The sequence below is a fragment of the Peromyscus leucopus genome, chromosome 13 (genome assembly GCF_004664715.2).
Source record: "Peromyscus leucopus breed LL Stock chromosome 13, UCI_PerLeu_2.1, whole genome shotgun sequence".
In the NCBI taxonomy this organism is placed as follows: domain Eukaryota; kingdom Metazoa; phylum Chordata; class Mammalia; order Rodentia; family Cricetidae; genus Peromyscus; species Peromyscus leucopus.
Window position 1 is genome coordinate 55,516,717 of NC_051074.1, and position 576,716 is coordinate 56,093,432.

The following is a 576,716-nucleotide window of genomic DNA, read 5'->3' on the forward strand; positions in this document are numbered from 1 at the left end:
TTATTCTGGAAGGATTCATAAAATATTCATAAAAGAAACTATTTACATTTTTCTTAATTGCTTTGTTTTCTGTTTTGTCAGTAATACTAAATTATTTGCCTCATTTTACCAAATTCAACTTCCTTACTCACCCATTTATTCTTTAACATCCATTACTATGTCAAGCTAAACTATCATAACAGACAGAGGAAGAGGAAAATAATCTAGTATTGAATTCAGAGGCCAGATGGAAAGTGGAGTATTTTCCTTTTAAATTTTATTTGTAAGATGTTAGGATGATTTGTTCCGTGTGAGATCTACTTGAGTCATTTCTCAGGTGCCCACATATATAGACTGAGTTGAGAAAAAAATCTAACCTTTTTTTGTAGACGAGAAACTGTGTCCTCATCAGAAATGCTGAACCATCTCACCACTCAACTTATTTCTGAACTGAATCACTGAAGTACCACTCATTTGAGAATAAAATGTTGTTAAGGATGTTAGTAATTCTAAACTTGAGCTTTGATGACCTTCTGTGATTGAAAATCTTTAACCCAAAAGTTTCAAGGCATTCAGTACATTAAGTGTCTTGATATATGGCTAATGTCTACCAAAATTGAGGATATGGGAATAGTCTTGATTCATGGCCACGATTATAAAGTGAGCCACCATTGTCCTATCCTCAGTGATAATTTTGGTTGTAAGCTTGAAACATCTGTCTATCCATCTATACATGTGTAGATACTTTGGAAGAATTCATTTAAATGTGTACTCAAGTCTTCAGTAACTACTATACTTAGAATAGGACACTAAGAGTTTGACATGGATAGCAAAATATAGACTAAGTACCAATTCAGGCTTCTTCTGATGAGAATTATCCATGCTATCACACCTTTAATGGTGAAATCTGCTTGGTCCTGTATTCTACTTAAGAATGTCTGAAGGGTTACCGTCATTTCCAGCTCTAGATAAAAGGTCACTGAAATTAAATGAGAAAGAGTTCTGAGATTGTAGGCACCCAGTTCTCACGCTTCAGTACCAATAACAGAACATACAGGATGGTAGAAATAGCTCAGCAAGAGCTCTCAGAAGACCAACTTGGTCCATACGTGCATTGCTCTTAATTTCCTCATTTTTCCCCTCAGTCTCTTTGCTCACTCTTTCTGTATTGAAACATCTAATGGAATCTGCAAGAACTTTGAGTTCAAGTCTAATAGTTATTTCTGGCCTTGCTATCACCACTATGGGGTAGGTCATTAATAGAGATAGGAATTAGAAATTACTGTGGCTCTGTGAGAAATATAAGAAACCTAATGGAAGATAAATGTCTTTGAAGATGGCAAGGCTGTGTGGCCACCACTGCAGCCAACAAAGCTCTCCTGGAACATGTTTAAGAAGAACTTGATTGTAAGTTATGCCTGGCTGACTCTACTTCTCATTTCAACAACACTGGGCACATGTTCTAAGCTCTTCTGAGCATAATAACAGACAAGCAACCCTGTAATGCAAAGCTATAATTCAACTGAGGGGTGCTGGCGGTGACATGTACCATGAAGTCAGAATCCGAGTGGCTTGTCACCAGAACTCCCAGGATGGAATTATAGCTTCATCTACTTCTTGCTTATTTTCTTTAATAGATAGATGTCACAATGCCTCACCCATCATCTCCTCTGTAGAGCTTGCCCCCGATCTCCTAGACACCAAAGGATTTTTTAAAATTTTCTATTGTTTTGATTAAGTCTTATACCATTGGTATTGTGCAGTTTCTCTGCAGACATCATTCTGCTTTTGTTCCTTATTTTGGGCCTAGGTTCACTGCTGCGAAGTCCAGTTACCCCAGTTTCAGAAGTTGTGATAATACCGGCCAGCCAGTGCACCTTTGCTCACTGGGGGGTTAACTCCGTGAGATGCAAACAGGTGTGAGAGCAAGCTGGGCCTTGGGGACAACTGCAGGCAAAAGCTGACAGAGCAAAGGACAAGATCCTCCACTTCCTACTGAACTTGATGACTCTGTCCCTACACATACACGGAGGCATGCCATGTTGTTTTCATGACTGTAGACACATCTGTGTGAGAGTCATGCCTATTAACACTAAACTAACAATCACCATAATTTTCAAGTCCGAGACTTTCTTGAATTAAAAAGAAACATCCAAGGTCTCACATAATTCAGCCCATCAATGGTGACTGATTTTAAAGAAACTGCAGGCTAACTCCAGAAGCCTTGATGAGGAACATCCAGTTTTATATAACTTGGAACTCGGAGAGGGCTTTTTTTTTTTTTTTTTGAGACAGGGTTTCCTGGCTGTCCTGGAACTTGTAGATCAGGTTTGCCTTGAACTCACAGAAATCCACCTGCCACTGTCTCCCCAGTGCTGGGATTAAAGGTGTGCACCACCACAGCCTGACTTCTCTAGATGCTTTTTCAAGCAGAGTTTTTGAAAGACTCTGCCTCCAAGAGTCCTTCATACCCAAGCGGCTCCTTTGTGATTCAATTCCTGCTTCTGTTACTCTGCAGTGCCCCTATCTGAGCAACCACACAGAATAACCTTTCCCACCCAATCACAGGGACCTGAACATGTCAGTTAAGACATGTTAGTTAAGTCACTTGGTTTGTTCTTCACTCAGATACAGAATCAGCATGTTAAGGCCAAGAATCCTGGCGAATGATGTTTTCTATCTTAGCCGTTTTTATTAAATGCCAAACACTGGAATCATTCATTTGTGAGTTGTAGCAGCCCATGAGCGTTATGGGCAATTGATCTTCCACCTGCCAACACTGTTAAGGAATTTGTTCAAGGTTACAGGACTATGCAGTAGCAGTATTTTAATGGGAACTTGGACTTTCTGTGGTCAGAACTAGATTATCCTACCTCAAAGAGTGATCAGCTGGACAGAGAGACTAAGGAGAAGCACCACCCACTGGCATTCACTTGAATGTTAGCCACTGAAGGGGAGTGCAGAGACCATGTGATGGCAGAGCATGCCCCCAACAAGTCCTTTTACTCATCCTGTTCTCCATTTCCACCTCCACCCTGTTTTGTTAAAGCAGGAAATGGTGCTACCCCACAGAGAAATCTCTACCATCTGCTAGGACCAGCAGCACATCTCGGCTCAGAGGTGGAGGCTGAGGTTGGCCAATGCAGTAAGACATGAATGCCTGCTACATGAGCCTGTTTGTTTTTCCACACTTGCAGCACAGAGAATATTTTCACCAAGGTACTTTTCAGTAATGGAAATCTCATTTCATGGCTTAGTAAAGCAGTGTTAACCATATCCCTTTATGTCTCTCTCTTCCTGAAAAGGCATCTCTAATTTTCTTTTAATCCTTCATATACATTTTATTGTTAATTTAAAATTCATTTCTACTTATAGAACTATTTTCCATTCTTTTTATTTAAGATTTCAGTTTAATTTTATTTTGAAAAGTTTGCATTTGTTAATATATACCTTTTCTTCTTTAACCTATTAATGTACTTTATACTGTTTAATAGACTGTCTAATGTTAGAATTTTCTTGCAGTTTTGTAGAGAATAAATCTACTGTTATTGTGTATTCTATAATAGATTACTTGATTTAATTTACTAATAATGAATTTAGAATTTATATATCCATATTATTATCCATGTTATTCTATAACAATGTTCAATGTTTTATGGATGTTATGCCAGATTCATTTGAAAAAATTCATTTCTTTTTCTCAGGAAAAGTATAAAATATTTTTCTCTAGATGTTTTAGTGAAGTTTCCTGATAAAATCAAATAGGCTGACATTTTGAGGCATTTCAGTTCAGTAATTTAAATTTTGTTTCTACTGTTATTCTGAGTTCTTTCTTTTACTATTTGGATGAGGCTTGACTTTACCTCATTCAACCTTGCAAAATTATTTGCTTGATTTGTTTGCTTTTCATAGTTTTAGAATTATCTGTAAGTCAGAAATTATTCAGATTCCTAGGCAATCTGGAGGCCCTGCGTGTGTGGGGGTGGGTTCTGAACCTGAGGACCAGTGATGCTGAGGCAGAGTCATCAGAGTCATGAAGACCAGTGATACTGAGGCAGAGTCATCAGAGTCACACCAGTGATACTGAGGCAGAGTCATCAGAGTCACACCAGTGATACTGAGGCAGTCATCAGAGTCACACCAATGATGCTTAGGCAGAGTCATGAGGACCAGTGATGCTGAGGCAGAGTCATCAAAGTCATGAAGACCAATGATACTGAGGCAGAGTCATCAGAGTCATGAGGACCAGTGATACTGAGGCAGAGTCATCAGAGTCACACCAATGATGCTTAGGCAGAGTCATGAGGACCAGTGATGCTGAGGCAGAGTCATCAAAGTCATGAAGACCAATGATACTGAGGCAGAGTCATCAGAGTCATGAGGACCAGTGATGCCGAGGCAGAGTCATGAGGACCAGTGATGCTGAGGCAGAGTCATGAGGACCAGTGATACTGAGGCAGAGTCATTAGAGTCACACCAATGATGCTGAGGCAGAGTCATGAGGACCAGTGATGCTGAGGCAGAGTCATGAGGATCAGTGATGCTGAGGCAGAGTCATGAGGACCAGTGATGCTGAGGCAGAGTATTGAGGACCAGTGATGCTGGGGCAGAATCATGAGGACCAGTGATGCTGAGGCAGAGTATTGAGGACCAGTGATGCTGAGGCAGAGTCATGAGGACCAGTGATGCTGGGGCAGAGTCATGAGGACCAGCGATGCTGAGGCAGTCAGCTCTTAGATGCTGCTAAGTGCTCTGTCTCCTGTGCCTCCATCTGCTTCCCCTCCGCTGAAGAAAATCACCAAATGTTTGGGTTTCAGTTACTACTTTGCCTGTCTAAAACTCTTACCTTCTTGTCTCGTAATAAAAGGGCTTATTTTTATATTAGTTTATTCCTTACACCTTCCTTATCTTATTGTTTACTTTCTTACTGGTCTTTCAACATGTTACATATTAAACTGGTCTTCCTTCATACTCTTGATTTTAAAATAACTGAAATCACCTGTGACACTTTGGCTCATCCATCAAATTTTTAAAATTTTAGTTTATTTTATGGTTTTATAAGTAGCATATTATAGAATTTTTACATTTGCTCTAATTATTTATTAGCTTTAAAAAGTAAATAATGGGAAATTAATAATGTGAAAATTAATTTTATTTTAAAATAATACATTCATTATTAAACATTAAGTTAACAATAAAAGTGATAAAGAAAAACTTTCAAAATCTAATTTCTACAAAATAACAATAACATTTATTTTCCTTAATAATAAATATAGATACTCATACAAGCACAGACTCTTCTTTTTTATCAAGAGAATTTGCTTTGTTATGTTACTTGTAACCAGCATTTTTACTAGGCAAAATTAATGTCCAGATAACTTTTCCAAATTATTTAACATATCTTTATGAGATCCATTATAATGGCTGTGTATTTTCTTCATAAGGAAACTAACTTTCATTTGGTTTTATTCCTTTTCCAAATCATTTTATACTTACATTTCTTTCTATTAGCCTCTCTCTTGCTGTATGGGTTGGCTACTCTTTGTTCTCATATGTTCTGATGGTTTATGTGTTAAAGATCCAGATTTAATTCTTATGATTTACCTAGAATCTTTTCAAATTTGATTTTATTTCTGTGTTAAATATAAAGACTGAAATGTATCTTTTATCTCAAACAAAATGAAAATTTTAACTGCCATCATCCCTCATTATGTAGATATGAGTTAAGTATCATGAATTCTTGTTGCCGTATTTAAAAATATTTTAGCTTAATATGTCATAAAGTTCAATAATCTTTTCTTGAAACTTGTCTTAATATTAAGGAAAACACTTTGGTAATGTTAATTTAGATATAACAGTGTAATTTACAAGCTTCATTATTTACCAATGTTTCTTAATCTTTGCAAAATCCACATGACTACAACTAGCCTCTTTATGGCTTGAATATTACCCAAAGACATTTTTTTCTCTCTCTCAAAGCTGTGTGGTGGTGTACTTTTAGACTTTATTTTGTCTGATAGCATTTTTGTTTAACCCTCACATAGTTTGATTTGGTATAGTGTTTATCTTTTCACTCACATATTTATAAATTTGTTCTACTTATGGTTTCTTTTTTAGTTGATGTTACACACACACACACACACACACACACACACACACACACACACACCTACACATTTAGTAAAGAACACTCTTCAAATTCAGGATTCCTTTAAAGTTTAACTAGCTAGTAGCTAGCTCTTTTGTGACCATTTTGATCCCCAAAGTCTCCTCTGTTGGACTGTTTCCTCTTTGGTCCTTCCTTGTTCTCAACATGGGAAGCTGGGGAAGGGACAACTTTATGCAAAAGGCAGCCCATCTTACTGTCTAATCCCACCTGTGTTATGCAAATTTCATTTTCTTCTGAATCCCGAGGAAATGCGTCAGGCCAGGATGGTGGTTCACAGCCTAGAGCTTCTGAGAGCTGCAGCCCCTGCTCACTCTAATGCTGTGCGATCGAGTCTGTAACCGAAGGTTTACTCGCCTGACCTTACAGGCTTTCTTGTTCTTGATTTGATTCCGTCTGCTGTGCTGTCTCAAATCTTAAATCCAAACTTGTTATTTAAAAATGATCCCACTTTCTTTTCTATTACTTTATGACAAAACAGGAGAATGGGAAGTTCTTTGTTCCAAATGTGCTCGTTTCTCTCTCTCTTTTCTTATGTCTAGTAATTTTTTTTTTTTTTTTTTTTTTTTGGTTTTTCGAGACAGGGTTTCTCTGTGTAGCTTTGCGCCTTTCCTGGAACTCACTTGGTAGCCCAGGCTGGCCTCGAACTCACAGAGATCCGCCTGGCTCTGCCTCCCGAGTGCTGGGATTAAAGGCGTGTGCCACCACCGCCCGGCATGTCTAGTAATTTTATCTGTCTTTTCATTCACAACATCAAAATACTTTGATATTATAATATAAGCTCTCTGCAGGGCAGTCCTTTCTCGATTTTTGACTGTTATGGGAAGATTGGACATTCTGAATGAAATGTCCACTATGGACAATAAGTGACTCAACAGAGGTCCAGGAATTTCTTCACCTTGCCTCTCACTAAGTGCTGTCTACAGTGACATCAGCTTCCTTCCCTCGCCATGTTCTCACCCACGCTGTTTATTATTACAGCTCTTTGATATTACAAAAGTACAAGGAGGATTTCTTTCCAGTGTCCCAAAGAGCTATTGGTCATCCGTATTGTATTTTGGGATCTACGTATACAAGAACCCGAGGCAGAGTAAATGTCATAAGCATGGCAAAGGGATGTACTCCCATTTCCATTGGGAGAGAGGAAATCGATAGGGACAGTGTGGGGACAAGGCTACTGTCATCATAGTTGGGCTTTAAGTACACGGTAATAAATTCACACATTTTAATAGATGAGAGAGAAAGAGGAGAAATTTTTTAAAAAGTCCTTTGCTTTTCTGCATTCTTCATTTTACCGTCAGCTCCGGAAGAAACAGCTCTTTGTTGTCAGCTTGTGTGCAACTCTATCTTCATCCACCAACTTTAAAGTTTATTCACTAACAATGCACATCGAAAGATGATAAATTTAATGTACCTTATGTCCACTCTTCAATTCCCACCCCCAAGCTAGATATTAAAGCCAAGGGACGATAGAAAGCACCCACCACTGGGCTGTTTCTCCACATGTTTTTTTTTTTTTTCTGCCAAACTTTTTTTCCCAAGTTCTGTTCACTAACTTTGAAACTTTAAATATTGTCTAAGCTTCTCATAGCCCACCAGCTCTCAAATATATCCTTTTATTTCTTATTGTATACGTTGTTTGGATTGTTATAGAATTACAGCCTCAACGCCATTTTCTTTTTATAAAAAACTTTGCTCTTTTGCCTCCTAGCATCTACCAGTAATCTCTTCTAAATTCTCTCCAGAAGCTTTGTGGAATGTCTTTCCAATTTAATAGTTCAGAATTCTGTAAGATGTCTGTATAAGTCAATATTTTCATTGATCCAGGTTATTACTTGGCAGTATCTTAACATTTCTTCTTCCTTTTTATTTTATTTTATTTTTTTTTTATTTCAGCTTTGGGACATTACCTGTAGAGCTTTCTCTTCTTTGTTATTTAATTCTTCTAATAGTTATTTATTCTTACCTTATTTGTGAGGGTGATATATAGTCTGAGGTGGTTGTTTCTTTGTCTTCCAATCCTCCATTAAGGCTTTTGGTCATATATATAATGGTTATTTAATTACATTCAGTTATAGAATGTGACAGCAATCAGGTAGGCAGATAAGTTGAATTTTTTTTTGTTGTTGTTTTTGTAGAAATGTCCCTAGCTCTGAAGGAAACCTGATTCCATCCCACATACAAAACTTTCACTTTATTAATTCCGTATTTTTAATTCCTTGGATTATCAAAGGTAGTTAATGAGTTGTTTGGTAAGAATTCTACAGTTTCCTGGACTTTTGTCCTATTTTGTAAAATATTCTATTCTGACCAAATAGTTTTATCTGCAGTAAATTTGTAAAAACAAACAAACAAACAGCAACACAAACCCTCTTATTCATGTCCTAAATAGCTCCCTCTCTTTTTTACTCCCTAGTGGCTCCTTTCCTCATTTCAAGAAACCAAATTTGTCAAAATACATAATTTCTTAGAACTCCACTTCTTCTTTGCTTAATCATTATTTCATCTTGCTTTTGCACTATTATGATTATTGAGTTTTGAAAAAGAGAAGAAATAAACACTTTAGTTTATTCAGTAATTGTGAACCTCTATTATATGATTTGCATCTATTACTGTTACAAAGAAAGCAAAGTATATGCTGAGAACCATGAATCCATTTCTATTACATTCTACAAACATTTGCTAAGTACCAAGGCAATAGGGATAATTTTGCTAGATGCTAGAGATAAAAGGGCAAGTCACATGCATTCCCTGCTACTGAGAAGCTACAATTCAACGGAGGTAGACCAATACATATATTGTGACAAGTAATCCAATTACCAAAGCACATAGAAAATACAGAAAGTAGAAATAACATTGTGATGAACTACGGCAGGTCCTTTGTGAAGATACCAGAGTTGAGATGTAGAAGAGTGTGGAAAAAGAGTAGGCTTTATCATGAGTGGAGGGCAAGAAATAACTTGTACAGAGCTTTACATGTGGTTCAAGGCTTCAGAATCACCAGGCACTGGTTTATAGTGTTGGAAGCCTGGAGGATCTTGCAACCATGCCAATGTGCTGGGAATGTATTCTGAAATCTACGCGCCCATAGATTTTGATGAGGAGGAAGATATAGTTGAGATTTCCACTTAGAGGGGCTTAGGGAAAGCTGGGGACACAGATTTCAGGGGTCATTAGAAGATGGGTGATCAATGTGATCAATTAGGAGTCCATTATAGTGATTCTGGCAAGAAAATATGGTGATATAGTCAGAAAGATGTCTGCTGGGATGATCCGAGAAACCTTGGAAATAAAACCAGTCAGATTGTTAAAGATTGTACATGTTGAGGGAAGGGAATGAATACATCTAAACTTCTAGTATTTTTACTCTGGTGCTCAAGAGCAAGAACTTACCTCTGACTCTTGTCAGGAAAACACAGTGAACAATACCAGGAGAAGGAAAAAAATTCTGATTTTCAAAGAATTAGAATCAGCAGGAGCCATTGGTATACATGTAACATAATCACGTGTACATATATGAGATTATTTTCTAGAGTTGACTTATACATTTATGGAAGTAGAAATGCCCCATGAGTTGCTATCTGTGGTTTGGAAATATAGGGGAGCTGGGCAAAATATCCAGTCCAAATTCAAAGTAGTTGTAAATCCTAGTCCATAAGTAGAACACCAATGTAGAAAGATAGAAAGGCAAACTCCCTTTGTCTTACTGTTCAGTTCAGGCCATCAGTGGGTTGGATGATGCTCACCTGCATTGGGGAGGAATAACTACTCTGACTACCAATACACACACTAATTAATTTCCATAAAGTAGCCACCCCAGACATTTTGATCAGATATCTTGTCATCTTGTGACCTAGCCAAATATGCATAAAGTTAATTGTCTCAGTAAGATATTCATTTTTGGACCAACTGGCTTTATAGTTCCTATAGGGAACTACTAGGGAACTGTAAACAGGGGTTTTAGTATGATAAGTGTATGTGTGGTAAAAGTGTAAGAATATATGACACCAGTCAGGGACAGCACTTAACATAAAAAGGTGACCAAGGATGGGTCTGTACAGAATGCTGATCAGAAATATTTGAAAGGTATTCCCAAAGAATGAAAAAGAAACAGAGTAAGAACCACGGGTATGATATCACAGAAAACCACAGCATGGAAGATTTCAAATAGGAAAATACAGCCCCTGGATAAGATTCCACAGACAGCACCATTAAAAAAAATATCCATTGGAATTGTTGATTGAGAGTTCAGTAATTCCTCAGGAAAAATATTTTAGTTTGAGGTCAGATAGAAAAGGAGGCAGGTGGAGAAGAGGCTCTTAACATGAGAAATGTTTTTAAGTAAAGATTTTACAACCTCCTCTTGTACCATCATCAGAATGATTTAATTGTTCAAACAGAATTTTTCAACACGGGTGCTTCTGCAGAAGTGGGTGAAGAAGGAAGATGGGGTCGGATGGGACCCAGTGGAGGAAGGGTCAGAAGAGTATGAGGGAAATGAATAGCTAGTGTATTGGCTTCTGTCAGGACCCACATCATTGAATTTAAAGATATTTTTTCATCAAATATGAAAAAGACATGGATGTGGTACTTGTGTGTATGTGTGTGTGTGTGTGTGTGTGTGTGTGTGTGTGTGTGTGTAGATAGACAAAAAACCTAATGTCAAAGGCTAATGAACAGCATAAGCCTTAGAAGTCAGCTCATGTGCAATGCTGTTCTCTGTATTATATTGTGATCATTTTAATCTGTCCCAACTACCAAGATAACAATTGAATGTAAATGTTTAATTCCAGTGGGTGTTTCCTCTTTGGTGGATTTATATAGATTGGCAAACAGGAGTTCCTGCAATAATGATGGACTTTGCTTTTTTATAGGATACATGTGCAAATATGTAAATAGGTGGATAAATCTATAGGCTTGTTTTTAAAGAGAGTATAAGTTATTGAGGCCTCAAAACTTCACATGTAATGCAAAGCTGCAGGTTCAGTAAAACACAATCGTTATTAGTTTTGTCTCTCCATGAGATTTCACTCAAGTTGACACATCTTGGTGTTTAATATCACTATGATGTAGGTGAGGTTTTAGTCTTCTAAACAGTTTCCCATAAAGTTTCCCTGCAGTATTTTCACTTCTAAGCACTGTTTCAAACAAACAGATTTTTTTCCTTAGCTTTGTTACCATGTAAATTGCCAAGCAATGTTAATTCTTATCACAAGTTGTACTGGGTGGTTTTGTGTGTCAACTTGACACAAGCTTTAGAGTCATCAGAGGAAGGAGCTTCAGTTGAGGAAACGTTTCCATGAGATCCAGCTGTAAGGCATTTTCTCTATTAGTGATCACTAAGGGAGATGGTGGGTGGTGCCATCCCTGGGCAGGTTGTCCTGGGTTCTGTAAGAAGGTGGACAGAGAAAGCTATGGGAAACAAGCCAGTAAGAAGCTTCCCTCCATGGCTTGTGCATCAGCTCCTGCTTCTGGGATCCTGCCCTGATTGAGTTCCTGTTTCTGACTTCCCTTGATGATGAACAGCAATACTGAAGTGTAAACCTAATAAGCCCTTCCCTCCCCAACTTGCATTTTGGTCATAATGTTTTGTCACGGCAATAAAACTCTAATAAGACACATATCATTTCAAATATCCCAGTTTTTACCACCAATATATGTTAGACCACCAGGCAGTCTCGGAAATGGAGGCTTTATATATAGTGTGTTCCAATTCGTACCCAGGCTGTATACCATTAAATTCCGATATGAAAAAATTATGTTTTTAAGTAAGTATAACTAGGCTTCTTACATTTGGGAAAAGTCTAATGCTGATTAGGTTAAGACTTCTGTGTTATTATAATACTATGTTTAAAGGACATTTTAAATAATAAAATATGTATTTTAAAGAAAATGATTTAATAAAAGACAAATATATTTCAACTAATAATATATGATCAGTCAGTATCAAGTAATAGCAACTAGTCGTAGACATTAGTCAGTATTGCCCAAATCGCCTATAGAAATATATAAATTCTATAAAAGCGCAGTGTTTTCTAAATTGTGTCCCCTACTTTTCAAAAGTATCATGGAGAAAGTTCTTTACTGTTTAGTGCCATGAAACATGTGGAAAAGTTGGCTTCACACTTTCTAATTTCTTGACGTACTTAAAAAGTGACAGCCATCAAAATAGTATTTTGCTTATACAAAGCCAGACACACATACCAGAGGAAGAGAACAGAGATTCCAGAACCAAATTCTATCATATGTCATCAAATGATTTCTAAATAGGGTGATACAGGCCATTCATTGGTGGGGGCAGGGCAGCCTTTCAACAATATCATGAAAGCTGAATTATCCAGAGGCCCAGAAGTTGGACAACAACCTCGCATCACATGCAGAAGTTAACTCAGAGTGGATTCAAGGTCTAGGCATCATATCTAAAACATAGCACTCTTGGGTAAATTTTTAGGAGAAAAGCTTTGTCATCAATTGAGTAAATTGTCCCCATGCCTCATAAGTTCAAACACTCGGTCTCTAGCTAGGGTGTGATGTGGGAAGGCTTTGGAACCATTAGAGGTGAGGTCTTGTGGTTAAGTACGTCACTAGAGGTGGGCCTAGGAGGGTTAGAGACCAGTCCAGGCTCTAGTCTAACCCACCTTGGAGTCACTCTGATGTTCCTTCCACACCATGATAGACGGCATCTCTAAAACATGGGGGAAATTAAGTTTTCCTTCCTTCAATTGAGTGTTTTAGGTGTTTTGTTACTTTTTAAAGAATGAACCTAATACTAAAAATTCATACCAGAAGCAGGGTCTTTGCTGTGATAAGCCTGACCACATGACTTATAAGTTTATTGGAAGAATACAGAAAAATTTGGAGCTGCAGGCTCGAAAATTCCAAGAATGATTTGTGGGACATTTTGGTTGGAGTGCGAAGACCAGAATGCCAATAATGCCAATAGAAATAAAGTAGTAAACACTGTGCTTACACATTTCAGATGGGAATAGTATTCTGCCAAGAACTAGGCTAGAGGCCATCTATATTATAATTGGGCCATCTATATTATAATTGGGCTTCAGTCTCAATATTTGAATACAGCTAAATTCAAAGGACTAATTTCTTTGACAAAGAAAAATTTAAAAATTGTAACACCCATGCTTTAACATGGCTCACAGTGACCGTTTTTTAGTCAGATTTATAATAAGAACAAAAAAACCAGATCTAAATGTCAAAAAAGTTATAGTTCATAAGAAAAGTTGTGTCCACATACTTCAAGTTGCTGATAAGCCAGGGACCAAAAAGTAACTGTGATTGCTAAAGGAGTTATCAATATTAAAGAGTCATTATGAAAGTCACCATGACGGAAAGGCTCTTCTCATGAAGGCTCCAGAATGTAAAGATGTAAATGCACTTGAAAGACTTGGATTTGTAAATCGATACTCTTCTTGATAAGTATAGCCTAGGGAAGCCTTTTACCCTGTTTGTCCCCATAGACACTCAATGACAACTAAAGTCTTGGTCCAAGAGTACTTGACTATATCTCTACTTAGCAGAATAACTTAGTGTCATCTATGTACGCATTGTACAGGCATGCAGAATGCAATATTGACAGTCACATAGATTTGTACCCACGGTAGGCCCTGAAAGACTGATGTGTAAAGCTTTGTATATGAAGCCAAGTTGCAATGGATACCACAGGATACTGTTGATGTCACAAAGGTGAAATATCTGCCTAGGAAGGTTACAGTTGTGAAGTGGAGCTACCCAGGAGGAAGCGAGAGGGAGAGTGCACTCAAGTGTTCTGTGGGAAACAGGGCTGTCCTATCCTGTTGGAGCTCAGGTAGAGACACCATATGCTCAAGAGCTCCAGAGTTGGCTGCCTTGCTCTTTTTCAGTCTCGCTCTGGTCCTTTCTATGCCTCCATTTCCTCCTTCATGTAAATGGAGTGGTAATTCTAAGCCATTGATTATACCTTTGATGTGTGTAACTTGTATTTTTTATTTTACAGGGCCTCACAATAAAGCATCTGCCTTGACTCTCAGAAAAATACAGGACTCTGCAACAGTGTTGGAGATGCTGAGAGCATGATGATGGTTGGTGTTGGTTGAGCTGAAATTGGTGTCTGTTGTTGGATGGCAATGAACTTATGGGTCCAGGAAAGAATATTAAGATTTGAATGAGATATATCCACCATAGGCTCATGTGTTCAAACACTATGCCCCTATACTGCGATATGGTGTTGGTGGCTCCATGGGGTGAGGCCAAACTGGTAGAGATGTGCCACCAGAGGCTGGCCTTTGAAGGTCAGAACACAGTCCGCTTCTAGTTTAGTCTCCGCTTTGCGGTCGCCTCCCATGGAAGGAGCATTGTTCTGCTTCCGCATCAGCATAGAACCACTCTCCAATGACTTCCTTGCTATCATAACTATACCCTCTAAAACACTCTAAACTATGAGCCAAAATAAACAATCTCTCCAAATTTCTTCTACAGATGTTTTGTCATAGGGATAAAAATGTAACTAACACAAGTTTGATGACATTAGATTTCACAATGATTTTTTTAAAAACAGAATTAAAACAAGTAAGTGGAATTAGATATAATTTTAAAATTTCTGTATATTAAAGGATACAATCAACAGACAAAAATTCAGCCTATACAACAAGAGAAAAACACTTGAAAAATCACATATCTGTTAAGGAATATTTATGTAGACTATATAAAAAAAACCTTATATACCTAAAAAAAGACAACCTACTTACAAAGGCTTGAGTAGATATTTCTCAAGGATGGTGTCCAACTGCTCAATACACATAAAAAGCTGCATAGCATCACCAACACTACTATCATTGACAATTAAGACCACAGTCTCAGTTCAGAAGAGAGTGTTGGATCCCCAGAGACTCAATTGAGCTGCTGCGTGTGTGTGCTGGAAATTGAACCTAGGTTCCCTGGATGAGTGTCCAGTGCTCTTAACTGCCAAGTCGTCTCTCCAACACAAGTTCCTCTCCTGAATCTAAACCATAAGTATTAAAATCAAAGATCAAAAGAGATATTTACATATCCATTTTCATAGCAAAATCAGTAATACATATAGAAACACACACACTTAAGTATACACTATGCCGTACTGTTTAGTCCTGAAAAACAAGTACACTCTACTGTCAACTATGTATTTGAGTCTTGAGAACATTTGGCTGAGTCAAATAATCAGGTCACAAAACAACAGCTCTTACAGGATCCCGTTTACATGAGGTACCTCGAACCTTCATATTCATATAGTCAAAATAAAATTGTAGTTGTCAGGGTTTAGAATTATGTAATGTTGGGAGTTTCTATTTAATGGGTCAGGTTTCAGAATTGTAAGCTGAAGGATTTTGACAGGAGGATGGTGTTAGTGTATAACAATGTAAATATACTGAATGCCACTGACCATACTCTTAACATATTTAAATGGTCAGCTTTATATTGTAGTGTGTGTGTGTGTGTGTGTGTGTGTGTGTGTGTGTGTGTGTATAATTAAAAGTAGACTTAGAGGTTGGTTTGGGGATATAACACAGTAGACTCCAGAGTCAATCTTCTAGCACCAAAATCACAAATCTTGTCAGTTTCTCATTGACCTAACATCAAGCAAGTTGCTTAACTCTCTGTAATTCAGATTTCTTATGCATCTTTCATAGGGATGCTAAAATGACACCTGACATTTCATAGGCTTTTCACAAACTTGTTGCTACTGTGTGTTGGACTTACTAGTTGTGGTTTTTGGCATTTTTCACCACCAATGACTCTTTTTCTCCTGTAGTTTATTGATTCTGTTGGTGCTAATCAATCTTTTCTTTGCTCACCCTCTTTTTCTCTTTTGGCTTCATTTTTTCTATCCTAATTGTGTTGAAAAGTTGTTAACTCTTTATTCACATTACTAGCCAATTATAGTAATTCTTATAAGTAATACTATTTTTGTTGATTCTCAGATACTTTTTTTTCAATTGAAGACTATGGGTTTTTATCTTACCATTTTTGGAAGTCTGAAGATCCTGGGAGAGTGATTTCTGAGCATGCCAGGTCTAGTGGATAGTAGAAAGAGCCATAAAAGTTCCATTGCAATTTCAATCTTATTTTAGTATTCTTCCTCTCCTAGGCTTACTACTCCTAAACATGAACCAAGAGACAGAGAATGAGAGGCAGTCTGCTTATTTGGAAATCAATCCTAGAAAGAAGAAGCAAAGGCTAGGAATGAATTAGGACTGGAAACATTGCTAGGTGGTTGAGAACTTGCCCGTCACTTGCAAAGCCTTGTGTCCAATCCCTAGTACTGCAAAACAAACAAAAAACGAAGCAAAACAAAAACAACAAAAAGAAAGCACAGGAATAATTGGAGAGGAAAGGGAGGGAATGCAGAGAAACTGGATGCTTTGCTATTCATGACGGACACTTCTGAGGTATCTTTTCAGGACGTTAGGTAATGCACCCGAAAGGAGGAAAAAATGTATTTATCTTTCAGCTCTTACACCCTTCTCAGTAAAGGTAACTGCAAATTCATTAGTTTCACTACATTTCTAAGTTTCATGTTTCTATCCCAGTAGGTCTCTGTATGGGCTTCATCATTTCAGGAAACTCAGCCACAGAAAGTGGTTTGTAGTTGGCACAGGTCTGAGGTAAAGTACATCAGATTGCTCCTGTGACAAACCAGTTAAAGGCAGTGAGACAGTAAAATACCTGCATTGACAGCCATCGTTTATGAATTTCAAAATGGCTTCTTGGGCTTTGAGTGCTCTCAACAGAGGAGACGACAGATTTTTTTTTTTTTTTTGTTTTTGTTTTTGTTTTTGTTTTTCGAGACAGGGTTTCTCTGTGTAGCTTTGCGCCTTTCCTGGAACTCACTTGGTAGCCCAGGCTGGCCTCGAGACGACAGATTTTTGTGGTAATGGATTATGTCAGCTGTCCTGATCAGATCATTACGTCTCATACAGGCATGTGGAAACATCACACTGGACCTCAGTTATGTCTGAATTAAAATTAAAATATGTTGCTGGGCAGTGGTGGCACATGCCTTTAATCCCAGCACTCAGGAGGCAGAGCCAGGAGGATCTCTGTGAGTTCAAGGCCAGCCTGGACTACCAAGTGAGTTCCAGGAAAAGGTGCAAAGCTACACAGAAAAACCCTGTCTCAAAAAAAAAAAAAAAAGAAAAGAAAAAGAAAAACAAAAAGAAAAACAAGAAAAAAATTAAAATCTGTTTTTAAGTCCAAAAGGAAAAAGATTAAAAAATAATTCAGAAGATTCTAGAAATTTATTATAATGTCATGATTATAATGATGTTAAAATGCTATCATTAATTGAGTATAAAAAATGATATAAGATTGGTTCCTACACCTGTGGCTATTACAGAGTTGATTCTGAAACATCTGTCCTTTGTATCACTCAGACATACTTCAGACTCACTTGGTTTCCACATAAAGCTAATGTGTCATCAATTTCTCTTCAACAGGGTCAAATACCATAACATTAAAGGCATAATACAAGAGACCTAGTGTAGCATCAACAGTTACTTGTATGGAAACTGGTTTTATGGACATAATCTATACAAACTATTTCATTAGTCACTCTTGATTTTTCTCATTTTTTGGAGGAACGGTGTTCATTCAAGCTGCTGGGTGAGTAGAATGTTTCATAGCTTCCTCGAGGACAATTTTGAGTAATCATAATTCAGGCTTTAGCTGTGGCAACCTTACATTCACTGTTACTGTGAGTTGTGAAACACTAACAGAAATTGTTGTGAGCTCTCTCCATCAGAACATTTTCTGTATAAATTGCATTTTCAGCTGCAAACCTAGGTATATCTGATGCACAAGATTAGTAACCCTGTAAAAACATCTTTGTTCTTTGTTGCTTGTAATACACCGTCATCAGAATCTCTAATTGAGTAGATTACTGTTGTTACTTCAGAAAGAGTGAAGTCCTCGTGAGGCATCTTTACACAGGAACAATGCTTCCGAGGAACTAGGGAATTTATGGAGCAGAATACAAATCTAAGGTGGGAACTGTATTTTTTGGATGGTGAGAGATGCCATCTCTATTGTTTCTCATTGGTTTCTAGATTAATAAATTCTAGCTTGGGAAATTCAAAAACCAAATATTACCATGAGTTCAGTACAAATAAGGAAACCTTCAAGAATGTGCAAAGCTTGAGTGGTGCTACCCTGAAGAGGATTAATCCGAACTTACACCATTTTAATGTATCACTTTATTATACTAACTTCTTATAAATAATGAGACAAAACCTCAGTAGGTCCTGTGGTCATATGCTTTTTGACACACATTCTGTCATAAAATGATTCTTCCGATGAGAGGTAATATTGTTCAGGATACTATACCTACAGGTCATGTGTTCTGCAATCTCTTGAGAGGCCTTACACAGTTACTGGGAGACAGGAAGGAGACCTGATCATGACATGTGATAATGATGTGTTGTTGTTGTTTCCCTCCACAGTAAAAGGGATTTGACGTAGTGTATGTGGTATCACGTGGTTAGCTCGATCTTCAAATATATTGCCACATAGGGAAATTACTAGTCATCTCTTCTGATGACGTCCTTCGGGGTGGTTGGAGGATCAGTTCTGATGAGGGGAATGCTGGCTGTTGTTTCCATGAACAGTCTGTAACTATGAGACCATGGTTACTCCAGGACAGGGCCCTGTTCTCAAACTAAGCATCTAGGAGGAAGCCGAGCTAACATCCTTGAGTCAAAGCACTCTCTCAACTGAGCTACTGAGTGCACCCTCTAGGCTAGGTTTTCTCTTTTTTTTTTTTTTTTTCCTGAGTGTAACCAGACCCTCAACTTTCATGTGCCTGCTCCTGTAGGCTAGTCATGTGTTTCTTTTCCATTTTATATGGCCTCTGATCTTCTAATTGTGCTCTTTTTATTCCCCTCACTGGTCACCTAGGTCTAAGGATCTATAACTGTACCACATATAGTTTCCATTGTTGTGTGGTTGAATGGATAACTGTTAGCTTTGCCCATTAGAAGAACTCCTCACAGCCTTCCATTCATTCTTAGCATGAACATATCCAATATCGACTGTGAGCCAGGCCAAAAGAACTTTCCTCTTCCAACAAATGATGCTAGAAAAATACCGTGACTCTGAGCTGAAGGATAGATTTTCAGTGCACCAGCGGTTGGGTCATAGTAGCTTTTGATAGGAATTTTGGTGATTTATGTGTGTCTTCTGAACTTCAAATGCATGGTTTCTGCCCAGTGGCATTTTTGCTTTATGTCCTTTAACTTGAAACTCTATGGATTTGATTATACCAGTTCACTATGGGGAGGTTTGGTTTCACAGTCCATCTGGTATCTCACAGTAAGGTTAGTTACCAGTCAGGATTAATTTTGTAATGTACAATAGTCCTCTAAAGTAAAAAGCGTGGCTCCACTCCAGAATGCAAGAGCCATACTTCAGCCTTCCTTTAGTGGCTTGCCAGATATTTCTTAGTGTCTTTATCTACCTTGCCTTCCTCTACTGACTCCACTTCTTCCAGGTAATATGTCTTGAATAGCAGGGCAACTGAAAGTATAGTATGACATTTTGTAGACCCCAGCCTGCTCCACGCCCACTTTGAACTGTTGTTTTAATGTTATGCGATAAATGCAGTTCGTAAAAATGTTGAGAATGTTGCGTTCAGAATATAAAGGAGCCCTGTTTTTGTTTTGTGGTGTGGAAACTGCAACAGCTTATATTTCTACTTCAAAAGAGATTCTCCAGGATTGCCCAGGTCTTTGGGTCTCTGAAATGCTCACTCCTGTAGGAAGTTTCTGGGTCTCTGTAAAGTTGTTTAAGCATGATGTTCATGAAAATGTTGAAATTTATCAAGGTCCCTATGCATTACATTTTGGCAGAAAGTAATATAATTACTATGGCTTGGAGAACTGGTAATTGTGTATCGGTCCTTCTCATGTACAAGTGAATACTTGTTACTCTCCCTAAGTGTAATTGAGAATGATATATTAAACAGTTTAGTAGCTGCATAACCAACTACCAGAAGTCACACTATCTGTTCTAGTAACCTTGCATAGTCTTTACTTCCACTGTTACTGGAGCTCAACTTATTACATTTTAGTGTTAACCACCTCAGTTTTTCAGTGGGCCAAGCAGGTGAACTGGAATGAGATGAAATAAATGATATTATAATGTCTCCTTTAATAATAATGTTGATCTTTGAGAAATCTCTTAGAATGTGGTATTGCTTATCATTTATTTTCAGGGTCAAGTAAGAATAATTTCAAGATGTCCATTTAACTTGCTTACCATGATAGGACTTATTTCACATTAGAAGACCAGCCAACATTTAGAATATCACATCTGTATCTGTCTATCTGTCTGTCTGTCTATCTATCTATCTATCTATCTATCTATCTATCTATCTATCTAAATTTATTATGAGAGCAACTTAGATAAAATGTCATTATTAGGTCAGGCTAAAGTCTTTCAGGTACATTATACTCATCACCATGGTGGGATGCTACCATGCTAATTGAATCCTTGTCATCTTTTTTTTATATTCCAGTCCCATGCTCCAGTACCCTCAAGGGCCACTTTTAGATATGTTCCCTTGCTCTTGCCAGGCATTTAATCTGATCACATACTTCCTTAGGTTTGTGGGTCCTTTACTTTCTGAAGAGGGTATGCGTGCTGTGCTGATCTCCCTGTTTTGATCCCATGGAGTTCTTGATTACATGATAAGCTTGGCTCTTGTTTCTCATTTGTCAGGCCTAGCGTCTGAGGTTACACTGGACTATGTAGACTCCAGATGCCATGAGGACATAATTCCCTAGACAGTAAGTGGGTGATGGGCATTATGCCCAGGTTAAACGCAATCTGGTTGTTCATGACTAATGTGGTCAAAACTGCACAGAATCAATGATTGCAGCAGTAGCTAGAGGAAATGGCATGGCTGAGAGGATGACTCTGAACTGTATCTCAGAATTAAAGTTTTTCAAAGAGACCTTGTTCTGGAGCATGTGACTGCATCCAGGAGAGCCATGTATGAACGGCTTTTGCTTTTCTGGCCTTGCCAATTTGCAATAAGTTGGTGTGTTGAGGGGAAGAGTATGTAGTGGGACAGCCCTTTCTACATGCCGCTTCCTCCTCAGAAATTGCGATGGGTAAGACATCTTTCCTTCCTGAGTGCTCCAGGTACCAGCTCTGATGATTTGCGTGTGTATTTTCATATATCAGCTGTTGTATTTGGGATCACAACCACATGTTCTGTTTTGAGGATGGAAATAGGCATAGAAATGTATTTCCTGTATTTGCTAATTGCTTTTTCCTCTCTGTTGATTTGAGTATTTATATGCCTCAAGCATGACAACAAATAATAAATGGATAAAAATTAAATGAACTTTATTCTTTTAATTCACAATTAACTATGCAATTCATTCTGATAATTCAGTTAATTCCTCACAATTAAATTAATCATCTTATTCATATATTCAAAGTTATTATGTGGAATGCTATGAAATATTACAATTTATTATGCTTTAAATTTTACAAAGCACTTTTGTATCTATTGATAGATATAATTTTCAAGGTAGCTGGGAGAGTTCAGTAGTAGGTGTAGAAGCTGCACTATTGGTGGAGAAATACTGAACATCTTGCCATAATTACGTACCTACACGAGTGCAAACAAGAGTGTCTATGATTTGAATATGATCCTCCTCCTTCCAAACTCACAGAGGAGCGCATTCATCACTGTAAGGCATGGAGGGATGGAGGGAGTCTGATAGGAATATAGAGTTTAGAGTCTGGGCTTTGGGGAGGTCTTTAGGGTTTGAAGATCAGAGGGAGATCTGAAGAAAAGGCTATGTTCTCCCTGACTCCATTTATCTTGTCCCATGCTACCTCAGCACTCTGTCAGGAAGAAGGGCATCAGGTGGCCCCTAGACTTTGTATCAGAACTGTGAATCACACTATACTTGTTTCCTTATGATGTACCAGATATGTGGCGTTGTAAACTTTTTTTTTTGCATTCAGAAATGCACTAATATAAAACCCTTTCTTGTGATTTGCAGTCAAGTTTACACGTTTTCATATTCCATAGCATATGTGTCTATATATGTACATGCAGATGATAGCAGTGAGGTCTGGCTTTGTATAATTTCCGTGTGTATGTTGACAGAACCTTGGAACCACACACACACACACACACACACACGCACACACGCGCACACACACACACACACACACACACACACACACATGCACTCACACACACATTCATAGTCTGTAACTGTTTCTATAGATGTTCAAGAGGGCTGGATGCATCTCAGTGGCAGGATACTTTTCTACCATGTGTTCACTCCTGGGTTCAATCACCAATACTAGAAAAATAGTTGTAAATGAAAGTCTTAGATAAGAAGATATCTAGAATTTCTTTTATTTCTTACCTTCAGATTCTTTTCTTAAAAAATTCAGACGTATCAGCATGATGTTTCACCACGTTGAAGGCCATTATTAGCATAGTTTTCTCCTGGGTTTATCAAACCACCATCCCCATTAGATGCGGTATATCAGAGCTGGGCTTGACTTCTCAGCGCCCAGGATAGTGCCTCCTGTCTAGTCATTGTTCAGTACACTCATCAGTTGAGTAAATAAACAATTGGAAATCAAATTTTAGTTTATAATTCTGAAGACATCACATCTTATTATTCATGGTTTTATTGGATTAGAGGCCTTGAACATTGAAAATCGAATTTTATTTTTCAGTTTAGGGCATTAATATTATTAAAGCAAAATGATGAGCTAAGGCCAAGCTAGTCTCCAGGAAATCTACATTGTTCTTCTTTCCAAAGACATTTGGTGGCAAGGATGTAATTTACCCACAATTGATAGAAATAAAAGCATGGACACTGAAAGCCAGAACTAAATGCTAAGGCTTTAATGAGATGGAGTTAATAACACAGATCAGTCAAGTCTAAGATACTCTTCATTGATGAGACAAATGCCTTTGAAAGGCAAGCACACTCATATATGGAGTATTCAACATTACTGCAGGTATATTTCATTCTGCTTTTTACATCTGTCACCAGATGTTTAATTCACTGTGAATTTTTCTAGTGTCAATGACTTACCTGAAAGTATCCACCTTACATGGGACATTTAGGGTTCATTGTAACGAAAATACTTTTTTTTTTTTTTTTTTTTTTTACGAAAATACTTTTTAAAAATATCTTGTGGCTTTAAATTGACATTGTATTCATGTTGTGGATGGAAAATACATTATATAATATATAATGTATATAATTACACATTATATAAAATACATTATATAATATAACAATATTAAACACACATCTCACGCTGCTGTAATATAAATGGTAGATATGTGCTTTTACTGGCATAAATCTAATAGCTTCCCATCATGTTTTGTTACCTTAATTCATTGTTAATTTACAATTGTGTGAAAGTATGCACCTGCACAGTGAAGGGAGCCTGACTATTTTGATGTTTTTGTGACTTGGATTTTGCGTCCCACGAAGTACTGGGATAGTCTGCTGAGTGTGGAATGACCACGTTTCCCATAAGCTGACGTTCCATGCCTGAGTTATGCTTGTTTTCACTTTTAAAAGGCAATTCATTTTTAATAACTGCACCCCATATTTTGTTTATGCCACATATGTTCAGTCTAATAATTTATTTTGTTCACTTTGTGCAATTTTCTTAAGACTCCTTCTGTTTTTTACTTCTCAAGCATTAAAGTTACCATGGAAATGGGGCCATTGGCATCATGGGATCTGCAGAAGTGCATCTCGCTGCACTTGGTTGAGGTTTTAAGATTCAGACCATGTCATGGAGTGAGAAAAATCAAGGTCGACATGCGTTTTAACTGCAATATATGTTTTAGCACATTAGTTCCAGAGACCTATGTTTAGATAATGTTTTGATTGAAAATTAGGTAAGAGAAGAATGACAGTGAAAGCTGAAAGCTGTCCTGGTAATGCTGTCTGGTTCATGTCACCCTTGGCTCATGCATTGTCATCCATACATAAACTCAGTATTGATATTTAGTATGTGGGGCATAACTTACCATGTGTACACATGTGTGTCCATTTGAAAATTAAAATCAAGCTAATGCAGGATCTATATTTTTGATACCAGTACTGTCATGTATATCTACATATATACATTTGCAAGTCAATAAACAATGTCAGAGAATATTTCAGCATTTCCTTGTATTTCTGACACAGGTTTTGATGTGGAGGGAACTACAGAGCTCATCATTTTAGTGTTCTCTATGTAGACATAGCTCTGCTGACCTGCTTTCTATCACTGTTGGTCTCCTATTCCAGATACACATATAAGTGGATATAGTATATGTTCTATTAAAGCACCTTTTTTTTGTGATTTCCAATGTTGTTTCTTTCATATCTAGATCATTTCTTTTTTTCAGAATTTTTTTTATTATTTTTTTTCATTTTACATACCAACCTTTGTTCCCCCTCCCTTCCCTTCTCCCACTCCCCTCCAGCTCCCCTCTATCCCATCCTCATAGCGTGTAAGGCCTCCCTTGGGTATTCAACACAAGCTGCCATACCAAGTTGGGGCAGGACCTAACCCCTCTCTACTGCATCGAAGCTGAGTAAGACATCAGGCCATAGGGAATGGTCTCTAAAAAGCCAGTGCATATACCTGGAATAAGTCCTGGTCACATTGCCAAGGAACCCACAAACACATCAAGCCATGCAACTGTCACCCACATTCAGAGCGCCTAGTGGGACCCCATGTTGGCTCCCCAGCTGGCAGTCCAGACTCCGTGAGCTCCCACTAGCTTAGGTCAGCTGTGATTTTTCCCATCATAATCCTGACCTCCCTTCCTCCTATAATCCTTCCTCCCTCTCTTCTACTGAACTCCAGGAGCTTGGCCTGGTGTTTGGCTGTGGGCCTCTGCATCTGCTTCCATCAATCACTGAATGTAGGTTCCGTGATGACAATTAGGGTAGATATCAATCTGAGTACAGCAGAAGGCTAGTTCAAGCACCCTCTCCACGATTGCTCTGAGTCTTAGCTGGGGACATCCTTGTGAGTTCCTGGGGATTTCCCTAGCTCCAGATTTCTCCCTAACACTTTAATTGTTCACTCTATCAAGGTATATTCTGAACAGAAGAATCTCAAATGGCCGAAAGTCGTTTAAGGAAGTGTTCAACATCCTTAGCCATTAGGGAAATGCAAATGAAAAAGACTCTGAGATACCATCTTATGCTTGTCTATTGGTGAAATTACTAAGGCCACTCCATGTAGTTAAAAGGAGGTTTATTTAGCGGTGTAACTTACAAATGAAGGGATAGGTAGGTTGTGGGTTCTGGCAAAGACGCAGTGCAGTCCAGCGGTGTTCTCTGGAGAGCTCTGTAGGTCTCCCTCCAGGTGTTCTCTGGAGAGCTCTGTAGGTCTCCCTCCAGCGTCCTGGTTCCCAGCTGCAAGAGAGCATAGCACATCCCGATCTCTGGTCTTCAGGGCCCTCCCTTGGCCCCACCTTGTAGGCATGATAGTTACCAAAGTCTCAATGGGGGTTGGAACTTCCAGACCAAAGCTGGAATGGCTACCCACTGCACTTGTCAGAATAGCTAAGATCAAAAACACTGATGGCAGCTTATGTTGTAGAGGATGTAGAGTAAGGGGAACAGTCCTTCACTTCTAGTGGGAATGCAGTCTTGTACAGCCACTCTGGAAATCAGTATAACTGTATCTCAGAAAATTTGGAATCAACCTACTTCAAGAACCAGCAATACCACTGTTGGACATATACCCAAAAGATACTAAACCACACCACAAGGACATTTTCTCAACTATGTTCATAGCAGCATTAGTCATAAGAGCCAGAACCTGGAAACAAGCTAGATGCCCCTCAACTGAAGAATAGATAAAGAAAATGTGGTACATTTACACAATGGAATATTATGCAGCAGTAAAAAACAATGTCATCATGAAATTTGTAGGCAATGGATGGAAGTAGAAAAAAATCATCCTGTATGAGGTAACTCAGACCCAGAAAGACAAACACAGTATGTACTCACTCAAAAGTGAATATTAGACACAAAGCAAAAAATAACCAGGCTACAGTCCATAATCTCAAAGAAGCTAGGTAAAGAGGAGGACCCTAAGGGGGACACGCATCTACCCCAGGAAGGGAAAAGGGTTAAGATATCCTGGGTATACTGGGAGGGAGATGTAGAGGGGAGGGGAAGGGGAGTGGGAACATGAGAGTTCCAGATGGCTGAGTTGGGGGAGGGATGGAGAGGGAGAATAATGAAAGAGATATCTGCTTTTACCTGTAATCCTGGATCCCACAAAACATTTCAGTCTTAGGTCCCTTTAGTCTTTGAAGGTTGTGATGATTCTCCATATTTTCATTGTCTTTCATGATACATGTAAGGTGTTCTGGCTGATTATTTTGTGTAATACCCCTTTGTTAAAATTTGTCTGATTTTTATTTCTGATTAGCTTGAGGGCACGGATTGCTGACAAGAATGGTTCAGAGATGATCTCCTCTTCTTAGAGCCTATCACAGTCACTTAATGTCGATATACACCTAACACCTTATATTATGTTAACATTAGCCTCTTGATTTAAAGTATAGATTTCCAACACTGTCTGTGGTAAATTGCTGCTTTTCTCCATGTAATTACTTAACACTGTAGAGACTACATAAATATCTTGTTTCTGCTTCAACCTTTGTTTAACTAAGTCTTACAAAAACAGGTAATGTTGCCTCTATTATCATTACTATATGGTGATCTCTCATTTTAATTGCTCTTCTACATTTATTAATTACAACACGTATGTAATAAAGTATGCACCTTTCTTACCCATTTAACATAACTGTGCATCTAAGTTACTAGGAAGCTTGTTTTGGGTTGGCTAGAATATACTTTAACATGTTCTTACCATTTATATTTTTATTTTTGTACTATGTAATATTCCAGCCCTATTTTGTAACTTAGCTTCCCATGCCATCTAGCCAACCAGAGGCTACCTGGTCTAGTTTGTTACTTAGGGCTCAAGATCTAGGTGCTGTCCGTTCTCATAGGTATTGGGTATCATTGATTCTAGTTCTTCTGCAGGAGATACAGGTATGTACCAGAAACTACAAATGTTCATTTACGATTATATCCTATATCCACATGCATATCACAAGTCCTTAGTGACAGTATTTGCCATCAGCAGGCACACAAGGCTAGTTTAAAGATGTCTTGTGGCTGGGTATAAAGTTGGAGAAGACACATGCAAAATCAGACCATGCAAGTGAATTTAGCTGTGCCATGGACTTTCTCTGTTGCCAAACTGTGGTTGCTATAGTGGTTAATTTTAGATGTCAACCTGACTAGATCAAGAGATATTTAGATATCTGGTAAGACCATTTCTGGTTATATCATGTCAGTGAAGTTACTTAGGAAGAGGATAGCATTTAACCCCTCGACAGAGTTCTGCTCTCTTCTAATATGAGAGACTACAACCAAATTACCTGAAAGAAATTAACAGTATGATAATTTCATATGATAAAAAAAAGAGAGGAGGCAAATTTATTGTCTTCTAGAACTTGGACATTCACTGACTCCTGACCATATCATTAGAACTCAAGACTTCTCTGGTTGTTTGAGTCTACAGCATGCTGCCGTGGGCTCCTACTTCCACACCCAACAAATGAGGTTCTCAGCCTGTCACTTTCTGACTGAGAATCACATCAGTTCTTGTGATCCTCAGGCTTTTCGACTTGGACAGAGCTACACATCAGCTTATTTGTTCTCCAATTTGAAGAAAGCACATCTCATAAGATGGGACTTCACAGCCTCTCTAAACATGACCCAGTTCCTATAGCCAATCCTTTTGTATATGTCTGTATCTGACAGATTTGGTCTAGAAATTTTATGAATGGAAAATAAAGTGGCTATATTTCTTACTGACTGTTACTCTGGGAAACTCAAAGTATTCTTTAAAATGATGTATGTTCTTGGAGCTGGAGAGATGGTCCAGGAGTTAAGAACACTTGCTTCTCTTGTTGAGGACCTCAGTTTGGTTTCCAGTATCCACCCTGGGTAGCTCACAATGGCCTATAACTACAGTTACAGGGGGTCTGATGGCCTCTTCTGGCATCCACCAACACTTACATGAACATGATGCATATATGTATACTCAGGCACACACATACACATAAAATAAAGAAAATAAATTTTAAATATGATATATACTCTGCTGAATGTATAACCTATATATCAAATTGATTGCTTTAGACTTACTGATTTATTGTTTTTCCTTTCAATTAATTACAGAAAGAGAAGTATCTGATTTTACAACTCTAATTACATTTTTTTAAATTTCTTCTGAAATGTTAGGGTTTTTTTGTTTTGTTTTGTTTTTTGTTTTTTTGAGACAGGGTTTCTCTGTGTAGCTTTGCGCCTTTCCTGGAACTCACTTGGTAGTCCAGGCTGGCCTCGAACTCACCGAGATCCTCCTAGCTATGCCTCCCGAGTGCTGGGATTAAAGGTGTGCACCACCACCACCCGGCAGGGTTTTTTAATATATAAAATTGAAGCTCTATTACTGGATGTATAAACATTTAGAGTAGCTATGTATTTATTACAAGCTGACCCCTTTTCCTAAACAAAATGTCCTTCTATGTTCCTAGTAATAATCCTGGTTGTGAAACTTTGTAATTAATGTAGCCACTTTATTTTTCCAATTCATAAAATTATTAGTAACATTTACATAGTCACTGTATAGCAATTTCTTCTAATTGAAATATTCCCTGTAATTGAAATAGGGAGGCTCCTGAGACTCAGGAGGTAAACAAATTGTCACAGAAACTAGGAAGAGTCTCAAAATGCCCTATTCACCTTATAGAAGAAGCACACAGTGCTGGGGGAGGAGACTGAGCAGGTGAGGTCAGGGAGGGGCGCAGCAGAGAGCCCCAGGGTTGTGTTGCTCACCCCTGCTTGGGGTGGCCATGTTGGTGACATTGTTGCTTTGAGTCATCCTGACGGCTGTAAGTGCCCTGTCACTCCTGCTGTTGTTAGTAAACCCAGGGAATCTCACTGGTGTTGTGGGACGTTTGTACACTGTGTGAAGATCTGTTGCTGTGACTGGTGTAGTAAAGAGCCCAATGGCTGATAGCTAGGCTGGTATGTATAGGTGGGACTTCTAGGCAGACAGAGCTCTGGGAAGTAGGAAGTGGGAGGTCACCAGCTGGCTGCACAGGAAGCAGGACATGTAGGAGGAGACATAAAAGCCATGAGGTTTTTTTTTTTTTTGTTTTTTTGTTTTTTTTTTTTTTTTTATACCTTTAGCTATTACTTTATATTCTGAATAATAGGATTACATCTGATATACGGTTTTCAAGTATAGTTTCTCATTTTGTGGCTTGTCATATTCGTTTTCTTAGTAGTTCCTATATGCGTAGAACTCTTTAGCTTTGATACAGCCCAATTGTTTGTTCTCTTGCTGCCTATGCTTTTGTTTTATGTAAGTAACTATCACCAAATCCATGATCACAATTAACTCCTGTGTTTTCCTCTGGGGCTTTTAGAGTTTTAGCTCTTACAGTTCATTCTTCATATGTTTTAATTAGTTTTTGTTTGTTTGGTTTGTTTTGTTTTTCGAGACAGGGTTTCTCTGTGTAGTTTTGGTGCCTCTCCTGGATCTTGCTCTGTAGACCAGTCTGGCCTTGAACTCACAGAGATCCGTCTGCCTCTGCCTCCCGAGTGCTGGGATTAAAGGCGTGTGTCACCATGCCCGGCTTTGATTAATTTTTTGAAATATTATAAAGTCAGGCTAAAACTTCATTACTCTGATGCAGCTATTTAGTGTCTTGATATTATTTATTGAATAAACAGTATTACTCTTCCCTTGAATTGTTTTGGTAACCTTGTCAAAAATCAATATATCTATACCTCTATCTATCTATCTATCTATCTATCTATCTATCTATCTATCTATCTAATATGGTATTTATTTATGGACTCTGTTATGTTCCATTGATTTTTATATTATTTTGTGATTATTAATGTCTTGGTTACCATTTAGTTGTAGCAAGTTTTGAAATTATGAAATGTGAGTTTTTCATATTTTCATTCTTTTTTGAATATTGTTTCTAGCTCTTTTTGTTATCTTATAATTTTATATATTTTAGCATAGCTTGTTAGTTTATATAAATACATCAGGGATGATATTGATATTTAGTCTCCAAATATTTAGTAGCATTCAATAATGAAGTCTTTGTGGGTATTTATTTATTTGTTTGTTTGTTTGTTTAGGTTTTTCAAGACAGGGTTTCTCTGTGTAGCCCTGACTGTCCTGGACCTTGCTCTGTAGACCAGGCTGGCCTTGAACTCACAGAGATCTTCTTGCCTTTGCTTCCCTAGTGCTGGGATTAAAGGCATGCACCACCATAGCTTGACCTTTGTGGGTATCTTTATATGATATTTTATATTTATTTTTACAAAATAAATTTATATAAAATAATATATATATATATATATATATATATATATATATATATAAAATGAGATATATTTACATGTTCATAGAAAGAAAAGGAAATGAAAGGGAACAATTTGGAGCCAGTCACAGGGCTGGGGAGAATTGTGGACACATGATATACCCCTGAGCCTGCAGGTGTGATGCTGCCTTCCTGAAGCAGGGCTCCCAAAACCACTTTCAGGAAGTCTATAAGGTCAAAACAATTTTCACAACAATGCTGAGATGTCGTCTTCTGTCTCATAACTCCACAACACAGATTCGTTGCTCTTTTCTGATTCTGCAATGCCATTCACCTTTAAGTAGCTTGCTGAGTTTGGGTACATTATCGAAGCTGAGATTCCCACTATGTGCTTACATCATCTGCTTAAGAACCCATCACAGATTTTCACAGGAAACAATAGTATTTTTTTCTCTGGTAATGAAAGTTAGTATGTCTAAGATCAAAGAACTAGGAGATTCAGTATCTGATGAGGATCTGTTTCCTAACTCTGGGTGATTGTCTTCCCTTCTGTGTCCTCAGATGGCAGAAAGTGGTGAGGAAGATTTCTGGTGTTTATTTTAAAGAGGAAATAATCCCACTTGCGAGGACTCCATTCTCAGGATCTAGTCAGCTCCCAAAAGGACCCAACAGACTGGAGGTGAATGTTGCAAAAATATGTGAAACTTGGGAACACAGTCAATGTTACTATTAACACAGAGCTCCCCACTCTAAAGCTGGGTTGTCCAGCACCAATTAACATAGCCAAGAGAATCCCTCACAGACATCTACTGACCCATCTGCTTTAGATAATCTCTCATTGAGACTCCTCCCAGGTGATTCTATACTGTGTTGAGTTGACAATTCAAACCACTCATCACAGGCTTTAACACCAAAAGATTAAAAACTGTTTATCTAGGCAGTTTGCTTCATACTTTGTTCAATTTGAAAGGTAAGAAATCACACAATGTGTTTAATCATTTAGCCATTACTCAGTCTTCTTCATTGAAACTCTGCTTAAATCCGTGACACAGTGTATTTTTTTTTCAAAAATTGGTCTCATCAATGATCATGATCTTCCCAAGTTTCGATATTCTTCCTATTACAGTCTAGTCCCTTCACAAATTTGAGCCATTTTTACTGGGTAATTTCCAATTAAGGGGATAGTGGACAGATTGTGTGTATGTGTCTAACCAGTAGCCTAAATTATGTATAGTATTCTTATTCACTCACATTTTCATTCCAACAATGACCTTGTGAAACCCCCAGTATTCCCCTAGTTTTGGGGGAAATTATTTGAAGAGGACACGTGAAAGCAGAGATTCTTAGAAATCATTATGTGTTGTACATTCTGTTGATTGTCTGGACCTCATCAACTTTCCTACATAAGATGATTGACAACACCCTCGCTTATCCTCAAATCATGCCCATTCTATCACTGGGACAAAGAAGAGCTACCTCTACTGAGTTTCCCCACATTGCTGACGTGTGCAAAGCTAATCTTGCCATTATTTGATTTGCTACACAACCGTAGCAACGGAAAGAAAGCCTCTTTTGTGTGCTGTGAAATCGTCAGAGGGAGAAACAGTGGGGCATGCAGTCGTCATGGCGGGTGAACATCTTCTTCAGCATCATTCTGACTAAACACCCCTGCTCAGGGAGCAGCTTCCATCACCATCAGTGGCACAGAAGGAACAAGGAGGGCTGAAGCCCACTTTCCTATGCCTCATCACTGGAAGCAGAGAAGTCAAAGTGAATTAAAGGAAAAACATGCCAATGTCAGTATCAGGGCCTCTGAAGGAAAGGAGAAGCTAGCGTAACAGGTATTAGAAGGAACTGTTCTTGTATACAACGACTATAATGATACTATAATTATACCAACTATAGAATTACACATCCAACTTTATAGATTATATTAGACACCTCATGTATTATCTATTATGTAACCATTTGCTGTCAAGAAGACTACCATTGTTCTTTGATGGATGAGGAAATATATGGCACTGAAGGTCACTTAGCAATCTCCCTAAAAGTACAGACACACAAAAAATAAAAATTTCTGGATTTTTTTTTATATTAAGGTAAATTTCCCCCTCTCTCTCCCTTAATAAACAATGTGGCATCAAATTTCATGCTCTAATCTGAGACATAGAGAGAGTAAATATGCCAAACTTCAAAGGCAACGTTTCTGTTCCCTCTTGGGAGGAGAAGTGTCCGAGACACCATGTGAAGCCTGGGCTAATGGCAGGTGGCGTTAGGGACAGGATGGAACGAGGAGAATGCTAACAATTTACTATAAATGATTTTTCAATTGGCGAGAAACAGGAAATGTGCCAGAAGGCTGTGGATCAGAGGTCAACACCTGCTCCTCCCTCTGTGTGTCCATGGATTCTGACATCTCATCTGCTGGGAAATCAGATGCACTGTGATGCCAGCCAAGCCAGGGGGTACCAGGGTCTTCCTGCCAGCCACTGCCAGGTCTTAGCCTCTTGAATGCCACTCAGCAGCATTGTGCTCCTTGAAACGACTCCCTCCACCCTGATACACTGTGGCAAAATAAAGGCTGAGTGTGACTTTCGTCGGGAAGCAGATGCCTTGATGCCTCTCTGGTATGTGTCACAAGTAGCATATGTATTGCTTCAGTGCAAATGTGCATTCACAGGAGTCTGTGAGGATGGAGGAGAAACATGTTCCTTTGGAAAATGCTGAAACAGAAAATTTTGAGCACCCACTGTGTCTAGGGGCTGTTATTTACTAGTGAACATTGGCTTAGGGTTCAAGTTTCTACAGAGTGACTTTCATACAAAGTTTCAGATACACAACAGCTTTTCATTCTTCCTTCATGGTACTACAAGAGAAAAAATGTCGAGTCCCCATTCAGTCTCTCCTAATACCTGCTTTGCATTAAGAGCTTCAGGTGGTACACATGCCTAGGATGCCCTTCCTGCATAGGAACTGATATGTAAACCCACAAACAAGAAGCTTACCTCTGGCCCCTTGCTCCTGCAAGTTCTTCACTCTCAATTATTCTCTTACTTTGTGGGGACACTACTTCTTCTTTCCTCTTCAGATCTCCCCATCTTAATCTGGAACTTAATTAATTGACTTTTGAGATCAGGTTCTCACTAATGATGCCCAGGCTGTTCAAACTCCCAAGTTCAATAAATTTTCCTACTCACTTATCCAGTGTGGAGATTACAGGTCCATATCACATCCTCAGCTTTGATGAATTATTTTTAATTTTATTTAATCATTTAATCACGCTATCTAATTATCATGTATTCAATTTAGCAAGCATTTGGAAGGAGTTCCTCCAGCCTCTCCAGCCTCTTCAAGGGGGAAGTAAAATGGGAACACTCCAAACTTTTTCTTGATTTGTAATTTTCCTGCAAACCTATGATCACATCAAAGTTAAAAGTGTTTAAGTTATCTGTTTTCTGTATTTCAAGTGTTATCGGGACAGACCCTTGGCTTTAGGGGTGAACATTCTCAAGTCTGGTTCCGTTTTAGTTATGTCACTTTTGGTGGTTATAGTTTTCTTGAGCTCTGGTTTTCTTTGTTGTTTTCTTTCTAGACAGTCTGTCTTAGAGACATATGAAAAATTAAAATTAAGCGAATGTATGAAGTTTACTAATCACTTCCTCCCTCGGTGTCTTATAATTAAAAACTGCTTATTATTATTTTTAAATGTCTCCTTCTATGTTATACCATACCAGTATATTCTTTTTATAGTCAGTATTTGTTTGCTGATCTGGAAAAATGGATTTTCTGAGTTTATATAATCCAGTGACCCAAGGCGATCAAGCAATATTTAAGAAAGTGTTGTTCAACTGATAAACAGCCACTTCAGAAGTCAGATGTTGCATGTGATCCTTACGTAGGACCCACTGTCACACACTTCATAATCAAACCCATTTTCAACAACTGGTAATATACATGCATACTTAGGCATACTGTTAAGCAATGTGTGTGTGCATGTAGGATATATAAGATACCACACGTAATATAGTACATATATTGCTATTAAGTAGTAGATACTATTTACTTTTATATACTGTTAATTGATATAGAACATTGTATTTGTCTTTATGTGTGTACACATATGTGGAAACACACTGTTAAGCTAAAAAAATAAAGGAAGTATTGATTATTAGATTATTATTATCAAAGGAAAAAAGAAAGCTTCAATCCCAGTATAAAGAGTAAATTTTTTAATAATTCTTTAGATTTGAACAGTTCAGTCATCAGACTTGAATACTTTGGTAATTCTAAGAGTATTTAGCTCTTGATGTTATTTTAATGTAAGAATTATTATTATTTTAATTATGTGTATGCATATATGTATGTATATATGTGGGTATGTGTACATGAATGCTGATATCTGTGGAAGCCAGAGGCATCAGATCCCCTGGAGTTACAGATGGCTGTAATCTACCTGATGTGGATGCTGGGAGTTGGACTTGGGTCTTCTGGAAGATAAACATGTGCTCTCTCTAGCCCACACTCATCATTGATTTCTGCAGCAATGTCCAGGGAGATGTGGAGTTAGGCACACTTAAAACTAAGAAGGAAAAGATACAGTGAACAGAAAAAATTAGATGTTTCCAGTTTCACTGGTGATGTAAGACAATGATTCTCGAACTCCACCTTGAGTGGGAATCATCAAGAATGTGTCTTAGCTACATAATGCAGCTTATCCTGGATTTGCCAACATAGTAGGTTAAATAAGGTTTGAAATGTGATTTTCTGACTTTTTTTGCATGGAGCTGACATGAGAGTAAGGAATATAAACATAAATCAAGTAAGCAAAGTATTTTCAAAGATAAAATAAAAGCAGTTTGAGCGATTAGATAGTAAATAGGCATAGCATGCTAGAATGGTAAAGATGTGTTAAATTATACCACAGAATAGAGAATTCATATAATAGATAAATAAAATAGGCATATCACACACACACACACACACACACACACACACACACACACACACACACATACCAAACACTCACTCATAAAAAATCATGAAGAAATTTATCTTAAAACAATTCTTAGGTATACTAATAGTACTTTAAATATGTATTAAATACAAAAGCGAATTTGAATACTGATGGGATAGATGTATACCCTCTATAACCATGAGCCCCAAATTACACATTTTTTTCTTGTAAGTTGCCTTGGTTATGGTGTTCTGTTATGGCAATAGAAAACTAGCTAAGACAGTTGCTTTTGTTAGGATGTTTTAGCACAAGAACGGAAAATGATTAATACACCTGGCTCTCTGAATTTTCAGGTCTGTGATCCTATAGTCTTCTCTGTCTTATGTCAAATTGGGTAGCAGCTACCAGCCTCATGGCTAACAGTGAGCCACATGCTTAGGCCTTTGTCATACCATTTACTGCTGATGTGAAGCTTCCTTCCTGGTTGTCATCAGGCCTTTTGGATAGTGAGGAGCCCTTTTCTTCCGTCTAATGTCTGAGCAGCAGCAGAAGATAATCTTGGTTCCCACCAAGTATTAGTACATAGAATTTTTCATGGAATTAATCCCACTACAAGAAGCTTAGAAAAGGTCCTTGGTCCTGTAGGTTGTAAAACATGTTGAGTCCTGTTGAGGAAAAAGCAAATGAGCATTGGTTGATAGAGAAACCAAAGGAAGTTGGTGACTATCAGTGCTTCTCAGATGAAGAGATGAGGATTCATACTCATACTCTGGATTTATCACAAGCAGTCTATAAGATAGGAACCATTAATACCAAGATTTTTAAAGGTAAAGACACTAAGATAAAAGGAAGTATTTCAGGGGTTTGGAGAGATGCTGTTGTAGTGAACAACACTTGCCACACTCTTTCAGAGGACATATTGACTCCTAGCACCCATACTAGGTAGCTCACTACCAACTGTAACTCTAGCCTCAGAGATACGATACCCTCTTCTTGCCTTCATGATCATCTGTGCGTGTGCGCACACAAATAAAACTTTTAAGAAAACATAAACAATCTCACTGTACAAACTACTTTTCTATGGCTGTGATAAAACAGCAAGACCAATGATGATAAAAGAAAACACTTAATAATTCTAAAGAGTTAGAGTCCATGATGTAGAGCAAAGGCATGGTGGCAGGAACATCGGAGAGTTCACGTTCCAAAACTGTAGTAGGAGGCAGAATACACCGAGGATGACAGGAAACCTCTGAAACCTCAGAGACTTTCCCTGCGACACACCTTCTCTGACAAGCCCACTTTAAGTCTCAGGCTGTCCATATATCCAGAAATGAGCCCAAGCAGGACTATAGAAGGACTTCTGAGGGAAGCTTGTGAAATGAGTTTTTCTGCCCAGAAGAAAGAAGTCATTTCCTTGGCTGTCAGGTGACACATTCCTGGGATGCCTATCCACAGATCAAAGCCCATGCTGGCTTCCTTGGTATGGCAAGTACCTGTTAGATATTCCAAAGTCCATCCTAGCATCCTAGTCCTTCTCCATCTTTCCCCTCCACCCTAAACTCCCTCTAGCACAAGCACTTCTCCCACTCCAGATGCTCATCCTTCTTCTAACCCAGATGTTTTTGTTATTCACTCGCCACACCCTCTCTAACTCATCTGTCAATTGCTATTGCCTTGCTCCCTAGCTCTTTTCCATCCTCGCTTTTGCTATCTCACTATCTCTGCTATTCTCTCCCGCTTCCCTAGTTCTGGCCATGTCCCGTCTGCTTTCTTTTCTCTTGGCTCTGGACTCTTCCAGATGTCTCTGGATATTTTCTATCCCTTATTCACCACACCTACTCCCAATGGAGGGGTCCTGCTGGCACTTTCTTCCCTGTGCCCCTTCACATACATTCCACATTTCCTAGTCTTTCCCAAGCACTTTCAACAGTTGAGGACCAAGTATTCAAACATTTGAGCCTCTGGGGGCCATTTACATTTAAGCCACCACATTCACAAAAACGTTTAGGGTGAGATACCAGCTCAGATTGTTTTATTGAATATCTGTGCTCTTTAGTCAATTAAAACTTCCCGATTAGCTTTCATTCTGTGTTGGAAAAATTGGTAGGGGTCCGGACAAAGAGTAATAGTACAAACAGAGGTTCTCCTCAGACTAAAATACTATTGTGTAGGTGAGCCATAAATCTGAGATACACATAGCCATGCTTCTCTTCCCCTTTTCTTGGCCTGAAAGGACTTACCTCTAGGACAGATCAAGACAAATTCACCCAGTGAAAATTTCAACAAATTATATAGGTCTCTCACTGCAGCAAAATGCTTGAGAAAGTGTGATGCAGTCAGGAAATCATCGACAAAATCACTTTGGCATTGCAAATGAAGTTGGATCTAATTATGAACACTACTGCTACCATTAAGCACAAGGAAGAGAAAAATCAGCTGTTGAAAAGAGAGAAGCATCCCATGATAATGAAATGGTCACTAGTCAGCCATTAAATATAAGAAAAATGTGTAAACAGAGGACATAAAGAAGCAATCAATTTTTCCAGAAGTAGCAGCCTAGAGGACAATTGTTCTTTGCAGATAATTGCAATTTGAGTCATATTGTATTCCTTCCAATGGAATATGAAATGATTTGGCCGTAGGATTATCTTTTCAAACTAAAGAAACACATTCCTTCTACTCAGTTCAGGTTCAATTTTATTTTCACCTTATTTACAAAGGAGAATCTAGGATAGTTTTTCAAAAGCAATGCTCTTCAGAGAGGACACTGATGAGATTCTCTGGCCATAAGTGGCATGTTCTTCCCTGCAGTTGTGAAAGCATGAAAATTTGTCCAAGCTAGAACACAATGAGCTATTCTGGAAAGACCATTATTGTACTGATAAGACTGTGCATACCATGCTGGTTTAATCCCAAATAACTCTGTGAGTTGATTAGATCACTGGTCCTCAGTTTCTTGTAAACAAAAATTTGATTTTACTTCATGAATAGGATGATGGTAGTTAGAATACATAGAAGCATTAATGTAAATTTCAGAGATGATCCCACTCTTTATGTGGGGAAAGCTTTAGTAGTAAACAAGTTACAAGTATACTTAGTTAATTTCTAGGATACATATGTACCCCTGACTTTAGAACTCAAGTACTACTCTCTGCTACAAAGTTCTTTCTGACTGCCCCAAATTCAGTCTACTTCATATACATTCATTCATCCATCATACACACATATGTACATACATAGATGTGTGTGTATTTAAAATAAATACTTAATTTGTGAAAATTACAACAATGTGGGTTTTGTTGAATTGCACACAGTCAGTATGGAAACTTTAAAAAAGTAAAGTGCCTTATTAGAAAATGAGATTAGACATCTATAGACATAATAATGGAAAATGGATATGTCTAGTAAAAGCTGAATAAGAAAATTCAAATATATTTGATTTGAACTGAATAAATTTGATGATTTCTAATGAATAACTCCTGTAACTTTGAGGTTTGCACAGAGGAAAGTTTTAAGCTGAATAAATCAATATACTGTGAAACTAGAGTTCAGATAGTAATTGATTTACTTCATCTATTTGTTTGAATATGCCATCCATTCTCAACATTTCTAAGGGCTGTGCATTATAGCTATGCAGCTGAATATAATGCCTATAATAATTTGAAAATTGCTTTGTTGGTCTGAAATATCACTCCATTTATAATGAAGAGTCATTGTGAATAAGCATCGTAACCTTCACAAGCTCTTGAGAAGGGTCAAGTCAAAGGAATGAACAAAGCCCTACAAACACCCACCGTAAATTGGCTTTAATATGAATGCTGTTTACTTCACAATATAGAAATGTTTTAATTCCAGTCATGGGCCTAATGTAGCATTCCTCTGAGATTCTGCAATGCAGCACTTTATTGGGTTTTATTATTTGTTTAGATATTTTTATCATTAGATAGTAAGGACATGAAGGTTTCAGAGAGATTAATAATGTAAGGAATGTGCCTTGCTAACACAATAGAAGCAACTTTTAATATTGCCAAGTGAATTAATGAAGACGACATCATACTTTACAAACCTGTGGTGATGCCCACCATGCAAAGACAAAATATTAGATGGACTTTGTACACGTCTTTCTTACAGTTCTCAATGCCACTCTTAACTGTGCCAATGATTTGCCCTCCTCAAGGCTATTTGAATTTCTATGTAGAAGTGTCTCTAATTGACCTTGAGTAGAAAAATACAGACGCAAAATTAGGCTATTTGTAGACAGTAATCTTGAAACAATCCTTTCAATTATGTTTTCAACATCTTTGTTACACCAATGCTTTAAAATGAAATATGGAAGACACAAATATCAGTGTCTTCCATAAATATTTGTCTACAAGTAAACAAAAATATGTAATGTAGTTATATTTATTTATATATTACTTGTATGAAAAAGGCAGGAGACATATTCTAGTTTGAACTTTGATTAACTGTGATTGCGTTTGGGGCAGGGCACAGTATTGTACTGCATTTAAGATGATTATCTTAACATTTCCACAGCTCAATGTCTTTATGAAGAAAGCCTAGGTCATGAAAGTACACTAGAAATATAATAATTAACAACTTATGTTAGTGTTTGATATAAACATGTCTCATTTTAATTTTGTTTGTGAGAATATAGGAATTATTAAGTGAAGATTTCCATTTTCTGTAAAGCCTCCACCCACTGTTACTCTAAAGGGCAGTCTCTGCCTCCACTTCCTTCACTAGCCTCATGGATTGTCATTATTTTCTTCTCCAAATTCAAGTTCAGTGCTCTCCAGAGCTTACCCCAGTGAGATACATGGTGTATATCTGTGCTCTGCTGTGTGCTAACCAGCAGCCACGTGCAACTATTAAGAACTTGAAATGTGATTGGTGTGACTAAAGAGTTGGATTTTATGGAATTGCAATCCACTTCCATTTATACTTATTCACATGTTGTTAGGCACTGTTGAACGGGACAGTACAACCGTGGTTCCTCAAGTGAGGTGCATTTTCCTGACTTCTAGTATTCCAGGTTTGTAATATACTTACTTCTCTTTGAGCCTATATCACACCTTGGTGATTCTTCCAGCGAATTCTCACTTCTCAATAGTGTAGTTACCTCAAGTAAGTCTTCGTGTACTTCTTAGACCAATATGGTGGCTCCTGCCATGGAGCAGGTGAGTTGCCATGTAGTGCTATTTTTTTCACCTCTGTTTTCTTTTGGACTCTAAATTATAGACTTTATATTTGATTCAAAGCTGTATGTATCTCTCTGAGTCTTTGGCACATGGAGAATATCCAGTTGTTGTTTACAGAAGGAGGGAGAAGTTGTGAAATGTGCTATTTAGACTTGAAAACCATATTTTATCATAATTTAAGATAATATTTCAAATAATTTTAAAAAGTCTTTCATTACCATACACATTTAAGTTCCAGATTATGTATTTCTCAACATACCATTCCATTAAATCATGCTCATAATCTTAATCTCTTTATCAGTCTAAGTCTGCAAAATTTTATATTTATTAAAGTTTATATTTGATGAATTATCAGATATAGGATACTATGAAAATCCCAGAATGAGCAGGGCATGGTGACATACTCTTTTAATCCGAGGACCTGAGAGACAGAGGTAAACAGATCTGTGAGTTCAAGGACAGCCAGCTAAAGGCAAGTTCCGGGGTAGTCAGAGTTATGTAGAGAGACCCTGAAAAACCAAAGTGCCAAAAACAACAAAAGATATGGGGCCAGATGATGGCTCCATTGTTAGGAGTACTTACCGCTCTGTCAGAGAATCTGGGTCCAGCTCCCAGAACCCAAATAGCAACTAACAGCCATCTGTAACTAGAGTTCCAAGGGATCAAATGCTCTCTTCTGACTTGTGAGGGAATCAGGCACACATGTGATAGATACACATATGTGCAGACAAAGCACTCATAACACATTAAATAAAAATAAATATTAAGACAAATAAAAACACCCCAAATAAAAAGACATGTACTGTTATTTAGCCCCCTTTAAAATATGTGTTCTGGAATAGGTGAACTCTCATCCCTTAATTCCTTTAATAATAAATTATGAAATTAGATGATGTATTTTTAAAGATAATTTTGGCTTATCAATTTCATAATTCTGTATGAGATGGAATAGTTTGCAGTACAGTGAATTCTCAAAAAAAAAAACAGAAATGACTGGATAATGTAAATAATTCTATCAAATAATCACTTAAAAGGCAAGTACATGAATTTTCCAGATACCATGTATCTTAAGAGTGAGGAACTTTCACCAAGCGGTGGTGGTGCACCCCTTTAATCCCAATACTCGGGAGGCAGAGCCAGGTGGTCTCTATGAGTTTGAGTCTGGTCTACATAGTGAGATCTAGTACAGGCACCAAAACAACACAGAGAAACCATGTCTCAAAAAAGAAAAAAAAAAGAGTAAGGAACTTTCAGCAACAATATTTACAATTAAATACGACTTCTAAAGAATTTGTAACGTGACAGAATTATTATAAAGGCTTCCTGGATACTTTGGTTTAATTCTTCCCCTCCTGAGTGCGAATAGCAATTCTTGCCCCCTTGACATCTACAAACCCCTTGACATCTACAAACCCCTTGAGATCTGAGAAGATGTTCTGTGGTCCTTACAAGCAATGCAGTCATGAAAGGTCTTTCTGTTCATGGTCTGCGGTGTTGTGAGTCAACGTGTTGGGGACCAAAATGAATTCAATAGTGGAAACAGTTTTCTAATTTTGGTATTATTATTTCCAACTAAGTAGACAGATTAATTTTTCTAGAACAGAAGTCATTTGTTCTTTTATTCATTCACTAGTAGTTTCTGTGCTGAAGTTTGAGGTAGGGATGCATATTCTGAAATATTCATAATCATATGCTCACTTTAATTGGTCCTCTGATGAGTTTGAAATAGAAGATCCTAGGTGGTTCTGCAAATAGCCATTTTAATGTAAAAATGGCACTTATATATAATACCACTTTTATGTCTTTACATTGCCATTCCAACTTATCCACCAACCCTTTCAAGCATTATGGAATGATCACCCCCACTTTTCGTCTCCTGGGTAACTTGTTTACTTAGGAACTGACGTGGGCGGTGCAAACAGAAACAAAAAAAAAACCCTCTAATCTATTATTCCTTATTGATGCATTGGATCGTTTGGCAGAGGCAGGAGTTTCCCTTTCAGTTCTGCACATCCTGTCAAGCAGACTCCGGAAACATTTTAATGACCCAGTGGGCAGTTTCCAGCATGTTAAAATACAGCACATCTGTCATCAAAGTGTTAATGTCTCCCCATCTCAAGCATCTTCTATATTCTTTAATTTGGGCAATTGCTACTGTTCCCAGGTAACAATATACTCCCAGAGGCATTGACTTTAAGCCACAGTAAGAATTCCATTTCATCACTCTCCGATTTGGGTAAGGCTGGATCATCCTGCTCCTCATTTGTTAGCCCGGCTGAGTCAACTGGTGACTGGCTAGTCTATTTCAAGACAAGCCTGTTGTGTGGCTGGAGCTATGGTATGGCTTGGCTCTTTTCTGCCCAGGACTGTCCTCAGGGTATTTACACTTCCTTATAAAGTGCTGCATCAGTTGCCCCAAGAGAGCAGAAGTGGGAGATACTGCACTCATTAGGCTGCCTCTGGCCTTCTGGGATTAGGCGAGGAAAAAGAGAGGAAGCTATAACTGGGGAGAGTCTTGGTTGGTTAGAGATTATGTTACTGGTTTTCATGCTACTGTGACTACAGTGCCTGGCAGAAATAATTTACAGGAGGAGAGATTTATTTTGCTCATGGTTTCAAAATTTTCGATCCACATGGTGGGAAGGCATGTCGGAGCCATGATAGAGGCTCAGGTTATGGTAGAGGAAGTGTTCATATAATGGAAAACCAGCAGCTTCTAAAATCTAGCTAGATCTGGTGTTCTACAGGCCCCACAGATTTCCAAGAAAGCACAGCCATCTCTCTTTGGAGGCCATTTTGTGGGCAGTAAAATGCCTCCTCACTGGGAACTTACTGCTTTCTTTCCCAAAGCCAAAGGCACATCTTTATTTGGTCCTTTGTAAGTTCTATCTTTAGTTCACTTCCTGGCTGTAGAACCCTTGCACACTATGGGGAGTGACTTGGTGTACCATTTTGAGTTAATGACTCAGCCTGACTCAATCCCAATCCCCTTCAAATCCAAGCCTTTGCCACAGTAGGGCTGAGGCATCCTTCTGTTGTAGTTCTTTCTTATGCCATTATATACAGCTTCAGGATTTCAGGATTTTCAATCAGAAGAGGTTGACAAGTTTCAAACCACCAAAGACTTGTTTCAAGTCATCCAGGAATATGAAATCCTCCTTTACCGAAATGGGTCTAAGGTTGATGGAAATTGTTTTTCTTCATTAAAAAAAGAGAGACAGCTAAAAATAACAAATAACTTGCCCCACAGAGATTCTCACTGTTAATTGAACCATTTTCATTTAATATGTCCTTCATTTATCTAGTTCAGAGATGGTCAATAGGTTAAGGGCCACAGACCTAATACATCTGTGCTACATTAGTAAATGCTACATACATGTTCTAGCATTGACGAGAAAGTATAGGAACCTAGGAATTTAACATTTGTTCTCAATGCTAAGCTGTCAACAACAAGGAAAACAACCATTCCCCGTTTTATATTCTTTAATATATGGGCATGATTAATCTTGCAAATGACTTGATTTTAGTTCATATATTCAAGGTGGCATCATTGTATACCTATAGCAAATCAAAGACTAAAGGAGGGAAAAGGTATTTCCTCTCTAACTAGAGTCTGCAGCAACTGACATCACTTAAGGTGCATTTTCAGCTGGCAAGTCTCATGCTAACATATTCAAAGTTTCATAATATCATTACGGGACATACAGTTTTGCATCACAGTGTGGAGTCTGGAATAAAATTAGCCATTGTTTTAATGTAGTCGATAAAATAAGTTGGGATCACTGTATTCACTAAGCAGGCATGTGTAACCAACACATCTGGCAGAGTCTGAGATGTAGGTGATCCCCCAAAGGCCGAAATCCAATTTCCTTCTAACTTGTAGAGAGGTAAACTGTGCCCATTACATTCCATAGACCAGAAAGAAGCATCAGAATTTTTAATTGAGAAAGGGCCATGATGTCTAGAGTTTTATGAGACTTCAGACCTGAAAAGACATGTAGTATAAACCTGGCCTTCCATATATAAAGTATTTATTGAGAAAACATTGTTTGAACTCTCTCACCATCCAGCAAAAGCATAAGCTCCTTGAGCGCAGGAGTAGGGAGTAGAAAGAACCCTCAGCATGTGAATGCATCAACAGAGTATCAAGTACATATTAAACAATGTGTGCTTGCTGTCATGCATGGGCACTCAATGGACAGTTAATAATACTTGATAAATAAATTAATGGTAAAGAAATTGTAGCTGTGAGATCTTGGGATGCAGAAAATGTCTCAAGGGTTAAACGTGTGCTTCTTGGTGTTTTATTTTACCCACTAACCCTATAATCTATGTGACTATAATATGATGAATGAAATCATTTTGCTTGGATGAGATAGATTTTACTCTTTCAATGATTTCAATAGGGGAAAAGATTGAGTCACTGTCTTGGGAATGAAATAGATGGAGAAGGGAAGGACTAAGTCAGAGAAGATGAAAATCCTCACCTTGGGGCTGTCTTTATATCTAGTGTTGGAGCTCTGCAGAATCTTTCCCACTATAATTCTCAGGTTAATCTACCAGCCCACGCTTCATAAGCAGGAGTGGAGGTAGAGTTGGTCTGTATTTATTTTATTTTTAAATCTATCAATACACAGGTGGTAGGTTTGGCCAGGGGCTGCAATTGAAACTGTTCTGAAGAGGGGCAGGCAGAGTTGATCTGACTCATATTTACCACAAGAAGTTTTTTCCTAACTGAGAGCCAGCCTCTAGGAGGGGGAATGTGAACAACAGAGAAATGGGAAGAAGAGGAGGCATCTGACTGAACCAGTGTATGCTTGCTACTACTGTGCGCAGATGGTGGACATTCCAGAAATGAAGCGGGACAATGAACAAGACCTCATGAGCCCTGTTAAGGTTCCTTTTGCTATGAACCTTCCTATTGCCTATTTCCCCAAGTGACTCCTGATTTATGCTCACCTGATGGAAGAAAAACTTGCAAAGGTTAACATCCTTGCCTGGTTGATTCTCTATGATTTTTTTTTTTTCTTTTTTAGCTGAAAAAAGTGTCAATCAAGTTCTTTTTATATTGTCTTAAAGGAACTACCTTTCACTTGTTTGCTGAATAATCAACAGTTTGGCAAGCACTAAACTATTGCACTCTAGCCTCTGAAAGCTTTTGGAGGGGGCACAGACAGATATTACATCTGTTAGAGGAATTGGGTGTGTGAACTTGGTTGGGAAGATGACTACTTCAGAAAGCCTCTCCATCCTTCCTACTCATGAAGGACGTGTGTGCTGACTCCTGTTTATATACAACTGCTATTGTGTGTGTGTGTGTGTGTGTGTGTGTGTGTGTGTGTGTTAAAGGCAGCTCTGCCCATACAGAACGTGTCCATGTTTGCTTGCATTTGTACATTTGAGTCATGTCTCTACGGCATATTTTAGGCTGTAAGTTCTTTTAACAATTGTTATAGGAGTTGTTACTTTCTGATGAACTTTGTATATTTTCCAGCCTGGGTCTCTTTCTCTATATATACAAAAGCTTAATGCATTCAATCTGTTGAAAAATTGCCAAGTCTGGGATTCTTCAAGGGTACACTGTTTTTGGTGATATTTTCATTTAAACATGGAATTCATCCAGCCTCGTTCTTTCACAGAGCTGTCCCAAGGTAAATTTAGAGAGAGAGAGAGAGAGAGAGAGAGAGAGAGAGAGAGAGAGAGAGAGAGAGAGAGGAGAATGGAAGCAAAATAGTGTAATTTCAACATGTGAGGCCAGAGGAGGAGCTAGTTCTGGTGTAATGTGTATCCACCCCGTGACAAGCAATTATCTTACACAGGTTCCCTGAGTAACTGTTCACAGGAGCAACCGAAAACAACAGTGTCGAGGAAGGAGCATGGTGTCTATGATAGACGAGTGCAGCTCTCTGTTCTCCTCCATCCATACCTGGGCAAGCTTGGGAAGTGAACTTCCCAGAAATGTTGCTTATCTGCAAAGCATCCATTCTAACATGATGATAACAGTATGGATGTCATCATCAAAAGCTGCAAATGAGAAAGCTAAGGGCAGAGACACTGCTTGGTTTACCCAGAGTTGAATTATAAGGATGAGCAGGTTTTCTGCTTCCGTGTCTTAGGGAAACGTAAAAGCTTCATAGTTTTGAAGAGAGTTGTAGGTGTGATCAAGCTGGGGGTATGGGTCTCAGAAATAGAGTGAGAAATTGTCGAGATATCTGATCGGAAGCAGAGAGGATACGCTAGGTAGAGATATCAGCTCCTGTGTTCCTCAAGACCAGTCAGGAGTCAAAGAGCCTTAAAACAGTAAGATGGGCACATAACGCTTCTGCTTGGAAATGCAGACAATCCTACATTTGTTATGTGTTGCTTGCTAAGTTACTGAAGCTTTAAGCTAGCTCTGACAGGTATCCCACACTCTTAACATCCAGCATCTACATTTCCACGATGTAGATCAAGGCAGCTGTCCCTTCCCTAGTGGGGTCAGCTGATGTCTAAACAGCCAAAGCTCCAGGGAGAAAACATGTCTTTTCAGCTTCCAGTATCATCCAAGTGAGTGTGCCCTACTGCTCATTCTACCGGTCGGGGTCAGTGGCCACACTGAGATCAAGGAGTGGGTGCAGCTGAGAGCTGAGCTGGGAGTTCTGTGATGGAGGAGCAGGGGACAAGCGATATTGCAGGGCCATCACCACTGGCTCTGTTGACAGTGCTGTGCTTGAGAGGCATCCTGAATCAAAGGGGGTCCTTTCTTCTACCATCTGTGTTGCTCTCAACCATGTTCAAAACCGCGGAGTTCACAGAATGGTCTTAACAGTTTCCGAACTAGAACGTTTGGCCCTTCACCCATAAATAAACTTCGTGTAATAGGAATATATAGGACTATCTTTAGAACTTCAGTTCTTTCCTTTGTGGTAAAGTGTTTTCCAAGCTGCCCAATCTAAATGACCACCGAGTTCCGTAATTTAAAAGGCAATGAAGCATTTCTGCCTTTTCTCTTTTGTAATTGTTCCCCTTTTAAATTTACAAGATTTGTAGCTCCATGGAAATGCTTCCACGATTTTATACTGAGTGTTTGTTACAGACAGTATCCCAATCGTTTCAATGGATAGTCCTTTGGGTTTTCATAGAATTTCATTCAGGGATAAATGTTGACTGTATTTATGAGTAAAGATATCCAAATCATCTATCATTTCATTTCCTTATGTCATTTCCCTTGCGCACACCATTGTTGATATTTATATTATTATATTTTTCTTTACTTGACTAATTTGAAATATAGACTTTGTCTCCTTTCCCCAAACAATCAAGGTTTAGATTTATTGTTCAACTCTCCTCTTACTGCTTTTAGGATTCTTTTATTTGTTACCAACATGAGCTATTCTTTCTAAATACATTAACCCCTTTTTGTTTCTGATAAAGACAAAAGATTGAATTTTGATTATTCAAAGTTTACTGATTATTTTTATTCTTTAAACCTTAAAATGAAAGAATTTAAAAAATAGTATGTACACTTCTAAATCTAAATTCAATTTCATAAAATTTAATTTGGTATCTTATTATTTTAGCTTTAATTTGGTGTTAGACTTTAGTAAAATGTTGTATATGGAAGTCGTTAATAAATTTTCTTTGTTATTAACAGTAATTAATGGGATACATTTCATAACCCACAAAAGAAAGGGAGATTGAATGAAAGGGTTTAAGATCTATCTATTGCTCCCTCTCTGTTACTCAATATAAATATATATAAACTTTTGAGAATGCTGCTTGTTTATAACACAGGAGGTAAGTCATAAAATATAGGAGTATAATTTTTTTACTAATTAGTGTTTGATTAAGAGACAGAAATCACATCAAGTATTAGGCACAGAAAGTTTAGTGTGGTAAATAGTAAGTACATGGAATTGGAGACTGGCCAGCAGGATTAAGAGTGATTCTAAATATTATAGAAAACACAGATTTAAGTGGTAATCACTAGACCGATGCTAGAATACCCAGTGAAGATTCTACAGCCTTCCCTAAGCCACGCCCCTCTTCTCCACTAAAGGTCCCCCAAGCCACGTCCCTCTTCTCCACTAAGGGTCCCCCCAAGCCACGCTCCTCTTCTCCACTAAGGATTGACTCAGACCTGGTTGAGAAGGACATAGTCAAGGGTTCAGTGACTGTTAGATGAGGTGGGTGGGCAGCAGGGGAACTTGTCGGCCATCTTCCTTCCCAGTGGTTGGGGAAAGATGTCTCTGAAAGCACATCAGTACCAATCCACCCAAGTCCAACACCGGAAGAGGCTGGTCACCAACTCCTGTGCTCTATAAGAGTTAGGTGCTGGCAAAGCTGCCCAGGATACTAAAGCTAAGCCTGTGGATCAAACCCAGAGAGGGAAACTTCCTCCTATACTCTGTAGTGCTCTCTACTGGCAAAGCTAATAAGGACCCAGTTGAATTTTCTCAGCCGTGGATGAAGTGTGCATTTCTCATAGCCGTGGACGGAGTTAATAAACTGATTGATGTTCAACTAGAACACAAGTTAAAAAGACTAATAGATTTAGAATCACATTAGTGAAGCCAAGCACGGGCAATAATCTTTTAGAGTCCTTGCCTGCTCTTTGCAGCATTGTTAAGTTCAGGAAACAATTGAATTGCCTAGTGGCCTCACATAGCATTTAATATCAGTATCTAGTGTTTGCATTTTGATTTCTGGTGCTATTTTTGGTTAGACAAACAAGTTATCTTCCAAGGATAACCATCTCTGTGTTTTGCATTATAAGAGGTTTATAGTATCTTCATGTTACCAAAAGCAAAAATAACTTTGAGAATATTTGGAAAGACAAGGGAGTTTCCTCGTGTTGCTCCAGCCTTGTTGTCAAAATTTTAGTCTTAAAGGTTGTGTGAAAACCCACAAATCCTGTTATTCAAGAAATACATACAGTGTGATTTATGCACAGAGAGACTCTTTTATTTGTATCTATTAGGAAGTATGAAAATATTATACCTAATTCTGGTTAATGGAAACCAAACACCGTGTGTTTAGTTGAAGTCCATACATGGGTATGACATGGGTATGTCAAAGCAGGCTTTGACACAGAAGTTGGATAGAAATTGAAGCAGAATGTTTAGGCTCACTTAAGCCAGGTTGCCTGGAGAGGCTCAGGCTTCCAGAAGGGGCTCCACCCAATGCAGCAGCTCTGACATAATCATTAGTGACCAGAGACCTGTATCCCAGTTCATAGATTTGATGGATGGGTCACTCAGACCTGTAAACTCAGTAATTACAGCATTCCACTAGTATTTCTTTTGAGTGCACACACTATTAAATTTCTGCTTTTCAGTAAAATACCAAGGAGTGTATAATAACTTCTGCCCCTTCACTCAACATCCTTCTGAGAAATTTTAGGGTTTTTTGGGTTTTGTTTTGTTTTGTTTTATGAGACTATGCACCACCTCTGCCCCGCTCTCATTGTTCTTATTAATAATTCCTCCGGAAATGTTATTTTCACTTTACTTAAAATTCTCTACACTGGGATTTGGTAAAAATTGACTTATTGTTTTACAACACATTTTTTTCTTCCTTTCTTTTATCTTCATTGAAAATTTTTACAATATATTCTGATCATGGTTTCCCCTCACCAATCTCCCTCCAGATCCTCTCCACATCTCCCCACCCATAAAACTCTATGTCTTCTTTCTTTCTCTCTCCCTAGAAAAAAAAAAAACCAGGCAAACCAACCAACCAAACAAACCAGAATTTTCTTTAAAAGGACAAGCATAAGAAACACACACACACACACACACACACACACACACACACACACACAAAACCAAAATCCATAAACACACAAAATTGGAAGCTATAATACATAAGCAAAAGGCATTAAAATGAAAAAAAGCCCAATCAAAAATAAGACACACAAAAAAATCTACACTATACATTTTTTTTTTTTTTTGAGACAGGGTTTCTCTGTGTAGCTTTGCGTCTTTCCTGGAACTCACTTGGTAGCCCAGGCTGGCCTCGAACTCACAGAGATCTGCCTGCCTCTGCCTCCCAAGTGCTGGGATTAAAGGCGTGTGCCACCACCGCCTGGCTCCATTATACATTTTTTATTATAAATTTAAGTCGCTTTTAATGTACTCATCTTAAAATAAGTTGTTTTTTTTTTTTTTTTTTTTTTTTCAAAGCCCTCACGGTTCACTTATTTGAATTCTCACAATACAACTATGCTCCCTGTTGAGTTTAAGCATCCATCTCAGCCTGCAGCCTAGGATATGCAACAGCATTGTTCGGGTTTTTTCTTTAACATTTATTATTCTTCACTTTTTTCCCTCTAAAATTTGTAGTAGAGACATCTGAGATAAACACGTTTTGAGTCCCTTGTAGGTGGTCTCTCTGTTCTGTCTTTAAGACATTTCTATTTTATGCTTCAAGTATTAAAATATAGCAAGCAATATATACTTAGATTTTTGTTGGAAACATTACCTACTATTTATTAGATTCATTCACTCTTCAGATAATTGTTGATATAGCCTGTTCTTGTTCAAGATAGATTACATGATAACTTACCTTTTTCCCTAAAAGATATGTTTATGGACTACAACTAAAAACAACTCCTTGAGGGATGGAAGAACTCCAAGATTGAATGGAATTCCACTCTAGGACAGAGTGCAAAATGACAAATATGTACTGAAATTGAAAAAGTCAGAACCAGCAGATCCAATAGGCTTTAAACAAGGCAAGTCCAAGGAAGTGGAAGAAAAGCAATGACTGAGGAAGTAATGGAGAAAAACTGACAAGGAAGAAAATGTGTCTTTGTGATCAGAGCAGAAATTACACAAACTGGTACAATGGCAGAGGCTGAAAAACAAACAAAAAATCTAAAACATATCAAGAAGCAATACGACTAAAGTTTCTTAAAAAGATCATACAAACCTTTTCAGAGGGAGGAAAAGAAGAAATGAAACTGAAACTGTTAAAAATATTGTTTTTTTTGTTCTCTCTCTCTCTCTCTCTCTCTCTCTCTCTCTCTCTCTCTCTCTCTCTCTCTCTCTCCTCTGCCCATGATGGTAAAAGACTACAGAGGAAACACTCAGGACAGGACAGTAAGGGAAGGTGCTAATTAAAGTCATGTCTTTGCCTGGCAAAAATAGAGCACACTAATCTGAAAGAGTTATTCAATGATTCAATTGTTGACTTACACACACCTAAAACATTGTGCTTCTCTCTGCTTTCCATTCTGTCATCTTATGAGGGGGGTTGGACAACAATAGGAAGATGGCTTAGGCTTTCCTTAGTTCAAACACAAATTAGAAAAAGCATTTCTCTCTCTCTCTCTCTCTCTCTCTCTCTCTCTCTCTCTCTCTCTCTCTCTCTCTCTCTCTCCCTGCCTCCCTCCCTCCCTCCCTCTCTTCTTCCCTTCATCCCTCCTCCTCCTCTCTCTCTCTCCTTCCCTTCCCAGCTCTGTGTTTTAAATAGCAAAGAACATATTTCCCAATACAGTCGAAGCAGAGTTAGTCTCAATAAAGAGAAAGGCCATGACCATGATCCAGACCATTGCAATGAGAAGTGAGAGGAGGGACTTCCAACAGGAATGAGCGCCCCAGGTGGCATCTGCCTTTCCTGCAGCACCTGGGTGTGCAGGGTAGAGAGAGCACGGTGGGGGGGGGGGGCAAGCAGGATGAAGGTAGAGGGGAGTGGGAGAGGGTCATGGACCGCGTGGTGGTGTGTTGACAGTAGAGAAACAGCGGCAAGGGGGATTAACAAACTAAAAGATTTTATGATTTTAAGAATAAATTTAACATATCAAGATACTAGTAATTGTAAACGGAACAAATTCAACAGTTACCATACATTTATGTTGAGGAATAAAATGAATACATATACATCCAATTTGTAAGAGATACATTAAAAAGAAAATGATGCTCTACATCAATGTCCAATTTACTTAAAAATAAAAATGTGACATAAAAAGTTTGAAAATAAGTGGAGAAATTCTGATGAATAGACATAACTATATGAACAAGACTATAAATTTTGCTATCAATCAAAAAATGAGGCATAGTGATGATTTTTTTCTACTGAAAATAATGTAAGAAGAAAAATGTCAGAAGTGCAAGGAGAAATGTATTATTTCAAAGAAAATGAGAGCTTGATATATAACTATGAATGTTTATAAGGTCAAGTTCACATATACAAGGATTTAGAATTTAAGTAACAAGTAAAGTAAGTATAATTAAATCTGCACACATATTTTTAAATGTGTGTATTAAATCCAAAACCATTGTCTTTGAGTACATGGCCTTTTCTGTGTCAGGTATCACTCCTCTGGGCCAGCTGATGTTCTCCTACCCACTGTGCTAGGCCTCAAACAACCGTTAAATTCTTCAAAGCAGACATAATACTGAGTATGATTTCTAACCACAGTGCAATAAAATTAGGGATTAAGAACAAAGACAAACAAAAAATATCAATCAACTGAAATGTTTTAAAACACCCAATAAATAATTATTAGGTTAAGGAGAAAAATAAAAATTCACATAAAGTATTTTGAAATGAGGCATGATGTGAGCCCTGCAAATAAAACCCCCGTGACTGGGCCAAGATGGCTGGCAAGAGGAGGAAATTACAACCTTCGACTTGTTTCTTAGGAAACAAGAGAAATGAAAGCTGGATGATTCAAGACCTAAAGTCAGGGAGCTGGAAGAAGAATAAAAGTAAACAGAATGAAAACAGAAGGAAGCTAATAAAGATAAAAGCACAAATTAATAAAACAGAACACAAACAACTAGACTTTAAAACAGACTTGATCAATAGGACTAAAAGCTGGTTCTCTTAATGTAATTAAACCTTTGCCAAGTTTGAATTTTAAAATGTAGACTTTAAAAGAAATCAAAGTCATATAAAAAGAACAAGAATACAGATAGAAAATACATTTTTAAAGAAAGTTCATTTCTCAAGAAAATATAAATTATTACTAGTCTCCAAACACATGGAAATCTAGGTTAGATAAATGATCATACAGAAACGGAGGTCTTCAGAGTTCTAGTTCCCATCAAGTGCCTTAGACATTGCTATAAGAAGGACTTGACAAGGTCTCTGCTAATGCAGAAACGCAACAGCTGTTACAAACATACAGAAAATTCCTTAATCACTCTACATATCAAAGCTATCATATTAAAATTATATGAGAAATATAGAAAACAATAGAGCTATCTTACTTAGAAATATAGTAAAAAATAAATCCAGAAAGAATAAAAATGAAAAGCTTAAAACCTACCTCACTATCGTCCATCCATCCGTCTGTTTGTCTATCTATCATCTATCTATATTTATCTATCATCTATATATCCATATCATTCCATCTATCTATTATCTACCTATGTACTTATGCATCATCTGTCTGTCTGTCTGTCTGTCTAATAATAAAATAGGATCCAGTTACAGACAGTGTAAGTTAAACGGATGTGAAATGTAACTAGCCATTTTAACCAATAATAGGAAAATATCCTATGTAAACTCGAAAGACTATTGACACATTGTAACTGAGACCAGTGTAATAACAACAAACTCCTAACTTTATAAATAGTATCTCTAAAAGATTTTACTAATATGATGAGAATAAAAAGGTTTTTGTTACACAGAAGCACAAGTTAAGGTATGAATCACTACTGTGGATACACAGGAAAAAATATGCAAGGATGTTACTCTTCTAAGACTTTTCTCATGGCTCATCTAATTACTCATAGTCTCATTGTGATGAGCAGCATGCTTTAGTGGGAAAGCACCATTTATGTTACACGTTTAGTGTGAATTAATGGAAACAGTTTCACAGATTGACTGTGCTCACTTGTGCATCCCAGGGGCCATCATGATACCTGGAATTTGTGAATGAGTAATTTATCAATTACTAAACATAAAGATTATTTTATTTTTCCTTACCATTCACAATTTTCCCATTAGTGGAAGTGTGAGTGAGAATGGCCCTCATATCATAGGTATATATATTTGAATGTGTGGTTCCCAGTTGGTGAAACTGTTTGGGAAAGATTAGGAGGTGTGGCCTTGTTAGGTGAGGCATGTTGCTGGGGGTGGGCTTTTGAAACCTCAAAATTAGTTAGCTTTCACATTGTGGAACAGATGTAATGTCTCAGCTCCTGCTCCAGCACCATGCCTGCCTGCCTGCCGCCATACTCTCTGTTATATAGTCATGGACTCAAACCTCTGGAGTCCTATCAAATGCTTTTTTCTTGAGTTGCCTTGGTCATGGTGTTTTGTCATGACAAAAGAGCACTTGTCTATTAGACTCTGTTTCTGACATAGATCTCCATGAATATCTGTATTTATAGAATAATATGGATGTGTTAATGCTTTTTCTAGGTGGATAAAACATTTAAAACCATTAGGCACCCTTAAGGCTTTCCTTTTCTTTAGCTTTGTCTGCATTATAATTCTTTCTGATATTTTTGTAAATATCATGGATGATATTAGATACTTCTAATTATTGCAAATCCTAAAAATAACAGGATAAAGCTACTTTGAAATTTTTCTAATATATTTGTTTCTTTTACTCACCTGTTCATTACAGGAACTAAAATTTAGTACTTAAAATTTGAAACTATAGAAATGATACATTCTTGAGTAAAAAGATAATTTGAAGATGTCATTATATTGACTTCTTAGGGTATTAATTGCTTCATAACACATTCTGAGTATAATGTAGAGGTTTAATAAAGATTAACTGAGAATAAAGAATGTCAATATTTAATATTTTAAATATAATTAGTAGAAGAAAGGGGAATAAACATAAAATATTAAAGATATAATTGAAAACTAATTTGACATTTCTCATACTAAAATCTATTATTTTACATACTGGTAATGCATAAATAATTTATATAAACATACTGGACTGTTGTAGAAAGGGGTTTGTTGACATGGGTCAAAATAACTAATCATTTAAAACCGTAAACCAAATAGTATTATGAAAAAAATGGAATCACAGCAGTCAGTAGGCTGGAGAAAGTTTTCTTTTTCCATTTAAAATGATATTTATGAACTATCATTGGTATATAAGGCATTTGGGTTGTTTTTCTAGTATTAAGTGATAGATTTGTGGTCTTACTCATTCAGAAAACATCTGGCTAGAGTTAGGGATTCAGTCTGTGGCCACAAAACAGAAGGAATCCTTGAGCCTTCAGATGTATTCAATCCGACATTTTGCTGTCAATTAATGCAGGGCTCTGGCCAACAGAATACTTATTAAAAAAAAATCAATGACCGTTCTTTACATTTTTCAGACCGAACCTTTGGCACAATGTACAATATTAGCAGTTGTATTCTTTGGAGTTCTTTGCTGATAATATGTCTTTGCTGGAGGAAGACAACTTTTCATCACTTTGTTTTGGCTATGGAATAATCTGGCACTTGTAAGGACATTGGGTAACATATACTCAAAAAATATAATAGAATTAAAATATTGGATCTTGGTATCCTCCTCCTTCAAGATTCCAGCACAAAATGAAACTTTATTTTAGTTTATTTTTGCAGATTCATTTCCACAGGCTAGTAACTGAGCGAGGACTTCTTAGACTGAGCCAGTTCTGGCCGCACACATGAAGTGTGTGGGCAGGGTAACACAGGAAGTGGAGAGTCTCATCTCCAGGATGTAGACTAAGGGGCTGCTCTGAAGCTAGATGGACTGTACTCAGGCTTTGCAAAGAAGGGAACTTTCTGGAAGTAGGTGCACCAATCATTTGGAGCAGAGAATATCACTAGTGCCAATCATGTTGAAGTAAAGGCTTTGTCAGTTTTGTTATAATATTGAAGACTGGAGGATTTGATTGGTTTTAGGTTTGTTTGTGAATTAGTAAAACTCTATATTGGAGGCAGTGGATCATGGCAAATCTTTTAAAACAGCTTTTGGTAATTTTTAAAGATTTTGATCTGGCAGAAAGTTAAAACACTTTGCCAATAACATCAACAATAGATTTATTGATCTCTTATGAGATGTTCCAACTAACAGCAATGATGATGTTCCGACTAACAGCAATGATGTATTGCTCTGTTATTAAAGCATATCTGCTGTCTGGATAACTAGTGCTGTTGGACTCAACTATATTCTGCCCATTGTTGGTAGGATGAACTGTATAGGGTTTAAATGATCTTTAAGGCAGGACTTGATTTTTTGTGGGTTTTTTTTTTTTTTTTCAATTTAAAGAGATGATCAGGAGTTGCCAAATTTTGTAAGACCTGTAGGAACAAACAGTGTTGTTGTGTGATTTATACTTAAGAACAAAGGATAAGTAGTTCTGTTTTTCAGTTTTAATCTCCATGGTTCTATTGTTGTTTTAGTTGTCTGCCTCACACATCACATTAGTTACTTTTCTGTTGCTGTGATAAAATACCAAGATGAGAAACAACTCAAGGAAGAATGTTTATTTTAGCATACGGTTCCAGAGGGTCTTGGGTCCATAATGGCAGGGACAGCCTGGCAACACGCTGGCCACGTGATAGGGGAAGGAAGCTGACAGATCACCACTTTATCCACAAACGGAAAACAGAGTGAATGAACTGGAAGTGGAACAAAGGTTTGAACTCCTGAAAGTAACGTACTTCCTCCAGCAAGGCTTCACCTTGCAAAGGTTCCATGATCTCATCTTCCACCTACAGTGTCATTGTTATCATCTTCTTTACGCAGCCATTTCTAGGAGAAACTCTATCACACAGCAGACTTTCTGTTTCTCTGGTTCTTAAAATCTTTCTGCGCCCCTCTTCCATAATGTTCCCTGAACCGTAGGTGCAGGAGCTGAGATAAGAGAGTTGTGAGTATTGGGACTGTGCTTCCCACCATCCATTGGTCTTTACAGTGAGCCCAGTTGTGGTTTTCTGTGTTAGGCTAGAGAAGGAGGAGAGGGAGGGGAGGAAAAGTGATGTAATTCTATCTTGATTATATATATATATATATATATATATATATATATATATATATATATAAAATTTAAATTTGTTTGTTTGTTCAAAGTTTCCAGGATAGCGCTACCAACTGGAGACCAAACGTTCAAATAATTGAGCCAATGGGGGATGCTGGTTACTCAAACCACTAAGCATTATCTAATGCTTCACAACAAAATATCCCCACATTCAGTGGTTTAAACAAGCCAATTTATCATCTTGTGTTTTTTCTGGGCCATCCACATTCCTGGCTGATTTCAACCTCCCAGGGAGCATCAAGGTGTTAAGTCATCACGTATAGCTTGTCTTAGCAGCTCAGCCGATATGGAGAGGCAAGGCCAATGGAGACTCTCCAGACCGTGTTACCATTTACAGTCTGATCTCAGAAGTGCTGCCTACTCTTTGTAGCTTGTCATGTCAGAAGTGAAGGCAACACACTGAAGAGGGATGTGCTTTCTTAGAGCGAGACACACGAAGCAGCTGGACACAGGGACCAGCTTAGCAGAGCAGCAAGCAGGCTGTCTGATAAATTTCATCTTTTAAAAAAATGATGTAGGCTCTCAGGATGTAGCACTGGCTGGCCCAGTCAGTACATAGACTGGGCTGGCTTTGAACTCAATGATCCTTTTCCTGCCTTACCATGTCAGCATAGCCAACTCGGATGAACTCATAACGTTCTCAACTGAATTCCATTCACCTCTCTAAAGAAGTCAATCCGGGTCAGTGACAACATCGCATTTAGCCTTTTGATATGTTGTTAGTTTAAGTTTTATCTCTAGCATGCATTTTAAATGCTAATTTATAAAGCATTTGAAATATAATACAAAAATTCAAGAATGAAAGATAATAAATGTCAGAAACGAGTTTTGGACTCCTGTTTACTTACTACGGTATGTTTGTTTACCTTAGAGCTACATATAGAAAACCCCAAGCCAATCCAGTAATGTTCATTACGGATGCCTTAAAACAGGGAACTGAATAGCTAGATAACTATTAATAGTTAAAATGGCTTCAGAAAGCTTAGTGAACTCAGAGAGACCAGCGATTCCCTGTCATGCCCAGTCTTCACATCTGTCTTCACAGCACCCATAAGCATCTTAGGAGGCAAGGACTGCTTCCTTTGCAGCTTAGGGATCCAGCCTTTATCGAGTCTCTTGGCTGAGTTGAAGAGCCGCAGTTGTGAAAAGTAATCCAAGTATTATCAAGCCCTCCAAGGTCCACGTGCTGTCTGTTAAAGGAGGCTTCTTTCCTGAAAGAAAAATAGAGGCAGGCAGACAGGGTCATATAGCTTGAAGACCTATGATGTACCTGGTGTTTTCTAACCTTCCAACCTATTTTAATTTAATTTCCAAAAGTCTGCATCAGGAAATTATTATTGCCACCTTAGATATCAGAAAATGCTATCAATACCAATTTAGCAATTGTTTATGCCTCAATATTTAGAATTTACTCAAAATTTTAATTGTGCATCTAGCTTCATTTTCTGTACACATATAAACATATACACATGTATGCATGTTTATGAATAGACAGAAATACATTGACCAATAATCCATGTTTTAAAAACTGTCAGTGTTGGACCAGTGAGATTGCTCCATAGGAAAGGCACCGGCTGCCAAGAGTTACTAGGCAGGTTCAATCCCTGGCATCCGCATGGGACAAGACAACTAACTCCTGCTCCTTATCCTCTGACCCCCACACATGTATGGTGACACGTAATCACCACATGAATGCACGTAAAGTAGATAAATAAAAACTTTAAAAATACTGTTTTAATTATCTCGTATTTTAAAATATTTAAATGCCTATTGAGAAAACAAAGAAAATGCTCTTTATTCAAATATTACTTAATTTTACTTTCAATATATTATTTACAATATATAATTCTCTTTAACTGTATTATTTAAATATTCTTTACAAACCAACACTACGTGAATGCTGTACATGGTGGCTTCTTCTTGGCCAAGGTGCAGAACTGCTAAATGCTGAATAATCTGAGTGTCCCAAGTCTCAAAAGCGTTGCCAAGAAATAAAAGAAAAAAAAAAAGAAAAGGAATAAATTTGAAAAATAATTGGGGAGTCAAATGCAAGTAAGGTACTTTAGTCAATTATTTTAAATGATTCTCCTCTATTGATGGTAGGAAGCCTAAAAAGGGCATCCATGTCCAACATCATTGACTCTCAGTCAACTGAAAGAACCATCCTGGGAATGAGTACACACCTAGTGTACAATCACTACCTGTCCCCGGCATCATACGAATGTTCTGATTTTGATCCAGCTCAATCACCATTTTTTTTAAAGCTCTTCTAACTCTGTAAAGCCAACTTTTCTTTTTGTCACAAATTACAGTCTCTGTGACCCATTGTTTTGTCAATGACAAACCAATTGACTGTTCCCTACAAGTTTCTAATGAAAATACATACTCTGGCATTAGATTGATATACTAATATTCGTTAGCTACATAAAAGTTCCTGAAAGTAGAAGTTAACCACTGTGTAGCAGATGTGTGGAACTATTATGTACTTTGCAGTGGCTTCTTTGTTGTTTTTTATTTTTGGAATGGGAAAGAATCGGCTGTTTCCTTTCTTTAAAATACTGGCTTTTTTAAAAGTGTCTTTGTCTTTGCTAGGGTTTCATGCATTTTACTAAGGGGAGTGTTTTCTTTTTAGAATTAATTCTCTATTATTTCCTTCTTCCTGCTTCAGTTAACTCAGTCATTTATAATTTTGTCAGATTTATTTATCTATCCAAGGCACCAAATTTATCCTCAAGTCATTCTTTTAAACAGCAAAAGAGACCAAAAAAAGGAAACATTAAAGAACTCCAGTGCTCTCACAAGGCAGCTGCCAGTTCAGTCAACAAAACGGAGACTTCCAGTAAAAACAGAGAACTCTCTGAGGTGTAGACCCCAATGGCTGAGAAAAGCCACAAGTTCAAGCTGACCTCGCCAAAAAGCATTTATACTTTTAGCCAAACTTATTAAAAACAAAAATCGTTTGAAAGGAGAGAAAAAAAACATGCTACTGGGTTTCATAACCCTGAGACAACAGGCTACAAAGGGATTTCATTTTTAATAATCTTGCCTGCTAAACAGGACTCTGAATCTGTTTTTCTTCCAAGTTCCCTGGCTTCCTGCTCTCTAGCCACGCCTACAGCAGGCAGGCTACCCTTGTGACTAGAAAATTGAACACCATATTGGCAGGGTCCATTTGCAAGAAGAATGTCTTTTCTTTCTTAAAAAAAAAGTTTGGCATACATTCATTGTACATAGTTACATGATCTAAAATATAAGAATATGTTAGACAAGTGTATCATGCACTTTGATCAGATTCCTCACTCCAGTGAACTCACCCCTATTTCCATTTCATTATTCATCTCCATTGCCCCAGAGAGCATCATTTACATATGTATTTGTTATATATAAATGACAATATTATTTTAGAAAGACTTTCTAGCCTAGTTCTAGAATGAAGGATAAACCAACAGTCAATTAGATGTTTGGAAAAGACAATAATCTTTCACTTACAAATATCCAAAGTGATTGAAGGGCACGGTCAAAACTTAGGCTCCTCCCAGGAACTTGATGGAGTTGTTTTATGTCAGGGAACAAATTCCAGTTTAAAACGTACTGTCTTCACTAGTCTATGACTGACAGCCTCTATAACCAGAAGGAAAAGGAAGCTGCAGAGAGGCCCACTGGTTCTGAAATGGCGTTTTCCACAACAGAAGCTGTGACCTCCATCAGCACTCCAGCGCCATGGCAGGAGGTGATGTACCCAGTGTTGAATTTAGGAGTATCAGTTTTGCTCTTCAGTCCAGCCAATAGCCAGTTTTGAAATGACATTGCCACTCATAGGGAAGTGGGTGTAAGCTGGGCTATGGTGGCTCTGGATGCCACTCAGCAGGTACAGACAGGTGACACTGAGATTTGGGCCAAGTAGCAGCCTTAAGTTAGATGAAGTTTTTCAGGATTGTGTGATCACACAGAAGATTGTGTAGCCTGTTCACTCCTCATGAAAACATGATCCCTTTCTTCTTGAGAGATACAGAGTAGCGTGTCTGATGGTGAGTGGCCAGCCTTCTACTTATGCCCCACCAGACAGACATTTCAGGTCTTGTGTCTTAGCAACACACAAACAAGAGGAAGAATTAGGACACAGTTCTGGCCTGTATGCAGGGGGGACGTACAAAGGCGAGAGGCTAATCTTAGGTAGAGCAAGACCATTTCAGGCACGAGAACAGCGAAACAGCAACATTGTGAGGAGTTCTGAAAATTCTTTGTACATTTATGGTTAATTAAGAAATAACAGGAGTATCAAGCCATAGTTGAAGTGACGGCTATGTAAAATACTGGGGTAATTGATGGCCCAGGTTTAAGTTTAACTGGTTTTGCTTCCACAACTTTGGAGACTGAACTTCCTCCTAAAGATGTTAAAACTATACTGTGTCTTAGGTTCTTTTATGGTCCCTGAGTAAAGGACTTAGATTTTTTTTGTGTGTGGGGGTGGGTGGGTAGAGTGTTACAATCTGCATGTTCTATATTGAGTTTTTTCGATATCTGTAAAATTTATGTCTACTGACATGTTACCATGATAGTTCCAACAACAATTATAAGCTAAGCCTAAGTTAGTGAAGTTTTTGGTTGTTATTAGAGTAAAAGAGGTGACTTTTAAACTGCCTAGAAACTAAAACTTACAAATTATTACTATGATATATATGTATACACACACACATATATTAAGTGTGTATTAATTTATTAACTGTTAAATGGTCTTCAGCATCACTCTGCATTTCCTCTTCTTAGACTAGACTCCCCTTCCATGTGGGCTGGAGTTGTAGCTCATCGGCAGAGTGCTTCCCTAACATATGTAAGGCTTTCGATTCGATCTCATCACCACAATTTAAAATTACCTTTACATCTTCTTAGAATGTAAATGTAAAGGAAGAATGGCATCTGCCTTTTTATGATATAGTTGTCGGGCATGGTTTATTAAGAGAGGAAGATTTTCACGGTCTTGGATCACTTATAAAGTACACCTTACATATTTTTGGAGAAACTGGATGATGTTGGGCAAAATGTATCTGAGAGTAAGCACAAAAGTGGATGCACCTGGATATGGTTCTAGCATCTCACTATCTCCTATGTGGGTCTAGAGTCTTAATGGTCAGTCCAAGGAATACCAGACTGTATGGCAAGCATATTCATAACATCAACTGTTGATTGTTTCTGACTTTGATACAAACCTCACATGTATAAAGGAATCATCTCCTAAGAATGTAAGACTATCGCCTCTTCCAGTCCCTGGCATATTGCAAGCACCTAAGAACATTTTGTAATGTACATCAGACATTGATAAACATCTGTTGAATAAAAGTAAAAAAGGAGACTTTAAGTGGAAGGAATCACATACAATTTGTGTAAATCAAATGATTATTCCTTTTTAAAAACATCTAGGATTTAAATTTTTTTGGTTTATTTAAAAGAGGCTATAACTGTAGAAAAGGATTTAAGCAGGATGGATTTTTTTCCTGATTGTTTAGGAATAACAAGCAATGAGAAGGCTATTTTTGTTTATGTATATTTTATATAAGGTGTGTGCCAGTTCACATGCTATTTTCTTTTGCTTCCAAGGTCCCTTTTCCCACTGTTTCATGACTCTGGTGTGGGGACTCTGCTAATTATGCTTATTCTGTTTTGTTCAGCCAGCAGAGGACCCTAGACAGAGGACGGGCAGCTTATCACTTCCTGAGTCCATCCTAGGACTCATGATCTCATCGCATCACATTCTTGGTGCAGTTCTGGCCTGCCCTTGTGGTGTAGCCCACATCATACGTCACCATGGCAGCATCTTTACACAGCCCTGTTTAAATCCAATTTACAGCTGACTCGACAACCAAAGGTCCAGCCTTCTCTGACATCCAGAGACACCAGCTCTGCAATGGTCCTCCTCATGTGAACTTCAAGTCTTCAAGGTTTTAATCACCTTCACCTCTTCCTCTTTCCCCCTCTGCCTTAGTTAGACAGCTTGTGTTTATAAATTCTCCCTCCACTGCAGCTTAGCGTCCCTCTCTACCTTCTCGCTTATTTGGTCAGCTGCTTCACAACTAGGGAACAGTTCTGCAAATTCAACACCCAGCAATTGTAAGATTCGACCTCCAGCTTTTAAATAGGGACTAGTTTGGGGGGCTATCACAGAGAAGATATTTCTGCTTCTCAAATCAGTCAACCTAAGAGGGAGGCCAATATAGACTAGACGTCCACCTCTGGAATGCAGCATTACTATAATCGCAGAAATCACGTGATTCCCCTCTTACTGGAGATATATCTTAAAAGAGAATGACACTATAAGAAAAATAGTCTGTTGTCCTGTTATGGTAGTGTGTGTAAATCAATAAAAGGTGAATTTATTTTTATTATGCTAATTGCTAAGAATTCATTGTCTCAGCCAAGAAAGAGTTTGTTTTTCATTTTCTTTCTGACAAAATTTGACAAATAAAGGTTTAGTTGTGGATCAGAAAAGAGCTGGAAATAAAGCAGCAGTGACTATTATAGGATGTTCTTTGGGGGAGGATTGTGCCATGACTATTACTTAATAATATGTGCTATTTTCTAAGATTAAAAAAAAGTTAATTGCTAAACTTAAAAAAAGAGATTGGAAGTTTATTACAAAACTGTCCTTCCAAACATTTCCTAATAAAGTCATGCAGACACAGAAGTGTTTCACAAGGGCACCTTACTACCAGCTATTAGAATTCTTTTTTATATGTTAAGTTTTCTTTTTTTCTTGAGAATTTTAGACTCATATGTAATGAAATATGGTCATATACACACCATTTCCCTCCCTAATTACTCCAAAATTCCAAACATAAAATTTCAGGCTCACCCTATTTTGATAATCCACTGTGTCCAGTTCATACTTCCCTTATGTATATAGATATGGGAACATCCACTGCAGTGTGTTAGAAACCTATCAGTACCCACACATTCAAAATACAATACATCTTCCTGCCCTAACAGTTACCAATGGCCAGTAACTCCTCATGAAGGGATGGGACTTCAAGAGGTCCTCTTCCATCTGTGCCCCCACTTGGGCTGAATTGGTCTTGTGTGGGTAGCCACAACTGCTGTGAGTTCTTAAATGCTGGAGTCATGTCACGTGCATAAGGCAGTGCTTCCGAGCACCCATCTTCATACTTAGATTCTTACACTCTTCTTACCCCTTCTTCCATGATGTCCCCCGAGCTTTGGTCGTCGGAGTGGTCTGCACGTGGGGACGTGCTGGATGTTATGAGAAAGAAACTGTGATATTCTGTAGCAAATTACTTACTGCGTCTTCCCTTCCTCACCAACTCCTATCCCTTAATGGTTCACAGACTCTGCTTCCCCAACTCATCGCTTTATTCCAGCCTCCAACTCAAGGAGCCATTGCCTGGGAACCCAAAGCCTCTCCAGCAAGCAAAGCAGGAACTAGCAGCAGACCTTAACCTTTCCCCTCATTCCTCCAAGTCCACTGCCCCAGTCTCATCTCCAGCTCTGTAGCAGACTGTGTGCTGCTGCCGCCTCTTGTCACTTTTCACTCCCTTCTCAGAGGGAATACGACGCTCCTTGTGTAACCCCTTGCTTTTCTCCATACTATACATCACCTCCCCACCACCGCTGCCCTTCCACATCCTGTGTCCACTCCCAATCTCTAGAGACATATTTTATCTGAAAACACCAGTGCCCACACCTATCAGAGTTACAGAAGAACTTCCTACCAGGCGACACACAGCAACAAGACTCTCCTAAAGAATGAGAGAGGGCAACAGAAACCAAGGAACATAACAGCCTCCCGACAAAGACAATACCATATATCAGCACCTAGAATTACGATCCTCCTAACCTCAGATGCTCGCACTCCACTGTAAAAAACATAGTAACACCCAGGACACTGTGTCTCCACTGGAGTCCAGAGGTCCTACCACAGCAGGCCCTGAGTGTTGCAATGCGGCTGGAGCACAAGAGAAGGACCTTGACAAAGATTTATGAATACTAAAGAGGTCCTTAAAGAGGAAATGTCCCTTAAAAATCTGCAAAAGCACTAAGAGTGGGAAGAAATGTATAAAACAGTTCAAGCAGAAAGTGTAAACAGAATCAATAAAGAAAACAAAACTGAAAAAATCTGCCAATGAAAAATTTAGGAACTTGAATAGGAAGCTCAGAGGCAAGTCAAACCAATAGAATATAAAAGATGGGGCTGGAGAGATGGCTTAGAGGTTAAGAGCACCGATTACTCTTCCAGAGGTCCTGAGTTCAATTCCCAGCAACCACATGGTGGCTCACAACCATCTGTAGTGAGATCTGGCGCCCTCTTCTGTATTCATAATAAATAAATCTTTAAAAAAACAATAATATAAAAGATGGAGGAGAGAATCTCAAGCATTGAAGACACAACAGAAGAAATAGATACATTAGTCAAATAAAATGTTAAATTTAAAATATCCTGGGGTGAAATATCCAGCAAATTGGGAACACTATGAAAAGACAAAATTGAGAATAATGAGACTAGAGGAAGGAAAAGAAACCCAGGTCAAAGGCCCTGAAAATATTTTCAACAATGTCATAGAAGAAAAAATCCCTAACCTAAAGAAGGAGATGCCTATCAAAGTGCAAGAAGTATACACAATATGAAATAAACAGGACCAGAAAAGAAAGTCCCCTTGGCAAATAATAATCAAAACACTAAATGTACAGAACAAAGAAAGAATATTAAAAGCTGCAAGGGAAAAAGACCAAATAACATATAAAGGTAGACTTGTTAAAAAAACACCTGACTTCTCAGTGGAGACTCTAAAAGCCAGAGGTGCCTAGAAAGATGTTCTACAGACTCTAAGAGACCACAGATGCCAGCCTAGATAACTATGCCCAGCAAAATTTTCAATTACCATAAATGGAGAAAATATAATATCCCATAACAAAATGATTTTTAAGCAGTATCTATTAATCTAGCCCTACAGTAGTCACTAGAAGGAAAACTCAAACCTAAAGAGGTTAACCCCATCTAAGAAAATGCAGGTAATAAGTAATCCCAGGCCAGAAAATAAAAAGAGGGAAGCACAGACACACACAAATACACACACACCACCACCACCACCACAACAACAACAAAATAACAGGAATCAACAAACATCATTCAACATCAGTGGTCTCAATTCTCCAATAAAAAGAACCAGAATAACAGAATGTACACAAAAACAAGATCCATCCTTCTGCTGCATTAAAGAAACACACCTTAACATTAAGGATAGACATTATCTTAGGGTAAAAAGGATGGAAAAAAGACATTCTAAGCAAATGGAACTAAGAAGCAAGATGGTATAGCCATTTTAATATATGACAAAATAGACTACAAACCAAAACTAATCAATTGGAAGAGATAGGGAAGGAAATTACATACTCATGAAAGGAAAAATACACTGAGGACATTGGCATTCTTAACATCTATGCACCTATCACAAGGACACCAAATTCATAAAGAAACATTACTATAGTTTTAGACACACACACACACACACACACACACACACACACACACTGATAGTGGGAGACTTAAATACCCCCTTTTCACGAATGGGAGACCCATTCAGACAGAAATTAAAGAGAAAAATACTGGAACTAAGAGACATTATAAGTCAAGTGGCCCTAACAGATATTTACATAACATTTCACCCAAGTACAAAAGAATATACCTTCATGTCAGCATCTCATGGAACAGAATTAACCACATACTTGGACACAGAGTAAATCTCAACAGATACAAGAAAATAAAAGTAACACCCTGCATCCTACCTGAATACCATGGACTAATGCTAGATATCAACAACAACAGAAACTATAGAGCACTTAGAAACTCATGGAAACTGAACAATTCACTACTGAATGAAAACTAGATTAAGACATAAATTAATAAAGAAATTAAAGACTTCCTATAAATGAATGAAAACAAATACATAACATGCCCAAACTTATGGGACACAATGAAGGTGATTGTAAAAGGCACCTTCTATGAAAGTGCCTCCATAAAGAAATGGAGATATATCATACAAGTAATTTCACAGAACACCTGAAAGCTCCAGAAACAAAGAAGAAATCACACCCCAAAGAGTAGATCACAAGGAATAATCAAACTCAGGGATGAAATCAATAAAATAGAAAAAAAAATGAAAATAATAGAATCAATGAAAGAGTTGGTTTTTGGAGAAAAATCAATAATATTGACAAACCCTTATGTAAATTAACTAAAAGGCAGATAGAGAATATCCAAATTAGCAAAATTAGAAATGTAAAGGTGGACATAACAACAGATACCAAGGAAATTTAAAAAATCATAAAGACATACTTAAAAAACCTATACTCCATCAAATTGAAAAATCTAAAACAAATGGATAATTTTCTCAAGTACATACCATTTAAATCAAGATTAAAAAAAAACAATTTAAACAGACCTTTAGTGGGACCTTATGAAACTGAAAAGCTTCTGTAAGGCAAAGGACACAGTAACTTAGACAAAGCGGCATAATATAGAAAAGGGAAATATTTTTACCAACTCCACATCTGAGAGAGAACTAATATACAAAATATAAAAAAAAAACTAAAAAAATATAGATATCAAGAAAACAACCCAATTAAAACATGGGCTACAGATATAAACAGAACTCTCTCTCAAAAAAAAAAAAAAGGAAATATAAATGGCTGAGAAACAATTGAGGAAACGTTAAACATTCTTAGCCATCAGGAAAATGCAAATCAAAACTTTGAGATTTTATCTTACACATTCCTGCAGGTCTAAAGTCAATAAAACAAATGACAGCTCATGGTGGTGAGGATGTGGAGTAAGGGAGCACTCACCTATTGCTGGTAGGCATGCAAACTTGAACAAGTTAGTATGGCAGTTTCTTAGGAAGATGGGAACCGATATCCCTCAAGATACAACCATAGCACTCTTGGGCATATACCCAAAGAACTCTTAATCCTGCCATAAAGACACTTGCTCAGCCATGTCCATTGTTCTATTCATAGTATATAAAAATTGAAAACAACCTAGAGATCCCTTAGTGGAAAAATGAATAAAGAAAATATGGTACATTTACACAATGAAATATTTCTTGGTCATTAAAAGGAACATGACATTTGCAGGTAAATGGTTGGAACTAAAAATAAAATCATCCTAAGTGAAGTGACCCAGATCCTGAAAGGCACATAGAGTTTGTATTTGCTTGTATGTAAATATTAATTGTTAAGTCAATGATAACCAAGCTAAAATCCATAGAGCCATAGAGGATAGGTATAAATTAAGGGACTAGAAGGGACATATCACTTTACAAAAGGGAAATAGAAAAGAGAGTTATGGATGGATGCTGGAGGTACGGGAATGGGAGGGTGAAGTGAAGCGGGAGGAAGGAGGGGAGCAAGGGAGGGGATAAAGGAAGAGGCAGCTAAAATTGAGGGTCATTTAAGGGGTAGGATGGAAACCTAATAGAATAGAATTTCCCTAAATTGTGCACATCTATGAAATTGATCTAAATGAAATTGCCAAAAAATGGAAGAGACAGAGCAACAGCTGGACATCTCCTGTTACCAAATGAAAAATGAAGCTTCCAGTATTGGGTGTGGGTTACAAAAAGGGGCCCCATGGAAATCCCCAAACAATGCAGGTTGTTGCCAAGACTATAGGTTGTTCTCCACAAATTGATGACAAGGCCCTGTTGTTGAAGACAATACTTAACACAACTCTATAGGCAGAGTTTTCCTGTCCTGGTAGCAGTTCCCAAATGAATACACAGAGACTTATTATTCATTATAAATGCTTGGCCAATAGCTTAGGCTTATTACTAACTAGTTCTTACAACTTAGATTAACCCATTTTTATTAACCTATATGCTGCCCTGAGACTTGTGACATTTACCTCTCCTTCATGTCCTGCTTCCTTCCTGTCTGGCTGGTGACTGCTCTGACTCTGCCCTTCTTCTTCCCAGTTTCCTTAGTCTGATTCTCCTGCTTAACCTTATCCTGTTCAGCTATAGGCCAGTTAGCTTCTTTATTAAACCAATCACAGTGACATGTATTTATGTAGTATAAAGAAATATTCCACATCCCCCCTTTTATCTAATTAAAAAGGAAGGTTTTTAACTTTAATGTAGTAAAATTATATACAAAAAACAGTTATTAAGTAAGAATTACAGTTACAATATCCAGTTCATTTGTATTTGGCAAAATTAGAGAAAATACTCTATTGTTTATCTTATCTTTGCAAGTCTAAAGTTTTATAGCTAATTTACCTTTTATCATAGCTAAGGAAAACTTTAACTATGACTATTTAGTCTTCATCTCCATCAAAGACCCCAGAAAGGTAGAATGTTACCTAATGACAGGGACATCTAGCTGCCTGAACAGTCTCTCAAAATTCTTCGGGGCATCCATCTTTGAGGTACAGGCCTAGAATATATGGCAGACATTTCTGAGAATCAGAGAATTTTGAAGGATTGTCCTACCTTGTCTTGGCAAAGTTTGGCAGTAGCTTTCTTTTGTGTACTGCTGGTCCAGTTGGAAAGTATAATGTCAGCAATTGAGACAAGGGTGGTTTCTTTCACCATACATGGCTAGCTTTTGCCATAAAGAAAGCAAACTCCATGCAGAGTGTCTTTGATGCCCACATTCTGTGAAGTAAATTGATGTTGTCAGGAGCAGATATATCTCACTGTCATAAAAAGACTCAGGCTATTAAACATCATAAATGCCATATTCTGTAAGTCTTTGAAGTCTTCAAAAACCATCTATCTAAGTATACCTGTTTAATCTTGAAAAGATATCTAATATTACTACAAGTTTGATTATTATAAGTGACTAACTACTAACCTGTATTTCTTAACTATACATTACATTTTTAAATGAGTTGCATAAGCACAATACCCCAAACAAGAGTAAAAACATACATATAGTATAGCAAAAATAACTTTAAATTTGTATTAGTAAACCAAAATCCATACCAATGTAAAATATTTTTATATTAATATTTGCTTTTGGATTAATGTAGATTGAATAATCTACCCCTTTTCTCGTCATTTCTATATTATATCTCCCTTTTTTAATTTAGAAAGAGATTTTGAATTTAACTCTTTTGTTTAGCTTTTTCTCTGACTATGACCAATAAGAACTTGGCAACCAACCTCCTTTAAGTGATGACAAACATCCATAACCAATCTTTTGTCAGTGTGGATATCATTATCTAGACTACTTCCTGATGTTTGGGGGGCATTGACATCTTTGGGAGACCTTGAGAAAATTCAGGATAATAGTTAAGTCTTGGCTGGAGTAGTTTGTGAGGCTGGACCATCTCAGCCAGAAGTATTGAATGTGTTCTGGATTCAGAACTCAGAGGAAACTTCAACAGAGACATTTTGAGATGCTGGATCACCTGGGCCATTTGTTATCATTGGTACCTGGTCCCCTTGCTCTGAAAATATATAAACTTTTAAAGATAGCATACATATCAGTTGCCAGGTGGTGGTGGCACATGCCTTTAATCCCAGCACTCAGGAGGCAGAGCCAGGCAGATCTCTGTGAGCTCGAGGCCAGCCTGGTCTACAGAGCAAGATCCAGGAAAGGCACAAAGCTACTCAGAGAAACCCTGTCTCAAAAAAACAAAAACAAAAACAAAAACAAAAAAAGCATACATATCAGTACAAGTTAGACTGTTGTTGTACACAAGTTAACCAAAGATGGGTTTTTGTTTTATGTCTAAGCAGGTAAAACATGTGTTATGTGGCTTTGTAGGTTTTTGTTGTTGTTGTTGTTGTTGTTGTTTAGGTTTATTTCTTTGTCTGTAGATTTTCAGTGGTTCTTCACTGACCAAATCTTACCATCTGTAACCTGAAATGACTCCATAGTCTCTCACTTCCTGTGGAACTGAAAGCATAACATCTCTCCCAAAGCAACACACACCTTTTGACTTCCATTTTGAAGTCAAGATATTTTTTTTAAAATATTATCACTTGTTCATTAGCAGTCAAAAAATTTAAAGTCAACACAATCCAGACTTTCTGTGTCGCTCCCATCTTCACATGGCTTTTTTCTATTATGTTACTTTATTCTCTTTTTTAAGGATTTGTTTATTTTAAAACTCTCTCTCTCTCTCTCTCTCTCTATATATATATATATATATATATATATATATATATGTATATATATATATATATATATATATATATATATATATATATATATGAAAGTAGCCCAGGGACCTAGGGTAATATATATACTCACCATGCAGTGCAATTGTGGAGCCCACGCTGGTGGCTCAAGTCCACAAGCAGCAGCTTGGAGAAACCTCTCTGTACTGAGGCCCATGTGAGAGACTGGAAACTCACTGTGCAGCTTAGCTCATGGCATGCTGGCCCCTTCCAAGAGACATGTCTCTGTATTTTGGTCAGCATGAGAGACACAAGACTAGAGAGCCATGTTTGGCTCCATTTTTTTTTTATATGTTTAGAACCTTTTCTAAGCTTTTTTAGGCCTTATGTGGATGTAGGTCTCCCATTTTGGGTGCCATTTGTAGGCAGAGTTTTCCTGCTCTAACAGCAGCTCCAAATAAATACACAGAGACTTATTATTAATTATAAATGCCCGGCCGATATCTCAGGCTTATACTAATTAGCTTTTACAACTTAACCTATTTCTATTAATCTATGTGTTGCCCTGAGTCTCATGGCTTTTACCTCTCCTTCATGTCCTGCTTCCTTCCTGTCTGTCTGGACACTCCTCTGACTCCACTCCTCTGATTCTGCCCTTCTTCTTTCCAGTATCTTTAGTCTGGTTCTCCTGCCTAACCTTATCCTGTCCAGCTCCTGACCAGTCAGTTTCTTTATTAAACCAGTCACAGTAACATATATTTACACAGAGCCAAAGAATATTGCACACAACTCATTAAACATGGAGACGTCAAGCTGATGCCTACAGAGAGCCTTACCCCTACATGCTACTCTTTTTGTAATAGGAGGTTTTTCTGCATATTACTGAAGAAGAAATATAAACCCCAAGCTAGCCACAAACCTTTGATCTAAAATGTGGTCCTGCCTGCAAGAAATGTTAATTCAGTGGTGACACAAACACTTGTGGGAATAACCAACCAATATCTGATTTGACTTAAGGCTCACTCCAAGAGATGAAACCCATGCCCGACACCTCTTAGGTGACCAAGAACCTGAAAATAGATAGCCCCGGGACCTAGGGTAAAACTAAATATTAAAAAAAAATAGCAATAAAGTAGCTTCAAACAACATTCTGCTATACTCGTTGATCAGTGCCTTGCCCATCCTTCATTCGAGAAGCTTCATCCTGCAGCAGACGGAAAGAAATATAGCGACCCACAGTAAGACATTATGCAGTGAAAAGCCTTGGAATACTCAGCCCTGAATGATGTCCCCATTCTGTAGGCTGCCACTTTGAGGGTACCTTGTATAAGAAGAGGCAGTAAGAGTGTAAGAGTCAGAGAGGATGGAGGACATCATGACACCAAGAAAACAAGAGCCTCTAAATCAACCTGATTACAGCTCATATGAACTCACAGAGACTGAGGCACCACCCACAGGGTCAGCACAGGTCTACACCGGATAGGTTCCTAGAACTGAAAGGAGTTCCTGTCTTAGTCAAAGTACAATTGCTGTGAAGAGACACCATGACCACAGCAACTCTTATAAAGGAAAACATTTGTTTGGGGCTGGCTTTCAGTTCGAGGTTTAATCCAATATCATCATGGCTGGAAACATGTGGGCATGTAGGCAGACACTGAGCTGTGGAGTAGCAGAGAGTTTTACATCTAGACCCACGGGCAGAGAAAGGGAGAGAGGAACACTGGGTCTGGCTTGAGCATTTGAAACCTCAAAGTCTACCGCCAGTGACACACTTCCTGCAACAAGACCACGCCTACTCCAACAAGGCCACACCTCCCTATAGTGCCACCCCCTGAGTCTATGGGGGTCATTTCATTCAAACCACCACAGATCCTACATGCAAGGGTCCTGGTACAGACGTGTGCAGGACCTGTGCATGCATATATAGTAAGGCTTCCAGATCAGTGTTTTTATGGGATTCCTGAGTGTGCAATTAAGTGGGTTTCTGTTTCTTGTGCCTTCACTTGGACTCTAATACTTCTGTTGGTTTTATCAATATTGATGCATTAGTTTTTTTATATTGTATTTTATTTTATTAGTATCCCTTAGAAGTCTGTTTGTTTTCCAATGGGAAACAGAAAGGGAGTGGATCCAGGTGTTAGAGGAGTTGGTGGTACCTGAGAGGAATTTGGGAGGGAGGGGCAGGCATAAGTAAGAAAAAAATCCATTTTCAAAAAAGGGTAAACCAAAAGAAACTGTGCTGTGGTTTTATTTCTGAGAAATATTCCCATTTTTTCTGATGCTTATGGTATCAGGTGATGAAAGACATTCTAGAGAATAGACACTTGATGATTGTTCTAGTTCACTTCCTAAATTGCTGTGATAAAACATTCGACAGAAAGCAACTTGGGAGGAAAGTTTTTATTTGGTTTACACTTCTGGTTCATAACCTATTCCAGAGGGAAGTCAGAGCCGGAACTGAAGGAGAAACTGTGAAGGAGTGCTGCCTCCGGGCTCCTTCTTTGGCTCACTCTCAACTAGCTTTCTTGTATACACTGGGCCCACCTGCCTAAGAATAGTGCCACCCACAATGCACTGGGCCCTCCCATGTCAATCATCTACAAAGACAATCTGTCACATACATGGCCACAGCCTAGTGTGATTGAGCCAATTCTTCGATCGGGTTGCCTCCTCTCTGGTTACTAGAGGTTGTATCAAATGGACAGAAGAAATTAATGATGGTGGAAAGAAATGACAGGGACGAATGCTCTTGCCACCTATTAATTTTTTAATCTACCTCTCAGAGTCTTCTGGTGCTAGCATACAACTGTGAGCAAATTCACGATCTTAAAAGCCTCTTGAGCTCCATGGGTGGCTTCCCCCAACTCTACTTAAAATTTCCTAAACTCTAGTGGGGAAAACGCAGTTGTCTTTCTTTCTGAATGACTTCTGAAATCTGTGTGGCTGTATAAAAGAAAGCAGAAAGCGCCAAGTGCTGAAATGTAAGCTTTATGGATAATAAATGTAGGCCGATGACAGCCTAAGAAGACACATTTTCTGATGAGAAATCTCTGCTCATCGGAGGGATGGCTGCCGTGTATGCATGCACACACACACACTGGAAATTCCAGAAAGGAAGCCGAGCATCTGGTCACTTTGTTCTCATATTTCTTAAGTTATAAGGACTTGAAAATTTGAACACCACATATCAGAATGTCATCAATTTCTCAGTAAGTTTCCCATTCTCTTTGAACAGTTTTCCTGTGAATGTGGCATGGGACTATTACAACAGTTGTGACTCATTAGAAACACACATCTCTGAACTGAAAATGGAGTCCATTTATGACATTACGCCTAGTATTCGGATCACAAAATCTGTTGCTGTTACTGTGGCTTCATTGAAGAGTCTGTGAATTATATGTTTCATAGGGTCTCAAAAGATTTCCTGAAAACAGCAAATCTAAATCTTCTGGGGATCGTCCCTGGCTCTCGTGGTTTTATCCTCCAAACACATCTTACTTAAGTTAACTTTGGGCCACTCTTTTTTGAATAGAGGGTTGATATGCTAAACCATAAGAAGTACAAACCAAATGCAAACCCTCTTCCATTACTCACAGATGTCTACATCAGTCTTTTCCCCTGTGGATTTTTTTTAAAAAATACTCAACAGTCAGGCAAGAAAGAGAGCCTACACAAGCATAGAGACTGATCTATCTATCATATATGAAGCACCCCAAACCTCTGGATTTGTCTTATAGAAAAACACAGAATGGGTGACATGGCAGTTTCCTTCAAGCTCTAAAAACTAAGGTTCTATGTGGGGGTCTTTATTTATTAAGAGCTTTAGAAATATAGAACTTATACAGAAGATTTTAAACAAAAGACTTTAAACTCTGCCTTTCTCTTAGGTAGCTCAGTAAGCATTTTCTAGTTGTTCAAGACCTTTAGAACATACAGCTTGGTACTCACTAGAGTACACCTTCCAATAGATACTGCTCTCACATCTTTAGGATATATATATATATATATATATATATATATATATATATATATAGATAGATATATATATAGATATATAGATATAGATATAAAATTTGATGCATTTCTAATTTGACAACCTTTAAAAATGTCTCAAATAACTTCCATATGAATGAACACCATATACACGTCATCCTTGTAAAGAGTCATAAGTAGGACCAGAGTGCACATGTTCTAGAGTTACTTAATGACTTGTATTTGGTAGACACTGTTTACCCTCCATCTTTCTATAACAAACTTTATGTGTCTGTAATTTTCGTATGTTTATATACAATTCACTCTTTCTTTGGATTATTTAAATGAACAGTTGGTGGGTCAAAGAAAATGTACACTTGTCATATATATTCCCAAGTAACGGGCTATAAGTTTTAGTAAACTAACATTTCTAGCAGGAGTGCCTTGGAATGTGGTGTTCTTCATCCTTAGTAGCAATTAGCATTTTATTGATACTTAAGAATTTGTTATTTAACGCCATGTTTTACTTGTTCTTACTTTTTATTAGTGAAGTTATATGTCTCTTTGCACATATTGACTTATGATAGCCCTCTCTTCAAGCATTCTGCTTTTCATTTATGTTATTAGTTTTTTTTTATCTTTATTTATAGTAATTTGTAAGAGTCCTTGGGTGTTGATAACTCTCCCACAAATACTTTCCCTAAGATTTTAGTTTTTGCTTTGACATTGTATATAGCATGGTTTTTTTTTAACTGCTTTTTTTGTTTGGATATCAAAGAGAAAATAGTCATCTTTAATATTCAATGTAAGTAATCTACAGGATTTGGTTTCCCAATAACAATGTGTGGTTTGCTCAAAGCATCTTTCTTACAATGCACAGTCCTGTAGATGTGGTGGTGATATGTGGAAGGCTAAGGACTTAAGGATCTGAAAATGGAGTAGGGTTCTCAGCTCTGTGGGAGGAAGATAATCAGGAGAGAATTTCCAAAAATGAGCATGACTGTCCCACTGTGCATACTTGCCTGGAACCCTGAGAGTTGCTTGCTTTCTATCATCTGTGATTTAGTATTAAACCGAAATTTCAGTTTTGAAGGGCATTCAGTAGTTTGAAAAAGAAGCATGCATCAGAAGGAAGGGCTGAGAGTTTAGTAGTGCTTTAGTATTTACAACCACAGAAAAGCATCTGGCAAGAATTTTGATCCTAAGAAATGCATGACTTATTGTATACAATAAAATAAAGAGGCCACTCAGGCTTCTGTAAAGTACTAGAGATGCTTCACACAGCATTGTAAACAAGTAACAGAGTTGTTCAAAATAGCTCTTTGTTTTAACATATACATAAATACCTATGTTCTATGAGAAGCAGTGGAGTGTAGCAGAAATAGAACTGAGTAGAGATCTGGCTCATACTTCCAATTTTTGCCAATGACATGCTGTAATTTTGGAAAAGGGCCAGGATTTCTATATTGGTCAATCTGTCCACATTTTTTCTTTCTTCTTTTGCTTCTTCTTTTTCTCCCTTCTCTCTCTGAAGACTTTGTCATTTCAAGCCTCCAGATTGTCCTGAAGTCCTTTGGGGATGAGTAAGAGCCAGATAATAGTTATGTTATTTGATCAGGAAGGAAGACACCATGGATGCAGTTAGGTTTATGTAGAGGAAGAAGCATGCAAGGAAGATTTTCATCCTCGCCAGTCTGCCTGCGACAGACTTTGTTTCTCCTCCAGCCTTCAACACTCCCATCCCTGCTCCTTTCCTCATCTGCTGAGCTCACCTTTTTCTTAAAATAAAGGGATCAAGGTCATTCCTCGTCGTCGATTTCCTCCTTCACTTCACCCTCCTTCCTCTGCTTCTGCAGGCCTCTCTTCACACTTCGCCAGTCTTCTGAGAGCATCCTAAGTGCTCACCCTGGCCCCGTACATTTGATCCACTCCAGTCAGTCTCTCCCTCCGGTGCTTTAAATTCCAAGTGTTTCTAGACATCAGGGAAAGCCTTTGGGCGACCTTAGCTCCACTCTCTTGCAGCCCATTTTACCTGCTTTCTTTTTATGCTAGATCTCTCCCCATGCCACCGCCTCCTCCTAACTTCTGTGCTTATCTCTGAAACACAGTTTTCATCGCCCTCACTGACTCTGTGTGTCAGGGGGCACTGTGGAAATCATCATCTTTGTTGTCCCAAACAGTGCCAAGTGGATGCAGTCACCTCAATCCTCTCTGACATTGTTAGTGTAGTTCCACCTGAAGCTCCAAGCCTCTGGCTCTGCAGTACCCTACCGTCTCTGTTTCACCTCCTTAAGTGTGACCCTTGCTCCACTGCACCATTTAAATCAGTTTCTTATTAGTTTTCATATTCTCTCCCTGAAGCACGATTTAGAACCAGTCCTATGATTGACTAGTGGTATTACTGCGGGAAGGCTACTTAATGTATTGTTCCTTGTAGGATGGGAGGTTAAATGCCTGACTTGAGTAAACCCAGTGCCGATTAGATAAGAATTTGAATAAAGGCGCTTGCCCTGGTGTCTGCCCAGAGGTAGGTCACCTGTTGTCTATGCCTGTTTTAATCTCTGCGTACGTTTCCAGGCTAATTCTGGTCCTTAAACCTTTCCTCCGTGTTGGCCACTGTGCTTCACAAAATCCTGTGTCTGGAGAGTGGTACTCAGCTGTGTACTTCCTTCCGTGGGTGGTTGAATTTGGGATCAGCTGTGTCTTTCTCATCATAAGTCAGACCCCATCACCAGCATTTCCCCTGTGTACCTGGCAAGTCACCCAGTTTTCAATAGCTGGGAGAACCCTGAGAGTCAGATGTTAGGGGCCCTTTCTCCTGAGCTGTCAGACTCCTAATAAGTGGTCCGGAAGACTATGAACTTGCAAGGAATGCACTCACCTTGTCCGGCATCCCTCTGGGTTCTCCGGTCTTCCATAAACAGGGTTACAGTAAAAAATGAGAAGTGCTAAGTGTTAATCAACAGTCACCCGTTTTCACTACATTCACAGGCCTATACTTCCATGATGTCAAAGAAATGGCAGTGTATTAAAGTGTATTAAAGAGCCAGATGCCAGCAACGACAGTAAATAAAATGAATTATGCTTTGCATTAAGAATTCCTGTTTTGACTGCGAGTGTAGCTCAGATGTAGAATGTTCATCTAGTATGTTTGTCTTTTATGCTCAAAACAAGCAAGCAAAAAATCATAGTTTAGTAGAAGAGACGGAGAGACATGCAGTTCTATCAACGTGTTGTAAACAATGGCACATGGGTAAGAACTGGCTACAAGTGACAAAGAAAAGAGGACCTCAACCTTTTCTTCTTTGATGTTCTTGAAAATATTTCCAAAGGACATAATTTCTAAAATATAACAATTAGTTTTAGACAACATGATAGGATTACTCTTTATGCAATGGCTTTTTCAAGACATATACATGCCATTTGTCTTAAAATTTTTAGTCTCCAGTCATCTGTGTGCCCACCCTTTGAAATTACTACTGGAGTATTCAACGATAAAGTCTTAGACGAGCTAAAATTCTTTGGAAAAAATGTGGCTGGAGAGATGGCTCTGAGGTTAAGAGTGTATACTGCTCTCATAGAGTACCTGAGTTTAGTTCCCAGCCCAACCGCCTGTAATCCATTCTCCAGGGGGTCCACTGCTCCATTCCCTGTGGGTACCTGCACTCTTCTTCACATACGCACATACAGATACATCCACATCATTAACATAAAATAACTCTCAGAAAGGAGTTTGAGAACTGCACTTTACTTTTTTAGTAATCAAATACAAAGACACACGAAAAAACGAGGAATTGAAACTTTGCTTTCCTATGCATTGAAAGTTTTAGCATCAGGTTTCAAATTCAATCTATTTTAAAAGCCAAGCAACAAATGAAAGGTTAATAAGTACAATATCCAAATTAACATTTAAAGATTGTTAAAGACCCCAAGCTATACATATTTGCCCATGATAACCTGAAGCAGGAATATTTTTTTTTCTGGCTATAAAAGGTCACCCCAAGGACATTTCTTATGGCTAGGCTGAATGCAGAAAAGATTCAGAATTATGTTTTTTTTTTCCCCACGAAAGAGTTTATGCAAAGTGAAGATAACATCTTTGTCTCTGGGGGTATGGTAAAGGGTGCAAAGCTTTTTCTTGAGAAAATGATATCATGAATTTCTTACTCATAATAGAATCAATGAGTTTTGCATTGTGTACAGTTTTCTGTTTGGAGAGAAAGGAAATATTTCTTTTCCATTTTCTAGTTTACTTCACAATAAAACTGAACCACATGGAGACAAGAATTCATCTAAAAATTCTCCATGGAAGAACCAATGACTCTCACTTTGCACATCTTATACATTTCCTTAGGGTCTCACACCTGATTTTTCCCTTTGAATTAATTAAAGTATATTTAAATGTGACAGACATCTCCAAATTCCCCATAATCTGCCAGCAGGAGCCTTCCCCCCTTTTCTTATTCATCCTTTATTTCCCCCATACATCTAGAGAAGCTCCAAGCTCCAACGATATTAGCACAATGCTGCAAGGTTGTTTACCTTCACTCCTCCACAAAAGATAATCCAACAAATTACATTAATTATAAACCAATATGTTCCATCCAATTCCCATATGAGCCAGACCTGGGGATGAGCATCTGCTCTTATTTTCTGAGCTTGGTTCTGAGGACAAGATTCACAACAATGCTCCATCCATAATTAACAAAAAAATTAAAGATGCAACAACCAGCATCCTGCCTCTTGAAGCAGTATGGTTAAAAATATACATGCCTATTCCTGGCCGGTTCTTTCCTTCCCCAACTCAGAAAGAGTTTATTGTTATCCCTGGCATGTTTTTGTTTGTTTAAAATATTTACATTTTTCCTGAACCTAAACATACAAACATTTCCTACCAAGAAGGGACAATTAATTTTCTATCATGATAATTTGTCTTATTTTAGGATTCCTCCCTTCTCTAGATAATTTCCTCTCCATCTTTTTTAAAACAATGTGCAATGTGTACTGTCTGAAATAAAAAATGGCAAAAAGTATTATTATTTAAGAAATTTTGTGGTCTTTTTTTTCTATTTGGACCATAAAAAGAAATGATAGTAAATTGTACCAGATTCTCATATACAACTACATTGTATATTTAGCACATACATCTTTTATTCTATTCATGGAAATCCCAGTTAAACAGTTGGTGGTAAACAAATATTTAAAATATCTGCATTATAGATACCTAATTCATATATATAGCATCCATATGTGATTGAATATAAATAGGCATGCTGTTTAAGTACACCCACACACCACACACAAAGTGAGTGGAGAGCCTTAACAGTGAGTGGGCTTTTCTTTTTCTGGTTCACATGTATAATACCTAACTATAATATGAACATGAGCATTCTTAACATAACTTCAGAGATTGTGAGAAGAACGTAGTAACAGAATTCTGCATACCTCTGAAGCTGATTCCCATTGATCTTTGTTGCATATTCAATTGTGAAGGAAATGTTACTCTGCTTTCACAGAACTCCTATTTGTCTTCAAATGTCATGTAACACCACATGTAGCTAAAGTGGGAACTTCTGACAGCCATGAGGTTGACTTCATCAGTGGATTCCTGGAGCTGTTGAGAGGAGGCAGACATCTCATAGGTGATCTTGGTTCACAGAGCATAGGAAAGCCAATGTCTCTTGTGGGGGTTCCCCGGAACATTGCCGAATGGAACACTGCCTTGGCACCCGAATGCTGATTTTCCTGAACCAGAATCCTATAGGAAGAGACATCTTAAGAGCAGGTGGGCCAGTCCATTGGAGTTTCAGATTCGCAAAGGCCTGTAATTGACATTGTGCTGTTCTGAAAAGAGGAGTTCCACATATTGTCACAATCAAGATTGAAATAGAGACAGTGGTAAGATGCTTCCAAATACAGATCATGATAATAAGTTCTGCTTTTGAACTTTTACAAAAGTCACTGCTAAATGAATAAAATAGATGTAAAGTGTCGATCTTGTGGGCTACTAAACTATGCAGGACAGACCCAGGCCTTCTCATCTTCTTACTCTGCCATCAATAACACTTGGTTTTGTTCTTAGTACTGTCACCTTACTGTTCCCTTGGAAATGGCTGTTCCAAGTCCATGGCATGATCCCTAACCCTCACCTCCTAGAAGGCCTTGAAATATTCTCTAGTTTTCCCCCTTCTTAATTTTCCTTAAGCTCTCTTTGGCCAGAATCGGGTCATGTGACCAAGACAATACAACAACCATTAGACTAGACTGATAATTAATTTTCTGTATTTTAAAGACTAGGACCATTGCTACCATGGAGAAAGCCTTGCTGCTTAGTGAATCAGAGTTTGCTGGTCATCAAATGTCTGTCATGAAACTTAACACACATGACCACTATCAGTGCATACCATCTGGAGTGAACTTACACACACTTGAGCGCACACACACACACACACACACACACACACACACACACACCTATATTTTACAACACCATAATATTTTCCATAGGATATCATATTAATACTGCTTATTCATGAAATAAAAGCATTTGAAATATTCTAGGCTACTCCCCATCCTGTATTGGTCTTTCTTCTCATGTCTCTTTGTAAAGTATGCATTGCCGTAGACCTCTCCTGGTCCCTGAGAGACGCTGTGGTTGAAATTGCCAGCTGTGCAATCACAGACATTGCTTTCCCTTGCTGTACTTCATTTTAACATGCACAGATTTGGGGTAAAATTCCTGGACTGCCTAATTGGATCTGGCTCCATGGTCAGGACTCATTATGTGAATTACATGAAATGTTTTTGGAACCGACACCACATAGTCACCCATATTTTACCCTCATAGTGCTTCCTATGCAGCCAAATGTGAAGATGGATGGATGGGGAAGATGGCTGGGATCCTGTGGTCCAGTGCTGGGTCCATGAAGAAGCGTTTTCTTTGAGGGAGCAGGAAGCACACTGATTCGCTTATGCTCCTTGCCTACCCAGCAAGCACAATACCTCAAAAGGCATCATGTCCAGCCACTGGCTCCATTGTCTTCTGGGGCTTTCTGACCCTGTCAGGAGACACTTTCCAAGCATTACATTACTCAGTTACTCTGTGATGTTTGTAATGACTGAGTTGACCCCGCAGTCTTTTGTAAACAAACCCCATGTTTCTGAGGTTTTCTGTGCTCTGCCAGCTCTCCAGTGAGCTTTACTGGCACACGTATACAATTTGACCTGGCTGTACTCCACCCTACAGACAGCAGATCAACACTCCCAGGAGTTTTCTCAGAAATCATAAAGGAAGCTTCTGGCACCACTTTGATCCAGTTGTGTTCATGCATAGGCTCTGACTGAATTTAAACACGGTGTGAATTTGCACATGGAAGCCGACTGTCTCCTTTCTCCAGTCATGATGTTCATTGAGAACTCTCTCTGACTTGATTTTTCTTCACTTTATTTAACATATATGTATCTATACATTACAGTGTTCAAAATCAAATCAAGTCAAGGAGACAACCCTTAAAGTATGATGGAAATTATAGACTTTGGCCACACTACTACTATAGCGACAGTTTTTTCTCCTATCAGAGATTTGTAAGTTCTTTAAGAATAAAGATATGGGTTTTGGTATTTTTTGCAATCTCTAGCCTCTTTCACAACCTTAATCTGTAGCATTGGCTTAGCATGTATGTACTACATGATGTAATTACTATGCAATGCACAGAGAATTAAGGGAGGTCAAATATGGAAAATACTGGATAGATTCGGGTGATTGACTTGATGCCTCTCCGGAGGAATGGGGAGCTGCAGAGGGAAGCTGGAATCATATCTCAATATATGTGGGCAAAAATGAGTTGGGAAGAAATGAGGAGACAGAAAGAGGTTTGCTATAGCATTTTAAAACAGAGAAATGCTATTTGTAGTCAAATGTTTTCATATGGTTCTGGGAAGTGTTCATTGAGTCTTCAAGACAATTCATTCAGTGTTCCCACACACTTCATGGCCACCACACGGAAGTTTCCTTACATTTTTAAATTGTCTACATGCCATCTAACTCTAATTCCAGTTAATAAATCATTGTTTTCATAAATACTGAAAAGACTGATTGTGAAAAGGACTTTCAAATAGTTGGGCAATGTAAAAACAACTCTATAGGAAAATATTTATTCTAAAAATAGATGTGTGTTCTCTTTACACAAAATATTTCATCTTATTCTATTAAAATTAAATCATACATATATTTTCAGGAACTTTCTGGAGATACAAATAAGGAGGAACTTATTGTAATTTCGACAATTTTTTGTTGTTGTTGTTGATGGTGATGGTTGTGGGTCTTTCTTTGTTCTTATGACCCGCTTTCCTCCAACACAGAGACTCACCTGGAGGGACAATACCAGGACCTACATTTTACCTCACCAAACAGTGAGATGCAAAAGGTAACTGGGTTTCTCTGGCCCTTTAGGTAGTTTTGAGGACTCTGATTTGATACAAAAGGAAAATTGGACAAATAATTATACATTAAAAATAATGGCAATGTGTGATTTAATTGTCATCAATGATTTTTGCATTCTTTTATATTAAAATACATTGGTTTAGCTTCTGACATTCCTAGGATATACAATCTCATAGCAAACTTGGTAACAACAAGTAATGTAAAAAGAGGCCATGAATTTGAAAAATACCAAGAGGGGATATATAGAAAGGTTTGGAGGGGGGAAAGGGAAAGGAGAAATGAAATTATGTAATTGTGATATAATCTCAAAAATAATTTAAAATATACATTGGTTTATTTGTCTGGGTTTAAGTGAAGTTTTACCCATATATACTTTTATATCACCATGCACTGGTCATTTAGAAAAGTGTTTGTTTATTGAGCTATACAGAGCTTCCAAAAGGAGACATATTTGACAGTACATTTTAAAACCACATTTGTCCATATCATCTTTGATCTCCTCAGGAATGTCTACAGAAGCTGATAGGCTCACAGTGTTACACACAAACTTAAGCAGGATAAAAATGCTCCTCTAGGGAAGATGGGAAAAGGGATGCTTTTTAGGGAGGAGGAGGAAGTTAAGTGTAGGAGAAGGAGGAAGTTGAGCATAATAATAATAAGGATATCTGAAAAACCCACATTATTTTTATCATACTATTAGCTGTAGCTGGAGGGCTTCTCTCCAGGTTCCCCAAGCCCCGCAGTCCCACAATCCACTTATAAAATAATCACTCAGACGCTTATATCACTTATAAACTGTATGGCCGTGGCAGGCTTCTTGCTAACTGTTCTTTTATCTTAAATTAACCCATTTTTATAAATCTATAGCTTGCCACGTGGCTGGTGGCTTACCGGCGTCTCTACATGCTCTTCTCCTCGCGGTGGCTGCAGTCTCTCTCTCCCAGCCTTCTGCTTCCCAGAATTCTCCTCTCTCCTTGTCCCACCTACCTCCTGCCTGGTCATTGGCCATCAGTGTTTTATTTACATAGAGTGATATCCACAGCAATTAGCTATTTCCCTAAAAGAAACCTACAATACATGTAATTCCATGTATAAATGTACACATGTAGTTTTAATGCACTTTTCTTATCTGGGCTAATGATGCTCCCCCCTCCAATAGCCCCTACACCGAACAAAGCCCCCAGTACCAGACATGAGAAGTCCTCTTTTGATTTGTTGACCAGAGCTGTCCAAGACACTCCCAAAACATATAGCCTATTGTTTCCACTGATCACCCTTCCGAGGTAGAGAGTAAGTCCCTATTGCTGAAGACACCACTAACTTCAGAAACAGAGCCCAGAGACTCCTGACCTGGCCCTGACCTGAAAGCCTCCTCCCTGAGGATTTTCTTACATGGTTCCACAAGGCACCATGAAGCTTCCAAAGGAGGGAGACAACCAACAGCCCTACCCTGCTATGATGCCTGTGAATCATGTCAATGATCATCAGGGCATGATAACTCTAAGGGTATGGTAGTGGTACTTTTACCTTGGCTGTAACCAACAACCTTATAATTGGATTTAAGATCCTGTCAATAAAAGGAAGACCATGTCTGGTACTGGAAATCTAACTGACTACTGAGTACTGGTGAAGTTATGGTTATTGGAGGAGAATCTACAGCCAGGATTTTACTAAACCAGCATAAGCTGTAACAACAATCTGTAAACATTTGTTCTTATACCCACAGATAAACATAGTCCTCTCCCCTCATCAAGGAAATTTCTCTTTGCAACAGATGCCCACAACCAGTCAAAATGCAGAGTGGTAAAGCCCTGTCCCTGTGGATACACCAACAAAAAGCCCCCGCACCTAAGGCTCAGGGAAAATTGCAGAAGGGGTAGGCAGAAAGAGTATAGGAGCCAGAGGATCAGGGTCTCACGTATAAGCATATACTTATATGCATGTAACAGCACTTGGTTAAAAAAAAAAAGAGGGCATGAATTTGAAGGCGTGGAGTGAGAACTATATGGTAGTGTTTGGTAGGAGGAAAGAGAATGGAGAGAAGTAATTATATATAATTTCAGAAATAAATGAATATATAAAATTTAAAAATTCTAATTTTTGCTTGAAAGCTCACATTTTACCTTTGGTACCTAATGCTTTTGAGTTTTTTCTCTTGAAGTGATAATATCTATGGATTTGTGAGAAAATCTTTCCCTAATACCCTGACTGTGATCTGAATAACAACAGTGGAAACAGAGTTCTAATAAAGGAAAGGCACATCACTCAGGTCACAGTTCAAACACAACTGCCCCTCCCCAAACAACCATTGTACTGCTGGAGCAGCAGTAGCTAGACATGTTCTAAAGATTTCATCATACAGTGTGACTTGAGGTTTGAAGCCTCACAAAATTAATAGTTTTTAGTACTTCATCAAAGACTTTCTCAAACTACACTGACTCTTGATTGCAAGAGCACTACAAAACAATGACTAATAAAGAATATAATGAACACAATGTAGACTTGATTCGCATGAGCAGGCCAATGGTTTTGCCCATTATTATGACTTTTGAATCAATACAAATGTTAATTCAGAAATAAATATTGTTTGGATATAATGAGGAAAACAGAACACATCTCTTATACAACTGGAAAGATTCTAATGGACCTGTAAGGGCAGATAGACAACAATTTAAAACCATCAGCTCTTAAACACTCGTGGATAGAGGCAAAGTCTGTAACACTGAATGTACACAGGTTTCTCTTGGGTCCATGTCCAAGGACTTTATGAGATGCTAAAAGATGCTACTTGACTCATGATAATTTAATCAGTTCTGAATGTCAGAGGTCACTCAATGTGTTGAAGTGGAACCAATCAGAAGATTTGATACCACTATACTTTTTGAATGACAAAAGTTGGTTTTAAATAGCTTGGTCCTTTTCTAAAGTCATGGAGTCCAAATAAAGCAAAGTCAGGACCCCTCCAGTCCTGTGACTCCCAAGTCCATGCTCTCAATCTGTACACTACACCCTGTGAAAAGACACTGTGGAAAGTGGTGCTAGAACACAAGACCATCAGGAGGCAGTGGGGAGCTTCAAGGAATTTTTGATATAGAAAGGCAGATGAGGGAAATTGGCACTCATAGTTAACATTCTGATAGTTACCCAGAAAGGCACATAATTCTTTATTGAGGACATGGACTGTGGTCCAGGAGATGGCCTCACCACCGGGCATGTATGGTCAGGATTAACTGGATCTTATAGGTTATGAAAATTAAAGAATAGCTGAAGAGATAGATCAGTGGTTAAGAACACTGGCAGCTGTTAGAGAGGACCTCAGTTCAGTTCCGAGCACTCACATGGCAACTCACAACTGTCTAAAACCCAGCTCCAAGGTGTAGGCAACCCTCTCTTCTGACCTTCATGAGTATCAGGCGTGTACGTGGTGCATATACATACATGCAGGCAAAATGCTCACAGAAATGAAGTAAATAATGTTTTAACAATACATGGAATTGGGGAGAATAGCATGTTGAAGGAGTTATGGGCAGAATTAAAGTAGGAAAGGGGGGTAGGTATGATCACATTTCATCTTTCACATGTAAGAATTTCTAAAAAATAAAGAAAGAGTTGGAATTCACCTGGAACATGTGGAGGCTTATGGGAAAGGAAGTACCATCACAGCTACAAAAGGCTTAATGATCTTGAAAAGAAGATGGCTTTAAGGACAGATGTGATGGGTGGTAGGGTTTTATAGAGTAGAGAGATTGTTCCAAACAGAAGCAATACTAAGAACAGAGGCAGAAAGCCTGTCAGTACCAGACACTCAAAGTAATCTAGTTCAGTGGGATAGCTGGGAATCGTGTACAAAAGAAATTGGTGATATGTGATGGAATCAGAAGTCCATAACCCAAGCTAAAAGGTTATTTACGACTTAGGCCAAAGGAGTCATTGAAATATTTTTATTAGAGTTTGAAATAATTGGACTCTTTCATTTTAGTGCATTCTTAGCACATTGAGCAGAATTTGTTTAATGACAGGCCATCATAAATGGAAAGAGTTTACAGAGCCTGTCTATTATCATTGTTAGGAAATAAATGATCAAAACTATAATTTCCTTTCTCTGTAAAACGGAGGAAGAGTCTTTGAACTTGGTTTCCACTGATGCTTGGGAAACATTGGATTACAGAGTCACTTCTTGCTTATCAATGGATCAATACTATGGAAGAATTGTTAGGATTTCTCAAAGTGGTTTCTAGTCACATTGTGTGGTCAATACCAAGAATATGACTTGACAGCACTCTAATGAAAGAGCATTGTTTCAGTTTTCCCCTCAGTCTTCTTGAACTCCAATTAAAACATTCAAAAGTCTCTAGGCTCTCTGGGGAAGATAGAGGAAGTCTTCTTGTCAGGAGTAATATAGAAGATAATGAGTTAACTCAAACAGGAGCCTCACATTCCAACGACTTTGACCATTGCAGCATGTCCTGGCTTCCACTGCTATGTGGATATTCAGTTATTGTAGTAGAGCATCTGGCTTGCAAAAAGCAGTCTCCTCATCTGCTGTCTATATTTCAAGAATGTCATGCCTGTTTCCACTGCCCATCCAGGGCTATTAATTGCTGGGAAAGCTTCTATCTAGATGATGAAAGCTTATGGCTTATGTAATTCTTCTCTTAATTCTTACCTGTAAAGATCCATTTACTTTCTTCTCTTTCACTGAAACCAGTATTCCATTATTTGAGTAGTCACAGTACTACTGCTGGTACCCTCGACAACCACTGTAATTACTGGTGGTCCCACACGTATGATGTACTATATCCCTGTGCTAAGCATATCATGTGCAGTTATGAGGGTAGCTTGTTTTCCTTATTTTGTACACATGAAAATGGAGGCTTAAAAGAATTTTTTTCCCATGAAGATGTACAACTAACAAAGAGGCAATGTGCATGTGTACACACACACACACACACACACACACACACACACACAAATGAAAATAAGAGGCAGTCTGTCTGTTTACAATGACCCATCCCCCTGGTTCTCTTCCTTCACCTAGATAATTCTCATTTATCCAGAAGCCTTGGTTTAAATGCCATTGCCACCAGTCTTGGCTGACACAGTAACTTTGGTTAAATTATTTTGTTCTAAATTCCCGTTGCTCCTCTCTTTACTCCTTTAAATGCCAGTCTCATACTGGACTTACCCATCAATGTTTGTCTGTCCTGTCAGAGTCAAGGCTCTGTTAGGGTGAGGCTCCTACACATCTAGCTCACTTAAATTGAAACAGTGAAATGAGTTCACTCATACAATGTACTGTACCAATGCTGTAGTAACCACTGCCAAAAGGATCACACTCTCAGGACAAGGACATATTCAGATATATTTTTTTTTTACCAGGAGTGCTTCATCAGAGCCTCTCATTTATTTCTGAGACCACATAATGGCCGACCCAGCAGGCACACTTTGATAAGGCGGAAGAGGCTCAAGGTTCCTGGTTTTTGTTGGGTACTATGTTCCTCTCCCCAAACAATGGAGCTTCACGATGAAATTACTGGGGTTCTGAGACCAAGATCTGGAAACTGAACAGGTTGTTCAAAGATGGTAGCATCTGTGCTTTTCCTGTGATGGTTACCTTTCCCACATCTTTGTGTTTTTATCTGTTTTCTGTATCTGTCCCTTTAAATAGCTAAGGCTAAGACTGGCATAGGCAGTGTGCTGAGAAGCAACCTGACGTTCTGGCACAGAGAGTCGTTCAAGAGCAGAGCACTGTCTTCTTCCCCTCTGCTGAGCAAAGCACAGACTTTGCTCATGTACATTCGCTGATTGAATGACTGAATGACTGCAAATCCCTGGAACTTGCTGGTTAAGAAAACCTTAGTTCTCTTCCCCTTCTCTCTCTCTCTCTCTCTCTCTCTCTCTCTCTCTCTCTCTCTCTCTCTCTCTCTCTCTCTCTCTGTCTCTCTCGATATCTTTAGATTTAGCAGATTATTGGATGCCTTTACTAATTAATCTATACAACTGAAGCCACAATACTTACCTTTAATATAACAAATGAAAGCTAATACTGCTTAAAAAAATGCAGGTTGACACCTGAAAAAATAATTTTCACATTCATTACTGGATTGAAAACCTCCTTGTTATGAATTTGGTTTCCAAGACAGGCATGCACATATGCACATACTCACAATTTCTACATATAGTGTGTCAGTGGATGAAATATCTTACCATCACAATGGACAAACAGAGAAGAAGCTTGAAAAGTGCTTTCTAAATCAGCACTGAATTCTTGTTCCTCCTGCCAGGAAATGTCTGGTTTATCCTTTGTTGAAAACTACTGGAACTGTGTCCCCAAGCCCATCTGTAGCCCGGAGCAAGATCTTTCTTTTGGGGAAACTACAGGCTTTCTGCACATATTATTGATGGGGAGGTCTGTCTTGCTCAGAGGCATGCAGAACATCACCATATATTTCTTTTTCTCTGGAAAATACTTAAGGATGGGCAAGGACAGAGGACTATGTAACTGATTTGGATGGCGAGTGCATTTTCATTATTTCTCAAAAGTTGGGATGGCTCAGGAATGCCATTGTCTTAGTATTTCTTAAGCATCACAGGGCAGAAGTTAATCAAGTTCTACTTTATTAACCAATTTCCTCTCTTTTTTGTTCTTTTTAGAAATCATACATTCACATCATTTAAAACTTAGGATGCGCAAGAGTTGCTTTGCTAGCTTGGTTGAAGGAGAAAAAAAATCATGTCATCATCCAGCACAGCACTGCCAGTGGCTGCCAAACCCAGTTCTATGGAAAAAGGGAATATGTGAGAAAAGAGATGGTGTTGGTTGTTAAAGATTCAGGCACTGCTGTTGTAGGTGGCTGGGAGAGCTTTTCCACAGAATGGACTAGAACAATACCCTGCATACAGCATCTCCCATATCACAAAAAATGTTTATTTCCTACCATCTCAAATTCCACACTCTATTAAAAACAAGTATTTATTTTTCTTGGCTTTTTGATTTTGGTTTGTTTTGATATTTGCTTTTGGTGTTTTTAAAGCCATTTTTTTTTGAATTTTTATATTAACTCTGCTCCTTATAAACAAAGCTTCAATTTTTAAATCATTATTCTGAACATGGCATGTAGTATAGCTGCTGTATAACTATTCCAATGTATTTCTGTGCTTTGTCCAAAGTACAAGGAACAAAGTACAAAATACAATCAGAGATTTGAGAAATTTGATATTAGAAAATATATGCTTCCGGGCGGTGGTGGCGCACGCCTTTAATCCCAGCACTTGGGAGGCAGAGCCAGGCGGATCTCTGTGAGTTCAAGGCCAGCCTGGGCTACCAAGTGAGTTCCAGGAGAGGCGCAAAGCTACACAGAGAAACCCTGTCTCGAAAAACCAAAAAAAAAAAAAAAAAAAAAAAAAAAAGAAAATATATGCTTATCTAAATCCACTATGGTTCATCTTTATAATTTCCTGAGAAACTTCTAGAAGACCCAGAAAGCCAGATGCCTTCCGTGACCAAATAAGTGTGAATTTCTATGGGGAAAGCACAGATATCATATTTCTCGAAAGTTTCCTGTACCTTCTCAGTGTCCAGATCTCAGTTATTGAGGTAGACTGAGAAATTTCATGTAAAATTAAAAAAAATCACTAAATTTAAGAGGATAGTATGAACATTTCTAGCCATTAGTTGCTTAATGATCTTGGGAATTTTACACTCAGTTGCAGTATTCTCAACAGTGAAATGTATGTGAGTGTGTACATCATAGAGGATAATAGTAAGCAAGGAGTATGAAAATTCTTTCAAACCTAATGACTTTTGTGTATGCTATCATCACAGCGACTAATTGTGTTTTTCAGTGTTCTACAGCTAAAGGCAAAGAAACAGCGGAGAGAGGCACAGCTGGAGAGACCGTTTCCACCTCATCACCACCATCCTCCTACTTGGTGGTCTCAGAGCCTGGACGCCACATTATCTCAGTAAGGAACATGAGACTTGAAGCCACACTGTGGGGGCTCTGGTTTAGTCAGCCTCTTGGATCAACATCCCTGGGATAATCAACTTAAACATATTTATTTTGACTTAAAACGTTATGAAGGCTTCATTTCATGGCCCCATGGCTCCTTTGCTTTTGTTTCTGTTGCCACATAGTACGTCACAATGGAGAACATGACCAAACACGTTGTTCACTTCCTGACTGGTACGCAAAAGTGTCTCAGTTCCTGCAAGCCTCTTTAACGGAACGCTCTAATAATCTACGACTTCCCATTAGATTCCAACTCTTAAAGGGTCCACACCTCTAAGAGTGTCCTGGGCTAGAGACCAAGTGTTTAACACATGAGCCTTTAGGGACCACTCAAAATATAGACTCTAAGGGGTTCTATTTTGAAGGCACTAAGAACAATACAAACTTTTAAAGAGATATATTCACGTACTAAAACTATGTATTAAGAAATCATGTGATTGAAATATGACAGTGTGAGACAAAGAATGAAAGAAATAAGGATTAATCATGAGGTTGTAGAATAATTCTGGTAAGTTTGGCTTGATAGTCTATTAAGTTTATAGAGTTATATGTATATGAATTAAGTAACATGGAATGCTGCTGGTTCAGGTGACTTTTGGGTTATGCTACCCACTCAGGGAGAGAACAAAAGAAATGTTCAATCATGAAGGGATGAAGGGAATTAACAAATGAAATGAATATTTTTTGTGAGTTTGAGTTGAAGATAAGGACTGATAATTAATTAAGGTAAGTGAATTTATAGTTTTAATGCAAGACTCATAAGCAAAAAGATGTGAGTCAGAGCTGTGAAAGTCGATGCGAGTCCACAGCCAGATCATGAAAAATCAAAGCAGAGAACATAAATGATTATGAAGAGATATAAAGAGAGATAAAATTTCAAAAGAAATGAAGTAGATAAATGGTACAGGAAACAAATAAGGAGACAGGTTCAATAGAGACAAAGCGGTGACCATGACCTTCTTTTGAAAACATATGTTAATTGTACAATAATAGCTCTCAATATATTTTCATATACTCACATAATGTACTTTGGTTACATTCAAGCCCCATTACCTCAGTTATTCCCACACCCCCTTTTCCTTAATAGTCACTATTCAGGATCTTTATGTGTGTAATTTGAAAGAGAATCCATTGGTACTTCTCTTTTTATTTTGGAGATTATAATTACATTGTTTTCCCCTTCCCTTTCTTCCTTCCAAACTTTCCCACACACCCCTCCTTGCTCTCTAGTGGATTGTCTGTTTATTTCATTGGTCCATTTATTGATTGGGTGATTTGTCCTTTTGTTGTTTACATACTAATTCTCTATCACACAAACAGCTGGGAATCATGTCTTCACTGTTAGCTAGTTCTGTTGGGCAGAAACATCTTTATTTGATGCAATCATATCCATCACTTGTGGCTATTATTATTATAGTTCTTCCCAGCTAGTCCTTCCCTATTCTTATACTTCAAAATATTTTTGCTGAGAGGAAAAAAAAAACCCTAGTGGTAAATGTTGCTAATGAGGAATTAATTACCAGGGCTGGAGAGACAGCTCAGTGGTAAATAACATTTTCTGATCCTGTAGAGGACCCAGGTTCAGTTCCCAGCACCCACATGGCAGCTCAAAACCGTTATGCAATTCCATTCCAGGGGATCTGATGCTGTCTTCTGACCTCCCTAGGCACCAGGTGCACCGTAGTACAAGTACATACATGCAGAAAAACACTCATACACATAAAAATAAATAAATCTAAAAAGAAAAAAAAGGAAAAGAAGAAAGGAAGGAAGAAAGGAGGAAAGAAAAGGAAATTCTTCATGGTTTATCAGAGGAGTTTCTTTTAATTGGCAAAACTAGAATTCAAGGACTTGAATAGCTAACGGATAGCAAGGAAGTGTCAGTGGGAGCTTCCTTTTCAAAAATTGGTAATGAAACTATGGAAAGCTATATTTGATAATACTAAGGCTTAATGAGCGGCAACAGTCATTGACTATGGAGAGCTATTGAAGGGAATATTCGCAAACCTGGAGGGACATGAGATTGAGAGGAGTGAGTAGGAAAAACTGAGATCAGGGCCACACAAAAGCAAACACCACTGGAAGGTAAAAACCCTGTGAATAGTTGAACTCCATAAAAATGGAGGAAAAATGGTTATCTACGCTGTGTTTCATTGAAAAACAAGATGCACGGTGATTACACTTGAAGGCTTGTTCCTGAAATATACAATAGGTACCAAGAGAACTTATTGACCCTAAGAATGAGACATTACTTCCTGTACTATAATGCTATCTTACACAAAAGCTTAGCTGTATGTAGAAACATTTCTCTTCAAATGTTGTATTATAATATTAATAGCATTGGTAGCCACATATGAGTTTGAATTAAATTTGAATCTCTGGTAATTACTTAGAAGAGTAACAGAAGCACATGGGATGGCTGATAATGTCATCCTGAGAGGATCACCTAGGAGATAAGCTTTGGTGGGGCTTGGGGGGATTATTTAGACTAGGTTAACCAAGTTCATCTTATCTCAACTGTTAGCAGCACCATTCCATGGGCCAGGAGCTGGACTAACCAAAAAGACAAAAGCAAGTTGAACACAGACATTGGTTTCTTACGGGTTCTTGACTTCCAATGTAATGCAACTGCTGTCTCAGGCTTCTACACCCCACCATGGCGGATTATACCCTGGAACTGGGAGACAAAATACTCCCCCCTTTTCTCCTTAACTTGATTCCTCGCCTGGTGTTCTGTCACAGCAAGAAGACAAGTTTGCAACTCACAAATGTCCCAGTATCCCTTGCCATGGAGTTGCAAGGAAGGAATTCCTTGCCATGGAGTTGCAGGAAGCTGTCCCAGGACTTCAAAGCTGTTTACAGTGGGGACTTCACTTCCCTGTAGCATGCAGCTCTACTTGTCTCTTAGATCAAGACTGAACTGGCTACGTTCAATAAGAAATAACACTAGTATGGAACGTGTGGAAGTCTGATGTGTGAAGCACTGAGGAAACCCTGCTCAACTCTTGATTGGCTCTAAATTCAAATGGTGACAGAGCGAGATGGCCACTCTGTTTTCTGTCAAAGGTCTTGAGGTCATGCTTATACTTTCTCTGCTGCTTCTCATCATCTCAGCTGATGTCCACAAGCTGAGCTTGGTCAGCTCTAAAGTACTTAACAGTGTTCTTACTACCAAACCTTTTCTCAGTACAAATTCTGGTGCTAAAACACAGGAGAAGGAGAGCTTGGTGATTATGAAACTATCTCTTTCACATCCCTCCCATTTTTCCTTGAATAAACCTGACTTTAACTCAGCATTGTCTGGTATGCTAAGTAATTTATGAAAAGTTCTAGTTTGGATTCTGTTGATGCAAATTGTCTCTGAGCATTTTTTTTTTGTCTTCCAAGTTGAATATAGTTGATCTTGCTTATGTACTTAAATGGCACTGGTTAAAAATTATTAATTGCAGCCGGGCGGTGGTGGCACATGCCTTTAATCCCAGCACTCAGGAGGCAGAGCCAGGCAGATCTCTGTGAGTTCGAGGCCAGCCTGGGCTACCAAGTGAGTCCCAGGAAAGGCGCAAAGCTACACAGAGAAACCCTGTCTCGAAAAAACAAAACAAAACAAAAAATTATTAATTGCATCTGGAATCCTTGTCTTGGAATTGTTTTCTTAAGTAGAGCTTTACTGGAATTCCTACATGTGTAAAGGAGCATAATAAAACATTTGGAATTTACTGATGATTTTACTTTATTTGGCTTGCCAAATGCATCCTTAAGTGAGCCTGGAGCCTCATTTAATGTGGGATTCTGTCCTAAGTGAATGGAAAATACAAGGGAAAAATTAAATAAAAGAACAATATAATCAGTTGAAACCAAAATAGATGGGGATTGGGATGGAGACTGCAAGGATAAAGAGAAGTGAGAAGAAGAGTTGGGGACCAGACATTCACTAGCCCACATTATATTTATTTTCCCTAGCCAATCTGCTTTCCTGTGGAGGTCATAGATAATAAAGAAAATAAAAGCACTAGGCCCTGTTTCTCAAGCAACAATCCAGAAGTGGCACAGTCAGTTAATATTAGGCAACTGTGGTTGGCACAGAGTATAATCATAACCTAGGGAGCCTTGAAAAAGGAAACGTGCCCAAGATAAACCCAGACAAGCCACCGTAAGTAGCGAAGCCTCTGCCCAGGTTCTCTGATCTCAATCCAGCTTCTCTTCCACCACACCGCTCAACCAAGAAAAAGAAATATAATTAATTTACAGGATAAATAACTCAAATTGAGCAATAAAACTTATAATAACCATGGAGAATGCTCAAAAAATAGAAGTTAGTGAGATAGTGTGGGCCAGCTGACCACATGCTTCCCTTGGATAGGCTTGTGATGGATGGAACTGGATCTGCTTCTTATTGTTCATCTCCATGTTCTTCAAAGTAGCACATTGTGTTGCTTTAGACCCCAAACCATTTATGTCTTCCTTCTAGATGTCTCGCACTGACCTGGTCTCTTTCATATGGTGCAACACACCCCCAGTGTCAGCCAGGCACACGCCACCTTGCTCTCTACTTACGGTTTGGCTGCTTTGCACTTGAGTTCTCTGGCAAGTGGCTCCAGTTTGTAATTTTCGATATTGGCACCTCTAGAATTTGCAATCATTCCACGTCAATGAGATCTCACAAGAGGTAATGGAATGGTAATGACACTTCTACTGTAATGACATTTTTTTCTCAAGGAGTACATGTCTAAGGCACTTCAATCATTTTCTGCAGCCTGCTTTTCATCTCTGTTCAGTTTGCTTGGTAACATTTATTCAACAAACACAGATCTTACAATGGACTAAGACTAGCCTTGGACCCTAACTTTCTGTATTCTTGTAGCCATTGATATCCCACCTAGTGTTGAAAGAACTACTCCGGTCTTCCTTCATCCATGAAGTCTTTCCAGATGTGCCAAGGAACACCAATCCTCTTCACTAAACCCAGTGTCCATGCATCAGAAAGAAAGCCGAGCATCCTCCTGCGGCCAATCTTTGCTATATTATGAATGCTACAGCGGCAACTTCCTGTCACATGGGCACAATGCTGGCATCACAGTGGGCAAAAGTCAAGAGTAAAGTGAATACTGAATGTATTTGCAAGCGAGCCAGAGTAGCTAGTTTGGATCAGATTTTATAGACCAAATTCCTCAGACTCCTGACTTTACCACACAAAACTTTCAAATATCAAATGGCATTTTTGGGGGAGAAAAGCAGCAGCACTCAGATCTAGGATCCCCTTTAAATGATGCAATGGGACACAAAGCTTTGATTCACATTTTGAAATAAACTAAGCAGTTTTCTGTTAAAAAAAAAAAAAAGGAATGTTTTCCTTTTGGAAAGCAAAACATAGTACAACATACATTCCTTCAGTATTTATTTAACTCTCAAAAGCAAAGATACCTATCTACCTACCTCCCCACCATATATCCATCCATATCTGTGCATCTTCCTCTCTCCTATCAATCTACTCTCCATCATCTATCTATCCAGCTACCATTTATCTATCATATGTCTATTCATGTATGTGTGTATTTATCTATTATCTATGTATCTGTCTATGCATGTAGGTATGTATGTATGTATGTATGTAACTTCTGCCTAACTATTATCTATTAAAATAGACATTTTAAGGTTTCCCTTTTTTAAGAGTTAAATTTTGGAGCGTCTTTATTGTAGCTAAAGAAAGTACTCAAGTCTTACATGGGTTGACCAGCTTCTTACATAGGAGATCATTGTCAATGTAATTTCTTTAACCACTTGACACAGCACTGCAACCTTTAAAAATGATTTCCAATTTTCTAAAAAGAAAGCACATTCATAATTATGTAGTAAAACAACTTTGACTTCTAATTTTAATTTATTTTGCATGTATGTGCAGATAATCTGTGCTTGCTCATGTGTATTATATATGTGTGTGGGGGTGCACATGTATGTGGAGGCTGAGGCTCACCACTGGGTGTCTTCTACAGTTTTGCTCCACTTTATGTCATGATACAGGCTCTCACGCTAGACCTGGAGCTCACCACCTGCCGAGACTTAGCTCCGCCTCTGGGGTTATAGATGACAACCACCACTCTCAACTTTTACTTGGATTTAGGGATCTGGATTCTGGTTCCTCATTGGTGTACAGCAAGCAATTTACCCACTGAGTCCTCTTCCTAGCCCTGTATGAGAAAAAAGAATCATGTGGGATTTTTGTTTTTTACCTCTAACCAGGCTCTAACTATTTCTTTTCCTTTCTTCACAATTCTGAAGTTAATAGTACACATCTTGCAGCTTGTGGCCAAGTCAAGTTCCATGTTAGCGTCCTTCTAATGTTATAATAGGATCTACTAACTATCCTTTTTTCCATGGAACAAAACTTTTATATTCCACAAGATTTTATTGGAACCGGAATCTATGAGTCATATTTGAATCCATCTCTTTAAAATACATGGCAACCCTCTACTGTTTTTTTAATCCATCTTCTCATAAAACAACCCTGGTTAGCCATTTAATAAGCAATTTCGTCCCCACTTTTATTTCTTAATGAACTTTTCCCCTCTGGCTGAATTATAGTCTCGGTTTATTTTCATTGCTATAGTGACATCGGTCAAGAACAACTCTGTAAAATTAATCATCACATTATTCTAGACTTCAGCAAGAATTCTTTTTTTGGAGAGAAAGGAAGTTCCATAATCCTAGGCGCATATTCTTTTGTGATGTTTTGTTTTGCTTCTTCACCCTAAGGAAGATTGGGTTCCATAAATCAGTGGAACACGGCAAGTTCGAGACGGAGTGGAAAATATAATGACATTCTAATGAGGATGAAAGGCAAATTTTCTCACATGCTTGTGTTATGGCTAGCTAAAAATGCATCATAGTGGCCGGAGAGATGGGTCAATACTTAAAAATTCTTCTTGCAGGACACAGAAGCTGGGTTCCCAGCATCCATGTTGGGTGGCTCACAGCATCCTGTAATTCTAGCCCCAAAGATCTGACAGCCTCTTCTGGCCTCCAGAGGCACCCACAAGAATATGTAAATACTCAAGCACCCACATTCATGTATGCATATTCATACACATACAAACACTATACCTAAATAAAAGTAAAATCTTTAATTAAATGTGCCTTCAGTTATTATTTAATTAAATTGCTAACATTTAACAAATACACTTTATTTATACTTTGTTCAAATTCTTAAGTAATCACATACTAATAATCATGCTGATGTTAAGGCTTAAAAAGCTGAATATGCTGGTTGACCACTGAGCCTCAGTCAACCATAGCTACATCAAATCTTACAGCTGACATGACTTAGGTAGTCTTGTGATCCTTACCTTTGTGGAACATATCTTGATCCAATATTGTTCCCAAGGACCAAGGCACTGACACCTGATGGAATCTTTGTGATGTATAGGTGACCTTAAGGTATTTCATTTGCTTGTTTTTTTATATATTTTTGTTCTCTTTTGTTTGTTTATTTGTCTGTTTGTTTGTTAATAGATAAAATTTTACTGTCTCTGGCTGACCTGAAACTGGTCCCATATACTACATTGGCCTTGAACTCACAGAGTCCACTTACTCCAGAGAGTTAGGATTCAAGGCATTCTTCACTACACTTGGCTTGAGGTCAGATTTTAATGAGAGTAGAAGGATCTATCCTAAAATAAAGTCAGAATGTTCAACAGTAAGTTATTAAATTCAGTGTAGAATAGTCACTATATTATACAAATTCAGTATATTTAGAGGAAATAATTTGGGCAGTGAACAAAAGGATTGTCCCCATGCTCTGCTCTGAGTTGATGATGCTGGTCATGGTCATGCATTACTACACTGATTAGTTGATTATATTGGTAATGCACATGGCATATTATTCTATTTCTCTTTGACTTATTCTAACAAGACCATCAGAATTTACCTATTTATTATGTCCATTCAGAAATTCAAATTCCTAGGAGCCTCTTCTCCCTATAATGAACTCCTCCCCACTAAGGAAGAAATGTGAATCCCTGGTACTGCAGAGATCAAGGCTAATTTGAAAATTTTCACCACACCTCCTTAAATCCTTGCCTTTTCTATAAACTGAATTGGTCACAAGAAAGATGCAATTTACTTGTGAAAACAAAATGCCTTTACTCACATATAAATATTCCTTTCTACAGTTTTGAATTAGGACAAATTCCCTAGGCCGGCACATACTTTAAGTTAATAGTCATGTGCATCGATTTAGAAATATTTTTTAACTTATTAAGGAAGCAGATTTTGGTTATTAAATGGATAACAAGGAGAAAAAGCAAGAGACTTTTCCAGCTTTGGGAAGCCTTGCATTTTATCTTTTCAAATGACATTATAGTTAAGGTAATAGTTAAAGTCAACAATCTGACCCAATGGGAACATAGAGAAAAGGTTCCTGTGATAAAACAAATTAACTTACCACTACTTGCCCACTTACCTACTTTTGGTCTGATTTTTGTGGCATAAGCAGTTATGAATTGGATGGGAATCCTCAATATAGTGCAATTTAACTTCCTAATACTCACATTACACCTGCAGATTTATGAGACTACCTCTCTGCAACTTTGAATCATCTAACATCTCTCTCCCTTGTCCTAATTTGGTTTCTGTTGCTGTGACAAACACCATGACCACAAGCCACTTAGAGACCAATGAGTTTATTTCATCTAGTAACTGGAAGATTGCACTCCATCACTGAGGAATGTTAGGGCAGGTACTCAAGGCAGGAATGGAACCAGAGGCCATGGAGGGACATGACTTACAGATTTGTTCTCCTTGGTTTGCTCAGCCTACCTTCACATAGAACCCAGGATCACATTCTTGGGATTGCACCTTCCACACACAGTGGGCTGAATCCTCCAACATTAATCATTAATTAAGAAAATACACAGACATGGCTTACAAGCCAATTCTTCAATTAAGATTCCTTCTTCCCAGATACAACTAGGTTTGCTTAGGTTGACAAAAACTAACCAGCACAGCCCTGGTAACTATTGTTGATCCTGTTTGACTGTGTCTTTAAATATTTCACATGCAATTATAATCATGAAGTTTTTATCTTTCTGTATGTTACCCAAGTTAATAGGATATGTTCTCAGAGATTCATCTGTGTTGTAGCAAATATAAATCTCTTTATCTCCGAATCATTCAAGATAATAAAATCCTAAATAACAATATTCTGATTAATAGTCACAACATTCAGAATAATACATATACACACATATAAGTCTATAAATTCTAAGAGTTTCTTCTCTATTTGAACATGTGTGCTATAGATAATACTGCAATGATATGAGTGTGCAGGTACTTTCTCTAATGTGAAGATTTCATTATTATCACTACTTAGGAGAGGAACTAGTAAGCAACACAGTAGTTCTACTCTTAATATCTTTGCTGTTTTCTGTCTGACAGTACCCAATCTACATCTCCATGAAGGTCAAATTTCAAGGTCATCCTCATCTACATAATGAATTCATGGCCAAGGCTAGGTAAATGAGACCATGTCTTGAAGACAGATATAGATGATAGATAGATAGATAGATAGATAGGATGGATGGATAGATAGATAGATAGATAGATAGATAGATAGATAGATAGATAGATAGAGACAGATAAGGGAAAGGGGGGGCAAAGAGAATAAACTTTGTCCTAAGTATTTGATACTTAGGTCTTAGCAGAGCTTCAGTATTTTTCAAAGTTGATTGATATTTGATTTTATACTCATCAATGCTGAAGCATGTTACCCGTAAAAATGTAGTACAAAAAGGCAGAAGTGTACGTAGGGTCATTTTAGAAACTGCTATAAATTCTGTTCTAATCCTAAGCCAAAATTCATTAAGTGGATTTTGAAAATTGTGTTGAGTTACACAAGACAGGTACCATGCAAATATGTAATGCACTTTGAATATGTCAGCCCTGCTCGTCCCACCTCCCTCCATTAATTCCTTTTATGTGGACAGTTTCCATTCTATCCTGTCATCCGAATTCACATTTGCATTACAGTCCACTTTTATGTTATCCTTGGAGGAATGTGCATGTGTGCCTTTTTTATTTGTTTATAACTATTTTTTTTATAACTAATTGGGTATTTGTCCACTAAGTTGTATATATCTGAAAGTAAATTTTGGAGACATGTGCAGAGCTTTCTGGTTTGAGTCATGCTCCTCTTTGTTATGTCATTTTTGAATCTGTAGTCTGACTCTGGACACACACCATTACATTGTAAATGATGGGACTTCATGTGATTGCTTTGTATTCTTTCTTTTTCTAAAAGCAAGTGTTTTCACAAATAAATGAACACTGGTGAGACTGCGCTCCCTCCCTGGGCTCCACACCAGAGCCCACCGTGCCAACAGCTTTGTTGGAGGCCTGAGTGGTCGTAGGAACCCCAGGAAAGACATTGCCCATCACCAACTAAACCCCTTTAAGCCTTCTTCACAACCCCAAACTTCACCCCTCCCCTGGATTGCTTATCCTGGACTACAACTTCTAAAGAAGACTTTAGCTTTATCAGAGGCCATGCTGGAACTTAGAACCCCCAGTAAGACAGCACTTACTCCCTGCTAACGTTCCTTAAAGCCTGTCCAACGACCCCAGACTGCACCCCATTTTATAGGCTCCACACAAGGAGCTTTTCCAGAGACCAGAGTAGTCCTAGGGACCCAGGTAAGAAACCACCCACTTGCCAGGTGGTGGTGGCACATGCCTTTAATCCCAGCACTAGGGAGGCAGAGCCAGGTGGATCTCTGTGAGTTTGAGGCCAGCCTGGGCTACCAAGTGAGTTCCAGGAAAGGCGCAAAGCTACACAGAGAAACCCTGTCTTGAAAAACCAAAAAAAAAAAAAAAGAAAGAAACCACCCACTGAACCTTTTTAAGCCTACCCAACAACCCCAGACTGCATCCCCTCCCTTGGGCTCCATATCCTGGCCTATAAATGCAGAAGAAGACTTCTGCTCTACCAGAGGCCAGGCCAGATCTAGAGACACCAGACTGAACCTCTTCCCCTGAGCTCCATATCCTGATCTACAAATTTGGGAGAAGACTCTGGCTTTACCAGAGGCCACATGCCTCTAAAACCCCAGAGGGGATACCCTACTGGACCTGAAGGCTTGCTAGACACCAGAACCCTGGTCATAGGCCAGAAGACCAGAGAGAAAAGAGAAACCACGGAGCAAAGTACACATCCAACAAAGATAAATGGAGGAATCAACACCTAGACCTATGATTACCCCAAATCCAGATGCCTAAACACCAGTATGAGAACACAATCTACAAGAGAAAGGATAATATGGCTCAACCAGAGCCCAGCTACCTATGATAGCAAGACCTGAACAATCTAACACAACTGAAACACAAGAAAACAACTTAAAGAGGACTTTACGCAGATGATAGAGGTCCTTAAAGAGGAAATGAAAAAAATCTTCTAAAAATTTAGGTGAAACTTTGGATGAAATCAATAATTCCTAAAAGAATGCCAAGAAAGCCAACAAACAAACAGATGAAGGAAACTGTTCACGACCTAAAAATGGACGTAGAAGCAATAAAGAAAACACAAATGGAGGGAATTGTGGAAATGGAAAATTTGGATAAGAGAACAGAGCTACAGATACAAGCTTCACCAACAGAACAGAAGAGATGGAAGATACGATAGAGGAAATAGATTAACCAGTCAAAGAAAATGTTAAATCTAAAAATATTTCCAACACAAAGTATCCAGGAAACCTGGGACACTATGAAAAGACCAAACCTAAGCATAATAGGAACAGAAGGAAAAGAAACTCAGCTCAAAAACCCAGAAAATATATTTAACAAAATCATCAAAGAAAAATTTCCTAACCTAAAGAAGGACATAATTATAAAGGTACAGGAAGTTTACAGAATACCAAATAGATTGGATCAGAAAAGAAAATTCCCTCAACACATAATAATCCAAACACTAAACATACAGAACAAAAAAAAAAAAGAATATTAAAATTGGCAAGAGAAAAAGGCAAGTAATATATAAAGGCAGGAGGGCCTATTAGACTCACACTTGACTTCTCAATGGAGACCCTAGAATCCAGAAGAGCCTGGACAGATGTCTTGCAGATTCTAAGAGATCACAGATGCCAGCCAGACTAGTATATCTAGCAAAACTGTCAATCATCATAGATGGAGAAAACAACATATTTCATGACAAAATCAAATTTAAACAGTATCTATCCACAAATCCAGCCCTATAGAAGGCACTAGAAGGAAGACTCAACCCAAAAAAGTTAACTACACCCAAGTAAATACAAGCAATAGATAATCTCACACCAACAAAATCTAAAGAAGGGAAACACACACACATACACCCACCACCACCACCACCACCACCACCACCACCACCACCACCACCAATAACAACATAATAACATGAACAAACCATCAGTGGTCAGTAAAATTTCTCAATACCAATGAGCGCAAGCTGACAGTAAAGAGACAGATTAACACAATGGATGCTGAAGTAGGATCCATCCTGCTGGTGCATCCGAGAAACTCACCTCAACATCAAAAATAGATAGTACCCCAGAATAAAGCATTGGAAAAAGATAGTCTAACCAAATGGACATAACAAGCAAGGAGTTGTAGCTATCCTAATATCTAACAAAATAGGTTTCAAACAAAAATTAATCAAAAGAGATGGAGAAGGACATTTCATATTCATCAAAGGAAAAAAATCAATCAAGGTGAAATCTCCATTATAAATATCTATGCACCAAATATAAGGGCATCTAAATTTGTAAAAGAAACATTACTAAAGCTTAAATCACACAGCAAAACCCACACATTTATAGTGGGAGACTTCAACACCCCACTCTCATCAATGGACAGGTCCACCAGACAGAAACTTAACAGAAAAACAAAGGAAATAACAGATGTTATGACTCAAATGGACATCTGCAGAAAATTTCACCCACACATAAAAGAATATACCTTATTCTCAGCACCTCATGGAACCTTCTCCAAAATTAATCATATACCTGGTCATAAAGCAAGTCTCAAGATGAAAAAAAAAATAACCCTCTATATCCTATCAGACCACCATGGATTAAAGTTGGATTTCAACAACAAAGGAAAGCCTACAAACTCATGGAAACTGAAAAAAAAACTCTATTCAATTACCACTGAGTCAAGGAAGAAAGAAAGAAAGAAATTTAAGACTTCCTAGAATTCAATAAAAATGAATGTACACATACTCAGACTTAAGGACACAATGAAAGCAGTGCTGAGGAAAGTTTATAGAACTAAGTGCTTTCATTAGGAATTTGGAGAGGTCTCAGGCTAGTGACTAAACAGCACAACTGAAAGTTCTAGACCAAAAAGAAGCAAACACACCCAAGAGGAGTAATGTCAAGAAATAAACTGAAGGCTGAAATCAATAAAATAGAAACAAAGAGAGCAACACAAAGAATCAATGAAATAAAGAGTTGGTTCTTACGGAAAATTAACAAAATAGTTAAATCCTCATCCTAACTAAAGGGCAGAGAGAGAGAGAGAGAGAGTATTTAAATGAACAAAGTCAGAAATGAAAAGAAGAGACATAACAACAGGTTCCTAGGAAGTACAGACAATCATCATTAGGTCATACTTCAAAACCTCTACTCCACAAAACTGGAAAACAGAACTAACTACAGATGCAAGCTTCACCAACAGAACAGAAATAGACAAATTTCTTGATAGATATCACTTACCAAAGTTAAATCAAGATCAGGTAAATGATTTAAATAAACCTATAACCCTCAAGGAAATAGAAATAGTCATTAAAATCCCCTACCCCCAAAAACGCCCAGGGCCAGTTTTAAGGCAGAATTCGACCAGACGTTCAAAGAAGATCTAATACCAATACTTCTCAAATTATTCCACAAAACAGAAACAGAAGGAACATTGCCAAATTCTTTCTATGAAGCCATAGTCACCCTGATACCCAAACCACACAAAGACTCAACAAAGAAAGAGAACTACAGGCCAATTTCACTCCTGAACATTGATGGAAAAGTGCTCCATAAAATACTGGCAAATTGAATCCAAGAACACATCAAAAGATCATCTAACATGACCAAGTGGGCTTCATCCCAGAAGATGCAGAGGTGGATCAACATACAAAAATCTATTGATGTAGTCCACCATGTAAACAAACTGAAAGAAAAAAAACCACATGATCACCTCATTAGATGCTGAAAAAGCCTTTGACAAAATTCAACATCCCTTCATGATAAAGGTCTTGGAGGGATCAGGGATACAAGGGTCATACCTAAACATAATAAAAGCAACACACAGCAAGTCGATTGCCAACATCAACTTAAATGGAGAGAAACTCAAAGCAATTCTACTAATATCAGGAACAATACAAGGTTGTCCACTCTCTCCATACCTAGTCAATGTAGTACTTGAAGTTCTAGCTAGAGAGATAAGACAACTGAAAAAAAATCAAGGAGATACAATTCAGAAAGGAAGACGTCAAGGTGTTATTATTGGCCGATATAGACATAAGTGACCCCAAAAATTCTACCTGGGAATTCCTACAGCTGATAAACATCTTTAGTCAAGTAGTTGGATACAAGATAAACTAAAATAATCAGTAGCTCTCCTATATACAAATGATATATGGGCTGAGAAAGAAATAAGAGAAACAACACACTTTACAATAGCCTCAAATAATATAAAATATCTTGGTGTAAATACAACCAAGCAGGTGAAAGGCCTGTATGACAAGAACTTCAAGTTTCTGAAGAAAGAAATTGGAGAAGATATCAGAAGATTAAAATATCTCCCATGCGTATGGATAGGTAAGATTAACACGGTGAAAATGGCCATTTTATTAAAAGCAATCTACAGATTCAATGCAATCCCCATTAAAATCCCAACACAATTCTTTGCAGACCTTGAAAGAACAATACTCAACTTCATATGGAAAAACAAAAACCCCAACATAAGATGATAAAAGAACTTCCAGATGTATCACCATTCCTGATTTCAAGCTCTACTACAGAGATATAGTTATAAAAACCACATGGTATCAGCATAAAAAACAAATTGATAAACGGAATCTAATTGAAGACCCAGACGTACATCCACACAACTATGGACACATGATTTTGACAAAGAAGCCAAAATTATGCAATGGAAAAAAAGAAAGCAGCTTCAACAAATGGTGCTGGTCTAATTGGATGTGATTCCCTATTTCTTTAATAGTCACTGATGGTTATCTGTAAAGCATGAGGGGTTTAGTGCTACAACCTCATTATTCCTGGTGTCACCATCGTTGATTTTGACTGTTCTAACATATGCAGGTTGACGTTTTAAGGCAGTCTGGTGCCACTGTTGATTAATGATGCACAATGGTTTTGAAGGGCTTATTAGACATATGTGTGTTTGTGCAAATGCCTTATCTATTTATTTTGGGGCTATTTGTCTATTTTGTTTTATGTAATCTTTTCCTACATATATTATTTTGTCATACATATGTATATAGTGTGAATACTTCCTCCCAATCTATTGACTTTCTGTATGCTTCCTTAATGTTTGATGATGACATTCACTGCACAGGGATGGTTTTAAAAGTTTTATAAAATATAAATTAATCTGCCAATTCTTTGTAGTTATTATTATTATTATTATTTTATTTGCTTTCAACTCCTGAAAAATCTTCCCCACCACTTTTGTTTAGAAACTTTGGGGTTTTGGGTTTTAGGATTAAATCTGCATTCAGGCTGAAATTTGCTTGTGTGGATAATATAGACCAGGACTGAGGCTGCTCCCCTGTTGGCAGCCAACAGTTTCAGTATCGTTTTCTCAAAACACAGCACCTCACCTTTCAGAGTGCTCTGGCGCCTTTCACCCAAAGTCAACAGTTCTTGACGTAGGTCTGTCTTCGTGTTCTCTTTCTTCTTTTCTGCTGTTTGTCGGCTGTAGTGATGTCCTGTGCTGCTTCCCCTTTGCAGCGAGTCCCAGAACCTGGTAGGTAAACACTCCATTGTGCTTCTTTTCTCTGTGTTACTCTGCGTATTTGAGTCTTTTGTCTTTTTATATCAGCTTTAGGGTCAGTTTAGTTGCTACTCTATCTATATAAGTGCTGCTTCATTTGTGTCATATCTGTTAATCAATTTTGATGGAAGATTGAAAATATTTTTATTTTGAAATAATTTAAAGCCTTAGAAAATGTGCAAGAATATGACAAATACCATATATATATGAATGCATCTAATGCAACCACCTATCACCATAGTACAGTTATTATCATCAGGAAGCCAAAAATCACACAACACCTTAAAATAAACTGCACCTCAACAACATTCATCCCTCAGCCTGAGACTACTATACACGGTATATTTTTTTTATGTTGTCTTACATTCTGTCAATAATATTTGGCAGATTTGAGTGTTTAAAGTCTTGAATATGTGTCTGTAAGTTTACTTCATTTTACACGATTTAAATGAATGCTGTTTTATCTCACAATTGTTTGCCGCTGGTAGACAGAAATGGAATTTATTTTCTGCGTGAACAGGAGTACTGCTAGAGACTGGAGCCAGAGCCGGTTCTCTCTGTCCGATCCTTGACTCAGCCTCAGGTTAAAGGAGATGCATACAACATGTCACTCTTATGTGTGGTGGATGATCAGAGACGGAGACTTGAAAAGAGGAAGTCACAAAAGCAGACAAATCAGCTCTGCTCTATCCCAGTTAAAACTAATGATGTTGGTTGGATGCATTTACAAAACAACCTGGCTGGATTCATGTGAAGCCTTTCTGATGACCTGACCACCTGCCACCAAACACAGAATGCTAGAGAAGCAAATAGCAACAGATACCCATTGGTGACTGTGAAGGTAGTTCAGCTTCTCTACTATCTCAGCAATGTCCTGAGCTGAAGTCTCACAAGCAACAGAGCACCAGAGAAGAATTAGGAGGCATTTTCTAAAGATCAACTTCTGATCATCTCTTAACATGTCTCAATTATCCCTATTCATGTCTAACTGCTAGATTTCAAGTAGCCTTCAACTGTACACTTTTATATTCTATTCACAACAAAGAATGACATCTTAATATGTTACTATGGAAACAATTTTTTTTGCATTAAAATGTTTATTACTAGGTCATCTGTGCCATTTAGGAAGAATCTTGAAAAAATAAGTCAATGCATTTACCATTACATAGACACTTCTTGGAAAAAAAATCACACTGGAGCAAATAAATAAAAAAATAAAGCACTAGTAACTAGCAAGATCTATGATGAGATGCAAATTTTTGGAAAAATATAAAATACATTTACTCAAGATTCTCAAGGCATATATCCCACTCCATAGGATTGTTTTTTATTCATGCACAGCCTTAGCAACACACTTTATGTAGCAAATGTACATTATGCAATTGAATCTGTAGATCTCATACCCTACGACTGTCAACCTTGACAACAGACTCCATTTTATGCTGTAGCAGTCTAGTGATTAATGAGCATGTAAGTGGAGATCAGGGATGCATTGAACAGCTTTGTACTCTGCCTTTAAGAAAGAAATAAAGAGGAGCCTCTAGAATGTGTTTCTCTAATATATTTTACCTATTAGCAGCAGTGAATGAAATCATGAGATCAATGACAGCAGTGTATGTCATCACAAGACATTTTAACTTGACCTAAAATTAATGGGCATCTCCTGGGGAGAATTATGCTCAGCTTATCTGGGTTGAAGAAGAGTTACAAAGAGATTTTACTAAATGTATTTAGAGCTGAAGAGTGAAATCCATTAAAATTAAGTGATTCGCCTTCTGAGAGCAACTCTAGATGTTTCAGTGAAATATGGCAAATACATATGAAGGTAAATACAATAGGCTCTTGACTCTTGCAAAGCCCACAGGCTGTGGCTTTGAAGTACAGGGAATTTCTGAATACTGCAAAGCACCAACTTCATTAGAAATAATGGAGCATCCCTTGTCCTCCATCCTCTTTATATTTGATTGACTCTGTGGGGCCAATGAAATATTTTCTCATACCTCAGGGTCCTGGAATTCTTTCAACAGAATAAAGGATGTTTGTTATGCTGTCATCAAGTTCCCAAGGGTGTCCTGCGAGTTACCTGAATGTGACCCGGACTTCTTATTGTCATCTGTAAACACTCTTGAATGCTTCTTGGTATTTCAATCCATTTTCATCTGCTTTGGAGACACTTTACCTTACACTGAGTTTTCACTTCTCACAGAGGTCTTTCTAAAACAGTAGGACAACTACTGGAGCTGCTACTATTAACATCATATTTGTTCAAAAACTGCAGACACCTTCCATGGAGTCCTCAAAGTGTATTTATGCTAGCTTCCCTTGCAGTGAAGATTAATCTGAAAAGTATTAGCTTGATTAGCTTGATTTCTTCTTGCTTTAAGTTATATGCACCTGACCCCTCCACCCCTGCCCCCTGTGTGGGGTGTATGCATGAGGGCTCCCTCACCCATGCCTGCATGTGCAGAGGCCGGAAGTTGATGTCAGCTGTCTTCCTCAGTTGCATCTCTAGCTTATTTTTGAGAAAAGGTTTGTCACTAAATCTAGAACTCACCAGTTCAGCAAGACTGACTGGCCAGCACACTCTAGGGACCTCTTGCCTCTGCCTTCCTAGCTCCCATGATAGACACACTGCTGTTTTGTTTTGTTTTTCAATGTAGGCACTATGGGTCTATACGGTCATCAAGCTTATATGTTCAGCACTTCATCAATTGAGCTGTCTCACCAGACCCCTCATTTCTTCTCTTAATCATGTATTCATATAGAGTTGTAACTATTCTGTGCACATATGCAAGCCACATTCAATGAAGTTTCACCTATCTAAATTGTTATCCCAAGTTTGACAGTACTTTCATGCAACTTAAAGCCAATACTTCATTCAAATTTTTCTTTTTGCTGCACATCATAGACAAATGGGACGTTTTCATGGAATTTAACAGTCTACTCTGACTAATTTATATGTTAATTTTAACTTTCTCTTTACTTCTATCTCTAACACAAAACTTGATCTGAAAAATCAGTTAAGTTATTTAAAGGCATATTTTTTTTTTGTCAGATTATGACAATTTCTACCACACTTGATAGCAGAGCAGAGAAATACGGTCATGTTGAGATAAAGAGTATAGGCAGTTGGCTAGGGGTAGGTTTGCTCAATAATTAAAGAGACTCAGTTTTATCTGAAAATCTGTGGGACACATATAACATAATCACAGCAAAGAAGATGATTATATCTGAGATGGATAGTTCTGAGACCACTCAACAAATATGTTAAGAACTGAGGGTTTCATTTTAAATTTCATGTATTTACTTGTCTCGATTACCTATGACTTGTAACTTTTTTTTTTTTTTTACCAACCACTCACATTCCATGTGAGATTCAAAAACATGTGAGCACGATTATCATAATGTCACAATATGACTTTAAAATAACATCAGGTAAAGCAATTACTCAAAGCTAGAACGTGTTAAGACTATTGTCAAAACTGTGTCTCAGGTATGTATAATTACTTCTGTCCTCATTTTGCATGTGTGGAACCACAGTGTTGAAGATGTAACTCGTTGTGCTTATAAATGGACCTCTCAATGTAGCAGCGCAGTATGAAAGAGCAACATGATGTCAGATGCATCTGAAGATGCCACCCTCAGAAGGGTTCTTCAGTGGGCAGAAAGCTTTCCTAGAGATATCACATTCAAATTTCTATGGGAGTTTGTAGGAGTATCATAGACACAGAGCTTCTGACAGTTTTTGGTTTGTACCCCAATAACACCCATTAAGCACATTCACTATGGGTCCATTAAAGTCCATGGGTCACAGTAACAATTGGTACACGTTAATAATTTTCTAAGCCAACCTTTGAGTAGGTATGTGGGGAAGAGATGTGAAATGTTAATTCTGTAATTACTTTTTATTTTCAATTCTTTGTCTTCCACCATTTTTATTCTTCAATGACCACGTGATTTATCTGAGGATGCAACTTAAGACAAGCAGTAATAATTATGATGAAAGCAATAAGTATCTCTTCCCAAATCCTTAATTCAACCCATTATCAAGAGACCTTTGAGTTTAGAGTAGGAAGTACCATTTTAACATATGATGAATCTGAGACTGAAAGTAGTGGAGGAACTTTCCAGAGCCGCACAGGAACACAAATCTTTCTGTCTCCAGGACCTAAATTCTAGACCACCATACACCCTGCAGCACTGAATTGGCCAGTTATGAACTGTGAGGAAGAGTGGGAGGGGGAGATAGGGAAGAGAAACTTCTGTGTGCGGAACTGAACTGCATTTCTTTCTTGTTCCTGTTCTTACTCCAAATCTAAGATGTATTGATATTTATGCAAAATCCCTCTCCAAATGTTCACTTATTTTTACTTTATATCTTCATATCTGAATACAACTTGACTTAATGTCCAAGCTGTCCTTTTTCTTAGGCATCTACAGAATCCACATTCAGATCCCCATATTAATAGAACAACTTGCTTGACCATGTAAAGGGGTAATTTAAAATATTATTTGAAATAATAACATGGTATAAACATTTCCATTTCCTATTATTTATGATGTCATTTAAAATATGGTACTGTTATATGACTGTGGCCTATTGTGTTCCTTGAACGTAATTATTATAATGTGATTAGGCTTTTCTTTTAATGGTTGTTTTTGTCCTTAATTTTCTACATACGGTACAAATCTCATTTTTATAAGGTTAATTAGAATTACTCCGTCTGGGACACCAGCATTCTTGTTATTTAGGATTTTTAACCAGATTATGGTGAGCACTTCATATTGTTCCTTTGAAATAACAGACAACCTTGTACATCTTTCATTGCAGCATCTTGAACCTTAAGTTTACAAGTAATACATTAAGAAGTAATCAAGCGATTGAATAGTATACCAGCTTAATTCAGCAGCTAGTATAGGAGTCCATTTCTTTAGTTGTTTCTGATACCTTCATAGTTGGGGGACTGAAAGCGAGCGAAGATTTCACTGGTAATAAATAGCCATTTTATAATAGTGTATAAAACTAAGCAAATGTAAGGTATTTAATTAACACATCATAGACTTTCTTTGAGCTTTAGAACTGTAGCTGCTACTTCAATGTAATGTTTATTGTATAGAATTTGTGTCTTCACTAGAACCTATAGTCCATCTTAGAAATAATTAAAATTGTCCCACACAAGGTTTCCCTATCAGTTAGAGCCGATTCCGTACTGTCCAAACAGACTAAACACCCTGGTCATGCCACTGTCCCGGGCTCACAATCCTCAGCAGTTCTCAAATTTTCTTCCAGAGGAAAGCGGGCTTCTCACCTGTTTTCAGGGGCACATGTGGTCACAGCCTGTCTTTCTTGCGTGGGCTCTTCTTCTCATTCTCCTACCTGAATTCACATTGCATAATTTATCTCCTTTAACAAAAGCCCTGTGCATACTACTACTCATTCACGGGACTGAAAAGTCACTGAATTCTTACTTGAACATAAATTTATATCATAGTCTGTATCAAAAGTCAATTAGAAGACCATGTAGTATGTACTTAGGCTTTGCAGGCCATACACATCTGTCACATCTATTCCTGCCCTTTTAGGGCAACACACAAGAAAAATGCACCTGGCTGTGCTCTAAGACGACTCAGTATATGGACACTGAAATTCGATTTTGTTCCGTGCTAAGGATCGAGCGTCTGGCCTCATGCGTGCTAGCTCTTTTCCATAGAGTGACACCCTTAGCTCCGAAATTTGAATTTTGCATGTTTTGTATGTTGTAAAAACATCCATTTTCTTTTCATTTTTCTTAATAATTTTAAACAATGAAAGGCATCTTTAACTTATGAGAATAAGCAGTGGGTTAGATTTTACTCTAAGCCTTGTTTGCTAATCCCTGTTTAATGCAATGTAGTGCCAGGCTACTATTATGGAGAATGAGGAAGTCCTGCATGAACTAATGCAGATTGTATTGTTTATCAAAACAAGGAGCAGAATCTCATTATGCCTTTCTAACACTGCTAATTTTTAAATATTTTAATATACTATTAACCTTCTAGGATATAAATTATAGTGCATGAGTCATAGGAAAGTACATTAGAGAAGAATATGGTTTTCATAATATCAATGTGACCACTTGAATTGTCTGTTGTAGGCCATATATTACTTTTATTTTAAGTAAATTTTAAATATAAACTTATCACTGATATAGAATCATAGGTATTTTTGTTTTTCTGTGATAGAAAACCATTAACATTGCTTTTAAAGTATTCATTTTTTTGCAACCAAGCAAAAACATTGTTTCCCCATTTTAAAATTCCAAAAGGCTGTAATATTTTCTTTAATCCTTCCCCCTTACCACTATATACAACCAAGAAATACCCTTGTCAACTTCTCTGAGGACTTATAACTTTTTCCTGCCACAATGCAGGATTTATATATGTTATACTTTTGGGTATACAGTGAGGTGGTCATAGTTTTTATAGGGCACATATTATCTCATGCTATTTTCTTCTATTCACAAACTGTATTGGAATGCTTGTGAAATTCTTAAGAAAATTATTAGTATGATACTTTGAATGCATTCTGATTTTCAAAATGTAAATATTTTTCCATATCCTTGAAGTTCCTAAGGAAGGAAAAGCAGATTTCATGCAAACAGCAGCAGTCAAAATGTTATTGTCCTCCACACTCATGCTGAGAGCGAGTACAGAATGACCCAGCGCCTGTGACCTCTCAAATGAAGTCCCTTTACAAGCTGCAGTTACAGAGTCACTTCTGCAAGGGACAGTAGAATAAAGCTACTCTCAGGTAGGCTGCAGACTCTCGAGATCTTCCTTGGCAGCTGACAGAGGACGTGCTCCACCAGGATGAAGCAGCAAATAAGGATCCAGGGATACAGAGAGTCTCGGAACCAGATGGGAAAGCCACTCCCAGGATGAGGTACAGGGGAATCTCGGGGAAGTGGGATGCCAGGCACAGAAAGGAAGTGGGACATGATGTGAGGGAAGGAGCTTTTCCAAAGACAGACAGAATGTCTAATAGGTTGGGACAGATCTATTAGGCATGGGACAGAGTTTAAGAATGGAAGGGATGTTGGTCATTGTTGTCATTATATAGTAAATGAGACAGGAAAATACAAGCATGGGTAATAGATAGCCATCCAGAACCAGCTCAAAACCAGCTGTGCCTTCTCTTCTGAACTGTATATTTAGTGGTCTCTGTGTTCTGAAACTGGTCAAGCAAGAGTATTAACATCAGTAAAACATAAACCAAGACTTGGTTTTTCTCTTCCTATAGCTGATCAGCACGTGACTCCAACGTGCTTGAAGATTTTAGCAGTAAGAATGTAAACTCTGAGTATTGGATTCAATATTATAATCTACAATCTAATTTTCTTGGGAAAGTGAGGTGGGTGACGATATAGTGATGTGTGTAGTACACGGTAGGCTAAGGCCAGTTCAAACCTAGACTTTCACAGCATGAAAAGTCAAGGCAGGACACATAACCAGGAAATACTTAAAACTGAAATAGTTTGAGAAAACAATCAGATAAAGGAACGAGAAATGGCTGCCTCTAGAGAAGATTAAATGGGAAAAGGCAAGAAGAACAACTCTTGATAAATACTATAGCATTATCGATCCCTTAAACTGAGTTATTCATTCAGAAAAGAGAGAATATGAAAAATTTAAAGAGTAAACAGTTTGTGAATGTTCACCTTTTTATGTAAAATTGTTTGCAAGCTTACACTGGATAATTTTAATGACCGATAAAAACTATCCATAGTGTGCTTGCATTATGCCTAAGCTGTGCCTTCCAATCCTGTACCAACCCACTTCCTGTCTGTGCCAACCCACTTCCTGTCTGTGCCAACCCACTTCTTCTCTGTACCTACCACCTCCCTGACACTTTGTCTTTCACTGTGCTTTCCCTGAAAACCACATAGCCCCCAGGACTCTCACCCTCAGTCTGAGCACTCCATAGTCTTACAGTCTACAACCACACACGCTAGCGCACACTGTTTTATGTGTGTATCTGTGTGCACAATACAAGGAGTGGCACTGATCAATATTTTATTGAGCCACAAATTCTAAAATTATACATAAACTGAAATTATTTTGAACTTGTAAACCTTAATTGTTTGAAGAGGCGCCAGTTGAATTTAATTCTCATTCTCTTAGAAAATTCCATTAAGAGTATCTTAGAAGAAATCATCAACACATGTACACATGTAAAGGGATGTTTAGGTTATGGAAAGGCTGTAAACCAATTCATCTGTTTATACACACACACACACACACACACACACACACACACACACACCATGGTAACCTCCCTGCACATCACATTTCTATCTGTCTCTTTGGCTTTGTGTTCATCCTAAGATCCTAGAGTAGATAGCCGCTAAGAGCAACCATAACCACTTCAAGATTGTTTACTATTGATTCAGAGGCAGGGAGAAAGAGAAAAAGAAGAAGGGAAGAAAGGACAGAGAAGGAGAAAGAGGAAGACACACAGACACACAGACACAAATACATGGGGGTAGGGGAGGGGCCGACTTTTCCTGAAGCTGCCAGTAGTCTCAGTGATCATAATGGGTTACATGACCACTCCTAAACCCATTGCTGTCAATGTGACTGCCGTTACAGTTACAATCAGTCCTGCTTCTAGAGCAGAGGTTGAAACAGCCTCCTCACGAAACTTGGCCCATACAGTAGAGAATAGATCTTTTAAAACCATTTCAAGTTCTGTTGAAGATATTTGAGTAAGGCAAGTGTATAGACAGGTAGAATGTCCCCTAGAGATGGGCAGTGAGAATGCCTTATCAGTATCTCTCCTGGTCTTGCAATCTTGCTTCCAGATTATTGACTGTAATTTTTGGAAACAGATCTGCAATAAGTCATTAGGATGTTAATGTATTACGATGTGCCTTCCATGATTATTGGCTGATTCACTGCCATCTGGTCAGGCAAGAGACACATTATACAAAGTTAAAATTGAGGAGAGTTAGATGATGGAATAAAAAATGTTACATAAAGTAAGTTCTTTAAATTAAAAATAAGCTCTACAGTTATATCAATGGGGGTATATATTAAGATGCCCTTTGATACATTTATATAAAATATGATAGTGTCTTCCAGCAAAACGCTGAACCCTTAATCATTCTTCAAATAATTTTTCTTTCCCAGAATTCCTAAATCCTTTGTAATTTTCACATGGATTTATGCTATTTAATTTCTTTTATTATCTATCTATCTATCTATCTATCTATCTATCTATCTATCTATCATCTTTCTATCTATCATCTATCAATCATCTATTTATCTATTACATGTATATGTTCTGGGGATTGAAGTCAGGTCATCCAGCTTGGCTGCAAGTGCCTTCACCCATTGAAACATCCTATCAGGACATAATACATGCTTTGATGTGCCAAGCCTTCCAGGGCATGGCCTTTCTTTAATTCTTTTCCTAATCTTTATCATTTGCAGTTCAGATCACCATCACTTAATTTCATTAGGATTGAAAACAGAAGCAACTCCCATTTGCTTAAAGCTCTTCCAAACTCTGAATCCTTAAAAAAAAAAAAAAAAAAGATTAGATTGGAAACATAATCTCCATCTGCTTGAACAAAGCTAAGGGCCACTGTACTGTGCTGTAATATTGAGTGTTTCCTTTGAGCTGTCCAATTCTTGAATATTCTGCTGTCAACACTAACTTTTCAGCTCTTGTTTGAGAAGTCTGTTACGTGTTGGCCTCATGACTCCTCTGCATGAACCATGCATGCGGCCATTCGTGCCCTTGTGGACTTTTAACTCCCATTAAACATCCTGTATTTATACCATGGTGACACACCAACTCAATGTAACCAAATGATACGTTGGTGATAGGCATTATCAAAGTTTGGAAAAGAACTCCCAGTATATTTGTATTGGAGAAAGAGCAGATTCTGGTATTCTACCTCTACAGTCTCATGTTTTCCCTGACTGGAGAATTTTTACCTTTCCTAGATTTGAAAGTCAATACAAAACTTATTTTACCTTTGAAGAAAACTTAAAGTTTTTTCAACATTACATGGCTGTCTGGGATGGGAACTGACTTCCTGGCTTCCACCTGCCTCAGGCTGGCTGCTTCTTGTTGGCTATCCACTTTACACACTGATGTGACGATTTCTGTGTTCCAAGTGGCCACATGTGATACTTCTCTGAACTTGACAGAAGGAAACCATGCAAAATGCATCTGCCTTGATCTTTTGTTCTCATCCTCTGTAGATTTCCCTGTCACTTAATGAGGGCTTTAGACTTGCTACCTTAATACAGTTAAGTCAGTGTTGAGGATAGTAGGGTTCAATCTGAAATGACCATAGCCATACAGATGACACTGGAGCTATGGATAGAACGGAGAGAAATGGTATGATTTATCTTCATGAAAGCACTCCCTTAGTTCTGCAGAAGCCACAGCAACTACCACAAAATCGAGGGGAACACAAAGGAAAACTATTCTCCCAGCATTCATTATGGAAGTACATATGTTGAGACTCTGCAGTGTGCCTGTACTGGAGAACATGAGTGGTAAGGATTAAAGACTTTCTTCTGTACCTCCATCAATCCAAGGCCAGTTTGTAACACGTCAAATTATCTGCCATAATTGCCTTTTGCTACATTTATTTCTAATCTCCCAAAGCTGTTATGAGATAACAGATATGTAAATGCTTTGGAAAGTAGAGCACACTCAACAAATGTTGTATGTTATTAGTAATTTAATGCTTTTCTAATAAAATGAGCATGTATGCCACAGAACTAAGAACAAGAATATTCCTCCTTATCATTTCAGACCTTCACCTCGGTCTGCTTAAACAAAAGCAATGGACCACTTCCTTTGTTTCCACATGGAAGACAACCATGACAACTCACCTATATGTGTACTACTAATATTCTGCTTTTGTATCCTGACTTTAAAATGTGAGATTATTCTCCCCCAATTTAATGTTTTTGACAGTGAATATTTATACTAAATTTAAATTAAGTGTAAAAGAGCAGATTGATAAGAACACCAAAAACCTTGTAGATCAACCAATAACACCAGCTGTCCAAATTATTCTCCAGCACTGCAAAGGTTCCTCTAAACTGCATATTTATTGCTGGCTATGTTCCATCCATATGACGTACAAATTTGAGATTTATACTTTTAAACATAATAAGATGGAGTTCTGCCATGCCTACTGGGTGATAAGTAAATGCATACACAACCAATTTGGTTTAAAATCTCAGTCCATAATATTTTTGCATTAATCTCAGGCCATACGACAATTGGGTGTTTTTTTTTTTTAAGATCAAATACTTGTAATTATAGGATGCATAGTTTCCCTCTGATGCTTTTCCTTATAGAATTTTGTAGAACTTCAAATGGCCTTAGTCTCATGAGATATGTGGTAATCTTGCTTCTGTTTCATCCCTTGGCAGAATCCTGATAAAGTCATTTTTTTGAGGGGGGAGGCTCTAGGTGATGCTTCATTGCCAATAATGAGTTGATATTAAAAATATATCTTTTGAATCCTTTTACCCATTTTTCTGGTCGCCAAATATTTCGTGAAATAAATCATCAGTGGTTGAAACATGCAGAGTCACCCTGATGTACATGTTGATAATATTTTAACAAGGGACAAGCCACTATTTCAAATAAAGTGGGAAGCATGAGATAGATAGATAGATAGATAGATAGATAGATAGATAGATAGATAGATAGATAGATAGATAGCCAGTAATTGGGAATCAATGAAAAATATGTATATTTTTTTACATATAGATAATTCATGTATATATATTTAAGTAACTGTATGTTTTCTCTCAGGTCACACAATAGATCCGAGATCCGATTCATCTAGAAAAGAGGAGTTTTTGCTGTTATCACTACAGAGCACTGCTTTGGAAACACATGCTCGCTTGGTGAACAAGTACTTCTGAAATATTGATAGGTGTTCACTTGAATCTTGAACACAGCCTTCTGAATATTTCTATCTATAGTTTCTAACAACAAAAGACAAGGAAGCTGGATGTTAATGGACTCTAGTTCTAGTTCTAAGAATTTTAAGAATTTATATTAAAAGGTTTTACCGTCCTTAACAAGAGATGACACACGAGTGCCAATAAATCTACCTTCTGGTATTTTGCATCGCCAGTATGTCATTATTGCTTGAGAACATACATGCCGTCCTTTTTTTTTTTTTTAATCTTTAACGTTGCATTTTATCAGCAGTGTTAGCATGGGTTGACAAACACACTGGGATCTTTCTATTTATCTATTTGCAACAAAGTCTTCTACTTATTGTTTTAAAACATATTATTATACAGTTTTCTTCAAGCCAATATTTGCTCTTCCTTCTGACCATGGATTTGTTTTCATCCAATTTTTATTCTTCAAAATGACTTCTGAAGTGAGGTGCCTGGAATCCAGGGCAAGAGAAAGATCATCTTTCCCAGAAAAGAAAAAAAAAGTATTTCTATTTGTAAACAATTTTATCCAACTGCTAGAATTTTTAAAAATGCATGAATAATATATACATTATATATTTGTTTACTACTATATGTTCATGTTTCATATATGTATAAGTTGATGTATAATATAGTAACTGTGCCTTTGAAGATGGGTAGGGGTAGATGTATTCATCAATATTCTGTAAGTGTTCAAACTTAGTCTTTTTACAACTGTATAGAATGTTTTGACCTGTAGCAGATAAAACAACAAAAAAAATCATGTGTTTAGTGATATTTGATGTTTACTGAGGAAGCTCATAGCTGTAAAGGTATAATGGAAAGATTCTTTCATAAGCAGTATTCAAACTTTCATGTTATTATTTTTCTTTTTGTATTATTTCCTTCCTCAGAAGGCAACAGAGTGTTCATTGCTCAATGACACTCCTTATCGTGCACCATTCCTTTATTGACCTAACATGCTGCCTAGTTGAGCAAAAATACTTCTTTTGTTGTTCAGATTGTAAAATACCATGATCTCTTTATGGCCCAAGTGCTTTTATTTTTTATTTTTTAATTTTCCTACAGTGTGATGTTGACTAATCTTCTTAGCCATGACTTGGAGCTCGTATATTTAGGCCATAAAGCAGATTTGAATTCCTCTTCTACATGCCATGTGACCTTATGGAAGTCAGACACCTACCATGATTTGTTCCTCATTGGTCTTTTATTGAGTCAGCTCATCCCCAAGTCTTCCCACCCAGGCTGCGGCAATGAATATGCACTGTTAATGTGGCTGTAGACAATATTTGGTGCATATTATGGTTATTGTTGTTCCTGTTGATGTCATTTTTATTGCTATAGACTTTTGACTTATAATAACAATCACAAAATGAACAGGAGCCAGAGCTGGGTAACTGGAGACTTTTTTCTTTTTAACGGCCATTGTCAGTTCTGGAGTGCCGTGTGGAAGGTTCAGTCTCGGTCTCAGAATAGCATGACGTAGCTTCTGAGAGACAGTTCAGCTCAAGAAAACTTTCCCTTCATTTTTGGTGTGGAATAAAGTAACACTGCCTTTATTTAAGGTAGGTAGGATAGATCTACATCTAAATTTCCCTGGTTTGAATGCCGCCTTTTTAGAGGTATATAGGACTCTCCAGCCACACAGTAGACATTCAGTAAAGGAGTGAACAAAACTGGAGATGATTTAGATAGTAAACGTTTTCTAACATGCTTCTGAGTTGAGAGTGTAAGCTGCGAGTGTTATTGAATCCTTCAGAGTCTGAACTGAACAACAGGAATGAAAAGTGCCCAAACACGGTGCTGTGGAAGATAAACGGCAATTTGCATAGAGTGGTATATTTTCCAGTAGAATTTGTTAAAATACATAGAAGCCTGAAACACACAGTGACATCAAAGAGGCACGTAAACTTAATATAAAGCTATATTTTAAATTTAGGTATCTAATTGCCCATGTCCTATAAATGACCTAATATGTACTGAATGACGCTGAAAATGATACCATTGGCTCATGACCTTGTCAGCACAGGGATTATTTCCAGTGCTGACCATTAGTGATGAGAGACTGAGATTCTCTGAGGCTAATGACAAGTCCTTGCAGATGTTTTTCCAAAAGTAACTTTGGCCTGTGCTACATTAATACACAGAACACAGCTAATCTGTATCACTAAAGACTGAAATGACACTATTTCTGAACTAACTAAACCCCATGGACCCGAATTTTGAATTAATAATCAATAGATGATGCAATAAGCATGAACGGTAAGTTCATGGCTCACATCATATCCTTGCTGTGACATGGTCATATTGCTTATCTTGATGGAGATAACTGAGATCAAGGTTATTCTTGGAACATCTCAAGTGTTAGAAGTTCAGCCCCTCTCACCCCCACTTTCCCCTTATCTCTGATATGATTTGAATAATTCTAAGTAAAGATCATTGGACTTATTTAGAGTCTTGCAATTTGTGTTTTGAGTATCTGGTTTTAATTTCACTGGGAACAGTACCCTGAACATGCATCCTTATGTGTTCTGAAATATTATTTCTTGAGAAATTTGGTCAAGAAGAACTAAAGTATAAAACATGACTGTCCAAAAGAACTGTGTATTGCTAAGTAAGATTTCATTACTAGTGTTAGATAATTTAGCAGCTTTAGATACAAACAGAGCCATTTCAATCCTGAACTAAAGTAGAAGTTAATCAAGGATGCTTGCTGTAAAGTGGGCATATATAAACTTTGAAAACTGTAGTATTTTACAAGTGGGACTTTACAGTATATATATTTTTAAAGTTGGCTGCCTTTTCCTAGCACAAACTTTAGGTGTTAAAAATATATGTTGGTAGATATTGTAATTATTTTGTGGCTGACTTATTTTCTCATGAAATTGAAAATTATTATTTGGACATCCAAAATTATGGCTTTTTAAATATGTGAAAATTATTCTAAGACCTTTAATTGTATTTACTATTTAACTCACTTTAATTTACTGGGCTGAAAACATCAAAATTCATGCATTTTTCAAATCACCATACTAAGAACTGTGTACTGACTTTCAAATGTAAAAATGAATTGTATGAAAATTCACTCCTTATTTTAAAGCTTAGTTTCTACTATTTTCCAAGGTATAACATTTTACTTTACTTTTCATAAGATAGAGCAAAATAAAAAAAATTCAAACTTCCTTTTGTATTGAATTAGGACATGTTTCAAATATAAACAGTATTGAACCACATACATTAAACATGGCTTTTATTCCTTCAGTAAACAAAAATATAGATAAGCTAATTGGGTAGTTATTTTGATAGGGTCAAAGATTAATTATGTTTACTTGAAAACTGCTTATAATATTACTTTGGATGTATGAAGTAACAAACAAACAAAAATAGAATTAGATTCCCAGTGTGGACCTACCCTTAGAGGAAGTAGGTATTCTCCCTTGATTTCTAGATGCTTACAACTTGGACGGTTCCCAGTTTGCATCCTTCTCCCATCCTTGGAACATCAATCATTTTCCACATGGCACCTGGACCTGAAATGAGCCTTCAAATTAATATATGTTAAAAATAAAAATTTAAAATTTAAAAAAGCTACCCAAATGTTTCTTGGTTTATAACAAGGGAGACGAAAAGTGAAAGCTCTTTATGTATGATTTTTTTTTCTTCTGTGTGATTTCTCTCTGCTACCCAACTTAGCCTTGCCAGAAAGCCATTAAAAGCTTCCTACTCATTGCACTTGGTGAGTAGCATTTTTGTTTTTTGGTGATATAGCTATGTGATTTCTTACCTCTTTCTTTGATGGACAATGTAGTTGAATTTCCCCCCAAATGCTAGGGTTTGATAAGTCATTGTACAAATAAACTACATGGTTTTCTGTCCCATGTTAATGAAACATTTGTACAAACAGAGTCACTTAAACCCACTATTGTGCTCTTTTTGAAGACCATTGTTTTTTCTTTCTCACATGAACTTGCTATTTGCCGGTATGAAGGATAAGCCTATGGAAGGTTCTATCTTCTCTGAGGGGTAGAATTTTTCTTTTTAATTTTCATATTTCTATTAGAGACAGAAGATGAGCATATTAAGACATACTCACATTCTTAACATCCAACCTCAAGTTCCAACTGGGGTTGAAGCTCCATTTTCCGTTGGGCTGCCTGTTTATCATGCATCCCATTTCCATGACTGAAGGCAAAAACAAAACAACCCCACCCCCTTAAAAAACAAAACAAAACAAAAAAACCCGCAAAAAACTCAAGTCTTATCCTGGGTGAAATTCTGAGGACATAAACCAATGCTGTCAGATAAACAACAAAATATTGTGTTTCCTACCTCCATTTTGATCATTAAATGCTTAGTTCATTTAAAGCTTTGCCTTTGAAGTTAGTAATGCTAAAATTCATTTATAGATAATATAATGATATAACTGCTATTAAAATAATGTATATGTCTTTCGAATATGACAAGTGTTAACACTAAAAGAAATAATTAACATTTATTGAGTGCTTGCCATTTGGCAAACTGTTTTTACATGTACTCTTTCACTGACTTTTTATGAGGTTGCTTCAAAATTAATGTTACCATCTTTGGCTTTACTCTGAGAAAGCCGATAACTGTAAAGTCTATATAATTCGGTCAAGCCTTGGGTGCAGGTCCACAGTGCCAGCTACCCTCAGAGAGGAGGGAGGAGTTCCGGAAATTCAAGTCCACCTGAGCTGGAGACTGGGTTGAAGGACAGCCTGGACAACTTAGTGAGACCCTATCCCGAAACAAAAGGTAAAGAGAGAGATGTGGAGGCACATCTGAGAGACAGAGTTCTCACCCAGCTGGGTCAGGCCCTGGGTTGGATCCCCAGGACCCCCAAAATATTAATTTTACGTAATTTCTCCAGCCAGGAAGAAGGAACCACATTATTTAAGCTCTGCGTTGTTTTTGTGTATGCCTCATTCTCTTTCCACTTTGGAGATGTCTAATCTAGCTCTTTCACCTTTATACACAAAGTAAAGAAAGGAACCGAAGCCGTTGTGACTCATCAGAATAAGAGCGGGAATCAGGCCTTTTCCCACGGTGCTGCTGTGGAATAATCTGAAGCCGATGTCAGGCCTACGTGAGTGAATGAACAGACGGAGGGGAAAAAAAAAAAGGTGGAGGCACGTGACTGGTCACGTGCCCAGTCAGCAGTCGGGAGATCAGGCCCCAGGCTGCTTTTGTCTTTGATGACCCGTGTGAGTCGTCTGACATGTGAAAACCAGATTCTCCATGCTTGAGATGGAAGTCTTGGCAAACTTCTGGACACAGAGTCGTTGCAAAATCAAAGGAGCTAATACACTTAAGCACATGGCAATGATGGAGCATTTTATAACATAAGCAATTAAAGCCCAGGACAGTGTGTGTGCAAGCACACACTGTACAAAGCAAACAGAACACAGAAACTGGACTATATGACGCTCACCATTTGAGGCATCAGAGAAATGATATGACAATTAGTTATCCTGGGCAGAAAACCCAGCTAACTATTATTAAATTCCAGTCAACTTTGGTCACCACACAATAGAAGAAAAGGCATGACCTTCAGCTTGGCTTGGGGCATCTCGAGAAGTTAGAATATGAGGCCCTGTTTGAAAGATTCATTTTTGCTTAATATTATAAGATTAAAAACGGACTTTGTAGAGAAAACTATGGATTCTCTCTTCTTATCTCAGTTTCTGTGAATTTGTGCAAGAAAAGGGAATTGAGAAAGTTCATGAGCTTTGGATGAAACAGGTCTTGTTCTAGAGCTCTTGAACTATTTGTTTCTCCCAGGGAGACTCTTTAACACACCAAGACTAGGAGAAAAGGAAGCACACGAACACAGACCCGGTGAAACTCAGTGGTTGAAAACGGATAGGAGAATGTGGCAGAGACTCACATCAGTGACAGAGGGACAATCAGAAGCTATCACGCAGTCTATCGATTTCCATTCAAATGACACAGCACGTTTCTTCTGGAGAATCCTGAGAGAAGAAAGCATGACATTTTAAGCAGTCCCTAAAAATCCCACTTGAATTTGCAAGGAAACAGCATGCTTTAGAATAATTCTTCTTTCCAAAGTTCACCCATGCTCAGTCTCATTTTTCTCTTCTTGGGACTTCTGGTGAGCAATGCAGTACCTCTCAACACCCTAGACTCACAGGCTTTCATGTTCTGACTAATCCTAAAGACACAGCAGGCTGGAGAGTGGGGGCTTGCACTCCTAACCACCAATCTATGCTACTTCTGGAAGAAGGGGAGTGTATAAAGCTGTCATGTATACCTGCTTAATAAATCTAGCAACTTCTAGTGCACAGAAAGCTGAAAAAATATTTAAAAAAATGGTTTATGTCAGTCTTTTTCTTTGAATATAAAGTCTCAGATTCAAGCCATCATTCCTTTTGAACCCAAAGTTAAGTCTTAGTTTAGAGGGGAAAACGTGAAGGGGACTCGAATCCTTCTGAGCTCAGACTGCAAACAGCCCCCCTTCTAACCCAGCGCGTCTTCATGGCCTCTCTTGTCTAGCAAGATTGTCGGGAGTGTTGTTTTTGAAGTTCCATCAATCTATTAAACATTAGACAGAAGGTTTTAGGAAACAGGCCATGTGTATTGTGACGTACAGTCCTGGAAAGAAAAATGATCAATCTGTGTATTTGCCTTTTAACTAGTTGTAGACAAGTTGGCCACATCCTTGGCACATTAATGAATTCTGTCATATCTCATCTCCACTGCTCTCTTATTATATGAATTCAGATCTCCGTTTGGCAATAAAAAGAGAGTCACTGATTTAAGTTTCTGCTTTCAAGCTAGGGCTCATCATCCCTAATAATCAAGAGGCTGAATACCGTAAGGGAAAGAAAAAAAAAGTCTTTCAAAGTGATTTGTAATGTGTAACTTGAGCTAGACTTTTGAAGGGATTTTCTCTAAGATATTTGCAGAGCTCCATTCTTGCAAATGTTTCAACTCACTGCCTTTGCCATTCTGCACCTTTTTGGAACCACTTTTCCTTCTAAAAAAATAAATCCCAAATGTATGCAGGAATTTTGAATGTTATTGGAAATGGAGGGACTTTATATTTATTCATGAATGAGTTTAAGCATAAATTATGGAAACCTTGACCAACAGTAAAACATGTATGCAGGACATTTGATTTTTACCAATTTTCAGGAAATTGGTTGAAATAGGCCCTCCAAGGCTCAACTCCATTTCCCTCACTGTGCCTCTACTGAAGACGTTTTTCTAGAAACTAGGGCTACTTGCCTTAGCATCTGGTCTCTTTTATCTGGCACATTGATTCCTGGCTCCTTTTTATCTAGGACAACCTATTTATAAATCAAATATAGCCACTCAGATCTCTCCATTGCTAGCTTCTCTCTCATGTTTAAATTAGCCTTACGGATGTTCAAGTTTTCTTTAATGACATGGGTTTAGGATTTAAAGACATCATACATTGGACAATATGAAGAGAACAAAGAACGAACAGAACCTAAAAAAAATTAAAGATTAAAATGCATATATTTGCAACATTTGAAATGGAAATTATGGTGGTACTCTGAAATATGTGTTTTATTCTGAACTAAATAGTTCTCTGCTTTGCAGAAATGTGTGCTTTTTCTCAATTGGACTCTTTTTTTTAAATTATTATTATTTTACTAAAAACTAACAGGAAAATCCTAGCAATGATCAGTTTGACTGGTGCAGATTTTATTTTTCTGTATTGTGAATTTCAAAATACCTTGTTTCCCTGATAGCTGTGTTTCCGTTTTCATTTTCCCAGTGAAGTCTTCTCTGCCTGAGAACGACTTTTACTGATTAATTGATCGAAGAACTATAATACGCTTCTTACAGCATATGTTCTAGAAGAGAAGAGAAAGGAAATGACTGAGCGGACTCTTCCACAATGCACATTCCCCCCTACTGTCGTGTATCTGAAAGCACCCCAATGCTGGCAGCATCTGACGGTCACTGTCGACCCTGGGGGTGACAAACACCAGACTGCTCTCACCTGCTTGCTCGTGACAGCAGAGCGTCAGCATCAGTCCACAGAACTCGGGTCTGTGTGTACACAGAAGTTACATAGCACCATGGAGCGCTCTCTTAGCTCCCAGACTTCAAGCAGCCTGGAGCACCTGGAAGATAGATACTGGGAATCCTAACAGGCAGCTTTCCTCCCACATGTTGTATTTATTCTGTGGATGAAAGTCTCACCTGATAGAAATAAAAAGATTCCTTCCACTCAAAGATTGTCTGTAACAGCAAGGGAAATATTAATACATCAATATTTCAGCCCATTAGGCTATCATAGATTATTTGAATCTTCCCACTTGTCTCACAGAATTCTCTAACTCTTTGCAACTTCAATTGTAGCATGAGGTGTCAGAGTGCTGGTCTACCCTGCACCATTCACAGGTAATGTGAACAGATACAGGCTTGCACAGGTCCTACAGGATATCAGGATAATCCAAAGAGAAACATGCTTTCATAGGCAGGAACACAGCAATGTGTACATAGACCTTATTTCTAAGTGAATATTAAAATGCTTCATCTCCCATCTATTTCTACAGTGTGTATTACATTGTGCCCTTTTTGTTTTAAACTGCTTGGAGGGCTATGGCAGCAGGCAAACTTTCTCCCCAGAGACAACAATCTTTACCACTCAACTCGCGGATGATGGCTTATTTACTTCAGTCCTGGTGTATAATCCCCATGGCACTTAAATAATGACTCTGCCTTTGAATATATGGCTTTCAAGTCCTTATTTTAATGCATTAAGCTCACAGCTGTTGTTTTACCCTTGACATTGCTGTTGATTTGGTAAGAAGAACTTTAAGGATTTTTTTCTTTTATTAAAATAAACAAAATTCCACTTTCAGTAAGTTCTGCAAACCGTCTCAACTGCCTCCTGTGGCATTATCAGATGAAAAGACCCAGAATCTCTCACGAGCAGAACTTACCTTATAAAAGTGGAAAACAAAAGAGTATGCCCTCGCACAAATCAAGACTCAGCAATAATTGCATCAAATGTGGGATAGCACCAGGGCTATGCTTCTCCAGAGCTGTGTGTTGCTGTTAACATTCAGGTAAATGCCACGAATGGCAAAGGATGTGAAGGAGGAAGGAAACAGGAGTTAGCAAGTCCAGGGGCTCACTCACTTCATTCAGCTGCACCTACAGAGCAGAAGCAGAAATCAAGAAAGCCTGACCCCCCCGGGAGACTTCCTATCTGTACAGAGGAGACAGTATCAATGAGAAGGGGCCAGTTGAGCATTTTAGCAAAGACTCAGGTTGACTCAACTTTTTCATCCTGGCCAATTTTCTGTAAGGCTAAAGTTCCAACATAAATTTCCCATGCTGTGAAACTCCATATACATATACTTATATTTATATTTATTTATTTACTGGATGATAATGAGAGTTGGTTTTAATTATTTCTCCTACTTTTTTGAGATTATAATATAATGACATCATTCTGTCTTCTCTTTCCTCCCTCCAAACTCTCCAGTATATCTTTCCTAGCTCCCTTTCAAATTCATGGTCTCTTTTTTCATTATCTGTTCTCCCCTTCTCCTCTCTTTTTCTCTCTCTCCTCAACACACAAGTAAAATCTCTTCAGTCTGTATAGCACGACTTGTATATATGTTTTCAGGGTGAGAATATATATATATATAATTCTTGAGGAGGATGCTGTGTTGACAAGTTCATCAGAGTTTCAACCCTGGACCATATTATTTACCTGTCACTGTCCTTAAAAAAACGATCACTTATTCCATCTGTTTATGTACTATAAAATGGGGTAAGAGTGAGAGTTGAACAACAGTCATAGCTCTAGTGGGTACTAAATAATTATCTTTTACTTTATCGCTCTCGCTATTTTTCAATGAAATAAAATATTTGAACACTATAATCCCCATGAAAAAATTATTTTCCTCTTCAATCAAAATAGATTATAAAAGAAACTAGTATAATTTAATAAGAATTATGATGTGAGGACACAAAATAAAATGCACATATTTTCACTAAAGAAAAAAATGATCCAAATTGTAACTTAATAACACTGTCTGATTTTCATATTCCTCTTCCTCAGTTTCTATACAAATCCTGCTCAGCTTCCTCTGAGGAAATAGAGGGAGGTAAAGTCACATTAGCAAGCAAACTAGACCTATTTATAAACTGGAAAACAACCATGGAGGAGTTCTCATCACACTAATGATGCAGAATAAAGAAACTGAGTGAATAATAACAAGTTTTCCTTATGGCACAGCCCCTTCCAGCTTAAAGATTCAAGGAACATAGATCCCCCTCACTTGTTTTTGAGCTCCTCGGTTAGACATGAGATACACTGCTCTGTGATTAGAGTCATTAGAGTTGGCCATTGAGCCACTATTGACAGTGTGACTACTGTGTGCACCACGATGGGACGTCATACGGTTATTGAAGTGCTGATGACACAGCCACACTGTTAGATACTCCGTCTGCAATGTCCATGGCCTCCTCTGTAGATGAATGGTCTTGTTAAATAAGAAACACAGAGCCAATGCAGAGATGAAAGCCCAAGAGGTCAGAGCTAAAAACCTTACCCTTCACTGATGCTGTTGTCCTCTTCAGCAAGAGCCTACGTCCTGTCTGTTTGTCTTTTTTATAGACTTTCTATTCTGCCTTATCATCGGTTGTAAACCCAAGCACATGACCTCCTCATCACTGCCTGTCTGTACAGACCTCCAGGTCTTCTATGGTTGGTGTTGAAATTAAAGGCATGTGTCTCTTTGCTGGCTGTATCCTTGAACACACAGAGATCCACCTAGCTCTGCCTCCCAAGAGCTGGGATTAAAGGTGTGCACCACCACCACCCACTATGGCTTGTTATTAGCTCTGACCCTCAGGCAACTTTATTTATTAACATACAAATAAAATCACATTTCAGTACAAATAAAATATCACCATACTCCTCCTCCTCATTTCCCACCAAACCAGACACTTGTCTCATCTGGCAATTGGTAATTGATAGCTTCTTGGTTGAAGACTTGGTTCTAAGATTGCCAGGGTACCCTTCTTCCACTCTCCAGAAGAATACAGCTGTCAAACCCAGGAGAGAGGGAAACCAGTGGCTGAGATGTGGGGTACACCCTTTATGGTGAGATCTTGAAAATGGAAATACCCAAGATCAGAGTGGAATCAAACCATAAATATCTGTTGTGTGTATATGAAAATTGCAAATTAAAAATGTTTTTAATTTTTTTTTAAATTTTAGGGTTTTGTTTAGAGGTGAAAATGTGTACAGCCGTCTTAAAGGTAAAGTTTGGTAAATTGTACTTGTTACCATTTTTATGGGACAGTCTTTGCTTTGGGATAATGCTCTTGTACACCATAAAGATTTGTCAACCGAATTGGTTTAATAAAATCAATTTACTGATTGGCCAGTAGCCCAGAAGGAAATATGGGTGGTGTGACCGGACTAGGAAAATGCTGGGAAGAGGAAGGGTGAAATCAGGAGTCACCAGCCAGATCCAGAGTAAAGCAAAATGAGAATGTTGCACTGAGAAAAGGTACCAAGCCACATGGCTAAACATAGATAAGAATTATGGGTTAATTTACATGTAAGAGCTAGTTAGTAATAAGCCTGAGCTACAATCTGAGCATTTATAATTAATATAAGCTTCTGAGTGATTATTTGGAAGCCTGCAGTGGGATGAGGCAGGACACAGAAAAGCCTCTTGCTATAAATCTTCTTCCCCATATCTATTTCTCTACTGCAGCATTAGATTGGACACAGATTTATGTACATGTTTGGTTAGTACATCAGAATGTCCAACTTGAATAATTTGGGACAAGATGATTTACTCACACTATAAGACCAGAGAACGAACATACAATGAGATCTATTGCCGGTGAAGAGGTTGTGTGTGGTTGTTCAGTGGGCCTCTAATTATTGTGGGATGGAACCCCTTCTCCTGATTCCATGAACCATTGATATTCTATTCTTTATATGTGGATGAGAGTAAATCAAGCTAAGAATTCAGTGGCAATCAGAAGAAAGCTTTAAGAAGTTGACTCTCTTCCTCCGTAGATTGAACTCAGGCCATCAGGCCTGCAGGGCAAGTGCTTCTATCTATTGTGCTACCATGCCAGCCCAATTAAAATAAAAAAAATAGGTAATGAATTATGACCCAAATCTTTATATTTGCAAATATTTAAAAAACTGTCTATAAGAAGCATATATGACTTTTGTCATCAGGATCATAAATATGTAAGAGGCTTAATAACATAGATTTTAATGAGAACATGTGTGGTTCACAGTAGACATCCGCTGCCCCGGAGTTCCCATTTGGACAAGAGAGCTCCCATCTGGACAAGAGAGAGAGACTTCCTGAATCTGTCAGCTCTGTCCGAACTAAGTGCACTGATAAGACCAAGAACGAACTACAAGGAGATGGGCAGACGTCAAGGCAGAAGTACATACAACAAAATGAAGAGCAATACAGCATCACCAGAACCTAGCCCATCTCCAACATCTAGACTTGAACATCAAAAATTGGAAGAAGCAGAAGAAAACAGCCTTATGAATACCATAATGAAGAAGGTAGAGGCTTGTGTAGAGGAAAAGACAAAAAAATTGTGAAGAACGCTATAAACAACTAGAAGAAAGGGCAAACAAATTAGAAGAAAACAATAAAGTCCTGGAAGAAAACACAGTAGACATCTATGTAATGAATGGATGGATAACCAGCAAGAAATAGTCAGCCTATGGCATGAAGTAACTCTGCTAATCCTCCCAATACACAACTTTCATCCAGAAGATCCTATGAACAGATTTTTCAAAGATTTGTTTGAAGTCAAGAAAAAAAAGACAAGCTTCTCCAAGAATGGCCTACAAGGTCCCACAGGCTGTAGAAAATTACTTTTGCTTTGCTTTTCCAGTCAATTTGCCTGCGGACCAGCAGGAGAGACTAGTTAAATGGCTTGTTCTAGCTAAGCATAACACCTTTGTTTCCCTAATTCAGTCTCTCTCTCTCTCTTTCTCTCTCTCTCTCTCTCTCTCTCTCTCTCTCTCTCTCTCTCTCTCTCTCTCTCTCTCTCTCTCTCTCTCACACACACACACACACACACACCCACACACCATTTTCTTCCCAAGCTTTGAGGCCAGGTCAAACTTGTGGGGTTTCCTTTGTTTGTTTGTTTGTTTTTGGTGTTTTTTGGGGGGGTTGTTTTTGTTTTTGTTTTTCGAGACAGGGTTTCTCTGTGTAGTTTTGGTGCCTGTCCTGTAGACCAGGCTGGCCTCGAACTCACGGAGATTCGCCTGGCTCTGCCTCCTGAGTGCTGGGATTAAAGACATGTGCTTCTACCACCAGGCACCAAACTTGTGATTTTATTTGTGTGTGTGTGTGTGTGTGTGTGTGTGTGTGTGTGTGTGTGTGTGTATGTGTCTCTGTGTGTGTGTCTGTATGTGTGTGTGTGTCTGTATGTGTATGTATGTGTGTATGTGTGTGTGTGTGATTCTGTGTGTGTGTGTGTGTGTGTGTGTGTGTGTGTGTGTGTCTGTGTGTGAGTGCAGTGCCCACAGAGGTCAATAGAGGGCATCAGATCCTCTAGAAATAGAGTTACATGAGGTTGTGTGCACCCTCTTGTAGGTTCTGGGAATCAAATTCTCAGCCCTCTGAAAGAGGAGTGACCCTCTTAACCTTTGAGTCATGTATTCAAACACTATAATCTCTTCTCTAGGTTGTTTTTTGAAAACATACATATGGCATCAGTTCTACAGGTATGAGTGAATATAAGCAGGTAAATAAGAAAGACTAGACATTGCCAAACTCTTCCTTCTCAGAACAAGCAGTGATTAGTTCAGCCAGATTTTGAGTATCATTCTAGAACTATCCTATACCTACCAAAGAATATATGTGCTTTTGTTTTCTTAACCTGTAGGTAATATATGACAACCACTATATCTGCATTTTCCTTTCATATTTTAAGCATATTTGGGAGGTTGTTCTGTATTAGTATGCTTGTATTTTTATGGTTGCTAGTATTTCAATACATAAAAACTACAATAATATATTACAATATAGCTAACCAATGTTACTGAAGATATTTATTTAGATTGATTACACTCCCTTGCAGTTATGTAAGAATAAACAACCAACATATATTCCATTTCAAACATAAAAATTCATCCATAGAATAAATTCCCAAATTCGACATCATGTGCACTGAATTTTTGAATGAATATGACAATCAGCTTGTTTACTTTCAAAAGATTCCTTTTGTTGTCTTGTAAAGACCCTTATGGATTGAGTTAGGAACAATTTATGAATATATGATGTTATAGTGTTTTTTGATAAGCATTATTTGTATTTTCCATGTAAGATTTATTTTTTATTTTTATTTCTCATTGTGTGTATATGTGTTTGAGGTGAGGGTAATGTGCACATGTGTTAAGGTTACTGTGGAGGCTAGAAGAGGCTGTAGGGGGTACCTGGGAGCTGGAATAAGAGGTGGTTGTAAGCCACCTGACACGGGAAATGGTAACTAAACCCATGTCTTCTGCAAAAGCAGTACATACTCTTAAGTGGGGAGCCATCTTTCCAGCCCCATGTGTTTCTTTTTAAGTCTTCATTCCCTCCTATAATCTTGTGCATTCTGGGGTGTGTCATTGTTGTAGTTACAAGATGGTTTTATCTCAATGCATTTTATAGTGGGTTAGTTCCTATATAGATAAATTTTCATTTTGCATATATTAATTTTAAGTCTAGTTCCTCATAAATCTCCTATCCCTTCTAAAATTTTAAAGTTTGCATAGTGAACAACTTACGTTACCTGTAAACTTTACATGGCTTTTATTTCATCTAATTTCTCGGTAGTCCCTTTTTGGAACTTTATTAAATAAACTTAGTCTGGTAAATTTAAACGTTCATTCTTTTACTAGCTTTAGTTATCATGCTAGTGCTAATGCAAGTAATTTATAAGATTTTCTGACATTTTAGTATCATATTGTGCTATAATTGACATATAATAAAATATGCCTATTTAAAAAAGACCATTTCATGAATCACTGATCAGGTCTCACTCTTCTCTCGCTCCCAAGACCATAAGACCCGAGACCACAATTTCCTGTTACATATTGTTGTATTTAGTCTGTAGGGCTTTATTAAACATATGTGTATTAAATTTGATAAATTTCTTCTTACACATATATGAAGATAATCACTATATAAGGTGGTGAATTATAATATTAATTTCCCTAGTGTGAAAAGCTCTATTTGATGATGATCTATCATTCATTATTATTTAGTTGGAGGCTCTTTGGTAACATGTTATTTATACTTTTGTATCAAAACTCACAAGTGTAATTAATAATTGGCATATTATGTTTTAGGTACTTATACCTTTATATTTATTTAATGATAATTATTATAATTTTCCTCAACTAGTTGGCATAATTGCTTCTATTTTTGCTATGCTTTTGTTGTAGGAATTTGCTCCACCAATGACCTTAGGATATCTGACCTGATAGAGGTGTAGTTTTTTTTTTTCTGCATATGTGACTGCTTAAAACTGAAGAGGGGTTTCTCTCTCTCTCTCTCTCTCTCTCTCTCTCTCTCTCTCTCTCTCTCTCTCTTTCTCTCTCTCTCTCTCTCTCAGGATTGGAGGCCCAATGACTGGTTCCATTCACCCTCTGGGGGTAAAACAGAGGATGACAACGGCTGTTTGCTTTGTTCTATATCCGTGAATGTGTTTCTCCCCATTTTATAACTTACTAAATCCTTGATACCCTTTAAAAGATTTATGGATTTGTTTAACAAGTGGTGCCCAACCCTGAGATTAAGAGTCTCATGCTCTACCAACTGAGCTAACTGGTTACAGAAAGATGATACAACGTAAGCAATATTGAAGTTTTCTGTTCCTAAAATACTTGATTAGTGTATATGTGAGGATTTCTTGGCTTTATCCTTTTGTGTGTGGCGGGGGGAGGTGGTGGGGCCAGAGTTACACAACCGGTAGAATGGTTTTTTTGTGTACACTTCTTCCTTGTCAATGCACTTAAGTGTAATCTTTCGGTAATTTGTCTTTAAAACATTTAAAAATTACATGTACGTGCTTAGTTGTGTGTGTGCATGTGGGAGAGGTACATCCCAAGGCGCAAGTGCGATGGATGAGAGGATTTGGTAGCTTGAATGCAACTGACCCGGTAATCTCGTAGGGAGTGGCACTATAGGACGTGAGGATTGAGGACAGCCTTCTTGGAGGAAGTGTGTCTCTGTGGGGGAGGGCTTTGAGGTTTCTAATGTTCAGGATAGCACCCAGTGTCTCAGTTCGATTTCCTGTTGCCTGTAAGGTGTAAGACTCTCAGCTCCAACACCACATCTGCCTGCACACCGCCATGCTTCCCATCATGATGATAATGGATTGAACCCCTGAAACTATAAGCCAACCTAATTAAATGTTTTTCTTGATAAGCGTTGCTGTGGTCATGATGTCTCTACAATAAAAACCCTGACTAAGACAGAGGACAATCAGTTCTTCCTACTATCATGTAGGTTTCAGAAATCAAACTAAGGTTGTCAGGGTAAAGACCCTTATGTCTAAATCATTTTATAGACCTTCTATTTCCTATTTTATGTATCTGCAGGTCCTTTACAGATATTCTGCATAATTCTTTTAAATTGGTAGCTTTTAAAACTTATTTATATTCTTCCTTTGGACTTTATACTGTTTAGTTGGCTCCTGCTGCAGCCTTCATCTCATTCCTTTTCAATGCTGATGGGTGCATAGAGATTCATGACGGAGTTTACATGAATGGACAGCAGGGGCCAGATGTGCAGCTTTCCATAACACAGAGCATTGCCTTCCTCTCTCATACACATGACAATGGAGAACTGTCTTCACAAGCCATTCAGAAAAACCAACACAGTCCTAGAAATTGCTCATTATTCATGGAGGTACTCTGTGTGGTTGATCATACTTAAACTGAACTTTTCAATCAGGTTCAGATTGTGAATAAAGAATCAAAAGTGAGATCACTCCTGAATAGCAGAGTGACTGTTCCTGGAGCAGGTAATGGAGGACCAATGTGAAGAAACTGACATCATGGCTGTCAAGAAACCAGCCAGGTTTTCCTTTAAACTCCTTTTCTCGAAGGCATTTGGCTATTTATATTGCTCATATTCCTAATGGGTTGTTAATTATTGCCGCTTAAAATAGTATAATTTTATTGTTATTTGCCTAATAGCTTCAATAAATTTTTAAAGTGAAGCATATAACACCAACATTTGTAAGTCAACTTCTGAATATGGTCACACCATTACACCTGGTGGCTTTAAAAGAGGTATTTTTATTCGAGTTCTATGAAGATTAATTATGGATACAAGTTTTCACCAATATTTGAAGATGTATAAACAGAACTTTCCTGAGTTGCCTGTGATGCCAGGCATCTGCCATGGAAACTGGGATTTAACTTTGTGAAGTAGACTAGTCAAACAATAAAAGTAGAGTAGTAAGAGTCAGAAAAAAATGGCAGAATGAGGGAGTATTTCAGGGCTGCAATGGTACCCAGAGACAGTGAGACTATGGACTTGGATTTTCAAGAAGCTAAGTCACATTCTGAGTGCACAGAATTGGAGAGGAAAGGCAGAGAGGCATCATGTGGTACCCATGAGCATGTACAATTTTATGTGTCAGTTATGTATAAGTATTTAAATTAAAAAACCCAAATGAAATGTTGGAACTTCCTAACTCCATGCCTTCTTTTATTCAGTATTTTGTTAACTGACTCTTGCCCATCCCCCACTATTAAAGTTTTAAAATTTTCAATTAAATTTAATTTTCTTGGTATCTATAATTCGTGTCTTAAATAGCATCTTCCTAAACAAAACAGGAAATTCTTTGTGGTTTTATTCCCCTCCTCTCTTTTTACAGCTCCACCCAAGCTTTCCAAGATTTGCATGGCTGCGGACTGACCTCTAGGTCAAGGCCATCTGTCTTCACAACTTCACTCTCTAAGAATCCTTGACCATGTTCAGTTTTGCTGTGGGAATTGTTCCCAGTCTTGTGTGTTCAACGGATGATTTTCATGTCCCATTTAAGTGCTCTGACTGCTTTGTCTATATTCTTACTATTTTGCAATTTCAGTTGCCAAGGCTTGAATTTTCTCTATGTGTTCAGTTTGGCATTTAGATGCACATAATCTAAAAACCTGTCCATTCATTTATGGGGAGCACATCCTTTTATAGTTATTGTTGTGTTTGCTAGAATTCTTTTTTTCTATGACTCTTAGCAGGACATCAGAAAATCAACTTCTTGTCTGATGGAAAATCTTCTATGCCGGAAATTTTTCTCTTGTTTGCTTTTCTAGAATCTGAGAGGCTTCATTATATTAACATTTTAGCTTCAAAAAAGCTTACATTCGGCTTCCACTGGTGTCCCCAGGTATTGCAGCCGCTGTGTTTGAATTCGTGTTCTTCTTTCCTAACTTCCAAGACTTATGAGTGTTCTGTTGCTTTTATGCCTTCTTTCATTTTTTTTCAATAAAATTCATTTCCCTCTGTTTTCTTATCTTTATTTCCTCAGTATTAGCCCCATTCTCCTTGGGTTTAGATATTAGTTCTATTGTTATTCTTTTCTCACCAATATTTGATTGTTTTTGGTTCTATAGTACTTTCACAGCTGGAGTTTCCTGCTGATCTGTTTGAATGCTATCAGACTTACTAGCATGCTTTTAGGAAAAAGTGGATATGTTAATAAATGAGGATTGCCTGTCATTTAGCTATAGGAAATGAGAGCTTCAGAGTTAAAAGGGAGGGACACATTTTAAGCCAACTAAGGTTCAAAACACTTTCCACCTAATCTCTGTGGCTGATTAGTTCACTGTTCTTATTATGAGGTGGCAATAAACTATCCTGGTGTTACTGCTGGTGGCATCACCCATTTGGTTGCCATCCACGTCACCTCTAATGTCACAGCCTTGAGCATGCTGTTTCTTATATTAAATCTCTTACTATATAGAACGTGACTTGCCATCATTTTCAATTTTAAAACTGTTTCCAGTTGCTTTCTCTCATTCCATAACTTCCCATGGTTTTATATCAAGGGAAACACTAATCTTGGCTTTCAGCTCGTGTGTGTGTGTGTGTGTGTGTGTGTGTGTGTATGTGTATGCATGTGTGTGCATGTGTATGTGTGTGTATGTGTGTGTGTGTGACCTTTATAGGTCTTAAGACTATAAGCATTGTTTTCAAAATGAGAGTATTTATAAACACACACACACACACACACACATATATATATATATATATAAAACAAAAAACAATCAATAATATCAAATAACATTTAAGTAAGTAAATATTTTATGAGTGATTGAAGACTTGTGATTTGATTTCCTGAAAGTAAATCTTAATCTACAAAATATGTTTTATTTAGAGTAGTTATAAGTTGACAGCAATATTGGATGTGTGATATGGAGATATCGGATGCTTCTCCTGATAGCACAGCCTCCCACTATTGACATCCTACACCAGGTAAGGCTCCCCAGACAACCATTCTAACACAATGTCTGCAGTTTACCTGAAGGCTCATTCCTGGTTGTAAATATTCTATATTATTTGACAAAATGTGCAATGGAATATATTCCCCATTATTATATCATAATCAAGCCACTACCCTAAAATTCACTTTGCTCTGTCTTTGATCCCACCCTCCAGTCCCTGGCAAGCACAGATCTTTCTGCAGTCTATAGTTTTGCTTTTCCAGCATGTAAGATGATTGATGCAGACAATGTGAGGCTTTTGCTAATTGGTTTTTTTTCTCTTCATAATAATTATGAAATTGGAACAAAATTTTTACATGGTTGACATAAATGAAGAAACAAAGCTGAAATCACTAGCTCTATCTTTTTAATTTATTAATTATTACTCTATAAAAACACACTGATACTTCTAATCTGTTAATTTCTGGATTCTTAAGAATGTTCTTAAAATATTACAAAATCAAAAAGTCAATATTTTTAAATTTACAAAGATACAATAGTGATTTTATAATAGGTTTTATTATGTTTCTGAAGAGGTTGAAGCAACGGCACATTGGGACCAGCTATTGCCACCTACCTGCACATGGAGTCTGTGTGTGCTTTCTTATGTGATACACTGTAGAGTTTGTTGAAGAAAGAACATAGAATACCTTGATGTTACCTCATTTCTGCCTCTTAAACACCTTCTTAAACACGTTGCCCGGTGCACATCCAACTTGATCCAACATGCTTTGTCTGACCTAGTGATTAGTTCATATTCTATAGTTATATCAGATTCATAACTTCTCGGGGAAGAACTTGAAGGCTTTCCTGCTAGGAGACTGGCAGTCTTTTATTACATAAAAAAGATTCCCCTACATAAGGGCTCTTAGTTTTTATATTAACAGAAAACAGAAGAAAATTTGCATTTGGGGTGTTATAGAAAAGGATTCCAAAGTCATCACTTGCCCTGAGCAACACATTGTGCTTGTTTTGATATGACAATTGAGGCCTGCACTCCTTAATCTCAGCAGAGGCTGTTCTTAACATTCTGGGTAGAGTAAGCCTTATTCCAAGAGGTTCCATGTGAACAAGCAGAGGGAGATAGCTTTTTTATGACTGGAGATCAGAAATCTTTTCTGCTTCTTTGGGACCATGCACGTGAACGTGGAGAGCTACCAATAGCTTACCAGGTGTCTTTTACGCCAAGTTGGTACTTTCGCTGGACAGTTACTAAAAACAGGGATGTCTGGCACTGCATCTTTGTGCAGCATGCAAGCTCTCCAGCAGCACACAGAGGCCCATGACACACTTAAAGAAGGTCTTCGTGACAGGCAGTGCATATTTATTTAGGGACTATTGTGAGTCAGAATAGAATTACCCAAAGTAGGTTTCGACTTCCCTCAAGAGGATTCATAGGTGCCTTTAATTTTGGATGTTGCTGGCTAGAACAGCTGACCGTGGGCCTCCTCAAAAACCGCCTCATTCTATTTTGTGCTCACTTGAACTGTCACGAAGTGAGAACCAGATTTTACTTGCACCCCATGGCAGCCAGGACTGTTGGGTCTAAGTGATGGAAATGGAATTCAAAACAACTTGAAGGAACAAGGGATGGATTGGGGCCGAATGGTTCTCAGTCCCAGCACTGCCGGCATCGTGGGCTTGCGGGTTCTTTGGAATGAGGCTGAAGGCCACCCTGGGAATGTTAGCATGATTAGGAATATTCTTGGGCTCTTCTGAGTAGATGACAACAGGACTAGGATCATTGAAAATGGCTCAGAGAAGACCAAATGTCCCTCAGGGGCCAAAATGGTTCCAAGCAGAAAACCACTGGTTGAGGTAACTGATAGGTCCATGTATTGAAACAGCACCAAGCAAGAAAGCTTTCATAGTCAAGGAAAAGAGAGCAAAGGCAGGCGTATATTCAACCAGATCAGCAATACCGGCTCTGGCCCATGCCAGCTGTTACAATCCGGCCTATGTCTGGAGTTGCCTCTCAGAGGTAAAGTCAAGCCCCATGCATTCTGAGTACTCATGGCTTCACCTGAGGCAAATAGGGTGCCCACTACAGGAAAGGAGAGGATGTAAAGATGTTAGATAAGAAAAACCAGCAAATGGTCTCTCAGACTGGATATATTTATTAATAAGTCTAGAAACTCAGTGGTAAATAAGCAAATCCTAGCTCACACTTGGCAACTTGCACCCACCCCCTTTCTTCAGTTAGAGACTCTTGTCATTTAGCCCTACCCAGAACAATACTATATGAGGACCTTGAACTTGTAGCATTTGGCCTCCTTGAGTCCCCTGAGTGCTGGATTGCAGGCACCAGCCACTGTGCCTGCTGAACACATTTCCTATGTCTTTATTTGTTGTGATTTTTGTTGTAAGTCTGTCACCTAATTGCCTAAAATATTCTAGAAATAGAGGATATAGATAAATTATAAGTAAACATACACTGGAGTAAATATCAGCTCCAGGAAGAAAATTAAGAGCTATCTGTCATTTTTATTCTGTTCTGTGCATTTTAAGATCAATTTTGCTTCCTTACTAATTGGAAAGAGCTGTTAAATAGCTTCTTTTCTTCAAGTAGGCCAATGTCAGGTATCCAAAGTCTTGTCATAACCCTAGTCCTTGTGGTTCTAAGTTCATTCCCAAGAAATTCAGGAGTCTTTATTCCTTTCCTCCATCATTGTTTTTAGTCCAAAAAATATCTTGTAAGATTGATATTAATTATTCCAGCAATATCAAAACCACAATGACATAAATAGGGTGGAAGTGGCAGCCTGTGTCATGTGAATGTCTAAATTTAACCCTCTAGTTTGGGAGGTCTGCTGTACAACATTAGCAGATTGATCTCTTCAGATATCTAATGTCATGCCTTCAATAATTCAAACTTAACCATTATTTCCTAGCTGCAGTAAAAGAAGAAGTATGAAGAAGAGGATAACCCCTTCTTCTAATGATAACTTCTAAATTAGTCCACACTACCAATTCTACCTACATACCATTAACATGAAATCAATCACATGGGTCTCCTTCACTGTAAGTTGCTTCTTTGATGAAGTAAGAAGAATGAATCAGATTGAGAACTGTCAATAATCTATGTCTTAGTCATAACCTGGTAGCCCCAGAATTACAAAATGGACCCCATGTCTACAAGAGGTAAGAGGTCAGGGACAGAGATGAGGTATTATTTCAAATTCTCTTGGAAACAGAGGACCACTTTGTTTTTCATGAGAAGGAAAGGGTTAATCCAAGAATCAGAGACTTTTAGAAACATGGGAAGAAGACACACATTGAAGGTCAGGAAGCATGCACCTGAAGTTTGGGGACCACTTCCTAAGGTTTGGTGTGATGAGTAGTTCTCAAGGGTTTCCAAACATATGGAAGTTTCCCCTGAAAGCTTCAGTCAACATGGCCAAGTAAACACTGGAAAGAATTCTGGAAATCTCTGTGACTTCATGTCTGCCCAAGAGAAATGTCACAGATGCTTAACAGTAAAGTGTTTTCTTCATTTCCACTTTCAAAATCTTACCTGTATAAAGTTCACTGACAAAAAAACCTACATAAAAATAGGAAAATGTGAATCTGGGAATATGACCTTTTGGATAAAAATAATACTGAATTGAGTGTATGCAATCAGGCATTGAGGTCTGATTATCATTTATCCTTCCATTTGACTAACTGGGATCTGTCAGAATCCTGGCAACAGGCCAGCAATTAAGATGCTCCACATTATTCTGACTTCTCAGGTCTACCATTCATCATTTTGGCAAATTCCAAAGATTATGGTAGAGTACAAGAATGCCCAATGACAGATAAACCCATAGTCTGCTATTTAAACTATTAACAATTATGTAGTTTGCAGAACATGCTGAGCACATCATTGGCCTTGGGACCTGGGACAAATACATCCAGCTTCTTTGGATCTCGATTCCATTTCTTTCACTAAAAATTATACAATATGCCCTTTCTTGGGCTATTTTCCATCTATTGTTCTGTTTTGCTATATTTCAGAATAAAAAACATGAAAAAGATAATAAAGAAAACGTAAAAACTATGTGATTATATATACTATACAGTGGTACACATAGATATTAGTGTAGACATAGATTGGAAAAAACAGAAGGACATTGACATTTTATTTTATTTTATTTTATTGAGACAGGGTTTCTCCGTGTAGCCTTGGCTGTCCTTGAACTCACTGTGCAGATCAAGATGGCCTCAAACTCACAGAGATCTGTCTGGCTCTGCCTCCCAAGTGCTGGATTTAAAGGCATGTGCCACCAAATGAGGTAAAATTTTAGACTATCTAAAAATATAGGAAAGGGACATATAAAAACTCATGGAAGCCCATGGCTAAAATCCAATAAATCCTAATTCTCTATCATCTGAAGATTTGCAATCAATATGTTATGATATTCTGCTTGACAGCAGGAAGGGACATCCTTCCCAACTACTACCAAATAAGTCCCTCATGTAAGTTATGGTAATATTTTATTTGTACTGAAATGTTATTTTATTTGTATGTTAATAAATAAAGTTGCCTGGGGGTCAGAGCTAATAGCAAGCCATAGCAGAAGCTGGGCAGTGGTAGTGCACACCTTTAATCCCAGCACTTGGGAGGCAGAGCTAGGCAGATCTTTGTGTGTTCAAGGACACAGCCAGCATGGAGACACACACCTTTAATCTCAATACCAACCATAGGAGACCTGGAGGTCTGTACAGACAGGCAGTGACAAGGAGGTCATGTGGTTGGGTTTACAACCAATGAGAAGGCAGAATAGAAAGTCAATAAAAAAGACAAACACACAGGAAGTAAGTCTCTTGCTGAGGAGGACAGCAGTGGCAGTGAAGGGTAAGGTTTTTAGCTCTTAGCTTTTGCTCTGACCTCTTGGGCTTTTAACTTTGCAATTGGCTCTGTGTTTCTTATTTAACAAGATGGTTACATATACAATAAGTGGCTACTTTATGACAAAATATTATTATTATTATTATTATTATTATTATTATTATTATTGTTTTTTCAAGATAGGGTTTCTTTGTGTAGTTTTAGTGTCTGCCCTGGATCTCACTCTGTATACCAGGCTGGCCTTGAACTCACAGAGATCAGCCTGCCTCTGCCTCCTGAGTGCTGGGATTAAAGGCATGTGACACCAGCTCCTGGTGACAGAATATTATTTTACTATAACTATTTTAAGTAATAAACAAATTCCTTTCTAACTCTTTGGCACCAGTAGGAGTCTGATTAATCATGCATCAGAGATGCGGTTTTAAAAAATGTCCTAGCTTGCTGGTAAAAGACTTTCAACAGTAACTTGAAATCAAATCTAAGCGATCTCCCTTCCCACTTTGTGGATGTTTGATCATATTTTACATTTTTCCAGAGATACTGTCAGGCCATTAATTCCCCCATTAGTTTAATGAATATCTAATTTCTTTGATGTGGGGAAGGGAAACAGTGAGGCAAGAGCTGTAAGAAAGAGTTCGAGATGATGGTGTATGAAAAGATGTTTGATGACAAATGATAGATTTTCCTTGGTGAGCCACCTAGGCTACTCAGCCCAGGGACACATCTCCATCCGGGGAACACACAGGACAGAAGGTAGCAGAAAGGGTCGATAGAGAACTGATAGTCCATGTGCAGTTAATCGTGGTAAACTGGTCCAAGGGAATTGCTGTCATATCAACATTGTGTACTTAAGACGTTTTGCTGAAACCAAGACAATATTATTAAATTGCTGTAACGGTGAGTCACATCTAGACTGCAAGTCACAAGACACCAAAGCATGGCTTCAGTTCTAACCCGCAAAATGGAATTCCCCCCACATTCTAACTGCTACAATGCAGAGAAATACTTAATACTAGTCTAGTCTAAAAACCTTTCTTAAAATTTCCCCCAAATATGTGAAAAGATAAATCGGTCAGGATCTCTTAGATATTTTCCCTTTGGAAAACTGTAAAACAAAGTGATTTTGTAAGCGCAGCTAGACTGGGAGGAAATTGGGCCTGCTGTTAATCTGCTGTGGGTCACAACAGTATCCAGAGACTTCTGAGATGAAACAAACCTGGCTCTGTAGGAATCACATGCCTCACCTGTCAAGGTTGCTTACGGTGCCTGTATTTAGGTTGTCCCCACATATGGGGACCTTGCAGACCCCACTGCATATTTATGAATGTTGCTCTTGAGCTAACCCTACCAGGTATGGCTCTTCACTGTGACTGGGTGATGAAGTGTGTTTGTTATTTAATCCTGCTTTATAACCTATTAAATTTAATGTCTCATGCCTCATAACCCTTGCAGTGTTCTTATGCAGTGGCTGTTGCTTTTGGTCTAAGTGCATATACAACACAGTGTATGCTGACTTCTCTAGCTAAGGCATGCTGTTAAAATGATTACCTATCTAAATATCATCATTGGCCTACATCGACTTGTGCATGGGTAGGTTTAATATAAAAGGCTTTCAGTCTTTGCACTTGAATACATAAACTACATAAACTACTCACATCTCAGAGATAGTCTTTGCTCACCTGAGGAGACCCATAGCTAAAATTGTCAGATGCTATCTTTCCTTCTTGGACTTGTTATTGATAATCACAGGATCAATTATAGTTGCCCTACCTGGGATGTTGGTTACCCTGACTCTAGCCATAAGAAAAATACATTCCACATAGGAAAACTCTTGAATCTATCTATTCCTTCTTTCCTAAGGTTTTCATTGGCTAGGACAATGATTCCCTGATGTAGTCAATTAGAAACTGATTGGTGGAACACTAGCTCCTTGGGCATTCCTCCATGACTACATAAAGTTCAGAGGAAGTGCATTTTGCTTCACATTAAATACCTGTTCCTCCAAGGAAGAAAATTTATACTTAATATTTAAAGGTGGTTTCTTCTCATAGACATCATATGAATAAGATGAGGACACTTGGATTAACAAACAATTGCCAGAGTCAGGCAAACTTCATGAGGTCGAGGCCAGCACAGTCTACAAAGTGAGTTCCAGGGCAGTCAAGGCTACATAGTAAGACCTTGTCTCAAAAACAAAGAAAAAAGTAAGAAAGGAACTTGGTCATCCTTCAATAATTCAAACTTACATGATTGACAAGAGACTTGTTTTCAATCTTAACTTTCTACTTTCTTTCTTCTTCTTTTTTTTTTTTTTTTTTTTTTTTTGGTTTTTCGAGACAGGGTTTCTCTGTGTAGCTTTGCGCCTTTCCTGGAGCTCACTTGGTAGCCCAGGCTGGCCTCGAACTCACAGAGATCCGCCTGCCTCTGCCTCCCGAGTGCTGGGATTAAAGGCGTGCGCCACCAACGCCCGGCCAATCTTAACTTTCTTATGGGTCATTCTGAACACATAGTTTAGGTTCTGTTTGTCTGACTTACCACATAAAAATAAATAATGAAATAATGGTTTCTATTTTAAATGACATTTACTTGTTTATTTTATTTTATTAGTGTGCTGTGTGTGTGTGTGTGTGTGTGTGTGTGTGTGTGTGTGTGTGTGTGTAAGGGGTACCACAGTGTACTGTTTAAAGTCAGAGGATATCTTGAAGGTGTTGGCTCTCTCCTTCCACCACGTGGGTCCTGGAGTTAAAACCCAAGTCATCGGGCAGCGAGCACCTTTACTCTCTGAGCCATTTCACTGATCCACCAATTGCTACTTCCCATTCATAACTTTTAAAGAGTTTGAGATGCATAAATCGTAAGTAAAGCTTGGGTGAAGGCTTACTTCTGAGGAGATTTTCAACCTATTAAATTAACTCCAAATACAATTATATTACGGTTGTTAACTTGATCAGTACGCTCTGGGAATTAATCTGTTGGCAAAAGCACCCTATGTAAAAAGCACAAGAAATAACTAAGCAGGAAACAGACAGTGGTGTGGGCTATGGACACTGTAGGCAAGAAAGAGGAGTAGAGTGGTTTTGCCAGTAAAAAGCCAGAGGTGAAAGTGTTGTGTCCACCACTGGATAGCTGTGCTCTGATAAAGTCCTGCCTTAGCTGGGGCTCTTGCATCTCTGCATCCCCATCTTCAAGGCAAGCATCACAGTAGCTAATCTTCCCAATAGTTTTACTGCTTAAGTCATGGAATTGGTGTACAAGATGGTCACCAACTCTGTTATCATGAATATTCAGTGAATGCTAGTAATTATTATTACTCAGACTTATGACATTGGGCACACAGAGTACACAATTCTCAATGATCAATGACAAGGATACGTGTGTGCGCGCGCGCAAGCGCACATGCATGTGCTCTGTTAAGGTCAAAAACCACCCTCTAGTTAGTGTTCTTCCTTCCACAGGCACCATTCTCTGGCTTTCCTGAATTTTCCCAGTAGGTTAGATCAACCAGCCAGAGGAGAGCTACCAGTCTCTTCTCCAGAACTGTGATTACAAAATCATGGCGATGTTAATATATATATATATTCATTTATTTTACTTTACATCTATGTGTGTTCTTGAGTGTATGTACATGCAGCATGTTTATACAGTGACAGAGGAGGTCAGCATAGGGCATAGGATCCCCGACAGCTGGAGTCCCAGGTACTGGGTCTTTTGTAAGAGCAATAAGTGCTCTTAATCACTGAGTCATCCCTCTAGCTGAGAGAGTAAGAGAGGGAGGCAGGGAGACACACACACACACACACAGAGAGAGAGAGAGAGAGAGAGAGAGAGAGAGAGAGAGAGAGAGAGAGAGAGAGAGAGAGAGAGAGAGAGAGAATGGCAAGCACTTATACAAGCTGGGCTTTACCCAAGCCTTTCCAATAACATTCTGGTAAGACAAAACTACATCTCTTAAAGGCTGGCTGAGACCCACTTGAAAACTCCATACACTCTTTACAAGGTCCGTGATGGCTTTAGAAAATGAATGCTGGGCCTTTGGATTGGTTTGGCAGCGCCCTTGCAGCACCAAGGAGGAGAAAATAAGTCTGCTCTATGTTTTGTCCCTGTTCTGCCCCTGGGAAGAGCGGCCAGTTGTGGTGGCATCTGGTGGCCCCTGATGTGGCTGTTCCTCCTGCACTGAACGGGCTGAGACTAGCAAACAGTGCTCAGATGTTTGCAATTTGGGGTCACATTTGAACTGGTGACTCAGGGGGCAAGTAGGTGTTCTGTAGCCCACCAGTCCTGTTAGTCAGCCCCTGAGTCACGGCTTCGTGTTCTTAAGTAGAGGGAGAGTACCCCGTGGGAGCCAGCTTAAATGAATAAAATACAGTGTTGTCTCGAGCAAATGCTATAGTAGCTGGAATGGTCAGGCGGTTTCTGGCTGTTCCGAGTGACTGCAGTGATGGCCGGTTTTCGGGGAAATAAGAGAGTGTCAGAACATTTGTCGTGGAATGAGACTGTGAGGATCCGTCGTCTGCAGATTCCTCAGTTCTTTCAGAATCTGGAAGGACCAAGTGGGTAACCATAAATTATGGGTGCATGGGAAGGTCAGGGGCGAGAACATCCAACAGATAGGCAACCAGATAAGTCCGCTTTCGCCGCGCTTATTCACCAGCATGGAGAGGGGTTCAGTAGCCAAACACAACAGCAGCAATTATAACAGCCGTAAGCACACAAACAAAAGTGAGGCCGGAGAAATGGCCGAGTCTGTCTTTCAACCTCCTCTAGCACTGGTTCCTATACAGGCTGAGTCCCAAGGAACAGTCTCTTTATATTCCCTCCCGCAATTCTATGACACCCATGAAAACACACAGTGCTGCAGCCAGGCTGGTGGGACTCAAATATTGGCTTGACAAGTTCACGGCAGGTACCTCATGTCTAGCAGTAAATATGGGACAAGGCAAAAATATAAGTATTTTAATCCCCTAAAATTCCTTCGTTTCCCAAAATGATGGTCTCTCGTTCATAAGATAGCTGCTTCTGTGGTTGATAATTTATGAATGTGCTTTTCTCTTTTTGTCCAATCAAATGTGAGTTTTCTTGGACCGTCCCTGAGACCTCCAGTTGCCTAAGAGGATGAGAGGAAAAAAAGAAATATGTTTCAGAATAGTCCAAAATAAGATTAAAAAGAAAAGAAAAAAAAAAAAAAAAAAAAAACACCCGTCTCCTGACATTTAGGATATAACATAGATTTGAAGCCAAAGTTGCCTTAATAGAAAACATTATAAATGCATTTACCTTGTTAATTGGTTGAAGGAGACTTTTGATGTGGGGCACAGGAAAATTCTCATTGCTACATCTTTATTACAGGATGATGTAAGGAGGCAGAGAAAGCCCACATTTCCCATCCAAGTGCATATTTGTGGAGAAGAGAGAGAGCCATCAAATATGATATATGTACTCTGACTTCTCTCAAGCTCACTGTCTGGGTATTTACAAGTGTGTACATGGTTCCTTAGGTTTCATAGAAATGTTCAGTCTCCCATGTAGCTGAAGTCTCCCTTAGGGTGATGGCTTCATACTCCTGCCCATTGGCCTGAGTGGCATCTAGCTGGATGCAGACTGTAACTTTGGTTGCTATTCTGGCTCCTCCCTTGGTCACCTCAACTTGAGTTGAGTCTGACCCTCAACTTCCACCTTCTTCTTAGATGAACTTTCTGCCTGTTGACATCACCTCTTCCCTCGAGAGGTCCTCAGTTGTAGTACATCATGTATCCTTAACAGCCTGTGTTCTGTTTGTATTAATACTGGTCAAAGAAGTTAATATTTTGAGTTCGGAAGAAGTTTTGTTGGCACAGGGAATGTGTTCAGAGTTCCCTACTAAATCCTATGAGAACCATTCTCATAGTAAATCCTATGAGAAGCAGTGACTTACTTTACTTCATTGTGATGAGAAATCTAGCCTCCGGAGAAAGACAGAGGTCCCATCATTGGTGACAGGGCCTACAGGTGACACAGTAGTGGGTATGTCCTGAGCATTACTCCTACTCTGCCAGATATTTCCCCTTCCCTTGACATCATGGATGCTCTTCAAACTGTACTTTCTTTCTTTCTTTTCTTTCTTCTTCTTCTTCTATTTTTTTTAATAGAATCTCATGTGTTCCAGACTATGTAGCCAGGAGGACCATGGACTTATAATCACCCTGCCTCCACTTCATGTGGAGGTGTTGGGGGAGAGTCATATACTACCACATTTAGTTGCTGGGAATTGAACCCTACTGTGCATGCTAACTCAAACTCTACCATCTGAACTACATCTCTACCCCCGGATTGGCCCTTCTGGGTCCTGAAATAGGACTGCTGAGATGATGGAACCCTTGAAACTGTTACATGGAGACTGCACCTCCCAACAAAGAGGTTCAGCCATGATTCAAATTGATAGCACTAACTTTATTACTCCTGCTCTTGATAGAAAAGAAAACAAGAACGTTTGAAGGGAAAGGAAGACTCAAGTGAGATTATATTTTCAAATCAACACAAAGATCAGAAGAAGTTGGCTAAATCAAAGAGGAGCAATTCTCTTAGCTACAGTGAGCATTTGCCCATTCTAAGCCTCATCTTAAAGGATAGAGTGCTGCTCAGAACTCAACCAAAAGACTATATTGAACTATTCGATATATACTGAGAAAACTTTCACTCATCCAACTGCATTTAATATAAGAATTCAGAGTTGTGAAGCGCTGAGCTTAGAGTTAAAGGTAAGACAGGTAACTTCCGACCTTCAAGAAAACTGTGTTTGTTGATGGGCTAGTATCTAATGTATTAATAACTTAAAAAATTATCAAACCAATACGGTAGATTTAAATATTGTATCTACTGTATGGGAGTAAATGGTAGCATAATTATACTTGTTTCCAATTAGATTCACTATAGCTGGTTATATTATAAATGTTTGTCAAGATAAAGACACTGGGTCTATCCCAGTGAGGACATAAAGTTTCATAAGAATAAACAAATGCTCTTAGTGGTGACACATTTTGTGGCCCCAACCCTGGAAGTCTTGAGAGCAGATTATGAGATATATGATCAGACTTTGAAAAGGTCCAAGGTACAAACTCTCTACAATTTATTGAAGCAACTAAAGCTTTTTCATTTAAAAATTGGTAGAAAATCTGAAGTGAAAAGGATTGATGTGTGTAACCATTGAAAATGCAAACACAGAGGAAGTACCTGAATGAATTTTACTTTCCAATGAAAAAGAATCTGAGATGTCTTCATAAGTCATTTGTGAAGATGGATAGAGAATTCTGTGGCCTGCCAAGCCCATGGAATCACTTCCCCTTTCTTGTCATAGCCATGGCATTCTCCATGTGAAGGAACCTGTAATGGGACGTCAGTCCACCCTGAGTTGGCCAGGCCTTTATAACAATAGTTAGGAATACTCCGGAGCTGGAAATAAGCCATGGGTAGGGCACCCAGTGATACATTTTACAAGATGCCACATGTCCTGGAAACTTGGTAATAAAAGTGCATAAAATTTTAATGGTCAACTTTTCTTTCAAGAACGGTAATAAAGCAAATAGGGAAGTGATTGAGAATAGGGTCAGAACAGCATCAGGGGAGAAGCAAATTCTCCAAGCTCAGGTCAGTTTCTTGAAGAAGTTTTAAGGCTGAAAATAACTATGAAGGACCTTGACTGTGCTCATCCATTATTATCTATGCCTTTGAATACCTGGCCCACTGAGACTGCTCATGCGTTTGGTAGAGAGACCCTGCTGATGTTCCATGTAGTGACTACTAGGTTATGAGGTCCTAGTAACTGGTATCCTTCTCAGTAATCATTTTTAATAGTTACATTTGCAATAGCAGTTTTGAAGTAATGAAAGGATTAAAACAAGATTCTAAGGAAATTGTCATTTAATCAATATCATTATCAGAGTGGAAATTATTTAACACTAAAACTTAATAGCCAATAATCAGTTATGCATATAGATATTATAATTTAATATATAAGATCAGTGTATTTTCCCTCTTAAAAGATTTTATTTTATTTTAAATTGTGTGTGTGTGTGTGTGTGTGTGTGTGTGTATATATGTGCCACATATATGAAAGTGCTTGGAGATTCCAGAAGATGGTGCCAGATGTGTTGGTGCTGGTCCTTTAGCCAGCTTGTGAAACCTCAGGCACATGATAACATCAACATAGGATGACAATTGTCCAAACTCTGAAGACTGTGGAAAGATATATGTCTAATTTAAAAAAAAAAAAAAAAAAAACAAAACCTACCAAGGACAGATACTTAAAGCCTGCCTTATTTTGTTTCACAATCCACAGTAACAGCTGGGGCGAGCAATGACAGGTAGAATTTGGTACTATTATTTTGAGTTCTCTTTGAGATCCCCAAGAGTGAAAACAACATTTCATGTGCACTCAGGCCATGAATCACATATATGTTGTTAGAACAATGAATAGGAAATTCAGCATCACAATGTAATGCCGAAGTATGGTATCCTCTAACGGGAAGTAAGCCTGGCTGTCATTTTGTTCTTTTCTGGGGTGATTTGCTAGTCTCCAAACAATGTGCATTTCATGCTCTTCTCCTTCACTCGATTCTCAGAGCAATGGCTCCTTTCTTATTTATTCTTGGGTTACTACTGTGCATAAAATTGCAATTCCATCTTAAGAAGTACTAGGGATGTTTGTGAGAATGTCCTAAAAATATGCCAAAATGACCATGCTTCAGAAGCTAAAAAGGAGTTAAGAATATTGTTTAATCTTTATTTTTCCCCCATGGAAAAGGCAGAACAGTATGGGCTACTTGTTCACGACACATTGAAGACATTCTCTTTTCTTTCTTGGTCCATAACCATAATATCATTTCTAGAGCTGTATATATCTTGAGTATACATAATGGTTTGTGTCTGAGAACAATACCTGCATGTATATTTTCTAAAGATGACCCCTAAAAGGCCAAGTAGATTGAATGAATCAAACATTGGGACATTTTGTAAAAAGCAGCTAATTTAGAACATGGGAGCTCACTGTGTAAATGGATGCTACTGGTTTAGACAGAAGGCCTAATTGAGACCTCTTGTCCCAAATTCACTTTACTTGGATGGAAGCTTCCAAGGGTGTCCCTTATGCATTAATTATCTCCTGCTTGCTTAGGTGTGTTTCTTTGTTCCTGTGTTTATTGAGGAGTGCAGGGCCTAAGTCATATCCTGTTATCAATCATTGTTATAGCTCACGATAGCCACAGTGGAAATTTGGTTTATGAACAGAAAGCCTTGCCTGCCATCAGCCATCAGGTCAGCAAACCTACCTTTGAGTGTAGAAATCCTGAACATAAATGAATCATCTACCAAACTCTACTTATTTTCTGGAGACTAAAAATAGAACACAATCAAGTACTTTATCAACTTTTTGGCAAAAACATTAGAATTCGTCTGCCAACAGTAGAGACATGTCCAGTATCTGGGTGGGTTAAGTGCTATGGTGAATTCATTTTAATGGGTGTCATCATGATTTGAAATCAAGGGAGTTTGCAAAGGCTGCTGTGACCAAATTTTCAGAAATGACTGTACATATGGCTCAGGGTGGGAAAGAGCTGGGAAGACTGTTGCATGTACTGCAACACAGACAGCGGAATGTGGATCTGCAGTCTCCACCCTGAGTTTATTTAAATCCCAGTGAACTCATCAGCAAAGAGCACCTTCCTTCCTTCCTTCCTCACTCCATCTCTAAGAAGTCATCTTTTGGAGTCCCTGCAGTGTGGGGATGACATAGATCTGGGTCCAGAAGTCATCGAAAGCTGATTAAGGTGCTCTCACATTCTGGGAACACGATTCTCAGTGGCTTGGATTGGAGTGTCGGTGACTGGCAACTTGGCTAAGAAACAAGGCAGAGTAGAAAATAAATACACTTCCCAGAGTAAAGTAGAAGACGCCACAGGCAGAGGAAGGGGCTCCCTCCAGTCAGCTTTAAGGGTCTCCTTTATTAAACCTTCCTTTCATTGCATAACTTGAGCTTTCTCTGCTTGATCCTGGAAAGCACAATGAACTCTTCCCTCCTTTATTTTGAGAAAGTAAAAGAGCCCAAAATAAAAGAAAAAAGAAAAGAAAAAAGAAAAAACCAAAACAAAACACACAAAAAACAAAACTAAACAAAACGCCAAAACATGATGACATTCTGTGAAGAAGTAGCTCTTGGTCCAACAATGTAGAATTGATGGAGTATTAAGAGCAGAAGTGAAGCCGGGCGGTGGTGGCGCACGCCTTTGATCCCAGCACTCGGGAGACAGAGCCAGGCGGATTTCTGTGAGTTCGAGGCCAGCCTGGGCTACCAAGTGAGTTCTAGGAAAGGCACAAAGCTACGCAGAAAAACCCTGTCTCGAAAAAAAAAAAAAAAAAAAAAAAAAAGAGCAGAAGTGGACTGTGTCTCCGAGCTACAGGCTCTTGCGGCAGGCCAGGCCAGTTCCTCCAGCAGCACCATGTGAAATCACAGGCCCCATTTCCAAGTCCCTTCCCATACAGACTGGCGTAATGAATGCTTTGCCCTCTGAGTGAAACAGCTTTGCCTGTCTTTTCATTAACTGTCCACATGATTTACACAGTACAGGAAGTGTTCTTCAGAAGCACACATCAGCTTCCTTGAGTTATTGTAGAATGAGGGCATTAGGGTAACCAATGGAGAGGCAGGTGAGGTAGAGAATAACCAGAATGGGCACACTATCACTGCCTAGGTCATGAGCAAAGAGCTGATGATTTTCTGTGTATATGTGTGTGTATGTATGTTATATATATATAATTGTCTTTGTTCATATATTCTTTTTTTTTTTAAACGGGAGAACCAAAGTGCGAAGGAATGAACTTGGGTTTAATGTCTAGAAGTATAAACTCACCAGTTTCTGTTCCCACCCAGAAGCATCACTCAGAGACTGCAGGAGGGTAACTGTGTACTCATATTAAGGTCTGATTATCATTGTTTTACATCAACATAAGGACTCTGAGTTTTAAAAGGAAATATAATCTTCAATAGCTAGTGCCAGAAATAATACACAGCAGCTTACTTCAAAATATAGATTTTCCTTCTCCTGAAATCTAGTTTCCATGATGACTTTTATTGGCTTCCTGGGAAGACTGCCATTGGGACTGAGGTCACAGTAGCGATTTGCTCACTACCTGAGGATTCTTAAAGTCAGCGTTCCCTAGAAGCTCAGTTTGTGCAAGCACATACACGTGCAAGGATGGTTAGTTTACTTTTCCATGTTTCCTTCATGACTTGCTTTTAGAATGAAAATAGACAGAAAATGCTTCCTTTAGATTTTCAGATAGGGGGAGTGGGGTGTGGGGAACCTAGTTCACAGGATCAGACTCACCTCACCGCAAAGCACTGGAGTGTGAGGCGGCACCCTTGTCAATGGTTGGTGATCTAGCATACTCTACCTTAAGCATCCCTCCTTAGTTCAAAACAGGGGACACGGAGTTCGGAGTTCTTCCACATGTCCTTGCATCCTTTGTAATTATTTCTCTTTCACGGTGAGCACGGAGCTTGTCTGAAGTCTGAGTTGATAAGGTAATAATAACAGCATAGAAATAAGCTGCTACGGCAGCTCAGATGCCCCATTATCCAGTTAAAGGGAACTGTGTGCCTTTCGGTTAATTCTCATTAACAGCACAGCCCACGACCTCAGGCTTGCCTAGTTCACACGCCCCTTCACTGCTCTGAACTTCCCAGTTCTTCTGCTACTTAGGGGCAACCCGGCTTAGGAGTCATCACACTTACTTCTCTTAGAAGTTTCGTTTGTTTCCCTATTATTATTTTTTTTTCTAAGACATGTCTCTCTGTTGGGAGATGAAAGTATGCCTTGCTTCTCATTCAGAAGGTTTCCCAAATCAGGACTTTTTTTTTCTTGGTCTCATATTTCAATGAAGAGGGCAAGTAATTTTTTTTCTATGGGACATCTTTCTACCGATTCCATAGGTATTATGTTATATTTCTCTTTACCATTATTTATTTTTAATAAGGTTAAAAAGAAAATCTACAAAGAAGAGGAAAAAACCTCATCAAATTTTGTCTTTTAATATACAAGTCATGGTAGTCATCAAGAGACCGTCTCAAAACTTCATAATTATCAGAAAAAGAAGACAAAAAAAAACACCCTAGAAATTTCTTATCCTAATTTGTGTCACTGTGTTTTCTTCTATATAATAACTTGTATTACTGTGCATCATTATGATGCATTATAGCTGTCACACATAGCCTGTGTATACGTGGATGTAAAACAACAGTGAAACTTCGTTTTCACAAATAGCTAAGCTCATGAATATTGCCACTAAATAATATTAAAGTATGTGCCTCTGTAAAAATATTTTGTGGCTACAAAATAATTTTGATAAAATTTTTGTTTATGTAAATTTAGGTACAAAGATTGTTTTGCCATAATTTCCTAAAATCCCTCATATTTTTTGCAATTACAGTTTTTTTTTTAAGCTAGAAATTCAAAATGGAGTGGTGGAATAATGCATTCCTAAAAATGGGTAAGACATAAATTGCTCTGAAGTGAATCTATTTTCACAGGGGAAAAAAAATGAGGTAATTCTATTGGAAAAATGTAAGATATGAATATGAGATGGCTTAAAGAAACATTTTAAGGTTGAGGGGTTTTTTTGTTTTTGTTTTTTTTTGTTACTTTTTGTTTTTTTGAGACAAGGTTTCTCTGTGTAGTTTTGGTGCCTGTCCTGGAGCTCTCTCTGTAGACCAGACTGACCTTGAACTCACAGAGATCCGCCTGGCTCCACCTCCCGAGTGCTAGTATTAAAGGCATGCGCCACCTCCACTCAGCTTAAGGTTAAGTTTTTAAATTTAATGCAAACAAAAAAATTTCTTGAATGAGCTAATTATTTAAAGACACCCCCAATAACTCTAACATGCCTAGCTTTATCACATAATTAGGAGAGCAGAGAATCCAAAGCAGAAATATGTATGAATGTTCAATTAAAATATCTCATGCCTGGAGCAGGTATTTATTTCATCTATGACACACACAGAAGTTCATAGAGGACTCAGTCTCCTCAGTCTCCAAGGAGATGCCCAGGCCTTCAGACCTATGACTCATGTGGCATCATTACATCACAGTCATCTCCATCATCCCCACCACCTTGCTGTGTTCACACAATGCGCATGCCTGCTGTTATAAACAGGATACTTACCCCCACCTCTGTTTCTCATTTTGTGCCAGTCCTCTGAAAAACAGGAAGCTGGTTACTGCTTAAGCGCATGGTTTTCACCTTTGAAATGTGACCAAGATGCTACTAAAAAAGGAAATAAAAGAAAAAATGCAAAACCAAGAAGCTCAGATGGACAATGACACTTGTAAAGGGATGTTCTCTCTCTCATCTGAGTTCTCTATCCCCTGACTCTGGACTGCTCCTCCATTCTGTCTGAGGCTTTTTTATTTTCCTCCTTCTTTCTCTTTTGAAATTGTTCTCTACTAAGTGCCTTTTATGAGAGTCTAGTTTGCTACTATTTTAGCTCCTTGGGTACTTATTTACTTTTACTACCAATATTCTTGCCATTATCTGGGTCAGCGCTGACTTCTGCTCCATAGGCTGACGTGTTTGTGGGGCCTGTGATGTGTGTGCGTGGGGTGGGAGGAGGGGCGGCAGCAGAAGGATCCAGAACGTGGGAAAGCAAACAGTGCAGTTTTCTTCTGGTTAGAGTATGGGGCTCAGTTTTGCCAGAGAAATAATTTGTCCAAATGTAACTTTAAAGTTGATGCAAATATTCTTTTTATCTCTTCATTGTAAATAGCTATAAATGTTCTGCTAATAGTCCATACTTTGGGGAATAATACTAATTTATTCTATAAGTTTCCCTAACTTTTTAATGTCTCATAAATTCTATTTGGGGACTAAGGTTTACTGTGAAGAGTGGCTTGGAGGCAGAGGTGGGAAACTGGTCATAGCTGATTTCAGTTCTTCTACTCAAAATTATGTAAATGAAAGGGTGGGCATCATTTTTTCTGATTAGGTTTCTGTTGTAACAGTAAGTTATGTAAATGAAAGGGTGGGCATCATTTTTTCTGATTAGGTTTCTGTTGTAACAGTAAGTTATTCAGTCTTGGCTAAATATAATCTCAGTAACAACACTGGCTAAGAAGATATGTTTAAACAAATCTTGTCCTTTCTAGTGTGGATTAATAATAATAGTAAGCTTCAAATAAAAAGCAAATAGGGCCCTTTGGTTTATCATAACTTGGGCTAGGAATAAAGTTTGATGGAACTATTAATAGCTTGAAGCTTTCTGACCTGAAGCCACAGGCAGCATTCAGAGAAAAACTTAAAATATTCATTGTTTAAGTTTTGAACAAAGATGGGGACTTTTCAATTATGAATGGGGTTGCCATCTGTCGGGCAAACCTTTTGCTTAGCCTTTTCTGAGTGGTTCACTCCTCCCTCTCCTCCTTGCCTCTTATGCATGGAGGAATGTGGTGAGGGCACCAAAGGAGCAATTACCAAGCCAACAGCCAGTTAAAGGCCCTGAAGTTTCCGTTTTTAGCCTCAGCTGCAGGGTAAGGATGTCCCAAGGGTGTCCTGCGTGGACTTCACAGGGGAAACAAAATGCCTTGATTTGAAATCCCAATAAAGCCAAAATCGCCACAAAACAAAAGAGAGACTCTGGAAGGGTCGGTCGACACAAACACAAACAAACTAAATTACAAGGAGCTCCTTGAAAAGAAGTTATTGCACACACTGAAATGGTTGCATTTGGAGCACAGTATGTCATCTATTAAAGAGAAACATTTTAGAAACAATAATTTAAAGTTTGAGTAGGAAGTGGCTCCGAAAGTCAGGGTTAGAGATTTGGAGTGTGGGTAGTCTGGGTGTGAAGTAGCTCTCAGTGTGTATCCTGAGGCCTGTGCTTCTTGGTGTTGTCTAGATGCAGGCTGCACTGATATAATATATATTTTATATTATATAATGTATTATATATCAGTGTTTATATGTGATATATATATAGATGATATAGTGTATGTGAGCAATTTTAGAGTCATGCATGTATAAAATGTATTTTGATCAAATTCACCCCCTATTCTGCCACCACGACTCTCCCCAGGCCATGTTCCTACCACATTTCTCTTTCAACTTCGTGTACCTTGCTCTCCCATGACTCCAATTACTGTTGGCTGTGTGTGTAGTTTGGGGTCGTCTACTGGAGCGTCCCTCAAAGTTCACCATGGGAGCTTCTTCTGCAGTGGGTGGTGGTTAATACAGAGACTCACAATGGGTCGAAGGGCAGAGAGTACATGACTATTGGAGTACTCTCGGGATACATGAGATATCTAAATAACACCCCTTCCCGCCTCCCGCCGTCAGGGCTCAGGGCTCCTTGTGGAAGAAGGGGCGGAAAGATGGAAAGATCCAGAGGTTGAGGAGGATAACTGTGAGACAGTGTTTTCTGGATATGACAGGTACATGGCTGGTCCTGCTTCATAGTACTCAGAATTCTCGATGCAAGGTGGGCATTAGAGGAGGATATTAACCTCGGAGCCATATTAGAGGACTGGATACAACAAAACATGTGTGATTATTTTAGTGTGTGGCATGGTAGAAGCATAAAATGGCTATTATTAATAGTTACTATGCAAATGAAGGTATTGAAGGGTTATGGCTATTGACGATATATGGCATCAAAGGATATATATTTAACAATAATTTAACAAATACTAATAATAAATGGTAGCCATGATTTTTATGACAAGATTGGAAGCAAAGTGACTTTGCCACATTATGTGAGGTAGGGCTGTCCACCATGAGCTTTGGAGTTGGAATAACCATGATCCTGTTGAGCTCCTTACTAATAAGGGCCAATAGGAATCTACATTTTTCTCAAAGATCCTATCCAAACAGGCTTATTTGCTTAGGAATTAAACCTAAAGGAGTAAATCATTGTGATCTCTTCCGGTGAGAAAAGACCAAACATTTCTCCAGTCTTAACCTGCTATGAAAATGCCCTCCACATGGTGACAATAAAATCTTTAAAAGGGAAAAATCTACTTTGGTACTCATATACTTCAAAGCATTTAAACAGTCTTCATGCTGTCAGTACAAATCCCAACACATGCTGCAAAGTCCTCTGGAATGGCCCTCCACACTCGTCTCATGGGGACCAGTACTGCGCATGCCCTAACCTAATACAGTGCTGGCAAGACCCATGGTCTTCATTGCTTCTACAGCTTGACTGAGTTCCTTTTCTCCTTTTTGGACACTCTACCTTCAACTCCCGAACATGCTGAGGACACCTCAGTGCACATTCCCAGCCTGCAAAGGTACAGTGAGTCCCTGTGCTTATACGATTGTCCACCCCATATTCTACCACTAGATTATGAGTCTCAGTGACACAAATAATGTCTTCTCCATCATGTATAGACCATGTTGCTTCTAAGAATTCACCATTCTTACAGTTCTTAGAAAGTTCTGACCATGTCTTTTGTATACCAAACTGAATATCTCATTTCTAAATTTTAATCCCTTAGATTAGTAACAACGTGTTCCCAATAGTGAAATTTCTTGAGTTCTTAGAACCTTACAATGAAAACCAGCCTGGGATATATGCTTACCAAAAGATTTGTATGGAGTATAACTTGCTTAATGAATCCCATGTTCAAGGACAACCCTAAGCAAGGGGCTCCTACATCATATGTGAAAATCAATTAGCAACTTAGTACATATTCCAGTATTAGGAAACTGAGCTGTCCTTTTATATAAAAACATGTGACATTCAATAAGATCAGTTGATGTGTTATTCATCACAAATCACACCACTGGCATTTCATTCATTTGTGAAATACTAATAACAGTGGAGACAATTAGATACGAGTTTGTGCTAAATGAATTAGATCTCCCAGTGACTCCACAAGCATGTTGAGTGTGCCTTCATTGCATTAGAATTAAGCTTTGTTCACTGGATTAGAATCCACTGTGGCCCTTTCCTTAGATTTCCCCCAAATATCTTTAATTATCAATGTAACAAATGTGGCTGGTGTTTTATTTCATGATACAGTTCTGAACTTGTAAACCATCTTCAAATTTAATTTTTGCTTAACAATAAGATGTAGTTTTGCATTTTTAGACTTGGTCTTCTATATATAGTCCTCAATACCTCAGGATCTTTAAAGCAAAATAAAATGGTCTAAAGTAAAATTACATTTACATGGGTGTATAAACAAATGATGCAAAGGCACATATATATGTGCCAAGCTAGTGACTAAATATTGAGCTTAAATGATTTATTGCCATTAACCTGATTCTTATATAACTCATTTTTGTCTGCCACACAATACCTCTCTTTGTGTGTGAATTTTGTATGCAAAAGAAGTCTGTTCAGTTCACAGGAATATGAAACTATGTCCAATTCTATTCCACAATGAGAAAATAGTCATAAATATGGAATCCATAAGAGCATCTAATTATTGCACCCCTTCCTTTGAAGTAAAATGATATTTCGATTGTTCAATTAAAAATACAGTAGCTTATCTACTTGGAATACATTTGTAGCCTACCAGAAAGCCATTCATGGCCTGGGAAAGCTCCTTTCCCCAATTATGCCATTCAGTGTGTTTAATCATTAACCTGGAATGATTGGATTCGTTAAAGAAGAAAGCAATCATAAGTCTTCACTGCTCTTGCTAAATTTCCTGTTGATTGGTGTGTTTGGAAAACCTCAAATATCCAGGGAAGGTAAATAGTTTTTGTTCCTTAGAAAGGGAAGTTTCTCTGCAAGTAAGATTTAGAATTGATAGAAAATTGAAATCAGAAGTAAACATTGAACCCTTGGGCTGTTCACTCACGCTTCCTTCGATATAGGGCAATACAGTTTGGAATTTTCTCTACCTATACTTTTACTGTTTTTTTTTTATGAGTCCCATATAAGTGAAAATAATGTCATAAAGGTCAAGATAAGTGAAAAAAGACATTTAATTTATTTTTGGATCACATGTGTTTCATAAAGAATAATTTAAAAAAAAATACAGGCTCCATTTAAAGTGGTTTTGAGTACATTTTAGAAATTGGTTGTTATTGGCATATGCCATTAGTGATTAAGACAAAAAAATCAGATCTTAAGTCATTCTTTCCTTAGACACACGATATTACAAATTTAAAAGGAATTGTAGAAAATAATATCCCAGAGGTGCTTATAAGGTGATTGAATCTAGACCTTTGTCTCTCTGAGGCAACTGGTCGTTATAATCTGCGGGTGCCAAGGGAGCGAAATATTTGTGGAGTACTTCTTCCCTCGAGTGGGAGAGAAAGATAGATACACAGTAGAAGAGAGGTCAAACCAAACTGCAGGAATGCTCTTGAGAAACAAAATCCAAGGCTCACTTTTATGTCTTCTTAATGAGCTCATCTCTGCAAAGCAAACTTCCTATAGCCTCTTTATATAAATAGGGAAACAAACACTGAAGTTTGCGTGTCCTTGCAGGTGGCTGATGAGAGCTCTCTAAGGGATTGTATACCCGTGTCTCTGAGTTTCCTTTTGAAGCCAGATTTAAAAAAAAAAAAATGCTAGGCCATAAATAGATTCCTACAAATGTTTGAGGAAAACTGAATTCTTTTTTTCACATCCCCTTCCCACTGTCCCTGCCTTCCGTCCCTCTGAATGGTTGCTTATTATACACACTTTTATAGAGCTATATATGGAGAACACAGGCATGAAAGCATTTCATGAAACAATTATAAGGTGCTACAAGAGCCACATGAAGAGAGAGCTTAAAAAAAAAAACAATGCTTGAACTAAATTTTTCTATTTCATCCACTGTAGTTCAAGCACCTTGGGTGTTATGGAATGCTAAGAGAACAGGTGGAAACCCAGAGGCTGGGGCTACCTCAGTACAGAGACCACTAGGAAGTGGAAAACTTGTATGCAGGAAGATCACTTCCAATGTTGTTGATAAAATGCAAAACCCCCCGCCTTTTCAATGTGGGCAAATGATGGTGTATGTTTTATGCCCAGTTCCTACTATTTTATTTAATATGATTTTCAGCCTTGCTTTAATAAATCTGAGGCGTGCTCAGAGAGCCTGGTTCTGAGACACTCCTCAAAGAAGCTAACCAAGATGAGATAATAAGCCCTCTCTTCAAATCATGCCCTCTGGAGTCCATTGGGAAGGGGCTGTGGGTAGGGAGTGTATGGAAGAGGAGTGGACATAAATGTGTTTTTATAAGCAATTTCCATTTAATTAAAAATGTGTTCTGGATTTATATTTATTTACACTCGGATTATCAAAATGTTCCCTTGGAAGAATATTTTCCCTTTGAGGCATCTTAAGTCACCCTTCCGGAAGCCACATTTTGCCATAAGTAGAAAAACTCCACACCAAAAAGCCGGAGTTTGGTTCCAGACTCTAACCCTACAATTTCGTGTGGGTTTTCTACTTGGCAAAAATGCATGATCCCATCCCTAATCACAATCCACAGTATAGTACAGTGTGTGACAGTGGGGACAGAGGAGGACTCTTGAAATATACCAGTAAACCTACCCGGCATAGCTGGCAGTGCCTTAGTCTCCGTCAGCTGATGCCTCGAGGGTGTTTCTTTCAGCCACACACTTCTTTGCCCCCAAATTATGAGACACATGCAGAATTTGAAGCTTGAGAACCGTGTATGTCATTTAAAAAAAAAATATTACCAGTTCATTGTTCATTCCACTCACATTATTTCTGAACAGGCAACTGACAACGCGCTTGGTTTTGATTTTCGGGGCCGAGAACACATCTATGCCACATCCTCACTACTGCTGTCCCTGGGGCTTATTTGTGAGTTTTCTTCAAGCAAAGGCAGGCCATAAAAGAGAGACCATGGGATTTCCACCTCCACTCACTATGTCGGCACATTGTTCATTCTAGTGCCTCTTTATTGGGAAGAAGGAACTGTTTCCTCTGAGTCATCCCAGCTGAGGCAAGCACTCTTCACCCTCTGTGGGGCTTTGATGGAGGCCCGGCTAATCTTGACAGACTCTTAACTAGGCTAGCTTGGCTTCCCTGTAAATGTGGCGCCACCCTGCCTTCTAGATAACGATGTGCTCCGCCCTGGGTAATGGGCTGAGGGCCTCCTCCTCTTCGTTATTACCCACAACCTCTTAACCGCCGTGGGTCACTGCCTAGGTCATTTGCTGCTCCTCATGGCATGTGCACAGAGCGTCAAATGTTCAAAACCATGAAAGCAGCGAGTGTGTCTCCAAAAAGGCATTTGTTAGCACTCACCCCATGCACTGAGCTATTATTTAGGGGAAACATTATAATTGTGATAAAATTACAGATTACAGTCTTTCTCAGACTTCCTACAGTTAGCCTCACCCATTATCCGCCTATATGGACTGGTCCACTGAGCTACTTGGAGGGGGACCACTAGCTTAGCCCTTGCAAGTGGCCCTACAGAAGGGAAGGGCAACTCCTGTGAGGATGCTTGTTTTATGAAGTGTCACGTTATTTATAGAAAAGTGAGATGGTAAATTGTGCTTTCTTTTAAATCTGGACTTTACTGCACCATATAATTTATGGTAATATAATAAGTGATTTGAAAATAAAGATTTGAGACATTTTAGCATTAGTGTTTTTAAGACAAAACAAACATTCAAAATAAAACCTAAACCACCAAAGTGAACTCTATCATTAAATGCCTACTTTTTGCTAAATCTGTAACCCAAGCAGTTTCAAATCTCAAACTCTTCATTTGTGACCTCTTGCAAAGTAAAAATAATTGTATTATTTTCTGTGGTATGAAGGCATTATGGCTCGTTATTTTTCCCCTCCCCAAAGTCCAACTAGATCTGCTTCAGCTGCTATTAAATGGGATTAATGAACTTAGAAGAATTTAAATAACAGTATGAGATTTCAGAGATGAATGAACAACCTATAATATTTCAGGCTCCTGACTAGGAGTTATTTCAGCTTTGCCTCATCAAGGCTCATTGAATCTTAGGCCATTATGCATGTATAAATCAGTCTGAACTTTTGAGCTTGCATGAAATAAATTCAATTCAAATGTTCTTTTCCTGCCCATACTATTGCAATCGACTAACATACTATTGTGCCAGAAATAAATGTGAGAAACCCTGTAAATAGTAAGTGCCAGGCAGTTCAACTGAGATGATCGAGGCTGTGAGACCTCACTGTCACTGTCCACTCATTGATTTCTCCGTCATTTAGGCAGCGAGCACTGTACCTTCAAGACTCACCACATGAGATAAAAGGGTGATATGTCCCTATAGTTAAGACCGTAGAGGCCGACTCCAGGCCTTCTGGTCCAGCACTGTCTATCAACTCCTTTGTCTAAATGGGGCACTCTAAAATCTCAAAACATTATATACTCATTTTATTTTCTTACCACCCAAAGTCGTTCACTGGTCTCACCAACTTTCTGAGCAATTAGTAAAACTCATGAGAAAGATCCCTGGGAAATCTCAGGTCACACAATAGCCTTGATTATTTCGGGGAGGCTTGTCAAACCAAGGTCTGAGGATGACATCTGTATTAGCTGCTTTTCTACTGCTGTGATAAAATACCAAGGACACTTATAAGAGAAAACGTTTCATCGGACTTGCGGTTCCAGAAGGTTCTGGACATGATGGTAGAGCAAGGGCATGGTGGAAGGGGTACCCGGCGACTCACAGCTCAGGCTGCACACAGAAAGACGACAGTGAGCTGACTAGAAATGACATCACCCTTTTGACACCCCAAAGCTGGTCCCCACGGATGCATTTCTCCCAACAAGCCACACTCGCTAATCCTTCCCAAACATTTCTACCAACCAGGGACCAAGTAACTGATGTATGTGCTTGGGGGTCATTTTTATTCAAACCACCACACCATCCATAGATAGGCATTATATTTCAGTTACTCATTTCACAATTTAAAATCATGTAAACTGAATAGTCAAACAGTTAAGACCAATATCCCTGAAGGTCCTTTTAAAACCCAAGAATGTTGCTGGGTCTACAAAGCAGGTCACACCTGGAGATCACCATAAAAGAGCATACAGTTATATCACAGCCTGCATTTTAATACGATCTCCAGGAATCCATACCCACACTGAAGCTGGAGAAGCATGCTTTGGAGCATTTGTTCCCAACATGTGGGTATAGCACACCTTACCAATGCCACCTGGGCTGTTTCGTAAAATCCCTGTTTGGCTCACCATCTGGCTCCCACTTAGATCTCCAAAACCAAGATTTCAGTGGGTGATGCCCAAGAATCTGCATTGTAAACAAGTACCAGAGGTCCTTGATGCTCAAACGTGGCCTAAGGCCAGATGGAATTTCTGAGGAAATGCAGACTGCTGGGCCTCACTCCTAACTTCCAAATCAGTGCCTGAATTTTAACAAGGACCACAATGATTTCTACATACACTAACGTTTGAAAATCATTGTCCATGTGATTCTCATATATAATAACTTCATTTTTTCCCTCTAAGTACAAAGTATTGCTCTATACATAGAATTGGAGAAAAACTTAGGATTCAGGCCTTCTTTCCTGATGGCACCTGACTTCTTTTCTTTGTTCAGCACAATTCTGTTTCATGCACAAAGCCTCTAGTACCCTTTGTGAACCTTCATCTTACACTTTGTCAACACCCAGGCTTAGAGCAGTGGTTCTCAACCTTCCTAATGCTGCAACCCTTTAATACAGTTCTTCACGTTGTGGGGACCTCCAACCATAAAACTATATTCTTTGCTATTTCATAACTGTAATCTTGCTACTATTGTGAATTGTAATGCAAATATCTGATATTTGATCCCCAAGGGATCCTGACCCACAGGTTGAGAACCACTGACTGAGAGAGAGGTTTGAATTCTGACTGGGTCATTCTCTTACATAAAGAACCGGAAGAGAGGCCTATGCATGGCTAGGAAGTCCTGCACATGACTTTCAAGAAGTCAGTTCCAGCCAAGGGTGCTCTGAGAATTCTTAGCAGAGAAAACATGTGCTTTGTGTGGCATATCCTTTGGCAACATCAATGCTTCGCCCTTGGGAGGAGAGTGGTCAGAACAGGACTTGATATCAAGTCCAGGATGATTTTTCTTCCTTCAGTCTAAAGGTAATCTTGCTGACAGTGGTAGGTACGAGTGACATTATAAACATACCATACAGGAAGGCCATGTCCGGTTTCACTAGCACAGACCCTGATATCATACCAATCTAGTTCCATCTCTTAAATCTACTGACCATCCTCTATGTACCTATGAATGAGTCATCACCCTCAGTTTGGTGGGCAATAAGTGAGAGCGATATTGAAAATGTACACTAGGATTACTATGAGAGTTAAAGTAATAGTTTAAAGCCAATAGCATAATGCTTTAAACATAAATTCAAGGAATAACAGTGAATACCAGGCATTACCCATATAGACTAGTCCTTTCTCCTGTAGCAGGAATCTTAAATGGTCTTGTTAATAAAAACAAACCCAGGGCCTGATATTGAGGTGAATGCTGGAAGATCGGAGAAGCAGAACAAGCCACAGCCACCTCACCTTGCCAGTTCCTCAGCTGATCCTGTTTCCTCAGACTGGAAGCCTCTGAGTCCTCATCCAAATGGATCTCAGCTGAACTGCCACTTAAAAAAAAACAAAACAAAACTTAACCAGCTCTAGTTCCTGGTTTTCATGCCTTAAATACCTTTCTGCTTCCTGCCATCACTTCCTGGGATTAAAGGCGTGTGTCACCCTGTCTGGCTATTTCCCATGTGGCCTTGAATTCACAGAGATGCAGATGGATCTCTGCCTTTGGAATGCTAGGATTAAAGGCACGTGTGCCACCATTTTTCTGGCCTCTGTATCTAGTGGCTGTTCTGTTCTCTGACCCCAGATAAGTTTATTAGGGTGCACAATATTTGGGGGAACAAAATATCACCACATTCTCCAACATTGCTGCTTTTGCCTCTTGTGTTAGTCAAAGAATTTTGATTTTCATACATCAGCTTTTGCAAATTCATGTGAAAGGTAAGAGCATTGGTCCTAAGCAATGGAGAATCAAGAGTATTCCCACAGAAAAGAACAACTTTTTCTTCAGGATGTTACTTTTAGTAACTATGTGCAAATGGTCTAGTGTGGGAGCCCATTCTCGGTTCCTCGTGGCTTTACCCACAAGGTAAAAGGTATTCAGGTCTGAATAGAGGATGATCAGGACCACGGGCTTGAGTGCAGGTGTCTGAGATGGTCTGCACTTGGCTGTGCTGGGGGAGGAGGTCTTTTGCTCCACCCCTTGGCGTCTCTATAAAAGCCCTGGGGCAGAGACAGTCAGGGCCTCTCAAGGCTATCCTTTATTTTCTATCTGTTTATCTCCGCAATAGTCTTTGCAATAAATCCCTCTATCTAATATTTCCTGCTGCTCACACTCAAGAAAACTCTGGGGAACTGTGGGGGTTGTGGGTATACGCCCCACAGTCTAGTATACTGAAACAAACCAGTGCCCCCCACCCCTCCAAAAAAAGTGATGGGAACGTCAGAGATGGAGTTAGTCCATGGAACAGAAAAGAGTGGAGGGGCCCAATTGTGGAAATGTGACTAGAACTTAAGAGGAAACTGATAGGGTTTGTGGGGGCATTTAGAAGAGTGGTACCCAGGGAGGTGACAAGAGGCAAAGCAGAGAATTCCATAGCAAAGGCAGACTACTGAAATTCTGGAGAGAGGCTGAGCATAAGCAGAATGAACAACTAACCCTTGATGTTCGCCGTAAGGAGGTAATTAGTGATATCATCACTGATTGCTGCAGTTGGGTTGGGAGGACTGCCTTAAGTGGAATCAGAACGTGGAGAGCTGATTTCTCTTTCCAAAAGCACAATTCTAAAAGAAGAAGTAAAGAAAGACAGTTCACCCCTAAATAAACGAAAGAGTTCTGAAAAGATGGTCAGGTACATCTTGCCTTCAGTTGTGTTAGAGGAGAGTGTTTCTCTGACACACTCTCTGGAGGGCCAACATTTATATCGAAGTTGATGTTAGATAGTGAAAAGTAACTGAGAGCTGAGAGAACATAACTCAGAAGAAAGAAATAAGAGAAAGAAGGTAAGCATTCCATAGCAGTACTCCAAAAGAAGTGAGGTGAAATCAGGAGATGTTTCCCAAACATTTTCCTGTGGATTATATTCACTCTACAAAGAATAAAGAAGTCTCTCTCTGGAGCCTGGGGAGGTTGGGAGTGCAGAAAGGAAGAGAAAAATCTTCTGTAACACCTCAGGCACTGAAAAGTGAAATAAGTTTAGTGGCTTAAACACCCACTTTGGATTTGGTTATCTGGATATGTCTGGGTGGGCAGGCTTTTCCATAGCATTGATTATGCAGATAATTGCCTCATATTCGCACTGTCTGGTAGATACTACTTATGGTTCTTAGATGTTTCCCTGGAGCCAGGAACTGTCACCATAGTTCATAACTTACAATAGAAACTAAACAAGCCATTTGGAAAGAGAGAAGAAATGTTTTGCATCAAACTTCGTGACATGCCATACTGATGCGTTTTGAATTCCACACTTCAGAACATCTGGTAAAGCTCCCATGGTCCATATACCCATTGAGAGCTTCTCACTCCAAATTTAGTTAAATAAATTGTTAAGAATGTGTTTTTATTACATAAACACAAGCTCCAAGTAAGCCTAAATACTCTTGGATATTGTAAGCAGAAGTCCCACAAACAGTCCTAGGGTCCTGGGGGCTAAATGATTATTTGACAATGATTTTAGAACAAAGAATACAATACTGAATGATTGCTTTGCCTTTAACTATTATGAATATAGTTTGCTCAGAAAATTCCTGTAATCAATAACTGATATTTAGCATAGTTATTTCTGCCCTACAAGGAAATATGTATAGGCTCAAAATATTTTGTTGTGTTTTGAGTAAAATTTAAACCTTGAAACTTCTGGCGCTGTGCCTAGAGTAATTGTTTCCTAGCGAAACATTTTCCATAACAATAATTAACTTTGAATTTATGAAAGTGTTAAGGACATTTTAACATTAAAATGATAATTAACTACAGGAAAGCTAATTTTAAACTTAGTCTAAATGCCTAATTTATAAATTATTTGAATTCATTTTCCCACAGGACCTAGAGTAGCACTTCTCAAACTTTTTTTTTTTTTTTTATATTTCTTTATTTATTTTCCATCCTGACTGCAGTTTCCCCTCCTGCCTCCCCTCCCAGGCCCTCCCAGTATACCCCCTCTGCCTAACCTCACTGCTGGCCCCCACCCCAGCCGCTGCTCCTCCATTTCTCTTCAGAAAAGGGTATCCTACGGATGTCAACAAAACGTGGCTGGCCTGGAACTCAGAGATCGACCTGCCTCTGCCCCTAGAGTGTTAGGATTAAAGGCGTGCGCCACCACTGCATGCCTGGCTGCAGTTCCCAAACTTTAATGAGCACAAAACCACCATGAAGTGTAGCAGGAATCCTAGAAGGTCTTATTAATAAAATCAAACCTGAGGCCACTTACTGGGGTGAATGCTGGAAGATCAGAGAAGCAGAACAAGCCACTGCTTCCTCACCTTGCCAGTTCCTCAGCTGATCCTGTTTCCTCAGACTGGAAGCCTCTGAGTCCTCATCCACAGCTGAACTGCTGCTCGAAAGCCTAAAAGCTTAACCAGCCAAAATGCTGCTAGTTTCTGGTCCTCACGCCTTATACATCTTTCTGCTTTCTGCCATCACTCCCTGGGACTAAAGGCTCACTTTCTGGGATTAAAGGCGTGAGTCACCATGCCTGGCTGTTTCCAATGTGGCCTTGAACTCACAGAGATCAAGAGGAATTTTCTGCCTCTGGAATGCTAGGATTAAAGGCGTATGCCTATCCTCTATGTTTAATATTGTGGCTGTTCTCTTCTCTGACCCCAGATAAGTTTATTAGCATGCACAATATTTTGGGGAATGCAATACCACCACAATGAAGATCTTGATGAATTGCTGATGCAGAGGGAACAGGTGAGACCTAAGCTTCTGCCCTCACACCATCTTCCTGACCCTGCTCCCCCATCCCCCCACTGCCCTCAGCCCACCTTCCCACCAGCAGGGACTCAGTCTTTTAGAATGTGGAAACTACAAACAGTTTACAGAATCACTTAGAGAATGATGCCTTCAGCCAGCTAAAATAACTGTAGCTGAAATGAGGTTGCAAAGCTTAGCATAATCCTTATGGGAAAATTCTGGGCTCTTTGTTTTTCTTCTGGAAATGGCAACTTCTAGTCAGTGACTTTGTGGAGTTGGATGCTCATGCTTTACTGCTGCCACTCCCCACCTTCATGGCGTCCAGAAGATGCTTTCCCAGGATTCTATAGAGAATCTTATAAACCAGCAACATCTTCATTAGAGGCTGTGATGACAAGTCTTCCATTGTCAACTGATTGGATTTAGTATCACCAAATAGACGTTTTCCAGGAGGTTGAACTATTGAGGGATGACCCACTCAGAACCTGGTGGCAGCATCTGTGGGCTGGAAGCCAGGGCTAAGTAAGAATAAGGGAGGAAGGGAGTGAATATGAACATGTATCAGTCCCCGTTTTCTGACTGTAGATACAATGTGGCAAGTCATTTTATGTTCAGGCCACCATGCCTTTGGCACCATGATGGATACACCATATTCCTTACATATGCCTTCAGTTGAGGAGCCCCCAGGACCAGGCCCTCTGGATAAGTGACACAGTTGATTAGCTTCAACTGTTCAGGAGGTCCCCAGGCAGTGGGACTGGGACCTGTTCTTGGTTTATGAGCTGGCTTTTTGGAACCTAGGGCCTATTCTGAGACACTTTGCTCAGCCTTGGTGCAGGGAGAAGGGGACTGGACCTGCCTCAACTGAATCTACCAGGCTGGGCTGTCTCCTCAGGGGAGACCTTGCCTTTGAGGAGGTGGGAATGGGAGGTGGATTGAGGGGAAGGAGGAGGGAGGACAGAGGAATCCATGGCTGATATGTAAAATTAAATTACTTACAAAATAAAAATATTTATTAAAAAATAAAACAAAAAACTCTTAAAAAACCAATTTCAATTTGTATTTATTTATTGTGCATCCCTGTATATGTATGCATGTTCATATGGAAGTCAGAGAACCTGAAGAAGCTTCCATTGTTGGGCTCTGGGGACCCAATGCAGGTCAGCAAGCTTGGAACCAGGCTGAGCTACCTTGCTGGCCTCCTGATTGGTATTTTGTCACAGCAATAAGAAAAGTCATCAATACAGAGTGCTTCCTGGGAGTGATAACCCCAGCACAATGTCAAAGGTCATATACATTTCTTTTCATCACCAAAGTAGAAAAGTATTCTATAAATTCCTAGAAATGTTTCTTAGAATGATCTCTATGCATCAAACTAACACTATGTTGTATTCTCAGCATTGCTACAAGCTTCCTCAAGATGTGGCCTTTGCATGATGCTCTAACCTTTCCTGCATGTCTCTCAGGAGAGTGATTTCAGTCCCTCCAGCATGCCCAGGGCCTTTGACTCACAGTTTCTCTTGAGCTGTACTTTTGTCCTGACTAAATCCGAATTTCATCATGCAGTTAGTGAATTAACTTTTGCTTCCACCATATAGCTCATCTCAAGCATCAGTTTTCCCAACAAAGGGCTTTCATGAGGCCCTAACCCACAAGACAGTTCTCTTGGCTCTATGCACCATTTTTCAGATAACTTCATGTAGTTCTCACTTCTGCCCTTTGTTCTCCCTTTGTTTAATGTTCCTGCTGAAAGCTTGGTGAAATTTAGGATTGTTTTAATCCTCTCTGCCTAGGGGTGCCAAGCACAGCTCTAGGCACATGATTGAGCTCCTCTGAGTAAGCAATCGGAGAAGGAAAACTTGGATGTTCACTCTGACCAACAGCTCAGCTTTTAACTACTGTGGCATCTTGAAAGCTCATACAATGATTAAACAAAGATTCCCACATACAACTTATTCTCAAAAGCACACTGTTTTATATAGCTTCCATGGTCTACGAGTTTTGAACTCCTTGACAATGACCAACAGTGGATAACTATAATCAACAAGTGAGTTTAGACTGTCAAAGTGACATGTTAGCAGTTCTCAAAATTTATGTCTTTTTAAAAATCTTTGCAGATCAATGCCACTTGAATTTGCTTATTCTCCATTTTATTTATGTAGAAGATTGCAAACAGATCCATATATATCACCATGCACAAAACTCATATCCAAGTGGATCAAAGACCTCAACATAAATCCAGCTACACTGAACCTGATAGAGGAGAAAGTAGGAAGTAGCCTAGAAAGCATTGACACAGGAGATCAGTTCCTAAATATAACACCAGTAGCACAGATACTGAGAGCAATAGTTAAGAAATAGGACCTCCTGAAAATGAGAAGCTTCTGTAAGGCAAAGTACACAGTAAATAAGACAAAACAACAGCCTACAGAATGAGAAAAGATCTTCACCAACCCCACATCTGACAGAGGGCTGATCTCCAAAATATATAAAGAACTCAAGAAACTAGACATCAAAATACAAAACAATTCAATTAAAAATGGGCCACAGATCTAAACAGAATCTCAACAGAAGAATCCCAGATGGTAGAAAGACATTTAAGTAATTGCTCAACATCCTTAGTCATCTGGGAAATGCAAATCAAATCTGAGATACCATCTTACACCTGTCAGAATGGCTAAGATCAAAAACACTGATGACAGCTTATGTTGGAGAGGATGTGGAACAAGCAGGACATTCCTCTACAGCTGGTGGGAATCCAAACTTGTACAGCCACTTTGGAAATCAGTATGGTGGTTTCCCTGAAAATTGGGAATCAATCTACCTCAAGACCCAATGATACTACTCTTAGGTATATACCCAAGGGTTTCTCAAGCATACCACAAGGACACTTGCTCAACTATGTTCATAGCAGCATTATTCATAATGGCCAGAATCTGGAAGCAACCTAGAATCCCCTCAACCAAAGGATGGATAAAGGTACATATACACAATGGAGTATTACTCAGCTGTAGAAAAAAAAAAAAAAAACAATGACATCATTAAATTTGCAGGCAAATGGATGAAACTAGAAAATATCATCCTGACTGAGATAACTCAGACTTAGAAAGACAAATATGGTACTTACTCATTCATAAGTGGGTACTAGATGTAAACCAAAGTGTAACCAAACTACAACCCACAGTTCCAGAGAAGCTACCTAATGAGGAGGAACCTAAAAGGGATGCGTGGATTGCATTAGGGGAAATAGATGAGATCTCCAGGAGTAAACAGGGGGCAAAGGAAGGCAATAGAGGAAAATGGTTGGGGGATGAGAACATGAGGGAGCATGATAGTCAAGCTGGGGTGGGGGACAGAGTGGGAGAACAATGAAAGAGACACCTAATAGAGAGAGCCATTATGAGTTTAGGGAGAAACATGGTGCTAGGGAAATTCCCAGGAATCCAGAAAGTTGACCCCAGCCTTTAGCAATAGTGGAGAAAGTGCCTGAGCTGACCTACTAATCAGATTTGTGAATACCCTAACTGTCATCATAGAGCCTTCATCCAGTAACTGATGGAAGTAGATGCAGAGATCCACAGCCAAGCACCAGGCCGAGCTCCAGGAGTCCAGCTGAAGAGAGGAAAGAGGGAGTCTATGAGCAAGGGGTGTCAAGATCATGATGGGGAAACCTACAGAGACAACTGAACCAACCTCAAAGGAACTCATGAACTTCAGACCAACAGTTATAGAACCTACATGGGACAGGACTAGATCATGTGCATATGGGAGATAGTTGTATAGCCGGATCTTTTTGAGGGGCCCCTGGAAGTGTGATCAGGATCTATATCTGGTGCATGAGCTGGCTTCCTGGATCCCATTACCCATGGTCGGATACCTTGCTCACCCCTGATAAAGCAGGGAGGGGATTGGTCCTGCCTCAAATGAATGTACCAGGCTTAGCTGTCACCCCATTGGAGAACTTACCCTTTTGAAAGAGGGGATGGAGGAGGAGATGGGGGTGGGTGGGAGGAGGTATGAGAAGAGAATCTGTGGTTGGTATGTAAAATGAATAAAACAAAAAAAGACATTATTACCAATGTGGGGGAAAAAGAACTAAATAGACTATTATACTCAAGTAAAATTCAAATTAATAAAAAATCAGAATAACTGCAAAAAAAATCTTTACAGATCAATGCCACTTGAATCTGCTTATTCTCCATTTATTTATGTATTTATTAACATTTATTCACATTTCCAATGTGGTTTGGTAATGATCATATATCAACTCCTTTGCTTATATTTGATGCCAGGGTTGCATTTTTCCCCCTTTGGGTTCAGAATTTCCTTTTAACCTGTTAGTTTTTATAAGCTAAGGAGATCCTATCTACAATTCAATCTGGCATTTAGACATTATGTAGCAATAAATACTGTTTGACGAACTGACACCAGCAAAGAGAATACCAAGCGCTACCACCTTACCCAGGAGCAGAATCCACATGCCTCTTCTGTTTCCTTTTCAAAAAGACTTCTTAAATTTGAAAGTTATATTATGTACCCATCATTTAATGTGTGTCTTAGTGTTCCTGGAAACTCTACGTCTTAAAGGCAAAACAAAGTAAGAAGCTGGGCAACACAGCCATTTGTAGTATCTGTGAGTATGAACAAGTATTTAGTGGGTGCAAAAATGCCACTTACAGAAAACACACGGATTCTACATCAGAAAAGCCTTTAAGGGATTAGCCAAGGCTTCATATGTCGCTTTATGACAACCCCAAATTAATGAATGTATTATTGACGGAGACTTCGGAATTAAGTGAATTTTTTTTTTTTTTTATTAATTCCTCAAACTGCTCTGGCCTGGTGAACCGTGGCTCTGACTACAGAAGGTAGAGAGCATGGGCTACAGCCCAAATGCTGTCAGAAGATAAGCAATGGCCCCGACAGACATCAATCTGTTACTGTTCACAAGGCTGTCTCCTCCTCCCCTTCCCCTCCCAGTTATTAAGGAACAGTGTCAGTCATGGGCCTGTTCCTCCTTTCTCTTTTTATTAATGATTTAACATGGATATGTCATTACCGCTCTATACATCTTTATGCAGACGGCACGACTGTGCATTTTAATGGCAAATCTGTTTCTCACTTAACTACTGAACTGCAAAAAGACTTTGGCAGACTGGTTCCAGGAAAACAAACTGGTTTTAAAAGCAGCAAAAACGAAAACAATGCTTTTTGGCTCTACTGCTCATCGGAGCTTGAATAGTGATTACTTCAAAAGCCAGAATCCTTTGAGAACATGGCTTATGAGACAATTTTGAGATATAGGCTCAGCTTGAATACACAGTAAAAAGTATACTCCTTGTTGTGCCTTAAGGTTTGGGCTGAACTAAGGAGATACGTTCCTTGACTTAAATCGTAGAAAAATTTCAACTATATGTAATGAATCTCACTTATTAATTAATCCCAATTAAAATATTTCCTGTGTTCAGTTTTTAAATACCAACCATTAAAAATAAATTGGTCTTTAAAATGTTAGTGTCTAATGTAAGTATTCAAAAAAATATAAAATGGATGTACTAAATAATTTATAAGAATATGAAATACCTGAATCAAATATAAGGAAGGGCTGGTTTCACTTATAGCAAATATATTATTACTCACACTGTAACCATAAAATTTTTTAAATCTCATGCTTTGAAAAAATTCATAATTATATTGACTTTTTTCTCTGTATCTTTCTGCTTCTCTTTCTCTATTGTTCTTCCACTTTTATATACTTTTCTATATATACGCAAATATCTATAGGTTTGAAGCCAAATTTCTTTAAAGCTCTTAACAACAATTTCTTTAAAGCATTTAACAACTGTTAAATGTTTATTGATTTTAATTCTTTCCTTTTAAAACAAGGGAACAAATAAATCTCTTGTATAATCTCACCAGCCGGAGCTTTTTTTATTTTTCTTTCCCTTTCTGTTTGTGTCTGCAGATCAGAAATATGTCTTCACACATCATGAGGTGTACCGAAGCAGAAAGAGCCTCAACAGCCTCATCTGAGTTCCAAGCCTGGATAAATTTTACGATTACTTCATTTAACAAAAATTCAATTTATGTAGAAATCAAAAAGGATCTTCCTAGTGAGACAGGAAAAGCCCAAGCTTTATCAGTTTACCAATTCCCCCCTTTGCTCTCCAGTTTTCTGAAAGGACAGAAACACCATCTTTAGAGCACTTACTTTGTTGACAAGATGACACAATCTATTTCCAGAGTGACCATAGACTTGCTCAAGGTAACACAGATGATAAAAGATAAGTGGACCTGTGTTGTTGTTTGCTTGTGCTCTTTTGGGGGGACCATCACCCAGCTCCCAGATAAATCACACACATAGGCTTATTTTTAATTATAAATGTGTTTTATGAGTGGGACTTCTATTGTATTTCAAAGTTTCAGGGGACGCTTGACTCATATCTGGTATACAGGGGTGTTGGGGATATTATTTTAAGGTGTGTTACTTTTGTTTAATTCTGTGAAGCTGTGTTATGGGGCATGTCTAAAACACCGAATAAAGAGCTGAATGGCCAATAGTAAGACAGGAGAGAGAAATGGACAGGGCTAACATGCAGAGAGAATAAATAGGAGAAAGCTGGGAGGAAAAAGGAAGAGAAAACAGCAGCCAGAGGAGGAGGATTCCAGGGGCCAGCCACCAAGCTACACAGCAAGCCACAGAGTAAGAGTAAGATTTACAGAAATAAGAGAACAGAAAAAGCCCAGAGGCCTCTGAAACTTTGAAATACAATAGAAGTCCCACTCATAAAACACATGGCACAGAAGACCAATCATTGCTGAAGCTAGAACATGTTGCTGAAGCTAGAGAACATGGACCTGGACCGTGATGCAGAAATGGCATCAAGGATGATCAGAACTCAAAAGAATGGGGCCTTCTGCATCATGCTGATTTAATTAAAATGTAGAATGTTCAGAAAGTATCTGATCTTATGCAAGATGTAACCTGAAGAACATAAAATACATTTACTCTTTTCTCATTTTTTTTTTGTTTGTTTGTTTTTCGAGACAGGGTTTCTCTGAGTAGCTTTGCGCCTTTCCTGGAACTCTATTTGTAGACCAGGCTGGCCTTGAACTCACAGAGATCCGCCTGCCTCTGCCTCCCGAGTGCTGGGATTAAAGGCGTGCGCCACCACCACCTGGCCTACTCTTTCTTCATAACCTTCATATAAAATCAACAGTTGTGGAGGCACAGTCTATGAGTTAGTACGGAAGTCCTGGTGTACATGACCGTTTTAGTAACAATAATACTCTTTTGTAGCTGGAGTTAATATGAATTTAATATCACCTTAAGATTATGTAGAAGATATGCTCCACTTGTCATACACACACACACACACACACACACACACACACACACCTTGGTCTTGTACATGTGGTGATAGTGGACTTTTTATGTCTGACAAAAAAGAATAATAAAGATAAAGTCACGATATTGTTAGCATAAAAGTATGTGGTTGTAGGTGTTGAACAATGATCCTGAAAGTAAAACGCTTTCAGAACTCTACAGGACAGCCTCAGTCTGACGCATCTAAATACAGTGTGTTGTGTCCCAGATCCTGTCTCACATATCATAAGTCACCTGGGTTTTACTCATATCTGGTCAGAATGAACGTTTCCAAAGATAAAATCATAGTATTTATTGAGAAAACAAGATGAATAACATTGTTAAGATTTCTAATCTAATGAGGAATAAATTAATCCTAACTCACATGGCTGTTGATCACAACTCTTATGTATCTGCCACCCAAGCATGCTCATAACAGCATTTATAAACATAAATCAGAAAAGAGTTGTTTTGTGAACAGCGAATATATTTTTTAAAGCATCACTTAAGATATTCGTTCATGACAAAGTATAATGTCACTTTCGTTTTACCATAAATAAAGGGGATGCAAGATCAATTCTTGGCACAAAGTTATCTGCCACAAGTAAATGTTGTTTGAATACATCATAAGTGATGTATTGCCATTATTATGATTCTTCATGCACCGAATTAGTTGGCCTCATCTTCTTACAGCTACATTGACTTCTATCCCTGCATCCTCTTCAACTTATGTCAGGTGAACTCTCTACTCACTAGTATAAATCTAAGGGGATGATGTGATAAATGGCTTTGCAGAATGCTTGAGTTTTTTATTTCCACATACATGCTACTCATTCTTAATGTGGAAGAAAATGTAAAGGTAAATGTCCCAATTTTTTAAAATCAGTAATCCATCACTTAAGTCCATGGATTTAGCACCCACTGTGTCCCAGCCACTGTGGTCACTAGGAATCCAGCAAACAAAACCCTGCTCATGATTAGTGTGCCTTCAAGTAGAGTCATTGATGAGCCAAGAGATATTGTAAATATATTCAGAAGATGCCAGCAGCCACAGCCATCTTGATGTTCAGAAAGTATCAGAGCTAAGAGATGAGTGAATGGGGAGAATGCTTTTTCTTGGAGTTGGGTCAAAGACACCAGCTTCTAAAATAGCTGAAGCCAAGGTTAGTTCAAGGTTAACAATCACTGATGAAAGAGAAAGTTTCTCAGTGTTTCTAACATGGCAAGAAATTTAATTTGAAACAATAATCAGGTGAAGACAATGATAAGAACACTTTCTGATGAGGTATACTTTTGTTCCATTAGAAAATTAAAAGAGTTTTATTTCTAACATAGCACATATATTGAGATCTAATTCATATTTATCACAATATAGGAAATGCATCTTGCATCCATTTCAATGTTTTCTAGTGTAATCACAGAACGATATAACCATCACCATAAACAGTTTTAAATTTCCATCACTTCAGAAAGGAATCTTATGTCTATTAGTAATTACTCTCCATTTCCCAACCCCCAGGAAACCATTAACGTATCTCTTATGTTTATAATTTTCTTTTTCTGGCATACAGTTTAAATTGAACCAAAATATATATGTTTCTCTGTCCTTGTCTTCTCTAACTTGCTCAAAATGTTCCTTCTTTCATGACTGTTTCAAGGATCGTTCATGTTTTGGGAAACAGTCTGATAGCTAAGCAGCTACACTTCTAAGTATATAACATTCTGGAGTATTCTAAGTATGTAATATATTCCATGCATATAATACTATGAAAACAAATATTCAAACACGTGTGGCACACGTGCTTTATGTACAGAGCTTCATAGTAGCCAAAATGTGGAAACAAACCAAGGGTCTATCCACTGATAAGTGACTGAAAAACATGGATGTGATGTGCTGGTTCATGTTATAATATGAACGCAACTGCAAATGACTCAGCTTTGTTCTCACACAGGATTCTGATTTCAGAGCTTTGCATTTTGGAATTAAGAAATAAGAGTACTGGAAAAGCAATCTCAAACACAGAACTAAGGTGCTGCATCTAAAGGAGTCCTTGTTCCGAATTTTAAAAATTGTCTCAGGTAGCAATGATGTCTTAGAAAACAATGGGCTGCTTTCTTTGGTGGGAAAAACATCCCATTCTACAAAGGTCTCTGAACATCCACCCCAGGCTCTTCCTTATCCACCAGACAACTTATGTGTTAGTATTAAAATGTAAATACTCTGTTTCTTGAAGGTTTAAAATAAGGCAACTCACTTTGGAGATGATTTTAATGATTATGATAATTTTAGAGCTCTCATAACTGAATAAAATGTATCTTTATTTCTGGAAGTCATCACTAATAGTAATATATATACATATACATATATATATATATTTGGTTTTTTGAGACAGTGTTTCTCTGTATAGCTTTGTGCCTTTCCTTGATCTCAGAAAAGACCAGGCTGTCCTCGAACTCACAAAGATCTGCCTGCCTCTGCCTCCAGAGTGCTGGGATTAAAGGCATGTGCCACCACCACCCGGCGATATTTCATATTATAATTACACAATCTACATATTTAAAGATGTAGTTTTGCAAGTCACTCTTACTCTTATCTATTGTCTTTTTTGATTGAGAAACATGGAATAAGATAGCCTTGGGATTTTTAAAACTAGAATTTATCATAATTTCAATTTTCATTGGGTAGTTGATTATATGTACATATTAGTGTGAATATATTTTCCATAAAGAATTGTTTTCATCTCCAGAAGCATCATCTTTAGCTGAGCTTGTAGGCATGGCTACTATCTACATCTAGTGAAATCATCTTTCAAAGATCTGGATTTATGATATCTGTGCAATGAGAGTCACACTGGCCAACATCCAGTCAAGTCATTAAAATTTAGAGGCGGATCTTCTGAAATGAGAGAATAAAATCTTCTTTGTGTATAAATTGTTTTATTAGATAATGTGTTGATACTGCAATATTTCAATTCAGGAAGAAGGCATTTTAATTAATATGTAGGTTAAAATATCTATAAATCTTCAAGAAAATAAAATCCCTCCTTAGCTCGATGTGTCTGAATCATACGTAAATGGAGTCAGTCCTTGAACCAGACTGTGAGTCAGAATCAATACTTACCTGAGACCTTCTCAGAAGTATAGGCTTACTAAACTTTGCTTCTGGCCTCCAGGAAAGTAGCCTGAGCAAGATGAAACACAATTTAATACCTGGAATGAAAACTTCAAATGACTTTGGCCATAGATGAATTGAGACTTCATACCACCACATCTAATATACCAAAGTGTGGTGTGGCTTTAAGGATGGCTCCAGAGTTTTGGCCTCAAGCCCTGCTTTGACACCACATAAAGATGCCCTGCACCATACTCTGGGGATGGACATTCTCATAACTACGCAGTGGGAACTTCACCAGCTCCCTGAAGTTGTGAGTCTTACACTGTGGAGTAGAACATGTGTGAGCACAGAGAGCATCAGAACGCCATGCTGGTTTCATCAACCTTCTGGAACCAGAGGAAGTTACTACTCACAAGTGGCTGGTATAGGAATAAAACTGAGCTGCCAAGGGACCCACATACAGGAGAGTTTTTAATGCTTGGGTAAAGAGTTTGAATAAGGTCAAGGGCATCTTCTGAAGAGGTAAGCTTTACCTGAATGAAAATTAGAAGAATAAAAAATGAATTTAATTTCTAAGTAGTCTAAGTACTACCTAATTTGTGAAACAATACCAGCCAATGTTCCAGAGTCTGAAAAACCATTTACCTCAGAACAAATGGATTATGGGAAGTGTTCTTCAAGGCCAGTTGCTTTGTCTTTCAAGATGTCTCATGCACCCTCCACTACCCCATTGCTACAAATCTTCAGGAAGGACCCTCCCTTGTTTACCCCTGATCCTATATACTACTGCCACCTGGTCCCTCTGAGCCTAGCTCCTCTTAATGCATCTCATTTATGTGTTACTATTTAGCAATTCCAACTTCCATTGTTATTTCTTTGTGATGGAGCCTCCTTAGTGGTCAAGTTGAACTAAAATCAAGCACCTTCGATCCCCTTCACATGGAATGTTGGTCTTATTTGTTTGCCTGGATTCTTAACCCTAAGTGTCATGGTCAATCATGCCTTGATGTCCTCCTTAACTCCATTTTTTTCCTTAAAAAGATGTCCGGGGTTGTTGGTTTTTTTTTTTTTTTTTTTTTTTTTTTGCCTTTTATAATATCCAATATCCACTTAACTCAACCTTTAACATTTCAGATTAGATCCTTTGAACATAAAACATTTTTGCAATACTGCAATCCCCCCCCCCCTTTTTTTTCTTTTGGTTTTTCGAGACAGGGTTTCTCTGTGTAGCTTTGTGCCTTTCCTGGAACTCGCTTTGGAGACCAGGCTGGCCTCGAACTCACAGAGATCCACCTGCCTCTGCCTCCCGAGTGCTGAGATTAAAGGCGTGCGCCACCACCACTCGGCGCAATACTGCAATCCTCATGGCCCTTCATTCATTCATGCCGAGTTGCTTTGAAGGTTGCTTTATTCATCCCCTTTGAGCTGCTTTGTATGTCCAGAAGAAAGGTGGAAAACTCAAATACTTCCAAGGACTGAGGTCCTGGCAAGTCATGCAGGTGAGTGACATGGCTAGAAAAAAGCAAAATGGAGGAGCCATAGCACACCGGGGTGTGTGTATTGTACAGTGTGGAACAGCTCCTCTTCAGAGCTAACCAATTGTTGCTATGGGGGAATGTCCACTGTTGCCTGATTTTCCAAAACAAAATAAGAAATTGAGACTTCTGCCTGAAATATCCCAATGTTTAAAACACTATGGGTCAAACAAAATATCACTCCATGTCTGTAGCATGGATCTGTCCTCCAGCTTTGGGTCTCCAGATGTACTTGCATTCTGATTGCATGACGGACTGTGTTTACACACTCATGTGCACGCTCGCAGACATACATTCGTTCAATATTATTTTCAAGTAATTAAAGGGTCTCAGTTTTCCCATGAGCTCAATGAATATTTTCTTCAGATTTGAACAGGACAACGAGAAGTTTTCGAACAAGCCATTTAGCTGTGCTATCAAAACCATTGCACATACTTGAAGACATCACACACACACACACACACACACACACACACACACACATCTATATCTATCTATCTATCTATCTATCTGTTAACATTATATGGACTAAGTAGGTTGATTAGGAATGTATCTGTATATGTATATATATATATATATACACACATATGCATGCAATAACAATTAGTAAAAAAAGAGGCTATGAATTTGAAGGAGATTGGGGAGTGGTATTTGGGAAGGTTTGGAGTAAAGAAACAGAAGGAAGAGATATAATATGGTATAATCTCAAATATGAAAAATAAAATAAATCATTGCTCTTTGGTACAGATAAGCTTTATTATGAAGTGTACTGACTTAAGAAATAGAAAACTTTGTTCCTCTGAGACTAGTAAGACCATTGGATATTACTGACTGAGAAGCCATATTAGATTACATATTAAAGCCCTGCCTTGATCTGTTGCTATTAATACTTAATTAACTACACTTGTATCTGCCAGCTAATGTCAGATCTGTCATATTTATTAAGGTAGTATAGATAATTTTGTTTGTATCGTGCACTTAATAAGATCTGTTTCCAACATAATTTGTTTCCTTCAGACAGAAGATAAGGAGTAAATTTGTCAGAATTAGGGATGTCTAGGAGTCACTAGTAATGTGGTATAAAATATAAGCAATAGAGTAATATTTACCAATTGTCTGGTAAAATGTAAAAATATTTTAGAATAATTTATTAATTAATACTTTTAACATTTTTTTTATCTTCGTGTTTTTTTCTAATAGTCCACTCATATCTCTAGCCCCAGCTCCTTACCTTCATAGAAATCAGTGAGTCAAAACCTCAAGTAGGTTGATCCAGGGGAAGGATGGGGCTTGATCATTTTCAGGGGAAGAAGGTAATAAATACGGATTTTTAGGAACAAAAGTGAATTCTTTGGGAAAGATGTCTGGCTGTGTCTGTGTTACAGAATCACTAGATCTGTGCTGATTCTTTCTAAGCTAGGTAAAACCTGCTAGCTACTACAGCACTATCGTACCTCCAGGCCCACCTGCCCCAAAATGGAGTAACATGAAGTTAATCATTAAGTTCTGGTTTTATTTCAGACTCACAGACTAGACATCCATCCTCAGTCCTCCAAAACCATGTGACATGAGGCAAGCAGCTTCTGGACTGTTAGCTGGCCAGGGAGGAAGGGTCTGGGGATCTGAGAGCTAGAAGACAAAGAACATCCTCTCATGTGGGCGGGGAAGGAACGACTTTTCTCAAAAGATGCCTTCTTGGGTTATATTGGTTTTCTTCAGAGGAAGCAAAGAAACTAGATATACATACTTTCAGAAGTTTCTTAGTAGTTACTCCATTATTGTTGTTCACTGAACTATGTACAGATCATTACACTTTCTTCTCTAGTCTTCTTTATCTTCTCCTAAACTCAGGCTACGATGTGGATATTGAATAGGTGTACTCTGGTGTGGGAGCCCATTTTCGTGTTCCTCGTGGTTTTACCCAGCAGGTCCACATAGAGGATCATTAGGACCACGGGCCTGAGTGCAGGTGTCTGAGATGGTCTGCACTTGGCTGTGCTGGGGGAGGAGGTCCTTTGCTCCACCCCTTGGCGTCTCTATAAATACCCTGGGGCAGAGACAGTTGGGGCCCATTAGAAAAGGTTCCAGGCCCTCTCGAAGCTGTCTTTTATTTTCTATCTGTTTATCTCCGCAAAAAAAAAAAAAAAAAAAAAAAAAAAAAAAAAATCCTTCTATCTAATATTTCCTGCTGCTCACACTCAAGAAAACTCTGGGGAGCTATGGGGTTGGTGGGTAAACGCCCCACACTCTGGCAAGCCAAGAGTATGTGTTCTTACCAAGGTCAAGTTGCAAAGTTACTGGGTGCTGATGACTGTATAACCCTCTCTGGAGTCTTACAGACACTGGTGACTTACTGAATGACATTGGACAAAGTTCTGAGGACTTCTAAGTCTCAGCTCTGTCTCTCTGAAGTATTTGTGACAACCTGTCTCCCAAGACTTTGGGGAAAATTAGTTCATTTATCATATGGTCAAGGAATAAAACTTTATGTGGTAGTTGGTACTTGTTACTAAAGTTGTCATAAGGGCATATTTTGCAGGGATAGAAAAGAGCTAAGAACTCTGCTTCCTGTTCACAATTCATTGCTCAGTAGTTCTTTGTGTAGTTTTTTTTTTTTTTTCTCAAAGTTTACTTTTAAGGTAAGGAAAAGTTGACAGCTTTATGAAAAAAAAAATCTGGCCATGAATTTTAATATTTAATTTACTTCCAAAATGCTTTAGGGAAAATGACTTTTATGGAAGAAAAGTTATGTTCTTATTGGGGTATGACTGCTAATTCACAAAAGTTTGAATTATCGACTGAAGCAAGAATGTAAATCTCAAGTATCCGGACAGGGCACTGTATAAAAAGACAGCTCTGGTTCTCTGGTAATGCGTTTAAACATTTGCGATTCAATTTGATATTTACCTATCTTCTAGAATGGCATGCTTTCACAAGTGAAAATGAGAAAGCAATTTTAAGAAAAAAAATCCTCATGTTTGTTAAAATTGGCTTAATTATCAGTGTCAAACGCTTCTGTGAAAAATAGATTTTTGTACCATATGTATGGTATGAATGGGATAAAGAAAGTGAGCATTGGGCACATAAAAGCTTTCTTTTTCTTTTTTTTTTCTTAAGAATGTCTTTAAAAATACACTACCCACTAACCAAAAGCATATTTTTAGATATGGTAAGTACAAAGAATAGACTACTACATAGGGATTTGTGAGCTGTGGGAACTTGTTGAAGTGACAAGAAAAATGGTATAACAATTCCAATTATTAAATTATTGGTGATTTATACAAAAGAATATTCACGGATATGCATTTGCAAATACATCAATGGTACACTTACTTAAAACACTCACGAAAATAGAAAAAAAGTGTCAATTCTAAAATAGTGGCTAAAAGAACAGTGTGTTCATCTGACAGAGTACCGTACTGTAGTCAAAATCACTTTTAAATACTTATAAATGATAGTAACTAAGTTAATAAGTTATAACTCACTAATAAGAGGTTACTAAAATGTATGCACACATAGCAATGCCGTAGATTTTTACTGACTGGTCAAATAGATTATGGTTTCACGATTTCAGGTCTACATGCAAGCTGGTAGAAATCCTGTGACTTTTGTTGGTTCTCACTGGAAGTATTCTGGAATTCTTTGAATTTCTCCAGAGTGAATAACCATGGCTTTCTCAAGCTGCAGACCTTCCAAGATGCTAGGCTTGTAGACACAGCTCTGTAGTTCTTTGCTGGGGGTAGCATCATTTCTTTGATACTAGTGGCTACCAGAGGTAGATGGTGAGAGGCTTTCATAGTTTCTGGCCATGGCAGACACCCTTAGACCTTTAGGGATCGTAACTGCAGGGCTACTTTTCCTAAAGACAGAGATTGTGCTGCCTTCTTGCTAAAGGTGGAGCAGGCTGTTAGCTCTGAGTCTCCATATATCTTTGCTCCGGCCCCTGTGTCCTTATTGTAGATGACTGTCAATTGCCAAATCAGTATAGAGTCTGGTTTACAAGGAAGATATTCCATCATGGTTGATGTTCAGGCAAAGGCCAAGAAATACAACTCTTTAAGTCCCACATTTAGTAATATTTGAGGTCCCTTCCTTCTCATTTAGAAGCAGCCCTTTCCCTGATGTGCCTGAAGGATAAAGTCCATGGCTGTGTACTGGGATCCAACCACCAAAGAAGTTCTCCGTGCCAATCACCATTTGCCTTTCAAACAGAGCCCTCTGGGACATATCTAGCACCTCTCTGCAGCCCAGCAATACTTTCACTATCCTTTGGAGATTTTGTCATGTGAACTTTGTACCATAAACTAATGGGTGCAATTGTTCTCAGACTCTGGAAATGGGTAGTCAGAATCAGAAGTGTTGGGAAATAGATCCAGTCACACTTTAAGAATGTTAGCCTAGATGTCATTGTCCTGGGCGGCCTTCCGATCAGGATTCAAGCAGCGACACGTTATCTAGTTAAAACATACTTTGCCTTGGTGGCCCCTACTTCCTATCTCCGGGAGTACACAGCACGAGGGGCGTCAGAATTCACTGCCGTCGACGCTGGTGCTAACGAAGATCAGGAACAAGAGATGGACCACCTCCATTCTGAACCCGTCTGTGGCTACTAACTGGCCCAGTTAGGAAAGGTGTGTTAAGGCTTGAGCGTGAAAAGTAGAGGGAGATGGGGAGGAAGGATAGAGGCAGTGGGAGGAAGAGGGAGGAAATACAGGCACCCAGAAAAAGTCTGCAGAGAAAGCCCGCCGGAATCTGGTCCTTGTGATGCCCACCCAGGGAACCGACCGAGGAAATACTGCGCTTAAAAGCTAAGGAGCTTCATTCAAATGATTCCAGTGTGAATGTGTGAATGCTTCCCCACCCCTGACCTCAATGTCTTTGCCTCTACTTCTAGTTGTGCTTTCAATTTTTAATACTTACGAGGAAGGAAACTGGGGAATCCCTCCCTGGGAATTAGCGTTAAGCCTAGCTTTGAAGGACAGAAGTGTGAACAACCATCCTGTTTGGAGGGAGCTCTTATTCCAGAAGGCTTGGGTGTGTATTAAAATTCAAATATGCACGTGGGAGATAACTCCAAAAGGAGCTTGGAATATTGAGTCTGATAGTACAAATTGCTGGAATTAAAGCAGCGCCCCAAGAATGGCTCTACAAAACCATTAGAAGAGGCTTCAGCACTACCCAGAAATTCCCGCTACTGACGCTGTCAAACGGGGGCGGGGAGTTTATGCCGGTTATTCCACAGCAGCTGTTGATGGGCGTCAGTCAGCCACTGAAGCAGGATGACACTGTGCCTGTGTGTACGTGTGGCTCCAACCTTTTCTAAATCGGTCGCTGTTTTTAACCTGAAAGGAGTTAAAGAAGAAAGGGGGCGGGGTGGGGGTGGGGGCTAACTTTGCGATGTAAAGAGCAGTCTCCCAGCCATGGAATAACTGGGTAACTGAGGTCGCAGAAGAAACACAACACCGCGATTCTCAGCAAGTTCGAAGTGCATTCAGTTAGCGTTCCAGTCTCGCCCCATGACTCCTTTGTGCCACGTAAATGTCGAAATTTGATTGGTATATAGTGTATGCTAAAACTGAAAAAAAGACATTGGTTTTTCTCTAAATTGAAGAATATTGTTTTGTGTTTTTCTCTGCAGACTTTAAAGCAATTACTACAAAAAACAGAAGTGAGAATGTTATAAATGTCATATTTTGATTACATGGAAAAATTGAATTTCTATTTTAAAACTAAATATCTGAAGTTTTACAAAACATTGATGTGCATGCGATAGCAGTGTTTATGAGTGGAAAACTGCTTTTCTTATAAATTAGTTCTGACAGAAGCTACTCGTTAAATGATCTGTTCTACTATACATGTCTTTACTTACTTATCTTCATAGATTCTCACTTTATCAATAAGATTTTAGAAGTACAAATTAAGAAACCTGAGATAGTAAATCCACTGAAAAGTTAAAATAAGGATACATACATATATATGTGTATCTATATGTACATATACACTGCATGTGCATACACATACACACATAAAGATAATATACACATATATGTCACATATGTATAACAATATATATCTTAGAACATCATGTCAATAAGAGGGTATTCTATGGTATAAAAAAAGGAGAGCCTGTGTTTTTTTTTAAAGTGAGCCAGCTAGATTTAAAAGTTGCAGTATCAGAATAGGGTTTTAAATGTTGCTTTGTATTTGAATGCATAAAAATATGACAGTCCTAATATCACTAGAAATTAAATAGTAGGAAGCAGATTTTCTCCTTTTGTGTGCCAGCCAGAACTGAAATACATAAATCTTGCACTTATAAATATACATTATCTCATTGTAGCTGAACCAGATGGCCGTGAAGTGAGGCTCATGGACTGAATTTTGGAGACGAAGCTGCCTGTGTCCCCCCCATACTCTCAAGGTGGAAGGGGAAAGAGACTTCACCCACTCTCGTGAGGTGAGCTCCCACAGCCGCTTAAAGAACTCACCTTCTAAGAACTGCAGAACGCAAACTCTGCTGATGCCAATGGCTTTATGTTGATACCAGCTGAGCTGAAACAACTATGTAGAGAAGCCCCTAGCTAGCAAACTCAAGGAGTGACTCCAGAGGCTTGACTAGACACCTGGTGGTGGTCCTGGGCATGGTAAGGGGAGGGGATTTGGAATAAGAGATCGCAGTTCAGGCAACAGGGCATGACACACAGGCACACACCACCACCACCACCACCACCACCACCACCACCACCACCACCACCACCACCAATAACAACAAAATAACCGTGAGCTGGTCCACTCTTTGGCACTGCAGTGCACAGCACTCTAACAGTGTAATGGAAACTCTTCTCAGTGCCTGTTCTGTCCATTGGACAGACGGTGCACCTCCTGCTTTGGTAACCCCACTATCTATTGAGACATCTTAAGAACAGAAGGACATTATAGAGGAACTTGAACTTCATTCAGGACTGTTACCGTTTGCATCATTGTTGAGTTTGTGTTAAATATTTTCAGGTGAATAAGCATCTCTGTTACTTTCCCAGATGATTAATGTTTTCACTGGGAGGAATGGATATTTTACTTAACTGAAAACGTAGAAATGCTCCATTGTTAGAACGAATTGGTAAACTTCAATATGGATGCACGTCCTGTGTTTGGCCCAGCAATATGGACCAGAAGTGGTATTTTTACCATGCTTTCTCTCAGCACATTCATCATTAATTATCATTTCTGGTGCTATTTTTTTTCCCTACTGAAATGTGGACTTAATCTGAAGAAATGGCTAACTTCATATCTGGAACGGGGACAAAACACACTGAAGGGAAAGAAAAACAGCACAAGAACACAGACTATTTTCCAAAGATTACTGGGGCTGTATCAAGCAGGCGTAAGTGCCAACCCTGAAGGGGTTCCCCTCGCCAAACCTGTTACAATATGAGCATGAAAATAGTACTAATCCTGCTTGGTTGTAAAACATGGGGAAAACCATAGGGTTGCAATCTTGTAGGAAGAGAGAAACCCCAATTTAAACCATGATTTAAAAAAAGGATAAAATGCACTCTTGTTTAATCTTACTACTTGATCATGAGGGATTTTTTGACTCACTCAGTTTATCAGTGCACAATATAGGAATCAAAGACTGCCAAGTATGTTTGTACTGAGAATTTTATTGAATGAGTCGTTCATTAAAATAAGCCATAAGTTGTTCAGGGATCACCATCAAGGTAAAGCCATTAAATTAAAATTTAATCAAATATTCACACATTCATATCAATGATAAAGTCCCAACGATATTTTTGGTGGGATAATATTTTAAGCTCAAAATTCAAATCATTTGAAAATTAGTGAAAGCTAAAAGGAAAATTAATTTGCCTAGATTAAGATTCAAAATGCTATACTGAAGCAAATGTTCTCACAGGGCAAGCACATCAAGATTGAGTTGACAGAGAATAAGGGACATGTTCCTGCCTGAAGCCAGAGAAGGGGCAATGAGGTTGTTTCTTTTGTGAGTTCTGGAACCGCAGTGTGATCATTTCTACATAGATATCTGGGGATCTCATGAAAGTATTGAATAAAGATACTACATATTTGACATCTCAGTGAAGAGAAATGAAAGTCTGTTTTCTTATATCAAGTACAAACAAACTCTTTAAAAACTTTTATATAACAACATAAAATATCTTTTAAAGAGCTCAAAATAGGGCTGTTGAGAAATAAATGTGTGCATTTGAAATCTTGCGCAGTTAGTATGTAAAGCTAGTTTTCTTATGTTCAATCTGGTGTGAGATAACTATTAGAATATTTTATTTACACTTAAGATTTTAAATTTAATTCTATTAAGTTTATGTTCAGTGTTAAAGCTCTTAAAAGAATTTAAGTTCAGTTGATAATAATTACTCACCAGGAGGACTTGGGGTTACCAAAAGTATTGAATGTCTATATAGGAGATAGGTTAATTGATGGGGTTTAAAATATTTGAATATATATGATACATTCTTTTCACATAGGACAAACTATACTTAAAACCCCCTAGAGATCCTCCAGAAACATTATAGAAGATAGGGGAAAATAGCTGTATGAGCCAGAGGACCAGGAAGTCTGCTACAAGACTGTGTGTCTCAAAAATAACAGGGATGCTACACCCATGTGGCTGCAAGAAGATCGGGATAAGAACAGCGTCAATAGACATGCTCAACTGCAAGGGGAAAATCTCATGTGGCCCCATTCTTAGGAAAAAAAAACTACAGGCCACTAATGATAACAGAGAGAGGGAGAATAAGTCTCCCCATGGATGAGTCCGCTAATTGGTTATCCAATACCAAGTGGTCATCCCTGAAAATATATACATACAAGCAACACTAAAGGAACTCAGCAGGTTATACTTATGTAATTATGTATGTGTTTGTGTTTGTATGTGTGTATGTGTGTTCGTGTGTGTGTGTGTGTGTGTGTGTGTGTGTGTGTGTGTGTGTGTGTGTGTGAATAATCATGAAAGAAAAAAGACCATGGATTTGAGAGAGACTTGGGAGTGGGGGTGAGAAGTGTTAGAAGGAAGGGATGTGGGACAGGTTAGGGGGGGGAGAAAGGAAGGGATTTGAAATGATGTAATTATATTTTAATTAAATAATTAAGTTCAGTAGAGATTACAAAAATGTGTCGAATGCTATTTGAAAAATAAAGCCCAGAGCAGAGTCCGTATGTATTTACTTTCCCTTACCTCTCATGGGGAACAGAGAGAAAGTCACAGAAAAGCCTAGAACTATACACAGAGGCAGGACAGAAACCAACAGCGCACATGTATTCCAAACGTGTCCAGTTGCAAACCTCTCCCCCAGTGCCCCAGTCCTAACCCTGACTGCAAACTTCATGCTGTATGGTGCCAGTGAGAGAACGCTAGAAGCTCTCCATAAAAGAGCAGTTGTTTGGTTTTGTTTTGTTTTGGTTTGGTTTTTTGTTTTTGTCTGTCCTGGAACTTGTTCTGTAGACCCGATTGGCCTCAAATTCACAGAGATCCCCCTGCCTCCCAGGGTTGAGGTTAGAGGTGTGTGCCACCATTGTCAGCAACAGAGCAAATCTTAACGTCATGCTGGACCAGTAGGTGAGTGTCTTCAGTGTGCAGGGCTTTCAAGCCACTGTTCACAATTTGCTAAGTAAGACCCCCTGATTTCCTCTAGAGAAAGGGGAGTCTTAGGCTGACACATATGTGTAAAGAGTGAAACTTGAGGTGTGTGTTGAGAAACTAGACTGTGCCCCCCAAAGCTTCTGAAAATGAATAATCTCCTTCACTTATTATAATACCATTTTATTTCAATTGTGCATATTTTGGAGAATTTCATATATGAGTACCCTGTATTTGCGTTTTCTTCCCTCTCTCTCCTCACTTCAACTTCTTCCACTTTAGCTCAAAATTGTGACTTTTGTAATTATAGCTACACATGCATGCATGTGCTCGAACATGCATACACACACACACACACACACACACACACACACTCAAAACCTCCTAATTCCATATATATTGCTTGGATCAGTATGTGTTTAGGCTTAACCACTTAGAATGTACTAATCTATACGGAGTCACTGTCCACACTGGAGAAAGCTGAGTCTTCCTTCCTCCAAAGCCACTGGCCATCCGTAGCTCTTTATCTTTTTGTGGGGCATTGTAAAATTTACTCCATCCACCTTGGCATGCAACTGGTCATTGCCCAGGTCTTGTTTAGGCCCCCATACCATTGAGAGTCCATGGGTGGGTGCATCTCCCCTGCCACATCTAAATGACACTAGCTCACAACATGTGTCCTTGTCCTCTGGCTCTTATTATAATCCTTCTGCCTCCTTTTTTGCCTATAAAAGTATTTTATGTATCTCCCAGTATTTTCTCTGGGGTGAGGTGGAAATTTAATGCAATGGAAATTCCATGGAATCTATAAGAGTAACACAAGCAAAGACTCCTAGTAATGGGGGACATAGAGCCTGAAACAGCCATCTTGGCCAGGCAAGACCACAAATGGAGGGACTGGGATACCAACCCAGTCACAAAACATTAGACCTACAGTTTGTCCTGCCTGTAGAGTGTTCTGGGACCAGAGCCTAGCAGAGTCCTCATCAAAGAGACCAGAGAGACTTCATCCAGCAACTGATGGGAGCAGATACAGATGGAATTTGGTCAGTTCTAGAGGAGGAGGAGGGATCAGGGACACCAAGAGAACATGGCCCACTAAATGAAATGACTGGAGCTGGTGGTGACTCACAGACCTAGGTCCTTTGCATATATGTCATGGCTGAGTAGCATGGTGCTCTTGTTGGATACTCAACAGTGGGAGTGGAGGCTGTCTCTGACTCCTTTACCTACTCATGGGACCCTTTCCCTCCTACTGGGTTGCCTAGCTGATCCTTGATGTGAGGGTATGTGCCTGGTCTTATTGTAGCATATTATGCTATGTTTGGTTGATTTCCCTGGGAGGCCTGAGGAGAGATGGAGAGGGCATGGATCTGGGGTAGAGGGGAGGGAGGGGAAACTGCAGTCGGGATGTAATATGTGAGAGAATAATAATTAAAAAAAAATCACACAAGCACACTACTAATATTGAACAATCATGGAAAAGCCAAAGTTCAGTCACCTCAAGGCCTTCACTGGAATCTTTCTTTTAAAGAATATGTATTTAACAGTAATAAATAAACTTAAAGGAGACTTTTAACAATGAAAAACAACTTATATAAATAACAATTTAAACTTTATGTTAGGAATCTTTGATAGTTTTCCACAATATCAGCAGTCTGTGGTTACATGCATTCATGACATTTTTTTATTCACAAAGTAACTAAGGCCACTATGATCTTACCACATAAAGTTTAAGAAGAATTCGATGCACAATGCACAACTTACTTTCTGTTTCTACCAGGCAACAGTGTGCTTAACAACTGAGCTGGTCCCAAATTTCTATTACTATGATATTAAAAGTTCTACAGACTATATGTGTTATGTATCTTCATAAATAAAATTTAATTCATAATTATGTCAATTTTCACAGGACTCTTTCTGCACCTATACACATACACATAACTCCATATTCCACTCTTTCTCACACAGTTTGAAAGTCCATTTATCTATTCAGAGTGTTTGCTGTTGTTTAATTTCCAACACTTACTGAATACTTGATGTCTGGTATTTGTGTAAGCTAAGCAGTTAATTCATTAAATGCTCAAAACTGTCAGATAGGTACAGTTATTAGCCTACTTGTATAGAAAGGGAGGTGAAAGCTTTAAGAGACTTTGTGCCTCACCCATGGCTGTGTAGTTGACAGACATCACACTTTAGAGCCTCTGTTTTCTTCATAAAATGTCATCCTGTCTCATTAATGATGGTTTCCCTTCGTAAAATTAAGAAGAGTGTGAGTTCCGTTAACATGCAGCCATTATTTACTACATGTGACATTTCTGAAGAATTTGGGTGCTGCAAACAAAATCTTCTTGGCTGTTATCCTCTGTGTGCTCTTCAATGCCACTGAGACAAGTGTGGTCATCCCATCCAGACCCTGAGGTCTAATGCCTCATCAGAATTCACAGGCTATGCACCTTCCAGTTGAAGCCAGCTGATACAATTTAGATCCGTTTATTAAAACATTTTAATAAAACCAATATCTTGATAAATTCCTAAATGCCGATCTTATTTGCATTCAAACATTAGACTTTGATTGCAACAGGAATGCTGACAGACTTTTCTCACATCAGGGTTGGGCAGTACAGCTGTACGTATCTGTCGGCAAGGTTCATCCTACAATAAAACTGAAGTTTTGGTCAGGAATCAAATAGAAACTTGGTATTTCTGATTGATTCTTCTCTGTTATTCTGCTATTTCTTATCATCCTTGAAGATGTGTTTTTGGCATCTTAAAAGCAAGGAATCTGGTAACTATAGCTCTAGGCTATATAAATACACCCTGTTTATATTAAAATGATAAGCAAATATACTTAAAGTCAGAAAACACGATGACAGAAAACATTTTTCCATCTTTTTTTTTTTTTTTCTAGAAACACAGATAAACTTTATTTTCTGTAAACTTTTTGCACTCTTTGGTTGGAGATCCCTTTCATATAACCTGGATATATTCTTTGTTGAATATTATTGTCATCAAAACATCTAAGTACATAGTGTTTAAGATTTTATTTTATTTTAAATTATGTGTATCTGAGTGTGAGTTTTCACTCCTGAGCACAGTGTGCACGGAGACCAAAAGATGGCAAGAGGTCTGCTGGAGCTGGAGCTGGAGCTGCAGCTGGAGCTGGAGCTGCAGCTGGAGCTGGAGCTGGAGCTGGAGCTGGAGCTGGAGCCAGTTGTGAGCTATAACTCCGTCACGGGTGCTGGGGACATAACTTGTGTTCTATGTAAGAACAGAACATACTTTTAAATGCTGAGCCATCTCTCCAGACCTTCAAAGTGAACATTTTGGAAGCATATGATACTGCGCTATATGTTTTAGTTTGCATAGACACTGTAAAAGAATTTAGAATATTGCAATTATTTACCTTGAAAACAAATAGCGTTAAGATGGGAAACTGAGGTGGAAAGAGGGGTCTAGCAGATGCTGATTTGGGTCTTGACTCTAGCACTTACTAGGTGTGTATCTTTGAACCATGTCTTTTGGCAGCTCGATATCCAGATTCTTTATACGATTGTGAATAATAATACCTACTCCCCAGAGGGGTTGTACAACATACAGAATCAGCACGTATTAAGAAGCTCACAGAGCACACACACACTATTGGTTCACCACTCTCCCCAGCTCAATTCTTCACAAATGTAACTAATTCAGTTCAAGGAAATTTTTTGATTTTAAAATATCAATTCATAGTTTTTCAAGATACACATAAACCGTACTAAGGAACATGTTATTCTTCTCATTTTTGAAAACAAGAGAAATTTTGCAGCTTTAAATAACAAGTCCCTAGTAAAGAAGACATTCAAGACTTTAAGTATAAATATCAGAATAATTCATATTTTGGAGTCAACTGATATTATCATCCATTTTGTTTCCTATAAATGACTCCTTCTTAATGGCTGGGATTGAGATAATAATTTAGTGAATCACACTTCTGGTACAAATGGCAGATGAATCTCTGGTTGTCCCAGACACTGTCAATGCTCAGAATCTCATCCTTCGGAATATCTATAATTATAGCCATAATTGATGCAATACTCTAACTCAAATTTCCTGCCAACCAACCCCAAAACATCACTAGTATATACATGGGTTGTGTGTATTCTGGCCTAGAGTCTCATAGGGGTTATCAACTACTTTCTCTCTGCCCTATCAACCAATCAGAAATAGGGGCCATTTGACAAACACTCTAGTCCTATTCCTCCTAAGGACATGATGCATTTATTTAGTATTTGGAGATCCTCATTAAGTCACACCCCAGTTATGTACAGCAGCAATTTACCAATGCACTCTTCTAATTCTTTTACATTTATCCAGTGCATATGCATCCATGCAATGGGGAGGGGGGCATGCATGCATGCAATGGTGTGCATATGGAAATCAGAGGACAATGCACAGGAGTTGGTTTTCGCCATCTACTGTGTGGGCTCATGGGATTGAACTCAGGGCTTCGAGTTTGGCAACAAGTGCCTTTACCCACTGTATCATCATCTCAGTCTCACCGGTGCACTTTTACATTGGGTTATTCCCTCCTGCCTCCTTCTCATTGCTCCTCACACCCACTTCCTGAAAGCAGACTCCCAAGGTACCCACAACCCATATCTTGGTAACAGACTCTGTTTCTGAGGAAGTCAAGTCTTATCTCTGAGGGTGGGTACTAGGCATGAGTAGCACTGAACCCCAAGATTCTCAGGTCTGCAGAAAGAGACAAGGGCACTTAGAAGATACCACTCCTGCTTGGCCCTGACCCCTCCACCCTTGGGTGACATGTGGAACATGTGCAAACACAGCATGTTTTAGACCAAAGCCTGGCTCACCATGTGCTTTTTAAATGCTCTCTGCTACATCTTGCCGCTATAGACTATAGCACGTTCTCAGATGAATGTTTTAGAGATGCTTCCCTGAAATCAGAGGCCTGTTGACTCCATTGTGTATTGCTTATTCTACTTCCCCAGGTCACTGGTCCCTCCTCTCTCAGCAGCCAAATTGGGTATAATTATGTATGCTGCATTCTCCTATCATGATACCATTATTATTTTACCATGATATAGCTTCTGATCTGAGAATTGGCAATATTTGGTGAATAATAGCCATGCCTCCATTTCTGAACATTGTCAAGGAGAAAGGAACTCAGTCTGAGGTAAAAGAGACTTGAACTGTGTTTCCCACACTTACCATGTAGATCCACTTAAATTTCAGATAAGTTACATTCTAAGTTTAAGCATATCCTCCACACATTGCATAAGACACACTTACATTTGATATTCACTGATGTAGAATTTACATTCAGCTGAACAGCTTATGTTTTATCTGCCAATCCTGTACAGAAGCTGAAGAACCATGAGCATATTCATGTAAGAAAGATGCATAGCTCTAAGCCTTTAGTCTGGTATCTGTTACTTGGAGTCCCTGAGATAAAGGACTTGGTCAAGTAGAGTCTTAGTCCAAACAATGTGAGTAGTGGAAAAGAAAAAGGAAGAGATCCTGCTGGAGAGTTGTTTCTAGAGCAACCAAATTCATTACCTAGGAAGTAATTACTGTCCAATCGCTACCTCCCACCAGATGTGGAACTGATAGAGAGCTTGTTAGATTACCAACAGCTTGAAGATCATAGGGGGTAACACACTCCCTCATAATCAGTAGCTTATGAAACCAGAAATATAAATTGCAATGTAGTGGCTATTATTTCTCAAACGATCAATATCTGAGTCAAAATATTTGGCCTGGACCCTGTTCTAGACATTTTATGAACAGTATAAAGACTCCCTAAGTGTGCATCGACACAAGGGCCTTACCCTTCAGGTGGATTTCCTCTACTCTGAAATAAACCTTACCCATCCCATGTACTCTGTGTTCCTATCTCATCTTCAGATGGAGAGCACCAGGTGAATTAGTTACTTTGCTGCTGCTGTGATGAAGCATCATGACCAAAAAGCAATGTATGGAAGAAAAGGTTCATTCTGGCTTATGGTTCCAGAGTCCATTGTGACTGACAGGCATGGCGACAGGCAGGCAAAAGGGGCAGAGTGGACAGCTGAGAGCTCATAATTTGAGTTACAACCAGGACTCAGAAAGGGCAAACGGGAAATAGGCTAAAGTTGTGTGCTCCCCAAGTCTGCTTCCAGTGACAATACTTTCTTCAGCAACACCACACCTCCTCAACCTTCCCAAACAGTACCTGGAGATGAAGTGTACAGATTCCTGAGCCTTTTCCCATTCTAAATACCACATGGGCTTGGGAGTTTAATGGAGACCAAAGCCACTTGTAGACATCAGCCTTCAATGCAGGTACAATACTGTAGTATTACAGATCTCTACTGTCATATCAGTTTAGGATGCTCTATTAGTGCTTATGAGAATATGTGCATTCATAATTTATTGAGGTTAAGCTGTGCCCTGCTCTACATTGCTCTATATTGTGCAAAACTGTGGTTTTCCAGGCTATGCCTTGCCTAAGAGACTCCATTTTAGAAGTATTTTTTGTTTCTTCTTTGTTGTACATGTAAGCATTACCACCTCCTTCAGACACAGACTGCTAAATTACCACAAAAAGGAGAGAGGGCACAAAATTATTAAATTATTAGATTAAGTTAGGACCCTATGATCACATAAGTATATGGAATATTTTGGGGGGCAAACCAGAATTAAAAACTTATTGAATACACCAGACCAAGGTAAGGGCCCACAATTCTCACCTGGAGTCCATAAAGAAAGAGACGGACATAAAACACCACCGTGGGGATGGTGATAGTCTCATTCACTAATTATTTGACTGTTCAGTGTGTGTGTGTGTGTGTGTGAATGTGTGTGAGTGTGTGTGTGTGTGTGTGTGTGTGTGACTGTGTGTGTGTGTGCGTGCATGTGTGAAGGGAGTGACAGGCAGACAACTCCCAAGTGTCCTAAGAGGTTCAGCTTAGCTAAATCCCAACTGCTGCTGCAGTGTATTTGAATTGTCATTCATTCTTTTGCCTATTTGTGTATCTGGACCCATTTCTGCACTTCCCCTAGGCCTAGACCATTGTGCAACTCAATCCTGAAGCTTGGCTTGGCAGGGGAGCATTCGGCAGACTTCCAACAGGGCTCATTATCTTACTTCTGTAGACTCCTATTGCGTCTCTGTTAACTTTCTCCTTGGCCCCAGTAAGACGTCTTTGAAGTCCCTGAACTTTGTTGTAGCCTCTTTATTACATTTTGGTCATTCTGTATTATTATACAGGTGTGTGTGTGTGTGTGTGTGTGTGTGTGTGTGTGTGTGTGTGTGTTCCTGTCCATGTCTGTGTGAGGATCTGAATTAATACGGTCTGAATTAATATTCCCAGCACCCATATAAAAGCTACACACAGCAGTACATATCTTTCATATTGATGGATTAGAGACAGGAAGATCCTGGAGACTTGATGGCCATCCATTGTAGCTGAATCAATGAGCTCAAGGCTCAAGGAGAGATCCTGTCTCAAAAACTGAAGTGGGGAATGATAAAAAAAAATCCAGTGTCAAGCTCTGGTATGTACATGTGCACATAGAACAGAGAGAGAGAGAGAGAGAGAGAGAGAGAGAGAGAGAGAGAGAGAGAGAGAGAGAGAGAGAGAGAGAGAGAGAAGGGGGAGAGGAGGGGAAAGATGGAGACAGATCAAAAGAGATTTGTGTTAGTCAATTGGCAGCTATCAAGAGGAGTCAGGACAACTTGTCGAATTGTATCCAATAAAACCTATGTACCTTGTAAATTTATTGTGATTCAACTAATTCTGATTCCGCTGATACTGTGGAAGGGCACAGATATATCCCTCTATATTTTCGACATAGCATGCTCATGACCTGCATAAGGGCACATCTGCATGAAATTCAGAGTGTGAACTGTTGTTCATTGGGAAGTTTTCAACTCATGAGTTACAGTTCCTAGTACCAGGATTCTGTTTTCCTGCTTTTTCTTCTTCATTTTAACACCTACACCAAAACATTCGCTCCAAGAATTTAGAATTTACCTAATTTAAAGAAAATGCATACACTTCCTTTTTCTTCTTCATTGTGATAACATTAAATGTTTAAAGTGTGTTGGCTCAACTCTGCCTGGATATCTGGATCCTTTTGCTGCAATTGGAAATGTAGCTTAAATGCCTCATTATTTTTCTGCTATGGATTTTCACCAGAGACCTGGAGAATCTCCCCCCTCCCCCACTTAGAGTTAAAACATTCCTGTTACTGGTTTAAAAATCCACCAGAACTATTTTCCGAAATAATTAGCCAATATTAGAAGAGTAAGAAGTTGTCTAACAACTGACTCAGTGGATAATTCACTTAAGAGTGAAGGTATTAGTCAGCACTGTCCAACTGTCTTCCGTAAAGGCATTCTGCAGATTGTCAATCTTCTCTTGTCTTTTGGGAAATGATATCAGATTATTAAAGGTTTCCAAGAAGAACGTTCTGGTGTGCTCAAAACCAGTCTGGGACAATGGGAAAGAGGCCGATGTTTTGACATCGGAGACGCCACTTAACATCTCAGTTCCCTTTGCTTTCTTCTTGAGATCGATTCAACACATAATTTAACAAGACACAAACTCTTAGACAAGTCAAAAACATAGCTTGGGGGCACAGATAAACAGAGAGTTGAAGAAAGCCTAGAATTACACTTTCTACTTTATTAGTTATGTTTTAACGATGAGTATCAAAAAGCCTTTGTCAAATAGTAAGAATAATTAATGATTTTCCTAAATTCTAAAATTTAACTTTTTAAGTGTTGTGTTCTTAACTCTTTGATTATGATCAAATAAGTTTGCAAAATTCACACTGCAAAATGAGAAAAAATTAGACTGTTTTGCAGCAATAGCACTTCCTGTTCAACATATTGGGGTAGAAAATCTTATTAGAATCTGAAAAAATAAGTCAAAAAGTCTCCCAAATTTGATCTATTTGGATTTGATCATGCTTCACACTGTCATCTGATTCTTCTGCTAATAGAAAGGCTTGGGTAACTGCATCAGTGAGATCCTAACAGTGGATTCTGGAATCAAAAGTTAGAATAATATTTCAAATCCATCATTAGTGCTTCAAATAACAAAAGCTGACATTTTGTGCTCATTTGCAGTCAGCAGGAAATTGGCAGGATGATAGCGAGGAGAAGATTTCAGAAAAAAAAATCACAGAATTGAGCGAGTGTCTGTATAATACTTTCTCTGGTGAGGAGCGAATGTGTGTAGCCAGTATGAATAGAAAGATTAAAGCCAGCAAGTGCCTAACGGACTGCTCTTCTATGCCGCTAAAAATTAGTTAGCTAGTACTGTTCTCTGTGCTACTAAAGGCTACAGATATGCTTGTGGAATTCATGTAGGTCTTACTACTGTATTTTTCACACTGTTTTCTTTTGTTAGATACTATGACAACTGGATAGATCATGGCTTAGTTCTCAAAAATTACCTCCTCATACTTAATATTATCTTTAGAGTGTGGACACAAGAGGCCCCAAAAGAGTATGATAGTCAATCTCTCTCTAAATATTAAAACTAATATACTTAAACCTTTTTATATAACAAATATTTATCAGTTGCCTACTACAAAGTAAATATTTTCATAGACCATTGTGATAAAGCAAAGAGAAACTCATATATTTTCATATTTAGATGCTAATAAACAGGTATGAAGATGATGATGAAGAAGAGGATGAGGAAGGAGATGAAGAAGAGGAACAAGAAGAGAAACAAGAATAAGAATGAGAAGGAGAAGGAGAAAGGAAGGAGAAGGAGAAGGAAAAGGAGAAAAGGAGAAGATTTCAAGTTGTGAAAGTGCCCTAAAAAGCTAGTATGAAGACATCAGTAGACAACAACCAGAGCATAACTCCCATACAAATTGTTTGTGAGGGGATGAGTTTTATAGTTTTGGGAGGGAAGAAAGTCCTCGTATGTGGAGACTGGCCAGAGAAGTGCCTGTGACTGGAGTGGGCTCAGGTCAGCTTCAGTTAAAATTTCCCATGACAGTGAAGTATAAAGTGTGGCCTAAGAGGTATACAGGAGATTGTTTCAAAATGATAGTAGATGACCAGACTGTAGAGTAAGTTTTAACCCACAATAGGCAGCTACAATAACAAAGGAGACTTTGGTATTACCAGAGGCAGATACAAGCACTAGCAGAATGACAAATTTGACCTGTGATTTGAAGGGGTTACTTTGTCTACGATGTGGAGAATAGATTATAGGATAGGTGTGGATGGTAGAAGACATTCAGAGGTCTGGGACCACGGATTGGATCAAGGTGAGGAATTGAGGGAGGGGAGTCAAAAGATAACAAGGCGTGGGGGGGGTAGCTAAAGAGATGACTTAGTGGATAAAGTGCAAGCCATGAAGCATGAGGATCAGAGTTCAGATCCTCAGAACCCACATAAAGCTGGTGGGTGTGATGTCCCACTTGTAACTCAAGCATTCAGGAGACAGAGATGGGATCCCCAGAACAAGTTGGCTTGCTGGGCTGCCCTATATCAGCAAATTCCACGTTCAACTGAGAGACTCTGCTTTGATGATTAGGATATAGAGTGATCAAGGAAGGTTTCTGATGTCAGCCCTGGCCTCCACACATGTGCATGTACACACATGCATGTAAACCATACACATAAATTTTAAAAATGACTCCAAAGCTTTTTTTTAAAGTAAGAGGCAAAATGTTATTATGCTATACTGAGATAAGAAAGATAGAGAACAACATCTGAGAGAAGTATAAGGATTTGATCTTTTTCAATCTGAAAGTGGGGTTGTATTTCACACCTGCATGAGGAAAGGCCAGCCTGTCAGCTGACGAGGACACCCAGCTAGTTGGAAGTAAAATAGGGAGGTTTGATAGCAATCAATGTATGAGCTATTTTAAAGACATGGTCCTAGGTGAAACCACTGAGTGAGCATGTGTAGGAAGAAAAGGCAAGGCTTCTAAAGACTGAGCCTAGACAATCTAATTCATAAGGAAGAGTTGACAGCAAAGAGAAAAGTTCTGGATCCCAATGAAGAAAAATATCAAGAAAGATGAAGGAATTGAGACATGTAAGGTATGATAAAAATGTTCTGATTTTCCAATTTCCATAGTCTAAACACTCCTGTCTTGGCTGGTTTCAGATTTCCAATGTAGCACTGTGGAACATAGAATCCAGGGCAGGCAGTAGATTGTACAAGTAGAGGTGTAGCTCAACACCAAGTAGTCTGGGAAGGAATTACAGAAATCTTAAAATACGATTCTTTTAAAACACATATGCAATAAAATAATAGCTAATTAATTTGAGATGTATATTGGAAATATATACAATATCTACCTTTAAAATTATTCTTTTAGGGCCAATGAAATGAATAGCAGGAAAATGGGCTTGCCTCCAAAAATAAGTCAATTGTCAAAGAAATTGTTGCTGACCAAGAGAAAAGTCTTGGAATTTGAATGAAGAAAAAACTGACTCCTTCAAGTTGTCCTGTGACCTCCACACATGTGTGTACAGTCTCACTCAAATAAATAAATATAAATGTATTTATATTAATGTACAATCACCTATATAAAATGTAAATTTAAATGGAAGATATTTTTAATTTGTTTTCTGGGCACTAGAGCGATGGATCACTGGTTAAAATACTCGCAGAAAGCATGAGGACCCAAGTTTGGAGCCAAAAAACAATACAAACGCTGAGTGGGCATGATGGCTTAATTGCAATTCCAACCTCAGAAGGAGATGAATGTTTTGCACAAGCTAACTAATGAGACTTGCCTTATCAGCAGCTCTGAGACTGATAGGGATACTCTTTCTCAAAGAATAAAATATGACAGATATGAAATTTCCTAACAACGTCACTTCGACAAATTAGCACACATGTGCATGCACGCATTAGTTCATGAATATACATGCATACAAGGCACAAGAAGAAAAACAGTTATGTGAATATATATAGTATATATGCATGTATGGTATGCCTATCTATTCATATGTGTAGCTTCAATATGTAGATACACATGCATATGTGTGCACCTATATGAGAAGACCAGAGATTGATGCTGGGCTTCTCTCTTGATTGCTCACTGCTTCATTTATTAAAGCAAGGTTCTCGATGAACCTGGAATACACCAATTCAGTTAGTCTAAGTATCTAATTGCCTGGGATCTCCTGTCTCCTCTTCCTGGGCACTGGGCTTGTATGTGGGCCACCATATCACAGGACTTTTAAGGGATGCATAGGATCTGAACTATGATCCTCCTGCTATCCCAGAAAGTGCTTAATTTATTGAACCATCTCCCTATGCCCATTAAAATTTATTCATTGAGATAAAGTCTTGACATTTGTGGAAGTCACAAATGGCTTAACTCTTCACCAAGGAACCTGCTAACTAATACTAACTGGTTTTGTTTTGTTTTACATACTTTTAAAGTTTCAAAAGGGGAAAGATCTTTAGATTTAGCTTTGACTATATGTAACCCGATTATTTATTTGTGGGTAAAGGTTGCTTATTTTTATTTTAAGGGTTTGCATGCTTAGCCTGCAAAGCACATGTGCATCATGGGCACACACTGTGTGCAGAGATTACAAAGGGCTTCATATTCCTTGGAACTGGAGTTACAGATAGGTTTGAGCTGCCATGTAGGTGCTGAGAACAGATCCAAGGTCCTCTGTAAGAGTCATCTCTGCAGGCCCACTCATGGGTATTTTTGCAATATGCTGGGATTGTTTGCCTATTTTTTGTTTAACGTGTTTCAGGGGTGAGGAAGAATGTACATTGTACTTATACATAAAATGTTTTAATTTACAGTCTTTGGTAAATTGCATTTAAACTTTTAGTTGTAACATGTATTTTTATAAACAATCAATAATGTGAATAAAGTAGGTCATAAATATAAGTATAAAATGCAAACCCTCTGAAGTCTATAGAAACAAAATAGTGATACACAGCAGACAGAAAGGTGGAGATGATGAAAAGGCCTATAAAAGTAGGCACTGAATTCAGTAATCAGAGAAACAGAAATTACAATAATGAGAATAATTCATTTTCCATGTACCTTATTGTACCCGCCCCCCCCCACACACACAATACAAATTGTCAAGGATACTGAAGGAAAACTGGTGTTAATCAGTAAAGTTGAACACACACACAGTGCACAATCTAGCATTTAGTATTCCTCAAAGAAATGCCCATGTGTACACTACAAAGCAGGCATGGAGAATTCTAGAAGAGTATGGTTTGTAATACGGAAACAGGAAGAACAGGTATAGAATGCGCAACCTGATGTAGAATCATATAATGGAATATTACTAGCTGAAGACGAACAAGATACAGCTATATACATTCATTTAGATGAGTCTCAAAAGGCAAAAATAAGTGAGGTATGACTCATTATATATAACGTGATTCATATACATGATAAATATATATAGTATGAATGAATATATTCATATGTGAATGAATATATCTGATATATATATGGTCTGAATATGTATAGAATAGTTATATATAGTACAATGAATATGTATAGCATCACAGTGAATATATATAGTATGATTCATCTTTTAAAAAATTAAAGAAACAGGCAAACAAACAATATATATACACTAGTGATTAAAAATGTAGAGAAACAGAAGGAATCAATGAGCACAAAATCTAGAATACCGGTAACTTCTAGGTGGTGGACAGAGAAGATGAGTTTGGAAAAAGCACAAAGAAGATCTCTCACAAACTGATCACTTTGTGAATCTTAACATTAGAGGTATAAACATGAGTGCCCATTCTGGGGTGTGTGTGTGTGTGTGTGTGTGTGTGTGTGTGAGAGAGAGAGAGAGAGAGAGAGAGAGAGAGAGAGAGAGAGAGAGAGAGAGAGAGAGAGAGAGAGAGACGGAGGTTCAACAGCAGCCTCGGGTACCTTGTATGAAGCAGAATATCTTTGTTGTTTGGCCTCTGCTGTTTGCTAGGGAGTCTCGTCTCCATGTCTCATCTGACCTTAGAAACTGGGATTGCAGGTGCGTTCTTCTGTGCCTAGATTTTACATAGGTTCTGAGGGTTAAAACTTAGGCCGCATGCTTGTACAGCAAAAGTTTTTACCCACTGAGCCCTCTCCCTAACTTCCCATGCTATAATTTTTAAATTGTAAAATGCTCTATGTATTTTGATACATTGTATTAGAGAATATTATCGGATATTTGTAATGAAATGAATACCTGAATAAAAATTCACAGAGACTTAATTAATATTCTTTATCATTAATTAAGACAAATGATCCAGGTTTGAGTTATATTGACAAGAAAGGGATTGGAGAAGATAGAAAAATACAAAGAAAATATGTATCAAACCAACTCATTGGCTTCTTAACAATACATATAAGAGAAGGGAGGTTACCTAAGCTGTCTCCATTGCTGTGAAGCCCAATGATATGTTAGAGGGGAAATGTCTCAACAGCAGACAGGATTTACCTTATTCTGGAGCAAAGCCAGATGTAAGAATTAACATTGAGAGCCATCCAGATACTATGATAATTGATTATACAACAGAGATGCATTCAAACAGAAAAAAGTATAAAATCACTTTATAGAAAACCAGGTTCTGAGTTCTTTCCTTACTAGCAAAGGAGGAAGTTAAATGAAGTCTTGTCTTCCTCCAATTTATTCTTCATATTGAAGCCAGAGTAATATTTCTAAGCCACGAAATTGATCGTGTCAACTCGACTGGCCAAAAAACCTCTTTATAGCTTCAGGATAATTTCCAACTTCTATAGACTGCCACAAAATGCTATTTCTGCTCTGGTTGCCTCTCCAGCCAGCTCCATCTCTAGTGATTACCACCCAGCCAGCCTTCATGCTGGCCATACTGGAGTGCCCATGCCTCCTCACTCAGACATTGAATCTTCTGATCACTTTTCCCTCTGCCCGAGTGAAGGTGGATTTCAGCATTCCAGCGTCTTCTCCCCTCCTTCTATAACTGATCAGAGGTCTCTCTTCCACATCCCAAGGCCTTTCACACCCTTCTATCGTTTTATTTTTGCATCCTGCCTTTATTTCTTTATCAGCCCTTCTTGGCTCTGATTTTTTACCAAGTAAGCCTTCAATAACTGTTTGCTAAATAAATAAATGATGATCAAATAGGTCAATCATAAATGAAAGAATCATAAAACTGTCAGGAAAATATCACCAGAAGAACTAAGCTGCATCACCAGCAGCCTTTAGGTTGGATCTCATCACGGACATGGTTCTCGGGGGTTCTAAGCTGTTCCTTTCTCAAGGTCTGAGCACAAGATCAGGAGCTAATGATGAACAATGTCAGGAAAATCCTGCAAAATGGTGGCACCTTTAATGCATACAGAGCCATGAAAATGGGCACCGGGCTAACTAGGATAATAGTTGCCAACTACATTTAGATCCTCCAGGGAATCTCAGTTCATACATTATAAAAAGCTTAATGAATGCGTGAAGACAAAACAATGAAAGAGTGCGGCAGCCAACAGTGGGCTCTAGGATTCTAGGTAGAGCAGGTGGATAGGCCAGAAGCCATGTGGGAGCTTGATGGGAATATGAGTTGGAAGTTAAGTAAGAAGTAGAACTGTAACAACATTAATTCTAATTAAATATCCATGGACTAGAAACTTCTGTGAGATCATGACAATACTCTCTGAGGAGGTTTTACACAGGTGTGCTGGAAGAATTCCTGGTATGTAGGGTGCATAAAGAAACAGCTACTCAAGAGTCAAGGAGAGCCTGGGACTGAAAAAACTAATTTCCTCTTGTCAGGCATGGGTAGGCAAATCTTTTAGAAGAAAAGATGATATTATAACTGCTGAAAGAAATTCAGAGTTAAATGGAGAGGAGATTGAAGGCTCATACAGAGCAGGAGGTGGCAATTCCTTGCAAGGTGATGAGGAGTGAGTAGAAAATACTCACCCTAGAAACAATGCAAAGGAGGGAGAAGCTTCCCTGAAGGGTGAAGATCTGGGGGAAACGCTGCAGATTTCCTGTTGTTAGGAAAGGTCTGCACCACACAGCTCTGGAATGGACAGCAGGTAACAGGCTAGGGCACACAGCTGATAAAAGATTGAAACTTTCCATTTGTTCACAAAACACCTGTGTAATTTCCGCTTCTTCCAAATCTACCCAGATGCCTTCTTATTAGTCCAGTTTTCATCGTGATAGCGAAATATCAGAGACAGCCTATTTCATAAAGAAGGGAAGTTTATCTTGGCTGACAATTCTGTAGGTGTAAGGTCTAAGGGCCTCATCTAGTGATTTTTCCTGCTGAGTGTCCCAAGGCATCACAGAGCATCACAAGCTAAATAGCAGGGAACATATGTATGTTCTGGTGTGTATCTCTCTGATCTGTTTTCTTCTTATAAAACCACCAGGGTTCAGTCTCACGTTCTCACTCCTGATGCCTTATCTAATCCTAATCCACTTTGTAAAGGTCCTACCTCTTAATGTCATGAATCAAATTAAAGTTTCTGCTTTCTTAATACCTCACAATGGGGATCCACTGTTCACTTGTGAAATTCTGAGGGACACATCATATCCAAGCCATGCACACTTCTTTACTTGGATGTTTAAAATATAATTGCTTCACATTAATTGGCATAGATAACAGCTTTCTTTACCTCCTGACCCTCAACACTCACCAACACTAATCTTCCTTTTGTTCTAATATTGATATTCTAAACTTGAAATTCCTTTTTATACTTCTACTAATTAGTTGTGTCTATATGTTAATATAGTTTAATGTGAGGGTCTAACTTGGTATTTTGATGGTATTAAGAAATATTTTTATAAATATTTTAAATAATCCTGTCCTCAAATTTCCATCTTGTGCCTTCATGGTTTTATGAGATCTATTTCATATGGTATCTCATATGTAGAAGATTTCATCTACATATGTGATCTCAATAGATTATTTCATGAAACTCGGGGTTTTTCTGTATGAGTGAAAATAAACTCCCTTCTTACAATGTCTGCAGCATCTTAACTGGATGTTTTGCATTTTTATCCATAACTCTCCAGTTATGTAGTTTTAAATATGTTTATCCCCCCAGCCTCATTTTCCACACATGTGGAAGAGTAATTAGTATGCTCTCAACTGAGAGTTGTTGGAAGGAACAGGTGAAAGGAACTGGCATTTAAGAATATTCAATTAATGATTTCTCAGTGGACCAAATTTTCAATCCTATTACAATTGAAAAAACAATCTCTTAATTTTGTATTGTTGTAAATATTTTAAATTAAAAAATGACATGTTCCTCTTTTTCATCTCTTGACCTGGTGGAATAATTGCTCATGACTATGAGGCCAACACAACAAATGTCAGATTTTTTTTTTTTTTGAAAAACATGTTGGTGAAAGAAGTTTCTCAGAGTGTAAAGGTCATGTGAACTATTTATTACCTTCAAGGTGTTCAGGATTTCCCATTCTCAAGTTAAGCATGCCAGCTTTCCTCCTAAATGTTATAAGAGCATACTAAAGATGTGAACTGAATGATCCTTCCCTGCTTGATGGCATCTGCTAGCAGTCAAAGAAATGAATGTCTGCAACTTAGGGTGAGTGAACTGGGAATAATTGAACAAACCAGAACTGTTCATTGACTTTGGGATAAATCCGACTCTTAGGACCTAGTTGTCTCCAATATTAAGTGTCTCATTTGCCACGCCAGAAATCATGAAAATGTCTTTGAGCTTGTTTTCTGCTCACAGACTGGCAGTTACTAAATTCACTACAGCCCCAGCTTGCCAAACCACATTAGGTATTGGGGAGACTTGTGTCCTGGAGGTTGACATAAATGCCGCCAGCATGAAGTGGGGCAAAGATGTCTCAAGTCAGGATAGCCTCCTGGATGGCTTCCTTCTAGAGTACCTCAATGTTCATCTAGCAAAATATAATCTTTAAGCCTATTTCACATATCTGATACTGAGAAAGCAAGACAGATCTAGTGGGGCATCTAAAACCCTAGTGAGGGATAGGCTGAGACAGGTGGACCTCAGAGTTTAGTTGCTAGCTAGTCTAGCCATCTTGCCAGTGATGAGCTACAGGTTTAGCAAGAAATATTGTCTCAAAAGGATGAAGTGGAGCGTGGTAGAGGATGGCACCAAAAGTCAGAATCTATCACTTCCCCTCAACATGCACTGCATAAATAATATGATTTCCCTCCACTATTAGAAGGCTTTGAAGCAGACTTTTAGCAAAAGTGAGCAGCAGGTATTCACTTATCCACTCATCATTCAGTCCCTTTAAGGCTACTATTAATAAATCATCAAACATTTGTGGACGCCTACTCTGTGTCACATCTACTGGCTGGCGTTGTAAACCATAGACATAAGAAGCCAGGCTTTCTCTTCCATGGAGCTTAGTTTATTAAGAGGATATGCAAAGTGTAAGCAGTTACAGGAAAGCTGAAAAACTTACAAAAGGTCGAGTTCCAACACCCATGACCATACATAAGGAAAGGATTCCCAGTTTACAGCACATACCTGGGGATGAGAAACAATTTTATGACTGACATTGCTTGATTAGGGCAGAGTTTTCCTCAGTAACTTGAACATTAATATTTCAAGGCTTTTAACTGTCGTTTTCTCTGAAATTATTTGGGATGGCTATTATTTCAGCTAGCAAATTAATCTTGCATATCTGCAAAACAAACACAAATGTGTCCTTTGATCTTTTCAATGAACTGGAAACAAGAGAAGAGAGTTGGGTCTCTGTTTTTGTATCTAAGGCTACCGTCCTTTTAGCTAACAAGGAGCAGACCATCATCCCAAAGGCTGAGCATCTCTGCACCTCCGTACACACACCACACTTATGGTTGAAGTTCTGTCTTGATGTCTGCTGTAGTAATAAATATTTTTCTTTTACCACACAACAAGCATTTAATTGACAATCTGATAAATGCTACTAAGAAAAAAAATTAAAGCCAATGGCTCTCTTCTTCAGAGTTCCATCATCAATTATCTCTCCATTCAGAATATCCATAAAATATTCAGATCACTGTGAAGAAAGCCGTGGATGCATGCCATTGTAAAGTAGCATATGTTGAGCAGCAAATGCTGAGTGACCTAGGAAATGCATCTTCCTCTCCGAACACATGCCTTGGACAGTCTTAACAGAAGTTCTGAAGTGGGAACCAAAACATGCTTCCTTCCACGACAGATGATGCGTCCTGTCATTTTTCAGAAAAGTGATTTAATCATTCCAGTGAAATGCTCTTTGAAACAAAATTAAATCTCGGCATTTCATTTACGCTGTACCTGGTATGAGGCCTCTTTCACTGACTGGCCTGGTTAGAGGTGTTCTACCAGGAAAATCCCACAAGAAAGACCTGATCCAGTGCTGTGCGAGAATTCTTTTACAAACACTCGTTTAAAGATAAAGCTAAAATCGTTGCTCCCTCTGTGCTTCTTCTTTTTCATCTTTCAGATGGTTTGAGACTGAGTTCGGGCCCTGGTGCTCATCCATTTACTCCAAGAAATTTTTCTTTTGGTATGGCAAAAGTTATGTCATTTAATTTTTAAAAAGTAGTTAATAATTGTGTAAAACTATGGTTGAAAATTGCTGCACCAATTTAAGAAGATGAAACTGAAAGTAACTTAACTGAGGGCTGAGATGTATGTGACTCACGGGTAGAGGACCTGACTGGCATGGCAAGGCTCAATCTTCAGCCCCATAAATAGCAATAAAAACATAAAAGCAACTACACAAATCAGTCAAAATTTCTCTTCTTAGACACAAAAAATTTCTTGAAGTGGTTCTTTCCACACTTGTTTGCTCTTTGTAAAGAATTTAGGTTGAAATCAACAGATAATAATGGAAGTGAAAGACATGATGTGTCAACGTATGCTAGATCACTCTGTCCTTGACTGCTGCTGTGTCAGAAAAATGATGTGATCCCGTCGGTCCTTATACAAACAGACGAGAAGAAAAACGAAATCTTTAAGGAAAGAGTACAAATTCAAAATACAATGCTAGTAACAAAACCAACTGGAAAGACTGAAAATTCGCAGGTGTGCTTCAGAATCTAAGCGCGCCGCACTTGCCATGGTGTTTACAAGAGTGAAACTCACAGTTCAGCTTCTATGTAAGCATGCATCCGTTTAACGTTTTCCATAAGTATTTTCCCTTAAACTGTGGCAGTTCCTTTGAACCCATTCCAAAACTCTAAAATCACTTGGACATGGATAACACCTGTTTGGTATATCAGACTTGCACATGTCTTCACATGTAAAACTCATTCCTAGCAAATTTAGATCTTGGGTCTCATAACCTCGTGTTTGATTCAAAGTCCAGCCCTGGGGGAGATCTGTCTTGAGTCTTCTCTTTCTCTGCCTTTCATTTCCAAAGCCTTCACATCTCCAGTACACTCTCTCTTTCCTCCTCCATTGGTGAGAAAGAAATCGTCTGACTCAGACGGCTCGAGGTTTGTGGGTGTAAGGATATATCCATGCCTGGTACTGGGGCATCACTCCTGGTTTCCTTTTCAATCTGTATTGCTTCCTTTCATCTCCTGTAACTATGAGCACTTTGGATCCCCAAGAGCTTGAGAGATGTGAGATGAAGAGGGCTTGGCTTGTACTTTACAAGCTGCACTCTGTCTCTTTGCCTGTGCCTCCCGCAACACCTATGGTCTTCTTGCCTTTGGAAATGTTTAAACCAGAAGTCCTCAGCAGTGTATTAAGCATGGTCACACCTTCTGTGAGCCTGAGGCTTGGACATCTGCCCTCTAGAGTTCACGCATCCAGTGGCATCCTTTCCAGGGCTCCTATATTCTTGCTCACTGAACATTTGCCCTAATGACTCCAGGGCCACACACCAGACACGGAACACCAGAGTCTGCTGAAGCTATTCAATCTAGCCTTCCTTACACTCACCTTCCTGCCTTATCCGCCCTTTCACAGCCCCTGTTTCCTTTTGTTGTTCTGTCTCCTGACTGTTCTCAGGGATACCCTGTGTGATGTATCATGACATAGCATGCTCCCTCTTGAATATAATGAGAAATTAACTCGTTTTAATGAGACTAATTCCAGGATTATTGGCCTCTGTATACCTCTTTGTTGTTAACACAATATATTTTAAAATATGTCAAACATCTTTGTCTCTGTCTTCACCTTCGCTCATGTTAGGGAAGTGGTGTCCATATGCCTCTGCTGCACTCACTACGCTTGGTTTGCAGGTGGCTCCAGGTTTTTAAAACTCAGAAAGCACTGATAAAGCATAAGGTATCATCAGATTCTTCTTCAATGGTGCCCTCTACACTTAACTTTAGTAGAAGAATTATGCACAGTTCTTCCCTTGGCAAGCTATGGCAAGTTCAATTTGAATGACACACTGTCTTTGAGGCCATCAGTATTTTTTAGGTTTCTCTGAAATAAAAGTTGCTTTAGAGTTTGGTTTCTGGAGAGATACATCAGAGAAATTGACATCGAGAAAGCTCCCTGTGGATAGCTGTCAGAGTTCCCTTTCTAATGTTGTGCTCAACACCATGGCTAAAAGCAATCTGGTGTTTCCGTAAACAACTTACACTCCATCACTGAGGGATGTCAGGGAAGGAACTCAAAGCAGGAACCTGAAAGCAGCAACTGAAGCAGGGGACATAGAGCAGTGGTTCTCAACCTGTGGGCCACGGCCCATTTGGGAGTTAAACAACCCTTGCACAGGGGTCGCCTAAGACCATCAGAAAACATAGATACTTATATTACAACTCCTAGCAGTAGCAAAATTACAGTTATGAAGTCGCAACAAAAATAATTTTATGGTTGGGGTTCACCACAACATGAGGAACTGTGTTCAGGGGTTGCAGCATTAGGAAGGTTGAGAACCACTGCCATAGAAGTACATGGCTTACTGGCTTGCTTAACCTGCTTTCTTAGGGTTGGCATTGCCCCCAGTAGGTCCTCTCATGTCAATCATCCATCAAGAAATTGCTTCACAGACATCCTTGCACTAATGACAGCATTTTCTTGGTTGGGGAATCTCTCTTTCTCAGTGACTCTAGTTTGTGTCAAGTTGACCACAAACTAACCAGCACAGCTCCTGAAGTTCTCAAGCGGGCCTACTACAAGCACTTGCTGGACAGTTATGCCATGGGTACCCACTGCCCTAGCTCCAGATGATCACGAAGTTTAACTAATCCTGAGTATGTGGAAGAAATTTGAACCTGATCAGCAAGAAACACACCTTTATCTCTCTTGTTCCTTTTCTTCAGCTATGAAATATTTGGTGGCTCTAAGCATCTGTGACTTGATTCCAACTGAGAACATGGAAGATGACCATTGGTGGGGGTTCAGGAGAAACCCACCAAAGGGAAGAGGTAGGGCACAGCTTGATTTTCTCAAAGTCTTAAGAGAATTATAGAAAAGAGACTGAGGGTGTCTTCGGGCCTATGCTCTAGCGGTCTTACATTACTCTATCTAACTCTTGTTGCTTTGAAAAATATCACAGGACCAGTTCAGGTTCAAGAAAGAACAGAAGTAGACACTTCTACTGTTCCTGAGGAAGAGTGGCAAGGCCATGCTTACAGGGGCTTGGTGAAAGAAAGGAAGAATTCATTGGAGGTTTTTCCTGTGTGTGTGTGTGTGTGTGTGTGTGTGTGTGTGTGTGTGTGTGTGTGTGTAGGTGTGTGTAGGTGCACACTTGTAAGTAAATATTTATCAACATGCCTGAAGTCCAGAGGTCAACTTGGCCATTGTTCTCCAAGAGCACCATCTACCTTTTCTTTCTAAAATAGGGTTCTCTCACTGAGCCCTGGTTTCACCAATTAGGCTAGACCAGTTGGCCAGTAAGCCCCAGGGCTCTGATTGTCTCCATCTCCCCGGGGACTGGATTAGAAGAATGAGTCAGCACGCACAGCTTTCTTTATATGGGTTCTGGGCACCATAATCAGACCCTCATGCTTGCATGCAAACAATTTACCGACTCTTGTAATGACCTTAGGTTCTCCTCTCTTGCCTTCTGGAATACAGAACCAAAGATAAATGAGAACTCAGCATCTTGCAAACTCAAGGATGACCCTGGGTTCCCTTATGAAATTTTAGAGTAATTTCTCAGTTTTGACATATTACCTTTAGACTTTTTGTTTTGCCTTAAAACAGCATCTAGTGTAGTCACCATAGTGTGGACTTCTTTCTTATCTTATGCCTATTTTTAGAGAGGGAATTTTTTTCTTTTGACTAATAAAGGGATTAGCAGTTGTATCCACTTTGGCTTCTAGCAGAACTATGTTCCGTGAGTGATTCAGTCAGTTTAGCCTATATGACCTGAAATACAAACAAGCTGTGCAAGACCAGGTAGCAGCCATGGCATTTGCAGTTTTAAGTCACTGGGTTAGATAGGAATAGATGAATGAAGCAGATTCAATCACAATCACATCAATTGTTCTCTATCAGGACCCAATAAATGTAAGAGAATGCTCAGACATGAACAGAAAATGGAGTCCATTAGGGGCTGGCATCTGAGTGTAGAAAGGACATGCTGTGGTGTGGCCATTTTGTCTGGGGTTTGTCCTGGATGTGATAATTACCTTGCTGTCCGAGTTGCCATGGCAAACATGACTGACTTTTCTGTCAGGAAGCTGCTGCCTAGAAAGCACCCTGGGAAAGGAAGAGCACCTGACTTGCCAAAAACTCTTGAAGCTGTAGAGGGAATCTTAGAAATTTCATTTTTATGAAAACTTCTTATTTTTTCTTCGAAATAATAGTTAAGAACTAGACTTAATAAAAAGAATTTAAGATTACAAATCTTTATGCATGAGTTCCTAGTTTCAATAATAAAAAATGCTACTGTATATTCTAAATGATTGGGATTGATCCTTAGAGAAGAGAAATACAAAGCCAGTGACAGAGAGAGAGAGAGAGAATTCCAAATCTCTCTCTCTCTCTCTCTCTCTTTCTCTCTCTCTCTCTCTCTCTCTCTCTCTCTCTCTCTCTCTCTCTCTCACACACACACACACACACACACACATACACACACACTTGGCTTTTTGTTATTGGCTGGGAAATAGTTTATAAATTAACTAGGAGTTTTATGCTTACATCCATTAATTACTTAGAAAATCTCATTCAGTATTCCTGAGAAAGGAAAATGGCGTCAGTTCCCCGAGATTCTGCTTATATAGTGTTTAATGCTTTTACCTCATACTCTTTGGGGACTTCTCTTCAGGTTATACTGGTCATGCTTGTGTTCCTTTAACTAACAAATTTCTCTTTTCAGGGCCAGGCTGCAGAGACTGTGCCCCTCATCTAGCAGCTGTCACTTATGTCCTTCGTGTGTTATACCTCTGCCATGTGGCCTCTCTCCATCTCTGGACACTTAGTGTGTTCTACTCTGTCCTGGCCTCAACCTTACACCTCTGTATTCTGGCCTTGCCTTAGAACTTAGCCCGGGACATTTGAGTCCTGCCATCCTGCATCATGAGTTCTCATGGCTCAATTTCTTTGAAGCACTGTATCAATGTTGAAATAATTCATTTATGTGACCACTGACTACTGTCTGTGTCTCCACAAAACTAATTTGCATGAAGGCAAGGAGCATGCCTTTTTGCTGATTATTGCATCCCTGGGGCCTAACATAGTGCCTGGCACATGGTAGCCATTAAAAACTGTATTAACTAAATGAATGAATTAATTTAAATAATAATTGCTGTTATTCTAAATCTTAGGGCTCAGCCTACACTAAAATTAATGGTGTATTTGCACATTTCCACCCACCAAAATTCTGTCTTCCTTCTCTTTTTTCCCTTTTCTGACATCTGAGAATGTTTTATGAGATCACTATCCTAGGATTATCTTTCCTTCTCCCACTTATTTTTAATGGAATCACAAAATTTAACTCACTGCTCTTTAATTTGGATTTGAAGGAGGAAAGAACTGCCTAATTCTGTCTAAATTTAATCTAGTTGTCCTCCGCCAAACAACGCCCCCCCCCCCCATTCCAAATTCTTACACATTGATTAGCAGGGAAAAGAGAAACCTCTTCAAATACGGCTTAAAGTTCTGTTGGCTGCCATGGATCTAATCGTCCATTGAGAGATCAGCTTCTCACTTAGACATACATGGTCTTTCAAGATGGCCTCTCTCCCAGTTCCTCTAGCAGTCTGGGTTTAAGTGTGGGATATATGACCTCTAGGGGGAAAACAGAATAGAGACTTTAACCCTTATAACCTGTCTCTCCTGTGGTCAATATGGCAGTACCGTCTGTTTACCAGTGTACCTTGTCCTTTAGCCCAGGGCAGTGACATCAGGCATTACCTCCAGCTGTTGTTGGTTGTTTGTAAGGTTTTAATGTCTTCTGTGTATATGATGAGTGCCCACGGGCACATTCATCAGCCCTATGCCGGAATGATCACAGAATGACTCGCCTTGTCAGTGATCATAAGACAAATGTTTCCCCTTCACCCCTGTAACCTGGCCCTTGCTTTCGATGCGCACGGCCTTAGCAGAGCTGTGCAGCTGGCCTATTTATGCGCATATCTAGACATAAATGGGGAGCCTCTGCCCCACCCTTCCTGATTCCTGAGTATTGTTCATTTTAGGATTTTACTCTGAGAAGATCCAAATCAGAGTTGATCTGAGGAAAGCAAGTCTTGTAAAAGTCACCCAACTCAAGAGAAGTAAAGTAACAGAAACTGAAAGTCCCTGAAGGATCTTTACAGGCCATATTACCTAAAAACTTTCAGAGATAGCTGGATAGACTACAGATTTGAGTGGTTAAGTAATTTTTAACAGACCAAATAAGGAACAGGTTTGCCTGGGTACAGACCATAGTCTTTCAATCATCAACTGCTGTAGGGATTGCGTGAAGTCCTAAGTGAATATGTGTTGTTGACATGGGCATATCCACAAGAAGGACCCCAGTGTCTCAACCTCATGAGTATGGCAAAGCCTTCTTCCTTGGCAAGATAGCAAAGTCTTCCTTTGGTCCAAGTGTGAATGCTGACAGTGTGTGCAAAAATGTCCACTTCGGCTTTGTCCTTCCTGGATATTTACAGCCTGAATACTGTCCTCCTATAAAACTGTTCCCACCTACATTAGTTCACCTGGCCTCTTGTTCAGCTGTATATCATAAGCATGCCTTCTTGTGTCTGTAATAATCCCACCTCCCTATTCAATTGTGTGTAATAAACGTGCTGGACTCCCAGGATGCTGCAGCTTCCTTATCAGAGACCCCAGGCTCCCTGATCTCAGCTTTTCCATCTGTCTGTCTGTCTTTTCCTCACTTCTTTGCCACCTCAGTTGTTTCTGTCCCAGGAGCTGTTCAGGAAGTAGCACACTGCTGTTCCTCTCTTCAAAACTGCCTCAGACTCATCTTGAGACAGAATGAGCTGGAAAAGTCATTCAAGGTTTTCCAACACAGAATTCATATTCATCCCTCAGAAGATCAGACTAAAGAGTTGTACATGATCCTCACGCTTGACTTCCTTCCCTCCTCTCCAGAAGTGGGGGACAATAGAGATGAATTCCTAGAGAATCAATACATGAATAAAAGGACTGAGAGATAAAAAGAGGAAGAGATGAAGGCAGTGGGGCCTTAGTGGGAAGGAGGGCAAAGGAAAGGGAGAAAGGAGGAAGAATAAACAAAGAAAATGGAAGTAGGGGAGAACAAGGGTATAAGAGACAGAGTAGAATATTGTTAGCATCCACAGAAGTCAGCTACCTTACTCAGAATGGTGGCTTCCATCAGCCTATTAGAAGGTGCAGTACACTGTGTCCACTCTAGATAAGAACTGCCCTGATGGGGCCATGGGCATTAGAAATGGAGGTATCAGAGGTGACTTCAGCACCCGAACTTCGGAAGGCAGACACAGACCCCTAGAAAAGACCACAGCAGCACATAGCTACACATTTAATTTTGCTAAGTCAGTTTGCACAGCATTTCAGGATTAATGGGTGGAATGCAGTTCATAAATGTCAGTTATAACTATAATGTTCACCCTGTGCTGTAATTTAATTCCATGAAGCTAAAGGCTAGTAAATTTAGAACCAATAAAAAGAAAGACTTCCTTCCATTGTATATTTCACCCCACTGAGACCATTGCCAAGAGGTCATTGACTCAGGGCCAACTTTGAGGAGGAATTTGACAGTCTTTGGATATATATCCAGTTAGTCAAAGCAGAGGTGATTTAAGCATTACAAAATCTTGGGCTAGAGGTATGAATGCAGCTTGAACGGGGGTCAGGGAGGTCCTTTAACCTGTCTGCTACTTACGGCTCACGGTGGATGCAGCACAACAGCTTTTTCTAGGGAAGCAAACAGGATGCAATCTCAACTGAGAAGAGGCATGAGCATCCATTGCACGCTGTGAGTGAGTGCCAACGTTTCAGTGAATCCGGACATTCTGCTCCCATCAGGAATGGAGGCTCAAAAGCATGGAGGGACCACCTCCTGCCACCTTTCCCTGAAATTTAACTCTATCTTTGGGTCAATTAATCCCTTTCCCAGTAATTTCTCAGCCGAATATCCTTTCCTGTTGGAGACACATACCTTGGAAGTAACACTTCCGACAGATTCTCACTGTAAGCCATACTAGGTGTCCTCTTTGGAGAGAAAAAGACAGGATAGAGAGGAGAGAGAGAGAGACAGAGACAGAGACAGAGAGAGGGAGAGCATGCTAGCTCTAAATAATGTTCATTCTCATTAGGTCAGAGCAGATCAAATAGAGAAAGAAGTCCATGCTGTCTGTACCTGCTTAACTCAATGACTACAGGAAGCCCTGCCTCTGGAGTCTGTGGTGATATGGGCCAATGCTTCTGTCTTCTAGATTAGACTCCATAGAGGTTTTCATATTGAATACATTGTTTGATTATGCATCATCTATAACAGGAATCTTAAAAGTTCTTATTAATAAAAACAAATCCGGGGCAGGTATTGGGGTGAAATGCTGGATGGTCAGAGAGACAGAACAAGCCACAGCTAACCTCACCTGGCCAACTTCTCAGCTGATTTTTTTTTTTTTTTTTTTTTTTTTTTTGGTTTTTCGAGACAGGGTTTCTCTGTGTAGCTTTGTGCCTTTCCTGGAACTCACTTGGTAGCCCAGGCTGGCCTTGAACTCACAGAGATCTGCCTGGCTCTGCCTCCCGAGTGCTGGGATTAAAGGCATGCGCCACCACCGCCCGGCTCTCAGCCGATCTTGTTTCCTCAGACTGGAAGCCTCTGTGTCCTCATATCTGAATGGTTCTCAGCTGAACTGTGCTGCTCAAAACCTAAAAGCATAACCAGCCAAAATGCTTCTAGTTTCTGGTCCTCATGCCTTATATACCTTTCTGCTTTCTATCACCACTCCCTGGGATTAAAGGCTCGCTTTCTGGGGTTAAAGGCATGTGTTGCCATGCATGGCTGTTTCCAATGTGGCCTTGAACTCACAGAGATCCAGAGGGATTTCTGCCTCTGGAGTGCTAGGATTAAAGGTGTGAGTGCCACCATTTTCTAGCCTTTGTATCTAGTGGCTGTTCTGTCTCTGACCCCAGATAAGTTTATTAGGGTACACAATATTTTGGGGAACACAATACCACCATAATCATCATCTTTTAAATTTCTTCACCGTATTCCAGAAGTGCATGGTAGTGATTTTTGAAAATTCTATTATCTCTGAATTTTAATTTATGGAATCATAAAATCATTACAAAACATCTATTGCAAGAAGGGAGCATAAGATCACAAAGTTCTAGAATACAGATACAGAGCATGGCTATTGGTGAAATTATTAAGGCCACTCCACGTAGTTAAAAGGGAGGTTTATTTAGTGGTGTAACTTACAAATAAAGGGATAGGTAGGTCACAGGGTCTGGGAAAGACATAGCGCAGTCTGGCAGTGTTCTCTGGAGAACTCTGCTCGGTCTACCTCCAGTGTCCAGGGTCCAGGGACCAAGAGAGGTGGCACATCCGGATCTCGGGTCTTCAGAGTCCTCTCTTGGCCCTGCCTTGTAGGCAAGACAGTTACCAAAGCCTCAATGGGGGTTGGAACTTCCAGATCAAAGCTGGAATGGCTACCCACTACACATGGCTTTCAGTATGTACATGTATTTAGTAAAATATTCAAAGGACAATTCAGATTTCCTACTCTTCATCTTGTTGACTGAGTCAAACTCAGGAGTGGCTTGTGGATGCCCTATTTCTATTGAATACAAACTGTATTACCTTCCTTTACACAGTATGGTTATTTTTTGTTCCTTCAAATTCTGAATTTCCCATTAGTTTATAGGCTATATTTCGTTGTCTTTGTCCTAAAAATCAAGGCCCTTCAGGGTCACTACTAGTGGGACAGCAATTGACTTATTGAAAACCCAGGTTGTATGGAGTTTTTCATTGATGTGGGGCAAAGAAACCAGACTTGGGGGAGCACCAATTCAACCCTTACAAATGCCCTTAACCTTAGGATTTTTTCATCCATAAAAATGTAGATAGTAACACCAACCTAGCCAGCTATGTAAGGATTAACAGAGACACCATATATAAAGGATTCTGCATGGCATATACTCCAGACATGTGGAACTCTTTATTCCCTGCTTTTGCGGTTCTCCAGAATATCAATTATATATTAAGCTTTAAATGACATTCATTCCTTGCATGACTTTTGTCTTCAAGACCTGAGAAAATAATCTGAATTCCGATCTGAAACATACCTACCAATTATTGGAGCCACACTAATGCCGTTGTTTATTATTTCAGTGTGATTTTGATTAGCAGAATGAGAGACACTTTTCATACAGCATCAAAGTGTCTGCTCACTTCTCCCATGCAGCCATCTCAGGGGGAAAAGCTCCCGCATCAGTGCTTGGTCAAGCCTTAAACTTTATGTGTTTTGGCGCTGCTCTGCAACAGAAGTGATCACGGCTGAGATGCCAAGTGCACAGAACAAATATAAATCTTTATCAGGACAGTAAGTGTTCATAATGCTAACTGTCAGTAGAAGGAGATGGGATATTTTTATGATTCCAAGTATTAGAATAGCAGTAAGTCTCAGGAGTGGCTGTTCATCCTTTAAATCTAAGCTACTGATGCCCACAAATTTCTGCTGTATATATAGCTATGTGAGCAATATTTAGAGTGAGGCAAGAGAGAACACTGAGAGCCAGGAGCTAACCCAAGATTTACTATGACTCTCCAGGAACCAAATCAATTCCTCAATGGTCTTGTTTATAACATGACCCGGTGGAATGCTCCCGGTAGAAATCTACCTCAAAGGGTTATCAGGAGGAAAGCCTGTGAGACTCAAAAGCGTGACTATACAGTTGCATTGGCTCTCACCCAAGTCCATTGCATTGCTGCTAAAGAATCCAGCAGCTTTCCGAGCTTTTCCATTGCACTGATGCAGGTTTGCTGCTGATGCAAAGTAACTAACGTGTTTTGAATTTTGTCCCATCAACTCAGAGGAATCTTCAAAAAGCTTGCAGCCTATTCCAGGAATTTTATTTTAACACAAAGGTAAACAAAAAGCCTCCATGGACTCTACTTAGAATTGATGACCTGTGCTTTTCTTCTCTATTAACCAAATCAGCAAATCCTGCTTGAGTAAAGTCATGAGCCAGGAAAAAAATCTTTTTGAAAATGAAGGCACCACCATGCTTTTCTTGGGGGAGCATCTACACTGCTATGAAGAAACTAAATAAAATACTACAGTCTACAGACATAATGCCTCCTAAAGGGATTTCAGACCATTCTTTTTTTTTTTTATATGAAACTAGATCTCTGCTATAAAGATTATAGGGCAATCTATGGCAATTTGTTTTGTTTTGTTTTTTAAACATGCCTCTCTCCATTCCTTGAACGCTTCTAAATTTATTCTTTATAAAATTTTGAGCCTCCAAAGATCACTCACTTACGTAGGAAGTGATGTCATGATATATGCCCTGCCCTAATGTCATTGGATCCAGATCTGTCTTGTCTGTGGGTCCGGAAGCTTCAGTGTGCCATAGATTTTCAAAATTAATGAAGTGTGACATTGGATTATGGCAAAATATTTTCAATTCTTTGTTTTGCATTCACAACTTTGACAGCAGCAGTGGAAAACCTTTTGCTTTAGTATTTAGTGTGTATGCGTGTGTTCCAGGACACCTCTGTTGGGGTCAGAGGACAACCTGAAGGAGCAACCATCTCCTTCCATTGTGCATATCCTGGAGATCAAAGTTGGGTCGCCAGGCTCGGTGCCATCTGCCCTTACTCCCTGAGCCATTTTGCTGCCCCACCTTTTGCTTCTGAAGTACCCACTGTAACATCTCACACAATGCTCTCATCCAGTGCAATTTTATACATACTTTGTTCTCTTAGGTAACATGAATGATTTGGTAACTATTCTTTCAGTCATTCAACAAAACATGCTATTTATCCTCCTATTTAGGAAAAAAAAAAAAGGATGGCTCAAACCTTTACTGTTGTAGAACCCGAAGAGCAGTTCATGCTCTAGACACTGCGAACCTGCACTGCGTATCCTCATATGCCTCACTTGTATTTCCTATCATATCCTAATGAGTTATTAGGTCTTATTGATTGCATCCACCAATTGTCATTTTTTAAATCACATCTTCTTCTCTACCTTAGACATCCTGTCCCAGCATAGGGACATACATATATCACCTACTTTGCATTAGAAGCCTTCACATTGATTTGGCACAGTCAACTTTTTATTAGCTCGGTACATAGTTATGAAGTCTCTGCTGTGTACCAAGTGCTGCCTACATAACCAGAAAATGGAGGGTCTCTGCAGTTGCAGAACATCCCACTGATGAGTAGGTAACAATCAAGAAAACACATGAACAAGGAAATTTCAGGTTGTTTTAAGTGATTTTGTGCTGACTGGCGGTATGAAGGGAAATACATTTTTTAGGAAGGCATTTTTGAGTTTGTAACATTCAGCTGAAAGCAAAAGATGAAAAGGAGCCAGCCATGTGAAGTGCTGGGAAGAGCAACATCCAGACATAGTGAGGGCAGGGGGCAGACCTCATGGATGGTGTGCCACAAAGGTGACAATGTCACACGAGCCGGAGGGCCAGGTGGCCGGGCGGCAGGCCCTGCGGTTTTGTAGGCAATAAAAAAAGGTCCTGAGCTTTATTCAGAAGCAATAGGAAAATTCTGGGGAGCCTTCAGAAGAGAAGAGGCATCATGTCCTTTAATTTTTAATAGGCTCACTCTTAGCATCCTGGGGAGACTGGATGACAATTGAGCAAAGCCAGGTTCAGGAAGGAGAGGTAGAAGCCCCCGCCACAACCCACGTAAGAAACAACCGCCTCTTGTAATACAAAGAGAGGTGGAACCAGCAGACTCAGGATGTGTGTGGGATCTGGAGAGGAAGACGGCAAGGAGAATAAAGGGAGGTACCTAGGTTTGGGACTTCCACACCTAGACGGCTAATTTTATCACTTGCTGAGATGGGAAAGAAGAGACATGGAATATTTGTGTTTTCCATTTCCTCAAATAGAAGAAGCAGTTTTTCTCAGACTGAATTTGGTTGTGTTCTGTGCTTCAGGTGCTTCAGTCACTTCCTGTCTTCTCCAGTATGAAACCCAAGCTTCGTTTATTATGCCAGGAGTATCCCGAGCTCACGTTCCATGTTCATCCCCTTCGTGGACACTCAGGACACCTGGGTGGCGGTTATTCAAGCCCCCTGTGGCTTTTCTTTACATGTTCGACTTGCTTATCCACACTCTGACTTTCTTCAGCCTCAGTGTCCCATCTCAGTGTCCTCGGCTTTTGTCCTCTGTACTACAATGTCCTACTTGTCTTTCATAATGCCACCTGAATAAATGAAATAAACCTCCTGCATCAGGCCCTACCTGGTGAGACAGATGCCTCTCTGTGTTCCCATAGTCTCCTGAGTCAGCTTTGGAGAGTGGGCCAGTCACATGGCAGTGATACCTTAGCATAAGTGGTCCAGGAGTCATGTGCTGATTGCTGGGTAACTATTTCTCAAGAAAGTAAGTGGCTGGGGCACATTTAACATACGACCTTCTAAAAATGATTTTCAGTGTGCTTATAAAGTTCTACCCATAAAGACAGTCAGATGAGTAGAGAACAATGAGAAGTCCACAGTCTTCACCATGTCCAGGTACCCCAAAAGCTGAAACCCACAGTCTACCATGTTCAGTAACTCCAAGCTGAAATGAGTTGCCCTACAATGGCATCTTTGGAAGTTGATGAACCCTCAGGTAACTTCTCGGTACGGATTCATGATTGATCTGTTTTCATCTCACATTGGTCCCTTGGTGGCATGCTCCAGATCTGGAAAGGTCGTCTCAGCCTGGTTACCTGGGTATTAGCTGAGCCCATATTAGTGTGTAGACTAGCAGCGAGATTAGGCGCAACGACTTGATAGTTACCAGTAAAGTTATATTATGTGATCAGTCATATCTAGCTTATTTAATGGGGTGAGTTAAACTGACCCTCAGGCTAACAACGGCAATAATTTTCCTACTGTTAACACAGTCTGGACTCTGTCCATTATTCACGTGTCTTCCGTATAACTCACCACAGCATATAAACAATCATGTCAGTAAACCCTTTGTACTGGTGGTTATTCTTTTTTATTTAGCTTAGCTTTATAGATGCCCAGAAACATGGGAATGCAGGAGAGGGAAAAGCTCCTGTGGCGTCCCGAGGCACAGATACTGGGCACTGCATTTACAGCCAAGGTGTTTTCTTAATGAGGAAGTCATTGTCAGGGTGTCATAAAACTTAACACTGACCCCTCCCTTTATTTTATGCTGTGTGTGTGTGTGTGTGTGTGTGTGTGTGTGTGTGTGCTGTCTCTGCTTAAAGACACTGCCAGTAGATTTGTATTCTAATAACTTGATTTTTAATTAGTGAGAAACCAAGGCAGAGCTGGTTAAATGTCTCCCACAGCATTGCAGATGACTCTAAATGCCTCATGATATAAATACCTTTAGTAGAAGGAAAACACAAGTAGCTTCGCATATATTTATATGTTTTACCCTTTAAGTGTTTGACTTTCAAGGCTGAACGCAGAGATGGTGGTAAAAAGGAAGGCAGTTTCTTCTGAATATCTGCATTAAATTACTTTGCTTCAACCCAGTGCACGTTCTTGGATACCTACTGTGTAACCAGGACTCATGCAAGGGATGCTGGGAAAACTGGAGGAAATAACACCCAAGGCATGCTGCCAGGAAGCCTGCCACAAAATATGTTTCCTGATATCAACTTTATCTAGTCTTTAGGTTGATCTCAGACTATAGGTCAAGCCAAGAGCAATGTATTCATTTTAAGTTCCCTGGATGTATATATATATTTAAAAAATTATCTGATGAAAACACTACTTGGAGATTGCACCACACTAATTCCACCCATCAGAATTCACTTCTCAAAGGTAAATATTCATTTCTCTTGAAATTCATGGTATTTTCTAAAAATAAAAATTAGAACTAAATAGTTTTAAATTAGCTAAAGAAATGTTTAAAGGTTAAATTGTCTGACTAAAAGAATTTATTCTGTGACATTATAGCTCTGGACTAGAATACGATTTTTTTGGTTCATTTCAGCTTGGCACTACAATAAAATTCCTTCTCAAGCTTGATGAGGAGCCTCTGCTTTACAAGAAAAGCAGGATTCTGTGTGCAGCGCTCTCAATGGAGTCGAGCAGCTCCTGTGTTCATGGAGACACTTCACTCACCCGTGCACGTCTCTGCTCATCCAGCACCCCATGAGCAATGAACAGAGATCAGCTGAGCCCCCTCCCTGCTCCAGGCTGGGTGTCCTGTGCTCCAGGTCCCCACTTTCCCCGTGGGCAGCAGCAGTCTGCCAGCCCCCAGCTTATCTTACTCCGTTTCCCTAGATGTTTCCTTCCCTGAGACTATGCCCAGAGGCCCCCTCCTTCAAGAAAGCTGTTGGTGTCCCCTGACTTCTCCATTCTGTTTCTACCTCACCGTGGACAGGTGACTAGATTTAATTTCTGAGTCCTAGTTTCTTTGAAGTGGATTTATGCAGACCTTCCCTGACTTAGATTTTTCTCCGTGGGACTTTTTGGGTTTTTTGTTTGTTTGTTTTTCGAGACAGGGTTTCTTTGTGTAGTTTTGGTGCCTGTCCTGGATCTCACTCTGTAGACCAGGCTGGCCTCAAACTCACAGGGATCCACCTGGCTCTGTCTTCTGAGTGCTGGGATTAAAGGCGTGTGTCACAGCCACCACCACCGCCACCCGGTGGGACTTTTCGGTTTTAACGTGGTGGGAAAGCAACATGCATTCAATAGAAACCAGACTTGAAATTATGAATTTTGTTGGTCTCTTGGGCTGGGCCCCATGGTATGGTAGTCTTCCAGGATGCTGGGCAGCGGCAGGCACAGCTCTCAAGCAGTCGAAGGAGAAGAGGCAAGAGTGACGCCATGGTGTGTGCTCTCTGCTAAGCACAGTCCCAGAGGGTAGCAAGTGCATTCTCAACTCATGATGTTTTCAGCCCACCACAAGTTCACAGGATGTAACAACTTCCTTGTAAACCAAGGACCACCTGCACTCACTTTATGCATCCCTGTGAAGAGTAAGTGACACCAAGTCTAAATCAAAGGGGAACTACTGACATGGATCAGGTCAACTTCTTTTTTTTCTTCTGTGCTATGGCCAGTGACCTCCTCTCCCAAAGTTCTCTACTTCTAAACTTTGTCTAAGCATTCCTCACCCATTGATCTCATTTCTCCAAAATCTTTTAGACGCAGTCTGCTGGAATTGACTTCTACCTCCTTTCTTCTGCAAGTGGACTATGTGCCAAACACATTTTTTTTTCTCCTTGTTTCTAGTTTCCAGTGAACACATCTCCCTGCCTCCTCTCCATGCTGTGGCTCCCCAATGCTGTTTTCAGGGGCTCCCCCTTCTGACTGTTCTACTTCCTCTGGGCAAATCTCACTTCACCAATCCCCTGTCCTTGAAGAGTCTGAGGCATTCTTCAAGTCTTTCTCCTGCTCTCTCTTTCCTAGTCTGTTAGACAACTACCCATGTACAAGATGAGTTTCATGTCCTGTCTCTACATGTGCCCTGATTTTTCCTTAAGGAAGAGAAGCATAAATCAGCTGAGAATGAAAGAATCACCTTATGTTTGTCCATTTTGGTCCACTTCCTGTCTGTCCTGTTCTTCAGTATATACCAGATTCTAGTGTTCTCTTGCATGACTTTTAGAGTTTTCTAACATTTTTTGTCTTGATACAGAATCTTGCCACGTAGCTCCAGCTGGCCAGGAATTCACTATGTAGACTAGACTCATCTAAGTTTACAGAGGTCCCCTGGTTTCTGTATCCTGAGTGCTGGAATTAAAGGTGTGCACTACGACACATTTTCTAATGCTTCATTAAACTCTTTTCCTTTTCCTTCAGTAATTCTCCACACTACTATTCACATCATAACTCTAGTGTAGAAATGGAGATGCTCTGTGAGTTATTTTCTTACACTTGCTCAGACTCTATCACGTACACAGTCTCTCAATAGCAAACCTCCCTCAGGCATTCTGTGCTGGACAATTGTTTTATTAGTTGATTCCCAGTGAAATGCAGTTTGTGTACCTTTTTGTTGTTTGAGATCAAAGGCTGTAATTTCTCCTCTATAATTCTCCATTTACCCTGTTACAATGTCTGACAGGTAATCACCCTTATCACCACTGTTATCAACTGAAGCTTGATGGCAAATGCTACTGTGGTCCAGTCCTTCCCAGTGACCTTCCCAGTGACCGGCTGTGTTACATGCTTGGCCTCTTACTTAATTCTTCCACCAGCCCCATGGGGAAATAAAGAACAGAGATGTTAAATAACTCGTCCAAGTACTGACAGCTAAAAATCAGAGAGCTGGGCTATGGACCCAGGCAGCCCAGCTGCAGAACTCACTCTTTTAAGCACTGCATTCTTCCCATAGTGCACATGAAGACATGTTGACTATGGAAACTCATGAAGTACCAAAATGAAAATATGTGGGCTTCTAAAGAAGAACACAAAACTAACTGGTGATGATAATAGAAATGCTACTATTGATTACTTTTAAATATGTGTTTCTTTTTATTGTGTGTATGCTTGTGATGTGTCTGTGTGTCTCTGTGCCAGTGTGTTCATATGAGTGAGGGTGCCCACAGAGGCCAGAGATGTTTGGTTCTTCTGAAGGAAGCCGGAGTTAGAGGCACTTGTGAGTCACCTGTTGTAGGTGCTAGGAACCACACTCAAGTCCTCTGGGACTTGCTCTCAGCTCCTGTGCTGGTGCTCCGGTGCCAGCAATAATTATTGAGTACACGTTTAGAATGTACTTGTCATGTGCTAACATGCTTTAATTTCTGAGAACATAGAACAATGGATTCAGGGTACCTCACCCAAGATAAACTTATTTTAATTACAAAAGTATTTAAACTATGGGCCTGACATATATTTTCCTGTGATAATTTCTCAAGTATTTGAGCAATGTATGTTTTTAGAATCTTACACTTGCCCCCTCCCAAAAAAGTGTTGAGACTCAATGCTCATGAACCTCATTAAGTGACCATTTCTTTTGTAGCAGGTGTGCCCTTTTATTTTTTAAAGCAGAAAACCCAATGGAGACATCATCAAAATAACATCTAAGCTTCTAAAGTCACATTGCCAATGCTATGTAGGCAGAAGCTGCTGGAGGATGAGGTCAGCTTTTTGCTTCCGAGTCGCATGCCACCAGACAACACTTGAAGATGCTTCAGGAGACTAAGGAGTGTAGGAAAGGGACCTGAGCGGCGACATCGCCCTTTGCTGGCTCAGGTGAACTGGCTTTGTGTTGGCTGGACTTAAAATGCATCTGCAGCCGAGGCAGTTTACTGTTGTGACCCAGCTTTCCCACTAGTTCTGCCTGTGTCCATATACTGAAACCGTGGCTGGCATGTCGTTGTGACATTCTGCTTCTGCCTTTGCTCCTGGTGACCCCTCATTGATGATCATATGACAGAACAAAAGAGCAGCTTGAATTGCCACAGGACTAACAATATGGCATCCCCGGGGATAAAGAGCCCTGGTATAAAATAGGGATTTTATAATGCAGGATTTGTTTTATGAAAAGCATTGTACCATGAGCACGGTCCAAAGATCACCATACGTGTCTGAGCAGAACCGTAAAGTTGCTGCCCAGCCACCATTGGCCAATTACCGCTTTATTGTATTTTCTTTTCTTTTTTTATGGTGGAGAATCCAGTTTTTCCCACAATTAGTCCTTGAATTCAAATACAGTGACAAGTTGGAGAGAGAGAGAGAGAGAGAGAGAGAGAGAGAGAGAGAGAGAGAGAGATGTTGCTTTTATCTGTGCGAAGAGTACTAGTGGAATCAAGGTGTGTAAGTCTTATGTAAATTTCAATTGTGTTCTGAAAAGATCTTGGTGTATATGGTGCTTCTTCAAACAAATAAGAAGAAAGTATTTTTCCTTGTCTACATAGGAGTACAAAATATTATAGCTGCCAGACATTTTGTATTATCCTCTGCAGAATAGTTTTCCAGGGCTGTAAAAGATGAAGGAGCACAATGTGTTCATGCCACTCCATTCTCTCTCTCTCTCTCTCTCTCTCTCTCTCTCTCTCTCTCTCTCTCTCTCTCTCTCCAACTTGTCACTGTATTTGAATTCAAGGACTAATTGTGGGAAAAACTGGATTCTCCACCATAAAACAGAAAAGAAAATATAATAAAGTAGCAATTGGCCAGTGATGACTGGGCAACAAGTCTCCAGTTCTCCTTGTGCTCTTCAGCGGTGGAGCGAGGAACCCCTTACTGACAAACAAGTTAAAGAAATGGAAAAAAAAAACCCACAAACAAACATCAAAACTTCATCTTTATTTAAGCAGATATTGAAACTTAAAATTTGCCTTTTAAAATCTGAGAGCAAGTAAATGATATATTGTAAATAACTAAATGCATATTTTAATGAGGAGTGCAGCTCTTTAATTTTTAAAAACTAGTTTTGTGGAAGGTTAAGTCTAGAGCCCATGAAAGATAAACCTAGGCTGCCAATGAGCTGTGTCCCTTGCCAAGCCCTTTTAATTTTTAAAGCATAACACTTGTATCCCTCTCCTTTTTCCTTTTAACTGTCTTCTGAGGCAGAACAGTTTCCTGGTGCGCTTGGGAGAAAGTAGCAAAGAGTCCCCCAGAAGTGGCTTGCATTTCTTCTCCTTCTCTCTCTTCCTCTGAGGGGTGGTAGCTGGGAAGTGGTCAGTCCAGGACAGGAGCTGTTTGGTTCAGCAGGATCTCAAAGGAGTAGATATCAGACTCCACGCTTTCTCTACTTCTGATCCTTCTTCAATCGAGCCAGCTGCAGCCCCAGTCAAAGAGGACTCCATGGCAGCTTTGACTTAATAATGCCTCTGACCTAGGGGAGGGGAGGGGCTCTTCATAACCAATGCAAAATACAATGTAATAGATGGCATTTATTATTTAATTAGAGTCTAATTTGCATCTCTGTGTGTGTGTGTGTGTGTGCCATGCTCATTTCTCTATGGCAATGTTCACAATGCCTATGTGAACCTTTCATGGGGGCCTCAAATGCTATTTCCCTGTGGTGAGCTTTTCTCTCTCTCCCTGATATGGAAAAAACAATGTCCTTATATCACTTTGTAAAGATGTAATTTTATCCTGTTAAAAAGATTACTTCATGAATATGATATCTGTATATAAAGCCTAGGATATAATTATTTTCCTGTAAGAATTATAAATACGTCTAACATATACAACCGTTAAAGTTGAGTGGGTGATCATTTTCAAAGAAATAATTTAAATATCGAGGTGATGTACATGCTGTCCTGATTTAATTATTACACAATATAAACATATATCAAAACATTGCATTGCACCCCATAAATACATACAATCATTATTTGTCAATTAAAAATGAAATTAAAAAATAAATGTAACATGTGAAATCTAAATTTTAGCTCAACAGATCGCCATCTGTTAAAAGATACTGTCATTTTAAAATATGTAGTACTTTTATTCGGTATTGTCTCTGAAGCCTGAAGCAAACCTTGAAAAGTTACATATGTATTGTAGAATGTTCCCAATTTTCTCTAAGAGAGAGCACAAATAAGATAATAGAATTTGGCTTCTATAATGTGATGACAGGAAAATAAAAAAGTGATTTTAAAAAAATCCTAAGACATTAATCCATGTTTTTATGGGCTGGCTGTTTTCTTCTTGTGTTTGCCTACATATCTACTAACTGATGATCTGGGCTGGGGAGGATGATACACTTTTCCATTTATATCCACTGCCTTCCACAACCGCTGTTAACTGCCATTGAAAGAGCGTTGCAATGTTCTCTTCGGCACGTGGAAATAATTTAGACTTTCTTTAAATTGAACAAAATGTATGGCACATAGTTATTACTTCTTGCACACCAATAAATGGGAAAAATTCCAAGGGCTTCAGAGCAGTGAGTCACAGAACTTGACAGAGAGAGTATAAGGTGGGATGGGAGGGAAGCTTCACGTTTTTCACTTGATTTTATTTCTTCTAGAGCCAAGGCTAAGAGATGGTGTATCAGGGTAACCAAAAGGTATCTCTACTGAACTCACCAGGAACACAGATTAATGTTGGATAACTTATGTCCAGCAGCTGTGACTGCATGGGCCTGCTTGCTTGTGGTTGCTAGAGTTTACCTTCTCCAAGCTCAACATCAGGCATTGGCTGGATGGTGCTGAGATTTTAAGACATAGAAAGCCCGTCTACGGCTTAAGAAGGAGTCATGTTGGATTCTGGTCCTCTTGGAGTCTAAAGCTTGCAGGACGCACCTCCTCTGGAGTCCTGCTTCATTTCCTAAGCCTTTGCTTCTGACTTTAATTTTCTTCACCTTGCCTTTGAGAGGCTGAAAGGCTCCCAGGCCTTGCCTGAAAGTCTGCTTGGAATCCTCTCTTGAACCCACCCTAGCTTTATTTTCTTAAGTGACTTAATCAAAGGTAATTCGAGTTCACATTTTTCTATCAATGGTTGTATTTAAAGGGATCTTATCTGATTTCCATCAGCAATTACAGGCTTGCATTTCTTGTTTATATCCATCTCCAAGCTGACAGGGGCCTGGGCTTGCCTTCCATAGGAAGTCAGGCCTTCATCTCATGTCAAAAGCTCCTAAAGCACATTTGTTCTGGTAAAATTATATCTCAGGAATGATGGCCTCTAATGCGAAATGAGGATGTGGTGGCACGGGGTGGTCCCTGCCACTTTGTTTGAAAAATAAATTGTGAAACCTCAGTAGTAAATATTTGCCCGAGAGAACACGGTGGGAGGGAAATTACAGTGCTGGAGAGGGTCGCCATTAAGAGGGCTGAAGTCAGAGGTTAACGCAACAGGAGTTGGGCTAGTCAAAGGGGTCATTGGGGCTTGGCCCACTCAGCACAGAACTCTGAGATGACTCCTAACTATTTTTGGCAAGATAAACATCATATGTCCCTGCCTTTGGGAGCAAAGAACAAAGGTCGAAGACCCAGGGGGATTAACTTCTTAAAAAGAGATACAATATTTAACTTGGCTGCCCTCAAAAGCCTCAGCCCTTCTGGTTGGTTCCGTAGCCGTGCAATTCCAGGTTCTGTTTAAACAGAGGATTGTTTAGAAGTCAAGATTCAAACGCTGCAAACCTCACCCCACAAGAAACGGCAGATTCCAAGTTGAGGTTTTGCTGGCTCCTTGCTTGAGAGCCGCGGTGAGGAGACTTGCACTGTGGCGATGGGCGAACCCCTCCATCCTGAGCTGCAGTCCTCTGCATTTCCTCTTGGCCCTCAGCACACTCTGGACACCCTCCGCCATGTGCACGTGACTCCCCCTCAGAGCTGGGCTCTGAGCTGCCCGGCTCTCTAGCCCCTGTGGACTCAGTTTCCCAAGCTTCCCAATCTGCCTCCCTTGTCACTGACTTCATGTAGTTTGGAGTTACACAGGAGGTAGACCGCCTTGTCTTCTTTCTCACTGGGGAAAACTCAAGAGGAGTGATTCCACTTCCCCGTCCCTCAGACTCCCTGAGCTGGAAGTGTCAATGCAAAGATGTGATGCATTACATTGGGACATGGTCCTACAGTCACAATTCTCAAATCCAAAGTCTTTGGGGAAAAAAAAAATATGTTCTGGAGCCTCAAAAATCCTTCAGTAAGTTTGTAGCAAAGTGTGCTTGGCAAAACCTGCTCTGAGTTAATGTGAAGCCAACTACAGGCTTCATCCCACTTACTGTGAGTGTTCCTACATTGTAGGTGCAGAAAAAGTGAATACATTTGATAATGGAATGTTGCCCCAGACTTCTTGGGCTGTGATATGCTCTAGAGGCCTTGCATTGGCTTTTTTTTTTTTTCATCTTAAAAATGTAAACTCAAAATCACAACTCACTCCAAAATTTCAGATAAAGATGTGTTTCTTCAACTTGTTATTATTCGTATCTTAAAGCCTGGGTCAATTTCTGGCTCAAAGTTGGAGCTCAATCAATCCTTGCATCGTCCTTTAAGAAACATACTGATTTCTTACAGAGCATGCTGGACTCCTCATGCCAAAGCTTGGCAAGGTGGCTCCAACGTTGCTGGACACTTAGTTAAAAGGTGGTGGGACAAAATTCCAAATAGGCAGGTCCACTCCAAAGCATACACACAGAACTTAGCTTACACAGGGCTGGTACCTACACACATTAACAATCTAGGCCTGCATGGTTACAGTTCTGCTTGGATGGTATTGAACACAGGATGTCCTTCGGCACTTTAAAGTTTAATGCCTTTTTGTTGAACTTTGGGTTGATGCTCATGAAATCAAGAGCCTCCAAACAAAGGTCAGCAGCATTTGGTGCACATGCACAAGTGTGTGCATGCATGTGAGTGTGTGTGTGTATGTGAGCTTGTGTGTGTGAACACACATGGGCTAATCTCCTCACAGCAAGCACCTTGGGAAAAACTTAGCACTGCTCAAGGATTGTCCCAGAAAGAATCAACGAAGGGCTGTGTTCTGCAGGTTCCTTCTACTATACTGCTTCTAGATTCTGGGTCTGCCAGTATTTGAACGTTATTATAATTTAGTTTCTGTTCTTTTTTTTTTTTCCAGTTAAGTCTCAAATGCCTATACTAAAACACATACTCTCAATATCTATTTCCTTTGTGCCTGAAAGAAAAGATAGGGTTATTTGTGATTAATGATACCTTTTTCTGTGTAAACAGCAGACTCATTTTTGATGAAAAACACCAGTTTACACAGGAATAAAAGTAATTTCTCTGTGTGTGTGCTGATTAGAAAATGGATTCTCTAAGGCTTTTGAAGTAAGTTGTATCTCTAGTAGAAGCACGATGTGCATAATTATAAAGGGCCAGTTTAAACTCCTTTTTGTTTTTACCTAAAATGACCCCATGAAGAACTTTAACACTAATTATTTGATATGTCACAAAAACCTTGGGGAAAGAATGCTAAAATGTCTCATTTCAAAGGCTACTTAGTATTTCAGATGGTCTGATTTCTCTAAGGACCCTGCTCTTTCATACTTCCCAGTACCCCACAGTCTTGTAACGAACGCCCCACACAAGCTCTGGGTTTGACCCAGACTTACACCGGACATGTAAGCTTGTTCCCTTTGTTTCTAAAACTCACCCCTCCACCTTCATGGTGACCAGGAGAATACAGCCAGGTGACCCCACTAAAGGAACTGGAGCGCTATCTGAAACAGATGTAATTCATTCAAGTTGATACCCCGTGAAGCCAGCCGAGCTCCAAACTCACTCATCAGCTCCCTGCCAATCCTGGAGCGGCTCTGGTGAGGCTAATGGAGTTCAGTTAAAGAGCAGGTCTGGAAAGGCCACCCACAGACTCAGAAGAAATGGTAAGTGGTTGTTGTTAGGCGTGGCTTGGATTGCAGCAGTGACTTAGAATCCGCTCTTCTGTGTCTTGCCTTCCCTGTTTGTTGGGATTGATGAGATTGGATTTCGGCTCCATTTTTACATTCTAAGTCAATTCTTTACATATTAATTTTGTATGTTCAAAAGACGATAGAGCTTACATTTCGGCATCAGTGGGAGAAACAGTGCTGCCGTTACAACCCATATATGTTAAGTAAACACACAAATGCTTGGTTTGAAATAAAACCAGACAAGATTCACTTCAGAAATCCCCACCTTCATAGCAGGGTTATCTTTTTGTTTGTTTGTTTGTTTTTGTTTTCTTGCAAAGGTCTGGATAATAAAGAGTTTAGGTTTGCGAGACATTTGGTATCTGTTATAACTACATAATCCTTTTCATAAGTGACCATAGAGAATATGTAAACAAGTGGGCGTGGCTCTGTCACAATAAAAAAAATATTATTTACAAAGAGAGGACAGACTAGTGTTGCTCCACAGTCAGTAGCCTGCCAGCCACTGGTCCAGACATCACCCAAATCATACAAACCTGCTCTTGGTCCACACAATGACAGCAAGCTCGCACAAAAGGACGTGAGCATTGGGTTGTGTTTTCTCCTTTTCCACTGGGGCCAAAACGTAACCTGAGATTCCTAGGAGCAAACTTTTAAGTGTCTGGTATACCATGGTCCCTTTATGTTCATTGCTGTACAGCATGTCTCTAAAATGAATAACTCTTGCTAGAAGAAAATTCTATACCCGTGAGACAGCACCTCACTTTCCTCTTTCCTCTTCCTTGGCACAACCAAGCCTGCTTCCTGCTTCCACAGCCTTGACTCCTGGAGATAGTTCGTGTACATGGAATCTTGCAGTACTTGCCTTCCTATGATTAGCTTGTCTCAGTTGGGGCCCAGCCCTCCAGAGTCTCCCGGGTTTTATGGTTGGGTAATGTGTCAATTGTGTCCATACTTCTTTGTCCATGTATCCACTTAGGTATATTTAAGTTGGTTCCATATTGAAGACAGGAAGCAGTGTGGCAGTGAACCTGGCGAGTGTTTTCCACAGTGTTTTAGGTTCTTTTGGATAAGTACCTAGAATGAATATACCAGTAGTATTGTAGCTTTAATTTTAATTTTTTTGTGGCTTTTTAGATTTCTTGTGTGTATGTGTGTGTGTGTGTGTGTGTGTGTGTGTGTGTGTGTGTGTGTTGAGGCACATGTTTGGTGTGCATAGAGGCTTGTATTAATTATAACTGCTTGGCCATTAGTTCAGGCTTACTACTGACTAGCTCTTACACTTACATTCAGCCCATTTCTGTTAATCTATATGTCACCATGTTTTCCATGGCTTTACCTGTGTGTCATTACATGCTGCTCCCTGGACCGGCTGACTGGCATCTCCTGAGTCAGCCTTCCTCTTCCCAGAATTCTGCTTGTCTGCTTATCCTGCCTGTACTTACTGCCTGGCTACTGGCCAATCAGCATTTTATTAAACCAGTGTACAAAAGCATTATCCCACAGCATTTCCCCTTTTCCGTTCAATTAAAAAGGAAGGTTTTAACTTTAACATGGTAAAATGACATATAATAGAGCAGTTATCAAGCAAGAATTACAGTTACAATATCTAGTCTATTTGTATTTGGCAAAATTAAAGAAAATATTATATCTATCCTATATTTGTGAGTCTAAAGTTTTATAGATAATTTATCTTTTATCATAACTAAGGAAAATTATAACTATCTAGTTTTCAACTACATCAAAGACCTCAGAAGGATACAATATTACCTAAGTAAACAGGAAGAGCATTGTAAGCAACTTCCAAAAATCTAGAATGACAGAGACAGCTGGCTGTTTCTGTCAACTCACATTATTTTGGAAGTCGCTTGTTTGCACTTCCTGTTTTACTAGGTAATATGATTTCCTTCTTGGGTCTCTGAGGGAGTTGAAGATTAGATAGTTATAGTTACAGTTTTCCTTGTTAAGAAATTCAGAAAAGAAACTCACTAAGGAGGTGTAAAGTGTATAAGTTTGAAAGATATCATAAGATAGTTTTCTGTTGGTAATATAAGTTAGGATAGAAAGTGAATTAGGAACATTTTGGACTCACCAAAATGGGATAAATAATGGAATATTTTCTCTGAATTTGTCGATGCAAATGGACTTGACATTGTTGATGTATTTGTTGCTTGTATATATTGTATATAGTTATTGTACTTATTGTATACAGTTTTTCTTATATCAGTTATAACTTTTTTAATTTTTAAAAAATTTTTATTTGACAAAAAAAAGGGGAAATGTGGTGATACTTTATTCGTGCTGAAATGTGGTGATATTTTATTCGCATATTAATAAATAAAGCTTGCCTGGAGATCAGGGGGGAAAGGCCAGCCATTTTAAGTAAACAAGAAGTCAGACAGCACACGCCTTTAATCCCTTAGCAGGCAGGGTCTCTGTGTGTTCAAGGACACACTAGAGCCAAGCGTGGTGACACACGTCTTGAATCCCAGTACCAACCATAGAGGCCTGGAGGTCTGTACAGCAGACAGACAGTGACAGAGCTGTGTAGGAAGAGGAAGTGAGGTAGCTGGGCTAAGATAGCCAATGAAAGGGCAGAACAGCAAGGCAATAAAGGCATGGGTTGACAGTAACTGGCATTTGGAAGCTGCAGAGTTGGTAAGGTAAGGTTGGCTGGTGACCCTCCCTATTTCCCTGACCTAAGGCTTTCACCCCTATATTTGGCTCCCTGTTTTTTATTTAATAAGACCATTTAGAAATTCAGCTACACTGGTGCATAAGCTTGTGAAGTTAGTATCAGACATATTCCTCAATCACCGTCTACATTAATTTCTGAGACAGAGTCTCTCACTCTATCTGGAGCTCTCCAATTTGGCTAGACTGGGTGGCCAGGGACCCCAAGAATCATCCTGTCTCTGCCTCCCCAGCTCTGGTATGTAGCAGGAATCTTAAAGAGTCTTATTAATAAAATCAAACCTGAGGCCAGGTATTGGGATGACTGCTGAAAGATCAGAGAAACAGAACAAGCCACAGCTAACCTCACCTCGCCAGTTCCTCTGCTGATCCTGTTTCCTCAGACTGGAAGCTTCTGAGTCTTCAACCAAATGGATCTCAGCTGAATTGTGCTGCTAGAAGCCTGAATGCTTAACCAGCCAAATGCTTCTAGGTTCTGGTCTTCACGCCTTATATACCTTTCTGCTTTCTATCCTCACTTCCTGGGATTAAAGGCCTGAGTCACCATGCCTGGCTGTTTCCACTGTGGCCTTGAACTCACAGAGATCCATGCCTCCAGAAGGCTAGGATTAAACGCGTGAGTGCCACCATTTTCTAGCCTCTGTATCTAGTGGCTGTTCTGTTCTCTAACCCCAGATAAGTTTATTAGGGTGCACAATATTTCGAGGAACACATACCACCACACTGGTATTACAATTTCATGCTTCTGGGCACGGCTTTTTATAAGGGTGCTGGGGACAGAATCCAAGTCTCATGCTTGCATATCAAGCACCTTGCTGACTGAACTGTATTTCCAGCCCTTATTGGGGGTTTTCTTGTTTTTCTAAGGAATGCCTATGCTGTCTTTCACAGCAGCTCCAACTGCCAAAGAAATTGCACCATTTTCTATTTCCACCATATTTCACAAAGGTTATGGTTTCTCCACATCTTAAATATACTTGTTTCTTTTTGTGTGTGTATGCTTGCGTGTGCATGTGTGAGTACGTGTGTGTGTGTGTGTGTGTGTGTGTGTGTGTGTGTGTGTGTGTGGTGTGATAGCCATAGTAAAAGCCATGACTGCATCACCGCTATCTCATTCTGTCTTGGTTTGAAGTTCCCTGATGATTAATGATGTTGGTCATCTTTTTTACATAGTTATAGTCCATGTATAAGTCATCTTTGAAGAAATTCACATAATTCATTCACTTTAAAATCAAGTTATTTGGAGTACTTTTGCTACTGAGTTGTGGAAATTAATATAAATTTGAGATATTCATCCTTACCAGGTATATGTTCAAAAATCTTTTCTTCCATTCTGTACATAGCACTTGCATTTTATCACCTTCTCCACAGAAAAGGAGAATCTTAGTTTCGTTTGCTCTGATTTACCTATTCTTGATTTTTTACTGGCTTTATTTATGCTTATGGGGACATATCTGATAAATTATTATCAAGACCAATTTAATGAAGCTTTATTTTTTTTCTAGAATGGCCATCATTTTAGGTTCTACATTTAAGTCTTCATTTTAAGCTGATTTTTGTCATGGTCTTACATAATGGCCATTGCATTCTTTTGTGTGTGAATATACAGTTTTCCCAACACCATTTGCTGAACATATTATTGACTCATTATACAGTCTTGCCACATTTATCAAAGATCATTTGGCCAAATATAGGTGTTCAGGGACTCTCTGTACAGTGCCACTGATCACTCTTTCTGAATTTATGGTAGACCCATGTTGACTATGATTCTGATTGTTTCATAGTTGCTTTGAAGTCAAGAAAAGTGAAGTCTCCAGTTTTCTTCTTTTACGATTGTTTGGATCATTTGGAAATACTGTGCTTCCACATGGTTAGGTTGTTTTCCATTCTGCAGAATATGCCATTAGATTTTGATAGAATTGCACTGAATCTGTTGACTGCTTTGGGTGGCTTATTCATTCTAATAATATTAAGTCTTTCAATTTATGAACATAATAGTCTTTCTACTTACCTATGTTTTCTTTAATTAATTTCAATCATTTTTGTGTAGATTTTAATATAAAGCCTTTTACCATTGTATTTAATTTATTTTTATTTTAGAGAATATATAATTATTCAAAACTGTTATACATGAGATATCCTTTTCCTGTTGTTGATCATGAGTATAGAAATGCACAACTGATTTTTCTATTTTGGTATTTATATCCTGCTACTTTGTTAAATTTATTATTCCTAATTGTGTTTTTGTAATATTTAGAAGCCCTACATCTAAGATCATGTCACCAATGAATGGACAATTTTACCCCTACCCTTCTGATTTGGTATCTCTATTTCTTTATCACAAGGAATTAATATAGATTGGGCTTCGGGTATGTTCAGTAGAAGGAGTGGGAAAGTGAACATCACAGCCCGTTTTGATCTTAGAGGAATGACTTTCAGGTTTGTATTGTTGACTATGATGTCACCTGAGAGATTTTTAAGTCTGAGATAGTATTTTCTAATTTGAAAATTATTCAATGTTTTTAACCTGTGGTGTTGTTTTTTTTTCAAGTATTTTCTTTGTATCTATCAATTCAATATGATTTTTAATCTTTTATTATATTAACATTCTGAAACACAAAAAAGTTGTTCATATGTATTGAACTATTCCAGCATCCCAGTGTCTTAGTTTTATTTTTTGCTGCTCTAATAAAAACGCTGACAAGAAACAACTTGGGTAGGAAGGGGTTTGTTTCATTTACACTTCCGGATCACAACGTCCATGTCATTGAAGGAAGTCAACACATGAACTCAAAACAGGAACCAAAGCAAAAGCCATGGAGGAATGATGATTACTAGCTAGCTCTCTGGCTTGCTACTGGCTCATGTTCAGCTACATTTCTTATATAGCACAGGACGCTCTACCTAGCAATGGAACTACCCACAGTAGGTTGGAGTTTCTCACATCAGCAACCAATCAGGACAATCCCTCACAGACACGGCCACAGGCCAATATGATCTACAGGCCAATATGATCTGAACCCCACAACTGAGACATAGTCAGATGGTTCAAGGGTTTGTCAAGTTAGCAGCTGAAGCTAACTATGAAATCAGGAGTAAGTCCCTCTTGTTCATGATCTTGTAATGTACTGTTGAATTTGTTTTTTTTTTTCATAGTTTGCTAAGAGTATTTGCACCTATACTCATCAATGATAATGTTATAGTTTTTGTTTTTTCCCTTTCCCAGACAGAGTTTCTTTGTGTAACAGCCCTGGAACTCACATTGGAGACCAGGCTGGCCTTGAACTCTCAGAGATCTGCTTGCCTCTGCCTCTGAGTGTTGGCATTAAAGTCATGCACTACCACCACCTGGCTAATGTTATAGTTTTATCTTGTAATATGCTTACATAATTTTATATCAATGTAATATAGCCTCATAAAGTGAGTTTGCAAATATTTCTTACTATTTCACATTCTGGAAGATTTTGGAAGTGATTGGCATTGATTCTTATTCAAATGTTTGGTAGAATTTTTCCAGTGAAGATGTCTAGTTCAGGGCTTTTTTTCTGTTGTTTTTTTTTGTTTGTTTGTTTGTTTGTTTTTAGTACTTGTGTAGATTCCTTGCTAGTTAGAAAAACTGTTAAGACTTTAAATGTCTTTACAGTTAACTGTTAAATGGTTATATGCTTCTAGATAGAATCATTTCTGCTAGGTAATCCAACTTTCTTCCATGTAACTGCATGTTTCCTTTCTCCTTAATATTTGCTGCAGTGTATATTCTTTCATAGCCAACTTTTGATATTTGAGTATTTATTCTTGTTTTTGAGACAAAGTTTCTCTGTGCAGCTTTGTGCCTTTCCTGGAACTCACTCTGTAGTCCAGGCTGGCCTTGAACTCACAGAGATCCACCTGACTCTGCCTCCCAAGTGCTGGGATTAAAGGCATGCAACACCACCACTGCCTGGCTGAGTATGTATTTTTAAAGTTTTATTAATCCTTTTATTCTGGTTTTGTGGGAAATCAAAACCAAATGGTCCATCCATGTTACCTGTTGCTCCCTATCCCCCACCATGATAAACACTGTCAACCAGTATAGGCTTCTTGGATACAATGCACGTCCTTCCATATGGTGGCAAACCACCTAACGGACGTTCTTTAATTAACAATAGCTCCCCAGATCTACTGGATTCTACCGGTGTCTCAAGACAGATGAGACAGAAACTAGTTCAATAGGTACCTCTCTGAGAACCAGAATGACGGGTGAGTGATCCAACCCTTTCCTCAAAGGTGAGAATGGGACTTTCTCCCAAGTCTTCCCTGAGGGGGACATTGAAGGACTGGTGAGTAAATGTACACTATGCAAATCTTTTTTGTTCACAGCTGCCTTCCTCCCGGGTCCTTTTCTTATTCACACTTAAGTTCAAGCAAGACAGAACCCCTTGGAGCCCAGATAAACTTCCTGCATTGAATCAGCCTTTCCATTCTTTCCCTATAGAGAAACTGGAGCTACACCCATGTGAGCCAAAGGGAGGCTGTAGGGGGCAGACGGCATGAATTTCCTACAGGGCTCAGTCTATCTTTTTTCCAGATGCTCGGGCAGTTGCTGCATGGTTTCTACATCTCTCCCGAAGAAAATAGGCTCATGTATTATCACTGAACTTTGTCTCCATTTAGTGGAGGAGCTCTTGGCGTTTCTGTTCCACGATTGTCCAGACATCAGCTACCCCTCCTTTGATTTTTCCCTCTTAATTGGAAATCATGTTGCATTTGTGAGGCTTCTGCCAATTTTGTTTGTGTTTTTGTTTGCTTGTTGTTGTTGTTTTAAGAAATGTCCTAAAGTAAACGCAAACAGAAATAGTGCTAAGGAATGAGAAAATGAGGTGTCGGTAAGAGAGTAAGAATCATGTCTGCTTATTTTCTAATAGTAGATCACAGAGTTTCAAACTGCCCAGTTTTACTCATTTTAATGTTAAAAACAGTGTGTTGCTTTAAAAATATAGAATCAACAAATACCCATGCAAACATAACATTGGTTTTCAGTGCTGAGTTTTTCAAAGTTTTATTAGTTACAAACTATCTGTTTGCAATCATATTCTACACTCATGTTTCTGTATCTACAAGGAACATAGCTTCCATTTAATTCCAAAATAAACGTTTGATACACATTTCTTCCCCTGTCATTGTATTGATGATAAAAGACAGTCACTACTAAGCATAAATGGTCACTCCATTGGCAACCTGAGACTAAATCTCCACTGATGCAAGTGTTCCCCTCTCAAAGTGGTACTACTTTTGATGTTTAGACCATTTCTAATAGCTACTTTTAGAATATCACTTAAAATTTTCTAGACCTCTGTAAGTATGATTATGGATATGCACAAACTCAGAGAACCCACGTTCTATGAAGGAACAGAAGAGGCCTTCAAGTATAGATATTGAAGTATTGACAGTATTGACCAAGGATGCAGGAAGGGGAAGAATGTCATTGTATGTAGCATTTTCTGTATCATTGAAGTTTTCCAAAATGAATTACTCAGTTAATGCTTGTATAATTTGAAGTAATTGTTTATCATAAAATAATCTAACCTATAAAGACATATTTACTCTTTTTACTCTATATTGTGTCAGTATTTATTTGAGAAAAATTGCTTATTGATTACCCTAACCATGACTAGTGAGAGAATAAACTGAAAATTTAAAAATTCAGCCTGCCCTGCTTCTATTAGATGAGTATACAATATAAACATATTTGGACATAGTAAGTTTGAGAATAAACATATTTGGACATAGTAAGTTGTGCATTGTGACTAGAAGTCCTATTTCCTGCTTTAATGACTCTGTTATAGAGCCCATCCGTCCATTGCCTGAAATTTCCTATCCTCTTCTGTCGTGTTCAGATAAGTGAGTAGGGTCCTGGGATGCAAAAGCAGCTTATCACAGTGAAAAATCTCGGCAACAACAGTCCCTAGCATTGATTTTATTCACAATGATTTATAGTCCACATCTCCACTAGAATATCCAGACCTGGTATCTGGACCCAATCCTGTTTTCTAAACCCAGTGGCATCTCATTGTGCACAGTGTAATTCAGAAACACAATCCCAGCATATAACTGCTTATAAGCACATGCCCGCTGCTTCAGGGACCCTTAGAAAAGCATCTTAAGACAAAGGGGGCCTCTACTGGAATTGAAGGGGATGTTCTGATCTGAGTTTTCCTTTGAAAACAACATTGCTCTGAGTTTAATGTAGGAAACATTTTAAATACAAGCATTAGACAACAAAGATTCTTTATGATAAAAAATGATATGAAATGATTCCATGCAGACAAATTTAAGACTAGCACAATTCTAAAGCTTGATTGCTCATGGGATAATATCCTAAGCCTCCAATCATCCCATGTTAAAATACCTCAAGTTTACAATGATGCATCTGAAAAGCGCTAGCAAATCCTATTCATTCAACTCTAGCTCTTGAAATGGCATCTGCCTTGGAGCTATAAAAATAACAGATGATTTTTTGATAGCTTATCAGTTAACAGACTGCTTAGTTAGGGTAGCACATTTTTATGCTAATGTCAGCAGAAAGGGAGCAGGAAAGAGGAAAGAGCGAAAATACAGAGCACCATGGTGAGGTGGGGAGAGATTTAAACTCTCCTTTGCTCAAATTAATAGATTTTTCTTTTCTAGGCTTTTTACTGCATAAAGCAAGATGGGTACATTAGTGATTGGGCATGTTGGATTTGTTTATACTTAGATCTGATTTGGTGAAGGAAGTAGAGGATGCTATCCTGCTTGAGTCCTATAAAATGTTTCATACATGCTATAAGATAAATGAAGAATGTTCATGGATAATGCTATTTATTATATATACTATTTATGTGCTAGTGAGACAAAAAGACGTAGTTCTTGAAATGCCAATATGGGAATTAGGATTGTAATTACCAGGAATTCAATACTGCTCAATCAAAAATAATCAGAGGTCCCAAAAGGTAGCTGTTATACTAACATAGAATCCAGATTTTCCTAAATGCTTACTTGGTGGTGCATCTTAAACAGTGACGTTGGCACACTCTCATGCCCCAAAACAGTTATGTTGGCACACTCTCCAGTAGCAGAAGAGGTTGATGATTAGGAGAAATAGGACATTTAAACTGTAACTCTTATTCAATGCTAGATATTAGATGCCATTAGACATTAATCATATGGGTTAATAAAGAGTATTAATGAGAACAATTCATTGTTCTTGAATAAAAAGGAAGGATAAGATTCACCAGACAGATCAAGCGTTTTGAGTATTTGGGAAGGTTAGTAACAAACAGGTAACTTTCAGGGTCAAAGAAAAAGGGCTGTGCATTTAAAGGACTTCAAGTTGTCTGAAAAGAAAAGATACTGCCTTTTAGGCTTTGAAACAATTTCATCTTTCTGGAAGATTAGAAGAAAAAAGAAAAACACCTGTGTACATACCAAGGAAGAGGCCAGTCAGCATCAGACTTCTGCAAAGGGAGATTTTTGCTTACATTCTAAAGAGATAATTTTTTAGGATTTTTAAGAATAAATTGAAGGTGGTGGTGGTGGTGGTGGTTGCACAAGATTACAGGCAGAACAAAGTTCAACAAAAGGCATTTTCCTCTGATAGTAGGAACAGTATGTAGCAGGCAGTATAAGCTATAGTGAAAGGTTAGACCAACACTAGAATAGAAAACAAAGATAGCCATGTCAGACTCCTCTTAGGATACAATCTTTCTAAGATTCAGAGATGAGTTATCCCACGGTGCCTCCTGACCTTGTGAGCATGAGACTGCAGAATTCTTTGTCATCATATAAGACGGCAAAGAGAATATTGTGTAGAAAAGATGGTGTGTTTGATTGTCCTGGTTAGTTAAAATCTAACTAACTAAATTAGTATCTACTAGTTAATAACTCTGAAGCTGTTAGGCACTAAGTCCTGAGGGGCTTGGGAATATAATCTTTCTGAATTCAAATTGTACACAAAATTAAATTTTATAAGAAATGATATAAACAAAGATTTTTCTTGATTTTCCAAAGAAACCTGCCTGACACTGTTAGTGCATAAGAGAGAATTTAATGCATCACATTGAATAAAGAGTTAAGATGTCAAAGTCTGATTTTTTTTAGAACATTTGAAAAACTTGGGGTGAATTCATTCAAGATAATGAAGAAGTGGTAAGAGATGTGTCCCCATATTTCAAGATCAGGGGAAGGGAAGATCCTAAAAAACTTAAGAAATGAACAGCCTAGAAAGATAAAAGATATAATAAGAAAAAAATGATGCTTGGGCTCATAATCCAGATTTAAATAGACTTGTAAATATGAAGGTAAAAAAGTTTAAAAGAAATGAAAGAACGAATACAGAAAGCTTTAATGCATGAGATGGGATCGTGACTTACATTTCCTAAGCTCTAAGCCCAGTAAGTGACATGAAAAAGGAACAAACACATTCATATCAGATTTAGGAATGGGAAAGTCATTTATGACATCACAAACAACAGTTGAGGGATTATTTTAGTAGCTATATTATATGTGAAAATGTTGAAGTAAAGAAATAGAAAATACACCAAGAAATATTCTAGTTCATACATAGGGCAAAGTTGTTGGTGAGGCGTCTCAGGTCTGCAGTCTACCACTATTTGATAGCAGTATGTTGATGTTACCATGGTGTGCTCTCCCATTCTAGAGTAAATTCCATATTAAAAGTGATCATAAATATAGACCCACACTATGTTTTCTTGTAGCTTCACACCTAAGCATCATATTCAGAGATATAGAAATACACATTCCATAAAGCATCATTTTTAAAAAGTTGTGAAACAGTGGAGGAGAAGACTTGGGATAGAAAAAGTAAAGCTTAAGAAAGATTGGAAATAGTCATAAATATCAATGAAAACCCCGGAAGCACAGAGAGAATATACTTACTTAAACCTTAAACACAGAAGAAAAAAGATGTTCTTAGTCTAGAGAGAGGAACTGAGAATTAGTTTCATGAGAGCAATATGTGAGAAAATGAAGGAGAACTAAGGGAGAGTCCATTGTTTGCAATATATAAACCCAGAAAACTTATAATGGTAAAAGGGGAGACAGAAGGAGATGCAATATGAGAAGGCAGAATGACCATCAGTAATTATATGAATTAGCAAGTGTCTCAGCAATCACCCTAATTGTAAGAGGTCTTAACTCTTCAATTAAAATACACAGAACAACCCTTCATTAAAAACTAGATCGAACTATCTATTATTGTCTCTAAAGCTGTGCACTGGTAGATTCTTACAGGCTGCAACTGAAAAGACAGAAGTTAATTTACAAAGTAGATGGAAGCTGAACGCAAATTACTGTAGTTGTTCTATTAACTGATAAGGTATATTTCAAATTAATATTAGAAGAGATAAAAAGCTGGTATCTAATAATAAGAAAAATACACTAAGAAGATATAAAGATTTGCAAATACACATGCACTAAACGTTGGGCCCTCAATTTCATCAAAATCAATTAACACAACAAAAGAATAGATAGGCCATGATGCAATGACTACCTTCAACAACCTACTCTCATAAACAGGTAAGTCAAAGAAACTTGAGTTTCTTTATACAGGATGCATAGAAAGAATAGTTAATTTCATAATATTCAAGATTTATAGAATTCACATTCTTCTCATTAGTCCATGGATCTTTCTCTAAAATAGATTACATTTTAGGCTATAAAGTATCCTTAAAAAATACAAAAGAGTTGAAATACTTATTATATTTAAACTAGAAATCAGTACAAAAAAACCCCACCAGGAACTAGACAGCTATTTGGAAATTACAGAATATTCTCATGAACCATCAGTGGCTTACTAAAAAAATTAGAAAGGAAATTAAAACATTCATATGATTTTAATAAAAGTGAATTCAAATGATCTGAGCCATGTCCCAGAAAAACCCACAGTGGAAAGAAAGAACCAACTCCCAAGAGTCATCCTTTTCATACTACACAAGAGCCTTGTATCATCATGGACACACACACACACACACACACACACACACACACACACTAATAATAGCAATAAAATAAAAATTGTATTAAAAAAGTCAAAATTTATCAGAACACTTGAGATAGAGCAAAGGCAGTTCTATGATGAAAATTTATAGCTATGTGTGTTTTTCTTCTTTAATCAAGAGTCAAAAAGATATCAATTAAATAACAAGTTATATACCTCAAGTCTCGGGGGGGGGGGGGAGCCAAACCCAAATGTGGTAAATGGAGTAAAATAATAAAAACCAGAAGAGATTAATGAAATAGAGACTAAAAGAATACTACAATCAATAAAATAAAAGTGGATTCCTTGAAAAAATAAACAAGATCAACAAACCCTTCGCCGAACTAACCAACAGACAGAGAGATAAGACTCAAGTTAACATGATTAGAGATGAAAAGGGCATACTGCAAAAGACACTAATGAAATCCAGAAGATCATTAGGAAATTCTTTGAAAACTTATATTCCAAAAAATATCTGAAAAACCTACAAGAAATGGAAAAAAATCTAAGATACACATGACTTACTAAAATTGAATCAGGGGGATATAAACAGCAACTTAAAATGATCCATTGTGAACAAGGAAATTGAAAGTCTTCCAACCAAGAAGAATGGGAGAATTTGCTGCTAAATTCTACCAAAATTTAAAGAACTAACCAAATGATCCTCAACTTATTATATAAAATGCAAAGGGAGGAAATATTACCAAGCTAGTTCTATAAAGTCAGATAAGAAAACCAAACAAGAAAACACACACACACACACACACACACACACACACACACACACACACACACAAATTCCCCAGTGAACAGATGAGTAAAAATATTTACAAAATGAATTCACAAACACATTCAGAAGATCATATAACATGACCAAGTTAACTTCATTCCAGGATATAAGAATGTTTTAACAAATGTAAATTGACAAGTGTAATGCAGTATATAATAACTTAGGGAGAGTAATAGCATGTTTGTCTCAATAGACTGAAGAAAGGTATTTGACAAAGTTCACCATCCTTTAATGTAAACCCTAAAAAATTAGGGGAAAAGGGACATACCACAATAAAGTCACCCAAAATATTGCAACACTATACTAACAGGAAAGAATAGAAAGTATTTCTTTAAAAACAAGGAAAAAAACATGGATATCCATTCTCTCTACTCATTCAATATAGTTTGAAGTTTTAGCTACAGCTGTGAGACAGGAAAAGGAAATGGGGCAGGAAAAGTAAAGTCAGACATCAAAGTATTCCTATTTAAAGATGACATGATCCTAAGTATTCCACCTGTTGTGTATGACAAAAAGTTTCAGCAAAACTTATGATACAAAATCAATACACAAAAAATCAGTAGGTCTCCTAAATGCTAATAATGAACTTGCCAAGAAAAAATATGAGGACAAATGCCATTTCTTATAGCTTTAAACATCCCACTCACAGGAATATGTCTAATTAAGGATTTGAAAGTCATTTATAGTGAAAACTGTAAAAAGAAAAATAATGAGGAAGACATTACAAGATAGACAATCCTCTTGCTCACAGGTTAGCAGAATGAGCTATGACATTGAAAGTGAGCAATAGATTTAATATAATATTCATAAAAATTATAACAATTTTCACTGCAGATATAGAAAAAAAGTGACTCTAAAATTCATCAGGAAGCATAAAATGCTCCAAATAGTCAGTGCAATCCTAAGCAGAAAAAGAAAACTCCTGAAAGTGTTTAAATTCCTGAGCTCAAATTATGCTAAAGTGCCATAGTAACAAAACCAGAATAATACTGGCTTAAAAACAAATACATGGACCAATGGCCTAGAATAGGATCCAGACTATACAACTCTGGATACGTAAAGGTCAAAAACATACATCAAAGAAGAAAACAGCAAATGTAGGTGGGAATACTGGGTGTCCATCTTTAGAAGAAAGAAACTAGATCCATAACTCTCAGCTGCACAAAAATCAATTCAAAGATGGAATATATACATTATTTTAGATATCTCTCTGTATATCTAATATATATTAAAGTATATGTTAGAACTAAAATTGGAAAACTATTAGGGGAAAACAGTTAATATATAAGCACAGTCAGGAGCTTGCCTAAATTAAATTATCCAATTAGTCAACAGGCAAATTGAATACAGTTTCCAAAGGAAGAAATAGAAATGATCAGCAAATTTGAAAGATGCTTGACAGTCTTATCCATGAAGGAAACAAAAATTAAAACTAAACTGAGATTCAATCTTACCCAAGTCAGCATGACTATCATCAAGAAGACAGGGGAGTGCTTGCAAGAATGTATGGAAAGAGAAATTCTTACAGCCACCATGGAAATCAATATGCGGATCATCAATAGGACCTGTATATATTACTCCTGGATATATAACCAAAAGGGTCTAAGTCAACATACCAAAGGGATACTTGCATATCTATCTTTGTTATATATATGCTGTATATATTTTGTTAAGCCACAAAGAAAATAACAAAAACCTGTCATATTCTGAGAATAGATATAACTAAAGACCATAATGTTAAGTAAATAAAATATGTTTTCTCTCATGTGTGGAGTCTAGATTTTAATCTATATTTATATCTATATAATACAACATGTAAGTAGGATGGTGACTAGAAAGGAAAGGTGTATCTAAAGAGAGGAAAAGAAGTTAATATTGAGTAATATAAAACATCCCATGTTTTCTCTAACATGTAGAATCTACACTTAACTTCACACACACACACACACAAACACACACACGGACACAGACACATACACAACACACACCATGAAAACATAGGTATTATTATAATGTTAGAGGACAAGAAACAGCAGGAAGCATAGAGAGATGATAGGGATGGTAATGGGGGGAACATGAATAAGGTATATAATGAAATCCATTACTCTGTGGATAAATATTAATTTTAAATAATATTTATATGAATCACTAGAAATATTAGCTGATAATAATCTGATATTTGCTTTTTTTCTTTTTTCTTTTCTTTTTTTTTGTCTCTTCTTTCTGACCTTCTGGTCTACCAACTAATTATTCATCTTATAACATGGCTGCCATTACTCAGTATTCTCATATTTCTCTAACTCTGCTTCACTTTTATCTGCAAGTGCTTTGTGGGGGTTTGCACATAGAATAAGAAATTGGTGTTTAGGAGTTTAATGGTACCCATTAGAATGAGGAAAACAGAAATGCTCCCAGCACTGGTGAGCAGAATAGTATACTGACACTATACTGATGCTGATCCAACCCAGCTGAGGCAGTTTGGTCAGTGTTTTACAAATGGCCCACAAGATGACACCTTTCAGACTCCTGTCACAGAGGGCTTGAATATATGATGTTGAGACTTTTCCAAAAAAGGTGCCTTGGTGCTGGATTATTGCCAATATTTCTGGCAACAATGGGAACATTTGCTAGACCTCCAAGTCTTTTTGGTGACAAGGACGGGAAGGAAAAGGACAAGAGCTGACAGTTCAGTGTTTGCCTCCTCTGGAATATACCTTACCTCTGTGTCCTTTCTCCCAGTTTCTGTCATTTTTCTTCTTGTTAATACACACACACACACACACACACACACACACACACACACACACACACCAAAAAAACCCTATCAGATTCTAAAAGAATGCCTGACATCAAAAACTTCAAGAAGTAGCTGTCAAATGATGAATGCCATAAGCTATGAAAATAGTAGCTCTTTAAATTTTTTTCACAGAAATACATTGAAGTATTCCATATTTTTAATAAAGAATCATGAATGATCCTAACTATTTATAAGCGGACTTGTTTCTCTTACTTAACTATCCCTGATTTATGGTATCTTAATGTTTAACCTTAGATGGATATTCAATACTTTATCAATCTTATTATTATAAATGATTCACAAACTCCCAAGGAGGGTTTTGTTACATTTGTCCAAACAATATTTTCTACATACCCATAGACCCTCATTACATTGTATGTGCATTTATGTGTTTATTCAGCAAATATCTTTGTGCTTTTTGTAGTATGCAATATAATTAGCATTGAAGTATTTGTATAGATACAATTATGTATTCTATCATATTTTGAACATATCATCAATAATTGATACAAATATGTATTGGATAAAAACAATACAATACATAATTGAATATTATGAATTCATTCAACAAAGAGTTGTCTTTTCTCTTGGATTTGTTTTGAACTCTATTTTATAAGACAAATAATATACTACTCCATATCCCATGAAATTAGAGGAAGCATAATGCACCAGAAAATAAAACTGTTGGGTCTAGCACGTTCCTGCAACCTCAGAAATCAAGAGCAAAGCAGAAGGATTATAAGTTTGTGATTAGCCTGGGCCCCAGACTGCGATCCTGTCTCAAACACACGAAACAAAATCTACTACCACCAAAGTCAAATAAGTGCTGCTTAAAGTGGCACTTATTCATACTGTCTATTTTATTAACAACCTTTCTATACCCGTGATAAAAATACAATGACCCAAAGGAACTTATGGAGGAAAGAATTTGTGGTGGTCTATAGTTGCAGATGTATAAGAATCTGTTGGAGTGGAAAGGCATGGCCACAAGCTGCAGGCACAGCGGCAGGAACAAGAAGCCGAAGATCACATCTTCAAGTACAAGCACGATACAGAGTAAACTCAAGGTGGTACAAGGCTGTGAACCTCTCAAAGCATTCTTCCCCATACAGTGCTTCCTCCCGTGTGGCTCGCCATCTCCCCAAACAGTACCTCCAACTTGGGACCAAATGTTCAAGTATCTGAGCTTCTAGGGGACATTTTTGTTTTATCCGCCATATTACACTCCTTGGTTCCCGAAGAATCATGGCCATACCACAATGCAAAAATGCATTTAGTCAAACTTTAAAACTCCTCGTTGTCTTTAACAATCTCAGTTCTGTTTAAAAGTCCAAAGTCTCTTCTGAAACTGAAGTCAACCTCTTAACTAGGTCCTCCAGCAAACTCAAAATGCAAATTGTGTACCTCCAACATTGAGTGGTACAGAATACACATTTCCATTCCAAACTGGAAGAATGGGGGCATTGTGAGGACATACCAGACCTAAAGAAGGCAGCCACCAAGCAGAGTAAATACAAAGGCCTGTGATCCCATGCCTGTTATCTGGGGTTTTAGTTTCAACTGGCTTAGCTGGCTCCACCACGCTCTCCCACCCACCCCATCCCCTTAGACCTGGCTTCCACTAAGCGAGTCACAGAAAACCTCCCTCCCTGGACCTGTTTTTTTTTTCCCTGTAGATCTCTCCTTGCTGGTTGCTGGTGTCTCAAAGCTCTGGTACCCCCAGCATCCCGGGGTTTCTATGGAAACCCAGGCTTCGCTTCCGGGTTTACACAGTGGCCTCTCAGAGCCAACTCACTTGCTTTCTCAGAACCTTCACGCAGGGGCTCTCCTGCCACCTATTCCCTGACCTCCGAAGCTCTCTAAAAATGTGGAGGAGATGTCCACAGCCCCCGTACTCTTGCATTTTTTCTTGCTTTCAAAGCCAGTGTCCAGTGCCACTTGGACGATGCTGTTGAATCCCCTGCCAATTTGGGATGAGCCTAGCTCCTTTAGGCCACATCAGCAGCAGCTTTTTTTTTTTTTAGATTTTAATTTAATCACAGTAGTGTTTGTCCCTTCTCCCCCCACCCCCAAACCCCTCCCATGTACCCTTCTCTCTCCTTCAAATTCCCGGCCTCTTTTTGCATTAATTGTTATTGCATGTGTTCATATAGTCATAGATGTTCCTAAATATACCTCACTGAGTCAGTCCCGTTTTTGCATAAAGTTGAGAGGCAGTAACCTCCTGCAGGTTTCTCTTTTCACAAGTTGGAAGCTTAGTTAGTGGTGTCTTGTCCTGGGGCACCTTTCTTTAGATTTCAGTGCGGAGTGGGCGCCTCTCCTTGCTAATTTCCTTAACACTCACAGCCTCTCCTTCAGCTCAAGCATCTGCGGTGACCCTGGGCTTCTTTCTTCCTCTCCAAGCTGCATTCTGTGTTTCTTTCTGTCTTTCCTCATACACCAGCCCAAATGTTATTAGTAATAAACACACCACAGACTCAACACTGTGCTGTCTTGAAATTTCTTCCACCAAAAAAAAAAAAAAAAGAGTCCATTACTTTTCAATTCAGCTTTAACCAGTTCTTAAGACATGGACAGAAATCAAAGAGATTCTTTGTCAAAACACCACCAGAATGATCCCTGGCACAACAGCTGTACATTTCTTTGCTTCCCCTCTGAAATAGCTTGAGCCAAGCCCCTATAGTCTGCCTTAGTCTCAACACTACAGTCTTCCAGACTTCTACTAGAGCAGCCCACAAGATTCTGCTCCCAACATTTAAATATGTTTACAGTCCAAATTTCAAGTCTTCCACATTCCACCGGAAAACAGCATGGTCATTTTCTTCATAGCAACGTTCAATCCCAGTACTAATTTCCGTATTAATTACTTTTCTGTTGCTGTGACCAAAAGCAATGAACGAATGCAACTTGCGATAGAAAGAAAAAAAAAAATTGGGGTTTATGGTTCCAGAAGGGTAAGATGTCATCATGGCGGCAAAGGGCCGGCATGGCTGTAGGGGCAGGAAGCTCAGAGATCACATCGCCGATGACGTGCACAGAACAGCGTGAACTAGAAACGGCGCCAAGACTATGAACTCCCAGAGCCTGCCCCAGTGACATTCTTCCTCCAGCAAGGCTCATCAGCTCCCTAACCAGCACCAGCTAGGGCCAAAGTATTCAAATTCCCGAGTCTGTGGGGGACACCAGCGTTCAAACCAGCACAACTGTGTAATTTGTATTTCATACTTTGTGTGTGTGTGTGTGTGTGTGTGTGTGTGTGTGTGTGTGTGTGCGCGCGCGCACGCGCGCGATTTTGTTTTTGTTTTTTGTTTTTGTTTTTGTTTTTCAAGCCAGGTTAGCTTTGAACTCATCAGGTAGACAGAGTGACCTTGAACTTCTGGTCTAATGTCCTCTACCACCCAAGTACTGGGATTACAAGCGTTTAGCTTGTTACCCAGTCAGACTATATTTTTTAATGGATGAGTAAGAAAACTTGGAGCTGATATTTTAAATTGCTACAGTCAGAAGCCATCTTATTTGTTGACACTACTCTTTATTTATTTATTTATTTATTTTTAAGTTTTGTTTTCTGTAAGGAAAAATGGTCTGGAAGAGGGGACCATCTAATTTCTGTTATTCATCTATTCATCACTTACTAAGCCAATGTATAATCACTCTTAAAATTCAAACATGAAATTCAATTTTTAAGATATCTTACTAAGTGTGTGTGTGAGTCAGGTTTGTATAATAATCTGAGAAAAAGTCTATGTAAAATTGTGGTTTTTAAGTCCTGTCCATGTTAATCTTTATATCACAACTGACTATGTGAGTTCATAAAAATGGAATCTCTGCTTTTGTCCTCTCACAAATTATTCTTTTTCATGTCTCTGGACACTTGCTACCTCAGTTTAAATCATCTAAGTATGTTGTACACTAGGTGGTCCGAGTCATGTACAGTTAATGAATGGGATTTGTTCTTTCCCCAAGAACACTGGGAACGTACCTGAAAAATACCAGGATGGGGAGTTGTTGGACCTAGGCAAGGAGTGAAGGAGGAAAAATTATTACAATTATTAAAATTTATTAAATATTTAACAGTTTAATATGTTTTAAGGAAGATTATTAATTGGATAACAGTGGTTAATAATCAAAGAGGTTTCTTTGAATTATCGTTGAAAAAATAGAATATGTGTTATTGACCTTAAGATTTTGCTTTTGTTTATTAATATGTATAAATTAATCAATAAGATGATAGTAGAAATCCAATTTTGCTTTATGATTTGTATCTAAATTTCTTCCATAAAATCACCAAATCTAAATTTTGTCCCAATAAGTGAGAAACTTTTCCAACACATAGCATTGGAAGGATAAAACACTTGGGTTTGCCCATGAGACTTATAAACTGTCATAACAAAATCATTAGTAGACTTTGGGTAGTAAACAGTTGAAGAATTTATATATGTGGAACTACATGCATTTTCATCCCTAAAAGAATTGCACAGAATCACATGCATCTAACACATTCCAAAACAATTCTTACATTTATTTCCTATGAAAACAAGTATATTTAAATAAACTGTTAATAATGACACAGAAAGAATATATGTACTAACTACTACATCTGCAACGGTGGAAATAAGCAAGCTTTCTAAATTTTATTTTGAAATGTTTAGCTGCATTAAAAATATATAAATTGAAAATCAATGTGTATATACATAAAATCAATCAGCATAACCGGAAGACAATATTATGTCTATCTACCTAAAACGTTTGAAAATAACTAAGCCATTTATAAACTGGTGAACTGTAAAATAATAATAACCTAAATTCAAGCTTTGCATTTGCAAAGCAAGTGATAAATCAGGGCCTTTATCCTATTATCTACGACCACAACTGTGTGACTTCTTTCCCTTGAAGAGTTCACCAAAGGCCCGGAGATTTGGGTGTGCTGCAAACAGATATTTCATGCAGAGCTGATGCACCTTTAAACACTGGGGACTCCCACATTCCGATCAGTAACAGCCAGTATCTGAGTAGAAGTAACCAGATACACTGTAAAGTGAACGTGGTTCTCAAATGGAATGTGTTACTCCTTCCCACTCTACTGAATGAACTGTTAAAAGACCAAGAAGGCTGTCATAGAGTTATCACAGGAAATAAAGAACTCCAAGCCAAGGGTGTGTCCAATGGGGTTGGCATGGAATGACAGACCGCCCTCCCCACATGGAAAATCTCATTACCCGTCTGAGATATCACATAGCGGTGGCAGCGCTCCAGAGACAGAATGAGCTCCACCTGTTTGCAATGTGTTTAGCTATTAATATTTATGTAGTAATTCAAGGGAGTAAAAAAAATGACAAAATGAACCAAGTTGTATCACTGTTGGTGCTTTCAACCAAGATTTCTCAAAAAAAAAAAAAAGAGAGAGAGTAACAGCATGAATCTGTCCTTCACTTTAGAGAGAAATCGTTGACATCCATAACATGCCAAGGATTATTGGAGAAGATAAGGCAGTCGCCATGGCCTTGGTGGGCCCAGAATGCATGTTCTGCCATGACTTAATAAGAAAGTTTACTAATTGTAGTTGTGCTGTTCATATAAAAGCCACAAAAATCAGAAAAAATATGTTCTCAAGTCCTGCTAACGTTAGCAAGCCATGTAATTAAAAAGAAACAAAAATGGCACAAAATTGTCTGGAACAAAAGAAATAAAAGAAAGATGTCTTTCACTGTCAATGTCTCCAGGGAGAGTTTGTGTCTGTCTTCAAGAATTTTTTTTATTTTAGTTCTGGGACCATTTGCATGACAGCACCCTGAAAAAGGTGAGCACTGTTTGATAATGAGTGTAGTTTTTCATTTTTTTTTATGTTGCTGTCCCTGTGATCCACAGACATAACAATAATTTACATGATCTTATTTTTTGCCTCTATCACATCCTAAAAAGAATAGCTATTTAAGTCTGGAGGTAAAATGATGTAGTCAGCTATTCGCCATGAAACAATCTACTGAGGATCTAGTGTACAATGTGTGACATAATTACAAAATGCAGAAGTGGATCCAGGGAATCTGCCGCCTAATCCTTGTTGCCCCTGCGTAATAAGTTGGGTATTATGGAATAATTCTGGGCATTAGGGTCAGACATAGCTTAATTCCAATCAAGGGGATACTTCCAACTGGCAGTAAACACAATGTTTGGTGAATTGTCCTATCCAATGCATACTATTTATTAAATGGGGATAATATCTTGCATAATTGCTGAGTAAGTTGAGCATTATTGTAATTTAAAGTGATGGTCAGTTTTCATTCTACCATGCCTGGCCTAGTATCAGTTCTAAAGTCACTGGTGTAATTTGTATTACATGATGATGGAATAAGGAATAGCTAGAATATTTATTTTATTTTATTAATTTTACCATGAAGCTTCCCCAAGAGGCTAAAAATTGTGAACTAGAATTACAAGATGGTGTCTAGCACATATGTGTGTGTGTTTCTGTGTCTGTGTGTATGTGTGTATGCATACGTGTGTTCATAAACACCCATGTATAGATTGTACATAGAGTGTGTATATAAATATATGTATAAAATATGTTCTGTGTACATATGTAACATATAATAAATAACTATGTATATGGATATTATATACCTGCACACACACACACACACACACACACACATATATGTGATTTTCTAATGAAAAAGCAAATATTTCCAGCATTGCATGTGTGATTGAAATGAAGACTCTAATATAAAAAATTTAACTCAGTTCATTAAAAAAATTAGATGAAGCCTCTTTAAGTTAAGGTCCTCCAAAGAACACAAGATAAATTCCATTGAACATAATCCACATGTGAACTATAAAATGATATTGGCTTTTCCCTTGAATGTCTTGCAAATACACCTGAGTTACTCAAAGCATATTATCGATACTTTATTCTAAAGGACTTCTTTGACATCCTTAGATGCATAGAAGAACCAGGATGAAGTAGAGTGGTTTCTTGCACAGAGGAGTTGAACACTAAAATCTTAGAATCGTTACATGCAGACTATTCTACCTCTTCCTTCACTACTTCTGAGACTGCCAGGAGATGGGAAATGTCCCCCAACCTAACAGTATCAAGTTCTAATGTCTGGGTTCTTTAAACATTTCCTTGGATGACAAAGTCTTTGGAAATGTGATTATTGCATTAAGTGCTAGATAACCAGGGTAAGGTCCAAATGCCATCATGCTTGGCTTTGTAATAGATCAGCAAAAAAAGCGTCTAATAGACACAGAGAGGAAAAAGGCCATTTAAAAGCAAAGTTAAGAGGTGCAAACAAAACTAGGAGAAAGATAAAGGTCGTTAGAAGTTAAGAGAAGTGAAGAGTGGATTTTGCTGGATAGATTCTGGAAGTTCAGCCTGGTGACCCTGATTTGAGATTTCTGACTCCATGACTGTAAGGAAATACATTTCCTGTGATTTAAGTTACTGAGTTCCCAGTAACTCCATATTTACATACTTTGAATTCCATTTTACAGCATTTTATGGGGCAGCCATTTGCAAGCCATTCTGTGGAACTCTAAAGAGGTTTATGAGAATGTGACAGTGCATGAGATGTTGACCAGTTCTTGATGGCCATTCTTTAGCTACTGAAAGTGAAAACTTCACACCTAGGCTTGTGCCACAGGTTTGCCAAGCATTTTATGGCCTCTCCTTCTGAAGCTACAACCCCTATCCTCCTCAAAAGTCGGGGTAATTAGGTCCCCATGTTTTTTGTCTGGTGGTCATGACATTCTTTAGGATCTCAAGACCCCTTTTTCTTTGATCCTACAATTGTCTCTATCCTCTTTGCTTATTCCTCTTTCTCATTGACCCATTTGGGTCATCTTGAGTGAGTTTCATCCCCACTTCATGACCCACTGCTATGGAGCCTTTTGTTTGTTTGTTTGTTTTTGTTTTTCGAGACAGACTCTCTCTGTGTGTAGTTTTGATGCCTTTCCTGGAGCTCACTCTGCAGACCAGGTTGGCCTCGAACTCACAGAGATCTGTCTACCTCTGCCTCCCCAGTGCTGGGATTAAAGGCATGTGCCACCACCTCCCGGCATCATAGAGCCTTTCTATTCATCGTCTCCCAACTGGAACTCCTCTTTTCCTCTTCTGATTTCTAGACAATCTAGACAACGCATCTCCATTCTCCTAGAAAAATGTAAATACCGATTTTTAATATTATTTTTTCAAATTACTAGTCATACACTGGCAAGATGACTCTGTAGGTAAAGATGCTTGGGGCAGGCTGATCATCGGAGTTCAATTTTGGAACCCATACAGTTGAAGGGGAGGACCAATTTCCACAAGTTATCATTTGACTTTCATATACATGTGCCATCCCACCATACCCCCTGCACACCATAAATAAATAAATATAAAATCCTAAAAGGTAATAAAAAAAAACGTACTGGTCAAATAGGCTTTTCTCAATAAGTCACAAGCTCAATGAAGACAGAAATTCCATTCAGTTTTGTGGCTACTTTCTCCATGCTTCCCAGTATATAAGCATGACTCTCAATGAGTGTCAAACACATATTTATTGGAAATAGATGACTGAGTGTACAAATGAAAAGCCTTCCCCTACAACTGAACTCTCCACTAATGAGTTTATTGTCTTTCCAAAATAAGATTTAAACTACTTTGAGTTGCATGATTTCATCCTCACCCTGGAAACATAGCCTGACTCTGAACAATGTTTCATTGGTGCAATAAAGGAAAGGCGATATTTCTCAGGTCTAAATATGGCTCCCTTCACCAGCTTTATTTCAGACTGGGTGTGTGTCCCCTACAGCAAAGACCTGGGAAACCACTGCCAACATGGTCCCACCCATCAGTAAAGGGCCAATTATGACTTCACACAAAATGGTATCTATAAAAAGTGACAAATATCGAAAATGTATCCTACCTGTTTCTGGGAACATCTCTGAGGTAACAGTCCCCTGCTTCATGTCCATTCTCTTAGAGAATCATCAACAGTACCTATGGGTTCTCTGATGACATTAGTGTACCCTGAATTTTATATTAGCTCATTGTTGGGTTCGATGCCAATTTGATAGTGATCTCCCCACCCCCTGCTTTATCAATTGCCAAATCTTTCGGGCCTCTGGAATTAGTGACCATAGCTCACTTATGTAGAAAAGCTGTATGCAAGAACCAGCTGCCTTAGCAGGAAGGAAAATGATTTGCTTTCTCAAGTTGGCTTTGAAAAGTATATGAGCTGCCAGAAGGCCTCTGGGTATGTGTATGAAACATCGAAAACAGATATAACAATACACAAAAAAGGAAATAAATCCTGAGAGCTGGCTGCCCAGGAAGCAGCTGAGTGATTTCCAGGAGTAGGCCTGAGCTGGCCTCGGAAAGAGCTCCTGAAAGGAGGGGGAGGGGCAGGTGTGCCCTGAAACCCTTTGTGAATTAAGTTTGTGTTTTTTTCTTTTTTTTAATTAATTGCCACTAGATTTTTCAGCTACTCTGCTACTTTTAAACGCGACTTTTGTTTTTTTTTTTTAAAAAATACCTCTCAGAAATAGTATTATTTATTTTTAAGGACCCACAAAAAGTAAAAACATTCCTTCTTTGAAAAGTTAAAGATGTAAGATGTTTAATGATTTAACTGCATTATCTGAAAAACAATCTTTAACTTAACTAGCTTCATTATACAAGCATATTCATGTTTACTGACTGGCTCATAGGGGAATCTAGAATTCATATTTGACGTTGTGATTAATGAGCATAAACAATGCTTTTCAGAATTTTTTTTTTACCTATATGTAATCAAGCCATCTAGCTACCAGTAACTGCACATGTCACATATTTCAATGGTCTCTTTGGGACTTTTAATCTGTTTGCTTTTATAAAGAAGGTGATTTTATTTTTACATTAAGGAAGCATTAGCATCATTAAATGGGCTCCCATTTTATGATAACTGCAAATGTCACATTGATCCAGAAAGATAAGAAAATGTGCTCATCTTTGGAACAGATATCCAAGGCATGAGCAGGCAACCCACACTATTTGCATTAAAAAAAACAAATTGTATAAACGCAGAAGATTGATGCGCCATCTGCTCACGTCCTTCACTTTCCTGGCTCTTCTGTGTTGAGATATTTTTATGGAATGGTTACGTTTATTATTTTGAAAACGAGCCACAGGTTAAAAAAGTTTACGATGGGTAATATAACTCAAAGCTTCTGATTTACTGTAACGCAGGTATTAAAATTGGTGTTATGTTGCATTTTATTGCTATTGAATGTATCTGTCTCTTACAAAGTTGGATGTTCAGACCAAAATAAAATAAATATAAAACTTTAGAGGAAATTCAGGACCAAATCTAGAATACTTCCCTAAGATGTTTTTGGCAAAGAGAAGAAAAAAAAATCCCTTAAAAATTAATGACAGCAACTTGCTGTGTCACCGGTAAGGACAACAAAGATGTGGGGTAAATAGACACAATATGACTATCTTCTTCCAATTGGTCATGTGAACACCTAGGAAGCTTATTATCATCAATTTCATTTTATTTTTCTTGCTTTTACTGAAAAAAAAAATTTTAAAAATCATGCCTGTAGGTGCACTCTCTTTCATGTTAGAAAGAAAGAAAGAAACAAAAACAAACAAACAAAAAACAAACAAGAAACAACCCACCACTAGCATTACTGCTTCATGAAGTTCAGGCGGCCACCGCAAGTATGTTGTGCTTTTTGAAAACTGGACAGGGTTGGGGGGTGTGAGGAGGAGTAGAGAGCAACAAGACAAATGGAACAACAACAGGAAAGACAACCAAACCCATGGCGTGAAGTGAAGCTTCCCTGAGGTCACTGACCCCTGGTGCAACCGGCTTGAAATAGAACCTAAGGTCAAGTTGTGTTGCTAGTTCCCGTGGGCTTCTGTAAGCCATACAAACTACACTGTGTGGTGGGTACGGGTGAGTGCTTTTCATTCACTGTTGTATGTGAGTGATTTATTAAGTCTGATGTCCTCCCGGCATACGAACTTAAAAATTATCTTTTTCTTTTTTTAAAAAGTAATTTCCCTGAATTCTGACCAATTTTGAAGTAATTTAGGTAGAAAAATAAAGCAAAGGCTTCATAGTACATTCTAGGATATACTGTTCTCATATTTTCCCAGGGCACCTTATTATTGTTTTAATCCCAAGCTTGAGGAGTTTGATGAAGTTGGAAAGGATACAAGATGATATCAATAATACTGATTCTTATTTTGCCTTCTCCTCAGATAACCTGTGGGGAAATCTCACGTTGGAATTCCTGGCCACACCATCAAATATAAACTTGCATGTAATTTTTATTTATCATGTATATTTTAATCATCAAATAAAATATTTCACATTTTGATTTTTTTGTGAGTGATATGTGAAAAAAAAAATGATACAGGCTTCAGAGAAACTTATGCCTTGTCCTGCAGCATGAGGGAAGAGCATAGAGTCGGAGAAGTTCTCTTTCATTTATCTAGGGTCTGAAGAAGCAAGATTTGAGTTTCTAAGCAAAGGGAGGAGGACCCAAGATAGAAGCTGGAAAATAGTGAAGAAAATACAGGGTCTAGGTAAAAATTCCCCAGGGGGTGGAAAGAAAGGCTTGTGAACTGAAAGGAGACGTGACAGAATACTTTGGAATATTTATGCGAGCAAAAGCATAGTTTTCTCCATAGTAAAATTGGAAAACAATTACAAAAGGTCAACACACCCCGGAGAAAGAAGCAGAAACAGATCACCTGGATTTGTTTAATGTTAAAATTAAGTCATTCTTTGAATCCCCATTTTCCTCAACTGCAACTTTTTCTTAGAATTGTTTTTCATTTAACTCTAGACAATAAATTGGTCTGCCCAATGACTTCCAGACTCCAAGGGTAAATCTGGAGATCAAGTTGGAAATATGATATGGAAAACATTAGTAAAATAGACCTTCGCTCATTACAGAACATAAGTGACCTTCATGTTGTATATAGAAGAATAAAATGCTGTAATATAATCTGCCATAGCATTTTATAAAGGTCAGAGAAAATTCCTCAAATCCATATTTCTTCATGGGAAGGAGTAGAATCCATCTTTGAGGCAACAATGGCTAACACTATTTTACCAACTCTAGTACTGGGGATATAGACAATAAGGATACATATATGTTTGTATGTTGTTTGTTTGCTTTTTTAAAAAACCTTTAGTATCTAAGGAAGATATTTTGTTTTGCTGCCTCAAGTTGGTTAATGAAAAAGGCTGAAAGTGATGATTTGGGCTCATTCTTCTGTCTTCACTTGTACAATTCCAAGACAAAACCTCAAGTTGCTTCTTTTTTTTCCATCTGAAATTTTGTTTATAAAATAATTCCAAATGCATCCATCTCCATGACGCTCGGATGCTTTCATAGTCACAGGAGAAGCCATATACAGGACATTGGGGACATAGAGCAGGTCCCAACACAGTTTTCTGTGGATACAGGGCCACACAGTGATCTTTTCGACTAATCATTCTCTGAATTAGTTGTGCATCGTTTTGTTGTATCAAACACACTAAAATCTCAGCTTATTGAACTTCAGTCTTTTCTCCTCTCATAAAAGAGGTATTTGGCTCTGTTCTCTCATGTTTTATTCAGAAGTACTAGTATACAGCTGCAAACAATAACTGTATCTAGTACATATTGCTGCAAATAACAACTGTATCTAGTACATATTGCTGCAAAAAATAGCTGTATCTAGTACATATTGCTACAAATAATAACTGTATCTAGTACATATTGCTGCAAACATTAGCAGTATCTAGTACATATTGCTACAGATATTAGCTGTATCTAGTACATATTGCTACAGACATTAGCTGTATCTAGTACATATTGCTACAAACAATAGCTGTATCTAGTACATATTGCTGCAAACAATAGCTGTATCTAGTACATATTGCACAGTAACTGTTTATCTTTCTTAGCTCACTGTTCTGTTCTTGGGACACAGTTGCTTAAATCATGTCCATTGCTTTGAAATTATGCTTGATTAGCAGCTTCATGTTCTTAAAGAGCTAAGCAGGAGTTTGTTTCTTGCACTGTCTTTGTTTTATTCTTTTATGAAAATATCATTTCCCCCATTTGATTTTTCTGGGAATTTTTAAGAACTTTTTTTTTTCTGCATTGGAAGGGCCTAACCTGAGTGGAGTCAGAGTCTGCACTATCCCCCATAGTTTCTCTGATTCCAAAACCATTGGAAACTGGAATAAAACAGTTAAATCAGGGTAAAGTCTTTGCCATGACCCCTCCATGCAAGAGAGCACTGCCAAGCTCTACAGAGAGCAGGTTTATTACAGCCACATTGCCCAGTTCCTCTTTCAGATGACTGCCCAGCAAGGCGGCTGCTTTTACTAGCACGAGAGTTTGGGGGCTGTGGGCGCTCAGTGTTCTTTGTGAAAAAACAGAATCAGGTGGCAGAAATCTACGTTTCCTTCTTCTTCTTGCTTTCCTGGATGTTAGATTAAGCTTTGCGAAGATAATGCCATGGTCTGGTTTTCCTTTTAAAAAAGCAAATCCCAAGAGAAGCTGTTTTATTTTAACCAACATATATACCATGATTTCTACTCTAGAAAATGAAAATTTAAATGTGACATTGTTGCAGAGTATAAAGCTTAGATATGAACATTATTCTTAAGTTTATTCATTATTCATAACAGTCTAATGCCCATATATTTTACTTTTGAGAGGAAGGATGTATAGGGTAGCAAATGAACTGATTAAAAAAAAAACCCACAAACAAACAGTAAAATAACAAAAATCCTAGTGAATCTTTTAAAATGTAGTTATGAAGTTCTGGTAAGATTGACATGTTATGAGGCCGTATGGTAAGCTAGGTCTGTTCATCATGCGCCTGAGGTAACTCACCATTTAAGATTGTTACGACATTAAGTCCTTGGAAAATGTATACTCGGAAATCAAATGGCAGGACAGAATCGTGTAGCTTAGAGAAAGAATGATGCCACATCACCTAACAGCAAGCAGTTGGCTTCACATAGAAGCATAAAATGCTCCTACCACGAGTTCTGTACCACTCCCATTCATACAACCAAAACTTTCTAAAGACTAAGGAAAAATAATTCATTTTAATTGACAACAAAAATAAAGACTTTCAAAAATTCATAGATACTACAAAATTGTGTCTTAGGATGGAGGGTGGAAGTCCGCCAACTGTCTATTTCAGTTAAAGGACCATAATTAACTCCTTTAATTTAAAAATATTAACATCATGAACTGCAGGGCTAAAGGCTAAACTTCTGTTTCCTATGACAATAAGTTATATCATGCCAGAATGTATTACTGTTGTATCCTTTTTAACCAGTTAGCATGCTTTCTAAGCATATCAGCCAAATTTAATCAAAATTAAGCTCTAAGATGGGTTTGATTTTGTGTGTGTATCAGAAAAAAGAAATAGATATATGGAATGAAGAAACATAGTGAAAAAGGAATTTCTCTGTTAAATTTATTTGCATGTCATATCTACATAAATAACTAGGCATAAATGGAGTTTACCGCAGAGATGGTTCTGTATTTCTTAAATACTAGAGGCTAGTATTTTTCAATTTTAAAGGCTAATAATTTATGATATCTAGGGTCAGTAATACATCAGTGAAAGAAGAAAAATAAATTGTCTGTGGGGAATAGTACAAACTGCCCACAAATTATTTTCTAAATGTGTTTCAATGGGTCTTTTGAAATAATTTTTCCAATTTATCTCAAAACCTTTGTACATCCAGAATAAAGCTTATGATAACCTCCCTGGAGTTTGTGAAAAATAGAAATTTTGACTTTCCAAGGCCACGGATCCTTTCTCTCGCACCCCCCTCATATTGTACATCAAATCGTCATGCCGGGCTACGTCCGTCCTTTGCACTGTTGTCCGACTCTGCTGCTGCTCACAAAACCCACAGCTGTCTCCCCAAGTCCTGCTCATGCACTTCTGCTTTGTGGACGTGGGGTGGGGGTGGGGTCTCCCCTCCTCTCACTCATTAAGCAAAGAAGTGAAGCTCTGAATTATATAGAATATAAAATTAGACGTGGTCCCTGCCCAGTGGGCTCACAGTATCTCCAAATTTGCTGTAAAATATGTCTACATATTGTATAACAGATGCACTCCTAGTGCTAAATGTCTGGAGATAAATCTATTATTGACTTCATCCTCTCAACCTTTCCAATTCCCTTTATCATTTGTCAGCATATATCATCTGTATATGCCGAGGCAGATTGGTAATTGTAGACCCGCTCTTTGGTTAGGTTTTAAAGAGGCACCACATTCCAAATTGGCCATGACAGACTTTGGTCCTGTGCATTAAACATACTAATAGCTCTTTTGCCCCTAGCCTGTGACTGTTCGTCTCTGCACTGGAGCAATGAGCAGCCTGTAAGGACATTCTATTGCGTTAGTATTACTTCTGCCTTCTTGGAAAACTCAGACTTCCGTCCTTTTTAAACATTCTCTGGATTGTCTAATTAAAAATAATTCTCTCTTTCTTGTGGGGAGGAGGGCTAGTTCTTGAACTACATGTAGTTGAGATACTGGAAAAGACACAGGTTCACCATGACTATGTATTTTGTAGTGTGTTACTTTTTAAAGTTTGCATGTGTGTGAATGTACCTTTGTTGGGAGCATATATTTCAATACACATCTGATGCATATAATTTTTGTATTTAAACATATGGCAACATTGCTTTCCTAATGCTTTCCCAGAAATTTGGGTGAATATCTTAATCTACAAGGAAGTATTTTTTTAAGTACAATTAATGATGAAATTTAATAACTCCCTCTCCTGCTAGTTTAAAGTTTATGAATCAAATAAACAACATTCCTTCGGAGTGTAGAGTTAAAATGTGAATTTTCAACCTACACAAATTCAACTTTGGTCATTTTAATAAAATAATGATTTTACGTTTAGTCTTAAAGCAAGAAAACATAAACATAAAACGCCGTCTTCTTCCTTTCCCATTTTGTTTACTTCTGAATCTTTTCTTCATTTCAAATGACTTTTGAAAACACATTTGGCAGTCAGCACCCCTAATCATTCAAAGAGCTTGTGACAAGGGGGAGCTGGCTAGAGACCACCAGTTCTTTTAAAATGGATTAGTCTTTAACCGCCTGTCTTCTCCCTTACATTTTAAAGAGAGGGATATATATTTGCTTAATGAATTTATTATGAACCTCCAAGTGCATACTTTAGCATATCTCAAGGTTTAATAAGACCTTGTCAGCAGGAGGAGAATTAGCTTATTTGTTCAAAGTTTGTCTCTTTTTTACACAGTGAAACTGACATGGGCCAATGTGCTTTGTCTCTAGAACTCAAGGCCAAGTTGACTTTTGATTTCCGTGTAAGCATTCGGCAAGCCTGCTGCCGCAGGGTGAAGGAGGCAGACTTCAATGCTCTTATACTCATTGTGTTGCTCATTGTGTTCATGGAATCTCCAACTGATAAAATATGGTTTGGACACGAAGGCACTGACTCCAGGTGTTCTGTTCCTATGCCCTCACTCTACTCAGAGCTGGTCACCAGAGGACCTGCTGCAGCTTCGGACAGTTTCAGCTGACAGGGTGTGTTCTTGAGAGCAGCAACTCCTTAAAGCCACGAGAGCGTCTAGAACATGAACGTGATTTCTAGCTTCGGCAGACATCAGGGAATCTTCATGAGGACTGATCAGAAGAGATTTCACTTTAAATACACAGGGCATCGTCTGAAACAAAACCTTCGTCATAACATTTCTTTGCACCTCATTTGGAACACTCATGTCAAAATTGTTCTGTAGAGGCCAAGCTTCTCTCCCTCTTCCAGAAATGTTGACAGCTTCTCTGGGTCACGGTGTGGAAGAGGAAGAAATGTCATAAGGGAAAGAGGAACATTCACTTAGCACTTCTTGGCCCATAGAAATGCTGGTAACCCTCATCTACTAGAAAGCAATAGGGATGTGAAGAGTGTGCCGACTGTTGGGGAAAGCAGACACGATTTACTAGTTTGGGAAATAAAAGACATATAAGAGTTTGAAAATTTAGTATGAATAGAGCATTCAGTAATTCAGTAGTCAAATTCTGGAAAACTAAAGAAATTAGTCTGTAGCAGTCAGTTTTCATTCATTTAAGAAATGTCTGTCTGTGGTGGGGGCAGTGGTGACACATGTCTTTAATCTCAGCACTCGGGAGGCAGAGGCAGGCGGATCTCTGTGAGTCTGAGGCCAGCCTGGGCTACAGAGTGAGTTCCAGGACAGGCTCCAAAGCTACACAGAGAAACCCTGTCTCAAAAAAACCAAAAATAAATAAATAAATAAATAAATAAATAAATAAATAAATAAATAAAAAATAAAATAAAATAAAGAAAGAACGAAAAAGAAAAAATGTCACTGTGTATTGAACAGTAGACACAATCTAAGGATGAAATGATAACTGAAACCCACATACAATATCTTGCTGTAACTTTAGACCTGCACGATAAATATTAATGAAGTGGTAACATCATTGTTCAAATTCCCAGTTACCAAATAAGCTGGGTCTAGGCCTCCAGTGTATGGATGGGTCAATTCATCTGACTGTAGTGTACAATGCCGTGTATCTCAAACATGTCTTGACTGTATCCAACCTATTTACTAATTAATTATCTTAGAATAGAAAATAAGCTCACAAGCAGAGTGGTAGGCACTGGCGTGGTGCTAGCAGAGCCGATCATGTGACGCTGGCTTTGTCTAAGGATTGTGAAGGCGTTTCCGTGAGACTTTCTGAGGGATTAGAAGGTGCAAACAGTCCATCGGTATTAAAGGGTAGAAAAACCCAATGAGTCACACATGTTACTAACCAAGATAGTCTTTGGGCTTATGGACTTTCTAAGAGGAAATTAATTGTTTTCCATATCTGAAACGACTGCTAATTCATAACTGCATATGCTCTTCGGATCTCACAATGTAACACTCCCAGGCAGTAGTTTTACTATGTATCTATAAACTTCAGTTTTCAGTTTAAAATCTCAGATGTTTCCATTTGCATTTAGCTAAAAATTGGCAAGAAGATTGTCATCTCTGATCCAACTTTTGTAATGGAAAACTAATTTTGATTTATGGGGTGGCAAAAATATAAACATTTTAGATAAATCTTTTGCCAATTTCTAGATAAAAAACAGTTTTAACTGTTAACTTTGGCCTTTTGAAGGATTATTTTTAACTGAACATGTCAATGTTTTTACCCCAGACTGCTTTTTCTTTGTCATTTCACACAGTATTACCTTGTTCTGTTTCGCAGTCTGTGACTTATTTATGAGACGCTGGCCCTTGTGCCCTTTCCTAGTAATGCCACTGCATCATAAACTGCAGGTCTTTCTTCACATCATCATCCTGGACTCAGGCAAGTGTGTACTAATTCTTAGGACTTTATAGGACAAGTAGACATGCTTTTAAAAATAATCTTCACATTTGTGTTCTATTTTATAAATGCAAACAAGGTTAAACATTTCTGCTGTTTCTGGACCACGCCAGTGTGCTTTGTTGATCTGGGGATGCTTGGTTATCAAGGAAGTAGCCTTTCCATGGGGTACCAGATCTAAGCAAGCTCAGAACACCCAAGTCTTCTGAAGTTACCACAGCAAAACTGTGGATTCCTGCTGGACCTTTGCCTTAGAACTGTGTCATCCTGTACAATTTGGTCTTATGGAATAAACAGACATTAATAATGAAAATAAGTCTCCATTTTTTAAGTCAACAGAGCCTTCTCTTTGTGTCTCTTACAGCACTATGGTCTTGCCCTTAAAGCTTTTTCAGACTTTCTATTCTGGTCCCATTTGTTTCTTCACTTTTATCTTGACAATGTATAAATATTTGAGTGAGTGATCAGTGATAACCGTTGACTGTCCTTTGGAGAGGCCAGTCCAGTATGGCCACTTTGATTATTCTGCAGTGTTGACTACAGCAAAATATTCCAAAGCATTGTTATTCTGAAGAATAATTTATTTTGGACTTATTCTTTAAATGAAATAGATTGGTTAATCTTTTCCTCAAGTCCCATTAACTTACAGTTTTATATATCTTACTCCATCAAATTGTGATATATAATATACATATATAATTTTAAGATTCAGAAATTTTTTATATATTGACATATATGAAAATATATAAATTCAAAATGTCCTTTTCTGGCTATTTGGGAATGCAAAATACATTATTATTATTAATTATAATCTCCTAGTATAATAAAAGACATATAATGATTTTATCACTTTATACTTATTTAAAATTATATAGCCATGTAAATGTGTTTAGATACTATATATGTATGTATGTGCATATACAACACACTACATATATTATACATGTGCATGTATTTATACTATATATGTATATATAATTTTTAACAAACTAGAAATGGTATGTCACTTGATTTTTTTAAACTGGTATTAAAACTCCAAGTCCACAAGTTTCTGCCAGCATTATAGACAGATATACTATGCACAGTATGAAATTTAACAACTTTAAGTATACATTTTCACAATTGTTATCTACTATATTGTCTTGTGAGCACCGTAAAAGTCTGTCTATATGTCAACTGCCCCTCCGGTCTCTTTGTGCCTACCTATAATCAGCTCCTTGCCTCACGTATCGTTAGTGTTGTCTTGTGAATGGGTCTCATTAGCTTCACTGTATATTTTACCCACCAAACTGTATGGTCCTTGAGATCAGGGGCTGGATTGGTCAACAGGAAGCGGGACTTGAGAATGGAGCAGAAGGACTCCTCAGGCACGGACTCAGTGAATACTAGACGAGAGCAGCAGGCTGGGAAGAAGTGAAGACAGGCGGTAGTGTGTAGGCGTGACTCTGAAATCCCTCCTGGGTCTTTCGCTGGACACACCCTAGTGGTTCTGATCGTTAAGGTGAATGTTCTAGATGTTCCCAAGCTGTGCAAAGATGCTGTGTCCTATGTTTTATGCTACACCACTCAGGAACACTGAGAATCCATCTCTTATGTCTATATCTAACTTGGCATTTGGATCTAACCTTCGTGTTTCATTCATAATTCTGCTATGTAGTAAGGCTGTTTGCGATTTAGGAACAACCACTAGCCTTTGCCACCCTAGAAGTGTGCTGCAGCGGCCTAGTTACAACCAGCTCTGGTGCTCCTGTGCTGCCTAGGATGTGGCATGGGGTGGATTGAGCAGGACAGTACTGGTTATGTGCATTTACTTAATCACTGTGATCTCGAACCCTAGCCAAATATATATATATATCCTGCACGTAGTAGTTTTCCCATAAAGATCTGCTGGATAAGTAAATGTGCAGCCTTTACTCATCTGTAAGCTGGATCTGAACCACAGTGTGCACCACTTAGGTGGAAAAAAAAAAAAGAAAGTGTGTGTGAACATCAGCAAGGTGCCGGGCACACAGTGGGTAAACAGAAATAAAAATGTTTATTGCCATGATTACCAGAATAGCTTGCCAATTAGAAGTCTAAATTAATTATCCAGATGATCCAAGATGGAGCTTTGTCACTTGTCTCATTGTCTGCTTTTCTTGGACTCGGGGACTGCAGTTAATTGAATGACTGCATATATCATCCTCCACAGCCACAGTTCCCACTTCTCAATTACCGAGTGATTGACAAACGTATTGGTTTAAAGAGTTTTTTCAGTTTCACAGATTTTAATGAAATCTCTAAGTCAGCTTGTTCTTCTGCTTGTAGCTCTCTCCATAGACGCTTGTAAGGACTAAAATTCTTGATGAATCACAAGGAAGAAGGAGGAGGAGAGAAGGAGGGAGGAAAGGGCAGAGGGGGATGGAGAAGGAGGGAGGAAGATTGGCGCTGTACAATTCTAGTCTGTCTTGTGTATGGGGAAATCATAACTCTGTGAACCAATGACTTTGAAGACACCTTCCTTAATGACCATCCTTAAAGACGGTCTAGTCCTACCTGTTAGCTACTCAGATAGGGAGGCAGGGGTCTCCAGCGAGTGAGAGAAAATCTGGAACTTCTAGGGTTCTATTCTCTTTTCTCTGGCACCGACTTGCGTGTATTACCTGGCACCCCAATCAGAGTCGGCTTTACTCTCTGCCTTTGGAGCAAAGTTCAGGTTCTTTAACTTCTACTTCTTTCGATGTCAAGTTTCGCCACTTACACCAGCGTCATTGCCTCATTACTTGGAAGTTGTTATTTCTAATTCAAGAGAAAGAAAAACATATATTTGTGATGTAGGATACCCTCACAAGTATTCAAATGTGAATCAGAGAAAAATAAATGATAAATACAAAAGAGACTGCGCACTGAATATTGTACTTTCCTCAGGTCTACTCTCTGTCATCTTTCAGACGAATTCTGTATATGACAATCTGAAACATTCCGAACAATGAAGCAATCGGCTTAACGACCAGCTTGGCTTTGCTTTCTATTGGACCTCTGACTAAAGTATTGTTTACTTAATTATAACGTCACGGTGGCATCGATGATGATGGTTCACCAGGTTGTGCTGGATTCTCTCAGGTAGGTTCCATAATTCAGTGGAGCATGCTCTGGGCCATTGCCTTAGAAAGCTGAGCTAGCCCACACGGTACCAATAACCATCGGTAACAAGTTTCATTTGGCAAAATAAGCTTGTGGCGAAAGGAGGCTGTGGAGTTTAAAGATGAGAATCAAAACAGCATCTGGGCTAACACAGCAAAGGGGTTTAGAATGATAATATTAAATAAAGGTTCGGAGAAAGGCGCAAGGCAATGGGTTACAACTCACATTTCTGAGACTCACTGTTTTAAAGCAGAGGTGAGTTATAGAAGGCAATTTTAAAATTGCAGTAGCACTTAGAATATTACTCTTTAATATTTTTTAAATGATGGAATTGTGTAGTGTCTGTGGGAAGTATGGTATACCACGACACAGACAGGGAAGACACGTAACAACTCATAGGAGTTCATGTTCTCCTTCTACCATGTGGGTTCCAAGGATGGATCTTGGGTGGTCGGGCTTGGTTGCAAATGCTTTTACCCACTGAGTCATAAGGATGGCCCAGAAATATTACTTTTTGATGAAATATTTTAACTGTAAAAATGAGCCATGCACCAGGTAAACGACGAAATGAGCAAACACCCCCGGTGACGACGCACAGCTGTGCAGTGGACAGCAGTGGACAGCAGCGCAGTCCAGAATTCCACGGCACAGCTCCTGTCTCCTCCCATCCTTAGCTGGCTGTTCAGTTTTCTTCCTGCCCACTAAAGCCGCATCACTCACGCTGGAGAAACTATTATAATTTCAAAATGATGCTTATGAAGCAGACTGATTCCCACAAGCCCTTTAAGGAAACCTATACATTTTTCACATTTCTGGGGCCTCATTTCACAATCCTACTCTAAAAATCATCCAAAATTGAACATATTGGAGGCAATCAGCCAAAAAATCAAGACTCCACCATGTTAAGCATGAGGAGCCAAGAAGAGTGACTGGATGTCACGTGCAGAGCTGTGAAAACCCAGCCCATCTTGACAGAAAATAGATTTACTGTATACCACGCACCGTAAATGGCAGCATGTGGAGCGAGCAATCACAGAAGCTAAGAGACTCTGTGACATGTCATATCTCAAGCTCCATGGGGCTGAGATGCAGATCAATGCTCTGGTTACTTTTATGTCAGAAACCAGCTTCTGGGTATGCTGTTCTGGTTCAACTAATTCAAGTTTACTTTTTCTTTTTTAAAATCAACTCTGTTATTTTATGACTAAGAGTGAAGTGGTTTGGGTGCAGTGAAATAGTCGAGCTAATTTCTAGCATGTTCTTTTCTAGATGTGGTGATGTGATACATCCAGGGGTAGGATATGCTATGCTCCCAGGAAGCAGCGTCAACATGGACTGCTGTTTTAGTATTGTGTGGCAGACACTTCAACCATGCAGATTAAAACTCAAGAGAGATAATTTCTGTGGGAAAAAAACTGGCTTTGATCATATGAAAGCTGGTAGGGTGTCAAAAATTTTAGGCCATTTTTTGGTATAAAGCACAAAAGATAATATTCTTTAGAGTTATTTGACTTTCTTCTATCATGCATGTTTTGTGCAAGATGGAAAGACACTGATACTCCTAAATGGTAAGGACTTTTGAAATTGGTTGGTCATGTCTTACTTCTTCAATAAAAGGTACAATTCAATAGCATTTTCTATTTGAGAATAAGTGTTGTGTGGTATTTTATATAATCACTACAATGATGGGCTGTTGTCATGGGTTAGTTCTATCAGTTCAGTGCACTTTTCTAAATATTCCAAATGTATTATCTTTAATATTGCATGATACGCCAAACATTACCCATCAAATATTTCATTTTATATGGCACCTCAAACTCACTGGACTAATAGACTTTATATTATGTCATATATACATGTGTTTTTATCATTGTACAAGTAGATAATATATTTATGTCTTTCAAACCTATGATTCCATGTTTATAGTTTCTTTCATAAAATCAAAAGCCCTGAAGCTCATTAATTAGTTTGATTTACTTGTGACATTTTTTTGCTGGTGATATTGGGGATTGAACCCAGAGCCTTGTGAGTGCTAAGCAAGTACTGAGCTGTGCCTTCAGTTTCTAACAATGCTTCAATTTAATCTTTAACATGAAAGCTGCAAGGTACAGGTATTTCATGCCCAGTGGAGGTTTGTAACCAGAAGTTATAAATGTCTCACACAGAGACTTACCACGTGTCATAATATGAGCAGAAAAGTATAAGAGTCTTTGTTGCATATTTGTGTTAATTGTAAGCAGAAACTTTCCAAGCACGATTATAACTTCATTGTGTAGCAGTCTTCAAGAAAAACAGTATTTATTGTGAAAGATGATTGCAGTTCCAATAGTAGCTCCCTCTTATTACCTAAGAAAAACCATATATTTAGCGAGATACCATACACGCTAAGTTTAGTTCAGTTGGCAATGCTTTAATCAGTTTTTTCTTTATGAACTTTGTATTTAAAATAAATTTTAAATTGTCTGTAATTCAGTGGACATGCTGAGCAATGTTCTATTTTCACAGAAAAATATGCAATTATAAGATATGATCATTTAAATATATATATAATTCTAAAACAATGTAGGAAAAACCAGATTGGTCTTCACTTTATCTGACAAAAGATTTTTCTAGAAGCCAAAAGTGTAGTGTTTGGGAGTAAGAACCTGCCAAGACTAGCTTTCATAATGTCTGTATTCAAATTAAAAAATAAAGTGACTAACGTAACATTTCTAAATATAAACACAGTGACACATCAGCTCAGGTGAGGTTCAGAGTCACAGGTAATAAAGGACCAGACTTTTCTTCATCAAGTGGTTGAGCTTTGAATGCTTTTAACTAAAAGAATTTAGGATTTGTAAGACAAGGCAACCCTCTGTCTTCTCTCTGAGGGTAGCCTTCAGAGCTCCCTTGGTATCGAAGAACCCGGGGATGTCACATGCTCCCCAGAACACGGACAAACTTTCAGCATCCATTTCCTGCGTTGGCTCATCCGAGAAGACGGACTCTTACTGTCCAGTTGCATTGAGTGGGCTCGGTGTTCCCCTTCCACCTCCTCCTTCGAATGCTGGCAGGCCACTTGCCTGGATTAGATGCTTAGAATCCAAATCCATCACAACAAGAACATGTTCATAAATCCGTTTCCATCTCTCTAGAGTCAGAACTCAGGTTAGTTTCCTGGGGACAGAAAAGCATGGACTTTCATGTTCATTTTGGCTTTGGTTGTAAAGACAGACCTCTTCTTAAGGACTGCATCTCTTTCAAATCGTCACCTTAACAAAATGATCACTATGGCAGCTTGGGCCAAAGGGGTTTGGGGCTTCAATAACTCAATATAAGAATTTAGATATTGGATGACTATACATACATTATTCACGGGTGACTGGGGATGTATAATGCGTATTTTAGAGGCCTGGTTTTCTCTGGCACAAGGAAGTCTGGAGGACAGAGAGAGCTTCACCAGCCTGCAGCTGGGTTCCTCTCCTTGAGCATCAAACTAGGGAACATTTCTGAGCTGCTTTGTGTTTAGGTTGTATCCTATCCGCTTCTCACTTAGTTATTTCTCCGTCCAAGGCGAGAGTGTTTATTGTGGCCTACAGATTCAGGGTACAGTTCATCACAGTAGAACAGTCAAGGCAGCTGGAGTTGGAAGCAGCTTGTCACACTGTGTACAGAGTTAAGAAGCAGGGCGCAATAAATACATCTGCTCAACCAACTTTCTCCTTTGTACACAGCTCAAGATTCTTGCCCGGGAAAGATGCCACCCATGATGGGTGGGTATTCCTACCTCAATTAACCACTCGGGATAATCCCCCACAGGCATGCTCAGGGGCTCACAGGTGAGTAGAGATCTGATCACGTTGAAATTGAACTTGGCTCCCCCAGCTCCACTCCTTGTCAACTTGACACACATATAGAGCCCTTTCTAGGCATCACCTTCACCTCTTGTCTCCAAAGCGTCATGTTCATCTCGTCATTCAAAATGTAATCCAACTTGGGAAGTCTCCAGTCTCTAACAGTGTTGGACAGGTCACTGTTTGAAAGTCCAAATTCAACATTTCGCCTAAGACTAGAAGCAAAGCCATAACAGCAATCTCTCCCTACACATAAAGAACAAGTTACATACTTCCACCGCACAATGGCACAAAGTAAACATTCCTATTCCAAAAGGCAAGAATAGAAAGAATGATTAGACCGAAATTTAGCACAAAAACACCAAATCATGGAGCTCCATGTCTAGAATCTGAAACCGGTAATGCAATCCGATGGATCGCAAGGGTCTTTGAGAGTCTCAACCCTTCAGCTTACCACCTAGCTTCTCCTCTGTGTTGACTCCATTCTATGCTTAGACCTCCCCTTGGGACATACCCCACAGTCCTAACGCTCTCATATCCTAGGATCGCCTTTGCAGCACAGGCTTCACCTTCACAGTTTCATACAGTGGCCTCAGCCTGATGCCCCGCACTACCTGAAATCACAGAGAAACATCCAACCACCCTGAACCTCACAACTTTCATCCCTCCAAAGCCAGTATCATGAAGAGGCCATTACCAGGTTCCATTGCCAGCTCATGATGGAGCCAGCCACCTTGAACCGCAAACAGGTCTGCGTCTCTAAATAAACAAGCCTGGAGAAGCACTTCCCTAGGTAGTTGGTTTTGAAATTCAGAGAACTCCTTAATCTTAGGATTTCTTCCTTTAAATAAGAAGTCTGAATTTTTCATAAGATGGAGCCTTCAAGGGGTGGGTTTTGCACACAGGACCCCTTTCCTACTGTCCCAATGCCCTTCAGGAAAGAGTTACCTCTTCAGTGGTGCTGATCTTTGTAGCAGTTACAAGTGCTTCTTTAGCGCTAGGCTGATGGCTCTTTTGAAAATTTCTGTGCCAAAGAAGTTTGTTATCTTCAAATTCGGTTTCACTCAGGTTCTCAGGGCAGGTGGAAAATGAGGTTTTGACCCAAATCTCACACCACTGCTTCCTAGTCCGATTTCATTTGTGCCTCCAAGTTCAAAAAAGGCAAAATTGTTTGGCTGAAAACTGGCATGTGCTACTGTTCCCAGGTAACCTGGGGTCATCTCTCTGGGTTCCTAGTTTGTTAATGAAAAGTATTTATGGATTGGCTCAGATGGAAGCCAAAGGACAATTTTATCAGAGTTTAAAAAAAACCCTAAAAAACAAAACAAAACAAAAACAGGTGGGCAAACTGTAAATCTTGGCAAATGCCCACAGTAGGAAGATGGAGAAGAGGAAGAGAGAAAGCTACTCTTTTGTGAGGCAGGCAAGGAGGCAGAGTTCTTACAGTAAGAATAATAATAGAAAAATGTGTCCCTGCATGTGTTGATGTGTGCACACAGGCACATGTGTGTGCTTTCTTTGAGATAGGGTCCTGTGTTTGTGCATTTGCCTAGAACTCACCAGTTTAGTGATGGTTACAGTAACCCTTCTTTCTATGTCTTCCAGCACTCAAATTACAAGTGTTTGTCACCACACCCAATTTTCTATGAGGCCCTAGGGATGGTGCTCTCTGGTCCTCACATTTGCAAGGCTGGACTTTTAGAACTGCGCCATCCCCAGCCTGAACTCGTCCTTTGAAATGCATCGTGCATGATTAGCTTTGACTGATTGGATGTATGCTTGGATATTTATTCTAAGGGAAATGGTTTGCTTTTGGTTTTGTATCATGTATTCCAGGCAAAATTGTCTAACACAGACACAACTCTGAAGTAATCTCAAAGGCAGTGTTTTATAACTACAGCAGAGTGTAAAAGTCAGATTACACTCACCTCACAATCTCTTAAATGACTGTGTTTGTGTGGATCTCAAGTCTCGGCATAAACAATACTAAATCTGTTTTTTTTTTTTTTTTTTCCAAACAAAATGAATGAACTAACTACAAAGGACTGTGATGGGGAGATGAGTGATAAAGGAAGAAGGGAATGAAAGAAAATAGCATTTGAAAGTCAAAAGGTGACATTAACTACACTAAATATTTTAAGCTGAAATCACTAAAATGAAATGCACATTAGTAATATACCTTTCCCCAATTTGGATGTAACACTAAATGGACTCAATAGGTTGTGTACACACACACACACACACACACACACACACACACACACACATGTATATAGACATACCTATATGTGTGTGTACATATAAATGTAGTAATAATAAAGAAGACAAGGTCATGAATTTGACATGAGTGCGAGTTATGTGAGGAGTTGAATATAGAAGAGAAAGGGGTATAAATTATGTAAATACAGTCTTCATGCATGAAATTCTCAAAAAATAAAAATATAAGAATTTAAAGTCACATTATTCTCTAATTTTCGTGTCTAGATTTGAATTCTAGACAAGAATCTTTGCCTTTGAATCTGTAACAAAATAAATGCAGAACACTAGTGGTTTCCTTTATAGGTTAAAAAGTTCGGGTACTTTTTTACTGGAGAGTTATAAGATTTTTATTTGAAAAGTATTGTTCTATTTCAATAGATTCTTCAGATTTATATTCAGTGTCTAAAATTTGTGCTCTGAAGAAGATACAGTTAAACAAGCCACTCTAGCGCTCCTTGACGAGGTTGGCATTTGGAAGCAGAATTTAGTCCTCAGATCATCAGGAGAAACCTGCTTCCAAAGTTCAGAAGGGAGGCCTCCAGCTCACTCAGTGAGTCAGCTGATCTAGACCACTGAGCTGAGAGACCCAAGAGAATCCAGAACCAGAGGCAATTGTGTAGGTGACCCCCCACTTTCCATCCTCCAGTCTTCCAATCTGTAACCCTGGAGTCATCTAAAAATAAATCTGCGTTGAAGTAATTTGATTTCTTACAGTGAATTTATTGCTTATACAAAATACTAGCATTGAGTTGCATTCACTTGAATGACACCCCAGAAGCTTGGTGGATCTAGGTTCAGTTCGGAAAAGCCATCTTCATTTGTGAACAACTACACACATTGACAGGAAAGAGACCAAGCTCTTCTTTCGCAATGTTGTCCAAATGTTGCAAGTGATGTTTCTGATTATGAAATGACTTTTTTTTTTAATTTTGCTGATAGACACTTCCTACTGTGCTTGTCAAATGGTAGGCCCATGGCTTAGTCAGGGACAAAGTTATTAAGCACATAAAACACCATCTGGATGGAACTAATAAACATAAAACATAACCTTCAGATCCACTGCTGCAGGAGCCAGGCGGTGGCAGGCCAGATTACCCTTTTGTTTGTTTTAAATCTGAGCCACATTCTAGGCCATTGACTGTGTCTCTTTATACGTTTCCCCTTGACTTAAGTGACAATATTCCACGAGGCAAGCAAATGCTCTTTGTGCCTCACACCAGACTAGAATTCAGTGCCTCTGTGTCTGATGTGACATTTCTGAACTTGTCTTCCACTGTTTTCTTCGGAAATATCATAAATGGGCAATTGCATTGACTTACAAAGAACAACTTGCAGGATTATAAAGCAGCACATATACAAACTTCCCTTCAGTGAAATTAAACATTAAACTCCAGCCAGTGGGAAGTCTTTTGAAATATATCAGTCAGCTCAAACACAAAATTATCATACAAATACTAAAATTGAAGAACAAAACATTGAAATAGAAAAAAAATCAATATATTTTTATGTAAGCTTATGGTAGTGTGATCAGCTGACCTTGCTATAAGGTTGAAGAAAAAGAATAAAATTCCTAAACCCTTCTTTAAGTTCTCCATTGTAGAGAACTTACTATGACTGCGGTGGGATATTTGTACACTGTGTGAAGGTGTACTGCTGTGATTGGTGTAATAAAAAGCTGAACAGCCAATAGCTGGGCAGGAGGTCTAGGTGGGACTTCCAGTCAGAAAGGGGAAGTAGGAGAATGAATCTAGGTGCATAAGGAATACACCAGGAGACATGGAGAGGAAACAGGAGGTGCAAGATGGAAGAGGGGTAACTCACGTGGTAGGACATAGATTAATAAAAAATATGGATTAATTTAGGTTATAAGAGCAAGTGGGATGAGCCTAAGCTAAGGCTGAGCTTTCATAATTAATAAGAAGTTTCTGTGTCATCATTTGTGAGCTGGCGGCCCAAAGGGAGGTCCAATTACACATGATGAGTAATGAAATGTTAAGTTGTTAAGCAAGGGTAACAGACTCTTGAAGAACAGTCTACCAAAACATCTTTTCACAAAAATCATATAGACCACTCTGCTTACATGGTGTTTCATTGGGCTTCTGCCACTGAATGAAATGTAGCAAGAGTAGATGCTAAAATGTGGTGCTCATGTTACCTTCAGGATTAAAGGACTTATTTCTTCAGTTGCTGGGAATGCCTCTCATAAACAGTCCTCAGCTTTTAGCCATTTTCTGAAATTGCTCAGATGATTGTGTTACACAAGGTACCCTTGCTAGCCATCTCATACCCAGTCACAAGGTCAGTACCCTTGCTGGCCATCTCATACCCAGGCACAAGGTCAGTACCCTTGCTGGCCATCTCATACCCAGGCACAAGGTCAGTACCCTTGCTGGCCATCTGATACCCAGGCACAAGGTCAGTACCCTTGCTGGCCATCTCAGACCCAGTCACAAGGTCAGTACCCTTGCTGGCCATCTCAGACCCAGTCACAAGGTCAGTACCCTTGCTGGCCATCTCAGGCCCAGTCACAAGGTCAGTACCCTTGCTGGCCATCTCATACCCAGGCACAAGGTCAGTACTCTTGCTGGCCATCTCATACCCAGGCACAAGGTCAGTACCCTTGCTGGCCATCTCATACCCAGGCACAAGGTCAGTACTCTTGCTGGCCATCTCAGACCCAGGCACAAGGTCAGTACTCTTGCTGGCCATCTCATACCCAGTCACAAGGTCAGTACCCTTGCTGGCCATCTCATACCCAGGCACAAGGTCAGTCAGTACCCTTGCTGGCCATCTCAGACCCAGTCACAAGGTCAGTACCCTTGCTGGCCATCTCATACCCAGGCACAAGGTCAGTACCCTTGCTGGCCATCTCAGACCCAGTCACAAGGTCAGTACCCTTGCTGGCCATCTCATACCCAGGCACAAGGTCAGTACCCTTGCTGGCCAACTCAGACCCAGTCACAAGGTCAGTACCCTTGCTGGCCATCTCAGACCCAGTCACAAGGTCAGTACCCTTGCTGGCCATCTCAGACCCAGTCACAAGGTCAGTATCCTTGCTGGCCATCTCAGACCCAATCACAAGGTCATGTACCCTTGTTGGCCATCTCATACTCAGTGAGCAAGTAGTGTGGGATTATCAAGCACAAGCTATTTCATTTCAGCTTGCATTGTGTCAACCCACCATGCCACTTTGATTTTTGACTATTTGTTGGTCCAGCTTCTCTTTGGTTCTGGTTTTGCTTCTATAGGTATCAATCCCATGAATATTCCATCAATCTCCTGAATACCAATCTGTCTTTGGATCTGTGTGTCAGTGTTTATCAGGGGCATAGAACCCATTAGATTTATCCACACCAATAGAAGAGATGTATTATGAGGAAATGACTCATATGATTGTAGGGGCTGAGAAGTTCCACAGTCTGCCTTCTACAAATGGCAAGCACAGAGAAAGCAGGAGCTCTGATCCAGCTTAAGCATGGAGGCTGAGAACAAGGAGAGTCAATAAAGCTAGCCCAGACTGCATCTGGAAATCTGAGTATCAGGAACACTGGTGCAAAGGGCAAGAGATGATGGAAGTTTCAGCTCAAAAAGAGATTCACTGGATCTTGACTCTCTTATTCTAGTCAAATTTTCAGTGCATTGGATTTTGCCCATGAAATCTTTCCCTACAGATCCCCAAACTAATCCCTCTCTAAACAACCTCACAATGACACTCATAAATAATATTTTGCCAGCTATCTGGGCATCCTTTCTCCCAGTCAAGTGGACACATAACCAACACTCTTTGCTTCCTCAGGATCCAGTCTGTAGCGGCAATCTTTGCAAAGGATTAAAAGACCCTGAAGTGCCCACTAGCAAGAGACCCTATTTCAAACTCATCAGCTGAGAGATAAATGTATTCATTCTGCAGACATGCCCCACATGCTCGTCAGCACTGGAAGAGTTAAACAGATTTAGTCAGTAGCAAGTAGAATTATTTTTAAAAGAAAAATCATAAAACACTATGAGCCATGCTATGCAAATCGCCCTAAAAGTGACGGCTGTGAGGGCTGACTACTCCACAGCATCGATCCATACCCACAGGCCTCTGCAATTAGTCTACCATGGTGAAATTGCAATGGCAGACACATGTTTCATTCTCCATTTCTGTGTAGCCTCAACATTTGAAAATTTCCTCTCTTCCTAAGTAAGAGGCATTTCATTAGATCGGAATGACAGCTATATCGTATGAGCTTTAAAGCACAAATGCAGATCACAAGAGGGAATGCTATGCAAAATGGTGATTAAATTAATTATGAGGTCTTTTTAAAAATTTCAAAGCCACATTATGTTAATATTCCCCAATAGAATAGGAATCTGAATGTTTTTCTTTCAAATGCTAACAGCATTAGGTAAGAGTGTGTCGAAGTCAAATGCTGATTTGTATTAATATTCTCCTTACGCTCGTTTATTCGAATAACCCTGTCTTTTGTTGATTGTGATCCGTGAATACGCACATTTGTGTTAGGAACAGCAGAGCTCCCCAGAATTGGATTTTGCCAGCCTCCTGTGATCCCAATGCTCACTGCAAGCATCTGCCTTTCCCGCGGCAGTCATGGGCAACTGGATGCTCTCAGTCATCTCATGGTGCTTTCTCTATTGCGATTGCCTTTCTACTTGTGTTCGAAGCCATTCTGACCACAGAGTTCCCCCTTGGCATGGTGCCCATCTTCTCAGAGCTGATTCTTCTTCACTGATCCCTGCCCATCCTTCTTTACTGGCCTTGTAAGCACTGGCCAAGGTGCCTCGAATATACTTGTCGCAAATTTTGCAATTAATCCCCTATCTTATTTGGTGATAGTTTTACTCCTGGTTCAGAAGTGGCAGTCTCTGTATTTTTTGTTCACAGTGGGATACTGTATCACTGGGACGTACTTCCTTTATCCGCAGTTTGGGGACACTGGGATAGTTTATTTTCTATTTCAACACGCATCTTGCATTTCCAGATTTCATTGCCAGCTCTCTTCTCCCCTCCGTTTTCTCAATATAAAAGCTAGGCACTCTTCCAGGTTCTAGAGTCAAAGATTAATAGTCATCAGTTTTCATCTTCAATAAGGAGGGTGCCTTTCTTTAAAGAGAAGAATCTGATTTATAGGCTCTTCTAGTATTTCTATCATATCCATTTAACAAAATGTCAATTATTTACCATATACCATATTATAAGGGCTAGGATAAAATAAAGCAAAATATACTACTGTCTTCAAAGATCCTGTCTTTAAAGACTTCAGTGTTTTCAGGATTAATTGAATTGGCATTTTAAAGGTCTCCAGAGAAGTGGTGGTCATGGTTCAGTGCATGTAGTTTTATTAAAGAAACAATTCTGTTATGAACTAAAAAAAGTTAGGGCAGGGCATGGAGGTGAATGGGGCAGGGGGCTGCAACATTACACAAGGCCTCCAGGAAAAGGGTTGGAACCTTGAAGACAGAAAGTGCAAAGCTTCTTCAGGGAGGAACTTTCCAGAATGTAGGGGCAGTTTCCCAGAGACTGCTAAACAAGCGCATCTAAGACATATGCAACAGCAGCAACCCAAAGGTCAGTGTGGCTAGGAATTTGAGAGAACCCAGGATAAGAAGTGGGTTGCCTTCTTGGTCTTGTTTCTAAACCAATTCCAAATTCTAATAACCACCTTTTTCTCTTTAGTATATCCAATATATTTAGATGATTATCTATTGAATTTTCTATCAAAAACACTGGTCTGGAGTATCTACAAAGATTTGGAAAGTGTAGTTGTTTTATCCATTTTCAGTCCTTTGGAAACTCTCCCATCCTCAACTAATCCTCAAAGGGTATTCAACTGGTTTTGTGATCAACATTTCCCAGAGTCTGGGGATGTGATTTGTTTCTACATCGTGGCTTTTGCCTGTTCAGAGTGGAACTGAGTGGAGAGTGTCTGCCTAGCAAATGCATGGTCTTTAATCTTGTCTATCTTTGTGTCTATTCTTCCTTTTCCAGAAGTTTTCTTGCATCTCACAGTTATCTCAAGCAGCATATGGTACCTTCTGTCTCTCTTTACCTAAGCAGTCTTCAGAGTGTCTTCATGAATACACTTACAGCTGTCTGTAATTGTTTCCGGTTTGATGGTGTTTTTTCCATTTGTGGACATCTTTAAAATCAGAGGTAATCAGAAATTCTCTGGATGATCTTTAAAGCACCCCCTTTTTTTCAGTTAAATACTTAATGTTCTGTTTACTTGTGAAGATCATTTAAAAAACACTATATTGTTCTACTATGCTGACTCAACTGCCCAAAGCTCCTGGTCTGTTTTTCTTTGGTGTCATTGGGAATGAAGAAGACTGAGTTAGATTTCTTATTACTCTAAAATGTACCTGAGGAGCACACCTCAATGGAGGTGATTTTATCCGGGCTCACAGTTTCAGGATGCCATGGCAGGGATCATGTGATAGAACAAATGAGCTCATCTCTGGGCAGCCAGGAAGCAAAGAGGAAGAATGCCTAAGAAACCTGGCTTCATCCTTTCCCCTTTCTGCCATACCTAGCCCACCCCCATGAAATGGTGCTGCCCACATTCGAGGTAGGTCTCCCTCCTCTTATTATTTCTCCACAGACACCCCTTCACCGACTTGTACAGAAACCAGCTTTATTAGTCTCTAGGCATCTCTCAACACAATCAAATTTTTAGTCAAAATTGACTATCATATAGGCAACTTTAGCTATTAAAACAGACTGGCTGGGGCTCTGGTTGAATTTCACAGGAAAAGGGAAGCCACTTCTCTCTTCCAGCCAATCAGCAGAGTGCCACTCAGAGATGCTGAAAATTCCACACTTTCCTCTTCAAGTTGTACTAGTTTTCTAAGGCATCATGGCTTAATGATTTATCTGAGTAGCTTCAATGAAAGAAACTGATTCTCTCAGTTTTGTGATGATATTGTGTTCCCCAAAATATTGTGCACCCTAATAAACTTATCTGGGGTCAGAGAACAGAACAGCCACAGTATTATACATAGAGGTTAGGCAGTGGTAGCACACGCCTTTAATCCTAGCATTCCAGAGGCAGAGATCCACCTGGATCTCTGTGAGTTCAAAGCCACACTAGAAACAGCCAGGCATGGTGACTCACGCCTTTAATCCCAGGAAGTAATGTCAGAAAGCAGAAAGGTATATAAGGCCTGAGGACCAGGAACTAGAGCTGGTTAAGCTTTTAGGCTTCTGAGCAGCAGTTCAGCTGAGATCCATTTGGACGAGGACTCAGAGGTTTCCAGTCTGAGGAAACAGGATCAGCTGAGGAACTGGTGAGGTGAGGTGGCTGTGGCTTGTTCTGCTTCTCTGATCTTCCAGCGTTGACCCCAGTACCTGGCTTCAGGTTTGTTTTTATTAATACAAACTTTTAAGATTCGGGCTACACAGTTTAAAAAGCTGCTACAAGTCCAAGACTGAGGTGTCAAAAGAGGACAGTGAGGGAGAATCCTTTCGTGCTTTGTGATCAGCGTCAGGAGGTTTGGTAACAGACGTCTGCATCATTGGCTTCTAGAAACACCTACTTTGCTTGAGTCTGTGCCTTCATAACCACATGGCATCGTCCCTTTAAGCATGCCTGGGTCTAAATTTCCCTTTTCGTAAGGAAGCCAGTCATGTTAGATTGGAGGCACACCTTACTCCACTCTGAGCTCAACACATCTACAAGCACCCAACCTCCAAATAAGTGTGCGTACTAGAACATTGGAGACTAGGATTCCAACATGGGCAATTTGGGAAGACACAGTCCAGCCTATAGTACAAGTTAGTGTTTTAAAACTTCAGTCAACATCTCTAACTTTTAGTTCTCAGGCATTCTATGGGCATCACAACGGTAAGCCAACACAGCTGATGGGCTCATGTTTGTCACTTCGGCTTGTCTTCTGCCTGGGGTCTTACCTTTTGCTCTGAGTAGTGTATTCGGTGTGTTTCTAAGTGCAAACCAACTATTTGGCAGACTTGAGGTTATTTACTTTTAAAGATGCTAATATATCATGGTTCTTTCCTCCAGACCATTATTGTGTCTGATTTCCTCACCAGGTCTGTCCTGATACTTAAATATGTATGAATATTGCACATGGGTAAGACCCACAGGCTCACTCGGCACAGTGCAGGCTTCGGCAATGACCTCTGGACACCGCTTTCCTTTAACTTTAATGTAAAGTATTTTTATGCTTAAAATTTTTGAGAAGCATTGGCAAATGAACCCAGATATTCCCAAACTGTGAATATTTAGTCAAACTTCATTTATACACACCTTATTCTGCATATTACATCATAAATAATTTAGAGGAAGATGAAATTGTAAAATATTCAGGGCAGTTTTGTTTATAAAATATATATTTTTTTGCATTTCTCTGGATTAAGATTATGATTATGTATTTCATTGGTTTGTTTAAAACAGTAGAAGGAAAATGAAATTCTACTAATTAATATTTTAAGGTAGAAGATGAAAAAGCATTCGGTTGTCATTTTGAAATCTGTTCTTGTTGTGAGTTTAGAGATATGAGATATAAGACAGACATGTATATGGATCATTAGAACTATTTAAATGCACAAGTTTCTTGGTATAAAATTTCAACTTACTTATTTTGACAAGTTTCTATCTGAGAACAAGTAAAAACTTAGACAGAAAATGTTCCTCACTAATGCTGGGATGTGTAAGTTTGCTGCCTTTTTCCAGGGGAGACAGCATATGTGATACTTGCTTTGATCAAAAATGTTATCTCTGAATTACTCCCTTTCTTTGCAGAGCATCCTATATTTTTGAGGGATGAGTCGTTTGGTTGAATAGTTATCTACCAGCTTCTGTTTATGTGGCCACAATAAGTCAAGACTGCTCTTTTTTAATAGTTAAAATCCCAGCCAGTAAACCCTCATATCTTTCATGAAATTTGTCCTACTTACCTTCTTCATGTTCCTAGGCACCATTTCTTTACCGAGGAAGTTGGTGTCTCCACAGAAGCCTAGAGGTGAGAGGTTGGGGTAGGAGAGCTGAAATTCCCCTTTTGTAGTGATGGGTGTTTTCATGTTGAGCACTGAGGATGTGTGTGCAGAGCTGTGCCATGGCCCCAGCACGCTCCTTCCAGGTGGTTTGCTACAAGTCCAGCCTTGTGCTAATCTGCATTTTCAGCTGCAGAGGATAGAAATGAAATCTGGCTTGTGTGAACGCGATGAAGAACTCATTGAGAGCAAGCAGCCTGGAGCTTTAGAAATCAACAAGAAAGGCAGAAGCCACAAGAGGCCAGGCAGCAAGGATGGAGCCTAAGATATAGAGTGACGGTGACATCACAGGAAATGCAGCCCCTGAGCCAGTCACCACAGTCTTACCATGTGATCCCACCCTCTGGACTCCATCCACTAGAGTTGTGCTACTGCTTTCCTTCTACCCAAAGATTCAAAATGCTGGCCGGACAAAATGAAGCCAAATGAACATGTTCCCCCAAAAGGACAGGAATGACTTCTTAACTTCTAGAATGTCATGTGGAGTACTTTCTCTTAGTCATTCTGGAATTTCCTCCAAAGGGAAAAGCATTTGATTTCTGGGTTCCTAAATTTAAACCAATTCCACTAAGCCTCGGTCCTCTAACCGTGTAATACTCTTATGCACCCTACTTCCCCCTTTTATTGAAAATAGATTTTTTTTTGCGTAATATATCCTGATTATGTTTTCTCCTCCCAATATTCCTCCCAGTTCCTCCCCACACCACTCCCATCCAGATCTACCCCCTTTTCTGTCTCTCATTTGAAAACAAATAGGCATCTAAGGGATAATAATAACATAAAATATAATAAAGCAAAAATAAAAACAAAAACTAACACATTGAAATCGGAAAAAAACAAACCAAACCAACAGAAGGAAAAGAGCCCAAGAATAGGCACAAGAATTGGAGACCCACTCATTTGCACACTCAGGAACCCCAGAGGAGCACTAAACTGGAAGCCATAATATAAATGCAGAGGACCCGGTGCAGACAGACCCATGCAAACCCTGTGCATGCTGCCTCAGTCTCTGTGGGTTCATATTAGCTTTGATCATGTTGATTTAGAGGTCTTGTTGGTGCCCTCCATCCTCTCTGGTTCTTAAACTCTTTCTGCCTCCTCTTCCTTAGGGTTTCTGGAGCTCCGAGGAGAGGGATTTGATGGAGACATCCCCATTTAGGGCTGAGTGTTCCAAGATCTCTCATTCTCTGCATAGTATCTGACTGTAGGTATTTTTATTTGTTCCCATCTGCTATAGGAGGAAGTTTCTCTGATGATGAGCAAGACACTGATCTATGAGTATTGCAGAATGTTCTTAGGAACATTTTTAGTACTACATTTTTCTTTTCTTTTTTTATATTTTTCTTCTCCTCCTCCTCCTCCTTCTTTTAATGGAATAGTAGTATTTGGTTTTACCTAGGTCTCTGGGCTATCTAGTCTCAGGTTCTTCATGCCCCAAGCAGTATTTAGGATGTGTTTTATCTTGTGGAGTAGGCCCTAAGTCAAATCAGATATTGGTTGGTTACTCCAGCAAGCTTTGTGCCACCTTACACTAGCGTGTCTTGCAGGCAGGACACCACTGTAGATAAAAGGGTTTGTTTGCTGGGTTGATGTTCGTTTCTCCTTTGGTAGCTTTCAGAGCACCTTCCTGTCCCATTGATGTCAGAGAGTGGGTTGAAGTTTCTATGTGGGCACCGGCTGAATTCTCCGTGTTCCACGAGTCGTGTAGGTGTTGACTTCGGTTATGGGGCCTTACCTATAGTCTTGGCAACAGCCTGGGTTCCTTGGGGATTCCTGTGGGACACCTTCAGCCAACAACTCAGTTAGATGTAACCCGACCCTGGAACTAGAAGCTTCATTGGGTGACAAGTGATGGCCAACTGAGGCTGTCTTCCCCAATAGTTTACAGTTTTATTTAGATTACCTCCATATATGTTAATGTTGCAGGAAGTGTCTGCTGTAACAGGTGTCGAATGGCCCTCACTTTAGCTGCCTCTCTCCAGAATTCCTTTGTCCTCCACTCCTCTCCCCCACCCCAACTGACCCTTCCTTCCATTCCAGCCATTCCCTCACCCATTCATAACCATAAAGATTCTTTTTCTCTTTTCTAAAGAGCCTTGTCTTTTTCCCCTATAGTTTTAGTCTATACCTAGCCTCTGTGTTCCTACAGACTATAGCTTTGTTATCATTGACTTAACAGCAAATATCCACATATAAGTGAAACCTGACATGTTTGTCTTTCTGGGTCTGGGTTACCTCACTCAGGGTGTTTTTTTTGTTTTTTTTTTTTTTTCTAGTTCTATCCATTTACCTGTGCATTTCATAATTTCATTTTTAATGGCTGATTAGTACTCCATTATGTAAATGTATCACATTTTTAATTCATTCTTCTGTTGAAGGTCATGTAAGTTGTTTCTAATTCCTGGCTATTATGAATAGAGCAGCAATGAATATAATTGAGCAAGTGTCTCTGTGGTAGGTAGGTTGAAGCATCCTTCGAGTATACACCGAGGGGTGTTATAGCTGGATCTTGATGTCAATCAACTCCCATCTGAGGAAGTGCCGCACTGATTTCCATAGTGGCTTTACAAGTTTGTACTCCCACCAGCAATGGATTAGTGTTCCCTTATTCCACATCCTCACCAGCACAAGCTGTCACTTGTTTCATTGATTAATCATTTTGAATGGTGTAAGATTAAAATCTCAGTTTTGATTTGTATTTCCCTGATGGATAAGGATATTGAACATTTCTTTAAGCATTTCTCAGTTATTTGAGGTTCCTCTCTTGAGAGGTCTCTGTTTAGATCTGTATCCCATTTTAATTTGGTTATTTGTTTTTCGATATATAGTTTTTTGAGTTCTTTGTGTATTTTTGGATATTAGCCTTTATTGGATGTGTAGTTGGTTAAAACTCTTTTCCCATTCTCTTGGCTGCTGCTTTGTCGGATTGATGCTGTCCTTTTCCTTACAGAAGCTTCTCAGTTTCATGAGCTCCTATTTATTAAGTCTTGATCTCAGTGCCTATGATAACAGTGTTCTGTTCAGAAAGCCTGTTTATGTGCCAATGAGTACATGACTATTCCCCACTTTCTCTTCTATGAGGTTCAGTGGATCTGGGTTTGTGTGGAGGTCTTTGATCCATTTGGAGTTGAGTTTTTCTGTGTGCCCATCTTCTAAGGCTTATGGCACAGAAAGTTCAGTGTCACTACCCCTCATACAATTCAGTCATCTACTGTTTTGGAAACAAAAGTGCAATTTTATCAGGTGATGCCTTTAGCTCAAAGACAGGACTATGGGATGGTGTCATTCAAGTCTTGCTGTTTATTCTGATGCTTGTGGTGATAGACTGTAGAACTCTTTATTGCTAATCTCTTGGAATTTAATATTTAGAAATAAAAAGAGCAGTGTAAAAGAAAGAGTTGTAATATCTGTATCATATTATATGGAGAAAAAAACAGGTGGATGTTATAGTGCATTTCAACATTGGGTCCTGACAACGTCCACATTTGTGACGTCCCTCCTTTATTCACCATCTCCTGTTTCCTGCAACTTCTGCCTGTCTTTCATCAGGTTGGAGTTCTTTAGTGAATTGACATAGCTAAAGTTTGATTCCCAAAGAATCTGTATCTTGATGTCACTTCACATAAGGCTCCTTTAAGTTGAACCAAGAACCTGCTTTGGCCAAGAAGTATCTTTAATATTATGTTTTGCGTCATTGCCTTTAAGCATTATTTTATTTCTTTCCATATTATTTCTGCAATGAAGATCCCAAGAAGTCTAAATAGAAACGTCTACTTTGAGTTCAGTAGAACCACTTTCATGCCTCCTTCGGGGACCATTACTTCTTTAGGATATAAAGTCTCTACATCACAGAGTCCAAAGCTGCAGAGCAAAGAGATGAGCATTTGATCAGTCAGGAATGAGTTTTAAGTATGAACCCTGCCACCTCAGCTCCATTCCTTTGGTGCTGGGGAAAGACAGTAGCTTCTCTTCATTCTGAATAGGCACTGGTTCTGATTCTAGACAGTGTTTTACATGATAATGTCCCAGCTGGACTGACTGGGTACTGACCTGACACCCAAGTAGCATCTTGAATATCCATTGCCCTAATCCAGTTGGTCCTCTATTTGGAGTGTGGGGCAAAATGGAAACAGAGTGAGCACACCACACCCATAAGAAGTTGTCATGGTCAGGTCTCATAACAGCCTGAACTGATGCCTAAAGAACATAGAGAAATGGCCAGAAGTAGATGGGATTTATTGAGAGGATGCTTGTAATAGTACAACCCACATGACGAGAAAGACCGATGAATCAAAGACAACTTGCTTTCGGGAGTCCTCGATGATGTCATCCCTTCTGTGAGGGGACAAATATAGAGTAGATGAGTGTTAAGGGGAATTGAGGGGACAGCGAGTCACATCCATGACATGTTGAATTTGAATTTTCTCTGAACTATTTAAGTGAAAATGACTAATACAGAAGTAGAATTCCAAGGCTCTGGAGAGACAGCCAGGCTGGACTAAATCCACATGTAGGCTGTTAGGAAAATGCTGTGCTGTGTGAGCACAGGGAAGAAGGGCAGGGTATGAGAAACCACCAAAGACACAGCTTAGGCCTAGAGTTGCTCCCCTAGGCACACAGGAACAGACATGCAGCTCAGCTTAACTGGATGCATGTGTGGGGGGAAACCAAGAAGCAAGTTCACTCCCGGGAAGGAACATCAGTGAGACCGGAGACAGTCGGCGGGAAACAGAGCAGCTGTCTTTGCAGGTGGAGCCAGGGGTGTGTGACAGTTCTGGATGGGGGACATAGGGAGTTTGTCCTGATGCCCAGACAGAGCTCTCAGGACACAGTGGAGAAGGAAAACAGAAGGAAGCACCATGGGATAAAAAGAGAAACTAGAAATGGTCAACACATGCCAAGTCAGAGTACAAGGAGAGGGCAGGGAAATGAACGCCGGTCTCAGAGGTGTCCTGCCTTCTCCATTCCCCTGCAATGGAGGACTCCCTCTTAAAGAAAACAAGAGAAAGTGAGTCATCAATACCACATGTCCACACTTCGCTGAGAGTGTTCGTGTCATTTTAATGAACAGATAATTATGTCACAAAGAATAAAGCGTCAGTGAGAAGATACAATCAAGATCTTACCTCCAGAGATAAGTCACTTTCAGCACCCTCCACAAAACCCAAATTAAACAAAAGAGAACAAAAAGATTGTAAAAGAAAAACAAACAAACAGATTTTGATTGGAGGATGAAGGATGAGGAGGATTGTTGGAGAAGAAGTAACAGAAACCATAGTATAAATTCATATTTAGTCTGAAATTTAAATCTGTATTTAAATCTATGAATGAAACAATGAAAAATTAATAACACATAAACAATTGAAAACCATAATGTTCATATCTTCGATGGAAAAAAATATTTGAAGGCCACTTCCAATAGACTAAGAAATAGATATGTGAAAAAGTTAAACGTGAAAGTCATTAAACAGAGAGATCATTCAAATTGATCATGCAGCTAACACGAATCTAGATATAGATGCTAAAATGTTTGTTTGAAAGGAAAACTTTATAATGTTTTAGATGAATTAGAATGTACACATACGATATACCTCACACACACACATATATATCCCACAGCTCGGGTAAACACAAGGATTCAAATAACATAGAAAGCATGATTACAAATATTTTGTGATTAGGTAGTTTACTGTTGACATACATTTTTGCAAACTTAATAGAATACCTTTCTATGTCCATATAGCTTAAAACTCTAATGAAATAAGACAAAACAGAATCAGGGAAGCAAACATTTCAATAATAATCATGAAAATTATAACCTTAAAGAACAACTATTAACAAGGTTTCAAATCTAGGAAATGTTATGGAAGAATCGTTTCAAGTTTTCACATAAAATAAAAATCGTGTGCTGCTCACATATTAACAAAGGCTTCAGCTCCTCGGCTGACAAGGCCAGGGTAATCCTGAGGCCATGAGCTGACAGGGATGGTACATACACATGAATTTCAGACAGATAGCATCTTTAGAAAAACTTTTCAGTGCAAAATGTGGCAAATGTTTTCAAAAGTTTTCCTTAATGCTTTTTTTCTTTTCATATTCCAGAATTAATGCATGGAGCAGTCAGTAAAATAACTTGGAAAGGCCGTTCTAGTAGCGACTACTATACACCGTGAGGCAGGGCAAGGACAGCAAGCCCAGGATGGGTCCACTCCAGTCTGAACACACTGTTCGACATTAGAAAGTCAATTAGCATCCAGAAGACCTGCATTTTCTCAAGAAAACTAGAGGCTGTTCCCTAGAAATAAATTTCTTTAAAACAGAGGCTATGCTTTCCTAGGAATAAATAGCTTTTAAAAATTCAGGTGGTGAGGGTGGGAGCATTGGAATTAACCTAAAAATAAAAATAAATTTGTGAAATATAATTATTTTTAGCTAACAAAATATAACTTAGAGACGGAAGTCTGAGCTAATTTTTAGAATAAGAAAGACCAAATGCCAGGAATTTTTGTTAAGTATTTTTTCTGATGTAATTATCATAGCATATTTTCCTAGTTATCACAAACAGGTCCCTGAAAAAAAAAATCATCTCTTTCAGGTTCTCATTCACCAAGATCTGATCAGACTTTTCTCTTGTCCATAATATCATCAATCTTCATGATCCCTTCCTCTAATTCTGCCTGGGCTAAGCCCCTGAAACCCACATATATCAGTAAGTAGATTTGAGAATGATTCTAGCAATTCCAGATCTTATTTTTCTTAACTTCCTGAATATGTATGTATATGTTCAGATATATTATAATATTTGGTTTTACCATTGACATACAGTTTCTGATGTTTGCTGTCTAAAATAATCAAATGACAATATTATACGGTGATACGTGTGCAAAAATGACGGAATTTCACAATGTACAATCTGCTTTAAATCTATTTGAAATCTGATGGCTTTTGCATCCGTGTGCAATCTTGAAAGCTTTAGGGATTGAATAAAACCCAGAAACTGTTATAATATTTTATTAAACAATGAGCAAAACCAATATGAAAATAATTATACAACTTTCCTGAGGAATATAAGCTTAAATATGGAATATAAGGAATATGACTTAAATACATGTAGGCACAAAACTTTACTAGAAAGACTATTGTCAAGATGTTAATTGCCAAGCCGGGTGGTGGTGGCACACACTTTTAATCCCAGCACTGGGGAGGTAAGGCAGATGGATCTCTGTGAGTTCGAGGCCAGCCTGGGCTACAGAGTGAGTTCTAAGCAAGGAGTCTGTGAAGAGGCTCTTGTCCTCAAAGTTTCAGAAAGCAAAGGTACCAAGAAGAGGTACTACCCCCAAATTCAGGGGGTGAGATAGCCTGGCTCAGGAAATAAGAGGACTATTGGAGCATTGTGAGAGAGAACAAATCAGAGTTGGAAAAGAAATGAATTGTACTCAAATCCAGGTGGGGTGGTGCACGCCTTCAGTTCCAGCACTTGGGTGGCAGGGGCAGGTGGATCTCTGAGTTCAAGGCCAGTCTGGTCTGCAAAGCAAGTTCTAGGACAGCCAGGGCTGCACAGAGAAACCCTGTCACAAGAGAGAGAGAGAGAGAGAGAGAGAGAGAGAGAGAGAGAGAGAGAGAGAGAGAGAGAGAGAGAGAGAAAGAGAGAGAGAGAGAGGGAGGGAGGGAGAGAGGGAGGGAGGGAGGGAGGGAGGGAGGGAGGGAGGGAGGGAGGGAGGGAGGATTGTACTTAAATATAGACTCCTTATGGCTGTGAAGCCAAAGGTAGGAATGTTATGACAAGAGCCACGTTTATCAAAATCAGGCCAGGCACTTTCATAGTTGCGTTAATTTTCTGTTATCGTTTACATTTGTTTTAAACCTTTTATATAGGCTTATTGATGCCTAATTGCCTAGTTAGCTACATTGTCCTGTAAATTGATAACTGTGTCCATCCCTAAAAGTTCTCACCTGCCATTTTCAGTGTGTCCGCACCCCCACCCCAAGTCCCTGACAGACACTGGTCTCACTCATGTCTTCACAGTTCTGCTCTAAGTAGAGAATATAGCAGACGTCCTTTCCACTCTGATTGCTTTCGTTTAAAGTAACACACGGGCTTTGGAGATTTTGTTTTGAGTATGTCCTTCCCATTGCTGAATAGCGTTACTTTAACAAATATCCTACAACTTTTCCATTATCAAAATTAATCCTTACACTAATATTGGAGTCGCTTTTACTATTTCTGATTTATTGAAGGCAGAACTGAGGACCCATGAGCTTCCTTGGTTTCCTGGCTGATAGTAACTGGAGCTGGGATTCACACCAAGTTCATATAACCCCCAAACCCAAGGACAGAAGTCACAGATGGATAAACACATCATTTGTTTTAAGGGGAAAACTAGGAAGAAATTTCACAGAGATAGAACAAATGATTTCTCAAAACTTCATTAACCATTTGTCTCCCCTGGAAAAATCAATATGAAATGCTTGCTTTTGATAGGGTAATCCTGTTCTTTCGCCTGCCCCTCCCCTATTCCATTCCCTCCGTTTCAGTGTTTTAAAAGACAATGAGAATTGGGGGGAGATGCAAAAATCTCCTTTGCACCCCTGGAGCCATGTTAAGAGCTTGAAGAAAATTGAACTTCTGATTTGGACCGGTTCCTGGGGACATTTGCCACAGCCACATGCTGCCATCAAATGTACAGTGCACGATGAGATGGAGCCACACTATAGATAGAAAAAAGGACAAACTGCACGGGAATCTGTTCGCTTCTAAATATAACAGTTCATTTTCGTGTTTATGTAGAGCAGTATCAAAGCTCTGCTTTGCCAATACTGGATCTTATTTAATTCTTAGATTTATATTAGCTCACCCGCCGCCTGACTTTTGAATGTCTCATCTCTTCACAGGAGTGATTTTTGTGCAGATTTAGAAAACAAGAAGGCCAGGATTCTCACTGCCTTGGGTCCCGCAGCAAGCTCCCCTCCATTTTTGAACATAGTCAAGGCACCCCGCAAGGGCCACCACGAGGGAATGTGTTTCACATCACAACACAGATGGCTTGTTTACAGCATTTCCCCTTCTCGTGGAAATTTTAGGGATGGATTCAAATTTCACTCCTTGTTGCCCTGTGTGTGTCTTAGACTTCCATTCTTGTCAAAACCCGGTGATGCCCTTTGAAATACGGCAAGAAACCGTTCTGCTTTCACTCCTTCTAGCGTGTGGGGAGGCACAGGGTTGGAGGGGACGGAGGCTTCCTCCCTGCTGTTTGATAGCTCTTGAGCTACAATGTCCAACATCCTCGAGACCACTCGAGGCTCAGCTTGATGTAAACAAAGTGACAGCTGGAGCTTTTCCTCTGAACTTTGGAACTAGCTTATCAGGTGACCGGCCCATCTACTTGGTTCTTATGTCTAAAGGCTTCCATCCAGCCTTTTGCTGTTCCCATAATGATTGCCGGCCTTTATTGTACATTCGAACTTCCTGGGAAGGTGCCATCGCATTCTGGGTGACTTGTTTCCAGGCTGGAGGCCTGAATACCCCAATTGTCAGTTTCCTCCGTGATCTTATTGAGCAGCCCAGGCTGAACCCACTGGTCCAGAATTGACAAGTGTTCCACAGGACGCCCATAGAGGATGTTATTTGCCTCTTTTCTCATCATGCTTATAGAAGATGTGTGTGCCATTTAAGGTTATAGAAGTGCAGGGATGTGGGAAGGTTTCCATAGTGATGAATATTTATGGAGAGCATGGCAGTTCTCTTATCGTGCCTCCAACAGGTTGGTGAGAATGTTTTGTAACCTTCTGGAAGAACAGGAAATGCATCTAGCTCCTGAAGCGTTTCTCTTCCAGCATCTTATCTTGACGGATATTTAGTAAACTCTCTTCTCAAAATTAGCAAGAAGCCTACTCCTCGATGCTGAAGTACCACCAAAAAATTATACTTCTGTTAAAAACTCAAAGCCAGGATATGCCATCATCTGGCCAGAATGATATTGGGGCTGTCCTTTACATACAGGACAGGACACTCAGCAGCATCCCTAGTGCCCCCCCCCTCTTTAAGCATCAGCAATACTCTATCCCAGATATGACAATAAAACATGTCTACACGTATTGCTAAACACCCTGCTAGGAGCAAAAGTACCTTGAGTTGGGAAATATCATTCAAAGAATAATCTTAGTCTTCATGCATAGATGGACATCTAACAGTGTCATTATCCATCCAGTGCTGACCTATGTCTGTGTTGTCATAGTCATTTTCCCATTAAAAACCTGTTCACAAAGCTATGCTAATATATTTGGTCAAACTGTGCCAAGCACTATTATATTGACATTATCATCAATCTTCTAACATGGTAGAAAAGGTCTGTTCTTATCATTGAAAAGTGTAAGGTGACATGGGAGACAAAGAGTATAAGAAAACAATGAACAATACTCTGTACTCTCCTTAGACTCCTCTATATCAGACGTCCTAGCCTGGGGTTAGTTACAAAACCTAAACCAGGCAGAGTCACGGGAAGTTCTGTTGACTCTCTACTTCCATTTCATGTCTCCTTCATAATGAAAACCCTGCTCCCCCCATGTCCATGAAAACACTACTACAGAACAGGCAGGCAGAATTAACATGCTACTATGACTTTTTCCTTTGACTCAGATTATCGATCTTGTGAATTGACAACTTGTATTTTTCTTAAGACAGTAATGGATAGTGGTTTGACTGGACAATTGGGTTCCAGTAGAATTACTTGAGCCTTTACATTTTTTTTTCACCAGCGTAAATTAGTCTACACTTATTGTCTAAATTAATAGTCTGTACTAAATTAGTGTATACTAATTCCAACAAGTGTTGGAAGTATATTAATCTTATATTGCAATATATAATATAAATAATGTAGTCTATAAATACAATAGATTGAATAAGGAAAGAAAAAGATTAAAATTTCAGAATGATGGGAAAGGTACATGAATTAGAGTAGTCCTCATTCTATGCTCCTGGAGATTAAACAGGATCTAGCCAATATTACTCTATTGTAAAAGAAGATCCCATTAAAGAGATATGAACACATAGGGCATTTTGCATATTATTAATATTGAAGTTCAATGAAGAACATTTTAAGGGTTGGGAGAGAAGGGCCCTCCATAGATGATCTAGGGACTAACATGGTTTTTATAGAGAAATTAAAACTTAAACAAGTATATAAAGAAGATGAGAAAAAAAAGAAGAAGAAACTCCAGTACCCACAGAAGAGCAGATGATGTCTACAAGGAATGCTAGAGAGAGAAGGAAGCTGAGAGAAGAATCCTCCAGAGTAATCTTTTGCAAGATTAAATGTGTTTAGATCGTTCTGAAGCGGGAGGAGAACAGTTGGACTGAACTGAGTTTAAAATGTACAACGGAGGGCTGGAGAGATGAGATCCCAGTCAGTAAATAGCCTGCCATACAAGGGTGAGGATTAGAGTTATGGTCCCCAGAACCCAGATGAAAAACCTGGCCTTGGTGTTGTGTACAAATAATCCCAGGGCTGCAGGGGCAGAGATGGTTAGATACATCCGTGGGGCTCGCTGCTGTCCAGCCATTCTAGCCTCCTTGGTGGACTCCAGAAGAGTGAAAGATTTCGTCTTAAAAAGCAAGGTGGACGTCACCGGAGCAGTGACACCCAAAGTTGTCCTCTGGACTCCACATTGTACACACCCAGGTACATATGTGTTCTCCACATGTACACATGTACCCCCACACGTGAACACACACACACACACACACACACACACACACACACACACACACACACAATCCATGCACACACAACAATAGACCATGGGACTAAATGAAAAATAGTATCAGAAGAGTAGCATTGCTCGCTCTGTGTTTGTGTATCATGAGGGAGAGCAGGGACCGTGTGTGCACGTGTGGACTCAGGTAAGACCCTGTCATTCTTACTTGAATGACCTAGGTTTAGCATGTCCTCCCATCCTTTTTAGAGTCAGGAAGAAAGGGTCTCAGACTGCCTAGTAACCGTCCAACCCTGTGTCAAAACGAGACAATACAATAAAGAACACATTAAAATTGCACACACTAGCCACTTGCAACACTGAAATAAGTGTGGAGTGGCCCAGGAAAGATGCCTGCGTCTGTATATCCTGGATATTTGTATGATAAGTAATGAGCATACTTATGTTCATGTTTTATACACACGTCATAGTCCACAACTGACATTTTATTGTTAATTCGTCATAAATGAACACCAGTGATAACGGGACACATAATTTCCACCAGATACTATACTAAACTTAAATGTTACAAAGATCATCCCATCAAATTCTCAGTTATCTTATCCAAGTAAGGTGAGAAAGTTAAATATATCTCAGCTAATACCAGATATTAGCGACACACTGTACCCACTAACCTAATTCAAGACTTCTCACTTGGCACCATAGGAGTCACTGATTCCCTTAACATCAATGACCAGATGGCCATTTGAGAGGATATGGCGGCAGCTCATAAGACTATGTAGTCCTCGTACAATTCTTTTGTTCTCATTACTCCACACTTATGCCAAATTTAATTTTCATCAAGGGGGGGGGCGTCACTTCCGGGCTATGCATTTTCATGTTTATGCCAGTGGTTCTGCCGTCATACCTAAGACAGGCACCACACAGACACTGTTCCCAGGATGCTCACCCTCAGAGATGTCAAGACCAGTATGGACTTTTGAAGGTTTCTTTAATTTCCTCGTAATATACTCAAGGGCACGGTTAAGAGTGACCCTCCTGTGTGGTGCCACAGGCTTTGACGGAGGGTTGGGTCTCTGAGCCTTTCTCTACTGTCAAACCAGACACAGACTAGTCCAACCTTACATTTTGTGAATTTCAAGAGTAGAATTTAGCATGCAACTAACTCAAAACCAATAATAAAACTGAACACTATATATTTACTTTCAGACATCACATTTTAAGGGGAAGTACACTATTTTTTTTTATTTTACAAAAATAACCTGAATGTTTTACATTTCACTTCCAGTGTTTTCTCGAAGTGAAATCTGACTCATATTTTCCTTGTAGTAAGATTTCTAGGACAATCTTTATTTAAACAATTGCAACACTATGTCACAAGAAAGATGCTCTTCAGTGTAATACAGAAGCAACAAGAACTGACAGTCCAGTCCAAATCATTCACTACAGTCATAAGGGTATAAAGAACTCTGAAGACTGCATGGTCTATGCTCTACAGCATTTTATCAACCTGACTGACATTAAAAATAAGTTAAGATGATAGAACAGCCCTTCATCACTGTAATGCTTATCCAGCCAGCACAGTAATTTGTTAATTTGAGCATACAATACTGTCTCAAAATATAGTTAATATGACATAAATCAGATTTAAAACCAATATATATGCATACTATATCTGTGTCTCTATACATTTATGCTAAGTATTTTAGAATGGATTGGGTCCTTTTTACATTTATTAACTTATTTGTATATTTATTTGGGGGTATGGAGGTGTAGATATCCATGTCTTGGAACACAGGTAGGGATCAGAGGACAACTTTGTTGAGTTGAATCTGTCTTTCCACCATGCATATCCTGGGGAGTGACATCAGGTCATCGGCTTTGTCAGTAAACACTACTGAGCCATCTCACTGGTCTCCAGAAAGGATTTTTAAAAGTTTAATATTGTACTTATTTTTTTTATTACATTTATTTATGGGAGCAGGTCACACACATGCAACAAAGTGGAGTGTAGAGATAGAAGACACTAGCTGGATTCAGATCTCTGCCTCTACCATCTGGGGGCCAGTAATGACACAGGGAGGCTCCACAACAGCCTTCACTCACCACACTATCTCCCCAGCTCCAAAGCTTAATATTAAAGAAAGGATGAAGAAATCGTAATACTTTTACAATTCTGATTATTTACTTCTGCTTTGAAACAAAGCATCCAGTAATTATTCTTTCTTACTCTATTTTCTAAAGTATCACAACCCTCATTGATGTCTCACAGAAAACCAGAAGTCAGAACACACAGCAGGTGGAGTGATGTGGGCTTTAAATATTCTTATAAGTGCCATGGAAAGGATAGCTCTGTTGGCTTTTCTTTTTCTTATATTTTTGGTTGTGAGCCTAGCTTTTAACGGCTGAGGTATCTCTCCAGACTGGCTTTCCTTTCTCTTTAAAGATGGTCTTTTGTTTATGTAGCCCTGGCTTACCTAGAATGTGCTGTGTAGCCCAGGCTGGCACTGGTAATTCTTGGGCAAGTCTCCTGTCTGTGGCTCCTGAATGCTGGGATCATAGGCTTGCTTACCACACCAGGCTCTGTAAATTTTTGACCTCTGCTTTATGTGCCTCTTTGATTTTGACTGAATAAAAACTAGATAATAAAATAAATAATAAATAAAAACTGCTCAAATCAGTAACAGGCAAGACTCTGCTGTCATGGTTCATATTTAGGTAAATGACTCTATGACTCTGTGCCATTAAGGATGTAAGGATGCAGCTAAAACATGTTCTCAGCTGATATTGATATATATATATATATATGTATATATATATATATATATATATACATATATATATATATATATACACACACACACACACACATACATATATATATTTATGGATGCATAAAATCCCATTTTACACCACATTTTCTTTATTCACTCATCTGTTTATGAATATCTGAGCTATCTCCTGGCCATTTTAACCAGTCTCTGGAACTTTAACCGAGTCATGGGTATGCATCCAAGAACAGCATAGCTGTGTAGGTGGTAATGTTGTTTTTAGTGGTTTTGGTGTTCCTTTGCATCTATTTCTATAGTGGCTATACAGGTTTGCCCTCTCACCAGCGGGGAATAATGGTTCCTCATTCACCAAATCCATACTGAAATTTGTAACATAATGTAATTTTAACTACTCTGTCCTGTAGTGTCATATCATACTTCATTAAAAATTTTAAAAGTTGGTTATGACTAATATAATTACCTGTACAACCTAAAATTATTTCCCACAAGGAAATGTAAAATACTTCATATTTTAGCCATTTTTATTTTCCAATAATTAGAGATGAATTCTATTATCTGTAAAATTTTGAGGCAGGGACAAGATCAGTAGTGCCCAGCACAGATCAAGGAATGTAGAAAATCTTAATTAGATGAATAAAAGCCTCTCAAATTGAAATGGGTTCTAATCCAGCTCTGTTCCCATGATGCCAAGTCTGATGAGGCAGCTGAGGAGCACATTTTAGCCTTGAAAACCAGGCCCAGTATTAACCAGTCCATTAAAATAGTGGTGGACCCAAACCTTCCACCTTCCTCTGTGCTCATGTCCACATTCTGTCAACTGTCTCAGTTAATGTGTGTGGACTTAAAACAACAAAATATGGACCACATCTCCAGATGTTACTCTTACCTAACACAGTATCTTTAGATTTAGCTTGTAATTATTTTGAGAAAACATACTTCCAGTTGACTTTAAATCTTCTTTATGGTGAAATTAAAAAAAAAATCCTTTATTAGGTAAAAATGCTGAGGGTACCACATCATAATACAATTTCATCCTCCTGGGTAATGTCATAACTCATACTCACCATTTGCTCTAAATTCTTTGAGTCTAATTCCTGAAAAGAATGTAAATAACCAGCCTTAAAATCAAAGGCACTTTCCTTTTCTTTGATTAAATTTTGATATGAGACAAATTCTCAATGATAGTGTCTTCTGTTCTAATTGTAAAGTCAACACCAAATAGCCTGAATTTTATTCTCCCAATACTCAGTTTTGGAGAACCACTTACTAGTGATTGCATTTATGCAATCAAAATTTAGAATTCTGTCATTTGGCCATGAAGATCTCCAACCATAAATCAAGAAATTCATAGAAGAGGAACAGGAGCATTCCCATAGCACTAGGGATACCATCAGAGAAGAATTTGGGTAAAATCAAAGCCAGATACAAAGCTACTGGTTTTCATTTAGAAGATAAGCCTATTCCATAGAACATCATCTTTCAAGTTGTCCTTGCCCAAGCTATCTATTTGTAACTGTGACAATTAACAGTTTTTATTTCCTATTTGAAAACTGTAAGGAATATGGGCAAGATAATGATGATTATTTATTCAGGTTATTTCTGCTTTGAAACTGTCCTTAGGTCTCTACAGTGCCCTACGTTCCTTGTAAAGGGAAAACCAAAATTACTTTATTAAGTGACCCTTGAAAATTTCCCCGAATCCCCATTTGGTTTGGATTTCCCGTAATCTATTCTCAGATGATAATGTAGCAGAGGACACATGTGGTCCTAATAGATATTCAGACCAGATGTTAGTTGTCTAATATATATCCTATTCCTGAGTGGATGAGCAGAAGAGTCTGTATGAGAAGATGGCGAAGTCATTAGCTAGAGACGGTGTGCATTCCACTATTCTCACCAGTTTACAAAAGCCAAGAGTCCCAGACTGCAGGCCCTCCGGTTCTGTCACTTTGAATTTCTGGACAGTGTTAACAGCATTCAGCTTGTTGCATATACATGGAGGAGGAGGGAAAGAGACACACCTGAGATCAGATCACAGATTGAAAACAGAAGGGCTGAGGGTCAATTCAGCGCTTATCCATATGTGTGCTGTCTGCAGCCTAGAACACCCCAAATGTTAGCAAGGAGTTGTCTTCCCTTCTCATCTGCATCTAAGGCTTATTCCGGAGATATTTTCAAATCTGATGACCTAACATGGGACCAAGTCTTCAACAGGGGTATAGCCCTGCCAGTGGAGCAAATTAACAGATGTAAAGTCCCCGAGACGTCTTTTCAGGCCGTTGCTCAAAATGGATCGGACAGTTTTACTTTGAGCAAAGCCTATTTAAAATGCTGCCATGTGTATACACCTTTCAGTCATTGAAACTAGTTATGGTTTTGTTATTAAAATACTTGCGTCACCTTTATTTCAGCAAGCACTCAATAAACACCGTTACTCTAGAGAGTGTGTTCCATTTAACACATGAAATCATAGCAGGGGAATTATTTTCAACAGTGCCTTTCAAAAAACAACTTACAAGACAATGTCTTTCCCAACAACCATCAGAGAATGGAATAACAAGATTTGATAACCAAGTATTGGATCTGTTGGATGAATATAAACAATCTTTCTTTTCAGCTCTTGAATGCTACAGAAACCCATGAGCATGAAATGAAACATTTTCCACATGGGCAATTACGAAAAGAGACAAAAATATGGTGCAAATTTGAAAACCTTCTCTTTCTACATAGAGAAAGACAACATTGCCCTTTACAGGCCAATTGGGAAGACTTGTCAATGAGAAGTATGGTTTGGAGGATAAATACTGTATGTTATTGTTTTAATCCTTAAAATCTGTTTTTACTAATTGGTAATTGCTGGCAAGTAGGAACTTCTAGTGATAAATACAGTTATGATGCTCCTGGATTCAGTTGCAATAAAAATCTGGTTCTTAAAAAACAATTTTTAATCAACATAAGCTCGAAAAAAATCAAAGCCATGCCCTTCCTACTAATTGCACACATAATTCCAATGTTGATAATAATAGTTGGAGGGGATGTTTGTGCATGGGAGAGTGGATATGTGCACAGCTGTGCACAGTGAGAGAGTACATATGTGAGTGTGTGTGCATGTGGAGGCGTGAGGATTTTTCTGTGTGTGCTCATGTGTATGTACACAGCTATGTGCCAGTGAGCATGTGTGCGGTGTGCGTGCATGTGTGTGTGTGTGTGTGTGTGTGTGTGTGTGTGTGCCAGAAATTGGCATCAGATTTCTTCCGAGTTCATTCTCTACCTTACTTTTTAAGACTGGGTCTCTCAATGAACCTGGATCTCACTGATTCAGCTAGACTATCTATTGAGAAAGCTCCAGGAATCTGTCTGTCTTCCTACACAGCATTAGGGTTATAGACATACACAGCCACAGCCCAATGTTGCCAGGGTACTAGGGATCAAACCCAGAGCCTCATGCTTGCACCGCAAACTGGGTCCTGAATTAACCATCTCTTTGACCTCAGTCCTCTCCTCTAATTACATAAGGGTTTAGGGCTTTGTCTTTTGGTTCAATGAGATACAAGACCAAATTAAAAAATAGGGGTAGCATGCCAGTCCTGCTGGATCCAATCAGCTAATCATAACTGGTTCCATGGAGGATTCAAGGATTCTCTGGGGAGTTACACCATTAACCACAATTTGCAGGATGTGCTTAGGAAACAAGAGAATGCTGCATCTTTAAGAGAAGAAAGCTGGAAAACACCCTGGCCATGAAGGCATCCTAGTATGGATGCTTCTGCTAAGATGAAGAATTCAGTCTTCAAGTTCTTACATCTCTTTAATAAGAGTCAAATTTTTTTAGCAAGGATTTCAGGTGGTTGAGCTAGTGTTAGGGACCCAGATCTCTCAGCTGGTGGGCAGGAAAAAAAAGGCCCAGTTTATTCTATTTCCCAAGTGTGATTTACAGTATCTGGTATTAGTAGGGTGTCATTAGGCACGGGTGTGGTACACCCAAGTGCTAGATAAAGAAACTATGTCAATGCCAATAGTTACCCAGCCCACAGAGGCCAAGAAGTCACAGAAAGAGAAAAATGAGAGGCTTAAAATAATGTCATCAACAGATCGGAATGCACAGTTTCTAGAGGTGACATTAACGCAGTAGAGTGCATTATGGTATTCATAACTGCACAGCTGAGGGGACTCTGCTGATCTGCCCATGGAAGCCTAAGGAGCTTGTGATGTCTTAGAGGGGAGAAGCTGAGTCTAGGTTGCAGATTCTAAAGCCACCACTCTTCACAGACTAATGCATAGATCTTTGTTAGAGTCGGGGCTCTGCCCTGCCCATTGAGATGGCTGCTTTGGGAGTGGGGAGGTCTAGCGGAGAAAAGAAGGTCTAAGGGGAAAGCTAACTGCATGGGAGGGATATGTCTGTGATTGTAGTCTTCAGTCAGGCCTAAAGAACTACTTACTGAGAAGTGTGTGTCCATCTAACAATGAAAGGGGACGAGGACAATCATTTAAAGACACACAAATATACAATCAGCTCTTTGAAAACCCTCCTCTCATGCCGTGGAAAGAAGGAAATAGGTGAAGGCAGAAGTTTTAGGAAGAACACAGATGGCCAGTGAGCACTGAAGCAGAGAGTGGGTAAAATGAGAAAGCTTGACTGGTTAGGAGGCACTAGACCACGAGAGTCTGGCTGCTTACAGGAAAGAAAGGAGACTGTTCCCCAGACTTCTGGCTATGGGACTGGTTAGACCATTTCTTAGATCAAGAGCTCTCATACTCTAGCCTGCACAGGATCACCTAAGATTATCAAAACACACACTACAAGGTTGGGTCACAGGGTTGATGACAGAGGGGCTCTGGAAGAAGGTCCCACTATTTGTATTTGCAGTAAGTTTCTTGATACGGCTGCCACATCATTAGAGTCTTGGAAAGCAAGACTATGAGCTCTGTTAAAAAGAGCTCAGCATTTAAGTGACAGTCTAATATGTCCAATAGCAAGCAAGCTTCTTTTTGATGTCTGTGTATACAAATGCCAGAGATATTTGTATCTATCTGTCCATCCATCTCTCTTTCTATCATTTATCTGCCTATCTGCAAAGAGAAACCTGCCTTGAAAAATCAGAAAAATAAAAGTTTAAAGTGAGTTCAGTTCCAGATGTACAGTGTTTGGAAATGGCATATGCAGACGACTCACTTAGGGAGACAAATTAAAAAGCTGTTTCCATAGATAATATAAATGACAAAATATAAGATGTAAAGGAGGCTGCCTTGTGATGAAGTTGACGAAAGCATCAGAGATGGACATTCAGGGCTATCGTTGTGAAGTGACCGTCAATGTCTCCCGAAAGAGACAGAAATAAAAGTGAAACATCAGAAAAATGACATCCGGAAGACTGGAGTTCTGAAGTGGGAGAAGGTTTTCCCAGTGAAATTTCCCCCTTCTGTCACTGCCCCCAGCCCCTGTGACCCACTGGATGATGTCTGCAGCCACACCTGAATAGCTCAGCACTGTCTCTTCATAATTCTCACTGGTCATTGTTATGTCCTCTGATGGTCCCCTACCTGATCTAAGACTGACAGGTGAAGTCTCTTTTTGGTAGGAAAAAAAAATCAGAATGATTGACCCAAGTATATCCTGTGAAAAGTTCCTGCCTATATTGGATTGTCTAGATCACTGTTTTTCAACCTATGGATCAAAGACCCCTTTGGGAGTCAAAGGAGCCTTTCACAAGTGTCAAATACCAGATATCCTGCATATCATAATAGTAGAAAAATCACAGTTATTAAGTATATCAATAGTAGCAATAGTTTTATGGTTAGGTTCCCACAACATGAGAAACTATACGAAAGGTTTGCAGCATTAGGAAGGTTAAGAACCACTGAGTTAGATCCATGGTTCTCAAAATCTTTCAGGTCAGCAAGATCTGCAATGCTGAACAGTATTTCTCAGTCCTCACTCTCTTTCCACTAAAGAAGCACATACCCAGTGGTGTATGCACAGACTACTCACACATTTCAACCCATATGAGTGCAACACATAGGGAACGTTCTAACCGCTTATTAATTACACACCGTTGTTTCTAATATAAGACTATTTTCATGTTACTTTTGCTCATTACATTGAGCAAAAGTTCAAGTTCTTCTTCTGTTCAAGTTCAAGTTTAAGTTTAAAGTTTAAAGCTTGTGATCCTTTCCTATTGGAAATTACCCCTCTACCTTTAAAAACTACCCCTCTCCTGCATACCCCCTCCTTGTCCAACCTCCTTTCTTTCTCTTTTTTTAGGTATTATTTCTAATATTGTTTCTATTTTATCCTTTCAGGAATGCACATATTTTTAAAAAAATATGATACATATTGTTTACTATCTTTCCCTAAGTTTTAACTGCATACATTATTTTGGGCTAAACTCTTTATATTCAGTTTTATTAATCTTTAAAACTATATTTAGCTTACCATATTTAGCATTGTCATATGTACATGCACATGCGTGAGTGCATGTGTGTGTGTGTGTGTATGTGTGTGTGTGCATTTACATATATATGTACATGTAGTAGCCAGAGGTCAACATCAGGTCTCTTCCTTGATAGCTTTCCATTTTATTTCTTTGACAAGATCACTCCCTGAACCCTGAGCTTGTAATAGGACAGGCCCATAGGGTCGAGGAAATTGGCTCAAACCAATTGCCAAGGCATGCACATAACGTACTTCCTTATGAGCCAACCTGGAGTATACCTGACGATCTAGCAACAGGCATTGTCAAAGTTCCTAATTATGCACAGCCAATGAGAGACAACCACACAATGTCACCAGATTGGGACACAGCCTGGGTGCTGGGAGGGGGAGTGTATAAGGCCATCTTCATTATTGAATAAACGAACTTGCTGTTTACCTTCAATTGACTCCTGTTGTCTCTGTGTTGACACAGTGCTTTCTCACATCCCCTCACCTCAAGGAACAGTTAGAATCCAGCAACACTGAGCTTACAAACAGCTGGGTTGCCTAGGGGTCCTCCAGTCTCTGCTCCCCAGGATTCATTTTTTCTTGTATCACATGATGTAGGGATCCAAATACACTTCTTGGTCCTTCATAATGATTTAGCAAATGCTCTGTATTTCCCACTGGTTCATAGTGCTGTCTTTGTCTTTTACAAAACTTCCATATGCATGGGTATGTGTTTCAGGGATTTTTATTCTACATGTCCATAAGTTTCAGACACAAAGCCTTATTACTGAAGCTTTATAATGGGTCTTACTACCCTGGTCTTTGTAGGAACATCTTGACATTTCTTGTTTTCTTTTTCAGATAAAGTTTAAGATTAGAAACAGTCTAAAGTGTCAATATGTTTCTAGTAAAATTGAAAAAAATTAACGGGGGTTGGTATTATGATTTTAAAATAAATTTTGTATTACTTTTTTCTAAATATAACACAAATCTTTGCCAGATTTATTTCTACAATTTCAGAACTTTTTAAAAATATGTTCTGTCTTATTACTAAAAATATATTCAATTTACACACAATAGCTTTAACTTTTGATATACATTATAATAGAATTTATAAATTAAAAGCATTATAAGAGCCTTACTAATTCATTTATTGGTTCCAATAATGGTGGAAGGGGCTAATTAGATTTCATTAGGCAAATTTAAGCTTCAATGTCAATGTAATACATGATGCCAAATCCAATGGACATTTGTAAATTACTTTTCATCTGCCACATGCATGTTTTTATTATTATTGTTGTTTGAAAAGATGGAATTTTAAGTTCATAAAGTTGGCTGATCAACCAAGGGTTCATAACAATTCGCTCAAGTTTTGATAAATGTTGTGTCAAATGCATTGCTGGGATTGTAATATATTTCATGTACTCCTCCTCTTTTGTCTCCATCTTACAGACAAGCCCCACTTTACTGACACAATTGTTTCTACAGAACTTTCTACTCTGCCTTACTTTGCAGATTATTGAAGCACTTAATTATTTTCTTAGTCTTTTTTTTTTTTATTTAGTTTTTAGTACTGAACCGTAAGTTCCCACAAGGGTGGGTAGTAGTGCCGCAGACACTTCATGAAAATAGTGCAGTTTCTGAAACACTAATGTGAGGCAGGGGGCTGTCTTCAGCATGGACACTCCGAAGAGATGACCTGCAGATATAATCTACCACTGTGGTGCCTAGGCAAAATGTGGGTGCCTCTACTTACTATTGTGTTAGGATTAAGAGTTGCCATGAATATTCATCCTTACCACTAAGCTGGGAGCTCTTAGGACCAGGACCATAGCTATTAAAGTTTGTTGAATCTACAAATGTAATCAAACCTCTCACACACTGGGCATGAGAAGTGCTTGGGGATGTTTTCTCCATCACTGAGGAGCCAATGATGCTCCTTGAGGAGGCTGTCTTGGCCTCCAGGACAATCTAATTGAGATTTTTGGAGTTATTATCTGTACCCAGGCATTAGTTAGGGGCAGCCACAGTGCAGGGAGGAATTGAATTTCTCATTCTCATGTATATTCAATTCCTTGCGAATTTTTTTTCATGGAGGTTATCTTTTCACAATGGCTTTTAAATTAAATAAGAATCACTGGTGCAGGCTTTCACAGGTTCTCTCAGCTTTGAAAAGACTTGCCCTGACGTGTACATTTCTGTATACGATTATTCCAGATTTCCTCATTAATTGCACCTACACAATTCTAAATCAAAATTTGGTCCTTCTGCATTGCTCAGCTCTATGCCTTAAACTATAGTGATTTGATATTGAGACAAAAATTTTCAGAATTATTAGTGCTTCAAAAAGTTGAGTCACTGAATTCTCATCTCAGCTTCTGTCTTTTCTATAAGGTGGAGATAAAAATGACCCATATTAGGGTCTTTCTGAATATCAAACTAAAGATTTAACTTCATCTGATCCCCCTGTCTCAGAAACACGCAAAGGTTAAGAAATATCACCATGACCATCTTGTGGCTCAAACATGACTGACTATAAATTATTTTCATGCTCTTATTTATTCAGAGAGAGGCAAGATATACTTTCCCCTGTTCATTGTGTTGCTAAAATCTTTCCCTATCCTTCCTCATCACTTCCATGAAACTCAGGTGACGTTCCTTCATGTGTCTGATGCTGGAAAGGTACAGGTTCCTTTCTCTTTCTTCATATTCTGTAGTAATGATCCTCCTCTCTGTTGCAATGTCCCAAATGATGTCTTTCACATTTTCTTTGACAATACAAAGGATCTAAAATTCTATAAAGGTTACTTCCTTTCTCCTTCCCCAGTTACCATGCCCAATCTTACAAGATTTTTTGATTATTACCCTGAAGAAACTTCCAACTTATTGGAGACATGTCATTTATTGACTAGCATAAATTTTGCCTTAAAAATGTATTACTCAAGTTTCCTCTTCTGGACATGGATATCTCTGTTATTAACTGTGTGTGAAATTCCATCCCAATAGATTATTTTTCTCATTTTATCATCAAAGTACTGTTTGCCTTACAAATCATTTCTTCTGCTCAATAAAACTTCAGTGAACCTAACACTGTAATCACAATTCTGATTAATAAATAAAACATATCCTGGACGCATCCACACATCTGTCACTCAGAGGTCATCACTTCTCCACTGCTCCTCAAAGGCAAATACTGTCCTGAGTTCTGATGCCACAGGTCAATTTGGCTATTTTATTCTCTCTATAGATGTAGACATATAATGTGTATTTTTGTATCTGGAGCCTTTCATTAAACTTCTTGAGGTATAAATACATAACAAATTGCCTATATCTTTATTGTGATTTTTGATTTTCTTTCAGTTCTTGGTTCTTGTGAATGGTGCTGCTCTCTCTCTCTCTCTCTCTCTCAGGATCACTCATCTGTGTTGACACATTCATTTATTTGGGTGTATGTTTAGGATTAGGGTCATTGCATCAAAGGACTGGTTATTTTTTAATTATTAAAGCATTTTCCAGATTGGTTTACATTCTAATGAATAATATATAAAATTTGCCATTTTCTTACCACTAATCTATTCTCTATCCATCCTTGTAGATTTTTTTTTCAATTTTAGAATGTTTTTAAAATGGAGTCACATAGCACATATCTTCCAAAGACTCACTCTTGTCATCCAAGATAATGTCTTTGAGATTAATCCCAGTGGCTGTGTGTACCATAAGATTATTTCATTGTTTTGCTAAAAACAATTCTGTTTTAAGAATCCATTCACTTGTTGTACAAATTTGAATTATTTTGTCTTTGGGTAATTATGAACAGGCCCATGTGAAAATCTGTGTTACAGTTTTTCTATTAGTACTAGGTGTTTGATTGCTAGTTCACATTCAGAAAAACAGAACAAAAAAAAAAAAAAACTTGCTTTAGAAGAAACCATCACACTTTTCCCCCCACAATAGCTGGACAAGTTTGCATTCCTGCAAAAAAAAAAAAAAAGAGCCTGAATATTTCAGTTCCACAACACAATGATGAGCACGTGGCCCAGACCTATCTTTTTAAACTGTATGTCTTAACAGGTGTGTAGTGCTATCTTGTCTTATTTTAATGTGAATATTCCTAAGTGCTGATAATGCTAAGCCTCCCATCATTTGTTCTTTCTAGACTCTTCTTGGTGAAATAGTATTCAAGAATGTTGCTGACTTTTGAGCTATTTGGTTTTGACTTTTGGGTTTCAGAGTTGGTTGAATATGTTGGCCACAGTGCTTTGTTGGCCCTGGACTCTGTAAATACTCTCTTCCATTGTGCCCTTCCTCATGTCCCACAGTCTCATAGTCAATAGCACAGCAGTGCAGACAAATTCAAATTTCCCAACAGCCCCTTCTGCAAGCAATGCTTTCATGTCTTATCCAAACGCTTGAAGGAACCTCAGGTCCCAAATATTTCTCCTATGTTTTCCTTCAAAATTTTTAAAATTTTAATGTTTACTTCGACAATGTTGTGATCTACTTTGTATTCATTTTTTCATAGTGAGCAAAAATGTTAAGTCAAGGTTGGTTGCTTTTAAATATAAATGGTCAGTTTTCATAAATCATCATTTGAAATGTCAACCTTTTTCAGTAAATTGCAAGGTGTTTTATTAAAATCACTTACATTTGTAAAAAAAAAAAAAAAAAAAACTTCTTTTTCCACTTGACTGAATACTATACTGTTTTGATTACAGCAGCTTTCTAAGTTTTAAGTTGAGTAATACAACTCCTTCAACTTTATTTTTCCCTTCCATTTTGATGAAGGTATTTCTTGAGATTTATTAATCAGATTGCTTACATAGACAACTTGCTGGGACATAAGCTATAAATATATCATTTCAAGTCTATTTGGAAATCTTGAGAAAGACTGATATTTTTATTAATTTGTAACTTTCAATCCATGAATACAGTATATCTCTTTGATTACTGAATGCTTTTTTGATTTTATATATCCACATTTTATAATATAGCTATATATTGGTTCACTTACATATAAATGTTTCTCCAACTTTAGCTACTGTGAGTTGTCCATAAATATTTTGGTTCCCAATTATTAATTATTAACGAACAATCAATAGCTATATGGCTGGTTTTTAATGCATTGACCTTATTGTTGTGATAAAATACCTGGTAAAAGCAATTTAAAAAAGAAAAGATTTATTGTGGCTTACAGTTCCAGTCTTTTCCTACCCACCATCACAGGAAAGATAATGCAGATAGGGAAGAGGTGGCAGCTGGGGCAAGAGGCCCGCTGGCCACATTGCGTCCACAGTCAGACTGACTCGTCCAAGGCCTGTGACTGAATTATGAGGTGTCTTCTGTAAAAGCACCCACATTCAGGTTCGGAGAGGCAATCAAGTACAATGGCAATAGACTTGGATGGTCTCTTCAACTCTAACCAACACCTCGATGAGAGGTTTCTCATGTCTGGCACTGGGCTGTTTATTAGATAGTCTTGGTTCCTGGGAAGAGCATTATTTCCATGTGAGGATTATTCTACTTCACACACACACACACACACACACACACACACACACACACACACACACACAGAGTCAAACTTCCCTGGTTCTTAGTATGGGTAGTAATTTTGAAGTATTTCCCTGATATTTTAAGTGTTAGGTTATGGGAACCTGGGCATTCTTCCATGAAGAATACTGATTTCTTTGTGTTAACACACCATAAACTAGTTAACTTCTAGGTACTAGCTCAGACCGGCCTGTTTCAATTCCCAAATATCAATCTAGTTTTCAGAGACTTCGCAATACCATACAGTTTGGTTTATGCCAATCAGAGGTTTGTAATATGAATCTTAACAGGTCTTATTAATAAAAACAAACCCGGAGCCAGGTATTGGGGTGAATGCTGGAAGATGAGAGAAGCAGAACAAGCCACAGATACCTCACCTCGCCAATTCCTCAGCTGATCCTGTTTCCTCCGACTGAAAGCCTCTGAGTCCTCATCCAGAATGAATCTCAGCTGAACTGCTGCTCAAACCCTAAAAACTTAACCAGCCCTAGTTCCTGGTTTTCACAGCTTATATACCTTTCTGCTTCCTGCCATCATTTCCTGGGATTAAAGGCGTGTGTCACCATGCCTGGCTGTTTCCAGTGTGGCTTTGAACTCACAGAGATCCAGACTGATTTCTGCCTCCAGAAGGCTAGGATTAAAGGTGTGAGTGCCACCATTTTCTGGCCTCTATGTCTTTCTAGCAGCTGTTCTGTTCTCTGACCCCAGATAAGTTTATTAAGGTGCACAGTATATTGGGGGACACAATAACACCACAGTGGTTAGTCAGCAGTTGTGTGGGGGATACATGCCACAGTTCTTTTCTTCAAAGCTTTCACGGAAGGTTTAGGGTTAGATCTGTGGATGGAAAGCTCAGAGCTGGCCACAAGACTGTGTTGATGGTCAACAGGTCCTTTTCCTATGCTTCTTCCTCTTGGTTGCCCCACCCCCACCCCTTGCTTTCCAGTTTCCCAGGGCTCCTCTTCTTGACCTTCAGCAGGTTTGGGACCATCAAGAGTCACTCTGCTCTGTCTTGATGGTGTCTATGGCCAAGACTAAGTGTTTGAATGTGGGGGAAGAGGACACAAGGGGTGAGAATTCTTCCAGCTATTGTTGGGCCGTCCTTCCGATGATCACATGTTGTCATATGCTCATAGATTCCCTCTGCTGCTACTGTGCCCATCGCCACCATCACAAGCACGTGCTTACCAGGTTCTGAGAACAAAAGAGGGTGAAACAGAGATGATTTTGTTTTCCTTTCCTGTAAACATTATGATCCTCTTTTCCTACACCTTAAACCCGAATTAGACGGTGCAAAACTTTAAGATGTCAGTTTCAGCATGTAGCCATTAGGGCAGAAAGGAAGAGGGGAAGAATGTACTTCCCGGTTTGTGTTTATGAAATGATGTCTTCATTCGTTCTTCTGTGTGCTTAGAGATTTTCTTTCACTTTGTCTCTGGGTTTTAGTGTTTTACGGTTTGGATTTCGTTGTTCATAAACCAGATTGGGGTTGAGGATCTTTGTGAAACTCATTTACTGTAAACTTTTATTTCAGCTGCTACCTCGTGTTTTCCTATTCTCTTGGCTCTTCCTTGGGGGACTCCAGGCGTACATGCCCTTGATGACCTACATTTTTATCCTGAGATGAAAATTTTACACCCGTGTTTCATTCTGAATGCTCTGTATTGTCTTGTCTTCTACTGGGCTAATATTTTATTTCATTTTCTTTTACCACTTCTGATACATTATTAAAAATGTCTATGCATAACCTTAGTTACTGTTCTAAGGATTGAAAGTCCATCTAATTCTTTTGAACATAAAAATTATCTAGTAAAATTCTTAATGTTTGTTGTTCTTCATGTATTACTAATAGCTATTTTTATCATTCCTGTCCAGTAACTTCAGTATTTAGATTTCCACTAGATGATTGTTACTATGCATTTTCTCTTAGTATATACCTGTTTAATCTTGCCTATCAATGTTTTCTTTTTTCTTTGATTAAAGAATATTTAATAAATCATAGACATTTGGGCATAGGGTGATATTTATTTAAACAGGATTTATTTTTCCTTATGAGAGGTAAATCACTTTAATTAAGCCTAGGATTAGGACTTGATTTGAACTCCAGGTCCAGGTTTGATAAAGTATTATGTATTTTCCTCTTGTTTTAAGACAAGCTCTTGCTATGTAGCTCAAGATGACAGCAAACTGGCTTTCCTTCTGAGTCATCTACCCAAGTGTTGAGATGTGAGGCATGTCACCACACCTTGCCCTGGTGAGTTTCTCTCTCACTTAATGTGGAACTAGCCCTTCAGAAGTCTGAACACAGACTGGAGAGAAAACTGCACTCCAGCCATTTCCCTGCAGTGCTTTGAAACGCTGAAATCTCTGCTTCCCTGTTAAGCCCATGGGCCACAACCAGCAGAGAGGGAAGGGCAGAGCCCCACATGAGGACCAACCTCCATCCTTCCTTCCCCCATCTCTTTGCAGTCTTCAGACTCAGCTTTTAGTGACCCATCTAAATGTTTCCCTTGTGAGAGTTGTCATGGCCATGGTGTCTCTTCACAGCAATAGAACACTGACTAATACAAATTCCATTTTATTCTTTTTGGTTTGAATAAGTATTATAATGGTAAATTAAAATAAGTTACTTATAGAACTCTCAAATGAAACAAAGTAAGGAAATTGTCTTCTTGCATTATACTATTCTCCACTAAAACATTATTTTTCAGCTACAAGTTTTGGTTTCTAAGACTTTTGAGGTAGGGAGTTAATCAAAAGATCGTGTCAATTACTGTAATAAAAATTTATGTTGAGAAATCTTACATTGGGTCTAACATTGCCATTACTATTTTGTACAGTCAAATAGTATTGTCTTGCAGTGTACTGTATAAACTGTGTAAGCTTCATGATAAGTTCTTAGCATATAGAAAAATTCAGCTGCCACACGAGGTTTCTACAAAATGATGTCAATAGCTAGTCAACAGGCAACTCCAACGAATGTCTCATGTCTTCTCTCTCTATTTCAGAAGTAAAACTGAGTTAGATGACACACCACTTTCCTTTGTGAATCTTGATTGATAGATCCAGCTATGAGGCTACAAGCATTTTTCCCAGTAATTGAATCTGTATGATGTTATGTTCGGAAACTCAACAGCTGCTTTACATGTGGGAGAGCTGGCTTGGCTGCCCTCTCCTATCTGCTCACTGCCTTACATGCTCTGAAACTTCTGACTTAGAACTCCAGAGAACATTTGTGTTCTGTTCAGCTGTGTCCAATTTAGCAGGGTCCCCTAGCATCTGGGGTAAAAGATACAAGAGTTACACACATTTTGAAGAAAACTTGCGACATGTTCTGGTAGTCTGCTTTATCTGGGAGAGTTTCTGATGCCGGCAACAGAGACACAGGAGGTACTGCTCAGAGAGATTCTGCTTCAGAGACCAAAGTCTGATAGACACAGCTAAATTCAACAATTAATGAGTGGTAGTCTAAAAAGAAGGGTGGGGGAGACCCATCTCTGTATCTTCTGCAGTATCCTTCCCTCTGAATAGTGACTTTCTCTGCACACACACACACACACACACACACACACACACACACACACACACACCTGATGTCAGCTTTTGAATCTCTGATAAAAGGGAAAAAACTGTTTATATATTTATTAGTTTGTCTCTCTTTTTTAGGACAGGAAGTTGTAAACTAAAGCATTCCCCACCTTTTAACTCTTAAATAAATACAATGAAATAAAATGATCTTCACCTCAAACCGTGTGCTTGTTTATTTCAGATAAGATCAAGATATTTATGGCTGCCACTTAGAAAGAGAGAGAGGAAGAGGAGAGAGAAGAATAAAGAAACCCTCTGCCTTTACTTCTAGAAACCAAGTTTATGTTTTCAGTGAGTTATTAAAAACTTCCTTAGAAATTGTTGAAATTGAGAATTCAATTTTTCTCTATATTTTCTTTAGCTTTTTATAAACATTTTGAGTGTTCTTCCCAATTATGCAATCAATCTTTTCTTGATTTTAATAATAATTAAAAATCATTTTAAGTATTTCCCAATATTTACAGGGAAAGTTTCTGAAAGTTCCTTTGAATAGGGAGTAAAACATTATGGCTGACAGCAGGATGGAATTCTCGGAAAGTACTATTAGTATATTAAAAATAAGCATTAGAGTTTGGGGAGGAAAAAGCACATAGGGTGTGACATTTTTCATGTGGCTTGAATGAAGTAAGAGATTTGAAGGCAAAACAAATCTGGCAAATTATAAGTTATGGTAGTAATTCAAGGAAGTCATAAACTAGGAGACTTTTATTGCACCAGAGAGACAGTTTGGTGCTATTAGTGGATTAAAAAGCATGTGGGACTGGGAGGCTCAGAAAGATGGAAGCTTGAAAGAGCTGGTGCGTTAAATATTAACAGAGAAAAGATGTTTACTGACAGATTCTGCAAACACACGCTAATAAATAGGATCCTCTAAATATTCAAAAATAGAACTGTGCAAAGCCACAAGAATCTGTGCTATCGATCTTCCCACCAAATTTAGTCTTCTTCAGCAATGCCTGACTCCACTGCCATCCAAACTTGTGCTAGCCCTTCTGGACACCATCGCCAGGATATTCGAAAGCTAGTAAAAATAGAGGGGGGATTGGTGACAAATTTTCACTTGTCTTTGAAAGCTGGCTGCATGCTGCAGGCAGCGAAGTGTGGTGGAAACGTGTGAATGTGAGCTTCCAACAGACCTGAGCTCGAATCAAGCTGCACACTTGAGCCTCTGTGAGCCTCAGAGTCCTTATCTGAATTAAGGGCATCGCCATGCACATTTCTCAGGGTCGCTTTCTCAACGCTTAAGAACGCAAACCTACTCTTATTGAGATGCAAATCCAATCCTGTAAGTCTGGAGCAGGCCTCCAATGCAGAGTTAGTAGCAAGCTCCCGGTATTGCCCACACTGCTGGCCCAGAGCAGCCACTGAGGGAAGGTTCAAATTCTCAACCAACTTATTGTGCACTTAACTTCCACTTAATAATAGCAGTATTCATTGAGTTTGGTGTAAACTATTTCTGAACCTACAAAAAAAAGTCCTTAATCAAAGGGAAATAAGGTCTTCCCATCTCCAGAGGAACATTCTCGTGGGTGTCTTAGAAGAATGAAGGACTGGCCATGTTGAGTCACTCACTAGGTCCTTAGAACATCTCACTGTAATTGTGTGATGTAATTAACTGCCCAGGTGGGCATCCTTCAGTTTAGGGAAACAAAGGGAATGAATGCCCTAGCCAACAACACAATGGAGCCTGTACAAAAGACCTTACCTAGAAACCATCCCATTCCTAAGCATAACGAATAACTTAGAGGAAACATTTCATGCTTCACCCACACACATAGGTGAGTGAGTTCTTGAAGAAGTCACTCAAGAACCTTGATGAAGCTGATGGGTGGCAAGAAAAATCACCTGCACAAGTCTGCTAAGAAGAGATGAGCTGCCTGCATAACAACTGGGCGATCATTTGAGTTGTGGCATCCTCAAATGTTGCAAATCCCACTGCAATGGTTTTCGCCTAATAAAAAAAGGACTGTGCATATTCCTTTAGAACTGTAGTCTGGTATATGTTACAAATTACATTCATCTTATTAGTTTCACTAACACATTTTAACTCCTACACTAAAATGATGCTAAGACATAATTTGTAATTTTTATTACATATCTTAAATACCAATTTTTTATAACCAGGTAAGGATAATTAAAAGGAAATTTTTTACTGTGCTTGATTTTTTTTATTGCTATACAAATTTAAAAAAAACATGCTAAGTGCGCATAATGTAATTAATTAGGTTTAATAAACTAATCCATTCATAAAGTATGTAGTATCTGTTGTAAAAGTTGAGCATCCAGACATGTGGCAGAGCTTAGGAGGAACATAACGACTGAGGGGTAAGGGTAAGCACTGCAGTGCACTGTGGGTTTGATTTTGTGCTAAAATCAAATAGGATATAAACCCCAAAGGGTTCCTTCTCATTGTAAGATTGGAAACAGCAGCATTGGAATAATTGTAACTGTTCTTGAAAGAAAAAAAAAATAGACTTATAAAAACCTCTTTTTCAAGTGTCCTTGGATGTGACAAGACCCATACCCTCTCTGGTGGTATTTCATCCCAGAAGTTTGAGATGGGGCCAAGAAGAAAAGCAAGCTACGTCTAGACGCCAGGATCCTAGCCATACCTGGGAAGGGAACAATGCTATTACCATAGTCATAGGATTGTGGTAAACCTGAAGAATCTGTAGGTCACATGGGCAGAAATAAGCTACCATCTGCTTCTACCAGCAGGTGGATGGGAAAACATACAGCCTTTCTCACTAATTACCTACAACAGCATCTAACTCTAAATATTTTGCATGTAGAGATTTCCTTTCTATGTTTATAAATACACATATATGACAAAGAAGCGCTTACTTTAAAGATCTTAATACCTTGTTTGTTAAGCAATTAGTATTTAGGAGAGGGTCTATGTTGACAGCTCTGCAAACAGAAATTTCCGATTCATCTGCTGCAGGGGTAGTTGCATACCTTGGCAGGCTTCCTCACTTTGCCTGGTTGAATGGTGAGCCCATATTCCACATCAAACTGCCTTGTCTTTCCCAAGCCACCTTGGATACCTATCCCGATAATTAACCTGTACCGTAGTAGTGTGGAGTAATCTGCTCATTTTGTGAGTCTCAGAAAATGTCAATTTAATGTCAAAATATTTTACTGTATTTTCCTCCAGAGGCACCTGCACTATTTAATCACATCAACAAATAAATATAAACGAAGCAAAAGCCCATTGTGAATTCCAGGAAAATAAAATACCTTTCAGTCATTACCCACGCTGTCTCGATTCTTCAACATGACCATGATTTCCCGTAAGCATGTCTGTGTGACAGTGAGCTAGCCCCTCGGTAGGGTTGTCTTCCCTCTTTCCTGTGAAGAGCTGGGTTACAATTTGCGGACCCCCATGTAGTTAAGCATGTCTGTGTGACAGTGAGCTAGCCCCTCGGCAGGGTGGTCTTCTCTTCTTCCTCTGAAAAGCAAGGTTACAATTTGCAGAACCCCCCTTTACTTAAGCACGGTTGTGTGACTGGCTTCCTTCCGTTTGATGATTTGAGAGCAAACATAAGATATATCACTTTCAGGTGTGTTTTTCCTCGAACTTTACTCTTTTCCTGACTGGCTGGGATGGAGGTGAACACCACGGTGGCCAGGCAATGTAAGAGTGAGAGACAAACAAATGAAAATAAACAATAGTTTTTCGGCTTTCAATGCTAAACCCATTACCCATACAGAGTCTAAATGTCAACCCCCAAAGTTCTATTGTTTGAAGATGTTATTCTTCTGGTGATCAGTGGTATTAGCAAAACAGAGACCAATCTTGTTATGTAAAACATAAAGAAACCACAGCCTAGATTCTAGCACCAAGCAAAACATAGCGAGCAAATAAAAGTAGAGTAGGAGTCTGGGTAATCATGGATTTCAGATCAACAATGTCATTTGTTTGTTTATTTATTTATTTATTTATTTATTTATTTATTTATTTATTTATTTGGGGTTTTTTTTGGTATAAGTAAACCCACAAGGGTTTAATTAATGAAACAGGACAGATTCACATTGATTTTTTTTTTCATTTCATCTAAAATTTAAAATATAACAGAGTGTGCTAAATATCAGGTCTAAACAAACATGAAGAATGGACATAGTCAAAGTAAAATGATTTCATCTAGGAGTTTGAATTAGAAGGCACTGGAAATACGACAAGAGACAACACATTCTAAACTCAAGTGTCATGGAGAATAGAGGTACCATTACCAAGAGATGGAGACTACCCAAAAGGAGATAGAAAGGTAAAAGAGTAAATGCTGAGGGAACCATCCCAAGATAAAACAGAAAAACACAGGCAAGAAATGTGTGAGTGACAGTTCCTGGAGACAAGGGTTACATATTGTACATGACACCGTCCAAGACAAGGAGTCTAACTGTAACTACCTCAGCATTTCTTTCTAAGCACATTTCATCCCAGAATTTCTCCCCCTTTCCTTCATTTTCCCAGTAATACCAAGTACTGTCTTTAGGGTCGTAGTCATCTGAGGAATCCAGTTTATTTCAGTTATTATTTTTAAATGATTTACAAGAGTCACCTTTTGTGCGAAATAAACTTTATCAACTCTAATGTTCACCTGTGTAAGGGACACGCACGCTCTTTCCTGTGCTCTTCATTTGTTCAGGCATATTTGTGTTTCCTAGTTATTAGCTATGCTTTTGTTAAAACAGAGACAAGAAAATATACTGAGAAGCAACTGAAGTTAGGACTCAAATTTATGCCCGCAGTACTTAACTGCAGAAGTATTAAAACGACTATGGTACACATGGGGACGCATCAGGCCAGGATTTACTATCATTGAAATCACCCGGTGTAGCTGAGCACATTACAGAACCAACCCCATAAAGGAGACTGCAATATGGGGCCAATGTGCTGGGAAAGCGTTTCAAGAAATAAAGGCTCAGTGGACTTTATGGCTTTGGTAATGTTTGTCACTTAATACAGTTTATAAAAATCTGCTTATTAAATTTTGTAGGGCAAACCAACACATCTTCCTCTCTCTCTCTCTCTCTTTTTTTCCAGTGGTGCTGACAGAGATTCCAAACAGCTGCAGGTGCATTCTCCCTGTGCTGCCCCCCACCCCCCACCCTCCCACCCCCCACCCCCCACACACACTTTATTACAATACGCGTTGTTCAGAAATTTTCAATTCGGCTATAAACAATCTACTTTATCAACAACATGCTTTTGCACTTTTTGAAATGGTGCTTTGAGGCAGATAAATGAAAATAAGGATGGCAGAGTGCCAATAAAAATTCTGCAAACTGTGCCTTCCGTGGGGCACGGAAGAAAGCAGCCGAGCCTTTTATTTCTTACAGTTGATTCTGAAATGCGTGTCTGTTCCTACAATAGCTGCTTTATTTTGGTTGACTGTTTGTTCTAATCTCGGCTGACACTTTTAGATAGTAACAGCTCACACACTTTTAATCAATAGTAAAAAGAGATTTCAGGGAGTCTGCTATCTTTTCAACTGCTGTTGAGTGTCCACAGTGTGAATGGAGGGTGGATTCTGAAGTTTAGAATGGACAGAACATTAAAAGTATCATTTGCTCTGCTCTAAACCAAACCCTTTAATATAAGCAGCCTAGATTCTAAACTGAGGTCTCTCTGCTCTAAACAATTTTAAATCTAAAATCATTTTGTAGATACATATATTCTTTCATAGTGTTTCTTTTTCAAATTTAACTTTTAAAAAGACATCCTCAATGGAATAATAATGGAACTCATGTTAATCACAACTCATAATGTATTATGAAAGAAAAGAGCCTGAAATTGAGTTTCCCAGTTTCATATTGGCTTAGATTAGGAGAACTTCAAATTCCAGTTTAGTTTTCTGTAAATAAATTTTATTTTTATGCTCACTAATTAAAACCTTGCTACCAGATATTAGTTTGGAAAAATCCAATTAAAAAGCACGTTTGCACATCATGGGCTTCCAATTCCAAAAGGAGCTCCTTGAGGGCCCTTCTCAGTAATTAATATTTTTATTGAGTTTGTGGTCAAGTCATATATGTCCACGATTCAAAGTCCCCTACAATCTTAACAATATTTTTCATTTCTTCAGCTATAACTAAAATTATTTTTAATAAGCTATGAAAACTGTAAGTAAGTCAGATCATAAATGTCCAACATTGAAAAATAGTTTTTAAATGGGCTCACTATAAGTGCATTGCACACAGTAAAAATAAATAGCTGTGATTGTATTTTGTGTTTATTTTTACATTATGTGAAATAATGACAAAATACTTTGTAAATTTAGCAGCCTGATTAAATGTCATTTGTTTTTGGTTACAAATGCATTCTCAAATTAATTTGGTATTTTATGACGCAGTAACATTAATTTGGAATTCAATATTGTGAAAACTAAGACTCTAACATATTTTTCCTATCTTTATAAACAATGTTCTCACTACAGGGAATTTCTTGAAATTCAAACATTCTCAAGTACTGATAAGTGGCTAATAGTTTCTATGTCATATATATATATATATATATATATATATATATATATATATATTTAAATGACAAGTTTAGACATTATTATAGAGTAAAGCAATCCAAGAAATTTCATACTAATAAAGTTTATATATGTATACATTTTACATTAGGACTCTCAAGTTAAGAGAATACTATCATAAAATAATTCTATGTAAAAATGTACAGCACTGATGAATCATTTTAAGCACCAAATTCGCGACATTTCAAAGATAAAGCAAATTTGGACACATTGCTATGACATCTATGCTCCCATCCACTCGGCATCCAAGTCAGAATTGGAATACAGCCATCCCACTTTGTACTTGAGTACAAAGAGCAAGCAAAAGATTTCTGGGAAAGCGTAAACAGGGATCTGAATTTCTCAACCTTATAAGCAGAATTGAGGCTAAATTCCACACACGCACACACAACAAAAGGATTAACATGGGGAAATATGACTTTCATGGCTAGCAAATGACATTCTCTTGGCTGTGCTGCAACCTCAGCTACCCCTAATTCTTTAAACCCACCCTGTCTTTCTCCTCGCCACCTCCTCCCCTGCCCTTGCAGCATTCTCCCAGAACTCCTGGGCCTGGTTTTCATTTCTCCCACCTCATCATCTTGTACAGCTGCCACCTGATTCTGATGAGGCTATAGATTGCATCTTGGCCATGGAAGGCATGGGCTGAAAGGGTCACCGTCTGACATTTGTCCCAGGCCTCGAACCCTGACCCTGCTCTGCGCTAGAGTCCTTTCCTAGACGTGCTCAGCTGCACTTTCATACTTCCTGAAAATCGGAATGATCTTCCCATAAGCTCAATCTGGGTAAAATTCCTCCATATTCAAGAGCCAGGCATCTTCTGCCTTCTTGAATGTCTTTCGCCACCTTAAGAAACCAAATAGCGATTGCCTGTAAAGTTCCAGACTCCTCTGTCTACACAGGTCACTCCTTGCTCAGTTTTGCAGGTTTTCAAAGGCTTGAAGAACAAGGACTCTCCTCAATCTTCTTTCAGATGAAGATGCACTAAATAGTGTCTAATGAATAAAAGAACAAAGTTGTGTATTAATTTGTAATTTAGTAACGACCTTGACCTTTCAAGCACTCATATCAATCATGCAGACCAAGTGCTAGGGTCGGGGAGAGAAACTAATTAACCCAGGCGTGCTGTAGGAGCTCACAGAGCTGTGATCCCTCCTGAAAGATAGAGAACAGACCCTGATGAAGGCTGCAGTAGGCCCTTGGGTCTATTGTGCTCTATTACACTGCTACAAAAATCTGTTCATATCAGGCATACAGAAGAGGAGAACAGGGCAAGCCATGATGTTCCATCAGTCCATTAGAACTTACACTGATCTGAATATACTAAAATATTTTTTTTGGTGTTTTAAAGACAGGGTTTCCCTGTGTAGTAATGGCGCCTGTCCTGGATCTCGCTCTGTTTCCAGACTGGCCTTGAACTCAGATCCACCTGGCTCTGCTTCCTGAGTGCTGGAATTAGAGGCGCGCGCCACCACCGCTCGGCCTGAATATGCTAAAATAATGTTATCATCAGAAAATCTCACTGATGTACAACAATTAATCCACATTTTTAGGTGAGTAAAACGGTCCTTCTAAAGCCTCCTTCACTCCAGGCTTTAAACTGCTTGTCCGTCCATTTACTTGTAAATGCAGAATTCAAGATTCGACAGATTCTGATTCATATATATTTTTGAACCCCTTTGCAATCAAAACGTTTTATACAAAAATACAGCTTGTTGATCTAGTACTTCGAACTGTGCCTCCCAAGTAGGTTTATCCTTAGCATAACACTCATGGATAGCATCGATTATTAAAGAGAAACTGAACAGAGCCGGTTCAGTTGACAAATTCAAGATGGCAGCCCTTTGGGGACATCCACATACTGAATGCAATCCCTCTTCTAAAGCTTGGCCACAGTCTGTTTAAATACCCTAATAATACTGTATGTGATGTGTGTATTTAATATATCTGCATCTTACCCTAAAATTCTAAAAGAGGGACTATCAGTTCCTATTTCCTCAATCCTATGCTTTTTTAACACTGAAACACTCATGCAGCATCATGAAAATATACCTACCCCACATGGCTGTTATTGCTCAAAGCAGCAGAAACAGTCGCCCCATTAGAAATATTTGACCATTTTTAAATGTAAGAATTTTGCAAGGAAAAAAATACCATGGATGTGTCTCACTTCATATGACATTGGATGCCCCCTGAATGAAAATCATTTTAGGAGTAAAATATGTGGATGGAAAGAGATGTCCACTGATAAAATACACAAAGTTGATGAAGAAACTACCAATACAGTTCAAATAAATGACTTTGGTAATGTTATCAAGAGCCCCCGAGGAAGCAGGCTGAGGAATAGCTCACTCTTGCAGGCAGAAGTTACCCAGAGACTCTTTAACACGGTCAGTACCTTGCCTTGCGGATGTTCTACCAAGGCAGTTATGTCTTGACACATTTGTCCTACAGACTACCATTGTCTGCTTCTATTGCCTACCCACTCTTTCCTAGATGTATAAAGCACATCTAGGAGAAAAGAGGAAAGAAAAGCTCAACTTGGAGGCTCATAAATGGTCTCCCTGTAGAGGAGCTGGCTAAGGCAAACGACATAAGCAGCCTGGGCTGGGCACACTGAGCGGGATGGAGCCTGGGAGACCCTCTTTCCCCACCCACGCATTGCACACCCACTGGCATTCACAAGGTTTAAGCATTCATACCAAGGGGCTGCAAAGCCCTGGGCAGAGACTCACAATATACACACCAGATATGGAAAATGTATGAGGAAAAAAGATTAACTGACAAAAAGTTAATTAAAACTGCTCTGATTATGAGGTAGAATTTAACAATGACTTTAAAAAATGCACTGTGACACAGTGCAGCGCTGCAGCTGAATTAATCATGAATGAGGAGAGTGATGTTTAATTTTTTGTGTGCATGAGAAAAACACTCAACAGATTTGACAATTAGAGCAGGGTAACAGCGCTGCACGGCACAATGCAAGGCGGCTTTCCCCCAGTGGTATTTTAGGGGAGAGCTAAGCAGATGTGCTCAAATATTTACAAATGCGCCATATTCACACGCTCTTCAGCTGCCCACCCTGCTGATTTCACAAGAAGTTGCCTGCAATCTGGAGACCTTGGTGGGAGCCATGCATCCCATGTCTCACACAATATAAACGGCACAGCCAAGGGCACTGCTACTTCCAACTCGTGTGCTAGTTAGAAGATCAAGGAAGCCAACCGGGGACAAGTGAACAGGGCTCCCCGTTTATTCACTACCTCATCTGGCAAAAGTTAGCACACTTTTCCAGAGGAGAAGAAAACTGCTCAACAATTCAGACCACCCATAGAAAACTACCCCAGAACTCATGCCCTAAAAATGTGGAGATTCTCCAGTGTACCAATGGGAAAGTTCTGTATGATAAAGGTGCAAGTGTAGATCTCTCATCCCAGTGAGAGAATGTTTCCATGGGTCAGTTGGATTAGCACCTTTGGTAATTCTTTACTACTATCTCATAAAAGAATACACAGCCAAGACAGAAACAGTGCCTCTGGTCTGCTCCCTCCATCTCTACTGTCTACAGATCTTCTGGATCAATGTCTAATGCAGAGTACGCTTTAAATATTTTAAACTTTTTTCTGAATATCCTTGTTTATTATTTATTATGTTTGAAGTAGAAAATAGAAGAAAAAGGAAAAACTCTCTAGCATTCACTTCTTACGTTCCCAAAGATCTTAAACAGCAAAGAGAAACATCAGATGGTTTCACCTTACATTACATGCCCTGGGTATTGTGAGGAGGAGCGTCCTTCCTTCTTAGAATGGTATGCGAAGAGAAATATAAGTTTCTTCAAGTCAATTCTCCCTCTCAACTACCACAGAGACAAGGCAAAGGGATCATAGTCTTGGCTTCAATAAGGTTTCATAATTTAAAACTTCATTCAAAAGTCAACATTTGGGATAGAGACGTGGCTCAGTGGGTGATAGTGTTTGCTGTGAAAGAACAGGACCCGAGTTCAAGTCCCCAGCCTCCTAATCAAAAGTTGGACAAGGCTGCATGCACCTGTAACATCAGCATGATGATTCAGAGACAGCAGATCTTTTGACAGCTCACCAACCAGTCAGCTTAGCAGAAATGGCAAGGATCTAGTTCAGCAAGGAGCACTGTCCCAAAGAAATAAGGGAGAGAGCAATAAAGGAAGATAACAGACATCCTACTCTGGCCTCTGCATGTGCTTACATGGGCATGCGTCTGAACACACACACATATACCACATACACACACATACAGGGGAGATAAGAGAGAGACAGAAAGACAGAGAGACAGAGACAGAGCAAGAGAAAGAGAAAGAAAGAGAAATAATTTTTTTAATTTTTAAAAAGTTTAAATTTATTTATCATTATGCTGAAACTAATTAATACCAAATAATTCATAATCATTATTATTAGTATTAAAAAGGATACATACCAGGAGTATTGGTGTAACTCTGATTCAAAGGTAAGAGTGAGACCTTCAGAAAAACATTCTGGTAGGGAAATGCTTGGTGATGCCAGAGATGTTAGTGTGCTGAGAGATGATGGACAAGTATTACAAGATTCCAGTGGCTCAGATCTTCCCACTGTTTCCTTCCCTGCCAGACACTGCATGGGATTCTAGAAGATTCTAATAGAATGTTAGTAATTATTAGCATAACTAGATCTATTTATGACACTTACTGGAAGGAAGGTTTATCTGTCAATCTGCCTTAATCAAATGATCATTAAAATAAATGGCATTTTCAAATATTTGTCACCATTAGTATATGGTAGATGTACCCTTGTTTCTTTTAGAAAATGTATGCTCCATTTTAACAGTATTGAAAGTTCGTTGACAATGTCATGCTCTTAATTTTTTATGGCTCTGCATATTATTTACCACATTAGCCTCAAACTTTATTTTTAAATATATTATTAGTTGTTTCTTTTCCAACATAATATATCATTGTTATACACATAAGACCAAGCAACAGCATCACCAACAAGTCTCTATCTACTTGTAGTACTACAAAATAGTGCCAATTTTGTAGTATTTGATTTGATTTCATTCTTACTGTTCCTTCCATAATAATGTATTTTGTATAGCAGTGCATGAAAATACCTAAACATGTTGCATGCTGTTTTAGATGTGAGTGCTGCTAGCATGTGAGTGCATGTTTGTGTGTGAATATATGTTCATAGTCTTAAGAAAGGAAGGAAAAACACAGTTATTCTTTGTAAAATCAAATAGACAATCAATCATGAGAAATAGCTTACTAATGGAGGCTAGTGTTATGAAAAGCCATATAAGCTTTAACCCATTTCTGTTTAGAATGTTGAAATTTCTGTTTTTAAAAAGTTTAAGGTAATTTTAGAATTAAAGTTATTATTCTAAACCAACCGAAGACTTACACAGATAGTGTTAAAACCTTTGTTGTCCCAGCAAATACTCTTCAATATTACAAAATCTTGTTGATTTGTTCTATGGACTATCTTCACAGTAATTATAACTGCAATGATATGTTATAGCAAAACACTGCCCTATTCTAAAAATACTTAACTTTCTCCCACTTAATTTGTTCCTTTTGTTATGATGTTGAAATTTTTAAAATTCAACAGGTTGTTTTATTGTAATGTTGGATAACACAATCTTTAAAGATTCCCAGAAGGAAAAAATTATATCAAAATGAGACAAAGACAACGAAACAAAATTCCAAAAGCCTTGACTTGATGCACTTAAGCGGGCTTAGCAGTGTCTGCACAGTGCCAGACCAACCTGCTGGAAAGAAGAGCCATGAATATGCCCAGCTACTCTGGTCACATATTGCTAGTCTCACTTTTCTATTGAAATATTTTGGCAACAGAGTGTGTGTGTGTGTGTGTGTGTGTGTGTGTGTGTGTGTGTGTGTGTATGATTTTAAAAGAGTTCAAAGTAACTTTGGCGTTAAATTTCTTATTCTAAAGTAACCAAAGATTTATATTAATAGTGTTAAAACCTTTATTAACCCCAGCAAATACTCTTTAATATTACAAAATCATGTTGATTTGCTACATCTTGATGCAATATCAAAATCTTGTTGATAACATATGTACATATGTTCATATATATTTTATCAAGTGTTTGCATTATTAATTGAGTTAATTGCATGGATTTTTAGAAAAAAATGAATTGAAGCATTAGTCTTTTGAAACATTTTGGCTTAAGATTAAATTATTTGAATAAAATAATGGCATTTTCTTTCTAAATCAAATACTTCATTGGCATATTGCAACATCACTTTTCTCTTTGAAACATGCTTATTTAATAGTAAGATTTTGTCCTTTTTCCTAAGCATATGCTCTCTTTTCAAAACTAAATGCCTGATGTACATCACAAAAAGAGGAAATTAAATGAAAGTTTAAGCCAAAGTAAAAACTTTTCCCCAAGCTAGTAGGCTTTGAAAAATTGATTTTAGGATACTGAAAAAGCTAAAAGAGAAGCACCAGGCTGAAATGATAGGCATGGTGTTCTGAGTCTAGGATTTTACTAAAACAGTAATATCTGAGATTAGCTGTGGCATTTCAAAATGAAAGGAACAGCTTATCATTCACTTGAAGTTATGATTCATCACAAAGCGTTTGAAATTAGAGGCAAAATTACTAACTTTATTATTTTAAGATGTTGTCTATGGAAATATCACTTAATGTTTTAAACAACTGCAAGAAGAAAAGTTGGTATTCTTTACATGCATGGGCATTTCTCCTACTGTGTAAAATGTGCTTTCAGCTGAAGCAATGGGATTCTGCCCGTAGTTTCGTTTCATGTGATGGGACAATACATCTTCCTTGTTCTCTGTCATAACACTAATGATTAACAATGAAAGGTCTCTTTAAACACTCCAGTTCAGTGTTCCATTTTGGAGCCGCCTTGAATTCATAAATCAAGTGACATCACGTGATCATTTGTCACTTTCCGAGCTTCCGTTCAACCCCTGGACAGATCATTTTCAGTTCACCATCTTTTGTTTGTGTTGCAACATTCCGCATCTCTTGACACTTCCGCAGAATACCTGTTACAATGTCTGTCTCTTCACCTCTTCCACACCCCAGTGTTCACACCTCCAGGAATTATCATGTTACAAGTAAACAAATATGTTCTATCTACCAGTTTGCAAAAGTGGGCAAAACAAGTTTTTTTACCACTACTCAACATACACTGTAAATACATCTCATGCATGCTTATTAAGTTTTAATTGAAACATTAAATCTGAGGCTGTGTTACTAGTGAATTCATGGACACTCTAGTTCTTCATATACTTTGTTTGACAAACAAACCCACAGTTGTTCTTATGTTAAACTGACATTGATGACTCACAATAATGACATAAGATTTTACTAGCTCAAAGAAAAAAGAAAAAATGAAAAAAAATTTAATCAGATTTTAAAATGTCCAGATTCAGACTAGTAAAAATATAATTTCCCCCCAAAACACCAGTTTATGAAGTGATTTCTGGTGGGGAATATGGGAAGTCTGCCCAGTTGCAGGGCATGGAATACACAGATATAATAAAAATTCTTCCTTTACCTAATCTAGAATCAGATTGAAGACAGCTGGTGAGAAATTCAGTTCACCAAGCATCTCTACCACTGGCTTTCAGGTCAGTTAATTGGGTATGTGTTTTTAGGGCAGGTAAAATCAGCTATGAGAGCCTGATCTCAGCGGTACATGTAGTCACATCAACCACTGACAAAGATCAGCGAAGCCTAGCATGGAAGAGCTTTGACATTTACCAAAATAGAAGGGGCACTCCAATTCTAGAAATGTGTTTGTACTGAGAATAATTTCCATGAAGCCAAAGCCTGAAATGTTACAGGATCTGCAACAAGCAATTTATTATTATAATTTGGATCCAAAGAAAGTTGAGGGGGCAGCAGATAACTATGAGCATGGAAAACGGAACACATAATGTCAGTGGGTGTCCTAAATTATAGACTGGCCCCTGGCCCGACTAAAGTTCTTCACCAATTTTTAAAGCTTGACTATGTTTTCAAGTGAAACAGAGTTGAGCCTCCCTCTCCTCTTTCCAACCCCTCCCATTCTTCTGTTACCCTACTATTCCTTAAGCTGATAGCCTCTTTTTCTTTTATTATTATGACACACACACACACACACACACACACACACACACACACACACACACACGAAAAAGAACATATGGACGTGTATTTTTATACTAGTTGTAAATAGCATCCTTGGATGATTAGCATATAAATATCATTGTGCTAAGTTCTAATATCTCATCATTATGATATAAATTTAGACTTACATGTAAGTCTATCTGCCAAATGTAAATGTATGTCTATTATGATATAGGCATTTGAAATAAATGGGGATAAAAAGACTTTCAGAATGGTGTTAAGTTTAAAGAAGAAATGTCCTTAAAAGGCTATAAAATATGTTAGTAGTGTGTTAGTAAAAGTCTCCGTGTGGAGGTGCACCTTTAGTAGTGTGTTAGTAAAAGTCTCCGTGTGGAGGTGTACCTTTTCCTAACCATAAACGGAATGCTAGATGCCAACTTTTCAAGTTACCTTTTTCCCCCCTCAGGGACAGGAAAACCAAAATTATAAATAATGGTGCCACTCTTTTTTTTTTTCTCATTATAATTTAATTTGCCTAGAAATGATCAGAAATGTATGATTATCCATCAACTGCTATACTTTGGGAAGGATATTCAATGTATTAGAGATATTTAGTGTGTTAGAGGCAGTGTACAGAAAGTATTCAAAATGCTTCGTGTGTGAATGCCAGACCCTTAAGTATTGATTTCAAGAACAGATGCTAAATGCTTGTGTGAACTTCTTGTCCTGCCTTCAGCATTTAGTAAAACTCCAGGTTCTCCACAAGGACTGTTCTCTTAGCATAACTTAGTGCTGTGGTCCTAGACAACTGCAATCTCATGTCTGCCAGCCAAAGAAGGACTTCATGGAGGAGGGGATGTCCATGTCGGTTTGCACCCGGCTAACCTAAAATTATATTTTACATCAAGAAAAAAATTTATCTTGCCATGATAAATACATTAATTCTGTCATTACTTACATATTTGTGAAACTGATCATATTATTGGACATTATTGCATTATTTCAAACATGGTGATCACTAGAAGGTCCTGGTGAGAATAGATTTCCCATGAGTACTAGCTGCGAGCAGTGCTCACCAAGGAAAACATTAATCCTCTCTAACATCCCACAGAAGACTTCCAACCAATTAAAACCTTCTTCAAGTATGTGGTGAGGCGTGAGCAGAACCTCCTGACCACAGCAGAGCGGGCTGTAAAGCTAAAGTGAGGTGGGAGGAAAGGATAATTACCATCAATATCCTCCCACCTCGGAAACTGTACACTTATCGTTCCTCTCTGTGGCATGATTGATGTAATATGTTCATTTTCATGCTTATTCTTATATGCCAGGATGTTGTCTAGGAAAAGGTGTCTAGACAGAATGGAAAGAGCCTTTTTTCAGAACATCTTGTAATAGCTGTAAAATATGTATCAAAATAGCTGATCTGGTTATTGCATTGCAGAAATGTCTAAACAGTATTTCTTAAGGTGGAGCATTGCAAAGCTTTTCCAAAGAAGTTCATTACACATGGGTCAATCCTGTGAAATCTAGGTCCCCTAAAGTCTCTTTGGCAAGTCTATCCTTACTATGCATGATAGTTGGAGCTATACTGAGCAAAAATCTGAAACAATCAAATCAGCCTCATCCATAGAAATACTACCACGCCACTTTCTCCAAACCATACACCTATGATCATTAGGTACTGTGTGGTTTTGTCAGAACCGTTGATCAAACTAGAGACACAACGCTAGGCTGGGTACTCAGCTGGTCACTGCCTACCACCAGGAAACACGCAGGTCTTGCTTCAGTTAGCCAAAGCCGGTGGCTCTGGCGGTCCTGTTTGCACTGTCTTGGGGATGTTACATGGATTATGTCGCTTAATCATTCATACGAAACTGTGTGGACATCTTACAGTGCAAAGAGAACAATGCCTGTAAAGACCAAAAAACCCTCAATAACTTCCCATCTACAGTCACTAAACATCTACTAAATGCCAGATGTTGACTTTGATCGCCCATTTTTGAGCTTTTTATACTCAAAAGGTGTCGTCATGGTCTTAGTTGAAGAAGACAGGGCTGTGATTGTAGTCAGACGTAGGCTTCAAACATGTCTTCATTTCCCTGAGTCAGGGTTTTCAAAACAGAAGAGATGTTAACTTCTGTTTTCACAGGGGCCCAGCTACCAGGAAGTATGTCTTTCTCCCTGGGTGTTCGGGCCACACTGTAAACTCATCTTTGTGAAGTTGCCACTTTTTCTTTCTCACATTATTATTACAGAAGTTACGTTACTTATTTAGAATTTGGAATTGTTTTCCAGAATTTTCCACAGCTAAGGCTAATAACTTGCCTCAAATAAACCAAATATTGTATTTTCCAGTTTGTTTTCTTACAGCCTTCTGAAAAATATGGCTTCTTTCAAAGCGGGCTCAGCATCTAAGAGCCTACAAACAGTGCTAAATTTGATCTGTACATGCAGTTAATTCAGCTAACAAAATATCTAAAATAGTAAGACAATAAGCAAAAAAAAAATCAAGGTACTTCATCAAAAATATGGACTGAAATTCCTTTTAAACTTTCCAAATGTTCTGGCAACATAGCAACACCAAGTACACAATCTCATGACCAATACTTGGTGGGAAGTGAGAAACATTTGTCCCTATTTGGTGGGGCCTTTGCAATATTTGACACAACTTTTGTTGTGCTTTTATTTTTATTTATATTTGTTTTTAAAATGAAAGTATAATTATTTTCTCCTTTCATTTTCTTCCCTCTGATCCTTCCCATGGAATTCTCTTGCTTTTGAAATTCAGGGCCTCTGGCTGTTATTCTTGATTGTGTGTGTGTGTGTGTGTGTGTGTGTAAATCAATAAATACAATATGCTCAGTCCATACAACGTTACTTGAATCTGTATAACTTCAGGGCTGACTCCTTGACACTGGATAAGCATTGGGGTATTATTCCTGGGGAAGGCTCTTTCTCCAGCTCTTCGCATGCCTTGGTTGTCTGTAGTTCCTTGTCTAGGGCTGGGGCCCCATGAGATTTCCATCTTCCCTGTTAGCATATCTGTTACCCTGGACGAGGGAATGTAAATGCTGTAAGAATGAGAGGAACAGATGTCTGCTTTAAGACTGGTCTCTTAGAAATGTCAGGGAAGCCTCGCCGACATGGCTGTCGAAAAAAGACTTGACACAGTTTGTTCCTAACCTTCTCTGATGTGTCCCCCAACCTAAGGCTGTAGGTTGCCTTATAAAACCACATTTAAGACTATCATCTCTATGGTCTGTTTCCGCCAAAGATATAAAATAAAGAACGCTGAGTTTGCTGTTTGACTGATAGAGCATATATTCTCTGTATAAGGACATTATATGCTCTCAATACATTTATTTGATCTTGAATGTTTCTCCACAAAAGTAAAAAAAAAAATGCTAAAATATTTCATATAAAATATCCATCCTATTCCCTAACTTTTCTACTGGGCTATCTTCCCTAAGTATTTTAACTACTAACCCTTTAGCAACTACAGTGCATGAGAGGAACTAGTCAGAGTGTAGGAGACTGAAGGAAAATGGTTGCTAAGATACCCGCCATCCCTCACCTTCCCTGCATCAGTTTACTCCTCCCCAAATCTTTTTTTTGTTGAAGTATCTGCAAACAACCCTTGAATGTGTGCTGCGGTGGTCAGAAGGGAATGTGAGACTACCCTCACGCTACTCGTCACCACACATCCGCTGTGCTCTCCCTCCCTGGGGTGAAAAATGCAGGCAGAGGAAGCTGACAACTCTGGGCCCCTGCTCCCCTTTCCCTTTGTCACTCTTCTTAAGAACCCACAGTTCTAAGCAGGGTTACAAAGACTGTGCTCAAGATCTGCCTTGCAAAACCAGCAGAGCATGTCCTGGGCAGAGGAGCTAGCTCAGTCCGTAAAATGCTTCCTGCACTGGCAGACAGCAGGAACGAGATTGCCAACGCCCACAGCAAAAGCCGGGTGTGCGGGCATGCACCTGTAGGTCTAGCGTTAGGCAGGTGTAGACAGAAGGAACTCTAGGATGTGCCAGCCTCACAAGCTAGGTTCAGTGAGAGAATTTGTCCCCAAAAGGAAATTAAAGGGTTGATTGAGGAAGAAACCTGAAGCTGACCTCTGTCTTACACACACACACACACACACACACACACACACACACACACACACACCACTCAGAGCATTTCTCTCATAAATCTGTTTCTGAGTTGCATGCCACAACTTCACTGAAAGCTGAGTAACTCTTTCCACGAGGAATTTGTTGCATACTTTTTCTGCAGGGGGCTCTTTGAGTCACTCCATCCGTCAAGTTGTCTGGGCAGACTCCACAGTCCCCCTGGACACTGGCATCCCTCCACTCACAACGGAGTTTTGCTGAGAATTCAGATCTGACGCTTCTGTGGCGCATACTCTGTCAAACGATGCAGCTTGATGCCCGTGTTTCCGGGCAGACCATGAAGCAGGTTTCCTCCTGAAGGATTTGGGCCTGACAAGTGCCTCCCCTTACCCTGGCACCTTGTTCCTCTATATGTTTGCTAGTTTAGCTGCACAAAGAAACACATTTTGGAAAGGAAAAAAAAAAAGATAAATAGATTTTGCCAGGTTGGCTTTGAACCTATCTTTCACACCACTGTGAAGTACGCTGCCAGGGTGTGCGCTATGCAGTTAGAAGCAGCAGATGGAAAACCATTTTTGAGGGGCTTTTTGATGGTTCTGAATCTATGCAGCATTTACACACCAAAGCATGCTTGTTCATCTGTTATATATTTAGGGATATTCAAACTGTGAACATTTGTCATCTTTAAAGACTACAAAAGTATCTGGAGACTGGCTGACTTACTAAATAGACACAGTAAATTGATCAATAATTAGGTTGACATCCCCTACCCCTGGCCTCTCACTTCCAGTGAGCTCTTCAACTGCTGGCCCCCACTCTGTATTGCCTGGCAAAAGTCTTATGTGGGACCATGAGCATCCTTGGAAGTGGGAAAAAAAACAGTGTCATGGCATGAAAAGAAAAATATCTTCTCTGCGTGTGTGTGTGTGTGTGTGTGTGTGTGTGTGTGTGAGAAAGAGAGAGAGAGAGAGAGAGAGAGAGAGAGAGAGAGAGAGAACTTTCAAAAAGCCTATTAAAATGTGGAGCAATAAGATATTTAATGTCATCCTGCAAATTCAAGAAAAGGAAGAATTTTCCATAGCCAGAGATATTGTACGAGAATGCCCCTACCTAATATCCTAAAAGACAGGCAGAGGTGGTGTCACCAAGTGAAAAAACCCTTAAGTGACTTATTTATTTCTCGATTACACGTGTCTCATCCAGCAAAGAGCAATGAAACTAAAACAGAAGCTTGCAGTTGAATCTTGAGGAAGATAGCCACTACACAGAGTGGCACCAAATTGCATCCTAACTCCATGGCATCCAAATTAATGACTGGCATTCTCTGAGATGCCTGCATCGGCCATCTGTGTTTACTGTTTACTCTGTACCTATCTTTAATTTTGGTTGCCCCAAACTGGCAATTTCAAAGGAAGAGGTCATGGTAAGAACAGACAAGCAGCTATTTATGGTCACCAAAGTCAGTGTTATAATATGAGGTGTGGTTGGAAGATGGAACTATTCTCTGAATTGTTCTCCAAATTCTGAAACCCAAAGATTACTTAAGGTGTCTCAAAACAAACCTCGGATCCTTGTCAGGCTCCTCAGTGTGCCGACACGTGTCTAACTAAGCGCTGTGGAGGACGCAACAAGAAGGAAGGACGCCTAAGTCCACAGACGAGCAAGCCAAAACCCCACAACACACGATTGAAGCAAATCACAACGTCTTCCCAGGGCAAACATCGAGTTTTTAATCCCCAAGGTAAAGAGCATTTTCTTACCACTTCACAGGTTCACCACACTTAATACCCAGAACTGTGAGCAACTTGTACATTGAAAACAAATTGTTTGAAGCCTGGTGACGTCTAACATTTCACTTATGCAGTTTTAGAACATTGGCAACGAAAAACAACTATAGGTTTCACTGACTTCATAGCCTAAACTTCAAAGGATGGCTAGTCAATACTCCATATTTTGTCCTAAATGAGTTACCATATGGAAAGTACCACACACAGGCTGAGGCCCAGAAGAGACCGTCCGCAGGTATCAGCCTCCATCCCCTTCACACATATCTCGAAGACTCACAGGCAAAGCAGTCTTGCCTGGCACATACTAGAGGCTCAAGAGATGGTAGTTTCCTTCCTCCTGCCCTTTCCGTTAGAGTTAAACAAAAACATAAAAACCATGACATTTTAAAAATGTGAAACTCATAAATCTGAAAGAACATTCTCTGGACCCAAAAATAATCAAAAAAAAAAAAGCTATCTTCTATCTAAAAATAATGTTTGTGAAACTGATTTGCATTTCAAATTTTGGCAGTACACCTACAAAGGGTGTCTCTGGCTCGGGATGCGCCCTGGCAAGAGGTGATGAGGCCGTGAACTAAGGTGGTGGCAGGAGATTGGAGACAACTGGTTCGGTTCGAGGAGGTGGGATGGCAGAATTGTCAGGCCTCAAGTTCTGTCGACAGACAACCTGGGGTCCCTCCCAGCGCCAGCCCTTGCTAACTGCGATTCAAGTACTGTCTTACATTCCAATTTGTGAAATAAAGAGAAAAATATCCCAACTTCTCGGGTGGATGTGGAGACGAAGTGAGACAATGCTCCCAAAGCACTTAGCCCGGTGTCTGACATGTTTGTGCAACACGCCAGCATTGGCCGTCACTAATAGACGCAGCTTACCCCTGCGGCGCATCCCGCGACGTCTGTGACCCACTGCTTAATCCTCTTCGGTCCCTATTCATATTGAAATGCTTTGCTAATAAGAAGGAGGCCTTTGTGCGGAGATATACTTGGCTGTCTTACAGGAAAGGATACGAAGGAATGTTTTTAATTCTCAGACTATCAACCGTGGGACTTGAAAATTTGCCATTTTGTCCCCAGGTGTCACCTCACCTGGGGACATGAAACCCCAGAGTTCCTGTCACTCAGAAAGTTGGAAATCAAATGGAGAATATTCCACTTGGGTCAATATTTAATTGAAATTTTGTATTTGAGAAATAAAGTACACACACCCCCCAAAGTCAGACTTCTACTGAAATACTTTGACTAAATTTCATTTTAATTCAGCATTTGTCTGTGCCGTATGTATTACATATCTGTCTATCTGAGAACGGACTTGTGCTGTCATGGGCACCACCTTCAAAGAGATTTCCCTAACATTGTTACCTAGACATACGACACCACACCAGCAGCTTGTCAATGGAAAAGTTAGTCCTGAAGAAATATTTGTATGTTTTTATATTTTAAGCCAACAACTACCTTTTTTGGCTGTGACTGCTGGTGATCTCATAACTAAATTTTGTATTCAAGTATAGTCCAACCTAGTTAAAGTGAATAAAGGTTTTTTTTTTGTTTGTTTGTTTGTTTGTTTGTTTTTTTATCATTTTTTACAGTGGTTTTTCTGACTTTATATTCACATAGCTGAAGAATTTTTAAAGAGTTGGTACAAAATAGACAGTCAAGACGTATTGATAGTAATAGTTAATCATCTAAAGAAAAAATTAAAATGGAAATAATTAAAAATCAATTAAAATAATTTGAAACCCTACTGACTAAAGACAGCCTTTATCACTATTATATTTTATATCTGCTCAAAGTTATAACAGAAAATTTTATTCATATATATCTTTCATGTAAATTAATATCCAGTCACATGGAAAATACATTGCAAATGGCATTTGGAATATGAATTCACTTTGGTAGTTGCAATGGCATCATGTTGTATACCTCCAGAAATGAAACCAACTTTCCATTGACCATATAACTTATGGCCATTTGAAAGGAAACTCATTAATATTATTAATTCTAAAAAAGTATTGGACTTAAGGCCTATCAGCACCTAGTCTAAAGAATGGGAGGAATAAAAACTTCAGTGGAATTACTTTGACTGGTGATGGAGGGACTCCCTTCCCACCATGAAACATGTAAGTAATGACAGAAGTAATGTATTCATCATGGCAGGATAAATTTTTTTCGATGCATAATATAAGTTAGCCAATGCAAACCGACATGGACATCCCCTCCTCCATGAAGTCCTTCTTTGGCTGGCAGACATGAGATTGCAGTTGTCTAGGACCACAGCACTAAGCTATGCTAAGAGAACAGTCCTTGTGGAGAACCTGGAGTTTTAACTAAATGCTGAAGGCAGGACAAGAAGTTCACACAAGAACTTAGCATCTGCTCTTGAAATCAATGCTTAAGGGTCTGGCATTCACACACGAAGCATTTTGAATACTTTCTGTACACTGCCTCTAACACACTAAATATCTCTAATACATTGAATATCCTTCCCAAAGTAATAGCAGTTGGTGGATAATCATACATTTCTGATAATTACTAGGCAAATTAAATTATAATGAGAAAAAAAAAAGAGTGGCACCATTATTTATAATTTTGGTTTTCTTGTCCCTGAGGGGGAAAAATGGGCGAGAGAGACTTAATTCCCAGTTTCTCTTAGCATTTAAAGACTCTCATCTATTAATGCATTTTAAAAGCCAAGTCCTCTGGAACTTGTTTGGTGGTAATGCTTGTCGATTTCACATCACTTTGTTTCCTGATTTCCACTCATGCTGCCCCACACCTTATTGATTGGTCCATCTTACCTACCATGATGTCATTTTCTTAGGTTACACAACTCCATACATTTCTATATTTTTTTTAATTTTCACCTAAGGTTTGCCATTTATCTGGAGGACAACATCACACAGACCTTATTGTTATAGCATGGTACTTATGAAAGTGCTGTTCAGCTATCAGCTCCACAAATATTCACTGCAGATCTATAATTTGTAGGACTTTGTATTAAGAGTTGACCTAGCAAACCAACCGGACACATCTGTGGCCATTATGAGGTTTAGAGCTTACTGGTAAGGTAGAGAATACTAAAACAATCCCAAAAATGAGTCTATACTTATAAAACACAGCAAGTTTTGGGGGAAAAGCTGTACACAAAAGTATCATTCACCATGGGACCAACTGGCTTCATTCCTTTCAACTGATACATTTTTTAAAGCAGAAGTTTCTTCTCTAGATCAATCCCACAAATATCAGGGGTGCATGCAATTTTTTAAAATATGTTTTGAGTTTTGATGTAGGAAAAAGTCAGTTTGTATTAAATTCAAGAAGATTTTTATATATTCATATTATCAAAATTTTACAGGTAAATAAAGATATGTTTTGATTTAATTGTACTTTTAAAAAATCTCTTTAGGAAATTAAATTGTTTGTGTAATTTTTGGACACTTCTCAATAAATCTTTACTAGATATATAATCATTTTTTTGCTGTAATTATTAATAGGATCTATTCTCAAGTAGTTTCCTGAAGGCAGTTGTTATCTTACAGGCTGACCATGGGCTTTTACACTTTTGAAATAAACTTGCATTTTTTTCTTCTCCGTCATCTCATTGCAATATATACATGGACTTCATACTCAAAAGTTGTCTGTTTTAACTGCTTTATGTTCATTCTGTTGGATAGCCAAATAATGTCATTTTTCCATTCTATTATTTACAATGATTGTTAAAATTCAATGACTCTACTCTTGCTTTTCCTGCACTGGAGCATGTAAATGCTATTTTCATGTATTCCTGCCTTTTTATCAAGTGCACACTAAAGGGCAAACTATTTTAGTGTTGAACCGACATAAGTAACATAAATTATTATCTTTCTATGATTATTCTTTGTTTCATTAGAAAACATGCATGTTTTGGGTACAGTAGAATTATTTTAATTCATAAATAGCTTATTCTAATTTTGTCAAATATCATGACAGACATTAAGCTGATAATTGGGCAGCTTTTCTTTCATTTTGTCCTAGATGCATAGACTGTCTTAAGTGGATGACTAGGTTCTGTCTCTAAACCTTTGATGGATTTTTTTTGTTTTATATTCATGAGTTTAATCTGCAGTTTTCTTATTATTTTCTTCCTCTTATTCTTAACTTATTAATTTTTTTCAAGTAACAAGACGTCTAGACTTACTATAGTGAAAAGTTCCTTCCTTATATCTTGTAAGTCTTTCGGACAGTCTGAGAATGAGAATGTTCTTTGTCAAGACTTTATAAAGTAGCTCCCACCCAGGGGCAAGGGCAGTGTCAACATTCTCTGTGGTGACTAATGCATCTGAGTTCACTGTGAGTGTGAGTGTGTGTGTGTGTTAGTGAAGTTAATAACCAATTTTACTATTATTAAGATCAATGTTTTTATTTATAATCATGAAGTTTCCTCAAGTTGAATTGTGCATATTCTTTCTACCTTTTGTTGCTGGTTTTTCTTTCCCCAAGTTTTTCGTGGCAAATTTCATTTTCTTTCCCTTTGACTTCTTGGGTCATAATAAAAGTTCTTATGGTGAAAGTCTTGCTTATGATTTTTGGCTCTGTCTTATCTGCTTTAATAAACACTATTGTAAATTTCTTATTGATTTTCTAAATAATTGCAAATTACAATACTAATTTATTTTTTACTTAAAAATATCTAAACACATATGCTTATGTATATTTATAAAGGCATGCATAATATAGTTAATGTGTTTATTTGCCTATATTTTTAATATCCAAGTTATAGCACTTTTATATAGGTATCACTGATTTCCAGTTCTGCATTATTGTGGTCAGACAATAAACCTCATGATGGAATTAATTGAGGCTTTCTTCTTTTTTTACAATCATCTATTTATTATTATGTGTATTTTTATACATATATTCATTTGTGTACACACACATATGTAATAGTGTATCATACACAATAATAAATATGATATATATGTACATATTATATATGTGTATAATATGTAATAGAAAAATATATGCTTGTAGTAGTTCCATTCTTTTAAATCCTCTATACAAAATGTATAGTGTCTTCAGTCATAGGTTCTTGTTTTCAAGTTCTAGGAGTCAATCAAAATTCTAGGAGGCAATAGCAATAATCTATATCACTCTGTGGTATAATCTCATATATGCAAATATGTATGTTTGTATATATATTATATGCATAATTTTTAAATAACTTCATGAAATAATGCTTCCTTATTTGGGTTTTTCAAACACCCTTAGTATTATTATTCTCTCCTCTCATCCCCCTGTGAGTTAGCCCCATTCCTTTATTTTTACAAATATTTTGAAGATGCTGAAAAAGAAAGTGTATTGCCATCTTATTAACAGTTTCAAAATTTGTAACAGTTTATCAGTTGTTGAGTTTGGTGGGCAAAACAGGAACTTAAAAAGCTATGGGGCAGCCAACTTCTCCACACCTCTCTCTATCATGGCTTCTTCTCTCTTCATAATACTCTTCCACCCTGAGTTCCTCAGGCATTCACTGTTCCTGCCTAGTTGTTTGTGATCTAGCTTGCTTCTGCCTTGTATCTGAGACTGTGTTTGTCCGCAGTTAAGACAGCTTCTAAAATATTCTTTCTTTTACCTTCTGGCAGTCCCACCCAGCTAACCCTTACCTTCTCTTTCACTGTGTTTTCTGGTGCTGAACAAACCTTTGACTACTCCATAGTGACTCTGAGCTGAACCTTGTTGTTTAATGCATATTTTTTGCCCTAAGAAAATGAATTGGAAAATAACAATTGTATGACTGTTATTTGTAGCTGAATACTCTGCTAACTGATTCACTAAAATATCTCTGGTTGCTTATTAGTTATTCTTCAATTTCTTTGCATATATAGTATTACTCTAAGTAACTACTTATTTAGCAGTTACTTTGTGAATTTTCATTTGAGTCTGGAAAATAGGTAAAGCCATAATGTAGCATAACCATCTGCACCATCTTACATTTGATGAATGCTTGCAACTTTCCAATTTGACATAATGTCATAACTCTCCTCTCCTCTCCCCCTCCCCTCCCCTCTCCTCCCTTCCCCTCTCCTCCCCTCCCCTCTCCTCTCCTTTCCTCTCCTCTCCTAAGTACATGTAGTCTTGTACTTAGCACAGCTAAACTTCATCAGGGTTCATTAACCTTATTAAGCTTTATAATCAGATCATACAGTCTTCTAGGTATCTCTCATCTAGTCTCTAATCTTCAAAAATCACTTTCTAAAGCAATTATTATAAGTGTGTTCTCATTTTCACAGACAAGGAAACCAAGAACAAAGCCACACATCTTTAAAGAGTAGAACTAAACTTTGAAACAAAAAAGCAGCTTTAAAGCTTGTGTTCTTAATAACAGCTCTGCACCATCTTACATTTGATGAATGCTTGCAACTTTCCAATTTGACATTGAGTTATCACACTTGCACACACTTGGCCAACATGTACACAAACAGTATCCCACTCCCATTTAGAGAACACTACACATTTTTGCTTCTGTTTCTATGAATGGTCACTTAATCCCAGGCTCCTCCTGTTTTAGTGGCCATAGTAAAGCTATCCAAAGATTAAGTTCATTCAAAAGATTAATTCCAGCCATTCTCCAAAGATGAATTAACACCAGAACCTGACACTATAACTGCTCTATGGCTTCAAATGAAGACATTAGCATTCTATAAAATAAGATTTGATCTGAATCTTCACCCTTTGTTGGACGGAAACCAAAGCCTCAACTTTTCTGAAGTTTGAAGAGTGAATTTGGGGCTGGCTTCCCATCTTTTCTTTTTATATAACTCTTCAGTTCCTGGGTTTTTCTAGGATAAGAATTGAATGAACAAAATAAAAAACGGAAGTCCTTCCCAGTCTAGTACACATAGAAAAAAAAACTGTTATTTTTAATTATTCTTTCCAGTGTTATTTATAAATCATTATTTGGGGAATAGATGATTGAATACTCACATGTACAATACAATTTAATACACTTCTTTTATAACAAAACAGAATGCTAGCAAAGTTATAGCAGAGTAGAAACTTTCTAAACACAGCAAGGCCTGTGAGCCTATGCCTAACTCTTGACATAGTTAGCGACCTGAAGTGCAGTTCCTAAGTGCTGCTTCTAGGACTTGCAGGAAGTTTGAAGGACATGTGTAGAGTACACATCCCTGTCATCACGCTGTTCTAGCCCTTTGCCTGGCTCTAGTTTGTTCTGTGTAGAAATGTGTGGAATCATTACAAAAACACTAGGAGGTGCCCACTGTTATCCTTTTAAGGGGTGGACAAATGGAGAAATGGAGTGACTGAATGATTTGTACGAATTCAGTTTGTGCACAAGAGAGGGGCCCACACAGGCAACCCCATGTCTCTGCTTCAACCACTGCGCTCTACCATGTTTCAGAAACTATCCATGCTTCTGCCTTGAAAAATGATACATAAACAATTCTTCAAATTAAATGGAATACCAAATCAAGCTATATATAGTGTGAGAATCGATACACACACAAATGTAGCTGGAATCAGAATGTATAGCCCCAAAAGAATCAATGCATCACCCATACATATGCATGGAGATCTGTATAGATTCATATTTTGAGAGCTTTCTACAAAAACTATTTTACTTTTTATTAAAGCTTATGCTTTTAAATCATGGGCTTTTAAGAAATTATAATAAATAACAAAGAGATCTGTATTTTCTTCACTGCATTGTGACCAACAGTAACTAATGCACTCTAAATTATACATACGTATATACATACATACATACATACATACAGGCCACACTTCACCACAGGACCCTCTTTGTTACACACTGACTCTATTCTCACTTTGCCTTCCCATTCCCCCATCCTTAACTCTAGACCATTAATGTTTTAAAATATTGTATAAAGTCAATGTTTATAAATTAGTTTCCATGAATGCTTACCCTAGTATTTCTTAGTCTAGAGATGACTACTGATCTTCTCGGGTCTAGACATCACTGTGGCCTCATCTGACCATGTGAGAAAAAAAACAGCAGAACAGAGACCTAAGTAGTGGCTTCCTTCTCATTCTTCTGGGTCACCTTCCTTCCTACATTTAGCTTTTGATTTATGTTTTGACAATTTCATCATTTATAGGTGTGAATTAAATTTTTAGATTTTATGTTCTAAAATCTTAATAAACTTTCCTTCTTGTTTACATGGTCCTTTGTCAGACAAGGAAGTATAAAGGATACAGAAATGTCTAACCAAAGCTCAGGTATCAGTAAAAGAACCTTGATTACTAAACAGTTCTGTGCACCTGTATCTAACTGTTTTTGATAAATGTACACCAACGTACTTACCACATAGAATCTGACCATAAACTGTGCATAGAAAATGAAGAGAGTGGATGGTGTTCACTGTGTGTATTGGAGCCATATGCAACCGTTTTATACTTCACTGCTTTTTTTGAAATATGTATAATAGAAATTATATTCAATATAGAAATATCATGAATGATTTTCTTTATTCTATTCCTAAAGATCAGCTTAGCTTGAAGAACAGAGGCAGATACACAGTCTTTGTGTATAGTTCTCTCTGTCTCTCTCTTTCTCTTTGTCTCATTCCTTTTCTCCGTGTGTGTGTGTGTGTGTGTGTATGTGTGTGAGAGAGAGATGTGTGTGTGTGTGTGTGTGTGAGAGAGAGAGAGAGAGAGAGAGAGAGAGAGAGAGAGAGAGAGAGAGAGATTGGTGCATGTGTGATTTTTCTGGACTTTCAGTGTTTTATATTTTAAATACTTTTGAAAATCTTTAGTAGGACAAAGTATTGGGCTTATATTTTTAAAACAAGAGTGTCTCTGATATTTTATTGAGAAGCTAGTAAAAATCACCTTGATCCTCAAGAGTTTTTTTTTTTTTTTTCACTTTCTTAACTTTCTGAAAGATGACAGTGCTGAAGTAGCTTCACATGCAGAGTAGTGAGTGCTAGGCTGTGCAGGCAGGCTTGACAAGCAAATGTGACCACTCTGAATTTGTTTATGTCCAGGACGAAACCATCCACACACCCTTCATTTTCATTCCCGTTTGAACAACTTAATTTCACCATTGATTTCTTTTTTCATAAATTTCTTTTTCCTAACTTTTAGCTCTGGGCTTCACTGTTTCTCCTGATGGGCCTAAGACCTGAGGTTTGGGGAAAGCCTGAGTAGATGCGTTTAGCAGCCAAGGAGCTCTTCAAAAGGGCTTCACATAATCCCAACACTGAACATGCTCCTGTGACCAGAGGCTCTCGCTTCATAGAGCTCACCTCCCACCTTGGCAAAAGCATCTGAAACATCTGCATGGCATTAGAGCAGAGTAAATGCTTCCCCTTCTCTTCAAAGGCAATTTGGGTGTGTATACGTTGTGTGTGTGTCGGGGGGGGGGGGTTGTTTGTCTCTTTGGCCTATATAATACAAAGACAGTCATTTGAAATGTATACAGACAATACTTTCTCAAATCTGGATGTTGGCATATGGCAATTTTGCTAATTTGTTAGCTTGCTTCTTTTGCCTTGATATTTCAATGATTTGCTTGTGTGTGTGTGTGTGTGTGTGTGTGTGTGTGTGTGTGTGTGTGTGTGCATGCTAACTGGAAGGAACGTTATTTTTCTTTTATCTAAGCCTTAACTCCTAGCAAGTAAATTATCTGTCACTCAAGTTTCAATCCTTAGTGGGTATACTTGATGAAAGTTCATTTAAACCTTCCCATGCACCCTTCATCTTTATTCCTGTTTGGAGAACTTAATTTTATCCTTGATTTTTCCAGAGTTTCTCTTTTCTGACTTTTGGCGCTGCAATAGGTGCTCCATAAAATAACACAAATGGGAGAACCTCCGTCTGGCTGGTTGAGATATCTATCCCAGGAAACAGGTGAAATGGGGTCTCGTTGGAGATTATCAAACACAATTCCTATGCCAATTAGAATTAAGTAGCAGTCTTTCAGATGAAAAATAAAATGGAAGGAACATGGGCCTTAGAGTCGTCTTAGTGGGTAAAGGTGCCTGCTACCAAGCCTGCTGATCCTTTAATCCCAAGGACACTCTCCCCAAGGAGAGAACCAACTTCTACATGGTGTCTTCTGACCTCTACATACACATCATGATACACACGTATTACACCCCTACACACACACACACACACACACACACACACACACACACACAAAATGCAGTGTTAAAAAAATAGGAAGATATGAATTATGCAGCTTATAATCCTGGCAAGTTACTAATTTGCTCAACTTTACTACACAGCAGGCAGTGGTCAGACACAAATCACATAGAATGCAAAAGTTCTTTGCCTTAGTATCAAGCTTAAGAAACGTTATACAGAATGCTCAAGGTAATCTAATAGCCCACCCTAGCACAGAGATCCTTGTCCAGAGGCAACTGACTTACTTCAAGTTCTGTTAATGTTATCTCAGAAAATGTAAAGTATAAAAAAGTGTGTGTGTGTGTGTGTGCATTCATGCACGCACATATGCATGCACGCACGTGTAGGTGCATCTACTGAAACATATCTACTCGTTGAAATGGACCCCATTGGAAATAGATGGTGTGGACTAACTTCCAGATATCTGTTTACTTGTTTAACTGACTATTAAGTGGTATATTACTTGCCTGTATCGTAGCTATCTGTATTATGAATGACATAATTATCATAATTCTCAGTTTTAAAAGCCCTCTGTCTGAGAGCCTTTTTTCCCCCTTTGTGAAAATTAAAACAGCTCCTTCACTCCATGCTCTGTTGAAATGACTGACAATTGATGAAAACATACCAAGCTCCCACAAATAATTTTAATTTCCATCCAAAATAAAAATGTGTTAATTCCTCATGTCTATAACAAAAATATTTTCATAATGATACTGTTTACACAGATTTAATCAGTTGTGTCACTGGGGTACAGCAAAAACAGCAATGTGACCTGCTGCGATTTCACAGCAGATTGCGGTTTACAATCGAGGCAGCAAGAGCCACTGAAGTGCACAGCTCTCGCCCCAATTACTAATTAATCAGGCCCAAAGAGGTCTCCATAAAAAGCACAAAATTCAGCTGTGCACCCCATAAATCTGAACGCCTCCTCTCTTTCCTAAAGAGGAAAGGTGACCCAAAGCCTACATAGTGCCTACCTTGTCCATACACCCTTCAAATACCACTGGGTGCTCACTGAGCCCCACGCTCTCTGGAAATGTTCTGAATACAAATTTTCACACTATGGCAGGATCCCAGAGTCATCAAAATGTCAGTGTACTGCTTTCTGTACAAAGCGAGTGAGTGGCTGGCTGTTGTGAGTTCCTATAGCTGCACAATTAATTTTGTTTCTCCTCTACTGGATCTGTAGACTGGAGGGTTATAACATGTAAACTTATTTTAGGAATGTTTTTAGAAGTATGGAAAATAGTTATCAGAATAATTCAGTTCAGTTCAACTTCTACACAGCTTCATCGAATAGAAAATATATTTGATCCTCTTCATATGGGGCTCTGACCATTGTAGCCTTTCAAACTGTCCACTTTGACAAGAAAAAGAAAGAAAGAAAGAAGAAAAGTCAGACAGAAGAAAAAGAAAGAAGATAAAAGATAGACAGACAGGAAGGAAGGAAAAGAAAGAAGGAAGGAAGGAAGGAAGGAAGGAGGTAGGTAGGGAGGGAAGGAAGGAAGGAAGGAAGGAAAAAGAAAGCATTCCTTGTCAAGTTGTTTATTTTAGCCATTTTTAGAATAATGGGTCTGATTTTCATTTTTCTTCCTTATCTGAATAACTCCTTTATTGACAGCATTCACTTTGAAGTAAATGGCAGCTGTAGACCTAGAGGAACTCTGGTGAACAAGAAAGGAAGGAATGCGCTAGAATCAGGCTTCTGGTTGGAATCTTGGTGCACAGAACACTCTAGTCAAGTGAGCCAGCATCTCTGAAGCCTTGCTGCATTCTCTACACATTGCTGTGTATGGAGAGCCCTGTGACGGCTTCAGACCTAAAGGTGGGCGTATTGGTGCTCTCATACATATGCAACAAGGGGTGGAGAAACAGAACCATTTTTGATAACATGAGCTGCCCCACTTTTGCTCATAAGTGAGTTCTGGAACCTGTCATGAAATGGAATATCATAACATAGATTATGATTTTGCAGAGAAAGGGGGCAGTGACTAGAGTTTTACATTTTTAACCAAGGAACATATCACACTAACCATAGCCATGACAAAAATAGACTGCAAACTAAAAATGTAACAGCTACAAGCCACTTTTAGGATTAAAGCAATTTACTTATGCTTCAGGTCCTAAATGCACACTGCACACTCAGTAGAGAAGAGAGCAGCATTCCCTGGTGCTTCCGGGTCTCCTTTGCCCATGAGGGTCCCTAATCAGATTCAAGTCCCACCTCTCTGTAAATTTAGCACATGGAACTAGGTAATGTTTAAGGGTCCCAACAGTTACAACCTGTTGCAAACACTGAAACTCTCTTTTAAGAGCAGCCCACTGGGGAGATGGTTCAGTTGACAACATTCCTGCTGTGTGGCCATGAGGACCTGAGCTCAGATGCCCAGCACACATGTAAATGTCATGCATAGTGGCACATGACCACAGCCCAAGCATTAGTGAGGGGATGGATCCTGTAGCCTTGCCAGTCAGCCAGTCTAGCCAAATTGGTGAGACTCTTGAGAGACATTGTCCCAACAAAACAGGTAAAGAATATTGAGAACACACATGGCATCGGCTGCCAGCCCCCTGCAAAAGCCTGTAAACACACATGCACCCCACCCACATTTATGTACACACATACAAAAGAACATGTACACACACAAAGGAAAAAAAATCTCTGTCTACAGCACACATCAATTTTCTGTTGAATTGCTAGCAGTTGTGTTTATTTTCTTAACATAGGGAGGAACTGAACATAATCCAGAGCAATGAAAAAGAGCAAACGCCGGAGCTCGCTCGCTCTCTCTCTCTCTCTCTCTCTCTCTCTCTCTCTCTCTCTCTCTCTCTCTCTCTTTTTCTTCAGTAAACAGATATGTGGTGATGATGGTGGGGGCTCAAACTTCAGTGGTAACTAGGTTTTGATCCACCACAAGCAGAGGGAAGGAAGAGGTGCACCCTAGGCATCCTAGGCATTCTTGCAGCTCCATGAAGGTGTTCTCAACCTCAAGTTCATCTTCAAGAATGAAGGGGTGAGAGGCAGCTGGAGAGAGAGCTCAATAGATAGTGTTTGCTGTTCAAGCATGTGGACCTGAACTCAATTCCCAGGGCCCATGTCAAGAAAGCCAGGCATTGTGGCACGCACTTGTAACTCCTGTGCTGGGGAGTCGGAGACAGGTGGCTCCCGAGAGCTCACAGGCCAGTCACTAGCTTACTTCGCCTACAGTCTCAAAAATAAAGTGGACAGTGCTTGAGGAACAACACCCAATGTCTTCTGTTTTCCATCTCTCTCTCTCTCTCTCTCTCTCTCTCTCTCCCTCTCTCTCTCTCTCTCTCTCTCTCTCACACACACACACACACACACACACACACACACACACACAAATAATCAAATACAAATGATTCCAAGCTAGGATCTACCTCCACATAACCTGTCCAGAAATACTTTAAGAACGTACATTGAAAAAAAAAAACTGATAGTGATTGTTTTTTAGAATTCAACATATTTTTTATTGTTATTGTTGTCAATAGTGATTTAAGGAGAAAGGTCTTCTTTACTTCCCCACTATCCTGCTATGAAGTCTCCTTAGTGCACTAAAAGCTACAGCAACTGTTAAATTCAGACCAGGCCATGTCAACCAAAAAAACAATAGGGCTTAAAGGCAATTTCTGTGTTATTTTTCTTATCCAATGGTTTCTCGAGTGACTAAGAGTCATTACCACTTATGGGTCATTAAGGTGAAGATGGAAGGCACAGTGTGGGTGGTTCCAACTTGCTGTGGGATGTCTTTCTGTGTGCTGTGAATATGTGTTGTTCTGATTGGTTGAGAAATGAAGCTGCATCGGCCTATGGCAGGGCAGGATGGAGCCAGGTGGGAAAATCTAAGGGAGAGAGTGAAAGGAGAGGCGAGAGAGGCGCCAGCCACTGCCAGGAGAAGCAAGATGTGAAAGTACCGGTAAGCCATGGCTGCATAGCAACATAGAGATGAATAGAAATGGGTTAAGTTATAAGAACTAGCCAGAAAGAAGCCTGCTATAGGCCATGCAATTGGTGATTAATATTATGCCTCTGAATGATTATTTTATAAGTGGTTGAGGCTGGGTGCAACCAAAGGAACCTTCCGGCTACACCAACTCATGCTTTTAGGAGAAACATATCTCCAAATAAGATTGTCAATAATCTTAAGTGTAAACTACAGGGCATTAGCCACCAAGCACTAAACCCTTTCGTGCCTGGACTCTGAGTTAGCGATCATACCCATGAGACGGCCTGCTAAACATCTGCTCAAGGCTACCCTTAGGCTGCATGTGGGCCAGTGACCTTGCAAGTACCAAGGGGCAGAACTGACGTAACTTGCATTAAACATACTGTTCAGTAATTTCTATGGGGCAAGTGATTCTGAGTTCTATCCATGCGTTCTGTGAATCTTTATATTCTATGAATTTCTGTTCCCTCTCTCCACCATTTTTATCTTTCAAACCTTCAAACTGAAGTACGGTCACAAGACAAGCCATTTGCACTCCCCAAAATAATTGCCATTTGGGAGCCTGTTCACAGTAAAACTCTAAAGGAATACTTTCCTAAGGTACATTTATACACATAATATGACAATGCCAGATGCAAAAATAAAATTGAAATTATATAGTTGATAATAAAGAATGCCTTTATTCATGAATATAAATAATTGTTTAAATTTTTTTACATTTAGCATCCCAAATATTTTCCAAAATTATCTTCAAATATTAGAATTTTATAGTATTTGAAGCATATTTAAATTACAAGATGTTAAAGTCATATCCACTACCATAAAACATTTAAAGTTGGTTAACCATATTTTAATTCCCTTTGTTTCCTACTTATAGTTTTCAGTGGGTATTTTATAATTTCTTATTATTTCTTCTGTGTGTAGAAAACATGAGAATTTTTTTCCTACTCATGTGATACATGACAGCAATGCTTGTTGTATGAGGTATGTTACAAGGTATGTTGTATGAGGATGCAATTCATGTTTAGAGATGATTCCATGAGTTAGTTGGAATAAATGTGACTTTTAAAGATAACATGTTTCTAATGGGTCAAATAGCTTACCCAAAGCTTCGTCAGACTGAGTGTCTCAGTTAACTAGAGACTCCAGTTTCTGCACGATAGGCATCTTCCATCTGCAATATGACTTTTCTAGAAGCAGGGCGGCTCAGACCTCCAAGAAACAGGGCAAAAACACAGAGTGCATCCATAAATTAGCACTTGTGACATGATGGGCCTTCTTTGTGTAATCATACTAATTTGACACAACCTCTAGATGATTTCCTGCAACTTAGAGAATTTTAGCTTCCATTCATTATATAATAACCCTCAGTCCCTACAGGAATATGAATAAAAGCTGTCTGACACAGGATAGGCCATAACTAAGCCATATGAAATATAGTGTGAACCACAGATGTCACCTGTAAGTATCACCTGGCTTTGTGAAAACAGAAGCCTGAGTGCCACCATGTGAAGACATCTGCCAGCACTGACCCATACCTGATGATGCAGTCAGGTGGAACTAATATTTGAATTAACAAATACTGAAAATGAGAGCTGGGATATAGCATAGTGTGAGGATATTCACAGGTTGAGTTCAACACCCCATCCGTAGCTGATTGGGATTTGATGGCCTCTGGATGAAGGAGTGTTAATTTTCTTCAGTGTTGTGGCCCATAGTAAGTTGCCCTTGGTTGGTAAATAGAGCCCCACATCAATGCATGTACATGAAGCACTAATTGGACTCAGTGGGTTCTTAAGAAGTAGGAGGAGATGACAAAATGGAGTTGGGATGGAGATGTGATAGAGGGGCTCTATGAGAAATTGGAGGGCGATTGGGTTAGATATAATATAAATTTATTGTATCAGTGTATGAGCTTACCAAAGAATACATACAACCCTTTTTAAAGGGTCAAAACCAAGTAATGATGATTAAGAGTGCCATGCTCTGTGGACATTGTCTAAGGTTCAGGAAAATACACTTCTATGGTTTATCTTTTCAGAGAGTGGAATGTTGGGCAAGCAAAGTGTTGCACAGAGCAGAGAGTCTCCTCAGATAATACAGCCTCTTAGAACCTGGGCAATGACCCAGCTCCCATTGAGAATCCAAGTTCCAAGGTATGTAGACTGTCTGGCAGAAAATGGAATAAAACTCCACAAAAGTGATAGATTTGAATAGCGAGTCCAAGGACAAATACAGAAACTTTTCTTGACTCATTCATGAATGCATGAAACAAGAACAGGATAAAGATATCTTTAAGATTGCCTTTAATATCCTAATCAGAGCAAAGGCAAAGGATGACAGAAATAGATGTGGAAAGGAACGGATGACTCACACATGCTATCATTTGGTGCCTTACATTTCCTTATGCATCCCTTCTTTGAGATTCCGGATGGCCTAGAAGAAGCAAAGCCCGTGTGTCTACTGGAAATTTTTATCAGATAAAGCTACCAGTGACAACTAGGATGGAAAGGGTGGGACTTGGCATATGAAGGCTCCTAAAGGGGAGCACAAAAGAAGAGCAGTTGAGCGTGAAGCCGGCGCTGCTACATAGAAAGCAAGTGCAGTTTCCGGAAGGGCATGGGTATAGGATTTTAAACACAGCTTGGGAATAGATTGAGGACCAAAACATAAACATGGCTTTCTCCACATTACCTATGTTATAATAATTCTTTACTATTAATCAGATTTTTTAAAGAAAATGTATGCGTATGGGTGTTTTGCCTGAATGTATATCCATGTTCTACATGCTTGGCATGCAGTACCCATAGAGACCAGAAGAGGGCGAGGGATCGCCTCAGACTGGATTTTTAGACGGTTGTTAGCCACCATGTAGGTACTGTGAATTGAACCCAATTCCCCTGGAAGAGCAGCCAGTGCCCTTAAACCATCTCTCTATCCTCTTAACCAGAATTTTAATGAGTAAAAGGGACTTCACATCATTCTGAATGAGCACGAGCATTCCAAAGCACATACCATGAAATGAATGATTGGCATGCTTCTGCTCCTTCAACTCCCTCCCCAAAAAGATTAAAACTACGTTTAAGTATTGTTTACCACAGTAAGAAAGCCATATTTCACATATGTGATCAACTCTGATGCCATTTTTATATATTTTATGCATATCCTTAGAGAATATTTTAAAAACACTAAAATGAAATTCTATTGGATGAAGGCAAGAGAATTAAAACAGAGGAAAAAAGAGAGAAGAGCCACAGGTTATGTTCTAAACTCTTTGAGTTCTGAATGGCATTTGGCTAACTGCAAATGCATGACATCACATATGTAAGGAACATCACAAACACAGAAGGCCACACAATATAGCGTGCATAAATTATTGTCTCTCTTTGTCACAGTGCTTCTTAACTCAATTGAATTTGATTTGGCTAGAACATGACTAGAAGATGTCCTCATATTTGCTGTCACTCATGAACCCCCCCCCCAAAAGATATTTAATCTTTCAAGACAAGGCTATGTTGTGACTCTGAACACAAAAGGTAAATTGAATTCCATGTTCCATTGCTTTGCATCCATTTTAAAACTGATGTTATTGATTGGGTTACCTTTTACTGTGCTGAACTCTAAAACTGTTAGCATAGCATTTAATTAAAAAGTAATAGTGATGCATGCTGTTGTAGGTTAAACCTAGTGGGTCACAGAGCCAAAAGAAAACAAAAGGAAGTGACTGGGACTGGGACTCCTTGGGAGAAGGACATTTATAATGGATAGGTGATGAGGTGGTGAGTCTGGCCAGAATACATCATATACATTCATGAAACTGTCAGTGGATAAATTAATTTAAAAAAAGAAAACCTCATTGTAAAGTTACTGGATCATCAAAAAAATATTTACTATTTCTAAAAGAACTTTTTAACAATTCCTATTTGACAGCTATACAGATATTCTAACACAAGGCTGTTTCTTTTTATTTTGTCAAATGCATGGTTATTCCCGTAGTGCTGGTGGGGGGCGAGTGGAGAGGGAGCATCTTTAAACTCATCCTACCCCTTAACAACTTAACAGGGAAATTAAACGCACATCTGTAAATAAATGCATCATTAGATTCTCATCAATTTGTAAGCTTCACTTGATGTATGGCTAAAATAATCCCACAAGGAAGACTAGGGACGTGTTTGGTTCCAAGCACACACCAAATAGACGAAGAGAGGGGATTGATGGGTGGGGGCTGGGTATTTGAACGACAATTTCTGCAGATGCTAGAAATACCTTTCCTGCCTTTTGGAATGAGAGACTCTTGCTCACCCAGCTACCAATGCGTTCGTTAACAGAGGAGAACTCTGGACACATTAAAGGATCACAGTAAACAACTAATGATGCACTTGAGTAGTAACAGGTTGTCATTAGGGCGGCATCTGCTCTCATCAGAGTTAATTATTCAGTTGCTTTGTTTTCCAAGTAGGTGTCTGGTAAAATTTAGCAGAATCTTAATTAAAACACATTTCCAAACTCCTTAGATGCTCATCTCATCTAAAGAAATCAAGACAATTTCCACCATAAACATCAAGCTTCAGTTGAGCTATCTAATGGAAGAAGGAACTCAGCCAATACAACTGGTTAGGTGTTAACTATTGGGGTGCCTGGAGCATGCAGAGAAGCACCTTGAGAAGCAACTGGCTTTTTCCTCAGAAAACTAGGTCAGATAACAAGGAAGGGAATGTATTTAATTAGCTTCCACTATGTAATATAGCAACTGAAATATAGTATATATATGTGTGTGTGTGTGTGTGTGTGTGTGTGTTTGTGAAACTAAAAAATATGAAGCTAAAGTAAATGTCTATATTTAAGCCCAAATTAATTATTTAGGACTCAAAATATATCCTATATATTAAGCCAGGCATGATAGCATATACCTTTAATCTCAGCACCCCAAAGGCAGTCCAGGGAAGCCAGAACTACATAGTGGACCCTGTCTCAAATCACACACACATACACACACACACACACACCATACATATGAACTTTAGTATTTTAAACATTTCAAAAAATGTGATATTTTCTAAAATGGCCATTAGCATGTGGCCATGCCAGTGGGGATTCTAGCTAGATCCCGAATATCTACAGAAACACATCAAGTATTTACAATGCTAATATGCCGTAGATATAGTTATAGATTATGTATATTCCATGTGAAAACAGTACTGTCATATCAGTGTAAAAACTGACAGAATAAAATGTTTTCTAATTCTTTGGTTTTTTTTTTTTTATTTCCTAATGTAAAAACTTAAATAATCAATCAAGAATGACCACCATTTTTTACCCATGACTTAAATGCTTGGAAAAGAGATAGCTGATACAAATGAAATAAGAGGGACATAAAGGAAGGAAGGGGGAGGGAGGAAATGAAGGAGGGAGTAATCAAAGAAGGAAGGAAAGGAGGCACGGAGGGAGGGAGGGAGGGACAGACGGACGGACAGACGGACGGACCAGGAGAAGCAATGGAATTACTTCATGGCAGTAAATAGAGTTCAGTCAAAAGGTGCTATATACTCCTGCCCCAAACTTTGGGGAAAATGAATTTTCTCTGAATCCTTAGTATCTATCACACTATCTGGAGGGTAAATGAGAGGCACTATGGGAAGAGATTCTTTGTACAAAGAGTTTAATGTTGACTTCATTGTGCTATCATGGCCCATAATACTTGAACCCAGCACTGCCCTGAAGAGTGGGGACACATAAAAATTACCTAGTTTCATCCATCAAGGATGATAAGCTCTTAGCTCCTTAACTGAGTGGCCCCCTCATAAACAAATATATTACATCCAGTAGGATTCTTTTGTAGCCATAGAGGTAATAATGACATTATTAGGAATGAGCAATTTAGTCATTAACAAAAATACTTACAGTCAGTATATCCCATGAATCCAAAAGGACATCTAGAGATCTCAACTTCTCCTCCCTCTCCTCACCAAACTATTGATAAGCCTCAACCACTAAGACTAGGGTATATTTCATTTTCCTTTTGTAGCTTGCATAATTGCTATTGCTTCAGTGGCAGTTAGCCTGAGCGCTGTCTATATGTAGGTCATGTGGTGGCTGTTTTCAGTCAGGGCCCATCTCATACTTCGCCTGAGCATTGTTCAGCACTCACTGTTTTCCTCAGAACTGCTGCTCTGGGCTGGCTAGCTGTAAAGAGCAGGGGAGTCACTGCCCGCTCCTGTGCGGCAGCTCTCTCCATAGCTGTGGAGAATGCATTGCTCCTTCTGGGAGGCATACACCATTAGTCAGGTTACAGGCTAAGGCTCTGTAACAGATGGATCCCAAGCAGTAAATTGAGAAAAATGGAGTGTTGTTTTGCTCTCATGTACCAGGCTAGAAGTGGACAGGCAATCCCGGCTAGTGGCAGAGGTCTGATTCTGGAGGTCATTCAGGTCTCACCCTAGTTTCATCTTGAGTTCCAAGTATCTGGGGTGTTGTATTATGTTAAAGTTGGCTCCTGGAATGGAAGTAAAAAGGAGATGGCAATCTCCTTTTCAGTCCAAAGGCTGTGCCCAGCATTTTAGTTCACATTCCATTAACAAAAGTATAGCCTTATGGATTCAGCTGGTTGAAATCAACACAGGCTGGCAAACGCAGCCTATGATATGGCATTCATGTTCTCAGCAACTATACAAAGATGAAAAAGAATAAACTTTGGTAAACATCTAGTACAACCAGAGAAAAGCAAAGTGAAGCAAGGACCAGGTAGGGTCATCTGACTTCTGTTGGAATACCTTTTTGTGACTAGAACCCACACAATGGAGTCTGTTGTTTAAGCAATGGCTGTGTATTCCTGCCAGGAAGCCCTGTACATCTATAATCACTACTGTTCCGTATGAAGAAAAACACAGCATGCTCCTGTGGAACTCATCAAAGAATTTTGCCTTTTATTCTAGCTCTTGGAAGCATAAAGTAACCCTGAAAACAATTTGGTTACACATTTCTATTCCACATAGATTAAAAACAGAAAACCAAACCAAACAAAAACTACGTTAAAAGATGAAAAGACAGTAAGTAATGATGTCCTTCTACACAAGATTATTGGCCTAGAAGTCTCGAGGCCAGGATTCAGGGATGGGTTACTGCTTCTTCTTTCCAAGAGTGATTTATGAAGTCATTATATACTAATCTAAAAGTTCCTTTTGGACTTAAAACAGACACTAAAATTCAATGACTTACCCAAACTGTACAAAGTCAGTTCCAGATTTTATGCAGGGCTTTTTTCCCCTTCCTACAGTAGCTTGGAGTCATGGTAACAGGATCTCGACAAATTTCTCTTGAAAAATTAGATGAGATGAACGATTAATGATAAGAATGCCCCTGGTTATGCCTAATATAATACAGCATTTCTCAAACATGTCACCACTTAGGCAATCAGTTATGTGTTCAACACAACAATGAGTTTTCTCTTCAAAAGATGACTGGTTGAACTATAAGCAAACAACAATGCTTTTAAGCTCAAGATCATGCCAGCACAAACAGAGAACTCCAGAACTACACAATTCAAGTACATGATGTACTTGAATGAAAATGCATTTGTGATATCAAGCTCTAGGCTTGATGAATGTGCTCCAATAATTATTTTTAAATTATATTCTTTTTGTTAACAACGATAATCATGAAGTCAGGGACGTAGTGTCATTAACCTACAAATGGATATCATTGATTTAGAGCGAAGGGAAATGTTTATGACCCCCAGTGGCTCATCAGTGAGGAAGTGAAAGAGAAGGAAGAGAAGATATGAAGTACCTACTCCATGAAGCGTGGTCCTTGTTAGGAAACAGGGTCTGGTTTAGTGAACAAGTTGGCAAATGTATTTGGGTCTCGGAACAGCCAACCTCACGTTAAGGAATAGAAATAGCAGAAATGAGAGGTCTAGAAAAGCCACATGTGTCCATCTCAGAAATCCAACAGTCCAACCGGATCTGCACTGGGCTATGGATGAGAGGATGGGCTAACAGGCACCTGTAAAACATGATACAGTGTAGACAACAGCAGCGTCTCTAAAGTTTGGTCCTGTCTGGCACCCAACTTTTCACTGGACGAGGGAACTAGGCAATTCCATCATCAGGGCAAAGGCTAACTGAGTGCAGTGTACCCAAGTGTTACGTCAACTCACCAATTCTTAGAGATTGTCCCTAGAATCTGTAAAGATTTCATTTTAATACTGGTTTTGCTCACACAGCCTGCCTTTGGACTGGACACTCTCAAAAGTTTCTCTCTTCCTTTCAAAATTAATATTTATTATTTTAAAAAATAGTTTAAAAAATATTTATTATTTTAATCTGTGGGGATAGACTAACATTGGTTTGTGGATGGACTGCGGCTGAGAAGACAATTGTGGTGGTTTGGAAAACAAATATGCCTTGAAAACATACATAACAAGTAACATTATATGGAAGGGCAGGATCAATATAGATAGATAGATAGATAGATAGATAGATAGATAGATAGATAGATAGATAGATAGACACACACACACACACACACACATATATATATATATATTATACATATATACATGTAGTTAACTATTAATGGGGACAAAACAAGGCCATGAATTTAAAGGAGAGTGAGGAGGGGTACATGGATGGTTTGGAGGTAGAAAGAGGAAGGGAGAAATGTTGCAATTATAATCTCAAAAGTAAAAAAAAAAAAAGCAAGTGCCTCATAGTCTTGGGCAGTTAAATGCTTATTCTCCAGTTGTTGGTTTTGTTTGGGGAGGGGTGGTTAGGAGCTGTGTTCTTTGGAGGAAGTATGTCGTTGGAGGCAGGCTTTCAGAGCCTAAAGACACACTATTTCTACTTGGTTTCCTCTGTTTACACTTGTAGTTCAAGTGGTGAGGTCTCAGCTTCCTGCTCCTCTCACACACCTGCTACCTGCTGGCCTATTTCCCCTCTGGAACCGCAGCTCTAACAAAGTCCTTCTGTAGGTTGCTGGGTCATGATGTCTGTAGGTTGCTGGGTCATGATGTTTGTCTGTACGTTGCTGGGTCATGATGTTTTATCACAGCAACAGGAAAGTACCTGAGACCACAGTCTGTCCTAAACCAATTTTCAAAATATAGAAAGAACTTCAATCTCGATTCAGGGACAAAGTAAGAAGCAGTGACACAGTGGCCTCGGTTTACCATAACCCCTCTTGATCTCCCCTTGATGTGGTCTGTAATTTCTGGGCCTTGTGCCTGCTTCTGAAACAAAGCAAAGAGATGAAGGTGTCTTTAACATGGGACATATTGGCCCTGCACAGAAATGCATATTGCTGTTCAAATGGTATGATTCAACATGCTTGGCCATAATCTTGCAAATATGATTATTATAAATGCACGTGGATTTTTTTTAAAATGAAGGTTATAAATTTGAATTACCATATTCCAAAAAAAAAAAAAAAAACACACCTTCTTCCCGAGTGATGGTTGAAAAAAAAAATCTATGGTTCATGTACCCTCCAAAAGACCCGAATAGTCTTATAAAAGTGTGGGAATCACACTTTTGCCAAGAATACTGTTCATCTCCAGTGCCACTGTGACACGATTCTAAAGCAGCTGAGATTATGTGATATAAAAATCAACTGAATTCTGGACTCAGAATAAGAGTGGCAAATCAGAAAGCCAAATTTATGTGATCCTTAGAGAACTTAACCAAGGTGTTGATGCCTGGTTTTAAATATGTTTCCTCTAATTGGTAGATCATAGTTTATACTATTTTTTTTAAGAGCTATCAGTCTGTAAGTCCATTTTTTTGTTGTTTTTGTTTTTTTGAGACAAGGTTTCTTTGTGTAGCTTTGAGCCTGTCCTGGAATTCACTTTGTAGACCAGGCTGGCCTCAAACTCACAAAGATCTCCTTGCCTCTGCCTCCTGAGTGCTGGGATTAAAGGCATATGCCACCACCACTCGGCAGTCCAATATTTTCTTAAGAGACTAGAACATTTTGCTCTTCATTGTAGATTTTTTTCTTTCTCTTTTCCTCTTTCTCTGACTTGGTCTCCCCTCACTCTGACCCACCTTGTCTTCTATCTCTTTCCCATTTCCTTCCCTCCCTAGTTCAGCTTCACTACTCTGGGCTCGAGGTGTCCAGGTGTGCATAATAACCATCTATGATCATGAGGCTGGGTCCTGCCACAGCTTTCTTGTGCCCCAAAGCTCTCCAATGCTAGAGCAATAGTTTCTTCCTAGACAGTACTATAAAAACAATAGAAATGACTGATTCTTATTTGTAAATTTGAATTTTCCCCCCAGTGGCTGGGTCGTATAGTCTACTTATCTGTAGGTTTGAAGACCTGCTATGTTTTTTTATGAGTTAGCCGACTTGAAATCTAAGAATGGGTTATAAACTGTCACTTTATGAGATGATGAGAGAGAGGTGCAGAGCATTACTATGGAACTTAAAAATCCCACCGCAACAGATGGCCTGTGCCATTTTGTGTGGAGTCTCCCTTAGGAACAAACCCTTGTAGAGGCTATTAAAGTCTCTGCTTGCATGAGGAAATGCTGTTTCAATATTGATGGCATGGCTATATGACCTCTATTGAAAACAAAGTCAGAGAGGTTTTCCCCTTGGCTCAGGCGGAGTGAGACATCGAGGCAGGAAGTCTCAACCCACCCGGCACCACATGCATCTTTGAATAAAATGACAGCGGGGCTAACAAAACTGCACCACTCACTACAAGATCCGCCTCAAGGAATAAAAATAAAATAGGCACATCACTCCTCAGAGACACATATTTTATTTAGTTGTTAAGCGTAGAGTGTTGGAATTTTTGAAGAACTGTTGCTATTTAATAGAGGTGAAAGTTTTAATGTGAATACTGCCTGTGTGAGCGCGTGTGTGCAAAGTTGGCGTGACACATTCTGCTCAAATTAGACTTCTAAATAACTAGTAACAGCTGTGGTGCTTAGAAATCGGTTGGTTTTAAACGATGATGTCATGTTCTTATATAATTAAAATAGGTGTATTTATCAGATGGGGTGCTTGTGAATAGGTCATTATCTGAAAGAGATAGTACGCAGGCATTTTCATTCAAAGGCTGTAAGTGTACTTCACCTACAAATCAATATTTTTTCAGCTCCTTACATTTTTAGCCTCCTGTATCTTTTAAAAAACCATGTAGGCCCATTTAGAGAGCAGAGATAGGGCATACAAAATTATTTCATGCTCGCATGAGAAATTACCAAACACAATTGTGAATCTGTATTCACTTATAGCTCTCAGTCTCCGTTAAAATTCTTGCTACGTAGGTGACGTTCTCTTCAGTCCACAATGAAAATTGTTTAAAACATCATCCAGAAAAGAGCCAGGTTTGCAGAACCACATGTGATTTTCTAAAGGCCTATGCGTAGCTAAATATAATTTTAAGAGCGATTAGAATTAATTAAATTAATTAAATATCTTTCCTCTTGGTAAACATTGACCAGAGATGAACACTAAGGAATAGTCTGCCTAAAATTTAGGGCAAAAAGCAATACAATTGAGCACAGAATTATTATTTAACCAACTTGACTAAAATAATTGAAGAAAGTAATACTATTTGTATAAGGAAAGGAAGGAAAATTAAAATTAACGGTGTGATGCATGAAGACTCTTTCCAGCTACTAAAGACCTGAATTCATAAATAAGTAGATATGGTTTCTCTTCGACACTCATAAGGATACAAAGATGGTAGCAATACCATGGACTTGTTTTGATATTGTTCTCTAATAGATCAGTTTAATTATACAAGCATTATTCATTTGTGTGGAAAGATTTCATGCATGTTCTCGATTCAAGAAAAGCTCTTAAGAAATGAATTCATTTTCATTTTGAAACTCAAGATGCGGCTTTTAAAATGTCTTCCTCCAAAGCCTTAGTGAAGGAGGCAAGCCTTGCGTTCAGAACCACCAAAGATGAGCGCTCTTCCGCGGAAGCGCATCACCCTCTCCCTCTCTCTCTCCCTGCAATGCTGTCTGTCTCTAAAATTGGGGAGTCTGGTGCTAACACACTTCACAGAATCATCAATGCCTCTCACTTCAGCTATTAAGTATTTAACGGCAAGTCGCTTGAGAGTGAGTCTATCTCTTCTAATCCTGTGTAGGCTAAATGAAATTCAAGTTCTCAAAATGGCTCGTCATCGTAAGAGGAAGAAGGAAGCCGTGTCTAAGAGGACACTTGGAGGAAGAATTCCTTCCAAAAGAAGCCATGGCGATACAATATGGTAAGAGAAAAGGAAAAAAAAAATGTTTGCTGTGTCCTCTCGGCTGGAGCGTCTCCTGTTTGGAGATATTTCACAAAATGATTTCACAGGCAAATGGTTTAATGCATGGCCAGCCAATTCAGCCTTTATTTTAAATATATTCTTTATGCATATAGATATTTTGAGATTGTGCCTTCTGGAATGATTACTGAAACCACATTGAAAAGTCATTATGCAGAAACATGGGTGTACGAATAGTTCATAGCTCGGGGGAACTATAAATAGAACTGAGTGCGTCTTGTTAAAGAGTTCATGTCCTGGTTATTTAAAAGAACGATTTTGGTGGCATTGATTAGCTCGAACACTTCTAATTTGCATCTCACTAAAATAAACTATGGAAAACAATCACACTCAATTTTTTGGAGAGAAGTATTGATGAAAGTACACCAAATTCGGAAGTGAAGTAAGGGCTGATGCAATGGAAGACAACTTTTCTTTGTCCATCATGTCACTATGCTTTAACTCTAAGAAAATGCAAGCAAGCTCCTCTGTGATCGAGAGTTACTGATTCTATAGGCCAGTGTAACAGGAAAACATCTTACTAGCTTCCAGAGGTTTTGCTGATGACCATTTGGAACCAAGTAAATAGGATGCCAGGAGTTATTCTACTATGATATAGCAATGTCAATTGAAGGTGGTTATAATACAGCACCCGTTACTACAAAGGAACAGAAAAATATGGTTTTTAAAACAGTTTTTTTTTTTATTTCTGTATAGCTAAAAGTTTGAGGAAATAAAACAACATGTTAGTTTCATTAAAATTCTAACATCTTCCTTGTAAGAAATAGAATCTTTGAGGTGACTAGCGATGTGCCCATTTTATTAACACTTCTTGCTGAGGCTACTTAAGTGGTTAGGAAACTCCCCATTTCCACATATGAAAGCAGCGAACTACCTTTTGTACGGTAATTGTAGAGCTGCATGTAATGGCTCCTGCCTGTCATCCCAGAACTTTAGAGGCTGAGACAAGAAGGTCATTAAGAATTCAAGGCCAGCTTGGGATTATAATGTGAGATCCTGTTTTCAAAATACAATAAACAAACCAACCAACAAACACAGTTTTAGAAGAAATGGGCAATACTTCGATTACTTTGTTGGACATTAAATGATATTAAGACATCTTTTTAAGAATAGATGTGTATTCTTACATGTTCATATACATAATTACATATGCTGCTGGTGAGGTAAAAAAAAAAAAAGCCAACATTATTTACAAGATCACACTGTAATCGTTGAGTGAGGCCGAAATTGTAAAACATCACACACGTTCAAAGTGAATTTTTCAAAGCCTAGAAGTTATTATTTCTAAGCACCTTTATGTATTACACGGGAATATTTGAAACTATGAAGGATATTCATTGAGAGCAGGATCGCGGTCTTTTTTGTTAACATAATTGATGTAATTAATTTAAGTCTCTGCATTTATTAAGATCGCACATTAAGTAGCAGTGTGAAAGTGAAGAATGCTAAGTTTAAATTCCCATGCACAAATTATGTCTCGTGAATTGATTTTTCACAGGAAAGTAATCACAAATAATTTCATCCAAAATGCATACAGAAAGACAGCTAATGTTCTTATACACTACATGAACTTGGAATCCCCGTATTGCCCTTTCCATGAATACAGAGAAACAATCTCCCTTAATTCTGTCTCTTACACTATTTACTTATATGAATCCCTTCAAGCTCACTGCAATCAATTAACAAACAGCTTTCTTTCGGAATGCTGGTTATTCATACTTCATGAAAGTGGTGTAGTAGGTTCCAGGATTCTTTTACCCTGAATTAAACATTACACAGAGTATATACATGTATCAGAACTTCTCTGTGCACCCACTCCCCCAAATATGTACAATTTTATGCTGCTACGAATCATTTAAAAATGACTAGATTTTTAAAGGAAAGAATTCAAGGAAGCTTGTGCCGTGGTATTCAAATGGGTCCTGTGAAGCATGATGCTGAGGTATGTAGTGGGAAAATTAAGCCCATGAGCAGCCGGATGTTTGTGCAACATATGCCGATGAAATAGTCATCTTCGATCACTTAAATGAACCCAAAAGATAGTATTTTGGGCTTTTATACAAAAAGGAGGATTTGACTGGAAATTTTAAAATCTTTTAAAACTATAGGAAATCACTATGAATACATTTCAAATTAATCTGCTATGGTTTAATTTAGATCCATCCTATTCATTTTCATTGATGGATGTTAATCGCTCAGTTATTATTTCTGTGAATAAAAGCAAGAGTAGTTTGTCATGAAGTACACGATGAACTTGAACTCCTGTGGGGAAAGGAAGCAATTCGAAGAAAATGCTAAGCTCAAATGGTACACTAGGACAAGTTTCTTGTTTCCTCCATCTATCAACAAATTGTTCAATTTATCATCAAATGATTATAAGTCCCTACTATTCCTTCAACACTCTAAACGCAGGGATGTGCTATATTTACTTAGTCCTGAGGACATGCCATTTAGGATAGAGCCTGCAACACTACTGGGTTTTTCCTGGTCAGTGAATCTACTATAGTTGATCATTGACGCTCTGTAAAGGGCCTGACCTGAGAGAGGTCAACTAGTTTTGAACCTAAGATTTTTTTTAAGTGACCAAAAGAACAGAGACGTTAGTAGTGGTCACCCTACGCTAGATGAGTTTGGAGGATTCAGTGGTTTTTGTCTCCTGCCAATAAGAAACAGAAGGCTCAGTGTAAAGCAGAGATGAGAGGATCCACTAGTGACTTTCAGTGAGTCTTTGGTCTAATATATTCCAAACAAATTCCCATTCACTGTATTCTAAAGGGACATGATTAACATTCCAATAACTCAGTCACCATTTAATATAGCTTGCTTGAGCCTTACCACTTCTGATATATTTGTAAGAATCAATAGGTGTAGACACAGTACACTAAGACAATTCAGACAAACTACTGCCACATAGCTCACATTAATTGAGTCACCATCATGTTGTACCAAGACTTTAGGACACAAAGGTTTTTGACACAGAGGCAAAGAGCTGGAATAAAGTAATGGAGAAAATAAAATCAATGAAGAAGTCCCAAGTTTACTGAAGAACAATACTTTGGTTGTGAACTGTTTCCATTCCTTTTAGCTGTGAATTCCGGTGGCTAACAGGAAGTTAGTTCTGTATCCACCACCTCCAGGTAAAGGACCCTGACCGTCAGTGAGGAGACAGCTGAGCAGGTAGGAAGCCTTCTCTCTTCCTCTTCTGCCTTTCTCACAGTAAATACACCAGCAAACCATGAAAGCATGGATCTTTGGAGCTTTGGGTTTCTTGAGAACCAGGAGCCCAATATAAATCAAGTCCGAACTCTACTTTAGTAAAGGTTAAATTCTTCAGGACAGTGGCTGAAGGAAGGGCTTTCTACACATGGGCTTGAGGACAGCCCCATCAAGGTCTTATTCAAGCCTAGGAACGCAACAGAGAATTCCTAACTTGCCCACGGCCTCTGCCCTTCAATTCTGCTCTATACTCAAGCAGTTAATTAAGAGATTGCTCAGGAAAACAGAAGGCAGCTAACGTGGGAACAACATGGATGGCAGTGGCTTACATTGTGACCAGGAGCACAGCTGGAAATACAAACACTAAAGCAGATGCCAATGCAACATGCATGGGAATCAGAAAGCAAAGAGGAGAGGTCAGTAAGAGCACAGGTCCATAGTGACATCCAAGCCCACTCCAGGGTCCTGATGAAAGATAACATGCACATGCAACCTTCATACTCAGGGTGGGGAGAGGCAGAGAAAAAGAGGAAGTAGAAGTAAGTATGTTCACTGGACTGACTTTAAATTCTGAATTCATCATAGTTAAAACAGACTACAACTGAGATATCTTGGGTGGGAAAAATTACTGTTTTTATCTCAAGGAGCAAATATAGGTACTCATGAGTGAGTTGAGCTCAGTAGAAATATATAGAAGTATTTTAAATCTGTTACAACACATAGTCATCTAAAAGAAGTCTGGAAGAAGGATAAGGTACTTACTTATACACGTCAAATACTGAAATGTACCATTCGCTAATTATACTCTCTTCCAGCAGCTGTACAGTTTCTTCTGCATATGGGTATTAGGTCTCAGAGAGCAAGAAATATAATAGAAAACCAACTTTCTATTTATATAATAGAAATGCTTATTACAAAGCTGGCCTTTGACAGTGAAACATGAATGTTCATTGAAGAAAAAATAATTTAGAACATATGATCTGCTAGAAATATGTGAACTCAAGGCTTGAAATGTCTAAGTCTTTGCTTGGTCTCCTATGAGCCATTGTGTATGTCAAGAAACAGATCTGTAATTCGGTCTTTTAATTTGTGAAACAGGAAGCAAAGCCTTTCAGATCTACTACTAATAGGTGTCATGGGAAGCACGTGATAGTGTAGGAGAAAGTACTTCTAAACCATGAAGTTCGACGAAGACATAACTTCAAAGTCAGAGCTCACTCTCATGAAGACTCCTTAGTGTATGGCTGTGATTATTCATACAGCTGCTATGGGTGGCTGGGACATGATGGACATAGTAACCCCCAATCTGTGGTAGCTCAGTAAAACAAAATTCTCTTTGTTGTTCATGCTTCATGTTCAAGGAAGGAGACTGCCTTATATGGTCACATGGGGCCACAGGCTGACAAAGTCTACATCATCGTTAATGTTGCTCTATCAAGAAGTGCCATTAGGGATGGAACTAGGGGAAAAATATCAACCTGAGTGAGGAACCCAACCCAGAAAGACAGACACTCATAAGTGGATATTAGCTGTAAAATAAAGGACAAGTGTGCTACAATCCACAGACCCAGAGAGACTAGGTAACAAAGAAGTTTCATGGGGTATGCCCACATCTCCCTGAGAAGGGAGAATAGAAGAGATTTCATGAGTGGACTGAGGATGGGTGGGGATGGTAACGTGGGCAATGAGGTTGGGGTGGGGATAGAGAAGGGGAGTACTGAAAGAGACTACTAGAAAGGAGGGCACATTTTGGGGTCAGGTAAAAACACGGCACCAGGGAGTGTCCCATGAATCTACAAGAATGACTCCCAGCTAAGACTCCTAGCAATACTGGATACATGGCCTGAACTGGCCATCTCCTGTGACCAGACTGGTGCCTAGCCCAATTGTCATCAGAGAGGCTTCATTTAGCAACTGATGGAAACAGATGCAGAGGCCCACAGCCAAACAATAGGAGGAGGTAAAGGAATCCTGCAGGAGAGGGGGAGAAAGGAAGGTAGGAGCCAGAGGAGTTAAGGACGCCACAAGAAAACCCACAGAATCAACCAACCTGGGCTCATAGGGCCTCGCAGAGACCAACGATCAGCAAGCCTGCACAGGACTGACCTAGGCACTCTGCATATATGTTGGAGTTGTGAAGCTTGCTCCTCTTGTGGGACTCCTTACAGTGGGACTCCTTATCTCTGACTCTTTTACAGGCTTTTGAGATCGTACTTCTCATACTGGGTCACTTTGCCCAGTCTTAATGCACAGGGAGGTGCTTAGTCTTTCTGAAACTTGATATTCTGTGTTTTGTTGATATACTCAGGGGACACCAGCCTTTTCCCAAACAGAAACAAAGAGGGAGTTGATTGTGGGATGGAACAGAGCGGGTGAGGGGGTAGGAAACTATAGCTGGGATGTAAAACAAACAAACAAACCAATAAATAAATAAATACATTTATTTTAAAAGAAAGAGAGAAGTGCCATTAGAATGTGCAGCATTATGGGAAAGTACATGGGGAGTGTAAGCCCACTCTCTATTTTTTTTCAGCTCAAAAGTAATAAAATTAATTTTCATTCAAAGATCATTGCCGTCTATTTAATATGCATCCTTCAGCTAACTGCAAGGAACAAAAATGTTTGCAACGTATGCAGTAATGAAGAAGAAAAGTAGATAAGAAAATGTTTACAACCTCTAATAAAAAGACACTATGGACGAGGGGGGCGTACCTCAGAGGCAAAGTGTAATTTTAGCATGTGCAAGGCCCTGGGTTCAACACCCAGTATAAGAAAGAGAAAAAATTAATAAAATAAAACTGTGACAATGAACTTACAGATGAATAACAATGTATTTCAAGGTTATTTAATTGGGGAAACAAATATAAATGAAAATATAAACGTGTTTCTAGTGACCATCACTTCAAAATGCCCTAAGCAGAGAGAAACTGCTTAGCTTTGACTCAGTGTTTTTGGTTTTGTTTTGTTTTGTTTTTCCTTAGAAGTATACATTCTCCCTTTCTTCTAATAGGAACATCTCTATTTTCCTTCGCAGACCACAACAGAAAACAGCCCACCTGATGTATCAGAGGGCTTAGATACAGCATATGAATCAAAGGGATGTGTGGCCGAATAGTTGTCATCATTGTATTCCAAATGTAGCAAAAACAGCAAGAAAGCAACCTTTGTATAGGCAAAGGCTACTCAATTCCAAGATTACTTTGTGTAGTAATTACTTAGGAATTGTCTTTTTCTGATGGATCACAGTTGGAAGGGAGGAGACTAGAGCTGGCAGAGACCACTCCATGGGAAAAGTGGTGGAGAGTGGAGCTAAAAATCAGGAAAAGAATGAAGGACAAGTGACAGCAGTGAGTCTGTGTGTTCAATAGAGTCGGAAGGAAAGGGCAAGGCTAATACATTCTCTATTTTGGTTCCTCTGAGTGTCCATAGCTTGATAACCCTGGCTTGCCCAGAGAACTGTGGGAGTTGGAATATTTACAGTGGGTTTTACAAACATAGGGTGGAAAACACGAGCTGTGGAAGATGCATAAGATTGAAGAAGTTCAAGGGAGGCACATAGACACCCTGGTGCTGGTAACAGGATGAGATACAACACAGAGTGGGAACGATGCAGGCAGAAGTCACTAGACCACACTCTGTGTGGTATTAACCAAGGAGTGGAAAATATAGAGAATTGAAAGATTATAGAGGATGTTAAAATCCAGGCAGAAATGTTTTTATTTTGTACAGTTAGCAGTAAGGAACTAAATAAAAATTCAACAAAACATAAGAAAAGCCAAAGGGAGAAATGAGCAGGACCAATATACCAGGTCTTCAGGTCCTAAACTTCTCAAACCCAGACTATAAAGCAACTGCATGTCCCAGATAGATGCAGGTCATATTTACACATTTATTGTTGTATTTATATGTTGTATTGTTACTTATATTTGCAACAGCAATTAAATAAACAGAAACCATGAGTTTGAGAGAGAGAAGGGGAGTTAAGGAAGGGTTGGAGAGATTAAAGAGAAGGGGGAATATTTTGATTTCAAAAACGAAAATTAAAAATCTAACCTTAAATCTTGACCAAGAATGTGACATTATAAAAGTGTCTAATTGCGAGGTTGAAAATGAACAAAAATTCCTAGAATAGTAAAATGAACTGAAATGAAGAAGCCAGTGGACAGTTTTAATATTATATGTGTATATGAACAAAGAGAAAGTTTGAAAATAAGACATAAAAGTAATTCATAAGCAAACAAGAGAACTGAGGAAAAGATGGACAATTATAAAGATGGAAGTGTTGTGAGGACTATAGGACACATGAGGCCAGAGACACAGAAAAATGAGGGGTGCTGTAAGATTGAACAGTGTTTGTAGAAATAAATCCCCGGCGTTTTTTTAAACGATGAAATGTATAAACTCAGTAACTGAAAAACAAGAAATGAAAGTCAACTCAGAAGAGATTAAAACCAATTCCGCACAAAGATGTGATGGGGTGGCAGTTGATTTTTTTAAAGAGGGTGGCCTTAGAACACATTTTTTTCTGTATGCTGAAATAGTCGGGATTAAGGTTTTTAAATGCACAAAGCCCGAGAGTGAATGCTGCTGACAAGCCAGAAGGAAGTAACACTCGGTGGGGGAAAAAAGGAAGAGGAAAGGTGATCCTGGATTCTGAAAAGATTTAGAAAAAATTAAAGGGAAGTGAAACAAGAAACATGAGAAAATGTAAGTACCATCCCTGTACACAATGACAGTGATGTTTCCGGAGGCTTCTGCAGACTCAATCTCAGGACCTGCTCACAAACAAGGAAAACCAGCAGTGACGGGGGCAGGCAGAGCCTTGGGAGACCACAGAACAATCACTGCTATTAATTTTTGTATAAAATTATTTCAAGTACCTTCTCTAGCTGTGAGGCGGTAGAACTACAAATCAACACCCTAAAAAGATGGAAAGATGGAGTTATAGGAAAGTCAGGCTGTGTCACTGGACAATCAACGAATCAAGGAAGAAATTAGGAAAGAAATTTAAAAACTGCTTGCAAGAAAGTAGACAACATAATAAAAACCCATGGGCTAGAGCCAAACCACTGCTAAGAAAAGTTTCTCTAGCAATTAATACCTACATTACTGAGGCAGAAAGATACCAATAAGTAATCTCTTGCTGCACCTCCAGGAATTTAAAACAACTGCAAGTATATTATTTCCTTTTCTCTTTGTTGTGACCAAATTCTAGACAGGAAGCTACATAGGGAGGAAGCTTTCTTTTGACTCACGTTTTGAGGAGAACCTTTCCCTCACATCAGGAAGACATGGCAGCCTGACTGTGTGGTAGCTACTTATTCACATCCTTTCTGTGGAGCCTCAAGTCTGTGCTCTGAGACCCACATCTTCTAACTAAGCATCTTAAAGCTCACAATGGCACCAATGGCTAGGACCGAATGTTGACACAATGAACCCATGGAAGACATTTATTTCATATCCAAAGCACAACCATAAACCCAACTCCAAGTTAGTAGAGGGATGGTCACAACCATCAGAGCAGAAATAAATGAGATAGAGACTAAGAAGATTGCAGAAGATCAAGGAGACAAAAAGCTGATCTTCCAAATGATCAAATTCACACTGATGTACACCATGAAAGAGAAAGACCCTATTGAGAGAAAGCGCTATGTGCTCAACAAAAACCTTGTTAGAAGTAAGAAACTTTGGGACCATAAATTAGCAAAACTTGGTGGCAGCAATATCAAGTTATCTGCAAAAAGTCATCAAGAAAACAATTCCATGTTTAACAGCTACAAAAAAAAATCATAAGAATCACTAGTAATGGGTAGGAAGCTGGCTTGGGGTAAAGTGCTTGCTGATTAAGTATGAGGAGCTGTGTTCAAATATCCAGCCCCATCTAGATGGGATTTCAGTGATGTCTCTGTGATGCCTGTGTTGGGGAGGGGCAAATGAATCCTGGAGGTTTTCTGATCAGCTAGTCTAGGTCAGTCAGTGAGCTCCAAGTTTAGTGAGAGAGTCTGGATCAAAAATTAACATAGTAATAGAAGACATCTGGCCTCTGGCCTCCACATGCACATACATATACGAAGCAAGTGTTCCTGCATACACACATACATGCACACACATGCACACATATGCATACACACACACACACACACCATACACACACACACACACACACACACACACACACAGAGAGAGAGAGAGAGAGAGAGAGAGAGAGAGAGAGAGAGAGAGAGAGAGAGAAACTGATACCCAAAGCTGCCTATAGCCAAAAGTACAATAAGGAGCTATGAAACACTGACTGCAAAATATAATACAAAGCTGTAACAATGAAATCACAACACTAAGCTATAAATTGGGCGTACAGACCAATGGAATAGAACAGAGACCCTAAAATAAACCCTATAAGCAATCTATATCCAACTGGTTTCCAGCAAAGTATTAAGATGAGCACTCTAGGAAGATTATCATTTTAATACACAGTGCTGAGAAAACTGGATATCCACATACAAAGGATTCAAACAATATCTCTATTTCTTACTACAAACAAAAACCAGCACAAACATAGATGTAATGCCTGAAACAATGAGTGTATATAAGAGATAACACTACAAAAACATAGGAGATGGTACTATAAAATAATTGGAATGAGCAAGGGGGTTGTAAAAGGAGGCCCATGAAAGCATAGGAAACAAGGCATTTAGCAAGCCAGACACTCCCTGTGCATCCCGGGAAACAGCACAATAAGTAAGCTACCAAAGAAAGAGAAAACTTTTGCCAAATGTACCAAGAGGTTCACATAGAAGACACTTTAAAAAGTAATTGATTTGATTTAAGAGTCTGTATTTTACCTACGTAGACATTTCTTAATTATTATATATATATTAATTAAAGTGTAATAAACATCATTACATTATTTTTTCCTTTCCTCCCTCCAACCTCTTCTATGTATCCCATCCCCTTCCTTCCTCTCAAATTCATGGCCTGTTGTTTTTCCTTTAATAGTTAATTTACATATATGTATAAATGCCTGCATATATAAACAGAAGCTGCTGAGTGTTTGCTGTTACTTATATGTATATGATTTCAGGAAGAATTACTTGAAATTGAATAATCGGTTAGGGGGCTCATCCCTTGGGAATGCTAATTCTTCCTCTCTCCACAGTCTCCAGTTGCTCGAAGTTCTTTATGTAGGGTGGGGCTCCGTGGATCACCCCCCTTCACCATCTCATGTCTATCACTGTTGTTGCCTTCTTTAGGCCGCCATGTTGCCGGGGTATCAAGAATGGCTTCTCTGTCATCTCTAAGAGTCTAACAACAGATTTTCTTGTGTTCTGGTTCTTAGAATCATTCTGCCACCTCTTCTGAAACGTTCCCTGAGCCTTAGGTGCAGGAGTTGTGAGAGTTACGTGTATCTGTGGGTTATAAGAATAAGTACTTAGAATGAGTTAGGGGTTATGCTGCCTATGTAAGTGGCAGTAGAAGGTTCTCCTCTGCAATCTATGATCTGACTAGCTTTGGGCAGTTGGGTAGGGCTAGGGTTAAGGTTAGTGTAAAGAGGAAGTCCACAGAGCAGGAGAAAAACCTGGCCAGGAATATATCTAACAGGAGATCAGTATCCAGAATATGTAAGAATTAAAAAAAAAAAAAAAAGAGTCGTGAACACTAATGACACAATTAAAAATTGAGGTATTGATCTGAATAGAGAGTTTTCAATTAGAAGAAATAAAAACAGCTAAGGAATATCTCAGAAGGTGTTTAGGGACTTTGGCATCTTCAGTCATCTTTAGCAACTAGGGAAGCACAAATTAAAAAGGAAAAACCTCTGAGATGTCATCTCACCCCATCAGAATGCCTGTGACCAACAAAACCACTGGCAAGCAAATGCTGGCAAAGAGGGTGCAGGACAGAGCCTTCACACTGGAATGCAAACTGGTGTAGCCAGCCTGGAGTTCAGTAAGGAGAGTCTACCATAGGAGCCAGTTATACCACTTCTTCACATATGCCCACAGGACTCAACATCCTACTCCACAGACGCTTGCCCACCAATGTCCATTGCCCACCCTACCTCCAATTCCACAATAGCCTTGGCTATTGTAGCAATCTAAATGTTCCTCAACCGATGAATGAAAATGTGATCTAGATACACAACAGAGCACCGTTTAGCTGTGAAGAACAACAAAACATAAATTTTGCAGGTAAATGGATGGATCTAGAAAGATTATATTGAGTGAGGTAACCCAGACCCCAAAAGACAAACACTGCATATTCTTTCTCATCTGTGGTTCCTAGCTCCAAATCTTCAGATGGGAGTTTGTGACAGGGAGGATCCTCCACCAGGGACATACAAATGAACTATGAGGGGAAGGAGGAGCCCTCGAGAGGGGAAGAGAGGGATGCAGATGATAGGAAGAGGGAAATGAGAAAAGGAGGAGGAGTTTCAAGCAGAGGGTGAGAGAGGTCAATTGCAGAAGGAAAAAAAGGCAGAAAAAACACTAAGAATGTTTGAAAAGCCACAAGGAATCAATCTGAATAAAATTATATACAGTACACATAAGTGTATGTATTTTTATAGAAAATATTTTAAATGAAATTATGCCACTTGGGCTGGCAATTTTTTCCCCAAGATTCATATGCTATTTTATTAAAAAAAAAAAAAAATACCAGGCAAGAGAAATGTCCTTTCCGGTTGTTGGTCAGTGGAGTCCTAGAGCCTCCCAAAGCAACAGAGGCCAGTTGCCTTTGACTGTCTCTAAGAAGTTAAAGGAAAGAATTCCATATCACTGAAGACACAATGCACTTCAGACACAGGACTTCAAAGATTCAAGTGGAGCTGACCACAAAGCCTCCTCCCTAAGAACTAGCTTCCCTAGTGTCTGAAGGTGCTACCCAAGCTGACAAGGGAGGGATGTCACTCATTGTCCTACCTGGCTGTGATGCCTGTGAACCAGCATGGCAAGAAAGCCTCATGGTGCAATAGTTGTATTCATAGCTTCGTGGTAACTAACAGCTGTCTAATTGGACTTAAGGTCTGCTCAACATGAGTGAAACCATGCCTGGCACTAGAAATCTAGAGAGACATTTCTGAAAGAACGTATGCAAATAACCAGCAGATGTTCGAGGTGAGGGTTGACATCATTAAATGTCAGGAAAATTGAAATCCAGAACAATATCAATCCAGAATGAATATCTATGACCTCATCCCAACTATAATGGCTATTACAAAAAAAAAAAAAAAAAAAAAAAAAAAAAAAAGGATCTGGGAAGATGACTGTATGGGTAAAACGCTTGTCATACAAGCAGAGGGACCCAAGTTTGGTTCCCCAGCACTGATAAAAAAAAATCACAGCATGATCACACATATCTGTACACTGAGCACTGGGACACAGGTATAGGTGGATCTCTGGAGATGCTGTACAGCCACTCTGACTGAAATAGTGTGTGTGTGTGTGTGTGTGTGTGTGTGTGTGTGTGTGTGTGTGAAAGAGAGAGAGAGAGAGAGAGAGAGAGAGAGAGCACTTGGGGAGAGATTGAGAGATAATACAGGCAACAAGTGTTGGTGGTGCAAGGATGTGAAAAAAGGGCAATCTTTACACTGTGTTGGGGGAAATGTTATTATAGATATTTCTAAAACCATTATACAGGTTCCTCAAAAAGTTAAAAATAGAGCTGCAATATGATCCATCAATCCCAGATATATATATATATATATATATATATATATATATATAGAGAGAGAGAGAGAGAGAGAGAGAGAGAGAGAGAGAAATTAAATTAGTATATTCAGGAGACATTTGCACTCATAACCATTGCATCATTATCCCAATACCTAAGAAATAAAATCTACCTATGAGTGTATCAGTTGGCAAACAGAAAAAGAAATGTAGTGTATAGACACAATGAAATTCTACTTAGTCATTATAAAGAAAGAACTCTGGCCACCTGTGGCAATATAGATAGGACTGGAAATCATTCTGTTAAGTGAAACATGACAGCCACAGTCCAGTGTCACCCTATGTGGAGTCTAAAATGTGTTGTTCACATAGAGGATAACAGCAGAATCATGACTGCCAGAGACCAGGGAACATTGCAGAAAAGAAGAAAATGGGCAAACTTGATCAACAAGTATGAAAATAGAGAAATAGCGTGAAATGCAAGCAAGAAATTGTGGTGTGCCATTGCACTGTAGGGTGACTGTAGGTGATGGTGTGTCTTCATAGATGGAAGAATATTTCACATACTTTCACCATAAAGAAATTATGTTGTTAAATGAGATAGACATGTAAAATACACACTGGAAACATATAGCATCTTTAACAAATGGTGTTGTTCAAACTGGATATCTGTATGTAGAAGAATGCAAATATATCCATACTTATCACCCTGCACAAAACTCAACTCCAAATGGATTAAAGACCTCAACACAAAGCCAGATAAACTAAACCCAATAGAAGAGAAAGTAAGGAATAGCCTTGAACTCATTGGCATGGGAGAAGACTTTCTTAACAGAACACAGCACAGGAACTAAATCAAAGATTAATAAATGAGACCTCATGAAACTGAAAAGTTTCTGTAAGGCAAAGGACATCATCATTCAAAGTGGTAGCCTACAGAATGGGAAAAGATTTATTACCAACTCCATATCTGATAGAGAACTAATATACAAATTATATTTTAAAATTCAAGAAACTAGATAGTAAACAAAAAATCCAATTAAAAAAAATGGGATAGAGAACTCTCAATAGGGGAAACCTAAATGACTGGGGAACACTTAAAGAAATCTTCAACATCCTTATCTATCAGGGAAATGGAAATCAAAACTACTTTGAGATTCCACTGTCAAAATGGCTAAGATCAAAAACACAACTGATAACTCATGCTAGAGAGGATGTGGAGCAAGGGGAACACTCCTCCACTGCTGGTGGGAGTGCAGACTTGTACAGCCACTGTGGAAATAAGTTCCTAAAAAAATGACACTCAATCTTCCTCAAGATCCAGCTGTACCTCTTTTAGGGCATATACCCAAAGGAGACTTCATCCTATCACAAGAACACTTTCTCAACTATGTTTATTGCTCTATTCATAATAGCCAGAAATTTGAAACAACCTGTATGTCACTGGACAGAAGAATGGATAAAGAAAATGTAGTACATTTACACAATGGAGTATTACTCAGCTGTTAAAAATATAACATCATGAAATTTTCAGGCAAACAGATGGAACTAGAAAGAAACATCCTAGGTGAGGTAACTCAGACCCAGAAAGGGAAATATGGTATGTATTTATTTATATGTAGATATTAGCCATTAAGTAAGTGTCTTAGGGCTACCATTGCTATGATGAAATACCATGACTAAAAGCAAGTTAAGGAGGAAAGGATTTATTTGGCTTACACTTCCAGATTGCTTGCTGTTCATCACTGAAAAAAGTCAGGACAGGAACTCAAATGGCCTCAATCTGGAGGCAGGAGCTGATGGAGAAGCTGTAGATGGGTGCTGCTTATTGGCATGCTCATCATAGCTTCTTCAGCCTGCTTTCTTGTAGAACCCAAAACCACCAGCCCTGGGATGGCACCACCCACAATCAAACACTAATTAAGAAAATGCCCAACAGGCTTGCCTGCAGCCCATTCTTATGGTGGCATTTTCTTAGTTGAGGTTCCTCCTCTGATATGACTTTAGCTTGTGTCAGGTTGACATAAAACTATCCCTCACAGTAAGTGATAACTAAGCTACAATTTGTAGACCCCTAGGTGTTAGGCATGGAGGAAGAGATTGGGGTGGGAGGTATGGATTTCCCTGGGAGGGGAAAATAGGATAGATTTCATGGATGCACTGGAGACAGGGGAGAGGGGAACAGGATAATCAGGCAGAGAGGGGCAAATGAGAAGGTATTAAGGGAAGGGATGTGGGGAGAGACAGGTAGAGTTGAGGGGCATTTGAGGGGTAGTATGGGAGGAAATCTTCAGTGAAAGTTCCTAAAATATATGAAGGCAATATAAATGAAGTCTCCAAATAATGGGGGTGATAGAGTCCCAACTGGCTATCTCTTGTCACAAAAGGAAGCTTCCAGTACTGGGACTGATTTATATCCCATTGGGTTGTTGGCCAAAGGGGTCACCTGGAAATCCCCAAACAATGCAGCCTGTTGCCAAGACAATGGGTTGATCTTAATCAACTGAGAGGAAGGACCCATTGCTGAAGACAACACCCACAGAGCTCACTGCACATGAAGAGGTTGAGCTGGTGCCTACGTAGAACTTCCACCCCTCTTTCCAGTGCCTTTGATACAGGAAGGTAATCTGCAGGGTACCAAAAGAGAAATGTAAACACCAACCAACTCATGAAACCTGTAATCTTCAATGGTGTCCTGCCTGAAAAAATATGCTAAGGCAATGGTATCACAAAGCTTGTGTAGCCAACCAATGTCTGGTTTGACCAAGAACAAGACACTAGATAGCCCAGACACCTAGAGTGACTCTTAATGATATTCTGCTGTACTCATAGATTAGTAACTTATTCAACAATCATCATAGAGCCTTCCTTCTGCAGTAGATGGGGACAAATACTGAGACCCACAGCCAGACATTATGAGAGAGAGAGAGAGAGAGAGAGAGAGAGAGAGAGAGAGAGAGAGAGAGAGAGAGAGAGAGAGAGAACTCAGGGAAACCCATGGAAGTGTGGAAAGAGTGTAAGAGCCAGAGGAGACGGAATACACCAGGAGATCAAATCCCACTAAATCAACAGAGCAAAGCTCATGCAAACTCACAAAGACTGAAGCAGTAACCACAGTGCTTGCATGGGTCTTTCCCAGGTCCTCTGTGTATATATTATAGCTTTCACTTGATATTTTATGCGACACCTGCTTGTGTGAAGAAGTGGGTCTCTGATTCTTGTGCCTTCTCTTGGGCTCTTTTTTGTCTATTTATTTACCTTGTTCAATTTCAATGTAATGGTTTTTGCTTTATTATTGTATTTTATTTTGTTATGTTTTGTTGTCTTTCTTAGAAAACTTTTCTTTTCTGAGAGACAGAAAGGGGTGGTGGATCTGGAGGGGAGGAGAGGGGGAGAGGAATTGGGAAGAGCAGAGGGTGAGGAAAATGTAATTGGGATATATTTTATGAGAAAGGAATCTATTTGTTTTTTGATAAAAGAAGGATAAAGAAAAAAGAAACTATACTTTAAATGAGATAGACATGTATAATCAGATTTTAATGTTATATAATGCATTCATATATTGAAACATCATATCGTATATCATATACTATAAATATGTTTAATTTCTATATATTCATTAAATTTTTGTGGTCGTGGAGGCTAATTTTGGAGAAAATTGGATTAATGAGTAAAAAGAGATGTGACATAGGACTTGAGGGTCTTCTCATGTTCTCATTTAATATGGATTGTTATTAGAAAGAATTCTTTACATCTTTATGAGTCATGAACTATAATATGCTTGCTGTGCTCAAGTATATAAAGAATGTAATGAAATAAATTAGTCTCATGCATTTAGAATTAAAATATTAAAAATATAGAAAATTGCAAAATGTGTAAAATATCAAAAGATTTTTGGAATTGCATACAGCATATACTCCCCAAATCTTGCCATACTTCTTACAAATTAAAAATGTCAGTTTATCAAAATACCATTAATAGAGTAAAAAGAAGTGGTAAAATAAGCAGACATTGGCAAGGATATAACTGAAATCGTTCTTATGTTTTAAAATTCATGAAGAATACATTCAAATTCATAATATAAACAGGCACACAGCATAACAGACAAAGGAGCCAAAGGCAGGGAGTGATGGTAAGCATAAGGCCCAGAGGTACATCTCCAGAACCACATGAAAAAGCCAGATGTCTCAGCCTAGTGTTGTAATTCTAGCTCTGTGGAGATGGAGACAGGGGATCACTCCAGTCCATCAGGGCCACCCGGTATTAAAGAAAAAGGAGGAGAGGACTGTCGCCGAGAAATGAAACTTAAGGTTGCCCTATGGCTCCCACAAAGGCATGGGCATGCACACACACACACACACACACACACACACACACACACACACACACGCACACGCACACGCACACGCACACACACACGCACCTGCATGTATATAAATATGTATGTGCATGTACACAGTAGAACCAAAATTAAATAATAAGCTATTTTTTTTAACATTTCACAAAGGAAAAAAATCTTAGTGGCTAGTAAATACATGGAAAGGTGTTCAACATCATTAGTTTCCAGAGAAATTTAAGGCAAAACCCACAAAACCACAATAAAATACCATTACATGGTGACCAGGATGACTAAAGTTTTTTAAAAAAATAAACCACAAGATTAGCATTACTGATTTTTCCTTTGCCTCAGGCTCCAATATGGTTTGGCACAGAACTGTTACTAATTCCATCTTTATTTAAAATTTTGATGTTTGGTCATCATGGATTTTTCATTATTTTTATTTGAAAAGGTACTTATTAAAATATTGCTTACCTTGATTTATTGCCTACTTAAATGCACCCTTAAATTTTGTGCCACAAAAGAGTACTACATTCACTTTACCCTATTTCTAGCCTTCCTGACTGGGTTATTTTGGTGACTAGAAATTCAAAGGAAGGAGTATCTTTTATTCCACTCTCTAACCCTCCCCACCCTCTCGCACCCATAAAGTCTCTTTTTACTTCCCTGGTTTCTGCAGTTACTTCAGGTTACATGCTCACATCTGAAGACTTGGCATTAAGAAACACAGATGAGGGGAGAGGGGGAGTTTGTCCTTCCAGGTCTGGGTTCATCTACTCAATAGGATCTTCCCCAGTTCCATTCATTGACCAGAAATTTCCATGACTTCATTTTTCTTTGCATCCGAATAGTGTTCCACGGTGTGTGTTCTATGGACCACACTTTCATTATCCATTCATCTGTTGAAGGACATTTACATTGTTTCCTCTTCCTGGCTATTGTAGTTAGGGCATCTATGAAGGATGCTGAGCAGTCTCTGGGTAGTCCATTGTGCATATGCCAAGGAGTGGTGTAGCTAGGTCATAGGATAGATTCATTTGTAGCTTTTTGAGGGTTCTCCACACTGATTTCCAGAGTGGCTGTAAAAATTTGCATTCCCATCAACAGTGAATGAGGGTTCCCCTTTCCATACATCCTCACCAGCATTTTTGTCAGTTTTTCTTTTATTAATCTCAGCCATGTTGACAGAGTGAGATAAAAATCTCAAAGTTGTTTTAATTTATATTTTCCCTAATTGTTAAAGATGGTGTTCACTTTTTGAGATATGCCTTATCCATTTTTATTTTTTCTGCTCATAACTCCTTGGCTATTTTTTGAATTTTTCATATAATCTGGGTATTTATCCTCTGTCAGATATATAGCTAGAATAGTTTCTCTCCCATTCTATAGATTTCTTCTTCACAAGATTAATTGTTTTTTATTTGTAAAGAAGTATTTATTTTATTTTATGAGGAGAATGTCAATTATCATCCTTGATTCCTGGACAAATAAAGTCCTATTTAGAAACAGGGAGAGACTTTAATGAGGATGCTTGAAAAAGCCTTAGGAAATCATAGTATTTTATATTTACCTAAAATTGTGTGTGTGTGTGTGTGTGTGTGTGTGTGTGTGTGTGTGTGCAGATATATGGGTATATACATATTATATTATATTGTATATACATGCATATAATTATATATTTGTGTATATAGCATTTATTATATATACACATATAACATAAGTATGTGAATATATATAGCAAAAACTCTAGTGCCAGCCATGAGAAACCTTTCAAGTTGTTGCTCCGAGTTGCCTAAGAGGTTCTCAAAACAGCATGGGCTATTGTTGCTGCTCTTGGTTGCCTCCTAGAATTTGAAGGTAAATCCCTATGCTGAAGATACCACACACTTCAGACATAGGACTCAGAAGATCTAAGCTGGACCTAACTTAAGTGCCTACTGCTTTTTCACTATTCAAAGGTCCTATGCAATCTGCCAAAGGGGAGAATTGATCAATTGTCCTTCCTATGGAGACCTGACCGTGGAATGCCAGGCCCTAAAGGATCCAACTATAACACAGCTTCTACATATAAGATTCAGTAAATGTCACAGAATAGAAGACAGAATGATTATTAAGAACCAGATGATAGCAGGACAGTGGTAGCACACACCTTTAATCCCAGAACTCAGGAGGCAGAGCCGGGTGGATCTCTGTGAGTTCGAGGCCAGCTTGGTCTACAGAGCAAGATCCAGGACAGGCACCAAAACAACACAGAGAAACCCTGTCTCAACACCCCCCCACCACCAAAAAAAAGAACCAGATGACCAAAAGTTCTACTGTGTGCTGTGGGATGTTTTGTATGTCCTGTGGGAGCCCTTCTTGGGTTCTTTGTGACGTTACCCAGCAGGTCCGTATAGAGGATGATTAGGACCATGGGCCTGAGTGCAGGTGTTTGAGATGGTCTGCACTTGGCTGTGCTGGGGGATGGTCTGTATGTCAAGTTGTTCTGATTGGTCAATAAATAAAACCTGATCGGCCGTGGCTAGGCAGGAAAGATAGGCGGGACTAACAGAGAGGAGAAATAAAAGGACAGAAAGGCAGAAGGAGACGCTGCAGCCGCCGCCATGACCAGAGACACTGCAGCCGCCGCCATGACCAGCAGCATGTGAAGATGCCGGTATGCCACCAGCCACGTGGCAAGGTATAGATTTATGGAAATGGACTAATTTAAGCTATAAGCACAGTTAGCAAGAAGCCTGCCATGGCCATACAGTTTGTAAGCAATATAAGTCTCTGTGTTTACTTGGTTGGGTCTGAGCGGCTGTGGGACTGGCGGGTGGCAGAGATTTGTCCTGACTGTGGGCAAGGTAGAAAAACTCAAGGCGCCCAACGTGACAAGAATCCATTAAAAACCGCTTGGCTTGGCGGCAGGTCCGCTTTCCCACAAGGGCGGCAGGCCGGGCGGCCGGCTTCCTAGTCCAAGCTGCCGGCTACCTAGTCCAAGCTGCCGGCTTCCTAGTCCGAGCGGCAGCTTCTAGCCCGGGCCTAGGTCTGTGAGCAGCTTGCTTAAAGCCAGTGCTACAAACAACTCAGACCTGCCCTGCCGAACAGGGCCCTGCCTGTAAAGCCAACGCACGTGGTCAGAGTTTAAGGAAGCCAGACCCAAGCCTTGACTCGGCACAAGAGGGAACACGTGGCTGCATTTAAACTTTAGCCAGCTATGCTTTCTTGTTCTCTCTTTCTCTCTCTCTCTCTCTTTCTCTTTGGATTTACACCTGGGACACTAGGTGGCTATTTTGAATATCCCCTCGGATTTCTACTGTTCTACGCAGATTTAATTCGCTGGGATTTCTACTGTTCTACGCAGATTTGGTAAGTCATAAAGGAAACTATTTAAAAGACAATTTTTTTCCACATTTAAAAAAAATGGGTTTTATGTGTACATTGGAAGAAAATTGGTTTTTGTTCGAAATATTAGGCAGTCTGACAATGGAACAACTATATAATATTAGTATTGGTGGAATTATGCACCTTATCACTATGCTAATCCACATTTTAATATTTAAAAAGATAGTCAATTTAAGTGCCAGGATAACAGCTTTAGAAGAACTTGTTAAACCTGTAAAAATTCAGACAGAAGAAATTAACAGTGAAGTTGTTTCAAGTCGGGATCATAAGGTTGTAGAAAGAAAGCCTGTTTTCACACAGTCACCCTTAATTTATCCAATTAACAGTGAAGTTGTTTCAAATTGGGATCATAAGGTTGTAGAAAGAAAGCCTGTTTTCACACAGTCACCCTTAATTTATCCTGTAACTGTACAGCAGATGCCTGATCAAATGATGGCTACACAAAATAATTGGGCTCCAATTGAAATGTTGGATTTAAAAAGGTTTAAGGAGGCAATAGTATCTTATGGCATGCATTCCCCATATGTAAAGCAAATGTTAAACTCTTGGTCAACATATAATAGGATAATACCACAGGACTGGCGGGACCTTGCACAAGATGTTCTGGAACCCAGCCAGAGACTTCAATTTCTGACTTGGTTTAAGGAGGAGGCTAAAAATATAGAAAAACAATGGAGGGATAAAAGGAATACAAGTTTGCCAGGATCAGCTTATGGGAGAAGGTCAATATGCTTCAGCACAAACACAATGTTTATATGATGTCCAAACCCTAATTTTATGTCGAACGGCAGCCTTGAATGCATGGGACAGAGTTGAGGAACCAGGAAAAAAATCTGAGTCATTTACAAAGGTGAGGCAAGGTCCAAAAGAGTCTTTTACAGATTTTTTACAAAGACTGGCTTCAGCAGTAAAGAGAATGGTCTCGGATTCAGAAGCTGGTAAGGCAATAATTGAATCTTTGGCCTTTGAGAATGCGAATGCAGCATGCAAAAGAATAATCAGGCCATTAAGGGCAAGATCTGCACCTATGGAAGATTGGATTAGAGAAACAATTAATGTTGAGGTTGATGAGCATGATGATACGTGGGTAGGAGAAGTAATTTCAAAAGGTCTGAGGAATGTTAGATGTTTTGGATGTGGAAAGCAAGGACATTTGAAAAGGGACTGTAGACAGGTCATTCCTAGAAGCAATGTTTATTCAAGGAACAAGGGCAACAGAATGCCCCTTCCTTCTGGAGTATGCAGAAGGTGTGGTAAGGGAAAACACTGGACCAACGAATGTAGATCAACAAAGGACAGACAGGGTAATCCTTTGCCTCAGTCTTCGGGAAACTCCCAAAGGGGCCTCGCGCAGGCCCCCAGTGCAAATCCAGTTCAAACCTTTCCTGCAGCTATAGAGGAAATGCCTGCTCTGGAGAGCGATTAAATAACCAAATGCCTATTGGAATAAATCATGCTGGTCAGGTTGATGAAACAGAGAGAATAGAAAATTCAGGAGAAAACATAAAGAAAATTTTTTGGCAAACTTCTATTAATGAACAAAGAACCCAAGAAGGGCTCCCACAGGACATACAAAACATCCCACAGCTACTGTGAGATTTTTTTTTTCACCTAGGAATGACAGGTGTATCTATTATATTAGCTAGTATTTCTAGTGCTGTGAAGAGAAACCATGACCTTGTCAACTCATAAAAGAAAGCATTCAGTTGGGATGGCTTGCTTATAGTTCAGAGGTTTAGTCCATTCTCACCATGGCAAGAAGCAAGGCAGCATTCAGGCAGACATGGTGCTGGAGAAGGAGCTGAGAGTTCTTACATCTTGACCTGCCAGGAACAGGAAGCAGTCTGAGACACTGAGCGTGGCTTAAGCATGTATGAGACCTCAAAACTCACTCCCATAGTGACACACTTCCTCCAACAAGGTTATACCTACTCCAACAAGACCACACCTCCTAATAGTGCCACTCCCTTTAAGCTTATGGGGGCTAATTATTTTCAAACTACCACCCCCAAGATATCTCAATAATATGTCTGCCTAAACAAGATCCACACACCAAGACAACACCAATAGGCATGTTATCATGAAAGGAGGAAATCTCACAGGGCCTCACTCTCAATGAAGAAACTATAGGCAATGAATTACTGCTGAGAGATGGAAAATTAGTCTTTCCAATGAGCCCCCTAATTGGCTTTCCCATACCAAGTTGCCACTCCTGAAATCATATACATGCAAAGCAGCACTAAATTGACTCAGTGGTTGTATTTACACATTTATGCATATATATATATATATATATATATATATATATATATATATATATATGTGTGTGTGTGTGTGTGTGTGTGTGTGTGTGTGTGTGTGTGTGTAACAAGAATAATAATAAATAATAATAATAATAAACAATCATGAATTTGAGAGGGGGTGAGGTGTAAGGGGGAACATGTATCATTTGGAGATAGGAAGCAGAAGGGGAAATGAGTAATTATATTTTAATTAAAATTAAAAAATAACTTTTTAAGGTAACAGAATGCCACTGTGATGGCTATTCTTGCTGTCAACTTGACTACATCTGAAATTAAATAAAATCCAAGTAGTTGGGTACATCTGTGAGGGATTTTTCATAATTAAATCGTTTGAAGTAGTTAGAATCACTTTTAACACCTGTATTTTGAGGTAGGCAGATCCACCTTAAATCTGGGCCATGCCTTTTGGTGGCAGCCAATATAAAGGACATGGAAGAAGGAAGTGCTTCCTCTTTACCTACTTGCCCTAACTCTCACAAACAAATCCATTTCTGCACTGGCATTAGAGTCTACTTCTTCAGGATTCCAGCATATACTGAAGACCAGCTGAGATTTCTTTTTTACCCTTTTGGACTGAGCATTTAGACTGAATTCTTAGACTTTCTACTGGTATACAGCCATTGTTGGACTAGCTGGACCACAGCCTGTAAGCTACCCTAATAAATCCTGTATATATAAATATAGACATTAGTTTATATACTAGTATACACATACTCATTCCCTTAGTTCTGTTCCTCTAAAGAAAGCTGACTAATACAGCTACTGACAAAATGAAAGAAATCAAACTTTCTAAAAATAAAACTAAATCAAGAAGGTAATGTTATGTAATCACTTTACCTTAACAAAGCATTGTATGATTATTTAAAAAATGAAACAGTTCCATGGAATATTAACACAGTAGTGTGATGAGAGAAGAGCACAGCAGAGCAGGAGACATGAACCAAACAATTAAACAATCTTCCTTAGGGAGCAGTAAATCAAATAGGAACTACAGATATGGCTGGTCAAACACAGACCAATATGAAAAGCTTGAAGTAATCTTTGAATTCAAAGGAAAACAAAAATATAATGCAATTGTAGAGAATATATTCACTGTCTAAAGAGATGAAGTATGTTTCTTCTTTGTAGGACAACGAATTGAACTACAGTTATTGGTCCTCTAAAGCTAAACTCTCCTTGAAGTCCTGGGAGAAAACTGTTGCCACAGCGTTTATTCTTTTTATATACTTCTCAATTTAATTTCCTGATTTTTTTTTAATTTTCACCTACTACGTGAAGTTTTGCCATATGGATATGTTTCTATGTCTTTGTCTAGTTTAGTATAAGGCTAAGATTACCTCTAATAATAAATTAAGAAAGATTGCTTTTCTTTTTACTTTCTGGAAGACTTAGGCAAAATTGATATTACTTTCTCCTTAAAACCTTGGTAGGATTTACCAATGAAGTCATCTGGGCCTGGAATCCTGTCAGCAGGAATGTTATTAGCTACAAGAGAAATGGCATTAATGATAAATTTTTCAGTGAGTTTCTGTAGTTGGTGGATTTCATGGAATTTTTTCATTTCATCAAATGCTGCAAAATGATTAGCATGGTGTTACTCAATGCCATTTCCTTATCATCTTCTATTATCTGTCCTCAGCATTTCTTGCTTTTCTTGTTTGGGTTATCTGGTAGATTTTAGACTCATTGATTTTTTTTCTATTGTTTTTCCATTTTGGATTTCAGAGCTTTTTGATCAAATACTTACCATTCCCCATCTTCTGCTTAGGTCGTACTTCACTTATGCTATCTATATACTTTTTAATTTTTTTAAGCGGGAAGCTGAGAAATAGCATGTTTTTAAATTTATAAGAACATTTTGTGCCAAAATTTTTCTCTTAATACTCTTTTACTCTGGGATATTTTTATTTTAACCAAGCACAAAATACTTTCTCATTTCCCTTATAAAGCTATCTTTGACCAGCAGGCTATATAGAAATGTATTAGTTTCTAAATATTTGAGAGCTTTTAAAGTTTATTCTATATTGACCTTTAATTCACAGTTCTCAGAAAACAGACATCATATGATTTGAATAGGTTTAACCATAATAAGACTTGAAATATGGCCTAGAACACGATCAATTTCAATCAGTACTTTGTGCCTTTGAAATAATGCACGTGGTTGACAGTGAATAGACCTACTTCCTCGACATTTTCCTTTAGCTTGGTTTACACTTAAGCTGAAATAGCATCCTTTTCATTCCTTTTATTTTACTTGACTCCTGTTACGGTTAGCTGTCAAATTGCTCATTTGAAATCTTTCAGGTCTAGTGTCTCAAGAGTAATCCTAGTAAATTAGAAGATGGGGGAATCTTTGCAAGGTTGTGTGTTCAGATTCTTGTCCCTTTGGATAAGAGCTTTCTTAAATCTGGGTCTAAAGAACACACCCATAGAACTGGGTTCTTATTACCCACTTCAGGGGAAGGGCAGCTGGAGTTAGTGGCCAAAGAGGAAAAGAGGTGAAGAGATGATAAAAAAAAAAAAAAAAAAAAAAACAGATGTTCTGCTGTTGTGCTCTCGAATGCTGAGCCACCACCTTCTGGGGAACGTGTTTCAAACCTAGTAACTATTATAAGGCACAGTAGACACCAACACACGGTGATTAGCCTCTCTCATCACACAGTTTGGTTTAGAGGATGACCATGTGGTTCTATTAGAGCTAATGAATTCCATGAAATTATCAAAAAGCTGTGGATTTCTCCCCACTGACCCTAAGAAAGACTGCCACAGAAATTAATACAAATAGAGCCAAAATTAAACAGAAGACAGGAGTCCGTATGACAAACTTCAGCCCCAAATTGTATACGCTATTGTTTCCGGCAATATCTGAGCTGTGTTTTCTTTGTATCATTTAATGTTTCCTATTAAATTCTTTAGATTATGTGACCCATTACTGCAATCTAAAAGAGTCCTAATTTATAATGTTCTACTCAATAGTTTCCAACTTTCTCAACACAAAGCTATTCTGAATGAAAAAAAGGGAGGAAATAAATATAAAGAGAAATATTACCAGATTGAATAATGTTAAAGGAAAAGGGTAATGGAAACTCAAAACTAAAGCCAGAAAGCCTACAGCAAGGACCACTGAAATACTCTCAATGGTAGTTTTCTTGGCCAATAAGAACACTGTAGGATGAAATTAGCTGACCACCAGTAATATTCTTCCATGACTGATGATATGAAGGTCTGTGACTAGAAATAGAGAATAAACCTAATTCTAAGTGTTATACTGCCAGTAAGCATGACTTAGATATGGACAAGATTTTAGGAGACAAAAGTTGGTCTGTGAGATATTAAAGGGAAACATAGCAATGTAAAGCCAAAATAATACCCAGGGAAATTAGGTCATAATGATCAACTGTTTTATGTTTTTCTTATGATCAATATAAAGACCTGAAAGCTAGGACATTATAATATAGAGAAGATGTTATATGACCAAATAATATGTTCCTAGGCATACTAAAGATAAATTACAAAGAATGTTCACTCCTTGTCTTGCAGTTACCAATATTATATTTAATATTCACACCCTAGCTTTTCCATCTAAACATTTTTATCATAAATAATGACAGAACATGATGGCTTATTTATCAGTCTCTTTGTGAAAAAGCATACACTGTGGGACAAGGGTTAGAGAATACAGTGACTGCTCACCCTGACTCACTACATCCCACATGATCTAGAAAGGACTGAACGCATATCCACTCAGAAAATACCTATGGAAAAAAATATTAGGATAGCATTATCCCAACTTTACAGGATGAGAGAATCTGGGCCTATAACCAACTTTAATAACATGTTAAAGCCACAAATGTAATCCAGAGTTTAAACATGAGTTCAACAACCAAAATGTGTACTATTCTCCAAAAATTTGTGTTTCTCTTAAAACAGAAAATAGGCATATAAATAAAATATCTACTCATAACCTGCTCCCCAAAGAAAAGCCATACAAATGTAAAGGGTGCTTGGGAGTAATAATGCTGATAGGTAACAATATATTATGACTGTTTAATGATTTACATTGATTTTGGAAACACAAAAATAAAAAAGAATGATATCGTTGCCAAAAATAACAGTGATCCTCTGAATTGAACAAGCCATAGCTGTGATATTTTTCATAATTTCTCAAACCATGATTCAAGGTGCAATTTGACATCCTTGAACATACTGAGACTAATTCAAATTGAGAAATAGGGGAAAGGAAAATAAAAAAAAAAAGTAAACGTGAGATTAAAGGTATAAATGCATAGAATGGACACAAGTGTATTCTTTAAAAGTATGGCAGCCTATTAGCCAAAAATGGATCAAAGCCATTGGCCATTAGTCCAACATAGTGATTGCAATGAACTTATTGTAGCTCAATAAATTTCAGATAGATCCTATCTTAATACATTCCTCTCATTTTACAAAAGGAAAATTAGAGTAGAAAGATGAAGGTACATTATTCACAGTCATATGAGATTCTGAAAGAGTTGAACTTATAATGTATGTTTTAAAAGCTTCCAGTTGAATCCAAAGGGTCAGGGACCACTGTGGAAGAAAAGTAGGGTTGCTGTTTTTCTTTAAGGGTGTCGCCCACAGTAAGTTGACCATTGTGGTGATATTTTATTTGTGCTGAAATGTGGTGATATTTTATTTGTGCTTTAATTAATAAAGCTTGTCCCGAGATCAGAGGAAAAGGTCAGCCATTATAAGTAAACAAAGAAGTCAGGCAATGGTAGCACATGCCCATAATCCTATCACTTGGCAGACAGGATTTCAACATGTTCAAGGCCACATTGGAAACAGAGCCAGGCGTGGTGGCATACAGCTTAAATGCCAAAACTAGTTAACCATGGAGGCTTGGAGGCCTGTACAGACAGACAGGAAGTGACAGAGCTGTGTAGGAAGAGGAAGTGGTGTAGCTGAATGGAAAGAGCAAATCAGATGGCAGAACAGCAAGGCATGAGTAGACAGGAAGTAACTTGAATTTGGAAGGGGCAGAGTTGGTGAGGTAAGGTTGGCTGGTGACTTTCCCTATTTCCCTGATCTGTCTAAGGCTTTCACCCCTAGATTTGGTTCCATGTTTTTTACTTAAGACCATTTAGAAATTCATCTACAGACTATGCTTCAGTAGATGTCCCTATAGCCAGGAGTATGTGGACACAAAAATTGGAGTCCAAGGTTTCTTATTTTTAAAGTGAGAGTACATGAAATCTGGGGTATGACAATATTGGTGTAGATTTTGGACAAGTGGGGAGTATATATGACCAAAATGTACCAATGAAATTCTCAAATTATTAATAAAAATCTCTTAAAACTCCACTATGGAACGGAGTTTCCATTACCTTACATAATTAAAGGGAAAGTAGACACTAGATTCATTTCTAGAACCACCATTTTGAAATTCCTGATAAAATGCATCCGGGGTATTTATTTAGTATGATTTGTTTACAATTGTTAATGTTAAGTTATATTAATTGGAAGACATTATTTCTAAGTGGTAGATCACTTACTTTATTGTTCCACTTTAAAAAAAAAAAGAAAGAAAGAAAGAAAGAACAAGTCCTTACCAATATACCTTAAATACAGATTCTTCTGCAAGTAATAGAAGCACATGGCTTACACATACCTAAATCATTCACTCTTTCTTAGTACCTAAAGCTGTAGTGAGACAGATAAGGGGCCCCTCCTCTGCCTGTGGTGCTACATAGATAATAAACATCATGAAATCCACTAAAGATTATTAAAAAATCACTATTAACATTAATGATAAGTCCTTTTGGGAAATACTCTTTCTGGTGTTTATTTTGCCTATAAATAAGTTAAAATGTTATGGGATGGGGGTGGCCTCCTTAATTGACAGCTGTTAGACCTGCCATCATGCCCTGGACCTTGAGTGAAACACTGTCCGCCTGGCATTCAGCCAGGCTACTCTTCTATCAGCCCTAAAAATATTTAACAGTCCACAGATGTCTTGAGAAAGTTGCCTGACAGTCACAACTGCTTGCTGCTTCAGCACAACATGGAAAGTATGGCCTTAACCATGACTGCTGGTCTTTGTAATTATTCCCATCCGGGCCAAAGAGGAGGAACTCATTCCCTGATTTCTCCACAGAAGGACTGCTACACATGATGCAAAAGGGACAAAGCTCTTGTTCCTGTAAACACAACCTGCTTGCTTGAAGATCTGTGGGAATAGGGGCAAACACTTTTTATGAGCTGGCGGAAGATACCCTAGCTTCGCCACCTTAATAGTCTTTAATGTGTGTCATGATGTTTAATATCTATTGTACTGTAACACTGGAATAATACTACATTATACCTCTTTAGCTGTCTCCTCTTGCCTCCTTTTGACATCCATCATTAGTAGAGTAGACTGATCTGGTAAATTGAAGAAAGAAATGGTAGTAGGGATCCCAGCAGGACTCTGGTGATATATAGACACGAGTTGCAGAAGTGGCCAGCAGACTTGATGCATATAGCAGAGAGTCATGAGTAAAGGTATGAGCAGAGACAGAAGTAGCTAAAGAGTCACGGCAGCAACTAGTAACAAGACTAAGAAATGGAACGGTAGCAGAGGCTAGGGGCGAATCAGGTTGTAGCTGGCAGTGGCAGCCATCGCGGCAGCAATACCAATGAGAAGTAAGACGGCATCGTGGCGAGCAGTCAGCCAGGAAGGGAAAGAACAGAAACAGTAAGAAAGCTCGTGGCCCTTAGATTAAATACAGAAGAGGGCTGCTGGCTGCTGGACAAGTGGAGAGGGATGCCAGGAGTTAAGGGTCAAGAGACTCTCAGACATCTAAGCCCAAGGGAGGTAACAAAAGCCATTGTCAATAGCTGGGGGATCCCAACACTGATGATAGAAATGCTAGCCAACACCAAGGGCTGGGCATCCCGGTTCCCTAAGTCAACTCTAAGGTCATAACGTTGTTACTGTGCAGCCAAGGGTCCCAGTCCCCCAGTGCTGCCAAGACCTGTTACATTGTTACCTGCCACTGGGCTAAGGGTGGCCCTGCTGCTGCTCTAGGCTGCCAGCCACTGATGTCAGCAGCCAAGTGTGAGAAAACCTGGCAAGGTTCTGTGCTAGAAGGGTTTCTCCCTTCCCATCCATGACCTCATTGTGATCGAGCAAAGGGCTCCTGGCCAGCAGATGAGTGCCACCACTAGCTCTGCCCTCCTTTTGAGGCCACTCCCAGGAACTCAGCCTTGCAGTCTGCTCCTTCATGTGGGAGCAGAGGCAGCTGAAGGGGAAGCAGCCATGGCAAGGCTCAGAACACACCCACACAATTGCCTCCCTGCTCCTGAACATCAGCTGTTGAGCGGGGGAATGAAGCCAGAATTATCACCAGCTGTTTCCCAAGCTGTTTTGGCAGCAATTCATAAAAGAATAGACTCCCCAGGCATATTCTTGAGTAATGTTAGTGAAGCAGAAGCTCTGTCTCCAGAAACATACAATACAGGAAGGAGACAAATGGGCTCAAATTTTACCTTCCAAGGTGCATGCCGGTCTTCTCAAACGCTCTCTACCAAGCGTATAACCTAAGATGCACGTAGGTCGCTAACACGTGAACAGTCCTCTTCTGTTGTCTCTGTGGATTTTGGTGCCTCCTCCTCCTCCTTCTTAATTAAATCCAACTAGAACTGGTTTCCACATGAGATACTTGATGTGGGAGTAAGAAGTCAGACAATTAAACCAACTGGTTTTTCCCCCATTGTAGCTCCTGCTAATTATTATACAATAAATTACTTTGAAGTTTATCAGAGAGTTCTCCTAAGTAGTAAGTGCAGGTCAGATCACAGTCATTTATTTCCTAAAACTGGTTCCCTATATGTAGCTTAGAGAGGATAAGAGGGGAGATACAGACTGTAATACACATGATGGCTCAAGTTTCCAACTGGAGCCAACTAAGACAAGAAATTGTATTGATGATTATGTTTTAAGTATATGTACACATTCACACACATTTCTACCCATGCTGTGCCTCATATTGTTTTAATAGACTTGGTATAAAGTTCCTAAAGACCACAGTAATCAATATGAAAAATGACCATTGATCATTGGACACCATATAAATTCATTTAGAAATGTGTCACTTGGTCTCTTACAACAAAGAATATTTGGAAATTAAACATGTTGATCAAACATTCTTCTAGTGAGGAAGAGAGTCGAGTAAAATGCAATTTCCATACCAAAAGTTTCCTGAGAAGTCGGAGCTAAAAGAAAAGCGACTGACTCTCATTTTCCTTTGAGGGTTTTTCCAAAAACACTCAAGCTATCTCACATGTTTCAGTGCATGACTGCCTTCTTGCCAAATCTAACTTGAAATATTATATTCTAAATATACATGTCACATAATCATGAATATCCTTTCCTTACTTGAATGAGGTCTGGCCAAACATTTTCCTGGCAGTTGTTATAACTATAAGAATACACTAGGATACTATAGAGCCAGCCAAAAAATCAGTAGGCTAACTGCCATGTAAGAACATGAAGATATTTATTTGATCAATATTAGCAGGCTTTATGAAATAGTCTGTACAACACAGACATTGACTTTAGCATTTCCAATGCTTTTGCTGATAGAAGAATAAAGAAAGCTTCAATCTGACAAAGTACCACTATGAAGTTAATCCATGTCTTTATTTTATCTAATGATGTAGAAGAATTTTAAACACGTAAAAATAAAAGGGAAGAGTACATTCATCTATAGTAGCAATGATTTGAGGTTTCATTAAACAAAAAAATATTTGTTCTCCTACCACTATGTCCATTGACTTCAGAGTGTTGGTGCTCTATACATGAATGCCTTTTATTTCTTCTAACTGCCTTACAGCACCAGCAATGGCCTCCACTCTAAGGCTCAATAGATGTTCCATGAGCTCACATCCTTTCGTCATGCTCAAGGACAGAAAGAATCTGATCTGTGCATGAAGTTAGCAGTGGGACACAATATTTTTGTAGCTACCATTTATGAGACTGAGAAAATTGCTTCATTTTTTTCCGTTGCTTAGAATCTTTCCCTCCTCATGAATGGATATTAAATTTGTCATAAGATTTTTCTGCATCAACTAAAATGATCATATGTTTCTTTTCTCTCAGTCTGTCAGCACAGTGAATTCACCAGATTGTGTTGATTCATTTTCAAAAGTTAATACGATCTTGTATATTTAGGGTAACCCCTACCTGGTCATATACTATTTGTCACATTGTTGAATCTGATTTAGGAGTTTCCATCAATGCTCACAAGGAATGTTGGTCTATGCTTTCATTTTTATTTAGGTATCTCTGGAGGTTGGACATTTTAAGGTAAATCTTGCTTTATGGAATCAGTTGGGAAGTGTTTCCACTTTGTATTAGTAAAATTCTGCTGCCTGATAAGTTGCATAAATTTAGCAGAGAATAATCTTATGCTGGAAGTAACATAATCCCACCAAGTCTTATGCTTAGGACATCACCAGTTTTCGTCCAGGGTCTGCCAAGACTCATCCCCTCCCTCCTCCTCTGCTTCTTCTCTCTGCCCTGCTACTTTCCCTGCAATTTTTTTCAACCTCCTATCTGTTGTTTTACTCCTCTCTTTATCTAATTTCTCCTTGCCTTTATTTACAACCCTTCCATAGTGCATAAGCTGTTCTTACTGCATCCTGTCGAAGTCAGACCTTAGGCCTGATTGGCTAATGGGTTATATAGCTTGCCAGCTTCTGGTCCAAGAGTCCTTTGCTCTACAACGGAGGCATCATTCAGCTTCCAACTCTGCTCAATATCTGATATGTTAGACGCGCTCTCAATTTTCCTTATGGCAACACAAATTGTTCACAGCCTAGGCGAGCTTTCAGGAACCATGTGATGCTGTGGCTTAACTGTGGAAGGTCGCCATAGGCCTGTGTGCTTGAACACTTGGTCCTCGGATAGTGGCACTGTCTTGAAAGGTTGTGAACTTTTATGAGCTAGAGCCTTGCTTGAGAAAAGGGATCAGTAGGGTCAGGCTTGAGGTCTCATAGGCTGGCTCAACTTCCTGTTCTTTCTCTCTGCTTCCTGACTATGTATGCAGTGTGATCAGCCAACTCCCTGTCCCCTCCTGTGCCCTTGATCATGTTTCCCCACCGTGTGGCCCAGAAGTGTCAGTCAGAAGGAGCCCTTCATTCCTTACATTGCATCTTGTGGGACAGTTTGTCACAGCCGTGAGAAAGGTGACTAATACACACTCAGATTTGTGAGCGGCCCTTTCCCTAGTCCCAGGTTGTGTCTTCATATCTGCAGCTTGGAAAATGCTCAGGAAACACTAGTTTCCTGTTCTCCAGCTCTCTGCATGTTGCTCTTTTCTGCCCAGAACCTGCCCCAAGTCTAGCCATTGTGGTCAGGCTTAGGCAGAGAACCCTGGGATGTTAAGGGGTTCTTCCTGTACTCACACAGTAAGCCAGGACAATTGTATCTAGGCTGGTGTCTGTTCATGTTCCCTCTTGAGTGTCCTGCTTTACAATCCCCTTATGCAGCATTCTAGAAGTATGGTTCTTAAAACACCGTCTTTACAATCCTAATACTTATTTGAAACTTGTTCAATTGAACAGTGTATAATTCTAAAGTTAAATTATATTAATGTACTCAAAGCTTGACTAAAAGCTAATTTCATTGTTTCAAAAAGCATTATAAGAAATGACAAAGAAGGTGCATATATTAGCGAGTATGTGGAAGCCAGCTATCAAGTGATAAGAGCCATACTCATTTTTCTAGGAAAAATATTAGTTTTAATAATCATCTTTCCTCTAAATTCAAATGAGAAGTGGACATAACAAAGGTCTTTGAGTATATTAACATTTACAAGAAGATTAGATGCCCAGCTTTTAATGTTGAACAAGTTTTATAACTAATGAGATGCTAGAATCTTTTAGTTACCAATTACAATTATTTGCATTGTTGGGCAATAAATTGGGTAATTAAATAATCTCACTTTAATTTTTACTTTTATAAATATTTATCTTGGTCGAAAATGTCCTATCTTTTATTTGACTGATGAATAAAAAAGATACTAAACTTTACCCATCTTCAATGGAAGAAAGCCATTTTGAACAGCGTTTCCAAACACACTAAAAAGTACAAAGATTCTTTAATTGTGTCTGTGATCAATGCTACTGAGAATCATTTCAAATATATTTTAAGGCTTCAGCTTAATATTGTAGAATATTGGAATAAAATAGACAAATTGGATATATGATCACTAAAAACTGAGTTTCCTTTGTTCTAACATCTTAGACATCTTACAAAAATCATCCCTTCCTGTTATTGGAGGAAACTGTCTATGAAAGTGCATTGATATTTATCTTTGGATAAAGTTTAAAAGAATTCAGTATATAATTTGCCAGTATGGGAGAGATGGCATTAAGTGACATATATAAAATGTATGTAATATTATCCTTACTTGAAATTATTTCACAGTAGTTAGGCATTAACTCCCTCCGTATGACAACTAAAATTCTTTTTAGGTTCAGTGAAATTCCTTATGAAGTTTACTTTTCAGGAAAAGAACTTTCCGAGCTTAAACCTCTAATAAATAAATGTATTTTTACATCTTTCATTGTAACTGTGTTATATTGTAAGACCATTATCCTCTGGCTAATTCCATGTCACTTGCCAAGTTTATCAGTACCTCAATTATAGGAAGGTAACAACATAAAAAGAAATATTAAGTTGCAGATACTCTAGATAAACATCTCATCTGGGAATCCTGATCAGTTGCTTGGGGTTTGGTTGGGAGTATGCATTATAAAAATCCCATGCCTCATACTTGAGCCCCTGGTTTCGATCAAGAGCAAGATGAATTTCCTACCAGAAATAGGCTCATGAACACCACGTAGGTTTGTACCCTGGGACCTGATATGTTTTCCGGTTTATTGTAAGAAAATGAAACATTAAATGTTATTGACAGTGAAGCTGTAGCCAAAACAACTCTTTATCGCAGTGCCTTTTATCTACTTATAGAACGTACTATCCAACCTTAATTTCACTTTCTGTTTACCTCATGTATATATAGAATATAGAACCTATATATTACTTAAAACACTCTTGGACTTAATATTCTTTTCTCTACCACACTCCTGTGATGATCACTCCCACATCTGCTCTCAATCTTTTAAGTTAGATGCATTCTGCTGGCACCTGATCAGGAGAGTGTTCATGGAAATCTGGGCTCTTACAACCGTTCTTCTCCCTCCTCTGCTGAGCCGAAGGTGTGGGAGTATCTTGTCCATGTGTCCATTAGAACTGTGCTCCACAGCTCTGCATTTTGATCAGCTGTGTTTTTCTGTAGTGGTCTCCAGATGTTGCAAAAAGAAGTTTCCTTGATGGGAGTGAGGACCACACTTACCTGTGGGTGTAAGGACAAATGTTTATAGATCGTTTTACAGATTTAGTGAAGTAGTGGCTGTGAATTCTCCTCCAGGAACCATGACTTCACTAGCATTGAGTAGTTGCATTTATTTTTAAGGTCATTTTTATTTATTAAGCTTCCCCAAATCACTGAAGATCAGTCTTTCTCACTTTGTATTTACACTTGGTAGCGTTTAATAATGCATTTCATCTGGCTGCCTCTTACCACTGCTTCATAGTACTTAGTTTCTATGCTGTATTACTTCTTGTTTGTCCAGTGAGCCTATAATACATCGAGATAATTAAGTCTGCTTTACTCCTCCGTGTGCTCCACAGCAGCTAACATGGACAGGCTCAGAGGCGCTAAAAATGAAAACTATGTACTATCATTGTAATTTTTACACACAAATAGAAACTTTGATTACTAAAATATTTATAAATAAATTAAGGCTACCTGTACCAACAGAGGGGACAGACATAAGTATTATAGTGACTAAAAGGAGGAAAAGATCAATAGTGTTGCTCATGTTCACCTAATTACAAAAAATGGCTTTACTCCTGTGTTGGAAATCTAAAGGGTAGTTACCTGTGTAAAAAGTCTTCTGGGGCCTGGAGGCAAGGCTAAGGTTCCTTCATTTTGACCTTGTGGTCACACTAAACTAGTGTGTTCAATTTATGCCTTCTATTAATTATTGAAATTAAGGCATTCACTTGCGTGTGTGCATATATTTAATATATACTTTTATAAAATTAAAAAATTTTATATCTGTAGCATATCAACAATAGATGTATGTCTAATTATGCTTTTCACAGCATTTATATATGCTAAGTATTTCTATAGTTATAAGGTTTATTTTTATCAATAAGCAATTGTGGCTGACTTTGAGGACAAATCCTTTCATCTTGGTATAATATATTCCCTCAATTGTTATTGCAACACTTGTTTGCTAAAAGGTAACATTGATCTTTCTATTAATTAATATACATGAATTCATTTTTTTTTCAGGAAAGCAATATCAACTCATAGGTTCGAAAAGACCAAGATAAGAATCTTTGTAAAATAGATTTTATTGAGTTTGTTCTTAGACAATTTCATATACTTACAAAATGGATTCTGATTATTATATTCTCCCTCCTATGCTTTTTAGCTTGTACTGCCTACAAATTCCCTTCCTTTTTTGTTGTTGTTTTGTTGTACAAATGTCCTGTTTAAGAACATTCAGCCATCACTTATCCTCAGCATCTGGAGCAGCCATGTGTTTCTGCATTCACTTCTAGTCACTGAACAGAGAGGCTTCTCTGACTAAAGATGGAGTAGCGTTTGTTGGCAGATTTATTTTATTAGGAGGATGTGAAATTCTATGATTCCAGCACCATACCCTTTCTGAAATACTGCATCTAGCATAAGCAAAGCACCATATAAGATTTCCAATGACCAAGTTAAAAGCAAGTAATGTTTTGACAATAAAGAGTAATGAAACTGTAATGGCCTGCTGTGGAATAATCCTCTTGTACACTGTAAAGATTGTCACTCAACTTGGTTTACACAAACACTGACTGGCCAGGAGTCAGGCAGGAAGTACAGGTGGGGCGAGCAAACTAAAGCTGATGAGAAGGAGAGGGGTAGAGTCAGGAGTTGCCAGCCAGACGCAGAGGGAGCAGAAGATAAACATGCCATACTAATAAAGCTACCACCATGTGGCAGAGTGTAATTAAGGAACGTGGGTTAACTCAAAATGTAAGAACTACTTAGTAATAAGCCTGAGCTATTGGGTGAGCATTTATAATTCATATAAGCCTCTGTGTGTTTATTTGACAGCAGGCAGTAGGGACATGAAATGTCCGTCTACAATATTTTCAATATTTACAATATTCTCCTAATATTTTCAATGACTACCATCAGTGTTGAGATTTCCACTTTCTTTAGCTGTCCTTGGTCTGGCTTAGTCACATAAGGACTGTCAGAATGCTGATACCTACTCAAGAAAGTTTTGTCAACACCCACGAGAAAAATAGAAGTAAAACAACTAATAGAAAATAGTGTACATTATTTGCACAAAAGCCACATGCACTACTGAGATGTCCGTTTCCACAATAGTTAAATCAATCACCAAAATTTCCTCTTCTAAAAGAGGTGGAAAAATGATACTTCAGAAGCCAATACCTAGTCAAACAGGATCCTATCACATAGATACATAATCTTTGCGTAGATTCTTTGATGTCTACAAACATGCCATTTGAAAATGCCTTCCCTTTGCTGGCGTATCATCAATAGATGTCCAATTATGCTTTTCACTGTTTATCGTATGTCCTCTTTTCTACCCAGCTATTAACAAAGGAGCAGTGGTTTCCACTGTTTAGTCTCTTGTCCTGATGGGAAGCAAGATCTGAAGCTCCAGGGCAGGTTTTTCTCCAACGCCCTTTACTTAGTCCAATGTTGAAATTATAGTGTGTGGTTTTAAAAACATCTTTGAATGTTCATCTTTATTCAAATATATATTATCTTTACCCAGAGAAAATTTAGGAAAATACATTAAAGACGGTGTTTTCAACATCTTTTTAAAGAAAAAAGATAATATGCTTACAATTTAGTTTTTTCTCAAATTGAATTATGTAAGATTGGATGCCCTAATATTGATAACTCAGTTTCCTAATTAAAGAACAAGAAACAATTTTTTACTTAGAATAATTTTATATATGAGTGAAAATGGACAGGGAATTAACAATTTAAATAATTTCATTCCAATTAAAGATATGTAGCCAACAGGATGGGAACTTAAAATTACATTGTAGATCAAAAAATGTCTTAATGTTACTTCCCATAATTTTGGTTACAAATAGCATATGGTTTGTATCCTCTCACCAAAACCTTTCTCTGCACATTCAAAACAATACCAGCATTTTGGTCTCTTCCCAACTAGTCATTAGAGTTCCTTCTTTAGAACAAGAAGCATCCTCAAGTATACTAGAATTGCCCTTTACAGTAAAAATAAAATGCTCATCTTTTTTATCTCCCAAAGGCATGTAGAAAGAACTGTTATTAAAAAATAAGGACAGTAGAAGCTTTTCATTCTTTGGAGTATTAAGTATCTGTTGCTTACACATTTATTAATACTTATTTTTTGGAAGTTGAATTTTAGGTCATGAAAATGTGTCTCTCAAATAAAAAGATACTGAAAACAAGGCCTGCTTTGAATTAAATGTTTTTTGTTTTCTTAGCAAAAGAAAGGATTTGTATCTTTATCATTTGTGCCTCTGATTCTTACTTGTGTAAGATAGGCACAGCACCCATGTATTTCACGTAAGGATTATTCCTCCAGATGAAGGCACTGTTCCCAACCAGCATGTCTTTATAGACTACCCCCTTTGGGTGGGAAGAAAAGTTTCCAGGTCCAAATAAAATTATAAACTTTGAGTAACACCTTGTCTTATTTACAATTCTTGAAAAGTTAAAATTCATATTACCATAGATGCTAAGGAACATTTTAGAAAGGGAAATTTCACTGTGTTTATGTTTCCTAAGTTTAGAGGATCATGGGAACATGTATAGTTCAGTGTGTGTGTGCCTGTATGTGTGACTACTTTGGCACATCTGTGTGGCACTCTACTTAATGTTCAATGGGAACCTGTGCTTCTAGAGAGGATATAGGCAAAAGGCCTCCTCATGATGTCAGCCTGTTTCTAGGTGACAGAAACACTCACTTTGTGATAGTTAAGTAGAATTTAGAGTCCTTTTTTAGTTGCTATTCCAGTCTCCATTCAGGCTTCCACAAAGCTCTTCTTCTATTGTTCATGTTTTGTAACTGGAATATAAAATCCCCCAAGATGTCTCTTCATATTCTAAACTGATACTTTACAATGCATCTAGACACACACAGTAACTCTTCCTGTGATAATGATATTTTCTATGTAAAACTGTGTTTTAGCTCAATAAATATTCTTTCATGTTTAAGGGGTGCTCTAGAAAGAATGGGTTATGCATTTACTGTAGTCAGTACTTCAAGGACTCTTTCCTAGACAAAGACCAAGCGAGCATATGCTATTTATTAATCCCTTGATTTTGAATTCTTCGAATTAGGTAGTGTAGCTAGAATGACAAATACCAAATCTGAGTTGAGGTCAGTTTTATTTCTTACTCACATACCAATTCAGTGTTGGGTGTTTAGTGGAGTGAACTGTATATGATTCTCTCCCATTCTTTGATGCTACCATCCTAAAAAATCTCATAGGTCCCTGCTGAGTATTTTGCATCCAGCCAGAAACAATGAGTGAAGAAACAGAGTTCACCATCAGAGGGAGATTTAGGGGTCAAGGCATAAGTGGAGTCTGGCACTTTTACACATACTCAATTGATCAAGCCTCAAACTCACATTCTCATCTACTCCTATAGTATGTCTCTTTGAATTCTGAGGGGGAAAAGGGAACAGAAAAGCCAGGTAATTTATAACACAGTTGCCCTATCTGAATTTATTCACTGTGCATATTTCTGAGGCTGAATACATTTTATCTAATATTTTAGTTTCATATAATTTTATCTTTACACTGTGTACTTCAAATGAAATAATTTCATAATCCAGTGTTTAGAAACATATGAATCAAGTTTTCTTGCCTAACATATTCTCAACTTTAAGAAGCATGTGGGCTTTCTCTGAAGGGGTAACAGGTGCGCCCTCCATTTAAGAAGACATATCTCTTGGAATGACCATAAATGTGCAGAATAATACCTCGGACAGTTGGTTGGTTCTTTAGCTTATAACCTCAATAACCTTCTAGACCTCCTCTGTAGACAAATATTAAAAGGTCTTATTAATGAAATACATGAAGCCAGGTATTGGGGTAAATTCTGAATGATCAGAGAAGTAAGAACAAGCCACAGCCAACCTCACCTCGCTAATTCCTCAGCTGATCTTGTTTCCTCAAATTGGAAGCCTCTGAGTCCTCATCCAGAATGGATCTCAGCTGAAATGCTGCTAAAAGCCTAAAAGCTTAAAAAGCCTCTAGTTACTGGTCCTCATATGCCTTATATACCTTTCTGCTTTTCTGCCATCATTTCCTGGGATTAAAGGCGTGTATCTTTCCCAAGCAAAATGTGAGATTGTAAGTGCTGGGATTAAAGGTGTGAGTCACCATGCCTGGTTGTTTCCAGTGTGGCCTTGAACTCACAGAGATCCAGATGGATCTCTGCCTCTGAAATGCTAGGATTAAAGGCGTGTGCTACCACTGCCTAACCTGTATGTTTAATATTATGGCTGTTCTGTTCTCTGACCCTGAGATAAATTTATTAGGGTGCCCAGTATGTCAACCACACTCCTCCTCAAATTCAATAGTCATTGTACTAGTGTCAGCTAAGGAGCTTCACTGGGCTTCTTTGCTTTTGCAGATATTTGCCTTGGTGTTTACTCATTCTTCTGTCATTCTGGAGTAATATGGCCTTATTCCATATCTTGTACTTTGTAGCAAAGCACTCATTTGCCATATCCTAAACCATAGGATTTCTATACTTTATCTTCTAGAATTTAGCCTGAATAGAATTGGAAAAGGTATAGTTAGCTGGTTAACACAAACTGTGACTAAAAACAAATTCTCTTCTCCTAGAAAGGTCAATAGCTTGATGCAATCAGGCAGAAATAATCACATGACATTGTTTGGAATTAGTGTCTTCTGCTCTGAACACCGATTGAACTAAGGTAACACTCTGTTACAGCATCAATACTGAATAGACTAAAAGCTTTTCTGTCATTAGTTAACCCCTCAAAGTCCCCAATTAATGTATTCTGAAAACCTTTAGAACTCCTTTCCTACAGAAAATTATGTATGAGCTTCTGTGACATGAATGTGTCCTGTGTCCATTTACTTAAAATGATGAACACATAACCCACCTTGAAATTTTTCTGTAAGAATTGTATCCATTTGACTTTCATAGAAAGTGATCTTCCAAACAAGATTATGTCAGCTGAAAAAAAAAAAAAAACTAAGTATGCAATACTTGAAATGTTACTTGTGTAATTTGAATATCTACAAAACATCACTGCATCTGGATTCATGTGGCTCAAATAGCCCTTTGTAGAAAAGGCCTTAGATTTCTGAAGGGTTTTATGACCCCACAGAAAACCAAGGTAAAACTGTCTTGCTAAGGAGGATAGAACCTGATGGTGTCTACATTGCCAGAACGGGAGGAGATGGTTAAGATAGATAGATAGATAGATAGATAGATAGATAGATAGATAGATAGATAGATAGATAGATTCAAATAATTTTGATAGTTGACATTAGGACTCCTGCTCTTTCCAAGTAAAGTGATATCTAACACCCCCTTTTGCACGTCCCGGCTCTGAAAGTTGCCAAGGGAGATTTTTTTTTTCAGCACCATTATATCATGCTGTCTGCTTTGCAAAGAACTGGAATCATCAGTCTGATTCATCTCATGCCAGTTGCTGATGCTACAATCCCACAGAAAATGACTAAAATTTAACACATTTTTACACAAAGATTTACCACTGAGCAACATTCATCGGCTCTCAAATGCATATTTTTAAGCCCTTTACAGAAAACAGTCCTTAGTGTCTTACAATAAAGGCCAAAAAGAGAGTATTCTTTGCAATGTCCAAATCTGTGAGATTTTTGGCTGGCATAGAAAAAGGCATTGCACTAAGGAGAAGATGAGGTGTAGCATTTTCATTTCAGCACAAGTTAAATAGAAGAGGCTGTTTCTGCTGGAAACTGTGACAAATGTTAACCTGAATTTCCTGTGTTACTTTTAAGTTGCTTGGAATTGACTTTATGTGCATACATATCTGAGGTGTGGAGTATATTAGGCACAGATTATGAATGAGATCCAAATAGTGTAGCTTGGGCATCTCTTCGTGGAAGCAAATCATCACAAAAGAGGAAATGCGAAGCTGAACCTTCTTTCATCTTTGTTCTTTTATCAACCAAATAGCCACAAAGTCGAGATGAAAGCAAAACCATCTTCCTCTCAGTAGAGCTGGAAAGTGAGATGGATGAGAGGTAGGTAAGAGGGAGATATTTAAAACTGCATAGGCACATTGTCACTTAGGTGAAACTTCCCTTCCCAAATATGGATTTCCATCTGCTTCTCCTCATCCAGCGTATTCCAACCAGGCTGTTCTATTCGTGGCCTTCAGTATTCCTTCCACGCCCTGACCTTTCCTCCTCTAACCTGTTCATCTCACTCTTTATTGCTCAGGACAAAACTTCAATATTTAGCTGCGGTTTAGGGTGCATACTTTTTTTTTTTCAGACTTGATGATGACAGATTTATCTTGCTTTTGGAAAACTTGATGGCCTCCTAATGCCACTAATTCAAGATTGCTTTAAGAGTTAAAAGAGACAATTCAAGAAAAGATATGTAGTACATTTAGCAACTTGCAGTTGTTCAATAAATGCTGGGTGACTTAATCTCTATTTTTTTTTCACTATGATTGACCCCGTGAAAATACTGGCATTTATAGTAAAAGAGGACAGTTTTTTTTTTTGTTTTTTTTTTTTGTTTTTTTTATTTTTCAAGACATGGTTTCTCTGTGTAGCTTTGCGCCTTTCCTGGGACTCACTTGGTAGCCCAGGCTGGCCTCGAACTCACAGAGATCCGCCTGCCTCTGCCTCCCGAGTGCTGGGGTTAAAGGCGTGCGCCACCACCGCCCGGCCAAGAGGACACTTCTTTTATGGGCTTTTATTTCTCAGTTTTTGTTTAAAATACCTAGATGCCCAGTAAGTATTGACAGATTTTTGCCTTTATGGGTATAGAGTCGATCTAGCCTTTCCTCTCTATTTTCACTACTACATTTTAAGCATTAGGTTTGCTAGGGCAACAGACACAACTGTCTCAGTGTTGCAGCCCAGTCTGATGCACATGCAGGGGCTAACTGCAAATGCACCAGCACACATTTTTGAAAAGTATTTATCTATTTTAGCTTATGTATATGTGTGTGTGTGAGTGTGTATACATGCAGCACATGATTGCAAGAGTATGTAGAGTTCCGAAGAGGTGTCAGATCCCCTGAAACTGGGGTTATGGATGGTCATGAGCTCCTAGCTTCTGGGCCATATCTGCAGTCACAATCAGCATGTCTTGGGACCAGAAGTGTATATTCTGATAGATTCCCCTCAGTTATTCACACGCCATACCTACACTCTTGACATCATCAGCAACCAAGTGTACTGAACTCCTTAACTCCAAGACAATCTGTAGCTTGGGGAGATTTTTCCATCCCCTGGTAGCACATTTACAAAAAGACCTCCCTATCCTGTGTCAGTCGCTTGGAGACCTCTTAGCTTTGCCTGTATAAAGAACAACAGCATATCCTTCAGGAGTGTTTTCACATTATGATTTGAGAAGCTGTGAGTCAGCATTAGGCCTAGTGAGTTCCACCCTCTCACTGGCAATCTTCATAGATGTTTTAACAAACAAGAAGAACTCGTGCCTCAACTTTCCATTTATCTCTCAACCACAGCAAAATACAATTACCCCAAGTGTCAAAAATATTTACTTCCATTTTATGCACAATATCTTTCTTATAAATAACCATGCTGCCTTCTATTGAAGTTGGTACTGACTAGGAAGATCCCTGCTGGCTAGCTTTCATCGTTCCAGACAAGGCTGCATATGCTGTGGTGGGTGGATAAGTTCATTATCAATCTTAACCAGCTGTAAACCCTGTGAACTACAGGAATGACTGACGTGCTCATGGGTTCAATACAGTCATGAATGTTATGGGAGTAACCAGCCACTTCCTGTCTCTAGGGACTGCTCTACAGAAGGAAACATATGCCTGGTACTGCAAACCAGGAACCCATGCTGTTGAGATCACAGGCCCAATGGGTGAGCCGAATACTGTTAGTCTAATAAATGCTGTCAGTCTAGTAAAATAAACCAGGTACAAAACTGCCTCCTACATTTTCATCCCTCTGACCATAGATTAGTGCAGCTCTCAGACCTCACCAGAAAAGTTGATTTGCAGCTTGGACAGGAATTAAAGCAGAAAGGCACAACTGAAAATAGTGGACAATAGAACTGTCAATCAAATGCTCAGCCACAATTGGGACATCTATACCCCACACAGACTTGGGGCACAGGGACCATCATAGGAGTGGGGAGGAATAGTGTAAGATCCAGAGGTCAGGGAGGATCGGAACAAAACAGTGTCTTCTGCGCATAACAGGAACACTGTGCTTATAAACTCACAGCAGCTGTGGTTTCATGGCCAAGATCAAGCCAGCCAAAATTCTAGTATGGAAAGGGAAGGGGTTCGTGCTCCCCACCCCTAGTTATGGAGATATAGACAGTTGCTGGTCCCTGGGATGCTGACCATGCCCCAGTGGATGGCATCACACCTGTGAGGCAGCAGAAACTGGACTTGATGGCTTAAAAGAGAGAGAGGGAAAACAAAGTTGGGAGGGATAAGGAAATGGGGTTGATCTGGGAGCAGTTACTATGAGAAATGGGGGTAAATATGATCAAAATACTATGTACGAAATTCTAAAGAATTAATAAACATATTTTCAATGTAACTATCAACAGATCAAATAATCCAGTCAGTAAATGAGAAAATCAATGAAACAGTTGATTTCTTTTAAAAGTTTGGTTTTCCAAAAATTATCAGAAGTCCATTGTGATTTACAAGTCATAGAGCTAGCTCTAAGTGACAAATGACCCTTTACATCCTGTGTACTGATACTTTGCATCCACACCAGCTTTGTTTGATAAGCACAGTAGCTTGAGAATGGAGGTCGAGACCTGAGAAAGGAGTTGCTGTACTGGAGCTTTAGTTTGTCCACTTATAAGCAGTGGCACCCTCCACACATCAGTTTATCCTCCACTCAGGAGTCTGTGGTAATAGTAGCATCACCCATAGGGCTTGTTAAATGATCATGCAGACAGCTACAAGACATGAGCCCCATGCTCAGAAGACTGACACATCTCACTTGGATTTCTTACTTCAATTTCGACCTTTCGTCTTCTCTCCTTTTCTACAATGTTCCTCCTCCCCTTCCTTGCTCCCTTCAAGATCACACAGGCACATTTACAAAAGAAGTACCGATGGCCAATAAATATTTTCTAAAATGTTCGACATCCTTTGCCATCACAGAAGTGCAGATTGAAACTCTATTGGGATTCTACCTCTCCCGAGTCAGAATGATGACCATCGAGAAAACAAGAGCTGGAGAGGATGCAGGGGAAAAGGAAACTTATATCCTGCGGAGATGTTAACAGGTGCAACCTCTAGGAAGACTGGTATAAAGATTTAACAACTTAAAAATAGAACTTCCATGTCAGACCTCTGCTAGATATATTCCAGGAGGAATATGGGACGGAGGGACAGAGATATCTATTCACTCAGGTCCTGCTATAGCACTAATCACAGAAGCCAAGCTGTGGAGTCAGCCTTGATTTATGTCAACAGATGGGTAAACAAGTGAAGTGGGGTGAATAGACATGAAGAAATAGAATGTCCTTCACCCAGAAAGAATAATAAAATCATGCAGTTTGCGGGAAAATGGACACAGCCAGGAAAGGAATGAATAGAAAGACAAAAAGGAGTATGGAGATGAAGAGGGAGGGATGGATGGGAAGAAGAAGAAGAAGAAGAGAAGTATAGAGAGGAAGAGGAAAGGGAAAAGCCATAAGAAAGAAAACAAAAGAATGAATGTGATCAAGACAAATAATCTTCATATTTGAAAATGTCACAGTGAGACATATTATTTTGTGCAATTAGCATATACTGATATTTTTATTTAAAAATATAATCCTCCCACAATTAAGAACAGTATGGTCCCTCTCCTGAGACTCTCAGACAATCTTGTTTTGTTGACTTTGCCCTGAATTATTATTATTATTTTTAGAAAAAAAAATCTCTTGTATATAACTTAAACCTTGTTTGTTCATGTCCTGGTTTCTCTCACAAACTCTTACACATAAATGCCTAAAAGATAAATATCTGACTCCTGTGCATATGTGCATGCATAAGAGTACAGAATAGATATACCGCTCCACTTGCTAACTGCTAGATAAGTCAAACTCATGTGACTCACACAGCCCTCTTTTTCCCCATCTGGAAATGCAAAGGCAGTTGCTATACATTAAGTTGACTGTAGAATATAATTTAAATTGCCAACTCCATTTACAAATAAAGCTCACTCAGCCTCTTCTTTAATGCAAATGAATTTGAACCAAGTTTCTATTTCTAAAAAATGAGACATCTCCAACTATATTTAGGATGAACTCAGCTGAGTGATATAATAAAGGTTATTTATTTTTAAGAGTGATAAACCTGTGTCTGAAGTCCAACACCATCATTCACTGATTCATATAACTGAGCCTCAGGTACCGTGTGTGTAAAACAGACATGAAAGTGTTCCATTGGAGTAGTATTAAACAAAGTCCTCAACATCATCAATACTAGCATCACTCACCACATCCTACACACAGTTCTCCATGTGAGTCTTAAAGAGTTGAGTCTATTTTGTCAGAAACGCTCTCATGTATTCAGGTGGAAATTTAAGTAATTTTTAAGAGAAACTATAGAAAATGACTGCATAAAGATATTCTCACTTTTGACAATAATCGTAAGCCTGACGTAAAACAGTGGATCCCACTGTTTAAAAGCTGACCAAGGAAGTAAGATGTTTCAGAAGGTTCTGGGTCCATTGCTAGATGGGTGCTTGCTATACGTGGACAGAAGCTTTGAAGGGTGTGACATGGACTCTATTTGAGTTTGGCACTCATTCCAACAAGTGAAGAAAGCCTGAAGCAGCTGCTTCCACTGCACAGGGCAGAACAGCTACACCAGTTCTTGCTCCAGATACAGAACCCTGAGTAAGAGAAATGTATTTTTATAAGGCAGTGAGAATGGAAAGGAGACTAGAAGTCCATGTACTGAAATGGAATTAAATAAGACAACACACACACACACACACACACACACACACACACACACACTTATAATGCAAGGCCTAGCATGTTCCAGGATGCAGAGCTCTGAGGTTGTAGCAGAGACCAGGGATGAAGCTCCTGATTGGAGGTCAAACACCATCAACCCAAGATACTTTGTGTTTTAACACAAACAGGGTGGCATGATGATAGACTGTGACTCTCGACTTGAAAGTATGTCAAACACATGACATAGAGCGCATGACGTGCTTTATATACAGAACCAAAATCATTGGGACGAAGGCAATAAATAGCACCACTGGCCACATCCATGTCTCAAGAAAGGATGACAATGAGCATTCTCTTGCTGTAAACATTCTTCCACGTACTTGTTCATCGTAATGGGTCCTGTGATAGACAAATGCACTGCGAAGCTCATTTCGCTCTGTGTGGCAACTATAAATTAGGCATAAACATTGGCAATATGCTGAAGAAGGGGAAAGAGTCTCAAACAACTGAATTCTGCCTGTTCTTCATGCACGGGCCAGACAGACAGCTATTTTACTTCTGATATTCTGACAACAAAACACGCCTCAAGAAAGAAAGGGAGAGAGGGGAGGAGACAGATAAAGAGTAAGAGAGAAACAGAGGGAGAGACAGACAGACAGACGAGAGAGAGAGAGAGAGAGAGAGAGAGAGAGAGAGAGAGAGAGTTAGATGTTTCTTCAGAATTCAAATGAAAAATAGTTGAAGACAATGTACAGTAAGAACTTTTTTTCAAGTCCTATAAAAGCTATTTTATGAAATTAAGCTGGAAATACTGTAAGTGGGAAATGACCACAGAATAAATAGGAACCTCTCAGAAAGAGCTCAGACATGTGTTATTTATTTTCCTAGTAAACAGAAGTGGCATATTCAATCAGCAAGGAACACTGGATAGTTATGATCATTTTAATCCTATAAAAATTCATAAGAGTTGTTTATGACACATTAAATAGCATCTTCAGGTTGGTATTATGGAAACTAGATAAGTTCTGCTTGCAATAGAGTCCAGCTAAGAAGGGCTGGTAGTTTCATGTGACTAATTCCATGAGGGACACAGAATGCTTCAGCATCTCTGCCACTACCTCCTTTCACTCTTCATAAACATATGGAAATAGTTACACCCAATTGCACAAAAAATATTTAAAACTATAAAACAGTTCCAAATCATGTCCCATGCCATATTTCATGTGGAGAGAGGCTGCCTTTAGTTCCGTTCTGAAAGGACCAAAAAGTGCAAAGCAATAGTGCTTTAAGTATTTATATCTCCTTAGATTCTTTAATGTTTAAAGTCATGTTGAAAATGTTAATTTTAGATGTTAATTATAGAGCTGGAATAAAGCATTGGTTATAAAATAGCTAGCTGAGGTTAAATCCCTACATAATGATCAGTTTTTTGGTATTCCCTGTTATTTAAAATACTACCAAAGAAATACATCATACACACAAAAAAAATACACTGGCATGTGGCATCTTTCTCACTTGGAATTTTTATGAATGATAAAACTATACTCAAGGAGAGTAAGTATTTATCTGTTACTAATTTTACCTTTGGTTGCCGACATCGAGCCTGTTCAAATCTTACCTAGTATTTACAATTCATGATTAAAGGTAAAATATTAATATGAAGTCAAGATATTAAGTATTTCGTGAAGGATGAATCCTCAATTTTGTATGATTCTTCATTTCACTTGTCTGAGTTGTTTTGTTTTGTTTGGTTTGGTTTGGTTTGGTTTTTTTAGGAGAATGACGTTTAAGGAAAACCATGGTAAGACCTAAAACACTCCAGTGTGATGGAAGCCTTGTCTCGTAAGCATTGTCTCTAAATAGGGAAAAGTTTAGTCCAAGAGGTCAAAGTTCAGAATTTCACAGCACTCAAAATGCAGAATGAGCAAAGTCAAGTTGCTGACTAAGAATTCTCCCTAGACACACGTGACAGGGTTGTCGAAGAGGTTTAATTTCCTTCAGGTTAGAAAATCAGGTTAGAAGTTCCTTCTCATATAGTTTCACTTACTTCATCATTTTTACACCGATGTGTAAAGAACAGGCTGGCGTAGATAATAGTGAGAAGCCCGTGCGACAGAAACATCCGTGTTCAGCTGTTTCCGTCCACTGGCCTCTGGTCTCCCATCTCTCCTGTCACGTTCCTTCCTAAGGCACCTACAGTCCATGCTGGGCTTCTCAGATACCTTGGGACTTTTGGTCTACATTTCCCCCAGTGAAAATAGAACTCATCTACGTTGAGAACCATTAAAACTCCTCTTGCCCATTATTCAAGAGGTAACAGCTAGTAACCTCCCCCAATGAATTCATTTTAGTCTAAATCAACTTCGAAGGCTTAATATGTCAGCCTTCTGTAAATACATACACCTAATTTTTCCTGGCACCAATCCGAAAGTCTTCTGCTATTTTCCCTACTCTCAGCCCTACCCCATGGCCAACAGTCTGTGGGAGTGCAGTTAATTGTAAGGAGTGCTATTATCTTAGGAACCACTAAGCAGGAGAACGTGCTGCTTGGCACTTGAGCCAGGACATGACGCCTTAATGACAACTCCGCAACACATGAGTTGAGAACATCAGCCCCTCATTGCTTTGAAAGGATTTCATCGATGATTCCAAAGAATTTGGCACCCTCACCTACCTTCAGCTGGAGTGCTGGGAGTGTGAGAGCAAGCTCTTTGCATGTATTTTAGGAACAAAATATAACACGTCTTTATCTACTTGTGGATCTCTTCCTTTTCTAGGTCCCATAAAAATCTTTGGTTGTTAATTTGCAAGAAAATATGAAATTCTGATCATCCCTACAAAGACACTTTATTAATATCCAATGTAGTTTTCACCCAGGGATACAGAGAGCAGGGAAGAGTGACATTTATACCCACGTAATGCAACAGAGCCAAACAAATTCACAAGTTTTCTTGAAATCATTTGAAGCTGAAATTGCAGGGCAATAATCTAGCTCAAAAATCTCAAAGATGGCAGGTGCCCATGGAAGTAGAAAGACATAAGCAACGGCCTACTTAAACAGATGCAACTGAAAACCAGCAAAAGTTAAATCAGAGGAGTTGGCAAACTGGCAGAGGCTAAGTACACTCCTGAAAGAACATAAAGTTCCCAGGAAATACGGACTGTAAGTGACACCATAGCTTAGACCTTCTCTGTGGACTAAGCCCAGATCCAGAAAAGATTAAAAATAGTTTCAAGGAAGCGTCCCTCCTGCAGATTGGACACCCTGAGAGGACACAGGGCTGTGTTTGCACCTTCTACTTTCTCTCTATATACAACAAAGCTTCAACCTGCAAGGCCAGACCCAAAGTGCAGGGTGACCACCATTTGAAACTTAGGGAGGGAACAAAATCCTCCCCCGAGAAAGGGCCAGGATCAACACAAAAGCTGGTGGGAAGGGAGCATCACCGAGGAGTCAACAATCCAAGCATGATCTAGAGACACGGCATCATCCCAAATGAAGAGTAAAGTTGAATGTGAACAGAGAGAATGCCTAACCCCCCCCCCCACACACACACACACTGACAGTCTACAGAGTGACAACCCAGGAATGTGGCTGAGAGCACATGGAAGAGGGAAATCACAGAAAGGAACTTCCCAGAGTCAGAAGAAGCAAAGCCACAAATTTAAGTGTGTCCTGAAGGACGGTGAAGGCTGTGATGTCCTAGAGTTAATGGCAAACACGATAAACCTCAACATAGCTGAGGCTTCATTTCACTAATTAAAACCCCTCCATCTCAGGTCTAACAAAAAAAACCAACAACTTCCAGCCATAAAAGTTGCAAAGTGCCTAGCTTTCCTATCCAAGATGCCTCCCTTCAATAACAACATTATAGCACATACCACAAGCAAGAACAATGGGCAACTGAAAAGTAAATAATCATCAGAACCACACTCAGGTATGGCATAAATAGTGAAATTCATACACAGGAAATGGAAAAATCTAATCAAAGAGATGAATAACATTCAAATCAGTGGGCAAAATTCAGGAGAGATATAGAAAGGATAACGAAAAATCAGTTGAAAATACTAGAAATTAAAAATATGCCTTTAATCTCAGTATTAAAGCAGAGGCAGGTGGATCTCTGTGAGATCGAAGCAAGCCAGGGCTAAATAGTGACTGTCTCAAAAACAAACAAACGAACAAAAAATGAAAACCATTTGGACAGGCTCATCATAAGAGTTGACAACTCTTAGGAAAGCATGAACAAGCTCAAAATAATTGGGTGATAGATCAACAGAAGTTACATCAACTAAAACAGAAAAGACAAAGTAGAGAATCAGAAAAAGAAAGTAAAATCATGGCACCTGAAGATAGCATCAACACCCATCAATGTATCTAGTGTACACATTCCTCAGGATTTATAGTTCTAGTCCCAAAAGAAGAGAGTGAGGGGACCAGTCTCGCTGAAAAGAAAGGAAAAACTTAATATTTAAAAAGAAGATTTGCTTCTAACTGGAAGCTCCCTGACTGGATAGAGTGCTGAGCAGCAAGCCCCAGGATCCTCCTGTCTCCATCCCCGAGCACTAGGACGACAAGCGGCCCCCTTCACATCTGGTATTGACATGGGTGCTGGAGAGCTGACCTCTCATCTCAGAGCTGCACAGCTAGCTAGCTCCCTCCCCGTTAGCAGCCTCCTCAGGCCCCAGAATACACTTCTGTAGGCAGAAGGAATAATCTAATGAAATTTATTTGTTTATAAAAAATGTAAAACTAAAATGTGTGATGGTAACACAAAACATGGGGAGAAATAGAGAATATACTGTTACAAAGTCTCTATGCTATACATAAACTAGTGCAGTGTTTAACAATGGAGTCTTATTGATTCAACAAGATTATTACAAACCCCAGGCCAACCTCTGATTTTTGAGAAATGTAAATAATAAGTCAGTAGAAAATCTTAAGCAAAACGTATAAATGTTCAATTAAACCACAGAAGAAAAAGGGAGAACCAGATGGTAAAAACAGAAAAGAGTGTGAAAGATGAAACCACCCATTTAGATATTGCGTTATTCAATTAATTGAAAGCATAGATTCTGTCCATACGAGGCCTGTTTAAAATAAAATCTATGGATATGTTAGAAATAAAAGAGTAGAAACTCATATTATGCAAAACTTGATGAAGGGAAGGGTGGCAAGCCTTTCAGGACCACAGAAAGCTAACTTCAAAGCAAGGACTATCACCACTGAAAAGAGACATTACCTAAGAGCAAGGAAGTCAGTTCTCTGAAAAGACTTCTGAGTCCTAAAGGAGTATGCATCTAAGATTAGAAATGAAAAGCAAATGGGAGAAGCTTGGGGGAACTGAAAAGAGACAAAAAATATACAGCTTGAGTCAAAACTTCAGGAACCCAAAATAGGAGGCAAAGCAAAAAGAATTGTTATTAGCTCACCTTAACACCATTAACCACTTGATCTAATTGACAATCATAGAACAGTGCCGCCACCACCCAACAATATCAAAATATTCATCATGGTGAGCCTAAGAGTGCATGCTTATTATATTATCACTCATGAAGCTGAGGCAAGATTGCAGTGAGTCAGATGTTTTATTCATTAATAAAACCATATTATACAAGACAAAAAGAAACCTACCATTATGCCAGGACCCCAAACACAGACTTGGGAGGGGGGGCTCTGGATCTCTTTGTTTCTTTTCCCAATGAGGCCACATTAAATAAATCTTCTTTTTCTGCTTTTTCACTATTAAATACAAAAGAAAAAGAAAATACAAATACCACATAAAGAATGTTTTTGGACTATAAACAAAATAAAGAAGAGTTAAGAGAAAAACATGGAAATCTTCCAACAGCTGAAGATTACTAGATACTTCCAAATAACTAATGGTTTAAAATGAAAGCTCAAAGGAATTTTAAAAACACACCCCATACCAAAAGTGTGAGAATAAATTACTAGTTTATATGTGGGGGATTTTGTAGTATAAAAAGCTTATATTAGAAAGGAAAGGTTTCTTGTCAGAGTTTATTAGGAAAAAAAAAAACTAGAAAAAGAAAAGCAAGTTAAACATGAATCTAGCAGAAGTCACGATGATGGCTGTATTAGTCAGTATTCTATCACTGTGAAGAGACACCATGACCACAGCAACTCTTACAAAGAAAAGCATTTAACTGGGGCCTGCTTCACAGTGTCAGAGGTTCAGTCCACTCTCATGATGGTAGAGAGCATGGTGGCACACAGGCAGACATGGCGCTGGAGAAGTAGATGAGAGGTCTACATCTGGATCTGTAGGAAAAGAGAGAGACACTGGGCCTGGCTTGAACGTTTGAAACCTCAAAACCCATTCCCAGTGACACACTTCTCCCAACAAGACCACACCTTCCAGTCCTTTCAAATGCTCCTGCTCCTGTATGGCCAAGCATTCAAATCCATGAGCCTATGCGGTTCATTTTCATTCAAACCATCACAGTAGGACATGGTGAAATCAATGACTGTGAAACCAGAAAAAGAGAGGAAAAAATAGTAACAAAAGCTACTTCTTCATAATGTATGAACATCAAATGTGTACTAACTTCTGTGCCTCGAGAAATAACTTTGAATTCAACACTGAATCATGAACTAGTCTTTTGGAACATATTTTAAAGAGTGAGTGCACTGAGCATTGTGCGCAGTACATAGCTTAGCGGAAATGAAATCAAAATGGATTCCTGAGTATTTCAGGCAGAGTAGCTATCAGGAGGATTTTAAATAGGTATGACTGCTGTGTTTAAAAATACCTAATACATATGAAGATATGAAGGATTTTCATAGAAATAATATGACTGAAATTCTAGAAGTTAATAATTTAATTCTAAAATTAAGAATTTATTAAAGGAGTTCAACAGCAGACTGGACACACAACAGAAAACTGAACAAGATTGAAAGTAAGCCAAAGAAAAATTAAGCAAAAAAAAAGACTTTAAATAAAATAAGATGATAGGACTATGTTCTCCTAACACCTATATTCTCCCCAGCCACAGGCTCTTGACCACGTTTACAATGGTGGACATGAGATCCTTTCTGTGAGCATCAAATGCAAATAGGAATGCTGTTACTTATTCCTGTAACTCTTCTACCATTTTTTAAACCGATATGCACATCTTGGCAGGGAAGTCAGTATTGTGGTTTTCAGGTCCACATCTGGGTAAGACTGCTGTGGACGGTCCTCCACCATTAGCCTACACAGCACCTCCCAGCATTGTGAAAGCTAACCAGAAGGTAGAAGCTTCCAGGTACATATATGAGCTTGTTTTCTCCATGTCCAATGATCAGAGTGTTCAGTGTTTTCAACAGCAGCATCTTGCCATCAAGTTCTGGTGAGGAACCAAGAACAATGTCAATAGCCTGAATTAGTTTCATGGTCTTTGAGACTCATCTGACCAAAAATTCAAAGGGAGGTCTCATGTCTGGCACTGTGAAACTTGTATATTTGTTTAGCAATCTGTGGCTTCTGGGAAGAACACTACCTGCCTCATGTAACTCCAATTAAGTGTGTGTGTGTGTGTGTGTGTGTGTGTGTGTGTGTGTGTGTGTGTGTGTGTAAGCTTATAAAAATAGATTTCCATACAGCTTTTTAAAAATTTATTATTAGTTATTCTCTCCCTACCCACTCTCTCCTCTTGTTTATTCTCCTATCATTTTTCCCCTAAATTATGTCCCAGGAGAGAACCTACTACTATTATTTGGCCAAATAGACATAGTATCAAACTGCCTTCTAAATCCTTAGTGCAGCTCTTACTCCTCATCATGGAAGCTTCCCTTGGCAATGAATACAGACTGATCCACATTCCCAAATATTGACCCAAGTGCAGAGAGTAAGTGAATGTACAGTGCTGAGCCCTAAATGGGACATCTCTATCACATGCCCATCCCACCCCAAAACTCAGAGAACATCATGGAGGAGGGGATGGAAAGATAGTTAAGAGCCGAAGGGCAGGGATGTCTCCCACAAAACAGTGTCTTCTAGACATGACAGAGCCATTGCACCCACAACTGACCACGAACATGGTGGTCTGTATAAGACCTGCACAAGATCAAGGCAGTAAAAATTCTAGAATGAACTGAGTGAGAGATCATAAGGCCCCACCCTCAGCTGAGGAGTTATTGGCAGCTGTTAACTGATGGCAGAGGGAGAGCCACTTTGTTTCAGAAATATAGTCCCTGGTAGGTTGCCCATTCTCCAGTGGATGGCAATGCTGGATTCAGTTGATTCTTAAAAAAATGTATTCAACTAAAGAAGCCAATAAAACATACAGAAACAGGACATGGGAGAATTCCATTAATGATAAATGTAAGATTCAATAGATGTTGTTGTCCATGAAATATTAACTATAAAAGAAGATAAATAATATTCAAGGCCAGAGATCTGGCTCCGTGAGTAAAGGGCACTGCTCCCTAGCCTGAATTCTGAGTCAGTCGGTCCCAGCAATCTACAGCAGACGGAGTGAACTGATTCTCACTGGTTGTCCTCTGACCTCTTTAGGTATGCTGTGTAATAGGAGCGCACACAATACGAAGAAGAAAAATGTGAAAGACCAACCCTCGGAGAACTAGAAATGTCCTCTACATCCAACTACAACTGATGGCTATAGACACAAAACATCATCATCCTATTCAATATTCATATACTTAAAGCATATCAGAAATATATGGTATATGTCAACTTTTATACCTAGAAAATTAAATGGATCGATAACTGAATGTTGATAATGACATAATTTGAATAATAACTAGACTATAATACATCTCAGAAACGTCAAATATGAAAAGCAGCTACCAGTGAGGAAATGGGGCTTAAAGAGAGAGGCGGAGGTTGTCAAAATCTCAGCAGGAAGATTCAAGAAAGAGAAATCAGACTTCCCTGTTGCAGCCTCCCTGAGCTGATGTCCTTCACTGAGCCATTGGAAAACCGGTTCTGAAAAGGTTCAAAAACACCAGACTTTGATGTTTCTAGAACCAAAGCTCACAAGAACCAGGATGAAGGAGATGCCCCGGCTCCTCCGACGTCCTGCTCTTCTGGCCCTCCGTGCTGGAAGAGTCTTCTGTGCTGAGACTCGGCAGTGAGTGGAGAGGTAATAAACCAGGAAGGAGAGCCTCATTTTTTAAATTTCTTGTTTAGACATTAAACATATAACTTTTAAGTTAGGGATACCAAAACTTTCTATTCCTATACTTTTTGGAGAAATAAGATTTTAGGGCATCCTATGTTCCAGTGACCATACACCTAAGAAACCTGGATAGTCCATCTCAATAACCAACAACACTAGTGTTTTCTGCAAAGAAAAATTACATTTTTAAACATGGGATTTCCGCCCCCCTGATTCTTTGTTGTCCTTGTCCTCACTACCAGGACACCACAGATGTGAAAAGGAAGCAAACTTGTGTCTGCAAGTCTTCAGTGGGCTGCACAATATCCAGCATGGAGTAGATCCATTGCCAACATACGTCACATTCTCTGTCTTTGTATAAAGGATTATGGTTTTGCTTAAAACATTATCACATTCTTTTTTGCCATCTAACCCATTAAAGCATTAAGAAAAGTGCTCATCAGAGACATGAGATCATTTGCTTAGTTGGGGGACAATGAGACTAAGATACAGGCTGAGACGCAATGAATTTAAGTGTGCAGTTTCTACTCGCCCACCTGTTCAACCAAGCCCTCATGTGCTGATTAAGAAATTAAATTCCACAAATGCTCGACAGCTTGCCCATTGTCACAAAATACAAATGCAAGTCCATTCTTCTCTATAGCTTTCTGTTCTTTTGTTGGATGGATTTGCACCTAATATCATGCTTTTAAACATCCTCAAAAGAAGCAAGCCATTTACAACGGCTGTGACGGTTTGTACTGTAGACTTGATTGCATTGAGATATGTCTGAGTGATTAGTAAAAAAATGCCTTAAGTGTGTCTGTGATAGTATTCTAGAAGAGGAACGTCCCTCCCCGATGTGAGCAATATCATGCAACAGGCTGGAAGTCTGTGTGGAATAGAAGGGGTAAGGGGGAGAAAAAAACCCATTGGTGTAAAATATTCTCTCTCTCTCTCTCTCTCTCTCTCTCTCTCTCTCTCTGAATGCCAAATTTGGGGGTACAAGACTTAATAGACTTAACACTTTTCCTGCTTCTTTCATTCCAGTTTTGTCTCATCTCTTCTTCGTATGCCCCCATCCTTCCTTTTAGGGTCGAAAGTATTTATGCCATTGCAAGTTGGAAGTACAAGCTTTCCTTATATTTGACAAAGAATCACAGGTAAAAGCTTGCTTTGAGTCTCAGAATAGACTAAGACTTGGATTTTTGAGTAAGAGTGTAACTGTTGACACAGGGCTTAAGGAATGAATGCAGTTTGCTTGTGTGGATGATAGTTACATCATGTTAGAGAACTAATACATTATCAGCATGATCTTGTCATTGTCTGTATTTCCAGAGTCTGTGTAAGAAAGCATGTTTGGGTGTCAAGTCAGCAAGATGGTTAAGCTGGATTGGCCATTTGATTACACTAATAGATGCCTAGATTATTAGTGATGTATATTTCAGGGCCTGATTCTTCCCAGAAAGGATTAGTTAAAGGGATTAGGGAAAGACACAACTTGAATTGAGACATCACTGTCAAATAGACTTGGTCCTTCACATAACAAAAGCTTGCCAGCACAGACACTCTGCGTCCTGGCTGCTATTATGGAAGCCTCTGTTCTCTAATATGTCCTCCCAGCCAACATAAAACAAATCCCCTGGCACTGTTAGCCAAAATAGTCTTTCCTTCTTTGAAGTTGTTCTTCTCAGGTATATACCACAATAACAAAAGTCTTGCTAACACATGGCTAGAAAACCCCATTTGGTATCCTACATAGTGCTGTGAAACTTGCCACACAGTTTGATGCTGCTTTGGATTTTCCTCCATCCATTATACAACAACAGCTGGCAACCATGGCTGGAGGATATACGTCAGAATTCCTGTTAGTGCATTTACACACACCCCTCATACAACTTCCGTGGCTGTGGAGCCGTCAGCAGACATTCCAACATTACAGATGTGCAAAAAGAAAGCACAGAGAAACTACATAACAAACCAAGGCAACACATACCCTACGTCTCATTAAATCGGTGGCCTTACTGAAATTTATTTTATTTCCTCTTCTTTTTTTTAATGCCTTCTGAAAACAAATTGCCTTAGAGTTGAAGCTCTACTTCTTATCTGCATGGCAACCCTCTCGTTGACATCACTGCCAATGAAAAATTGAAATTGAAATCTGCTACTCCCTCATATGACCCATAGAGTTCACTTCAAGAACATAAGCATCTATGTCTATCAGCTGTTGCCACGATACTATTATGTAAAAAAAAAGTCCTAAAACTGGCACTTGTGACGGCCATTGTTTCATAGAGCTAGGGTTGCACTTGCAGCATGCTGCTTGCTGATTACAGCTGAGTTCAGTTGAGCTAGGATAGCCTCGCTTGTGGTTCTAGACAATCAGTGGTGGACTGGGGTTAGCTGACCTGAGGTGGCCTCAGCTAGCACGGCTCTGATCTCTTCCTTCTTACATCTCTCCAGCCAGGTACCTTCACTGTGCTCCCCTGTCACAGCGATGGTCCAAGGGAGTGAATGGGAATGCAGAACTGTTGAGCCTCACCTTGTGTCAATTGTCTTCGGTCACGTACACAAGTTTCACACTAGTATGGGAGAATAATGCCAACATCCATAGCTACAGGAGACATGAAGAATCAGAGCCGTCACGTTTCCAGTTTTTTTTCTGGACTACAGTCTTAAATGATCCACAGAAGTCCTTTCTCACCACCCCCCACCCTCCCAACACGCACAACGTTTGTATCTCAAAGCATTCATCTTTTCCCTTGAGAACTCTTGTAACTCAAGTGGTGTATCCTGGAGAAATTACCAAATGTCTCACCGGTAATGAAGATTAACGCCTTACAAGGCTTGCTAAACTACAGAGCCACTTCAGATCTCTCCAGCATATAGTAATATCTAATTCAGCTTTATTTCATGATAAAGTAAATGAGCTAAGATAAATGAAAGGCAATGTCTGCAAATATTAATGTTAATTTGAATCATTGTGAGTTAACACCTTCTGCAGAACAGTCTGTACATGGTGAGTTCATTTGGTTGGTGAATGGAGCTAATACAGAGAGAATCATGCATTTTATTCTCAGTCATTTTACCCTGTGGGTAGAGGGGTTCATCATTCCTCTTTGTAGGATGACCAAGCAAAGAAGTCTCAGTGTGACAATAACAGGTTAACTCTTCTGTCTGAAAATCCTTCAGTGAGTACTTGCTATACACACACACACACACACACACACACACACACACACACACACACCACAAGAAAGCCCCATTTGTCTTACCCAGCACGAGTCTTGTGTATTCACCTAACAGACAAGGTGTGCCCAAGGGTGTAATAGTGGTAAGATTATTTCTGGGACTATCCAACCATTTTCTCAGCTTCAGTTGAGTCCTGCTCCAAGGAGGGAATTCATGTGTAATACTGTAAACATGGTCAAAACACGTGGCTTCAGATGTCACAGGCCCAAGAAAAGGAACTTATCTGTGTTGTTTCAGTGCTGTGGTCATGTTGTCAAACTGCCTTTGAAATATTCATAAATGGATTCATGTGTCTCTCTGTCTTTATTGGAGAAGTGTCTTCTTCAGCGGGTGGTAGTTAATATAGAGAATATTAACTGTTCAAAATGCTCATAATAAGTGACTATGGGTCTTAGTCACAGAAAGGCTATCAATATCAACCTTGACCCCCAACACACACACACACACACACACACACACACACACACACACACACACACACAGGCTCAGGAAACATTATGGAAGAGGGAAGAGATGGGGGGAAATGTACTGGGCAGATGATGGGGAAGAATGCTATCAAATTTGGCCTCTGGATGTGACAGGGCTGTTGCACACATGAACTCGCAGCCAGTATATTTACCTGCTATGGTACAAGATGTGAAGAGGATCACAAGGTAAAGTGACTTTAAAAATCTAATATGGATTGAGGAGGGGCTGGTGAGACTCCATTCCCTTCAGGCAGTTGATGGATACTGAAGCGGGAGAATCACTTTAAATTGGGAGACTGATCTCTGGTAGGCTGCCCATGCTCCAGTGGACAACCACACTCTGATGTGCCTAGATGGTCAGAATTAATTAGACTAAGTGGGAGTTAGAGAGGGAGACAGACAGACAGACAGACAGAGATAAAGATGGAGGACATGAAGTTGGGATGGGAATGTGTTGAGGGAGAATGTAGAGTTGGAGGGAGAGAGTAGGAACATATATGATCAAGATATACTATGTGCATTATAAAATTGTCAAATAATAAATAAAAATAAGTCCTTTCAAAAAGCTATCATTTGGAAAATTTGGAAATAGGAAATCATTAAGGAAATGGTGATACAGCTTTAACTGTGGAAATGCTGATTATTCATACTATCCATACTACTGACTATTTTTGTAACTGTGTCTTGGATTTTCATATAATGTTGAGATTAGTTATACATTTCATCAAAGTGACACATGTGTTTTGTTGGTGTGAATTCTTTGCAACACTGGATGGTGGTAACAACTATATAAGAACAAGCTAAATATAAGTCAGCTTATCAGAGAAAAAGAAATCTAGAGATTTGAAATATCTTAATATGTTTTACTTTTTAAAAAACATGGGCATGACAGATGAAGGAATATCTAGGGCTAAATGAAAAGGCAAGTCTCAGGTTAAATAGCCTCAATTCCATTACACTGGCACATTTTTTTTCTAGGTATGTTGAAAACCGAATTTGGTTAATAGCACTAATTATGCCTCAACTGTCTGTTAGGATAATTGCATGACTTCTATTTATACATCAAGAAAGCTATTTTCAATAAATGTTTACTTCCCATTTATCTTGTTTTGAACGTTGCCCTCCACATCCATACCTCTTCCAAATAAAACAACAAGAGAAAATGTTCTTGATTGAGTGTAATAGTTTGCCTTTCTGTTTCAGTGGTAAACATCATGGCCAGAAGCAGCTTGGGAAGGAAGGGGTTTGGTTGCTCTCCACTTCCACGTTACAACCCATCACTGAGAGGAGATGAAGTTAGAACTCAGGCAATACCTGGAGCAGAAACCATGGAAACATACTGTTCCCTGGATTATGCTTATCTATCATTCTTCTACAGCCCAGGACCACGTGCCCAAGGACAGCACTGCCCACAGTGGGTGGGCTCTTTCCATGTCAATCAACCATCAGGACCATCCCCACCAGCATGGCCTTAGGTCCATCTGAGAGCAGCAACTTTTCAGGATGCTCTCTTCCCCCAGATTACTCTAAATTGTATCAAGTCAGCAGTAAAAATTAATGAGGATACTGAGCCTTTGTTTCTCTGTGGACCCATGATCAATTGTGATTTAAAGAAGGAAGAGGAGGAAAAGGCAAGAGGAGAAGAGGAAGGAGAAATAAATAGTTTTAGATGATTGAATGTCATAGAATCTGCCAAATATGTGCAACTTTTGATTCTCAACTGCAGGAAAATTTTCACATCTCAGTGGGACCTTGGGAAATACTCCACATTCTAAAATAGTTGAGGGCTCCAGGAAAAGGCACCTTTGTGCCTTCAGAGTTGCTAAATTTTCTGGACTGTCTTCATTGCATTGTATCATGGAGAACTCTAAGATGCACTGCATTCTCATAGAACAAACAACCTAGACATGTAAACATTTTTATTGCTGTCTTTAGTATTGCAGAGAGACTGGTACCCTGTCTCTTCCCAGTCTTCCTTGGACAGGCAGAAGCTGGCTCCAACTGATACCGCATTCTATTTTGCTTCTGGCTCAGTAATGCTTAAGGCTTAAAAATGAGAATTGCTATGGTCCTCTACATATACGTTATGGTTGTGAATCTCACTGTTCTTGTGGGACTCCTAGCAGTGGAGTGGGGACTGTCTCTGACTCTTTTGCCTACTTTTGGGATCCTTTTCCTCCTACTAGATTGCCCTGTCCATCCTTGATAGGAGGGTATGTGCCTAGTCTTACTGTAACTTGTTATGCCCTCTGTGGTTCATATCCCTGAGAGGCCTGCTCTATTCTGAAGGGAAAGGAGGAGGAGTGGATCTAGGGGAGAGGGAGGGTGTTGGAGGAGGAACTGGGAGGAGAGGAGAGAGGGGAAACTGCAGTCAGGATGTAAAGTATGAGAAAAAGTAAAGACTTTTAACAATGATAATTGTCCCTCTTCTATCTGCATGTCCAGGGCAACAAAGATTTTAAAAAGTCTTGCTGAGAAGTGCGGAGGAGAAGATAGAAATGTCAGAAATGAAAAGCCATGGTTATCTTTTTAAAACTATTTTCTTAAGTTCATGAATGATTGGACCATGGAAGTGTGATGGAAAGAGGAGTTGGTGGTTAAGAGCACTGGCTGTTCTTATAAAGTTCCTGAGTTTGGTTCCCAGCACCCGTATAGGGCAGCTTACAACGCCCAGAAACTCTAGGCACCTCCACATACAGGCATATACACACACTGTTCCACACAGACATAAATAAAAATATAAACAAATCTTTTTCTTTTTATTTTGCTTTCCTTTTTTCACAATGTGTAATGTGAGGAAACAATTGCACTTAATATTTACTTGATTTGATTTTGAAACTCTGCAAAATTTACCAACTTTAGTTCCTGAGTTGAAGACTGACCTTGTGCCAAAATGAGTCCATATCCACACAGCTGAGAAATGAGGTCTCCCAGAATGGTTTGGGATACACTGATAAGGAAGACACCTTTTCCCAAAGCCATGGCCAAGACTGGGAGAGTAGAATGGTATTGGCATGGATGTCCAGGAAGGATATAGACAGAAGAGAAGTCCGTGGGGCTTCCTTCCAGTCCTAAAATTTCATATGGGACTCAATTAAAGCTGGTTTGCTGTGAAATAAGAAAAAAGTCCTTTATAATTAAAGTCATTGTAGTCCATATTCAATACCCCCCTGTGTTTCTTTTCCAATTAACTGTTTGGAAAAGCCATCTGGGACTAACCAAGTGTTTTAACTCCAATGGGAAATGATACTGAGCCTGCTTAAACCCAAACAGGCTTAGGAAGAGTAGCGCCCTCTGAAGACCAGGACAGAGACAGTTCTGGACAAGGAGCCCAGAGAACACAAGAGGCCCAGCCATCCCTTTCTCTACTGGAGACTCTCTCCAAGGCTACCTCAGAACAGTATTTTTCAAAGATATCATCTTCCTAAGTATAAGTAGTGTCTGTTCACTTGCACATAAATGTGTACACATATACAAATGTACACACATGTACACACACACACACACACACACACACACACACAGCCCTCAGTTTTGCAAGTTTCCCACGATGGTTTTCTCCCCTGAAGACACAACCACGGATCAAAAAACTATGACTATGAAAACTTCTTCCTGCTGTAATTAGCATCTTCTTAATTTTAAAAATGTAAAGTTATATTTCAGTATAGAATATATCTTTTTAAACAATACAATTATCAATCCCTTCGCCACCTATGGACAGTCAATGATGTAAGAGTTTGGGCTTTTGCTTTATTTATGGTGATTTTAATGCCTAACCGGTCTGCTGTATGTCAGAGAACAGGAAAGTTAAACAAAGCTTGGTGCTTATTTTCAAGGAGCTCGAGGTAGCATGGTGGAGACAGACAAGACATGTAAACAAGTCATTACAATACAAGTCCCTAATAGATGCTGTGTGAGATGAAAAAAAGCAATTAACTTTAAGGAGCTAGGGAAGGCACCTCAAGATATTCCAAATGTGGGTTCTAATCTAATTAAAATGAGCTTTTAAAAATCATAAAACCTTTTGCCAGAAAAATTAGAAAGCAATGTTAACTAGAATTATCTATTAAAATATTTTATTGTGTTTTAGCATTGAGTCTGTTTTTCAGAAATGAACTTAACATGTTTTATTATTCCAATTTCTATTTTGAAACTATTTTTCAAAAATTGTTTTAAACATTTTTTGTGCAAGATAATTTATCATATACATATCTTTATGGAGTGCATAGCCTGTACCTGAGATTTCTAAATACTTTATATGTGCAAAATTATTTGTTTTAAAGGTTGGAGAGATGGCTCAGCTGGTACTGGACTAGACGTTGTTATATATTAATGGAGTTTTTGTCTGAATCTGTCAAATGTTAATGGACTAGACATCATTAATGTAATCTTGACTGTGTATATTATATATACTTATTGGATATAATTTTTCTTGTATTAGTTATTAGCTTTTTAAGTCTAGACAAAAAAGGGGGAAATGTAGTGGTATTGTGTTCCCTGAAATATTGTGCATGCTAATAAACTTATCTGGGGTCAGAGAACAGGACAGCCACAATATTAAACATAGAGGATAGGCAGTGGTAGCACATGCCTTTAATCCTAGCATTCCAGAGGCAGAAATCCCTCTGGATCTCTGTGAGTTCAAGGCCACATTGGAAACCGCCAGGCATGATGACTCACACCTTTAATACCAGAAAGTGAGCCTTTAATCCCAGTGAGTGATGGCAGAAAGCAGAAAGATATATAAGGCGTGAAGACCAGAAACTAGAAGCACTTGGCTGGTTAAGCTTTCAGGCTTTAGAGCAGCAGTTCAGCTGAGATCCATTTGGATGAGGACTCAGAGGCATCCAGTCTGAGGAAACAGGATCAGCTGAGTATTGGCAAGGTGAGGTAGCTGTGGCTTGTTCTGTCTCTCTGATCTTCCAGCATTCACCCCAATACCAGGCCTCAGGTTTAATTTTATTAATAAGACTCTTTAAGATTCATGCACACTCAGCAATTACTAGGGTGTCCTATTCTTGTAGAAGACCTGGATTTAGTTCCCAGCACCCACACCAGGCAGGGCACAGCTGCTTGTAATGCCAGTTTCAGAGCATCCAACACCCTCTGGCCTCCTGGGCATCTGCATGCATGTGGTGCACATAAACTCATACATGCACACAAACATACACATAACAAATAAAAAGTAATACTTTAAAATGTATTTATTTTAAAAATTAAAAAGCTAAAATAACAACAGAAATGCTGTATCCTGTGGTATAAATACTCTTACTATAGCTAATTTCCAGATGAATAAATAGAGCCCAAGCACACAGCAGAAACACAACCTGGCCATTACTACCAACAAGTTCAAACCCAGTGATGACAGCTAGCGAAACCCAGTTGTTGAACTTGTAAAGTTAGTCAGTCCAGAAGTTGATTTCCAAAGACCATTGTTTTTATTATTATACCAAATTGCTCTTTCATCCTATTTTAGAAACACACACATACACATACTCCAAGCACGTCTTATGATGTGTTGTTATGTCTGGCACTCTTCTCTAGGATCCGAAGAACACAAAATGTATCAAAAGCTCCTAAAAAAAATATTTATATACTGAGTCCAGAGTCCTACACTGCAGACCTTGTCCAGCACATAATAAGTGTGGTTTTTTTGTTTGTTTGTTTCAACCTTGATATTAGTCATTGCGCTATTTTCCTGGCATTTTAAAAATTATGAACAGTGGTGATTATTTTTAAAATTTAGCAATCTTTGTGAATTGTCTAGTAAATATTGTTGATATTATTCCATTAGGGTGTTTGCTCTTATTTTTAGTACATAGCTTGTATAAAGTTTTAGAAATATAGTGTGGTTCATCTTTCAAAGTGAAGGTGACTATGGTGTTTTATGAAGTAGGTGAAATTCTGGTTTGTCTGAAAAAGATCCATTGCTTTGCTTATTAAGTATTGTCCTGCATTGAGGGAAGATAGCCTAAATACACTTTTCTAATTTCCAAACATTAACCTTTTCTCTTTTCTTTTTTCAAAAAAATGGCAGTACCTTAACTTAATTCACTAGAAATGAAAATATTACATAAAGGGGAAACCCTGTACAGTTTAGCCATTCTGTAGTGAACTATAAATTGATCTGAAGAGTTTCCCTTCAGTATTCATCTCAGTGTGGACTAGCATCTGCTTGTGAAGAAATGACCCCAGCATAGTGGAAGATCTGCTAGAAAGTTTTCGATGAGAATATCAGAATCCCTGAAACACCAAGAATCTGTTCAAAACAGCCAGATCTGAGGACCTTGTGGCTCATGAGCATTTGGTAGAAAACACACAAAAAAAATTCATGCCTGAAATACTGATTGGTAATATGATGAACTGGTTAGGTCTTGCCTCACTATCGCAGGGCCTAGACTCAAAAGGATCATTTATTCAGATAATGTATAGTTAATATAGAAAAAAATGACTTTTAAAATGATTTATTTATTTTTATTTTATGTGCATTGGTGTTTTGCCTGTGTGTGTTTGTATGAGGGTCCCCTGGAACTGGAGTTATAGACCATTGTGAGCTGCCATGTGGGTGCTGGGAATTGAACCAGGGTCCTCTGGAAGAGCAACCAGTAAGTGACCTTAACTCCTGAGCCAGCTCTCCAGCTCCCAGAAAAAAAAATATAATGATATTTGAAGGAACATAAATATACCCAGCATACAGCAAAGTAAAATTTACTTTGGCATCCAATAAAAATACCCAGTCAAGAAAACAAGCTGAAAACACAAACCACAATGGAAAAATAATCCAGCAATTAAGGACAAGCACAGATGTTAGACTCTGCAGATGAGGATATTCAATTATGGCAACTCTGGTCCACAGATTCAAAGAGTTATAGAAAGATACAAAAGGCATAAATGGGTTGAAAATCAAATGTCATATGAAAGCTATAATGCCAGCAACAAAAATAATGCACTAGGTGGGATGAACACTACACCAGTGTCTCTAAAAAAAATCAATACACTTGAAGATAATTGATTTGGAATTTGGAAGCTATGTGAAATGAAAATAGAATAGTTTTTTTCTTCATAAAAAAGTGGGAGAAAGAATGGAAGAACCAGAAGATTCAGAAAAGAACTGTAAAGTGTCGTTTTCTGAAATGCTACAGTGATTATGACCATCAACTCTCACCAGCAGTGGTTGCCAGCACTGGGTTTGTACAGGAATGAACCAGTCAACAGTGAAACATGAAGAGACATTGGGTATCCAGGCAATGTTAATATCATAGCTGTATAAAAAAGTGCAAGAGAGCAAAGCCAACTGCCCAAGTACAGTTGAAACTTCTGGTAATGCCATACTTTCTTTCTTTTGTTTTTTGTTTTGTTTTGTTTGAGACAGGGTTTCTCTGTGTAGCTTTCCTGAATCTCGCTTTATAAACCAGGATGGCCTTGAACTCACAGAGATCTGCCTGGCTCTGCCTCCCAGGTGCTGGGATTAAAGGCATGCACGGCGCCACCACTACCACCTGGTATGCCATACTTTCTTTTTTTAAAAACGTAACTTCTTTATTGATTCTTTGGGAATTTTATGCAACCCAGTTCCACTCACCTCCCAGCACACATTCAGTCCCTAAAGAAAACCTGAAAAATCAAACCAAAACAAAACAAAGTAAACAAACAAACAAATAAAAATAAGAGCAAAACAAAGCCTCTTCCTGTTTCTGTCTTTCCCGCCTCTCCAGCACCCACCCCCGTTCTACCTGCTGACATTGGGAGTGGTGTGTCACACAGTAGACCCTTGTGTCCAATCAGCTTTACGAGCAAATGTTCATTGCAATGCGTCATTGGCCTGGTTCAGAGCCTCGGCTTTCTGGTACACCATCATCACTGGATCCTCACTGAAACTCCTCTGGGATATCCCACAGCTGCCCCAAGTCGTGAAATCCTGAGTGTGTCCCTCCCCAGGACCAGTCCCTTCATGAGCTCCAGCAGGTCCTAGATGAGGTAGATGTTAGGGTGGGCCAACCCAAGGCCCAGCTGTGAGCCTGGATGGTAACTGAGCTGGTCAGTTAGGGCCACAGCACAGTCCACCTCAGGTGTGTGTTGGGGGGGGGTAGAGCCAGCTCCCCCATACCCATGCCATCAAGGTCAGTTCTCCCTATGGTGAGGGGTGGGGGCATCTCTCCCAAGTACAGGGGCCAGCTCTCCAGTGAGAGTCAGGGACAGCCCTCCTGCTGCCATGTCCAGCAAGAGACAAGGCCAGCTTTCCTAGGGCCAGTGAAGGATGGAGCCAGCACCATATAGCCTTCTAATTCCATCACACATGGTTTCGATGGCCCCCTGAGGTGACACAGGCCACAGACATCAGCACAGACCCCTGCTGCACCTGGATCATGGACACAGACATGGCCCTTGGCAGCATCCTGAGTCTGGATGAATGTCATACTTCCAATGTTCGGGGCTAGAGAGATGCCTCAGCCATTAAAGGCTAGGCTCACAACCAAAAATATAAAATACTTTCAATGTTCCAGTGAACAACGAGGTCAGTTAACAAAGTCCAAATTCAAAGGGGCAGGAAAACATATTCCACCCACCATATTGATGCATGATGTACTGTACATATTAGGCCAGAGTGATACATGACTTTATCGCAGTGTACTAAAGACTCAAGACTTATAACCAACCAGTAGCAAGAAGAGTAACTGAAGGTGAATATAAGAAAAAGAAGTAAAGGGGAACTAGTGGGTAAACGGAGTATGAATAGTCAGAGGAGAACAAGGAGAGGGCCATATGAGGAGCTGACTTCTAGACAAAACACTTCTCCTTGATGTTAGGCATTCTTCTGATGTGCATTTACCTAAACCTGGAGCCTTTTGGGGGCTCTTCTGTTACTTCTCCACTTAGTCTTCTATATGCCATGCACTGCTTCTTGCTATATACACTATGCTGTATCAAGGGATTCCCAGGGCCTTCCCTCATCCTACAATGTGAGGTTAAAGGTCACTTGCTAATGATGTCCTGCTCTTCTGTACTGTTCAGTCAGCGATGGGTTAGGAGGCAATAACACCTGAAATGACCGAAGAGCACCTGAATATTCCTTTCAGAGAAGCAGATAAGGTCCAGATCTGGAGTCACTTTGTAAAACATACAATAGAAGATCAGATGTTGTGGTGTGTATAGAGAAAGTATTGAAAAGATCAAAGAGTGACTTTATAGAATCATATTTATATGTTAGCAAATTAGACATAGAGATTTCCTATTAAACACGAGCTAAGAGTAGATATTAATTTCCTCCCAAAACCTACTAAAAGGAACATAAGTACTATATTCCCAGAACAGCGGTAGAATGGGAGAAATAGTGTTAGCAAGGTAACACCCACCATATTATCAAAGATGGAAGACCACAAAGTGGTTGTTAACCTACAAAATGGAAAAATATTTAAGTACTGAAGTAGAAGGGACAAATGGGGGCATTATATCTGTGCTCTAGAATCCAGAAAGCCAAAAGGAGCAATCAAGAACCTTTAAAAAAGAGTGAAGCTTCTTTGTTCAGCCTTGGTGTAGGGAGGAGGGGACTGGACTGCCTCAACTGAATCTACCAGGCTGGGCTGACTCCCTAGGGACACCTTGCTTGGAGGAGGTGGGAATGGGGGGTGGATTAAGGGGGAAGGCTTGGGGGTGGGAGGAAAAAGGACAGGGGAATCCGTGGCTGATATATAAAATTAAATTAATTATAAAATAAAAATATTTAATAAAAAAAAGAACAAGAGTGAAGCTTCAAACAAAAGCAAGAGTATCCTCTAACAGTTGTCAGGAGGGAATTTCAACCTCAGATACCCACCCACCATCTCATTCAGTCATGCAAAGTAACCAAGTGTATGGAGATGGGGGAAGGGGCCCTGGGAGGGGAAGAATATGATCAAAATATACTGTATGAAATTCTCAAAGATTAAAACATTATAAAATTAACCAAAATTCTCTTGCACCCAAGCAGAGGAGAGAAGGATGGGCAACTACAAAACAGGAATTAGACCATCAGGGAAACAGAAGGCTGTGTTCGGGCAGAACAGCTCCATATCTAATCCCTAGCTCACATGAGTATGAGGAGTTAGAGAATCCAAGACTATTTAGAGAACAGAAAACTCAAGAGAAAATGATGCATTCAGAGTCTCAAATTTGGCAGAAGTCTAGTATAAAGAAAATTTAAGAATGTCTTTGGAATGTGACAGAAAGCTATTTGTACCAGAACGGAAAATAAGAAACTAGGTCTTGTGGGTAACAGTTTAACCCTTAGAAATTTCTTATATGGTTGTGTCTATCTCTGTGACTCATGAGTTGCAAAATTTTGAGCACAAAGGCATTCCTGGAATCTTCCCACTATGCAACACAAATGACCACCCACTCGACATATGTGAAAAATAAGTCATGGGCAGGAATTCTAATGAGCCATTTAAAATATTAAACTTTGAGTAATCTCAAAGTTAATGGCTGGTCTAAAATTTAGGCTCCAAATTATTTTAAGATGCAGAAATATATATATAAATTAGTCTGCCATCTTTAAATGGACACAGTGATCACTGTTGTTAAAGAGAAATGACAGGAAATGGGTTGGTTACTTACAGACTTTTATAGTAATGCACTGGGATTTGACCTTTACACCATCATATTGAGTTATAGTTCAGTGGAGACAATCAGCACAAAGTGGAGTTTTCATCTTTTTCAGTCTTCGTGGACACTGGTGGTGCAAAGTAGGGAAGGACACCACCACTCTTTATGATGACATCGGTCCAGCTGCTTCCCTTTCGTCATCGTGTGTTCTAACCCAACAATCACTGTTTTCACATGGAGTAACTTTGACTTCTCTATTTCTCTCTCCTCTTCTGGGAATAACTTCTAATTCTTTACCTATCCAACACTTATCCAGCCTTAGCTGGAAACACAAGAGTTCCTTCTTTAGAGTCATTCTGAGCCCTCTGTGGGCACAATTAGTACTTCTCTTTTTTATAAATCAAATCATTTAGACATTATTCTAAAGGAATTTACCATACTGCTGCAAATTTCTGTTGCTACAGAGACTGTGTCCTTCAGCTTCATAGTTCCACAGTCCAGAAGGTTTTCTAGAATGCAGCAGGTCTTTGGTAAGTGTCTCATCATATATGACAATTTATTGACTATTATTCTTGTTCTTTCTAAATGTATCATAAATAGAACAATGATCATTTATTCTATTTCATAGCTTTCAATAAAAGCATCTAATTAACCTTTAATTACAGAGCTTTACTTTGTTGGTTTAAATTTCTTTCACTGTAAAGGCCTTCAAGTGGAGATCTTGAATCAGGAAGATAATGTATGTTAGAGCAGTGATCCTAAGAAAGACACCTCAGGTCTACATGTAAAATTATTTTGATACTCAATGTCTTCACATCTGTTTGCTCATTAACTATGATTTCTAACTAGTTCTGAAACCCTAAAATAAAGGGTGGTACATAATGATAGAGTATTATTCCATAAGCATGTATAATTAGGGATTATGATTATCCAAAGAAAACTGTATGGAATCTCTTCAGCATATGTGTTTTTAAGGGATTTTTTTTAACTGAATGTGGTATAAGAAAGAATGGAGAGGAAATGTTAAAAACACCCCATTTGTTTCAAGATAAATTTAGTACAGCCTTCATTTAGTAATTGTTAAGTACTAAAGGCTGTGCATGGCAGCAGAAGCTCAGCAGTAAGCAAGAGACTGGTGCTCTGACTTAATGGAACTCAAACTTCAATATGTAATTTGGCAAATTAAGTACATAAGTGAAAAAGCAAAAGCAACTGTTAATCATATCCCCACATTCCTTAAGGAAACACATCACCATGTTCTATGAATGAGTGATGTTTAGGTAAAGGAGGGAAGATTTCTCTTTGAACTGAGACCTGGAGAGAGAGGCATCAACCCTGAACAATGAGACAAATATTACACAGTCAAGGTACAAGGACAAGCGTAAACACAGACCTTGAGATTACAGTCAAGGTACAAGGACAAGCATAAACACAGACCCTGAGATGGCAGAGAGCTTAGTGTAGTCAACAAGTTTTAAAGGAAAGCCGAGAAGACAAGAGAGGAAAGCATAACAATAGGGCATTGTAGAAGACTGGGATGAAATGCTGAAGACAGATGTCAGATCATGCTGAGTCTTATTGACTCTAAAGAGTCTCTGCTTCAACCCATAGAAGTGAGAAAATGCCAAAGGTATTTAAACAACAGAGGTGCAAGGCCAGATTGGCACTTTTGTAAAACAACTGATTAACATGTGGAAGATGAAACAGAAGAATCAAAAGTTAAAGCTGACTGATGACTGCTGGACTAAGTGCTCCTTCCTTGGAAAAATCAAGCACAATTCCCTGTCTCAAGTGAGGAAGACCAAAGACAGTCATTCCCTTAGAAAGGCAAATGGGTTAAGAAGACAAGTGTTCAGTTTGATTAAAGATGTCAGTAATGTATGCAAGTAGATTTATGAAGCATGAGCATGAAGTTAAGGAGAACTTAACAAAAGTTAAGTTTTTGGTAGAAACTTGGGAAGTGTTGGCCTGTAGTGCTATTTAAAGACATGAAAGGGACAAGTTTCTCAAAACAAGAGAGAATAGAGCAAACCCAACAGAGTTCTATAACAGTCAGCTGGAGGAGAAATCACTGCAAAGAACTGAAAAGGATAAGCCATGGAAAGTCAACAAAGACCCATGAATTGCAGGTTCAAGAGAAACCAAAACAGTGTTCATCAGGGAATTTGGGCCACTGTGCTTGGTACTAATAAAGATAAGATAGAAGTGAGATGTACAAAGAATTGACAACAGGTCAAGGCAAAGTTCAAACTGTTGGATTATCAATAATAATTAAAGAAGAGACTGTGACTCTCGTGGCACAGGGGACACAGAAGGAGTTGGAGTGGAGAGGGAGAGATGATAGTGATGTAGATGCAGTGTTCATGTATGATGATCTAAAAAAAAAACTCATTATTTTAAAAATGTTGGGTTATAGAAACATGCATAGGTGAAAAGAGGCTTAATAAATGTAAAGTCATTCATGGTAATGATGCAGTGAAATCTCAGAGAGCAACTAGGCAGGTGAGGAGCACAGGACAAGCTGCACTGGAGTAGAGGGCCTAATGTCAACAATTAGAAGATGCTGCATCTGGATGGTGAAGTTGTGGTAGAAATGTGGGAACAAGCGGCTAAGAAGAAACTGGCATAAGACATGAGGCTGCCAAGAAATCATGAGCCTGAAACAGGTCTCCCCTTACTGAGGGTCCTAAAGGCTGTGGTTCAAGGAAGAAGGTGCCATCATCTCTTGATGAGTGCTTAAACAGCCCAGAAAGATGCTACAGGGTGACAGCCTCTAATGCTTAGTAACCAATGGAAAGAGCAAGATCACTTGTTAACTTACAAGAGAAGATGCTGAGAAGGAGAAGTGAGCTGGGAGACAGGTGAATAAAGACCCAGAGAGGAAGGCAGAAACCGGCTCTACCCGGTGACCTTCAGGACATGCTTCAGAGGGACATAAACAAAATAGTTCCCCAGAGGACAATCATTTTTCAATTAAGTCAAGGACATGGATTTGTGGACAGAGTAAAAGTTCTGGTGTGTGTGAGTGTGTGTGTGTGTGTGTGTGTGTGTGTGTGTGTGTGTGTGTTGGCAGAAATTGTCCTTGAGCATATTAGGCAAGCACTCTACAACTGAACTAAAAGTTCAGGCAACGTGGAGTGTTTAATGAATCAGTCTGAAGAATGTGGGGTCAGAGTATGGGTGTCAGAGGAATATACACCACGTGGAGAGAATGGAAAGTGGTGACTGAAACTATGATGGGATGTGGTAACGTTTCTCTTGGTGTCTTAAAAAGAGAAAGCTATCTGCCTATGATCTAGAAATTCTAGAACATGCCTGGTCACATTTTGGTTGCTAGAGGAGCGCTGCCTCCCTGTGCCCTGGTACAGTGTTATTAAACGTCTTTGTGTGGCAGCATCTCACCCTAGAATCAACTACTCAAAACATGTCCTTCTTTCCATTTTCTTTTTCTTAGCTCAGTCAGGGAATTTGCTTTTAATACAATCATATGTATAAGCATCCTATCTGAACTTGCATTCTAAGACTGGACACATACATTCTTAACAATGCTTTCCTAGTAAACAAACCATAGTGACTGATCACTGAGGAAAAGGCCTTGTGATGATCTGTATTTCCAAAACAGTTTCATTGCCAGTGTGTGGTGATGGAGGAGAAAGAAAAAGATCCTAGAATTTGTCATCACCCTCCTGCCTGGTAAAGTTTTCAATGCTGTAGCTCTTTCATAATTACATACAGTGGATTTTCCAAGGCTTGTACCTAATGGAAGAATCAGAAATCAAATGTAAAACATGGAAGGGCCCACAGAGAGTGGCCCTTCCCTAGCCTATAACTATAGTTTAACTATAGTTTCTGTACAGAAAAATTTTTAGTGCCAAGCTCAGAATTTGACTAAGAAAATTAAGAATGCTTGTAAGCCAAGTAAGCCGTTTGTTTTCATTCACCTGACTGTGTCCTCTTGGAGGAATATGGAGTTGCTCTCTCAACAGATCTGTGTTCCAATTACACACTTCCTGTTTCTCAAAGGGACAAAAAAATAAAAGGAAGCTTGAGGAAGATTTAAGATGTTTAAGAACTGCTTTGAAAAGGAATGAATGTGTGACCATGTATTCTCAGTTCTTTTATAAAGAGAAATATGAGAAACAACCTTTGTTTTGTGGTTTCTCTGACTTTAGGACTTTCCTCTTTCTCAGTTTTTTCCCCTTCCCCCTTCTCATCTTTGACTCTCCCCTACAATTACCCTCTCTGCAACTAAATGCCAGAATCTACATTTCTAAGAGTAATACAACATTCAGTAATAACCAAGACCCTGCAGCACTGACAGGAGCAACTTGGCTCAGGTTGATTATTGGGCACTACTGTGGTATCAGGAGCAGGGACAAGCTTTCTCCCAGGGAGTCCACTGTTAGCAGAAGCAATTGAAGCTGCCCACAGGGCTGGAGCTGGGATCAAGTTTAGTAAATGACCCGCAATAACATTATTTCTTTATTTGAATAGATATACTCTTTATGAGATAACACAGAAATTCTAGGTGGGATTTGTCATTAATTCTGCAGCCAGAGACAGAAGAATGTTCTTCATTTCTGTCTTTAAAAGTTGGTGGCATCAAGACTCTAGGTGTCGGGAAGATAGCTCAGCCCTTATGATGCAAGCGTGAAGGCTTGAGTTTGGATTGCTAGATCTCAGTTAAAAAACCTGTAATCCCTGAACATGGGAGACAGAGATGGACTCCCTGGAGCAAGCCAGCTAGCCAGACTAACCCAGAGTATGAGTTCCATGTTAAGTGAGAGACCCTTTGTCATAAATAAAATGGAGAGGAAACAGGGAAGTTATCAGACGTCAACTTCAGGCCACACATATGCATGTGCACCGGCACAGCTACATGAACCCACTCACACATGAAATCAACCCACTCACACATGTCACACACGCACACACATACAACACATATATACACACATGAAATAAAAAAAACTATTCTAAATTCGTGATATACATGATGTTTTTACACACATACATGTTACAGAATGCCAATGTCAAGAGAATTAACTAGCCCATTGCCTCACGATTTCTACTCTCTGTGATTTCCAAACACACAATATTTTGTTATTAACTGGAGCTATGGTGGTATTCAGTAGATCTCTGTTCATTATTCCTTTAAAGCATGACTGAATAAGGTGAAGGAGGGAACAGTCATGTAACATGGCTATGGACCATGAAGATGTCAGGGAACACAAGGGTAGCAAGCATCACAGGAACTCCAGAAGAAATGATAGTGGCAGAGTTCGCCTGGGGAGAGAAGGACAGAAGGACAGAAATCTAAACAAATGAGGTGGAGAATCAGCTCTAACTGTCTCAGCCAATGCCACTCTTTGGTCTTTGTATGGGTTCTCAGCAACAGGGTTTATGCATTGGACTTGATTGTCACCTTTGGTGGCCTTACCATCTTGGAGTACCACCTGGTCGCCTGGCAGCTTGAACATGTGCCCAGCCTGCTGTGGGCTGGAGACAGCCCTAGATGACAGGGTTTCTTAAATGGAGCCGTGGGGGAGTGATTGCATGGTTTGCCTCCTCCAAGTTATTTTATTATTACTGTTTAAGAATAAATATAGAAAGGAGAGAAAAGCCACTGTAGGCTTTGAAAAGAAAGTCTAGCAATTTCTTTGTGGTATGTTTAGTCTCCCACATTTACTTCAACTTTATTTTAAGTTAAGGGCAATTGAATATCTCTGTACGTCTGAATTTTTTTTAAAAAAATGGAAATAATGCTGAGGTAAGGGATTTTTTTAATTAAATTCTTAAATTATGTACTCATTCTACTATCTAGTTCAACTTAAATCTTCTCTTTAAGGTGCCAGGATAATCATGTAAAACTGATTGAATTAATATTTGTAAATTAAATAATAATATGGTACTGAACCCTGATACAGTATATATTATTGTTGATATATAGTGATCTTGACCTATCTAAGTAGACTGGCTAAACCATTCTGACCATCATAGTCATCCCCACACATGGTACCCAAACTATACCTAAATCATTAAGAGTCTATGTTTGTTCTTCAAGTAGTTATAATTGAATTGGTTATACTGCAATCCACTTCAATGACAGGGGAAAATCATGGTGAGAATTAGCGTCATACACACATATCTTCATTGAACCTAAAACTATGTCTTTTTCTTCATTTCCATTTATTCATTATATTTATCCACTGTCACCTCTCTGCCAACATCCCCATAGATTCAAACTTCCCTTGTATCCTAACCAACTCAGGCCACTGTAACAAAGGATACAAACCATTTAGGGTATTAAAAAGTTAAAGCTGATTTTTCATAGAACTGTAGGCTGGAAATTCCAACAGCAAAGTACCAGTGGAGCTGACGTCTGCTGGGAGCTCTACCTCCTGTTCCGAGATGATGTCTATCATCTTGACCCTACCATTGCTGAGGGTCAGCGTAAGTAAGGAACATACAATGATGGAAAGAAAATAAGTGAGAAGCAAGAAGCCACTTGCCTGAAAACTGCAACTCATCAAGATTTACTACATTCTGAGAGCAACTGCCATCCAAAGACCTTCCTTATAGCCACCTTGTGAAAGTTGTGGGATTTTTCTTTATGTCACCTTATGTTTATGGTTCACAATAAAATACTTAAATGTTTTATAACTTGGGAAGTCATAACAACTTAAAAAAATAACATGCACAAATCAGTAGTTTAGACTTAGCTTGATTACTTAAAACATAAATCTAACCAAGCTTTCAGAAATAATGTTCATGTTGGCTAGTTTGAACTGTCAACTTGACGCAACCTAGACTCCCCTGAGAAGAAAGTCTTAACAGGGACTGTCTAGATCAGGCTGGCCTGTGAGTCTCTCTGTGAGGGACTGAGGTGGGAAGACCTTGTCCCTGTGGGTGGCACCCTTCCCTGGGCTCAGATCCCAGAGTGTATATAAAAGGAGACAATGAGCTGACACAGCATGGATGCTTTCATTCATTCTCTGCTCGGGATCGCGAATGTAAGTATGGAACACTGTTTCTGTGACCTCCAGGAAGCGATGAACTGTACCCTGCTAACTGTGAACTAAAACAACTCCGTTAGCCCCTGAGTTGCTTCTGTCAGGGTAAGTTAGCACAGCATCAGAAAATGAAATGAAAGCCATGTTGACGCTTACTATGGCAACTATTGATATCAATACTATTGATCACGTGAGCAAACCTTCGTAAGCTTAGCTCTGGAATTCCAACTGACTCTGAATTCATCTTATGAAACATTTACCAAGCACCACTCTCTCACTCTTCAACATGCAAATTATAAAATGTTTGGCATCAGACTTTTTATAAAAATCTAAAATATTTATAACAGTTGCTAATGATTAATGAAGAACTCTTCTGAAACCCATATGTTAATTATTCACATAATCCTCTAGTTTTCTAATTTGCACCAGATTCTACTCGCCTTCATTATAAAAATTAATTAATTTTAGATAATAAATATATGGTGAAAATAATAAATTTAGTGTGGCTGTCTTCTCCACTACCACCTGTTATATATTGATAGTCATATGAACTTGAAATCTTAAGACAAATGTGTACTTAGCACTTGGAGAAATACATGTTAAAAAGACACCATCTATTTTTGTGTCAGTATGAAATTGGGACTATCATAAAGTGATAATTAACTTTTCACTGGGAAAGAATATGGTATGTAAAAGTTAAATGTCAATAATCAAGGCACTCCCTTTGCAATTTCATGTGGAACCAGATGAAGGAAAAAAACTGAGAAAACAGCAATCAATTTTAAGGATGAACCCCAAGGTTTACCCTTTAGTACTGATATGGAATACCTCCGAATTTTAAGAGAATGGGAGACAAGGCAAGTTTCTGCTGCCATCATATAAAATATGCTCTCTAATTAGTAATTTTTAAAACAAACTTTTCCCTAGTGCAGGTGCAAAGTTAGTAAGCAACCATCCAAAATCTGACTTTTGACAGTAATATTAATATCAGAAAGATGTCAACAGCAACTCTAAAGCAAAATGCTTATTTTAATTATCATAATCTGCCCTGCTTATATCATATTTTTTCTTATTTCTTGTTAACAGAGAAAGGAAAGGGGGAAGATAAGAAGTAACATATGTTACTTCTTATGTTAGCTCATTTAAGCATTTAATATTCACAATCAGACAGACAGTAGTTGCAACCCTTTTCTTGGATGTTAATATTAGTACCCATGCCACCACAGGGGTACAGGACACAGATCCACTGATCTATGCTTCCACATACTCCCTGCCAGGTACTCCTGAGGTTCACAAAAGATATTTCATTGTACTTTTTCAGTAACCAGTGTCAACAATCTTTGGGATCATAAAGTCCTTCCTCAACTCATTTTAGCTGCCAAGAAATTAAAGCATATGCTAATATGCTAATTAATGTCTTGGAAGGACTCTCTCTCTCTCTCTCTTTCTCTCTCTCTCTCTCTCTCTCTGTGTGTGTGTGTGTGTGTGTGTGTGTGTGTGTGTGTATTACTTTTCTATATCTCACAGGGATTTGTAGTGCTCCAAAGAGCCCCCTTACTAATTAGAGTTAGATTTGTTGAATCAAAGAAGTTACAGCCATCATGTGTTACAAGCAGATTAAATGAGAGGTGGGGGCTCTTTCAGCTGAGATGGCCTTCCCAAGAGTCTCAAAAAATTTTTCTAGAGTTTTATCATTTAGTCATACCTAAATACAGGAAGCTGGGGAGTACAGGCTTTTATATCCCATGGCCAAGTAAAAGTCATATAAACAGTAAAAGTCAGAAACAAAGTCACCATGGCTTTGGGGTAAATAAATATCCCAGTCTCTACTATAATCTATGAGCCAAAATACTTGGAAATGAACATACATACCACGCTAACATTTTACTAATCATTTTTGTATCTGACTGATAAATTTTGTATCTATGTACAATTAGATCAACACTTAGACCACTTTGTAAAGATAACTATCATCCTACTGCCAACTCTTGAGGGATGTCTCTACCGGATGATCATGAATTTGAGGTAAGTGAGTTCAAGGTCAGTTTAGTGAGAACTTGAATTAAAAAGAACTGGTATTTTATCTCTTAAAACTCTGCCTCCTACCCTTCAATCTCCTAATACATCCACACAGCTCCCTAAGGAAGGATGTTGATCCGGGTCCTACTTTGTCCACAGTGATCACATCTTCTCATTTGTGAACTTACATGTTGTGTCCTGAATGCTTGCCCAGCACAGACCAGGCAATGCATGAGATGTAGGCAAGAAGATAAAGGCAACTCAGAAGGGGCCCCACAGAGATAAGAAGCACGTCCTTATTATCTCAAATACAGAGAAGAATTCTTTATTGCTTGGTATTACTTTGGTCAATTCTCTTATCCACTCATTGTCAAGTGCATCCCAAAATCAAAGCTTGTGGAAGGTTGTTATAGGGGCCACAGAGGAATTGAGACATTGATCCAGCCTCCAGCACTTTATGAAGAAGGAAAGATATCAGGATTATCATAGAATAAAATTCTGGGCAGAAAATTAAAATGAGAGCATGCAGGAGGTCATCTAGCACCCAATAATATAGATAGTAAAACCACACACTTGAATGTATACAAATACACATATATAGACACAGAAAAACCTATATACACAGAGACAAAGAGATAGACACACTCAAACCACAAACACACCCACGGAGATAGCACACATAGCATAGAGACATACAGATACATACACAAAGACAAATTACACATAGATACACGCAGAGAGAGAAAAACTCATATACAGAGACACAGAGATGCATACACACAAACACACAGAGATATACATACACAAGACACCACAAATTCCACCCCCACTCTCTCTCTCACACACACATACCCACAGACCCCAGGAAATAATAATCTGCTCTAAATGCTTAAATTTCAAAATATGAAATTCAATCTCACTTAGCCTTCGCTTTATGATTCATAAACCTAGTATGAAAGGTCAAAATATGAGGCCAAGTTAGCCTTAATTGTTAATTTTATTAACCTGACAAATTCAATGACTAATCCACCTTTAAATTGGGTGGCTTTATAGATACATTTAGGCTACAGGTCGCCACAATAAAAACAGCTATTAAGTTGATTAAGCCTGAGCTTACTCTCTGGATCTATTGCAAACAGCTCCTTAATATGCAGGTAGAGCACCTGTAAAAGGTGCTGCACTATGAGCCAAGTGCAGCAGAAGGTCAGCTGATCAGGAACACGGCTTTCGTGCAGACACCTGACTGAACTGTGGAATGGGTGGCAGGTCAGGAGGTGTGGACTCCTGATCTCTTGTCAATCGGGGATTTTTATGTATGGTGGGTTCAAAGGGGAATGGGGAAATGGATGCTTTGAGGCAACACTGTAAAACGATTCAATATAGTATTAAGTTTCCAAGACCTTTCTTTTCATCTTTCCTTTCTTTTTGTCTGTTTTTTGAGATTGTAGTTTAATTACAACGTTTCTCTCTTCCCTTGTTTCTCAGCCTTCCTGATGCTGCGACCCTCCAATACAGTTTATGCTGTGGTGACCCCAACGATAAGACTGTTTCATTGCTACCTCGTAACTGTAATTTTACTACTGTTATGAATCATAATGGAAATATCTGATATGCAGGACATCTTATATGTGACCTCCAAAGGGGTCACAGCCCACAGGTTGAGAACCACTGCCCTAGACCTTTACATATGCCCCACGTCACCCTCTTTCAAATTCATGGCACTTTTTCCATTAGCTGTTACCGTATACACACATCAGTATTTTTAGCTACATATATATTCCTAAATATAGCCTGTTGCATCCATGTAATATTGCTTGTATGAATGTTTTCAGAGCTGACCAAGCAAAACTGAATTGACAGGATTTTTGCCTAAAAGTAAGTCAGCTGGACTTTCTGGATCCTCTTATCTATGGCAGGACACTTTGCTCGCCTTTGAGGCAGTAGGGAGGGGCTGGGTCCTGCCTCAACTGAATGTACCAGGCTTTCCTATCCTGCCGGGAGAGGACTTACCTTTCAGAGGAGGGGAGGAGGGGTGGGACAATGGGGAGTATTAGTTAGGGGTGGGGGGAGCAGGAGGAAGGATGAGGGGAGGATCTGTGGTTGGTATGTAAAATGAATAAAAAAATACGTTTTAAATTTTAAAAAAGCAAAAAAAAAAAGAATTAAAAAATAAATTAGCTGGAAGAGTACATTTAAAAGTTTTGAGTGTATAAAGGAATTTGAGGCTTAATCATGAGATAGTTGTGGGTAAGAGTATGAATGAACTTTTCCTGGTCACGATCCTCAAACCTGGGCTCAGAGGCAGGTCTCCTAAAGGTAGCTGTTGGCTGGAGGTTTCCCTCTGCGTTGCCCTATCAGTCCCTTCAAAGCTAAGCGTCCTTTCCCCATTCCCATTCCACATGGATGCTCTTACACGGTCTGTCTTTAAATCTCTACACTGTGTGCCCCTGACCTGTTTCCTACTCCCTCTCCTGGGAGAGTGTGCTGCTTGCACCCCCTCATGTGACCCTGTGGGTTCTTCGCATATGGTGTCATTAATTTGCCCCTTCCACCTGTGTTCAAGTGTCTTTGATCATCCACTCTTCCCCTATGACTATAAGTTGTCCATCTATCTCCTCACCCTGGAGTTTACCATCTGAGTCTATGAGTTTTCAGTCCACATAGGCAAAGAGAGGATTTGATTTGATGTCATCCTAACATTTTCCCCCTGCTTCTCTGACTCTGCTGTCACTATGAAATGCTACTTGTTTGTCCTTATGTTTGAAGTCATATGGGATAAAACTCTTTAGAGATAGATCCTAAGATGCTTTATGGTTTATCTTAGCAAGACATGGCAGTAACTGAGCAACATTTTTGATGAAATATCTAAAACAAAAAGTAAGACAAATCTAACAGCAAAAAAAAAAAAAAAAAACCTCCATAAACAAACACAGAGCGTAAATGTCTGAAGTGCAATGTCAACCAAGGGGAAGACAGAAGGGCATCACACTGTTGAAATCCCTGTGACCAGCAAATGCCTGAAGCTTTCTAGCCCGTGAGTTCATCTGAATAGGTTGCTAGCCCTAGGTTCAGCAAGAGACATCTAGAAAATAAGATGGAGAGTGACTCTGGGGCATACTCAACAAATACACACACACACACACACACACACACACACACACACACTGTGATGGCAGCAAAATAAACACAGCACATCACAAATCATTTGATACACCAGTCTAAGGGTCTCTGAAATTGTGAAGTGAGCAATGTGAGATATGCTTCAGGTGCTTATTATTTATGGGCTGTTTATTAAAGTGCATTTCTATTGATTATGTTGATACAGGCTTAGAACTTTAAGCAAAATAATTTCCTTTTCAGCTATGTTAAAATATATCATAAGGAAGAATGTTCACAAATACATTATAGAGCATTTATGTAGTTTATATTTGTTAAATAGCATCAATTTTGAGGCACAAAGTACAAGAGGTCTTGAGTTTATTGTCAGTTAGAGCAGAGGTGTGGGTAATAACGACTGTACAGTAAAAAGTGGAGTCATAGATGCCATAAAACTACACCACAGCCTCTTAGAGAGGGAATGATCACTTACTTGCTTGAGATAAGCAGCATGAACGAAAGAGATGTTTAAAAAGGATCCTGCCCAATGTAATAGCATTGAGATAAACAGTGAGGGAACACAGAGACATTCTCTAAAGACAGCGGGGAGCATTCAGTTGCCCTGGTCAATTATAAGATTCTAACTCCAAAGCTGACCGTACATAAAGACTAAGAAAGCTGAACATCATGATTATGGCAAAGCAGCCTCATAGGGCCACAATGCCAGTTTGAGTGAAGTTTGGGCCACTTGGCTCTGTCATCAAGGGAGGTTTTCATCAGGTCTGTGCCTCCGGAGTTTTGTCTAGAAGCATTTTAGAAGCTCGTTACAGAATGTGAGGGAGGAATGGAGGGAAAGATTGGGACAAGAGGTGATCAAATAAATAAAGGAACGGGCACATAACCTTAAACCTTGAAGGCTTGGTGAATAGATGGCTGTGTGGATGTGGTAGGAGATGAGAGATCAGAAAACTGGTGACATTTGTGAGCTTTCTAAAAAGGAGCGAGGTAGTGCTGTCAGCCGAAATCACAGAAGGAGACACCCCCGGGTCAAAGTTCAGGAGAAAGAGGGGTCTTTTCCTTTAAGTAATTTTCTGTGGTCATGGATATTGAGTCTCTCGTCTACCTGTTTCCCACCGCGGTGTTCGCTGGGTCTTCCTAGGCCTGGGCCCCTCATGCTGCCCACAACTTCAGTCACCTGCACACTCTGGATCCCCACAGCACTTTTGTTCAACGACACACCGCCCTCCCTAGTTGGTCAAACCTCCTCAGCTTTCGAGCGTTTTCATCACACCAGAGTGTGTAAGCCTCTGCACCGACACAGGAAACGCAGACGCTCTGGGGGCACCAAACGATGCTCTGCCTTGGCTGGCGGTCCAGACCCACGCAGCCCAGTTCCTGTGGGGGAATGAGAAGAAGATGGCCTCACATTTGCCTTCTAAGCAGCCTCCCCAGAGAAGGTGTGATAGGGCTAACTGAAGACACCTGACTGGACAGTGAGCCCAGAACCCTGACACAGTTCTGACTGGGTTGACCTTCCTTCTTACCAGTAAACTTAAACCAATCATTCGGCATATATGATCAATTTTTTAAAGTATGTAAATAAGCTAGTCTATTTATATTTTAAAAGCTTGTTCTCATAATGAAATTTTGTCAAGTATTCTGTGTCTAAATGTTTTCAATGTTATCATTAACAATGATAGCAAGCAAACTTTGAAAAAATAAAAATATTTAATTCCTGTTATTTATTCTGCTCACCGTGTTTACTTTTAAATCTTGAATAGCGGCAAAATGCTGTATTTCCTGGAGGTTTTGAATAGTTCATAGCTAACATTAACATTTAATGAAACTAAATAAACCAAGAAAATGACTGTAAAAACTTAATAACTTGGGAAGGCACCAGCTTACTGTGCAATTATTAGACAAGCCATTACCAGCTTGGAACTCTCCAAGACTGACTCAGATTTATTCCCTTCTTAGAGGAAAAAACAGAGCTACACATCCACTTCTTGACAAGTGTTCTTTCAATCATCCTTTCTGTTTTATATTAGGATGTGTTTCTGTTACTAAAACCTAGTAGATCTGATTGAAGTTATGCTGATATGATAAATTTTTGTGGCTCAGTCCCATGGTTGTCCACATAAGATAGCTTTATTAATTAAAAACTCAGGAAAAAAACTAGATTTAGTTATTTTTTGATACCTCATAACTCAAACCTGCAAGATTTCCTATCCTCTGCTTCCTTTCCCACTATTTAACCCTTCATTAAATATTGATTTAGCATATATTATCACAGAACACTGGGAAGTTATAAAATCAGGAGACTAAATGAACAATGTTATACTTCCTAGGAATAACAGTGGCAAATTACTGGCACTCCCAAAAAATTAATTGTCCTAAAAGAAAAAAAAAATAGAGAAGAGAATCAGGCTCAGAAAAGAGCGAGTATGTTCTAGAACTCTGAATAAGTAAATGTGCAGAGGAAATAGACACCAGAGCCGGAGATGAAATGAGAAAGCCATTAGATAGAAACTTGCATGAATTCCGAGAAGTAGCCTATTTGACTGACTTTCAAAGAAACAGCAAAGAAACAAAAAGATCAAGGTCAAAAACGGCAAAGGTAGACAAGTACGGTGATATTTGTATTTATTTCCTTATATTTTAAACATTGTAATGTCTGTGGTATCTTCTGCTTTCAATTTTCTCAGCTATGGCACTTGGTGGTGGTGGTGGTGGTGGTGGTGGTGGTGGTGGTGGTGGTGGTGTGTATGTGTTTCTAGGTGCTTGTGTACTTGTTTTTTAAGGCAAATGATCATTTCTTTTCCCGTAGGACCTTTTCTCCATCTCCAAAGACACAGAGGAGTCATCCATCTGTGTCTAAGTTAAAATGACAAGACATGTTTTCTTTGATTTATTAGTAAACAACTAAATAGCAACATTAAGCTTTTAGGAAAAGATTAACAACACTGCACTGTAGTACCTGTCAGGGTAATTTAAGTAAGAGCAGTTAAAAATGTTCATTCTTCATAATGGAGCATTCACTAGCCTGCCTAATGGATGGGGGCAGCAGCGGCACACCTTTGGAACTAGGGCAATATGATGAGCGTGGCGTGTGATGCCTTGGAGAGATCGACTGTCGAAAACTGGTTCAATCCTGACTGCAAACCATTTCATATAAAGTGTTCTTTGCTCAGAATCAGAAATCTGTATTGTATCTGAAACCAAATTTATTCAATGAAGCTAAGGGTTATTCACCCAAATTTCCAGCTTTACTCAATCACTTTCTCTGAAGAAAATCACCCATCTCTAAACAGCTGCTACTCCCACATACTAACTGGCAGCCAAATACAAGAATATGGCCACTATGAGAACTGTTTGGAATTGTGAAAATAATGCTTCTGTATGCCTTGGGAAAAGGAACATGATTAGTAAAATTGCTTTTTTTTCATAAGCAAGAAATATTTGAGTGAAGATACTCTTTATCTTTGCGTTATTTCATTTTATTCAAAGTCACAAAACATCTTCCAGAGAGTATAAATTAGTCCCACCACCCATGAGGAGAGAAGGGTCATCCTGTGGGATGGTCTGTATGTCAAATTACTCTGATCGGTCAATAAATAAAACACTGGCCAGTGGCTAGGCATGAAGTATAGGCAGGACTAACAGAGAGGAGAAAAGAAAGAAGAGGAAGGCAGAAGGAGTCACTTCCAGCTGCCACCATGACAAGCAGCATGTGAAGACACTGGTAAGCCACAAGCCACGTGGCAAGGTATAGATTTATAGAAATGGATTAATTTAAGCTATAAGAACAGTTAGCAAGAAGCCTGCCGTGGCCATACAGTTTGTAAGCAATATAATTCTCTGTGTTTACTTGGTTGGGTCTGAGCGGCTGTGGAACTGGCAGGTGACAAAGATTTGTCCTGACTGTGGACAAGGCAGGAAAACTCTAGCTACAGGGTCATCTGGAGATGTGTGACTAAATAGAAAGCTTAACTGTCCCAGAAGCTAAATTTTCAAGCCTGATTCACATCCGTACAAAAACCCAGATTAATGTGATATTTCCATTAACAATTCCTGTAACTCTCTAACTACAGAGTCAAGCAGTGTGCGGAGTCTGAATCACAAACATTTCCATCACACTCACTCATGTGACATAAATACTAATGAAGCAAAGGTCCATTTGATCGATTTATCTATTTCTATGAAAACACACAACAACGTACTCTATCTCACAAATCCCACCCACTTTTACAGCTACAACTCCAAGTGTCTTGATTTGGAAAGAATGGAAAATGTACTAATTCATACCAGCATCAACCAGATCCTAAAGTTATTAATATTGTGAACTGGTTGCCATCAAACTGAAGACATAGCCAGGAGTTCAAGCGAAATCAAAAAGCACCTTCCACTGCAGTCTGTTGATGGGAACACAACAAATACAAAGTGAGCTTTTTTAAATTAAATTTGGAAGCCTTAGATGATTGCATTATAGTATGGAATGAAATCTCAGGAAGACTAAGTTATTTAAGGAATGTCTAGCCCTAAATAAAATATATTTAGACAACCAACAAATGAGCGTGCTCAGATACCAGAATAATGTGCAGGAAAGGAACCATGGCAGAGGGTTCCACTGGCTTTCCAAGTTGTTGCCCCCCGTACAAAGAGGAATGAGCCCTTGGCAGAGGGACAAAGCAATCCCCACAATGCCTAGAAACTACCATCCACACTAGTCATAAAACAATGGAAGAAATGTCTTGCTAGTTCCTAATTTAGGCAAATTAGGTGGCCCTCCTAGACAGTCACGTGTAACAGGCCATGCCATTATTTGTCTGCAGAAAACCCACTGAGGGCAAGAGAGTATGCATACCCATCCACCTGTGTTCACACAGTCCAAGAGACTGAGAAGTGTCTGCACCAGAAATGTGAGTTTTATGGTTGAATTTTGACAGATCTGACCAAGCACAAAAGAACAAAGCGGAAAGGTATGAACTTACACACATTATTACATGAAACCACACTGCATGTATAATTTTGACTCAAGATGTTACTGGAGGCAGAGTCCATTTGACCTAGTGTATAATTCTTATTATTTATTTTTAATTCAAGGATTTATATTCTGATACGTATTACATGTTATCTGTTACTGAAGATAGAAACATATATAATGATAATTAGATGAAAACAGCAACATTTATTGGATGATTACATTCTAAAGATTTTTACTGGGAAGGTCCATAATACAATCAAATGTATGGTGTCCCCTGTGCAGAGATTTTGCTATCACAACAAATGCTTGAGATAGTCCAGTAACAGAGAAAAGGATTTTACTTTGGCTCACAGTTTTGAACAGTCAGCCCATCGCTCTGAGGCCTGTGATGAGGCAGTTCGGTATTGTGAAGGTATGTACAAAACCCCAGACCTCAGGGCCAGGATGCACAAGGGGGAAGCTGTGGCTGGGTCCCACTATCTCCTTAGTGGCCATGGCCCACAACAGCAGGAAGACTTCCTAGCAGGCCCCACTGATGAACCTTCCCATCACCTTGTAATATCACTGATTTGGTGACTAGTCTTTAACACCCAGGACTTTCAAATTGTAGTCAGAGCAAATAAAAGAGATCATGATGGATCTATTCAAATTTGCAGCAGTGATTTCTGTGAAGTTTTATCTGCATTTTTTTTTTTTACTGTGTAGGTGTGCACTTGTGTATGTGATTGTATGTGTATATGTGTGAGGGTATGAGCACCTGTACCATGATACATCTGGAATTCAGAGGACGGTTCCTGAAGTCAGTTTTCTCATTCCACATTTTGGTGGGTGCTGGAGCTCGAACTGGGGTCATCAGCCTTGGGCCATGAGTGCTTTCCTCTTGCTGGCCCAAATTCTTACTCTTAAGAAGGGGGATGATCAAAAACAAGGAGAGATGGACACCTAGGACAGCACATCTGCCACTGCCTCCTCAGCTCCACCAAACGGCTTCATCATTCTGCTCAGACCAGAGCGTGGCTAGGGGTGAGATGGCTACTGGCAAATTGTGTTCTGAAGAAGAAAGAGAGGGAAGGAGACGGAAAATGGGATGAAGCAGAGAGATAAGCAGAAAGACAGAAATAGCATTGGAACGAAAAGGAAGGAAGGAAGGAGGGAGGGAGGGAGGGAGGGAGGGAGGGAGGGAGGGAGCGAGGGAGCGAGGGAGAGTCCAAAATGCAGAGAGCAAGCCACACCAGCAGGACTGGCCCTCAGGCCTGCAGGCTGCTGCTGCTGCTGTCTCCCTGGGGACCTTGTGAGATGCCCCCAGAGAATGGGGCAGTCTGGGATGTTGATGCCTCCCTCCGCTTCTTCATTCAGCAGCCCCACTCACCTCTTCCCAGGCACAGGAAAATTCCCATGTACCCTCCTTGTTCCCGGTGCCACAGGAATGAGCTAAAGGCCACAGTTTCCATTGCTAAAGAGATGGGGGAAAACAAAGTCATTGAGAATAATTCATAATGAGTTAATTATATCCTTAAATGGTAGAAACCGTAATGTGTGACCTGTTTCCACAACATAGAGGAAGCACACAGCACAAACTCTGCAAAGAAAGATTTCTTCATTCACCAGGGTAACTCTTTGATAGCAGCTATGACGCAGGGCAGGGGACAGATGTGTTGCAGATGTGCTCAGAGATTTTCCAAATGGGTTCAACAGAAGATTTGAATATTGGGTCATTATTCAATGGACAATAACATCCTCCATAGTATAGGCATCAGGGAGTCTTTCTGAGGCTACAAGATCCCATGTTGTCTACTCTCTAGACTTTGTGTCTTCAATTTGTCCACCTTGCCTTGACAAGTCCAAGATGGATGACCACTCCCCTTCAGGAATGCCATTTACTGTGGGAGACCACCCCATTCTCAACACCCTTGTTTAAAGATACCTCAACTGTCTTAGTTAGGGGTTCTATTGCTGTGAAGAGCCACCATGTGTGAGAGGACAGCTCTCACCTTTTCAAGGGTTCCTATGAGGAGGAGAGAGAGAAAAGAAACTTTTAGACAGAAAGACAGCAGAGAGGAGACAGACAGAAACACAAGATAGCATTGGGAGGACCTGGGTCAAAACCCAATAGCCCCTTCTACCTCTTCAAGAGAGCTTTTTACAACAATGCCAAGGGGTGGGGCAAAAGATCTCCCCATTGCTAGATCAAAGCACACCGCACAGCCAAGTGCAGACCCTTCCAAACACCTGGCAACCACACCCGTGGTCAAATAATCCCCTTATGCAACCCTGGTGGGAAAAGCAAGCTTAGATTCTTGGATTCTGAGTAAGTTCTCACTAGGAAACCTCTGTGGGTCTCTACAAGCATGATCATAGCAACTCTTATAAAGGTGATCATTTAATTGGGACTGGCTTACAGTTCAGAGGTTGAATTCGTTAACATCATGATGGGAAGCATGGTTGCATACTGGAGAAGGAGCTGAGAGTTCTACATCTTGATCTGCAGGCAACAGGAAGTGAACTGTGTTCCACCCTGGGCATAGTTCGAAAATAGGAGACATCAAAGCCCATCTCCACAGTGACACTTCCTCCTCCAACTAGGCCACACCTACTCCAACAAGGCCACACCCCCTAATAGTGCCACTCCCTCTGAGGGCCATTTTATTTCAAACTACCACATCAATAATGACTATTTAAAGTTCCCATATTTTTTTCATTTTGTGATTGCTAAAAAACCCTCAATATCTTCTCATTGCCTACTAAGCTGTTCAATGTGACAATCTATACAATGGTCCCAACCCATCATCCTACAACCACGGCACATCATTCCTTCTTCATCTACACTCATCCCCCCAACCAGAAAAGAAATAGAACTATCCTAATTTCATCTTGAGATTCTTTTGAAGAGCACATTTTACCAACTTCTGACTTTAATTCAAATGACCCCCCCCCTTTCATCCAGCAAATAGTCCCAGAATATCCTAGGCAGTTTTGAGCTTTTAAAAAATACACATTGCATTTCTTTATTTGTTTATTTCTGTGGGGAATGTGAAGGTTAGAGGACAACTTGCAAGAGTCCATTCTCTCCTGATACTGGGTAGGTTCCGGGGATACATTTCAGGTTGTTAGACTTGGCAGCAATTACCCCTATACTCACTAGTCCATCTTGACGGGCCCAGCTCTAAGATATCTATACCTTGACTCAGACTAGCCCTTAAAGCGGTGGTTCTCAGCATGTGGGTTGCGATCCTTTTGGGGATTGAACTAGGATCCACTATCAGATATTCTGTGTATCATGTATTTACATTAAGATTTGTAACAGTAGCAAAATAACATTTATGAAGCAACAACAAAAATAATTTTATGGTTGGGGTTCACCACAACATGGAGAACTGTATTAAAGGGTCACAGCACCAGGAAGGTTGAGAACCACTGCCTTAAAGTAAAATGTTTTTAAAAATCAAAATCTGTGCCCATAATCTCTGTATAACTTGAGGTCAAGTTGAGATCATGGTCCTATAAGTGTTGCGTTCCACAGCCTGAAGGCTGCTACAGCATCCAGTGTTTTCTTGTCTCCCTCTTCCTGTGGTCACATGCTTCTCATCATTATCATCATCTCTCCAAAGCCTATGAATCGCCTTATCCATAAAAGGCGTACTCTAAAATCTTAAATGTCATAAGTTGTTAATGGTTTAGAGAAAGGTGGGGAAAAGAAATGATCTTCAAACAGTGGCCTCCATTTAATAGTGCGTCTTTACAAACAGTGTACTCAGGAGCACAGAGCCAGCCAGGCCCTCTGGGAAGATGGCTCATTTCTGCACATGGGGGTTCCACCAACAGGCCTCTGTGTTTACAGAGCTGCTGTGTGGCCTCAGGAAACCTGAGTCTCCCACTGTGACTGCTCCCAGTGAAGTGCAGATCTCTGGCCAATGAGTCATTATCACACTTAGAAATCTATCTTGCTTAAACATGGATCTGCCTGCCTATTGCTCCTGTATGAGAAAATGCCTCCTTCCCGTAAAATTGCCCTGATCCTATGAGAACCACTGAGCCTTTCTATTATAAACATACACCTAGAGGATTAAAGAGGGAAGCTTATTCTGTTACTTTAAATCCATTTAGAGTGACTATTGAGTCTTTGTTTTGCTACTGAGGAACATAAGTTAACTGGGAAAATTACATTCCCAAGCCTATCCACCTACTGTTAGTGAGGTATAATTATTGTTATTAGGGATTAGTAACTGAGTAGATGCCTTCTAATTCACAGAAGCTTTAAAAAGGGACCGGAGAAAAAGCTGCTGAAGAGTAAGGAATACAAGGCCTCCTGTCAATTTGCCTTCGTGTGTTTAAACTTACTGATTTTGATAGTCATTGGCATAGCTTAATTCTTATTTGTTATACTTACAATTCAGGTACAAGCAGAACTGAAGTTGGCCCCAAGGATCTCAGTTATAGTCATGCTTCTGTGTGATCATGTCTCAGAGGAACTCGGCACAAGATGTCACCATTAGAGACAGACATGGTTCTTCAGGATTCTGTGTCCTCTGTCATGGGATTGTCTGTTCCCCCACGGTGTTGCTGAGGAAACAACAGCCCCTTCTTCTTCAACAGAGACAAGCTTACAAAGTTGGACTTCCCCCTTAACAGGCAATACAGAAAATTCTGGAGCAGTAGATGTACAGAACTCTGAAGCTATCAGCAAAATCCTAAAATGTTGCATGTGTGTGAGCTCTGACAAGTGGACAGGGATCATGAAAATTGCATTTTTACTCTGCATGCACTTTTATTGAACAAAATAAATGACCTCAAAAGATAAATTTTGATAACCACCTACCAAACACCATTTGTCCTTTGGGAAAAAGGCGTCATCTGTTTTATGAACACTTCGGGCATAGGCCTGTGAGTTTGACATCAGAGCAAGCACAAGTTTAGTGTGTATCACAATCAAAACGGTCTGACTCTAAGCTAGTCTGACTGAGCTTCAGTATCAAGGAATTAAGGAGCTTAAAGAGGCTGCATGGGCAAAAGAAACAAAAGCCACAGAGCAGACAAAAATCTGCATCCTGGGGCCAGGTTTTCTGAGTTGGAATGCTTACACCTCCATTTTTAAACAAGATAATGTTGTGCTCCCACTTGCTCCTACAAAAAGGGGCGGTAGAAGTTGTCCCCATACACCTAGTAAGAGGCTGAGGAATCAGCATTTATAAAACACTGCACCTAAAATACGATGAAGACGAGATAAATGCTTGTTCAAATCCACCTCTGAGAAGTACATGGATGATGAAGTACATGGCTGGCTAGAGAGAAACCTGGTTTTTGTTTGGGTTGATTGTTTTTTTTCCTTCTTTCTATTTCTCCTTAGAGTTCCTGCTAGTGATGTTACAAGTCTGTCTGGCTCATTTGCTTCTCCTCTGGTAATCAGTGGTGACAGACACAATACAGAACCTGCCCATACACTAATCCTATCTCTTCCCACTTAAATATTCCCAAGGATATTCTCAAATGAGTGCTAGACCTTCAAGTACTCACCTCCATCTCTTCCTGCTCCGTATTCAGGGCAAGCATGTCTAAATGACGCCACAACTCTGCGCCCACTCAAGGTTAGGCTTCCAGACTCAGGGGCAAGGACATCCCTATGCAACCTACTCACCTCATCTGAAAGCTCCTTATCTTTCCCAATTCCTCAAAGAACTTAGGGATGGAATTGTACCTTTTCACATACTAGGGACTCCCTGACATCATAAATTTAGGCCAAGCTACACACAGTTTAGAATAATATGGAGTATCAGCTAACAAAGCAGCAGAACATAGAGAACAAAAACTATCATATTCAAGAATATACTGGTTTGTTACACCTACTCTATTTGAAAATATAACATCTTAAGCTCTAATTTTATTTTTCTAAAGGGGATCAAAAGGAAATTAATGAGTTTATCTCTTTTTCATTATATTTTTTTAATCTATGCTGTATTTTCAATTTTTCAGTGAACTTTCAGTGTAGCATCTCATTTAACCTGGTAGCAAGGCTGTAAGAGAATGAAAGTCGCAATTAACAGTTCTATTTTTATAAAACAAAACTCAGAAAGTTAATGTCACAGGGCAGAGACACAGAAGTGATGGGTCTATAACTCAGAGGTCTTTTTAATCACAACTCAGGTCCATTTCGGCCATGAGGTGCATCCTCTATCCAAGTCTTTCCTTGTAACTTCCTCTGTGGATTTACATAGGACACCAAATACCATACACTAGGGAGGAAACTTTATATATCATCTTTAATATTTGTCATCAACAGTCTAAGAACATTCAACTTTACATTAGTACATTGGTAAACCTCCTGAAAAAAATCATCAAAGCAAGCAGATTGTGACCATTGCATTTACTTATATTTAATTCAAATATGTGCAATTAATCATTTCTAGTTAACCCAGACATCCACCTAATTTTATGGTCAGATTTTTAATCAACATCAACCAAAACCTGTTGGCAAGGTAGTTATGAAGCACACACACACACACACACACACACACACACACACACACACATACACACACAAAGTTCATGCTATATTTGTAATTATTAACATATATACCCTAAGCTGTTACAAAATCACTAACCGTACATATATTTTAAACGTTTGCTCCAACAAAACTTCAAAGAAACACAGCAAAGGAGCAAACACGACAAGGGCATGCAGATGCAGCAAGTGGCCCTGCGGGCTACAAGTGAAGAGAAACTACTGCGTGTGCGGAGCAGGTAAAGAAGAAGAGCCATTGCCTCCCCACGGTGTGTCGGGGAGTCTGCATGCTGATACCCTTTCCTCCAAGATCAGAAGGCTCAATGCCACAAAAAAAAAAAAAAGAAAGGAAGGAAGAGAGAGGGGGAAGAGAGGGAGAGGGGGAGGGGAGGGAGAGAGGGAGGGAGGGAGGGAGGGAGGGAGGGAGGGAGGGAGGGAGGGAGGAAGGAAGGAAAAGTCTGCAGCCCCGCTTAATGGAAAAGTTCATGAAGCTGTGAAATTGATAAAGACTTCAGAGATTTCTAAGCACAAGCCCCATTTCAAATCTAACCAAACACACTCCCTAGCTCTGTGTATAGACTTGGGGTTTTCCGATCAGAACCTTTCGTGCCACTGAGGAGAGTTTCCCTTTCCCTTTGCTGTTTCACCTTTCCCCCGGGAGCTGCATCACCTCCTTCCACCTGGACACGGATGGAGACACCACCTGTGGCCAACTGCTCAGAGCATCAGCTTCACCCACCATGCTTTCGCTGTCTCTGCTGCCATCTCAGGGTTTTTCACACCCCAAGGTCCCTACAAAGGTTATAGTTTTCATTATCTGCTTGACTGGATTGGTTGTCACTGAGGAAAAAAACAATCTATGTGCATGTTTGTGGTGGCATTTCCAGAGAGGGCTGGCTGAGGATAGGAGACCCCCATAGGATGTGGGAAATCCTGTCCCTGGAGTGAGGCTCCTGGGTTGAATAAGAAGAGAAGAAATGAGGAAGTGAGCTTCCCTTTCTGGCTGTGGACTTAATTGCTGCCTAGCAACCCTGCACCATGTCTTTTCTGCCCTGATGATACCATCAAACTGTGAGCCAAAATAAACCCTTCCTCAAGTTGATTTTTGTCAGTATTTTGTTACAACACAAAGTGTAACCAAGACAGCCACACACCGACCATTTGGTGGATGCAGGATGATTACTTTTTATTGCAAACCTCAGAACTTCTTTTTCCCTATGACTGGAAAGACACGTTTACCTACTGATTGCTATATTCACATGGTATCTATTTTCATGCAAAGCACTTGACTATTTTTTGAGAAAATGGAAAAATATTTATAATTATTTGTAAAAAATAAATCATTCATCTGAGCTTTTTCTTTGACAAACACCCTGAGACACTATTACCAGCTAGCAATAGTTTAAGTCTCTGTTATATGGACTCATTACTCCTCTACCAAAACAAAAATAGACTTAATCCTGGTCAACATAAGCTCATTGTGACAATACATAATGTTCTCACTGCATAAAAATTATAAATGATTATTTCAGTATCATTGATGATTATTATAGGTAAAATGATATAGCTCATCATAGGAAAAAAGATAGATAAAATTATGAATACACACCCTATAATACCACTGTTAAGTATTAAATAATCAAGTTCAGTGATTGTTCCCACACTAACAATATTGAGGTCAGACTACTGTCATATGTTTTATTTGCATATGTATTTAATGCCAACCAATTCAGTTCAGCATGGCATTCATAGATTATCTCTATTTAAGCACTTAGATTATATTTAGTGTAATTTTCATTACCCGACAGATCACATTTCTTAAAGCTTCTTAGTTGTTTCTCAGTGTCACTTTTTAATCTAAAAATTTGGCTGCAACTCAGAATTTTTCAGGTTTCAAAAATGAAAGTAATAATTGTATATATTCTCTCTGTAAGAAGACCATTTTTTTATTGCAACAAGAACAGGAAGTGATGTTGCTTTTAAGAAAAGTAGAAAAATTACATTGCAAATAAACTTTCCACTGCAAAATTTCATAATCTCTGTAAAGGAAGGCTGGGACACTCAGAACCACTGAAATCTCACAGTAAAATAATTATTTCCCCTTCCCAGAAGGTGCTAACATGGAACCCTGGGTTTGAGCAAAAGCTGCTGCAAGTGAGCTTGGTAGAAAGTTCAAAGTTAAGGTTATAGAATGAATGGAGTGTGGCAGCTCACCTCTGTGTGGCATGTGGAAAGTCTGGAATTCATCTGCTGAGGATTAGCTCCCACCCCCACATTCGCCCACCACCAAATGAAACTATATTCACTCCCTGGTGGGTACCTTTTCTTATCATCTTTTATTTTGTGGTATTATCCCTCATCACGGTTATTTCATTTTTATGAGGCAAATCATCACTGTTTGGTGTCATCTACAATTTTCATAACTTGAAACAACTAACAAAAGTTTTGAAAAAAAATGACAGAATTAGTTTCATATGAATCACAAAAAAATAAAATGGTTTGCTAGACTGAAAGTGTGTTCACGCCAGGCAGTGGTGGCACATGCCTTTAATCCCAGCACTCAGGAGGCATAGCCAGGTGGATCTCTGTGAGTTCAAGACCAGCCTGGTCTACAGAGTGAGATCCAGGACAGGCACCAAAGCTACACAGAGAAACCCTGTCTTGAAAAAAAAAGATAGGAAGGAAGGAAGAGAGAGAGAGAGAGAGAGAGAGAGAGAGAGAGAGAGAGAGAGAGAGAGAGAGAGAAAGAAAGAAAGAAAGAAAGAAAGAAAGAAAGAAAGAAAGAAAGAAAGAAAAAGAAAAGAAAGTATGTTCACATAAAAACATGCTTTAGATGTGTATCATTTATTCAGATGGCAGATAATGGGGTAATGGGTATAGGAAAATATGATTTGTAGCAATGTAATGCAAAGCATAGAGAGGTAACCAGAGAATGGACATTGAGTAAGACAGTGGGTGAAAGTTTGTGGGTCTATTTAAAAAGTAAATGGAAGTGCATACAAGATCACTAGGAGTAAAGGATAAGCAAGGAAAAAGCACAGCAGTCTAATGTATTCTAGTAAACCCTACTTGAACAGAATGTACCCATTCATTCAAACTAGGCATGCTACTTGATAGAGTAGATAGAGTGGTTCTCTAAAACAAAATAACAGTGCTATCACCACTATGAACTTATTTAATACTAAAATACTAGTACTACTACAATAGATATTCTATTGATGGCAATATAGTAGAAAAAGAATTTCTCATCACTGAAAAAAATGAGTCTGACTTGATAGTCACTGGCTTTATGATATTAGAAGAGGTTACAGTGCAGTATTCATTTTACAATGGGCCATGTAGTCCCTTGTTTAGTAGGACAGGCCCATAGAGTTGAGGAAATTGGCTCAAACCAGTTGCCAAGGCATGCATATAATGTTCTTCCTTCTGAGCCAACCTGGAGTCTGCCTGAGGGCCTAGCAACAGGTGCTTTCAGATTTCCTGATCATGCCTAGCCAATGAAGGACAACCATGCAATGTCACCAGATTGGGACACAGCCTGGGTGCTGGGAGGAGGGTATATAAGGCCTTCCTTGTTATTGAATAAATGAATCTGCTGTTTGCCTTCAACTGATTCCCAGGGTCTGTGCTGTTGACACTGCACCTTCTCACCCCCTACCCAGAGGGAGCAGTTAGGACCAAGCAACAACTATATATATTTTACTGCAAAAGAAGACATATTAGTAATCATATTAGTCATAATTTGTCCTTCTTATGAAGACTGTCAAAGTATAAAAAGGTTTTCCTAAGCTTTGATTCAAACATTTTGTTTTTAACTTGGCTTTGAAATTTTAATAATTTAAGCTTCAGACTTTTACTCTCAAAATGATGGTATTTTTAAAATATTAACATTTAAAACAAGTAAAAATAAAAACTAGAATTTTTTAAAATTAGTATTGTTAGCTTTGAAGATAAACATTCAAAAAATCGGTCAAATTCTTCCCTTTATGTATATGGACAAAAGCTGTCCATTTGTATTCCCAAGCATATAGGTCACCTTAGCAAATACATCTGATATTCTACCTTTGGATAGGGTACAAGGAGCCTGTAAGAGGTTAACATTGATTACTGCCATTCTGGCCAAAACTAGCAGGCTGATCATCTGCGTCTGAGACATCATATTTACCATGCCAACCTGACTGATGGTAGCAGAGAGATCTCTCATTTTAAATTTAATTCATCTGCTATCAATTGAAAATTGTTCTGTTCCTTATTTAAAACTGCATCCTTTGCAAGAAAATCCATGCTTGTGGTTTTGAAAAACTGGACTCTTAAAAGCTGCGGCAATTAGGCCGCAGGGCGCTTACGTTCCCCCAGGGCAGCAAAAGGCTATCTTCCAGAGCCACTTGAGAAAGAACTTGTCTCTGAGGTGGCTGTACCCCAGGCACTTGATTCAGATGACCAGTTTGGGTCTCGGGAGCACTTGAATCTGCCAAATGCAACCTTATGTATCATAGATAGAGCAAGGTTGAGTCTGAGCGGTTATCTATCTAACAATGCATTGCTCTGGACACAGATCCCATTTGAATTACTGTCGCAGAGTCAAGGTTCCATCCCTCCCTTCCTCCACGTATCTGGTATAGTAGATACAATCACAACTCTGCCCTGCTTTGAAGCCATTGAACCAAGCCGGTGGTAGCCCACCCCATGTTCTAAGCAAGGAAGAATTTCGCTTACTGTCATATCCCTCTCATGTTCTTCTCTCCAATCTTCTTCCCAGAAAGGAGCATCTCTACGGCTCTGCTCAGTGACTTCAAGGGCACCGTAAGGAAAGACAGAGTCCAGTTTGCCATGTCAATCACCATATTCTACCTGTCTGATCTCTTTAACATAAATAAGCCTAGGGTCATTTCAGAAGCTACATCTCTTGGAAATAGTGCCACATCACGAACTGTAATTCATTTCACTACCCCGTCTCCTCAAAGAACTGAATCTCACCAGGTCTTATGCCACCTTCATGGCTACAACCACAACTGACCTGGACTGTTCTCTAGTGGAGCATTCTAAGAGTTCAGAAGGGATGCCCAGGAGGACAAGAGATGATTTACTGTGGCTCTGAAGTAGACAAACACTCTGCAGTGTCCATCCCAAATGTCCTGGATGAGCAAATTCGAGTAGATTGAGATCTGGCTGAAGAAAGCACAAAGAAGAACTTGTCTGCTTGCAATGTCCCAGTCCTCCCTGGGGGGGGGGGTCCCCAAACAGCATTTGTGGTCTTTGGCAATTGACCCTAAAGACTGTGTGAGTCAGGCCAAGGACCTGAAATCCACACCTGTGCCTGGTGTTCCAGCATGGGGGAGGGGGGAAGAGCAGAGCTAACAGAGCGAGCTAATAACAGGTTCCTGCCTCTCCAGCTCCCTCCTGGAGTCCACTTCTGCACACTTAGAATTTCACAGCACATGCCACATTTGTATATTTAGATCGTCCCCTATTTGAGAAATATAGCCAATGGAAGAAGGATACAACCATTGAAACGATTATTAAAGATGAGCAATAGATTCAAGAGGGAAAACGGTTTACTGTGAAAATGAGTCAGAAATAGAGGAGCCCTAACGTCAGCCCACTGAAACACAATAGGGGTGAAGACCTGGACCTGACACCTGTATTCATAGGCACATACCCCACAAACAAACACACACGCATGTAATGTTTAATCAAAAATAATCTTTTTCATTATCACAGTGTCCTAACGCTGTTAATGATTTTTTAAATAATATCCAAATAGATCCTCTTTGATTAAGATAATCAACAAAAATTCAGGTTGTTGTTGGAGGTGATGGTGGAGAGTTCTCATTTTATGTAAGATATAATGGAGAAAACTATATAGGTTTGAAGACACTTATATCTGCTGTTAATTTATCTATTTGAAAAGAATATATGAGATATAAAAATAGAAATTATTTTAAATACCAAGATAAAATGAATACTTTCAGCAGCTTGTACATTTTATAGGCTTATTTTACTTAAAATAGATTCTTAAACTACTAAAAATCAGGGTCATTTTGTTTTTTCCATCCTCAGAGGAAATGTAAGCCTCAAACTTTAAAATTCCTTTGAAAGTTTTGCATCAAACCCAAAATAACACTGAGGCAAAGAGAGACTCAGAAGTGTTCTAATACAGAAAACTGCAGTGAATTTATAGAATTTATTTTTAACCAAATTCACCGCTAAACACATGCACAGAAAAAAATTTCAAATTCAATTTTTGTTTACAGGTGTGAGTCTACATCTGCAAGCCCTGGGTGTCAGAAAATCTGCTTTTTGGTTTGTTTGGGTTTTGTTTTTTTTTTTTTTTTTTTTTTTTTTTTAGATACTTTGAAATAAGTTTTTCTCCCAATTATCAACTTACATTCAAGACTGTATAACTTGTTCTGTGGATTCAGTGGCCGTGGGGCTACTTAGAGGTAAGATGGACTCTGTAATTAAGACACTTCCACCAATGTGAGAGATGCTCCTGATAGATTCTAGGGATACTGTACAAATGAAAGACCTGTGTCTATGAAGAGGAGCCTACCTAAAGCTCCTAAGAACCTTTACCCTACCACAGATGGGGAAACTGAGGCACAGTCTTGACTAATATGGTAGCCAATGTGATGAATCAGAAATACTTGAATTATATTATCCCAACCAAATTATGAATGGGCTGTGAAGTTCTCTAAGTGATTTCCTTTTCTGTTTGGAAGGGAAGAAGAATATCTGGGTAGCAGGATGTGGAAACACAGGAGGCCAAACTGGTGTTTACATGAGCTCATTTTAATGGAAACTTCTGACTGACTTAAATGCCCAGTTAACCTTTAGACATATGCACACTTTCATGCAAAGTTTTTTAACTCTAAGACAATAGTAAAGTTGCATTTGAAAGGAAAACACACAGCAACGATCGCCACTGAGTAACGTTTAGTGCCAAGAATTGTGAAACTAAACCTTGCTTCTCTGAGAAAATGCTTCTGTTCAAGAAAGTGCACACCCAAATCCTCATAGCTCCGTGGCTTAAAAGAAGAGAGCACGTGCTGCTGAAGGGGAAAAAGTGAGCATCAATTCCATCCATCTATGAAGCCTTTAAGCTACACCAATGACAGGTCTAACAAGACACGCCCACTGGTACAATAATAGCACAAATGTTATAAAAATAATCAACTGTTTTCAGACTGAATCATCTAAGGACCACTTCGTTGGATAAAACCCATACTTGGCACTGTTAATGGGGCCGAAAACCTATGGCTGCATAGGTCATAGGCCCTGGCAAGCACCCAATACAATTATTCCACTAGACACTATTAAAAATGACTCCTAACGACTTATTACAATATCCCCAAATCAAAGCATTTCTCAGCACCCATCAGAGATGCTTCCCCTGGCAATAGATGGTATTTAATGCAAAGACAACCCTCCCCCAATCTGGTTAATATACAGAGATTTAAAGACCATGGAGTGCTCAGCCTTAAAGGGGATATCCATATCACACTTCTCCCCCACAAGACCTATATGGAAGATGGGACAGAAAGTTTGTAAGAGCTAGAAATGGTCCACAAGTTCAAGAAACAGCATTTTCCAGACATAGCAGGGAAAATACATATATGAACTCCCAGAATTGTGACAGGTTTCATTAACTCCAGCCAGACAAAATCCCAGCCTGGAGGAGGGAAGCGTGGGAACGTGAAAAGGGTAGAGATTATAGAAGTGGGGTGGGGTGGTGGAGTGGGGACGGGATGGATATATTCAAAACGCTTTGCGTGAAGTTCTCAAAGAATTAATAAAAATACTGCAAAAAAAGAATCAAAAGAAGAGTGAGTTCCACTTCCCGGCTGTTTGTAGGGTTTCCAGTCCCTTGCTGGGCACACCTCTGCACAGAGGAAGCACACCCAGTCAGGTCACAGCAGAGGCCAGGTGAGCAGAGCCACTGCCCCACCCAGCAGAAGGAACAGGAGCTACTGTAGTTGGGGAAACCCCTACAGTTGTGTTCTATGATACCAGCTCCATGATACACCCCAAGTTAGTATGCTCCTGATTAAAATTGTTTTTCCTTTTTAAATCCCTATCAGCCCTTAAAATGTTTTGTGAGGAGGAGGTGTATAAATTTCTGTCCTATAGAAATAAATACCTACAGTAAGTATTGATTTTAAAATTCTGCCAGGACCATAACAATTGATGGAAGACAATTTTGTGAAGCTTTTATTTTTTATTTAAATTTTTTTCATGCAATATATTTTGTCACATTCTTTCCCCTGCCTCAACTCTTCAAGATCCTCCCCCACCTTCCTAGAGACTCCATGGGTTTTTTTTTTTATCTTTGTGTTTCTCTACTAAGTTAATATTTTAAGAGCCTAAGTGTATTTCCTTCAAATAAATCACTGCTGTTATCAAAGAGAGCTCATGTGCTTTGCAGAGAATATTTTTAATTGTCTTTTATACAATACTGAGTTCATACTATAATCTAAATAAAAACTGAGAAGAAAGTACTTGAAAAAAATTACACGACAAGCAAGAATAAAATTATCTCCCACTGAAATATAGTACAACGAGGGAAGCCTAGATGCTTCACTGTGTCCAGGGGCAGAATCCCTTGGGGATGCATGGCTGCCTCCTCCAGTAAACCTTCCCCTGCCACCAGACATCTTTCTCTGATATCCCCCACCCACCCCTGCTACCACAGTAGCATGACTTCTGACAGGGAGCGAGTTGATAGGAAGCAAAGTCAGATTGCTCCTCTGAAACATGAAAACAACCTGTTGGCTGGTGGTATTCCATCATTAACTTGTCAGTTCCGATTTACATAAGGCAAAATGGCTTGAGAAAATTGACTGAATTTTTGGCTAGCATACTTAATTCAACCAAAATCGTCTAAATGCCTCAATCTACTTGGATTGTACTTCCTCTATGGGGTTCACTTGATACTTATTTTGCTATAATATTTTATTCATGGTCTATGAAATGTGTCATGGAGAAAATACTGCAACAGTTCTTCCCTGATAAATGCAGTATTAGAGTAAGACTATAGAAAGTTCTCTTATATGTCTAGCATGTATTGGTTAGGCATTATGAACAAATTAATTCCATTTCTTCATCCCAACTTTGGGAGGTACCCTGGGTTGCCTTTCTTCCTTGGTGAATGGGTCCTGTGTTTGTTGAGACCTGCAAAGCCTCGACACTCAGAACAAGGCTGATCTGGCCACTAGTTTAGAACCATCTGTATACTTCTGTTTTCCTGGAATGGTCAACGCAAGTGCAGCTACACCTACCCAGCTGCTGACCAATGAGCCAGAACGAGACGTTTGATGCATCTGAGCTAATATTTTAAGAGAGTTTTGTGTTTTTCATGCGCAGAGAGACAACCTACAGAAATATCTTGTAATGATTTGGAGCAACACTGGGTGAAAACTAAAAGAGAAAGCCACCAAATAAATCCCTGGACTGCTAAGTTAAGAACCATGGAAGTACCTGCCATCTACCATTATCCACCTCTATAAGATGAGTTTGTTATTTCAGTGTGATATAAGTACACTGAAACTCAGCTAAAGAAAATTATCTGAGCAATTATGATGCCCTTTAAACAAAAATAAATAAATAATAAAAGGAAGCAATTTTAGATTTTCTCTCACTTTGCATAAAAACTAGTAGCATATAAATCATTGATAGTAGATACAAATTATGTGTAAGAAAACATATTACTGCTTTCAGGACAACAAAAACACAACCACTTAGATCTAGCCATATTATTTGGCCAGGTAGATTCAGGTCTTCCAAAGTCTCAACTATATCTAACAGTCTATTTAATGCTGTCCAGTTTACTTTGCCATGTGAACAAGAGGATGCTTGCTATATTAAGCACTATGAAGTGATACAACAGAACAAAATCTTCATGGTTTTGTCTTAGAAAAGTTGAATCTACAGTGAGAATGTTTACACAGCAATTTAACCAGTATCTCAACCCTATCAGGCAGTCTCGCCCCGTTCAGATTCATTTAGTGTATCAGGCACAGGTGTGTTTGGAAGCTTATAAATCATGCCCCAGTCCTTTTAAAATAACTTCTGGAAAACTTAAGAAGAAGAGTGTGAATCAGCCCGTGCTCAGGAGGCAGCCATGTTCATTATATTTACTATTATGACATATTCGATTATTTTCTTCCAGGGCCCCAAAGGCACACACTCTCCAAAAAGGAAGTACAGTTCTCTCTGTTTGGCTCACATAATCCAGACCTGCAGTGTCAGTGCCTGGAACAAATTACTGTTTATATTAGAAACTTAGTTTAATAAATTAGGTCTGGTCTATGAACTGTCAAAGTCCTTATAGTCTGCAATTCATACAGAACAGATGCCTTCTCCGCGACTCTGAGCTAGAAGTGGCCAACATGATTGCTTCCTCCCTGCCATTACTACATTCCGTAGGTTTAGTTATCTACTGCCCATGGAGAATTTAAAACAATTTAAAAGGGCATCTGGAATAAAGCACTCAAAGGGGGAAAATGTCTTTCCATACACAGTGACTTTCTGTTTGGGTCAGGGAATTATTCAATAATTGGCACTTGTTTAAATACACCATTCAAGATCAGCTAGGTTTTTCCAATCACAGATTGAGTTACAGGACTATTTCTCCCAAACTCACTTAGCAAGTCCTAATTCCCGGCATATTTGTGGCATCGCTGTGATTAACAGAGTCGCTAATTTTTGTATAAGATACAAACACATTTTTCAAAAGTGTTGTAAATAATTCAATAATTTTCCCACAGATTGTTTATAAATTATGAATTTTAGTTTACTTGCCCTAGTTTAGAAAATATACCGGTAAAACAGGAAAGCTAAAAGCAGTAATTTTATCTTATGAATTTATACAATTTAAATTTCATGAGAAAGCTGGGCTCTTCATCTTTTATGCTACTTTCTTCACTAGCATCTCTTTAAGAGTGGGACCAAGAAGCCCGTGCACACCACTAATGCTGTCTCCACCTCTTACCTTGTTCCTGCTCGACACAGGAACAGTTGTTGCATAAAAAGTTAATAATGATGCCCGTCTACAAAGATTAGATAATAAGGCCATCAGCTCACATCAACACTTACAAATTCAACCATACAGACACTTCCAAGCTCCTTTTCTTTGTTTCAAACAGCTCTATCGTAATACACTGTCTTTTAAGTTCTGTGGTCAGCAAACTCCCAACTCTAGACTTTCTGTGCCAAAGAGTCATGGTAAAAAAAAAAAAAATAATAAGTTGTATTTACTCAGATCTTTAAAACTAGACAGGGATGTGATCAGAGGTGTTGACATTTCATTTATATCCAGTAATACACTGACATTTCAATAAAGGAAAAGCTATTCTGAGTATGAAAAGAAATGATTTCCTTACAACAACAATGAAAATATCTGCCAAGTAAGTTTAAAAAAAAAAAACATATCATAGGTTAAAAGCTTTCCTAGTGGATGCTACAAGTTGTCTTCAATGTAAAAAGTGTTCCTCTTTCAGTACAATGAGGCACAGGTAAAATACCAGTGGTTCTTTCCAGCCCCATGGTGCTTTTGACTATGTAATCTTATTTTAAATTTCACTCTTGTTCTTTGATCTTTCAAATGATTATAGTTTTCCTGAAGTGAAAATAACTTAAACTTACTAGACTTTTTAATATCTTTGCAGCCAAACTGCTACAATTCTCACTTTGCTAATCTGTAATTCTCACAGAAGAACTGGCAACGATACCAGGCCTTCAGCAAGGACCCTGCAGTGAAATCTCTTCAAACTTCCTCTATTTTAATTTCAAATGATATATTCTGTATATAAACCGCACACACATGCAGCATCAAATTCATCCGCATGTACCTGGGATGCTAACATTTCTTCCTGATGCTCTTGGGATGGGGACATCCATGCATCCCAGAAGTACCCGTTTCCCATGGAGCACATAGAGCACACTGCTTGCTCTCCTCTTATGGCTCAACGACCCGGGCTCTCTGGGTGACCTGTTTTGAGAGGGTACAGCTGACTAAACAGGGCAGAGCATTTGCTTGAACCATTGCTCTTACTTTTTGACCCTACTTTTCTCTTGGAGTCTCCCAGGAGGCTTTGGAAAGACAGTGCCAACATCTCAGCCCTGTTACGTTCTTGGCTGGTGTGGACCCAGGGTAATGCTGGGGACTTTCCCAAGTCTCCCTGGTGATTCTGGCATGGCCCGAATTCAGGACCCATGGACCATTGCTCTTTGTGTCACAGTTTTAGATTTCAAAAGACTAGAATTATATTTTCCAGACTTGTCACCATCCTTCTACCGTCTCAGTTTCTCCTCTAAAGGCAGTTGACAAATGTATTTGAATATTCAGAGAATAAGCTGAAATTTGGTAAGTAAAACACTATTTCATAAAAGCCCAACTGTTCAGGACCCTTAAGGAACCAGATTAAGGCTCCTGCAGTGCAGTTTAAACAGAAATAAACTAATCATGAGAGTGTGTGGCCATTCATCTTTTAATGTAAAGGAAGAGAAAACATTCTTAATAAAGAATAAAATAAACAGTAAAAGCCTATCAATTTCCCCTGAGGAGTCTCAAGATTTAAAAAAATTGAATTTAAGTATAACAAAATTAACTATCTTTCTAAACCAAATGAATTAACAAGAATGTAAAAAACTCATATATTTCACATATGCAAACTATAATGAGATATCATTCTTTTCTTCCAAAACATTGTGCCTCCACCCTGTCTCGCCAACACATTTTTAAGTGTTTATTTAAATACTCTATGTCAATGAGTGTTTTCAGAAAGTAGACACTCTTGCTAGTAAGGGCTGATAAAAGTAGAATCAGTCTTTCGAGGCAAACTGTAAATATGCTGTGGTACAGCTTTAATGGTCCATTCCTTACTGCCCAAGTGTTATACACTTGATTATATTAAGATTTGCATGAAAATATTGTTAATATTTCTGATAATAATATAGAATTAACCTAAATATCATGTCAGTGTGTAAAAACCAACTTTGAAAATGGTTGCAACCATTAAGTAAAAATACATGAAAGATAACAATCTATAATCAATCCTTCATCTATACTTCTGTGTGTGTGTGTGTGTGTTTTATGCCAAGAAAAGAATATAAATGTGCATAAATAACAGGCATAAAATGGATTTCAAGGAAAACTAACAAAATATTACATTACTGCATTTGAGTTGAAAGTTTTTAAGTACATTTATTTCAGTTTTCTCACTTTTTAATTTAAAATATTTTCACTCTATACAAATTCTTTTTAAGATCAGTACAAAAACAAATACTTGTTTTCCCTCTAAGTTCAGAATTTGTCTTGAGATTGTTTAGTAAATTGTTACTAAACACTTGGAGCCCTGTCTGCCTGGTTACCAGGGGAGAAAATCGTGAAGACACATGAAAACCAGGTACCAGCCAGTGCCACAACCCAGATTAAACTGACTCTAGGTGGTCTCAGAGAGAGAGAAAAAAATAAGCAAACTGAAACAAAACTATAACAGACCTATTATTACCAAAAAACCCAGCTCACAGACAGAGAGGCTGCCCGCCACACACTATGGTACCCATCAGCATCAGGTGGCACTTTAGTAGACACCTTGTGACCCAGAAAGGAATGTGACAGATTGTTCACAGTGATGGTGAGGGAGACCGGTCAAACAATGAACTGAACCATGAAATATATGTATATATACACATTTCTCATCTGCTACCTAATTTACTCACCTCTGACACCCAATGAGGTACAGAAATTAGTCCCAATTTCCACTTTATAGATGAAAGCACTGAGGCTCCAGCAGTCAACTTCCAGCCAGGAGTCCAAGACCTTACTCCACATCTCATAACATTTTCCAGTGCTATTCACAGGGACACAACACCCTTGATGGCCAACTTCAATTAATAACTTGGAAATTCTCATAGGTTGGTGGGCCACGTTGAGTTTCTAATCAAAACATAAATTCATCAGATGTGAGGTTATTTCATTTTTGGCAAGGGCTTTTGAGTGGCAATGAAGAGAGGGAGAGAGAGACATGGGGGCGGGGAGGGCAGAGGGAGAGAGAGTGGAGACTAGAACATACAGCTGTGACCACCTGAGCTCTGTAGGTCCCAACTGCAGGGTTTGCCTTCAGCAGCTGCCTGCCACATCACACAGGGAAAAGCTGTTCACCTAAACCACGAAGGACTCAACACAGCGAGGTTTGGATGAGTAGAAACCATTGCATCTCAAATCATTTGACCTATCCCTAATCCCTAAAACAACTTATATACGGATTTTGTAACTCAAAATAACTTTAAAAGAAAATCTGCCACTTTTACAATAGTTGAAGAAAGGGTTCAGAAAAAAGTCTTGTTTCCCTACCATGTAGCTTCCAGATTTTGACCAAAAGCCAATCATAGCCACGAAAACTCTTAATGCCCAGGACTTACATTCTTATCAGGAGAGACATTATTAATTGAACTCAGTGGGTAACTCACAATTTCTTCTGTATTTTTAACAGTTCTAAGATGAGCTTACAAACTAAAATAAGAACATTTATCTTAAAAAATGGCATCCCTTCTGACTGCCCAATAGTTTGTATAATCAGATGTTTGGCGTGTCATTCCTTGAAACTAAATTCTAGCTAAAAATAGTGCAAAGGGAAATAAGTTAAGAGCCTATATTATAGTTAAAGCATCATTTAGATTGCACTTAATATGTCGTACCACTTAAATCATTTAATCAATAAATCTAGATTATTCGCTAGCCATTCTACCAAATTATATGCAGTCAACAACTACTAGTTAAAAGGATCAGTGTTACCTTCAGGTTTCTAAGATACTACCTCCCTAAAACAATGACAAAAAATACAAAATTCTCTTCTTAGAATGCAAGCAATTTCATTTTCCCAACTCCCAGTGTTTTGTCATCTCTGATCTTCTCTCACGACAGTGCTAGGAAAGAAAGAAGTCAGGAAGCTGGCCAAACACTCCCTGGATCTGAATGTCACGGGATTAAACATTCTATCATACTCATTGCAGAAGTAGTCTTTGAAGGAAAAGTACACCAATTTCTCTAAGGTTCTAAGCAACCTAATGCTGCAAGGATACCTTGCAGGGGAGTGAGACACAGTATTCATCTGTTTTCATAGGGAAACAATGTGTCATACTTCACTGAAGCCCTAAAGAGGCAAAACAACCAGGGCACCTTCAAAAGGACTGGGTAGCAGATTTTCAACACTTGGTCCTTATTTGACACTGTACTGTAAGACCAAACTAGAGACAGTCTTCCAAAGACTTCAAAGATGTTTCTCCTAGCTTCTTTTTTTTTCTTGGTCTTATTCTTTTTCTCCTACTTTAATTGTACCTATTAGTGGGAAACCATTTAACATTTAATACATGTGTATATGATGCAATGTTTAAACTCAGGACCAACATATCTACTTCCTTAAGCATTTTTTCTGTATGACAAAAAAAATTGAAGTTGTGGCTTTTTGAATAGGCTATTCGTTACTGTTATCCATAGCCATCCTGTGGTGAAGTGACATGCCAATACTTCTTTCTTTTAACTGTGACTTAGAACAAATTGATAAAGTCTTTCTCAATTTTCCCTCCTTCTCTCCTCCACTAAAACAGAAAGTTCCTCTGTCAGTTTTATTAGGCATCAGTCTCCAAAGCCATCTTTCTTTTGTGGCTTTGGCATCCTTTGTTTCTTCTGTTGCTTGGGCTTCAAACTCATGTTGATAGACACAAGAATAACTGAACATGCCTGGATGATACTCACCCAGAGCTATGATGCAGTCTTGGGACAGATGACGGTGAGGATCTAGGGTGCTCTGTGCCTGTATTAGAACAGTAAAGGACAGGATCTTTCTCGTGCTGGAAGGTGGCATCACTATACCTTCTTTCCCCTGTTTCATACATCTCCCAACATTTTTCAAAGTTTTAACTGTGAGTCTGCTCATAACCACAATAGCCCAAAGTAAAATGTGTCTGCAATACAATATCAAATGGAAATCCATAATCTTCAAGATATCTTATAGTGAATCATACTGCTTTATTCATTTCTAGCTTGCTGTATGCTATAATCATAAATACTTACAAGACAGCTGGTGGAAACCAATTCCAAATGAGAATTTATACTTTACATTTTAGTAAAATAAGTTATTTTAAAATTGGTCCCACATTTTCTTGAACACCTAGGAATGCTCTTGTTTGAATTTTCTTTGGAATTCCTTTCTGAAACAACACTAACTGAACTATAAAATATTTTAATGAATTCCACTTCTAAACAGGGTCTAAATGCAGCTTCTAGGCGTGCTCTGCAGTTTGTAGACTTACACGATGAAGAGCTGGGCTTCTATTTGGTCGCCATCTTCCTTTCTCATTTTAAAACATTGAAAATAAATCATTGGACGCTTTCTGCTCTTTCCCTTGTTAGATCTCTGAATTCCCTAAATTTTATCTTATTATATGCTTACTCAAGCTCAACATCATGTATCATCTCCCGGAGGCTTCATTCTCCAAGTGTAGACTTGGCATAATTTTCTTTTTAAATAAAGGGACTTGAAGAAATGCGGTTGTGGAAAAATTTCAGACGCTATGAAGTCTCAGCCTCCTTTGTGTCTGTGTGCTCAGCGTCACACTCACGAGGACCCCAGCATTATCACCTAGGCTGAAAAGAACTTTACTGATATGTTTTGATTCATGGAAAAAGTAAAAATGCATCAAATTATGTGTCTCTGATATCACGGGGAAGTATAAAAGGCTCCAAGGGAGATCAGGATTTGAAATCCAAGACATACATGATGAGCCAGGTCATTCATTTAGGCAGGCCCCAGATTGGTTAAAATGTCTGCTTTCCAGGCTGAAATAAAATAAAATATAGAAGGAGGTCTGGAGGTAACACATGAAGCTACTAAAAACAATGGTGTGTGGGGAGGTGGGAGGTGGAGGGGAGCTAAAGTGAAGTAACAGAGCCTCTGCTTGGTTCGAATGAATCCAACCAAAAATGTCCTTTGTCTTTACAAAGGCATTGCATGACTAGAGTCTTAAAAATTAAAAAAAAAAAAATCCATGGAAAAAATGAAAGGTCATCATCTCTACTCATACCTAGTCTAAAGTCCAAAAATATTGCACCTTCAAATGTAGTCCTATGTTAATCACATACTGTGGGAGGGGAACCAAGACGAATAAGATAATGGTCTCAGTTTGAAGATAATTATAGTGTTAAGGTGGTGGATGAGAGTGATAGTTGAATGTCATTGGCTCCCAGAATCTCACAGTATTGAGTGGCACTATTAGGAGGTGTGGCTTTGTTGGAGTGGGTGTGGCCTTGTTAGAGGAAGTGTGTCACTGTAGGGGAGGGCTTTGAGTGTCCTGTGCTCAGGATACCGCCCAGTATTTCAGTCGACTTGCTATTGCCTGCAAGATGTGGGACTCTCAGCTACGCCATGTCTGCCCTCACACCACCGTGTTCACTTCCATGGTGATAACGGACTGGACCTCTGAAACTGTAAGCGAGCCACCCCACTTTGATGTTTTCCTTACAAGAGTTGCCGTGGTCATGGTGTCTCTTCACAGCAATAGAAACCTAAACTAAGACAATGAGTGACTCCCACCCAATTATTCTGACATCTTCCACCTGGGACAAAATAAGAGCCTGACAGCCAGACTGAGAGATGCCACGAGAGAAGCAGAACGACAATATGGAGGGGCGAGAAAGGCTGAATAATGTTAGGTGATCTAGTAACCAGTAAGTGCTAGCTAGATGAAAATGTTCTTCTAGATTCCATGTGCCGTCAATTCACTGTGACTTCCAGAGCAACCCTGCCACCATGCGCAGGTGAGTGAATGACAGTATGTCAGTCGCTTACCCAGAGACAGTCCGTGCAGTGTGGGGAGATGAATTCGGGGATGCCTAAAGGTCTCCTCTCCCAAAACGCAGGGAGAGTGGCTGATGGGAAGCAAACAAGACCTCATGACTGGAAGGAGAGGATCTTAAAAGAGTGGGCGCATTTCATTTATTTGACAAATACTGTCAGGGACAGTTGGACATGTGACACCGTGCTACAAAGGAAGGGCACACAGCTAAATACATTTTAGAAAGCATTTTAGGTGAACCACCTCGGAGGACAGGAATTTAGTAAAAACAAATAAAGCAGGGTACAGATTCTAGAGGGGAATGGGAACCACTCCTGGGAAGATTGTTAAATACTGTTAAATGTGTCAAGGCAGGAAAATGTGATTTTTCTATTGAACAGTAAAGCAGTGAGTTAAATGTAAAGTGTATTTTCAGGAGACAAAAGGTTTTAGAACTTGTAGTATGTCGCCTCTAAAATGACCCCAAACACACTCGACTGAACCACCAGGCAGTCCTCTGGAGGAGTGGAGTTGGAACTGGTTGTTCCCCTGTTAAGGAGCAGAGTACACGGGACAACTGTTGCCACCAAGATTGGTTCTAAAGAACCATGACTACCACTCTGAGTCCTTGCCCTCAGAATTCCCTGGCTCATTCACACTGGGGGAAAAGGAGCTACCATCTCATGAGAAAACCCTGCAAGAGGCCCATGTGGTAAAAGACCTTCCAACAACTAAATATGTTGAGCTATATGTGGGTTTTTTATGGATAGACAGCTGTGCCGGTAATGTACATGCCATTCAAGCATAAGATCTTAGCTTGATCCCCATGGACCTAAGTAAAATAGACAGATATGGTGATGTTGCTTGTAATCCCCATGCTGGAGAAGTCAAAATAGGCAGATCCGTGGGGCTCACTAGTCAGCCAGCCATACCTAACTCATGAACCCGGGGTTCCATTGAGAGACCCTGTCTCTAAAAACCAAAAAAAAAAAAAAAAAACAAAAAAAAAAAACCAAGGTGGACAGTTCCTAAAGAACGACACCTAAGGCCTTCCAAATCACATGCATACACTTGCACACACACACACTGTCACTATAGCTAACAATTCTTAAAACTTCAGGAATAGCTTTGTCGAATGCACCCAGCTAAGTGGAAGCCAGATTTCTGATGGGAGGAAACTGAAAGGTCATAAGTATGTGCTGTCTTAGACTGTTCTTTTGCAGTAATACATGAGCAATAACTGTCTCTCTCTGGAACTTCACTCTCTCTTTATACACAACATTCCATTTAAACTACTGATACAGGGATTTTTTTTGACATAGAATTCTACTTCACAAACAACCTTAGCCAGGAAGAAAGGAAAGGAAGACGGAAGGAAATAACAACAGTGAAAGACGTTGGGAGGGAGGAAGCCAAAGGGGGAGAAAACCTCAGCCGGGCATGTCTCAGCACATCCCCAACCCAGAAAGAAAAAGAACTGACGGACGTGAGGAAAAGCATGAAGCCTGCCTGGATATGCATTGCATCTGCCTCCTACAAATACCTACAGTGATCCTGTCGTTTCATAACTTCTAGTCATTATTTGCTGGTCTCTCATGCTTGCATTTGGAATGAGTAATAGCGTTGACTGAACCAATTTGGAAGTCTGACCATGTCCTTAGCCAACATCTATTTATTTGTATTGTTGCTTCTTAATTAATTATCTGATTAGTGTTATCTTTGGCCTAGAAGTTCAATTAGAGATATACCTTTTTTTATACACAATAAAAAATGTGTAACAACTGATGTAACCCAGCATGTATACGTAGTTAAAGTGGGCATTATTTTTTATTTGCTTTCAAACTGCAGAGCGGGCTGAACAACAGACAGTAAACAACTCATTTTGTATGGCTTTTGTGAGACTTGAAAAGAATTTTGACTTAATGGAAACCGATGCTTTGTTGGGAGCCCCGCAAAAGAAGCAATAGAAGACCCATACGGTAAGTGCCCCAACCATCTTCACACGTGGTACAGCCACATTTAACTTGAAAATTAGGTGGTAAAGGTCAGTTTGTAGTGTAGAATTAATAGGTGGTATCTCACTAGGACTCTTCACCTCCTGCCTTGAGAAAACTTTCAAGGTTTCCACAGATAAAGAGAAGGACTCAAGGACCAGAGACACCTCAAATATGTAGATGACACTGTCGTCTTTTACTTAAGCTGAAGACCTTGAAGCAGTGGTGAAAGAGAATAACATAAGAGCAAAGAATCTGGATCATTACAGAAAAGAAGCATATGCAAAATCACATGAGTACATACATTCAGGAGGGGAAGCTGGCTGCAAAAAAAAAATTAGGCATTGCAAAGGAGTGTTTGTTAAGGCCATATGGCGCACATTGTTACAACCCAGAAAGGTTCAGAAAGCAGAATAGACCCTTGTTAGAGTAGGTGCAAAGCTGAAAATGAAGAATTTTCTACATTTAAAGGATTGTCTACGTGAAAGAAAGACGTGATAACGGCACGGGCCCAGTTTGGACAACTAGAGCAAAAACACACGTATTTAACACTGAGACAGAAGGAAATTTGTATAATAAAATAAAAAACACTTCGTGAACAGACAAAAGAAAAACCTGTTTGTAGTGGATCAAGGTCGACATTTACTAGAAAGAAAAATACTCCATCTTCCTTGAAGACACAAAATATCAAGGATATAGGGTGAGCCACACATATACCTCAGTAGTGTGGGACAGCCCACCCAGTAGAGAAAAGGGATCCTGCATGTTCCTCTAGGAACTCAGATCTCAGTCTCCATAAATGGTTATTGATTAAAAAAAATCATCAAAGTACAGAACAATGTGTGAACTCTATCATTCTCCTTTGTTTTACATTAACTCTGGATTTAATGTAACTAATCTACCATTAACTCTTATTAAATTTATTTCTCTTGCCCTTCAATTCAGAGGTGTGGCCCCAACAGTACACCAAGAAGAGGGAGGTTTCTTAATAAGAAACTAATCTACGTGGGGAAAGTCTTCTATCATAATAGACAAGATTATTTTTAAGATCTTTATAAAAACAAGAAATACATCACTCCTCTTGGAGTTAAGTGAATAAGCAAACATTAAGAAGCCTCTCAAAATGAGTATCCTGTTCACGGTATATTCATCAGGAAGTGCCAGCTGAGTACTTTCTCCCACGTGTCAAGTATTATGCAAAGGGTCAAGGTGAATGAGAAAATCTCCCTTGATGAATTGGCCGTTTAGCAAGGAAGCGGAGGAAGAAGGGTAAACAAGCAATAACAAATTGAATAATTGTGCAAAGAGGCATTTAAGAGATATGGCCATAACAAAGTCTAAAAATACAATGAACTGATCAGGTCAATGAATTAGTGTGAGTGCCTTCTAAGCCCAGATATCAAAGCTAGAAAAGAGTTGTTCTAACAGCAAAGAAGGGGGAAGGGGGGTTATGTATATGCACACACAGACTTCTACAAAATAAGAGAAAGAAAGGATATTGGAAACCATCTGGGTGGATAAAAACAAACCTAGCATACCTTGGAGATTGGTGTGCGGAGTCCTACATTGGCCAACTAAAAATTGAGCTTGCCTTTCTCTGTAAGAGATTAAGGAGAAAGCAATACAAATTTAATAAGCCTCTAGCAAGTCTCTCAACACAGATATAAGATTCCAAAGGACAGGATCCACAACAAATTGATCTCTAGGGTACATTTTGTTTGTTAGGGAAACAGAGCAAAGCTGTAACTTATTCTAATGCCGCAAAAGGAACTCTATCTCCCTAAACGAAGATTGGGTAGAAGATCCCAGAAATCAGTCCCAGAAACAGTAACTTGTACAAGGAAATAAATCATAGTCTCTGAGAGACAATACCTGGAGAAAGGTCTGGTAAGTGAAATAGTTGCCACCAGGTCTGTAGAAGGTTGGCATGTATATGTAAAAGGACCTTGCAGGCATAGTTAAATTAAGGAACTGGAGACAGAGGGATGATCCTGGATTCTCCTGCATTGTCCAGACACACCACAAATGTGATCACAAGGGCTGTCGGAAAAGGACACTCGGGCAGAGGCAGTGTGACAACAGGATCCTGAAAAATGAGGAAAGCAAAAGGAACCAGCCCTGTTCTACACTCTTTGAAGGACTCACTTCAGACTTCTGACCTCCAAAAACCTACAAAACGTTTCTACTGTCTTGAGTCACTAACTTAGTGGCAACTGGCTATAGCCACAATGAGAAAATAACAAGATAGATACAGTTCCGACAGCAGAGACAGGAGAATACAATATCAGTAGGATGACTAGATGCCCCAGGTTGCTCAGCCTGGGCTCAGTTTCCAGATACTATCACAGTTTGTTGTTTAGTAACGTCTCCTTCCTCTCCCCAATGATTCCATTGTAGATTATAAATCTATATAGGCAAAGTTATTGAAGCAGTTGCAAACAGCAGAAGCTGAAATCTGAGGAATATTCAAATGGGGCATATCTGCCTTTCACTCTCGACAATGCCCAGGTTTCACTAAAATTCTCCCGATAGAACAACCACAGTGACGCCAACAAAAAACTACACATTTCTGCATAGAAGAAAGGTCAAGGCTAGAATACCAAGTAGGGCTTCCACGAACAACATGCCCCGTTTGCAGTTTGGCTACCGAAGCCCATGAATGACGAGGGCGGGTGCACTCAGGAAACTGTAAAGCCAATTATGTCGCCCATGAGTGCAAATAAACGGCCCATTGCTTTAAGAGGACTTGAAAATGAAAATGCCAGGGCACCTGGAATTCTGAGAGGTAAACTTGACTTTAGCAAAGAGGGATAGGCCCCAGATCAAGGCCATGGTAAATTCCTAGCAAATTCCTAGGAATTCCTAGCATCTGGGGCATCTAGTCAGCCTACTGATATTATATTTTCCTGGAGATTATATTTTCCTGTCTCTGCTATCAGAACTGTATCTATCTTGTTATTTTCTCATTGTGGCTATAGCCAATTGCCACTAAGTGACTCAAGACAATAGAAACTTTTTGCTAGGAATGCTAGGAATTTGCTAGGAATTTCTGAAATTCTTCAGAACCCCAAATCCCCCTTAGCCTCAAACTTCCACTATTAGCCATGTGCACGAACTGTCTTATCACAGAAGGCCATTTGGCCCCCTCCTCAGTCACAACACTGTCCTTATTTTGTGCCTGAGTTTTTATGCACCATGTCTATGCGCTCAAAGACCCACAGAAGACTTCAGGATCACCTGGAACTAGATACAGGCAGAAGTGAGCTGACTGATTTGGGTCCTGGGAACCAAACCTGGATCCTCTGCAAGAGCAGTACATGTTCTTACCTGCTGGGCCATTTCTCCAGCCCCGAATTTCATTCTTAAGGGCCAGGAGTGATGCCTGACTTTCTCAGATTTCACATCCCAACTCCTACTTTAAAATCTGTTGCCTAGCCTGACCCCTTTGTCCCACCTCACAGAAGTGTTTAGCATCCTATGTATGTCACATGCCCGTTTTCCCTTGTATCATTGCCTTCACGGTCCTCAACAGAAAGAGACTAACATCTCTGTTCCCGGAACTCCGCTGGCCTTTCAAGGACCACTGATCAGATCACGGTCCTTTCACATCTCTGATAACTTCAAAAACCCCTTGTTCATCAGACCATCTGCCATGTCTCTAATCAGTTCCTTGTGCCAAGTACTGCAGGAATCATAGCTACATAAATGGTGAATCAAAAGGACATATTGTCCCACAGAAAAGTAAAAGTCCAGACTCAATTTGTAAATAACCGCTATCATACATGTGTTGCTGAGGACATGGAGAAGACAGGGCTACACAGTGTTTTATGAGTCTCCCCTTGCAATAGGGCAGCTGTCAAGGAAGCAGATACTAAAGCTGGAGCCTCGGGCAGTGCAGCCCTCCACAGCCCAGCATCCCTTGCAGATATAACGGGACTTGGAAGCAGACTGATAATATGGAGTTTAACCACTTCAAAAGAAGACAGGGCCTTCAGGTAGAGCCAGCATAGCATCCCGTGTTTCCTGAGTTCCCATGTAAAGTCAGGCTCGCCCATCACCTCCACTGGTTATTTTCTACTTGTCTTGAAAGAGTTGATGAACAAAAATGACATCATAAACATTCTAGTTTCCTACAACTCTTCATATGAAAAAGTTGTTCCATACTTTTCCAGTTCTGAGTTGGTCTTTTCCCATGTAACAGCAGCCATGGTGTGTTTCTATTTTCAGGGCACTCCCACAGTAGCACACACAGATGTGTGCTGCTCAACAGCGTTGTACAGGGACTATCATGGCATCTCTGTTCCTGCACAATGGAGAGTTCTCCTTTAAGCTCACACCCAACACAAAGCCACTATTCTCGGTACTTAGAGTGGATCCTGACACCTTGTGTTGGTCCAGCATGCTCAGCACAGAAGGGCAACCTGCTAGGGAAAGACTGGCCACACACACACACACACATACACACACGCACGCGCGCGCACGCGCGCGCGCGCGCGCACACACACACACACCACACACACACACACACACACACACACACACGCACGCACGCACTGCCTGGGAGATTGCTTTCTTCTCAGCTTGTCTAGTGAGCTCCATCTGCCTTTCTTCCCATGAGTTCTTTCCTTACACTCATTTCCAACAGGTTTCTGATTCTTAAAACTCAATGAGAAAACCAAACCCATCCACCTGGAATGTCTGTCCTTTGCTCTCCAGATCTCTCTCTCTCTCTCTTCTATCTGCCTCCTCTTCCCTCTCTTTATCTCTGCACTACTGGCAGCCTCCTGCCTCATACCTTTCCCTGTCCACAGCCCAGGCTTTCCTCATTTGTTCTAGTCCTATCTTGACAAACCTTCCCAAGAGTCCCTTCTTCGGTTACCTGCTCTAGCATCCGAAACTTCCATTTCCCCCACTCTACACAAGCCTGGCTGAGCACGGACGCCCTCTCTGCTGATTGGTTCTTTCATCCATCTTCCACTGACATCCACATCCACATTCTTGTCTGGTTCCCACGTTTCCTTCTCTGTACAGATGAACATCTCAGAAGCAGAACCAAATCATAGAGGCCGTCACAACTACCATTCCTTCCTCATCTCCTTACCTCTTCTAAATTTCACATTGACAAAACTATTCTTCTAATGGTATGCAATACATGGTTTTTTTTAAAAAAATTCAGACAACAAATTAAACTGTAAGGAAGAAGACAAAATAACGTGAATCCTCACATCCCTAAGACTACCCTCATGAACATGTGGGAAACATTTTTTGCATGCTTCATATACATGAACTGAACCTACTCTCACCGGTAATTTTACATATGACATGGTATATTCCTTTATCATCACTTTATCAAACTGCAGTTATTCTTTTAGTCCTACGCCACCCCTTTAACACGGCAATCAGGTGGTAGCTCTAGTCAGCCTCTTGATCTGAATCCTCCTTGGCAGCCAACCTGTTCCGTGCTCACTTGCAAGGATGTAGGGTACAGGTTTTCTGACTCTTCATTGTCATCAGGAAACAGTAGATCTGTGGCAGACACAGAGAAGCACTAAGAGAACCAGGAATGTTAGTCACATAAGGGTGTCTTCTCAATGGAGGAGCTAAAAATCAAACCCCTGCATTTCATCCAGAAAGCTGAGTGGATTTTGTTATTGACCTTGTGACCTCTTTGCTGCTTGTGAAGCCAAACCTCATCCACCTTTTGCTATAGAGGCAGACCTCACCCAAATTCCCCAGAATGCTTATCCCAGACTCTTCCATCCCTAAACCTTTCATTACCCATCCTTAGGGGAGATGTCACAAGCACTTTATGACATGCTGATCTCTATGCTATCAGTCAGAGGTCACACTAGATTCTAGGCCTTTTAGCTATAGAACTCACCCTCATGGTCACGTGTACTTTGCAAAGGAGTTTCACATAGTCACACCCTAAGCTTTATTGTGCACCTGCAAGTGGACTGATTGGACTGGTTGTTGCCTGGAAACCTTCTCCCAAACTGTACTATTTTACATATGCTGACTGTGAACCATCTGACATTAGACTTTCCGAAGTCAGATCCAGGCTGTCAATCTGCACTGGGTTTTCATTCTTATCTCTTCTCAGATCGCTGCCTGCATTGACACCTCATAGATCATAAAGATTTTACATGCTAAGTGATACATATCAAATTGATTATCTGATGAATGAATAGTATTTCAGCCTAAAGTGTAGTACATATTATTCACCACCCTTCCATTGAAAGGCAATTAACTCATTTGATTCCAGTTTGTGAGGAACTTGGGTGCTTTCTCCTCTCACACTGATACACTCCAGTTGTCCTTGCACACATATTCTTAGGCATTGAGTTCTTTATGTCTTTGAGAATACTACTAGTTGGGTGCTTGGGTGTGTTCCTATATATTTTTAAGGTATCCCTGACCATTTTCTGTGATGTCTAAAATTTCCACCCCTAAATTGAGAGGTCCTCCACTCTCAATTCTGTAAGTGTCAAATAGCAGTCATTGAAATGTCATAATCCAGGCGTAGTTCTGAACTTTATGTAGATATTAGCTCATATGATGGAAGGAAACTCTGTGGGTGAGAAATTTTCCCAAGCATGCACAGATTTTAAATGAAGAGCTAGCGTCACAGTTTTGCTCTTAATCTTAAGCAGTTTTGCTCTATTTTTTTTTCAGTGTATAAAAGGATAAAACATGATCCTTTCTGTCCCTTTAATTCTGTTATCTTTTTTCAGGAGACAAATGAGATAAAGCATCTTCTAAGACTTGTAGTTCTCATTTAGATGTTTTCTATAAGGAACTTATTCTTGTTTGTATCGGATACAGATTAAATTCAGCTTCTTATATAGAAAGCTCATGTAAACGGAACATAGTGAGAACTTGCTTTTCTTTCACATAGAATATGCAGGAACAGAAGTTCTGTCTTGGTGCAGGGGTGAGCAGTCCAGGCCTGGTGCAGGGGTGAGCAGTCCAGGCCTGGTGCAGGGGTGAGCACTCCAGCCCTGGTACAGGGGTGAGCACTCCAGGCCCGATACAGGGGTGAGCACTCCAGCCCTGGTACAGGGGTGAGCACTCCAGCCCTGGTGCAGGGGTGAGCACTCCAGGCCCGATACAGGGGTCTTCCAGATCCCTGGGACCTTGGATGCACTGAGCTTTCCCCTCTTCCTTTCATCCCCTGGTCAAAGGATGGTTATGGGGTCCCATTTAATCAGAGTAGAAAGAAAATGGGGTGGAGGGGGAGAGCAATGGAAGGAAAGAAGAAAGAACTTTCGCGGATGTCCACAGAGAGAGCCGTGCTGGGACGTCGTGACCAGCACACTCTGGCTGCAGGAGGTGCTGCAGCTCCTGACTGAACCCCGGATGCCCTGAGTGAGGGCAGTGACCATTACAGAGGAACAGAGAGGGACAATGGGCAGACCAGTGCTCACGACAGTCACACACGCTCCATTCACTTTTTCCACTGGGCTGTTTTCTTGTCAGGAATCTGTGAGACCTCTTTTCTTCGCCTGCCTTCTGTGTTGTTCTACTCCAGGCTTGAAAGACACAAGAGGAAACAAAACCAATAAAAACCCTTAGTGTTTGCATTCCCGTGGAAGAATACAGGAAAAGTAAAGTGTACAGCATTAAGTATGAAGACTGTCAATAAAGAAAAACAATGGAAGAACATAGGACGGGCCAGCAGAATGGTTCATCAAGTAAAGGCACCTGCCTCCGAACCTGGAGAGCTGAGTGCCATCCCTGAGACCCACATGGTGGAAGGTAAGAACCACCTACCTGCAAAGGCGATCCTCTGAGCTCCACGCATGCGCACACATGCGCAAGTACACAGAAATGAGGAAGTAGGTTGATAAAGCCATTTTCAAAAGAAAAGATGGGAAACACAGAGATGTAATGCTGCGAGTGTGGTTGAAGCCAGCTGCTGAGAGAATGACACTCTTAAAAGAACTTGAAGAGATTAAAAACATTCGAGCCATCAACGTATCTTATGAAAAGATCTCTTTAAGTGGAAGAGAGGAAAAGCTAGAGTAATAATAGATCTATTCCAGCAGGCAAAAACAACATTGTGTGGAGGATTATACAACCCCTGTGAGAAATGTTAGTTTTACTCTTACTAATATGGAAAGTCATCAGAGGTTTTGATGTGGAATTGTATGACCCAATATAGTTCTTAAAGGTTTATTCTGACCACTTGGCTAAGAACATATGGGAAAGATTGAAGACACAAAATGAATGAGCAGTTCAAAGACTACTATAGGAAGCTTGGTAAGTGCATACAAATGAATAAATGAATGAATGAATGAAGACAGTGGCACATTCTGTACATCCTTTTGAAGATGGAGCCATAAAGTTTACTGATAGATTAAAGGTAGTTGGAATAGAAGACAGTCCACTAAGATTCCATGCTTTGGGACATGAGCAGCCAGAATGAGGGGGTTCCCAGTAACTGTAAGGGTCACCTGTGGATAAGACAGAGGCAGAGCAGAGACTGGAGTTCAGGACAGAGGTCGACATTCTAGAAGTTTCCTGTGTAACCTTTCTTATGTGATGGCATTAGGCAAGATCAAGAGGGCTGTGGGTGTCCTTAAGAAGCAAAACAAATTCAAAGAACTGCTAGTGTGGTCGAAGGGAAAACAGGATAGGGGTGTGTCCCATGTGGAAGAAAGGAGCCATCAATCACATGCTAGTGACATCAGTTTTATCTCCATGAAGGTATGTTTCTTCCAGTAATCAAGATGCTTGCTCTTGATTTTAGTTGTTGATACAAAGAGACATTTAGAAAACTGCCCTCCTTTCCTACAGGTTGTTAAAAGTTTATTGATCATGATTCTAGACAATCATCAAACATTTTTGCAGTCTTATCTTTTATATTTCAAGAAAATTTGTCTATTGTTAATGGCATATATTCCTGGAGTTCTTTAAGCACTTGTGTTTTTCACAGTTTGTACATTTCCTCTGATCCTTACCCTCTCTCAGTATCTTTGTTTCTATTTCTACACTTGTTTGATAACAGTAGCTTCTAACTCTTTTTATGAGACAGGGTACATCACTAATTTTTCATCTAAGTTATTCATACCTGCATGTGTCTATCTCACACTGATAAATTTTTCTGATAAGCTTGATTTGGATCTTTAAGGCTGAAATACTATATCCACTGCATCTTTATATGGACATATTTCAGAATGGTAAGAAGAGATGCTCTGCTTTACCATTTTTTTCTTTCATTTTAATTGGCAGATTAAAATTTTGTTGTTACTGTGTATAACGTGATGCTTTGAAGTACACGTACATTGCTCAGTGTTTAAATCTCGCTAAATGGCATGCCTATTACTTCACATAGAAATAATTTTATGTCGAGAACACTTAACACTCTTTTTATCTGAAGGATACAGAAGAGTTGGCACAGGAGACATCCCAACAAAGATGTTAAATTTCTTGAAGACAGAAGTTAGTTCAAGCTTTGGGATTCCAAAACCCCTAAAGCAGGAGGTGCGCAGTTATTGACAGCTCACTTACTTCACGTATACACACAACAACAGCCTTGCATGTGAACTGGCCTCACCAATAGACAGACTTCTGTCCCTTCTTCCAAGATAGACTTGGAAACTAACTAATTGTGTATGTCAGATACCAAACCCTCTGGTATACATGGAATGCAGTAGTCTTCAAATTATCATGAGCATGGGCCTGTATAAAAACACACATGGTGCATCTGAAAAGGCTTTTGCAAATAACACCTTTATAACTATAGAAAATGCTTCTTGTGTACTCTAAATAGAACATTTCTTTTCCCATGCTGCTCACAAGTCCTCTTTATATTGTATATCCATTGCTACAAGGTATAGCTTGCAAAAGTTACCAATTTTATATGCCATCTATTATACTGATGCACAATTAAAAAATAACAGCTAACATTTTTAAGAATGAATGCATAAGGAATCCTGCTTCACACGAGCTATCTCACCTAATTCAAATAACTCTGAAAGGTAGAGGACGAGATGGATATTAGAATTTATTAGTTTGTTGATTAAATGTCACACAAATAGCCATATCATCCTAGACTCAATATTGATAGTTACTACATCTTATTACCTCACAATGAAGCTTTGAAATCTAAGGATATGTGACTTAGTCTCTCCCTTATCTAAGCACATGCAATTTCTGTGATACTTCCAGCAATTACATCTCTTCGTGGGAACTGTCCGGTCCCTTGTGGTTCTTCCACGTTTCCTTTTATGGTGCTCTTCTGTTTATCTAGACAACTAGGTAATATCACTTGTTTACTTAGATTCTCCACCTCCTGATGATCCTAAACTCCATATGACCTTCCTAACCAAAGGCCTGCTGCTAATTGCCAACTTCAGTACTCCTGACTCAATTTTTTGTTTATTTACTTTTGTTTTTGTTTTCCAAGACAGTGTTTCTCTGTATAGCCCTGACTGTCCTAGAATTCACTCTGTAGACCAAGTTGGCCTCAAACTCAGAGAGCTCTCAGCCTGCCTCTGCTTCCTAAGTGCTGGGATTAAAAGTGTGGGCCACCACTGCACTGCTCTGATTCAAATTTTTAAAGGAAAGAATCTGCTTGGCTCCATTTCTCTTCTAAAATGTAGAATAATAAAGCAAATGAGAGGTGTGGTAGGGAGTGAGTTTGATTTCCTTCAACCTTTAATAACAAGAACGTATCCAGAAAGACACAATAAAAGTTAAAGTCATGTAAGTAGACAAAGTTAGATATCTTATAAATGACCCATTTCTTCCTTTAGGATGAGAAATGAAAGATAAAGCCAAAGGGGTTTTGCCCAAGCAAGAATGTGGAATAAATAATGGAGAGCAGTATTTGCCCAAGCTCAGACTGCAACAAACACATATAAGATTAATTCAATATGTTGAAAACAGAAAAGCAACATCGGTCAATTTGACTAGCACTTCTGTGTTAGTTAAGAAGTGTTTGAATCCACTCTTCACGCTCATGTTGTCTGATTTGAATCACAAAAATCTAGGGAGCTTAGACACGTTAGGGTCTGGGGAAGAAAAGGTCAGAAGGTAAATCAGGTCCCAACCTGTTAACAATCTAACTGTTATGAACCAACTTCAAGCCTTAAATCAACCAACCATGTCCAAGGTATTAAATAGGGATGCTTACTAGTGCAAAATGTTGCCTGCTGTGTACCGTGTTTATGAATCCTTTGCAAAATAAATAAATGTGACAGCTGCTGAGCAGAATATTCAAACTAAGAATGAGAAAAGGGAATAATCATGTTGCTATACATTCCATCGAGGATGAAAATGTCACATTGATTTTATAGAACTCCGGTTCAGGTGACACTAAACATATCCAATCTATACCCACCTTTTCTGATATTTCCAGATGGTACAACATTGTGTTAGAATGATACTTGATTCAATCTGCCTCCCCTTGAATAATCTAGAAATATATGAGATAGAAACATGAAGAGTATAAATTTAGGAAACACTCAAACTATTCCTTTTTGCTAAAAAAATAAGATGAGTTTCCCTTTGTCTTTTTTGTGCCTCCCAGTTTTTAGCCTCCAAATTTCCTGTGAGTTTGCACAGAGAAGAATCCACATAGCTGAGCATTTCAAAGACAAAGACCAAAGCAAAACCTTAGGCAATAGGCTTAGCCACCTGCCGGTTCCTGCCCGGTCACACTTGTTTCTTAGGAGCCACCTCTTGCTCTTCGATGGTGCAAACGTGGTTCTGAGGACTGGTCCAGCCTGAGCTCCTTCTCACTGCTCCATTTCCTACCATTCTGATTGTGCTTTCATTGGTCAACTGAATGGATTTCCATAAGGTCATCTTGGTTTTCCTGTTTTTCTCACCTCCTTTCTACAAAGACAAAATGCTAAGTGGTTTATATTTCCATATAGTAGCTTGTCTAGAAAAGTCCTAAACATAACCAGTTTTATATGTTCAGGGTTCATCTCTGGATCATCCTCTAATTTGGTCAGCTAGCTTGTAAGTTGATGACTCCTTTGGAGGTCCCCTAGTAAGTTGATGAATAGACTAGCATGGAATTTGGTTTCTTAATAAATAAAATGACCATGTGGCTTCACACAGGGAGTGGAAAAGCAAGTTTATTACTTTCAAGTGTTGGCCTCAAGTGAATATTGTCTACTTCCACTTCATGTCATACCCTGTCTTCTAAACCCCTTGGTTAGCTACCAAGTTATATCACATGCTGTATACATTTGAATATATATTTGACACAGAGGCTTTGAGCATTTCATTTTCTTTGTGCCTAGAGCCTTCTACGCCATAACTTTTTGTCTAAGATCACTATAATTTTGAACTTTTAATTATTAAATATATAAGATGGGAAAAATTAACCACTGTTTTCAGGTTAGTTTGTGCATCACAGTGCTCTACATGACTCAGGCCTGCTGAGGACCTCAGTATAAGCTAAATTCAGGATTCAGGTTATGACTGAGAATAGTATCAGGAAATCGTATTAATGAAAAGACATGAAGACTAAAGTACATAAACCACCCCAAATTAAGAGCACGGTAGCAATCATTCTCTACCATGATGAGTATAAAGACTGAATAAAGGAAGAACAGTAGAGGGCCAGTTATCCCTTCCAAACCCTCGTGACTTTGAAAAGCAGTTTTAGGCTGAGCAAGGTATCCCAGCATAGGCCCCAGGCTCCAAAACGCCAGCCCATGCACCAAGAACAGGTCCCAGCTCCACTGCCTGGGGGCCTCCCAAACAGTTCAAGCAAATCAACTGTCTCGCTTATCCAGAGGGCCAGGTCCAGTTCCATGGGGGCTCCTCAGCCATTGGTTCATAGTTCATGTGTTTCCACTAATTTGGCTATTTGTCCCTGTGCTTTTTCCAATCATGGTCTCAGCCTTGGTGTAGGGAGGAGGGGGCTGGACCTGCCTCGGCTGAGTCTACCAGGCTGGGCTGACTCCCCAAGGGAGACCTTACCTTGGAGGAGGTGGGAATGCGGAGTGGATTGCAGGGGGAGGGCTGGGGGTGGGAGGAGGGAGGATGGGGGAATCCATGGCTGATATGTGAAATTAAGTTAATTATAAAATAAAAATATTTTCTTTTAAAAAAAAAAAAAAGCAGTTTCAGGAATGAGATCCAAAGGAAATATAGTCTAGGCCAATGCTTGCAATGCAACACAGAAACTACTTCAAACTGCCAAAGGCATATTGGGCAAGTATTAATTAGAGTTACATATGCTGAGAGCTAGGGACCACAGTCCCTTAAGTCACTGATTTCATGGGTCTAAAGAGACCCCATAGAAGCCTGGCAGTGGTGACGTATGCCTTTAATCCCAGCACTTAGGAGGCAGAGTCAGGCCCAGGCCCATCTCTGTGAGTTCGAGGCCAGCCTAGTCTACAGAGCAAGATCTAGGACAGGCACCAAAATACACAGAGAAACCCTGTCTTAAAAAAACCAAAACAACAAGAGAGAGAGAGAGAGAGAGAGAGAGAGAGAGAGAGAGAGAGAGAGAGAGAGAGAAATCCCATAGAAGAGTGTAGCTTCAGAAAGATTTATCGTGAGGTACTGGAAGAAAGCAAAGAGAGAAGTAAAGAAGACAATGAAATAGGACATTTGCAAAGATGAGGAGCAAGTTTGGGGTCGTTTTTCTGACATTGCACACATGTGTGTTGCTAAGAAACCATAAAGCTTTTTGTAGATGCTTTCTATTCACAATAAGAATTAAGAGATCTAGGGCTGAGGGGCAGTTCAATGGCCAAGTGCTAGAGTTAGCACGTGTAAAGTACTAGTTCAGAGTCTCTGTTGGATCATGGTCCAATAATTGAGTCGTGTGAGAATTCTGAGAACTTGTGAGAACACTCCAAGAAAACAAGACAAGAATCATGTGACCTCAGTGTCTTTAAAACATAGAATTATTCTTGGTGTACCAGATAGGAGTGAGCTTTATTCTTGGTGTACCAGATAGGAGTGAACTTACTTCAGATTATTTATTACAGCTGGTTATTATTATTTGTTTATATGCCTCTGTGGAAAAAAAAACATATTTTTGCTGTGTTCATGCTTGTCTGTCACATGTGATTTGTCTTTGTGCTTGGATACTTTATTCATATGACCTTTCTTAACCCTCAGAATACAAATTGTCTGATGCTCTGAATAAAGTTGGCTATTGTATGAGACTTCAGTCTGCCTCATTTTTAGCCTCCATTCTCCCAGGTCCCACCTCCTCTAAAGAGTTGACAGTCCTCTGTAGCTGAAGTTTTCCTGTGTCCTGCCTGGTTGGCAGCCGCTCAGACCCAAGTAAACACACAGAGGCTAATATTAATTAAAACTGCTTGGCTGTTAGCTCAGGCTAACCACTGACAAGCTCTTACACTTAAACTCATTCCATTTCTGTTCATCTATATGTCACCACATGTTCCATGGCTTTACCTGCTGTGCCATTACATGCTGCTCCCTGGATGGCAGACTGGTGTCTCCTGACTCAGCCTTCCTCTTCCCAGAGTTCTCTTTATCTCCTTTCCTGCCTATACTTCCTGCCTGACTACTAGCCAATCAGCATTTTATTTATCAACCAATCAGAGCAACACATTCACAGCCTACAGAGCAATATCCACAGCAATCCTCAGCGATACAAAAACAAACACAGAAGTTTAAGAATGAAGAAATCTGAAGGAAAACTGTGTTCTCAAAAGACACACATTTTTCAATCTTATAATCAAGAATAGAGTTTTCACTCCATAAATATGCTAAGTTGAAGGATGCATGGGTAACTGGGTGGAAGCAAGAAAGCTAACCACAGTGGACTGTTTACCATATGCTGGGTAGTATGCCTGCATAAATTTAGGGATTTCTCTCACTGTTGTAGATTAGGAAACTGGGGAACAAAGAGAACAGATCCACGTTCAAAGAACTAGAAAGCAATGGTTTGAGTAGACAACTTCCTAGTTTCTTGTTCTTTTCTCTAAATAGTTGTTAACTGTGTATTCGGATTGGACGTAATTAAAAATACTTCATTGTAAGAAAAAAGGAAAGCAAGTGGGTAGATGTGTTGGTCCTTCTGCAGCATAGAATGCCAGGGACGTCCTTAATTCTTGTTCGGTCTAGCATCTGTAGATTGGCTTGTTCTGCCTGTCATCTGTGCATCAGCTTGCCTCTTCAGGACCTGTGGTCTTCTGTGTGTTTATTTGCTTTGAGTAGTCATTGTCTTGTGGTCACTGACCCAAGTCATTTGAAAATATTATAGTCTTTTGGGTGGTCACACACTAAGGCCAATGGTATCATGTGTTATTTATCACATGTAACAAAATTATATGGCTAGCAAAAACAAAAATAACAACACAAATTATAGAGAGATGCTTATATCTTTAGATCCACAGCCACAGCGCACTGTGTTCCTTCTGAAAAGCAGGTATTGATTCACATTATATTATGCTGTAGAATTAAAAAGAATCTGGAATTTATAAGCTAATTGACTTGAAATAATCACAGACAATGGAGTAATAATGTCTATGTGTTTATACTTTTCCATATGTAACCTGACCTACATGTTTAAAAATGTAAACTAATTTCTGAATTTATTTGTAATTATACCATTATTTATGTTTCTGTCAAGCAAGTTTTAGTGTAGTATACTTTTATTTTGTGTAAGATAATTGACAGATTCTTACAAGAAGACAAAAGGTACAGAGTGCATATATATTGAATTTCCAGTTTGCTTCTCTGACATTAAAATACTAACTTTTTAAAAGTCTCATTATACTACATTTGCTGCCATAACATATTAGTCTTTCATGATCAAATATATATTAACCACACATCTGTCAGCTGACAGTAAATCCAGTCATGCCCATTTTCTTATCATAATATGGTCACAAAAACTGATAAAAGATTCTTAGCTAAACTGCATTTCCAAGAATGTCAGTGCTTTTTGTTACCAACTGGGGCCAGAATAGGGGGTAAGAACAAGTATATGAAATCTATATACATACTATAAACACTGAGAAATGATCTGTAGGACAGAGATGATTTTATCTTTTTCTGAACAATGACCTAGCAAATAAATTCCTTGAAGGATCATCCTGAGAGACAGAATATCCTGCTCCCAGCTCAAGTCTTCTACTACTAGAGTCCTGGTCTTAAAAGCTCAACACCTTTATGTCCATTGCCTCCAAACACAACTGTTGCCACACCATGTGCTCATGACATAAATGTGAATCTGATCTATTTCTCACATCTAAATGTTCACAACAAGGTGAAGGAAAATGATAATGGGGAGTTTTAATGCAGTCACTGCATGATAAGAAGTTCTGCTGAGGTATGTAGACATACTCTTTCTGCAAATACCGTCTTGCATCCACTAATTCTATGGTGAATGAGGAGCTTCTACATAGATAAAACCTGAGATGCAATTGATGCTTAGATGTATCTAGTTTCCATGAGGAGGAACTGGCAACATCCCTGAGAGAGAATTAACACATGGACAAAGTATCCAGAAGAGTAAACAGATCTCTTCCGTAGGAGTGTTGGGTACCAGGCAGGAGGGACTGGGAAGAAAGGCCTCTAGAGAAGCTTCATGGTTGGTACTTGAGCTCACTGAGACTCAGCAAATATGGAAGAAGGAGAGGATCCTATGAACCCCTGAGACAACTCCAAGCCCTACAGCTTTTGAGTGCCCAAGCCAGTCAGTCTCCTGTGAAAGCCTCTTACTGAGAGCACCCCACTCAGAGGAGGAGAGTAAGCAGGATAGAGACAAGTAAGCAGTTGAAGCTAACTCAGAACCCCATGGTATAAGAAATCTATCGTTAATGGCTGTGATAGTTCAGAGTAGTCAAAGCCAGTTCCTTAGACCACGAGTGATGAGTCCACAGCCACAGGCCAGGTTGTGAAGTTTAATGGACTCTCCTATAAGAAGGAGTTTGTACATCATCCTAAGAGCTTTTGAAACATTTGAATAAAGAGAACAGTTTGATCAAATTTATATTTTAGGACATTTATTCTGGTGGCCTGAGAGGGATAGCCTGAACTAAATGAGTTTCCAAACATACTGGCTTGACTTGAACTAGCAAATTATCTTACCATGGATAAACCAGGACAACACATAAGAATTTCAGAGGAATTCAAGTGCATTTAGCTGAAACTAAACAGCCAAGAAGTACATGGAAAAGTTGAGACAATTGAGCAATGACAAGTAAAAAGTTTAAGTGTTTCGTTTGTGACAAAAGTAGGGGAAGCAACATCATGACTTCTAAACTGTGTTTACAATGAGATAAAGAAATTGCAAAAACCACACACACTTGGAAGATCCTGCAAATGATGAGAATTATATGCTATATTTTAACCTTTAAATATCATCAAATGGCAACCGTTATATTAAGTAGATTCTTGAAGAAATGAATTAAACATTTAGTCAGTGGCTTTCCAAGAAATATTCAGTTCAATAAACCATAAAATATCCTATAGCTCTCTCTCTCTCTCTCTCTCTCTCTCTCTCTCTCTCTCTCTCTCTCTCTCTCTCTCCACAAGAGAACTTCTGGTGGCTTTAAATCATTCTTACCCATTTACATTTCATACATTAAGCAGCATTACATTGGATTGGAAATAAAAAAGCTTGCTTTGGGAAATAATCGTTGTGACTCACCCTTTTCACCGACTACAGCTACCTTATCTTGATGCTTGAGATGATGAAAATGCACAGATTTCCAAATACTCAGAAGACCCTATTTAGGCATACTCAAAATGAGTTAGGAAGCTACTTATATGAAGTTAAGATGCAATCTATAAGTACAGTTAGAATAACATTAAGTAAAGTCAGAGTTCAAGAGGAGACACAAACAGCTCCATAGGTTTTAACAACATTCTAGCTTCATGGACATTATTGGTATGAACCTCCATTTGCATCTGAGAAAATCTTGATCTTTCCTCAATTACCCTTGAGGCTAGATATTCCAGGACTGTTTTATCCCCCTATAAACATGCACACAGGGGAAGATACTCATAACATTATTTGTAGAGATACTCAAACATGATGTCCTTGATCTGTGAAGAATTTCATAGAGACTGGTTCAGTCACAAAAATATTCTATGACTGCCCTCCATCTGTTTTAAAATAACTTTACAATAATGCATGATTTCTATTCTTATTTTTAAGCCACTGGCATTTGCTCAATCCATAAATAAAAACACCATTCTTGAAACCACCAGACATCCAGTATGCAATTTTCTTCCCTAATACTTTGTCTAAAAGAAAGGTTACACTAGATATTTACTGTAACCATTGTACATGGATTGGCCCTCTGCAGCCAGCTAGTTAAATTCATTTTAATGAGTCACATTGTGAAGCACTATATTTTTGTTACTAAATTTATTAACATATACTTATGGGCATACAGTTATACTGTTTTTTTTTCTTGTGGTGTTTGCGTTAGGACTAATTTTTACTAATTTTCTTTGTTTGTCCAAGGAATATTTTTGTCTTCTTAAACCACATGAATTATCTTTGATGTAGCTACCAAGAAAGAATGCAAGTTTCCATACCCTTTAGAAATATATTCCTAATATGTATCTGTCCATACACATGCAAAATGGCTTCCATTTCGTCAATCTCATATATCAGAAATGGAAGACAGTAGATACAACAGGGTTCCTATGTCAGTGAATTTAACACTTGGGTTCAGGATCCCCATGTGTGTTTTTTAAGACAAACTAAAAGTGAAGTAATGAAATCAACAACATGAGAGAGATTTTATGGACAATTACGTGCACTCTCAAAATCTCCATCTTTTCAAATATGGTTGAAAAGTAATTGCACCTTGGTATATGAAGTAAATTGATATTAAATGAGTTAATAAACATTTCACTATTCACATTCATGAGTATTTACCCTCAAATCCGCATATGTTTGCATCATATTATGTAAATGTATATGTGCATAAAACATACTAGACTGACTTATAAAATATTCCACAGTGGGGCAGAATTATGTGAAGACCTGAGTTAGATAAAGAGTTGAATGACCTTATTTTCCTATTAAGGCCAGTTATATACATGCATCATTGCTAAATAGGAAATTGGAAATTTATTCAATGTCAAGAAAAGCCATTTAGCCACTGATGATTCACATTTTGCCTCGAGTAGTCTGGCAGACCGGCAGATCACTTGTTGGCAAATTTGAATGGTATTAAATTGAACAGGTAAAAAAAAAATAGGCTTGTGAATTAACCAAATTAAATTTGTGATACGTATTTCCGAATAGCACGGACAAGGGAATGCTGATGTAATTTCCAGAAAGTGCAAGGATTCATAGCACAGTCATTCTTTCCAAAACCAAACCTCCAGGGTGTTCCGGAGTCCCCGGAACTCAGATAACAGAACAAAGCTGTGCGCTGTGCGGTGGGTCTTGAGGTCTCCAGTCTCCTTGCACCACAGCTGCTGGTCCTCTTCTGTCAGAAAGATGGTGTGAAAAGCAAGACCCCATGGGATCTAGCTTGGAAACCACATGGATTTCTGCTCATTCCTTTGATAAGCACCGTCCCCATTTCCAGTCCCATTCACTGCCATCTTGATTCTGATTCGTACTTTGGCTTCCAGTTTCTAACTCTTTCCTGGAGGCAGATGATTCCTTATCTCCTGATTTCCTCTGATTCACGATTTTCAGCTTTCAATGACAGCGGATATAGCTTGAATCTGTAATTCTGTCTTCCCTCTTTTACTACTCATCCCCTTTCAAATGTCTGGTGATTAAAAAAAAAAAGTCTCTATGGTATTCCAGATACCCACACATTCTAGGGCAGAAAGGAATTATCCTAACATTCGTGTCACTGAATGGTACAGGGGAGACCCATTACACTTGTCAGAATAAACTGATGCCGTTCAGTCTAAGGGAACATGAGCTGGTTCTCAGAGAGACGCTGCTCAAACTCCTTGCACATTTTCAGAATTTTTTTTTTGTTTACTTTTGTGTGTCCAACATAACAACCAAAATATAATTTCAGGAGAGGTAGGCAGAACCTGGAAGTGCCTCTCTTAGACGGTGATTTTTAGTTTTTCCACAAATCCAAGTAAAATCAAAATATAACTAATTTAGAACACTAAACTCACTCCAAGGACCTGACTAGATCCTTCAGCAAAATTAGAGTGCCTGGGCGCAGTCCCAAGAGACAAGCCGATGTCCTGATGTTTCAAAAACAGTAACAAAGAGAGCTGAGGTTTCCAACCGCCAGTCTTTTTCCTGTTTTTAAACACACAGATCTTGAAGTACTGATTTTAACCATAGCAAACCTATCCTGGGCCTCCAGTCTGGATGTCACTGGAAGGTAAATGCTCTTTCAGACACAGTACCATTCCATGTCTGGGAAGAATGGAGATTTTCTTTCCAAAGTGTTCTCTATTTTTACATGGCAGTTCTCTGACCTCCCAAATGTCATAGCTATGAGCTTGGGATCCCCTGACAGATTTGTTGCTGTGCTTCTCAGGGGAGTGATTGGCAGATGAGGCTCCCAGCGGCACCCACCAACCTTAGAAACAGTCTTGGTCATTGACTTTCCTCTTGGGAAAAGTGGCAAAAGCCCACGGTTTGTAAAGTCATGATCTCCAAACATTTCATTGTCTCCTAAAGAGTCTGCTCTCTCACCCTCTGCCCAGGGGTGCCCTAAATACACATTTACACCTCACTTGTTCACCTACTGTCAGGCAGTAGGCAAAGAATGGCATCTGCTGACAATGGGAAATGGCACACCAAAAAGGCAGAGACGCAGCATCGGAAACAGCAAAGTCAAAGCTTCCGGTTGTTTTCCTAAATGAATCTGAAAGGCACAGAACCTACAAGTGCTTCTCACATGGGAAAATCTCCTCAGTGTTTCCAAGTCACACCAGATATTGGTTTGACACTGTATGTTGGTCCTGTATGACATACAGAGGACTGGAAATAGAATGGAACTTAGCCCTAGGCAGAGGTCACTTGGCTTCAGAGTCACTATTGCACGCCTTCAGAGGGTGATGATTTCATAGTTGTCTTTACATATGTCAACTGTTCCCACAAAAAGGCACTCACGGGAATGGAACCTACATGTTGATGGGCAAGTTCCAGCACAGACCACAGCTTTCACACAATTTACATGTACAAAGACATCATAAGACAATATTACCATCAGTCATGATCTACAAAAGGTTAGGTCATCATCTAATCTTTCCCCCTCCAAGAAGGACAAAATGTGTACCTGTTGGTAGTTACAGCTAGTTCATGCTTTTAATAACCAACACAAGAAATTAAAGGGCATCCTGTTTAATATTAGACAAAAAAAACCTAAGACAATGTATATGGCACAGTATTCACTTATATGTAATTATAATAATATTAATTTTTATTTCTAATAATATGAACGTCTTTTTAATTCTGTGAATATTAATTATCTCTAGAATGCCTACATGCCGCTTCTGATCTATTCCTGGTCTCTGTTCCTGTCTCTAATTCCTCAGTATAGTTAATGTTATTAGATGGGTGGAGGTTAATAGATGTGTGACTAACTGCTATTATTTTTATATTTTCTCTTTAACATTTATTCCTTTAGAACTTCAAATTCCCACTGTTGTCTAAAATGTATCCCAATACCTTTAATGAGCTTTTCCCATTTTACTTAAAGCATTTTGATTTCCTTATTTCCTCGGTTTCATAAATCAAGTTCTATATTTCTTCCACCTCCTCCAGTGATCCAGAACATCTAAGGTTTTACAGGCTCCGAGAAACAGCACAGTGAGCCATGTTCTACCTGCTACTGTGACAGAGAACCTGAGCATGGGTGCTTCACTCTAAGTCCCAACAACTGAACTGAAAATATGTCAGAAGCTGCCTTTAACAATGCCTATGAAAGACTTACTTTCGAGTGCTGAACGATCAGATGGCAATAGTCACTGAATCATTCTGAGACTATCTGGTGCTGGTGCCTAGAGAGCCAAGCTGAGGCAGCTCTCTCATGCCAAACATCATCCACAAGGAGCTAAGCAGTGGGAGTGGCATGCTACGGTGATCAGGACATAGGAAATCAGTGCATGTGGCAGAATTCCAAACAAGCTGAACACTCAACGCAAGTCGATGCCGTTAGAGAGGAAGAGGGGGTTAGGGCATGGGTGCTGACAGTTCATCATGCTACTGGGATGTTCATTAGTCATGTGACCTGGAGCAAAACACCTATGGCATTTCATTTCCTCTGTAAAATGAGAATATTCTCTGTTCCTGTCGCTGACAGCTAATGAGAAAATGAAAGCTGCGAGATCATATGAAATCATGTAAAGAATTTTGCCTGGCAGACAGTAAGTGTTCAATAAACACTTCCGTTCTCAGCATTGGTATTCATATTACCAATAATGAAAATGTTGCTACTTCGTAGGGAGAACAGGAAGAAAAAAAATGGGATTATAAAAGAAAAGACTGAAAAGACCGAGGTTCTCAAATGCCCCACCCTCAAATGCACAGGAAGTCATGGACCAATCAGTTCCTCCCAAATCCCCAACCAACAGGCACATAGCAAACTGCACTGTTCCTTGCCACAAACCCCTCCTTTTCTGAAGAATTAGATACTCTGTTTTCTAAGTATGAAACACTATACGAAGCCTTGATTCTTTAGCAGCATATGAACCTTAACTCTACAATTAGCCTTCTAGAAGCATGCTTAGTATGGTCTTTACTCTCCATGAAGCATCCCGCATTCGGAATACCTCTCTTTTTTTCTTTTGAAAACTTGCTTTTTCTAACAGATGCTAAGAAATGCATTTTCTTTCTCCTACCCCCCAACACTCTTCCAGATACCCTACTGTTTCACGAAAACAGTCCTACCTCCGTGTTCTTGGTGTTTATTTTCAGGTTTATTTCTGCTGTCTTTTACATTTGCCCAGTCTCTTTTCTCCTGTCAGCCCTGCTCTACACCATTTGATTCAAAGGATGCTTTATCCCCTCAGTTCATCCACCTGCATCCGATCTGCCTGCACCTGCAGTTGCACACTTTCCCACAGTCACAGCCCTGCTTTTTATTGTGCATCTACTATTGCACAGCCTAGAGCTTCAGATCCAGCAGAGAATGAAAATCGGCCACATTCCCGCTTCCACAGAGCATGCCTTCTAGCCAGGAAACTAGGATGCGTAGGTGTAATGGATTTTACAGAGAAATTGAGAAGACCAAAGGATGTCATCTGGAGGTAGAACTGCGTGGACACCTCGGTAAGAGAGGGCCTTTCTGATGTGACAGCTTTGGAGCAGGCAACCGGAGTGGAGGAAGCAAGGAACATGCCTGGCTGTTTCCAGTGTGACCTTGAACTCACAGAGATCCAGATGGAGCTCTGCCTTCGGAATGTTAGGACTAAAGGTGTGTGTGCCACCATTGTCTGGCCTCTCTGTCCATCTAGTGGCTGTTCCACACGCTGTCCTCAGGAGCAGCCCTGTCATCCACTCGAGGCAAAGGGCTCTCCTCCTGTGAACATCAACTTCCTCCTCTACTTTGTGATGGTGAGAACAAACCACTGTAAAGCTAGTGTAACAATTATAGAGGTGTTTGGAGGAGATCAGAGAAAAACAACAGCACAGTGGTATGGTGATATTGTGTTCCCCAAAATATTGTGCACCCTAATAAACTTATCTGATCAGAGAAGATCAGAGAACAGAACAGCCACTAGATAGACATAGAGGCCAGAAAAATGGTGGCACACACACCTTTAATCCTAACATTCCGAAGGCAGAGATCCATGGATCTCTGTGAGTTCAAGTTCACACTGGAAATAGCCAGGCATGGTGACTCACACGCCTTTAATCCCAGGAAGTGATGGCAGGAAGCAGAAAGGTATATAAGGTATGAAAACCAGGCACTAGGGTCAGTTAAGCTTTTAGGCTTTTGAGCAGCAGTTCAGCTGAGATCCATTCTGGATGAGGACTCGGAAGCTTCCAGTCTGAGGAAACAGGATCAGCTGAGGAATTGGCAAGGTGAGGTGGCTGTGGCTTGTTCAGCTTCTCTGATCTTCCAGATAAGTTTATTAGGGTGCACAATTATTTTGGGGAACACAATACTACCACACAGTGGACAACGGTTATTCACTCACACCACTTCACCCCAAACTGCCCAATGCTGACTCCTTGCACCGCTTCAGGGATTGACCTAACCGGAAGAGAATGAAGAAAAGATAAACACAGACAAAAACTCTAGGATTAGGTGGACTGGACTCTCTGAGGAAGAAGTCACAGCACCCTGAAAGCTTGTTTATTACACAGTAGAACAGGAAGTTGGGGCTATTGCACACCTGAACATAGAGGCAGGATTTAAAGTCTACAGCTGAGTCAAGGAGACAGGTCATAAATATCTGGGAGGGAGAAAAGTATGGAGGGCATTTTCTGCATATTCTATCAACATCCACACTGGGAACCCCTTGGATCCCGGAGGAAGTCTTTGCCACCCCTCTGAGCCTCACCTGGGGGAAGCTTTGGCATTCCCGTGAGGCTGAAGGACTGGAGTCCATGACCTGGCCATGCCCATGTCAACAATAAAAACTTCCTCCCTCCGGACTTCACTCACTCAGGGCTTCCTCAACTGCCTACAGCCTGAAAAGCATTTCAGAGTTTACAGACACAGAGGCACAAGCCTACAGTAGAGAAGGCAGCACAATATGATGAAAGGAATCCACATTTGAGAAACCCACAAGTCTCCCAGCCCCCACACTCCAATACTGTGGGTGTAAAATGTAGGGAAATAATGCGGTCACACCAACCCTCAGACCCTTTGTCTTCAGAACACAGGTTGTATTAAGTATTAAAATTGTTAATAAGCGGCACTAGCACACTAGCACAACTTTTGCCCTGAACACACATTGGGTCCTTTTTTTCACGGCTTTTCCCAGATTTATTCAGGAGAAGTTATGTAGTATGCTTATATAGTTTGGTGCATGAAATTAAATGGGCTGCTTCTTCTAGGCTTAATATTTAAAACTCCATGTAGTCGCAATAAGCTTCACATTATCGGGGTCCTGCGGGGGGAGGGGGTGTAGAAAGGAACAGGACAGACTCTTGTCAAGTGCCCCAAAAGTCTTCATAAGGAGAAGTCTTTGCAGAATTATCCTACCAAAATAAAGGTGTTCCTGCTCACCTGACTTACAAAGCTTGTCGTTTTGTAAAAGATGGAGACCCCCCCCCCAAACAATAGCCAACGGTGTCCATACTAAAACGCCATATGGAATTTTACCCTCCCAGTTCCCCCTGCGGAAGACCAGCATGTTCCGAAAAAGGGAGAGCTAGTGTTCTAATACTTACCTCCAGCTGCACTGACGACCAGGCACACCACAGTGGGGAAGGGACTCAGTGAGGGGATGGTGACAGGCTTGCAGACCTGTCCTGAGAGACTCCTCCCCTGTCCCTTGACTAGTTCTGTGCCTTCATTGTGAGTCTCGTAGAGCTCAGACTCTGAGTCACCTATCTCTCTCGACATACTGCCCAGGTGGACCTCTCACCTTTTCTTGGGATTAAAATGCCATCTGACTTCTGATGACTCCCAGATCTGCATTTCCAGCCAGGCCCACCTCGCTGGTCTATGGGCATGCTTACTCATTTCTTTACGGGATGTTACTGCTTGGGGGCTATCAAGTTTCTTCATGTGTACCCTTCCGACCTTCTAAAACAAAGGAGCTCCTTCTTCAGTTACCCCTAAAACTTATTTATGTGTTTATTTACTTACTTACAAACTTGCTTTCTTTCTTTTTGAGGTAAGGTCTCCCTGTGTTGTTCAGGCTTCCTTAATTACTCATGAATCCCACCATGCCTGGCTTCCAACCCTTGGTTTAGTTATGAGATGGTTCTGCAAGCCTTTCAACTGTTCATCTCCATTATCCTTCTCCTGCTTCTCCCCACTGCGGTACACCTTGCCACCAACACAGCTGAATTTAGCTGCTGACTCACTGTCTCCTCAGGACCTACCAATGGCTCTCCACTTCATCATGAAAGCCATGGTCCTGTTGGTGACTCTCCAAGTGTACCAGGCCTGAGCGCTGAGATGCCTCTTGACCTCCTCCCCCACTGTTATCCCTGGATTTGAACTGTATCCTTTCTTTGGTATTTTAGTCTGCTCTCTGATATAAACTGGCTCCCCAAAGTCATACTGTTTGTCTTGTCCTTTTAAAGGGCAAGAGTCTAGCTCTTAGAAGCCACCTTTGGAAGCATTCGAAGGCACATTGTCCTATAAGGAGAGAAGGTACTACTTCTGACCTTCCAGATGAGGACTAAGGACTAAACAGAGGTTTAAAAGCATGGAGATCATTGATGGTCTCAGAAGATGACCCTGGAGAGTGTAAAAGGAGGAGAGAAGGTGAGGAGTTAGGGGACATCATTCAGATACAACTTGTGGGGGAATTCTGTTCTGAAATTAACCCAAAAGGGGGAGATGGTAGGTGGAAAGCATGGGTAGAAAGGGAGGCAAAAAACTGTGACAGATAGGGAAGTTTGAAGATAAACAGAGAAATGAAATGCTCACCAAAGTAGTATGCAGGTCAGAATCCAGAATACAGGACTCTGGGCTCCAGGACCTAGGGGGAAAGTTGGTTTCAGAAGGAACAAGGATGATGGAGTCCACCAACAAGGAGACAGAAATACTGCCTGGAAGGCCAACAGGACTCTGAATGTGCAGACACCCCAACATGTCAGGTTAGTTAGTGCTTCTCTCTCTCTCTCTCTCTCTCTCTCTCTCTCTCTCTCTCTCTCTCTCTCTCTCTCTCTCTCTCTGTCTCTCTCTCTCTCTCTCTCTCTCTCTCTCTCTCTCTCTCTCTCTCTGGGGTAGCCTCGAATGGTTCCTAAAAGGCCACTGGCAGCTGCACCAGATACTGATGGGAACCTCAGGAGTGCAGCCCTCCCTGCGAAGGGTCCACACCTTAACCGCGAAGTGGTCCTCAGAACTGCCGCCCAAGCAGATTCTACTGGAGATGAAGAGGTAGGAGCAAAGAGAAGGGGAGAAAGGGAGTGGAGAGTACCACGGACAGCCTTAAATTCAATGTTTCACTCCCACCAAAGATCAACTGTTTGTAAGCTTTTGTGTGGGGCACATAATTGTATGTAAAATCTGTGGTTCTTCCCAGAAGCGAGGCAGCGACAGCAAGCCTGGAGGTATGATAATAAAACCCCGGGTATTATACAACGAACCCCGAGCTCCAGGATGAATGGTAGGAGGGAGTCCTGAAAAGTATGCACATACCCACCCAAGACTGAAGCTTTGCAAATTTTTATTAACCTCCTCAGAAAGCCAAATGCCTGCCTCAATACCTGAGACCGTTTCTTCCTCAATTGTGGCTACATGTGCTTTAAAGATGAACTATAGATTCTTTTTAAACTAAATGTCTTGATAACATAATGAATATTAAATACATCTCAGACCCACACAGAGGGCTCAGCAGTCTCTTTGTGGCAGCTCAGGAGTGCCCCCTACAGGCTGACGTCCAGAAAGCAAGCAGAGGACCGGCTGAGAGCAGAGAGAGGTTTGAGAAGTCTCAGGGAGGGGAGGTTAGAAACCTCCGCTGGGGAAGGGTCTAGGGAATGGGCAAACAACACGAATTCTTACCTTTCATCCTTTTGTGAACAGTAAGAAGTGAAAAGCTTGCACATGTGTCTTCCTTTATTCAAACATTACTACCTGTCACCCACAATCAGTGAGAACACATTAGTAAAAACTGCTTTCATACATTGGTTAAAATCAATATCAATATCTGACCACCCATGAAAATGATAGTAAAAATACGATAGAAAAAAATCTGACACCTGTATCCAGTATCAGAAATGATTTGCATTTAATGTTTGCAACATCAAAAGAAAATGCAAACTCGTTCCTCAAGATGAGGATAGGTGAGCTCTGGGTTGCGGTTTTATTTATTTCTTTTTCTGCTAAAAATTCCAAGGGGGGGGGGAATTCCATCTGTGAATATTATCACTTAAAAATATTAATGATTATAAAAATACAAATCACAAAAAGGCATGAAAACATGTCCTACGGCTATCAGTAAATTTTAATAGAATGCATGAATGTATCCATAAGCATGTAAAACATATTACTATGCTGATACTCAATATTATACAGTGTATAAAATATATTACAATAAATTAGAGGCAGAAAATTTTATAGCATATCACTTAACCTAAATTTTTTGAATCCATATGTTCTGATAAATTCCACTGTAATTTCCATTTGAAAGAGGAAAAGAAGGGGCAAAATGTTCACCAAAACATTTAAAATGTTTTACTGGAGAGATTTTTGAATACTAATAATAGTGTAGTTTCAGTAACGAATGTATTTGATTTTGTAGCTATCAAATTATAACCCAGGATTATATAAATGCTTAGCATGGTCACAACATGTTTATCTCAGTTAACAACCTTTTCATGATCTTCAAATAAATACGGATCTTTGGAAAACTTCATTTAACATTATAAAATGTTCATTTAGAGTCAATTTCAGATATGTTCATAAGCTATACATAAATGTATGTGATTAAATTGACAGATTATACTCAAAAGCCTATTATAAGCAGTGCCTTCCACACTCAGAAAGAAGAGATCAAGGTCATGGCTTGGTGATTTGTTTTTCTTGTGGAATTTTATAACATACTTATAAAATATTTAAATTGCATAGCATTATGATATATATGTTTTCAGTAGGTGATGGACGCCAGTGTGGTGACAAAGCACTGCCTGACACGTCAGGCCCCCTCAGCAATCTAGCGTTTGGCCTAATCACACCCTCCTGATGTCCACACTGTCACGATGGGCACTCAAGGCTCCCCAGTATAGTCAGAACCTGCAGAAAAAAAATTAGTGCATAGGCCCCACAAATATATACTTGGATTTGACTAGCTTGGGATTCACTCAGTTACTTTACAAAATAGGGCCCAAATGTACTTTAAAATTATACTTTTAGTGATATGAAAATTTTTCAACACCATAATTAGTCTATGAGTTTGAATTTTTAAAAGTGACAGAGGAAAAGGATGGAAAAAAAGAAAGTAAACAGCAAAACCGCCCAGTGATTTAGGCAAACAAATTAACATTTACAAAATATTTTAATTAACAATTTATTAAACACGCCATTGTTTCAGATGCAAATTTTAATATACCTGGACAACATACCTAAGCCTTAAATATTATATATACAGAAATATACCTCAGTACAATTAAGACAATTTTGAGTGAACTTTTAATCACCTTGAAAACAGTCTGGGCTTGTGTGTATTTCTTTGGTGTTTGGAAGATGTCTGAAGTACAGTCTTTTCCTCGCACCCCAGAAAATGCCGACGTTTTTCAAAGAGGCGATTTCTTTCATACTCTCCCTACCATGAAAAATGCTACCTTTTTTGGCTAATACAAAGAAACCACAATTAACAGTGAAACCATAAATACTCTCTGTGCTAACCACAAATGGCCTTTCCCGTGGAGAGATGGCTTGCATGTGTTCCGACCGTGTTTGGTTTCGTTTTGTATGGAAGAGGCTGTGGGTATGTTTTTATCTAAGAAAAGAACGTGGTATGCACATGGACAGCTTTCTAAAATGAGAAACACTCATTGACTTTCATCGGAGTTTTGTCTGGGCCGGGAATTCAGAATTCAGCTACATGGTGATGGTTTGGGATGCTCTAGATCAGACTCTGGGGCCACACTTTCCGTGCACAAGGCAGCAGAGCCCTCCCTGCCTCCCTAGGGCGTCTGGCCTGCCTGTGGTGGCTCTCAACAAGGTAGCCAGGACACAGTTCCGCTTCTGCAGGGAAGCAAGGCTCAGTCCCTTTCACAGGGTCCCCTGTGGGACTGCTCCTGGGGTCCTGGCCTCTTTGTAGCAGCACATGAGACGCTGTACCTAAGGTCTGCCAGGAACAGACTGTGGGAAGTCACACAAGGTGACATTTCAAGTCATTCTCAATCTGAATAGAACAAGATCTGGGCGATTTTGCTCAGTGTTGTTCACACTCTGCAAACACACTGCAGAGGGGAAGGCCTTTCAAACTGCTCTTTCCTCACGTCCGTAACCAGGTCTCCTCGCTAAAGGGTCTGAGTGGAAATTAAATTGAGTAGTTGCTTTCTGTAGTTTTTCCGTTGTTATATATAAAATAAAACGAGGAAATCAAATCGCAAATCGGAATGGGTTAGAGTTGATCTCTACCCAGCTGGATTCATGCCCACAGTGTATCATTTCTAAGCAAGAGATTTGCTCTGTACCGCGTTATCTTCGGAAGCCTTCCTGTAGCCGAGTGTCCCACTGAAGTCCTCTGTTTCAAGTTATCTTTATAAATCTACAGGATTAGCGGAAAATAAGATCACAAACCTCTTATCATTCACTAGATTAAAGCAATAAACTGAATATTTGCCCTTTCAATCCTTCTACTTACTTAAACTGTGCAAAGAGAATTAGTAATTTTTTAAAAAAAGTAAACTATTCTTAAGACACTGTGTTCACTTGGTTTTGTTTTGTTCTTTAAAAAAAAAAAAAAAACCTGGGCATTCATTGCATTAAAATTAATTTTAAAAAGAAATAAAATCATTTAGAAAAAAATAAAGCCCATTGTTTAGCATCAAGCAGAGCTGTTAATTTAGCTATCAATTGCCTCATTTGATTTGAGACTTTATAATTAATTGTTTGATTTGAGACTTTATAATTAAATGCAACAGCTATGCATGGTATTGAAGATCTGTGATTCAAAGTTAGTGCTTAAGAGCAAGAGGTTTGGAGGGAATGTTCAACAATTATACAGGCGTACCCCTCTTGCCCAGAAAAAGAAGTAATGGAGTTAATCACAGCTGGAGATCTTCATTTACCCAAATAACTATCTATTTTTTTCATTTTATTTTGAGCTGTGTAGTAGTAAAACCTGGAAATCCCTTTATTCTGTTTCTACCCACTAGTGTTGTTAAAAACTGAGTCCACGTGGACAGAGCCAAACACTTACATTAGAGAAGATAGCTTCACAATGTGTAACACAGACAAATGGTAATCTATAGTCAAAGCCTTGCCAAAAATTCACTACTAAAGGGGCAGGTACCTAGATGGATTAGGGTTTTAGTTATGGCTGAGACCTTCTGGCGTGATATAGCAATACAGTATTAATCCAATGAAAGGCAATGGGGAACATTTTCAGTTGGTTATCCTAAGAGCTTTTTATAAAGAAATTGTAAAATAATTCATAACAAAGTATGAGACAGTTTTAGTATAAAATGGTGTGACTCTGACAGCTTTTAAAGGGTCTGAGCAAGGTATGATTTGTTTCATTACAATTATGCCTCATACCACCCTTTAAGTTAAAACGGGTTTTAGAAAAATATCAAGGAGCAGGAAACAAAGAGAAATAAAAGTAAAATGTATTAGATGTTGAAAGGCATCTATCCCCCAAAATAATTTGCTCATGTGGTAGAACAATTTTGTTCTCTCTGGTCCATCTCCATGTTCAGAACACCCCAATTCATGATGCGAAGAAGAAAACAAATATGGTCCACAGGACCCATTGATGTCAGTTTGCTGTGGCATAAATGTTACAACTTGTCTTAGAAATAAAATCTTTAGTCTGCACTTCTTACATGAACCATATCTGTAGATCACTATCAGAAATTCTCAGTTTTCAGACTTCGCCAAGGAGTTCCTACTGTTCATTTTCCAACTACTGAAAATTCCCAGCAGGGACCCATGGCGCGTTCTTCATCCATCCTGAGCTGCTGTTTCCCAAAGTGAAGCCACTTACTTGAGATTTTTAACTCTCACACTTGCTTAAGATTCATGATCTCACTAGTGGCCCTGGAGAATTACTAGTGAAAATAACCATTCTCCTCAGGCACTGGGGAGTGGAATGGGAGTACCTCACCAGGCCTTTCTCAGGCTACAGCTCCTTTGTTCTCTGCAATTGGACCTGCACCCACCGGATGGGTTGGCTGAACAGACAGCAGATGCAAAGCAGAGCTAGTCCCTTGTGCTGAGCACCCCTGGCAGCTCAGAGGGGAGCAGAGCAGGTACATGTTCCAGTTCTTGCCCCAAGAAAGGCATACTTTCCCATGCTTCAGAAGTGGGGAAACCATGGCCTACTTACACATGCTTTAGAAGTGTGGGAACCATGGCACACTTACCCATGCTTCAGAAGTGTGGGAACTATGGCACACTTACCCATGCTTCAGAAGTGTGGGAACCATGGCACACTTGCACACTCATGCTTGGGTAGCAAAGACACACTTACCTGTGCTTCAGAAGCATGGGAGCCAACACCTTGCTCTACCAAACTATCTGACACCAGGGAATAAATTCCAGGAAAAGCTTTTGTTTCAAATGTTTCTTTGGTTATCTCAAGACTCACTGACTCCATCCATGCCTCATACCATTAGGTCTGTGTATGAAGTGAGCCTCGACACTCTTCAGCTCCTTCAATGCTCTTCACAAGGGCTGGCACACTTCCCAATGGCACTTTGGATTCCTTAATGGCTATGCTCATCTACCACAACAGAGGTTCCAGACCCTTTACAGATTATACACACAGTATTTTCTAATATATTTTTCATATATATATATATATATATATATATATATATATATATATATGTGTGTGTGTCTATATATAGAGAGAGAGACTATAAATACTTATTTAATCTATGGGTTTTACTCAGTGTTACTAAATTAGGCATCACAAAATGTGTATTATCAAAAGAGAACATTTGGACTAATATGCTTAAAAACTACCCACCTGAGAATATTTTAATGCTGACTTAAAGCATCCCTTAGCACTAACCAGATTGGTATTTATAAAATATTCACTTAATTAAAAATACATTGCCGAATTAAGAAATAGAGTTTTACTAATGATCCCCTGAGTGTCCTATAAATGTCTCATTACTCGGTTTTCCAAACAGTATCCTGCTGCATGCAATGGGCACTCATAACTCAACCATATATCCCTGACTATAGTGACTAAAACCATATGAATCATCAGCTAAGTTGACTATATTGTCATTTCCCATGCCACCTTGAGCAAGTTCTGACCAAATAAACAGTGACCATCCTCTAATTGAATTTAAAAAACAAAAACTGTCTCTATTAACATAGCTATATTATCTGGAACCTTCATTAAAAAAGAAGGACATATTTTTTAAAGTAGATGAGATTTATCACAAAAATCTGTTCATTTTTGATCCATGTTTTCCACACCAAGGTCAAAGTTAAAGAGATGAAAATGTCTCTGATGCTATTAGAAAGCACTAACAACTTGAGGCCCTTTCCTTCATTGGAATTCCTCATTGAGGGACACTGTCAAAGTTCTACAGTTTTACTATAAATGATCAGGGTGGAAAGGTGTTGACATAATTGTTCTACCCTGACTGACGCTACCTATCAAACAATGGTGTCTGATACAGGCCCTGTGTTTGCGCATTCTGCCTGGAGAGACTCAATCTTCAGCCTCAGCAGATTTGCTTCCACAGGAAATGAAAAGGCCCACATGTGAGAACTCGATGAGGGGACATCCCAAGACCTTTCCCATGGACGATTTTGGTCAGCATGCTGTGTGAGGAACAGCCCAGTAACCAAGTGATGTTTTGATGTAATCAACCCTCTCTAGCCATATAAGCAGCGGGAGGCAGAGAATGTAACATAAAAAGGCACAGTGTAGGACAGTGAGATTGTTAGGCTGCAGTCTTGTGTCCATGAGAAGTCGCTCTCCTTAAAATACAATGGAATATAAGACACACCTCTCCACTTTTCAAAGCAGAGTCTGAGCCATGCCATAAAAAAGGAGCTTAGGGTTCTGCAGTACTGGATTTTCAGTTATTCTAGTGTCTCACCCTTAGGTTATTGTCTGGATTCAAGTATTGCTATGAAAAAAAAAAAAAAAAAAGAGTGGCAATCCAGGAGAGCTGGAGATGTCAGGGAACTTCCAAGCAATGTTTTCCTTCTGAGAATAGTAAGAACTGTACTTGAGAGGTTTGTAAACCACAGCCAGCAAGTCCATTTCACTCAGCTCAGCAGGATTCCAATCCTTTCCTTTTGAATTTTCTCCCTCAGAGGACAATGGGAAAGAGAGCATGTATGCATTTCCACATGTTTCCCCAGAAAGAAAAATTAGGAAAACAAAAGCCAAGAGCTGTTCTTAGTCATGTGCCTCAATTTTATCCCCAGCTAAGATGGTCCTGACCCCAGAGGCTGTATGCACACTGTCTTAATTGAGACACAAGTATCCAAGATTGTTCATGCAAAACAACATGGTCTCCTGTTTTTGTATTCATACTACAGAGTCCTGTACAAGGGCAAAGTCTCTCTAATATAACTGTTGTTCAGAGACCCAGAGAATAACTTACAATACGTCAACCTTCTTCAGTATTCACGAGTTCGGGCAGACTTGGGCAGAATGTGGAAAAGGCACCTGCCATGTCCAAGACTGGACAAAATCAAAATGGTTTGCATTGTCAGCTCTAAACACAATAGTCACTAAAACTTTAACTACATCCTGGTCCTCAATTCCACCTACCATTATTTCCTTCTTTAGTGTTTAATGGGTCTCTTGAATCTTTCATGTATTAGCTTTAGTTACGTCTGTAGCTTTCACTAACACAAACTATTGAAATGGCTCATTGGTCATAAACCTGAACTCCCCCTTTATAACACTGGTTACATAAGAGTTCAGAGACCATGCACATATAATTGTGGGTGAACACTGTATTTCCAAAAATTATGTGTTACATGGAATAGGTGCTTAATAAAATTCCATTTGAAGTGGTGAATAATATTTAAATCACAGCTGGTAGAAACTATTTTCTGACAAGTGATAAGGAACAAATTCCTCAAACAATGAACAATAGCCATGGACAATGTAAATTCACAACAACATTGCTACATCAAAAAAATGGTTAATACCAAACAATATCATATTCTGCATTGTGCCAAACAAGGCCAAATATCCTTTGCTAGCTGTTACCCATTTACACTGTTCTTTTGGTTTGTTACATGCATATGCATCCCTTTAGCACTGTGGACATTTGAAGGGACTGTTTATTTCATTTGATAACATGTTCTGAACATCTCCATTTTGAGTCTGCCAATCACAGCCCCACTCACAGTTGAGCTTTGCATTTGTTTCTATAAAACTTTCAATCTCCATCAGGGCTGCAGTATGTGGACCTGTGATGCTTCTGCGTATGCTTGCTGTAGTGTCCTGGTGACCAGCACCTGATAAACACAGCCTCATGGTAAGATGAATGAACCAACATTTTACTGTGTCTAACTCACCCAACTAAACCTACCATCTTCTTGTTGATATTTATTGTAATATTATCTTCAGAGCTATAAATTGTTCCAGTGGCTGGCTCTTCCTAATGCTGAGGCCCTTTAATTCAGTTCCTCATGCTATGGTGACCAACCCAACCATAAAATTATTTTCACTGTTACTCCATAACTATAATTTTGCTACTGTTTTGAATCTTAATGTAAATATCTGTGATTTCCAATGGTCTTAGGAGACCTCTGTGGAAGGGCCGTCAGACCAAAGGGGTCGCCACCCACGGATTGAGAAGCACTAAATGTTCTATGCTTTGTTTCCATTATATGTTGAAGGGAATCCAAAAATTTGCCACCTACCTCATACTTTTCTCCCTGTGTCAAGTCAAGAATTCTTCACAGGTATACACCAGACATACCAATTGCTGGATTTCTCTAAGACCATGCCTAGCCTTGTATCCATGGCTTTGGCATTATATTCTTACATTACGGTCTATTGTGGAGTCAGTGGTCCTTCATATTGGTTCTTAGCAGATACAGGCTAAATTCCTGCTACTTTAAACGGATTCTAGTTGGATTTAAGAGCCCAGTCAGGCCAACACATTTAAAAGTGCTTGTCTTCTACTGGCAGTATGCATGTCCTCCCTTTCGGGCAGAACAGAGACAAGTTTTCTCACTGTTACCCATCTCAGGGTGGATGACTGGAATCGGTATTCTGATTTCTTCACTCAAAATGGCAATGCCTGACATCATCTCTCATCAGAATTATCTGAAATTGATTTCTTAAAATGGGATGAAAGCGACTTTATGGATTGGACAATGGCGGGCTAGACGCTGGAGAAGAGTAAGAACAAATAGATAAAAATTTACTTTGCCTTAATCTCAGGAGTGTTCTCCGTGGGAGCATCTTGAAAGCATGAGCTTGTTAGCTAGCGTCCCTCCACCTTAACCCCTTCACAGTAGGCATGCCCCGTGAATCAACCCAACACCACCCTCTCTGCTGATCCGGGCCTGGTTTGTGACGTGGTATGTGGGAAGCTGACTTTGGGTCACCAAACCCAAACTATTCAAAACTGCTGACAGGTTGACTTGCAGACCTAAGCCAGAGACCCATTGGGTGGCTCTAGCCACCAAACAAAATCAGAGTTGTTGGCTCCCTGGCTTGCGATTTCAACCCTCGAACAAAGGCGTTCTCTGGGTAGTGTGGGTGCAGCGTTGGCAAGCTCTGAGCCGAGCCGCCCCCCCAAGGCAATTACTGGACCCATTTCTTTCTGCTCAGTTCATGTGGTACTCATTTTGTTCGAGGCATTTGCCTAATTTAGGGGGGTGGTATATGGACTCTGTTAGAATTACCCCCAAATTCTCTTAGGCTTGGGGAATGGGTAGTCTGTGCAAGCCACAAAAACCTACTGTATAAATTGAAACACTGAAAAAAAAAAAAAGAAAGAAAGCAATCTCTAGACCGAGCATAATGTGAGCATCTTGGTGCTAGGGGCAGGGGTGGGGAGCTGGGGACCGCCATCTTCAGGTCCCAGGACCGCATTCTTCCTGTCTCCTCACGTTCTCTCCATGTCCTGTGACACTCTTGAACACGTTTTGAGCAACAAATAACAGCAACAAGACAGGAAGCACCCTGCCCTTGACAGTCATTTGCGAGGTGTTAGAGGCAGCCCTGGGCTCCTGTCATTCAAAGGGGCCAAGATCTCATGGCCCCAGGAAAGTGTCTGCAAGCGTGAACGTAAACGTCATCAACTGGGAACAAATAAGTCAGGTGGGGCTCAGCACTGTCTAGGTGGAAAGAGAAGCAAAGCTTGGAAAACGAGCCAACGAGTGGCTGGCAACAGGTCAGTGTCCACGATTTTTCTGGATTTTTCATCAGGATCCGATGTTGGAAAAACACTGCAAGTCCTGTGGAAACAGAGAGAAGTGAAGATTTCAGCTCTCTGCTAAGGTGTCTAGAAGAAAGCAGACCCTACTGATGGGCAAAACCAAGCTTGATGTCAGAGTAAAGCACAGGCCTCTGCAGGCCAACCCTGAGGAGACAATTCTCAAGGAAACTGATGTATCTTGGAGAAGTTGGTGGGGGGGGGGGCAATAAATATGATGCAAAAAGATTGTAAGAAATTCTCAAACAACAAATGAAAATTTTAAAATACCTTTACAGTGACTTACTTTGGAGAGCAGACTTTAAAAGGAAGTGTGCTAAAGGGATTCCTCATTTATTTACTGCAATGAATCACTTAGTCCCATTGGATTTTGGCGACAATAATTCAAGTTATTAAGCCAAAAATTCCAAAAACTTAGTGTTGAAAATCAATATGAATATGTCAAATGGTTGTGTAAGTTTAGCCCTACGCATCAAAATGGAGAGTGCTTCAGAATCTCCAAGTGGATTTTTTCTTTTCTGCGGTGTTTGGTTGTTTGGAGTGGGGGGTGGGGGGTGGGGTGGTTTTGTTTTGATTTTGCAAAATGAATGCATCCCCATTCTCAGAATCAGTGACATCACACGCAACAATCTCTTTAAATGATCCGACATCCCTGAGACTTTTGGTAAGAAGCTTTTGCCTCGGTCTACTTGTACTAATATGAGTTCAGGAAACAGGGAGTTAAAAGTTGGCTTTTCCCCCCTTAAATCTGAACAACTGGAATCAGCACTTCACATTATTTTAAAAATGAATGCTTAGAATCAGCAATTTTCTTGTGTGTGTGCGTGGTTGTTTTTTTTTTTTTTTTTTTTTTTAAAGATCTTGAGGGTTTGTTTTTTTTTTTTTATTTAAAGTGGAAAACTACATTAAGTGCCACGCAGTCAACAAAGAAGAAGCCATAAAAACCCAAGCATTCCTAGAGTTATAAAATATGTCCATTGTGCCAACCCCACTGCCAACGATGAAGTTTCAAGCATTAATATGCCTTCATTGCAGTTTTAATGCCTTAATATTGACTCTATAGCTCTTTGGGGTAATTTTGCTTTCTCTGGTACTTGAAAGGTGATGATGTCAGCGTTCTTCGCACTGATTCATATGCAGGTTGATGAAGCTGAGTTATTTATTGAGTTCCATTATATTTTCTATAAACATTAGTTCTCAATAAACAGAGACATTTAGCCGAGGGTTTATTTATTAAATAGGTACTGTACAGATGGTTTTGCCACACATGATGTGCTGCAGAGGATATTACTCAGGGATAATCAGCTGTGTTATAGCTTGGCTAAATTAATAAGATGATAATGATGAAATTGATGCTTTTGAGCTAGGCTTGGTAAATGGTTTTTGCATAAACAAACTGATAAATTTGAGAAGCAATTACTTGCTTGTCAAAGATAAAAACACAACAGGGCCCATTTATAGTTAGGTCCTATTTATTTTTAAAGATTGTACCAGATTTTATGTTTAATATGCTGCAATTAAAAAATAATACTTAAATGAAGAAGAATAAAAAGTAACTTTCTAAAATCTCCTTCAGATTTGAGGAAGCCTTATTGCTTGATTAGAGATCGAGCAAACTTTCTACTGCTGGTAAAATGGAATCATTTCTGAAAGAACAGGAACATTCTACATCAACATTTTAGGAACATAGGCGTGTTGCAGAAACATTTGATTGGCAACTCTTTCTATTCTATTTCATCCCCTTCTCTAGACACACACACACACACACACACACACACACACACACACACACACACACACGGGGGGGGGGGCAATAAAACCTTTTTACCTAATTCCCAAATATCAAATGAATTAACTGACCTAACTTACAGTAGTCTGTAAACGAGCGGAATAAATCTATTTTCTTCAATCAAAGATGGTACAGTGTTCCCTTGTATGTGAAAGGTGTGTGCCTATTGATAAAATATACGATGTATTTTGTTACAGAACACTGGTTTTGGTACTTTGAAAGCCAGAACTGATCTTTACGGCCAAAGAGCTATTACCTTGCCTATCCAGCTTCATCTATTTTGGGTTTTTGCTGTTGTTGTTGTTGTTGTTTGTTTGTTGTTATTGTGGTTGTTGTTTTCTCCGAGGGGCCTTGTTTAGACCTAGATGTGCTGTATGTGTTCTCCTGGCATCAGTGGGAGCTGTTCATAAAGTATATTGTCCGCATCTGTTTGATGGGAACACCTGCCTTTGACTCAGTAAAGACCTGCAGCAGTCTCAGGACTCTGGTTACTATCTTGTCAAAAGTGGCTGCATAGTAAAGATCAGATTTCTTATTTTTCTCCTTAAAACATTTATGATTATTAGGGACAATTTTTAGCACATTTTTCCTGCTTGAATATTTTACTTATAGCTACAATGAATTCTTTGTCATATAGCAGATGACAACACACAAAAAAATAAGCAATCATAGTTTTAAATGTTGGGGTCCAAGGCTGTTGTTAATTGTTGTGTATTTATTTAAAAGAAAAAGTTAGGGACCAAAAAAAATCCCTATTCTGTGATGTATAATGGGAAAACACCACCCATGAGAAGAAACCAAGGCACTTACGTCACTGAAATAGTCACCTCTGTGACTTTTAAAAAGAGCTTTGACTTTGCTCATTTCCAAGTGTGTCGTCTGAAAGTAAATTAATAACGTGATCATTCACTACAAGCGATAGCGTTCAAAGGAATATTCATATTTTGTTTTCTGTGTGATACGAAGTCGTTGTAGCACAGTGCTGTTCATGTGCATGGGAGGAATCCTGTCCTGGAAGTTGTAATGAAAAGTCACATTGCGAGGGGAAATGTCAGTCAGGGCAAAGTATGACTAGAACAGACAAGAATGGGCAGAATCGTTTTTAAAATGAGTGATTTTTATAACGCATAGTGAAAGAATGCCTAATGATCTGCTGTTCAAGTTCAGTTGTGATGGTCGCCTCCCTACTTAATTGGAAACAACCACTCCCCAGGACTAATTACAACTCCATCAAAAGAAAGACGAGCACAAATACATCTTAAGGGAGCACGACAACTTAGGTGAGGTGCCATAAACTACATTAAGGAACGAGATGTTGAGCCATTTCATGGGCAAGGAGACTGGGGCAGAGCATCAAGGTAACAAGTGAAGGAGTTGTCTAATAATAGTAACAAGAAGCGTGAAAGCGTAGCATGTTGAGATACGTTACGTGGTGAATCCCACATTGATCAGCTTAAGAACTGATCACAGCTAATAGAATTCCATGTGGTACCTGAAACATTATAGGCTTTACTGAAAATAATTATTTAAGCGTTTAGCAGAAACGGGGCTGCTGGAAGCTGAACTAAATCCCCTCCCCCGCACTAATATGCATGTGAGCTGTGCACTAAGATCTCGTCTCAGTAATAATATTATCTGAAATGTATCATCTAGCTCACACTTTCAAATTGAAGATATTGATCATTTCCTATAAAATTAAAGAATAAAGGAGTGCAATATTTATCTGCACTGATTCCCCTTGATTTCAGATGTGTGTGGTCACATGCTACAAGCCTGGGCATGGAGAGTTGTCTTGGCCTTTTATAAATCACCTTCTGTCATGATTTCCAATAGTATGCAGCTCTTCCCAACAATTAATGCAGGAGTTACTCCACTCTAATACAAAAAAAGACCTTAAAGATTTGATATTTATTTACTTGGTAACTTAGCTTTCAATCATGTAATGTTAAATTAAGGAAAGATATCTTGGAAAATTACATTATTAAAATTGCCACATTAATGAGGTTGCTTCAGAACAGTTTTCAGGTGACACTTTTTGTTTTCCTTAAAAATAAAATCTCTATGGAAATAAGTCCCCCAGAAGTCAGGTAGTTCTATTAAGTATTTTAGCAACCTCAAATTTGAAGTAATTTTAAAGCTTTAAATGTTTATTCTTTTTTGCTTCATTCACTACATTTTTTGCAAACATATACTAATTATTCTCATGATCTGCCATACTTAATAGTCTTATTTTAAACACCAGTAGTGTTTTCAATTAAAGAATCAAAATGAGAATCAAATTATGGTCTGGTTTGAGGCATATTTTAGCTATTTTTAAGTTTCTAATTTTACAATAGCACTCTAAAAATTTCAGGATTAATTTTATTTTGAAAAATAACTCAAAAAACATTTGTTCATTTCTAATATGTATGGGCAAAACAATCCTAATTTGTTTATTTGTAATATCAATATTTTTCATGTTTATGACATTCTCTCCTTTTCATCAATAACTTTATCGGCTAAGGCAATCAAAATCACATTCATTAAACTCATTCACATGAAATGGAAAACAATGGCGGCTTTATAAACTGACAAGAAACACAGAAACCATCTTTGCAAACCCGCTGGAGCAGGCTTGTTGGCTAGAAAGCTAAATTATGCTGATTACAGAGCAATTGTGTAAGATAACTCGCATGGTTTGGAACACTAAGCACCCATTCCAAATGAGGGTAAGGAATCACAAGGGGACCAAGGAGAACAGAATTACAAATCCTGCTACTTTGTTTCTTAGAATCTGTCCCCTGCCTGTTTAACCCTCATTCCAGTCTTATATTGTGATATAGATCTCCAATAAAGAATGTAATCGCTCATCCATCTATTCATCCTCTGTTTCTTTCTTTGGTTTATTGAGAACATGTATGTGCACTGTGAGAATGCCAAACTTTAAGACAAGCAAGAAGCCTGTCCTTAAGCTGCTTAGGACTGTGGGAGAGGTAGCAGAAAGCCAGAGGTATGGCCCAGTGCAGCCATGTTCAATAGATCCTGAAAGAAAAATCTAATGAGGAGCAATTGAAATCATAGGTTCAACTCTCTTTTATACACAAAAAAAATGTAAGTACTCCAAGAAAAATGGAAAGAAGTAATCCAGAAAACAATGAAGACTGAAGATGAACAAAAGAATTCAGTGATGCCCCAAGAGGTGATCTCCATGAGGAAAATGACAGATAGCAGGGGGAAAAATGTTTGTTTTTTTTTTCCAATGTTGGAAATGCCTAAACCTTCTGAAAATAGTTCTTATTTCTCTCTCCCTAAATCTTCTTTAAGGTAACTATAACTTTCCCCTCTTCCATTCATTTCTCTGATGCTGTGCTGAGATTCCCAGGAAAATTGCCAATTAGTGCCAATTGTCATGATGCTGAGACGTAGAGGCCTGTCTTCTAACAACTGGACTGAGACCACTCATTCATTTCAAACAGATTGTCAAACACTCATCAACTGGTAATGTCCTACATTTACTACCAACCTGGGTTCAAGCCAAGATCGCTTCTCCTGTAACCATGTCGGCATTCTCAGTAGAAACAGTCAAGTCAGTGTGTGTTTAAGTTCTTCCTATTAATGGTTCAGAAACTATGGCAGTAAGGTGACTAAATAATTGTGACCCTCGTGATCCTTACTGTTCCCAGCAGTGAACTTTGCAGTCAGCCTTTCCTAAGCAAGTATTTTCTGTACCCATTGAAGTAGGATGCAGATTAAGATTTATGCACAAGTTTTCAAAATGTGGAAAGTAAATTTACATATTCATGTCCCCACCATAAGATGAGGAGGTAATGAAGGGCTGCTGCATGTTAAATTCCAAGAAGCAAAATAAACAGGATCAACCTCAGGGATGCATGAATTCCATGTAAAAAAAAAAATATATAACCATCTGCATTTTGTAATTCTCTGAAATAATCTTTAAAGTAACTGTAGAGCACTTAAGTAGAAGTTGATTCTCAGATGCCTGTGTGTATTTCAGGCATTAAAGCCAATTTATATTTCTTTCTGATATGTTAACCCAAGTTATGAAAACCTTAGAAGAAAAATTAGAATAAATGACTGTGTTTCAAAAGAATCAAGGGATATGGTCTTGAAGATATAGGATCTCTCATGCCATAAATAGATAGATAGATAGATAGATAGATAGATAGATAGATAGATAATAAATAAATAAATAAATAAATAAATAAATAAATAAATAAATAAATGATGGTGGGTTTTGTTCCAATGGTATGAGCTTTAGGGATTTGGATGAGTAGGATGCTTTAGGGATTTGTATATAAAATATATCTATGTAGAAATAGTGAACAGAAAAGGACAGTCAGAAAACAGCAACAATTGTTCACGTGAAAGCTAGGGGCAGAGATGCATTCATTTTGGGAATGCTACTGGTTAAAATGGAGACTATGGAGAGAAATTTCAGAGTTACAAATAATATAACTTACAAATTGATTAATAGAGGAGGCAAAGACAGGGAGAAGATAGAGCTGGTCCTAAGAGATTTCTGGATGCCTAGAAGCTAATGCATTAGCAATAACAAAAATTAAAGACCACAGCGGGTACTTGGATAAGGAAGAAATTATCTCAGGGTACATTGCGGTTTCAACTAGCTACAGAGAGAGCAAGGCCTGATTTCTTCCTAGCCTGGGAATTACCTGAGAAACAAATGTAATGATGAAATGCAGGAGGAGGATGAAAACAGGAAGTGTAGGACTAGAAGAAGAAAGGACATTTAGAAGAGTAAAGGGACATTTGGAAGTCCAAAGACATTGCAATATTAATCTGCATTGGCTCTGGGTTATAGATCCAATCCTACTACCTCAGAATTTCTGTGTCACCAAAGCTGAAGCTTGTCAAATGTTACTGTCCAAGGTCCCCGTGAAGCAGTAACACTCCAACACTATGGTTTTGTCTGCCAAGGAACAGCAATCTAAAGACATTTAGGGTTGTCACAGTTGAGAGGTACTTCAGGCGTCATGTGAGTAGAGGCCAGGATGAACAGCAGATGAACACTCTCCACTTCCAAGGACAGCAGTTCATTATGTGGTGCACGGTGCCCATGGTGTAAAGACTCAGAGCTCTCTCACAAAGTAACTTCACTCTATGTCTAGTTTTATCTGAGTTATTTGGCCAATAATGCTCACCGATGAATTTGAGCTAACATATATTTGCCAGGCTTTTATCTGCATGGTTATGACAGCTGTTCAAGTTATAAAGAAAATACTAGAATTTCCCAGAGTTATTTCTGAGCTACTACTCGTAGCAATTTGGGTAAGCATATAGGCCTAAGAATGTACTGAATTTTTCAGATAATTAAGATGTCTAGTGTCTTCTAAGGTAATTACCTTTTCTAAATTTCTATTCATTAACTGTTCACTCTTCACATGTGAAAGCTATTGAAATGCTTGGGTAACAGAATATACCTTTACCTTAGCTGACTTCATTGCTCACTTCCCTCTTTAATATCATATAGCCTCTTCTGAACCTGAATTTCTAGAACATTCTATGCATGTTGTTACATATTCCCGTTAATGCTGTATATACTGCATCTATGAAGATTTCATTTTGGTGACATTGCCATCATGGTGTAGAAATGACTTCATCTAAACCTTTCCAAGAGGAAGCCAGTCACAGAACTACTTCACAGGTTTATAACAACTTACAATGAATTCTTTCGCAGGACATCATCCTATTCAGAGGGTACTTCCATGATAACACAGAGCAGGTTATCAGAATGCCCACCGTGCTGGGTGAAGAAAACTTCAACTGCAGCTGAGGGCTGCTGCGGCAGGTCTTGAAGCCAGGGTGTTGATCCAGTCACCCGCATACCTCCATGCAATTAACACAGCTGGTGCTTTCGGGTTCTAACTCCAGGCTCCGTGTTCCCAAGGTTCATCTCTATGCCTCTACCCTCATACAGCTCCAGGTAAGCTAAATCTCCTCAGTTTCAATAGGTTTCAAATTTGGATTCCCATACTTTTTCTAGACAGAGACTCAGCCTAATCATCAGCTGGACTAAAAGACTCCTCTGTGGACCACTCTCAAATTCTCCACAGTTCTAACTCCAAGAGTTTGAGGAGAACATGCAGACTAACAATGGGAATGTGACAAGATTTTCTTCACTCATATTTGGTTGTTTTTATTCTTTGTTTTTATTTATAAGGTTTTTTCCATTTTACCAAAGCTCCCCCTCCCTCTCCTCCTCCTGCTCACCCCCACCTTCCCCTCACTCCACTGCCCATACACTCCTCACAGAGGGTAAAGCTTTCCTTGGGGAGCCAACAACGTCCTGCATATCAAGTTGAGGCAGGACCAAGCCCTTCCCCCTGTATCAAGGCTGAGCAAGGTATCCCTTCATAAGGAATGGGCTTCAAAAACCCAGTTCATGCACTAGGGATAAATCCTGCTCACACTGCCAGTGGCCCCACAAACTGCCCAAGCCACACAACTGCCACCCACATTCAGAGGGCCTAGTTCAGTCCCATACAGGTTCCCCAGCTGTCAGTCCAGATACACTGAGCTCCAATGGGCTGGAGAGATGGCTCAGAAGTAAAGAACACTGGCTGCTCTTCCAGAGGTCCTAAGTTCAAGTCCCAGCAACCACATGGTGGCTCACAACCATCTGTTATGAGATCTGGTGCTCTCTTCACTCATATTTGTTTGTTGGATATCCACAGAAGTATTTGAGTGTGACAGAGAACTCTGCTGATATTTCCTCTACTGTATTTCCTCTACTGGTAAGAAATGTCCTTGGTCTCTATGTCTCCCATTAACTGACCCTCTCTACCAAATTCCTCCCAGTATCTAGGAAAATGAGGTAGTTAGTAACTTACAGCCCTTGGCTGTAACCAGAAGTTACAAAACACCACTGAGTCATGAGTGAAATAGAAAAGATACTCAATCATAACTAACAAGAACTCACAGAGAACATGTAAGACAGAACCAAAGAAAATACACTAGATTTCATTGTGTATAACGAGTGAATCTTTGGCTGAGAAATGAGCCACAGAGAGAAGAAACTCACATAAAGCATAATATTGCAAATATATAAAAATGGTGAGCATGGCATGCCCATTCACCTTCTGCAAGCCTTCCACTCTAACACAAAAAAAGAACATGCTATCATTCTTGAGTCTTTTTCTCTGTTGTAGGCTTCTTGTGGCCAGCATTGGAAAGAATTAATTGGGTTCATTTAAGACTATGGTCTTGGGGTTTCTCCTTCCTGTTATATGTCTGAATTCTGGGATCACTAAGACTTGTCATTCAATAAAGAGAGAGAGATTAGACAATAAATGTAATCTCCAGAAACACTACTTAAGATTGTGTGATGTTGTGATATGTGTGTGTGCATGCGTGCCTGCGTGTGCAAGTGTGAATGTGAGTGTGAGTGTGTGTGTGTTTGTGTGTGTTTATTTATGGTGCTTTTTTAAGCCTCTTAATACAATTAGAGAGGATCTATCCAGGAAGCTCTAGTGTTAATCTTTATTCCACAAGCATCAATGTATATCACAAGAAATTTCCATTCATCATGACACTTCACACGCATTGCATGGTTTTAATAGAAAAATCTAAAGTTTCATTATGTTAATGTTAAGCAATGAAAATAAAACATCATAAAAAATAAGCACTTTTTTTGGTGATTGGCTATAGCAATTTCCTGTCAGCTTCAAGCACAATAAAAGCAGAGTGCCTGGAGATAGACAAGTGTAGGAATCCAGCCATACCAAACTGTCCTCACTGGATCCATGGAAAACTGATGGAGATAGACAAGTGTAGGAATCCAGCTGTACCAAACTGTCCTCACTGAATCCCTGGAAATCTGATGTTAGTAAGTCCCACCTCAAGCAATATATGGACTGTGTAATAATCAATAGTTCCCGATAAGAACATAAAGAGACATTCTTTCTATGCATCAACACTGGGGACAAATCTATCTAAAATTTTCAAATTAGTTGAAAATTTCATTCATTTAAAATTTAATAATTGATGTGGGGCAAATTCAAAAAAGATAACAGTGAATGCCACACAACTAAATAGTAACTTTGGTTTTATCTTGTGTAAGCAATAGTTATATAGAATTGCTATCCTACTACCAAGACAATCATCTCTTTTATAATAATCATGCGAATAATAAAGCCATAGCCACATACATAAAATTCATAAACAAGCCTACTTAGTCCCTGTATATGAACATGTATTCATTGGGAATTAGCTAAGAACTTAGATTGTCATAGGAAGCACAGGCAGGGCTTAATGTGTCTTAATCTCAACAGGTAACTATTTCTTCCGATGTCTCAAAGCTGCTCCTCCAGATATGATCTGACTTGTATTTTCCTTTCTGACTTTGGCTTACAACACCTTCACTACAATAGCAAACTAAACATTGACCCGATGGATTTCCTTCATTTTTTTTCAATGGATCAGTCAGTTGCAATAAAAGTAATAAAAGTTTCTAGGAAATTGGGTTTAATCACTTTTCCTGTGCCAAATGAATACACTATTACACAATTTGCACTTCCCCTACCTTGGCCAATTTTTATCTGTTTCATGTCAAAAGGTTTAAAAATTATCTAAATCCTGATTTTTTTTTAAAGAGACATTTTCCTTCTTCAGTTCTGGTTTCTTTATATTCTAAAACATTGATTGTACAATAAAAAAAAAAACTTGAAAGAATCACCCAAATAGGTTTTATGACATCCCTCTTTATAGACATAAATTTGTTTGACTTAGCCTCTTCTTAGTAACTGATTAGAACTTTACTCAGGATGTGAATGAAGAAACTTTTACCTCCCCTTAGGGACAGCGGGCAATAGAGATCATGCTCTGTGTGTTTTATAACACATTGAATTGCAAGATACTTGCTTTTTCTCATCCACCAAAGAGTATCAACATTGTAAGCTGAGTGTTTCTCATTGGTTTCCTGTTTATTAGATAGAAATGAGTGCTTTTCACTTGGTAAGGTGTCAAGCCTTACTAACCTATGACATGTAACTAATTTTCAAGAGCTTTTTACAAGTGGCAAGGAAAAAAAAATGAATGTCCATTTCTAAGAGTCCTGGAATTTCTTTTGCTTTTCAGGGCCCCAGGCACCAAATCCCTGCGTCATTGACAAGAGAAGCATTTCTGCTCACACTAAAAACCTGGGCCAAACCCCTGGCTGAGACCCACGAAGACATCCCTTTGTTCTGTTGTCAGTTTAAACAGGACACACGTGACCGCACAGAAAGGAGCCCTGCACGGGAGCAGTGTGCACATAAGTAAAACATTGTTGAATAGTGCCTAAGGAGATAGAAGAACATTATTTTAAATTATCTTGATCATAAAAATCCAAGAGAAGATTTGGCAATATAGTAACAAAAAAAAAAAAAAAACCTCAAAACCAGTTATTCCTTTTAAATAAAAACAAAACTGAGAAACAGTAACTATTAGAAATCCCACCTGGTGCTTTTCCTGCGTTAATGATGCTTCTTAAATTGCATGTGGGTAAATGGTAATTTTGTCTCACACCATTAAAAACTAATGGAACCCTTGATGATAAGAAATGCCATAGCTGGCTTGTTGGAAAACGTTTAATTAATAAAGTAATAAAATTATTGTAAACTAGTGCAGTTTCAGGGAGAATTCAATGGGATATAAAACAGATAAAAATCCTAGAGAGTTTGTATAGGAAATAAACATTGCAATATAAAATACCATATAAGATTAAAAGGGTTTGTGCTGCATAAAATTAAAATGAGCTATCTTACTAATAAAAATTATTCTTTTGGGGAAAGTTATTAGAGATTACATCTTATGGAAAGCTATTTTCAATAATCTAGGATAGTATATTAATTACAAAGATTTTAAGGTTGCATTTTTCCATAAGCTGAAATGCAGAATTTGACATAAGCATAAGTTTTAAATGAAAAAAGAATCAGTTAAAATAAAAATAGTATATCATTCTTCTGCCTTTTAAAATAAGTGGGTTTTTTTTAATTTATTCTCTCCTACACTTTATCCAGAGCATTTGAATTTTTTGTTGGACAATGGGACTTATTCAAGAATTTTTTGAAAGCCCACTCCAGAGTATCTTTCACTATTTGTTTTGACCTACACCCCTAATAACAATCCAATAGCGTGTCTTAAATGCTCAGCCTAGCTTTGTGTCAACTCATCAGTGTGGTGTGGTAGCTTGTTACTCCTCTGGTTCTCTGTGGGATGTGTGCTGCCCTAAAACTAATACTCTAGCTTATATAAGGTGTAAGTTTAGTGTCTCCACAAACAAGAAATTTAGGCTCTCCAGTCAAGAAAATTCTGAATAAATAATTTTAAAGTTTAAATTACCATTTTTGTAATGATAGTTTTCTCCATTTTCTCTATAACTGTAGAAACAACTCTAATTCTTAGATCTGTATAAGAACATCTCCATAGAAGCATAATTGATGTGCAGGTCACTGCAAATCTAACGTGTAAAGTATGTGGAGTTTGGACATAGGCAAATGCTAATGCCACAATCTTTGCGAGGTTTGTGTATGTTCATTCATCCAAGCTTGGATACACGCAACTTCTGTGTTCTGTCGGATGTTCTGCAGGGTCACACAGATGTGACAGAGGTATTCCAGAAGCTCATATTCTAGTTTTTACTCTATTTAGAACCAAAATTAAACTAATTTTCTCTTTCATAGACAATGTTTATACAACATATCCCAAATGCCTCTTTTATTATTATTTTCAGTACACTTCCCAACAATTTCCTTAAATTTTCTTTGACACCATCTCCCTGTAATTTTTTTCCAATAAAAATCAGTGGTTGCTAACTAAGGGGGGTGGGTACCAAAACTCCAGATCACAAGTTATAAGGTAAAGTTGGGCTTTAACTAATAAAAACAAATTGTGAGTGCTAACCAAATGATAAGCAACACAGCAGAAAAATCAACAAAGAATTTTAACAAGTAATTTATAAAAAGAAAAAGTCAACATACTATAAATGTAAGATATAAAAATGTTGTAATTAAAGTACTCACATTACTTTTCTTGTGTCTTAGAGAAAGAAAAGTATAATTGATTATAACAAGGTAAGTAATAGTAAGTGGAGAGATGTATGCAACTCAGACTTGTTGGCAGCATGACATTTATGTGCGGATGTGAAACACAGCCTCTGTACCTCTGAGTACCAATCAATCCCAGGCTAAAAGTATTTGGGTAGAAAATGTGTGGCTGTACTGAGCATGTACAGGCTTTTGTTCCCTTGATATTGCTCCCTTAAAAATACAGTATAATAACTATTTTATAGAATTTGTATTGCAATTGGTATTTAGTCTAGAGATTATTAAAATATACAGAGGCACATACATAGGTTATATACAAACCCCATGTCACTTTAAATAACCACATTGTACATCTTCAGATTTTGGTGTCTGCACAGGGTCCTCAACCAATTCCTGACAGGTACTGAAGGAAAACTGCATTTACCAAAATTTAAAATACAACGTTACCTCTGAATTAGTTAAAATACAATGTTACCTCCAAATCAGCGGTTCTTTGGGAATTATCAGATGGAAAGGATGGGTAGAAATGCAGAAACTCATATATGTACATATATATTCAAATTTCACATATATATGAAACTCATACACATATGAATGCTCACAAAAATACCATTTGTTAGTTGAAACCATAAGAAGTCATTACTAAGAGGGTAAACTAATCACACATATAAAAAGTAAAACACAGTGGAAGGATAGCCTGGAAAGATATGACTCCTTATGCAAAAGGGCAGATTATAAATCCATGCCATGAAGAAAACGTGTCTGTACATCATCTAGACGATAGATGCACCCAAGACTTGGATCTAGCCATCATCTCAGGTGATGGAATTGTGGTAGATTTAAGGCAATTGTGATCTTCTATTTTACATATTTCTCTTTTGTTACTCTGTTATCACAGCAAGTGTTTTTTAAGCTTTCAAACAAAAGCATAAAAAGTTTTCTTTTTTAAACGTAAAACATTATTCTCAAAGATATAGAAATTAAATATGATTGTATTATTCAGTTCTCAGGATGGTGAGGGTGACCAGCTAACATCATGAAGTGAGATTCTCTGGGAATTTGAACTATTTGCTTTGCCCAAATTTATGTCAAATTTGGGCATCAAATAGTCTTGGAAAAAGAAAGGATATACTCAACATATAAATAGCAATACATCTTCCCATGTTTCTGAAGCATGACACAAAGTGTTCCTGAATAGTAAAAGTATCATTAATTATGCAGAGCAACAAGCAAATCAATGTCAGGATATTAGTGTCTACATGTGACTAGTTGTCGGTGCATCAAAGCCCTAGTACTTTCATTTTTTACATGTGCATGTGTGTGTGGTGTGCATACATGTTCCATGTATGTATAAGCCCATGTATGTGAAGGTGCACATATGTTCATGTTTGTAGATGCCCAAAGTTGACACTTGGTATCTTCCTTGATTGTTATCTACTGTATTTACTGAGTCAGGATCTCTCATAAAACCTTGAGCTTGAGAATTCTGGCTCATCTAGCTAGGCAGCTTGCCCTGAGGATCACCCGTCCCCCAAGTCCTGGGATCATTATTGGCCACCATACCTGCAGATCACTGTTGGCCACCATACCTACAGATCACTGTTGGCCACCATACCTGTCCATCACTGATGATCACCATAACTGCCCAGTTTTTATGAGTATCCCAAGGATCCCAACTTTAAAGTCAAATTTCTTCTTTGTGTGACAAGTACTTTATCCACTGATCTGTCTTTTCCAGGGCCCATGGCTTAGTAATTTTTTTTTTTAATTTGGACACACAAAAGTATTGAAGATACCATTCAGTATCACAACAGTCATTTGAAAGTTTGGTATCAAGAAATTCTTAAATTCTTAAAACAATATGTGTGGGCTTCCATGTAGACAACCCAACTGTTCCAATTATGGTAGAGCACACTCAAATCGTTATCCCCAGCCACTCACAATAGGAATTATCACTAAAGCCAGTGTGACCATTCACAGGCCCTTCTTCTCTACATCACATAAAACTTGTCATTGGGTAAAGCATTGCTGTCCTCTGAACATCCTCTCACCTTTCTTCCTTCTCATCTGTCATCATAATGCTAAGTCAGGCCAGACTATTTCTCAACTGGCCTTCTGGTCTTATGACCTTCTGGTCTTATGATCCCAATCTTCCTTCCTTCTAATCCTGTTGGACGGACCACTATTTCTACAAGACTTAGGGTATGTGGTGTTGACTCTAAACTCTTTGAATTCACAAAGCCTTCCCAAAGCCCAGCTTCCTTAAATTCAAGGCTGTCGGCCTCTGCTTCTGCTTCTCTGCCCAGCACTGTCATTCACTGCCTTTTCTACGTGCACCCTAAGTCCACACAGCTGCAGGCTTGCTCCTCTGGGAACACTGTTCCTTTCTTCTGACTCTCTTTCCTCTCTTGACAAGCTCAGGTGCCGCTTCATCCAGAAAACAGTGTTTTAGGTTGTTTCTTCACTGTTCAGGAGGCTAAACACCCCTCTCTGAACTCACAGTCTATTATCCACGCTAGCGGCTTCTTTCTTTTCTTGCAGGCTGTTCTGATAGTGCGTTGACTTTGGATTCTCTTACATGACTGAGACTCTCCTGAAGACAGGGAAATGTCTGCTACACTTTTTAGGTCAAGTAGATCATTAAGAAATGTTTGTAGAATGAATGGATAAATGAGGGAAACATTTACTTGTAACCAGGACCAGCATATAGCCAAATGCTTTACTGTTAATGCAGAACTAAAAACCATTACTGGCTCTTCTTAGTAATAATTCAACCTATAATGCTCCAGTTGATTTAAGGAAATGAGAAGTAAACATATTCCTGGTGAAATCTGAAAGAAGAATTCAGCAACCAGACAGTACCCAAAAGTACCCAGGTTACGTTCCAAGCACATCAAACGGATTTGCTCTCTCTGCTAATGTGTGATTCTAAGTCCACATGTTGTTTAAGATAATGGTGTTTCTAGTGACAGTCATACAAAACCACGTGCCCAAAATAGGTTACAAAGCTGGAGGGAATTTCTCTTGGGAAGTGTCTGGGCCTGTGTGCGACCTGAATAGCAACAGCAGCTTTACAGCATGGTGAAGTTAGTCAGCACACACTATCACTGTGGACTCGGAAGCAATAAAAGCAGCAGGCAGAGGGACAGATACTCTGAGCCAAAAAGTGGAAGAAAAGGGAAATTCTTCATAGAGAAGAACCAATCATAAAAAGTAACTCAAAGGACTGCTGGATTTCAGAGGGCTCGGGACAAGTAGGAGCCATGTTTGAGTCCTGGCTCCACAGTGTCAGGTGGACAGAGTCTCCAAGTGCCAGGCTTTTCGGTAATTCTTTTACATCCTAGCTTTAAACATTGTTAAGATATGCTATCAAAAGAAGAAATGATTATCAGCCAACAATACACTGTCAATGTGGCCTGAGTGGAAAGGCTTGGGTACCTTCCGCTTTTCAATTCGTGATAGTCTTCCAACTTGTACATGTGTGCGTGTGCGTGCGTGCGTGCGTGCGTGCGTGCGTGCGTCTGTCTGTCTTTCGAATCTCTCATCAACATTTATGGTTTTTTTAATGCCTCCTTCTCATTTACTTCAAAGTTCTTTGGGGGAATAATCTAAAATTATTTGTTTTCTTTAATGCCTTGAGGCTTTGGGCCTTAAACCTCTGGAACCGGATGTTTGGAGTCTTCTTAGCTGGTCTCTCTGTGGCTTTTTCCCTTTATTTATCAGACCCTTCCTTTCCACATTTTATCCTGTTTGCCTTCCCACATCTTTGACCATTCTTTCCAGATATCATTCATTAGCTCATTTTTTTTTATTAAATTTAAGCTCCCATACACACAACTACACCACAATGCCTGCACGCGCACGTGCACACACACACACACACACACACACACACTCACACACACATATACACATACACACACACATATAGGTATGCCCCCCACACACACACTCATACACACACACACACATACACACATAAAACACATACACACACACATACACACTACCACACAGGACGAGACTCCTCTTGTTATCTTAGTCTCCCTCCTGTACTTGGACAGATTATCTAAGGTATTTGTGCATATGAAGACGAGATTTCAGTTTGTCGTATAAATTCTTGGTAAGGGTTTCAGACACTGAGACTCTCCGAGAACATTCCTTCTTAGACCCTTTCTAAGAAGGTTGCAGCTGAAGAAACTTCCTAGGAATGCTGCCGGGTAGGAAAAGATGTGAAAGTGTTAAATTCCTATCTTCCACAAAGAGAAGTCAGTAAGTGATACCAAACCTGAAAAGTGAAATGCCTGTGGTATAAGTTACTCATTTTGAATGCGGAGAGAGTTGCCAGAAAGTCGGCTAGGAAAACTGCGAGCTCTCCCTGTGAGCAGCGGGAGCCGTGGGAGAAGCAGAGGTCTGCTAGCAAAGGACTGCTGTTTGTCACAAGATCCCTCCCCATTTGGCTTTGGGAGCTTCATGCACATTCATATAAAAGCTGACATGGGTACTCTTCCAAAGCCACCAGTTTCCTCAAATATAAAATCAGTATTTTGATGTAAAATTTGCCTGTGTGAAAAAAAAAAAAAAAGGATTTTTTTTTTGGCTTCATTCCAAAGCAGACCTCCAAGAATGGAGCAATAAAACGAGGGAGGGTGTGCCAGCAGTTGGGGGGGGGGGGCAGGCAAGAACTGCCTCCTTCGGTGATGAGAATTAACCACACCCCCCTTCTGCATTAAGCACCGAAGTCTATTATTACAACCAAGTTCTGTTAAAAAACATCTCCTGTGCTGGCCAAGAGGTGTCTTCTAAGGCAAAATCCCACCTGTCAATTCTGGTTTCTGATGTTAAGTGTGCTTTAAATGTACTTGATTCATAATTTAGGTGTTGGAATAAAGAAGGTAGTTGTGTCTTAGAGGTCACATCTTCTGCCAGATCCCATATCCACTACCTCTCAGCTCTACACACAAAAAACAGAAAGAAATACAACCCTGAAATTCCTGATGATAAATCAAGGATAGCATGCTTATATGATACACACTTTTGCATTAAATATATATTTCCACATTGTAGGATTTGTAATTTGAAGTCCCAGTGTGGTGTCTTATAGAAGGCTTTACAAGTGTTATTGGATTCCAGTACCAATAATTGCCCTAATGTATCTTGTTTACAGGCATTTCTGATTATAGAACACAGAACAGGCCAGGGGCTAAGAAAGATGGAGAAGCATTTGTTAGCAATCTCATACTAAAAGGTCATCATAATCCATAAACTATTGACCCAATGGACAGAAATTTCCCTTCACTTTAAATCAATTAGCATTTATACATGAGCCGTTCCAAAGCCATCATATTTATAAGCCATTATAGAATATAGCCAACGTATTGATTAGCACACAGTCAGTTATTAATTAATGACATCATCACTCTCAAACCTCTTGGAGGCTTTAGTGCCTCAAAGATGCACCACACCCGTCGGAGCCAGGCGCTGTGTGCCTGACAGTCTTCAGAGCCCTGAATGAGACATTGTGTTCACAGAGTCTCTGCTTCGCCCTACCCCGTCAGTCTGCCTATCGTGCACGCTGTGCCCTATAAAACAGGCCATCACCTTTCATAGGGAGGCCACTAGACTCCAGCGACACAGCAGTCTTGACATTGTCTGCACAAGCAAGGATAGGTAGTACATTGACTTCTCAACACATGCGCAAGATGAAACGTGGAAATTCACAAGGTACATAACAATAAATATATTTAAAGCCAATGTTGTTTTTCTCCCTAAATTCTCTCCCACTTTAGTCCTACAGCGGGCCTAGCACACCCAGGCCCAAAATTGTCTGAAAATCATCTGCAATAAATCAAAGTGCTTCCTTTAATGCAAAGAAATTGGAATCATCAACTTAAAATATATTTTCCTTTTATTGCCATTCTCCAGATGTTAATTTATATAGGAGCAAATACTGTCTCTAAAACTTTAAGAACAAATTTTAGCATAAATCTCTCTATAGATATTAAGGAACTGGAATATGAGCCTAAATCTTGGTCAGCTATACTCGAATGCCGCAGTCTGTTAAGGGATAACTCTATCACATTGATAAAAATCAAACTAAATGTACAATGGTTCTCAAATAAAAATTACCCTAGGAAGATCCAAAATCTATTAAAGAATGTCAACATCCTCTTTCTGTCAAATTAACCTCTGAAGAAAATAAACATATCAAAAAATAATGGTTATTCACCCTGCCTTCCATCAATCATGACTAAGATGGTTATTTCATATTCTCCTTGAAACTGCTCAAGTAATACACAATTTTAATTAACATTTTTATGCAATTGTAGTTTTTATTTTAGAACATTGTAACAGACTTTTGTTAAATACAAAAAAAAATGAGATCAAGCCACCTAAATTAAAATTTTTCATTTTTCCACCTTAGGGACTTAGAAAATTATTAATTATCCATATGCAGAGTGACTGCAAGAAATATGTAGACAGGTCTAGGTTAATGAAGCCTGTTGAGATGGAGACAATGTATGAATGCACTAATCATGCAGTATTATCTCTGCCTTCAGCATCTCCTAACGCCACTCTGCCTGGGATATGAAATGGAGTACTGTGCAAGATGATAGGATCATCATCATCATCATCATCATTTGGCCTCCAAAAACTGCTTTTGGCATAAGTTACGAAACGACCAGGAACACTCTGGAAGGACAGTGCAAAAGCTGAAAGGGCAAAAAGCAGGTGACCCAAAGTCCCTGGGCCTAGGGCCACTCACAGTGGACTCAGGTATATCTCAACTAATAAAAAACTTCTGTTCACAGAACAGATTTTTGTGTGAATCTTGCACACTATTTTTTTTACTACAACAAAGATATGCTTATTTCCTCTATGAGGGAAGACATCTTTTTTTTTTAAATGAAATTGGCAGGGAGGTTATGTGTAAGGCAAATTGTGACTGAGCCAATAATCTGTCATTCTTACCCTCCAGAATGTTCACATGAGGATATAAACAGAAAGAGAAGCCACCTCCTATGTAAGAGACAGGAGAGAGCTACTCTTCCTCACCCAGCTCTCCAAAGCTCGGATTCACACTCCTGGTCCTCAGAGGCAGGAGTGAGGCCAGTGACAGAGAAGCTGTGAACAGAGAGAGAAGGGACAGGACACAGCAAAGAAGTCAGACTACAAAAGGTCTCCTGCTAAGGTGAGGCTACCAGCCTCCAGGGAAGCTGCTCTCACTCCATCCCAGGCAGGAAACGTTAGCGTGCTCTGGAGACCTGGCGCAGGGACCAACAGGATCTTCCTCGAGACTACAGCTCAATCTCTCGTGTTTCCCTTTGCAAGGACATGGATGCAGGAGGCCTCCTGCACTGAGACCTGAAGTTAGAGTCACAAGAGTGCACAGCCTCCAAATGAACTCAGTCTTGAAACCCTTGGTTTCCTTTGCTTCTGTTGCTGAAATTCCATGGTCCCCAATGATTGCCCCTTCACTCAGTAGGAACGCCACGGGTAGTTGAAAACATCCATTCAGTCCTTTGGGTACATCTCGCTGCCTCTATAATTATAAACAGATTAAATTTTAGAACAGCACGTGTTATTTGGGTGTGGAGGCTCCGGCCTGTAATCCCAGCACTTGGGAGGCTGAGGACAAAGTCTTAGTCTTGAGTTGAAAGCCAGTTTTGAACTACATAGTGAGTTAGGGGCAAGTCTGGGCAACACACTGAGGCCTTGCCTCAAAAACCAAAAAGCAAAAATAAATGCACTGGCCAGAGAGGGAAAAAAAGGAGAGTGTGTGTATGTATGTATGTATGTATGTATGCATGTATGTATGTATGTGTGTATGTATGTATGCATGCATGCATGTATCTATCTATCTATCTATCTATGTATCTATCTATCTGTCTATCTATCATCTGTCTATCTATCTATCTATCTATCTATCTATCTATCTAACATATATACTAACTAGCAAACTAGCTTTTTGGAGCACAAAAACATATATAGTACATAGCCTTCTGTATATAGTATATATGTTAGATATTTTCCTGGCACTTATCTTGGATGTCACAGCCAGATGGTTAATTTCTGTGGACCTAGGAACCTGTCTAATGAAGACCTTGTTTTATATGTACATATATCTATATATGGTAAGATTGATGTTTAAAGAATTGCATGCTTTCTCTTATTCTGAGACCACAGAGAACAGGGAGCTCAAGGTTTTGATCATGTGTGATGTACAAATAATACTTTATTGAATACTGATCCCTTACGTTGTTTTAGTTTGCAGAGAAGGATACTGGAGCCCAGAGAGAAAACAGCTACATTCAAACCCAGATCTTCCCGGCTCTAAAACCTCTCTCCTCTCCACGCCTCTCGCCTGCTTTAATCTCATTGGCCTGTGGTGATGCCTATCATTGTCCTCACTGGAGTGTGTGTCCAGTAGAATTCAGTACCCTGTGAAGCAAGTACTCTTACCGCTGGCTGAGCATTCCTGTTTGGGGGACTCTACAAGAGCAGGGAGAACCAAATAGACTATGTGACTCATTACCCGCGACTTATCACCAACATAGGACTTCCTGGCACAAGGTGGGTATTTATTTATTGAGTAAATAAAGAAAGTTACAGTCTAAGGAACAGGGGTCCCTATATATTACAGTTTCTCTCCATGGTAATAAACTTTGCTCTCTGACTAAGACTTCAGTAGACTCTTTAAATATCACTTCAAAGGAAAGTGAAAGCAAAAATCATTTGAGCATCTTCAAAAACTTTAAACCTGAGACTTAAAAACAACAAAAAAAATGGCAAAATTAGAATTGATAGCAGCGTGAATTTTCATGGACACAAACACACCATATATCCATGTGTGCTTTATGGGAAATGTTCCCCGTCTCTTGAACGGGAGGCAACTTGTTATGATCTGTGCACACTTTCATGAAATACGGGGGGGGGGGGGGGGGGGACCTCCTGTCACTTGTCAGCGAGCTCAGTCACGGATGCTGCAAAGGTACTCTAACATACGCACGTCTGCCGTGGGAAGGTCGTCGGAAGTGGCTTTGGTAAACTCTGTGCTAGTCTATCACACGTGCTGAAGCCAAAGGGACCTCAGTTCTCCTCCCTGACTGATCCACATGTCAGATTCGTAACTGGTTAGCAACTGACACCAAAACAGAGACCATGCTCACTGTTGGGGCGGACACGGGATCCACACAAGAATGCAATGCCGTGGCAGGCGATGCTTTTCCCGTGGATGAGAAGTATGTTCCTCTCCTAGGAGAAAACTCTCTAGTCAGAGAACTTTGCCCTTTAAATAATCTCATCCTGAAGTGGGCGGACCCCAGAATGATTCTCCAAGAATCAGTTCAATATGCTCACTATTAGGATCTGTGAAAGCGCAGAGAGAAAAATCCATTCCTTAATTAAAAATAATCCTTCCTCCGGTATTCTTCAAATGCCCGCCCTGTGCAGTGTCCACATCATCAAGTGAGAACGGAAGTGGTACTAGGCCATAAAGAAGCTAAAACATTTTTTAATAAAATTATGCCCTACTTATACACTGATAAATTTTCAGAGACTTCAAAGGTGTCAGACCTCAAAAGCCCAAGCCAGATGAAAACCCAGAGAATAAATATCATAACGGCCCTTGAGTATGTGGGAAACAATGCTACACACAGGAAGCTCTCCACTTAAGCCCTGTTTCTCTCTTCTTCGGGAACTCAAATAGGTTTGCCTCAGCTATGTGGAAAGCCACTTCCTATGGTCAAAAGTGAGCATTTGAAGTGAGCGCACAAGAGACTTGTTGGCCTTTTTTTTTTTTCTCCTTTAAGTAGAAACTCTATTAGGACATAATTTCCACACGTTCTCGCATTTGGTGAGTTGTTTCCTGGCCTTGCTTTTTACAGATGTTGATCTTCTCGGTGAGGGTTCCCTGTGTGGAGACAGCACAGGCCATGCCTCTGGGCCTCTCATTGCTTGGCACATGAGGAGGGAAACTGTGGCAGGAATCTGGTAGTGTGAACACACCCTATGTGCTGCTGCTCCGGGTCTATTCCTCCCCTGTTGTTTTGTTGTTGTTGTTGTTGTTTTCTCTGACTCGTCTGCTGTTCAGCTTCAGGTGGCTTTCCCTAAAAGTTTGTCTTCTGCTCAACCACACACCAAACTCTCCAGCGAACAGCGGCCAAGCTTGCCGGAAAGGCTTCCTTCCCTCTGCCATTTTCTTTGTTCCTTGCCGCCACGTACAAAGATGTAGCTTAAAGAAGACACCTTAAAACAGTCTAGCTGTGAGAACACAGTACCCTGGGGGTCCCCTCTTCGGTCCTGCATCAGCCGCCAGCCTTGCAGAGACAGGAGAGGCAGGCTGGAGAGTGTGGGGTCAGTCCTCTCGTGTCTTTCCTGTTTGACAGGGGAGCATCGCGGGCGGGCACCTGTAACATCTGCTTCTGGTACGTAAAATCTTGGAGTTGGGAGATCATACTTCTTGCTTCTGTGTGTCTTCCACAGCCCATCCTTTCCCCCTCCTGCCTCCCTCGCCTAGTAACACTCTCACAGAAGTAGCTGTGATGCTCTGTGAGCGGCCAGGCTGCTCTGCCCGGCACTTGTGCTGAATCCTGCGGGGCTGTGCTTACCCGCGGTTCCAGCCCCCATGCCAGCAGCACATTCTTACTTCTGTGAGGAAGCCAGCCATGCCAGAAGGCTATGTACTTGAAGTTTTTCATTCCAAGAGAGCTGCACATAGAGAAAGATGCATTTTATCAAGCCCGTGAGAAACAAACACCAAAACAAAACCATGGAGCAAGTGAGTCACTTTCCTAAAGTGAGAACTCAGAAAGCCAAGAACCCAGGCCGTCACGGGAGCCCTCCCTCAGGTTTCTCTCGTAAGAGAAGTTGCTTTTGCATTGTTCTTTTTGCAGAAGGAAGAAAAGTTCACACCAATGCCATGCATGTAAATATATGGCTACTTCTCCCTTAGCCATTGGCACTGAGGACCTTGCTGCTTCCTTGCTGGTGTGTTCTCAGCATATTCCCACTCGCTCTGTTTAGTGCTGTGACATGTAATGAAGGTTTCCAGTCTCTGCTGACATGATGTGCCAGGGATGGTTTACAGAAAACATCGCCAACCTATGTGGAGTTGACATCGGAAGAAAATTTCAAACTTAGGAGAAAGAAGTTCACAGGAAGCCATTGGGGAAAAAAAAAACAAAAAACTAAATTCTCCCACAAGCCAGCTAGCAGCTTGCCAGAGTGTTACCTCCTTGCATGACTAGCTGTCCTTTGCACCCGTTCCTGATATTGTTGGAGTGAGGAGGGAACCGCAGAATGCAGACACACAATATCACAAGCCAACCTGTTGATATTTTGAAAAGGATATCTTCTTATAGCACACCAAGTCAACACAAACTATAGCACACTATTTGGGGCAATCTTCTAGTGCGTTGAGGAAATCGTTGGAGATTTAAATTCTGATCCGCTCACTTCTGATCATTTTTATGATCCGAAGTAGTTTTTCTCTTCAATATAAAGCATATCTCCAACCACCTACTAGTTAGGAAAGCCATTAAATTCTTGCAAATTGAAGGTGGAAAAATAAATTGTGTGTATTTTAGACCCCGAATGATCTTCCTATAGCAATTTCAGAACAAACTATGAAGAATTCTGCAGTTTTAATCTCCTCAGTAGCTTCCCATTACTAAACAAGCAGAATGCCACGGTGCAAATGGAGACGTTGCGTGTCATCTTGATCTGCGGCTTTTTTCTTTCATTAAAGCTTTAATGCAGCAATTATGGCTACGTTGCCCTATAAAAAAAGGAAAAGGCAGTTTACTTTAAAAAGTGAAATTGCATAGCCTACTATTTAATTATACACAAATGTAAATGGCCTATTTTTCCATAACTGGTTATTACAGCACTGTTTTACTTTCTGAGTTTTCCCAATCTAGAAAACCTACAAAGCTTCCTGCTATATAATTGTTTTGTTACATTATTGTTTTCATCTTATTTTTTCTTTTAATGTGAGTGCAGCGGGATAAATCTTGGTTTGAAGCCAGCCACTACTTCATCTACTTAAGCTTTTATAGATGGAGATTGCTGTAATTATCAGAATACCCGCTTATTTCTGAAGTATTATCCTGGCAACCCGCTGGCATTTACAACCAATTAACAAGCTTTGCCATTAGTTGTATAAGGGGTATCGCAGAGTAAACCCATTGTGTGCTAATTTTCTATTTTAGATAATCAGTTTGGCCATCCAGAATGGAAAGAAGAAGAAAAGAAAAGGTTTGACACTCAGTGGCAGACATGTAAAAATTACTGCGTGCCCCCCAGAGACAAAGGTAGCCCGCCACTCCATGATTGCCGTGGCTGTCACTACTGCTTCTTAAGCATATTTCCCTTTGTCTCTTTTGGAAGAAAAAAAAAAGGTGGGGATTCGGCAAAGTAATCATGTCCTGCCTCACACACTCTGTCTTTTAAAGCTGACTGGCTCCTCTTGCTGTCCTGACCATAATTTGACCAAATTGGAGGAGTGTTAAACACCTTTAAAAAAAGACCGAAGGAAATCGAGCATGAGTCCTTCGGCTTTTTTTTTTTTTTTTAACAATGCTTTTCAACCTCTTTCTCCTCCCTCTCTTCCTTGCTATTAGAGTTAATTAATGTACAAGCGTCCTCCAACGGGGCCTCCTTAAGATTAGCTGGCAAGCCGGGTTAGTTAAAGTTGAGTGTTGTCACTTCACTGCCTTGTTTAAACAGTCTCTGATATTAATATGTCCCCAGCCTCCATCTACAGCATGACAAGGTGCTGTGGACACACCGAAGGTCAAGGTCACGGCAAGGAAGTCGGTGCACGACCAGCCCAGGGCTTCAGCGAGGGACCACAGAAGACAGCTGAGATCTTCGTTCGGAAGTTATCTGGCACCTCGAGTCTTCATAAATATTAATGATTGTTTCATCTCAGTTCCCTCCCTGTCTATCTGAAAAGGATTCCTAAAATCTGACTCTTCTTCCCCATCCCAAGATGCTATCAAATTCATCACAATTCTATCCTCTGTGTCAGGAAATAAAAACTGATGTTTTAGAAGTTACCAGTATTGGGGGCTGTAGCGATAATGGCTGCGCTCAGCGGTTGAGAGCACCTGCTACTGTTAGTCAGGACGTAAGTCCATTCCCCAGCACCCACATCAGGAGGCCTACAAAAGCAGTCAGCATCCAAATATCTCTAGCCACAGAGCTTCTTAAATCCCCATGCCAAGCTGCTATTTAAACACACTGCCTTTAACATTCCCAGAGGTAGTCAACAGGTGACCTCTCCCTGGAGGCACACCCATCTTTAGAGTGGGTAAGCATCTGTCTCGTCCTGTTCCATTTCCAAGCAACCTATTTGGAACAACAGAGTTGCTCAGTACCAGGCCTAAAACCTCAAACTGGGTTCCAGGCATGAACTACTTTCATTATATGCATGTATACATGAACATGTGCATGAGCATATATATACCTGTGAGGAGACACCCACAGGCCCATTAACCCATGTACCCAGTTCAAGCTTCTTCTACTAATTTTCTTTCATCCAGCAGTGTGTCACAGATGCAGAGCCACATTCTCTGGGTGTGACGCTACTACAACAGGCGCGTCTACCTTTATCCAAATTCACAGCCCATTATGCCATTACATGTGAGCATTATCTTTCTAGCCAATGAAGACATTATGTGTCCCCAAAGACATCTTATTCAAATCGAGAAGAGGAGACTTCTTTTTCAAGGGTTATTACAGTCTCATCCAACTGCAGAGCTCTTACAAAGAGAATCCTAGCTAATCCTTCTGTGCTATCCCACATGTCCATTCTGTATACAGCACTACCTATTCCCACAAAGGAAAAGTCAGGAGCCAGCTAAAATCTTGCAGTGAAACAGACAAGTTTAAAAAATATACCTTAGAAGATTCTTTATTATTACTACTGTCTGCTGAATATTTGAGATGACTACTAGCCTTATAATAACACAACTTTGTTATTATGCCTATGGTTATATGTTGACTATTTCTCAGTGTTGAGATCAAGCCTGGGCCTTTTGCATGCTAGGGATATCATTCTACCATCAAACGGTAATTCCCAGACTAATCATTTTATTCTTTCACCATTATTGCTGTCATATGATTCCCTGTATTTAAATTTTTCTTATTTTAAATTTTAATAAATTGACATTAACCTCGTTTTATCTGCTGGCACTATAGAGTAAAGAAAGAAAGAAAAAACAATCGCAAATGACTTCTTGGAGAAAACTGGAACTAATTGTTTCAAGAGAAGAATCTTTGTTACCAAACAGAAATATGGGACGCCTCTGCTTACAAGGGACATCATTTCCTCTTTTCTTAGGTGTGCTGTCTGTGGCCCCACATCCTATGAGGTCCAGAATTACTGCAAACAGTTTTCTTACTTAACCCAAGGCATCCTGAGTGTCATTCCTGGAGTGAAGTCATTCTCCACCTTTTTCTAGGTGATTCTTCAGGTCACCTCTCCATGCTCCATGTCTCAACTGTGCAGTGGGAGTGAGAATATGTACCCCATGGAGGTGTCTTAAGCATTAAATGTCACTATACACACACAACCCTTAGTACGATGGAAGGCCTATAATGAATACAAACACAGTCTTAGTATTATGGGTGTTTGCCTGCATGCCGATCATACTGGTCACTGAGGAGCTAGCAACAGTGATTGGAACACAGGACTTCTCCCCACTGTGGTTCCTATAATCAAATAAATGCCACGGGAGAAGTCAGAGGAAGGAGGAAGGAATTTTTCACTATTTCTTTCTGAGTGCAAGGGAGAACCAAGATCCATGGTTTTGACCTTGTTAAACAAGTCACCCTTAGTCTTAAAAGATTACAACCAAGGAGAACTCTTCCCAGACCTGATGTGCCAGGAATCACACTCACAGTATTCTATAATCATTGTTATTTTTTTAATTGAAGTAAATGAAAAAATAGCCATATGTAGCTTTTATCGGTCAGTATTTAGCATTTTAAAAATATACAACTTGAAATCAGCTGAAAGAGTCTGCCTTGTGACTGGAGATTTTCTTTTCAAAACCACCGCAGTCAGCTGAATGGAAAGTACCTCCCCATAATGCGGGAGGCATGCTTTCTCTGCCTGAGAACTCCATGAGGCACGGGCCCTGTCTGTGGTGCTCATTAATGTATCTCCAGGACTCTGCCAGCATTTTACACAAATTATTTGTTGGATGGATTAATGAATGATCTTGCTTTCTGCTGGGGGTATTTATATCAACCACTGGTCTTTGATATATCATCGAATCATTAAGTGCTAAGTATCTGGTGCTGCAGTAAATTATGGACAGCCAAGGACACATAGATTGGAGTGGGAGTGATTTTTGTCTTAAACAGCTTACTGAGGAGTTTTCAGATTTCTTTGAGGTCCCTGTAGTGACATTCGTACATGCAAATAATGAATGAAACCCTGCCGAAAATTGTACCAGCATTGTGACTCTTCAGCTGATTTAGAAACAGCCACTACAAAAACTCCATTTCATGAAGGACACAGCAAGACTGAGAAAAGGCTGCTCAGAACCCCGCAGTCTAGTAAGAAACCCAAATCTACTATGCTTCAGGGCTGCTGAGATTTCTAGGCCAGCAGTGTTGTCTTGTGATTCATCATGCCAGCCAGGAAAGATGAGTAGCAGAGGCATCGCGATTTACAATTATTAGACCACGGAGACTGTAAACTCGAATGACTTCAGACTCTAAAATAAGTTGACACATTTTCATTTGAGAATTGATCTAGAACATACTTTACAACTTGAAAACATTCCCACTGCTGTCAAAAGGTGAAGCCGGCTCCGCCTCTCCGCAGCCTCATCAAAGTTCCCCAAATGGCAGCCTTCAGCTGGTGAGCATTACAGTCCTATTATACGCGAGATAATTTCGTCGGGTGCATTTTAATTGGCAGGGGGTTAAAAAACACTTTCCTGTCACAAAGAGTTTCCTTCTAAATTAATGAAAGCAAATAAACCCGTGCAAGATCACCTTCTTTCAATTTGAAGTTCAAATTTGTCTACATGATGTTAAGTTAAATAATATCAGCTCAAGCTATGGGAAATGTTCAGAGTAAAGACCCAACAGGTCAGAATGAAGGCAGGAAAAAGTGATGTTTTAAAATGTAACTTTCAGTGTATACATTGCTTTTAAAGAGGAAAAAGACACAGCATGTTTCTGCTTCTAGCCCAATAATTAAGAATACGTTTTCATCAACACTGTTTTTCAACCTAAAGTTAAAACATCTTTTCAAGGGATATTAGGCCACATAGGGACCCATCTTCTTTTCTTCTGACTTCTTTCTGAGTAACTGTATAAAACCACAGTGAAATTACAATGTATCCTATAAGTCACTCTTACTAATTGTATCTGTAACACAAAATTTCAAAGTAATTTCTGTCATTATGACCAAACTTGCTACTGTTACATCCTGCTACTTCACAGACTATCAAATTCAATAGTAGAGAAACAAAAACTATCAAGGATGTGACAGACTTTTATCATGTCTACACCTCTTTTTTTCTCTAGAGCATAATTTCCTAAGCATATATTTAAGTTCCTCTTACATTGTATTAATGCATAGCTGCAAGCTTCTCCTGCTATAAGAGTGAGCATACACACACACACACACACACACACACACACACATACACACATATGAATACACACACACATGCACACACACACACACACACACAACTCGTTATCACTTTTAGCAACTTTCTTCAAAAGCATTTTAAGACAGCCACATATGTAAGCCTATGTTTTTTAAGATATTTGTGGAAAGAGTCTAATGCAGAACTAATACAAATAAAGATGCACACAGAGTCTCAGGAGTAAGTGGTACAGTGCCATCACTTTTAAAAGGGAAAAGACTAAAGGTCGGGAAGGCAGTGGCTCCCCATAGCAGTCTAGAAAGAACTAGAAAGGTTGTTCATAATGCACAAACCATCCACTGGAAGATGGAGTGTTCTGGGTTAGGTAATGGTGGCCATCTGAAATGGTTCCTCAATGTGGTTTCAGAATCATAACAAAGAGGGGATTCTAAGTCCCTGTCTACAGTATCCTAATAATGGCCCAAGCTTCCCCAACCACAGCCTCTTGACTCCCTTGCTTGCTAAACACCTCTGTTTCTAAAGCAAGACCCCACTGGCTCAGCTTTACCACTGTTGTCCCTAACAGGACCCCAGGCCCACTCCTGACAATCCACCCTCTTGTGTACTTCCCCAGAGAAAGGAGAAGAACAGGAGAATAAATGACAGACAACTGCTGAACACCCCTAAGAACCTGGAAATTACTAATGCGTGGCCATATTTAAATATAAGGAACTGAGCTTGGTAGCACAAACTGTTATCCCAGGTATGCAAGAGGCTTAAGATGGCAAACATAAGGCCTCCCTGAGATCCAGGGAAACTGCAAAGTCAGCCTCAGCAAGTTAGTGGGACTCCATCAATAAATTAAGCAATTAACTCATTGAACGGCCGGGTAGATAGTTCAGTAACAGAATGTTCACCTAGTACGTGAGAGTCCTGGGTTCAATGCCTAACACTAGAGCTTGGGTTCAAATCCTAGTGTTGCCACTTTCTGGCTGTGGGACCTGAAGTGAGTTAAAGTCTCTGTTAATGTCGTGTTCTCTAAAACAGAGACTTATCTCAACAACTCTGAGAGCCAAATGAGCATGGTCAAGACTCTTTGAGAAATGACAAGCAAAGGCCTCCTCCACAACTGCTTTTCTAGAACTATCCGCTAGGGCTCTCCCTCTGTAATGTCGACTGCCCACTCTGAATGCTGACACCTCCTTCTCTCGTGTTCCAGAAGCTATCGAGACAAGTCCGTCCGTGGCCATACTGTACGAACATTGAGGCATTAAACAGCTCTCTAAGCAGAGAAGAGCCTATGGGCTGAGTCACTGACAGCGTGGGAATTCACCGGTTGCACACAGTGAGCTCACCAGACATGCTGAGAAGGGTGTCCCAGGGGTCATTATGGACTTGTATTCAGACAGACCTAGCTTGGAGTTTATCCTCTTCTGTTTTCTCACTTACGTAAGAATTTAATTTGGTTAGAGACAACAATCTTTTAAAACATGATTCCTTATCTTTAAAACGAACAAATGAATGAACAAACAAAGGAATGAATGGATGAATGAAAACTTGACTTCACAGCCGTTGGAAAGAAATCAAATAGGAAGAGTAGAGACATGTGGCATAATACTTGGTGGGGTGCTTTGGATAAGAATCATGCCCTAAACTATAGGCTCACATATTTGGAAACATGCTATCAAGTAGTGTTGCTGTTTGAGCAGGTTGGGGGGTACGGCCTTGAGGGAGGAAGTATGTCACCAGGAATAGGCTTTGAAAATTAATAGCCTCACCTTGCTTCCCCTTTGCTCTCTGGCCACTATTGACTCTTCATCTGAAAACAAATAAAAAGCCAAAATAAAAACTTTCTTCCGGAAGTTCCTTCGGTCAACGTACCTTATCACGGCCATGGAAAAGTAACTAATACACTTGGCGTGCAGAAGGCATTCAGGTGTTACCATTGAGGTCAGGCAAAGGTACATTTCAGCTCAGGATACTCGTATAGGCCAAAGTCAAGTCTCCTGCAAATGCCCACGAGCCCCACACTGGAAACTGCGAAGCTGCTGCATTGCCTAGTAAAGGGGACTTTGCAGGTATAAGTAAAGTAGAATAGATTCTGGGTTGGTTATCTCTGGGTCTAACCACATGAGCCCCTGAAAAACTGAAATTTTCACCAGGGGCACAAGATTGTTAAGGGAAAAGGAGGAGTCAGACTGATTCTGAATATGAGAAATACCTAACATGGCTTGAAGTCCTGGGATGTAGGTGTTGCGGGCACAATGAAGCCTCTAGAAGCTAAGATGGTGGCCAGCAGACACCCAGTAAAGAAACGTGGATCTCAATCCTAGCGCTGCAAGGATCTAACAACTGAGAGCCAGCTCTCCCCACTGATGACCACCCATGGGCCAGCACTGGACCTTGTAACCCTAGAAACGGAGCAGTCTGCCCTGCCGACCCAGGCTTCAGTCTACGGAACCATTGGGCAGGGGGCGGGGGCGGGGTTAGTTTGTGCTTGGAAATGCTAACTGTGGCCATTGTTACAAAGCTAGTAAAAATTAATACCAGAATTGTTGATATAAATGCAACATAATGGCCTTCTCAGCTGGAATCAGAGTTGTTGAAAGACAGGGTAGGTATCAGATAACAGCTAATGTCTTTGAGCGTTGGTTTGATAGGACCCAATTTACATATATTATCCTCTTTTTTCTTTACCAAATACATAAAGTATGGTTGTTTAAGAAACTGCTATTTTGCAAGCAAAGTAATTCACAAATGCACAGGAAATTTTAAACAATGTCAATAATCAGTTCTTACACCTCTAGAGCTACCACTCAAACTCTGGAGGTGAGACATGAGAACATGCCATAAACCACAATGCCATGTTTCCCCAGCACGGATCGCCATTGACATATAATCCATACTCCTTATTTTACTGAGTAGCTGAGCAAACTAATGAATGGTTACGAAGAAATAGTCCATCTTTTCCGACTTAGCCAGACTTCTACAATCTGAATTATTGGAGGTCATTGTAACTCAAGCTGGTCAAGATGGTGTTAGGAAATTATTTTACTAATAAGTTCAACCATGCTATCCAGTGGTAACAAATGGTCCCTCAACGATCTCAGTGGTTCAGCACCACCAAGGTTTCTCCTCATTGGTATAAGTTCTGTCCTAAATTCAAGTAATAGTGCAGTGCAGGGTCTAGGAGTTGCAATCAATGAGGCAATTCTATGTAGTTTATCTGATAGTCAAAAGAGGTCTATTTTGAGTCAGCTTACAGTAAGCAAAGGGGTCGATTACTGGATCCAGGAGAAGTGAGGCGCAGTCCAACGCAGTTCTCTGGAGAACTCTGACTTGGTCTGCAGTCCAGCATCCAGCATCCAGGGTCACGAGGTAGCCAAAAGAGTGAGCAGTTATGCATTTCAGTTCTTAATGGCGCCCCCAGCCCCCGGCTCGGCCACACCCTGGGCAGGGGCAGGTACCTAGCAGTTACCTGCAGCCTACCAGGAGCGGTACTTCAGGGGTGAAGCAAAGACAACCACCCCTACACTCTGCACTGGCCTGAAAACATCTAGGCCCCTTTGGTTTTTGTAGATTTGTCTTCTTGGCCAAAGCTCCTTTAAGTTTATGAAGCAGAAGGTCACATGGTGATGTCACACCTACCCCATTATGCTTCAGCCTGAAGGGAATATCACTTATACTCACAGATAACTGGCTAATTTTCACCACATGGCAAGAAAGGCTATCACAGGCAGTTTGCCACATTCCAAGGAGGAAAGAGGGATCAGATGCACTGGCTCCATCAATCAAAATCATGAAACCACACTCCAGAAGAAATAGATCATTAGCAAATAGTAAGGGCTCCCGCTTCCTAAACCCTCCCAAAGAGCTGTGAGCCAAAGCCACCCATTGTCCTGACATCCCACCCAGACTCCCAGGCTGTCTACCCAGAGTCCTGACATCCCACCCAGACTCCCAGGCCATCCATCCAGAGTCCTGACATCCCACCCAGACTCCCAGGCTGTCCACCCAGAGTCCTGACATCCCACCCAGACTCCCAGGCTGTCCACCCAGAGTCCTGACATCCCACCCAGACTCCCAGGCCATCCATCCAGAGTCCTGACATCCCACCCAGACTCCCAGGCTGTCCACCCAGAGTCCTGACATCCCACCCAGACTCCCAGGCCGTCCACCCAGAGTCCTGACATCCCACCCAGACTCCCAGGCCGTCCACCCAGAGTCCTGACATCCCACCCAGACTCCCAGGCCGTCCACCCAGAGTCCTGACATCCCACCCAGACTCCCAGGCCGTCCACCCAGAGTCCTGACATCCCACCCAGACACCCAGGCTGTCCACCCAGAGTCCTGACATCCCACCCAGACTCCCAGGCCTTCCATCCAGAGTCCTGACATCCCACCCAGACTCCCAGGCTGTCCACCCAGAGTCCTGACATCCCACCCAGACTCCCAGGCTGTCTACCCAGAGTCCTGAAATCCCACCCAGTCTCCCAGGCTGTCCACCCAGAGTCCTGACATCCCACCCAGACACCCAGGCTGTCCACCCAGAGTCCTGACATCCCACCCAGACTCCCAGGCTGTCCACCCAGAGTCCTGACATCCCACCCAGACTCCCAGGCTGTCCACCCAGAGTCCTGACATCCCACCCAGACTCCCAGGCTGTCCACCCATTGTCCTGACATCCCACCCAGACTCCCAGGCTTTCCACCCAGAGTCCTGACATCCCACCCAGACTCCCAGGCTGTCCACCCATTGTCCTGACATCCCACCCAGACTCCCAGGCTTTCCACCCAGAGTCCTGACATCCCACCCAGACTCCCAGGCCGTCCATCCAGAGTCCTGACATCCCACCCAGACTCCGAAGGCCATCCATCCAGAGTCCTGACATCCCACCCAGACTCCCAGGCCATCCACCCAGAGTCCTGACATCCCACCCAGACTCCCAGGCTGTCCACCCAGAGTCCTGACATCCCACCCAGACTCCCAGGCTTTCCACCCAGAGTCCTGACATCCCACCCAGACTCCCAGGCTGTCCACCCATTGTCCTGACATCCCACCCAGACTCCCAGGCTTTCCACCCAGAGTCCTGACATCCCACCCAGACTCCCAGGCTGTCCACCCATTGTCCTGACATCCCACCCAGACTCCCAGGCTTTCCACCCAGAGTCCTGACATCCCACCCAGACTCCGAAGGCCATCCATCCAGAGTCCTGACATCCCACCCAGACTCCCAGGCTGTCCACCCAGAGTCCTGACATCCCACCCAGTCTCCCAGGCTGTCCACCCAGAGTCCTGACATCCCACCCAGACTCCCAGGCTTTGCTGACCAAGGAAAGATTACCTCATTTCCCGTTTCTCGGTATACCCATGGCCAACCAGCACTAGCAGTATAAACGACATGCCTTCCCCACTATAAAAAGCTTTGTACCAGGACCCTCAAGCCACAGGGTCTGTCATCACATTGCCCCTCACACTTCTGAACTCTCACAGTCCATTTCTACAGACTCTGATGAAACATTAGCCACCATCAGGAACCAAAGGAATTCAACCATCAGAGGGAAGATGTGCAGGGTTTTTTTTTTTTTTCTTTTTCTTTTTGTGGTAAAAGTTTATCTCACACTTACAGAAAGCCCTTCGGTCTGCTCAAATGCAACTTGTCTCGTTGAGACACCTGCGCCGCTTTTCTTGGACTCATTGGGAGGTATAGGTCCTATTTGGATTTGATGAAGGTGTGAGAAGCACAGAGAATTTTCTCTAACATTTAGAAAAGCTCTCTAAGTTAATGTATACATCTGCGGACTTCTGTGGTTTGCATTTGGCATGTGGGACATCACAAACCTGGAAAATGCAGCTTAAACCACAGGAACATTTGTGTTCACTTCAGAAATATTACTAGATCTCTCTCCTGTTAGTGGAAACCTATGCAATGTATAATTTCATATTTCTAGAAAAAAAATTTTAAAAAGAATAGGTTTTATCCTATGTCTTGAAAAGGCTCTGAGGAAATTCTGCTGCTTATTTAGAACAGTGGTTCTCAAATTAAATTTGTAGAAAGAGGATTTTTTAGAAATATTAAAGAGGAAGATTTCTGATAACTCTTCTCCCCACATACAGTATTGAGTATGTGTTCTACGTGGTCTCCAAACTACAGTTTAACAAATACATGGGTAATGTGGTTTCAGCCAGTGTAACTGCCCAGTGCCCGAGTTACAAAGTGCTTGTGTTCTGTCTACAGTAAAACAAGTCACATGGGACTGTAAGCCAAAGCACATTTTCTTTATCTGTAGTTGGCACATTTGGGGGCCTGCCAACCAGCTCACAAGAAAAGACATGGAAACTTATTATGAATTTTGCATGCTCAGCCTTAGCCTAGGCTTGTTTCTAGCAAGCTTTTTTCCTTTCACTTAAATTAACCCATTTGTAGTTCATCTATGTGCTACCCCGAAGCTTGTTTACCTCATCTATGAAGTCCATTCTGCTTTCCTGCTTCCTCTGTGTCTGAATGGCTGGCTGCCAGCAGGCTGGTCCCCCTTTTCTCTCTGCCTGCCAACCCTGCCTATTCATCCTCTGCCTAGCTACTGGCCATTCAGCTTTTTACTAGAACAATCAGGTGCCTTAGGCAGGCAAGATGAAGCAGCAATACATCTTTACATAGTTAAACAGATACAGCATAAACAAAAGCAACACATCTTTATGTAGTTAAACATACTCTATGCCACCATATTTATCAATAGTCAGCGGACTTTCACAATGTGTTTTGTGATAAAAGGATCTACATTCATTCTAGAGCAAGCAACTTGCCTTAAGAACACAAAAAGAGGCTTTAGAAATAGATCAGACGTTAAGAGCCCTTGCTGTTCTTCTAAGGATGTAAATTCAGTTCCTGCCAGTATTGGAATGCTAACAAATTCCTGCTAACTCCAGTTCTCAAGGATCTGATGCCTCTTCTGGTCTCTGTGGGCACTGCAATCACATATACACATACACACAGAGAGACACACACAGAGACATATGCACAAACAAACAAATGAAAAATAAGTTAAACCACACACATGATTAAGAGAAGCCAGTCTTAATAGCAAGTGTGCATCTATTGTACAATGCTATATAATATCAAAGTCATGTGAAGGAAAGGTACACAGAAAGAAAATTTAAATGGAAGTTTAGTTCATCCCTTCTTCACTATATAACCACAAATGTATTAAAGTCAGAGGACATAATACTTATTTTTACATTCTTCATATTAATATGGACGTAAGACATAGTGATCCAACTAAACTGTGAATTTAATTAAACATAATAAGTTATTGCATACATTGTGCTTAGCAATGCCAAATTTAAATTTTAATTTAGTTTTAGCCCAATTGATAAATAATTATTGAATATCAACTACATTCTAAATACCAAGATAGATGTCAAAGTAACAAATTCAAATTCTATTTTTCTATGTTATTTTTACTACATATGAACGATACATGTGTGGGCACACATGCACCATGGGATGTGTATAGAAGTCAGAAAAGAACTTTGTGGATTCAGTTCTTTCCTCCACCTTACATGGTTCCAAGATGGGGCTCTGGCCATCAGGTCAATCTCCCATGGCAAGCATCTTGCACCCTAAGCCTTCTTGCTGTCCCAGATGGTAAATTCTAGCCAAAGTTTACTTTCTAATCTGGGAGGCTGGCAGTTACAATATAGTGTGGTAGTACTAAGAGTGATATGATCCTAGCGAAGAACTCAGTGGTTACCCAGAACGAACTCGTGTTCTTGGGACGTTGTGAATTTGCTGCTGTGCAGAAGCACAAATCCATGGTTTAGATGGTATGTGGACGCTAGCATCAGGACTGGCTCTGACAGCCTAAACAGAAGCTACACAAAAACTGACCTTGAGCATTAGCGTGGAACTTTTCTAAAAAAAAAAAAAATAATAAACAGGAAGCTGGAAGGCTGGATTTAAGGATGAGCAGGATCTAAGAACCAAAAGACAGGAAGTAGAAAGCAGGTTACCCAACTTCCGGTTGGAGCTGCTGTTGACGCTGCCCCTTTATCACAGCTGCTTCTGCTGCGCTTCTGAGCGAGCTCACCACCCAGTGAATAGCAAGTCATGTCTGAGAGGACGCTAGAAAGGGCCCTGCTTGATGAAGACTGATTCTCTGAGGGCAGCAGAGAAGCATACTCAAGGGAGAAGTGATTTCCTGAAAAGAGGGGAAGTGATAAAGGAGGTGGCAAAGCTTCCAGATGGGCCAAATTGACCAGGGTTTGGGTCAACACAGCGAAAACACGAACAGAAATAAAAATTCATTGCAAGGAAATAACAAGGGAGTGGGAAATGCTTTGAGATAAATTAACATGAAGGATTTCCAAGCTAGGATGTGGGGGTGGCTCAGCCTATAAAGTAACCGCTGAGCAACCATGAGAAGCCCAGGCCTGCACCCCCACACAGATCTGGGTTTAGCAATGCTAGCTTGTCCCAGCCCTGGGGAGATGAAGACAGGAAAATCTCTGAGACTCTCTGGCCAGTTGAATCAGTAAGGGCCAGGTTCAGGGAAAGATCTACCTCAATAACTGTGCTGGATAATAGTAGATGACAACAGAAAGTACCAACCTTCACCCTCCACAGACCAGTACACACCACACACATACGCATGCGCGTGTGCACGCGCGCGCGCACGCGCACACACACACACACACACCCCACCTAACATTTCAATCAGTGCTTTAGAATTTGAATTCACTGCTGTTTGAGGATATATCTAAATGAGTTCTCCCCATGGACTGAGCCATCCAAATTTGTACCTACTGGTCCAGGAAGAATAAAGCCAGCTGGGAATGTTTTCACGACATTTATTCATCTATTTAATAAAAATCCCTCCAAAATCACTTTTGATATGGACAGCTATGGTCTACAAAATGATATATAAGTGCAGACTTATTTGGCCTTTCAGGTTCAAGAGTTTAAAAGCAAATTTAATCATAACATAACTCATGTCCTTTATTCCTTTTCTTAGTAATAATGCTTCATATTTAAATAATTTATTTTAGCAAAGACTACTTTACTGTACCCAATCTCCACATTGCCTCTGTCCCTTCAACAGAAAGCCGTTTTCTTTGCACTTTAGAAAATTAAGTCATGTGTTCAAAGTCATGCTAGATATTAAGAGTGGGAATCGCCAGGCAATCTCACATGCTTAGCTGAAGTCACACTATTTTTACAAATGCAGCTATCTCTCCCAAGCACATAGTGTTTTAATGGAGACTTAGAAAAGGAATAATAGGTAACCGACGCCCCAGAACATCCTAATTCAATTTTGTTGTATCTGAAAATAACCAGTGCCAAAGCAAAAAAGGACAATGAGTCTAGACTTAAGAGTTTAGGGAACTAACTTTCTCAGTGGGAGCAGTCAAACCTGAGAAGGAGGAAATGCTTAAACCACACCTATAATTGGCAGATGAATCAGGCTGTGGCTTGGGCTTCATGTTATTTATTGTTGGCAGGCAGGATATGGACCACCACAACACAAACAATGTGGGGACCAGCATCCAGCTTTCCAACAGTTGCTGAGAACAAACCAATTGTGTTAGCCATTTATTTTATGCAAGAGAACCTGACTAGAGTGGGAAAAATATTTTTGAAATCCACATTTATTTTGCACATCCAAAAGCTACAGGATTATTATAAAGTTTAAATGAAATAATATGAATGGAAATTCCATAAGACCGTGGAAACATGGTCTTGAAGTTGCATTTCCCCACAAAAATTTTCATAGACTAGTATGTCAAAAGTTACCTTTAAAGATCTTCTCCCCACTGATATGTAGAAGGCTAAAACCACTAAGGAACATTACCTCTCCCAATGAGTACACAGACCATTGAGAACAATGCAATTATTGATAAGCTCAAAGAAGGAAGTAAGAGTGGCAGAATTTTAGGTAGAAGACCAATGAGCACAAAAGAGTGCTCAGACATCAGGGATTTCCTGACAAGCCTGAATCCATGTTCCTGGGGTAGTTACCCAGTTGGGGCAACTTAAGGCTAAACAAAAATTCCAGGGACAGCAATTACTATCAAAAGCAAAGTACTGACTGCCTATGCTCTGTAATAATCTGAAGCTAGTACAGTGCACAGGGAAACAGAATGACTGGCCTTTGCCCTGGGCAGCTTATGTGTTTATTACATTGTGTGTGCCTATGTGCCTGAGTGCATGCATATGTACCACATGCATGCAGGTGCTGGGGAAGCTGGAAAAGGGAACTGGATCCCCTGGAACTAGAGTTACAAGCAGTTGTGAGGATCATGGTGGTGCTAGGGACCAAACTTGCGTCCTCTGTAGGAGCAGCAAGCACTGTGAACCACTGAGCCGCCGTCTTCAGCCTCCTTCCTCGGTCAGTTCAACGTTGATTTCATCCCCTGGGGGTCACAGCTTTTCCATGGGAAACCAGAAATATGGTACACATTTAACTCAGGCTCACATTCACTTATTTATTTATTTATCTATTTATTTGTTTGTTATCTATTTATTTATTTCTACTCTTTCTTAGATACTTCATTAGCTGTAAAAATAAATTCTCAAATATTTTTTTGAGGTTGTAATATAATTCCATCATTCCCCCTTCCCCTTTCCTCACTCCGATCTTTCCAATGTTCCTACCCTTACTCTCTTTCAAATCATTACCTCTTTTCCTTTCATTATTGGTAGATATATAGATTCCTAAATACGTAAAGACAACCTGCCCAGTCTGTACAATGTTACTTGTAGGTACACTTTCAGGGCTGACGGTGTGGTATTGAATGTTCAGTCGGTGAACTCTTCCCCTTGGAAGACCACTGCTCCCACTCTCAGCATCCATGAATTCCCTGTGGGATTTTGGGTAGGTTGAGGCCTCAAGAGCTCTCCTCCATCCACTTCAGCTTATCGACTGGTGTTGTCCTTGTCCGGGTCATATTCAGGCAGCCGTGTTGTCGAGACTTTATGAATAAAACTTCTGACATTTTAGGAGACACGATCTCACAGCCAACTCCATTCCTTTGGCTCTTACATTCTTCCCGTTGCCTCTTCTGCAATGATCCATGAAAGTCAGGTCCAGAAACCGGACTGTAAATGTATCAGTTGGGACTGGGCTCCTGGATCTCCGCATTTTGATCTCTTGAAGTTTTCTGTAGTGGTCTCCCTCTGTTGTAAAGAAAAGTTTCCTTACTGAGGGGTGAGTGTTAGAATTCCTTCAGCTGCATGACTTCATATGCGCTGTCCAGTAGCCAAGCAAGATGCTTAGTCATCCCTGCACTGCCCTGCGTGGTCACGTAATCAATGCACATGAAACGCACATGTGGTGGGGTGTACCTATAAAAGCGGGTTCCACCTATTCCTCCTCTCTCTTCCTGCACCATCATTCCACAGACCTATGCACACCCCTTCAATTCCCTTCCCTTAATAAACTCTTATAGTGAGTTTTGTTGTGCCTCGTGGCTTCCCTCGCACGGTAAACAGCACCGTTTAAAAAAAATCACAGTGAGGACTACACTCTCCGGAAAGACAAATCTTTGGAATGAAGGAGAAAGGTGTGCACCAAGCACTCATGTTGCCTTGAGTTTCTTTCAGAATCTTACACTACTGGATTATTTTAGAAGTGTTACTAGAATATACGAGAACAATTTCATCCATTCAACATGTGTGAACTACCTATTAAACATCAAATATTGTCCACTACACTTGATTTAAAATGGAACCATGAACCCAGATGCAAAACTGATTCCTTTGAGTAGGAAATGGACTTTTTAATTGGGTCTTTAGTGAAAAATTTGGGAAGACTTTGAAATAAAGCAAAAAGATTATTAAGGGCCCTTGTTAATGACCCTTGTCAAGGGCGCTCTTCCAGGCTGTTTCTGCCTTTCATTGTCTTTCAGCTACTTTACATCTCTCTGGGTTTCAGAAAATTAGTAATGCAAATTATTCTACCCCATGGAAACACAAACAAGGTGTGGCCTGCAGAAAGCAATTGCTTGTTGCTCTTTAAATACTGACCAACTGCGCATCATTTGTAAATCCATTTCAGCATTCTTTATTTGCCTGTTTGTGTGAATGTGGCTTTGAATTCTCCTTCAAGCAGGTTGTAACATCTTACTGCTTCCCTCGTTTATTAATGAATTAAATAAAATCTTTAACACATGTTCATTTTATGTTAGTATGAGAATCATAATTATACCTTTTTAAAAAATTATCCTTTAACCGTTTATAATAACTGTTCATTATGGGACCACCTACCTCAAAATAATATGCCTGGGAAGAAACCATAAATTGTTTCTAAAGCCTTTCCAGTGCAAAGCATTAACTGCAGAGAACGGTGTCTCCCTAATATGCCTGTGGTATTTCAAGACACATTTGATGAGGCTTCAAAATGCCCTCACATTCCTGATCCCAGATAGAGGGGTAGGGCTGAGCGGTGGGGGAGAAAAATCCCCTGTTGTATTAATTTATTTATTTAATTTTTTTTTGCTTTAAAGAAATAATAAACTGCATTGTTGTAACTCAGTGTAAGTAGATTGGAGTAAGGCAATAGAACGGGCTGCCAGAAGCTACTCACATCGTTCTTTAAAATGGAAATTCACCGTCTGCTGTATCACATGGACAAAATACAGAACTATTTTTCACAGCTTGTTCACTGAACAGATTATTGTAGAAAAAAAAAACTTTTACATTTTCTGCAGATTCCCAAATCTTAGTCAAAAAACTCTTGGCAATTTTTAGCAGTGAAACAGATTTCACTCTCAGATTGAGCTACTGCATTTAGCAGTAGTCAGATGATCTTCCAAATAAATATAGACTCGTTTCACTCTTCATTTTCTTTAAAAAAAAAAAAAAAAAAAATGTTTTCATGAGGTGTCGTGGAGGAAACTTGCACTTATTTGGTCTTCCCAAAAGCTAAAGGAAAGAAAACTCAAAGGTCTAAAAACCACAGCTCAACAAAAAAGGAAATGTTAGACTGCAAATGTCATTACAAATAATGCACGTTCACCACAGCACAGATAAATAACTAAGCACAGGAAGCTCTAGAATTAGCTGGAAAAATACTACAGCCTTTTCTTCCCTAAGTCTCAGCTCCCCAAAATATTACTAAACAGAAGTACATGTGTTCGGTACACTCTAACAGGCGGCAATATGTTGAGATGCTTCGCACAAAGAGGTCTCCAGGCCACTTCTCTCTCTTGAGATTAGATTTCTCACTCAGGTATAAACCAAAACTGCCCTTAGAAGGCTGTTACCAGGACAGTATTTTCCTTGTCTACCAATATTTAGTGCTAGAAAAAAAAAAGGGATATATCAATTTAATACAAAATCAATCTGTCACTAAAATGTGAAAGTAATATTAAGACAATCCTGTGTTCAAGACCTACTCGTATGAACTCCATACCTCCTCCCCCAAATTCCTGGACTAGATTTTGCCACGCTTTGCCTTTCCACAAAAGGTAGTTATATCAGAAATCATGGAGAGAGTCCAGAAACACTAGTATGCCTTTGCTTTCAGATTTATAAAAACATGTTAGTAGCAAAAGATGCCCACTAAATTCCAAATAATTGTTGCTATTTTGAGCCAGTTTTTATTAATTCATTGAAAGGTCATTCCACTGTTATTACAGATAACCTCAGGTTGGAATGCCAGGCAAAAGGAAAGAAAACTGTCACATGCTGCTAAGAGCATTTTCTTCTTCTTTATTATTCAATTTTCCTAGCTGGGGAGGGGTTCACTGTATCTAATTCCCAAAGGCACATTTCCCTGGTTAATGTGACCCTGTGAGAATAGGTTTGTTTGGTTTTGATTCATTGAGGAGTTTCAAGGAGGGTGAGGGGAGCTATTTCTTTCACATCCTACACTTTAACAAATGTTTGGAGAATATTAAATAATAAAATTTCTCTGTATGGAATGATTTCCTATTTTAAAATTTTTAAACAAATAAAAGTGTGCAAAGTCAATAAAATTACCACATCAAGATGGTGAAGTATTAAACTCGCAAATTTCATATGATGAGACTAAGTTTTTGGCTCCAGAGCAACAGCTGAATAACACAAGGCTGCTATGCTCTTGAAGTTTGGTGAGGATTTAGTTTTTACAGCATTAACCAAACAGTGCAGGATGATGGATCTGAAAGCAAAATGTGGAAGCTTAATGTTCAAGCTTTTTTTTTTTTTTAGGCTAAAAAAAATAGTACTTGAAATGAACCTAAATATTTTGAAATTGCAAATCAAATGAATGAGAATATCAGACTTAATTTATAAACATGATACCCCAATAACAACTATTTTTTTTTTTATTTTTTAAACTTACTCCCAACCTATACACCTTTAGAAAATATTCTCAGGACAAAATACGCTCTGGAACTCAAGCTGATTTAAATGCAGACACTAAAGAGAAGAATTTGGAAATAAGAGGGAAGTCGAAGGTCTCCATCTCCAAATGCATCCAAGCCCAATGGCAAATCTATCTAGGGGCCCGGAGGGGAGCCAATGTCTGGAGAAGAAGGAGACAGGAGCCACATGAAAAGAGTGGGAAAGAAGACAGTGGCCGTTGTTTTTAGTTTTTCTCAGCATGCTAAAGTTAAAAGAAACAACTGCACAAGGAGAATTACAAGTTGAAATGTTTCTACATTATTCAGAGATTAACCCCAAATTCCGATCTCTTCTTGAGTCACCTGGGATCCCATTATATCAAGAAAAATATTAGTAGCTTAATTACTACTAATAATTAGCTGTTATAGCAATAATAGCTGCTGGAATTCATAGTACAATAACAGTTATTCCTAAAATTAAGTGATCTTTCCTAGATCTTGTATCTGAGCTTTTCAGTTTATATTTAGAAATAAATTTGATGCTGGCTATTAATTTCTGCTACTGGAGCCCACTATCTATTCTGGAATCCAGACCTGTTCAAGCCCATCCTCCCAAACAGCCTTTGCTCTCCCGGCTTAGATGCCTAGAGTCTCATTCTCACATGGTGTCTTTATCAAGAATCTGTATCGGGCCCTTTATCAGAACATCTTTCACCGGACACACTGACAAACACTATTTTAGTACAGTCTTAATAGACTCATTACAAGAACCCACAAGGAAAAGTGTTAAACCAACCCGCCGCAGCTGGAATTCAGTTAGTGCAGTCTACAGGTGCTCAGCGGACAGCCACTGCTTCCCAGCAAATGAAGGAGAAAATAATGGAAGCTGCAGACGGGGGATCTACCAATGTCTCGCCTTCCACCAGACACCAATAGCCGGTGGTGTAATAGCACCAACCCTATGAGCTTACAGTGGCGGCCATAGAACTAAAGAAATGTGGCCTTTGCCGGTAGAAGTACGGCCATGAAATCCTACAGTGTGTCTTCCGTGGCCGTGAAGGATATTTTTTTATTTCATTTTCATAAGGACTAAAGGTAAAAGCCAGGGAAGATGGCTCCTGAATGGCGCTGGAACAGAGAATGCACCCCGCGTTCCTCACCTGGCCCCTTGCTCGGTTCACCTCTCTTTGCCTCCCCTCAGCTTCCAGCTCTCAGCTTCCCTCCACTTGCTATCTGACCCCTCCAGCTTGTACAAGGCCCTAACCTAACCACTGTGTGCCTGCTTGCCGAGACCCTTTCCTGCTTGCCTTGACATTTTAATGGGGTCTTTATAGATGTTGTGTGTGCGTGTGCGTGTGCGTGTGCGTGTGCGTGTGCGTGTGCGTGTGCGTGTGCGTGTGCGTGTGTGTGTGTGTGGTTACAAAGTGTAGTATGCAAGAGATGGGAATTCTCGTGATCTTCAAGGGAGACATCTGTGGCAAGTCTCCTGTGTGTGTGGGGGGGGGGGTGGCCCACATTTCTCACTCTTGCTCTGGCTCTGTTTCATTCCTGCTTTTCTTTGGTCTTGTTTTGGTAAGGAGGAGGGAGAGCCTTTCTTACTTTGGAATGTCTATTGTTGTTCTGTGATCCTGGTCTCTCAACACCTCCCATTCGTGTTGGTAGTGCCTATAAATCTCACTCTGGCAATTCCATTTTGGCTCTCCAAAGCCCCTAACTGGACTCTTTCCTCTCCAGACAAACTTTCATCTGTGGGTGCCAAGATGTCTAATATTTTTTAAAAGCTGGGCATATAACACAGATAGGTAATACAGGAGCAATTAGCTGAAACATAAGAACATACCTAAACAAGAAACTCAAAGGACATTTTATCCATCTACCTCCAGCTTCTTAACTTTTACAAGACAAGGCATACATTGCCCAAACACTACAACTAGCTTTCTGGACTTTTAAAATATAATCCAGTTCCCTGTCCAGTTACACTGATAGCCCATTTTCACATGTATCTTTAATTTTATTATGTCTCAACAAATTAAGACGAGCATGCTTGCATTAGATCGGTGGTTCTTTCCATGGGGAGGACTTCCTTTGCCAGGTCTCTGACACACTCTGCCTTGCTTCTGTGGCTCAGCAGTTCATGAGAGCAGCACACTGTATTTCTGGTTACAACTAAGGCAGTTATGGGTTGCTAATTTATAAGAATTTGGGTGTAAATCTGTATTATTTTTCTAGTCAGATTTTCCTGCCTTCAGGACTGCAATGAATCCTCTTTACATGAGCTTGTATCCCAGGAAGGATTATAGAGAGCCTTTATTGATTGATTGATTGATTTTTTTTTTAAATTTTTGTCAAATGTTAGCATTTTTAATTCAAAGTCTCTGAAGAAGCTGTTGAGCATTAGAGTGCCAGCCGGCTTGCTCACAAGCAGCGGTGGAGTACAGCACAGGTATTCCCTAAGCAAACTACACAATCTACGATTTGATGGCATTCTAAGGGGGACCGTAAGCTTAATGCAAAGGGTGTTCCCATATAAAGATTACAGTAATTGGGAACTCTGACTTGCAGGGAGACCTGAGTTTTTGCACTTAGAAAGGACTTCTGGGTCATCAGATGGATATCAACTCTATCAAAATTAGCAGAGATCAAAGTAGTGAATGTTTCAATAGCTCCGCTGTTTATTAAAAAGCTCCTTTTGACTTCCTGATGGGGCCAATGGCTCAGAGTGTGTAACTCGGCCCCTTTAATTAACCTGAGTATTGAAACCATATTTTGCTATGAAGATATAATTTCTGTTGTTACCACAAATGATGAAAAGAAAATTATTAATAACTAAGACTCAAAAAAAAAAAATATCCTTTCCCTGGGTTTAACTCCTTTCTAAGCAATGGCATGGATAACTCCAAGTAGGAATCAGGAGAAATCTCAATGCACTCATATATATATATTTTTTTTAAAAAAAAAAAAAGGTTTGAAAAAATTAAATTGCAATTTGATTTATCCTATTGAATTTTTCTTTCTGAGATCAGTTAAAATCTCAAAGCCCCAAATTGTTCACATGCCACAAAAAAGCTTAATAGTTTGAAAAAAGCATATTATATAAAATCTCCTTTAATTTTTAAAATCCTTCTGCTTTGATTTTGATCTGTCTTATTAAACCAAGACTTTCTGCTTTTCGTTTGGGAAAAAAAACATATTTACACTTTTCAATGTCATTTAACAATTTAAATCAAAAACGTATCTCGCTCTTTATCTCTCAATAACTTCTGGGCCTGACATTTCTTTCCCTAAGCTTGCTAGCCTGCCCATCACTTCTTCACAAGCTAGACTACCCTCTTTGAAAATACCTTATTCTGTTCATCTGGTACACAGGGTACAGATGAAATATCTAAATTTATAATTATATATCCCCACCAAAGAGCAAGAACTAAGTCATCTTTAATGCATTTGGGCTTTTTATAATCATTCAACACATTTTTATTTTACTTTAAAAAATGAAATATTATAACAACTGAACGTATATGCTTTACCATACAATATAATCAATGTATAACTTCACTTCATATTTTACTAAGTTTTCTGTCAAAACTTCTTCCTGGCTCTTTAAATATGCTTAAACTAATGGTTTTCTGTAATTTGCCTTTTTTTTCCCCTTTGGAAACATACCGCGCCATTGTCAGTTTTTAAAAAGAAGCAATTTCCTGACTTTTGAGATTGAGTAGGTCAAGGAAAAATTACTACTGTTGAAAACCCGTAATTAAATAGAAATGCAGCTGCTCTTGTGGGAAACTAAATTAAGTTTATTCTATTAATACTTGGTTCTGAAATGCAGTTCTGAATTTTTAGCAAGGGTTTCGGTCAGAGCCTCTCTTTGCCCGCTCACTGCACTGACCAGCTCTGTAAAGGTAACATACAGAAGTATGGTTGTCCTGGCTTAGGGGGACCATTACTAATTTCTCCCTTTCTTGTCTCAAAATACCATTTTCTGAAGTAATTTTTAAACCCCAAAATAGTCTTTGCCAATTTACCTCTATCCATAACATATATTTTCAGTAATATTAAAACTACTCCATTTTAAGCATAAATCTTCAGGGTAATTTTTTATTATAAGATATGGCATTTGGGGAAATAATCTAAACCTTTGGATTAATTTTTATTCTCCTTGATTTTTCTAAATGTGATAGCACTTTGTTTCATTAAATAAAACTCACAGAAAGGCATTTACAAAGAACACAATATTGGATTTGTGAGATTCCCAGGCCTATTTTCTGACTGTGGCTTTCATCACGAAATTAGGTTTCATTTAAAGAGTTAAAATATGTTGTGTAAACACAAGCCTAGTAAACAAACACAGCCATTTAGAACAATTTTAAAAGTCATAATATTTGTCACTGCTTAATTTGAGTGGGAAAGCGCCCTTTTAACCTCCTCTCGAAAACTCTCCGATGGAAATCTGAATAACATTTACATAAAATTAGGTATAATGCGAAAGCCTTATTAAAGTAAATGTATAAACACCATAAAATTATCTATGTATATTTAAGCTGTAGTCATCCCCATGTCACAGGCAAAGCCGACCATCAGTGCAGCTGCAAATATTTGCTACATCTTGAAAGATAATACGTGATTTTTTCGGGACACTTTAAGGGGTACCAGAATTTGGGAGGAAAGAGAGTAATTTAACAGCAAATACACTAAAATGCTTAAGGTTTGAAACTTTTACTTTCAGGGAAAAAGAGCAGAGCTGTTTTCTGGTAGAGAATGTTCTGGCTTTGTTTTCTCTTTCCTTAGAATTCTTTTCTTCATCCAACGTGTTGATTCCTTTTATGAGTACAACCCATTTCGGTCTAAAGCTCCAGCACAGAGGCTGCAGAACAGATACACACAGTGAGTGTGCGTCCCAGGAACTACACTTTCACAGGAAAAAATCACTAGGAAGGGACACAGCACAGGTCTGAGCAGGGAAAACTCCCACACGGAAAGCAGGGCTCCTGTGAGCACCTTCCTCAGAGTTTCCAGTTCTCCCCGGCTACCCCCAGTGTGACTGGATCAGTTTGATTCACTTGTTAATGTGCTGAGGTCCTTGGAATTCTATTTCCTGGCTGCTTCTATTCCACGGGGAAGGAAATTTCAGCCTTGGAGTTGTTGCAAAGTGCAAGTGTCACAGACTCCTTCCTGTGGAGCCCAGCAGCAGTTACTGTTGCTGGTGAAGTCAGCTTCACCATGGAGATATCAGGGACGCAACTGGGGACAGCAGCCATTTACCCTGTTCACAAGCAACACTGTATTGTTGATAGACTGTGTATCCAGCGCTCTCTCTCTCTCTCTCTCTCTCTCTCTCTCTCTCTCTCTCTCTCTCTCTCACACACACACACACACACACACACACACACGCTCCTATTCAGCCCCCCAAACAACTGTACTGGGTGACATTTTTGTACAGATGTTTCTTGTCAGAGTCCTGATGAACGCATATAGCTACATGGCAGAAAAGGTGGGCATGCAAGGCGGGGTTCGGCTTCTTCCCAGGACTTATTTTAGTGAGAAGTTCTGCCTTGTCTGGTTGGATTTTTGTCTTTTCTTACATCTATGTAAAAGCCTATCAGAGCAGCTATCCTGGCGTCTACTTCACACATGCAGAAAATTGCTTCTATTTAGAATATGGAAGCCATTTGAAAAATAAAGATGGATCAAATACATTTTAAACATCTATAATTTCACGCCATTCTCTCCCCACATTTATTCCTACCTGTCTCTCAAACCAACAACCGGAAATGCCAAGTTCAATGACAAGAGATGCCTATTTGTGCCATGTACTGGGTTGTTGCAAAAAAAAAAAAAAAAAAAAAAAAAAAAAAAAGTTATTTTCCTACAAAGATTAGTATAAATAAAGTCAAGTTAAAATTATCTGAAGCAGTTTCTGAATCACATTTGATCTTGAATTATCTGGCACAGCCACACAATGTTTATAAAAACTCTTATAACCGATTTGCTATTAATTTCCAGTGTCGTATGTGCACTATTACCTGGTTCTTGAGGATAGTCACTGCAATCTGTATGACAAGGTCTTGTGAGTACAGGGTGCAGAGTGACAGGCGTACTAACCAGTTGACAAATCCAGACTCTGAAATACTAAAAGTTCTGCCCAACAAGCTCGTAAATGAGACTAACAGTCTCCACGCTGCACATTCTTCCGTGAGCAGTCATCATATGGGGCCTTCTTTGAAACTTTCCTGATTCATAAATAATCTAGTAGTTTACAAAGAGGAGGGCTGTGGGACGCAGTAGTCAACAGTCTCACACCCCATCTGCTGCTACAGAACCCAGGAGAGCTGAAGCAGGAGCCACAGTTAGGCTAGAAAAGATTCGTCGGAAATGCTGCTGAAATAATTATTAACCCACAGGATCAAGAATTCCCTTGTGAGAGGCCTGAGCCACATGTGGCTGTGATAAAAAGGGACCCACCTGTGTGAAGAAATCCCGAAAGCTTACCTGGACTTGTTTAGAAGAATACCAAATGCAATTTTTCATCATTTTGTTCAAAGGCTTGGCAGCATGTGTCATATGCTTTAATTACTAGCTAATTTTTAAAAGTTGTTTTCCAATATGCAGTTTGTGAATTTTTAAAGGATATCTTTGGAATTATGCTGAATGAGGGATTGACTGGATACAGTGTTCATTATGAAGTTCAATTAACCAAAAGCGTTAATAATGTCTTTTATGCGCCTTGTTTCTGACCTTGACCTCACTCCCTATTTTCTGCTGACACCTAGAACATGCACACAGCTAAAAGAAAAGAAAGGGCTAGTGTCACATCTTCCCCCTTATTTCTCTTTTAGGTCCAGAAATTATTCTGCAGGTCTAACTTGCCGGGTTTAATGTGTTTAAGCTGGAAAGAATGACTTGAGAAACGTATTTCTATGCAGGAATCTCAACAGGGAGGCATGGTTTACCTCAGAGTCGCTGCAACTGAGATAAAAATCCAGATTTCTGTCTCAAGCTCGACAGTGATAAATACATCCTACCACAGCTGGAGAGCCTGGTGGGCTCGCACCAGAGAGCAGATCTTTAACCCCCTCAAATAAGAGCGGCACAATTACGTCTATAGATTTCCAACAATACAAACTTAGAAATGTCATGCAATTAGTCTGTCACTTGCCCCCATCAGCTGGAAACATATTTTGCCAGTGTGAGGGAAAAGATGAACTAAAAACCTCACTGAAATCAAACGCCAGTATCTCGCAGCAAGTGAACTATGCAACCACTAGGTAAAAAGTGAATGTACAGAGCCAACACACCTGCCCTGTGCCGCCTTCTGGGAGTCCCAAACTGGTTTGGAACATTTTGTTGTCATTTACAGGACACCCTTAGCACAAAAATCTACACACAACCGTCCTTTAAGTACATTCTGTTTGGCTGAGCCATACAGAAATGGCTAGAAACGCAAGCCTTCAGTCCACTTCCCTGCAAACGTTGACAATGGTGCCACCTTCTGGCACTGCGCGTTCAGCAGTGGCTGTGTCCCACCGCCAAGATCTGCAGAAAGTTCCTGATTTGGAGAATGACTCGGTCTCCAGCCAGGTGTTCAACCACGTTAGTGTTTATTTGTAAGTGTGAAGTTGAGCCTTTGTAACTGGCAGCTGAGTCCTGGGTTTCTGTCCCTTTGACTGTTCCCCAGAGTGCCTGGGAATCGTCTTTGTTCTGTTCCAATGTATCCTCTCTCCACTCCTCCATTCTTCCCTTTCACAGTGGGTTCCCCCCCCCCCCCCCCAGAGAATTGTTTCTCCACACACACGTCTTGGTGTGAGTCCCTGCCGTGGCTGGGCTGGTGTCCTCACGTCTACTGGCAACACCTGAACTGGTTTTGCGCTCTGACCCTGCACCCCTCCCTATCCTCGGCGTGCTTTTCCTTAACTCTCAATGCCTGCCTCTTCACTGAAACCACCATTACCGTTTCTTAACATTGTCCAAACAAGGAAAAATTAACAAGTTGTGAAATGTAAATGATCTCATAATTGCTGTGAGCCGTCTCTGCAGCCGCAGAGCCCTGGCTGCTGTTGCCGATCCTTGAAAGGAAGGCTCCATCTTTGCGTGCGCATTCGGTAACAGATAAATAACCAAAATAGTAATGTCTCTTTCAACCTTTCAATATGTTCAGTACAGTTAAACACCAAATGGAGTAATGGTAACACGCAAGGGGAGTTACGGATCCTTGCAGTGTTTTATGATCCACCCTAGAGGAGAGACAGGCAGTGCTATGCCCAGGGTGGGCGATCAGGATACAGAGGGAAGAATAATTAGGTGAGCAGGTCCAACAGGGGCACAGGAAATGGTATAGCGGAGGGAACAGGATTTCATAAGGGAGAGAAGGACTTGTAAATTCCCAATTAAAAGAGTACATAAAAGACATGTGAGCATTTGTTTTTCTAAAATTACAAAAAGAAAAAGTTGTGAGGGTTTTTTTGTTGTTGTTGTTGTTGTTGTTGTTGTTTTTAATCGAGCTTGTCAAATTTTAGTCAGGCAGACCGATGAGATATGTGGTTAAGTGAGAAAATTGAAGAGAGCAAGAGAAGGAACAAGTGAGAGCGGACAATAAATGCTGACCCCCAGAAAGGGAGCCTCGGCTAAGGGGAACCGAGAGCAGGGCCCGGAGAGAAGGGCCCGGGTTCTGAACTTCTTTTTTTAACCTTTCCCAGGGAAGCCAGGAACCAAAATAGCAATTGTTTCCCGAGGCAGTGAACAAGAGCAGTGTGCTCGCCAGACCAAAGCAGAAGGCAGAGCCAGGTTCCACCAAACCGACTTCAACAGCAACTGGCCCATGGCAGTTTCTGTGGGACACATCTCTGTCACAGAAGGCCCCATGGGTTTATCTCTGCCCTGCTTCCCCACCAAGGTGCCTTAACCACACTCTGCATCTCAGCCAGTGGTTCCTACACTTGGCCCCCTGGCACCCCCTGGGGACTTTTAAAAGCCCTTATTATGCCAGGGACTGGCAAGATGGCCCAGCAGCCAAGAGCCTGTGTTGTGCTTGCCGAGGAACCCAGTTCATTTCCCGGCACCAATGCCAGGCAGCTCACAACCGACTGTGCCTACAGCTCCAGGGAGATAGGAAGCCTCTGGCCTCCACAGGCTCCTGCACTCACATGTACGTACCCATACATAGACACACACACACACACACACACACACACACACACACACAACTTTAAAATAGTAAAAGTAAATCATTAAAAAAAAAAACCCTCAAGTCTAGGTCACACCATCATAGAGGCTACTTACTAATCTGCTTATTAAATATGGATATCTGGGAGTCCATCAGAGATGCTAAGCACATGTATATGCTGGCAGGGTCAGGGACCATCCCAGTGTGCCACAGAGGCCGGAATCCAGGGCAGCAGACGAAAACTGTCCCCAGGGTCGGAGTGGGCAGCTTGAGTCCATTTGCTGCCCAGGGGAAATGAGCCTTGCCATGATCACTTGACACCCCTTCCAGTAAAAGCAAGCAACATTAACTTTTTGACCTGCTACCAATTCTGTGTGTCTCGGCGTCCTGCAATTTCCCCTCCAAGGCCATTTCCCATCCCCTGTGTGGAATCTCCCTAGCCAGGTCTGTTTCCGAATTCTATGGCCTAGGACAAGCTACTTAACTCTCCGGGCTTTAGCTCTTCCTTTGTGTAGTGGGCTTTATCACAAAGCTGTTGAGAGGATCAAGTGAGATAATGCGAGCAAATCCCCCGGCTTAGTGCCTGCCAAATAGTCAGCGCTCCAAAAATGTCAGCCGTTATTATTATCCATTTATTCATGAGTCAATTCCCTGCCAACAGAAGGGATTAAAAAAAAAAAAAAAGTCTTGTGAGAAAAGTATGAAGAACTTTGTCACAGTAGCCTGGAAGGGGACATCCAAAGGACAAGACCAAGAAAAGGATTTTGTAGAAGAAAGTGGAAGAGGGTCAGGGAGCATGAGGTGTTTCTTTGAAATCAAAGGCAACTTTAATGGTTTTTAGCCCATATCCCTAAAAAATAAAAAATAATAAAAAATAAACACCTGGGGATTTAGCCAGGGGGTGATGGCACACACCTTTAATCTCAGCAATTTGGGAGGCAGAGGCAGGGGGGGGCAAGCTCTGGATCTCTGAGTTCGAGGCCAGCCTGGTCTACAGAGTGAGTTCCAGGACAGCCAGGGCTACACAGAGAAACCCTGTCTGGAAAAACCAAACAAACAAACTGGGGATTTTCAAATCAGTCCATAAGCCAACAGCTGGGGAAACAGACGTGTGCATCAAGAGAGGGGGGGTTGTTTAAAAGCAGACACAGAGCTGAGGCCTCCCCTCTCCCTCCTGTGCCGGCAGACCGGCCTTTCAAGTCTAGACAAGGCAACTGTGGGCACCGAGGCCACCTGAGCGCCGGGCTTCCGATGCACTGGCTGCTGGTCTGTGGAGGAAACCTCCCTGGCTCTGTGTGGCCAGGCACTCTCCCTCAGGTAGTAAACCCCTCCTGGACACAGGCTTTGTGATCGCCCCTGCTCTCTGTGCAAAGAGGGGGATCCTGTGTAAGCTGCCCGGCTGTAGAAACTCAGTTATGGTTCTCTTAAATGAGGAATGGACAGGGTAGAAGTATTGAGGCAGGACTGCCAGGCCAGAAGAAATATACTGTGAACAAGAAGAATGCTTATAATTGAGTTAAATGTATTATCTCTAAGCGGTTGAAGTCTGAAAGGCAAATTAACCTAAGAAGCCCTTGATAACCATCATGGTGCGGTAAAACAGCAGATCTCTCTGGGTAGGCAGGGCATCATCAAAGGCCAGGAAAGCTAGATGATTGGCCATTATGTGTAAATTGGAATCTGTTTTCACAATAATCAACTTGTTAATTTTCAATGAAATTATTTCAAGGAAATTCTGCATTTCCTGAACTCTCTGTGCTTGGCTCTATCCCTGTCTTTCACTAGATGGATACAATGTCAATGTTTAAAAGGAAGTATTTGTGCCTTTCTTTCAGTAGTTAATTACTACCTGTCATGCAGTGGAAGATTTCAGGCCAGCCAAGCAGAGGGAAATGTGCAGCCTTTCAAAGCAGAAATGCACTCAGTCAACAAATGAAAGGTGAACACCTGATGTGTATAGCCTTGGTGTTTGCTGTGGTGGGAACTGGTTAATGAGCACACTCAAACTGGGGAACCCCAGCCCCACCACCAGGAACTCGGGCCGATGAGGAACCAAGGTGTTAGGGACAGAACTGAATCTCCCTAAAATTCACACACTGGTGACCTAAACCTCACTGCCTTAAATACTAAAGGGACCTCACTACCTTAATGCACCAGTATGAAAGAGAGAGTCTTTGATGAGGTGGTTAAAACGAAATAAAACCCTTTGGTAGAGACTCTAATGCAATCTGCCTGCATTCCCATGAGTGAACAAAGGTTACACAATGAGATGCCAAGAGCACATGCCCCCAGAAGAAAGGCCAATAAAAGCATAGGAAGAAGATGGACATCTGCAAGTCAAGGAGGGGCCTCAGAAGATTCCACGCAGCTAACTCTTGGTCTTGAACTTCCAGTCTGTAGAATTGAAAGAAAATACATTCTGCTGTTTAAGGCACCTGGTCTGTGACCATCCTGAAAATCTAATAAACCAGCTAATATTTACAGGCCTTTTACCCTTCCCCATCCACGGGAAACTCCAACTGCCTTCAGGGACTTCTCTGTGTCCTCTGTTCTCCAGTCTCAGCCCCTGTTAATCCCTGAGCCCTCTGGACAAAGATCCACTACTCTGTCTATACAAAGGGATTTGCATGAGTGTGTATGTTAAACAATCCCATGGCCCAAAACTACTTCTTAGGGAGCTACAAAGGCAAAATTCAGAAAAACTATGTGCCAACTTGTTATATGTGCCTTATTTCTTTTCAAGTTCAATACAAAAGACTTCATTATATCAGAGAATATAGTTTGTACAAAATAGTACAACTTCCATGTTGAAAGATTAGTTCTGCCTGGATCCAACATGCATGTCATATTTCTGGAAAGGCATTTGACACAAATCAGTCTAAAAAATAAAACAAGCAGGTGCATAATATATTACTCAGAATAAAATAAACATGGCTTCCTCTTCAAGTGCCAGAGTTTATGTCGACCATTAAATTTCCACCAGCTACTGCACGCTTGGTGCCCTCTTGTGTCCATTTCGGGAATGGTTTGCTCACAGAATCGGTGAGCAGTTCACCTCATGGTGTCTCTTGCTCAACCCTGAAAAATGACGAGACCATACAAAATAGGCGTAAAACTCCCCTTCTATGTAGGAATTATACCAATATAAAGTGACTATTTGGTTAACACATAAATTAGGCTGCAAAATTTCAAACAAACACTTCCATACCTTTTTATTGTCTCAATATTTATGATCTCTCTGCAGATTATTACAGATAACAGCTTTTGTTTCTAACCCTAAGAATTAATAGGTACTCATCTTTTGGCCTGCCAAAATTTTAATTATAAAGTTATTCTCCAAGCATTCTTCAACATTGTTAATTTTTATTCAGTTTCTATAGAAAATTATGTAAATTATTTTGTGAGCAAACCATAAACTATTAAATGCCATGGCAATGTGTGTTTAGTTTTGCTTGAAACACTAATTGCTAATGCCACCATTGATACTTTCATTAAGAAATGAATATGCGCAAATTGCCAACACATGACCTCATGCGGACTAGTTTAATATGCTCATAATTACGGTACAAAAGGTCATAGAACACATTAAAGTTGATTTCCCCAATTCAGGTCTAATAAGGCCTTCACCTTGGTTATTTCCTTATTTGTGTAGATATCATAAAATATGAATTGGCGCCTATATCACAAACCATCTGAGACTATCCCTATTTCTCATTACTAAAATTTAGTTTGAATAGCATACATCAAAATCTAACCACCCGATTTATATTTGTACTGTACTTGGATATATAACCATGTTCATGTGGGACATAGGTCTCACTTCTCCTAAAGGAATCATTAAATTCCCACATGAGAATGCACTAAACCAAACTCCAACGGCAGGAGGACAGGCAAACGACAAATAAGGGCTATTTCAGAAGGTCCCAGAAGATACACAGGCATTCAGTCTCCTGAGAGACTGACAGCTGTTAGAATAAAGAGAACCAAACAGAATCTAGACTCGGAGCTATGAGATGGGGTGGAACTCCGGGCCAGGCAGGAATATGGAAGTCTCCCTGATGCTGCTGACTGTCTCCAGATGGGACAGTTGTCACTGCCCTGTATGACAAACACTTAAGGGAAACTGTGTGAGTAAAAATGTAGCTGATTAATCAATGCATTTGAGTTACTTAATATGGGCTTAGGAGTAAATATAAGAGTAATCCATCCTTCTTGGGAAACCTTTTATTTTAAATCTGGAGAGTTAGTTTAAAATAGGGAATAAGCCAGGCGGTGGTGGCGCACGCCTTTAATCCCAGCACTCGGGAGGCAGAGGCAGGCGGATCTTTGTGAGTTCGAGGCCAGCCTGGGCTACCAAGTGAGTTCCAGGAAAGGCGCAAAGCTACACAGAGAAACCCTGTCTCGAAAAAACCAAAAAAAAAAAAAAAAAAAAAAAAAAAAAAAAAAAAAAAAAAAAAAAAAAAATAGGGAATAAGTGTGATATAACCAAGATAAATCCAAGTATCTGAACTTTAGAGGTTTAATCACCAGGACAAACAACTCAAGTGATTTTTTTTTAATCCACTATAATGTAAACACACCTGTATGTTCAAACACATAAGACTCTGTATTGTTTTGTAAAATTAAATCCTATAATACAGAAAACACCAAAGAACCCATCCTATCTCACATTTGAAAAATCGTTCTTAGACATTTAACCAAGAAGGAACATGTCTCCTCCCAACCCTCGCTTTCTTCCTCCAAGATAGTACTGTGTGGCCAACTGTTGTGATCACTCATTTTTTTCCCTACCTGAATAAAGAACGAGGCTGTCACTGTGAGAACCTGCCCTTTCCAGTTTCAGAGTGCTCTTTTGCCTTGTGAAAGAAATCAACGTTGGTGTGAACCTGGCCACAAACTCCTTGAGGGTGGGCACTGGATCTGAGTCCATTTTCATTTCTTCTTTCCGACCCAGGCCTTAGAGAGCATGAGGCCTGTTGGAGAAAGACCAGAGCAGGAGGATCCAAAGTCCTGGATAAATGTCTGGGGTCTTCTTCTCCGCAGGGCCAGTCCCAAACTGCTCTGAGTTCAGTTCCCTCCCCGTATGGGTTGATAGAGTCTGTATCATAGGCTGGGGAGGTGAGTTATGAGAAGCATGGGGTGCTGAGCTTGGACCTCCAACACCCTGCAAGAGCGAACCAGGTCATAGGGGGTCACATCTGTACCCCAGCACAGTTCAACGGGACAGATGGCACTCAGGGGCTCCCTTGCCAGCCAATCTACCCAAAATGGAGAGCTCAGGGGCCTGTGAGAAGAGCCTGTCTCAAGAAATAAGATGGAATAGTCAAAGAAGACAGTTGTCAGCTCTGATCTCCACATGCAAATGCATGAGCAACAGCATAACACACACATGAACAAACACACACACACAGACAACAGCAGAGCACACACACACATGCACAATACACACACATACACATTCACAGACATACAAATGCACAAACATACATATACACACATGAACAAACACACATGCACAAATATACAAATGAACACACATGCACACACACACAAACACACATACACAGACACACATACCCAGAATGTCTCAGAATCTCTGTATCTTTAAGCAATGGCAGCTCTTATACAAGTGCACATACATGTATAGTGCACACACACACACACACATATACACACACTTCTGTATCTCTCAGAATGGTTAATGTCAGGTAAAACAATGTACTTGTAGGCAGACTTTAAACTGTACTATGCTGTAAAAATGCTTTAGT